At 44.3% G+C, this 503,063-nt stretch overlaps 9 protein-coding genes across 20 annotated transcripts; 7 read left to right on the forward strand and 2 right to left on the reverse strand.

Moving 5' to 3' along the window:
• Positions 1–20,847: 20,847 nt before the first annotated feature.
• GFPT2 (glutamine-fructose-6-phosphate transaminase 2) lies at positions 20,848–37,310 on the forward strand. The gene is made up of 19 exons (XM_054287954.1): positions 20,848–20,925; positions 25,404–25,511; positions 26,124–26,222; positions 26,911–27,036; positions 27,606–27,664; positions 28,175–28,309; positions 29,706–29,767; positions 31,015–31,094; positions 31,376–31,493; positions 32,202–32,365; positions 32,888–32,983; positions 33,082–33,179; positions 33,523–33,643; positions 33,813–33,970; positions 34,107–34,221; positions 34,820–34,947; positions 35,585–35,752; positions 36,176–36,337; positions 36,940–37,310. The coding sequence occupies exons 1-19, from the start codon at positions 20,919–20,921 to the stop codon at positions 36,982–36,984; spliced, it is 2,049 nt and encodes a 682-aa protein (XP_054143929.1). The 5' UTR covers positions 20,848–20,918; the 3' UTR covers positions 36,985–37,310.
• Positions 37,311–39,273: 1,963 nt separating this feature from the next.
• MAPK9 (mitogen-activated protein kinase 9) lies at positions 39,274–61,194 on the forward strand. Of its 5 annotated transcripts, none has more exons than XM_054287686.1 (12): positions 39,274–39,360; positions 43,069–43,243; positions 47,106–47,235; positions 48,373–48,431; positions 49,321–49,459; positions 49,675–49,840; positions 50,775–50,846; positions 54,916–55,098; positions 55,612–55,736; positions 56,241–56,304; positions 57,595–57,666; positions 58,401–61,194. In XM_054287686.1, the coding sequence occupies exons 2-12, from the start codon at positions 43,122–43,124 to the stop codon at positions 58,541–58,543; spliced, it is 1,275 nt and encodes a 424-aa protein (XP_054143661.1). In that variant the 5' UTR covers positions 39,274–39,360; positions 43,069–43,121; the 3' UTR covers positions 58,544–61,194. The 5 variants fall into 5 exon arrangements, with proteins under 5 accessions (XP_054143661.1, XP_054143662.1, XP_054143666.1 ...); XM_054287687.1 differs by lacking the exon at positions 50,775–50,846 and adding an exon at positions 51,066–51,137; XM_054287691.1 differs by having other exon boundaries at positions 58,396–58,498.
• Positions 61,195–162,850: 101,656 nt separating this feature from the next.
• Positions 162,851–228,310, forward strand: RASGEF1C (RasGEF domain family member 1C). Of its 2 annotated transcripts, XM_054287807.1 has the most exons (15): positions 162,851–162,991; positions 164,838–164,979; positions 202,578–202,760; positions 204,381–204,503; positions 206,959–207,096; positions 211,499–211,711; positions 213,863–213,937; positions 217,164–217,259; positions 218,284–218,386; positions 218,487–218,566; positions 219,202–219,297; positions 224,103–224,198; positions 224,348–224,471; positions 226,488–226,560; positions 226,960–228,310. In XM_054287807.1, the coding sequence occupies exons 3-15, from the start codon at positions 202,584–202,586 to the stop codon at positions 226,982–226,984; spliced, it is 1,419 nt and encodes a 472-aa protein (XP_054143782.1). In that variant the 5' UTR covers positions 162,851–162,991; positions 164,838–164,979; positions 202,578–202,583; the 3' UTR covers positions 226,985–228,310. The 2 variants fall into 2 exon arrangements, with proteins under 2 accessions (XP_054143782.1, XP_054143783.1); XM_054287808.1 differs by lacking the exon at positions 164,838–164,979.
• Positions 228,311–239,527: 11,217 nt separating this feature from the next.
• CLK4 (CDC like kinase 4) lies at positions 239,528–249,980 on the forward strand. 2 transcript variants are annotated; one of them, XM_054287944.1, is made up of 14 exons: positions 239,528–239,644; positions 241,504–241,563; positions 242,178–242,335; positions 243,374–243,599; positions 244,773–244,863; positions 245,253–245,319; positions 246,528–246,644; positions 246,740–246,906; positions 247,011–247,105; positions 247,459–247,588; positions 247,891–247,973; positions 248,453–248,532; positions 249,455–249,542; positions 249,626–249,980. In XM_054287944.1, exons 2-14 carry the CDS (start codon positions 241,510–241,512, stop codon positions 249,761–249,763), a joined length of 1,494 nt encoding a protein of 497 aa, XP_054143919.1. In that variant the 5' UTR covers positions 239,528–239,644; positions 241,504–241,509; the 3' UTR covers positions 249,764–249,980. The 2 variants fall into 2 exon arrangements, with proteins under 2 accessions (XP_054143919.1, XP_054143920.1); XM_054287945.1 differs by having other exon boundaries at positions 239,528–239,637.
• Positions 249,981–253,317: 3,337 nt separating this feature from the next.
• On the forward strand, positions 253,318–426,607 carry COL23A1 (collagen type XXIII alpha 1 chain). The gene is given in 29 exon segments (XM_054288210.1): positions 253,318–253,530; positions 257,258–257,327; positions 380,042–380,086; positions 387,857–387,864; positions 391,032–391,058; positions 404,662–404,688; positions 406,449–406,475; positions 407,119–407,145; positions 413,565–413,600; positions 414,116–414,142; positions 414,549–414,575; positions 415,890–415,934; positions 416,490–416,552; positions 417,793–417,837; positions 418,302–418,379; positions 419,616–419,669; positions 420,394–420,438; positions 420,919–421,008; positions 421,328–421,399; positions 421,710–421,751; positions 422,607–422,633; positions 423,033–423,104; positions 423,195–423,248; positions 423,509–423,535; positions 424,050–424,103; positions 424,712–424,798; positions 426,168–426,349; positions 426,351–426,496; positions 426,537–426,607. Coding segments are annotated over 29 exon segments (1,788 nt in total).
• A 4,763-nt stretch (positions 426,608–431,370) lies between these two features.
• HNRNPAB (heterogeneous nuclear ribonucleoprotein A/B) lies at positions 431,371–456,410 on the reverse strand. Of its 4 annotated transcripts, none has more exons than XM_054288215.1 (9): positions 456,320–456,410; positions 455,919–456,206; positions 452,915–453,083; positions 452,672–452,830; positions 452,128–452,259; positions 450,386–450,494; positions 450,140–450,292; positions 449,977–450,061; positions 431,371–432,328 (listed from the first exon to the last, which is right to left on the reverse strand). In XM_054288215.1, exons 2-8 carry the CDS (start codon positions 456,167–456,169, stop codon positions 449,991–449,993), a joined length of 1,044 nt encoding a protein of 347 aa, XP_054144190.1. In that variant the 5' UTR covers positions 456,170–456,206; positions 456,320–456,410; the 3' UTR covers positions 431,371–432,328; positions 449,977–449,990. The 4 variants fall into 4 exon arrangements, with proteins under 4 accessions (XP_054144190.1, XP_054144189.1, XP_054144188.1 ...); XM_054288214.1 differs by lacking the exon at positions 431,371–432,328 and adding an exon at positions 449,397–449,721; XM_054288213.1 differs by lacking the exon at positions 431,371–432,328 and having other exon boundaries at positions 449,397–450,061.
• On the forward strand, positions 439,063–446,755 carry PHYKPL (5-phosphohydroxy-L-lysine phospho-lyase). Of its 2 annotated transcripts, XM_054288212.1 has the most exons (13): positions 439,063–439,160; positions 440,693–440,811; positions 441,570–441,729; positions 442,324–442,398; positions 443,171–443,258; positions 443,353–443,469; positions 443,672–443,754; positions 444,043–444,268; positions 444,532–444,686; positions 445,202–445,291; positions 445,436–445,566; positions 445,975–446,031; positions 446,137–446,755. In XM_054288212.1, the coding sequence occupies exons 1-12, from the start codon at positions 439,099–439,101 to the stop codon at positions 446,025–446,027; spliced, it is 1,359 nt and encodes a 452-aa protein (XP_054144187.1). In that variant the 5' UTR covers positions 439,063–439,098; the 3' UTR covers positions 446,028–446,031; positions 446,137–446,755. The 2 variants fall into 2 exon arrangements, with proteins under 2 accessions (XP_054144187.1, XP_054144186.1); XM_054288211.1 differs by having other exon boundaries at positions 445,975–446,755.
• A 7,985-nt stretch (positions 456,411–464,395) lies between the features above and the next one.
• Positions 464,396–472,213, forward strand: NME5 (NME/NM23 family member 5). Of its 2 annotated transcripts, XM_054287910.1 has the most exons (6): positions 464,396–464,837; positions 464,937–465,103; positions 466,490–466,695; positions 467,063–467,163; positions 468,167–468,285; positions 470,599–472,213. In XM_054287910.1, the coding sequence occupies exons 2-6, from the start codon at positions 464,975–464,977 to the stop codon at positions 470,683–470,685; spliced, it is 642 nt and encodes a 213-aa protein (XP_054143885.1). In that variant the 5' UTR covers positions 464,396–464,837; positions 464,937–464,974; the 3' UTR covers positions 470,686–472,213. The 2 variants fall into 2 exon arrangements, with proteins under 2 accessions (XP_054143885.1, XP_054143884.1); XM_054287909.1 differs by having other exon boundaries at positions 464,396–465,103.
• A 15,830-nt stretch (positions 472,214–488,043) lies between these two features.
• On the reverse strand, positions 488,044–491,497 carry WNT8A (Wnt family member 8A). Its single transcript, XM_054288110.1, has 6 exons — positions 491,427–491,497; positions 491,305–491,338; positions 490,954–491,092; positions 489,967–490,092; positions 489,725–489,867; positions 488,044–488,604 (listed from the first exon to the last, which is right to left on the reverse strand). The coding sequence occupies exons 1-6, from the start codon at positions 491,495–491,497 to the stop codon at positions 488,044–488,046; spliced, it is 1,074 nt and encodes a 357-aa protein (XP_054144085.1).
• Positions 491,498–503,063: the final 11,566 nt, after the last annotated feature.

The following is a 503,063-nucleotide window of genomic DNA, read 5'->3' on the forward strand; positions in this document are numbered from 1 at the left end:
GACTCTGTAATTGGTGAGCTCTTTGCCATATGAAAAGATGAGCTTATGAAAATTCAGAGGAAAAGCTCCCCAATTCCCTAAAGAACCAAAAATGGGAACAACATATTCTGAAAGCTCATCCTCAGCAGCCAAACTCTGATCCAACACAGATGTAGCTGAATATTGTAGATGGAGAAGATTATAATTTTATATATTGTTTCTCTTGCTTTATCATTCTCTACATTTTTATGGGCTGGCCACATCTTGCTTCATGTACAAACATAAATTCACATCATGTATGTGAATAAACACTGTTGAGCAAAGTCTTTTTCTGATACCAATAATGGGAATTTTTCATCCTGGGTTTAGCTGTACAGCACACAAATCTGCACATTTCTGATTCCTGGGTATTATACTATTTCCTGATAATAAAAGTGTGCAACCCCAATTTATTGCTCTCCATTTCACATAGGAAATCAATGTTTATTTTGTATGTCTGAAAAGTACAAACTCAATTAAAGGAATGACCGATGAAATACAGACTCAGGAGCTTGCACACACATTTAATCACATGTGGGGGAGAATCCCCCCTGGAAGACTGATTGTGCTGCCCATTGAGAATGGTGTCAGAATCCATTACCTTCAACAGGAACAAGACCTGGCCAAATCTCCAGGGCCTCTCTAGGATTGTAGTTGGCACAAAAACTCCAGCATCTGCTGCAGGATCCCGGCTTGTGCTGCACACACAGAAATGCTCTGACCAGAAAAGCCCACATCTACAAGGGCCCCCTGCTGCAAAGGGCGGCTGGCTGGATCTGGGTACCCAGCAGAGCATAGCTTGGATCCCACAAAGAATTCACCCATCCCTGTGGTGTTCATTTTACTGTCCTTGAGCAACGCACCAGCGTGGGCAAAGGTCACAGCTGGAAACGGCCAGCCCTGCCTGGTAACGCTGAAGGGGGATGGAGACTGGGTTGTGCATTTCCCGTGCATAAATATGGCAAGTTGCAAAACTCCCTAGTGTCAGTTATTTACAATATTACTGACAAATTTTAACCAGGCCTCGCTCTAGCAGCTCTATGCCTGGTTTTTAACACATGGAAAACAGAAGTTTTTTTGCTGGGACAGTCTGCATCTTCAGCATTATCATTGGTACAGCTGTCGTCACTGATGAAATGTTTCAGTTGTGTCATTTTCAGTGTGACTTAGGCACAGCCACTTTCAGCTGAAAAAGACATTAGGAAAGGGAAAAAAGCCACCCTGGGCGTTGTGAGCATGAGAGTGACCTGTTCACTTCCCTACTATGGAAGGATGACTTGCGTAATTTGATGGTCAAACCTATTGAAACTACACCACATATTCTGTTTTTCAATTTCATGGACAGTGATGTAACTCCAAAACAAGCAATGATTAATGAAATATCATTCGTCCCACCCAAAGCGAGAAATGTCACACTGCTCCAAGCTTTGCTATTACACTGGAAATGTCTAATAAAATGTCTCTAGGAGAGTTTCAGCAGTGCTGTTTCTGTCTCAGGCCTGGCAGCTGGTCTTCTTTACCACAGAAAATCCCATGTGATATGGTGGGGATGCTCTAGGTACATCTGGAGAACGGCTCAAGTATTGGGTAAATGGTTCCTTGCTCAATATCCTCAGTGATTCTATCTGCTAGCCTTTGTGTTTTCTTTACAAACCAGCAGAATTGGGTTATCTCATGCAAGGCCACAGCTGAAAAGGAAGTATTAGAGGAGAAAATATATTAATTTGGAAATGTCTTGTTTTGTGGAGAGGTGACTGAGTCATGTCTCATGCATCAAAGGCTTGTCATGCCTGATGCTGTGGGAGGGGTGCATGAACCCCACACCAGGAATTCACATGGAAACCTCAGAATTTCAGATAGACTTGTTCACTGCTCAGCTTCATCATCTCTCATCCTCATTAAAGTAAAAATTATCATATAAGTCAGGAAATCACTCAGTAAAACATCCTCCGCACTAACCCACACTGATGGAGTGAGAGATGAAAAAGAAAAAGAGAAGGCAAAAGAAATTTTGGTTTGCCTCTGCACACCAAATGCAAAGGCAAAGTTGCTGTGTGAAATGTGTGTCTGCCTCCAGAGTCAGGCAAATCAAGAGCAGATGTTTGAGATAACCTCTTGTGGCTGGAACTTGACATGTCAAAGAGCAGTTCTGCCCTACAGACCTTCCCTTCTTCCCCCCCTTAGGAGGGTAACAGGAGATCTTTCTGTCATCCAGTGGAATTTCTCTTCTACCAAGATGCTAACTCTGGTAATTCAATACATATCAGCCTCTGAAATTGATATATATGAGGGGCTGCAGAGGCAGGAATCCCTCCAAGCTCTGATACTATTTTGGGGATTTATTAGGACACTTCCATGGGACAAGAAACTGCTGAAATGTTCACAGCAACCCACACTCCCTGGGGTCTGCAGCAATTCCTGTTGTGCAGGAATTGGGAGCTGGGGTGAGTGGGGTTCACATGCTCAAGATTGATCTCCCTGCTGGTGTCCCAGCTCTTCTTGCAGGTAACATAACTACAAAAGTGGGTTTTTTTGAGCAGGCAGTTGGGCTCTAATCCCTCGCAGCAGAGCAAATGTGATGTGAATGAAGCTGGCAAAAAAGCTTTGCAAAAGCTCCGTCACTCAGCAAGTTACTGGGATGAATAGTTTTGTCACCAAAAAGTGGCAATTAATTCTTCACCCAGGGGATCTCTGTCCTCTCCTCCTCCATGCAAAAAAGTTTCTGTTCTGGTATTCCTGCAGAGCTCATTGCAGGGACATGGCAGAAACAAGAGAGATATCTTGGATTTGCTTAACCCACATATAATGGAGGCATGGGAAAAATAAAGCCCAAATAAAGGTGAAACTGAAGAGGAATTTCATCAACACCTTCATCTTTCTAGAAACAATCAGTTTCATTTATCAATTTCACTCAGCTGCAAGGGGCTGGCAGGCAGGAATGTTCCCTTGGTGAAATCACCACTGGAAGAAACCCAATCAAATCAATTCACCTGAACTTCAGCAATAACCTGGGCACACCAAAAATCCAAACTGAGTCTTGAGGTCCCTTCTAAACCAATCCTTACTTTATCACATTGCTGCACTGTAGACACAGGATAGGGCTTCCAACACCTTCCATCATCACATCTTTAACACCACTGCACACATATGAGTCTAAAAGACCTTCATTGCCCTCCCCCAGTAATTTTAATCTTTTTTTTTCCTTCAGAGGTTGAGTTTCCTAGTTATTCTCCTCCCTGCATAATGAAAAATACTGTAGTAAGGAAGAAAATGCTCTTGCTTATAATGAAAACCACATTATGGCCGAGCCCTGGGGACTGGCTGGGGGAGGTGGAGGCAAGGGGGCTCCCTGGCTCTGCTCAAAGTATGATCCAATAAGTCATTTCCAGGGTAAACACATAAATCTGCCTGTGTTGAACAGAATCCAAACAATCAGAAGTATTCCCCTTGCCTTATTCAAAACATCTCTGCTGCTACTGAGGAAATAAAAGGAGTGGATAAAAACAAACACCCTTTGGTGGAAGCTGAAAAGGAAAACATCCAGTGTAAATGTTCAGATGGCCACTGAGTAACTTTGCTCAGAGGTAAAGTTCTGGCTGCTCCTGGTGTTCCCTGCCTCTCTGGTGGTGTCATGCATGCCCTGGTGTTGTTCAGAGGATGAGATGTTAGGATGGATGCCCCAGAGAAAAGAAAAATGGGATGGGAAAGAAAAAAAAAATCAACAGTTCTTTCCCTGCAGCAAATATGGTTTAGCTGATGTGCAAGCCTGGATTTGTACAGAAAGCAGAATCTCCAACAGCAGCCTGTTTTCATCAGGCTGCCCTGCTGGGGAACTGTAAGACTGGCTGAGTTGAATGTAAAGATCAAGGAAAAATTTCTTTTTATAAGGGTCAAAACTGCTTGTAATCTGCAGTGTCAAATTAAAACCCCAAATCTGATAGACTTTGCAGTGCAAATGAAAGCTACTGAGCTGTCCTAATCCCAGCTCTCCCACCCCCAACATCCAGCTCTGTGTGTAATGTCAGTGAAGGAGTCACGATCTGCTACAATTAGTGTCAGGTATGGCTCACCCTGTTCTAAACCAGTGTCTCCGAGGAGCTTTTCAAACCCAGTGCCGTTGTCTGCTATCTTGTTTAAAGCATTGTCCTCGTTGTTATCTTAAACACCTTCCTCTGCAAAGGCAGTGATGTTCTCAGAGAGCTGGAGTCACAATGAAGCACCAGGTGTTACAGAGGCATTTCCATCAGAGAGACTCCAAGTGAGCATCTAAAAATGGTGAAACTTGAAATCACCTCTCTAGCTGTCTTCTAGGATTCGTTTCTGCTGCAGAATCCTAAAACTACCCAGTTTCCTCCTGAGGTGATACAAACAATTCTAAGTTTTCTACTTTAGATCTTCATAAAGAGCACTGGGAACAAAACACGATGTTCAGCTTTAGCTCTTTGCCAAATTGTGCTATTCAGTTATTTTCCTTGGAGGCCCTGTCTTTACCCTCTGCTGTTATTTTAGCCCAGCTACACTTTGAGTTTGTTTGTTTAGACAGGTCTATAACCCAGCAAAAGGTGAACCAGGTTCCCTGAATTATGGCTGTAGATAGCACAAAGGCAACCAAGTCATGGCCAGTACAAGTCAGGAAGATGCCACCAGTCAGTTCATCCTTTCTGTGTAACCAGCTGGATTCTGCCCTGAGGTTCTACAGACAGTTCAGCAACACAACTACAGGTAATTTTTCAGCAAACACACACAGGAGATTGAATATCTCTGTGGATCTTTTACAATTCTTTGGTAGCTGCATGCTTGTATCTTGTCTTTCTACTCATTCTATAATTCTACTCATCAGCCCAAATCTGTCAATTTTAATTTGAATTGGTTAGCTAGAAGATTATTTGTACTTTCGCTAGGTTGTATTTTCCCTGCCTCTTGCTCAGCTGACGCCACTCTTGAGCTCCAGTTTCTTGCAGGAAATTCTGAAATGTGGCTCCCAGGAGTGCGGGTCTGATGCCGCAGCGCGGACGCGTCATTCGTGCCCTGGGCCAGCTCCTTCCTGCATCAGCTCAGGGGATGTGGCACATCAGCTCAGGCCATGTGTCACTGAGACACACATGATCCCCCCCTCGACTGTTTCTACACCCAGGGCAGACAGCAGAGTGAGTAGTAAGGAAGGAATTAAAATTTTTATGTCACTCCCTTCACTGGAGAGAGTGTTCGGAGACGTTATTGGCATGGTCGTGTGGAGTGGTTTCCAGACTAGATTTCACCAAAAGACTTCAAAGCAGTTTAAGGAAATAACTTTAATATTTAGATGGTTTTGCAAGAAAGAGATTAATTCAGCCTTGGGTTGGAGCTGAAGAAACTCCAAGCAAGAGTAGAACAAAGCCCATTTTGTGCAGATGGATCCTCATCATCTGAACTCACGTGGCTCCTGCAGAGGATGTCAGGGAAATGGTCACTGGTGGGGACCAAAAAAAAGAATCTGTTCTCCTACATCAAGAAGGAAAGAGACAGAGCACCCACAAAAGGAAGAGCTGGAGAGCAACTGGGCACTTGAGGAGGGCATGGGATGGATTTGGCTGGTAGGGGATGAAAATGTCATGTACACACATCTGGGAGAGGGTCCACAGCTATTCTGGCAGAGGGAACTCTTCCTTGTCTCAGATACACATATCAGGTCAGAGAGATATATTGGGCATGTGCTTTATCATCTGATCATCTCCCACATCAGGTCATTCATGGGTAGATTTGATGTTTCAGTGGGGTTTCTTTCCCAAAGGACATCTTTTCCTCCTTAACTGTGCTCTTCCCATGTGTCACTTGAAACGTGGCTACCAAGGGCTGAAAGTGCCGCTGAGGTGTTTTTAGGTGCTCAGGACTTAAATTCTCAGGTTGCCTAAACACAAGGCATTCTAAAACCAAGGAAACTGGTACTCAAATATTTTTAATGATCTGGGCTTTAGTTACTTTCCTACATTTATTAAAAAAATCAGTGATGGAGCATGAGATTTAAATAGGATCTGCTAAAGCCCATTTAACCCTTGAGCCATCTTCCCCTGGTCTGACTGGTTTTTAGAGCTAAAGGAAAATACCACAAGCTTATTTCTAGGGTTCACCTTGGAGAGACCCCTAAGCAGAAAGCAGACTCAATGGGTATTTCATGTCCCTCAAGGAGTACACTGTGCTTTCACAGCTCCTTGTGAAGGTCAGGAAATCAGCTGCAGAGCCTGTTCTGAACAGTTTGCAGACTGGCAACTCCAGCATCTGGGCTAGGGGGATTGTGCTTCAAAAGAAAGTGGTGAGGAGTGGGGGGTTTCTTGTAAAATTGGGCTCCTGCTCTGCATCCATTGATAGTTCTTGTCTCAGTGAAAATTGCTGCTGTATTTCTGTGAGCTGACTGCTGAAACTCTGCATGCAGCTGCCAGCAGTGGGGTGCTGGGGGACAGAATGCATGTGCTAAGCCATTTTCTTGGAAGCTTTCTAGACATCTACATTCAGTCTGGAGAAGGAAATTATTTCCCCTGAAGATGCCTCCCTTTTGATGCCTTCTCTCCCAACAGTGCTCTTCTGATGGCTCACTTTGTGGAAGGAAGCAGAAAGGCTGCTTGCAAACAGTGAGGACACTGCTTTACCACAAAAAACCTGGCAAAATGTCTGTTGGTTTAGTTTCATTTTGAGCAGGATTAAAACCCAGATTCTTTAGTTTCCTGAACCAAAACATGGAAAGCAGAGGAACCACAACTACTGGAAATAAATATTTTCATAAAATCAGAGTCTGAACTTCACCTTACAGTGTTATTATTCTAACAATTATGCCCAAATAAAACACAATCTACTGGCAAACAATCCACCAATCTAAAAGAGAGAATGTAACTAATATTGGTTGATAATTTATTTTGTATCTGACTGTTCTACCAGAACCATTAAATCCTGGTTAGCTTAGAATGGTTAATTTGCTTTTGAAAGACAACTCCATCTGTGTAATACGTTTTGTTAAATCTAAGCCAAATTTAATAGAAAATAATTTTATTTTTGCATACCAGAAAAGAACACATTTCTTGCTAATTTTGCAGCCATGCCTTTTAATTTTCCGCCCAGTAAACAGTACTCAGATCCATTAAAAGATGGACTGTTTCAGCCATTACTGAAACCTCCTCTAAGCTGCCAGTAAAAGCTGTTTGAGAGGTGGTCCTTTAATAAAAATGGAACAAGAACTGGATGTAGCTTACCAGGGGATACTTCTTAGTTCTTCCTGTTGCCAAGAGGCCAAAGCTTTTACTGCATTTTGGCTCTGTTTCAGCAGCAATGCACATTACAGCTCAGTAGGAACAGGTAAAGAAGAAATGGGTACTGGAATTGCTCCTTTACTTTTGTTGGCTGCACAAAAAAGCATTCAGCCTCCTCTTGGAAGTGTTTTCTCAAGTGTAGAATAACACACCAGCAAGAATTGCAAGGTAAGAAGAGTCTTCAAAAGCAAAACTTGTAAAGGGCAAGTCCTACCTGACTAGATGATCTGACAGAATTCTTATGTGGAAAAATGAAATATTTCATTACCTTTAGTTTTCAAATGTGATCTGTGAGGTGAGAGAAGGACTCTGGTGACTGGGACAGAGACACTACAGATGCTCCATCCTCAGCATCACACACTGCCCCTGGCTTTCTTTGGGACCTTGGATAAGTCCTTTATCCCATGAGAAGGAATAATAATATCCATTTATCTCCTCAGTGGATGCTTTGCCCTTTTAAAACCAAATGCAAATGTTGACTTGTAGGTGCTGTGAATAATTTGTTTTACATGCCGCTCTGCTCATTAAAAGCCACAGGCACAGATCTGAGATTGCAGCTGTAAGAGACAGCCCTTGCCCCAACCCCGAAGTGCATTTACTGCCCCCAACACTATCCCTTCTTGGGAACTTCTAGCAATAATTACTTGCTTTCTTAGGAATTCTCCTAGCAGCTGGTTGCTGATCTGAGGAAAAGTGACAGATATGAGCATAAGCAGACACACAGGTACTGCATGCAAATTATCAGAGGGAAAAGATTCCCTGAGGCCAAGAGTCAGGCTTGGCCATAGCCTGGCCCAGAGCTGATAAGGAGCAGTCAAACCCAAGAATGCACCAGTCTGAATAAGAAAGGAAGAAATAGGTTTCATCTATTTATCCTCACTTATTTTAACTGGAGGGATGATCCAGAGGGTACCCCTGGGGCCAGACCCAGGCACAGCAGGCATAACCCACGTGCAATGAGAGCTGCTCCTTTCTGAGCCCGTTTGCAGAAAGTTCTGATGGGTGCAACACTCACAAATGCACTTCATGCTCCCAAAAGCTCAGATCCCATCCTAACTCCTCAAACCATCCCTATGGAGAATAGAACAAAGGTTCCCAAAGCAGCTGTGTATTTGGGATCTCCCAATGAAAGGCTGGCAGTCTCCACCTGTGAATTAACTCAGCTGCTGCAATCAGGTCAGTCACTGTTGTGTGACTGAACCCTTATTCATGGGTCACCCTTAGCTATCTTTTATTTATTTATGCAGTCATCACCAATTTTATCTGACTAATTATGCCTGTGAAGGACGAATATTTCTTTTGTTGCTTGGTTTTGTGTTTTTTGTTGGTTTGTTTTTTTTTTTTTTTTTTTTTGTATATTTAAAATCCATCCACTTAAAGGATAAGAAAGAAGCTTAGGTTGGTTAAATATTAGCAGACACCAGGTTCAGGGCAGTGAATAAGCTGTAGTTTACACCATTAACAATGTAGATTTAGTATTTTGCTAGTCAGAAAAATAACCAAAATAATATTTATTTCTGTTCTTGGAAATGTATAGGAGCTGTGTCCCTAAGAGGAAAGATATGCTTTCAGAGTTGTGCTTTTTCCCAGCCTATCTGGAAAAAATATCTTCATGTAGGCTGTAACAATTGAAGAACAAGCTATTTATGCATTGATGGGTATTTCTGACTTGAAATATTTGACAGGCTCTATGTTAAATATCTGGTTTCAGTTTCTAAATGTCTATCTCAAAGGCTCTCTTTCCCCTGTGCCTTATTAAAAAAAAGGCTGTAAGAAAGGAAGTGAGGAAACTTCAAAGTTAAAAACATTCCAGCAGCATGTAGGAAGCCTTCCAGTGTATTGATCCTCCTTGACCTCTAATTAATGTATTGATTTTGCTGTATTAATTCTATTGATTAATTACTTTGTGTTTCTTTTAAAATGATAAATGCTTCTAGGACTTTTTAAGGAAGAAGCTGGCATTAAGAATGGAGCTCTCAAAGATATCAGAGCCAGACTTGGCTAAAACTTTATTTACTTGACAATATTTGCCTCTGCAGCTGATGAGGATGTGTTTAATGGGCCATTTAATGTGTTTAAACTAACAAGCAGTTGCTTTAACTGTGTCTGTCTGGAGAGAATTTTGTTGGAGACCATTTCCCAAAGGCAAAAAATAAACCCCTGACTTATCAGGAGGAGCAGCAGTGCCTGCTGTGGTTTATGGTGGGAAGTTCTCCTGCGGGAAGGGGCTGGCTCAGCTTGGTGCCTTTGCTGTCAGTGCCAGTGATGATGCCCAGTGTGTGAGCAGGAACCCTGTGCTCCTGGAGCTTCTGGTGTCTGCAGGAGGGCTCAGAAGGTGGGACTGAAGCTCTCAGAGCCACTGAAGGTCCCACAGTGACTCTCAGAAGGTGGGACTGAAGCTCTCAGAGCCACTGAAGGTCCCACAGTGACTCTCAGAAGGTGGGACTGAAGCTCTCAGAGTCTCTGAGGGTCCCACAGTGACTCTCAGAAGGTGGGACTGAAGCTCTCAGAGTCTCTGAGGGTCCCACAGTGACTCTCAGAAGGTGGGACTGAAGCTCTCAGAGCCACTGAAGGTCCCACAGTGCCTTCCCAAGGAGGACAGGGCTCAGTGCTAATGCTGAATCAGGTTCTTCCCACCAAATGCTGCAATGGGGCTGATGCTGATGGCTGCTGCTTTTTTGGCAGGGATGCTCCAGGTGCCAGCAGCACCTTCAGGGAGCTCTCCCAGCTGTTGTCCTTACTCTGCACACAGCCATGAGCAGGCTTGGGTGTCTCTGATGGCAGCAGGGACAAAACAATTAGCCTTGTTTGCAGTGTTAATGCAATTACTTGGTTTGAGAGACACCATCAGCTCAATGGACCTTCTAGCTCACACAGTTTCTGTCTCCTTGGAGCTGCTGGGCTGCCTGGACAGCAGCAGGAACTGAGCTATTGAACACCAGCAATGTGCAGCATCCCAACTCCTGCCTCCCAGGCTGGGGGGTGAAAGCCCTGGCTGTGTGCTTTGCTCTTCACTGGCTCTTTACTGTAAGAATTTTCTAAAACAATGAAAATGGTTCACCTATGTAACCTGTCTGTTTAATGAGGTCAGGGTAATGCTGCTGATTTTCCAAAGTTAAGGGTAAAGCCTTGCATTGGACCTGGTGGGTTTCTCTGCTGTTCTTCCATAACCCTGCAAATCTGGGGGTGTAGAAACACAAGTTACTGCAATATTTTCTTACCCTTCATACAGCTGTGCTTAGTTGTTGACAACATGACTTGGGAGAAAGCAGATGGTTTTGCAGTCCAGAAGTCTGGAATTCATTAGTGGAAGTTTTCAGACGTGGGTTATTTTTCTGGGTTTTTTAAAATGATTTTTTGGCTGAGCTACAAGAAGTCAAAACAAACAGAGCTGAAAATTCATCATGAGGGGTGCTGAAGAGTTTCTTTGCTCTCTTTCACCAAATAAGTGACTGGACAGGAAAATCACTTGAAAATTACTTTTTCCTGGTTTGCTTTATTTGTGACAGCAAACCCTTTCCTGAGAAGAGGAAGCTCCTCTTCCAGTCCCAGTGCAGAGGAGCTGCTCTGGAATTCAGGTTTATTGGTAGAACACCAACTAATGCCTGCATTTTGTACTAACCTCAGAAAGGAAAAGGGGAGGAGACAGAGAAGTGATGTTAATTTATTCACTGAAGAACTCAAACTGTGCAGTTTTTCCCCTCCAAGGAGCTTTTTCTCCTGCTCAGGAGCAGAAACTGCATAGCAAATATTAACCTGTGACATCCTGACTCGAGTCAGGAGGGGACTGGTTTGAGTTTGTTTTCCAGGCACTTAGTGAGAGCAGACTGCAGCATTTCAATGCTGCAACAGCCTGGAAGAAGATGGAGGTGGAATTTGTTTGGCAGGAGTGAGAAATTCTTTGCCTGAGCAAAAGCACAGGAGTGCTGAGCCCTCCTGAGGCAGCACCAGCCTGGCTGCTGCTCTGGCACTGCTCTTGGTCAGGTTCTGCCTTGAGCTCTCCCTTCTCAGAGTCTCAAACCTGTTTCTTCCACTTTGTAGGTTTTTTCCTCCACTCCCACCACCTAGGTTTGTTGCTCTAGACTCCCCCTCTTCAGGGGACTATGGCATTGTCTCAGCTCCTGGCAGTTTCTTTCTGGAGTGTTTTCCAAGAGATCCTGCGCTCCAAGGCTGCTCCAGCATCCACCCTTCCCTGCTATTCTACTTCCCATTATCCTTCAGACAGCAAATATTTCCTATCTTGTTACACTCCTCTGATGCTGAGCCCTGGGAGAGCCTGGGCTCCGGTCCAGGGCCAGCAGCTTTCTGACAAGCACAAGCAACAGGGTAACAAATAATGGGGCTTTGGAGAGTCTTTCCATAAGCAAAGGGAGGTGGAGAGAGCAAACAGGCAGGGGAACCTCTCCTGCTCCAATCTTTCAGCACACTCTGGGGATCTGCTGCAAAGGATGTTTCAACAGCAGCTTCTGGAAGCTGTGCTGCTGGTGAATCACGAGGTGGTTTGCACACACCTTGGTCTGGGAAAGCCTTTAAGCCTTAGGCAAACACAGGTTAACAAAAGTGCGTTGCCTGGGACTTCAGAAGTGTTAGGTAAACTTCTCTGGATCTGGGGGAATTGCTTGTTCAAAAAAAAAAAAAAAAAAAAACCCATTTAAAAATCCCTGTTTCTGCTTCTCATTTTTGAGCCTCTTGGATTTCCAAGCTGGTTTAGGTGTTACCCTCCCATGCAGACAGGGAAGCAGATTTGGTGTGTCACAGCAGCCTCGAAGCACAAGTGATGTCACAAGAAAGTTTTGCCCCAGTCCAGACAGGATGATGACTCTCTCTGGTTGGACTAAGGACCAGCTAAGCCCCTGGCAGCCCTCCTCTCACATCGAATCATAGAGAAGGTGCTGCAGCTGGTTATTTAACATCTGGGCTCCTCACACCCAGCCAGTAAACAATGTGACTAAGACACAACGAAATTGAAATTTTTTTCTGTAAACTGTGATGTGTAATTAAGCAGATGATAATCTCCCATTTCTTGGAAAAGGAAAAGGTTCCTATTTGGGATTTTCCTAGCATGACACAGTTCAGGAAGCAAATGACCTTCCACAGAATTCCCTGCAAACCTAAAGCGGCAGATTTCCGGTCCTTGGTGCCAAGGATGCTGGTTCTTGTGAAGTGACATGCTTCCTGCTGCTTTCCAACTTGGAAATTCTTGTTGTAACTCCAGTGGCAGATGCAGGGCAGACTGTGAAGCTGTTTCTTTAGCCTTCTTTTACTGCTGCTTTTGGTAAATGAACTCAGAAGATATCTGATATGAAATAAAACGTTTCCTTATTTGAAATTTTTCATGAACTTATTTTTAGCACATCCCAGTTAAAACTGCCTTCATTTAAGTTGCTTAGAAGTAATTTCAATTTTTCATGATAGGTAGATTCATAAATGTGCAGGCTAATGTTAAATGTTGGCCATTTCATTCAACACCTATCTGTGTTTGAGTTAATTGAAAATATAATCAAGCTGTATTGTAACAACATATCCAAGCTTTGAGCCTGGATTAACTGGGCTGCATTCAGATCTCCCTTGGGCTGCAGCAAGGCTGTGCCTGTAGCTGTACCAGCACCAGTTTAAACATTGCTATGGTTAGAAAACTTTAGCAATACTTCCCTCCAAAAAGGGACAGAACTGCTGTGGGCTGTGAGGACAGAGGGGGTCTGTGACCATTCCAGGTCCTGCTGCAGGACCCCGAGGCTGCAGAGTTGATGTTCTGCAACTCGATCATCTGAGGGGGGTGGAGGAGAGCCCAGGGCCTGCAGCTGTACAAATAAGGGATTTAGCTGCTTGGGTTTCAAGTTTGCCAGCCAGTTTTGGTCAACTGAGTTGAAAACTGACTGTCTTTGCTGTCAAAATGTACAGCACAAAAAATGTTTCAGACTTGAATTGAAATGAGACATTTTGACGAAAGCAGAATATTTTTTAAGAGTAAAAATCCCTCCATTTTAAGATGTAACTCAAATACAGAAAACAGAAACATCTATTCCTCTTTGTTTATCCAGAAAATTTCTCTTACTTATTCCTCTAGCTCAAGTTACCATAAATCAGTATTTTTTCTCTTTAAATTGCAGAAACAATAGGAAACATTTAAGAAGTACAGGCTCAGTTTCAGCACACAACTCACAGAAGCACAGTTAAAAGTGGAGAATCAAAACCATCATCTTGTCTCCCACTTGCCCAGATAAAATGATGAGCAAACTGTAGCTTTACTAAAAGCAGAAAACTCAGTTTTGAAGCAAAACATCGTCCTCAGCTTACCCCATCTGGTATGTTCAGGCCAAAGTAGCCAGAGCCCAATGACAATACCACAGGAACTTCATTTGCCAAAGGCAACTTTGCAGTGCAAGAGCATAAACACCCCCACAGGGATGCCAGCCTTTCATGCATCTCATGGGAGACTCTAAACACAAAGTTCTAAACCCATTTAGTAACTGGAGCTGTTAGGACTAGATAGAGTGCATCTGAGGAAGAGAAACCCAAAGAGGATTTCTAATTTTACTGTAACACAAAAATCCTGTGCTTAATAGAAGAAAACTATATTTAAAACCTAAAAGGAAGGAAAAAAAAAAACAAAAAAGGAGAAAATACATTGAATTTTTACTGTGCAATTCATAGCTTGGTTATGAGAGCTGTTTCTCTGTGTGGCTGGCAGAAGCTGGCAGGGACAGATTTGCTCTGCAGCCCGAGGGGCAGTGGCAGCAGAGGAGGTGCTGTGGGATGAGCACTCGAGGTGACACCGTGGGGCAGCTGCCATTTCACCGCACAGCTTCTCCTCCATCCCAGGCCCACTTAAGGATAACATCTTGCCCACTTTCACAGGTTGTAGAGCACTGTTTCTGTTAATTATCAACTTCTCCTCAGTGGTCTCTGTCACCCTGTTCTGCAGCAATGCTCTGTGTGTAGTAAACAAACAGATGCTCTGCAGTTTTTTTAGGTGCTTCCTAATCTCTAGTACAGAGGACCTGCACAAAAACTGAACTGGTTTTGCATATGGCTGGGGATAGGAAAGTTATCTTGGAATCCCCTGTGTGCAATATCTATATTTCTACCAATGTTGATGTGCCCAAAGTTGATTTTGACAACAGGTAGATTATGGCAGATCTAATAACCCCAAACCCCTGGAAACCGAGATGTAGATGAGTCACTAATTGTCAGTGGAAGAAAATGACTGCTTCTATTTAAGCAGAGTTAATGCCATTTTTCTTTGAATAAGCTGCCAAAAGAACAAGATCACAAGCTGTTAGAAAAACAACTTGAAGAAGCTGTAGCTGTGATTTGTGTCAAGCTCAGAAGGAGAAATATAGAATCTGTAGGCAAGAGTAGACATCATCAGAATAGCTGTGACTCTGGGACAGAAAATAACCCACCTGTGAGAAGAGTTGTGTTCAATATTGTACCAGTTGCTACACACCAGCATTACATATCAATCATAATTGGTTTTTATTTATTAAAGCTGGGGAATGTCTGGTTACCTGTGTTTGGACTTAAGGTACTTTACTTTCATCCTCCTCTAAAATAAATAGTAGCACTGAAGCTGCATTGTTAATACACCAGTCCTAAAAAATATTACTGTTGTAGCTTAATCTGGCTCCCCTCATTTATTCATATTAATCACAAATGGGAGAAAAGGGGGAAGAGGGGGTGTTTTAGTTCCCAGTGTGTAGTCCTTTGATGCCTATCTCAAGTAGAAGGAAGTGATAGGGACAGATTATGATTTGGGGATAGGGACAGATTAGGATTTGGGGATAGGGATAGATAAAACAAATAGATTTGAATGTGTGAGGTAAAGCCAGATGCATCTTGTTATATGGGCTGCTTTTAGAAACTTGGATTTGTTTTCTTTGAGCCTGGAGCTGCTGATAACTGGAGCTGTTTGGAGGTGCCTCCCATTGCCAGCGCCTCGCCTCCCTCCAGCTCGTTCCAGCTGCTGCTGCTGCAGCTTTTGCTGGTCACTAGTGACAGAAACAATGTTAGGGGTGAGACAGGGGAGAAAATTGGACTGTTACTCTGCTTGGCTTTGGGGAGAGTGTAGATATGTGTGCTGCAAAACAACTGGGTTTTGTTCACAAAATCAGAAGCTTCTTGCCAGAGAACTCTTCAAAGGGCAACCCAGAGGGCAGCCAGCAGCAAAACCATTTTCTAGCGTCAGAGGTGTTGTTCTCAAGGGCCAGCATAAATCCTTGAAGCATTAAAGCTGTGAAAACAAATTGAGAGAAGAGTGGAATGAAATTGTTCTTACCAAAATAGCAAGCCAGGTTCACATGCTTAGAAATAAAATTCCCCAGAGCAATGCAGGAGCTGCACCTCACCCTGCTCTGCTCCCTGGTGCTGGGTGAGCCAGAGCAGCTGGGGGAGAGCAGAATTATTGCACACAGGGGTGGCTGCTGCCAGGGGGGATCTGCAGGAACTGGGGGAGGAGAGGGAGGCTTTCCTTCAGTGGAGGACAAAGAGGTGATGCTGTGGCCTGTGTAGGGTATGATGGAGGAGCTGCATCAGCTTTTTGTTTCTCTGACCAGTTCCTTGCTCAAACACTTTGAGCCAAGCCATGTGTTGGTGTATCACTGGAAAGAATTCTCTTCTTGCAAAGCTTTTTTCATCTTTGGATTTTAAGCTTCCTGACTTCTCACATGGGCATGCTTTCTGCAACTGTTGTAAGCAGCTGGCTTTGCTCCCTCCAACCCCAGGTGAGAGATTTGGGATTCTCTCACCAGGTAAGGTGAGAGAATCCCAAATTTATGAAAAATAATGAGTAGATGGACCTGGTACCCACAAATGGGGCAGGGGAGGGCAGGCATGCAGATATCTGTTTTAGTCTGTCAGCATTTCTCACTTTTGACCTGAAGGACCACACAATATGCTGAGAAAACGAATCCAGCACTGAAAGCTGGCTTGCTTGAAAAATCTACAGACTTTTCCAAGAATTTATTTTTCTCTCTGACACCATCGATTCATTTGCAGCTCTTGTTATGAGGAATTGACATCAAAACCTCAGGAAACCAATTTTGCTTTTTAAAACACAATGCTTTAGATGAATTATTACTAAATGTGCCTTTATGTTTTTTAAAGTATTTAAGATCCAGTTAAATAGCTGGGTTGGTTAACATTACACATGCTCCTCATGACATTCAGTTGAAAAGCCACCACAGAATTAAATCGTGGTTACTTAATCCTCAGTCATAGGTAGGATGTTGATTCACATTTATCAATGTGAATCATTGATTGTGTGTAACTCCTCCTACCACACATAATTATTATAATTTCAAAGTCAACTGTTCGACAGTGACAAATGACAATTAACTCTCCCCATTCTGAAATGAAAAGCTGTTAATTACTATTTCATACTTTTAAACTGAAAGCACCAATGCCTTAGCCCTACACAGATCCTAGGAGAGCAGCCAGCTGACACCTCCACTCAGAGAACCATCAAAATTACAAACTTTTTTTCTTCTCTTTTGAACCTCTCAGCAGAAGAAAGGTGTTGCTGTTTTCACCTCATTGCTGATTGCTTTCCAAACTCACTGTGGAGCTGAGATGGATGCAGAAGGTGTCCTGGAGCTCAGCCTGACCTTCTTCATATGCCAGCAAGGTCAGCACTTCCTTTTTATATTTTCTGTGGGTGAAATTCGGCTCTACTGGAGTGAGTCCTGGTTAACAGCAGTCATCATTATCAGACTGGGAAGAAATCAGAGAGATCCAGACCAAGCTGTCAGCCCAAATATTCTTGAGAGCCTTGGTAGGGAATAACACTGTCCCATTCTGTTAAAATGAAAGTGATGGTGATGAGAATGTTCAGAATTTGTCCATGTTTTAAATGTTTTTTATTTGGAGTAATACATAAAAATGGCAGAAGTGCAGAAGCCTGCTTGTGGGGGATGATGATGTACAATCACTGCTTTTAGGCTCTCAAATTCCACATTTTGAAGCAAGAAATATCTAAATAAATAATAAATACTTATAGGTAATATATAAATATATAATATATAAATATAAAAATATATAGCATATTTATTTATATGCAAAATAATTGTTACATATATGTATGCTAAATATATAATATATAAATATATAAATTAAATAATATATAATATAAACTAAAAGGATGGATTTCATTGTTAATATAAGAACTTGTGCTGTGCATTCTAGTATGAATCTAGAGACAGGTTATTAGTTCTCAGAAAATGTTGTAGCCACTCAAACAGCAGTTCAAAAAGGCAATTTAAAAGGAGTTTTATAACCCTGTCATAATCAAGGAAGTGCTGGAGTTGGAGGGGACTGCCATTTGGTCACCCCCTGTCCTTCACACCCCACACAGGTCACTCAGTGCTGACTCTCAGGACAGGGTCTCTGTTCCAGTGGTGTCACCAGGGAAAGGGCCATAAGCCACCCTCTGGGGGCCGTTCCCTTGCATAACTGCTTCTCCTAATTTTTTCTTGATATTTATCACAGTTCTTCCCTTTTGCACTTCACATCCATTACTTTTTTCCTGCCCCTGCTTACTAATTAGAGGGATTTGGTCCTTTCACTCTCTGGGACAAGGGAACTTACTGGAACTCCTCAGCAGGTCCCCATGGGTGTCAGGGACCAGAACAAGGTATTCAGAGATGTATCTGAGCCTCTTGAGTATGGAAATGCAGTTTGAAATAGCTGTCCTTAAAGTGCTGATGGCTGCTTTTCAGGGCAGATCATAAATGCTGTGAGAACTAGTACCTGCTTTAGGCTCAGAGGGAGCCTAAACATAAATCCCTCTTCTTTCCAGCTCCATGATTTTCATTGCCCTTTGCCTATTGGTGCCCCAGGCAAATTCCTCCTTACCTGGCACTAAAACAGTGATACGGTGATCTCCATCCTGCACCCCACTGTTTCCTACTTCTATTTTTCATCATTTGTATATAAGGACAGAAAAAAAAAGAGAAAGATATAGCTGGGCAAAAATTCCTGATCCTTTGGGTGTCCCTTCAGGTTTGTGTTCAGACCTTAGTGGGAAGTTGCACCCCTTGACCTCCTTATTGCTCATCAGTTGCCTGTGTCTCGTGACAGGAAAATTGCAACCTTCAATTTGCAAACTCTCTGTCAAAACTGCTCCCTTTTGTTTTGGGGTTTCTTAATGGTCTCACGAGAAGAGCATTTTTCCAGAGCATGGCAGAATTTCTGGATCCTTATTGTGTTGAATACAGTAGGTGATACTTCAAAATATTTTGGCTTTTAGAGTTTAAGAAGTTGTGAGATGAGAACAGTTTGATCACCTCATCTGAGTGCCATAAAAAAGCCAAACAAACCCACTAGTAAAAAGAATTAGTGTACTCTCTAATGCGCTTCCAAAAAGTCATAAAAGACAAATGGCATTGGGCAGATGTGTCTGGAAAATGTTGACTGATATGTTATCAAGGTGATGCATTAACCACTAATTAATGCAGTTCTTCCTAGCAGTTGAATCTCATTTTGTTTAGTTTTCTCCCTGGGAACGTCACATGGAAACATGAAATGTCTTGCATGAGTGGAATTTTGGGCTCTAACTCGTGATCTTTGGCAATTAGTATTGCAGTGATGTTAAAAAAAAAAAATGTTTTCCTACTGTCTGCATCACTCATTAGTTAAAATGCCCCACAAGGAGCAAATAAGAAGTTTTCCTTTATTGTATATAATTTAATATAAATAGCAATGCTACTTTACACAGAGAGCTGTGATTAGGAATGTTCCTCTTCACTCAGGTTGGGCTGGGGAAACCAGATCAGAGTTACTTTAGAGGAGGAGCAGTTACCTAAACAGAGAAGAAAAACTGGAATGGAGTGTCAAAATGGCTGATGTCACGTGGCAGGTCAGTGACACAGCTGGGACTGCAATGGTGACAAATCATGGGCCTGTTTGGTCTGATTCTGGGAGACTGGGGGAAGGAAAACAATATTGGTTTTCAAGGACCACGGTGTGCATGGCTGTCCACACATTAAGTGAAAAATACACTTAATTTATCCCTTTTTATAAACTAATTTTAAAGAGAATTTAAACACTTTTTATTTTATGATGTGAAAATATTTTAAACCTAGTTTTTTACTTTAAAATTGAGACAAAGTTTCTCTTTCTTAAAGAGACACAAAAAGTGGTTTTTTTGTAACTGAAATGTTAATGTTTCAATCTTTATCCTTCATTCAACTTCTCCATCAAACAAAAAGTTTGAGGGAATCACTGCTTTAGGTAAAAAATGACGTGCAAAATAAATACAAGTGGAAAAGAGCTTTTAAATTCTAGCTTAAATAAGACACCTCGCACTTGAATTTCAAGAATTCTATGAGATAATTCATAGAGTTATCTATACAATATTTTGGTATTTTTTAATAAGGAAGAAGAAACTATTTAACAAAACTTCGTGTATTTTTAAAAGTCATGTTTCTTCGAATAACGGTTTCAGCTGTTCTGTGTACACTGTCAATCCAAGTGTGCTGCAAGGCACTCTCTTTAAAAACCATCATTCATTCCTTTGGTTTGGAGGAGCTCTCTGAGATGAGATGAGTTCCTTTTTAGGTGGAAAATCAGAATCAGTGCACAAAAACTGCTCCTTGTGCTGCCCATGGTCACACAGGCAGATCTCTCTGGGGTTTCTGTCACTCTGAAAATCCCTGAGCAGGCCTGAGGTGGACATAGGATTCATCCTTGACATGACCAGATGATGTAGCCTAGAGCTGTGCCAGAGAAGGTTGAAGTTGGACTCCAGGTAGAATTTCTTCAAGGAAAGGATTGCCAAGCATTGGAACGGGCTGCCTGGGAGGTGGTGGAGTCCCCATCCCTGGAGGTGCTGAAGAAATGATTAGACATGTCGTTTAGTGCTCTGTTTGACCAGGTGTGATCGGCCAAAGGCTGCACTTGGTGATCTGGGAGGTCTTTCCCGAGTTTAATGCCTCTGGGACTGACTCCCCGTGCGCGGAGCTCGGCAGGGCCGGCCGGGCGGGATCCGCTGCGGTCCCGCCGAGCTCTGCCCCTTCCCCGGGCTCTGTCCCTGCCAGGCTCTGTCCCTTCCCTGGGCTCTGTCCCCTCCCCGGGCTCTGCCCCTTCCCTGGGCTCTGTCCCTGCCAGGCTCTGTCCCCTCCATGGGCTCTGTCCCCTCCCCGGGCTCTGCCCCTTCCCTGGGCTCTGTCCCTGCCAGGCTCTGTCCCCTCCATGGGCTCTGTCCCCTCCCCGGGCTCTGCCCCTTCCCAGGGCTCTGCCCCTTCCCCGGGCTCCGTCCCCGCCGGGCTCTGTCCCCTCCCCGGGCTCTGTCCCCTTTCCTGGGCTCTGTCCCCTCCATGGGCTCTGTCCCTTTCCTGGGCTGTGTCCCCTCCCCGGGTTCTGTCCCTTCCCTGGGCTGTGTCCCCTCTCCGGGCTCCGTCCCTTCCCCGGGCTCTGCCCCCGCCAGGCTCTGCCCCTTCCCTGGCCCGTGTCCCCTCTCCGGTCTCTGTCCCCTCCCCGGGCTCTGCCCCCGCGGGGCCCCGGGCAGGGGCGGGCGCAGGCAGGGCCGGCCCGGCCCCGTAACCGGAGCATAAGAGCCGCAGGCGGCGGGGCCGGCCCGGCGTCAGCCGCGTTCGCCGGGAGCGGGAGGGACCGTGCGCTGCCACCATGTGCGGTGAGTGACGGGCTGAGCCCGGCCAGCAAGGGACAGGGGCGGCTTTGTCCCCGAGCCCAGCGGTGCCGCTCGGGACCGGCCCCGCTGCATCCTTCTGGGGGTGGGAAGGACAGGGAGCGTTCGGCAGGTGAGGGTGAAGCCTCTCGGCCCGGCCCTTCTCCGAGGAGACGCGATTCCCGTTCCGTTCATCCCTGCCCGAGACCCCCGCGCCTGGTGGCGTGTCCCTGGGTTTTGGGATGATCCCGGGTCTTGGGATGGAATTGGTCCCGTTCCCGCTGCCCGGGGGTGCCCGGTTAACCTCTGCTCCTGATCCCGCTGCTCTGATGCACGGGATGCGCTGGGCTCTGTCTTTCCTAACACGGGACTAGGGATTGATTAATCGTGACTCACTTCCGAGCTGCAGCGATAAGGGAGAGTTTGTGGCTTTCAGACAAAGGCAGTGAAGGAGCTTCATTCCTAGCTGTTGTGAGTTTATTCACCTCGGTTTTTTCTAATAAAGATAAGATGGCAAGATAATTCCTATAGCGTGTACACAATTGCTTCGACACGCTTCGGATCAGATGGAAATCAAAGTGTGGGTTCGGAAGCTGCTAACGCGATTTTATTTGGTTATGGGGGAAAGTTTGGTGAAACTTTGCCAATCTGTCCCTGACATCTCCTCTCAGGTCTGATGAAAGTAGAAAAATTTGCACTTTTACTTCTTAGTTGTCATCAACAAAACCTCTTTTGTGAGATTGCAGGCTGATAGTGAGTTGAGTTACTGCTCCCAAAATTGTACTTTCTGAGTTAGGTATCTTTTCCTTGCCTCCTCATCCTTTTTAACTGTAACCTCAGAAGGAGCAAGGAGCTCTGGGATCCTCTTTCACTTAAATGGAAACACGAGGTGATACAGTTTCAGCTGCTATTGTGTGAGCTCCTACGTGACAGATCTCTATCAATGAGACAAACTCGGTGCCTCCCAAGCAAAACCCCTCAGGTGAGAGGCCTGGCCCAGTGCCTGAACCACCCTGGGGTATCCACGGCAAGCCCTGAGACACATCATGGTAATATCAAAAACTCTGCATGTCTGGGCTGTGTATTGATTGGGAAGTGAGGGTGTTAACAGCGTTCGAGGAGTTCGGTAGAACATCCAGCTTGGGGTGGAGCAAGTGACTCAGTATGAAATAGCAAAGAGCAGCAGTTCAAGAAGGGCAAGTGAGAGTGGAGCAAGGGTTTTTCCCATCAGCATTTAGAAACCTTTTATATTACATTTGTTTCCATGAGTGGTATTCCCCAGCCCACTATGCTGATCTCTGTAGGAGTTCTAGAGACTGCAACCAGCAGTTTTGAAATTACTTTTTTGTTGTTGTTTTTATTTTTTTCATCTCTTTCCAGGTTTAAGTGCTGATAATGGACCCTATTGTGTTTTCTTTGGCTTCAGGTAGCACGTGAAGATTTATAGCCCTTGGTTTATGTTTTGAAAATACACGGGTCATAAATTCTGCTATAAACATGCTCGTAAGGAAGCAAAGTCAAGATGTTATCATTCTCACATGTAAAACACTATAGCCAAAGTATTCAAGCAAAAGTATTCAGGGTTTAAAAAAAAGTCAAGATGCACTTAAACTGATGACCTCTTTTAAATCAAAGTTAGTTTCATCAGGATATGAAGTAGAGACCTTTTCAAAGCTAAGTTTCTGGCATCAACTATGTGCTTAGGGGTATCCTTTTATTTTTCAAAAAGTAAATAATTTTGTTCAAATTTCAAGTATAGGCTGCCCCCTTGTTGATTTTGGTGAAGTCTTGCAATTGCAAGAGTTCTTGTGGAATTTTCCCACCAAAAAAATACTCAATTTACTTTTCCTTCTTCTGATGCTCTGCTTGTAATCCTGAAAAGGGAAGCTCTAAAAATTGATACACATGTAAAGGGAGAGCCTTGCTTTCAGTGTCTGCATGTGATTGAAGCTGGTTTTAATTATGTTTTAGCAACCTTTTTCTTTCTGTTTTTAGCTTCTATAGGTAAGCCATACACTATTGACCTAGTTCATCCTTCTAAGCAAACTGTGATTATGTAAAGTTATAAACTAGATTTAGCATTCAGATCAGGAGGACAATGCCCTAGTAAAACACTTGGGTGCTTTTCCTGGATTTTATGTTTTTGAGTCTTCTTAAGGAAGCGAGATCTGGAAATGGCATCTAATACCTTGGGGAGGCCATCATAAAGGAACTTGTTTGCATCACAAAACTCTTATCATAAGATGATTCAACTGAGATTCAGTCATACTGGTGTGCTTCCAGAAAGAATTTAGATACAAGGAATCTTTATCGCAAGTTGTTTCTACATGAGTTGAGTAATGCGCTTTAAATCTGGCCAAAATGATGACTGAAGAGGGAAAAAATACGTGAGTGGATAAATCATTAAACAGAAACGTACTAGAGAAAGTGTTACTCTCAGTGCTTAAAGTAAGATTTATTTCCCTTAACTGGAAGAGTTTATAACACGTTCTTTGAAGTCAGACTTGTTTTCATTTTAAATGGCCTCTGGTGACTTCTGCATCTTCTAATGCACGTGTGTGGAAGTGCAGCTCCAATTCCCTGGGAACAAGGATCTTTTTAACAACTGCAGCACACTGGTAGCATTGTAGGGATGGTCCCAGAGGAAGGTTCTTCCTGGAGCTCCGTGTAGTGAAAGATGCCACATGGAACATACAAGGATGTTGAGGCTTAAATCCATTGTGAAATCTGGCCTAGAAAGTAGAGCTGGATCTGAACTGAGGTGTGGCAATGTTTTGGAATGATGTTGAGAAATTCGTATTGAAGAAATTGAATGCTGCTTTTGAGGTTCGTGGTTAGTGCCAGAGAACGGTAAATATCTGTCTGGGAAAATGATCAACAGGCTCTCAGTCTGAAGTGACTGCTTATAACCAGAGGCATTATTTCTCAAAACATCCATGAAGAACAGTATTAAGCAGTTCAAATTCCCAAATACCTCCTTAAATGCAACTATTGTCTTAATGTCTCCATTAATGTTGGATGCACTAGAAATAATTAGGCTGAGCTCCTCATAAATCTCTCTTCTGAAGCAGAAAAGTATTATCCACCCTTTAATCTTTCCAAAATAAATTCAGAGGCACATGTAATACTGTCTTTGTCTCACTGTCAAATCAACAGTATTAATGTCTTATAAACCAGCAGAGTAACCAAATTCACAGTAATATTTGTAAGGGAGATTTACTGGTGTATCATTATAACAGCTTCTTCACTATGGCCATCTACAGTTCAAAAGCCTTAATTGAAGGGGAAGAGGGTGTTAAATTTCAAACAAAGGCCTCCTCTATCTAAAACACTTGTCTGAACTGCTTATCTGTAGACCTCTCAAAGTCTGGGGGAGTTTTCTTACTGTAGTCTCCAGTCCAGACTTGATGCTTGGAGAAACTGCTGAAACAGCGAAATTAGTTGTTTTTGTTTTATTGGGGTACAGTTTTGCAAGAGTTAATAAAAGGGCCTAATGTATCCATATAAATACCAGAGTTGCAGGAAGAGCAGTGGGCAGAGAAAAGGAATGGCCGTGTTTTATTTTGCAGATGACTCTTTCATTACACCTTTTCTAAAGATAAAACAACATTCCCAACACCCTTCTAATAAAAAAATGCCTGTGTACTTAAAAAAAAAAGAAAAAATTTTTTAAAAAATAGGGTGGGGTAACGAAGTCCCAAACTAAAAAAAAGCCTCTTCTTGGTCGCTGGCTGGTCTGTTCAAGAGGAGAGGGATCAGGGAGTGAGGTCAGGGCTCCCCGAGGAGCTGGCAGGGGCACGCCCGGGGCTCCTGTGCCCGCCTGGCTTTGGGATTGTGCTGAGGCAGCGCAGGGGGAGCGCTCATGTTGTGGGTGACCCTGTTTTGTACCTTCTGTTTCTTTCCTTTGTTGTCCTACCCCATTGACTTCTGCCCTTTCCTCGCGTTTGCCTCTCCATTCTCTTTCTGCTGAAGTGGCTGTTGCATACAGGATTAAGCTGGAGCCTTTCAGAAAGATGTTGTGCCTCGTACCTACCCATGGGTATTTAAGGCCATGACTTGGATTACAAAAGTCTCCTTGTGTTAGTACTGGTGAATATATTCCCTCTTTGAATGCCTGGATATGAAATAGATCACAATGTTCCCATTTTCAGCTGTGGTTTTCGTGAAAAGTAGAAGTTTTTTTTTACCTCTCCTAACTGTTTAACTCTTGGTGGGTAACATGAGGAAAGTGAAACTCGCCAGTTAAGTTTGTGTTATGTGTTGAAATTCGGCTTCTGAGTCCTTTATTGTACTTGAATTCTTTCCATTTCAAAATGCATTAGAAGGAATTGTACTAAATGGGAGGTTGGGTGCCCCTAGGACTTCTCCCTGACACTAGTTTTAAAGAGTTTTAAATTGAGTCTGAAGTGATGCAAATTTTTAAAATAACCTCTTTGCTTCTTTCCCCCCCCCCCCCCCCCCCTTCCCCCTTTCTCTTGAAACAGGAATTTTTGCTTATCTAAACTACAGAGTGCCTCGCACTAGGAAGGAAATATATGAAACCCTGATAAAAGGATTACAGAGACTGGAATACAGAGGCTATGACTCTGCAGGTATGTTAACCAACTCAACAAATTAATTTTAGCAACCAGTAGCTCATTCCATTTTGGGGTTTTTGGGTACTTTCAGTGTCTGGCCTCTTGGATTTTTCTTTCTTTATTCTACAGATTAACAGATCAGAACTAATTAGCTTGATTCTTGGAGGGCTACAGCTTTCCTCAGGACTTAGAATTGGATGTTTAGCTCTGTAATTAGATGGTTGAGGATTGTACACGTAAGCAAAACAGGGTGTGGAAAAAGATCTCTATACAGGGCCATGTAGTTTGTGCCTCAGCCTTTTTTGTATGTGAATCACAGTGAAGGATGGGGAAGATTAAACTTGTTTTAAATTTGAGTTGGCTCATTTCATTTGGCAAAATATTTCAGTTTGTTGTCAAATACAATTTGAGATGGCTCATGTATGTTTTAATCTGTGCAGTGGATATAGAGTTGATGTGGTTTCATTTGAACATGCACAGGTCTTGCAACAGACTGCAACTATATCCCTTTAAAGGGTAATTTAAAAATACTAATTTCAGTGGTGTGTGCCTATTTTCTCAGCCTTTTCCTCGTTCTAGTGTATTTCGTGCTTTAAATAACACTTATGACTGTGTCCTGTGCTGTAGGAGTGGCAATTGATGGAAATAACAATGAAGATAAAGAAAGATTCATCAAACTGGTTAAGAAAAGAGGAAAAGTAAAGGCACTGGAAGAAGAGTTGTACAGTAAGTGTTAAAAATGACCCCTTTGCTTTGGCCTCCCAGTCAGATACTCTCTGCATCTCAGCAGAAAGTCAGACCATAAAATTGCAGTTATGATTTTGCATCAGCAATACATGCATTGAGAAATCCAAGCAGCTATTTTTTTTTTGTGTCACTCAAATCTGCACTTAAGAAGCAAGCTGATCTTCAGATCTAGCACTGAGGAATTGTCAGTCTATGTTCCCTTCTTTTGGTTGCTCCTTTGTTCAAAACCTGGGCTCCTTTGGCTCTTTGCTCATGTGATTTCTGTGCTGCATGGCTGAAATGCTGAAACATGCACTCTGACAGAATTTATGACCATTTAGGCAGCTGGCTGTCATCACAATCTGCTTTATGCAGTGCTTCCATCTGTGAAAGCCTGAAGTTGTGTTTTAATACGTTTACATTATAATTTGTAGTAATGGGGTCTGTTAGCCTGTCTGTGGCTAAAAATGCTCATGGCTTGGCAAACAAGGTTTTAATCACAGTAGCTTGGATTTTCTGAAGTATAATGTCAAAAAAGCAAATGGTTAAAAAAATCCCCAAAAAACAGAAGATAGCTTTTAGATTTTTGCCTGTAGGAATTGTCTTTGTGTTTTACTAATTGTGTGTGTGTAAGAGGAGGGAGAAAGGCAATATTAATTATTCAGTAAACTGAATTTCTCCTGTCTAGAACAAGATGACCTGGATTCAAAAACAGATTTTGAAACACATTTTGGAATTGCTCATACTCGCTGGGCGACCCACGGAGTACCAAGTGCAATAAACAGTCACCCTCAGAGATCAGATAAAAGGAATGGTACGTAGTATCTGCAACACTTCAACCACACAAATCTGAAATGATTCAATCCACAGAACACAAATGTTCTTATTATTGCTATGGTATCTATTTTTGATAGTAGGGCTAAGCTGTTGCCATCCTATTTATCTCAGACATATTTGAAATGAAATAGGCTATTCTCAGACTGAAGCAACACTAAAAATTAATGAGATCTGTTTTCTGAAAATTGCAAGTTAATTGAAGTACAACATTCGTGTTTTGAAAGGTAAGACTGAAAATATGAATGTGTCAATATTGCCTGGTCCGGAAAAGGGAGATTTCATATCATTGTTCATTTGGCGTGGTGCTCTACCAAGTGTAGTTTAGAACCCTCTCAATAATTTGGAACCGCCTTTGTATACTTTCAGAATTTGTAAGCTTCTGCTTGCAGTTGTCCATATTGTGATAAACTGTAGGTCTGAAAGCTATAGCAAGTGGTTTCAAGTGTACTTCTAAGCTTTTTTTCCCCTTGTAATTTTGTGTTCTGAATTAAATATCTTAAGTTTTTGTTGCTCATGAATATATGTATATATTTTTTTTTCTCTTAGAATTTGTTGTCATCCATAATGGAATCATCACAAACTATAAGGACCTGAGAAAATTTCTGGTGAGTCTGTGGCAACTCAATTCTAAAACTAGAAAGTTAATACTCCCCCAAACTACCATCAGGTCATTCCTGACTTCAGTGAAACATGAACTCAAGTTTCTTGATATCATCTATAAAAAAGCTGTGTGAAAGGGTCTGCCTGATAAAGATACTCAGGAGCTGGTGAAGTGCAATATGTTCCTGTAATCCTAAATGCAAAGTATTTATGAGCAGAGTAGCGGTTTGTGCTGAGACTCTCTGAGAGGGTGTGTGGAGTGGGCTCCCTCCTGTCTCTTGCTGCTTCACAGATGCCAAACAAGTAAAGTCTTACTATGGGTCTTATTCCAGCATTTCCCAAAGAGTATCTATGACATAAGTCCTTGTATTTAATCTATAGTGATTTATATGCACTGGTTCAATGCAGTGCTCTGAGCTCTGGCTGCAGTTTCTGGTGGGAGGCAGCTGAAAAGCTCTTCAGTGTTTGCTGCCTGAGGATGCACACAATTCTTACTCTTCTATATGATATTTCAGGAGAGCAAAGGATATGAATTTGAATCTGAAACAGATACAGAAACAATCCCCAAATTGATCAAGTACATGTATGACAACAGAGAGAGTGAAGACACCAGTTTTTCAGCCTTGGTAGAGAGAGTTATTCAACAGTTGGTAAGTGGGACATTACTTTTTTTTCCACTGTACAACAGTATAAGCTATTTGTGGGGTTCCTTAGCATTCTGCCTTATGCATTTAGATCCTGTGCAGGAGCTCTTAGAAGGTGCTGCAAATAACACTTTTAGGCTTCTAAATAATGCTTAATAGACCAAGAAATGAGATTAAAATTTTGGAGACTTCAAAGGCTTTTCACTGTTAAATCTTTAAATTGCAGTAGCAACAGGTTTTGTTTGTTGAGGTTTTTGTCTTGTTTTGTTTTTAGCAAGAAGTTAACACAGCTTTTTAATGAAGCAGTTTAATTTAAAAAAAGTAATAGGACCCTCTGGGGGTTAAAATCTCTCATAAATGGCAGTGTGTTCCTAAAGGTTATTCTGATCGTGTTGAAACACTGCCGTGATTCAAGTTTGGCCAATGCCTTGGCTCTCCCATTTGGAAATAGATCTAACAAGCTGGACTGGTTTCCAAACTGTGAAGTGGGAATCTACTGTTACTCAGTATGTGAATGCTTGAAAACTTTGATAGATGCATTGCAAACTTGGAGAAAGCTGGCTTTGTTTCCTCCCCCAGTCTCCAGGCAGATGTTTTCCCTCCCCTTCCTGCAGTTTCTGAGTCTCCTCTTTAAAGCAGCTCTGTAGGATTCCTTGCAGCAGGGCAGGAATCCACACCAAGGCAGGGCCTGTGTGGGTCAAGAGGGAGCAGCCCCAGAGTGAGGGGAAGGGAGGATTCCCCTGGCCCCAGAACAGGGCAGAGTGCTCTGAGTGCAGCCCTGGGAGAGGAGGGAATGTCACCAGCTCTGTCCTGCTGGCAGGGTGGGGGGCCTTGGCTCCTGCTTTGGGAATCTCCCTCCAGGAGTATGCCAGTGTTAGTGTTAGTGTGTTAGTACTGTAGAGTTGTTTCTGGGGGTTTTTTTTCTGGTGTTATGGATTTTTTGTGGGGTTTTTTTTTTTGAAATACATTAGTGAGAATTTGCTGCTTGAACTAGGAACAGTAACTCCAGGTTTTTAGTTGAAACTGCATGGTAATGCACTACAAGTAAAATTCTGATTGAAGGTCTTACTCAAAGTAAATGTCTAACAATCTTCACGTTGATTATGAGCAGCATCTCTGACATTTTCATAACCTTTGCATTCAAGTTTATTGCTTTTATTTATAAAGAGAGGCTAAGTGCTCACTTCCTGAGGTTTTAGCTGTTGCACTGTTAATGTGGATGCCAGCTTGTTCTGCTCCACGGCCAATTCCTTTAAAGGTGCAGTCTGCCCTCCAGGAAGAGACTCCTGATAGCAGCTCCTTCAGTGCCTCTTCAGAGAGGGGCCCCAGTTTAATGAGATGCAACTATTTGAGATAAGTTCTTTAGAATCTTTTTTTTCTCCTTTGTATTCATGGTTTCCAGGAAGGTGCTTTTGCATTGGTTTTCAAGAGCATCCATTACCCAGGTGAAGCTGTTGCTACCAGGTTAGTAAAAGTCTATTTTATACATAATGCATGCTTTTTATTAGGTTAAAAAAGGCCAGCCTCTGAAAGATACTAAAATATTGATGTTTAAAGTGCCTAATTAACCAAAATCAGTGAGTCAATAAAGAATCTCAGTGTATCTTGTGTTTCTAAATTTGTATTAAGAGCATACTAGCATTTTTTCTCTATCAAAAAGGGGAGAGGGAAGGGATATTGTTCAGTTTTAGCTCCCACTGAGTAAAGACAGATAAATATATTCATGTGGGCTGAAAGACCATCATAGTAACAGGTAATACAAATGGAGTTCTATAGCTGTCATAGCATTTATGGTGTCTTTCTGTCTTAAGTTCTACTTTTATTTATGACTTGAAAAACAACTTTCAGGAAATGTAAAGATATTAAAATAGCAAGTGACATAGCAAGTGATTAAAATAGCAAGTGATGGGAATAAAGACTGTTTTATATTACAACCCAAAAGCCCATTGCTTCAATGGTCTAAAATAAGACTACATTAAAATTTTGAAAAAGCCAGCTGTGCCATCACTCTAACTAGAGAACATCTTCTCAAATGAACTATTCTATATGTGGTTCAGATTTGGGTTTTTAGGGCTGAGGGATTTAAGAGAAGCTAATCTTGTAATCTGAGTGTGACTTGTTTTTTTATTCCTGTGATATTTTTTTTAATAAGGTCTTCAGTGACATGTAACCCATATAATTAAAAAATTATCTTAATATTCCACAGTTTCAGACGTTCAGTAGGGATGGTTGATGTTTCTGAGTTTGAAAGGCTAAAGAGTGTAAAAGTACTTCAATTCTAAAGAGCACAGGAGCTTACTGTTGTCTCACTTTAGAGGCAAAGTAAGCTTTGGTTCAAATTGGTCCCTGTACTAAGATGTTTTCTGATAACTGCGAAGAAAACAGCAGGTTCATATTCACATTTATTCACATTTTCCTCCACCTGGATGTAGTTTACAGGTAAAGAATCACCAAGGCACATTGGTAATTACTTATATAATAATATTTGGTGAATCTTACAGAAGAACCAAGTTTATAGAATTCCTGCCATGTAATGGCCTTAGGATCATGGTTTATAGAATTCCTGCCATGTAATGGCCTTAGGATCATGAAGGAGGCTCTTCCTGTTTGGGAAGCTAGATGGGATATTGTCTTTTCAGCTTCACTGATGTCTGGTAACTTCTTTGTATGCACATTTCTCTTTATAAACTTGAGTGTTTTCCTTTCTCTAGGAGAGGGAGTCCTTTGCTCATTGGGGTTAGGAGCAAGTACAAACTCTCAACTGAACAGATTCCAGTTTTGTATAGAACATGTAAGTTGATGAATCAAAATACATTATTTTTAAAAACTAAAATTACTGTTATTTTATGATTAGAAATTAGGTTAATTGGTTTTTGTACCATAAAAACTACCAGCTGATGCCCCAAATAGCTTTTTGGCTGGGGATATTTTTATACTACTGAATGTGTAGTTCATGTAAAAGTCCCATGCTCCAACCTATTTCTGTAACTGTGATACCCTAAACCTGTATAGTCTGTAATCTTAACTGAACAGAACTGGGTTTGCATTTAGAATGTCTCATTTTTTTAATAGGCAACATTGAGAATGTGAAGAACATCTGCAACTCCCAAATGAAAAGACTGGACAGCTCAACCTGCCTTCATGCTGTTGGGGATAAGGCAGTGGAATTCTTCTTTGCTTCAGATGCAAGGTAGTAAAAGTACTTCAACTTTGCTGAAAATACTGGTTTTTTTTTGTTTAAAAGTGAGATAGTTCTGGAAATTTAAGCTCCCTTGCTCTTGTACAATGGCTTCTGAAAGAAGAGCTTTTTAATCCAGGTAACATCAGAAAGCCCTCAGGCTCAGGGGCTTGAAAAATGTGAAGGTTTGTCAGCAGCATTTGAACTGAAAACAAGTGCAATATCTGCCATTTGCTGACCTCTCTGTGAAATACATCCAGTGTAGGAAAGTAATTTGGGTACAAATGGACACTCATCAGCTGAGCATTTGGGCAGAATATGGGTTAATTGGGGTTGTGATGTTTTCAATTCAGATATTGGAGGAGGAAAATAGTGGTGTGGTTCCAAGCTGGGCAGGAACCTGGACATCAGGCACACATTTATCTTGGAACAGACAGACCAAGAGTGGGCCCTTAGCAGGATCCATCAAGGACACTGGGAAGCATCTTCAGACCAGCAGGAATGGATGCAGTGGTTGCAGAGCCTCCTGCTGTGGGTTGCTGTGAGAGTGCAGGAGGAGCAGCAGATGGAGCCATTGCCTTTAGGATGGCTCTGTCTGCAGTTCTGTCCTAAAGGAAGAGAGAAGCAGTGCTGGAAGTGCTCTTGTGGCACATTTAATTGCTTTGCTATTGCCAATTCTGACGTGTCAGGTTTGTCTTGCTTCTGTTTCTCTCTCTGTAGTGCCATCATTGAGCACACCAACAGAGTGATTTTCTTAGAAGATGATGACATTGCAGCTGTAACTGACGGGAAGCTCTCCATTCACCGCCTGGAGCGCTCAGCTAGCGATGATCCTTCCCGGGCCATCCAGACCTTGCAGATGGAATTGCAGCAAATCATGAAGGGTGGGTAGAAACATCTGTCAATGAGTATCATCAAAAATGGATAGTTACTGTTTGTGTAGTAAATGAGGCAGCAAACTGCTAATTTGATGTGACAATTGCCTTTTATTCAAGCTGTACTGGGAGCTGACAATTTTAGTTTTGAGACCAAGGAAGAATGGGCAGCCTGGGACCCTATCCATTTTAGCCTTGGAAAAGTCATAGATACTTCTATTCATTTCAGTATCTAGTGAAAATGTAACTAATGTTAACATTAATGTTGTAGTTGTTGGCAAAGTTTGACTATAAATTAAGAATTGAAGGGGAGCATGGATGTTTCCTTATGAAGGAATTTATTTACCTTGCCAATATGCGGAATTGGAACCAACCAAATAAAGTGACCTATCCATCCTTCCTTTCTTCTTGCCTATTCTAAGCTTTTATTTAGGCTAACACAGTCAAGTTAGTCTTAAAAGTTCTCTTTGTAACTGGAATAGACTTCAAATAACAGACCTAAGCATTGCCATGTCATGTTTTTATAAACAGGTAACTTCAGTGCCTTCATGCAAAAGGAAATTTTTGAACAACCAGAATCAGTTGTCAACACAATGAGAGGCAGGGTGAATTTTGAGAGCAGCACAGGTAATGGAGAACAGTCCTTCAAACTGCACTAAGTTGGAAATTTGTAAATGTGCTATCTAGAAAATGAAAACCACCATTGTGTATTTATTTGTTTGCAGTTCTGCTGGGGGGGCTGAAGGATCATTTGAAAGAAATCAGAAGATGCCGAAGACTGATCATTATTGGCTGTGGGACCAGTTACCACGCTGCAGTGGCTGTATGTTCCCAGCCTTGGCTGAAATGCATTTATAACTTACTTGCTGGGGTTTAAGACAACAGCTTTTCATCTGCTTTTTTCTTCTACCTCAGACTTTGTCTTTCATTGAGGGATCTCACCCTTTTATTTAGCTTTCCTTATTGCCACATTCTTTATTAATGCTCCAATGCCATTAATCACCATGCTAGAAGTTAACTTTTTCCACCTTGGCTTTTAAAGCTTTGGTGAGTTGTAATTACCAGCTTTTCTAATAAGAATTCATTTAGATTTTCTCTGATTTGTAAAATGTCCCAATGTTAGTGGGTGGCAATGCTGACAAATACTGTGTTCTGCTTGAATACAGACTCGACAAGTCCTGGAAGAATTAACTGAATTACCAGTGATGGTGGAACTTGCCAGTGACTTCCTGGATAGGAACACACCTGTATTCAGGGATGATGTGTGCTTTTTTATAAGCCAGTCAGGTGAGCTGCATTTGCTGTTGAGTGAGTGCTCTAAGATTGCTTTCCATTGCACTTTGCATCATCTAAGTGTGGGTACAGTTATTTAGAACACACTTGTGTAGACTTTGATGCTTTTCAGGAATCATTATTATCTCTGCCAACCTGAAGTGAAGGTGTGAATGTTTTCCAGGTGAAACTGCAGATACACTGATGGCCTTGAGGTACTGTAAAGAACGCCGTGCTCTGACAGTTGGCATCACAAACACAGTTGGAAGCTCAATATCCAGGGAGACTGACTGTGGTGTGCACATCAATGCAGGGCCTGAGATTGGTGTGGCAAGCACAAAGGTAATTCCTGTTAAGGGTTTGACTTTCACCCTTCAGCCCTGTGGAACACAACTCAAATTTCAATTGCAGCACTTCAAACTGAGATCATATTCACTCTCTGCAGAACTAGCTGTTAAATGTTTTGTTTTTTCTGCAGGCCTATACCAGCCAATTCGTGTCTCTTGTAATGTTTGGCCTAATGATGTCTGAAGACAGAATTTCTTTGCAGAAAAGGAGACAGGAAATCATAAGTGGACTAAAATCATTGCCAGGTATATTGATATTTTGGGTTTGAGGAGGCGTAGGGGATGTTGGCAGTGTAAAATACTACTCAGGGATATTTCTTTCTCATTTAAGTTTCACTCTCCCCCTCATCCTGAAAGGCAGACAACATGAGAAAAATGGACTGTTCACTTCTGCACTGTTTGCCAATTTTACAAGTGCTCGTCCAAGAAACTTGGCAGGAGGAATGGAATTTTCATGGGTTGGGTTTTCTAATTACAATAAGGTCGTTTTATATGAGAAATATTACTCGATCTCCTAAATTAATGGTTTAAAAATTTTAAAATCTCCCACTTTAAGTCAGGATACATAAAATAAAACGAATTCAAGGTGATTTTTACATGGATATTTCACAACTTCCTTCAGAAATTCAAATTATATGTATGAGCACTGTTTAAACCAATATTTGTTTAAATTTATTACTGTAAGTAAGGCTGGAGAAAATATCCTTAAACTGCAGTCCAAGTTGCTAAATTAATGGTTGAATTGCATTAACTGTATTTGCTCTATTAGATAATTAAAACATTCTAGTAGAAATGAACTATTTTTCCAGTTAAAAAAATAGATTTTTTTTCTGTGCCTCAATAGAAATGATTAAAGAAGTCTTGTCCTTGGATGAGAAGATCCATGATTTGGCTCTTGAACTGTACAAACAGAGATCGTTGCTGGTTATGGGCCGTGGGTATAATTACGCCACGTGTCTGGAAGGAGCTTTGGTAGGAACTTCTCAATATTCTTTGATATTATTTAAAATGAGATTTTGTGCCTTCTGCAACATAGTTTTTCTAATATTTCATTAAAATTTAATTCTACTGCAGTAAAACTATTTATAACTAGAAGCATTTAAACACATACATAAGGTGAACCTGGATGTGATGCCACTTTCTTGTTTCTTTCACATCATAAACATAGAGTTTAATTAGTCTACTTAAAAACAAGAAACTAACAAGTTGCTGACCCATTTGAAAACATCATCAGAAACATGCAATGTGCTGATGTTGAGAAGAGATGCTCATGCATGGAAGTCATTAATTATGTTATGAACATCCTGATGAAATGGACATGTGCCCATTGCTCAGAGGAGTTTGGTGTGTTTAAGGCAGACTGCAGTAGCCAAGGTTGTGCTGGCTGTTTGGTTCCTAAAATTCCTTTGGTTACTCCACGTGCATGGGTGAGCTCTGTTGCTGCCCACAGCCTGCTAGAAATCCCAGCAGCCACTCATGTGCTTTCACTAATACTTGATACTGGGTATGTGTATTTAAGTGGTAGAGGCACAGCTTTGGTGTTTTGATTCTTGTGGCTGTTGCTTCTCAGCTGATATAGTAATAACTTGAGGCATTTCCTTTTTTTTAGAAAATAAAAGAAATCACCTATATGCACTCAGAAGGTATCCTGGCTGGTGAGCTGAAACATGGGCCCTTGGCCCTAATAGATAAACAAATGCCTGTTATCATGGTGATCATGAAGGATCCTTGCTTCACCAAGTGCCAGAATGCCCTGCAACAGGTCACTGCTCGGCAGGTACAGTGCTCAACTGATTCACTTCTCCTGTGTCATAGGAAAAGAGATTGTGCACACTGCACTGTGCACCTGGAAAGGGATGTACTGCTGATTATTGTTAATGATTAAGTTATAAATAAGATGCTACATCTGCATTGCAGGTTGTTATTACAGGTTAATATCAGCAGTGAAAACTGCTTTCATATGGCTTGTTTGTTTTGGGGTCTTTCTGTTTTGAAGCAAATGGAATAACGTTAAAACTCTACAGGGTGAAAACATTCAAACCTTACAATATAGTGAAAGTTAAGAGCCTTTATGCAAGGACTGGCATTGCCTTTGTTAGCTACTTAAGTGTGTTCAAACACACACAGACATGCTGTAAACAATATTTCAAAGCAGTTCTAGGCTACTTCTTCACTTAACAATGTAAAAATTTATTTTCAGGGTCGTCCAATCATTCTGTGTTCTAAAGAAGACACTGAAAGCTCAAAATTTGCCTACAAAACCATTGAGCTGCCTCATACAGTTGACTGCCTTCAAGGAGTGTTGAGTGTCATTCCTCTTCAGTTACTTTCATTTCACCTGGCTGTTCTCAGAGGATATGATGTAAGTATTTTCTAAATTTAACACTCCTTTTAGTGCAGTTTTGAACTTCCTCCTACTAGTGTAAAGTGAGAGACCCAGTTATATGGCATATCTAAGACTCACTAGCTATGAAAATAGTTAGTGAGTCTCATAGTGAGTGTGGTTATAGAGGTGACATTTCAGTGCCAGTTCTTCAGTTTTGTATATTTTAATTAGTATCCTTCTAAAAAATTATAAAGCTCTTTTGCTTAGTTTGGTTAGTTAAGAGTACAAATGGGACTTTTCCAGGGAACCTAATCTTGAAATGTGATATTGTACTTCAACTTAAAATAGGGCAGTGCTTTGTACACCTTGGTTTGTTGATGTGTCAGTTTGACAAATGATGACGGCTTTGGAAAGGTATCCTGTGAAGAACAAATATGTATTTGTTGGGAGGGCTTTGGAAGCGCAGATAAATTTAGATTCAAGTCTTTATCTGCAGATCTATAGCCTGTTGTGTGTGTTAATGTGTCTAGAATCAAGCAGAACTCATTAGGAAGTCAGAAAAAGCACACTAAATGAACTATTAAATGCAGAATGTCAGTATTACTCTGCCATACTGAAAGCCTGTCTCTTCATTCTAGGTGGACTTCCCAAGAAACTTGGCCAAATCTGTGACTGTAGAGTAACAGCCAAGAACAGCTGATGCCTTTGTCACCAGACCTCTGAGTTATACTTGTAGAATGTGTTGTTCTGAATTGATAAGTAAATGTTTTTTCTAAAAAGAATGATAGTGCTAACTGGAAAGTGTCAGAAGGATTTATCTTGCAGCTTTAAAAGCTTTTGATGTGCCTTGTACCCCAGTGCTTTTGCTCACAGCAAATACTTCTCTAAGTCCTGAAATTACCAAAGAAGATAAAAATTGTTTACACATGGTATACTGAATGAACTTTTTTACTGTGCAATATATATATATATATATATATACAGCTCTATCCAGAGTAACTGTGAACATTTTTTTAGCCTACACTACATAACTAGTTTCAAAGATATAGTATTTATAAGTACAATTTGTATAGCTTTTTTAAGTTATTTTTTTAGTACACTGCTTATCTGTAACATTGGTAATGCTCAGAATGTAAATACTGAGCGTGTTGATACTTCTGTACAGTTGTTAGGGATTTTCCTCCTTCAGCCTCAAACTGGAAATTTGTTGTCCCCTCTTCTTTCCCAGCTTCCCTTCCCCCATTGCATCTGTGTTTCATATTTAACGAGTCATTTGCAAAGTTCTTCCCTGGCTGTAAATTCCCAGCTATGTTTTCAATTTCTGCTTCTTTTAATTGTTTTGAAAAGCCAGAGTGACATTTGTTTTGTATGCCACCCCAGCTCTTATTTGCATAACATGTATAGTGCAACAGAATAAGGGAACTGGATGTCTTTCAAGTCATATTTTTGTTTGAAGAGGGTACAATGAAATGACAATGCAATTAAAAGATTATATAATTCTTCTTATTTTGTGGTTTAGTTTTTTGTGTGTGTATGTGTGTTTGGGTTTTTATTTGTTTCATTTTTGTTGTTTTGATTTTTTTTTTTAACCTGATGACTTCTATGTCAGATCTGAAGAAAGTCCTATTTTAGTACCATATATATTTGCAAAAGCACACTTTGATAGTTGTGAACCAACTTGCAGTAGGGGAAAACCTATAAACCTGCAAAAAAATAAGATAGATACACACAAGAAGTTTGATTTTGATTTCCAAATGGCCAGAAAGCATAGGATTTATTTTTTCAGCATTTTATTAACTAACTCACTAGTGAAGTTTCTGATATTCCTCTGCAGGCTTGGTTCTAAATGGATGTGTTTGAATGTTTACTTAGGTTAAAAGCTTGAAAAGTGTTACACCAGCTTGTTATAATAGCAGCTACTTACTGGAAACCACCCTAGTACTTTTTATTACCACATAATAAAACCAAAATCATAACAAAAAATATAGTAATAATCTAACCTAAATGCCAATAATGTGTAACTCTGTCTCTAACATGTTTTGGTAAGTGATGAAAAGGCCCCTTTTACTCTTGATCTAGAATTAATATTCCCTTCATATTAAAAAGTGGGACTATCAAAGCATATTAAGGTAATCTACTCTATATGCGACATTAAATTGATTTATTAAAAAAATTACAGGTGCATTTTTCTAAATTAATCTGTGAGAACAGAAATCACAGAAATGAAAGCTCTCATCAGTCCTCGGAGAGGTGGCAAATTGAGTTTATTTTTAGGCAGCACCTGTTTTAAAAACAAGCAGTCCTCGTGTCAGGGCCGGGGGTGTGTAATGGAGAGAAGGCTTATGATTTTTGCGTGGGGTTGAAAATAGCTCGGGGAGGGAATAAATCCCTTCCCTCCTGAGCCATCGCTCTGGAAGAGCTGAGGGAAGCCAGGCTGAGGGGCTGTGCAGGGACCGGCGGGTCGGGGCTTGCTGTGGTGTGTGGTGTTGCGCTGTGCCCTCGCGTGCTGTGCTGTCCCGTTGTGCCCTCATGTGCTGTGCCGTGGTGCCAGCCTGCCCCCGTGTGATGTCACCGTGCTCCTGTGGTGCCTCCTGCCCAGGCCGGGCCTTTGCCTCACCGAGGGCTTCTCCCGCCAGCCGGAGCTGTGAGGAGCCGGCAGCAGGACTGGCGCCACAGCCCGTCGTGACATGGTACTGCTGTGAGGTGACATCACGACTATCGTGACAGGCTGACGTCAGGCAATGACATAACAACGCCAATGACGTAACGACATCGCGCAATGACGTCACCAACGCCATGACATGCTGACGTCACAAAATACCATCGCTCTGGGGGCGGCGGCCGAACTGCCCCGTCACTGCGGGCCTTCAGCGCCCTCCCTTATATAGCGGCCAGCAAGTCCCGCCCCCTATCCGATTGGCTGAGCTCCTCCGACGGGGGCTGCGATTGGCCACGGTGGCTGTCAGTCAGGGGCGGCGCCGTGCGGAGCACCGGGAGGCCATTGTGGCTGGGGCAGCGGGAGGCGGCGGCCGAGGCTGGTCCCGTCGCGTCCGACCCAGGTGAGGGGGCGGCCGCGAGGGGCGTGCTGGGGCGGCGGGGCTGGAGCCGGGGCGGGACGAGTCCTGGGCCGGACGGAGTGCTCGGCTCGTCCCGCGGCGCGGGCAGAGCCGGGGCGCCCCGCCGGCCGCTGCCCGGGCCCGGCCGCGCCGGAGGGACGCGGGGGAGCGGCGGGGCCGGGCCCTTCCTGCTCCGGCCGAGCCCCCCGCCCTGCCCGTTCCGCAGTGCCGGCCCCGCGGAGCCGCCTCTGCCCGTCCTGCTCCCCTGTCGCTCCGTGCCGGTGCCCGTGTGCGGCCGGCCCGCGCTCGGCGGCCCCGGAGCCCCGTCCCGGGAGGGCAGCGGCACCGAGCGCTGCGGCCGCGGCCAGCCCGGGCTCTCCGGAGCTGGAGCGATTGCTTAGCAGAAGTTTTAGGAAGGATGTGAGAAGACTGTTCTTGCTCGCTTCTTGCATGAGCAGCGAAATTGCTTACAGCACAAGCATGTTTAAACTTTTTCTTTACACCAGCTTGCCCTGGCAGAGTTCTGAGAGCCTTTCAGTGTTTGCGTCTGTGTGTAGTAGCTGAATGAGACTGTAACAGGTAGTGGGGAAATCTTTGTTTGGGCAGTCGTAGTGTGGGTTGCTTAAAGAAAAAAAATCTGCTTTCCAAGAGTTTCCAGTTGTAAACTACCTTTAAACTGCTGTAATCCTTTGGTGTTACTCAGCTAGTGCTTTGCTACACTTTAGTTCTAAAGGTTGGCAGTAGAGGAGTGAGGTGTAACTCACTGTGACTTTGTAGCTGGACTCTTTCCTTTTGATATATACTGCTGTAAATATTAAAAAAAGCCCTTGCTACTATTGGATGATAGTCTTTAAAAGGGCACACCTCAATTAGAAATTGTTTTGCTGAGGTTAATAAGAGAATAGGGGGAGATTTACGGCACGGAATTCCCATATGTTTTCATAAATACATGTGTGTGTGTGTGTGTGTGTGTGTGTATTCACTGCTAATATTGTCAGCAGTAGAATTTTAGCTTAAGACTTAAAAAACAAGCCAAGCTTCGTGCTGTTCTTGTGTTTCGTTTTCAGCAATGACATTTCTGTAACCAAAACAACCCTGAGAATGTGTTCCCAATCTGTTTCATAAGCTTTTGACTTGAAGATATCCAGAGTACAAATCTGGTTATTAATAAGTTGCCATTTTAATAAGTATATTTTAGGTAAGTGACTGTTTAATGCAGGATGTATTCTCTAGTGCAGTTACTTTCAGCTTCTAAAGATTTCTCACTGGAATTGTGTATAAGCCTACTACTGGCAGGTTTGATGTGTTGGTTATTTTTCTAGTAGGAGAAAAACAGGTAAGTACTAAGAAACTTATTTCACAGATATACTTCTTACTTGCACAACAGGAAATCTATTTTTATTTGGGGGCTCTTGAAGCCCTCGTGAAAATCAAGACTCGTGGAGAGCTGCTTTGCACGGAGAATTGCAAATGGGTTGAAGTACATAAAACTTGTGTGTTCTGATAACCCATTTCTCTTTCTGGGGCTTTTCTAAGGAGTTTATGCTCATCTCCAAGTGATTTTTGAAAAGTGGCTTTGTGCAGACCATGATTCTTAAAGGGAGGGTTTTTTCAGCATCAGGATTATTTTGTTTTCCTGTATTTCTTTATCTCTGTTACAGAAAAGTGTTTCATTAACTCCTGAAGAGGTACAGCATTGTTCTTGTGCAGCTAAGAAGTTGATATCCTGCAGCTTGATACCCAGTTTATGCAAAATCTGTACTTTTTTTTGCTTTTGTCTCTAAGTCCTTGCAGAGGGAGCATCTTGACCTTCCAGCTGTACTTTTCTTAAAATATTGAAGGTTCAGTGAAAACACCATAGGTGCTCAGGAGCTGTTCATCAGAACACCTGGTACCTCAGAGTGCCTAGCTTTGGGGTAATGAACAGGGCTGGAAAGAAGAGTGGGATGTACTGGGAAAGTCTGGAGCTGCCCTTGAGGCATCCTGTGGTCTCATGTTAGTGCTAGCTGGCTCTGCAGCTGACTGCCTCTAATATTATTGTGTAGGAGATATTGTTTTCTTCCTTCTTCTCCCTGTGACAGAGCAGAAAGTTGGTAGCCCACATTTTCCCTTTGCTGATCCTTTTTCCTCTGCTTTTTTTCTAAAGCTTCTAAGAGGAAATGTCAAATAAACTGACAGTCTAAATTGCTGCTGGAGATGACCCAGTTCAATGTCTGCCTCTTAAAATGCTGCATAGATTTTGAGGCACTAGATGGTAAAAGGGACTCTAGACAGTTCTTGAGAATCTCTTAGGACTATAACAGTTTGGTTTAAACTCAGTCTTTACTAGGATTTGGAGGTCTTCCATTTATTTTATTGCAGATTCCTTGAGTCTGTCAGCTGACTTAAAACATGGAAAAGATGCTGCTCCCTCCTACATGCTCTGAGGAGGACAGAAATCCAAATTCTAATTCTTAAAGCAACCAAAAGTTATTTGTGTGGCTTTGTGCCCTTCTAGGGTGGGTGTCTGGGTTGCCCTTGAGGCTTTTGTGTTTTGCATTGGCTCACAGATACTCGGTGGGGCCAATGAGGAGAGACAAACTGTGCCTTTAGAAACCAAAGCAGGCAGCCCAAAGCACAGCTGCTCAGGGGAAGGGGCTGCTTGCATTTCCTGTTTTAAGGAACAAGTTTGAAGAGATTTGCCTGTGCAAATCACCCTGGGCTCTAATGGCACTATCTGTTATAGTAAATGTGAAATTATGAAGGGGAAAATTTGTTTGAGAGCTCTTCAGTAATTACTGAGGTAATTTACTTGTAAGGTTTGGAAGAGGGATGGACACCCAGGAAAACTGTTGGTCTGTGCTCTTGTTACTGTAGCACTTCAGAGCTAAAGAGGTTGAGTCCATTACTCTGCTCTCTGATGTAATTACTTACCTCTTGTTCATTCTTGACAGATGAATTTAACTTACTCTCTATTGTGTCAGGAAAGTCTCTTCTAAACTGTAGCACAAAAGTCTCATTCTGTAGTACTCCAAGGACACTGGCTGATAGTGCAAGGTGTTGTGGTGTGTATAAAATGGGAAGGAGAATGTCTTGTTGTAGGTCTGGATCAGGGAAGGGTTGCCTGGCAGAGCCCTCCTTGAAATTTCCTACTAAACAAGGCTGAAGGGATTGTTGGAGAAATTGCAGCAGCCACAGGGATTTGGGGGGCAGTTTTGTTTTAAACTTATTTTGCTGTTTTAATTAAGTCTTTTATTGCAACCCTGTTTCCTTCTGTCCACAGACTCCATGGATGTATGTTGTAACTTTTATCTTTGTTCTCAGTGTTTGAATAATATACTTTCGGATTTTTTCTGTCATACAGAGATTAGTATAGTCCTAGCACATAGCAGTAGTTCTAAGTTATGGAGTAGCCTTCAAGGAGTAGAGAGTTGTATTTGGGTGGTTTGGTTTTTAGAGTTGTTTACTTAGATGCTTTTTGTTTGAGGGATTGGAGTAGGAACACGCATTCCCTTAAAGCTGTAAAAGCTGTAATTGCTGTCTGTCTGCAAGTATATTTCATTAGCAGTGGTAATGCACAAAACTGAAAGAATGTTTGTTTATGAATGAATGTTTAATGGTGTGCTGTTGAAAAATTCATATGTTTTAAAATATGTATAATATTTCTCATCTTGTCTGCTGGAAATTAGTGAGATATTGAACATTTGTTTTTTTTTTTTCTTTTTCTTCAAGATCTTGAAAACTTTGCCAGGTCCCTGAGAGAGAAAACTACATGACACTACACCATGACTGACAGTAAATGTGATAGTCAATTTTACAGTGTTCAAGTTGCAGATTCAACATTCACTGTGCTAAAACGTTACCAGCAATTGAAGCCCATAGGATCAGGGGCACAGGGCATTGTTTGGTGAGTAACAAATACTTCATTTAAATATTAAAAGCTATAAATATAAAGCAAAGTTTGCATGTATTTCTGATAGAAGTACCAGAACATAAAACACTGATAATACATTCTCTTGTTACAGGGTTATGGACTAAATAAATTCTAAACCAATTGCTTGCTATAGTTCATGTGCAATTGTATTGGTTTTTGTTCTGTTTTTAGGGAAAATTAATATTTGGATAACTGCATAAATTAGAATGGTCAACAAATTTCTTCCTTTCTCATTAATCACTTTATTTCTGTTTCTAGTTCTCCCATTGCCCTTGTAGTTGTGATATTGCAGTGTGAGGTATGACAATGGTGAGAGATTCTGGGTTTTACTCGTTTCTTCATCATGGCCCCCTTTCTTCCCCCTCTTTTATTCCCAATCACTCCTGTCCATTTCTAGGAGCCATCAATGCAGTGCCTTGCCATTAACTGGCAGGATGAGGCAAATCAGTGTCATTGTCACTCCATGGATTAACCAGAAAGGGATGCTGTGTGAGGGGCTGGGCTGGCCGGCTCTCCCTTGGTGTGGCACCCCAGCTTTGTGTCCAGCCTCCACTGGCCCAGGACGTGGGAGTCTTTAGGCTGATCCTGAACCTTAGTCTCTTGTATGGCACCACACCTCTGGGCCAGCTAAAGGTAAACACTTTCAAATGTTTTTTAGACTGCAGCAATCCATTCTGCACAATGTAGTGCCAGCCCATATTTTGTTGGGTGAAACTTACTTGGTAACAGCAGAAATGTTTATTGATGTGGGTTTTCATTCCATAATCAGGGGAGCAAACAGATGTACCCAGGAACTCTGTGATATTGACTTCATCACAACACATGGTGGGCTGTTTGTGCTCTGAATCCAGCCTGCAGTTTATCTTCATCTATAAAATCTGCAGAATAAGTGTGATGACTCATGTACTGTGAATAACTCCTTAACAGCACCTGCCCATGTCTTCTTGGCCTTTCCATAACCACAATAAGTTATATAAGTAGGAAAAGAGTGCATTTCTCTGAGAGCAGGCCTTAATTTTAAATTTTTTTGGCTACCCCTCTTGCCCTGCTGATAGGTAACAAACAAAATGAAAACACCATATTTCATTTTTCTTCAATGAGTTGAGTGATGAGGGGGTCCTAGATCTTGGTCATTAGGATTTGGGAAAGACTTAGTATAGTACTGACATTTTCCAGGTGTCTGTGTGCTCAGAGTTATGCTTGGTTGAGATGGTGTGCAGGAGTTTGGGGTGCTTGGAAGTGTTTCTCCTTCATTAGAAGCAGAGCATTTTGAAGCCAAATTGCTTTGGATCTCTGCTTCAGAATGAAATGCAGATCATGTTAAGGTCATCGTGTTGGGAGGAAGAGGAAATTATTTGATTTATTCACTTGTTTTGAAACTACTTGATTTATGAAACAGCAGAGTGAAACATTGCATGAATTTTCATCTTGCTGTGAAAGACCTCAAGTTGAACAAAGTACAACATCTAGTTTCTCCTAAAATCTTATGCAAGGGATATTTTACTTCCTAGTTTTTCATAGAAAACTCAGTGTAAGATGAGTGCTATCCTGCTATGTTTGGCTGAAAAAATTGTCAAGACATTAGGGTAACACACAGATGTGATGGCTTTTTAATCATCCTGTGTTTAATATAAAAAACAGGAGAAGTTTTTCTGGAGTTTTCTGTCTGGATTTAATTTATTCTGTGAGGAATTTTTAATACCACCTGTGTCACTTTAGCTAGGAGGGGCCTAAATTTGTGCTTTTTTTCCTCAGTATGTTAATGAGAAACTCCATTGGTATTGCTCCATGTAGTTTTAACTTTGATATTAAAATGTAGGATAATAAGTAATTTTAAAAATATATTCTTAGGAAAAATAGTAAATGAGAGCTCAAGGAAGATGAAAAAGTAACTCAGTTTTTATGTACAGGATATTTCTAGGTGACAAGGCCAGGAGAGAAACTGGATATATCATTTGTAATTTATGTACAAAGTAAACATATTTACCTTACTGCACTTCTTTGTTCCTGAGTATTAATACATCTGAAGTCTGCTACTCTATTTTGGACTGAATCAAAATAACTTTTGTCTTTAACTTCCTGACATCTTTTTTTTTTTTCTTTCTTTTCCTTGATTTCCTAAATTTTCTAGTCAATCTCCAAAATAAGAGGTTCAGGTGGAGTTCTTCATATGTCTTTAAGGCTTGTCATACATCTGATTTGTCACATCATGCAGGGACACTTCCCCTAAAATTGTTCCTCTATCTGCTGCTGCCCTGTGATTTACAGCTAATTCATGCAGACCCTCTTGGTTACTGATTTGCTACTAATTCACAGGTATAATCATCAACATATGGAAGTCATTAAACATTAAAGGCATTAACATATAAAAATTAATTTACATGTAATATCTTTTAGGTGAATACTGAAATATCAGTGCTTTTGTATTTATATTTAGGAGGAAAATAATTTCTCCAACTGGCTGGCCAGTTGCTTTCCTCCCACTCTGTTTCCTTTTGCACAGGCATAAAGGGTTTAAATCAGAGACTTACTGTAACATTCAGTGGTGACTTGTGCACTTCACAGAAGTCAGCTGAAATAAATGCTAGCAAGTCTTTAGTTAAGTGGCACATGGCTCAAATTGAGAAGCATGTCCCAGGAAATCACATTTCCTGGGTGAGCCCTGCTTTGTGGTGGTGTTGCTTTTTTCCAGGAGAGAAAGCAGTGAATTTATGCTGGGAAACTTGATAGATTTTGAGTATTGTTGTACTTACAGGAAAGCTTTACTTTTTGTTAGGGTACTGTAGTGTGATGGCCCTTGTAAGTCTGATGTCACATAGAGCTTGATGAGATAGGAAAGGAGCTCACAAAGAGCTTAAATGTGCTTGGAAAAAATGTGAATGAGAATTCTTTCCTACCTTATGAAAGTAACATCAAATAGAAATAGGGTAATGTGGGAATCCTTATTGAAAACTGAAGCTGTTTAAAGACTGGAATTCCTGAGTAGCATGTGCTGGGAATTCACATCTATTTTGCCAAATAGTCTTTGTTACTAATGAAGGCTATTCCCACTTCAGTCTTGTTTTGTTTATACAGATACTTTAGCTTTAGGTTCTTTCAGCTATTAAAGCGAGTGTAACCTGACCTATTAAAGCAAGTGTAAGTTGACCTCAAACTGCAGAGGGAAGGAAGAAACACAAGTGAAAACCAGGGTAAATTTAATGGTCATGGTCACTTTTAAACTCTTGTATTCCTCCCTTCAGTCTGTTTTCCTTATTTCTCAATTGAATGCATTTTTTTCCATTCAGAAGCAGATGATGAATGTAGTTTTCTGCTAGGCACTACATTTTATCATTACAAACTATCCATGTAAAGGAGAATATTGATCCCTGCAGAAGGAATCAGAGACAAGTTGTGGCTCTCCTTTAGCTAAGAGACATTTCTGCTGCAAATACTAAATGATTGTCAGTCAGCAAAAGTGTCCAAAAAATATTCCAAATATACAGATTAGGCAGCTGCAATGCTTCTTGATGTTGAACAAGCCTAAAATATTTTTAGATCTTGCAATTTTGGGTGTGAGTCTTGAGTCAGCAGTTTCAAGTGTAAAGACAAAAAGGAGAGCAGGAAGACCTCTGATGAATGTCAGTGCTTCTGTTTGACTTACTTGTATTTATTAAAGGTTGTGAAGTTTTTAAAGGATGTTTCTTTTCTGAATTAAAAGTAGGTGTAGTACCAACGGGCTAGCGGATATACTTTGTCTTAAATCTTAATTTCTTTCCTTCCTCACTTCTGCCTCCCTTTGCCCCCTCCTCTCCCTCAAACAGACTTCAACTTGTTTGTCTTTGAACACTTCTAGTGCTGCATTTGATACAGTGCTTGGAATCAATGTTGCTGTGAAGAAGCTGAGTCGTCCTTTTCAGAACCAAACCCACGCCAAGAGGGCCTACAGAGAGCTCGTTCTTCTGAAGTGCGTCAATCACAAAAATGTGAGTCGGCCTTTGTGTTGCTCTCCTTACTCTGCCCTATCTCAAAAGCTCAGCATTTGCTCCCTCACTTGCTGTTAGTAACCCTAGGAAGGGAAATAGTGACGGGCTGGGAAGATTTGCTGTGGGCAGTGCAGTTCTCCACAATGTATGGCTCAGTTTTTGGGGGAGCTGCTTGGGGTCTGAAGTACCGAGGGGAAGGGAGGAGGTTTCTGCTGCCATCAGTGTCAGTGTTAGAGACCAGGCCTTGTTGTGTTGCATTTGCCCTTTTTCAGCCATGTCCAGCACAGCTTGTTTGGCACTGGGGTGGTTTGTGGATTTGACCATTGTAACTTCACTGTATTTCAATCTTCTGAGCTTAGGCAAGATTTTTATTAAACACAGTGTTTAACTGCTGAGGTTTTCAGAGGTGCAGCACTGTCTACAAAATTCAAATGCTGTGGACAATACTTGGTGAATTTTGAAATCTTTAAACGCTCTAAAGTGAGCCGTGATGTCAATACTTCATTGCTCAAATACAAGAATATCAGGTTTATGTGACTGCTGCATGCTGGTACTAACATGAACTAGAAACATTGCTGCTCAAATCTCAAACTTCCTGCAGTCAATTAGCCTTTCAGGGCTGCTTTTTAAGTAAGCTTTTGGTGAGGCCCAGATGTAGCAGAATAAAAGCAAGGTGGTTATTAAAGATGGCAGTAGAGCAATTTTAGCAGTTCTGGAAATAGTACATCATAATCTAAGTTTAATGGATGGTGTGGGGCACCTCTGTGCACGTGGTGTTGGACAGCCTTGCTTAGAATTCCTTGCACAGCCTGTGATTTAAAATAAGAGATTATTATTTATGGGGGAAAATGGGATATAATTCAGACACTGGGGAGGGAGCTCAAGGGTGTCATATAACTTTAAAAAAAAAAAAGATTTTGCCCTGTCTTGGTTCCCTTGGCACACATGCTGCAGTTTGGAACTATTTCTGAATTGGCAGTTTTTCAGCATATGTGAATTAAGTGCAGCCAAGTAACATTCAAATTGTGTATATAGTAACAGTGTGCGCTTTATTTTGCATAGTAACTTCTGCAATAGTGGAGTTTTGTGTGAATTAAAGCAGAAGTTTCTTCTAATGTTTTGTTTTTTGTTTTATAGATTATTAGTTTATTAAATGTATTTACACCACAGAAGTCACTAGAAGAATTTCAGGATGTGTAAGTACTAGATGTTTTTTCATTTTCTCTGACAAATACTGGCCTAAGCTTTAGAGCTGGATTTCCAGTATCCTACAGACTTCATGCTTTGAAAATGAAGAGTAGCTAAAAGCTGAAATGGGCAGTGAAAAAGGGATATTTACCTTTTATCATCAGTCTGCCACACTTTGCTTGCCCATTCCTCTGGTTTGTGTGCATGGTCCTTCAGCAGCTCCATGGCTCACCTCAGGATAATAACTTGGTCTGGATAACATGAGAACAGTTTTTTACTCTACCAGTCACATCAGCACAACAGTATTTTGGCCTCAATTCAGAACTGAATATATTTCTTTTTTATTCAAGCATTATCAGTTGGTCTAGAAAGGATTCCTGGATATTTGGTGAGATATCCTAGGTTCCAGTGAATGTGCTGTTGTGGTTTGTGAATTTGCTTGGGCAAATGAGGGAGTGTTTGTGTCTGAAGAGGGTAAGTAGATGATAACTGCAAATTATTTTATGATCCTTAGTTTTCACTGTTGTTATTTTCATTTTCTTTTTTAGAGTAAAATACAGTGAAAGAGAGCATTTATGTTGCATTATCTGCAATCTCTACATCAACTTCACTCAGTCTTACTTTTCATGATGCATAAAGATAGAATTATTCTCTGTATTACTATTTATAAAACTAATGGAATTTTAATATTTTGTGATGGAATATTGAGCACTTAATTTTTAATAGTAAGACTTTTTGAATAGATAATTTTACTTTGTAACTGGGTTTTTTTCTCATTGGTTTTTTTTAACACTTAGATTAGCAAAGGTGATTTTTCTTAAATATCTCATATGTTCAATTTAAACCTATGAAAAATAAGACTTGAGTTTTTTTAATACTTTCTTTTTTGTGCTTTAGATATTTGGTTATGGAGCTGATGGATGCAAATTTATGCCAGGTTATTCATATGGAATTGGATCATGAAAGAATGTCTTATCTTCTTTACCAAATGCTATGTGGGATCAAGCATCTCCACTCAGCTGGTATCATCCACAGAGTAGGTAGTAGTAGATCATTAACAATATTCTTTGTGAACATAGTTTTTATGAAACAGGGAGGAAGGGAGGGGGTTGTATAAATAAGCACATACCCAGGGCAGGAAAATGCAGTTGTTAATAAAATTACTTTTTGGCTTATCCTGATTGAGGAGGGGGATGTATGGGTATTATTCTGTGTGTTAATCCTTCCTTAACTGAAGTAATTTCTTGTTAGGATTTGAAACCCAGCAACATAGTAGTAAAATCAGATTGCACGCTAAAAATCCTTGATTTTGGACTGGCAAGAACAGCATGCACTAACTTCATGATGACTCCATATGTGGTAACTCGATATTACAGAGCCCCAGAGGTTATCCTGGGGATGGGATACAAAGAGAATGGTAAGCTGCTGGAGTAATGTTTAAATCTCCTGTGTAAAGTATGTCTCTCTTGGAACATAACTACTTTAAAAAGAGGAGGGAGGGCTGCTTTCCCCCTGTCAAGGTTGTTAAAGTATTCTAATCATGGTACTGGAAATGAAAATTGTTACAGTGTAATTTTTTTGTTGAAAATATGATAGTTTTCTGTATGCTTTTCTTCATTTAACATTAACTGCTCCCTCTCCCCTGCTCTAGTTATATCTTGTCATATATTCATCATTATCTTTTTGCCATGTTTTTTATACTCAGAAAAACTGTTGAGACACTGATGGTGGCTAGTATTAAAAAAATCCAAACAAAAAATCAATATATGAATAATAAACCCTTTAATCAATGTAATTTTATTCTGAAACATCTTTCAACAGTGTGTCCCCTTTTGCCTCTCTGATTATTAAAATACATTGCAGATTCCTACCATAAACCATGTCTAATATTCTCTTAAGTCTGCTTGGTGCTCAAAGAGGCTGGGTTTTACATTATTAAAACCAACACAGCTGTAATGTACTGAACATTCAGCCAACAAAATTGCTCCCAAGGAATTGTCCTTGCTTTATTGGGGGTTTTACCTGCTGATTTTTATTAGCACTGGACTTGTATGTTCTTTATCACAAGGGTTTTGAATATCTGTAATTTTGGGTGTGTAAAACAAGGGACTTGTGGGACCTTGCTGGGCCCTTGATAATGATAAAAACACTTTATTTAGTGCAGAAGGCAGCTTGTTGTACAGCAAGTGCTGATGTGGATCAGAACTTCAGCAAAGATTGTTCTGGTTGGGACAAAAATAAATTATCTGCAGGACTGTAGGAATACAGTGTGAGCTTTCAAATAAATAATTGTGGTATTTAAAAAAAAATCTCTTTAATCTTTTGTCCTTGTTGCACCTAACATATGATAGTGGATATCTGGTCTGTTGGGTGCATTATGGCAGAAATGGTCCTCCATAAAGTCCTGTTCCCAGGAAGAGATTGTATCCTTCATGGTGGTTTCACAAGTGTAAACACTGGCTGTGTTTTACAAAATACAAAATTCAGGAACACTCAGTTGGTGTTGATATGATTGAAAATTCATGTGAGCAGTTTGGTTTTCCACATTGTTGTGTTTTACTGTAGATATAGATGGTTTTGTTTGTTTTCCCCACATTTGTTCATGATACTCCATAATTTGATCATTTCACTTTTGTTTTCAGTTGATATCTGGTCAGTTGGGTGCATCATGGGAGAATTGGTGAAAGGTTGTGTGATATTCCAAGGCACTGATCGTATCCTTCCCTAGTCATCCCTGAGTCCCATTCCACTTCAACAGAAACACAATTCTGTAGATCTGTATAAAAGCATAAACAGTTAATAATGTTAGCAAAACATTTAATAATGTTTTAGTAGATCCACTGTACTCTTTGAAATTAGTGTCATTGACCAAGTTGTTGAGCTTTCCATTCTATTTTCTTAGTAGATTATATTTCATGTAATTTATAGTGGTTTAATCCAATGTGTTATGAGCTCCTACTTTTGTAGTTTGACAGATACTGCTAGGTTTGAAAAATAGTAAATAACTGATTTTTTAGTCTTGTTCTTTGTAGATAAGTGTTTTAAGCAAAAGTCTACAAAGTTACTTCTTAACTATGCATGGATTTTGCTGATTATTTGTTTGAACAGTAGACTAATTTTTTTTATTGCACAATTTTTTGAGTTTTAATCAGATTTTTTTCTTGTTTATTAGGGCTTGCTGGGCAAAGGTGACCTAATGGCCAGCACACTGCATGAGATCTTTTTTTATTATTATTTAACATAAAAAGAAAAACTTTCTGGAGGTTCTTTTTTTTCCCATTTTATGAAAATTTCATTTCGGACTGACTTCTTCTATAAGACAGTTGTTCTTCCATTTCTCCTTCTAATATTTTTAACCAAGATTTCATAGAATCATAATCTGAGAACCATTTGGGTTGGAAGGGGCCTTAAAAACCATCTCATTCCAACACCCCTACACCTTCCACTATCCCAGGTTGCTTCAAACCCCATCCAGCCTGGCCTTGAACCCTTGCAGGGATGGGGCACCCTGTCTTCACAATTGTGCTCCAAGTTTTTGAAGCCAATATAAAATTTTTGCTCATCAGCAAGGAGCAACCACCACTAAAAACATTAGGTGCCTGTTCACAGATACTTGTGTATCTTATAGAGGAGGATTTCCAATTTTAATGCTAAATTTCATGACACTAATCTTCAACAGTTGATCATACATTATTTAGTAGTAAATTGATTCAATGTTAAATAAGTATCTTTTTTTTCTACCTTTCTTCCTTTCTATATTTATTATTTTACCTTTTGAAGCCTTCAGACCAACCTAACACAATTCTTCATGGATGTTATGTGTGTTTCACCTGCATGTTGTTAGCATGGGCTATTTTGATTTGTTCATGAGTAAATGAAGGAAATTTTGTTCATGCTTGTTGAATATACAAGTTACCATTTGTGATTCTCTCAGGGCCACTGAAGCTCTACCAGTCTATGTTTCAAGGAGTCTCCTCCCTGATAGGGAAGTGCAGAGTTCTGCTTACAGGGATTTTTGCTTCTTGTAAGAGTTGCAGTTCTCTTTAATGTGAGATACTGATGACTCTTTGTGTTGTTGGGGTCTTTCCTGGGTGGGTCAGGTTGTCACCTTCAGCTGCAGGATTGTCTTGGCAGGATGGTTTCTGGGCATGCCATGAAACATTCCTTTTGTTGATTGTGTTTGGGTTTCTTTTGTTTAGTTGCCTTTTTTAAGTTAAATTTTAAAATGTCTTGATATTTGGGCATTTAGAGGAGGGAGCCAGGTTCAGCATATTGCCCAGTACTTGCCCATGACTCTCTTCAGGAAAATCTGCTCTTAGCGTCAGTAATTTGTATTTTCCCCGATGGTGGATGGGAATTTCTGGGTGGAATGAGATGGAATGAGATGCTCTGTGTTGCCAGGGTGATGGATGCACAGACCCTGCTCCTGATTGTGCTGGGGAGCCCTGAGTTACTGCCAGCTGCTGTTGGAAATGAGAAATGGAGAAAAACCAGGGAATGCAGGCACCTAAGGTGACATGGTGGAAAAGCCTGGCAGCAGCCCTGTGTTTTTGGTCTTCCTTTTGTCCATATGGAGAAGGAAACTGATGGCCTGACCAATGCAAAAAGCACGAGGGGTATTTGTGCTTTCTTGGGAAAAGTCATTCTTTGTTGTGATTGTAGGAAGGATTCTGTTTTCAGCTTTCCTTCCAGAGGCCCTAAAGGCAAATAGACTTGGCATAGATTAAATGCCTGGTCCCTTCTGACCCTGAAGTCTCAGGAGTGGGGAGAGTGGCTTTGTGTGAAGGCTGCCAGGTCAGTCACAGAGCTTTCTCTGCCTGCTATATACTGAAATCCCACTTGGATTTCTGGTAAGAGGCTTATTTTAAGTCCATCCTATATTGAGAATTTTTTCAACTTTGACCATCTGTAAAGCACTTTGAGATATTGTTTTTTACTTGTTTTTACCTCTAAAGTGGGATGGGACATTAAGTTTTCTGCCCTTCCCTGCAGTCTTCTGAGGCCTCAATAAACTGGACTCTACTTTGATTATCTGACTAACCAGGCTGCTGTTACTCAAAGGAAAAGCATCTTCTTGAATCTGGATTGGTGGAGCTCTCACACAAATCAGTTTCTCAGCTAGGAACAAAATTTCCTGATGTATGTTAATTTTCTCTTTGTCTGTGCTTTGTTTTAGCATGTCAGTTAACAATATAAACAGTTCTGAATTTTGGTTTTAATATAGCTTTTCCATTGGAATGCATTCAATAAACAAATAAAATTTTCAATCTTTGTATCAGAAGTCTAAAGTCTTAGCATGGAGCAGTGACTATACATATATTCATAATTGTATTCTTGACACACTAACTGAAATAGAAGCACCTCAGTGTTTTTTAAATACATCTTAATTCAAAGTACAGCATATTTGTTGTTTAGTTGCATAGTCTGTCCATGAGAATGGATAGGTTGAAGTGCTAGATGGTGAATTTAGCTGTGAATTTTTTTGCAAGGTCAATGGATAGGCTCTGCTGGAATTGCACATTCTTTTTATCAGGAAAAACTGGCAAGTGTAGATCTGAGTTGACTTAGATGTTAGGAATATTAATGCAGTGTCTCCTGAGTGTGATAAATGAGCTTTGTTTGCCCAGCTGGGCTGGTTCAGAGCAGGCTCTGGTATCTCTGTAACAATTGTCACCATGGCTGGGGAAAATGCCTTCACTTGAGAGGGGAGAAGGGACAGTCCTGAGGAAACATGAGGCCCAATTTCAATTTGTGACTTGTAAATGCTATTCTTACAAAATATTTAAATTTTGAATTATAAGAACAGAGTTATCTGTGAGTATGATGGTTGGTACACTTAAACAAAAGAACCTGCTATAGAACATTCTGGAATGTGGATTTCCTGTTCAGAACTCCTCTGGACCTTTTCTGAAGTTGAAAAAGAGAAAGAAATCAACCCCGCCCAAACACCAACCAGAAAAAGCCCCCAACCATCCAACTACAGCCCTGCAAAATGCTCCAACTCAAAGTTTCATTTCCTTAGGAGTCAGGTACAAAGCTCCTTACTTTGGTTGGGATGCATTTGTGCTTTAGAGTTCTTTGTGTATTTTTCTCTACCTTCAAGAATTTTCAGTGTTCCTGATGTTACATTGCGCTTCAGAAGATTCCACAGCAGCCTTTCTTTTCTGACCTTAGAGTTGTTTTGCTATGGATACAACTGCCAAATAAAGCTTCTTTTGGATTCTAGAAAAATATTATAATTAGAAAAAGATACTTAAGCATAATGCATTGTGCGGCACTTCCAGCCTGTCCTTCAGAATACACTGACACAAAAATAAGGCTCAGATTTTGTAGCTTTTTGCATGGCAGCTCAGAATACTGCTGATGCTGCAGTCAAGTTCATCTTTGTGTCCTCTGTTCAAGTTCCTGTTAACTTCTCAGATTTTTAAGTGGTATTTTTTTAGAGTGCAGACTTCAAATTCTTCAGCTGATTTTCCTAAAGATATGGTGCAGATATTGATCAATGGAATAAAGTTATTGAACAATTAGGAACACCATCAGCAGACTTCATGAAGAAACTGCAGCCTACAGTGAGGAATTATGTAGAAAACAGGCCAAAATATCCTGGTATTAAATTTGAAGAGCTCTTCCCAGACTGGATATTTCCATCAGAATCTGATCGGGACAAGTTAAAAAGTAAGGCGAGTTTGTTCTCTTTGTTTCCCCGTGAAGTTAATTTAAAAATGTCTGCAGCACATTTAATTTAAAGCCTAATAAAAATATTTATTGCAGTAGTTGTCAACATTAAAAGCTACATACTTTCTGTTTCTTTCATTTATGACAAGTCCTCAGATCTTAGTAGTAGTTACTAAATACTCTTTCTTTGTCCAAGGATTCTGTTTAATTATTTTAATTTTAATCCATTGAATAATGTCTGTAATTTAGTGTTCTCCAAAAGTAATACTTTTTATTACTGATCATCTTGTTCTTAGTGCATAAAGCTCATGTGGGTTATATTTTATCTTTAGATAATTACTGAGAAAATTAAAAAAAAAGAAAACAAAACCAACAATCCACCTTCCTATATTCTGTAGAACAGAAGTGAAATTTTGCAGTGCATGTCCTGTGTTTCCAGTTTTTATTTCCTGTGTCAGACATTAAACTCTACAGCTCTTTTACATTTGTGTTCTTTTCACCTTTACTTTCTAGCCAGCCAAGCTAGAGATTTATTGTCAAAAATGCTTGTAGTAGATCCAGACAAGAGAATTTCTGTAGATGAAGCCTTACGTCATCCTTATATTACTGTCTGGTATGATCCAGCTGAAGCAGAAGCTGTAAGTGTGCAATTAAAATCAATTTTCTAAGATTCCAATTCAATAACTTTAGAAATACCTTTAATTTTAGTCAAGAGCATGCTTTGAACTCATTGGCTAGCAGGAGTCACACAGGAAGCTTCAGATGAGCATTAGGGGCAGAATCACCTGAAGGACAGCTGCTGGTGGGGAGCTGATACAATTCTGAAAGTGGCTGTTAATATTTTACTTAGAGAAAGAGGTGCCTGTTTTTGAAATAGGGCCTTGCTCTAAGGCCCTGTAAAGCTTTACAATTAATTTAATTTTGGTTGGTGCTTTTAAACAGCCTTTCAGTGTGAGGCAGGACTTAAAAGCAGATTCTGGAGTTGTAAAATGACTGTGTCTTTGAGATATCGGAAATAAACTGCCAACAATGAAGGTTAAAAATGCTAAAAAAGTTGTCACTTTTAGTTTTTTTTAGTTAAGATTGGGAATGTTAACCTGATGTAGTAGGCACTATAGACTTTTATTTTCTTTTCTTTGTAGCCTCCACCTCAAATCTATGATGCACAATTGGAAGAAAGAGAACATGCAATTGAAGAATGGAAAGGTAGGGAGTGAGCATGACAAATTACATTTATTGTAGCATCTTGTGTTATTAGTGAGTGGCTGCAGCATGTGCTGGATTGTGTAACAGACTATTCCAAATAATTCCTACTGTTCCAGAGAAGCAGTACTGCCTGTGGCAACAGGAAAATAAATCAGGGATGGAAACAGGTTTGTATGGAGTGAATACATACCTAGGTGTGTGAATGCTCATATATACATGGAACATTCTGAAGTCTGTTCAACAAAATGCTGAAATTTTCTGTTTTCTTTCCCTTTTTGTTCTTAACTGCTTGTAATCTGTAGAGCTTTGTCCTTGATGGAGAGTTCTCTGAAAAAGAAACATGCCTCTTCTCAGTGTGCATTGTTTAAGCCATATCTCTTGACAATATTTACTACTTCATTTGTTTTAGAAATCTAAATAGCAGGAGAGTCCTTTGGTCTAGTTTTTTTTCTCTAATCTCATTGCTTATTTATTGAGCAAATAGATTAAACTGTTGACTTAAACAAAAGAATAAACAGCACTGTAGCATTAAAATCAATTTCACCTTACAGTTTGAGTCAAAACCATTAAATGGTGAGGCAGTTAAAATTTTAACATCTGCCATCACAAGACCAAGGGTAATAGGCATCTTTTATGATTACTTTGAAAGCTGCTTGCTTTTGTAAAACAGCATTATAAATTTCAGATATTGATTCTGGCTGATCTATACATATGTTATCCTTAGGGCATGCCTGCACAGGTAGGTAGGCTTCAAATCATCTTTGATTACTGCAAGGTGGAAAAATAAAATGGATCCGCTAAATGTAATTGAATGCATTTGTAAACATTGTTACTCAGAATTTAAGAGTTATTAATCTATTTAGATATTGTTATCTAAGATACATTAAGACTGTGGGTACACACACAAGCTTCTGTGATTTAAGTTACAGCTCTGGGTTTTTCTGGGTGTTGTTCAGGTGACTGTATCCTAAGTTGTCCTTGACTAGTAAATGGGGATCTTCATACAATATTTTAACTGTTTAACCTTCTTCAAATAGCCAGACTTTCCTCAGTTCACCCTTGGAGATGGTTCTTCAAGAACAAGTATTTGTGTATAATTTTTTGTTATCGAAGTAAAATTTCCAGGGAGGTTTACATAAAATCAGATTTTGAATCCAAATCCAAATGGCAAATAAATACCTCTGCAGTTCTGCTTTCAGACTGACCCTTGTACCTTGATAAAAATGTGAGTTGTTTACAAATCCTCTGTGATCTTACAGTGCTTTTCCTGTCTCTTTTTTCTCTTGTAAGAATTAATATACAAAGAAGTTATGGATTGGGAAGAAAGGAGCAAGAATGGTGTGGTAAAAGATCAGCCCTCAGGTTAGTCATTGTTTCAGTAGTTCTGTAACTGTCACACATAGGCCTGTGAATGAAGAAATCTGCTCAGAAATCCAGGTAGGCAAAGCTTTTGTTGTTTGGGACTATGAGACTGATCTGCCTTTGGAGATCCTTTGGTGCTCTGCTTTTTAATTGTTCTGAACTTGTAGAAAAACTTCACTGGCCTTGCATGTCCCACACCCTGAGCTGCCTTGTGCCTAAAGGGCTCAGTCATCAAATGAAGTTAGCAGCAGCAGTGAGCTCACCTGGAGCTCAGGTAACTGTGCTGAGTGCTGCTCCCAGGCTCAGCATGAACCCCTTTCCTCAGGGTTAAACAGTGTTAGAGCTCCCTCAGGGTACTTAACAGTGCTGTGTTTGTGCCCATGATTGAATCCTTGTGTTTGCTGCCCTTCTCACAGCTCAGTAATCAGAATATTGTTCTGTCTTTTATTAACTGTATCTGTTAGGTTTCTTGACACTCAAGTCACTGTTCACACTATGCATTGTTAGTCTTTTCTTCCTTCCCTCCACAGAGAGAGAGAAAAATAAAAATCTTTTAAAAGGTCATGTTGGCCTTTGAGTGCTAGGGCCCTTGCTTTTCCCCTTTTTTTATTAATTCCTTGGTTTTCTAAGGATTTCTGTGGGGAAAGTGCTGCTCACAGCCCAGAAACGTGGTTATTTGTGACTGTAATATTGTCTTGCCTCAGATTTTATTATGTTTGGTTTTCTTAGCACAGATGCAGCAGTGAATAGCAACACCAGTCCTTCCCAGTCATCATCTATCAATGACATTTCATCCATGTCAACAGAGCAAACATTGGCCTCAGACACAGACAGCAGCCTGGATGCCTTGACAGGAGCCCTGGAAGGATGTCGATGATCAGTTGTGATTGCAGACCTGACTTTGGAAAAGAACTCTAATTTCCATTGAGCCTGAATTGCTTGTAAGTTAATGGAACCAAGTAGAAAAACTCCATGTTCTGCATGTTCTGCTAAAGTAATGCCTGTTGTTTTTTTTTACTCAGTTGTTATGAAATTGCCTGCTTAATGTTGTAGAATGGAAGCAATTCAATGTCTAAAGAACAAAAAAAAAATTAAATTTAGACACTATTACAGGCTTTTCTTTGTTTCAGCCTATTTCAGGTGAGCAGTTATAATAGACTTCTAGCCAATAACTCCTCTTAAGTGGCTTCAACAATCTCCAGTCCCAGCTGGCAGGCTTCTGTGACACAGTGGTTGTTTACATTTAGTACAGTATTGCTCATCAGTGGGTTTTGAATGTATAGTCCCTATAAAGTTTGTTTTAACGTGTGACTGTGGCAATTTGCTTTATTTAACATCCAGAGTGTTGTGTGTAAGTGTGAGCTCACATGTGGAATGCTCTCAGTACTGTGTTTAAAGGGCAGTTTTTCTTCCACATTGCACTTTTTTTTTTTTCTTTTAATCAAACTCTCTTTCTATCTTCACTTTTCAGTAATTTTCTCTTCTTGTAGAAGAGATAAACGTGAAGTTTAAAGCATAAAGCCATTACTTTGTATTTCACCTGAGTGTCTTTTTCAGTCTTTTAAATGTGGACAGAAGATACAGTGGCTTAAATAAATCTTGAGGAAGGATGAGTGACTTTTCTGTGAAGCAGTGCCTGTTTAGAAGAGGAGGATGTGCTAAAATGTTCTGTATTTTTTAGCTTGTGATACTCATCCTTTAACAAAGATAAACAGAAAAAGAAGTTTTATCTGTGATGCTCTTCATTCACTGCAAGCTCTGATAAAAGGAGAGATGACTTGGAGATACTTGCAGCCTCAAAAAGCTGCATAAATGTTTTCCATTTTTTTAATGGGTCCATTCTATCTAGTGAGTAATTAAAGAAATAAAAGTACAGTAGTTCTGAGTCACTTGTAAATTAAGCATTTAGGTAACAGAGCTTAGCTCTATTCTCACCTTAGTAAAGTCTGTTTGTAGTGAGAAGAAAGACATGTTTAATACAAATTTTCTAAATGCAGTGTCAGACAAGAGGAGGAGGTTATTTGCTGTTTCCATACAGATTTATCAATACAGTTTTCAGAATCAGATAATACAAAATTGCCTGTTACATTGCACAATCTGTTGAATTAGAAAGTACATTTGCAGTAGGGTAAGGCTTAAATTGTTTTGTAACACACTTGTGGCTTTGTGCACATTCACTTTGGGGTGCACAGGTGTGAAATTTGCTAAAGGATCTCGTGTGTGCATGTGTGTGACTGAACTATAGAACTGTAAGAGTAATAGACGTGTACAAGTTGAGATAAAACACCACTTTCATAAAAGCACTATATTTAGCTGTTGATCAGATACTCTTGCCTTGAATATATAAATAGAACCTGTAAAATACACTGGCCCAGAGAGGCACTGCATTACTGACATACTTCTCATGTAAAACACAATTGTCCGTTGTTCCAGGCCTTATGACTCAAATAGCAGCACTTTCTCCTTATGCAAATGTTGCTTTTATATTAAAATTTTGCCCCTTTTTAATAGCTTAATTTGCTGTAGTAAAAATATCAATATTTTAGTATCCCAGAAGATTTAAAAAAAATAACAAGGTAGTTAATGTTAACTTCAGAATTGTATTCTGGCATATCTGATTTTTAAAATTCTCTTAAATTGAATTGCAAGACATATGGGGCTTGTGTTTTTTCTTATTGTTTGATTTTCAACCTATGGATAACTTTTTATCTTTGGATACTGACAGTATATGTGAAATATTTTTAGTGCATTCTTGTCACCGGAAAAACATTTTAACATACCTATTTATCATATATCAGAACAGTACACTTGGCTGTTCTTTTGCTTTTTTTAGTCCATGTTATTTGTGGAAGTTAAAATAGCTGAAGACACCTATTCATAATGAACAATTAGTGATTCATCTGTTGAATTTCATTTTTCAAGACTTCAATTTTTCAGCTGAAGTTGCACTGTGCTATGTTCATTTTAACAGTTTCTACTTTAGAAGACAAAGATTTATTGCTTTTTCCCCATGTGATTTGAGTACTCACAGAGTTGAATTTTTCCTGTTGGACTTGGGCTGCTCAGCACAACAGAGGGTTGGACCAGATGACTTCCAGGTCTATTCCAACCTAAATTCTTCTGTGATTCAAATTGTCTTTAAATGTTTTTAACAATACTGTTCTGTCTTCATGACTTGAACTGCTATCTGTCCTTCTCCTAGTACATAGTGTTAGCTTGAAAATATACTCTTGGAACAAGAAAAGAAACCCCAACATTGAGATTAAATGAGTTTATTTGTAAATCTTTTAGGAAAAGCTGTCTCATACCTAAATTTTTTTTATGTCTTCTTGCTATGGCATACATTGAAGCTCAATTACAGAATGCCTCCAGAGCATGCATGAAATATCTGTGAATATTGTGGATTTTGACTCCAGTTTAATCCAAAACCAGAGTGCAAATGCAGGTGGATTTCCAGAGGACACAAATGCAGACAATCCCCAGCAGAGCCAGGCAGGTGCATGCTGCAGTGCCCAGGCTGTTCCAGTGTGCTCATGTGCACTGCATGCAGCCCCTCCCCTGGCACTGCTCCTGACTGCAGGGGACAGTCAGAGCCAGGGTGGTGACGTGGTGGTCAGTGCCACGAGAGCCTCTTCACTGATGGAAAACACAATCCGGTGTCACTTGACAGGGGTTTAAAAATTAGGAGAGTTTGGTGTGCAATATAATCACTTTTATTCCTAATACTAAAATTATGTATGTAAAGTGATGCAATTGACCGTGGTTTTGCACTTTGGCATTTATAAATATTTATATGTATTTAAAAATTAAGAATGTGTGTGTATACATATATATTAAGAAAACAGCTCAGTTTTGTAAACATGAATGTTACTTTCCTTTGAGAGACTTTGTATAGTGTTAACACTACTGCAGCATACATAGACAATTTATGAACTATGACTAAAATAAATGTTGGTCAGTATAGATACAATCTGTAATTTTAACTGCTCACCTGAAAAAGAAAGGGATCTTTGGCTGTCAATAGATGCTTTACCAGAAACTTGTTAAACATCTGAACACTGAGTAGCTGAATGGCATTGCAGAAATGGAGTATGTTTAAAACAGTTCATTTCATCTGTGCTCATATCATTTTTCCTCAAAAAAGCCTTTAGGAAGAGAAGCTTGGCATTTTGCAATCTGGGTAAGCAGCCTGTACTTTGAGGAAATCCTGTGATATGACAAGTCTAGGTCTTTATGGAAAAAGACAAGAAATGAATGTCAAAATTAAGGCTTTGTCTGCATGGATCATACAAACTAAACTAGTCTTAGGACTGGCAACTGCAGTTTGCAAACAGCCTTTGAAGTTTTGTAATGTTTCCAGCAAGGGCTTGCATTTTCTTGTCAAAATAATGAAAAACTCAACCTTGACTAGAAATTAACTAGTTGGTTGGAGAGTTTCAAAAGCTGTTAGGAACCAGAGGGCTCTTGCAAGAGGTTTTGTCTTTTTTTACATCCTAACAGAGCATATGTGTTTATTCCAAATTAATGAAAAGAAAAAAAATTATTCCATATGTTTAATTTTTCTTTCTTAAAGGAAGGACCTTAAATGCTAAATCACTTTGCTTAAAGTTATAATTTTATGAATGAAGTAGGATTTAGCTATTCCAAACACAGCTGACATGGAGTCTCCAAGGACAGGGGGGGTGAGCCTTGTGTTGTCACAAGGGCCACCCTCCAGCTGGGAGGTCCCAGCTCCAGGTGCAGACAGACAGACAGACAGACCTTTGTGGTCCTTGGGGAGCGTGGGTTCAGCCTTGCAGCAGCACAGAGTGCTTGGGGTGAGTGCTGAACTGCATTTGTCTGCATGTTCTACGTGTGTCACATGGATTCTAGCAGGGCTTGATGCTAAACCTAGTGAGACCATATTCTGGGAAGCAGATTCTTTCTGGGATGTGTGTTGTGTCATTCCTGCTCAAAACTGGCTTTGATCCAGGGACACCTGCATCCAGATGCAGAATTTGGACTTGAGTTCTGTAATGAATATAGTAATTTCTTTGCTTTTCCAGAGTGTCTTGAATTATTTTTTTTAACATGTTGAAATATGATAAAAAAAGTATTCTGGTTCATTATTTTGCGTATTTTATTGTCTTTTACATGAGTGGTGTTCTAAAAGCTTCTTACACAAGTTGTCAAATCAGTTGTGGTTTTTGCCCACTCTGCATGCTAAAATAATTTAGTCTGGGGCTAAAATCATGTTTTAAGTAAACCATCTTTTCTCATGTTAGCTTTGGAGGAAATTGGAGAGACAACCATTCTTTTTTTGTTTGTGTTTTATAAAATGATTATTTTTGCAGCTAAAATTCCAGTTGTTGGATTTCAATCCCACAGTGTTGCTTTGTGGATATAAATTTCCTGGGTCCTCTATTTCAAATGTGTTTAAGATGTCCAGTATAAAATTAAACTAATAAAATGCTCTCTTCTGCAATTTGTTATTGAAAATGTGGCAAATCATTTTGGTCCAAGAATTCAATACAAAACAGAGAAAATACATTTAACTATTTAAGTTTATTCAGTGATGCTGCTGCTTATTTTTTTAAAAGGTGCTTGCAGTTTTGCACAGAAGAAATCAACTTTATTAATTGCTGGGTTTGAAGCACTTTAGGATTCTTCTAAATACAACCATATATGGTGTGAAAAGGAATGACATAACATGCTTAATGTGTTCAAAGTTTGGTTGTAGCCTTTGCTATTCTGACAGATTTGATCAGCATGTTTCTTTAAACCTGTTTTCAGAGATTAGAAATCAAAAACCTTTTGGGGGCTGAAATTTAACACATGGTAAGAGATCATTTGAGAAATACCTTCTGAGTGGGTGACTTGATTGGCAGTGTGACTACCTGGCCATCTATTAAATAAAGACACAGCAATGTCTGTTCCTGCAGCGAGGGCAGCTGGCTGTGAGCACTGGAATTCTTTTTTTAAACAAAAAACACAACCTTTTCTTAACTCTTGGCTATGCATCACGAAGTTGTGTGTGCTGTGCTGAGGCCAGGCCAGCCTTGTGGGACTCCCCTGCAGCAGATCTGTGTCGCTGCTCTGCAGTGCTCAGACACCAAAGCCCTGGGATGTGTGGGGTGAGCTTGAGCCTGTCCTGTGTTCCTTCCCCTGCTGGGCAGTGCCTCAGCTCTCCTCAGGTCCTTGGGATAATAACAAAAGCAGGGCAGGAAGGAGCCAGGTGCAGAGAGCATTTGGTGCTGGCTGCCTGAAGCAGAGATTGTGTCTGTTGCTGATCACAGAGCTCCTTATACCCCTGAGCATGTGCTGTTGTCTTGTCTTCTAATGGGGCAAACCTTTTTTTGAAAACCCAAGTGTGTCATCTTTTCTATGAATTCAGATGCTTAAATTGGTGCTAATTTTTTAAAAGAAAATGTAACAGATGGTTAGCACTGTATTTGTCTGTTTTTGATACCTATATTTTCTTAACTGGTAGGAAGCCAAACTTTATAAAATGACTAATGTGCATTTTCAGCTCCGTCAGATTCCCAGATTTTCCTAAAGTAAAATGTTTAAACTTCCATGGTAGCTACTGCTTCTTTGGAGCCATTGCTTTCAGGTGTTTTATACACTAATCAAATGAACACAATTAGAACAGACAGCAATACCTAACTGTCTCTTTCTCAAATCACAACGTGGTTCCCCAGGTGGTGTTAGCAGTTTAAGATGCCTAATTAAGAGCAAATTAGAGATACCTGTGTGCAGTTAACTCAGTACATTGAAGCCTTACCTGGTTGTTAAGATAATTTATAAAGATTATACAAATCTTCATCTATTTTAAAGAGGGAATAACAAGAAGAAATAATGAACTGTTTTCATACAAATTAAATGTAAATTCCAGAAAATATATTATTTAATGTATTACAGAACACAAGCTATTAAAGAGTGTAATAGGCTCATTGAGTGATTAGTTATGAAATCCAGTTTTATCCAATGACTCAAACCCCCTCCAAAATGTAGTTCTTTGAGAATTTCTTTTGAACGCCTTCAAGTTTAACTCCCCTCAGAATCAGCTGTTGGTTTGGTGTCCTCTTTCCCACCTTGTGTTTACCAAATGTCACCAAAAGTAGCGTCAAGCCCTATCATTGTTACAGTGTTCTGGTTTTATGGCCTTAACATTAGTTCTAGTCTGGTATATAATTTCAGAAGAAAGATGTGCTTTGAAGTCTAACTATAGATACATGTGGCCTCTTCTGCCTATGGAATTAGGCTTTGATTGTCATATCTCATTCTCAGTGCTTGTGCAATAGGAACATATTCCTCTCAATGCAGTGGCTATTTTGTCTGATGCTGGACTTTGGTTTCAGGATGACTAGAAAGTTTTTTTGGGTTTGTTTGTTTAGATTTATTTTATGGACAGCAGTCATGCATCATTGGTTTTTTGGACTGTTACTCTTTAGGAAACTAGAATTTCATAAGGAAAACTGTCAATAACTGGTTCTGTAGTTCTAGTTAAAGCCTTGTTCTGGAGCTTTTTGGTTGTTTGGTTTTTTTCTTTCCAAAAATGTTATTGTAAAACAGTACTAAAGCCACTGTAAAATTACAAATAAATATGTATACATAAAAGATTTGAGCAGTCTGTCTTATTTACTGTATTTTTCATACTTATATTTTACTTACTTACTTGGTTCTTCCTATGTTGAAGTAGAATGTTTTATGTAACCAATGATGTATGTTTGATGTATGAAGTTTCAGTTACCACTTTAGCTTCCAGTTAATGGAAATGTAGGTGTTGGCATGAAAAATGAATGAGAAAAAACTGAAAGAAATTGATTGGAACATCTTTTTCCTGAACAACTGGAATGTTTGGACATATTAACAGCACTTGGTTTTACTACAACTGTGTTTTGAAACTTATTTGGGGGGTTTTGTTGTTGTTGTTTAAATGGCAGAAGCTTGTAAAAAATAGTTCTACTGTACTTCTTTAGAGGATGATGTGAGTATTTTTGCGAAGACAGTGATGAGATTTCCACCTTGCAGAGCTGTCTGCTCTGACTCCAGGGAATGGGACTAAAACTGAACTGCTGCTTTGATCTACTGCATTTAATGAAGGGTTTCTGGTATTAAAGGGAGGATTAACAGCTGCCTTCCCAGATCCAGGGCCAGGGCTCTCAGCCAGCTTTTGGTGTTGTGAAAGCCTCACCTGGGACAGTCAGAAATTACTTTACAGCAGTGTTTCTTTCTTGTGTGAGAACATGGAAGTTTTACCTCTTCTCTACAAGGCTTTGCGACAGAGTATCTGGATAAAGCAGGGATGCCCAGTACATCCCAAAACATCCCTGGATGAGATGATGGGATGTTTTTCAGATTGCTGTTTGAGCTACAAGGAGGATCTAATCCATTAAATACACATCAACAGCAACAAAAAAAATCAAGCAGGATGATGATGTGTGAGCAGGGAAGTGCCTTGCAAAGCATTACCCAAGAGCATTCCTCACTAATGCAATACCTTATTTTACATTTCCTGCAAGTTCTTGATGCTGGCAGGACAGTTTTTAAAGAGTAAGGAGGGAGTGATGTGATTAAACAAGACTCAAATATTGTTTGAGGAAAGTGGAACTTGAGAAGCTGATTTTTCTCATAGGAATAAGGTCTAAAAAAAGAATGCAAATGCTGAAATTCAAATGAAAAACTCATTTGTGATTGCTTGGTGTCAAAGTGGCAATGAAACAAGCTCTTGTTCAGTGATGCACACACATGAGTGCTTGGAAGGGGAAGATGCAGAACCCTCTGCATCTTCCTTTGCTCTCTCTGCATTTCCCATCCCCATCTCCCCCAGCCTGTACCACTTTAGGCTGCTGTCCCACTTTCCAAAGCATCCCCTGAAACTCCAACTGCAGTGCTCTGTTCTGCTCCAGGCTGGTAGAAACATAAATACTGTAAAGCACAAGATTAATTTCCCTCTCAGTAAAGCTCTAGTCTTTTAAAGTTAGCCTTTTTTAACATATGTTCCCATAAATACAAGTATTGGCACCCCCAATACGTTTCCAGTCTTTAGTGTTATGTATTAAAAGCTGCAATTTTTAGCTACCCTAATTTATAATAAGTATAAATAACCATATGGCCCAAGGAGTCAGTTTGTGGGTTGATTGGTTTTTTTAGGGTTTTGTTTTTGTAACAGAATACTCCAGTACTGTAACAGCAAATGGCAATGCAACATATTTTAGGAGACACTGGTGATTCTGCATAAATTGCAGTTCCCTTGTACTGCAGGGGAAAATAGAGGAAGACTACAGCAAAGATATTTTTTTTAAAAAGAGACTAAAATCCTACAGTTACTTTACTAAGAAGAAATTGAAGAATACTTCAAGAAATTAAATGGATCTTTTTCTTTACACGAGGCAAAGTGTAATTTGACATTACCCACTTGCCATCTGTTGAAATGCAGCATGTTGAGGTATTTTCTGGTTTATGTCATTTTGCATGACATACTTGTAACTTTTAACTAATTAACAATGTTATATTTAAAACATTCACTCCTTTTAACTACACAATAGCAGAGCAGCACTCTTTGGAAAGTGAAGCCTGGAAATGTTGCTGCCTTTTGGCTTTGATAACAAGCTATGGGTAAATCTCCATTCAATTTCTAATCTTAGAAATTGGGAAAATACTAATGAACACTTTCCTCAGAGTTGTTAAAATTCATGACTTGCAATTTGTAAAGAATAATGACTTACTGCTAATGCTACTGAGCAGCCTGCACATTATTCCCTAGAGAAATGCTTGATATTGGATTAAGGCAAAAAGGGAAAATACACAATAGACCAGAGGCTTTTCAAGAGCTCTGTGCAGCCCTGCAAAAAATCTTTTAGATGCTCTGGAGTTCCTCAAGCACCTTACATGAAAATGAGTTTGGATGAGTGAATAATTGCCCACCTAATCCTGTAATGCTGGATCCTGGTACAGGGAGGCATTGGCTGCAGCAGCATCTACAGACCCTGGTTGCACACAGTGGGAAGGGATGCTTTCCCTGAAGCCTCAGAGTGTTTAAAATCCTTTACCTTGCAGTTACAGATTTGTGCCCAGCCTTTTGTGTGCCCATCAGCACCCTCAGAGCTGGGAGGGTTTGCTGGCAAGTCCCCAGGGCAAGCAAACCTGTCACTGCCGTTCCCTGGGACCTGTCCTGTCTTTTTCTGATCCCACAAAACATGACTTAGAGCTGTCTTGGTTTCTTGGGAGTCTTCTGGCCAGGCAAGTTGTGTCAGATACCTTGAGAGTTTTCCTCAGTTGTGGTGCCTCAGGAGGAGCCTGTGAGCTGCTGTTCCCCAGGCCCTCCAGTGCTGTCACCAGCTCGGTGCCTCTTCTGCTCAGGAAGGGACCTTGTTTGTGTGTGTGCCTTGCTCTGCCACAGGTCCTGAGAGTTTTCTTCCTCCTGAGAGTTTTCTTCCTCCTCGCAGCTGTTTGGAGCTTTTCAAGCAATTGGAAAGGGCCCATTTTGCCAGAGCTGGTATGGCATTCACATTCTCTGAAAAAATTCCTTTGCCCAGGATTTTCTCCTGGGAAGCTGGGAAGCCTCAGAGAAAAGGAAAATAATTCTTATCTCATTTGCTTCTCCTCCGTTTTGCTCATGTGGAAGGTGTTTGGAGATTGTTTACGCACAGGTGATTGTTTAATTGGATTCGGGTGTGAGTGGTTTTGACTCTTTGCCCAATCAGGGTCAAGCTGTGTTGAGACTCTGGGAAGAGTCAGGAGTTTTCATTATTTTCTTTTTAGCATTTAGTAAGTATCTTTTCTGTAATCTTTAGTATAGTTTAGTATAGTATTCTTTAGTGTAATATAGTATTATAAAGTAATAAATTTGCCTTCTGAGAACATGGAGTCAGATTCATCATTCCTGCCTTCATCAGGGCATTCCCAGCAAATACAATAAGCTGGGATCTTATTTCGGCCTCCAGTTTTCGTTTTTTTGAGGTTTTGAGCTGCTGTACATCTACTGCCCACTCCCTTTCTCATCTCCGGTAGCTACTGCTGCTTTCCTACCCCAGCTCTGTTGGCTGTGGATTGTCTGACACCTGCAGGTGGCTCATTTGAGAGCTGAGCACCATAAATGGTTCAATTCCCTGGCTGGGAGGGAATCCTGCAGCGCTGTCCCAGTCCCAGGCTGTGCAGGGGGAGCAGGGACCCCCCTTTGCAGGGATACAGCTCCTTGCATTCCCCTTCAGGAGAGAGACCTGTAAGGTGTGTTCTGGCTGCGCTGTATGCAGCTGGTGAGGCATGAGAAAACTGCAGGGGTGTGAAATGGCTCAGGCCGCTCCTCCCGGAGCAGCCGCTGCGAGCAAACGGCAGCAGTGCAGGAGGGAGGAGGCTCCCCCGGCCACGCTGCTTCAAGGACAAGGAGCTGGAGGTTAAGGAAAAATAGGCCACATCAGCGATATTTCAATTCCTCTTGGAAAAACTTTGATGTGAATAGATACAGAGTGTTTATTTTAGCTGCCTGTTCTCACAAGAGAATCAAGCACAGCACAAAAATAACTCGGTTATTACTAAAGGAAGAGCAGCCCTTGCAGTTTAAATGCATGTCTCAGAAATAATGGAGATGGTTTTAAAATAATCTGGAAATATGTTTCCTCTCCCTCCTCCCCACATCTTCAGTCTCATGATACAAGAAATGAAAATGAGCTGTTTGAAGTGCTGCTGTTTTTCCGTGAATGTTTTACAGGCCTCTCTCTAAAAACCTCTTCAGGGTTCCCTCTGCCATCCTGACAAAGCTGGGGTGTGTTTCTGGCAGAAATTGGGTTTGGGAGGTTATTGAGGTCCTTTCCCACCTTAACCTGCACTCCCTTCAGTGGGAAGAGTCCTTAGAAATGAGCAGGCATGTGAGTGTTTTGGGAATCTAAAGAAGGGCTGGGGTGTAATATGTAAAAGCCAAGTTAGGCTTTAGCTGTCTGAGGGGGAAGATGCTGTACTGGAGGAAGGTGGGGGGGGATTTGATTTTGCAGAAGTGAAATAATGAACTGGTTTAAATTCCACCATCAACCACCCTTCCCCACCCAATGCTGCAGGTGCTGCATGTGGGGGGGATAGAATGTAAGAAAATAAAGGTTGTGCAGAAGGTGATCTCACACCTGAGGAGTTGCAGCTGCACTGATCACCAAAGATTAGGAGCAGGTCTGCGCTTAACAGGCCACAGCTGTGTCTAATAAGGATGAGTGCTATAAAAGAGTGGGGTGGCTGTGTGAGGGGAGAGTTGGAGTTTATTGGCTGTGCTGTGGAGGAGCTTGTGCTGCAAGGAGCTGCCCATGGGAGATCACCAAAAAGGTATGGAACTTTTGCAATAAGATGACAACAGCTGCAAGCTAAACTTTTCCTCCAAACAAAGATCTTCCTGGAGTATGCATGGCAGTGCTTTACAGGAGTTCTGTGCCTATTAATAAGCTGACAGATGGCTGTAGTTTCTGATGAAGCAGATTTGGTTTCATTGATGAATCTGTTTTCTCCCTGCCCCAAAGGACAGGCACAGCTGTGTGGGCAGCAGCTGCTCCTGCACAGAGCTGATTTCTGCAGGCACATCTGCCTGCCTGGCCAGGAGGGGATCCCGGGGGAGGTAGGGAGGGAGCTGGCCTGGTGTCTGCTAAGGCAGGGTGGAGAAACAGGGTGACCAAGGGATCCCATTTGGGAGCTGAGGCACTGGGAGGAGTCCAGCCTCGTAGTCCCCATTACAGTGACACTATTAACACAGCGTGGGTGAAATCAGGGAGTTCAATGGGAAATTCAGGGAGCTGACCCCTGCTCTTGGTCCCCAAGCCTGTGTATTGCTGGAACTGATTCACGTGGGGAGGGCCATTGGAGGCAGCAGGTTTGCAGCACATGGGGCTGGGACCTGGGGACAAGTAGCCCTTAGTCCTGTGCTTCAACACAGTGGTTGCCAAGCTCCAGATTAGGAGCTCAAAGTACCCCAGAGCAACATCAATGGGGTACTTTGATGTACAGCACAACTGGAACCTCATCTACTCTGTCCTTCCTCTCCCAGTTATGATCTTGATGAGGCACAGCACCATATAATGTTGATTTCCTCCCCCACACCCCTCTGGATTTATGTTTATTCAAATGCCATGTTCTCCTTTCACCTTCCCTATGGCTTCTCCAGGAAGATTGCTTGTATTAGTTTCCTGACAATGTAAAGTTCAGCAATGAAAAGAGCTGTGGTTTTGGGGTTTTTTGCCCTGAGGCAGAGGAAGAGCTCTGTTCCAGACACTCAGCTTGCAGAGAGCTGGGATGTTTTGAAAAATTGTTTCTTATTTTGGACTGACTTGGGATGGAGCTTGTGATTCTCTGCTGTGACCTCTCCCTGGAGCGCAGATATGCTGCCATGTGTGGTTAAAATTTGACATGCTTGAAATAGTTTTTCCAGACGAGCTGTGGGACTCAGCCTCCCTCAATTCTGGTCCTGTGCCAGCTGCCTGTTCCCCTGGAACTGCCTCTGAGCTCTAGAACAGAGACCAGAGTCCCCTCACTGTGCCTTTTGTGGGGTGTCATTTGCTCTGCAGACAGATGAGATGTGACTGTTCCAAAAGGGACATTGATCAGCCCTGGGACTGTGCATGTGTGGGGTCACTGTCCAGATGAGATCTCAAACTTCCTGCACACAAAAACTGACTACAGAGTTAGAGAGTCATAGGTTAGGATTGGAAAGTACTTCAAAGGTATTCCAGTTTCAACCCCTGCCATGGGCAGGGACACCTTCCTCTATCACAGGCTGGTCCAAGCTTGGTTCAACCTGGCTTTAAACACTTCCAGGGATGGGGCAGCCTTTGCCAGGGCCCTCAGAGGGAAGAATTTCTCCCTAATATGTAAAATCTATCCACCCTTTGCCAATTTGAAGCCATTCCCTCTTGTCCAGTCACCAGCTGCCATTGTCCAAGTCCCTCTCAGCTACACCCCTGGAGTGTTGTTGTAACCTGGGTCAATCAGCCCTTTCTCACCTTCAGCCTGGGGCTGGAACTGAACTCAGCTGCTAGGAAGGGAGAAAGCAGAGAGAGCTGCACACAGCTGGTAGGGCACCTCCTTGTGCTAGACTCAGCTCTTCCAGTTTGTTAAAGTAGCCCTGTGGTGTGTGCAGGTAGCCAAGAGCTGCTCAAAATGCACTTCCAGGTATGCCGTGGAATGGCTCAGAATGACCTGGACCCACCACTGTGCTCCCAAAGCACCCTGCTCTCCATGAGCCCCTTGTGCAGCTGGGCTGGAGAACATGTCCTGGGATGGGGAAACACTGCTGCCCCCTCCTGCAGGATGCAGTCAGAGCTGGGTGTGGAATTTAATGCTCTCTTGGTTTGCTATTGATGAATTGAAAGTTTTGTTCTTGCTGGGTTTCTTTTCAGCCTGGACTTCCATGATGTTAGAATAATGAATGTCATAGCCTCATCTCTTGTTTTCCTCTTGCAGCTGAATTTAAAATAAAAACAGTTTCCTGTGCTTTTTTTTTTTCAAATCCCACTTGGATTTTAATTCTGAATGAAATATTTGTTGTGCTAAATATGGTGAATATAGGGAAACAAAGAAAATGTTCTCTGTGCACCTGCAGAAAGAGAATCAGGATGGACTGGCTGAGAGAGGCTCTGGACCAGGCACCTGCCCATGCCCTGAGTGTGACCTCTGTTAAACTCCTGGCAGCAATCTTGTATTGTTTGATAGCAATCTTTTTACAAAAAGAAATAGAAACAAAGTAATAAAAAACATAAGTTCAAAATTGTTTTTGGAATCTGGTTACACTTTTAATCTTAATTTGCCTTTTTCTGATGCATGTTCTTATAGAAGGTGCTGCCCCATTCCAGCAGAGGAGGAACAGGTGTGTGTGGCTCAATGCCACAAGGACCTGAGCTTTTTAAGCTTTGGGGCTTGTCGGGAATACTGGGTATTGCCTGTCTGCATAACATGATGCTTTTGTGCATAAATAAAGGTCTGGGGCTGCAGCCAGACAGCGTCACAGACAATGAAGGTGCTGCCTTTGGGCAGTTGGAAGCTGCTTGAAAAAGAGAGCTGGAGTCTCCTTGCTGTGACCCCAGCAAAGAGCCGGGAGCTCGTTTTGGCATCTCTGGCTTGTCACAAGCTGGAGCCGAACGTGGCCCCCTCCTCATCCCGCCCATCCCTCCCCTGGTCCGGGCACGGCTCCGCTCCGGGGCTGCCGGGGCTCCGGAGCCCTTCCCGCGGGGACAGCTCAGAGATTCACGGAGCTGTATGGGAAGGGGGAATGACCTTTTCCTCTCCCTTTTCCTCTTCTCTCCCGCTAGATGTCACGGTTGGGGCTGGGCTGGGGTTGCCGGAGCCAAAACGCCCGGAGAGGGAAAATCCCCCCCTTTTTTCAGGCTCTGTGACAGTTTGTAACCAACACCTTATAAAAACAAACCATAAATTATTTACGTTCCTTAAATAGGGGGCAAAAAGACAGGTGTGGGGGAATATTTGAAAAGCACAGGCTGCTGGCAGGAGAGGGCACTGTGTACTTGGCTATTCCGATGCAGTGTGCGCTTGGGATGAGGGAATTTGGGGTGGGAAGGCAGAGCAGGCACGCACTGCCCCCAGGTGGGACCAGCTCCGAGGACAAAGCTCGTGAGCTGCTCCTGCTCCTCCATCCCACACCATGGTTTGGGTTAAACCTGCTTTGCACCTGATGCTGAGTTACAGGGATGGGCTGGGATGAAGGCAAAGCCAGCATGGAGAGGTGGGAAAAAAGGCTGCATCATAGGCAGCATCTGCATCTCTCTGCAACAAAAGCATCCTCACCAAATGTATGCAAATACCTTTAATTTGAGTTGCTTTTCTCTCTCAGCAACTATATTTTGTGCCATAACCATAATTTACCTGTTTGCTTCAATGTAGGGTTTCCATCTGGGGGAAATAGAGTTTCACTGGAAGTGTGTGTTCAGATTAACTCTCTTATCCTTTGTTTTCTTCTGTAAAATGACTCCTGTTTTGTTATAATTGGGAAAAATTGCTTGGAAGGAACCCTCCCAAACTGCCTGTCTCATGGACTTGACATTTGCAGCACTGAAGACAAGCTCAAGACTTTCTTGTTCTCTCAGAATGACCCTAAACCCTCCCAGGGATCAACCTGTTTAGTTCAGCATTTGTATTTCTGATAAACACTAATGGGAGCTGCTGCTGTTCAGGCTGTCATTCAGTTTTAAGGATTTTCTTTCCCTTTCAGGTTCTTCCCAAGGCATGTTTCCATGTGGGACTTTTGTCTTTGCATAAGGACGAGGCTTTGACTTTAAACTAGGGAAAATGAGAGCTGCTGGGATGCCTCTGGAAATGATCAGTGTAACAAATGCTGGGCTTGAGGCGAGCTCTGGTGTTTAGCTGCATTTTGGATGGTGTCTGTAAACACAGCAGCTGTCTGCATGCAAACGGGGCTTTCCAGCAGTGCATAGTATGAAAAGAATCTTATTACCAGTTAAAAAAAAAAAAAGAAAAAGCAAGAAAGGCTCAAAGAGCTCGGAGGATGCCAGCTTGCTATCAGCTCCAGCAGCAGTCTAGACATCTCAGAGAGCCATCAGAGCAATGTGGTGTGCGTGAGGCACCCTCAGCTCTGCGTGCCTCAGAGACAGCTGGGCAGGGGGAGCTTTCCCCCAGGGACCAGCACAGCTCCTCAGGGACGTGTCCTGCTGTCCTCCTGCTGTCCCTGTCCCACTCCTCATCTGCTTCCTCTCCTGCCTGGGTTGGGGTGCAGGGGTCACCTCTTGAGGTACAGAATGTGATGATGACTTTCTTTCAGTGTCATTAAGCTTGCAGCTGCTTTGCTCAAACCTCAGGGGTTTTTGCAAGTGCTGCTGGGCAGGGCTGTGGTTCCTTTCCTCTGGCCAAGCCCTGTGGCCGTGGGGAGGGCTGAGGGAGCTGCAGGGACACTGTCAGGGGGTCAGACACCTCCACTGTCCCCTGCCCTGGGCCTTTCCTCAAGGAGCAAAGCCAAGGTCTGACCCCACTCCCAACACTTCCCCCAGCCACAAGCTGCTCTTCCATCTGCTCCAAAAACTGCTGTGCTGGGATACCCCAAAATGGGGCAGCTCATGCTACCAGGGACCAGTTCTGAATCAAGTGTCCCCTCCACCTCCTGTGCTCTTTGGAGCAGGAATAAACCGTGTCCAAGTTGCAGGATTGAATTTGTAAAACATTACAAAATTTTGGGGAAAAAGCCCCAATAGCCTGCTCTTCAGCAATTTACTTAATTGAGTGCAAAGCCAGGGATCTAAGTGGGTTCTCTGCCATCCCTCATGACTAGCTGAGCTGTGGGATGGATGCCAGGCGGAAAACTTGGCTCTGCCTGCACCGAGGAGGTTCCCAAAAAAGAAATACCAAAACATCAGAGGAAAGACAGCTTTCATGATAACTTCTGGCCCATCCAGAGGGAGAAAATGTCAGGAATTTCCCAAGAGTATCTGTAGTCTCTGACTCTCCAGCTGAACTCTAGGGCTGTCTGGGATGGAGGAGCACCAGACACTGCAGGTGTCCTGCCTCTCCCCCAACATCCAGACCTGGCATTTCTCACAGGGCTCTTCTTTTAACAAGATTCAACAAAATTTATTTGGTGCTTCAGGGTTTTTTAGTCTTCTGGTTTGTGTTGACAGGAGCATGTTGGGCTGGATACACAGCTTTGTGGTTTGCATGTTACAGGGGAAAAAGCAGCAAGAAAATGGGGAGGCTTATGGAAAACTAGCTGTTCTTTGCATTCATTTTTGGAAAATACAGCACAGAATTCACTAGTCCCAATCAAAGGTATTGAAGAAAGAGGGAAGGAGAGAGATACATCACTTAATGTGTAATTTTCCTAGGCAAAGCAAGCAGGTAGCAGAAAACAGTGGAAGGAACAAATCTGTGTTCTTATTCAAACAGACAAGTAAAATGCAAATTAAAAATGCAGTGAGTGATTGCTTTAGGGGGCTTAAAATTATGGCCCCAAGCAGGGTTGGGAATGCTGAGGGTGGGTCAGGGCCCCCCTCTCACCTCACCCCCCTCCATGGAGGGTTTTCATGAGGAACCAGGGGTGCCTGGTTCAGTCCACATGAGGGCAAAATTTTGGTGAGAATAAAGATAAGCAGTGAGTGAGCCCTGTCCTGCCAGGGAGGAGGAGGAGGCTGAGGCACAGCCAGTGCAGCAGGGTCAGCCTGGGGGACAGAGAGGGACAGCAGCATATTAGAGCCTCTGATTCAATCATTTTTTCCCTAAATGTCACTTGAAGAGAGTGGTCGTAATGTTGAGTCATTACCAGCCATTTGCATGTACAATAACAACTGGGAAAAAGATAAAAAAATCAATGCCAGGATCAATGGAGAGCTCCCTGCTCTGGGTCTTTTGCCTGGAGCTTATTATTAGCAGGCACTCACAGAGCAGAGTGCTATTAATTAGAGGAAGCACTGGCAGTCCACAGGAAATGACTGGCAGGTGGAAAATTCTTGGATTTTTAAACTGAGTTTTTGGAGGTGAGTTTGTTTTCCTTTTCACTGCTGGACTCCTCAGTGTTCTGAGTGAAGCATCTCCTTCCCATCTGTGCTTTGAAGAAGGAGTTTTCTCACCTGGAATTATGGGAAAGGATGTCTTTCCAAAACATGTGAGCAAAAGCCAGGGACAGCTCTGCTTGAGCTTAACCCCTCTCAAATCCCTGGGCACTGAGCCTCTGATCCTCCCCTCTTGCACCCTCTCCCCCAGCACTGCTCCCAGCCTGGTGTAGCACATAAATTACAAACATTTCTGTTGTTTTTGCAGCAGCAGCTGATGGGTTTCCAGGAGAGGGGGCTCTGGGCAGGCAGAGCAGTCTCTGAGTGCTGCTGGAAGCCTCAGAGTGACGGTGTTCACAGGGGTCTTATGTTGGGGGAAGAGATGGAGATCTGACTCCATATTTCAGAAGGCTTGATTTATTATTTTATGATATATATTACATTAAAACTATGCTAAAAGAATAGAAGAAAAGGTTTAATCTCAGAAGGCTGGCTAAGCTAAGAACAGAAAGAGAAAAGAACGATAACAAAGGCAGCTGTCCCAGACTCTCTGTCTGAGCCAGCTGACTGTGATTGGCCATTAATTACAAACAACCACATGGGCCAATCACAGATGCACCTGTTGCATTCCACAGCAGCAGATAACCATTGTTTACATTTGTTCTTGAGGCTTCTCAGGAGGAAAAATCCTAAGGAAAGGATTTTTCATAAAATGTGTCTGCAGCAGGGGAGAACCCACTGGATCTCAGGCTCAGGGTGAGGACCTCAGCAACATTTATTTTTTATTAGCATTTTGGGGGAGTTACAACAACTTCAAGTGTGTGAGAGTGTACGCAGTCCTGCCTGGACTGTGAACCTGGCTCTTGGCACTCTGTTTTCTTTATTGTCTGTGGTTGTGCATTTACTTTAATTAAGAAACAAATGCTGAAACCACGTTCGAGATACTCTTCCTCCTCTGCATCGTGGTTTAGGTGATCCCAGGCAGCTTCTATTAGGTGGCTTTGTATTTTGGAGTTTTTTTCCTTACTTGCTATTACTACCATGAAAGCATTTCTAGGCCCCAGGAAAGACTGGGGGAAAAAAAATCTCTTTAAAACCAGCAATTATTCTTAGTAAAATATTCTAAATAATTCATTGCTTACTGGCTGTAGTGCACTATTAAATGCCTTTTAGCTACTGCTTGTATAAACTCTTAAAGCCCTGGTTCAAAGCCAAGCTCAGGTTAATGATACAGAGATGTCTGTGGGAAGCTCTGTGTGTCCAGAGAGCAGCTCCTGCAAGAGCTGGGCACAGAGGGGGCTGTGTGGGCAGGTGCCTGTGTCACTGCACTTGGTTTTGAGCAGATTCCCAGGATTTCTGGACCTAGGAAATCTCCTCATTCTCACCCAGCTTCTGGAGAGGCTGGCTGGACAATGCTGTATTGGTGTAATGCCCTCCTAACAGAAACCCAGGGTGTTTAGGAACAGGACACCTGCCTGTAAAGCTTGGAGGAAAGGGCCACAAATGTGAAGCCAGCAGGGGCTCACCTGCCTCTGCAGCAGCCTGCTCTCCATCCATGCCCACTGGAGATAAAGGGGAGTCCCTGGCACACTGGGCTCTGTGCAGGGCCCATCAGTGTAATGTGAGGGTGTTTTTCCTTTTATTTATCATTTCCCTGCCCACCTCTGTCATGTATTTGCTTCTATTTGGTTCAATCCTTACCCAGCACTTCAAGCCTTAAATCTGATCCAGATGAGTCCTTATTTGTCTGAGAAAAACCTCAACACTTGTAGAAAACCCTTTCGGAGGATTGACCTGAGCACAGCATCAGACCCAAGGCATCTCCTCCAGCTCATCTCTCTGAGCATCACTTCTGGCTGCAGCTATAAAGAAAAGGCTGAAAGATACTGAAGCATGAAGATTTAAATTTACATTTCCTATATAAAGCTTTTTTTCAAATTGCCTATTAGCAATTTGAAAAAATTGCTAATTTTTCTGGGTAAAAAGGAAAAGCTATGACATGGCTCAGCAGCCACCAGGTACCTCAGATTCCAAGGCCATTTCCATCAGCAATTCAAGCAGTGCCTGTGCAGTCTGTAGGGTGGGACATGTTTCCAGGAAAAATGGCTGGTGGAACCAATTAAAGGTTTTCCAGTTGCATTCCTGTTTAAATTATGAACGTTGCAGAGTTCCATCAGGCATGGAACTGTTTGTTTTGTCACTTCAAGTGAAAATAGTTCAAATCATGATTTAAACCTTAGAGCTCTTTCCAGAGTGTCACAGACATCTTTTTATGAAAAATCCTTTCCTTAGGGTTTTTCCTCCTGGGAAGTCGAGAGGCCTCAGGAACAAAATGTAAACATTGATTATCTGCTGCTGTGGAAGGCAACAGGTGCATCTGGGATTGGTCTCATGTGGTTGTTTGTGGTTAATGGCCAATCACAGTCAGCTGGCTTGGAGAGAGACAGCTGCCTTTGTTATCATTCCTTTCTATTCTTAGCTTAGCTAGCCTACTGATGAAACCTTTTCTTCTATTCTTTTAGTATAGTTTTAATGTAATATATATATAATAAAATAATAAATCAAGCCTTCTGAAACATGGAGTCAGATCCTCGTCTCTTCCCTCATCCTAAGACCCCTGTGAACACGGTCACAGCAGAGCTGATCCAGGTTAGTTTCCAAGAACCAGTAAATTGTAGCTGAACCTGACAAAAGCCTATCTCAGCTGCTGGCCCCCATCCAGACCCTGCTGACCCCATGGCTCTGGGATCTCTTCCCAGAGCAGCCACAGAGCTGGGATTTGCAGGGTTTGGCCCAGGGTGCTGCTTGGGAACCAGCAGACACAGCCTGAGCTCTGCTCCCCCAGAGGTCTCCAAGCATTTCACAAATGGTGACCTTCACTTTATCTCTTGGAGGTGAATAAATAGTAATACACTAATTTTACAGATGACTAAACAGCGTAGAGAGTTTAAATGATTTGGCCAAGGTCAGAGCAGGCAGCAGTGGGGCTGGGAGGAGATCCAGTCCTGCTAAATCCCATCACCTCCTCCCACAGCTCTGGGCAGGCCCTGCCTTTCACAGAGCTCAGTGGCATGGGGCTGAATTTAAATGGATCTCAATTTCATTTACTGCAAACTCCAGGATATAAACTGGGGGTTTCAGAGCAAATCTTTTATCTGGCCATTTTTAAAGGACTGTGTCATTTAAAATTGCACTTGGCAGAAATCAGGCTCTTAGAAATCAGAAAATAAGCTGCCTCCTGAATGACAGCTATGAGGGAATGGGCGAGTTAAGGGATTAATTTGTTTGATTAAATCTTTAAAGAGTTTACTGAGAGTGCAGACAGGCCTGCAGATTATAGCAAGGGCACAGTGGTGGGCAAAGGAGCTATTTAGATAGAGCCCACGTGCTATCTTTCACTTTTCTCAGTCTGTAATTACTTTTAAGTAAAATAAAAGCAGAACCACAACTGAACCTGCAGAATTAGTTACCATCCTATTTTTGCTCCTCCAGGATAATAAGATAATGAATGACTGATGGCAAAACTGCCACCAGCACCCTGACATGGGAGCTCCAGGGAGAAATCACTGCCACAGCCCAGATGGGCTTTTGCTAAAATCCTTTTTACTTGCCCAAACATTAAAGCAATCACTGAGAGTGCACGTTCAGGATAGGAACAGGTTGAAGACACTGAAGTTTTTGGTGATGGTAATGAGCTTTTTCCATTAGGGCTGGGAGGCTGGAATGGCCCATTTGTCTCCAGGTTGTGCTGAGCCCCTGGGAAGCTCTGCAGGAGCAGCCTCTGAGAAGGGGTGTCTGTGTGTGCTGCACATTTATTTAAGCCAACAGTAATCAATGTAATGGTTTTTTTAATATTTTTTTCTATGATATGCAATGCAGCAGGAACCCAGCAATGCAGGTTTGCACTTTGTTTAATGGCTCTGGATGCAGCAGTTCCCTGCCAGCCCTGGGGCTGTGGGGCAGTGGCAGAGCAGGAGCTGAGGGCGCTGGGTACTGACTGAGGCTTCTCACAAAATGCTGACCATGGGTAAGGTGCTGCTAAGCAGGGGCACCTTCCCTCCACCAGCCTTTGATGGGGCACATTAGGCACAGGTGGGGCTAGACCCTCTCTCTGGCCTAGGGGGGCTCTCAGCTGCATTAATCAGTCCAGGGCCAATAAATCCTTTGCCCAGTTTGCCATCAGCTGCCCAGAAACAGGGAGGAGCTTGCTACAATTTAGCACCCCACCTGCTGGCCCTGAAGTGGGTATAAATAAGGGACAGCCCCTATGACCCAAGGTTTGCAGTGAGGTTGGAGGTGGGCTGAGTTTGTGATTTGTGAGTAGAGTTTTGTCTTGCTTGCAAGTTTTGAAGGCTATGAAGCTGCTGAGTTGAACCCTTAAGCTGCCTGAAGGAAATGCCAGGTGAGAAAAATGAAGTTTTTTAACATAAGAAACTACAGAGGAGCTACAGTATTTAAATGCTTCACCATGTACTTGGCAATCTTGTGTGGACTTGTGAAAGGCTGGAGTGTGGGGTGAGCAGGAGGGCTCGGGTGGGTTGCTGCCAATGGGGTGAAACATTGAGAGCGGGACCCATGCACGATGTGTCCCTGGGGCCAGCTGTGTGTCAGTGGCACAGCAGGGTGACAGTGCTGTCCTCAGCAGTCCCCTGTCCCTGCCTGGTGTCCTGGCAGCACTGCCTGTCCCATGGCCTCAGGGAGAGCTGCTGGAAGGGCTCACTGTGTGGTTTGCTCTGCTAAAAGGCTGCAAGTTGTGAGGGTGTTCACAGGGGTCTTAGGATGAGGGAAGAGATGAGGATCTGACTCCATGTTTCAGAAGGCTTGATTTATTATTTTATGATATATATTACATTAAAACTACACTAAAAGAATAGAAGAAAGGATTTCATCAGAAGGCTGGCTAAGCTAAGAATAGAAAAAGAAAGAATGATTAACAAAAGCTTCTGTCTCGGACAGAGAGTCCCAGCCAGCTGACTGTGATTGGCCATTAATTACAAACAACCCCATGAGACCAATCACAGATGCACCTGTTGCATTCCATAGCCGCAGATAATCAATATTTACATTTCTGTTCCTGAGGCCTCTCAGATTCTCAGGAGGAAAAATCCTAAGGAAAGGGTTTTTCAGAAAATATCATGGCTACAGCAAGTGGCTGCTCTGAGGGGACTGGTGCCAGGTATGGGGGAAGTGCTGGCATATCCTGAAAGTTTGGGAGCCTCCCATAAAACCTGAAGCCACCATGGAGCTGAGGGGTTGGGCTCCTTTTGGAAACTTTGGCATGGGAAAGGGTGGCAGTGCCCAAATGGTGCTGTTGCACCAGGCTTTCAGAAATCTTGGAAGGACTTTGCTGCAGGTGGCAGCTCAGTGTTCCCCCTCTTGCTGAACTCCATCAGTCCCTGCTGCTTTGTTCCCTGGTGGCTGATTTATGAGGAGGGGCTTGGCTGGTGTCCCCCTGTGAGCCCTGTCCCCCCAGATGTGCTGTGTGCCTGCCTGCTGGGCTGGACTTGCTGCTGGGCTGATATTTCCCAGCAGTGCTGAAGCATCACTGCACTATTGACGGAGCAGCTGATGGATGTGAGCATCACTCTTGCTTTTTATTTGCAATTAATGCTGGGTTTGTGCCTTGAACTTTTGTTTTTTTCAAAGCATACAGACCTGTTCTGAACCATTAACCTGACAACCAGTGAGTAGTGGCCTTTATTTTGTTGTTTTCAAAACAGTAGAAGTCCTTTTCTGGAAAATGAATGGATCAGGTTATTAAAGTCCTGCAGGAGCACTGAAAAACCAAGGTCCTGCTCTTAATCCCTACTGAATACAGCAGAACTTTGCTGGCTTGTGTCAAGGCAAGAGTCTGACCTGCTGCTGTGGGTTTGCTCTGGGACAGGATGTAGCTGGATGGTGTTTGAGAAATTCCCACTTTCTTCATGCACTGATTACCTGGGGGCACCATTTGGTTTGGTTGACAAATGGCGTGCTCCCTGTAAAATGGCAGATTCTCAACACAAGCCCTGTCCTGTAAAGTTTCCCACATCTGATGATGCACAAATCTTCTGGCTTGGTTGGGATGAAAAGGAGCTGGGTACGCAACATGTGTAAACTTAATAAAATTTGAAATTTTTAGTGTAAAATTTAAAAACTGAGCAAGTTCCCACTAGCCTTGTCCCAACAATGGTGGTAGAACAAATTCAGAATATCTCTCCTGAAGAGTGGCAGAGGCTCCAGTTTCACAAGGTGTTACTCAGAACCAGATGAATCTTTGCAACAAGTCTTTGCAAAGAGTTCCTGTGCAGCCAATGGCCCTGAGCTGTAATTTAATTGCAGTTCTGATTTTTTATTGTTATTATTCCAGAAGCAGTTTGGACTCCTGTGCTATTCTGCTGTTAAGTGCATAAATAGGCAACAGGCTGGCAAGAACAAGCTTACAGTGCACAAATCAATGGCCTAGGGGCCTGAGTGTCTCTGGGACAAGGTTTAAACTCAGTTTCTTCATGAGTTCTCCCAATCCCTTCCCTGAAGGAAGGGATGGGGCAGGGGAGCAGCAGGTAACATCCCTGCTCCCACTGAGAGCATCTCTGCCATTCCATGGCTTTGGGTTATAGGGAGAACTTGTGAAACATCTGGGTGGCACAGCCAAAAATGCACAAGATGCAGCATGGAGGTAGGAGCAAATACAAAGCTATAATATTTTAGTTCTGTTGTAAAGGCGGAATCACTTGAAGAGAGAAAGGGAGTTACAATATTTTGTCCTTGTTTGCAGGTTTAAGTATAACCCCCCCCTCTGCTTTCCTTGTTACTGCAGCATAAGTATTTAGCAAAGCATTAATCTTGCTTGTCAGTAATAACATGCAAATTAAACACCTGCTCTAGGAATCTGTAGTGCTTTGTTCCATTAGATGGTATTGACATGTCAGGTATTTGGACTTTAATTCAGAAAAATGATGCCATTTTCATTTATCTCCCCTAATGAAGAATGAAGGTGTGCACTGATACATGGCTGCCCACAGCAATGCAGCTAAAAGTGAAAAACAATACTTAATATAGCCACTAAATTACATGTGACATCTCATTTAAAGATAAACAGCCTGAAGGCATATGTCCAAGTGGCATTGATGAAATTTTTAAATGTTCCTTTGGATTTTCCTTTAACCACCAGTTTGGTAGTGAAGGTGCTGTGCTGGCTGGGAGATGTAATGTGCTGCTGCTTTAAATGTGAGCTGGAAGGAGAAGTAGGAAAAGCTGCAAGTCCTGAGGGACATGGATGTGGATTGGCCAAGACATTTCCCTCCGCTCGGCTGGGGAAACAGGAGCTGTGGCCATGAGAGGGGTGGAAGCAGCTCTTGTGCTGTGGGATGTCAAAGCTCCCTGTCCCCACCTGCACAGGGACACTGGTGCCAGAGGCTGGGCACAGCACAGGGGTTCTGTGAGTGACTGTGTCCCCCCTGGTCCTGACAGCTGCAGGCTGGACACTGCTGAGCCGCCACTCTGTCACATCTGACCCTTTTGCACATCTTCCTCTTTAATTTTCCATCATTTTCTGGAAGAGCTCAGATCTACATGGAAAAATGTGAATACAAGGGGGGATGGTTTTAAATGGAAGAAATTCTCTGTGAGAGTGGTGAGACACTGATACAGATTGTCCAGAGAAGCTGCAAGTGCCTCATCCCTGCAAATATTCAAGGCCAGGCTGGATGGGGCTTGGAGCAGCCTGGTCTGGTGGAAGGTGTCCCTGCCCATGGCAGGGGGTCAGAACTGGATGATCTTTAAGCTCCCTCCCAGCCCAAATAATTCCATTATTCTGTTAAATGTTCCTTAGCAATTTACACATGGAAGTTAGCTCCTATTTTCCATGTTAGCAGGGAAGCTCTATGCATTTGAAACATGTTCCTTGCTTGCTCTTTTTTACCCTATCTAAATCATCCAAATTTGTTCACTCTTTTTTTTCCATGAGTTTTTCAGGCAGGTTTTGTTTTCCTCTGTTGAGATTGGCTTTGCTGTGTCATGTCCAGCTAGACAGAGTAACTGAGCTGAGGTTCTTCCTGTGCAGGACAGAAGGAAGATCCCTTTTGCAGGGTTGTGTTCTGGCAATAGAAAACCCACATTTTCATCTCTGACTTTGCTGGTGTGGACAATCTGGGCTGCCCAGAAGCAAACCTTGTTTGTGTGTGCAAGCTGGGGCTTTATGGGATCTTCCACAGCAGTTCCTCAAGGCAGGCCCTGGGGCAAAGCATCTTGTGGCAGAAACAAAGACTTCCAGAGGGAAGGCTCACAGTGCCATATTCTCCTGCCAATATTTACCCATCTCTTGAAGTGACTGCTTGAATGGTGTCTCTATAATGTTTTTTCATTGCTGTTTTTGGATGAGAACCTTTGATTTACTTTCAACTAATTTCTTTTGAAGACTGCTCCAGAGATGAGCTCTGTGCTTCATTTTTGTCCAGATCTCCTGAATTTGTACCAGAGACTTTTTTTGTTTGCTGGCTTGCTTTCCCCCAGAAGGAAGCTGGCAGCAGCAGGAACAAGCTCATGCAGAGGGTGCTTTTGTGGCCAGACACTGAACACACAAATGACCAGGCTGCAGATCTTCAAAAGCATCCAGCAGCATGAAAAAGCCATGCTGGAGGCAAACAGCAGGCACTGCCAGACCATTCCCTCCAAATCTTTGATTAGTCACATTTAATGGGATTTCTTCTCATGCTTTTGAGCTGTTCAGCAATGCTGGAGTTTGACCAGCATTCATGGTCACCTATTACTGGCTCCAGCCAACCTCCATACAGCCACTGAATGTTTATTTGTGTCTCCTTGGGGGGTGCCAGGCTCAATCTAAGACACAGCTCTCAGGATTTCCTGGTGTGGGGTCACTGGGATCCAGCTCTGGGAAACATCACATGCTTCTACTTGTTCAATCTTGATTTTGATCAGGGGAAGAGTTGATGTTGTTGCATCATTCCTAAAGCTCACCCTCCCTTTTGACTGGTTTTTTTAAAGAACTTAAAGCAATTTGGCACAACAGGCTGTGCTTTGTTGGGTCTTATTTTTGCGTCTTGGTATGTGATAATATCCATAACAAACACAGGCTGAGATGGCTTGTGGAGAATCTCCCCTTATTTTGAATAGCTCCTTTCCTTTTTCTCTGCAGACGTTCAAACCTTGTCTTATTAAAAATAATAGAAATGCATTTCCCCTCACATAAAATATTAAAAGCAGCTTGATGGGCTTTATTGTTTAATAAATAGTTTGCACTCCCAAGGCTCTTTCCAGCAGAGAATATGAGTACTCCGCAACCCTTTCCTGTGCCTGGCCATGTGAGTTGCCTCCAGCAAAGAGAGTTCCCAATTCACAAGGTACCTCTGCCCACGTGCAGTTGTCAGCCCAGCCCAGCAGGCTCTAATCGTGGCTGGCAGGAGCTGGCCCTGCTGTCATTCCAGCCCTGGGCAAGTCAGACGTTTCCATACCCACTGAATCTCTGGGTGTTTCCTGATGGGCACAGCAGCCTGCTAGAAGCTGGACCTACTCCACAAACCAAGCAGGAATTGGGTGTTTCTAAGAGCAGCCTCATGTATTTACACCGCTGAAGTTTGTATTTCAGAGCTGTTCATTTACTTACCTCCCCCAGACAGGACATGAGGTTTTCCCATGTTTGCTCTTGTCCAGCAGGGAATTGAGGCCCAGAGAGAGGAGGAGGCTGCTCAAGAGAGCCCAAGGCAGAGCCAGGACCCCATGGAGGGGCAGTGGCCTCATCCCTGCTCTGTCTCCTCACTCACATTTCCCTGAGCTCTGCATCCCTGTGACAAGTGACATTTACCAATTCATGTCAAACTGAGGATTTGCTGATACGATTCTTCTGGCTTGATGGGAGGGGGTGGGGAGGAGGAAGCCTCTTGATTAACAAGGAGGACTAGCAAGAAAAACCTCTTTTCTTCAGCAGCAAATACTAGCAAAAGCATGAGAGCTGTGCAGGGGAGTTGGGGCTCTGCTGAGCTTCCTCCACCTGTTTGTGCAGCTTCATGGCAGGTGTTGCTGTGAGTCACAGATGATGACTTTTTGGTGCAATATTTTGGTGGCCTTGCCTCCTTTACGAAGGGCAGGTTATTTGGGAATGTTGAGGAGCAGCCTGAGAATGGATCCCTGTGGTCCCATCATTCAAGGAAACTTAGATTTTATAATAATATGCTTACAAGTCACAATTACACAGTTGGTTTATGGGGCCCTTTGTATATTTTCTAATTCACATGACTCCTCTGGGTGGCAGATCCAGGGCTCTTTTTGCCCACAGACTGTGGCGTCCTTTAGCTGGGTGTTTATGGGTGATGGCTGCTGAGGAAGGGGGGTAAGTGATGATCTCAGCTCTCTGAGCTAAGGGAATGGGGTGTTTGAGGCTGCTGTAATGAGAAGTGAGTGAAAATGGCAGCAGGGAATAGATTCTTAATTTAAATAATGAGCGCCCTTTGTTGCCTGACAGATGGTCATTTTCTGAGAAATGCAAAGTCTCTTTGGAGGGGTCAGATTGCTTGTATTTACATGGAATAATGAGGGAGAGGCACTGGTCCCAACACATGCTGTGTTTTTCACATTTTTCCAGGGGTATTCCCAGCTGTCTTTGAAAAGAGCAGATCTGATCCTTTGCAAACCTTGTGTGAATCTGACCACACGTTATTATTGCACAAGAAAATCAAACAGTGATGGGAGTGTCTCTGATATTCAGGCAGCTATTATAATGCCCTTTAAGCATCTTTAGTTGCTAGAAAGGAAGCTTGATACTGATGCCAGAAAACATCTTGGGCCTGAATGTGCCGTTACTTGTGCAGGGCTGGCTGCAAGCCAAGATCCAGTGATCTGCACGCTGGTGGTGTCCCTGGGATTTAACTTGTGGGAAGGCAGATGGATGGCAGAGCACTTACTTGGGGTAGGGCACCTTCCTATACACTTCTTCCCTTGCTGCACCCACTTTTAATGCAAGGAGTAAAGATCAGTCATTCAATACTCTGCTTTAACCATTATTTATTCCACCAGTTGTGGTGATGGTCAGCAGGGGTTATAGAACAGGGAGGGTTTTGGGTACACAAAGAATTCCTTGCTGTTTTATGATATTTTACTGGGATGGTGGCAGATCTGTTGGGCATCATGTCTGCTCTGGCTGAGGTGTCTCATTGTCCATCTGCCTCTCTGGAGTGTGCAGGTTCTTGCTGTCTCATCAAACAGGGCAGAAAGGGAAGCAGCCTGTCCCAAGCCAGTGGTCAGGAGACAAAGATTCTGGTTGCAATGGCTCATTCTCCCATGATGGTAAAGAACTTTATTGCTTCCTTGTAAATGTCAATATTTTGTGTACACAGCATTTAAAAGAGGTACAACACAAAGTAACCTTTGAAGGAGTAGTTTGACCATCCTTGAGCCCCCACAGAGGAATTGTTAATGGCAATTGGTGACATGGTTCTGTTACTGTTCATCAATCACTGCTCAGGCTGAGGTTTTAGCCCAACTAAGCCCTTACAGCCCCATTAAACTTCTCCCTAAACGCAAGGAAAACAAACACTAGTCTTGAACCCAAAATTTTCTTAATGGGACAGACTGTACTTGGGTGTTGGGTTTCTGCTTTTTCCTTTTTGTGGGTCTCCATTCTGCCTTTTTTCTCCCAGTGCAAAGAAGGATGAAGACTTTCTGTCAGTGAATGTGCAGTGATGACTGTGTCCCAGACAAAGAAGTATTCAGCTTGCAGATATACCAGAACAACCCTCTTTTGAACTCCTTGCAGCAGTGCAGGAATAAGTTTTGCTATCACACTTTAAAAAAACCCCCAACACCTTCCCAGCCTCCTGATTCTGAAAGTCTAGAAAGGCACATGCAAGTTGGAAAACACTAAAGGCAGTGACTGGAGTTTTGTTGCTCAGCAGCTGAGAGGTTCTCCCATAAAATTCAGCAGTTTTGTACATCCTTACCATGTGTTCTTTAATCTCTGGGTAGCAATGTGCTTGGAAGAAGCCAAGGCAATCAACACCCATTTTTCACAGTGAATCAACTGCTGGTGTCAAGTTCTGGTCTGTGTTTTGTGCCAGAAAAGGCTTGTTGTCACCTAAATTTGGAGTGTGCCATGTCAGGCTGCAAAATCACTTGTTTCCTGGGCATGGCCCTAAATTATAAACTCCTTGTCAAGTCTTGGGGACTGAAACCAAAACTGTATGGACAGGGCTTTCCCCCCTTTGGTTAATTCATAGCCTGCTGTTTTCCATGTACCCTGTGCTCAGACAGAAATCAGATTTGGGCAGTGTGGTCAGGGTTTTTGCCACTCTGTTGGCTGATGCTCCTTGCCAAGAGCTCTGTGCATCTGGGAGGGAGTTCCCAAGGACCTCAAATTGCTGGACAGTTTGCAGAACCCTGGCCTGATCTGTGTGGTTTCCTGGCAGAGTATGGAGGCATTGGCTTTGCTCTGGCATGGATAAGCTGTTACAGCTTATAAAATATTTTCTTTTAAAAAATGTGTTTTATCTGGTTGACCTGCAGTGAACCAAACAATTGTGTTTCTCAGTGGCATCCACGTGGACAGGACTTAACAGTCCAGCAGCTGACAGAGTGTTGTATGACAGGGAGTGAAACCTTTAACCAAAAGCAAAGCACAAGTAATTTTTAAAGCTTAGTGTTCTAAATTTAGCTTCAAAGATGCTAAAAGGAGATGGGTAGATGATACAACTGGTCAGTGATCTCACAGGCTGTGAAAGATGTGTATTAATCCAAAAAAAGATGTTCATGATTGTGACGGTGTTCACAGGGGTTTTTGGACGAGGGAAGAGAGGAGGATCTGACTCCATGTTTCAGAAGGCTTGATTTATTATTTTATGATATATATTACATTAAAGCTATACTAAATGAATAGAAGAAAGGATTTCATCAGAAGGCTAGCTAAGAATAGAATAGGAAGGAATGATAACAAAGGCTTGTGCCTCGGACAGAGAGTCCAAGCCAGCTGACTGTGATTGGCCATTAATTAGAAACAACCACATGAGACCAATCACAGATGCACCTGTTGCATTCCACAGCAGCAGATGGCCATTGTTTACGTTTTGTTCTTGAAGCCTCTCAGCTTCTCAGGAGACAAAATCCTAAGGAAAGGATTTTTCATAAAAAGATGTCTACGACACATGATCTTCTGCACCCCTTCACCCCCACAGGTTTTATTTGTGCAGGGATGACAATTGTGTGTACATGGGGTGGTGATGTCCAGGGCTGATCCACTTGTGAGCAATGGGATGCTCCTAAAAACCTGCCCAGCTCTGTTGTGCTGTGTGTGAATGCATGGTATTCACACATATAAATGCCAAGGGCTTTCATTACACTTCCAAATAGAAAGGAAACCTTCATTTATCCATGCCTGGAGAATCAGAGAGAGAATCAGCATCAAAGAGAGCCTCCTACTGAAATCATTTGATGTTATAAAGGATAAAGAGAATCTGGCAGAGGCCTTAGAGGGGGGAAATCTGACAGGCACTCAAGTGCTACAAGCAGCCCAGCCTTGTAGCCTCCAGTTTAAATGCTCCAAGAATACAATCATAATGCACAGGGGCATTCAGAGCATAAATTGATGTTTTGTCTTTGCCTTTTTTTTTTCATTGCACTAAGAATTTGCCCTGCAGCTCCTGGATTAATTAAATGCTGTCAGTCTACTAGAATAGGGGTGGAGGTGCTCTCCTGCCCTTTGGATGTGTTGTGCAGAGTGGAGTACACAGTGCCCCTAGGAAACGAGCTTGTTCCATTAGGCAAAATCAATAAGGCAGAAATCTCTGTGAAATTCTTGTATTAAATTACAGATAGACTAACCCCCTAAACCAGGTGACAGTGATCATTGTTTTTATGTCCAGGACAAATGCTTGTGGGAGCACTTTGGTCAAAAAGGCACGTGCACTTCTGCAAACATCAGCTTTGGGCTGCTTCCTGTGGTGGCTGATTTTTCACTCCTTGGACTATAAGAACAAAACTTTATTTTGCCTATCAGCTGTCTTCTGGGCTACTTAGTGTTTGTCCATGCAAACATTTACCATAGAGGATCATTTCATGACAATAAATTCATGCTCTCTCCCCAGGAACGTTGTCCTTAATGTCTAATTTTCCTTGGTTGCAGCACAGGAGTTTTCTTGTCATGCCATTTTTTTCTCAGATCCAAGCTTGGTGGGGCATGAGGAGCTCAAAGAGCTCTTCAGCAAGTGCCACCAGTGCCCAGGCACTGCCTGGGATGGAGCAGCAAACATGCCATGCATTTACTGGCCTTGATCAGCCCAGAGTGACACATGGCCTGCCACAAACTTTTTTGTCACTAATCTTTTCATATTGCAATACTCATTTCTGCAAACACCTCTTGGGCTTCTCAGCTAGGGGAAAACTCAACAGGTTGTTTATTCCTGAAATGATTGTTCAGGGCTTTGATCCACCTGGTTTAGGGAAAGGTGTCACTGCTCATGGCAGGGACTTGGAACAAGGTGGTCTTGAAGGTCTCTTCCTACCCAAACCATTCTGTAATTCTGTCACAGGAAACCTTGTCTGTAAAAGCAAGAGCTTGGACACCAGCAGGTTTTGATAGGCTCTGAGATTGCCAGGCCTTTCACTTTCTCTCACAGGTCCTGTCTCCAGCAGCTCAGGAGCTGTTAAAACAGCAGGTGCTACAAAAGCTGATCTTCTTAGGACATGCAACACAGGGGAAAAAATTACAAGGAAATAATTATCCTTACTATTGTCATTTTTACAGGAGATCAATCTCCTGCTGCCCCAATCCTGAAAAAATTCATTTTACCTGCTTGGATTTCTTACACCTGGTGGGTGGGGCAGGAACAGAGGAGTTCAGCTGTAGCACTGGGGCACATTTTGGGCAGTAGAAGTGTGGGCAGGGACTGGGTTTCTTTGCTTGGATGGGAGAGTGCCATCTCCAGAAACCCTGAGGAACAGCTGGATAAGTTTAGTCAGAAGTGTTTTCCCTGACTGAAAGCCCAAGGAAAGGTTTAGGTCACTTCTCCTGGTCCTTCCCAGGGATATTTGTCACCAGTGCTGAAGGTCCTGTCCTGTGCAGGGTGCTGTGTTCCAAACTGCTTGTTTTTTTGGAGGTTTCCAGAATACAAGTCCTCCTTGCATTTCCTGGAACAAATGGCTTTTGGGAAGCATATTTTGTTATGAGGGTCAGAGACTAACACCCTTCCCAGCATCCATAGCAACCTGCCTTAAGAATCTCTGCTTGGAAATCTTGTAATCTTGCTTGGATGCTTTTTGAACAATTTCCAGGAATGTTCTGCTCTTTCCCATTCACAAGTACTAAATATATGCTCTGTTTGGACTGCAGACCCTAGTCTATTTTTATATTTATTTCCAGCATGTTTAAATTTTTCTACCCTGGGTAGAACAATTTGGTCTGTTCTTAAACCCAAGACCTTGCTGCCCCCTTCTCCTGCCAGTGCTTGATTTTGGCATCATTTACAAGGAGTTTATTATTCGGGGGTACTTCTGTGTGGACAAGGACTGTGCCAGCTTCTGACTGACTGGAGACAGACTTAAAACCAGAAAAAAAATATGATCAAGAAAAAAAGGATATCAGTTGTCCCTACATGAAGGAGTAATAAAGAGAACAGAAGTGTTTTATCCTGTTTGTAAATGGTTAACTGAGTTTTGGGGCAGAAAACACAGTAATAGAGCAGTGAATTCCTACTTGTGGAGCATTTCTCATTCCTCTGGGTTGAAATTACCAAAGGTCCTCATGTGTAAGGCAGAAAACAAGTGGCTGCTTGCTTTCTTGTCCTCCTGTGTGCCCATATTTAGCAGGGCTTTATTTATGTGACTAGGTGCAAGGAATATGGGCTCATTGTTTACACAGCATGAACAAGGATGGCAAGAAAATAGATTTTTATCAGTGCTACTCTTGTCTTTGGTTGCTACCTTGGCCTCTGGAATGTTTATTTCTGCATCTGGTGAAGATTTAAAGGTGGGGAGCAGGATTTGAGAAAATATTCTCAGGCATGTGGGTAGCGAAGGACTATTCAATTTGAGCTGTGTCTTGATTAAGCTTATATATCTCCTTGTGACCTTGACATGGAAATTCCCCCTTTAAATAATGTTTATAAGTCTCCAGGGTCAAATCCAGGCTTCTGTGATGCAAAACATGACTAATGAAATTACTGTGTCCTGAGCTGACAACATCTTGCTGGGCTGTAAAGGGCTGAGCCTAGAGCAGTGCTGGGATGTCTCAGCTCTGCTGGAAAACCACCTCCAGCCTTTGGGAAGGGGTTTAAATTCAGAAACAATGATGTTTTTAAGTGTGTGTTGAAGCATTGTGAAGCTTCAGTCCGACAGGGACAGCCATGGTTCTGTCCCATTACTCCTCACTAACACCCACCACAGCAGCTGGCTTGCCTCTACTGAGTTATTTTTCCTCCAGACAAGGACTGTGACCTTTCAGAGTGACAGAGGGAAACTCTCACAGCCATATTGTGCTTTAGAAATGAGGGAAAAGGAACCCAAGCCCTGAGTTTGTTACTACAGAAACAAAATCCTTAATCCAGCAGGGCTGGATGGTGCAGCCGGAATGTTGAGATGGGAGTTTGCAGCAGCAAAGCAGGTGAAGGGGTTAAAGACAAAGCTGGTACTTGTTCCTCCGTGGCATTATCTGTATGATTGCTTTTCATATCTTGTTTATTGTGGTTAGCAGAGCAGCTATAATACAGAGTGCTAGATGCAATAAATCTTGTCATTGCAAACAGCACACTTTTCATCAGAGCTGGAGGAACTGCAAGGTAAGCATTCAAAGGCAATCTATAGATTTAATTATATAGAAAGCCTAACCCGTGTGTAGATCTTAAAATAAATTATAACTGTGAAGACTGCATTATGTTCAGTTTTATTTGTATTACGTGTGTTATCCTGTTTTAGTTGTTCTGAGGACACAAGGAATGGCATAGCCAGCACAGAGCCTTCTGTGGTTTTGTATCAGCCCTGAACAGCCAAGGATGCTGGTAATTTAGGGGATGAGAGTTTTTCAGCCTTTCTGACAGCTGTGTCTATAAATTCACACTCCTGAGTTTTAGAATCTCCTCACATGCTAATTGTAGCAGCAAGAAATCCCATGGGGTAAAGGAAATCATCCCTGATTTTATTTACTGAAAGAGGCCTGTGACCACAAAGCAAAACACTGTGCATCAAAGTGACAGGTCCAAATTGCTCTAATCTCCACACTGCTCTTGGCACTGGGATGGCCACAGCCTAAGGGGATAACTCTGCCTGTCCCCACGTGAGGGACAACTCTGCCTGTCCCCACCAAGGGACACTCTGCATTGTCCCCCTGCCTGGGCAGGAGTGAGGAGGTGACTAATCCTGCCAGCAAAAAACACCCACCTGAGTTCTGGGTGTTTGGAATTGTAGCAGTTTCAGCAACTTTCATTTTTTCCTGACTTGTAGAACGCCCAGCCTGGTGGTGCTGCTCTGTGGGCCTGGGTTGGTTGGGCTGTGCTGTGGAATCCCAATGTGGGACTTTGCTCCCCCAACACAAACTTTGTGAAGGCTGCAGGAGTGCAATGATGTGGGATGGTTTTGCTGAGATTGTTGTCCTTGGGAGATGCCAATTCAGTGAACTTCACAAACTTCTGGAGGTTGAGCTGCTCTGCTTTGGGCAAGGTTCAGTGATGGTTTCCCTGGCTGAGGCCTGAGGGGGGCCTGCTCTCCCTAGGACTGTTAGAAATGGAGACATGGATTTGTCATTGCCAATTGGCCACTGTTAGAAAGGAAGAGATGGATTTGTCATTGCCAATTGGCCACGAGGCCCAGCTGGGTGAGATCAGTTCTGTGACAAACAGCAGGCCATGGTCCCTGGCTGGCAGAACCTGCTGTGGCCTTCCCAGCTGAGGAGCAGGGCTGGGAGCTCCTGGGTGGTGGGGAAATGTGATGTGTCACTGGAATGTTCCACCTGGACACTCTCAGTGGTGCTTTTGGAGCACTCCCATGGACCATGAGTCAGGAGGAGGTTGCCCAACATGCCCTCAGGGTGCACCTTGCTCAGACAGGTTTGTCCAGGAAGGAGCAGCAAAAAAATTCCTGCTGGAAGGAGGCAGAGCAGGCAGTGGATGTGCTCCAAATTCTCCACACCTTTCTCATCAGCAGGACTGAAAGGTGTTTGTGCCCATTTCACTGACTCATGGGTCACCCTGAACTCATGGTTTGCAGATGAAAACTGTAAAATTGCTGCCAGTTTATTTCATTATCTTGGGCTGTGAAGTGTGACTCGGGAGCTGCTTCACAAGGGATTTTGCCATTGGTGGCACAAGGAGGCTCAGGAATGGTGCCAGGCAGGAATGGAGGGGTCCCCACAGCACCAAAACAGGTTTTGGTTCTAGTCCTGTTTTCCACTCATGGCACTGCCCAAAGTCCCCTGGCTCTGCAAACTGCTGAGTTTGTCCAGTGCTTCTGTTTGCTGGATTCAAGAATTTCCTATTTCAGAGTCAGGGCTGAAAGAGAAGTAATTGGTACCTGTAAGGGACTGTGTTAAATGATAAGAGCAGTGTAAATATGACATAAAAATTAAAAGCACATTTTCTTCCATCTCACTTTGCTGAAGTAAACCACTTCTGACTAGAAAATGTCTAAAATCAATAACCGCTAAGCCTCAACAACAAAATGCATGTACTTAATTAGCACAAAAGCAAAAATTTATTTCCATTCTTAAGCAAGATGCTGAGGTTTCACTCCTGCCTCATTGTCAGCAGTATCACTCTCCTTGTGCCCCCCTTGCCAAATCCCCGAGGTTTGGGGACAGCAGCATTTTGGATTTAACCCAGTCAAGATGCTGTTTGGGGTGAATTAAAAATATTATAATTGTCTGGCAACTGTGCCAGTGGTAAAACCTTGAATTACTGCTTTCAGCTGGAGTGATGGAGAGGCAGAGCATGGCTCAGTCCCTCTGTGCAGGAGCAGGGGGAGGTCACTGCCTGATCCCAGTGTGAGCAAGGGACCACCTTGGTGGGAACTCTGCAGCCCAGCTCTGCTCTGCTCTTCCCTTGCTGTGCTTTAACTTCAGGGATTCATTTTTTCAGCCATTTTAGTGTACATGTGAGGAGCAGCACAATCCCAGAAAGAAGCTGTTTTGTTCATGCACACAGCAGGAGCAGAGATGTGTAATTTGTTTGTGTGGACTGGGGAAATCCTGTCCCATGTTGTTTTTAATGAGATGTTCTTAAAGCTGGGTTTTGTGCTGATGACAAACCTGTGATCAGAACTGGTGACAGCAGCTGTGCACACAAAGACTTGTGCTTATTAATTCAACAACACAGGCTCATGAAGAAAAATCCTTTCCCAAAACTCTCCCAGGACTTGTCTGTAACCAACTCATAAACTTCTGCAACTCCTTTTACCTCTCCTGCTCTGATGGGAAAAGCAAAGCATCTGCTGTGACCTTCTACCTGTGCTGGTTTTTGGCAGAGCAGGAGAATCTGTCCCCTGCAGCTCTGACACAGGCCTGGGTGGTTTCTCCTGTGCAGGATCCAGAGCACTCAGGAGCTGGGGTTGAGCTATACCCTGTTGCTTGCACACACCTACATTCTTCAAGTCTCGGGGGAAATCTCAGCCCTCATTCATCCACACCATAGCTGGGGTGGTTCTGAGCTACTCTAATCTCAGTTATCTTTCCAGGGGTTTCTCCAGGGCTTTACTTTGGGATTAGACCCTGGACTGGCAGTGTCCCTGCTCCTGCTCTGAGCAGGGGTTGGGTTGGTGACAAATGGGCACAATTGTGGCACGTGCTTTGCTTTCAGCATGCAGGGCTGGTTTGTAAATGGAGTGGTTTGCTAATGCAGGAGGAAATGGATGGGTATTAATTGCTCTCTGGCAGTTTGTCATTATTCCTGTGGGTTATTGATGAAATAGCAGCGGCCTGAGGGAAAGCAGCAGAAGAGACACAAACATCAGGAACAACCTGAAGTCAGAGGAAAAACTCAATACTGGCTGGAAGAAGTAGTATGGATTTTAAACTGAAATCTTTCCAGTAGATTTACTAATATCCAAATATTTCATCAACTCTTGGCCTCACCATGCTGCTGCCTCATACCACAGCTGGAAGAAAAACTTCTTCTGAAGGTCAAAACATCCTTTCAGTATTCCAAAATGAGCCATTTTGACCATTCTTTCAATCACTTTACATTCCTTTTATTATGAGAGCCACAAATTTTGGGGGAAGAAACCCCCAAAACCTAAATCCCATTCAGCCCCAGATTGAGAGCAGAGCAATATAACTTTAGTTTAAGTAGAGAGGAATGTTGTGTTGGATTCCTGAAATCCTGAAGTTTTGCAACTTCTCCTTTTTGGCTTTCAGCACATCTGCTTTCTTTTGGGGGATTGCAAATGAACTAAAATCATAATAACAATCATGCAGTTATTTTCTCTGCTGTAGATGAATTCCTGTGTTGCAGTGGATATGGTGGGTCCAGCAGACCGTGGAGTGGATAGAGCTTAGATGAAAAATGCTGGTGCTTTAGTGTGTGCTGAATCCAACCAAATATCATTATGATCATCTTGGGCCAGCTCTAGGGAGGGAAATCTTAATTACCCAGGTTAGGTTTTCATTTATCCACTCCTCCAATTTAGCATAATGAGCCTGAAGAGGCAATGCTCCTTTGCCAGCAGTGGCACTCTGTGCTCCTCCTGGTTCAGAGGGGAGCAATGAGCAGTTACAAATATTCAATGAAATTTATTCATTTCCTATAAACAGCAGAAGAAACAAATTATTTTGCCCTTTACGGATAGAGTTACAGCTTCTTTAAAGATGCAGAGCTACAACATCCTTTGGCTGGGGGAAAGTCTGGGGGAGAACAGAGTAGATTTGAATTGCTTTTGCTGTGAATGTATGGGAAACCTGGACCAGAAAGGGAATATTAATGCTTTGCTCTGTCTGTTTGCATATTGCACTGCTCAGTGATGCTGCCTAGCTCTCAGCATGCTATTTCATTTATATATGCAATTCTAATAATCCTCATTCTGTGCTTCAGCCTCTTCTCCATTTTCCTTTTTCCCCCCAGTCCCCACATTCCTGGCAGCTGGAGAAGGCTGGGCTGTCCAAGAGCTGGTAGACAAAACATCCCCATGTTCTCATCACCTTTAAACACAGGAATGGAGAAAAGGCTTTGCTGTTCTGCATTAAGCAGCATTTGAGTTTCACATCCCAAAAATGAGATTCTATCCTCCTCCCTGAGAGCAAGGCTGGGAAAAACTCTAAATAGACACAGAGCAAACAGCCATTGAAATGCTTTTTTTTTTCTTTTCACTGCTTCCCTACCCCCACCTCTGATGTAAACTGTTATTTGGCTGACACCTGGTGCCTGCAGGTGTCATCCTGTGTGCCATGAAGATCCTTTGCACCAGGAGGGATGGCTGCATCATGTGGCCCAGGTATAACTGTGCTCCTGGGTAGGGGGAAATTCAGTTTCCCCAAAACCCAGACTAGGAGGGATGAATGAGTTGCATGGGGCTGGTTTTACACCACCTGAAACTGAAAGTCTTCATTGCAGCCAGGATTTTGTGCAGGTGCTGAGACATGGGGGGTTTGTAGGTGATAAGGAAATGCTGGAAAAACTGGGGGAATATTTTTTTAATTATATACTTGTGTGTGGAAAGTCTTTTTCAGACTCTTGGGAAGAGTGGCTTGGTATGTGTGCTGTGATGCCATTAAACAAAGCCAAGCTCAGCTGGGGTGATGGCAGAGGCCTCTCAAACAGGGACAGACAAACACCAAAGTGACCACACCAGTGACATCCTCTCCTTTTGGGGTGTCCTGAGGCCACCCCAGCTCAGCTTTCACTCCCCAAAGCAGCTGGAATTTAGGATCTGCCCTGATTTTTCTGCTAATACTCCAGAAAAGCAGTTCAGAGGGATCTCTCCCAACCCCTGGAGTGGGACCACGAGTCCTGTGGGTGTCACTGTCACAGGTGAGAGGCACAGCAGAGCCTGGGGAAGGGACTCTGTGCACAGCCCCTGAGCTGCTGCCATGTTCCTGACTTCAAAGGCAGCAACTGAGAGGTTTCCAGAGCCTCAGCTTTGTTGTTCATCTTCTCCAATGCTCATAAATTATCAACAAACAACCTCAGCTATCAAGTCAGTGAGTAGGACTGGGTAATTATGTTTGTGGTTCAAAATGAGGGTTGTCAATTTTAATTAGGGAAATCTGAGGGCACAGGGAATTTTTAATGTTACTACCTGAACTCTTGAGTGCTGCACGGAAAATAATTGTAAATGAAAAATTAATCAGGGCTTGGTAGGGAGTACAATGGGTGCTCCTTTTCCTCCTATTTTATAATTTTGCTTTCTTTGAATCAAATTTGGGTCTAGTGTTACAACTGCCATGAAGTTTGATTTTAATTACAATAAGGAAAAGTATGGACATATGCCAAAGGGTGATTTCAAGGGGAATCAGGTTTTTAGAGCCCAACAATCTCTAATATTTGAATATATTTCTCAGGTATGAGTTTCAGAACAAATGCACTGCCTGTAGGGTGCTGCTCTCTGGGGTTCTGGTACCAGCAAGACAATTGTGAGCTGGTTCTTATGGCCCTGACTCTTCCTGCAGGTGTCCCTTGCCCTGATGCGCTGCCCTGGCACGGGCAGGGTTTGGGCTCAGCAGTGCCTGGAGGAATCTCAGGACTAAACACTGGCATGTGTCACTCCCATCATCCCTGTTCCTCCTCAGATCTGGGGAATTTCATCCTTTAATGTCACCAGCAGCCAGAGGGGCTGTGTCTGTGTGACTGCACTATCTGAAGAGCAGGCAAATGTCAGCTGATGGTGGGGAGTGTGTGCTAAGTTTTAATCAGCAGGCCAGTATCTTCTCCTCATTTATTTTCCTTCATTTAGACAGGATTTTCTGTGTTGCACATGATGCTGTGAATATTTATGATGAGAATTGTTTTTCTCTTGCTGCTGCTGTGATTAACTAATTTGGTATTTCCCAAGGATGAGCACAGTGAAGGTTAAACTGATCAGGCCCAATCTTTACCTGGCATTATCCTGTGAGCATCAGCAGAATGGTTAGGTGTGATTTTGGCACTGAGGGTTGTTTTTCTCACCCAGATGACTCTGCCTGGCTTCAGCTGTGCTTGGTACCAGCAGAGCTGTGTCCTAAACAGTCTCAAGACAGCAGAGAAAAGAGTTAATGGGCTTAGATCAGCCCAAAGGGTTTCCACATGCCTGCCACATAGCTGGCTAAGGTCACAAATTAAGGGAGGAAAAGGGGGGAGCTCGTGTTCCCAAAGCCCCTGGTGCTCAGACACCTCTGGGGCACCTGCGCCTCCCTTGGATGCTGAAAAGCTGGAAGTGTCTGTGGGCTGGGAGAAGAACTCAGAGGATTTATTTTTGCCAGTCAAGGTGACCCAAACATCACTGCTGTATTATCCCAAATCATGCTCTGCAGGTAGCTGCCTTGCTGCCTTTCATTAATTTTGACTTCTCTTGCTGCAATTACTGATCTGCAAGCAGGCTTGAGGGATATTTCTATGAAGGAAGGCTGCATGCAGCCAGGTGAATTTGTTCTCATGCCACTGTACCCACAGCCAGCTCTTTAACTCTTTGATCCTTCAGCATTTGGAGGGAAAATATTCACAAGAGAAATACGTTCCTGGGAGCCTCCACCTTTGGGGTGGTTTCTACAAATTGCAGTGATGGTGTTTCAGGCTTTGCTGTGATTTGGGGCTGGGAGGTAAAAGTCTGGCAACAAAACAATTTGGCCCAAAGATTTTGGCGCATGATTAAGACACTGTTACTTGGTTCCTATTTATCATCCTTGCTCCATACAACTCTGTATCCAAAGATCTGACCTATTTATGGGTTTCTTGTCATGAAGAGACAAGCTGGGGGATGCTGTCCTGCAAATTGTTTGGTGCCCTCAATTATTTCTCTCCAGGAACCTTCTTTGTTCAGCTGCTTCCCAGGCGAGTGCCTGGCATTGTCTGGAGGTCAAAAAGTGCCATTGTTCATCTGCACCACAGTGCAGAGCTTGTAAAGTGTCTGGCAGCAAATGGGATAGAGGGTGGTAATTAAAATGTGCTCTCAGAACACAGAAAGAGGTTGCAGACAAGTATTTATCGTCTCCCAGGCCTTCAACAGGCTGGTAAAACATCAGAGCACATTTAACACAACAGCTTAATTAAATGCTACTACAGTCTTAATCTTGCCTGGGAAAATAATTTGCTTATTTCCTCTAAACTGTGCTTTTAGAGAAAGGGAAGGACAAGAACATGCACAGTCAAAAACTTGCTTGTCAAAAATACATAAAAATGCAGTCAGGGGATGCAGCATTTGGCTGGGCTGTAAGAAAAGGACCCTGGTTCTGCTGATGGCAGCTTTTCTAAGTGTCCCCTGCTCTCTGGGTCTCCTTCACTCTGTCCATGCAGGGACAAATCTGGTTTGCTAAGAGCAGAGCTGACACTGCCCTCAGTCCCACTGGGCAGCACTGCCTGTGCCTGGAGGCTGTGGGATGGGATGGGCTGGTCTGAAACAGGCATTAGGGGGAATAAATGGCAAAGGAGTGAGGAATAAATGGCAAAGGAGTGGGGAATAAATGGCAAAGGAGTGAGGCTGAACCTGCAGTAAAACAGGGAGAGGGGACAGGGTGCAACTGTCCCAGGCTGGTGCCACCCTGTGCTCTCCCCAGAGCCAGGCCACAATCCAAACTGTGTTAAGCCAACCTCTGCTCTCCTCAGCCCTCCAGACACAGGTGACAGAGGGATAACACAACTTTATAACTGGATTTTTAAAAATGCTAATGAGCTCAAATTGAGCCTGGCTTTTCTCTCTGTGTCCAGAAATGCTTCTGTTTCTCTGAGTGCTGCTCTGCAGAGCATCACCTTTGAGCAGGGAGCTCTGCTGAACCAAGTGAAGGCTCTGCTCCCAGCTCCTGCAGTCTGATGTGGGTTATTTTTAGAGTTTCACACAAGTGTGGCAGTGGGCTGTGGAGCAGGGCCTGTGGGTGTGCAAGGACAGTGTGCTGGCCACAAGGGATGCCCAGAGAGGAGCACCCCAGCAAGAGCCAGGTCTCAGTGCCTGGGTGCAGGGCTCTGAGGGATTTTGGTGCTTTTTCAAAGCTGATCCCAAAGATGACTGTAAAGATCCGCAAGCGCCTTCCTCCCTGTCTGTTTGCATTTGTGGGATCTGACCTACTTCTGATTTGTAGCACAAAAGCCTCCCTTGTTTTCTGACTTGCAGTGAGCCCCTGCAGGACTGCTCAGTGCCTGAGTCCCATTGCAGTGCAATGAGCTTCACCTCAGAAAAACCCCCAAGGGAAGGAAGGTGGTTTCATGGGAAGCTGAGTTAAGGGCCAGGACATGTCCCCAGCCTGGCATCTCTGTCCTGCCTCTCCTTGCACTGAGCTCAGATCCAGCCCTCCCATGGTCAGGGCTGTCAGGGTTGCTGCCTTTCTGCTCCCCAAACCCAGAAGTGCAAACCCTCAGCAATAAATTCTGCAAAATCATGCTTTGTGTGGCCACAGCCTCTCCCTGTTCTGCAGGGACAGAGATGGTGAAACCCACTTGGGGTGGGGGAGATCCTCAGTCCCTGTTCAGCATCACTTGGCATTGCCAAGAGGAGAGGGGCAAAAGGAAGGGCAGGAGAGGCTGTACCTCAGTCCATGGCAGCAGCACACACTGGTTTGCTGCTCCTGGTTTGCAGCACCACCTGCCATGGCTGTGTGTGTCCCTGTGTCCCCATGGGGACATCACCCTCTTTTTCTGAGCACATTCATTTTTATCTATCTTTCCTGCTGGCCGTCCACCAGCACTCCCTGGCTGCCCTCTCCCTGGGGCAGAAGCAGCTGATATGAGCCAGGGAGGAGGCACACAGGATGCACTGTGGATTTTAGAACTAAGCCTGAACAGCAAGGAAACATTAATATATGCTCTTTCCCCTCGTAAATATTTCTTCAAAAGACACTGCAGCTATCTGGGATGCTCCTACACAACAGCAAGTCATAAATGATGGCTTTCTTCAAGGAGAGTAGACTGGAAGTTCAGTTAAATACATCAAATTAACTGTCAAAATAATCTTCCAGGAGTTGATGAGCCCAAAGATTAAATGGCATGTTATTTCTTCCCTCTGCTTTTTTATCTTAGCAAAAGGGATTTGCAGTATATTTCAGAATCCATATTTTAAATGAATTGTAAATAGTTTCTGGTAGACTTGGCCTATATGAAAAGATTATTACCCAAAACAACCCTTCTGTCAGGGGGAATGTAGGTTAAAGAAAAACAGGAATGTAAATAAATGTAAAGTCTTTACAGTGAATTCTGCAGGGGGCATGTTTATTTTCTCTTGAATCCCCAAGCCTGGCTTCCTATGCAATTAAAGGCTCTGGCTCTTCATTGCAAAACATAACAGCATTTTTTTGTGTGTGTATGTGTGTGATCAGTAAATATTTGGGCTGAAACTGTGTAAATATAAGCTTTCAATAATCTTTGTTTTGCTCTTTTCCCCCTATTCAATGGCTGAGTCTTGGTGTGAATCTCCACAGACTAAAAATACATGATTTTATTGGAAAAGCTTAGGCATCTTTGTCATTTTGCTGTTTAGCTATTACCAGGAAAGTCCTAAAATCCTCCTTTGACTGATGTTCAGTGTCACATAGTCAAACAGGGATATGGGATGTGCAGCCAGGAGTTGTTATTCTGAACAGGTACCTGTTATTCTTCAGGTGCCTGAGCCCACTGCTGACATCCCTCATCTTCCTCATAATAAATTGCATGGCCCTAACAAAGCCTCCTGCCACAGGCTGAGAGCAAAAATGGTAACAAGTAGATGCAAAAAGGTGATAAAAGCCAGCAGTGGCACAGGATCTGAGGAGACACAGGGCAAAGCCAGAGATTGGTAGCAGTCAGTCCTGATTTTCAGGATAACAGCCTGGCTCTGAGGCACTGTTCCCACATTGTTCCTGTGAGAACACTGACAGGGAGGGATGAAATGTGCCCGGCCCATGGCTTCAGCCTTAGCTGTGATGCTTATCCATGTGTTTATCTGGGGCTCTGAATTTCATCTCCCCTTCTAGGATGTTTTATAGGCAGCAGCTAGTGATTTCCTTAATTTATTGAAAGACCTGTAGGGTAAGCAGGGAGAGGAAAAGAAATCCAAAGCTCCTGGAGGATTTCCCCATTTACTGTGCTCCTGGATGTTCATGTCCAAGTTTAAAAGTAACCTTAATTACAGGCATCTAGAAAGGGCCATAATCATCTGTCATTCGTGGTGACAGGATGACATCTCCTGTTTGGATGTTTCAGCATTACCACTCACAGGCTCAAGAGCCCAGGCTGTGATGGTGACTATTCCTGACAGGCTCAGGAGATGAGCTGGAGGTTTTGGATGTGAGTGTGTGCAGGGGAGGTGGTGTGGCAGCACAGGTGTGTGTTAGGGCCTTCCACAGGCAAAAAGCAAACAGGTATTTTCATTATGAGCAACTTTGAGTTTGGATAAAGGGGGAAATAAACACAGAAAGAAGCAAGCACTGATGGGGTACCTTGTGTGCTCTCCATACAGCTTCTATTGCAGATTCACCACCACATCCAGAGTGCCCTTAGGCCAGATGCTGTAGCACCCAATGACATTAAACTCTTCCAAACAGCCAACAAAGTCTGATAAGTTGTTAAAATTTGGAAGCTCAGTTGTGTATTTTATTCTTGCTCAATTTCCACATTTATCTGGGAGCACGTGTGAAAACTAAGGCTGTCTTTCTATGGAGCAGGGTCACAGGCTGCCCACTGGCTCAGTGACCTGGCTAGAAGGGACCTCTGTGGAGCTTAACTTCATCCTTTGCTTCTGGAAATCTCATGGATTTCCTTGCTTGCAGTATGAGTTCCAGGAGAAATGTTTGTTTGTAAAAATAAACAAACATGAGTAGCTATTAAGAGTTGCTCTGTTTATTCCCTCCGTCTATGGTGTTATGATTGCAGCTGTCATCAAAATCTTGCTTGTGAGTGCCTAAATTGAGTAAATTGGGCTGGAGAGCAGCAGGGGCAGGAATGCCAGACCCAAGTAATGGGTTCAGCATGCTGAGCCTCCCCAGTTCAGGACTGGGAGGCACCCATGTGCAGTGAACAGATGGCCAGTATCACATCTCTGCAGAGCAGCCCTCTGAATGGCAGGGCTTTTTTTGTCTGGGTGGGTATTTTCCCTCCTGTCAGATATCAATCTCATGGAGAGCTGGCATCTCACATATCCTTCCTGGCTTTGGCTTCTCTGTGTGTCTGCCCAAAGTGGGTCTGCTGGCTCCTGCTCACTTCAGAGGAGTGGAGGAATTGGGAGACCCTGCCTGCATTGCTGCCTGCCCCACAAAATGCTCCTGTGTGCCCCACAAAATGTTCCTGTGTGTCCTTGTCACCCGTGCGCTGCTGTGGCTCATCCCTGCAGTGCACTGCAATCAGTTCACAAGCCTGGGCTTGGTCAAGTAGCTCAAGTGTGTGAGGGATGCAGCATCTCCATCACTCTTGATTAATAATGTGTCAAGAGAAACAAGAGTCACTTACCTGTGAAATTCACTAATGATGGGTTGCATTAATAACAGCACAAATGAAGAATAAAGAACAAAACAAAACATCCCCATCCAACCCCAAATCCAAGTTAAATAATGTAAGGAGTGTCTCCTATGATCATCTCACTGCAGATTAGATCAGTAACAACCTCTGAATAAAGCCAGGAGAGTGGCTCTGAGCCCAGAGCTCTGCAGCACTGGCAGTATTCTCAGCCCTTATTGTGGTTTACTACAGAAATGTTTTCCCTGTGCATCACCAGGTTCCCTGGCTGGGTAATATACAGCCATTGTTGAAATAAATATTTTGTTAATTTTTTTCTTCTTGGAGGAGAGATCAAGCAGTAATTCTTCACTGCCACCTGGAAAGAATATGCAAAGCCAGTTCTTCAAAAGGTCAGACTTACACTGAATATAGATAGAAAAGGAAATCAGTGCTCGCTCTCCCTTCGGGTGGATGCTTGGCATCACAAATTTTGGTGTGCAAAGTATTTTTTTTTATACTTATGGAACAAAGGTTTTAACCTGACCTCTTGAGAAAGCTTCTAAGAATCTCTGCTGGGTCTGGACATGGCATCTCTAACTAACATGATGAATGCCTTTGTTTGCTGTGTTTATTTTCCTCCCTCAACTGAACCAGTCCCACAGTGTTTATTGTGCAGTTCATTATTTATCCCGCAGCATTCAGCTGCCCTCATCGGATCAGCTCCCTCTGTGCAAACACACAGTGGGAAAGTCCCTTCCCTAAAGAGCTTGAGCCATCGGTGCTAATTAGAAGACAAAGGTGCCTGCTGCTCTCCGGGACTTTGTTCTCCTCACCAGAACAGGCAGTTTGTTTTTGCTGCTGTCCCAGGAGACAATGGCATTGTGCCTCCCGCGGGTCCTTTGCCAGGAGTCACCGCCCCAAGGCTGCAGGTTCAGCCCTGGAGGATTTACCCACCCTGTGAGCAGATGAGGATTTGCAACACACTCCTCGCCTGTAGGATGCTGACGTTCTGGCGTGTCTTTGGGGTTTTTTTTAACATAAAATAAATATCCCAGCCATGGGAGTTGTTATTTAGGTGTCTTTCTGTTAGGCAACCAGAGAAACCTGGCTTTTCCTGGCAGAAGGTGAGGCCATGGTAGCACCCTCCACGCACTCTGCTTCATCTCAAGGACTCAAAAGGATTTGAGCTGCAACAACTTCTTCCATCTTTCTTTATCATCAACATTTCCAGTCTCTGTTTGGGAAGATATGAAAGAATGGTTTCCCACGTTTCTGATTATTACACAAGGGGAGTGCAACATACAATGAGAGTTAAAATGATTTATAATGTAGAATGCTCCAAAGGATACACAGCACAGAGAGTGAGGGAACTGCTGGAACACAATCTTCTGGCAGGGCATGAAAGCCCAGTAATGATCTTGGAAATGTATTGATTCAAGGATTAGCATGAAAGACATCCAGCTAGGATGCTTTGTTCTGGCTTGGGTGGCATGGCTGGAGACCTTGAGGAAGGTCAGCAGATCAAACTGACTCTCAGTCATTCCAGCTGGGCAAGAAGCAAAGACCTCATGGAGAACCAGATGCTGTATGCACACTCACTGTTCCAGGATAAATAAAAGAAGAAAATGCTTTTCATTTGTTTGAGCAGCTGTTGTTCTCTGGTGAATCTTCCTCTCCATCATTTTCAAATGCAAATTGGCTAACTGTATATATTTCGAATGACAAAGATAAGGAATAATTTAAATACATGATTATGTTGCCATTGAAATGGCACCAACCACACTTTGTTACTGTAGTCAGAAGGGTTACAAGTGTAGTGACACAGAAAAGGCCAGTTGTGCTAGCCAGGCATGTCTCCTGACTGCATTACACAAGGATTTTGAGAGAGGACAGAAAAGTAACACCATGAAATAAGACCTGGAGGATCTGAAATGGTTTTAGTTTTAAAGTACAGCTGTTCTGTCATTTGCTTCCCCATCTCCCTCCCAGCTATTTCTGCAGTGGTGGCCACTACATGTGGCCAGAAATGCAGACTTGGCAGCATAGATTGGGTGCAAAGAATCCTCTGTATCTTAGAGGAAGGTAAAACCATGTCAAGCTAGAAGCAGAAAGCGGATCCATTGCAGTGTAACTCTCCCTGAGCCCTGCACAGCCTCGTGGGGTGGGATGGGGGATCCAGTCCCGTGGGCAGCCCTGGACAGGACACTCCTGCCCTGGACAGGGCACTCCTGTGGCAGCAGCCCTGCACAGGACACTCCTGCCCTGGACAGGACACTCCTGCCCTCATCCTGAGCTGCTCCAAGCTCAGGCTCCTGCACCTCGAGCACATCCAGCACTGCTCACCTGGGGACAGCCCTGTGGGGTCACCTCTGCAACTGGAGCAGTTCAACACTGATTTTTAGGCAGTTTTCACAATACACAAAGTCTGACTGCAAACTGTACAGCTCCTTAATTAATGACTTGCTGGCTTCCTTCCCAACTCACAGCTTCTCTGTTTAGACTATTCCAGTCACATACACTCTCAAAGCAGCTTTGGCTTTTACAAAGGCAATCCAACAGATGAATAAATAACAATAATCTCCAGCTGAATGCATCCAGGAAACTTTTGATAGGAACTAATTTATTTTACTTCATTATTTAGCAAGCCAATATATAAAATTACCTGTCACAACAGCAAATGAGCTGATGCACTCACTTCCTTTTAGCTTTTGGTTGCTGCTATTGAAAGGTTCAAGTATATTTTTTGCAAGGCAGTTATGTAAGAAGGAGGTTTTTTAAAAAGACAAGATATTTTCAGGGTTTCCTGACTACTGAAATAGCCCTGCATCATCAAGCCTTTGAAGTATCTAAGCTTCATCTTGAAAAGCTTACACCCTCGACTGCATTTAAGGAAGACATCACAGAAAACCCTTCCATGAAGATTACAGCTGACAGCACCTGTCCTCAGGCAGAGTCAGACATGCCACCACATGGGTGAAGTGTTCCCAGGGGATGGCTGTGCCCCCCCAGGAATGGAGCACCAGCTTAGATCTCCCTGCCTCAGCTCTGGAAGCAGAGCCCATTGCACTGACTCGTCTCCTCCAACATGAAAAGGGAGCAGCACACACAGCAGGAGTGAAACCCCAAATTAAATACTACAAAAGCAAAATATTCCTTGCACATACAGTCCTTCACTTGGGAGATAATAGAGTGTGCATTATCTCTGCTAGCTGTGCTATCCTTGAAGGGCACTGGTGTTCCGGGCAGTTTCTGGGCTTCTCCCTCCTGCCAGAGGCTGCAGCATCCTGTTCAGGTTTGTGTGACAGAAAAGCTCATCACAGCATGTGGGTAATCCTGGAAAGCAGGGGGACTAAAATGAATCTCCAGCAGCTTGGCTGTCCATGCACCACACTGACCCTGCTCTGACAACACAGTGTGGACAGACTCCCTGGAGTCAGAGGAAACCAGACAGGGCAGCAGAAAGAGCAGCCAAATATATTCCCCTGGCTGTAAATAGCCACTACTACAGAAAACATTTTGGTGGATACAGTGAGTTTGTATTCCTGGAAAACAGAGTTATAATGGTAAGGGTGAAAACTGGAAGAACAAGGAACTCATTGGTTTTGGATCCCCAAGATGTCCAGTAAAGGAATGCAAACCTTCAGTAATTCCAAATGTGGTGGAGTTTTTTTTTTCATCTTTAAATTTTTTATATTGTATTCTGATCTGTCTGCTAGACAAAAGAAACAGCTTGAAATGTTTAGGCCCCATTCCTGAAAATCAAAATCAGTTAAAGGCCTCAGTACCTGAAAAAATGTGTGAGTCTTTGCAAAAGCCATAACTATATTTCTATATGGTCACATTCTCTGAAAATCTTGTTTTGTAGAAACAAAAAATCCTGAGCATGGGTAGCTCTGAAAATTTTATGGTGGGTCCAGACAGTAAAGAATTATTAATGGAAATCTGTCTGTGGCATACCAGGAGATACTGAAAGTTGAGTGTGTCACACGCTTGAGCTGCTTTATTTGTACAGTCATTTATGCAGCAGTCACCCTGGTAGTTTTTCTACTCCTTCAACTTCGTGAAAATGTAGAACATGACACAGTTTCTTTATAAAGCTTTGCGTGGTTATATAGAAATTAAACTCATCTTTACTTTAAAAGGCCACAATATGCATGGAATTTGTCAGTATGTTTAAGAACTGGAATGACATTCTGTTCAATTTTAGAACATTTAGCAATTAGTTCATCAAGAGATGTGTCTAAAAAGTCAGCAACTAGAAGCTGAGGGTTTGTTAAGCAAAGGCAAATGTACAGTTCTTGGAAAGAAAATAAATTGAAAAGAAATCCAGAGCTTAGTAAAAGAAATCCATAATGGTGTATATTCTTCTAATGTGTTTAAGAAGGTGCTTAAATGGCTAAGAGTTGCCAATGTGTAAAAAAGAAAGTACTCAGATATAGACAAAACAATTTTAAGACAGGGTAGGTTAAGTGACTTTGAGTACTAGCATGTCCCCAGGGTTCAAGGGGATATAAAGAAGAGAGAAGCATATTCAAAGTAAATAGAATATTGAGTGTACTAGAAAGAGCTACCACCAATTAATTTCTGGGGTTAATGGCAATGCAGAGCAATGTGATATGTGTCTGGGAGAACCTGTGGAAGAGAGGAATGCCTGGCAGGGAAGGGTAGTGGGGAAAAAATTCTCCTCCTGTGTTGCCATCAAATGCTTGTCCATCTCTCCACATCCTTCCTAGCTACCAAAGGCACAAATGCCAAGCTGTGCCTGGCTGTCAAACCGCCTGAGTAACCAAGCAACTCCATATATATATATATATACACACATATATGTATATATACACTCACACACACACACACACACACACATATATATATATATATGTACATACTTATATATTAAATGTCTTCCTTTCTCTCCCATATATAAATATAGGTAACAGTACCCTGGCTTAGATTCTTAAACTGGTTTCCCATTTCTATGATTCCCTCCCTGAATACAAGCTGGATTTTTCTTTTTTTCTTTTTTTCTTTTTTTTTTTTTTGTGGTCAGTGACAAAAAAATATTTTGCTACCATTTGTGAGCAACTTTCTGTGTATTTTAGTCCTGGTCCTTAACACCCTGAGCAGCCCACAAGCCCTGCTTGCCACCCCAGGCTGTATCTGAGGTGTGTCTCCTGCTCTGCAGCACTTGCAGTGATAATTCCCAAGACAATTTAGCTGTGCTTTGAGGAATTAGTTAAACCTCCAGCTCTACCTAGAGCTGAGGAGTTTGTGGGGGTGGGGATGCTGCATGAAAAGTAGGCAGCATGAGACAAATATAGAAGCTGTCAAGAGAAGCTTATTTCAAGCCTGTCCCCCCAAACCCACCAGTCTATTATTCCAACCATAAATTTGTCCTTCGCTGTTTGTTTTTCTTGTCTCAAAGTCTGAAAGGCCTATTTCTAACATTGTGAAGCCTCAGCTGTCATATCTGCTTTCCTCTTATTGCAAGCTATGCACTGAAGCACCGTGCCCTTTCATATCAAATACATCATTAAAATGGAGCCTTTTCCCATCACAAGGAAGCTCTGGTACAGCTATTCAAGCATTTTCTCTTGCAGCCGAGCCAATCTAAGGCATTCCCACCTTCCTGACCTCTTTCTGCCCACATGTACAGCTCCCATCCCCTCACGTGTGCCTTGGGGGGGAGTGAAGGGGGGTCCCCATGAATATGATCCTTGTGGATTAAGCCCTGCTCTGAAAACACATGTCTCAGCACATCAGAGCGGGGCACTGACCCCTGCCATGGAGACGGGGACTGTGTCCTTGGAACCGCATCTTCACACACAGCTAAAGGCTGGTGCTGCTGCTTACAGGCACTTCCCAAAGCAAAGCCTGAAAGCCGTGAAAAACCTGACCTGAAACCTTCATGCAATTCTCCAGCAGCCAGCTAGAGACCAGAACCATTTATTTATCTTTAATGGCACTCTCTTCAGGCATTTCCCCAAACAAAATTAACACCCTTAAATCCTCAAATCAATTCATCTTTCACATTTTGCTACAATTAAGCAGCGTGCTGTTATTTATTGAATCCTCTTTAGAAACAGTCTAAAGAAGAGCCATATTTATTTTCAGGCATTTAAAATTCATTACAACCCTGTACTGGTAGATCCATCTGAAGGTTTATACCTAAGCCACAATCCAGGGTGAGCCCCCAAAGCTGCACTGCAGTCTGGTATCCTCCTTGCAAACACAAACCTCCCAAAAAACTTCAGCCCCCAGCATGCACCAAATGCAATGGCATTTCTGGAACCAGGGTGACAGCTTGTATGAAGGAGCAATTAACCTGCCTTGGCAAAACAGGGGGGAGTGGGGAGAATCATGGCCACAGCTGCTCTGTATTCCTGAAAATTCAGTGCAGCTGCCAGCTTGCAAGGCAGCCCTGCACCTTCAGCTAGTGAAAATTTGCAAGCTGTTTGATGTGCTGGTTGTCAGGAGGAAAAGGGATGCTAAAAATGACTGGTAGAGGGCTCAGTAAATACTGTGATATCCCAGGAAGGTACTTAAATGCAATAAAGAAGCACCTCGGTGAGCAAATGCTAGTGCTTTGGAGAAAGTGCTTTAAGTTAAACTTGGAAAGGAGCAGAACAAAAGCTGAAATGTGTCACAATGGGTGTTGGCATCCCGAGCGCACTAATGAGCTGTTCCACCTAATGAATGAAGACGTGTTCCACGTTTTGGGGACAGTGCCAACAAGCTGCAGCTCTGTGACACCCGTGCTGACCTCCCCAAAGGGGTTTGCGCTGCTGCCAAGCTCGGGGCCAGTCCTGCCAGCCAGCTGCCAGCACAGGGCACAGCGAGTGCCCGGGCAGGGAGCAGGCGCCTCGCCCCTCATTTCCACACCAAAGTGTAGCTGGGTGCTGTCTGAGTGTGTAAAGTTCAGCTTTTTGCAAATCTGAGAGGCTGGGAAGAGAAACAGCCTTGCCAGTGCTCATCCCCTCAGCATAAGAGAGCTGTGTCAATTAGATTTGCATCACCAGTTGCATCTGCTAAATCAAGTCTCTTTAAGCCATTCCTGTTCTTTTCCCTGGGGTGAAGATGCTGGAAGAGAGTTAACTTAGCTAGGGACTAAATCCTGTTTATTTGCACATTGTTTGCAAAATCTTAAAAATAGAAGTACCTGTTTGTTTTTCCTCTAGTCCTGTCAGAGTTAAAGACCTGGGTGTGTATTTGTGCAGGATATATGTGTACATCTATAAAAATCTTCACCTCCTCTTCTTCTCCCCCACACACATGGACTCACTGCAGCACTTGAAATTCTTCAGTTGCTCTCTAGAAAAATGCTCTGAAGGGTGATCAAAGGTTAATGAAAAGTTCAGCCAAGGAGCAGACCCCAGCAGAGACAGCAGTTCTTTAAAGCTTTCAAACAGCTGACAAGAAACCATCAATAAGTATTTGTGGTCAGGGATAAAGAGAAACATCTTTTTGAACATATCCAAGCATGAAACCTCCATGGTAGTTACCTTATAATATTATCCCTACATGTCAGCCATGTCATTTTTATGAAGAAGACTGATTTATACATGACAGCAGCAACTTTTTACAGCCCTCAGGGGCTGTGACTTCAATAGCTAAGATCCAAGTAGTAGTAGAACTGTAGTCTACTACTCCCATACCAAATGGCAGTGGGAGGAAGATGATTGTTGTGTTTTCAATCCTGTTACCAGACTTTAAAAAATATTGCCTGCAAGTGCAGTCTGTTTGCTTTCAGGGCTCAATGAAAATGGACTTTGTGAAGCAATGATTTTTTTATTATTATTTTTACTTTTTTTTTCTGTGTTCCTCATGTTTTAAAATAGAACTGTCTTGAAAGTAAGTTTTTGCTTAGATGCCTGGGAAATTTTTAAGGACATTTATTTATGTTTTGCAAATGTTCATGTTATAAATGAGTGTACTTGTGTTGTTTGTGTTACTTGAGCACTGAGGTACCTCAGTGTTCCCAAGAACAAGGACAAGAAAGAATCACCACCTCAACTGGGCTTTGGTTTGTGTTGGAGCACCATGGTCAGAGGTGGGGGCTCAGGGTAGGGGGAAGATCTTGGAGAACATGCTCTGGAGGAAAAGATTGATTCACATTCTCTGGGTTAATTACATGCTGGATGCTGATGGACTGGATAGAGACCTTAATATCTGTAAGGTATTTGTAATGGGAGTTTATCATTATCCTATCCTGTTATTGATTAAAATGGCAGTGACAAGACATCTGAATCCTACTGATTAATTTAGATATGTTAATTGAGTGTGTGCTCTAAATGCTTTGATGCACTAGTGCACTTTTTCCTTGAGTTTATTTTCCTGTCACCATGGTGCTGTACATGTAAACACTCCTTCTTTACAAATATCAAGTATGAAAGCAGATTCAAACCATTTTAGAATGTAAGTGCTGGGATCAGAAAAACATGTGTGGTGCTTTGACATGAGCTGAAAATATATCCAAAGGTTCCTTTGCAGCATGCTGCCAAAATAAGTAAATTAGCCTGGCAAAGGTCTGGCTCCCACCAGAGCTCCCAGCAGAGCCCTGATCCAGCAGAGCAGCCAAAGCCACTGGAATGTGGTGAAAAATCATTTTTCTAGCAAAGATTGTACCTGTGCCTGTCACAATAAGCCCACAGGGAAGGCAGCAGCTCACTGCCCCAAGTTCAGTGATAAATTTGGATTGCTCTGTGCCTGGCTGCTACACGGGTGGCTGAGAAACCCCCCCAGTGGCCTTGGCTGTTCCACCAGTGGGAAGGGAGGGAGCAGAGTCAACCCTCAGAGAGGAGCAGGGAAGGACAGCACGTCCTGAGGAGGAGCCCTGAGCATCCCATCTCAAATCACCAGCACTTGCCTCTTAAGGAGCCATTCAGTGTTTCTGATTTTAGGCCCAACTTTAGCACTGAGAACCCTGGCTCTGATTACACCAAAGTCACACAGGCACCACAAGAAGGAAGTTAACATTAGGAGTGTAATTCCTTTTAGAGCATTACAGATTCTGTAATTTACACTACTAATTCCTACTGGATAAATACTCTGGAAAAGGGCACTTGCTAGGATTGCTAGTGGGAAGTTCAAATTCAAAGCATTAATATTATTGCTTAGCTAGTGTACCTGAAGTACAAAGGGGTCATGTGGTCTTTAAAAGTCATTTGAAAAATGAAATCTTCTCCTAGAGAGATCAGCTGGTTTCTCCCAGGAATACTCTGCTCCCAGGCAGATCTGTGCTATGGATGGGACACTCATTCACGTTCACATCTTGTCTGTCCTGATAGAGGCTGAAGGAAAATCTCCCAAGGGAATGTGTGTGTCTGCTCTGGTTCTTGTGTTCCATCCCTGCACCTCCTCTGGGCTGTCCTGCAGCCCAGGCTAGTGCACTGCTGGCAATAAAATACCAAAGATCAAGCTGGAAATCAGGTCAGCCAGCATGGCTCAGTTCCAGCTGCTCTAATTGCTGCACAGGACAGGCAGGCACAGAGACCCCAGAAGGTTCACCTTGGCAGTGAGCCCCTCTCTCCAGGCTGCTGGATCTAAAGAGGGGTTACATTTTGCCATTCATTGGGTAAATTATTCCAGATATGAATGATCCCTCTCCCTCCCAGCAGCTGGGGATGGAGGGGGAACATGTTTTAGCTGATGAGGAGCCCAGAATCCCTGCCAGCTGTGCTCTGTCCCCACCCTGCCGCACACCTGTCCCAAATGCTGTATGGCTTCAGTGGCCTTGCAGTTAAGGGGCTGTAGCTGCTCCAATGTGTGTCTGAGGGGATTTCTCCCCTTGTTGCTGCACTCTGCACTTTCTGAAGCTCTCTTACAGGACGTGTGGCTCTTCAGTCACAGGTAAGCAGCAGTTCTTGGGTTCATTTGGTGCTGAGAGCTTTCACTGAGTGTTTCACTTCTGTGAGCTTTGAAGTGGGTGAGATTAAGTGGGTTGGTTTCCCACAGTTTGCTCCTAGGCTTATATGAGGTCTCTGTGACCATCTGCCAGGGAAGCATGTCTGTGTCCCAGGAAAGGTAAACGTGGGATGAAGTTCTCCCATTCTTTGTGGACAGCTAAAAACCATGAGACTTGTGTTCACTTTTTTTATGGTTGCATATCATCTTCTGTAAAGCTAAAAGCAGTTACTGTTTGTGGGTTACTTGGGCATACAATAAAGCTTAGTGACATATGGTCAAATTAATTCATGTATTACTGGAATTTTCTTTGTCATGCTTCTGCTGGCTTCTTGCCCACAATCGTTAGTTTTGAACTTTGATACAGAGCCTATAAAATAACGATCGCTTGGGAAGTGGGTGAAGCTGTGAAAGTCCTTAGCAGCTCTTGGGGGGCAGGTACTGAGTGATTTTCCAGAAGTGCTCAACATTTGCTGTACTGACAGCTCTGAAAATACAAAAAGTTGAGCAGATGAAGAAAGATGTTTGATCCTGAGGTAGGGACGTGCTTGACCTTTTGTGTCGGCTGCGCCCTCCTGTCACTCTTGCTGCTGTAGGACACATGGCACATTTATGAATGACCCATTCTATGCCAAAATAAGAAAGAGGTTTTTGTGGCTTCTTTCTTAATATTCTGAACTTCTAAGTTATTCAGGTCTTCCTTTTATTTATAACAGTTTGTCCTGGTATAGGAACAGACAACTTATATAGGACCAGGACTTTGCGGGGGGGAAAAAAAACATTTGGAGAAGAAGCAAATCTTCACCTGGTTTGTTGTGACTCTGAGTTTCTTGGGGGAGTCAGGGTGGGGTGTGTTCAATTGGCAGTGAAGTGTTCCTTGGTCCATAACTAGTGACTAAGGGGTCACCTGAATGTTTGCTGTGACTCCTTGCCTTGTTGAGGACCTGTGGCTCACAGCAGAACTCCTCCAAGCCCCAGAGCAAAGGGCTCAGTGTCTCACTGCACAGAAATGAATTTCTTCCCAATCTCACTTGCATATTTCAAGTGTGTGGCAACCAGACAGGGGCTGCCTGTGCTCTGTAATCCTGGGGCTCTTACAAAGGTGGGAGACTGTCACTTGACCAAATTAAATGAAATTACATCAGAAATTAAAAATTGAGGTCTTTGCTTAGAGCCTCAAAGTTCCTTGTTTTGATGCTAGGAATCAACCTCACATGAGATGTTCAGGAAATTCCCCTGCTTAGGACAGCAGAAATCTGTATTTGAACAACAAAGCAATATGTGATAAGCACTGAAATTATTGGCCGGGAAAACACAAGTAATCCATCAGAATCAGGCACTTTGTGAGAATTCTGGACCTCAGACATGTGCATATCAAAATTCCAGCTGGCCGGCAAGGACTGTGGGAGCATCCAAAAAGTTTATTTCTTGAAACACTTGCTTCATATCAGCCTAATCTCTCTGGACAGTAAATATCTGGTATATTATCTGTTCTCATAATCAGGTTGCTTTACCTTGGTGAAACTGAGAAGACAATCCAACCTTTGTTTCTGATGGTTACTTTTCATAAAAGATCATCTATCATCTGTCTCCAGCAAAACTAATTATATTCTTCCATATTACATTTCCAGTCATTTCACAGTTGTCTTTTGTGCCATGTAAATGGAGCAGAAAGCCTGTAGCAAGTGCCAATCCTGGTAAAGTGAGTCCTGTTTCAGTATATTATGGTTGATTTGCAGTGTTTCTTGCTGTTACTCTACATTTCTGTCAAGGAGGAGGAGGTGGATGCTGTATTGCCAACTGCTGAGCTATTTCACAGGTTTAGCATTGTAGTTTCCACTGATAGCAAATGTTGTAGTTAGGGATGCAAAATGGCCTCCATCATAAAATTCTGACTCAGTGTTCTCATCTTTAGCCTTGGGATGAAAGTTGTTTCCAAACAGAATGAAAGCAATAAGAAAATAAATAACTTTCCCTACCACAGTCCTTCTGTTCTGAAATTTGCTTCCTCTGCCCAGTTATTTCAGTTAACTTTTCATAACCATGGGGAACTGCAACAAGGTACTCTGCAAGCAGCAGAACTCATACAGAACAGCTCTCAGCAGTGGGCAGGAGTCACTGAGCTGCTCTGAGCCAGGATGGTCCTGTGATGCCACCAGTGTTGTCATATTCAAACCATGTTGTACCTCTGCTGATGAGCCCCTGCAGAGGCTGGCTCCACATCTGGGCTGGCTCCACATCTGGGCCATGGTTGTGCTGGGGTCCCTAAGGCAGCCAGGACACAGTGTTGGAGCAGCCACAGCAGCACACACAGGGTTAGGAACATGCAAGAGATGGGACTGAGAAGGGTGTACATGAAAAACAGATCTCTGGCACAGGTGACCTTCTTTCAGTCCTGGGCTTCTGTGGTATTTTCAGGGTCCCCCGTGGCAGGAAGGAAATGATAAATTTGATTCCATGTTCTTAGAAGGCCGATTTATTATTTTATGGTATTATATTATATTAAAGAATACTATATTAAAACTATGCTAAAGAATAGAGCAAGGATACAGACAGAAGGCTTAACAAGATACTAATGAAAAATCCCCGACTCTCTCCAGAGTCTGACACAGCTGGACTGTGATTGGTCATTAAGAAAAAAAACAATTCACATGTTGGATAAAAAATCTCCAGCCACATTCCAAAGCAACAAAACACAGGAGAAGAAAATGAGATAACACTGTTTTCCTCTTTCTCTGAGGCTTCTCAGCTTCCCAGGAGAAGAATCCTGGGCAAGGAGATTTTTCAGAAAATATCACCATGACAGGCTTCTTGATAAGATCAGGGTTTACTAGGAATGGAACATTCCCATTCACTGTTCCCTTCATAAAGAAGAAAGGAACCAGTTTTGTTGCCCAGAGCTGCTCAGTCCCACTGCAATGGTTGCCCTGCTGAGCTGCTTGTGGGTGGTAGAAGAAGTGGTTGGATGCTTCCACTCTGCTTGGCTGATGTGCCAGTTTTCATTCTATTTCTAGGGCAGCTTCCTCCACATCAGGATCTTGCTTTCACTGCAGCAATGCAGAGATCAATTATTGTCTTCCCAAAGTCAGGGGCAGGGCAAAGGTAACTGGAGCAACAGGGAGATAATTCTTAAGCAGGGGTTTGAGGGTAATGAGAGGATGAGAGTGTGGTGTGCTGCAATAGCAGGGATCAGGGCTTGGGTCTGTTCCTGTTCTCACTGACCTGCTCTGACTCTGGGAAACTCAAACTGACTGCTTGAGTCCCCATTTGTAGGGAAACACTCACTCAGCTTCACCAGTGTAGCAAATATAATAGCCCTTATCTAAGGGATTTTCTTCCGTACCATGATGCTTCTTATCCTCTTTCAGCTCTGGCTGCACAGGCAGGCTTAAAGGAGGGAGGGGATCATCCTTTCTCCCCTCTTAGTGCCCTTACCAAAGAGAGGAAGCACTTTCATGAAGGCAAGGAACTGCTGGACTGCTCTGAACGTGCTTGATCCAGGAGAGGCTTTGTTAGCTGACTCAGCTTCAGCAGCACTGAAATGAAATTAGCAGGTGTTAAGCCTGTTTTGAAATGCTGCATCACTATGACCCAATCAATAACAGCCTAACTCTTTTAAGCTGCCTCTTTGGCCTTCTGTGATTAAAATTTTGCCAATACATCATGTTGTTCCCTTGGTTTTTCTTATGCCAAAATGAAATTCACTTTATTGCATTAGCCTTGGTGGCTGGAGGATGCTTGTTATTGCAGGCAGTCAGAAATCCTCTTGTCCTGGTCCTGCAGAGAGCAGTGTGGGCAGCTCCTGATGGAGCTCCGTGGGCTGCCTCACACCCAGGGTGTGCAGAGCTGTGCCTTCCCCATGGCACTGACCCCTGCTAGAAACTTATTTTATCTGGATGGTTTTGTTTGAGACTGCAGACTCAAAGCTTGCAGTACTTTCCTGGCCTGTTAGAACTGCTCCTGTTTGGGAATCAGGTGCTTTGCTTGCCTCTTGTGCCTTCTGACTGCCTGTGCAGGTACAGAGACCCCCAAGCTCTGCTGATTACTCTTGTGGCAAGTAGCAAACAACACTGCATTTTTATTTTGGTTTTAATGCTCAGGGTGCCAGCCTCTCATGCATTCCTCATGTAGTCTGTGTGGTGCAGATTTCTGTCCCTTTCTTTGCTGCAGATGCTGTTGGCAAAGCAGCTTCTGAGGGAACTACTGGATGCAGTGAATTGGGACACCTAGCTCAGAAAATGGGAATGGTGTCACTGCTCTTGTTACCTTCACCTTCCTGGGCTCCTCATGTCCTGCCTCAATTTGTTTACTTAGCCTAGATGTTTCCAGGGCAGGGCACGGCTCTTTTATTCCAAGCTGCATTTGGCAGAGCCACGATCCTCTGATAATGCAGCAATAAATCTCCTGCAGAGCTTCCTGACTTGCCAATTGTGTGCTGAGTCCCATCTTCAGACATTCAGGAACCAGCAGGCTCAGGTGTCTTGGCTGTAACCAGCAAGACAAGAATGAAAACCAGGTCAGCTTTTTGGGAACTGGTGTTCTGATAATCTGTCATCCTGCAATTACAGGAAACGAGATAACCAAATGTTCAAAATCTAGTGTACTAATATCTGCTGATAATCTGCCTGCTGCTTTTGATGGCCAAGGGAGGGCTGACTCTCCTCACATGGTCAAGTTCCTACTTGACTTCTAGGTTGACTCCAGCATGTGATGTCAACAGAGATGACATTCATTCATCTGCAGAAGGCCTGTATATCACCAAAACTGAGTTTTGATATGGTGACTGAACTTGATCCTGTTCATTATTGCCATCTAAGCAAGCTCCTTGTCCCCTCACACCTCTGAAAGATGCTATGAATCCCTGGGCGGCTGAGTTTTGAAGGGCCATATCCTTTTCCTCCTTCCTAACATAGCTGGGCAGTGCAGTGCTCACACCCACAAACATGAGGAAGTCACAGCTCTGCCATATCCAGTGTGAGGGCATGCTCTGTTAGACTAAAACTGATCTAATCCCATTAAAACCCCCAAGCTGTGCAAGTTCAGACAGCCTAGCTCTTTGCTCCGAGTTCCTGAGTACATCTCTGAATGCAGGAAAAAGAAAAAGACAGATATTCATTACTGACTTAAAGCACAGACTATGACAAAACTAAAATTGCACTGCTACTAGAAGTGTTTGTGAAGGGATTTTTTTTTTTTCTTTAGTAAAGAATCTCTTTGGCTTGCTGTGATTTCCTTAGTTTGTGCTATTTTCATGTAGATACAAGGATTTGTTGTATAACCAGTGTTTGCACATGTCCTGTATTTTGATACAAATTGTCTAGCACCAGAGCTATCCTAAATGGTCATCACAGTAAACAAAGCCCAGTCAGTGTGTGCTGGGTGAAAGGAGCAGATTTGCAGTAGCACAGCTGACAGGGGAAGAGACAGTGTGAGACTGCAGCCCTGAATCATGGCACTGACTTGAGGCAATGCAGATCAGCAGGAGACAGGACTGCAGCAGATGGTCTGAGTTTGATTAATCAAATGTCCTGAATTGAAGCCTGATTGTTTTTCTTTTTAAAAAAGTAGGTTAAAAAATAAAAGCAAGCTGACAATGTAAATGCAGGTGCTGTCTATCGCTGTTATTAACTTCAAATAACTGAAGGCTGAAGGAATCCTTGTTTTCCTGACAGATCTCAGCACATGGAACGTCAGAGTGTTTCAAGAGATTTAAAACATTGTGGGGCTCAAGCTTAGGTACAGCAAATTCTGCATCATCTGGAAAGGCTGAGTGTGATGGGCTGGGAGCCTGGTGAAGGACAGGCAGGGCTGTGCTAAAATTCACAGGGTCACACCAATCCTGGGAGCTCCTCTGGGCCGCAAAACCCTGATCAGCCCTGGACATTCACACCCTGTGCTTGAATCCAATGCACTTGAGGGGCTGAGCCTTCCAATGTGACTTCCAGAGAAGGAAACCAGACCTCAGTTCTCCACGGCTGAGATTGCATGTTTATTTTTTGCTTCTAAATAATGCACATTTCATTATAATTAATCATCATAACCCAAGAAAGGGGGAGAAATTACAAAAGTGGTGAAAATCATATTCAGCTCTGATTTTCTGTCTCTAAAACAGCAAAAGCCACCCAACATTCTAGGAGTGCAGAATTGAATTAAAACTATAGATTGATCATAAGTCCTCTTGGCTCCAAGCCAAGAGTGGAGCTATTCATTTGACGCAAATTAATCTATGCAAATTTGCACACTGATTTAATGAAGAGACAGACATGCAATCATTTCATTACTTCTCAGATTTTCAATTAGATTGAATTCAGTGGCTGGCCACCATCATAGTCGCAGAGTTTTGCTAAAAGGTTATTTGATGAATATTTATGAATTTGTGACTGCTACAGCTGGGCTTAATAGCCAGTATCATACTTTGAGTGCATGCAAATAATTCTTCAAATAGCCTAATGCAGTGATTGATTTACCTTTTTTTTGTCTTGACTGCTCTATCTTTAATCCTGGTTATTACTCTGCTGTTCTGCTCGGAGACAAATGACTTGCTCAGGGGTAAGTGACTGTTTTAAATTATTACAAACACTGTCTTGTTTCATGGCCATTTTAGTGTGAGACGTGATGTTCTGAACAGCTGGAAACGTGACAAATCTCACTCAGAGTGCAAACAGATAAAAATTGAGACAACCCATAATACTGCCCTGGGCAAAAAAGGTGTCACTTCTACAGATGTCTGAGATTAGAGGGATGGATTCCCTTCTCATGGAGTTCCATAAGGATATTCAGCTTGCAATCACACCTAAGGATGTGTTCAGGTGGAAGTCTGAGGCTTCCCCACTCCAGTGAAGCCAGTACCTGCTTAAGCACTGTCCCAGTTTGAACTGGTGCTTCTGAACCTTATCCAGCTTTTGCTGAAATTAAAGGAGCTAGGAAGAAAATCTGTGACTGGGAATAGGAGCAAGTCCAACACGTCCTGTTCCTGCTTTTCATTGTTTCAAGCTCTCAAGTAAGGATCCATATTAAAAACTGAAGGCACAATGCACTCATGTACTGCAGAACCATTTTTGAGCTAGTGGGTGTTTGGGGAACAAACCAGGTGAGGAAGCTAAAGATTTAATGTACACCTACATTACTCCCTCAGGAATTCAGCAATGTTCTTCTCTGAAGTCATTTAAGGCCACAGATGATCTCTAGCTTTAAATCTGAAGGTTCAGACACCTAGTTCCTCCAGGCAGTACTTTTATTTTTGATAGGCTTTGGTTTTTTTCCTTTCCATCTTTCAACCTGCCTGTTCACTGACATTGGCTTGGAGTTGGACCAGATCTCTTCTGGAGACAGCCAGAATCAGCAAAACCTATGCAGAATACTGGCTGCCCTGAGGTGGCTTTTACACCCCAAACTATAGACTGAATGTCAGAAGCTTGGAGTAGAAAACGTTTAATTTAGTGACAAGTTAAACAGGGACATAAGGAAAAAGTGATCGCATCATTATGAGCACTCTGAATCTGCATTTTTCTATGTTTATCCATGTAAGCTCTTACAAAACTTCCAAACCCAGTGTGAGAGCATGTTAACCTCCTGTAACCATAGGTGTGCTGTGTGTATGAGGGACTCAGTGTGTGTCTCTGCATCCCTTCTCAGCTCTGCTATAAATGGGATTTGCTTCAGCTGTTCCTGAAGTCAGTCTGGAGAGCACACAGCTGGTAGTTTGGATAGGAGATGGAGAGGTTGTGATGCTCTTTAGATCCCAAAGAAACCAGTTCTGCTGTCTGAGGTCAGCATCTTCCTGTTTATCACAACATCAAACTCCGCCTTGGACTTTGGCCCTTTAGTGGTGCAATGCAAGTGAAAGCACAGGTGAATGTGAAAGGAAAATGGCTGGAATTTGTGAGCTCCACAAAATGAGATCCTGAACTGCACAAGGCAACATGGAAATCAGCCCTATATTTTATCCATTCAGAACTGGAAAGAGCTGGCTGGCAGGAGTGAAAACATAGAGATGTCTTAGTAAACTGTGCTGGAGGTGACAATAGTAACTTCACAACTTCATCAGAACTGGTGTCACTTGCACCTTCTGCCAGACTCTGGTGTGCCAGTTAAACCAGTTCTGTTGCCCTTTTGTTGACACCCACATGTATTATAATTTCTCCCACATAACTACAGCATTGTGTCATTTTTACCTGAGCAGGAGCATTTTCTGTGTGAAGAGCCAGAAGAGCAAGATGTATCTAGAAAGACAAGAGGTGGTGATAAGGAAGTGTTGACTGAAGGAGGCTGCACCTCCTTTTAGATTTCACTCTCCACAGAGCCAGGGTGTTAAGTTTATTCCTACTAAAACACATACCATGTTATATCTTCCCACTGACCTCTGTGTGCTATCCAGGCTAGGAATTAAATCTTCTTTGTGTTGGAGGTGTTGAGCTGGGAAAATGTAAGAGCAGCAGAGGGTTGGGAGGTTACCAGGCATGTTCCCATTCTGCTGAGAGGGAGTCCTATTCTCTTTCAGTGGCAAGGATTTTGGTCACTATTCACTAATAGGTCCTGAAATTAAGAATATTTATAAATTTCTGCAATCCCTTTACTCAGGAAGGTCAAAAGGGTGCTGCTTTCATTGCAGCCTGTTTCTTGCACTACATAAACACCTGCAGGTTATATCAGGCAGGACTCAGCTGCTCTGTGAGGAAATGCTGTATGATTTCAACACAGGCCTGGGAAGAAAAGCTCATTCAATACAGGCTTTGGGAAAGTTTGTAGCAAATGTCAGTGGCAGGGGTACATGGAAAGGAGGATTATCAAACTGGTAAAGCAATACTACCACCAGGATGTGATCTAAGGCTGAACCATTGCAGGGAGGCTGGGCTGAGGCAGGGCTGCAGAATTTGACTCTGTTAAGGGTTTTCTTATTTCCACACCAATTTATTTGCATGATGTCTGTGAGTGTCTAATCCTCTCCTGCTTATTTCTATTTTTCCATGCTCTAGAGAATATCCTCCTTGAGATTTCTCTTTAATGTAACAAAAGGAGGTTTCATCACTACCAGAGATGTGACTGTGCAACTTGGAGAGGTGTTGCTGCTTTTACAGCTCTATTATTTGACAGTGCATGATGTTTCCACACTTAACTGGAGAGCTTGTCAAATGCCTCATTGCCCCCCTGAAAATCGCCTTTCTTCTGAGCAGTGGTGACAAATGACCATCACAGGGCCCAGGGAGCAAGAGGGAAACTGTAAAACTCAGTAGAAATTAATTTCCTGAAGCAACAGAATAAACCCCATGTTTGCACAGCCCCTGGCAGCATTTCTGCCTCCCTGTGGGAGCAGTTGAAGTGTTGTGTCCCCTGTGCTGATCTTGGAGCTAGTTTTCTTGGCTTTTGTGGCTCACTGAAAGGATGTTGCTTGTCCATCTTGGCACAGCCAGGTGCCTTTTGCAAACCCTTCCTCCAGGACTGAGCAAACTACAAACAGCACAATCCCATTTCCCCTTTAAAAAGCAGGGATGTACAAGAAACAGATCACCCAGTTAAGGGACTGGGAAAGTTTTGTCCCCAGTCTTGTTCCTGGCCCATGCTGGTGTTTCTGGCATGTACTTGCCCTTGTCCTGAATTGGCAGGAGACATCCTGGGAACTGAGGAGATTGATATGAGGGAGGAATGCAGGAGATCTGTGTCCCCTCATGGATAAGGCAGCCCTGGCTTTACCTGGGGTAATTCCCCTGATGCCAGTTGTGGTCAGGCTCCTTATTATTTCCACAGCTGCCTCCAGGGGGAAGGCACTGGTGCACTGCAATAAAGGAAAAGAGGGATAAGGAACATGAAAAAGGTGCTTTTCCTGCCCAGGGCACAGTGCTGAGGGGCTGGCTCTGGGGTTTATCCCATGGCTGTCCCTTCTGTTTGGGGGCCAGGAGGAGACCCCTGCCCTGTGCCAGGCTCCTGGGGCAGGGGTAGGTGTGACTGTGTTCACAGGGGTCTCAGGTTGAGGGAAGAGACGAGGATCTGACTCCATGTTTCAGAAGGCTTGATTTGTTATTTTATTATATATATTACATTAAAACTATACTAATAGAATAGAAGAAAGGATTTCATCAGAAGGCTAGCTAAGAATAGAATAGCCAGGAATGATAACAAAGGTTTGTGGCTTGGACTCTCTCTCCAAGCCAGCTGACTGTGATTGGCCATTAATTACAAACAACCACATGAGACCAATCACAGATGCACCTGTTGCATTCCACAGTGGCAGATAATCATTGTTTACATTTTGTTCCTGAGGCCTCTCAGCTTCTCAGGAGGCAAAATCCTAAGGAATGGATTTTTCATAAAAGATGTCTGTGACAGTTAGGTGCCCTGTCCTGCCCTTGTCCCCCATTGATGCTCTGAGCAGAGAAGCAGTTGCAGAGGAGCCCTTCCCATGAGGCAAACATAACAAAGGAAATAAGGGAAATACTTTGTTTAAACAATAAAAAATTTGCCTTGTCTCCTGTGGTGTGTAGCCCATTGCTGCATGGAGGGGCTTCTACTGCAGGGTCTAATCTACTGCTGCTGGCACTTGTCTGGATTTTGGGGCTGTTTCTCTGCAGGTAACACTGTGCCTGCTTTGTTGTGCTTCACTTGCACCCATGTAACCCTCTCCAAACTGCCCCTGAGTGGGGAGGTGCCTCAATTTATTGTCTAATAATATAAGGTCTCCCAGCCATACTGTAAATAACTCTCAGAGAGAAATCAATATATCCTACCCTTAGCACATTGATTTACACCACCTTTCCAATGATGCCTCTTGTAACAAATGCAAAAGGGCTTTTAAAGACTTATCTGAATGCAAATGTCTTCCATGTGCATAGCACAGCGGTGTGGGGTGGTGAGGAATGTGTGGTCCTGAAACAACTTGCACAGGGTCAGCAGGCTCATGCAGGGCTGGCTCCTGTGCATGTGAGTGCATGTTTGAGAGATGCAGCCCACAGTCTGGGAGCAGGCAGTAAAACAGTGGGATGCTGCCTCAGCATGTGGGCTATAATGGAGCTAGGATGGTGACAATACATGATGACAATAAAAAAAAAATTAAATATATACATATAAATAAAGGCAGTGACAAGGCTTGAACCTTGGAAGCACTTTGTGTCAAGAGCAGAGCTGAGCACAAAGAAGCAGCACATGCCATGCCATGCTTTTGAGCTGCCTGTGTTTTGGTGCCAGGCAGCTGAGTGCCTCAAATTTTTGTGTGTGACAGCCTCAGTCAGATGGTTACAACGCCAAAATATTGGCCTTTTAGCTAACAGTGAAACTCCCTGTTCTGGGTCAGGCAGGGCAAGGGGAGAGGTTGCAGATGTAGCTGATGTATCAGAGCAACGTTCTCCATGTCCCAAAGCCCTTCAGTGATCTGAAAGCCACCCAGGATTGCCTCTGCCTCTTCTTCCAATTTGCAATGCAGAAAGTGTAATTTGTATTGCTATGGTTGTGTGAAATCCAGGCATTGCTCAGTCACAGCAAGCCTTTGTGCTGAGCTGCATTTTGGGGAGGTCCAGCAGCATCCGTACCTGGTGTCCCCCTCCATATGACAAAGCACCCAGCACATTCACCAGCTGAAATCTCCTCTCAGAGGAGTTGTAGGGGCTTCACAAGGGGCTGTGCTGTGCCCTGGCAGAGCAGCATCAGATCCTGTGTGTAAGCAGCCAGAGACAAGCGCTGGCAGCACAGCCTGGAGAAAATGCTGAGTGCAGCTTTTTGCTGGCTAAAAAAGGACTTGGAGCTCTCTCCTGCTGCTCCGTTCCCGGTGTGTGGAGCGAAACGAGGCTTTGTACATAATTTGAAAGCAAACAGGATTGTGTCAAAGATATCAGAATTTACTCTTAATTATTTCTGCAAACTGAAATGACCCATGGGAGTCAGATATTTTAGCCAGCTCCTCTGGGCAAGCAGAAAATACAATAAAGTGTTCTTATCTGATGGAAGTGGGCATCACACCCTGAATGGTACACAGATACACCCCCAGCAAAGGAGCTGACAAAAATAAAAAGAAACAAATTCTATTGGATTTGGAGCTGAGCAGCACATGAATTTAAATAGCTACTTTCAGTTGGCTACTTGGTGTATTAAGTACATAATTTTCCTGCTCCATTACTCCACTGTAAAACAATCACTAATGAAGATGGAATTAAGAGTTTGAAAAAAAATGCTTTCAAATATTTTGCAGTTTGACTCAAAGAGGTTCCTTGTCTGAAAGGGTAGATCTGATAGTTCACAGAGCTGCAGGTATTGCTGATATGCACTATATAGCTGCTTTAAAGGTGTCAGCATTTCAGAGCTGTTGGGCTGTACATCTGCATTGCTGCAGCCTATGAGCTCCCATTAGGGCAGTTTCCAGTCTTTTCCAAGCTTCATCTCCAGTAAAATTGTAGGTGCTTGAGGAAGAGAGGAGACACAGAGGAAGGCACAGAAGAGAATAATTTCTTATGTGTTTATACATTATCTACCGCAATAGGACTCCAATCCTAACTGAAGTCATTGGGTACTGCTACAGTATAAACTATTTCCAAATGAGAAATAATTCTTCCAAACACTGTTTAAGGGCCCTTTAGGAGCTGTGTAGCTTGTCTGAGTCCCACTGTACAAGTTCCCTGGATCAGGGATTTACTGTTGATAGTTTCCTAGGATGGGTGCCTGGCTCAGAGCAAGAGCTGGGCTTCTGTCAGTGTTGTCTTTCTCTTGAAAGACGCAGCCAGAGGTGCAAAATCTAAACACAAGCCTTGACATCCTTCAGCTCTAAGGCTGTATAGGTTTGTGTGACCTTGTTGGGTCCTCAGATATCCTTAGAAATGTGAACTGCTGGGGTCTGAGCATCTCCTTGGGTCCAGCAGGAGCAAAGGGTTAGCTCAGGATCTCATTCACAGGCAGACTCACCAATGCATTTTAATGCTCTTGGTTCAATATGTAGAATGCTTATTTCTTGAAGGACAAAAAAATCTGTCTCAGAAACAGGATTTGTAATAATTCTTTGTAATTTGGATAAAATTGGCACCTCTCACTTGAATGACCCTGTGTGCCTAGATTATTTCACTCACTGAGCATCATGATTTCCCATCAATTCCCAGGAAAAGCACTGCTCAATCAAGGCACCTCTGCCTGCATGGCAGAGCAGTGGTACTCTGCATGGTCAGTGAGCTGTGCTTTTGGTGCACATTTGATGTTCCAGCCATAGTCCCATATCATACATAAAACAACATGGATTTTCCCAGCAAGGAGCTCTACTGTACCTCAGATCAGCTTTCAGTCCCTGCAACACCTCAGAAACTGCAATACTTTAAATAGAGTGGCTGTGTGTGCATCAGCCCAGACTGATTGTATTCATGAGCTGCCACTGCTCTGGGCATGCATGGGACAAGCTTGGCACCAAAAATGGAGCAAAAAGAGTCCAAACACTTCAGCTGTAACTTGGATTTTGGGAAATTCACTTCATAGGACAATGCACGACCTCTGCACTGAGACCCATTTGCATGATTTGTCTCTTCTGTATTCATGAGCAGCTCTCTCATTATGGCTATTTCTCACATTTATTTTATTTCTAATTACCGTGATTTATGATTGGGTTTTAATTAACTTCTCTTGTCTGGATCCTACCTATATACTTAATTGAGCCTTGCAGTCTAGGCTTCACCCTGGTGGAAGCTGTACATGGAAATACCCTTGTAGCCAGTAGCTTTAAATTAATCTAAGATTAGATTTTGGAATGGAAGATGATCCCAGCTTTTGTGGCAGAGAGGAGGTGAATAACTTGCTCAGGGTCTCTTCTGAGCCCTGGTCTCCCAACACCAAGTTCATGCTCAGTGCTCCTCAGACTTCCATTCCATGAGTCGAGCACCCTGTGCCTGTGCGTACACCCTGTTGTACCAAAAGCTTGGCTTTGTGGATGCTGTCTTTCACCTTGATGGCACTCAGCAGCTCTAGTGAGACCTCAGCTGTGTCTTTGGAGGGTGCTGGGATCCCAGAGCCAGACAGGAGGACAGCAGACTGCTGACAGCATTGTGATGTTGATGCCCTGCAGGGCTGCCACGTGTTCCAGTGAGAGAGAGCCACTCTGCAGGGACACAGGGCCGTGAGAGAGCTTTAATGTGACATCAGGCTTTCAGTTTAGTATGACAGTCCCTCAATTTTCTAATAAATTTGGGTCAATGTTGGTCGTTTGTGGGATAATTAAGGTTGATCCGTTCTGCAGGGCAAGCAGGAAGAAAATTCATTACTGCACGAGGAGGTCAGAGAGGGCCAGGGTGGAGAATATCTGTGTTCCAAGCACTGCTGTTTAGTGCTGCATCCTAATTGATCAGTGAACCATGTAAATGCTGAACAGGTCAGGCTCTGCATTTTATGAAGTGTCAGAACTTTTGAGGCTTGCTTTGAAAAGTTCCCTTGCTGTGCTGCATGCTGCCAAGAGAAGAAGAAAATGGGATCTTTAACAATTGTTCATTTTTAATTCATGGCAAGTTCTTCTTATGATCTTTACACTGTGCTTGGCCTGCTGAGCATAGTGATTGCCCCTGTAAACAAAATACTCACAACACAAATACAACAACAAACATTCTCCAACCCTTCCCACCCCCTCATGCTGGGTGCTGTGCAAAGCAACCAGAGCAGTGTGTGTTTCTGATGTAAACAATCAAGCTGCTTTGTAATAATATTTATTAGTTGGTTTGGGGGCAGGCAAATTCTGGAGCTAAAATCAAAGCCCACTGAGGCCACAGTTTCACACTGCCTTGGTGTGGGCTTCCTTTCCTTGTTTTTCTAAGAGCAGAAACCTGATCCCAACCACAGTCTCCATCTTAATTCTACCTGGGGTCCAGGAATCTGGGTAGAATGTTGCCATGAGCACCATGCCCTGAACAAAACAAAACAGGAGCATCTCACAGCAGAGCTGGGTCCTTGTATGGCACTTCTAAACTGGAATTCCAGCACTGGGAGGAGGAGATTTGCTATAAATACAGGGCTTTGTTTGCAGAGCTTTGACTTGCAGGATTGTGCTCAAGTCCCATAGCCTGAGCACTCTGCTAGAACAAATTGCTTTGAGAGATCTCAGTGTTTTCCATTTTACTATGATTGGAGGAATGCCAAGTTCTTTTCATTCACTTACAGCAACAAAACTTACCTGACCTCAGGGCATTACAAAGTGCAATGAGTTAGAATCATCCAGGAATGAGAACTTCCTATGAAGCAAGCTGCATATTCATTTTTACAAGTGGTGCAGGAACAGAATTCCTACTTATTTCATTAATCACTTTTGTGACAGGCCCTTCACCACTCCTTCCTATCAATGCTAAAGCTGGGAAACATTGTTTTTCACAATGAGAGAGGCAAGAAGTGGATCCCTAATTATGAATACTATTACAGAGCAGGAGGAAATCACTCAAGGCTGTTTTAAGTATCATGCAATGGAAATCATCACTCAGGCTCAGACAACACGCATCTGTTACTGATATTAGAATTGTTAATGTGAGCATGTCATGGTTTTCCTTTGTGATAAGACTGTGCAAATAAAACAAAAAGAAATAAATTCAGAGGATGCTTGAAATTCTGGTTCCTCCAGGCAGAATTCCTCTGCTGGGCCCTGGGCTGTTCTCTGTTTGAAAGAGCAGAGTGGAGGACTTGCATCCCAGACTGGGACAGGTATGCTGTGAGGGATGGTCTTGTTATGAGGAACAAGGAATTTCTAATCCTCAGAGAGGGAGGTTGAGGCTGTCACAGGAGAAACAGCTTTTACTGCTTTGTGAAGTGAGAGCTGAAGAGGGAATGTTCTTGCTGGCTATAAATTCAAGAGGAATAGATTGCAGGAGGGAGAAGAATTCTCTTGTTGGCCCATGTATCTGTCAGTTGGCCCAGTGCTTTCCCATTGTGTGAATGGATTATTGAAAGATGTTATTTCTCCTAGAAGACTCTAGTTCTCTTCTAGTCTTGGACCACAGCAGCTGTGGTACTTCTGTGCTTGGCACTTACAGTCAAGTTGAGATAAATTTGGTTTCAATGTGAGGAGGATTCTAAATAAGAGAGTTGCAGGGATCTGGGAAAGGCTCACAGTATTCAGGCAAAGCACCTGAAATAGCCATAAATTGGCTTTTGATTAGTATCTGAAGGATTGGATGATGTGGGAGCATGTGATAGCTGAATTGTGATGGCTCAAAATCCTCTGTAGTCCTGAGGGAATGCAAGCTGAAATAAAGAGACTGTGTAACATCAGTGAAGTGGGGAAAATCTACATGAGGAACATCAGCAGATTTACTAGCCAATGGTTTCTATTTAATTATTGATATTAATCCAAGTACTTCTTCCCCTGTCTTGTACTATTTTACAGTGTTTTCCTCTGTGTATTGAATGTCTGATTTACTAAGGAACTATATGCCTTGGAGTTGTGTAAGAACAATGAATGTATTCATCAGCTTTCATATAAAGCAGCTGTAAGATCTCACTGAGGAGGGCTTCTGCAGAGTTAAGCTGGGGGATGAAGGGAAATGTAATAGAATTATACATAAGATTGGCACATCCATCTAATGTGCTACATGGGCTGTGTCATAAGGTTGGTTGTTTTGTTCTCCCTCTGTGCTAAGAACTTACAAAAGCCTTTCAGAAATTCAGCATCAGTATCTAGGGTAAGACTTTAGCTCCCACTTAGGCCATGTACAGAGGAGCCAGGGTCTCAAATGGAGGGCTGTGCTCAGCACTTTCTCCTTGGCTCTGGCATGGGGAAATGCTGCTCACCACACTCAGCCCAGAGGATGGGGCACACACAGATCAGTGCCCTGCTCCCAGTGCCTGCACTGAGGGGGCTGCCTAGAGGCATTTGGGGAGTTACAGGACAAAGGGAGTGTTTTGAATGCTGCAGCAATTTCTTCAGTAGAGCTGGTGTGGGATGGCACAGACCAGGGCAACTTTGCGTGAAAAAATTTACCTGAATTGTGAATTGCCAAACTTTTGTCCAGGATAAACAACCAGGGAACATCAGATTGTTTCTGTAAGCTAACCTCTGCCAGTGGACTCATTGAAAATACCAGGAAAAACTCTCATCCTTCCTCTGCACTGCATTGTTCCTTGCTTTGTATTGGTAAGATGGAGATTTCCTCATCTGGAACCTTGATGGTTCATTGTGCTACAAAGGACCTCATGCACAGGTTTGACTGAAAGGAGGATGCAGTGAGGTGGGAGTTGGTCTCTTCTCCATGTAACAAATGATAGGACAAGAGCAAACAGCTTCAAGTTGTGCCAGAGGAGGTTTAGATTGGATTTGAAGAAAAATTTCTTCACTGAAAGTGTGGTCAGGCATTGGAACAGGGTGTCCAGGGAGGTGGTGGAATCCATGTCTCTGGAAGTGCTCTAGAAATGTGCAGATGTAGAGACATGGCTTAGGGGTGTCCTTGGCAGTGCCGGGTTAATGGATGGACTCAATGATCTTAGAGGTCTTTTCCAACCTTAATGATTCTATGATATTATAAAATTGCCTGTCTAGACTGTTCCTTGCTATTCCACTGGAAGGGGTACCCCCAGATGGAGGCTGATAAAACAGGATGGAAGACCTCACTGGGCCTCCCTGGAGGAATGTGTGGACTCAGAAGAACAAATAAAAACACTTCCCATGTCCTGTCTGAGCCTGTGCTCTGAACTTGGGCTGCTCTTCATGACAGCTTGGCCAGGTTGGGATCAACCCTTGGGATCAACCCTTGCAAATGGGAAATTTGCAGAAATGACACAGCAACACCCAGGAGATGCTGCTCACCAGGACGAGTCAGGAGCCATCGCGAACAACTGGATGCACACAGGATGAGGTTTTACACTGTCCTCAGCTATCATCCCTCTCCTGCTGTAAATGCATCTGAAGGGTGTGATTCCCATTTGGAGTACATTATAGAACCAGGTCAAACATGAGGGATTTGGTTTTTTACCTGCCTGCTAACCTGACAGACCACGTAGTTTGATCTTTGGGAAATGATCTGACTAGACATGGCACTCTTCCAAAGTAGAGGATTAGGAACTATTTAGACAAAGGAGAAGACAGGTGTTTTAAACAGTCATGGAAGTTGCTTTCCCTAGATTTACAGGAAAATTAAATTAAAGAGGAAACTGTTACTTATTTGACACTGAATGTGGGAATTACTGGGGAAAGTGTTACTTATTTGACTGTGAATGTGGGAATTATTACTAATTGCAAGAGTAATTTCTTGAAAATGATGCTGTAATGATTCTTTCTATTACAAGGGGTAATGCTGTCATTACTACATTACTCAAACTCAAATCCATGGGGGGAGCTCTGTAGGGTGAGCAGTGATTGAAAGTTCAACATTAACATAACTACACTCAGTCTTAAATTTAGAAAATGTGATCTATATCTAATGTTCTCTAGATTTACTAAGGTTTCTCTTCCACAAAGATGCTTCTCTTGTCTGCACTGTGGACTGGATAATTTATTCATTTTATACTAATTAATTGTTCAGGACATGTTTAATGATAATATTCAGAAATGAAAGAGTTTTAGCATTCATACAATGGTAGAAAATCAAGAAGTGAACAGCTCATTTCTTATCTATAATGCTGTGTGCAGAACAATTTGTCAGTGCTATCCAGAGCTTTCCTGTTTTTGCTGCCTCTTTGAGATAGGATTGAAGCATCTCAGTGGAAACATCCTGTGGCAGTGTGAGAAATATGACAGAGGCAGGTGCAACAAATGCTACTGCAGGTCTCATTTTCATTCTGTAAGCCCTGGTGAAGCAGGCAGGGTGAGTGAAGGATCAGGAAGGACCCTTCTGATTACAGTAAAAGAGAATTATGAAGTTGGGCTTCCACAGAGCCTCTCTCTACTAAGTCCCTGTCTCACTGACCCAAAGGCACCCCCAGAATTTCCTAAGGCAGGCAGGGCAAGCCCTTCCCCTGGGAAATGCTGTTAATTCAGTTCTCCCAGAGCTGAGGAGCCAGCTTGATCTGAAATTTTAACCAGCACCTTCTGTACTACTTGAGAGTCAATTCCTTGCCAGCCAGATGGAGGCATGTGGCTGCTGTGTGCAGATACCCCTTGGTGTGGCAGAGACCAGGGAGCACCTCTGAAATGCAGGAGAAATAAGGAGCTTTCCTCTCCTTGCTTTGTTCCTGAGCTGCTCCTGGGTGCAGCTGGGAGCTGAGCCACTGCTCTGCCCTGCCCTTGGCTTGGCTTTCAGTGTAAGGTTGTGCTGACCCAAGTGTTAAATGCTATTGTAGGAACAGCTCTGAAGGGGGGTTTTATTCTGACTTCTCTCCACCAAACGAAGGAGAGGGAAATCCCCAAAACATTTTTTTGGGTAAGTTAACTGGATGGAAATGAGGTAGTCTTGGAAAAACACAGCCCAGTTCCACCAGAAGGTGAAGGGGCTGTGGGAGATGGACTCTCCTGCTTTGGAAGCTCTTGCAGAGCTGCTGCTCTGTTTCTGCACAAGGTCCTGAGCTGGGGTTGCTGCCTGGGGCTGCTCAGGGCACTTGTGTCTCCATATGAAGGAGGTGCCTGCCCAATGTGGGCACTGGGGGCTTTCCCTGCTCTCACTGCTCCTCACCTCAGTAATGATCATCTTCCTTACTGAGCTTGTCCCACTTAACTATAGCTGGGGACTTGTCAGGATCCTCCTCTGGCAGAGACATTTTAGTCTTTGCTCTTCAAACATATTCTCCTTCTTAAAAACGCTCAGAATGTGTTTTCTTTTCAAGTGTAATCTTGAACGCATTAATGATATTGGCAATTACTCAAAGGAAAACATGTAATCAATGAAGGCTTGCTCATCTGTGGGGTGATGAATTTTAGAAATACAGTCTGTGCTTGCCTGGAATTTATTGCTTCAGGCAAGGTGATGGCTGCAGCAGTGCCATTTCCAAAGACTGTGCTGTGCATTTATTTTCTCATTAGCATCTAGTTTCTATTGTCTGTTTTGAACAAAGGTAACCTTGGAGTAAGAACACATTCCTTTCTGTCAGGAAGAACTTGTGATGCTGTTTCAAAGGTGCATGCATGATTGAGCAGCAATACATCACAAGAAGCTCTGCAAAGAAGATAATTCTCCATGGGCTGTAGTTGAAGAAAAGAAAAGAAAAATCCATTTTTTGAGATTACCATACTTTGTTGGGGGGGAGAGTTAATTTATGTGTGTTGTGACAAGCTCTCTCAGATGGTGAGTAGACTGTTTGTCAACTCAACTATCATTCTCCAAAATAGCAAAGATTCATTGATTTGCATTTTAGTAGGTTTTGATAAAAATCTATATTCCTCTTTGAAGGAAGGAAGGAAGCTGTTGTCAGTGAAAATTCTTTAAAAAGCAGAAATTCAGAGGGGTTTTTGTAGTTCAGGAGAGGAATTTGATGCAGTGACTAAACTTTCACTGCAGCATCCACTGTACAGCATAAAGCCCTTGGTTTACTGCTGTCATTTAATGCCCATGGTGCAGACACTGCACTGAGCTGGAAGCTCACAGGGGCTGCATTTCTGAAGATGGAGAAGAAGATGAGGTGGGAATTGAGGAGGGGCAGTCCTGTGGCCAAGCACTGAGCTGTGCCCTGGAGGAAGAGGAGGCCCATGGTGCAGGGAGAAGTGTTTGTGACCAAGAACATCAAATGTCAGTGGGACCCTGGAAATGGAGCTCAGGTGCTCCTGGTTTGGAAGCACCTCATGCCAGCAACATGTCAGAAACATCACACCCAGCCCAAGAAGGTAACTAGGAGTGATCCTTACTGTAGCTTGGACCAGAGCTGGGATAATAATCACTGCCCAGCACAGGAGGGACCCATTCACATCCCCCAGAAACCGCAAGGCATAGTTAGAGCAGGAAAAACACTGGCAGCAGAGCCAGGTATCAACCAGGATGCTAATCCCAGTGCTCTCATTTTACAAGCTGAGACCTTTTACAGCTCTGCTTAACCTCAGCCTGCTCTGCCCCAGCAGAAATGTGCCCCCACATCTGAGGTGAGCACAGGGGAGTGGCTTCTGCTGAAACCCCACCATGGGAGTTTAAAAACCTCTTTTGAAACCTGTGGTGTCTGCAGAGTCCATCAGTGCAGGGGCAGTTGCCCTGAATGCTGCCAGGATTTTCCCTTCACGTGCCCCTGGAGCAGCTCCCGTGCCAGCAGCACTCAGGGATGAGCTGAGCTGTCCCAGAAAGCAGAGCACAGATGATGATGTGTGCAAGGAGAGTGGTGTTGGAGCACAAGGAGTGTTCGCTGCTGCTGTGGGAGGGCTTTACCCCAGCTGAGCTGGCTCTGTGCTGGGGACACTGTGTGCTGAGTGTGGAGCTGAGCACAAACAAGGCTCATCCCACTCCAGGAGAGAGCAGAGCAGTGCCTGGGGAATTGCAGAGATGCTGAAGGGCTGCACCAGCCAGAGCAGCTGGATTGTGGCTTTCAGCTCCCAGTTCCAGTGGGCTGTGGTGCTGGCCCTTGCTCCTGTGTGTTTGTGGTGATGGGGATGGAACTGACACCCCGGAGTTCATTGTTTTCAGGGTTTTTCTGTTTGAATCCTCAGCTTTCCCAGGACACCAGTGTCCTTCCTTAGGGGAACATGGGGCTGGTCAGCTCTGTGCCAGGTTGCTCCTAAAGGTGAAACCTCTATCAGAGGAATGGGGGATTTAAGGATAAACTTCTCTTTGTGATCACAACATGGGAAGATGTCTCTTGGCTTGACAAGCTTCAGCCCTGCAGTCAGCTACAGCTGTGCTGGCTCAAAAAATCACATTAAATCTGTGCCTGTTCCTGTTCATGAAACTTGACGGGGTTTGAGCATAACAAACTTTAATGTGTTTGAAAGTGCCTTAAGTTGATAATGATGATGAAACACAGAGAACCATCCAAATTTCTTCTGTTTACTTCTATAGTATAAACAGCTTTATTCAGTAGTTACTACATGGGGTATTCAAGATTTTTAACTGACAACAGAAATCCACATATGGCTCAGAAAAGTGTTGGCATGCTCTTGTGTGAAGTTTCTTAAAATTGTATGATAGACATCTTGTTATTTAAAAAAATCCTTTTCCTTTCAAACAAATTTATTCTGTGGTTTAAAAACTGTGTTTTAAAAGCTAATTGGACAAGGCCAAGGTTATAATTAGATTTATGCTCATGCAGAGTAGTCTCCTGGGACAATTTTGTAACTCCATGTCTGAAACTGAAGTTTGTCAGGGTGTCAAAATTTATTTTAAAAAGTTGTCATCTGCTGTAAGTGACAGTTGCAGTTGTACCAGGAATTTTTCAGTATCAAAGGCAGAGATGATCTCAGATGGGGGGGGGGGATCTGCCATTATTACTGCCATTATTATTATTTACCATCTACCTTGTCAAGCTGGTTTCCTCCCTCCTCTCCTGGAGGTGCTGCTGATGGCCAAATCTGTGATGCTGATGGCCAAATCTGTCCTGCTTGTGGTTTCTGTAGGATTAAGAAGGTTAAACCAGCATGAGGTCACTCACTGAAGGCTGATTCAGAGCTGTTAACAAGTGCATTCAGTAATCATATTCTTTCTCCCCAAATAAATCACATCTTTAAGAAAAGCAGAAAATAATTTATTTAGGCCAGAAGAATCTTCACAAACAGCCTAAACCTTATTTAATTTTTTTAAATGTGGATTTAAATTCTCTCTTCCTCTTACACAGAAAAGTGTGCCTTTGTTTGCATCATTTCATGGCTGAGGAGGGTCTGGGCTCTCTTAGAACAAAAGTTTCATTCAGCCTACCCTGGGCTGGTCAATGCCTTTCCCACCCATTCTAAAACTTTGTCAGCTCTCCCCTTGTGCTTTTACCTGGTTTTATTGCACATCAGAGAGACCTGCTGGGTCCTGGCTGAGCACAGGGCTGCTCCAGTGGGTTCTCTGTGAATAAGTTCTGCCCTCAGCCTCCTGTGGCCCTGCTGATCTGTGTGCACAGGCACCTGGGGTAGAGGATCAGCTTCCCTGGGCTTTGCCTCCTCTCCCTCCTGGTTACTGCAGGAAGCAGCAGCTTTTACAGTGGAAATGAGATTTGCACTATGGAATCAAGTCCCTCCTGATTCCATGGTGCAAATGCTGCATGTTGAAGAGGCTGTTCCTCATTAGACACACGCTGTCATTAGCACAGGGAGGTATCAGCAAAAGGCAGGTGTCCCTGTGCTAACAGCTGCACGTTTGGGCAGTCAGAGCTCATCTCTGTCCTGGAGAACTTGCAGCTTGAGCTTGTGCACAAAGACTCACAGGGAACCTCTTGAATGGGGAATTTCCAGTAGTCAGAGCTGAGGGGTTTTGTGGCAATGACCTGACCTCTGACAGAGCACATCCATGTCCGAATGAACACCGTTTCCTGCTTTCCTAGAAACCCCAGCCCTTCCAAACTCCCATACAAATTAAATAAATAATAAAGGCTTTCAGTTTCTTTTAAAGGCTGGAGGTCTTAGACAAAAGTGATCCTGGAAATTTTTGTTGTTTTTTTTTTGCTTTGTTTGTTAAAGTCTTGTTTTCTGGTGAGCTCTATTTATCACCTAATAGAAAAGGTGGAGGAAATGTTCCTTTGAGAACAAACCCATTAAATGACTTCCCCAGGGTCTCACATGTACTCCAGAAGCAGAATTGAACTTACAGCTCCTAAGTATTGGTAGGGCCTTAACTGCAGAATGATCTCAGTCTTGTTACGTGAACATAATCTCAGCTCTGTGCTGGCTGACTTAAACCTCTAAAAATAAAAGCAAAGCTCTAGCTCAAAAATGAAATAAAATGCTGGAATCCCTTCAGTACTAGTGAATTATCAACATTAACCATTTAAAGAGAAATGTTGCTGTTGTAGTGGAATAGCCTTTTTAAACAGTGTTTTCAAAGGACAAATGTTTATATCAAATAAGCAGACTGCAGGGAATCATCTCTGAGAAAGCTGCTTGGAGTCTTTACCCATAATTTGCTAATGAATTTCATCTTAAGTGCAGCTAAAATGTAAGAGTTTGACTGGGGACTGGATTGAAAATAATTTTTCTTCTTCCTGTTTTCTCTCTAGGCACTTGTTAAGAAATGTTTGAATGCAGTGAAGTGTTAAGAGACTGAGAGCTTGTTAAAATAGCAGAGGGGCAGCTGTTGGAGGGGAGGCAAAGCAAAAAGATTCTTCAGATGCATTCCTTACTTTCTTTCCAAGAAAGATTAAAAGCACTTCAATTTGAGGAAAAATAAATGTCCTTTCAGATCTTCCTGTTACACACTTTAAAATCAAATGAGGCAGAAAATTTGTTTGGCTGCTTGTATGAGCATCAGTCTTTTATGTCTGCATTGGGACACCAGACCTGGGGTGCACATGCCCAGGTTAATTGCACTGGTAATGGTCTCATGCAGCAACTAGATCCAAAATTGGATGGATATTTAGGAATAATGGATGTGCTCATAGCTAAAACCAGCTCAAATATCTAGGCTGCAGTGGGTGATACATTCAATTTTGATAAGGACATTTTGCATTAAAAAGGCTTCTATATCTCAATAATTAATCAACTTCTTTATTTATTGTTCAATAGCCATAAATAATCTTCTACTCTTTCTACTTGTGCTGGGTTGGATCTGATGCTTTTTGGACTCTGCCTGGAGATAAATATTTCTGTTAATCCAACTGAAAATTAACTGAAATTAATTTTTAAAAAGTGGTCTTTGGTTTGGTTTAAGTTTGGGTTGGGTTGGGTTGGGTTGGTTTGGCTTGGTTTGGCAGAATTGCCCCAGAGCTGGCTCAGCACAGGCTCCAATGAACTCAGAGCTGGAGGAGGGAGGGAGCAGCACCTCTGCCTCCAGAGCTGCTCTCTCAGCTGCTGGTCCCTAACTGGGAACTAGATTTAACAAGGAAGATTTGCTAAGTGAAATGTCTTAATTTTTGTGAGATTATTACAAGTTTGTGGAGTAGATATCCTGCCCTGGGAGCAGATCTGAGCTGACTCTCTGGAGAGGTGGCAATGCACCTTTGCTTTTGAAAAGCTGTGCTGATGTGTGTGCAACCTCAGCTCGTTTCAGGGTTTACAGGCACAGATATTGAAACAATTCAATTAGATTGCATGTGATTAAAGGCACTTCTGCTGTTAATCAGTGTGGGTTAGGAGGATAGGTTTAAGAGTTTGAAGGGGGAGCTGAAAGCATGGAAGGGGATTTATTAATATTTGAAGTGCAGACTGTCACTCATCCAGCTGTAGCTTTGGGATCCCAAGAAACCCCTGTTTCATTTCCCAGCAGCATACAGATAGGAAAGTCTGTTGACAGATGCATCATATTCTGTGGGAGACTTAGTGGGAATGTTTGCCCTGGACTTTTAGTATTATTCATATATAGTTCTTATTTAGATTGGATTTTAAGCAAGATCTCTGCCTCCATTCCAGTCTAGTTTGCATTTCAGGGCTTACCTGTACAAGTGCTAGCACAGGCTGAGCTGATGCCATTGAACCTGAGTGGGATTGGGGATGGAGCAGGACAGGGGCTGAGCTGAGCTGTTCCCTCCCAGCTGCTGTGAGCACAGAGATCCCCACACTGAGCTGGGACAGCCCATTGCTCTCACCTGGCACACCAGGACTCACAGGAGACACCTGGCAATGACTCTGTAACCAGAGCTTCAGATTAAGGTACCCTGTACTCTGAAACTCTGCAAAACCCCCAGAGATTGCTTGGCTGATATGGCAGATAAAGATCTCCAGGCAACTAAAGAATATCCTGGCATGTATTTGTGTTGCTGGCTTTGAAAATGATAGTGGTATGTTTTAGGGACTGAATTAAGCCATTTAAATCATTCAGCCTGACCTCTGTAACATCAGAGTTTTTCCTTACATTCTAATTGAGGAAAAAAAAAAAATCTTTTATCTGTAAGGACCAGTCTGTCATCCCCCAAGAGGGCTGTTCACCTACAAATTGTCTTCAGTCTTAGAAGTGCATTTTGTTGGGCTGATGCCTTTCAGTTGAGTAGGCAAGTCCATAAAACTGGCTTTGATGTTCAGCCTAGTGTGCTAAATTGAGCCTGGATACTGAAAGCATTGCCCAAGAAGGGCACAGAGGTGACCTGGCTTAAAGTTTGGCTTGTCTTCATCTTAAAAAATAAACCAACAAAACTAAAAGCCCAAAACAGACAAACAGAAAGTGTCAAGCAAAGAAAAAGCACACACAAAAATTATTGCCATCTAGTTTAGACATGATCACAGCCTGTATGGTTGCTATAGTGTTGCTAACACAAGGAGATCAGGAGTACTGCTCCTACTTTTCCGGTTGAGCAATGAAATAATCCATGTTGGGGTATGAGCAGTAATTTTCTGCTCCTACTTTTCTGGTTGAGCAACCAAATAATCCTCGCTGGTGTGGAGCAAGTACTTTTCAGCACACAACTGAAAATGGCTTTATCAAAATCCTCAATTAAAACAAACCCTCCCCTAGCCTCAAATATGAAATCCTATTCATTGGCAAGACTGGTTAGCTTGTCAGTTTGTTGAGTATTCCCAGGACTAAACTCACACTGCCAGAAAGGATAACACAAAATGCAGAGATTTAACAAAGCCAGAAGAGGGATGGAAGCTCTTCTTTCTCCTGCTAATGTATTTCCAGCACTGTTTTGCATCCTTATAACTCTGGGGAGCACATCTGAGGAGCACCCAATTAAGCATTATCACTGATTTCAGAGCCATCCTGTTACCCTGAGTAATAACTCATTTTCTACCACTGTGCACACCAATATTGCTGTCAGGGCTGGGAGCCTGACCTGGCACTGGCAGCCCAGGGGAAGGGAAGCCAAACACCAGCAATAACCATTGTGAGCACCTGGGAAAGCCAAACTGAACTGCAGGCCTGCCATAGGCTTGGCAGGCTGGGCAAAATGACTGTTCTGTTCCTCCAAGGCATTTTGGTTTATGGTTATAATTTTCTGTGGGTTTATACGACAGTCTTATGTTTTCCTGGAGGCACCATTTTCATTTTGAGGGCAAATCATGACCAGTGTTGGATTCATCTGCTTAATGGGAGTGCTCCAGGTAGAAGTTGCTCTGTGTTAATTAAAACACTCACTTGAACTCAAACCTGAAATGCTGTTTGGGAGCAGGAGAGCAGCAGCTGCTGGGTGTGGGTGTGAGAGGGAGGCTGAGCTTGGTGGGAAGGTGCAGCTTTGGGGCAGAAAGAAGTGCAAGAACCTTCACTCTTTAAATCCCTGTTGGGCGAGGCAATGAAATGATGGCTGAGATGTCAATTGATAGAGCATCACAAGGGACTCTGGCTGCTTATAATCCCTAGACACAGAACTGGAGACCCAGTCCCCATTTCCCAAGCAGGCAGGAATGTTTTCATTACTATGTTAATTCAATCTCTCCTAGAACAGTGATACTTTAATTGCTCCTCTGTTTTCCTCAGACATAATCCAATTCCCTTTGGCCTCCTAGTTTATCCACGCATTAATTGGGTTATTGCCTTGTAAAACAGAAGGGCAAATATATAGCTTAAATGTTATAACAGACAGTTAATAAGCATGATTGAGATTTTTTTAAGTGCCCTAATGCAATTACGTGCCAGGCTCCCAGGAATTCCAGTGGGATCTGGGTGCCTTCCTGCCTCACACTTCTTGGAAATTCCCATCCCAGATATGTAAGGATGACTATATTTCTTTACTCTACATTGAGTACTTCAGAGTTTCTCCTTTTCAACCTGAATTCTTGATCCTACAGTCTTTAATCCTGTAAATCTGCTTTTGATTTAATCTAGTAAAATTCCTTTTGATTTCCTTGATAAAGGATTGTGGGGTCAAAAGCCTTTGAAGTACAGGTGAAGGCTTTGAAGCACAAAAGGGGCAGGCCCAGGGCTTGGGGGAGTGGTAAATGGACACCCAGGTTCTCACTTTCAGGACTGCAGTCCCTGTCCCTTGTGCTTCCCCAGGCTTGTGGCTGCAGGACCAATGTCCATCCCCTGCAATCTGAGGGAGCTGCTGAGCAGCAGCCTTGTTCAGCACACACAGAAAGCTCTGAAGCTTCCCCATCCTTGCTGGGGGAAGGATTTTACCCTGTCACAGCCAAGTCTGTGCTGGTTATCCAAGGAGCAGCTCTCTGAACCCCCCCTGTCTCGTGGGCACTTTGGTCCTGTGAACTTCTATTAACTGTGTCAAGGAGCACTGGACCAGGACAGCAGCAAGGAAAATTATTAGGGAAGAAACAGAGACTGTCAAGGATGGCCTTAATTCATTTTGACTTGAACAGGGCAGTGGAACACCAGGGCTGAGCACACTGTGAGGATCTTCCTCCCCTTGTCTGTTTCAAGCACCACTTGCAGCAGCAGGATCAGAAATCCTTCACTCCTAATCAAACACATCCTGCAGCTCCTTCAGCTGCCGGGTCTGGGAGGCAACAGCTTGCCACAGAATGGGGGATGGCTGCTGCACCCTCCCGTGGGTGACACCAGGCTTGGGACATTGTGACAAAGCCCTCAGCAAGGAGGAGCCTGGGCTCTTTCATGTCCCTGACCTGGAGTTTGAATCAAACAGCATGAGAGGCAATAGGGAATGATCAAAGGGTGAGTGCTAATGATAAGAACATTACATTAATTAATGGAATACCTGCCATGCCCTGCCCACAGCACACCTGTGGAGTGGCAGTGATCGATTTCCTTCAAGCTGGCAAGAGAGAAATAAGAATTGCCAAAGCAATACACACTGAGACCTCTCTATCCTTTTAAAATGTGGAGTGAATAAAACTGACAGGGATCATTTTTCTTTGATTGAAAAACACTTTCCATCCAACCTTACATAGTGTAGGTGTTATAACGGCCAGGGAAAACCAGACATTTCATAGAGCATTGCAGGAGTTGCTGAAAGTCAGAACTAGAAATGAGTCAATAAATTACAAGTGGTGGGAGGGAGCTGGGGGCAGGTGCTCCTCCAGTTCAAGCAGGGACTGAAGAGCCAGGGCTGAGCTGGGCTGGAACCTCTGAGTCCTGGTGAATGCAAAGCAAGATGTGTTTTGGTACAAAAAAATTCTTTTCTTTATTAGAATCTTTCTTGTTTAAAGTAATTTATGGATTTAGAATCAGTCTCAAGTAATTTTCACTGACATGTGTACTGGGGCTTTTCAGGAAGTGCTGTGTTCCTAACCTCAGTGGCCAGAGTGACAATGAACATCCTGGTTCACTTGGGTGTGCCATGGAGCTGGGCACAATGTTTGCTTTTTCTTCTGACTCTTCCATGAGGAAAGTCAGCCCTATGTCCAAGTGCCTGCTGATAAAAAAATGACTTCTATCTGTAAAGTGTCCCCTGTAAGAATGTAGAGATGTGCTGTCCTAAGGGGGCTGATAAAACTCTCTGGAGGGGCTGGATTCTCCATCAATTACAGAGAAATTCAGAATATTTTAAAGGTACAGTTGTCCAAACAAGCTGAGAACTTTATGTGGAGTGTTTCTGATCTGTTACACTATTTTGGCTATGACTGTCATAAGTATCACCTTAAAATCTACAAACAAATCTTGTGCTGTGCCTTTCATTTCCATGAAACACCTTTAATTTAAATAGAAAAGGTCTGGGTAATTAAGGCAAGCAAAATGCTGTAGCAAGGAATGTGCCATCCAGCTGTGACTGTGCCAAGTACTGATGTTTCCCTTCTCCCTCCCCAAGAAATTAAAGGAGTGAGTGTCTCATTCCAGCTCTGTTGCAGTTCCCAAAGCTCTCTTTGCCCATTTCCCAGCGGGGCTGGAGGTGTTCAGCTGGGTGTTGATGGAGAGGGAAGGGTTCCCTGCCTGGGCTGCATCCACACACAGCCCTGGGCAAGGGGAGCTGTGCCAGGGCTGAGCCTCTGCTGTGCTTTCACCCCTCCTCAGCAGCAATGAGAGGTGAGCTCTCCTTTGGGGAAACCTCCCTGGGTTTCATTTGGGAGAGAATAAAAATGAAAAATGGAGGTTTCCCCTGCAGTGTGCTGGGTTTGGAACAGACAGAAGTGACTGCAGCAGTGCTCTGTTAAATGCTCACTGCCACAGGGGAAGAGATGCTGTGGCTGCTAAATTTGGGGTGGATTAAAACTCCCTTGTAGTGTAGGGCAGAGTGTTTTCATTTGGAGCTTGGAGTCTGTCCAAAACAGAAATGCAGAAATACAGAACAAGCTGTGATTGTGACAACTGCTCAATCCTGTCCTTCCATCCCTTCTCCCTGCGCAGAAAAACTACACAAGTTTTCATCTCCAGCCCTTGGTCTTGCTTTCCTTTTCAGCTGAACACTCATTTCAGTGCTCAAGTTCTATTTCTTGAAAACCATGCTCAATTTCTTGAAAACCCAGGAGCCCAAAGATTCATTTTAGGAGATTATTCTCTTCATTGCAGCTTTAGAGTTTACATGAGGGGCCAGGGTATACTTGTTATGTTTTTTAGTTACAAAAGTATCTTAAATAATGTCTTTTATGGTCTCATAATCTCTATTTGTTGTTGGTATTTTCTAATACCTCTTAGGATTTATTAGCTGTGTATACAGAAAACACCCTAAAATCTGATAATCTGTAATACTTTTACTCAGGCTGTTGAGTTGATTGCACCTTATGAGACTCAGTGACATCTTAAGTGCTTCATTGAAACTACAGCTATAAGATGATTATTGCCCAGTTATTGGCATTAAAATAACAGCAGCCACAAGGGTTTAAAACTGCTGCATGCATTAGAAAGGGGATGAAATATATTGATTACACTGGAATTTATTCACAGCTCTTTAAGACTGTGCCCAGATGAACCAGGAAAATGCTGATCTTGCTGAGGGAAGTTGAGCTCCCATCAGTTCTGCACCAACAGAATCAGGCCCACAGAAAAAGCCTGAGATGGGAGAACAAAATCCCACTGAAGCTGCTGCTGCTGTCTCTCTTACCTGCCTGGGGTGTGGGCTTCAAATTCAAAGTAGAGGGAAGTACAGCACTGATTTCCTCCAGCTCCTTCCCAAATGGCCAACAAGTCATCGGGAATTTGGTGTTTTCCCCCAGTGAATTTCCTGGTTTGCTCTTTGAGATATGTTGTCTTGGCCCCATTCCCTGTAGAAGAGCTGCCTGGATTCAATGGTCAAAAACCTTTAAGATCAACAAGAAATTGGCCAGCAGAGATGGGAACTTCAGTCCTCTCTCTAACTTTGGGCAGGCAGTGTAAGATCTCAGGGATAAATGAGAAGGCTTAAGGGAAATGTTGTGCTTACAGAACTTCATTGCTTACATTCTGCAGCTCTGATTTTGATTTATAGCTCTCTCATGCTGGAAGCATCATACCCAGATCAGAGGGAGCTCCACACACAGAGACCCCAGAATTCACTCTAAGGGGCACGATCATAAAATTTGTGTGGATGGAAAAAGTAAGATGTTAGAAATGGGAAAGGGGGCAAAGGTGTTAAAAATGCAGATATGGATTGTCTTTTAGCTCCATTTCAATGAGGCTCAGCTGTGGTGCATGCTGTGTGTTCAGAGTGCCAGTCTGGGTTGTTAACCTGGGATTTGGAATGCAGTTGCATCTGGGGTGCTGAAAACCATGATGTGATACAGATTGTACTCTCCTTTGTGTGCCATGACAGCATTTCCCTGGCCCAGAGGGACAATCCAAGGCTGAGAGGTCATTTGAGTCCCAGGGATGCACAGACTGTGACTTTGCCATCTACAAGTGCTCTGTCGCTCTGAAAAACCAGCCCTGTGCCTGGCATGAGATCTGAATTCCCCCTTGGTGCCAGCTGGTGCAGTGCAAGGCTCAGGACTGTTCTGGCTGCAGAAACCTGTGAAGGTGGCAGCAGCAGTTGAGGTTTATCAGTTTTTTCAGATGTGCAGGTAAAGGAAATTACTCTGACCTTGAACTGAGCACGACCACTGTCTTTACAGCCTCGGCATAAACCTTATCAGGACCACGTGAAAAAAGCATTCTCACCTTTGGGAGCTGAGTGGGCTCAGGGCTGTGATCCTGAGCTGCCCTGCAAGCCAAATCCAGCTCTGCCTTCCCTGGCCACAGCCAGACCAACTCCCGAGAGATTAATGAGCCAACTTCTGATCTCAGTTGTATTTGTGGACTTGTCCCATATCCATCCTCCATAAATCAGTCTTACCCTGCTCAGGAAAGCCAGCTGGGTTTTGGTCCCAATTAAGTCAATGGGAATTCTGCCATTTTTGGGTTTCATTTGGGTTGAGAGCTTTTGGTCTCATTTAACTGTTTCCTGCTGGAAAAGGCACTATTGTCCCACAGCTGAAATAAATATTTGGCATCCTCTAAACAAGGCAGCTCTCATGTAAAGGTGCATTGCATTTCTCATAAAAACTGGTGTAATATTTGGTTGGCCAGGATGTTTCCCTTTCATGCTGAATCAAGGGCTCTAATAAGCATGATGACAAAATATGAGGAATTCTGTGTAATTATGGCAACGGCACCACCTGCCTCTAATTAAGCTGCCAAAACATTTGGTCTAAAATGATGCAATGAATAAAAAAAATACATATCCAATATTTTGGCAATGCAACAAGAAGCTGGCTTTACTCGCATAATTAGTTTTAACAAAGTGTTGTTAATCTGATTTTTGATTAATAGACTATTTAATCTTATAGCAGGCTGACATGACTCTGATCTGCCTCTGGTTTAAGTTTTTTTCCACCAAACAGGCTAAGATTTGTAAGAGTTTTAAAAGATATGCTTGTATAAGAAACATTAGATTTCCTTATTATCTTCATTGTTCTTCATGAGAGCCCCAAAGGTTGCATTCTCTGAATTCACCGAACTTTTAAGCCTTTCATTAAACTGGAAGCCAGAGGAAAATCTCTTTTTTTTTTTTCCCTTTTCCTAATTCCTTGTACAGAGAAGTCACTGGTATGACTAATTGGGGGGAGGAGGGGTGCCCAGAAACCTGACAAGCTCTGCACATTTCAGAGCTGCTGGCAGAACCTATCAGCTCTGTGGGCTGCTGTGATGCCCTGGGGTGTTTGGTGGCTAATGGTCTCTCCCCCTAGAAGTGCCGCTCGGGTTGGATTTAGTGACAATGAGGAGGGGGATGTAATGTGCAACAACAGCAGAGCAGCCCAAGCGCTTTTCCAGGACTTGTGTGGCCATTTGGGTTTCAGAGCTGTTAATGTAACCTGGCATGTTAAATCAGACATGATCAACACTGTAAAAGAGCCAAGCATACCAACAGTACAGATGGGTGGCAGATAATGAAAGCAGCCGTGGCTGAGCAGTGTAAAACTGCTGATCAAACCACGTTAATATGTGGGTCTTGTAATTCTGAAAATCAGCATTTGAATATACCAGGGTGCAAATAGGTAACTGTGTATTCCCTGTAGGCACCATCTATAAAAAACATGGTTTTAGCAGCTTGCTTGTCTCTTGCCCTAGGTGCCCTAAATGCATTATTTTCCAGTACCTTGTGCCCCCTGTAGCAACTGGTGACTCCATGAATTGGGTGTAAAGAGTTTCTGCCAGCTGCAGTTTCTTGTCTCACCCTGTTGAGTTTCTTTCTGGGCTGGGTTATCTACTCCCACTCCAGCTGCAAAGTCTTGATGAGCTTTAAAGTTCAGAGGAGTTTCAAGAAAGTGCCAGAACTTGACTGCTCTGGGCTATTTGTAAAATTGAGTGTTAGTTCAAAAGATTTGTTTCACTTGTCTCATCCTGAAGTAATGATAATAACATTGTTCTTTTATCTGGTATCTTGCTAGGCCACTGGTGAGATTTCAGCATTTGAGAAAAGGTTTTCTGGTGCAGTTCCCTGCTCTGACAGCAGAGATTTGATGGCAGGAGGGATACTCCCTTTGGAGGCCAGACAGCCTTTATGTCTGTGTGTCACTCACCCTTCAGAGCTGGGGGCAGGAGTCCATTAGTTATCTCCAGAATGCCTTTGTGCAAGGAGCAGGTTGGTTTTGCAGCAAACCTTAGGAGATTTGCTAAATAAAAACCGAGCTGATGTGTGGTACCCTGACCCTCCCAGTGTGAGCACAAAACCACCTCCAGATTCCACCTCCTGCCAGCCCTGGGGGCGTGCAGCATCCTCAGGAAATGCTTCCAGCACAGCTGCTGATAAGGGGAGACAAAGAGGGCCAAAGGTCTCTGGATGCTGATGGGGTGTGTGAGCCAAACCAGCGGGTGAGGGTCCCACACAATCTGCTGAAGCAGCAGGAATTGGAGGTTCCTCACTGTTCACTGGCACACCAGGCAATAATAAAAGTCAGGATCTCCACTGATTACCAAACCTTGCCAATAGACTGCCCTGCTCCTCCAAAACAACAGCAACAACCCTTAGGTGGCCACCTCATCTCTATTATCTCTCTATTAAATCCTTATGACTTCTTTTTCCCCCCTCCACTCTCAATCTTATTTATTAAATAACTTTTCAGACACAGATTTGGGAATACCCCGTGTTTACATTTAAATGCACTTGGTAACATTTGTTTTCTTAAAAGCTTATCCAATAACTGAACAAATGGGCTCCTGAGCCAGTCTATAGAAGGAGGTGGCTAGGGTCAGTTTAATATTTGCCATGATTAAAGTACACACTGCTGAGTAAATACAGAGAGGAATTATGTGTTATTTGACTAGCTGCTAATTATGGTGAGCTCTCCCTGACTGTGCTTCCTTTTTAAAAGATGAAAGTCAGATCCCTCAAAATTCTCATATTTAGTTCCTTTGGAAAAAATGGTCTGGTAAATAAAACAAGTATTACTGCTCTAGTTTGTACCATGCTTCTTTTGCATGCTAATCTGGAGTTCCCCTGAGATAATTTGACAAGAAGGCCATTAATGCAAATTTAAGCGTAACCTAGAAAGGACTTACTTTACTCTCTGCTATTGTTATTTGTTCTTCTTTCTTTTAAACTGCCTGGTGTTTTGGAGTTGCCTTTCCTTCTTTTTATTTCCCATTTTTTTCCTCATGATTATAGTAGCACAACTGAGAAGAAATACATTGTTTTCAAATAAAATGCTAGAGTCAGATATGAGTATGTTACATGTAAAGAACAGAATTTATCTGTCAAACACTAGATATAGTTCGGGAAAACTGTTTTTGTAGGCAATTAACAAAAGTTGACTTTAATTTCTTTCAGTTTACTGGAGAAGTTGTGTGTAAATGTGCATTATAGATACCTGAGCTTTCCTAGCAAGTGTGGTCTCAAAGCCCTTCACTGTCCAACCATGCCAGCTGGCCAGCAGTGAAGTAAATGCTAACAAACCAAAACTATTGCAGATGTAGTTATTAAACATTCTCTTTTCTTCAATGATTTGTTTCAGTAATTTCTAGGCATAACATAATTTTGGGAACTCTGGCTCTGGCATTCATGTAAGTTAACTATTGCAAAAGAAAGCAAAGAACAAGAAAGTCCCAAACACTCCAGAATATCAATGCTTCTAGGTTTGGTTATACCTTGTAAGGAATAAAAAGGTCAGAGCTACCTGCTTCCCTTTAAAGGTCACTTCAGGGGTTTTACTATAGTGTGGAGTGGAGTGGAATGGAATGGAATGGAATGGAATGGAATGGAATGGAATAGAATAGAATAGAATAGAATAGAATAGAATAGAATAGAATAGAATAGAATAGAATAGAATAGAATAGAATAGAAATAAAGTATGGGAGATTTCCCAAAGCTCTGTGCCATCTTCTTTCACTAAGTCCTTGAAAAGTACACATTTGCTCACAGTCAGGAAAAGTGGATCTAGCTGGTTTCTGGATAAAATGTGGCTTGTTATTCTGTCGTAGTAGAAACCTCTCTGTCTGAGTCAGTGGGGTTTTCCTGCTTTGGACAGGTAGTGGCAGCAGGGAAACCTTTCCTTTCCCTGTAGCTGCCCTTTGTGCAGGGAGATCGCGGCTGGTGCTGGGCACCGCGCACAGCCCGCTCGGGTGAGTTCACATTTCTGCTCTCCAGGTCGATGCGTCTGCTTAACATTCGGCTGGAGAGAATGCAAAACACTTCCCGGTGTGTCGCAATGGGGCCAGCGCTCAGTGCCGGGGCTCGGGGAAGTTCAGAGCCCCGGGGTTCGGGGTGATGGAGCCGGGGCTGAGCCTGCCCTGCCCTGGAGCGACCCCGCTGTCACCGCGCCAGCCCCCGCCGCCGGAGAGCGCATCCAGCGCCCAGCCCGCTTGACCCCCCGTCTGAGCAACTTGTTTTGCCATTTGTCACTGCCAAATGTTTCTTTCTTCTGCCTCAGTCACTCGCTTTGCCACTCATTTGACTCCCCGCATAATTAACTTTGCCAGCCAATTGACTCGCTGTGTAATTATCTCTGCCAGCCGCTCCGGCCCGCGCATATTAATCACGGTGTGCGATGGGCCCGGGGGCAGGCTGCGGCTCGGCGGGGTCGGCAGCAGGTGCGGGCCAGCCCCAGCGCCCAGCCCGGGGCCAGCCGGGAGCGGCGGGGCTGGGACAGCTGCGGAGACACGCTGCCACTTGCTGCTGCTCTGCCCTGACCCGAGTGTGACTGCGCTTCCCAGCAGTGCCCCCTCCAGCCCGGCCCCTCCTCGTTTGATCGCTCTCGTTTGGGATCTCACGACACATTTCCCCATCTGCTCTTATCGGGCTGCGCAGCCAGAGCCCTTCGCCCCCACAACAACCTGCAAGGCGTCCGCAAGTTCTTTGTTCGGCTTCAGGTGCGGGGCTCTTTCGGCAGGAGGCCTTGGAAAAATCAGCTGGCTCAGAGCGACAAGTGTGAGGAGCAGTTGCAGACAGTTTATACATCCTCCTCGGGGAAAACAAACCTGTTAGTGTGCGCCATATGCTGCAAAGAAGTGGCTCTCGGCCACGCAGCTGAAATGCTGGAGCCCTTCCTCGACTCTTTGTCTGCTTGTCTATTTGTCTTCAAAGCAGGAGCCCCTTGCAGCTGACACTTCTTAAGTCCTGTTTACCAAATAGCTGTAGACTTTGTAAATAATGCAGATAAAAGTTTTGGGTGTTGTTGGGAATAAATAACATCATGTCTAGATTAATGGCAGGATAATGGACTTTGGAAAACTATCTTGCCTGCCTGCCTAACTTTCAGAAAGAGTTGTTTTTCTCCATTAGTACAGTTTGCCTTTAAAATCTCTCTAGTCTGTGCTTTGTTCTGACCCTTCTGTCCAACTTTAGTCTGGCCCCTGTAGTGCTTGATTAAATTTCGCACTACTTCATTCCCTACTGGATATGCTTTAGCTCTAAAACATGATTCAGCACCAAAACCAAAGACTTCCAATCTAATTTTCCCTGATGGTGTTTTCTAGTTTGCCTGGATGGATGAAAATCCATTGCTAGGATTTGGGGCTCTCTGCATCCTTTTTTTAGTGACTGGTTACAGTTATCCTCCTTGCTTAGAGGACCTGTAACAAATTCCTGTAAAGAGCTTTTTAAAATCCTCTCCCATTGCTCAATGTTTTGCATCTGTATGTAACCAACGATGTCGTGCAGGGCTTATTTTTCTGAAGTGTCAAGAAATATAAACTCCCAAATGCATTTCCAGGTCCCTGTGGTGCAATCAAGAATGGTGTAGTTATCTCACCTGATTTTAGTTTCCAGGTGCCGGGGTTAGTGCAGCTCTCACCTGAGGTGCTTTATCCCCTCTGCCCAGCCCTGTGCAGCCTTGCTCAGAGGTTTCTCAGGGACCTGGTGCCCTGTGGGGTGAGTGATGTGAATGTTTTGCTCATGTCAAAGGGAGGAAAGTATTCCTCCTCCTCCCCGCTTTTCTTTCGGTCTCCAGCCTTTACATTCCCTGGCATGCTCCTCGCAGAGCCTGAATTATTGCTGGTGGTGGTTTTGTTTTGCAAGAGGACGAGTTCCTTGGCTGACTCATGCCCCGGCAATCATCTCTCCTGGCTTGGTGTTCCCCGAAGTTCCGCATAACAAAAGGAGAAGGAGCGATCCCATCTCAGCTCTCACTCTGCCTTTCAGTCTGGGGCGAGATAAAGGAGCTCTGCTGGGAAGAGATCTGAAGTTCACAATCTGGAGTCTTTCTTCTGAGGTTTAGCAAGCTTTTTTTTTCTTTTTCAGAAAAAATAATGAGTTCATGTGTGAAGTATGAGTGCTGTTTATTACCATCATTTTTCCTGAAGTGTCTCTGCTCTGTCTGTCCTGACAGCTTTGAGCTGCAATGAACCCACTCAGAGCTGCACCAGAAGCCAGCTCTGACCGGCGCAGACAGTGAGGCTGCTGAAATTCGATTTCAGCACAGGAAGTGACACGACTGGGGCAAATTCCTCAGCTTGATATTTAGGAGCAAATGTAACACCATTGGTGGTTTGGCTGGGCTGCTGTTGTTCTGGGCTGGGCTCGGATCAGTGGGAAGCACAGTGACAGAGGGGATGAGCTCAGGCAGCCTCACTTCACCTGCCCAGGACAATCTGGGGGACAGGGGCTCAGCTTTGCCTTTCCCCAGGCCAGTCCCTGCCTGTGTGGATGTACAAACTCAGGGCTCTGTGCACAAGGAACTGCAGCAGAAAGCAGGAAAGAAACACCGTCCTTCCACCGAGCTCTGGCTAAAGATTAACCTTGCTGACTAACTGAATGCTGGGTATGAAAAATGTTACAACTAATAGACTAGAAAAACAGGCTGTATTTTCCCTCTCCACTGGCTGATGGAGGGCAGTGTTGCCACCTGTTTGGGCCAGTATTTTTAGATATTGAATAAACCTGCTCTCTTTCTGTGGTACAGTACTGAGAAGTTAATTCAGCTCTATTCGAAAAGTCTAGAGCACAAAGTGAGTTAATAACAGCTTTGAGTGTGTCCTTAAAGCTGCTTCACACCCACCCAGAACACAGAGATAACAGTGTTTACTATCACTTTGTAACTCTGGATGACTAAATCAAAAAGTAATGAAATGAGGCTGCCTGCTGTGTTCCTCTTTCCTCTTTCATTTATTCATCTTTCCGTAAGAGAGCCCAGGGTCTGTGATCCCCTCCTCTGGGAAAGGCAGGAGTAGGTTCCCCTCTGGGGGAAGCCTGGCTGCATTTGGGGAGATGTGGAGGCACAGATGCTGCTCCTGGGGGTTTCAGCTTTGCTCAGGACTCTGAATTTATCCTCCCCACTGAATAATCCTGCCCCCCTCCAAACCCAGTGCAATATCCCTCTCTCTACCTGTACTGACAACAGATTGTCAGAGCAAGGGAGGAAAAAGAGACAACAGCAGAGGGAGGAAACAGGGATGCTGCTGGAAATCATTGGCCTTTGAAGACCTTTTTTAAAGTCTCTATTATTGCAAAGATGAGCTTGCTATAAACTCCCGAATGGACAGGCAGAGCCTGATGTGCAAGAGAATGGGCCTGAGACAGTTTTCTATTATCTGGGAGATTTCTGTCTTAATAGAAGCTTTCAGAGCCAGCATGAGAGTTGAGCTCTAGAATTATGCCCCCACAGGAACATAGTGTGTTCTGATGGAAAAAGCAAATAAATTGTTTTTTATGATATTGGACACACAGAGTATTATTCTGCTGGTTCTCAAGTCACGCAGACTCCATCACAGACATCGAGCCTAAATGTCTTCTGTGGCAAAAATCAAAATCACTTTCTCTTCTCGCTGAGAAAATGGGGCAATACCTGGTGAAGGTGGCTGCTGTGTTCATCTTGCAGAGCACTTTGAAGTTTTCTGTTCCTCTCTGCTGCTCAGCCCTTTCTACCCTTATGCACTCATTTTTCTTTTAATTTTTCTTTTGACAGTATCTACTTACTCAACCTGTTAGTGTGAAAATCAATGTTTACATAATTTGAAACAGTTAAAACTAATTAAAGCAAACCATCACCTTCCAGGCTGCGTTGAAGTGGAGAATCTTTGCCCCAATTCACACACATCCCTTCAGTCACACAGCAGGAAAAAATGGTAAAAATTTCAGAATCAAATGAGAATGTCAATTTAGAGGAAGTTCTGCCGCCACACTGACACTCTGTGCTGTGATTTCAGCCATCAGAACAGAACTCTCTCCACATTCAAACCTGTGGTTTACAAAATAGATTTTGTACTTCCAGTCTTGCCACTACTTTATTTACTTTACTTCTTTACTTGCCACTTGTGGGTGATCTCTCCTTTGGGAATGCTGGCCATAGCTTCCATTACTGGCTGCACTATTTATCATAATTCCACATTATTTTATTTTCTGCCAATGGCAATCATATTATAGCAATGGATTATTTACCTCCTTTCAGCTTAAATATGATCTATATATTTCAGCCCAGCTTAATAGCTCGTGCATTTTTTGAAGATTTTAATCAGATGTATGCTCCAATAATCCCTACAACAATATTTATTTTTCTAGCAAAACCCAGGATTCAATGAAAATCATGCTTTCATGTTTTACAGGTTTTTAAAAGGAAAGAATCTCATGAGCAATTTTAGGTGTTATACTTTTTTTTAATCTGCAATTAAGGGAATATAATTACTTTTCACCTTGTGTTCTGTTTGCTTTCTGCATTCCACTTCTGTGCTTGGGGTATGAATCATGTTTTATTTCATAGTTGGAAAGCAGGCATGGGTGTGCTGCTGATTCCATGTCTGGGCTGTATTTTTGGTAGAAACACTCAGCTGCTACAAATCAACAGAGGAGTCACTGAAGCCAAGTTGGTTTGGATGAGCAAAGGATGTAACCTTTGATCTTCTGCAAGAAAAAGCCCTTGACCCTGCTCCTTTGAAAAATCTAATTTCAAACAAAAAAGTACATGACTGTCAGTCAAACAGGCACTATTGTCTGGGTGAGGGTTTGCCCTTGCAGGCTTTTTTCCTCCTCCAAGGAATGCAGTCGACAGAATTCAGATAAAAACCTGATAGCTGAGAAAGACCCTTCAGCAAAATGTTTGTCCAGCGGTGTTAGAACTTGCCCTGGATGATGAGCTGGATCCACCTCTGTCATTGCCTCACAACCCTCATCACTCAGGCAGCTCATTCCAGCCCTCCTTGGGGCTCCCAGAGCTTCCAGGCTGGCTCTGCTCCTGCTGACCATCAGTGTGACCCTGCTGAGCATCTGGGCCATCTCTCCCAGGTCACCTTTCTGTGCTCTGTGCTGCTCTCCAAACCTCAGCCTGTGCCACTGATGCAACAACTCTGGAGGCTCAGCCCAGCTTTCCCTCGAACCTGCTCTGTAATTAACTCTGTTTCAGGTTCTTATCAGCAGATTAACGTACTGCAGAAACATTCTGCATTTCCATAGCTTCCAAGCCACAGAGGAACTTGGCCACAGCCTTGGCATTACTCAATATGTCAGCTGGAGTCTTAGAAGTTTTCCAGACCTTTTAATCTTTACTCCTCACATAATACTGTTCCCTTCAAATGGATGTCATTCCACCCACAGGCACTTTGCCTCGCGGGGATCTAAAGCAAGCTGGATTGAGTAAAGACCCATTTCACACATGGAGGAAAACACAAGAAAGATAAGGCCTCTAAATATAAACCTCCATTTAGGAGGACAATAAGCCCATGCTTAAATCCATTCCTGTTGTAATTATTGGCGTTATGAGAGCTACAGAAACTACAGCCCTATTTGTACTTGATGTTGTATGAATATCTAATGAGGAGGAAGTGGTGTGTCCTGAAAGATTGCCTGGCAATGTAAGGATAAAGGCAACAGGGAGATCCCAGAACAGACAGGAGCACAGGGAAGTTGACAAAACCTTTATCTACAGAGGGATTCACTGGCCAAAACAAATTACCTGTTGAAAAGTGCTGTGATCTCTGTGGGTATTGTGGCATATCCTCAGCCCTAAGCATGTATTTAAGTCTAATTGAAGAAATTAAAGTTTAGCATGTGCTTCATTGCTTTGCTGAACCAGGGCCATAACGCTGCCACCAGTCACTTTAACACTGGACAGAGAGGATCTCAGGATTTTGTGATATCAGAGACATTCCTCAGCAGCTCCCAAACTGGGGACATCGTGTTCAGCCAGAACTGAAGCCCCTTTCTGTGCTGTGATTTTCAGCACTGATTAAACCATCTCAATATACATTCCCGAGGCCACTGATGTAATAGATTCCTTCCAGGGAAAAAACTGGTCAAGCAATGCTGCCAGGAAAAGGGAGCCTCACACTTGATGCCTGTATTTATTGTAAATATCCTGACTGAAGTCTTTTGTGTGATACTTTGAGAAGCAGCTTGTTGTTGTCACCCTCTTCAACTGCACCATTGTCCAAGTCTGAAAAGATATTGGGATCTCATCTGTGGTGAAAAAAAATCCATCTTAGAAAAGGAGATGAAATACAGTAAAGACAAAAATAGCCTGAAAATGGGTTTTCAGTGGGAAAGAAAGTTTCCTGGAATTCTTGTCAAAATAATCTTCATCAACAAAGGGTTCTTAAATGCTATGGGATTTTCAGGGTTCTTTTCCTGTAAGAGTAGATTCAATACATGAATGCTCATTCCCAAAAGTGGTGCCCTCCCTGACAGCATGGTCACAACATGACCCCATCCCTCACTGCAAACAAATTCAGCAGCCTGGCAGCCTTCTGTGCAAGGGGCCAGCTCACCTTACCCTGAGTCAGTTCCCAGAAGCAGCAAAATGGGAGTTTTGCAGCTGAGGAGGATAAAACCCTGGAGTGTTTGTGCTGGGTACTCCACCATGCCTGCAGCAAAGGCTTGAGAGCTCTTCTGCTGGAATCAACAAGCCCCTTGTGCCAGTGCTCCAAATGTGCAAGGCTCCTTTATGCAGTAAAGCAGCTAAAATGTGGACAAAAGAAGCAGCCAGCTTTTTGGCATGCTAACAGTATTAAATGTCATTATACTGTTAAAGATCAAAGGAACAGAGCTTGGACAGAGTTGTCCCTTGCTGAAAGCAGCCAGTGACTGCAGGCTGTGGCATCTGGGCAGGCCAGCACTAACCAGAGGGACACATCTGCTGCTGAGCCTGGCTGGGAGTCCTCAGCCACAGAATCAGCATCCACAGAATCAGCACTCACAGAATCAGCACCCACAGCTGCTTCCCAGACACTGCTGGAGCTTGTGGGCTTTCCCAGAGCCCTGACCACTCACCAGATCCCCATCAAGGTGTCAGAGCTAAAGATGAGGGATGCCAGGTGAAATGTGGGGCAAGGATAGGGTTCAGTCACCACCAGGTGCTGCAGACTTTGCCCCTGGGGGCAGGTGGGACTGTGCCCAGGGATGATAACTGCTGTGGTGGCTGTGGACAGCCACACTGCCCTGTGGCTGCTGATGGGCCTCACCTGGGAAAAATTATCACAGCACTAACAAAAGGGCACAGCTAATTACCAAAATGGAGAGGGGAATGTCTCAGTGAAACCACACAGATCGCTGGGTGTGCCTTCAGTTTATGGTAAATCCCTCAGTGGAAGCATCATCAATCTGCCACCACAGGAACCTTTCTAATTAAAGTGGCAACATCCCACATGCATTTTTCAATGTCCAGTGCTCTTTCTACATTTGCAGTGCTGGTTTTGATCTAGGAGCTCCTTGTGTGATTTGGTTTAAGGCTGCCTTGGAGTTTGCTCCTTCTCCCTCCAGCCATCACAGCAGCAGAGACCAGGGATGCTGTGACCGGGACTTGCTGGAGCCAAACTGCTGATGAGTTTTGGGCAGTTCTGTCTTATTGGAATTAATTCCCCTGTTGAGTCAATAAAATCTGGATGTTGAAGTTAGCACAGAGTGCAACACTGAGCCATGTGAGTGAGAACCAAGAAGGTTTCTCAGCTGAAGAAACCATGCTGGTGACTGTCAGAGGACACATTTTTCCTTTCACAAAAAAGCATGCAATGAATCAGCTGCTGATGAAGAAAATACACCTCCTTGCCACCTTTTTTTTTTTATCTGAGAGTCACATCTGCATGGTAAATGATGGTGAGCGAGAACCCCACCGTTCCTTCAGAACCCTGCACTTCCATCTGCCAACAGAGGAGATGTGGCTCAGCTGTCTGAGACACAGCAGTGATGAAGATGTAGAACATCTTGAAGACCAGAGGCTTCTCTCTGGATTGTTCCATGATGTTTTGTAGGTTCTACCACCATCCTCCCTCACCTGTGATGTGACAGGGAGCAATGCTATCACACAGCTGGGTGAAGCTGCACCTTTATGTGCCAGTACCAAAAAGTCCTTTTGGAGGAAGGCAGAAATAAGGAGAGATTGGGAGACCAATTCAAAAGTATTCCAGGATTTTTGTGGTTTTGTGGTGTTTCTTCACTCTCCCAGGTGTCTCATTAAAAATGAATTAAAATGAGACAATTAGCTGCAACAGAGAATTTACAATGCTGCTGCATCAAAGTACTTTGGAGTAGTCACTAAATAAGAGCCAAGTAATTGGTACCTATCTCTACTGCCTGTCATAAAAACAATGGACATGGTGAGGGTCCTGGAGAAATGTGGTCTTTATTGAAGAAAGAAAATGAATGCTTAAAAATGCTAGTTATGAACAACATATATAAATTAATATGATTAGTAATAGCTTGACTGGCTTTTTCTTTCATTTATCTTTTTTTTTTCTCTGCTTCCTTCCACACAATTTTGTTCTGGTTGGCTGCAGAATGGGTTTCCTGGTGAACAAATAAGGAAAGGCAAAAATAATACTACTTTCACAAACCTATGGTCGAAATGCCCTTGTGCTTCTTAAAAATGGAAGCAGGTCAGCTGGAACCCCTCCTGACAGTGCCTGCAGGACAGCTGCAGCTTCTTCTGTCTGTCCTCTCTGACCTTGCTGCTTCTCTGGTTAGCTCCTGGGCAGAATTCAGGTCTTGGCTACCATCAGGACCAAAATTAGGGCCAAGATTTGCCATGTCAATGTCCTGTGAGTGCAGCAGCAGTCCCTGTGTGTGTGGGGCAGGTCCCCCTCTGGCACTGCGTGTTTGATCCCTGCAGGCTGGGCTGAGGGATCCTGCCAGCCCTCTGCTGAGAGCCAGGATTTACTGCTTTTGCACATCTTCACAATGGTCTGGCTGCTTCTGCCTCCCCAGCTCTCTGCTCTGCAGGATTTCACCCCAACAAAAGGAGGGAAGAAACACAAAAAGCAATAAGGCAGGGGAGTGGCAGGAGAGAATTTCTGATTAACTCGTTTTCACAAGCTCCATTTTTATTTGAGACTGTACCAATTCCAGTTTTCATAACAATGCATTTTTCCTTTGACAAGTGCTTATTTCATTTCATATAGTTGTCTAAATAGTTATCACACTGCTAATGTTTCCAGCTAGAAATTATTCCCCAGTGTGCCAGATCCAGACCTTCCAGTAATTTGTGTATGTAAATTTAGATTATTATTATTATTATGTTCACATGTAATACTACAGGTAACAAAATGAAAGAGCAGGTACAAATTATCTGCATAAAAATCTGCATAAAATATTCACAGAGAGAAACCTAATTTTTCTTGTTTGTGGAAATGTCTGAACATGTGAGATCTATTAATCAATCTCACTAGCACCCATACAGCTCATATTTATTGTGTGAATCCTAACACCATCTTCCAGTAGTTCATAAAATATGATCACTGTGAGGAGCTGAGCAGAATTCAGAACTGTATGATTATTTGGTTACTACGCTGGGTGTAAAATGTCTTTTTTTTTTCTCATTTGACAGCCAGCTCAGCTATAGTGATCTGGGATTTAGCAGCTGATGGCTGTTCAGCACTGCAGGATGCTTAATGCAATTAGCAAAGTTAATAAAATGCTGGACAGGTGCCTTGTACTGGGGGAAAAGGCATTGTTCTTATTTGCTCAGCATCAAACAGTTGTGTTACCTTGTTCCTTTTAAGAAAGCATTTATTCTAAAAATGGGATGAAATAAAGAACAGAACCAATGATTGACTTGTTACTGGTTGAATTTTACAGTAAGTTTTCCTGTTTTCTGCTTCCAGGAAAATACAAGCAGAATGCTTTCTGGAAACAAGACCTACCTATTTGCAGAGGGGCACAGAAACAAAAAGTACACTGAAAAGGACAAAGCCTGAAGAAAATTACCCCGGAATATCTGAGGGACAAGGTGGAGCCAGATCTGAACCATCCACCTTTAATAATGGGTGGAGGACAGGAAATATAAGAGAGGTCAGAGAGGAATAAGTCCACTGTTCCTCCTGTCTTTGACAGAGTTGATCCTTGGAAATCACACACTTATCAGCTTAACACCTGGAAAGGCAGCAGAGAAACTCGGTCAGAGAGAGAGAGCTGGAAAGTGTCTGTGGAGCTGGGGGGAGCAGAGAGCTCCTGCTGAGAGGTCAGCCATGAAGCATAAGAAAAGCAAGGATAAGGTGAGTTTGCTTCTACCTCCACTGGAGAGCTCCTCTGTTCAAGGGGAATGTTCTTCTGCATCTGCCCTTGAGGGAAAACTAAATCAGGTAGTTCCCTGTGAAGTAATTTCTGTGTTGGTTTGAAAGGAAGATTGGGAAGTCTAAGTGAGAGCCTGTAATTATGATGGGCCGGTTTTTAAAATTAAAAAAAAAAATAATAACATTTAAAGAAAAGAGCTTGAAAGAGAAATTGCAGAGTCAGTCTGTCAGGTTGCTTGTCCTCTGTTTCAAGTCATGTTGTTCCAGGTTGTATTGCCTTTGTGCTTCCCTTACTCTTCTATATTTATACCCTTCTAAGAAAAGATTCTACTATAGCTGAAGGGAAAATGGAGGAAAAGATAGTCTTAGCTTCTTTGTCCTCATCTTGCTTCCTAAGCCATGCACTGCAGAGACATCTGCTCTCAGGGAACACACACAGCTGTCTCTGACACCTTCCCCATGCCTTCACCTCTGGGACCAGCACTGAATCAAGACCAAAAAGCAGACATTAAAAATAGTGTCTGGAAGACCAGCATCACTTCTATCTCTGCGATTGTGTTGGATTCTCTGTCTCCTGAGCAGCCATGGGCCTATTCCAGGGGGAGCAAAACCCCAGAGAGGCCCAGCTGAAGGCAAACCAAGGATGCTCCATGTCCTGCCCAGCTTGTGATACCCTCTGTCTGTTTTGGTCCCTCAGAAATCTGCAGAGCACAGGTGTGAAAACATGGAGCATTTTACTGTCCCTGCTGAGGCAAAGGCAGAGCTCCTCATGCTGAGACCAGAGTTAATGCTGATGTAGCTCCAGACTCTGCATAGAGCCACCCCTTTACCCTTTCCATAAGTCCAAAATGGTTCTGTGTTCACAGCTGTCACCTAGGCACCAATGGTAAATATGAAATGGCAGTGTGACTATCATTGTGGGCTCGGGCTGAGAAACTTGTAATGCTTGAAAGAACTGTAATCTCTTGCCTTCACTTAAATTGATAGGAGCTGGTGGTTGAGACCCTGGACTGAGCAGGACAGAATCTCTTTTGGGGATGGAGGAGCTGACTTCCAACCTACACTTTGTGATAACAAGCAGGACTGCCCATCCCCTCAGACACTGCCCAAGCTGACAGAAATACAGAAGAGTCAGCTCTCTGTGGCTCCCCTCTGCAGCCCTGGGCTAAAAGAATTCCCTAATCCTGCTTATCTGAAGTGTTTACACACCTCGTAGTGTCCAGGTGTCAGCAGGAATGGCATGGCTGGGTTTCAGCTTTGAGTCATGGGGTGAAAGCAGTGTGGTCTGGGGCCTGTAGTGACTAGAAATCATTACCTTGTGTTGGCTGCTTGTCCTCTGCAAGATGAATTTGTGGGCTTGATCTATTTTCCTCACAGAGATGCATAAAACACCCACACATCTGACTTGTATTAGCGTGTCCTTATTGGCAATTTCTCTGGAGACAAACCAAGCTGGGGAGAACTGGGGTGTTTGAACCATCTGCAGCTCACCTGGCCTGCTGAGAGCACAGGTACAGCAGGGGAGCTGCTAGTCCTGATCAGCTTGGCCAGGACATCCTCTACTGCTGAGCTCCTGCTCAATAACAAGGTCCCTCCTTGCCCACTGTGTGCAATAACCTTTCCATCCTACAACCACGGTGTTTCATCCTCCCTGGCTACGGGCAGCCAGTTAAGCCCATGCTCTCTGAGGACACACACTTTAAGGAATAAGTAAATAGCGTTGTCCCTCGTCTTCACCTGCTGTGAGCCGAAATAATCGCAGGTGTCTGTGGGCAGGAGCGGGGCCAGGCCGTGCGGGGTCCCCAGGGCAGTGCCCGGGTGCGGAGCCGGCGGGGGGAGCGCACGGCAGCGGCGCGGGGGGATTCGATCAGCGCGCCTGCCAAAGCCAATTATCGGCGAGAGGACGATATAATTATATTAGGGAACATCTGTACTTCATTAAAAGCCCTCGCGGGGCGGATTCGTGCCCGGCCACGTTACACACAGGCGCTTCCAGCCGCTCCTCGCCCCCGTTCCGCGCACGGCTCCGGCAGCTGCGCCGCCCCGGGGCCGCGCCCGGCTCCGGTTCCAGCTCCGACTGCGGCTCCGCGCCGCCCCCCGCCCCGGGCGGCTGCACCTGCCCCCGCGGCCGGGCCCCCCCGCTCCCATCCCATCCATCCATCCATCCCATCCCGGCGGGCAGGCAGGCAGGCAGGCAGGCGGCGCTCTGCGGCCGGGCTGTGCGGGGCTCCGGGGCGGCGCGCTCCGCTCTTCCTCCTCCTCCTCCTCATCCTCCTCCTCCGCGGCGGCGGCGGCGCCGGGCAGATGCGGCGGATCGCGGGGCGGCTGTGGCCCGCAGCGGGCTCCCGTCCGCCCGCCGCCCCCATGGACGGCAGCGGGGGCAGCAGCAGCAGCAGCCGCGCGTAGCTCGGTGAGTGCCGCTCCCGTCCCTCCGCCGCGCCCTGCCCGCCCCGCGCTGCCGCAGCCGCCGCTCCTCGCTGCGCTGCTCCGGCTCCTTCTCCCCACCGAAAATCAGCCCCGGCCCGGTGCTCCTCACCTGCTGGCGGGCTGGGCTGCGGGGACCGGCTCTGCCACCTGCTCCCCGGCTTCCCCGGCTCCTCTCGGGGCTGCGGGAGCGCTGCTCCCTCCCGCCGGACGGGGCTTGGGGAGCGCTCCCCGCTCCTGCCCTCCTCTATCGGGACTCCCGGGCTGCGGCTGCACTTGGGCTCCCGAGCATTTGTCTCCGGGTAGGACTTTACCGGTATCAATTTTAGAGTTATTTTGTTTCAGTGAATTTGATTTAAATTGACTCAGCGGCTGTGGGAACCTGAGAGGAGAATGTCAGTTTGAGGATTGTTTTCTTTACCTTACATTTAAAGACCTCTCCCCCTGTATATTCCGTAATGATTTCTTTTTGCAAAATAATTTTGCTGTGCTTTATTAACTCCTGGAGTTTGACAGTCCTCCAAGACAGGCTTGTTAGAGGCTGGAATAATCAGCTCCAAGGCGCAGACAGTGCCCTTGGTCGTAACAGGTGCAGCGTGCATATTCTTATGAACAATGAAATGGTTTCAGCATTCAGGTTTATTTGTATGCTCTGCATTTCTGTGACTCTGGAAGAATTGTCATGCTGTGTTATGTCAGAGATGCGCTCACGGCGTGAGCGTGTCCGCAGTACCCAATTAGCAGGGCAGGGGAGCAGCTGCACAGACTCCTCAGCCCGAGTGCCTTTAATGCCCGCCGTGCTCCTGGGTGACATCGCACAGCCTCGGGCGTTCTGGTGGCTGTCTGAGGACCCACACTGGGCACTGCTCCCTCTGGCACAGCATTAAACACTGGGAGATGACGAGGAAAGAGAGAAGTGCAGAGGAGGAACCATTTCGGCTTTGATTGTATCCTCTGGACTTGATGGTCTCTGCTCATGTGTTGAGTAGGGTGGCGATGGCGCATTGTTGGAAGCTTGGATCCAACATCATATGATGTTCCTGACACCTGAAATACTGGCATTTGTATTTCACAGGAGAAATTTCCTGGGCAGGTATTTGTGGCTTTCTGGGCTCTTTATTTAAGGCAAACACCCAGAGTGGTACCACAGTTGGGAACTGGCTTCATAGGAGTCACTAAGGAGTTAGAGCTGTAGATCAGGAGGAAATGAGACTGGAATATAATTATTGCTCTCAAGCCAGTGTGGCTGAAAAGGTGCATCCAGCAGTCCTTGCCCAGGTTCAGCTCTTGCTGCGGGACACCTGTGCTCTGTGCTGCACCTGGAGGTGTGTCTGCCCTTCTGAGCACTGCAAGATGCCCCTTGCTGCTGCTCTGTTTCCCAGGACTCTTTGAATCTCCCTGTTTTGTTAGGGATGGGAGCAAGGGTGGGCTGCCTTTGAGGGATGGGGAGGATGGCTTGGTGCAGGAGTGAGGATGGGGAGTGCATGTCTTTGTTACACTCTGTGCACTTCAAGGAAGAAGTGGTGGAGCAAAGGAAGAGAGTCAAGGCTCTGGCCAGGGGAAAGTGCCTGCTAATGAAGTCCTGGGTGATGTTGATGGAGGCTCTGAACAAAGCAAAGGCACCAGAGAGGTCTGAGCTTATTGTGAGAGATGCCCTACACTGCACAGTCTTGGAGCTTACCCCGTCATAGGAGACAGTGCTTTCTCCTCCAGGAAACTGGTGAAAAAAAGTCATGGATGTGTAGTCTGAGGCTTTCAGCCCTCTCCAGAGGTGGGGTCTGCCAGGTCATGCTGATAACTGCAACAGCAGTGAACTTTGTGTTGCTTTGTAGTGTCTGCAAACCTTGGGACAGCAAAGTGTCGTGCAAAGGAGGTGGAGAAGTATAACCAGGATTCCTTATGATGTCTTAACTTCCCTTGGACTCCTTAGAGCCTCACCCGGCATTCTAATTCCATCCCTCACGGCAGGTGAAGGTAGGGATTTGTTCTGCCTCCTTTGAGTCAGGGCATTTTGTGTGGTTCTAATTCAGCCAAACTAGGAAGATAAACACCTTGTTAACCATTTGTAAGGTGTGACTAATACAGCTCCCTCTGGTTTATTAAGGTAAAAGTGCTGTCTACTGTTAGAATACAACACACTTCTCAAAAAGCCTTTACTTAAGAAAATGCTTCTTTTATACCATCAAGTCAATTTCATCTGATGATATTTGGTTGAAAATATTTACAACATTTTTTAATCAAATTTGAGGGCAGAAATCTTGAAAGATTCTTTTAAAATCCTTAGCAATAATTAACACCCTTATTTAACTTCTTGGACAATTTATGCTGGTGAGAGAGTGATTTGTCCAGTGTTTCACATGGCTGGCAAAAGGTGATGTTGCTGTGAGTAAGCTGGATGATGTTTATGGCTCTGCTACAGCAATGAAGCTCTGCATAGTGGCCCTTTGCTTGCCTGAGGCTTTTCTTGCTGTACATGCTTGTCTAGCAGGGTTTGAAAATCATCTCTGGGAGCCAGCCCTGTGTTTGTGCTGCTCATGCTCGTCTGGCCAGGGCTGTGTCCAGGCTGCAGCTGGGAGTGCTCTGCTCTGCAGGAGTGTCTGCTCTGGAGCTCACTGATCCCAGCACTGCGGCTCCCTGCTCGCTCTGCCCAGCTCACCTGCACCACAGGAGCTCTGCCCTCTCTCCACACACCTGATCCATCACCAGGAATGGTCAGGGTGGGGTTGGTGCAGGAGCAGAGACTCCTGGGCACTCTGGCCAGCTGATTTAGCACACTGGTGGCCCCAAGCCATCAGCTAGCCCAGGAGTTTAGAAGGATGTAAATTGAGTTAGATGTCTCAGATAGTGAGGATGTGAGAGCAGCATGTGCTGAAAAGGAACAAGGCTTTAAGGGGGTTCCATTCCTTTTGCTCAGTGTTGTTCCTTTCTGATACAGTTATGAGAAGATGCTTTCTAGGTGCTGCTGAAGACATATGGAGCTTGTGAGGGCTGGGTGGCAGTGCCTGTCCTCTGAGGAGAGCCTCTTCTCTTACAGCAGACAGTTAATAAATGCATGCATTCTTTTGCAACTATAAATTCCCAGTCAGAAGTTCAAATCTGTGTGGTGAATTTCTTAATTAATTTCATTTATTCTGTTTTCTGATTTCCTTGCTCAAGGACTGCTTGTGTGTGCAAGAATAGTAGGTCACCATGCTCTGGGATGCTTCTTTCAAATATCACCATGCTGGTTATTTTAAAAAGGTTTTGTCTAAGCAAACTCACTCTGGACACTTTTCCCACCTGCAGGTTTCCTGAGGGATGCAAAAGCTTAGCAGGTGTATACTGAAGGCTTTTCCTTTGCTGGCCAAATGTTTGCTCATGTCCTAAATATAACTTCTGGGAATTTGTGTTTGTTTTGGAGCTGGGGAGCACTTTTCTCTTTTACTCTCTTTATAGATTCAGAGAATTTAAGCATATGATTAACATTAAACATGTGAATATTCTCCACGGACTCATTTTTTGGATCAAAGGCAGAGTGCTCAGTCTGTTGAGAGGATGGAGCCCACAACCACTAAATGCAGGGAGCTGATCTGCTGCTATGCTTGTCTGAAAGGAATATATGATATGAGTGCTTTGGATTTATGTCTGTCTGTGCCCCAAATCCCTCTGCTGACTGCTGTCTTGATGTTGCTTATCTACAAAGTGCTTACAAGCATTAACAAACCTTTGTGGTGCTGCTGAGACATTTTGTTATCCCCCTTTTCCATGAGGGGATGCTGAGGGAGTTTGGTGATCTCCTGAGACCGCTGTGGGTTCTGGACAAAGCTGGGCATGGAACGTGGGGCTGTGAATTGCCAGCCTGGAAGGGGCAGCAGCACTGGGGCTCTCTGGCAGTGATGGGTCCAGCATTGCCAACTCTCTCACTGCCAGAATGCTCCCCAGATTTCCATCCTGACACAGAAGCTTCTCATGTCCTCTGCTGGATGAGGCTGCAGTGCAGAACACAGCCTGTCTGCAGAGTGAGCAGTGGCCTGTTAAGGGAAGGAATCTGAGTGAATTGTGTCCGTGCTGGCTCTCAGCTTTGCTGGGTGCCCCAGGCAGAGCTGATGCGTCAAGACTCCTCTAATCTGAGCTTAGAGAAAAGGGAATTTTTCCATCTTCTCTAAGTACTGTGATTCTTGATTTCTTGCTGATTTAAAAACATTCATAGTGCCTGTACCAAACAGGGAGCCTGAGTCCATGTGTATAAATATAGGCACTCTAGGTGTGTGTGCCTGTGAGCTGGCAAATGAATCAGTTTCCAAATCTGAACTTGGCGTGGTGTCACTTTTGGCTCCGAGCCGGTTGTTTTTCATCTTCCTGGTTTTATTGTGTTTCACTTGCTCAAATTAGAAGAATTTCTTGAAAGAGAATGGGCAAACTTCAAGCATGGAAGGACATGCTTTGCACTGGTCTCGCTGTGCTTGTGCAGAGGTGAGAGGGCAGTGCCTCCCTCCCTTGGCCCTGGTCCATGGGACCCTCCTGGGCCATTGCAAGATTCCAGGACACTGGGAAACTGTGTCCTGTGTGTACTGGGTCCAGAAATAAGGCTTTGCTGTGACAAAAGCATGGTTCTGTGTTTGTTGAATTTTTCCTTTAGGAAATGCAATTCATCAAAATCCAGTGTTCTGTAATATAAGGCTGGTGACAAATTTGCACCAATTCTCAAGTTTTCCGCAAGACAGACATCTGCTGTACCTGCACACACAAACATGTGAAGGACAGACAAGCCCTAATTGGGAATTTACTACCTTTATGTGTTGGGTAAATGAGCCATCCTGAGCTTTTCATGTATATAATGGCATCTTTTCTTCTTTCCTTTCATCCTCTGTAGGGAACCTGTGTTCTTCTGAACTAATATTCCCTTCTATAAATGACCAATCAGCCTTCATCACTGCTTGTTAGATCAGAAACTTATTAGTTAATAGCAGTGCTGTTCTTCCTTTTAGTCCCTTCTACAATTAAGCTCATGGCATTTGCAGAAAGACTTGTTAGTCATTAATATTCTTTGTATTCTTCATCTTTGGCTTCAGAAGAGAAGGCCTTTCATCTTTTGCCTTGTTTTGTTTTTTAGGAGAAGCCCAGTTTGACTGGAGGAAAAAAGAAACCAAAAAAACATTTCTCTACTGCTTTCTTACAAGCTTCCAAGTAGTCTCCCCTGCTGACTTTGTACTTTTGCAGTAGACAAACATTGACTTTGTTTTCACAGAATATAGCAGATTTTTTTTTCTAGTTTGCCTTTTTGGTTATGCCTCAGTAGCTTGACAGGACTGGATTAATTAGTCAATGATTGTGTCTTTTGCTGAAACTCTCATTCTTTATTCAATTTTAACATCAGGTTTATTATACCTGAAATCAAGTTGGTGTAGAGAGAATGTAAGCATGTGTCTAAATATAGCAAAATTGTGAAGGGTTTCCCTGGTTTGGAGACTAAAAGATTACTGAGATTGATCTGTGGATTCTTGTTCTTTCCTTTAAAAGAAACCCAAATGCTGATACCCAGGAATGTGTTTCAAGTCTGTGCACTGGGGGTGACACATGCGTGGGCAGGGACGATAGAAAATTGTGTTTCTCAGATGGGGAAGGCTTTGTTAACATCACTGAATTCTCACCACTTGCAAGTGGTCAAATTCTTTGCTAATCTGCAGTGCTAACTAAAATGGAAATGCAGAGAACAGCATTTGTTGTCTGTGATCACATGAAATCTCACACCTCATTTCTGAAGAGCAGGATCAAAAGATAAAAAACTTGGTGCCTGAGCTATGTGTTTTGTTCTTGAGGTTTGCTAAATGCTTTTTTGAGTGTGCCAGTAGTTCATATCCATTCTGCTCAGGTTTCCTCACTCCCAGCTCTGATGCCGTGCACATCACAGTGTGATCATTAAGTGTGATTACAGCATTTTTTGACCTATTTAAAAGTGTCTGGCTGTGAAATTCCAAAGATTCTAATTTAAGCTATAAACCAGATTATTAATGTGCCGCCGCTTACACATTTCATGGCTCATTTCCTGATTACAGCACTTTTGAACGTGGTGTAGGCTGTTCCAATGCATGTGCATAAACATCCTACACCATGTTCAGCCTGGTCACCTGGCTCAGGGATCACGTTCCTCAGCTTAAAAACAAACAGAAGGGAAAGCCACAAGTGCAGGAAGTTGGGATGTTCCACATGGGTGCTGTCGAAAGGCCCTGATGCTTTCTGCAGGGCTGGAGCTCGGGACAGGGTGTTGGAGTGGGATCATGCAGGGGTATGGAATGGGCAAGGAATGTCTTCAGACAGTCCCTGCTGTGCCCTGTGGGCTGGGGAAGGTCCCTGGAATCAGGGATCCATGGCTGTCCCTGGAGTGCTGCCAGGAGACTTCAGCTGCACTGAAACTGGAACACAGACAAGATGCTGAGTGCAGTCAGTGATCTGCAGAGAGAAAAGATGACTGTGGAGATCTGCAGTGTTTTCCATCACTTCGTTCAAATCTGTCAACTTGTTCATGGAGCTGAAACTCTGCAGAGCCTCCTTATCTGGGTGCAGAAAGAGTTACATGGGTCACTTATGGTTCAGCCATTGGGATGAGCCAGCATAGAATAATTCACCAGGGTTACAGGGGCAACTGCAAACAGTGGGTCCAATGGAGAAATTCAGGTAGGAAGATCAAGAGCAGCGGAAAGTGTTGTAGGAAATATCCTGTGAGGCACTTCCATGCAGCTGCATTGAGTCTTCTCCTGCTGAGGCCATAAAGGAAAGCTTGTCTTGCTGTGTTTTGTAGGATTAATTACGTGCTGAAAACTGCACCTGGAGATTTGTCTCTGAGCTGGGAACATGTGTAAAGCTAGGTGTGTGAGTGGCCGAGTTTGGTGCTTTGTTCCAGAAGGGCTGAACCTGGTGCTACGTGAGCTGCCAGATATGGATATCTCCTCTGTGTGAGATTAGCAGTGATTTTATACAAGTTTGGGGTGCAGGATGAAAGCAAGGTCTGGAGCAGGTGTGCTGCTCTGTATCAGGGGTGTGATTTCTGCTTCTGCTCCTGGCATGTGCACACACTAATCAGCATTTCAGTGCATATTGATTCAGAAATTTATGAAGGCAGAGTTGCTGCCATTTGTTACTCGGTTGCTGGAGCTGATTTGGATCCTTTGGATCGTTCTGTCTGTCTCCCAACTGGAAGGCTGGTAGCAGGGCTGAGCCCTGGTGGAAGGTATCATTGCACAGTGTACACAGCTGGGAGAGCAGCAGCTTCTCGTTTGCAGTTGTCTTACTTCTTAATGTGGTGTAGTAAATTATAAATGTACACGAACACCTACGGAGTGTTTCATTCATGAGCTGCCAGACTGCAGTGTGCTTTTTGAAAGTGCTGGTTTGGGGGTTGTTTTTGTTTTGTGAGATAATTTCATTATCTGATACCAGGCATTTCCTAAAAGTAAATGGATCACATGAGAACTCTGTCCATTAGCGATTCTGCTAATAAAAATTCGGGGGTTTTTTTTTCATTCCATAAAAGACCTTCTGTATCACAGCCTTTTTATGCTTTATGGCAGTTATTAGCTGTTACCAGGTCATTTTAGGAAGGTCATTATTTGCTAAAGGGTGTGCTGTGGGGCTTGGAAGCATATGCCACAACATCCTGTAGGCCAACAGAAGTATTTGAAAGTATAGATTGTTAGACAAATGTGCAGGAGGATTGTATAAATAGGGATGGTTACAGGGATGGCATTTCTCACATACCTCTCTTCTGGGCTGCAGCAGTGCTAACAGCGATCCCATTTGTGAATTAAAGCAAGGATCTTCTGAAGTGGAACCACAAATGACAGCAGAATTAGGATTAAAGGGCGGTCAGTACTGATGGCAAGCCCAACATAACATACAAGCCTGGCTGTGGTTAGGAGAATGTGCCCATCTAATAAGCAGCTTAACTTGGTGTATTACTGTGAAATAGAAAGAACCATGGAATATGTGATGTGAATAGTAGGCTGGATTTCCCTGTCACTTCATATTTATGTTCCTGGAGCTGCCCTGGGCTCGCCAGGGTAACTTCTGAATTGCACCCAAGGGAACGAGAGGGGAATTTCCAATTCTCAACACCTTTCTTTTTCATCTGGAAACCGTACTGTAATTTCTTTGGTATAGCCCTAGATTTGAGGTTTTCATATCAGATGAAATGTGTGCTAAATATCCTATCAGTAAAGCTTAATTGGTCCAAATGTTATATTTTTCCAGTTCAGCTGCTAAGTGATACAACTTGGTCCAACTCTGTTGAAGGAAAGGGGCATTGCTCCTTTCTCACTAATAGCAGTTGAATCGGGCCATTAAAGGCCAATTCCAGAAGAGATATTAGCAAATACTGAGGCTTGATCCACAGCTCTATGCAGTCAATAAATCAGCAATTGCTGTCTACACAATAGCAGGTCTAGCAGGGTTTGAGTGTCTTTGAGATGGAGAGCCCTCGTCGTGAGTATTGCTTAAGTTTCCTGAAATCAGTTAAATTGAGATAAAGCCCATGGCTTCTTCATGTCTTTTGGAGTTGCTCAAAATTTATGTTCCTCACTGAGAATAGACTCTGCTCTGCTTGCTATGGGTTGGGAAAAGTGGAAACTTTTCCCCTTGAACTGTAAATAGCCTGCTGAATATTTGTATTCTAAAGGTGTTCAACCAGCCACTGAAACTGTATTTCCAAATTGCCTTAAAACACTGCCTGATGGCTTCTTTGACAGGTTTTACCTTTTGTAGGCTTTTACATGTGTGAAGTTTCCTTTTAAGGTTGTTGTGTCTCCCTTCCCTCCTGTCAGAATTCTTCTTTACAGCCACATCCCAGGGGTATGTTGAGGAAAGAAAAGCCTGTTGGTACCAGGCTGTGTGTTTGGGCATTCCAGCAAAAGAAACTGGAGGTTCTCTCCTGCACACCTTCCATCCTGGTGTTTTGACAAGCCCCATCTAAAAGCTCTTACCGCGAGTGATTTTTATGAGCACGTGTGGAGGGGAATGTGCAAAGTGCTTGGTATGGCAGGGGCTGGGAGAAGCATGACAACTGCTTTGTGAAAGCTGATCTGTGTTGGGAGGAACAAATGGTGCATTGAGATGACAAATGGAGCAGCAGAGGTGCAGCTGGGCAGTTCCACGGCAGGGGCACCGCCAGGCAGCTCCCTGGAAGGAGTTTGTAGTCGATAGAAACAATTTCCTATTAGCTTTGAGCTTTCTGATGAATTAATGATATGATTCTCATTGATTTAATTAAATCAGATTCCAGGGGCTTGATTTGCAGAGTTTTCTGGTGGTAGTTTTATAACTAGGTGGGCAAATGAATGGCCTTGATTTTCTTGCTGGCTGGGTGGGGTGTCTGGTGATAATTACTGCATTTATCAAAGTGTCCTTCCATGTTGGAGATGTGCTGGTCTCCACTTGTGATAGAAACAGGGACAGGGAGATTCTGGGACTCATCCAGTGGCTGATGGGTGATGTGTCAGAGCTCAAGAGTGAAGTGCTGGCACCCTAAAATCCAGACTGGTTCCACGAGTTGTGCATCGCTCATCCTTGGGCCACAGGGTGCCTTAGTCCTTCCTGGGGAGGGCAAACAAGCCCCTGGCACAGACCTGGCACTGCCCCTGCCCAGGGCATTGCTGCTGGCACCCATTAAAGCTCCAGCGCTTCGGTACCATCCCAGCTTGGCTTCTCACCTGGTGAGACAACGTGCAATGTCACATTGCTCTAATTGGTGTTGGTTTCTCTCACACGAGTTTGAATGTGTGTTGGCTTTTGTCAGGAGATCAGGAAGGAATTAAAGCTGCATTCTGCTTAATTGTTCCTCAACAGTTCAATCGTGACAAAATTGCTCCACCCCAACTAGTAAAATAACACTTAAGAAGACTTAATTATAGCAAATGCCTGAATTTTATTTATATATATTTTATTTCTACTAATAACTGTGTTGAGTAACAAGTTTAATAAGACCAGCTTGTAAGATGAATGACAATAAAAATGGGAAGAAGAGAATGCTTGGGTTTTTTCCTGGACAGGAACTGGTGGAATTTGTACCCATGGGTTAGACTTGCAAAGCCTCCAACCCTCCCCTCTTGGTATATTTTTTCCTAAAAACAAAGGTGCTGTCACCACAAGTCACCACTTGGAGAGGGTCGTTTACCTTCCATAAATAATAATAAAGGCCTGCATAAATACTCCCCATATGCTGCTGCTGGATTGTTTTAGTGAAATATGTCAGTGTTTGTGATGTGTGCAGCCCCATGTTTGATGGCACCGCTTGAAAAATGAAAGACATTCCTGTGAGTTATTTGGGAGACAGTGACAAACCTAGTTGGGCAAGCAGGGTCCTGAAGGGAGCATTTCCAGGGCCCTGAAGGGAGCATTTCCAGGCTCCCAGCAGAGGCAGAGTGTGACCGGGCATCTCCAGTTCTGGGGCAATTTCAGCCCAAGTGCTGCTGGAGGATGGGTGGCTGTGGGGCTTTCCAGTTTGCTGGGACTTCCCAGTGTGACCTGTGGGACCAAGTGCTTACAGGCACCAAGCAGATGGCCATGAAGATCTTTTCTGCATAGCTTCCAGATATCTGAAAGCAGAGTGATTGTTTTGGGTTTTTTTATTTTGGCAGTTTATGTGCTGTTGGGTCTCTACCTTAGCCATGTTTTACTGAGCTTCTTGGATAATCTGTGTGTTGCCAGGACGTGCTGCAGAGCTCAGCAGACACAGCAGAATCCAAGGCTGTGGTCAGCCTCTAAAGCAGTGTAGATTTCCACCTGACTGGAGCAGGTTGCACCCCTGTACATCTGGTGCCCTGTACTGTGGGTGCAGATGTTTGCATTGGTGACCAGAGTTGGTTTTTTGAGCCAGAAGAGCAGGGGTGCTCAGGGACAAGCTGGGTTTGGATTTGGGCAGCCAAGGACAATGTTACCCCAGCCACCCCTCCTGCTGGAGCTGTTGTGCTCTGCCCTCCCCATCCAATACAAAGGGACAACTGATAGCAAAGAGCAAGCAAGAAGCAGCTTTTCCCTGCATCTTTTTTATGATTTTATCTAGTCCCTGAGCCTTCACTGTATTATCTCCTTAAATCTCTGTGCCTGCCTGACACTTCTGCTTTAGCACAGTTGAATGTATTGCTGTCCTGGGCTGTAAAAGAAAAGCGTGTGCTGCAGGCTTCCATAGGCTTCCTGGGAGGCTTTGGAGTAAATTTCCCAACATGCAGCTGCCTGCTTCAATTCCTCCTTTTCATGTGGCTCCTTTTTTAGCAGTGAACTATTGCAAGTATAAGTTGCTATATGCAAATTTGGGATTAAACCTCTTGTGTTTCCAGCATTTTCTGTGTGAGTTGCCCAAAGAGTGGGTGCAGGTTCCCAGCTTTGGGCTCTGGCTGTGCCAATGCCCCAGCTGAGGGCTGGGGGTGCTGCTGCATTCGAGGCTCAGGTTCCTGGGACAGTGAGTGACAGCATTGATAAAACCCAAGGATGGGTGATTTGTACCGCAGGCAGCAGCAGCACAAGGTGGGGGCTCTTTTGGTTAATGAATGTTGAACCTCTCCTGTCTAACAGCACGTTGTGTCGTGCTCTGCAAATGAGCATCTCTGCAAGAGGCTGAGCTGCAGGCAGGGGGGGCTGCTTGGGAATTCATTAATTCCTGTCTGGGTGAGGAGTCTGAAACAAACAGGGCTCTGCTGGCCACCCAACAGTTGGTGCCATGCAAGATGACTTTTTCTTTTTTCAGTTGTTCGGTTCTAATTATTTTCCTCTCAAAAATCTTTACTCAGGGTCGGATGCTTTTCTCTGGATGCTTCTCTCTAGCTGCCCACATTGCATTTTCTACATGACAATGTCCTCAAAGAATTGATGTTATAAATTTGTGCACTTGGCAGTCCCCAAATTCAGCTCTGTTTGTGGCAGGAGTTCCAAAGGACAAATGCATCTCAGAAGCATTGTGGCTGTTGCATGAAATGGTAATTGTAATGCATGGAAGATCAGCTGCTGATTTATTTTTATTGGTGAAGATGAAAATTACTATGATGTTTCAAGTAGGGCGTAAAATGATATCTTTCATCTCATTCCAGTAAGAATATTAACTTCATGTTTTGTATTTCTTTTCTTTCCCAAACCACTGAAAAATGCTTAGTATGTGACTTGAGTGTCTGTTCTATCATGTTTATGTAGGAAGATTTCTCTTTTTTTTTCATGCTCGTAATAGGAAAAAGTGTATTTTGATTTGTTGTTTTTTATGTAGTATAGAAGTTCCAGTTCCTTTGATCAGAAAAGTCTCAGTTTTTAAGCAGAAATCTGTATTTTTCCCCATAGACACATTAGGGAATACTTTTCCAAACTGGTCACTGCAGGTGAACTTCAATTTAAAACCCACCTGGAGTAGCAGGAGCACCTGGGCAGCCGTGGCTTGTGGGATGGACACTTTCTACTCTTGGTTTCCTGACAAACAGGTGAGAACCAGTTTGTTCCTGGAGACTCCACAGATACACAAGTAGGTCCCTGGAAGGTTGACTGTGAACTGAGGCTCTGAGCAATGTCTGTGTGCCTGAGTCTCCACTTGTGGAGCTTCCCCAGCTGTCTGGGCAGGAGCTGCAGGGAGGAAAAGCCCTTTGGAGACCTCAGCTGTGTCCTGTCTGTGGCAGCTTCCCCATTAACTGATGGCACTGGCTGTGCCAAACATCCCTGGAGAAAGAGTGATGATTGTGCCAGCATGACTCTGTACTCCTGCTCTGAGCTACCGAACCAGAGCAGGGTAGGCAGAGCTGTGATTTTCATCCCTAGATAAGTTAACAAAAACATGGTTGTGGACAAGCGCGTGTGAGGACGTGAATGTGTTTTTCTGTCACAATGTCCTGTCTCTGAGTGCTGCTGGAAGAGCATTAGGTAGCAGTGGTGTTTCAGGGGGGTTAATTGCTAGTCTGAATAGCATTGTGGGGAAAATTGTAAAAGGCCTTGAAGAGAATATTAAAGGATTCAAGTATTGCTTAAAGCATTAACAGAAGATGCACATGTAGGTGTGTGCATGCATGTGTGTAATTGACAAAGCAAAGCCTTTGAATTGGAAATCATTGGTACAGAAATACAGTTAAGGGTTTAGAATGGACTCAGTTCAAACAGCCATAGGGAGAAGTCAGCAGTAAAAAGATGTATGGCAAGGCATTCTCTTCTTTATCAATTTATTGATTGTACTGAAGGTGGAGTGTGTGCAGAGATGGGTCTTCTGGTAGGAAAGGAAAATGAATTTTAGGAAATGGGAAAAATCACTGAAAGTGCTGTGAGATGTTCTTAATACATCTTTGTAAAGGTCTGGAGAGGGTCCCTGTGAGTTTTGCTCTGTGTTCCAGGAAGTTGAAGATTGTCCTCTGTCTGGGAAAAGCTTTGCACAGGTAAAATCAGTGTGGTCTAAGACTCCGCAGGTATAAGAGAAAGAAAGTAATGACATGAAAATATTTATGGTGACAAAAATTTGTACACTGCTGAAGTGACACTTCTGCTGTGAATAATTTTCCATAATGAAAGTCAAGAGCTGGGCATCCTGGTGAGTTGACTTTGACTCTTTGTAGTGAGAGTGCTCAGAGTTGTTCCTGAGGTGGCCAGATTGGTGCTTATTATTCCATAGAACAACTCAAATAGTCTTTTATCAGTAGCACAGAGTCTGCTGAGGGTTATGATCAGCTGGCCTGGGGAGTGAGCACCTGGAGTTGTGTGGTCAGGGTGCTGTCTGTCCCAAATGCCTTACCTGCCTTGGAGCCCTCTGAGTGTCCCCTCATCTGGGCTGAGCACCCTGTGGCTGTAAAGCTTTTTGTAGGCAAACTTTGGGGAGGAATTTGGAGGAAGTGGCTTTGGGAGTGTTACAGGTTGAGCTGAGCAGAGACCTGGTAACTCACTCTGCACTTGTGACTGGTCTGTCTGCTGTTGACCTTGTTAGTGAAGCCCCTGCCCTTTCCCAGCAGGTTTAGGGTGTCTGGGGGGCTCTGATGGAAAGCTGCCCTGCTGTGTGCTCCAGAGTGGAGTGGGAGCAGGTATCCATTGGGCTCCACCACTTCTGTTTGCTCCAGCCGTGCACTCAACCCTTGCTGCTGGTGCCCAAGGCCACTGAGGATTTGTGCCCCGTGCTGGGGATGCTGAGCCTGTGCTGTCCATACCCTGCAGTGGGAGTACAAATGCTGTTAACCCCATCCAAACCAGCATCACACAGTGTTCCCCAGGTGCTGAGGGTGTGAGATGTGAGATCTGTGCAGTGATGGGGCCACTTCACTGCTTTATACTGCAGAGCATAAACCTGTCCCAAGAGCCTTCTGCTCACAGGAGGCAGCTCATCCCTGTCTCCTGAGCTTTTGTAATGCCAACAGGCTGAGCTGCTGTGGGTTTTTTTACAACTAAGTGCTAAATCTTTGAATGTACCAGCTCCTGTAGGAGGTATTGGTGTTTTTAAGGATTGCTTGGTTTCCCCTTGCAAATACACAGCTTGTATTCCTGGATGAAGATATTCTTGGAATACTTCAGCGTCAACCCTCCAGTGGGCAATCTTTTATTCCAGAATAATGGGCCTTTGTCCAATTTAACATAATGTACTCTGGAAGTGGAAGCCTGTAGTTTGTTGTGCAGGAAATGCACTCATTTACCAAATCTCATTAATTAACTGGCACCTATTTAAGGGAAGTCTCTCCTCGCATGTGGTGTTTAAAACCTCATCTATCATAAAAGTAGCTCTTTAGATTTTTTGATTTCATCTTCAATTTTATAAATTATTCCTTCTGCATATTAAAAGTAATTTTTCTGCTGTTTCTTGTTATGAAAAAGGGACCTCAGCCTTGAGAATTACAGTTTAAGCTGCTCAGAGTTGTGTGGCAGCCCTGTGCTTGCTGCCAGAAGCTGGGACTGTGCTCAGGACACTGCGTCTCTGCCGTTCCACATCATCTTCTACGTGATGGAAAACTAAAGTAGCTGGTTTTTTATTCTGTGTATAGCCCCCACCACTTGTGAAAGGTGCAGGATTAATCTTCTGGCTGCCAATCCACAGAGCTTTGCCCACAGCAGAGACATCCAGCAGTGCCTGCACTGCACCAACTGTGTCAGACAAACCTCGCTGCGTTTCCTCAGTGGGCTCTGCAGAAATAACTGTGCAGATGCTTCTCCTCAGCCACCTCGTCTTTGCTCTTTCCCTTGCTTCACTTTGTCATTTCCAGGTCACTTCCCTTGCCTTTGTCAGCATGTTTAGCCTTGCTCCGTGTAGGCACTGCCCCCAGGAGCACTGTCATGCATACCAAATCCACGTCTGGGGCCACGGTGTGGAGTGGCCCATCCACTTGGGAGTGAAATACAGCCATGGGGAAGAGCAGGCAAGCTGCTGACCTTCTGGAGGTCAGCTCTGGGCAGCCACATGGGCCCCTTGTCCTGTCATCCCAGAATCAGGGTGCCAGGGTGGCCCTTGTGCAGGTGGGTGCACTGTTCCTGCCACCCCTGGCTGCTCTGACTTATCTTCAGTGGTGCCTGAGCCAATCTATTTCAGTAATGCAATTATTCACATTGAGCTTAATCAATGAGCCACGGAGCAATCTACCGGTGGCTCCAATCAGTGGAATTACTCAGAAGGATCAAGATGAGCTGCTCTTTCTGAAAATGAAGCTGTCTTTCACACAGAAATGAGTTCCAGGGAGCCCTGTTCTTTATGCGGGGCATGCTCAGAGTACCTGTTCATGGGAGTGCTTGCCTTGCTGTAATGTAGGAGTAGGGGTCTGTGCGTGTGTGGGAGGATGGGGATTCCAAAGCAGGAGGGCCAGGGTGATAACCTTGCAAGAGAATGGGAATTCAGGGCTGCAGAGAGCCCTGCAGTTTGCTGTCTGCCTGCCAGCAGCACCAGTGCAGAGGATAAGGGATGGTTTCAGTGGGGCCCCGCTGAGTGTCTCAAGGACAGTGTGGCACAGCCCAGGCTGTGATCACAGCCTGAGGTGGGAGTCTGTGCAGCTGTCCAGCTGTGAGCTGCTGTGTCTGGTACCTGCTGGCATGAGCCTGCTGTCTGTCCCCATGCAAATAAATGTTCCTTATTCCTGCAGCACCAGGCACTGAGCACTCAGCATGTGGGCAGCTCCTGCCTCTCTCACATGTGCTCATCCTTCCACATGACAAGGGTACCAGGAGGATTTCGGGCAGTGGGGAGGGTTTGGTGTGTGCTCTGTGCTTGGCAGGGTTTGTCCAGGCCCAGCTGAACGAGGGGAGGCCCAATGTGCCCCCCTGTGTGAGCGTGCCTGGGCTCAGCTGTGGGAGCAATCCCGCAGATTGTGAGCCCCGTGCTGGGATTTTTATGGGCGCATCTCTGCCTGCCCTGGTGCTGTGTGTTCCTCTGCAAGCCTGCCTGTGTCTGCTGGCTAGAGCCAAAATCCAACAGTGCAGTCTCCTCCCCCACATGTGCTGGATGCCACTTGCTCACTGAGAGCGTGGCTTGAAGGCTTTGCCCTGCCCATGAACTGATGCCCAAAGGGAATCTCCTTATTCTGGAGCTGGGAATCTCCTCCCTCCCCTTGGCTCATGCAGCTGTGGCACTGACAGCGCCAGGCTCCCTGTGCTCACTCTGTGGGCAGTGTTTGCTTTTGCTAAGGGGCAGGGCAGTCCTTGGAGGGGTTTTTTACCTCTCAGTGTTTTCATTCTCTGCTAGATCAGCAGATTGAACAGCCCCATCCCACCTTCTGCCAGCTGCAAGGACAGCAACAGGCAGCAGTGGGAGAGCAGGATCTCTGCTGCACCCTCTGCACAGTCACACCACATCATGTTTAACATCCAAATGCTGTCTTGCTTGCTTCTTACCTTGGATGTGACTGCAAGTGGAAACTGCTGAGCTTTTATATGATTAATTTTGAGTTATGAGTATAAAAATGCAGCCACAAATAGCAGTTTGGCTCTGTAAAGCTAAAATGTTGGGTGCATGTAGTGATTGTTTATTGTCAGACTCTTAATCTGGCTGGGGTGAGTGAGAAGCTGATGGCGAGATCCAAATACTTCTACATTTTCAGACACCTCAGTTCCCAAGTTGGAGATTAGCCCCAAATATTCATGGTGATCCTTCCCAAAATGCCTCATCCCAAGGGGCATAACACTCCCTGCCCATCACTGGGCCTTCAGCTCAAGTTCTTGAGTTCAGCTCCTGTCCCTGGTCATCCCATCCCTGCGGAGCTAAAGGGGAAACAAATCTGAAGGCATTTTGAATTGCCAGAGCCATTTGTATCTTGGGTATTTGAAATCTAGCTGGGGAGGAGGGTTTGTTCTACAACACATTCCTGTTATTTTATGGTACTGATTTGGGTGTTTGGACAGTTTTCGTGCTTTATTTGTAATCTTCTCCACAGATGTTTATGTGATACCGAAAACCTAGCCTAGGATTCCTGCTGCTCAGTGAAAATTAAAGCATAATTGAAAAACATCCAATTGGATCCAGTTTTTCAACTCAGTTCAGATCCCTGATTAGGGAGCCCAAAATGTGGATGAGAAAGCCAAAGTGCACCAATGTCTCCAAGACACCAGGCTGTCTCTGAGCACGTCCCTGCCATTGCTCTTTCCCCTGATTTATAGTTTTAAGCATGGTAACCTTGTGATACGTGTTGGCAAAATGGAACTTCTCATGGCAGCCTCTGCAGGCTTCAGGCATCAGTTCAGCAAAACCCAGAACCATCTGAGCAGCTCCATCTCTGCTGGATGGGACGTTTATATGTTTACTAAATTTTGAGCACATGAGTAGCTTTGTTGGCTGTTGCATTTTGAAGCACACATTTAAATGATTTACTGACCTGGGGCCTACATGCAGATGTGAATATTAAAAATTAAAATAAAGCATCCAGTCCAGATTGTGAATCTGAAATACATGTTTTCAAGGCAGTCTTGAGGATTTAAGCAAACATTTCCCATTAAGTTTAATGGAAGATACATGCCTTAACTCCTATAGACTGCTTTGAGAAGCAGTTTGAAAAGTGTTGCAGTGTGAACTCTAAATGCTGGATGTCTTTGCACTGCAGGTTCCCAGCTCTGAGGATCTTGTAGCATCTCCTGGTCACTGTTTTGCATCAGGACTCTCACTGTCCTTGTCACACCGTGTTGCCAGCCCCTGCAATTTTATCTTTAGTTTCATGAAACTTTGTTAGTTTTATCTTAAAATAACAATTCCTCATCCTGATCCGTACAGTTTCAGTTTCTAGTCCTATTTCTACTTAGCATGTGTGGCAGGGGGTGATGAACATTTACAGCCTTTAAATTCCTGAGGGAAGCACTTGAAACACTTGACAGCATTAACCATAAGCACTCTTATGGTTGGGGAATAGGAATTTGATAGACTTGTGCATGTTTTTAAATCTCGAGGCTTTAACATCAGTCTCCGGACCTGTTGCATTGCTGGGGCAGCATTTGGTGCCAGCCTGGCACCTGCAGCTCCACAACCTCCCACATGGGCATCAGCCAGACATGAGCACTGGGAGATTGGGTCTGTCCTGCTGTGTTTCTAGCATGAAGCTCAGCTGGATGGCTCTCCTGCCTCTCTTTCTGCAGAGCACTTACACTTGTCCCAGCTTCTCACATTTCTCAGTGCTCTGCCTTCTTTATAGTGGTGCTCCAGGGACTCCAGATTGGTGCAGCAAATGTAATTTCTGTGTGCTATTTGTAGAACTGCTTTGGTTTTTTGGAGGTAAAACTGTTTTCCCTTCAACTCTGCCTTTTGTTCCTAGGCACGGTGCTTGAGGCAGAGCGTTTCATTAAAGATTTATGTAAAGCAGGGGCTGGTCTCTGAAGCAGGAGGATGAAGCTGTGCCTCAGAATGCTAATGCAGAGCTGGAGCAGTTTGAGATGTGCATAATGCAACAGTGGTGTGCAGGAGCTGATGTCTCATCCAGGAGAGGGAAACTTGCACCAGGTCGATGTTTGCCACCCTGTAACTTGGAGGATCATTCACATCTCAGTGTAGATGAGGGAACAGAAACATCCTGCAGGCAGGCCCTGCTGGGAGCCCTGAGAGGGCACGGGCTGAGAGGAGTGGAGGGGATTTGGCTCCAGAGCAGCCGCTGCACTGAGCTCTGTTTGTTGGAAAGAAACCACAACCTTGAGATTTGTTCTCTCTCTGCCCCATCCTCCCTTTTCCAGCTGGCATGAGCAGAATGTGGAGGTGAAGCTCAGCTCATGTTTCCTTCACTGAAGCCTCTCTGATAACTCCTGCAGTGGCTGAAATGTGTGGAGAGTGTCCTTTCTTCTGTGCCTGGTTCCCCAGTGGTAGGGAATCCAGGGAGCCTGCCAAGCATTGAGACACTTGTGCAAATTTCCAAGTGCACCCAGAAGCGCTGGTGTGAGTGGCTCCACTGAGTGCCTGGCAGCTGCTGCTGGAACCCTGCCTTGTGGGACAGCATGTGTGTTCCTGCAGGGCTGGCAGCAGGGACTGTCCCATCCCCAGCACTTGTGCAGAGCCAAGCAGCCTCTGTCTGACAGCACCACCCAGATCCCTCAGAGCATATGGAGCTTCCCCTGGGCCCCACAGTTGTGCACAGGAGCCCTCAGCACCCTTGCACAACAGTTTACTGCTCATGGCAGGTGCAGCTCCTGCTCCCCACTGTGCAGGCAAAGCTCCTTGCTGTCAGGAGGCACCCACAGCTCCCAGGGCCTTGGCAGCCTCCAGCCATGCATTAATGTAGTGCTGAGCTGGTTCTTTGGGTGGAAAGGCACGACAGGAAATGGGGCTTGTATTCATGGAAATGTAATTATGTATGTTGTGTAAACTAACCAGTAAAAGTAATTCTGGAGCTCATAACAGGATGAGATTTGAATACTTATTAATGAAAACAATGGTGGTTGATGTGTAGGTTGGAATAAACATCTTTATCCAATAGGAAAGGCTGTGTTTTCCCATCCTCCTTTATTGCTCTGGTAGCTGGAAATGACCTTCCTGCAGGCCTTGTGTAGGAGGCTTTGGCAAGGGTGGTTCTGGATTGTCTCTGCTGTGTGGAGATCCTGAGAGTTACAGGATAAAAGACTGGATGGAACGAGCTTGCCTGCACAGGCAGTGCCCTTCCAGCCAGTCTCCTGAAGGTAGGATCTCTAAATCCCTTCAAAGTCATTCATGGAGAGCCATGATAACGTGGAAATCTCCTGGGCTGTCTCCTTGTGCCAGCAGCTCCTGCTGGGCTCACAGGCCAGGCTGCTGCACTGAGGGCGTGAGAAGCAAATGCTGCTGGAGGACTCTGGGCATGCAGAGGGTGCTGGTGGTGAGCAGCCTTGTGAAGGGATGAACAGGATAGGGTTTGACTTGAGGCTGAAATTTCAGCCAGAGCAGCTCAATTGAAACAGCTCAAGTTGAGAAGCCCAAAGGTGTGGTTGCAGGTGTTCCTTGTGGTGTGAGCTCCCAGCTTACAGCAGCTGTATCAAACAGTTGCACTGCCTGTGTCAGACCCAGGACTGATTGGTTTCACTAATTTCACCATGTACCTGAATTAATGCTGTGACTGTGACACTCTCATTTGCAGCTTGTTTTGAGGTAAGGCTGTCACAAATTGGAAAGTCCAGTTCCAGTCCTCTTCACATCAATCATCTGCATGGAGGACACCAGCCATGTGTGTATTTAACAAGAACATACCTAGAAAAACACCTGGGGGTTTTTGCTTTGCATTTGCCAGAGGCAGGTAATGCCAGCTGATAGTTTTTATAAGGGAAAGTTCTGAGAAACTCGAGTTATTCTGGTGCAAATCAACTTGGTTGCACTGTGAGTAGAACTAGAGCTAAAGATTGGCCAATGTTGTTAATCCTAAGCAAGAGATAGTTTTCTAGTTCTCCCAAATTGTGGAATACAAATTGAAAAAAAACCCCAAATCTATTTCTTCATTTTTGTGGTCTCCATTTCTGGGCAGTGCCTGTGATGTAGGACAGCTGAATGTCACCTGGCTTACCTGTTGTGTCTTCAGCAGTGAATGCAGGCAGCCATCAGCTTCCAGTGACTTTCAGCATCTCTGCAAACAAGCACTGGAAGTGGCTTTGCTGATGTCCAGACAATGTCAGATCTAGAAACAACAGTTTGGCAGTGTCAAGTTGTTGTTTCCCAGCAGCTTTGGAGGACAGGGTATACTTGAAATAAATCTATCAGGTAGGATTTCAGATTGGCCAGGGCTGTAAGTAACAGTTTATTGAGCTTATTTATGATGTGGCACCTAGGAAATGAAATGGAGAAATGTCAAGTGCTTTCAACACAGTTTAATGCCCCCTCCCCCTTGCTTGGAAGCTCTGCCTTGGCTTCATGCCGGAAGCAAATTATTGTAATAAAACACATTCACATTCTAGGTGCTAAATGGAATTTACCCAATAATTAAAACTAGAAATAAAGTAAATTCATTCATCATCTTCATTCCCGGCATAGCTGACATTCTTACCACTATATATGGTATAAAAATGTGCACCTTGGGTTTTTTAGCTGTTCATGGTGTAATGACCAAATCCATCTGTGTGAGTCTTGGGAATTGAAGCTGAAGCAAAACCACACAAAAGCTGAATCTGAGCAGTTCCCATAAAGGATGTTTCCACAGTCTCTTCTCCTGAATTTGGACTTTGGCCCGAGCTGAAGCCCATCTTCCTTCCAGACTGATGGTTGTTGCCATTGTACAAAGGCAGAGCAGCCTCAAGTTCCTCAGCTGAGTAACCATCTGTCTGCCCTCCCACACAGACACCTGAAGATGAGATAATGTTGAAAAGAAAACAAATAATTTAAGCAATTTTAAAGCTTCAAATGCATCTCTCTGCAACCTTTAAAATTTCCAATGTATTTTTTAATGTGTTAATAGGAGAGAGATGTTCTTAGAGTTTAAGTTTGCTTGTTACATTAGAATTATGCATTCGGTTTGATAGAGTTGTTTCATAATTGTGCAAAAGGTCTGTGCAAATGCACAAATGAGTTGGATTCAGTCCTGAGGGCCAGCAGCCCTTCTGCAAACCTGGGATGAGTGACTTGAGCCCTGCAGTCTGCTTTGCAAGTTGTCTCTTTGTGCAGTCTCACTGAGTAAAGCCTTAGTAAGCAGTCAAATAATCCAGGACAAGCAGCACAACTGAGCGCAGCAATTTCTTTTCAGAGGAGTGCTTGCTAATATTAGGATAAACCTACACAAAATAGAAAAATTAAAGACAACTTTGAAATGAATCCTGAAATGCAGCTAGAGGGATCTTGGATTAAAAACCTCTTGTGTGCTGCTTTATGAACAAACAACTTCATCCGTGATAGATTGTGAGCCCTGAGCATACATAACAAGGCAATTAAGAGAAAGCACAGTCAATGGAATAATATTGCATTATCTTTTTGTTTCACATAAGTCCTGTATCTCCTTTCCACTGCCAGTTTGCTGTAAATTGCACCTTGTCATTAATAGGATTATCGATAACTCTGCCAAACAGAGCTTCTGCAGAATTTAGTGTTTGCTAAAATGCCTCCTTCACCATTTAAAAGTGTTACTAATATGCTTTAGACATAAATCTTGTACTGTTAATACCCTAGGTTACAGCCAGCAGCAAGCAGAGCTCTGTAGATCACTAAAGCTGGAAGACAGGGACCCACTCCTGCTGTGGGATGTGGTGTGTCCAGCTGCTGGAATTTTTTTGAAGTCCATTTTTAAAGCTTAAAAGTGAATTTGCCCTTCCCCCATGGGGCAAATTCAGGGGTGAATTCCGCCCTGGATAAATTGTCTTGTGCCACAATCAAATGTTCACCAGACGAGTGGATTTTCCTTTGCTTTGACCCTGTCCTGCAGCTTCCTTGGAGGTGCAGATGGTGCAGGTGCTGCTGGTGGTGGCTCTGTGCTGGCCTTGGCCATAGGGACATGGTGATACTCAGGTTCAAAGTCTGATGGCCTCTGGGTCAGCTGAAGGACGTGGGTTCATGTCCAGCAACACAAAGCTCTTCTTAATCTCCTGCCAGCAAGGCTGTCAGCAGTGGGGCTGCATGTCCCACATGTCCCACATGTCACACACTGTCACTCTGCTTGGACCCAGGGTGGATGACTGCAGGGCATGGGCTCATTTGGGGATAAAAGACAGAATTGTGTTGGGGATAAAAGACAGAATTGTGGCTGGAACTTTGTCCAAATCACAGTTCTTTGCAGATAGCATCATGTTCTGCAGTTTGGGTCTGGGATTCACCCAGCAGCTTCTGCTCTTTGTCACCCTGTCCTGTGTGGGACATCTTTGTGGCACCTGCAGTGTGGCTGTGCAGGGAAGGGGTTGGTGGCACTGGGTGTCCTCTGCCCTATGACAGCTCCCCACATCCTCCCTGCCTGATGTGGCCCCTGCTGAGTGGGATTCCAAAGCAGGGCTAGCAAGCAAAGGTGCCATTGCCCATCACTGCAGTTTATTAGGATGAGTTATGTTACAGGCTTATCCTGGACCACTTTGCTCCAGCTGCAAAGTGCTTTATTACTGACAGGTCTGAAAGCTGCAGAGGATTTGTAGAAATGAAAATAAATTACTTTCCCATCTGTGGTAAGAGGCAGAGATCATCTGTCACTGGTTTTGGTGTCCCACCTCCAGCTTCAATCCAGGTTGTTGTGTGGACCATGAGCTCATTCAGGTGATCATTGCTGCACCCAGTGTGCCCTGTCTCTGTGTAGTATTCTCTAGTGCACAGTCCAGCTCAGGCTGAAATAACAGAAATGGATTTAGTAATTATTTGATGGAGCTGTGTGGTATCAATCTGACATTGTAACAAGATACAGACATGCTGTGGTACCATCCTGATGTTTTCAAGACAGTGACCAAATTCAGGCCAAGCAAAGGTGGTGCAGAGCAATTCCTTGAGATTTTCATTGCCAGTGTGGTGATGTTCAGATACTGTTGAAGTCTGTGGCCTGCATGGAGTGGAGCAGTGACCACTGCATGCTCCAGCAGTCCCTTCTCTGGCCTGTGTAAAGCAAAGATTGAGGCCCCCTGCTCAGTCATTTAGAAGATGGTTGTTCTCTCAAAGCAGCAGTTTGTCAGACTGTAATTTTAAAATTACATTGTGTTTTTCTAGGACTTGGCAGAACTTTTCCAAGACTTTTAAAATAGTGCTCCAGAAAAGCTCATTCCTGGTACAATTAAAAATGAAAAGAAGGAGGAAGAGTGGTTTGAAATGAACTGTTTGTTTGGGAGCTGGGTTTTTGTTTTGGTTTTTTCTAAGAGAATGGTGCCTGAAACTCTTGCTTTTGAAGATGTATTCCCACGCTGAGTCACATGCAGGGTTCCTGCAGAACAGCCTGGCTGGTGTTTCAGAGGTCGATATTTGTTGACTATTTCAGTGATGCTGCCAGTGCCCAGCAGTGGTGTCTCACAGAGGAGGGCTGCAGGCGTGCCCTGAGATAAATTGATTCAAAAGGTAGGCACTGCCTCTTGGCTGCTTTAATTTTCCTCCTGCCAGGTTCCCTGTGCTGATGTGATTGCAGCACACACCAGGCTGGAGTTGCCATCTTTCACTGGGTGACAAGGACAAACATTTCTGCCTTCAGAGAGGATGAAGGTTTCTCTATTGTGTGTCACTGTGTCTGGGGAGCGTGTAGCTGCATGTCACCTGTGACAAACGCAGCTTTAGAAATAAGTCTGCTGTGGGTTAAGAGCCTCCATCTGGAGGTTATGTGGCTGTTATGCCACTAAATGTCACTTTAACTTACAGAGTCTCACTCCAGCCTTATTTCTCAGTGCTTTGCTTGGTGAGCGTGTGGTTTTGCTGCTGCTCCTCCTGAAGTGCATAACTCAGTGTGAGTAAAGACACCCATCCGAAACCATAATGTACAACTACATTAAGCCCCATTAGTTAAGAGTCAGACTGGTGACAAATGAGGGTGAAATGGCCATTTCATTGCTGCATCTGTCTCTTCTCTGTGTGAGTGTTTAATTCTTTGAACAAAGGGTGGGGAATTAAGAGACACCTCTGTGATAGGTTTGGTGCCACTTTGAGCCAGCCCAAGTCTGGGAGAGCAATCTTATTTTCATCACCTCTGTGAGTCATCACAAAAAGTGCCAGCTCAGGTTTGATTGCTGAGATTGCATTGTTGCTGAAGTGTGAGACGCGGTGGAGTAGAAGGAACACAACCTTGTGTTTAGCTGCTAGACTGAGCTCAAGATGCTGACAATTTGAAAAAGCTCGGTTTTGATTTGGTGTGCCAAACAAATTTACTGTCGGAAGAACATGCCGGCCACGCCGTGATGTCATTTGCACTTTACAGATGGTGCCTGCAGCTCAGCAGAAGGCTTGGTCTGAATACAAAGACCTCTTCAGGGTTCTTCTGGGTCTCCTGGTTGGAAGAAGGCCAGTACTGATGTGATACTGAAATGCAGGTAGTGAAACTACTCATCCGGTAAGACGCGTGCCTGAACTCACTTGCAAATCAAAAGTGTCATTGAACTGCCTAGAGAAGGTGAAAATTATCAAAGATTTGGAGATGTGAGAGAGAAGGAAAAAAATACGAGGATTCTACAGAGGATGGAGACATGGTGCTGGACCAAACTCTTTCTTTGTGGAAAGGTCGCTTGGAACTTGGAAGCTCCTGGAGGTTTTTGTAGAAATGAGTGTTGAATAATGATGGACTGAGCTCCACAATAACCTCTTGACTCTGGCTTCTCATGGTGTGTGGTGTGGCAGTGCAGCGGAATGAAGAGCTGGTGTAACATGAAAAGCTTTAAAAGAGGAGGATTTGGGGATTTTGAAACTGAGTTCTCACAGAGAAGTCACTCAGCTGGCAAAATGGACTACAGCCCTGAAAAATGGTGGTGGATTGTACCATACGTGAGATGGATTTTTTTTTGCCCCAGGTAATTGTGGTAGCCATGTAGCTGCTCGACATGTTAAAACAGATTTTAAACAAGAAAGCAATTATGTATTTATGAATGGCAGGCACACACTAAAAAATGCCCTGGACAGTCAAGAAGAATGTTGGTCATTAGTGTGGTAAAAGATGGATAATAGGCTAAATCGCTTAATTTCCCACACATTTCCGGATTTGGCCAGTGGGAAAGATTTCACTGAAATGATCACAAAATGGACTGAGATAATCTTGGCCAATATCCTCCTTTTTGACAAAACAGATTCTAATAATAATATCCTGCATTTGATCACTTATGCCAATGAAAGGCTTTTCGTGGTCCTTCCTTTTCACAGTGTTTAATAGGCTGTAGCAGCGCTGCCAACCAGCCTGGAGCAGGGAGGGAAGGAAGGAGAGCTTTGTGCTGGACTTGGCAGGAAGGTCAGGGCACAGATCTGGCCAGAGTGCAGTGACATTTGCAGGGACCAGCTGGGAGCTTTATTAAATGCGTGGGATGGAAGTGAATGGGAGCATTGGTGTGAAGGGAGGATCTTCACAGACACTTCTCTTTAAGAGATAGTTCTTGGAAAAAATGCTTGTAACAGTATGGAGGGAATTCAGATGTGAGTGAATTACTTCTGTTTCCCAGAATTCCCTGAATTCCTTCTATTTCCCAAAGGGAAATAGTCCTCCCATGCCAGGACTGATGGGGACTCTTGGCCCCAGTGAGATACACGGAGCTCTCCAGGTGAGGGGATGCGACTGCAGGTGTGCGCTGCTGAGCAGATAAATAGCAATGCATTTCTGCTTTTGGACACTGCAGCTTCTCTGGAGTTTAATCTGCTAAAACTCTTTGAAACACTTAAATATGCAGAGCTCTGTCAAAAACTGAGGTATGTCTTGCCCTGTTCATGTAGCACAGTGTGGTGTTTTCAAGCAATCTCTGAGTTGCTGGGTTGATTTTTTTTTTTTCCCACTGACTATTAAAAGGCACCCGCTTCTACCATGTTGTTTTAAAGCTTGAGTATTTCAATTTTGTGGATATTTTAAGCTGGCATTCTTGAAATCCCCAAGCAACCAGCCTGTTCCTCTGAGTCCCAGGCACGTCTTCTGAAAACACTGTAAATGCCATAAGAAGCGATTTCCCTGCACGGCTGCCCAGAGCAGACGTATTGATGTTATTTAGCTTCCCTTGCCAGGCTGAGTGTTAGGATTGGGTTTTCACATGCGAGGCAGCTATCAGCTTTACTGATAGCCATATTTTCATAAGCTGCATTTGGCTGTCACACCTTCTCCTGTAATTTCTTGATATGCAAACAAGTCTCAGTTATATATGCTCCTGGCATATAAACTGATATCCCTGAAGAGTTCCTGATTATCCTTCCATTAACTTTTACTCTCCTCTGTCTCCCTTGGGGAGGTAACAAGTAGTCTTTCCTCCATCATGGATTTCCAGCTGGTTACCTTCCTGCTTCCCTCCTAAATAGATTCTTTCAGTAGGGAAGTACCGTCTGTGAAATTTCAGTGCCATCTAAAAGTACAGCAGGGACTGCTGAAATGGGAATTGGAAAATTTGAAATTTTACTGGATCTGAAAGTGCCCTCCCAAAGAACAGAATAACCATCACTCTGTCTAAATGCAGAGTTGTGGTGAAGCCTGGAGCAGGGGCTTTGCTGTTTGGATGTGGTGTTTCAGCTCCTCAGCTGTACTGCAGGAAACTTTAATGGAGGTTGGTGTGAGGCTCTGCCATTCTTACATTTTCTGGTCTAATTAGTGTCATTTACAAACATTCAGCCCCCGCGTTTCACTCAACACTGCACACTTCACAACATTCCTCCCTTCCACAGTTTTCTCTTTATGGAGTTCACATTGGTTTTTAATCAGGTTCCCATACCCTGTGTCCATCATAGCTGCAGCTGGGACATCCTAGCAAAGCATTCAGCAATGAAATCTTCACTTGTGCTTGTCCATCCTCCTGCAAACTCCAGCAGCAGCAAATGTTTGTGTGAGTACACCTGACTCCTGTTCCCAAAGATGGGTCCATGGATTTGTTGTACTGGCACTCCCCCATGCAGTTTTTGGCACATGCTGCTGGCTTGACCCCCTAATCTCTATGATTATTTAAGTTCTGAGTGTTCTTAAAACAGTCCTTGGGGCCACTCTGTGCTATCCCATATTCCTATTTGGGTTATTCCTGTTGACAAAGGGCTGTGTATATTTTCTAGTTACTGCCTTAAACTGAGCATAAAGCAGGATTCTTGTAAATATTCTTTGTTTGCAGCAGGATGCTGGCTCAGCTTCTTTAGAATGATTTGAATTGAAATAATTGTTTAGTTGAATAAACATTTCAAGACAAGTTGCACATTTCTGCTTTTGGTATTAGCACTTTTAAGAAAGTTTGCAAATACCAGAGACTGGGTTTTTAAATGTGATCTCTAACCTTGTTGCTGTAAATATTGATGTGAGCCTTCAGTTGTATGTGGGGAGCAAAGGTGACTCCCCTTACGGACATGAACAGAAGAATCTCGTGGAATACTCACACTGATTTCAAGAGCTTTTTGAGGCCACAGAACAGAATTAAGATGGCAAGAATATGGCCCCAGCCATGAGCTGATGCCAAGCCTAATTTGAGCTTGTGATTCATCCAATTTTCCATGCGGAGTGGAAAGTCAAGGGTTTTCTTCAATTGCAGGTATAAATCTACAGGCTTGAGAGATTACAGGTGACATTAGACTCTTCCTTTTGCAAATACTCCATGTTTGCATATCTGTAGATGCATAGTTTACCAGAAATTCCCCTGTGGAATTTAAAGTCCTGTGTCTGTCTGTGCAGGTCTGGAGCCTGAGAAGATTAAGTAAGGGTGAGACATTTAGCCACAGGGTAACAACTCTGGTGTGCATTCAAATCTTGTATCAGCCAGTTTGTTATATTATTAAAATAGTGCAATTTCATAACAGTGAGAGTTGCTGCTATTAAAACATCACTGTTGCTCAAACAAGATGCAAAATGAAGGAATGTAGTTTTTGTATGTTGGGTGCTATCTGTAGACACAAATTGGGATTTTCACTGTTCCTGTGCAGCATATCCTTTTCCAAGCATCCAGAGGGGTGTCTGTGTCCCCATCTGGGCTGCCTAAACCTTAGGCAAGCTGCTGCCCTGCAGTCTTGAGGCTGGGGCAAGAAAACCCATGTGTGTTGTTTGGGGCTGCTCAGAGCACCAAAATAATGAGTAATTAAAGCTCTGTGCCTTCTGATGGGTCACATATCTTTCTGATCTGCAGGATTTGCACCCTTGACACCATCTTTTGAGGAGCACTTCCAAAAAGCATGGAATGAATGTAGATTATGTGGGAAATATCTCAGTAGTGTGCTCACACAGCTCGAGTCAGCGCAGTCTCCCACTGTTAACTGGACATGTCCCTTATGGAAATTGGCTTTGCAGCCCACATTTCAACTGCTGAAGAGTTATGAGGTCAGCAAATGCACTTCAGAATTTAGCTAGTTTTGTGTATATCTTGGACCATGTTCACCCCTGGGTTTTATAGCACAAAAATCAGTGGAATGATGCCAAGAAAAAAAATTCATCTCCTAATATTTAGAATCAGCTCCTCTGACAGGAGTGTATTTCACTGAGCTCCCTGCCATAGCTCTGAGAGTTCTGGTGCTGGTTCCTGAGAGTTATAATTTCTGCTTGGGCACTGAGGATCACTAACAAGAGCAGGTTTTGGATGGATAATTAATCTCATGCTTCAGGGTACAAAGTGCTGTCCTAACTCAGGAGCAGAAAGAGGCAGCTGTAGTGGGTAAAATGTTCTTTTTGTGCCCTTGCAGTGCTCCTGCCTGTCTAAGATGCCCCCAGTGGTGGTGGCCAGTGTGAGAGGCAGGTGGGAGGGCTGGATGGACCACGGGCAATCCCCATGTTTCTCTGAGAGCAGATTGTTGATCCCAAAGCCAGGGCATCACATTGCTGGTGCTTTGATGGGAAGCTAAGAACTGATGTCTGCAGTCCTTTCTAATGACAGACTTCTAGCAGTGATCACAGAATTGTCTTGCAGAGTTAATTTCGGCTAATGAGCAATTAGTCAGCTCAGCAGTGACTCTCCCTTGCCCGTGGCCCCTGGGGAAGGGGCGCTCAGGGCTCAGCTTGGTGCTTCCCTGGGCTGTTGGGAGCCCCAGCATGGGCGCAGCACCCTCACCTGTGCTGCTGCTTGGGCTGCAGCTCAGATTTCCTCCTCCTGAAGCAGAGGGATTTATTTCCCAGCTAAAGACTTGCAGTGTTATCCTAAATGTCAGCAGTCTCTTCTCTCTCTTTTTTTTTTTTCTTTTTCAAATACTTAATGCAGCCAGAGAAAATCTGTCAGCCGAAGACTCCTTGCCTGCCCAAATGCAGGCTGAACTCGTATGGGTTTGAGCACATTCCAGTGTGGATGTGTTTGAATTTGGGGCAGCCAGGGATGCTGTGCTGCTGCCTGGGCTGCCTCGGGTCAGGCTGCAGCAGCGGGTGTGGGATGGGAGAGGCACAGATGGTGCTGCAGAAGGGGAAATCCAGAAGCTCACGAGCTCATTTCTTTTAGGGAGACGTGTCCATATGTCACCCGTGGAGGATGAGAGCCTGATCATCGGTCTGGAGCACTCTGAGGCTGCTGGGATGGAATAACCTGAGTCTGTGTCTGAGCTGGCCGTGCTGATGGAGCCCCTGTGCTCTGCCACCCTCCCTGCCTCAATGTCTCAGTGTTCAGTGCCTCTCTGCCCAGGGCTTTGCTAGGGAGCCTGCATGGCTGCATCCATCACTGGCAGGCAGGCTCAGCCCTGACCTCTCAGTTTTCCTGCCCACAGCTCCTGCAGGTGAGCTGAGACTCGGGGATGTGAGCACCATAAATCAGGAGCTTGGTTGTCTGTCCCCTCTCTCAGCCAGGCACTGCACACTGGGGCACAGAGATGCTCCGCACAAAGGATGCCTTGCAGCTGGACATAAATCTCAGGGATGCCTCCAGACCTGGGTAATTGGCACAAATGTCACTTAAATTTTTGCTCCTAATCTGGTAACTGAGCATTGCTTGAACACACTGTAATGAACAGTGGTGATAAATTGACATTGGTGACAGTCAGAGCTTGTGCTGCTCTTCAGAGTGTGTTGATGTTTTCTGAGATAAAAATGAGACCCTCTTCCATTTAATATTTTAGCAAATTTGGGGAAGAAAGTAGGTCACAGAAATGTTGTCCCACTCAAACTGGAGCAGTGGTAAGGAAGTTACTTGAATTTCTGTATTTACATATTGAGGAGGAGGGGTGCACTTTCATGAATGTCTCTATATAACTGCATTTACGTATGTAACACCCAAAACACATCATTATGCATTCATATTCACGTGGTGTCTATCTGAGGATGTCTGTGTATGTATAAAAATATGATTTCTAGGTTTTTAAACCACCCTGACAGATTCCAGGAGATCAATTTCTAAACGTATGCCAAGATTTTTGACTGAGACAGGTAGCAGTAGGTGCTAATAAAGGAAACAACTGCAAGTAAAATGTTGTGACATCCACCTCTGAACAACCTGCAGAGCTCTGGCAGAATCATCAAACCGAGCTGAGAGTAATCAGCAGGGACTGATAAAGCTGCTCTTGTAATTATTTGTTTGATATACAGCTTTCCTTCTTCCTTCTGCATAAATAGCAGAATTGCTTTGCTTAGTGTGGGAGGATTTTTATTCCTGTCAGGGCTTGTTCTCACCAACATGTCATGAGAGGAGGACTGAGATCTGCATTTTTGTTTTATTTACGGGCTTTCCATTGTAATTCTGACAGCATGCGCTGGAGACAGCATTCATTTAGCTGGGGAGAGGCAGCCTTGCTCCTGCAAAGCTGTTGGTGTTGCAGGGCCAGACTCTGCCATGCTGCTTTTCATCCTCTCTGATTCCTCAGATTCTGCAGAAGCTGCTCCTGGGAGGAGGTGGCTGCTGAGGTCTGAAAGCAGTCAGGATGTCATGCTTGGGTATTTGGATTTAAATACAATTTTCACAGCGGCTCTCTTGATTTTAGCTGTGAGTTTGATGATGCCACAGCCCAGGCTGCCCAACAAAACCACACAGCCCTGCAGCTGACAAGTGTTAGTTATCCTTAAATAACTTCCTCTCCTCGCCACTTCCACTGCTGAAGGAAGAAGATCCAAGCATTGACTGATTTCCAGGCAGTCCCAGTGGTGGCTGAGCTGAGCCAAAAGGCTCCTGTTGATGTCAGTGGTTTCTGGGAATGCTGCCTGGGTGGTTTTGTTCCGGGATTTCCCTCTCTGTCCATGCCTGGTTGAGCTCTGACTCCACTCTGGGGAAAGTTTGCAATTTAGTGTTTAACAAAAGGTACAGTAATTCATTCCCACCCTAAGCACTCTCATTTTCCTTTTCCCATTTATCTTCTGTTTAGCCTCTTTCTTACCTTAAAAAAGGGAGGAGAATTATAATGGATAATTTCTGGGCTGATAAAGAAAGGATAACTTTTACTTTAAAAAAATTCTATGCACCAGAATAGTTTTTTATTGTCTGAGGGCTTTACCAAGATACCAGGAACTCTGGAGGAAGGGGAGGCGTAAGGGGAGAGAGAGCAGAAAATAGATTTCCTAGCCTAAAGAGAGAAATCCAGACTGCTGCCTTTGGCATGTATTTGAATATTGTCAAGGGCATCTGGAATATGTTGATAGCCTTCTCCTTGTAATAACTCTAAAAATCTGCTAATGATGAGGCACAGATTTGCCATGGGCTGTGTCTGCTGTGCACGCCCAGCACTGGGAAGGGTCTGAGGCATCAGAGGCTGTGCTGCTCTCCTGGCAGGGTCAGCACCAGCTCCCTGTTACTCAGGAGAAATACTTCAGACTTGAACAGATTAATGAAAAGAGAAATTGCTCTGAGACTAAGCAAAATAGCTTTACACCCATTGCAGTGCTGTGGGGGGTTGTTCTTGGGCCATTACAGCTCATCCTTTCAATGCCTTATGATTCCAGGCAATGATGACATTTTAAGATAAATAAAGTGTTCATGGCTCTGCTTGTTATTGAAGGGATTTTATTATTGCTGATGCTACATGAAAAAGAAAGTTATTAAAAAAATGTGGCACTAACAAATTGAAGCCCCCGGGGAACTGTTGCCTGAATGGGATTTTGATTGGAGTTCAATTTAATTGGCCATAAATCTTCCCTTTTCTGATTTACATTCTACTTCAGCCCAGTCTACCAAATTCATGATAATCAGGTTTTCATTTTTCTCTATTGAGCAAAATACTCTGACATGAGCACAAACAGAAATATTCCTTCAGCAAGGTGACCTTGTTCTTGCTTGCACTGTGCTGGTAATTGATTTAATGCCTCCTTACCTGTAAATTGGGCCTCTTTCTGAGGCATGTCCGTCAGGTTTCAAGGTAATTGGTTAGCATGGTTGTTTTTCTGACTGCAAGATATTTCTCATGAACCTCTAGTACAAGATCATTTTTCTGACATGACGGATTGAATTCAGCAGGCAGACATACACTGGCTCTGCTGCAGCTTTGAGTGCACCTATGTGCATTTCTTGGGGAATTACAGAAGATCTTGTTCTAGCCTGGAGTAAATCTGTGGAGTTGGAGAGCCCAGTAATTTCTGTGGAGTTCAATTTTGCAGAAGAAAAGTTTTCCACATCCCCTGAGGCTCCTGGCCCACATCCCCTGCTCTGAGTGTTGTTTACCACAACACATCATGGAGCTGTCCTGTCCTGTCCTGTCCTCTCTGCTGCTCAGCTCCCCTTCCTCTACCCAAGGCTGCTCTCTGTGACAGCTGCTTTAGATTTGTGAGGAGTTTTCCTTCCCCTCCTCTCTGAGAAGGCTTCCCTGGGTGAACTCTTTAGGGAAGTGATATGTGTGGGTGGATGAGTAAGAGGTGAGAACCAGGTGGGATCAAAGGAAACAAAGTTGTCATCTAATTCTGATTAGATATCCAAAGCCATGCATTCACTTGCTGCTCTTGCAGCCTCATTCATGGGAATCTCAGTGAAGTCCTCAGCTGCAGCAAGGAGTGGGTAGGAAAGGGGAGGGAACCTGCATTGAGATGTAATCATCATTATTGAGATTGGAGAATATTGCAGTTAAATGTTTTCCCCCACTGTTCTTATTCCCTGTGCTTCCTTTGTGTTTCTAACTCATGTAGAGATTATATTGCTCATTTAACCACTTCCAGCAGTACTGGGATTGACAGGTTGAGTTTTCAGCAATCTCACAACTTCATGGGCTGTAAATTGAATGTTTTAGGGCCTGGTGAAAAGGTGATAAGAAAGTTACATCTGCTCCCACTTTCCTAATTACATCATCATCAAATACATTGAGTTTGTTAGTGCCAGGTACTCTTGCTGAAATACCTTTCTAACCATGGCCTTGGCAACTGGAAGCATTTACTTTGCAGTGGTTTTCCTTTTGTATTCTGAAACACCAGCATTCTTTTCTCTTCCTTCCTCTGCTTCCCTCCCTACAAAAGAAGCAGAGAAAAATCTGAATTTTAACTTGTTATGATTATCTCCCGCATATTTATTTTTTTTTGTCAGCAAAGATGAATAGCTGGAAAATTACTGAAAGTAATGTAAAGAAAAATGAGCATCTGCTACTGCAGTTTCTGCTGAGCTCAGTGGTGTTTGGGGCTTGCGTGACAGCAGTGGGCAGGTACTGAGGCTGATGAGACCTCAGTGTGTCTCGTGCTGTTCTGACAGGGGCTGGGGACAGGGTTGTTCCCCATATGGTGATGGCTGGGTGGCAGACCTGGTTACCAAAACTGATCAAGATGTTTTTCCAAAATGTTTTATTGCCATCTTCCTTTAGTCATGGTTTTGGTGATTGTTTGATCAGAAAAGACTTCTGCAGGATTGAGATGGGATGGGATATGTCTTCTATCTTGATTCCCAACTCACTCTGGATTAGGTATGTCTGTTAAAGTCTGTGCCTTGCCAAATGAATGCTTCACTTGGGTCTCCCATACCCTTGGTGTGTCCCCTGCCCCCTGAATGCTGACGTGCTCGAGTGACACTGGAGTGACACTTGCTCGAGTGACACTGGAGCCTCACTCATGGCACAGATGAGCCTCCACACCTCCCCTCACCACCCTCTCTAGCTCCTGTAGTTCTGCTGGGAGATTGTCAGAACCCTGTGCCTTTCATCCCTGGAGTGGGAAGGCTTTTATTGATTTGGTTAATCCAGAAGTTAAGTGGGTGGGAAGGAAGATAAGTCGGCAGCCCCGTTCCCTTCGTCACATGGTACCAACTCTTGTTTCCCCTTGAGAGAGGCACAGCAGATGGAAGGCAGAGATGAAATGAAGATCAAAAGTAAACAGTGCGATTAGGTTTTTGATAAAGGATAAAACACTTATCACATCAAAGGCGCTGAAAACCACATTAAATGTTTCCTGAACATTTCGTGTCCACGTAAGCATTAGCTGCACTTGCCATGGGGACACTTGTGTCAGCCAGGGGTGGAGCTGGGGGATGCTGGGGGGTATTTACCCTCGTGGCTGTGCTGCAGGTCACCTGCCTGGCCCAGGGAGGCAGAGCTGCAGCCTGCAGCCATCCTCTGGCACCTTGGACCTCTCCTGCTGCACATCAGTGCATGCTTAGGACACTTCTTTGAGCTCCTCAGTCTTCCAGGTCTGGGCACTTCTCCACAGTTTCCATCAGGTTTTCCACAGATTTCAAGGCACTTGGAGATGTAGATAGGTGCAGAATTTGTGGGTAATTTTTGTCCCAAGCACTGGTGATCCTTTGGTTCCATGCTTTAGCTCAGTGAATCAAGTCCTGAAATATTTTGGGTAAGCAGCATCATTTCTAGTGAGGTGTCTTTTTCTATCGCTGTGTTGAAATACTGGGTGGTGCTGTCTGGTGGAGGAAGATAAAAAGGTGAATGTTGCCATTATTTTTAAAATGGTGATGTGATTGCTATGGCCACTGGTGGTGGATATAACATTTTGGTAAAATTAACACAAAATGTTGCCAGCCCAGCCCAGCAGCATTTGGTGTTCCTTTTCCAGGTAGTGCTGAGTCCAGTCTGCCTTTGCTTCCAATTTATCACCTTGTTTTCCTGTAGGCAAGGAAGGAGGCCCATGCCCTGCCTTCCTCCACATGGGAGGTTCTGTGTAACAGAGACAGTCCCAGAAACAGTCTGCCCCTGGGTTTTCTTTTTGCTTTGTTAGCCAGTGCAGAAACACTTTCCTATCTCCTGGTGCCAGCCCTTCAGAGCACAGAGGTAGTTTAAATGCTGTGTGTGTGCAGCCACATGTATCATCAGTCATTTTGCGTGTTGGGGGTGGAAGTTTGCCCTTCACTAACATCTCACCATCTCACTTCCTCCAGAGCACCATTTATCAACTGAAATTGGCATCAGATTTGCTTCTGAAATGAGAGGAACAGCAAAACATTGTGTGTTGAATTGGATGAAAGTTCATGGAAGCACCTGCTGAATCACATGCTTAAATCTCATTGACTTCAGGTTAAGTCGGAGAGGTTTTCAAGTGAGGTTTTGAGTCATTTTTACCACATTTGAGCTGTTGTTTCTAGGAAAAGCAGAAAAACCTTTTTTTAGCCAAGTTAGACTTCTTTACAAATATCTAATATTCTGGACTCAATTTTGCCAGGGTTTATATTAAAAATCTCAGAAATGGGGCAATACTTGAATGGAAATGTCAACCTCTTGCACTCATCAGTCCAAGCTCCCACTTGAAGCAGGGCTTGAATTTTGCTCAGAGTCTTGTCTAGTTGGGTTTTGAAGACCTCCCAGGGTGGAAATTGAACATCCTTTCCAGGCCCCTCTTCCACAGTGCTCAGGGGGTGATTTTCTTTTTCTCTTCAGCTGGAATTTCTCTGCTGCAGCCTGGCAGTGCTGCCTCTCACCCTGTCCCTGCCATTCAGGGCAGGGGCTGCCTCTGCCTGTGCTGCCTTTTCCATCATCCAAAGAGCTCAATGAGACAAATATCCTTGGTTGTTTGCTTGTTTGTTTTCCTCCCAGTGCTTCCCTTGTTTCTGTGTTCTGTGAGTGACTGACAGCAGAGCCTTGTCTGTGTATTTGGGCTCTTTCAAAGAAAGATCTTGTTTCTATTTAGCACTCTTGAAAAGAGAACTCTGGAAATGTATGAACAGAAAAAGGAATTAGGCAGTAAAGTCCCTGTCCTGAATTCATGTCTACCAAATGCTAATGTTGGTTATTTTTGAGCTTAGTGGTGCAAGAGGCTTTTATCCTTTGTACAGCTGGCCTCATCCTGCTGTGAATGTAACATAAAAGGGAGCAAAAGGCATCTGTTAAAACCTTCAAGTTTTCTTTGGTGGCAATCATGCACCAGCTCAGGTATGACACAGGCCTTGCCTGAAAACTTGAGGTTACTCAGGAACTTCATAATAAATAAGTCAAATTTAATTTCTTGACAATACCCAAGACAGATGTCTCAGTGACAGTTGTACAGCTGTTTTATTTCCTTTTTAAAAATGTACTTTTACTTAAAAAGCATTACCATGTATTTCAGCAAGATTTCTCATTTAATAATATGCAGAAGTTCAGGCAATATCCTGTTTAGATGGTTTCTATCTGATAATAAAAATGGCATTGACAGTGAGAGATTGCACTGAATAAATCATTAGTTGTGAGTTCTGTTTTATGCTGCAGCTAGGATGTGTCCTGTAAGTTCACAGCTGTTCTAACTTTTTCTTTTCCTCATCTAGACAGCTGTATGTCCATGAGATTTATTTCTTGATCTATGTGGACATGAAATCCTTCTTGGGATTATTGCCATAGAAACAAGCCATAACACAGAGAGTGTTAGAAGTAACAAATGGGATTTGGCAGTCCTTCCCATTTACGGCACAGAGTCTGAGCCACAAAAAGCAGCAGTTACTTGCTCTCACAGCTTCATTAACAGGCACATCTGCACATTCATTAGAACTGGATGCTTCAACTTCCATCCTGCCTGGGATGGCATTTACATGTTCTGGTCCTTAAACTAAAATCCAGCATCTAGTTTATTTTCCAGTCAGGGCAGGAATTGGTCAGGTTTGACATTTTGGTTCCTTTTTGTTGGTTGCAAATCCCAGAGGCAGCCTGTGCGAGGCTCCCAGGAGGAGATAAGGGATGGAGCTGCTGGCTCCAGGGGACGCTCCCCCCTTTGAAGGATGAAGTCACCCAAGTTCTGCTTGTAGAGCCTGATCTCCCACGGAGCTGGGACTCGGCTCCCAGCCTCTCCCAGGCTCACAGCAATGATTCCCTGCTCCTTGGTGGCCCTGAGCAGGGGGAGCAGATGGGCTGTGCCAGGCAGGGAAGGGTTTTTGCAGGAGAGACCTCACCAAGCTGTACCTGGAGCTGAGGCTGAGCTGCCTGCCTGGGTCACAGCACAGCTGCTTATATCCACGGGGGAGAAAGGCAAACTCCAAATTCTAAACCAAATCCATGGGTCAGCTTTTGAAAAATAGTATGGGATAGTAAAGAGGCAGAAAAGCAGAGGGAGCAGAATACAGAAAAGGGCAGAGGAATGTGTTAAAGCCCAAGGTGAGTGTGCTGGCTGTGTGTGCTGAGCCCTGGCAGTGCTGTCACCTGGCCCTTCTGCCATGGGAGATCTCTGCTGGCTCAGCAGGGCTCAGATCTTGCTTGGCTCTGGTGCTCCTCTCTTATCTCTTTCCTATCCTCCCTTTTAGGAGGTAAAATCAAACATGAAAACAAATAGTCATGTCACAGAGGGGTCCCTTGCTCTGGGTGATGCATTTGCAGACCTGGAAGGGAGCACACACTGTTCTTTTCCCATCCATGTTCTATAATGCTGCCTCTTGCTGAGAGAGGAGCAGCTTCCAGGAGGGATTTCAGAGGCAGCTGGGGATGCTTTAAAGCTCTCAGGGCAAAATCTCTCATCCCTCTGCAGCAATTCAAAAACAAAACAACTTTGCTCAACAAGAGGAACATTCAAAGCTGATTGTAAACCACAAAATCAAGATGAAACCTAGAATGCAACCTGAAAAACCCAGATAACTGAAATATAGGGATTTGAATGTGGGCTGTGTGCTCAGAGTCTGCCTGGCCTCCTTTTCAGAAGTGCTGAGGACCGAGCAGCTCCAGTGAAAGCGATGAGTGCTCAGGACTTCTTTGAAACATTTATTTAGTACCTAAGTATAGATCTAGGACTGACTAACTTTGGGCTCCAAATATAGCTCAGGTGTCTGCCTTCTCACTCTTCCTCATTTCTCTTTCCCTTGCTATTTAATCTCCTCATCAGCTCCCACATTCTCTGTTTCCTCCAACTCCCTTCCCTGTTCCATCCTCCCCCAGCTGACTCCTGCTCCCGTCTCCTCGCTCACTGTGACACCTCTGCTGTCCCATGGCAGCCACAGGGCTCCAATCCCAAGCAAGCTCTGTGTGGCACCCCTTTTCTCTCCCTCACACCCTAAATTCTCCCTGCCTCGTTCTCAGGGGGGCAGAGGTTCAAACAAACTGCTTCATCCTGTTCAGGAACTGCTGAGGTCTGTCCCAAGTATCTCCCCTCTCCTGTGTGGGCCTGCCCAGAGATATCAGTGAAGAGGGAATCATCACAGCCACTCTTGGCTGGGGAAGAGCCCAAAGTAGCTGCCATCACTTTCTGGCCCGAAAGCATAAATCACAATGTTCCATTTTCTGTGTTCTGCCCATGCATCTGCCAGTGCCAGCAATGAGAGAGACGCGGAGGTTATCAAGAAGGGATCGTGTCAATTTTGTGCACAGGGAGATCTCATTAGTGGCTGTGCTGTTCAAATTAGCCAGAAGACAAATGTAGCTGTGGATCTGATGGATTTTGTCCCTGTCTCTCTTGCAGGAAGGCATGCCCCAAACACTGAGTTCTACCAGTATGTTTACCCCATGTGGCTTCAGCCCTCATCTACATACTTCAAAAGAAGGTGAACAAGGAGGACTGATCTTCCAGGATGGAAACCTTACCTCAGCATCTCTGGATGCTCTAATCCAGCATCTGATACCTACCACTGATTACTACCCTGAAGTAAGCAATTCACAGTAAAATAAATGGTTTAATTTTGATGAATTGGGGCAGCACATTATGCAAAAGTGCAAATGTGTTAAATTTTGAATTAAGAAGGCTCATTTAAAAGCTGCATACAATTAAAGCTTGGTAAATTGATGCATTGCTTTAAATGCTGTTTCACTGCTCTGTAATTGTTCCCATGAAGAAGCAGATCCCAGAGATGATACTGCCTTTAAATAAGAGAACAGGGTTGGGGGGAGCTGTCGTGGTGATGAATTAGTGATGTAGCAGTTGGAGCTTTTCAAAAATAGCAGCGCTTCCCAGAGAGGTTTAGAGGAAAACTGAAGCAAAAAGCTCCCAAGTCTGAACTGGCATTAAATTAGCTGAGTTTCAGTGGCTGCTGAAGTCACCAGGTTTGCCTGTATGTACAGAGCATTCCCATGGTGATGACAGAGATGCTTCTTCTGGTGGGTTTGTAATTTATCTGTATTATATTCACAGCTTTGCAGTCACTGGACAGCATAATCCAGATCCTAATCGTTGCTCCATCAGTGGAAATTAAGTGTTTTCTCACCAAGAGTGTGAGGATCTAAACTGGAAGCAGGTTTATGGTCCTGCAAGCTATTGACTTCACTGGATTTTCAGTGGAATTCAGATATCCTCAGTGGAATTCAGACAGAATTTGACTGGAAGACTTTTAAGTGCTAATATATCTCCATGGCTTGTATTTCAAAGCACAGAGGAACACTGACTTCTGGGTACTTGAGGAGACTGGGAAAGTTATCAATGCAGAGCAGGCAGCGTGTTTTAAATTACCCGGAGCTCAGTTTCTGATCAGCTAAAAATAAGTAATAAAGAAGCATCTCAATTAAAAAAAAAAAAAAGGAACAGAAAGGCAATAAAAATCGGTAATGGGCAGATCAGGCTGTGAGATTTTCATTAGGCAATGCATGATATGTAATATTATACCTGCTGCTTGGGAGCATGGCTGGGGCTGGGGGAAAAGAGATAATTCAGGTGCAAGGATGCAAGGAGGGGTCAGGATGCAACAACTGAGACTTCATGCATGTCTTTTAAATTCACTGCTGGAATAATTTGAATAATCCAAGGATTTGTCCAGCAGACCTGCTTCCCACAGCTTCACAGATGTGGAACTGCATATGATATGACTTGGCTGATAGAAATGAAATTTGGGGAGTTAATAGAATAAATGAAATATTGCTGAAAATAGGCTGCGTGATATCTGCAGGGCAATGTCAGCAAGATGTGGCTGACATGGGGGTGCCTGCAGCTCCCAACCCAGTACAACACAGAGATTCCTGCCCATTTAGCTGTACTGTCTCCAGCATCCTGGCTGGGCTGTCTCCTGTGCCTGGGCTTGCTCCTGTTTGTTCTCTTCACTGGATGTTTGCCCAGAGTTTAGGCAACCAAGGGCTGGAAGTGGATGCTGTGGAGGAAGGAGATGCTGCTGCTCCTGTGCCCAGTGTAACCAGTTCCAGGGTCAGGAATTGTTATGTCTTTTAGTTCATAAAGGTCTTGCCAGGCAGAAATGAAAAAGCTGTCAAGTTCAGACTTTTACAGTCAATATTACCCACTGTGTGGCTGCTTGCATTAGGTTTACTTGTCTTTCTCCTGCAGAAAGCCTACATCTTTACATTCCTGCTGAGTTCCAGACTCTTCATTGAACCCCATGAGCTTTTGTCCCGGGTTTGTCACAAGTGCATCGAGCAGCAGCGCCTGGATGACCCTGTGCTGGACAAGGTTAGTTTATGCTTACAGCAGAGAAATGTGAGGTGTTGTCAGTGGGGAGAGGATTCTGGGGCTCTGCTGTGTGTCCCTTGCCTCTCTTCAGATTGAATGAATCTGTCTCATAAAGGATTTGCACTGAGATCCTGCCATTGAGGCATCCTGGTATCCATGGCTGAGAGCAATGCTTCAGGCAGTAGTCACTTCAAATCTTCTTCTAATTTTCCCTTTCCCCCTGTCTCAGTCTTCCCAGGTGACTTCCCTTCTTAACTTCTTTAAGGCTCTGGGGAAGCCTGCAGGATGCAAGGAGGTAGGACGTAACCCTCACACACTGTCCAGTGCAGATGTCCACACACCACTCTCTCTCCCATTTTTACTTAATGTCCCTGCCCCTTTGCTTTCTTGCTCCTGGTACAGTGATATTTCCCCTTGGCCTTCCCTGTCACTTTGAGCACCATGTAACAGGGGCAGGTGCCCACCACCCTCCTGCCCTGTGCCCTCAGAGCACCAGTGGGGCACCAGGAATGGGCAGGAGCAGCTCTGGGGCCCTCACAGGTGAACAGAATGAGAAAATCCAAGCTGTTCCTGCCTCAGCACTGTCCCCACTTTGCCCCAGGGACTGTGCAGCCTGGTACAGTGTATGGGAACACATGTGATCCTCTGGCAGTGCCACAGACAGAGCAGAGGTGTTGGGTCCCACTGGATGCTGTGCTGGGTTCTGCCCAAGCTCTCCTTGCTGCATTGGTGAACACTTGGTTGGTGTGTTGTCTGGAGCAGGAGATGCACCTTCAGAGCAGTGGAGAGGGATAGAACATGCATTTGTTGGAAATTTCCAGAAATTCTGAAATGGTTTTCAGGATCAGGCTTTCCAGCTTTGAAACTGTGAGTTTGGCATCAAATACTGAGTCACCAACATCTGTTCTTGTTTTTGCATAGGCAGCTGTAGCAGGAGCTCTGCCTTCACTGTGCAGAGCCATTCTCCAGAATGCTCAGCAATCCCAGACTTGGGTTACCCATACAGTCAGAGTCAATAGAAATATCTGTATGGGGTGAACCATGAAAAACAAGTTTTCTAAGGTGTGAGGTTCTGTTCTCCAGTTCTATGACAGATACAAGTTTAGGAGGATTAAATGTCAGCATTGCAAAATTTTGCTGCTCATTAAACTTATAAGAAATTAAAAACAATGTCTTATTATGAAGACTTATCTGTCTGAAGTTCATCTGGGTGTTGTAGCAATATAGGGCTGGTGGGACACAGCTGATTTTGTGCTCCTGAAAGTGGGGCTGATTTTGAAACTTTGTACACAAGCAAGCTGCCATCCCATGTCCTTTGACTTGCACAAAGTCCTCTCCATCAATTCATAATGCAGTTTACACAGCTGGAGCAAATGTCTCCCCAGACCTTTGTAGTTTCCAATAAAGCTTTCCCTTCAGCAGCCACCTGCTGGTCTTTGAGCCTGAGCTTAATGCTAGCTGACAGCAGTTATTTTTAGAGATGTGGTTCATTGAAACCTGTTGTTGGTGGAAAGCTGAAATATGCATTTTGACCACCTTGGTTGAAAAACAAAGAGCCAGGGAGCTTAAGAGTATAATTTTTCCTGATTACAGGGTACACTTCAGCTGCAGTACGTGGGGATGCAGAAGAAGGCTGTTTGTTTCAGTCTGTGTTTTCTGTAAATAAAAATGCAGTTTGTTTTTTAACACCATTTCCTTTTCACATAATGGAGGATGAAAGCTTTGGGAGCAGCCACACTGGCTGTCTTTTGAGACTACACTGATGCACCAGTTGTGCCATTCCCTGCATTTCCCTCCTTGCCCCATCCCAATCCTCAGATAAATCTCCACCAGAACTGGGCATCAGCTGTATGCTGTGTGAGTGTCCTTGTCCCATCATGACCTTGAGCTCATGTGGGAAGAGAGCAACATTACCAGCAGCCCAGGTAAAGTTACAGAAGTGCTGCTGTTCTGTTCATCTTTTTCTTCATTGTGCATCTGCCACTGGTCACTAAGCAGTTTTTTCATACTGCCAGAAAGAAAAGGAGCAAAAAAAACCTCTTTGATGGTCAAGAAATGCAATGCAGTTTTTCAGAGAAAGATGAAAATATAGAAGGGTTGTAAGTACAAAAGGGAAGAACAAATGGTTCAACTCAGCAAAAAGGCCAGATGTTTTTAAAAAGGTATCAAGGTTGCACCAACAAAATGTCCATCCAACCTTAAACAGGCCAATTGCATGTGCAGAATACTTAAATCTGCGTGTAAAACAGGCAGTTGTGCATGCACCTGAGTTCTGGTACATTTTGCATGCCAATTTGTGCACCACACTCTGAATGCATGTGTGCAGGTTTTACAGGTGCAACACAAATGCCTTCTTTGAAAACCTGGCCCCACATTCAGTGACACACACAGTGAGAGGCTGTAATGAGTAAACATGTTTCAGTTCCTGTCCATCATTCAATGGTTTGCATTTCAGGCTCGAATCAGGAAATTTGGACCCAAAATCTTGCAGTTGCTGACAGAGTGGACAGAGACATTCCCGTATGACTTTCAGGAGGAGCGGATGATTGGCCATCTCAAGGACATGATTCACAGGATAGCCCCATGTGATGAGGTGAGGATGCCTAACTTGGGATCTTCTGCTGAAACATTGAGTTCATTTTCCCACTTGGTTCCTCCTTTTGCTCTTTTTTCTGCATTTTGTTCCGTGCCTCTTTCTGAATGCTCCCAGAGGTTCTTTTTCCAATAATGTAAAAACCTGTAGCATCTTTCCTGACAGCACATCTCAGCAAGCATTGGAATTTATCTCCTGCACATGTAATTGTAGGATAGCAGCATTCCCATTTTATAGAAGGAATATGTGAAGGCATAGCATAGACTGAATGTGCTGGTGACAATTCAAACAGCAGCAGAGCTGTGATCTCCCAAGGTCCAATCATAGAATCACAGACTGCTTTGGGTTGGAAGGGACCCTAAAGACCACCTTGTTCCACATGCCTGCCTGGAAGGGACACCTTCCTCTGGACCAGATGGCTTCAAGCCCTGTTCAACCTGGCCTTGAACACTTCCAAGGGTGGGACATCCACCACTTCTCCGCATCCAAGTTCTTATATTTCAAGAAAATACTAATATTAGTGACACGTAGCTTGTCTGGGAGCATGGAGGTGGCAGCAGACAGCAGTGTGTGGCCTGCTGAGCACAGACTCAGGCTAGAGGTCTGTATGATCCTGGGTTCAATATGTGAGCTCTGTGTGTGGCACAGTGGGCCACAGTGAATGGAGCCTCTGGGAGAGGCAAATTCAGGTGGGTGAACCCCGTAAATTAATTCAGAAACATTAAAAAGACCACAAAATTCATGAAAATAATAAGCAAATAGTACACTGAGAGTCTCTAATTACTGCTAGGTTAACTGTGGGATGTGGAAAAATTCAGTTCCACTGGCTACATGAAGGCCTGGCCTCAGGCCACAGAGGGGTGCAGTCCAGCAGAACAACAAGAACTTACCCATGAGGATGAGAGAGAGAAAGGGGGAGAGAGGACAGAAGGAATTAGCAGGGCTGCAGCACAGCAGAAATGAAATTGGGCTCTCCCATGCACATGAAATATGAATGGAAACAGCTGCTCTTGGGCTGGGCTGGCAGCAAGTCTGGCACTTCCAGGGAGCTGTAGGCTGGCATGGATTGACTGCCTGGGCTGGGAGAGAAGGGGTAGGACAGGGAAGCTGTGAGACATGGTGGAGGTCAAGGCAACAAAAAAACTCAGAAGGAGCCAAAGTGGCTGTAGTTCCATTAAGCAGAGTAGTAGAATTCCCTCAAGGGAAAGAGGCAATGGACGTGCTCCTGGCCAGCCACAGCAAAAGATGCCTTGCAGCCCTTCAGCATCAGGAGTGAGGGAAACCCATGCAGACCCTCCAGAACTGTGTCCACAGTTTGTGTCCACCAAAGGGTGGAGAGCAGGGACTTAGCTTGTGCTCTTTAACAGCAGTAGTTGCCCTGGTGAAGAATCACAAATGCTATAAATGAACTTTCTGCATGCAAAGCAGGGGTTTATTTGCCTAACCTGAGCAGGCAGTGCCCACCTTTGCTCTGGAGCGTGCACAGCTGTGTACAAATCCTTGTGGGTGCCCTGGGGGGCCTCAGACTACATTAGTTTCAAATCACTGTTTTTCAGATATTACTAGGCACTGTAATTGCAAGTGATTATGCCTGAGCAAGATCAATAATTAATTTAAGAAACAGCTCATATCCTCCAAATGCAAATTTCCTTTAAGGGACAGCACAGAACAGTGATGGTGACCATTAGTTTTTTGGAAGGAACTTGCTCCTATTGTGAACCACAGAAGTTAAAGACTGAAAGATTTGTGATGTCATCCAGTCCATGTAGGTCAGTGCAGGATTTTCCCCTGCAGTGTCTGCTCCTGTTCTTTGTAGAGTCCACTTTCTAAAGGCAGTGATGTGCTTATAAAGGTGTCCATGCTGAGAAGCATTTCTTAGTAAGTGCTGTGATTTGCATTTAGAGTTAGAAATTTTAATTAAAATTTGAGCTCCTAAGCCACCTGCTGAGGCCTGCTGTCTTCAGAGGAACTTTCCTAGTTAAGAACGAAACATTTTCTTTAAATATTAAACAGTAGTGTGCTTCTTTTGACTGTTAATGTGGCAGGGAAGTGAAATTGGTTGATAAGTCCAGCATGCAGCCCCTGTACAGTGGGGGGTCACTTTGTGGCAAGATAATTACCAGCACGTTGAAGGTAATGAACAATGTTGTTTTCAGTTAGTGGATGTAGTTTAAAGAAGGCAGGAAAGGCTTTTAGAAAGGCAAAAGCAGGATTTTTTAAAAAAAAAAAATTAATTTCTCTCTCAATATGCACAGAAAAGCTTTCTAAGCAAGGGTGCACCCAACTGATTTCCAGTGAGTCTCTTCAAGAGCTCTGATTTCTGTGTAATTGTTTGTGTCCTTTCAGTGTGTCTCTCTTTTTTCATTCTTTATTATGTGGTTGGCTTACCTGAGTCTTTCTTTACTGTTGTCTGTATCTATTTTTTTGTGCCATATTCCCTACAAAATGAGGTGAAACTAGATCTCTTGATAAAGATTTATTGAAATGCAGTTTCAAGCAATTTTATGCAGCTTTTTGTCCAAACTATGAAGAATTTGATACTGCATAGACATGGCTGGTCCAAGATTTTTCATCCAAACTCCTTTTAGAAAGAGGAGCTGTGTTTCCAGCCAAGTCTTTTAGCCAGATGTTTTTTATTCATTAGAAGGTTTGGCTTTCAGTGCTGTCCCCCACTCCCAAAAAACTGAGTTTCCCATTTACAAAATAAGTTCACAAAATGCTAGAAATGTCAGATATTTGAGTTTTCAGTAAAAAATCCCACTGTGTTCACAGAGCTTAAAAAGCTGTGTAGAGATTTGCAAACACACCTGGATGTGAAACAGAGAAATATTTAGGTGGTGGCCAGTAGTTTGGGTCCAGAACAGTCTTTGTTAATCAAAAATGTGACCATCTGTTGACAAGAGGATTTACATGAAGAAGGCCTTTCTTGGAGCTAATATACATCAGTAAGAGATAAAAACTGAAGGAGTGGGGTTTTCCTCAGGCAATTTTTACATCACCTTTGAGATTTGATTCCAAACACATTGTGTGTTGTCATTGTCCCTCCTGCCTTCTGGGTACTTGCTTCATTTCAGACTTAACAGCTGTTTTATAAAAAAGAGCCTGACTTATCCTGCTCATCTGGTGCATGTTCTAGCCCAGCTCAAGGGAGCATCTTCCTTAAGTGAAAGGAGAGCAGTGTGAGTCCAAGAGAGCAGTGTGAGACCTTTTGTTAGAAAAGCTGCACCAAAGTAATGAAGTCTGGCAGAAGTTGAAGCACTTTGGATGTTCTAAAGGTCTCCAGCCTTTCCTACCCTGTCATGAAGACAGAGTAGATGTGAGAAGTTATTCTTCACTGTGAAGTAGGAGGAGGTGCTATCTCCAATGTGCAGATTGGATTCTGTGCAGCTGAGAAGAGCACTGCCTCTGGTTTCTGGTCCCTTGAAATGTGAATCACTTAAAATGTAAATGCTGTCAATGCCTAACACTGAAGACTATCCACAGCCTACAAAACTCTGAACACAAGGGCTGGATCCAAACCATGGGATGACTTCCCAAAGGCTCACTTGAGCTGCATCCAGCTTGGGACACAGGTGTGTGCTGCTCTTTGTGGTGAGGCACAGCCTAGCCAAGGACATTTCCAATTAACCTTACCCTTAAAGCCACCCAGCAGTTCTGTTATCTCAGTTTTGTGATGTCTGCATCTGTCAGTCATGAACAGTTGAAGTAATTTCCTTCTGCCCATCCTCCATGGGCAGAGACTCCACTCATTGTCTGTAAAGAGTTGCTCCAGCTCTGAGAACAACCTGGGCAGGTTGGTAATGATGATCCTGCTGAGCACATGGCTGTGCTTGGAATACAATATGAGCTTCCTTCAGTAGCAATTAACATTTGGATATTAAATACTCAAAGCTACACAAATGCTCCAGCCACTCCAGCTGGGTAGCAAGCAGCTGCAAGCTCCTTCTGCATTCAGGTCAAAAGGATGGAGAAAATAGCATTAGAAACATTTCTTATTCCTAATAAATAAGAGGCGACAAAGCAGCATTAACAGGTAGAGTTCTCAGCCAAAATGCAGCTGACATAAAAGATAGGTACCAACAGCTTCTGTGCTCCAGAAAGCTGCAGCAACTCATGTGGTAGCATTGCCTCTCCTTCGAGCCTGATGTTGGCAGCAATCTGGAGTTTCAGTGCCAGCCCAACCCACCAGTCCTGCCTGCCTCTCCTCTTGACTGCAGTCTCTGTGTCCAGAGCACAGAATTGTAATTAAGCCAACTGGTTATTCTGAAATAGGCTTGTTGGAAATAAAATGGTAACCTGTTGCTGCCTTAGGAGTATTTTGCAGAAAGGAAAATTCAGCACAAAAACCCACTCCAATGTCAAGTTTGCTGGGTGGCTTATGTTTCTCTCCCTGTCTCTCCAGGCTTACTGGAAAAAGATGAATCAGCTTTTGCAAGCCCTGAATCAGAAGCTTGCAACCCTCAGCCATGGGCAAGAAGGGATTGTCAAGATCAGTACTGCTGTCTCTGATAAGCTGGTTGCCTTTAAAACTAAACCTCCATCAATTCAGAGAGAAATCCTGAGTGTCTGCAGTGATCCTTACACCCTGGCTCAGCAGCTGACACATGTGGAGCTGGTAAGTGGGAATGGTTCCCAACCTCTGCAGCCAGAGATGTTATTTTAAGCCATCAGCTGCTAAGTATTCCAGACATAACCAAAAAATGTCTGCACTGCTGCAGCATATCGCATGCTGTATCAGCACTGCAGCAGGAGGCAGGGTTTGACAGGTTAAGAGATGCTTGGGAAGAAAATTATATATCAGTGTCCCTGTGCAGCTTAGAGCAGGTCACTGTGCTTCAGCTTGCTTATTTGTGAAATGAGAATCTATCCCAGCAAAGTCAAGTCCCAGGAATGTCACTTTTATAAGGTGCTCAGAGCCTCACAAACTCTGCAGGTGCTATTGAAATGGTAATTTGTAAATGACCCTTTATAAATGGCTGGTCATTTATAAATGACCTTTATAAAAGGCTGGTCATTAAGCCTTTTATAAATTTGGAAGAAATTTTAGCAGTTCACATCCATTTCTGCAGATACACAAAGCTGTGTGTTGTCTGATGTGCCTTTCATTCTTCCCTTTGGGATTTTGTGCATGGACATATAAGGGTGTGCAGACACCACTCCCACAAATTCCTGCCGTTCCCCCTGTGCTGCAGTCTGCTCCCAAACAGGCTCTTATGTGAAAAATTGCAGTGCTGGAGCCTTGGTTGTGCTGCACACCCTTCTGCCAGGGTCAGGTGCTCCCCGCAGAGCTCCTGGATGTGCACAGAGGACATAAAACATTGCTGCCATCTGCAGACCCCTCCTTGCTCTGGTGCTGCCTGCCCTCCTTCCCTCTGCTCATCCTGCAGGGGAAGGGTGGAAAAACAAAACATGAAATGCACTGAGGATTGGAGTGAGTAGTAGGAAATCAGAAATTCACATTTCTGATGATAGTTTATATTCTGTTTGTCAAGAAGTGGAATGGATAGTTTTCAGAACATGCAGCTTTGGCTCTCGTTGCTCTATGTAACTTAAACCAGAGAGTAGAAGTCCTTTTGCATGGAGTTTTTCCTTGCTTTTGTTTTTTTTTTTTTTTTTGGTTTTTTTCCTCTTCCACAGTGCAGCTGTCTTCCAAGGGGAAATTCCCTGTAACTGAGGCATCACTGCCTTTTTAAAACAGATGCAGCTAGAGCTTTTAATTCCACTGTACGTTAATCAATTCTCTCTGTCTTCTCTTTCATTGCTATATCTGATACATCAAGTGCTCTGCACTGAAACTGTCTGATGCTTATTTGTTAGTAAGAATTATTTGATACTTATTTAAAACAGTTATTGATTAGTAAGAGCCACATACAGTTATCAGTATTTGGGTGAGAGGCCCAGAGAGAAAGCATAGGGCTAGACATAAAATTTTCCCTTGACCAGAATTACCATTTATTTTATTGTTGCTTGAGTATTCTAAGTTTGGACTCCAAAATAAGTAAGAATTCCAAAATAACTCCTCTGAAACACCTTTGTGGCCTACAACCTACTGAAAATATTTATTTTTCTAACAAACACGTTTAAGGAGAGTGGAAAGCTTAGCAGGAAGGTTGTTGTGTTGTTGGAGCTGCCATGTTTTTTCAGCAGCTGCTGGAGGTGGCCTCTCTTTTACTGAGAGAGATTTGGATATTTTATTTATTCTTGTTTTGCTTAGTGCCTGGGACACTCACCAGTGTAAGCAAAGCCTTTAATGCCATCCTCAGTGCCTTCCTTCCCCAGTGACCCAGAGCCATCAGCTGAGGGTCAGTGGCAGGAGCCAGGGCAGAGCCCTGGGTGGGCTCTGAGCAGTGGGATGCTGTGGGATGCAGTGGGATGCTGTGGACTCCAGATAACAGCATTTTCTGCCATTGGAACAGCTGGGGAACAATTTGGCTTTTGAGTGATGCTGGACCACAGCAGGTCTGAGGGAGCACCAAACAGAACTGATGTCTGCTGGCTCCCTGTGCATTCAGCACAGTGGAGGGGACTCTTACTGTGGCTTGTCAGTATTTATTCTAATTTTCATCTTTCTGCTGACATAGTTCTAATTGTTGTTATGAATTTTAATGTCCAGTTAGTTGGCTGTGTACCAGCTCAGTGACACTTACACTCAGAGCTGACAGAAAATGATGCTGTTTTATCAAGAGATTTATCAAGAGAAACAGAAGATATTCTGGGATGGTTTCTTATTTTTCCCTCTCTCTTCCTACTCCCCTACCCTCAACAGGAAAGACTGAGTCACATTGGACCTGAGGAGTTTGTGCAGGCATTTGTCCACAAGGACCCTCTGGATGGCACCAAGGTATGGTTTGGTTTCTCCACACACAAAGTGTCTCCTGTGGCCACAGTTTGTGCAGTTGTGACGAGGTCCCCAAGAGCAGGGACACAGTCTGACATGGGCCAGGCCAGCTGGCAGGTCACTGCTGACACACTGGCCACCACCCTGCTGTGCTTTCAGGCGTGTTCCTCCCAGGCTCTTTGAGTGGGACAGATGCTTGTGGCTGTGCACAGCCAGGGAATGTCTGCTGCTCTGGTGGAGGGCTGAAGGCTCTGGGTGTGATGTAATGGCCTCAGTGTGTGCCCAGACACCACAGCCATGAGTCAGTGAGTCATGAATCAACTCTTCTCTCTCTACACAATAACCCAAAGCACCACAGGGAACAGAGTGCCTGATCAGGGCTTCATCCAAAGGCTGTGAAAGCCACTTGGAGTCTTTTCACTGATTCCACTGAGGTTTGTAGTAACATTTCAGTGAGTGCCTCAATAAGGAAAGAGGCTTCCTAGCTGGAGAGGGAGAGTCAGAGATTTCACATGCTGTCTGAAAAGAAAGGACGGGAAATTCTTGCCCTGAACTGTGTATACATTCCCACTGAGATCATCAATGGCTGAATTTCCTCATTGGATCCTCAAAGGTATCAGGAAGACCTGTAGTGTTTGTAGTGCTGCACAAAGAGCACCAAAATAGCTTGTAATGGTGAAAAGATGGGTGGATGGGTGGATGGGTGGGTGGGTGGGTGGATGGATGGGTGGATGAAATGTGCAACATTGGGCCCTTTCTTTCTCTCCTTGGACTTTTGGAGATTCTGCAGTTTGTTTCAGGATGAGGGAAATAGGCAGAGATGGAGTTCCAGGCATTCTGGGCATTGATCACATTCCTTAGAAAGAAGCTCAAAGGCAGCAAATGTGTGTCAGAAACACAAGTACCAAACCAGCCACAGTGAGATTTCAGCCACCTGGGCTTCATGTCAGCAAGGCTGATCACAATGGGGGTAGTCTGGAGCTTTTCTTCAGGCTCTATGTGGTTGATTTAGCAAAGCTTCTGTGCCAAGATATAGCCCAGGGGGAGAGCATTGTATACAGAATCACAAAATAGTTTAGGTTGGAAAAGACCTCCAAGATCATCGACTCCAACCCTTAACCCAGCACTGCCAAGGCCGCCACCATACCATGTCCCCAGGTGCCACATCCATACATTTTTTGACCACCTCCAGGGATGGTTATTCCACCACTTTCCTGGGCAGCCTCTTCTAATGCCCACCTACCCTTTCAATTAAGAAATTTCTCCTAATATCTAATCTAAACCTCTTCTGGCACAACTTGAGGGCATTTCCTTTTGTCCTGCTGCTTGTTACTTGGGAGGAGAGGCCAACCCTACAACCTCCTTCCATGGAGCTGTGCAGAGCAAGGTTCCCCCTCTTTGTCTCCCAGCTGAGCTCCCTCAGCTGCTGAGATTTGTGCCCCACACCCTTCCCCAGCTCCTCTGCCCTTCTCTGGACACATCTTGGGACAAAGTAGCACAAACCTTATGTGGAGCCATATTCCCTGACCGATGGAGAACATCCCTGTCAGACACAGGGAGTTGGCTCAGGTCCGAATTCCCTCCAGCTGGAGATCATGTTAAACATCTTTCTTGCGTGAGGGCTTCAAAAGGCTTCACTTATGAATGTTTATCAAGCATTCTGAGCTGCAGATGGAAGATGCTTGGGAGGTGCTAAATATTGCTGCCATTTATAAAGCTTAACCTTTAAAAAGCAGTCTGTCTCCACTTCACTGTTGCACATTTTTCACAAGTTTTGCATTATTAGCTCTGGCTCTTACGCCCTGGCACAGGACAGCAGTTCTGAGATGGAAATACTATTTTCAGAACAAAACCTGGGGTTTGTGTACTTTTTGCTGTAATAGGAAACAAGAAACAGAGCACATGAAAAGCAGCTGTTATGGTTAGACTGGGGCTGATGTGGGTTTCCTTTGGGTTTTTGATATTTACCTGCTGCTTGCTAACATTTACTTTTGAGAGGCTTTAAAAATACACTTTTATTGTGTTTGTAGTCTATTCATAAATTGGCTCAGTCCTGTTAGGCTTTGCTCCTCCATAGCATGGTACTGTGATTTCTGTTCCTAAACACTTCTGTATACAGAAACACAGGTGAATATTTTCTTACTTTGAGTTACCTTGGGAATCATATTAAACCACATTTCCAAAGGGGTTCTTAGTCACTGATTTACCTTACATAATATGGGTGATCCCATTGGCATTATTGGATCTTTGCTTATGCATAATGATTTTCCTCTTAGTGGCATGTGTTTATGGTACCTCTGGGAAATGATGGTCCTAATAAAACAAAATCAGTATTCTCTGGTACCCTCTAGTGGATGTTCCTGAATGTTCAGACAAATCTCTTGAACTTTAGAGAGCTGAGTGTCCTAGATGGATTGTCTAAGAGTTTAAAGCTGGGCAAAGCACTTGAATTCTTACAATTCAGGCTGTGTGAACTGCCCTATCACTCCTCTGAAGTCAAATTTTCTGTTGATGACAAAGGAACTGGAAAAATTCAGCCAAGTATCTGCTCACATAGCCTGTATCAGTTATGGGAATTTATGTTAAGTTTTATATAAATAAGTGAAAAATATGCTTCTTGTAATGGCTCTTACCAGTGAAGTGCCTCTGGCATGGGAGCGACCTGTTCAAACACAGCCATCCAGGCAGAGCTGGATGCTAAGAGCCTGTTTCTCTGAAAACTCACCAAGGAAAATAGTGGGGTTTTCCACAAAAAAATCAACTAGAACTGTGTTTTCTCTTGTTTATCTGTTGTACACTTCACTAAATTCTGATCCCTCCCCTGCAGAAAAGGGCTGTGGGGGATTTTATTTACTGAGGTCGAGGAAATCCTGGAATCAAAGTCACAAACAGAGCTTGCTGTGGAAGACTGTGCCTGTCTTATTTTGTCTGCACGTCCTTGTTGATGTCAGAATCCTGCAATGCCTCAGCTGTTTGTATCCCAGTGAACAAGGGCCAGTGCAGGCTCTCAGTGAACACTTGCTGCAGGCAAAATGGGGCTGTTTTCTGGACATCAGTGTGAATTGTGCAGTGTGACACACACAGGATTTTTAAAGGGGGCCCTTAAATGCACAGTCTTCCATGAGCAAGAGAGAGATGTGGCCAGTAATTACCTTTGTGCAGTATTTATCTTAGTGATCAGGTCACTGACTGGAACACAGTTATATTTTCTGTGCTTTTTTCCCCCCAGACTTGTTTCAGTGAGCAGAAGAAGACAAGTAACCTTGAGGCCTATGTGAAATGGTTCAATAGACTCTGCTACCTGGTAGCAACAGAAATTTGCATGGTAAGTTACAAGTATGTGCCACGTTTTACCACACACCTGAAGTACCACGCTGAGATTTTATATTAATAAGCAATCCTGGAGATTTATTTCTTATGACCCAGCTAAGCATCTGATGGTAAGTTTTAGTAGTGTTGCACTTGCAGAAGAGACCTGATAAATGACAAACATATTGCAAAACAGAGGTGGTGGCACACAGGGGAATGCACTGTTCTCTTGATGTAGTAGGAGCACAGTGTGGAATAATGAACCCTGCAGGGAAAAAGAGAGGAAAATAATGCCTTGAGTTATCCTGTGAGATTTCTGCCAGCAAAGATTCTAGCAGAGCCCTATTTGTTATCTGTCATCCCAAAGATCTGCTGTGTGTGTGAATTCCCACTGCACAGCTCTCTGTCCTGCTGCCCATTAGTGTGGCTGTGGCTGTTGTTTCTTAACTTGTAGTGGTTTTAGTTTGCTTAACTTCATCCCATCAAAATGAAATTCATGTTTTTCTCTTTGGAAAGGGAATGAAAGGGAGGAATACTAATAGTTGAAAGAGCCTAGATAGCCTGTGACACATAAGAATTGCCATTTGAAGATCATCTTTGGAATCACAAGTTAGGGTGATTCCAGTCGAATTAAAATGTGTATTTAAAATGCTTTCATTTGGTCTGGCCTATTGCTAAAGGGATAGGAGAGGGGAAAGGGATTAATGCAATGAAACAAGCTTTTTCTGAGACAAAGATGCTGCTGGTACAGGGGTGGGAAATCCTGCCCTTGGGGAAGTCTGATGAACCCATGCACTGAGACAGTCACTGGGGCTGGGAATTGCTGTGAATTTCTTCTGTGTCACTGCAGTGAAAGCTTTGATTTCAGGGCCTGCCAGTCACCAGCATCCCCTGGATTGCTGGAACAGAATTAGGGCCAGTGACTGAAAGCAGATGGCCCAGGCTGTGCATGAAGCTACACTATGCATGGAACAAATGCTTAGGATGACCTCCAGTTCTGCATATGCTCATTACAGAGACTCATTTATTTTAATTTACAGCCTGCAAAAAAGAAACAGCGAGCACAAGTCATCGAATTCTTCATCGACGTTGCCCGAGAGTGCTTTAACATAGGGAATTTTAATTCACTGATGGCAATCATTTGTAAGTACAGCTTCTAACCAGGTCCTCCATCAGCTGTCACAGCTGAAAAAGCAAACCCAGCTCTTATCAATGGCTCTGTTTTTTTCTCTCTCACTCATAGCTGGAATGAATATGAGTCCAGTTTCCAGGCTAAAGAAGACTTGGTCAAAAGTGAAAACAGCCAAATTTTTCATTCTGGAGGTAAAAAACAAAATTAACTCCTGATGCACTGCTTTAATTATATTCAGGATATTTTTGTTTGGGAATTTTACATTGTTATCCAGGTGTGAGATATGTGGAGACGCATTTCAGACACAGAGAGCCTCATTCCAAGCTGAAATACCCCAGGTGTAGTGAGGAGGGTGTAAAGCTGATAATATGTAGAGAGAATTCAGAGTACTCAAATAAATAAGAGGAATTAAAATAACCCCAAAGTATGAACCTATATGCACACCACAGTGCTTCTACTAATACATGTTTTGTTTGGCCATGGGCACAATGCTGAATGTAAAGCTCCCAATCTATACCTTGGATGTTGAGTGTGAAGACCCCACAATATTTTTCATTGAGAATTCCAGGATTTGGCACACACAGAATGTGCAGTGCCTATTCTTCACATAAAAGCTCAGTAAGCTGTCAGTAGAAATATCAAAAGTATAAACAGCCATGGGCTGTAGACCTCTCATTGCATCCTTGGGGCTCTGCAGGCATGTGGATTTTGAAATGTACAGTTTGAAGGTGGAGCCTCTGTTCATGGTTTGCTACAACTGAGTGTAAAATTGTCTTTAGAGGGCCCAGGCTATTTTCTAACCACCTGTGTTGTTTTGTGCATGTAGCACCAGATGGACCCTACAGGAAACTTCTACAACTACCGGACAGCGCTGCGTGGGGCTGCCCACAGGTCCCTCACTGCTCACAGCAACAGGGAGAAGGTGGGTGTGGGCACAGCCCATCCCTCCCCACAGGGCTGGGTATAGGGTTTGCAGGGAAACCCCAATGAAGGGAGAAATGATGAGGAGGACTCTATCTTATCAGAAGGCTAATTAATTACTTTATTATACTATATTACATTATATTTCATTACATCTAAACTGAATCTGCCAAGCACTCCACTGCACAGCATCTCGTGACTGTCAGCTGACAGTCCCAACACACACACCTGGATTCAAGTGGTCAGTGAATCAAAACACACCAGAATCCAATTATCAATTCCCTTCAGGTAAACAACCTTCTACAATGCATTCCATTTGTGCACAAACACGGGCACCGTAAATGAGATAAGAATTGTTTTTTCTCTCTCTGAGGCTCAGAAAACGTGAAACCCAGAAATATTCTTGGGAAGAAGTGTGCATTGCTTTTCTCTATGAAGAGAAATGTGGTGACAGTGGGGTGCATTTCTACTGGGAATCAGTGGCTCCAACACGATGCAGATGCTCTCCTCCCTTCCATAGGTCACCGGTGCAAGGCCTGTGTGCTTCAAGAAAAGTAAAATATGGGGGGGGGAAAAGTGATTGAAAGAGTCTGGATAGGATGAAAGCAAATCCTTGTGGACTTGCTGTCAGACATTGGGAGGGTTAGAGAGGGCAGGACACACACCATGGAGAAGTTTATTGCAAATGTCCCTGGAAAATTCACACTGTTTAGATTGATAAACCTGATGGAACAGGCATTCCAGACTGAAAAGACTTTTATTTTGGTGATGGAGCAGGAGCCTGGCAGAGGCAGGTGGAGCTGTGCTTTGTTAAACTGTGCCCCAGGCTCTGGCACAGAAGCCCCCATTGTGTGATGTGTGAGGTGAGATGGAGAGCAAAGGGCACAGCAGTGGAGGCGAGGTGGATCTCCATTTGCATTAGGGAAAGATGATTTATCACAAGTCCTCCAAGGGAGTCTAGTCTAAATCCATTGCAGCAAATTTGGGGTGATTTTCTGTCCTTGTGAATTTTCATTTCATGTGGTTGTTGCTGCCATCTCAGTGAGCAAGAGCTGAAGTGTTTTATCAAGTGTTCATGGCAGATGTGGAGCTTTCTGACATGTCACTGATGCTGCAAAAATCAGATTGACAAGATGTTAGAGTGTAGGATCCTCCTGGTTTGTGCCCCAGTATGTTTCTTGTTAATTTTCTTATTCCTCCACTCAATTCTTTATTTTTTGGTATGTGAAAAAAGGTTTGTGTTTTACACTGCAATTGCCCATAGTCATAAATGGGAAATCTCTGCACTAAGCATGGCAGAGCTAAAGTAGATGCTGCATGAACAAGCACAATATGGAATTTAGTATTCATTCACTAGAGGAGCCCAGCCAGATGCTAATCTCACACCCCTGTAAATTTGATGTAAATCTGCTGAAGCTAATGGAATCTCACAGCATTTACAGTGAAATGAGATCAGCATCTGGTGGCAGGCTGACTCAGCTGCAATGGGAGTGCACTGAAAAGCACTTCTCTATGCAAAGGAGGGATCATTTGGATGTGTGTGACTGGAAAAGCAATTCTTTCAACTCTCACACACTGCAGTAAGGACCTGTCAGTCTGAGATGCTTTTGCAGTTTAGCTCTTCTGCAACCGTCATAGATATTCAAACCAGTTGCTTTATTGTTTGACTTAATTTCCTGTGAAGTTAGCAATCTCTGTCAGATCTCTACCCCCAGCTGGTTAATACTGATGGCAGAGAGGTTATTAGGCTGAAAGGAATCTATTTTACATCAGAAAAAGCCCATATTCTGTTTTCCTTGTGCAGACAACATCAGTTGAGGAAAATGCTCCAGGATATGATTTGGTAGCTGCTCATATTTTACAGTGTCAAATACAGCAGATCATGTAATGCTTTCTGTAGGATTAAGGAATTTTGTTTCTTTTTATAAGCAAGACCATAATTTATTTGTTTTAACGAACTTGAACACATCCAAAAAAACCATGATGACTTCTTTTTGACAGATGTTACATTGTTTCTTGGCAAACTCATAGCAAAGCTCACTCTGAAGAAAATTTTTATCTTCAAACTGAATTGTGCTTGCAGAGGGGTGTACTGGTTAGTAAGCAAGTCTGGTTTTGTCTGTGCAGTCAAATGACCTGTGACAGCTCCAAAATGAAGTCATTCCACTGGGAAACTCTGCATTGTACTCATGGCATAGCTCTGGCTTTGAAACGTTGGGAGTGTACAGCACAGCACTGTGTGTTGCTGTCTGATACTGTGGAGCAAGAACAAGTCAGATCTCATTAACTGTCTTCTTTCTGCAGGAGGCAATTGTCCTTCAGCATGTGGGTGGGTTGGATGGCATGGAAGGGGGATAAAAATGGAGAGAAATATGAGTTTCTGGCACCAACCCACGTTTTATGCTAGCAAAGTGCCTGGAGTGAAGCCAATGTTAGTGTATAATTGCAACCACTTTTGTTGTTTTTCCTACAGAAATTTGGAAAGCAAAACATACAGGGTAATATATTTTTATTGGGAAAATAAATGATGACCAAAATACAGAAATTCCATGGAAATGTGCAGAGATTTGGTATCCTTGGGTATGTCTTTTAGCACCTTTTGGATGGGATGAGAATGAGCTCTGCCATGTTCTGAGCTGACTGGGGGCTCTGTAGCTGTATTACCTTGGCATCCAGCCCACATTTGTGTACCTTTCCTCTCAGCAAGGCTTTTCCTTCATGTTTAGTACCACTAATGGTGCTGACCTTTCTCCCAGGCAGTGGTGCAGACAGAACAAGCTCACATCTGCCTGCAAAAAACAAAAATGTAGACAGAACCTGGCAGTGATTTCTAGCTGGGGATCTGTGTCTGGCTCCAAGTCTCTGTATATTCCCACCTTTTGAGACCACACTGGTTACAGAGTCATCATCATTTTTGGTAGAAAACAAACAACACAGAGTGAGTTGTATTCTTTACTCCAGGTTGATGATCTAGTTTGGGTAATATGAAAATAAATCCTGAAACACATTTAGCTCAGTTTGACTAGAAATTGTTCCATCTGATCCTAATAGGAGGGCTCAGCATTTTGGGAGGATAAGGCTGTGCTTTGTTTTCATTCCTGATTTTTATCAGTGGAATGTATCAGGATAAGTATCCAGTGGCTCTTGGGGCATCAGTCCAGGCTTTTTTATGGCTGTTTGCAGTGACATCACAGAGTTTATCTGTGGCTGTCCCATGAGAAAGCCAGCAGAATGCAGATCTTTAAAAGTTTACTGGATGTGGTAATTTAGCTAGAACAGAAATTGGCTTCCATTTTCACAACACACACTGGCAGTAGCTTGTGGACTCCTTGCCTCAGTGTTTTCACTTCTATGGCTTGTTCACCCTCATTGCAGCATCACAGCATTGTAGCATCCATGTAGACTGGAAAATAACAGCTGCCAATCCTGCTCTGGGTCCATTTCATATCCTGTTACAGCTGATGTACAGCATGAGGTGGAATAACGTTAATGAGATGGAATAACATTAAATACTTAACTAAAGGACTTCTGTCTTGGCTGTTCTTGCTTATAATGAGGGCTCTTTAGCTTTGGTGCTGCTTAACAAGCTCCAGCTCAGTTAATATACAAACAGAGCAGTGGAAACATCTGGGCACTGCCATGCAGTGTGTTTGCATTTGTGTTCATGCTGGTTAAGTTTGTACTTGGTGGTTTAAAAGACAGACATTGCTGCCACAGGAAAATGCTCACAGGGGCAGCTGCTGACCTTCAGCTCAAACTCCCCAGGCAGCCTTTTGCTGCCCCAGTGTCACTGCTGGAGAGGGGGACAGACTGAGGTTTGACTGTCAGCCTTCATGGACTGGTCCTTTGTGTTATCTTCCTCTTCCCTTTGAGCTGTGAGACAAAGGACCCTGAGAGAGTCTGCTTCACTCTGGATCTGTGCTGAGGTTGAGGATGCACTTCAGGAGCGCTGCTACTGCTTCCTGCTGTAGAACATCTGGCATAAAATTTATTATCCCTGCTTGTAATTCCATCAATTTCAAGAGTCCTACCCAGACTTCTTTTATAGCAAATTATGACCCAACTCTGATGGGTATGGGGGAAGGCTTGGGTCACTGCTATGCCACTCTGCCCTGGATGATGGTCAGGGCTAGTTTTGAGAACTGTAGCGGTCTCTCTGGCTACTGTTAGCAGTTTCCTGTCAACCAGCTTAATATTTTCAATCCTGTTGTCTGCAGGTTAATTTGGAGAAGCAGGTTGTACTAATCAGGCACCAGGAAGGAAATTACATGCCTCAAGAGGTAGCTGTGCATGGAGGTGTTGAAAATGAAACAGCTCCTGATTAACTGTTTGCAGACAAGTCCTTGCTCACCAAGTTTTATGCTGTCTTTCTTTGTCCTTGGTTCTTTGGTTCCCACCTGTGTTTAAACAGATCAATTTTTGTGTTCAACATCTCTGCTTATAAGAACACAACAGGAAAGGGAAGAGTTCTGCAGTGTTATTTTGCTCTTTGCTGTCTGATGTTGTCATCAGACAGTGATGTTGTTGATAATAAACGGGGCTTTTAGCACTTTCTTAGTCATGTTATTGTGCTGAGTGAACATTGTGTTCAGTTCACTTTCATCTCAGCACACACTCTCCTGGTGGCTGAAGGTCTCTCTAGACCCTGCTGCCCTTTTGCTGGCCTGTAGCTGTACTGCTTTTCAAGTGCACAGCACACTGAAAAGTTAATACTTCTTTATTCTCATCTCTCCCAATTGAGTTGTTCTTTCATGCAGAGAAAATACTGAACTGAAAAGATAATGGTATTGTCATTTCTCTCCACAGATTGTGATCCCCTTCTTCAGCCTATTGATCAAAGACATTTATTTTTTGAATGAGGGATGTGCTAATCGCCTTCCAAATGGACATGTCAACTTTGAAGTAAGATCTGAAAAATGTTTTTACCTATCCCATTCTGATAGCTGAGGGACTATCTGAGACTATTAGCCTGCAATTTTCAGTGCAGACCATCAAACACTGAATGTGAGGTAATATTACTATATCTGAGTGGAATGATTTTATGTTTGCAGAAATTCCTGGAACTGGCTAAGCAAGTAGGAGAATTTATAACATGGAAACAAGTGGAGTGTCCATTTGAGCAAGACCCTAACATCATCCACTACTTGCACACTGCTCCCATTTTTACTGAAGATGGTAAGACTCTACATTCATTCATCACTGAAAAGGTCTCTCTTCATCACTGCTAATTAACACCCTGATCCATGCTTTGGTGATCTCTCTCACTGTCCCAGCTGTTTCCTGGCTTTCCTGCCAAACAGCTTGTTTATGCCCAGTCTATCAATGTGTTTTTGCAAACACAGCCTTCTAGCACATGAAGCTGCTGCCTGATGGCTTTTCTCTTGTCTGTAGCTTCTCTGTAAGGCACTGTCTAGGAAGCTGCCATTGTGGCCTTATTTTTTTAATCATGAATTGAGGCCACACAGGGCTGTCATGGGCTCCTGTGAATGTCAGCTGTCCCTTAGCCACTCATTGTGTGATTGATGGAACCACAGCTAATCTCTCTCACAAACCAATGCTGTCATCTCTTCAGCAAACACAGCTCAGGGCCATGGAGCCCAGCTGACCTCCTCCTCCACAGCAATGACATGTTATGTACAGAAAAGAATTTTTAAGAAAATGCTTTCTATTCATTTCAGCTGTAGCTATGAAAGCTGTTCTGAAATTATTTCTCTTGTCTTTTTATGCATTTCTGTCCACGTCAGTTTGGTATCAGCATGTCAGTATGTGTCACTTCATACTGGTTTGTGTCAGTATAACCCTCAGTATAGAGAGGGTTTGTCTCTGCCCCTCTATACATTGTCACGCACAGAATTGTCTGTAGCAACCTTTCCAGAAGCTATTCTGGTGATGGGCTTATTTCTTCTTCATTCCATAGGCAATTTTCTGTACTAATCCAAGGTAATCAGACCAGACAGCTTTTATTTCATAGACTACTTCAGAAAGCAAAGCACTGCTTCTAAAATCTTGCCTAAATCTTAAGAATGTCTGCCAAAATAGAATAATTAATATGATTAATATGTATCAAAAGGAGATAGAATGAAGGCATTTCTTCTTGGTTTAGGCTCTAAAGGGACAGAAAATGAAAGTCAAGGTAAAAGTATAGTTTTCAGACTACTGGACTAAAAAAGAGTGACCTCAACCCACTAATTGTATGTAGATTTTCTCCCTCATGTCCTCCCCCTATATTCATGCTGCTTTTGTGAAATACCTTTTGCAGAAGCCACAGGAAACCTCCCCCATCACCCAGGGGCAGTGCAGAGTAGAAAGAACTGCCCTGAATGAAAGGTGGGAAGAGATCTGAGGGAGATTCAGCAGTGAAATGCAGCTGTACTGTGCTTGTCATTATGTGGAGGAATGGTCAACACTTGAATATTAAAAGACAATGCATTTGTAGCACAGACTTGAATGGTGAGATGGTTCCAGCAGTAAAGAAAAAAAGCATCATCAAACAGTCAAATGAGGAAATGTGTGTGAACACAAATTACAGCCGGGGATTCTGTGAAGACAGTGAGATATTATTGCACTGCCAGAGGAGACTCTACAATCTAGACACATTTTGGTGTCATAAAATACATCCTACAGTATAAGGATTTGCAGAGGGAACAAAAGAACAGATTTATTTTCTTTCACTGCATTCCTTCTCTGGTTTCTGTAACTCACTCTTACCTTGACAGTATTGTATATGCATTTAAGATACCATGTTCCCATAAGTTTTAAAAAGATTGAGGAACATAAAGTTGTGTTATGTGATGAGAATATCCTTAGCTTTTGAAAGCTTATGTGTTTAGGTGTCAGCTCTCACTGTGTCTTTTTTAAAGTTCATGTAACTCTTGAGTAGCAGTGCTGTGATGGAGGAAATGGGCCCCAGATCTCTGTATGCAAAACCAGAGACCATTCAACTGCTTAATATTGTAGTGAGAAGGTGATGCTAACATATTTTAACTCTGGGCTCCTTTACTGTTCCATCAAAATTAACTAACAGCTTTGCAAGGTAGACCTGTGAGCTAAACGTCAGTGTCCTACTGATCACCTGAGGGACCATGAAGTTTTACAGTTTCTCTTTCTATATGGTACAAAAGGATGTACAGGAATGCAGAGGGATAGGGGTTCCTGATGCTATTGGAAATAACACATATTTACTGTTTCCAGGTTTGTATCTGGCTTCCTATGAAAGTGAAAGTCCAGAGAACCAGACAGAAAAAGACAGGTGGAAATCCTTAAGGTAAACTCACATTTTATCAGCTCATTTCTAAAATACCTCCAAACAGCTGCTCTGATACTTTGTGAAATCTTGTGAAGTGCAGGTGTTTAAGCTGTAACCCCTCAGTGAGGTCTCTTCCATTTAAAACAAATTTGCAGAGCTAAGGCTGCAGTGATAAAAGCTCATTTTAATCTCAAATTATCCTCCCTGTAAAGAATACCCTCAGCTTCCTCTACCCATGCACAAGCCTGATGCAGATGAAGAATACTCCAGGTCAACTGGACCTTCCAACAGTTTACAACTCTTTTAAGAGATGTGAAATGGTTTGATAAAAATGACAATATGAAGAGAGTGATTAAAACAGTCCAAACCTTTAAATTTGCTTTTTTAAAAAACTGTCCTTATGTTTTATTTTTACAGATCCACCATTTTAGGAAAGACTTGAAGATTGAGAGATTATTGCAGTAGGTCAAGGAAAAGAAATCCGCAAACATTTTGCACTACTGATTCCAAAGATGCCTGTTTGGGATTTAGACAATTTCTTTTGTTTGAGTTTTTTTGTTGGGTTTTTTTGACTGCCTAACATGATGGATGAACTGGATTCATCCACTGAAATCAACAGAACTGTGTGCACAATGATGCTTTTCTAACCATGAGATAGAGAGAGGAAGGACAAACAGACTATTTGTGGCTGTGCCCAAACTGCATCAGGATCACTGTAATTTTGCCTCTGAAGGAAAATGCAAGAAAACCAGAGCAGGGAGAATCATGGTACTGCAACAGAGAATGGAAAAGTATAAAAGAGGAAAGCGAAAATACACGAGAGTATTTCAGAAGCAGGTGCTTCAGACAGCAGTTCTTTAAACATTTGAGGATTGTAAAATTAAATCAAAGACAGACAACAGCAATCTGGTTAATTGCTGAATGAAGAAAAACAAGAACTTAACCTTGCATCAGCAGTCCTCCAGCCTTGTTGAACAAAGCACTGACTGCTGCAGGTTGGAGCATGCAGGGATGAGGACTGACACTGCTCACACACACACGTCTGTCACATATAGGCCACGTCAGCATGGGAACATTGCCCTGACCCCATGGATTTTTACAGAACAGCCTGGAGTGTGACTCTTGCTCAGTTCATCTTCCCACCGCTGTTGTTGCTTTCCTTACTGTGAATCTGGGCCGGGCTAAGGAGGGCACAGAGGGTTGATGGTGCTGCTTGAAGAAACCCCCACCACTCCTGAGGTTGAATGAAGAAGCAAATGACTCTGGACTCAACTTACCTCTATTTAATGTATGTAGTGTATTCCCTAAAGTTATTGATGCCGAGTTGCATCTTTTAAGGGGTTTTATCACACTCAAAGAAAAAAGGTACTGCATTACCATTTCTATGGGGTTCCAATTAACACAGTACTGTTTGTTTTGTAACATGATACTTAGGAGGATGGGGGTTAATTGCTCTGAGCTTGGGGACTACGTGGTATGCTTTAAGGAGACAAAGGGTTTCAGACTGGAATGAATGCACTAAAGAATTTGTCATTCATGAGCAGATAACCATTTTTGTCTTTTTTACTTTTAGGATATAAAGTTCACAGTTTCCTTACAGATAACATGAAATAGGGACAATGTCTTGTGTTTAAAGCTGTACAATAATCAAGGTGCTACTGTAATAGATATATTCAATGATAATGAATTATATTAGATTCAAAACTAAACCCTAACAGTAGACTTATTGTTTGTGTGTGGAAGGAATGTTCCTAACTGCCCCAGAAAATATCTCAAAAAGCTTAAATGAAGCCTAAAAGCCACATCATACTGAACTTTGCATTTTTATTACTGACTTGGTGCTACCTTTTCAGATATTCCAGTCCTTCTCTCCCTACAACAGGAGGATGTAACCCTTTCTTTGAAATCAGTAATAATTTCATTTCAGCACAGAGAGATTCCAAGTTGCTGTGGTGTTTTGAAAAATTAGGGTAATCACAAAACCTGGCTGTGTTGGCCTATTCAGCCAGAAAACTGGAACTGTTGCTGCCCTCTGCCAGGCTCAAAGCTGTCCATGCCTGAGTGAGCTGTTGCCCCGGGGGCATGGGCAGGCTGGTGTTTGAGGGCAGCAGCCTGGGAATGCTCTGTGTGGTGCACTCCAGGTTGGATGTGTCTGCAGAGCAGTTCTGTGCTGGGTTATGGGAGCCCAGTCGGGCTCACTGAATCCACTTGTGCTTGCTGAGCTGAGTAGGATGGATTCTTCTGGATTTGCAAACAGGGCTTGAGGCAGAACTTCAGGTCTCCTTTTCCTGTCGATCAGCACATGAATTCAGATGGGGGCACATAAAACTCTAATGTGTTTATTCCAGCTTTGTATGGAAGAGCTAAGGATGTAAGGATGGTACAGCATCATTGCAGCCATGGAATGATGACTGTTCTGCTGATACTGTGAATCTGCTGTTTGTTAATTTTTGTACATGAGCTGTACAGAGGAACTATACATATATAGCTGTTCCTTCAGGCAGAACCATTTCCAAAATGAAGCCATTAAAAGCCTGTTAAATTTCAGATTAATCCAGAGCAATAACCATAAATGTATCTATGCTAAACAACAATGCTAATGTTTAAATGTGTTTCCTAAATGATAATTTTTTCTTCCAATCTGCATATTTTTAACAGGCACAGTGTGACTTCACAGTGGAAATATGGGGTTTTGCTTATCTGAAACCCAGTGCAGATGGATGGGCCCTTTCTTAAAACCTGCTTTTTAAAATTTAAATCCTCACTCCTTTTATAATGAGCCACTAGAGGTTGGTACAGATGAGATTAAAACCTGTGACAATTAATTAAAATATGATTTCTCAATATAATTCCTTATATTTTGGGGCACCTTCCATGAATTTGGGCAATTTTGCAAGTACAAGTTAAAGTAGATCTCCTAAAGTTTATCAATGTTGCAAACTAAACCACTTTTGCAGTACAAAACTTTCAGACCTCAGTGCTTAAAATGGAAGCATAAAGGTCAGATCTAGTTGGGTATTAAGGGCTTAGTGGGAGTGTCAGAAGCACTAAATTATTCTTAAGCCTTTATGTAGTCACACATTTAAAAGGTCTTTTTTTCAGAGGTGCTAAACATCCTCATCTCTTGGGGTGTAGTGAAGCAATTATTGCTTTCTAGAGGTGCATGGCACATTAATCTGTAGTGTTTGATCTCCAGAGACATTCACTGCTCTTTGCAAAATGTCTTGGAGATGAGAGCGCAAAACAAAATGAGTTTAAAACACGGACTTCAGGAGACACGGCTTGTCTTCACAGAATTTTGTAACTGAATGCTATTTAAACAGAAACAATGTAAGCCTTAAGTTGCAGCTGTCAGTGGCATTTCTAATAGATCTGTGGCCTAACCAGGGTGAACAGCTCCTGGCAGGAGTGGGGTTAGAGCCTTGCTTCGCCAACAAGCACCAGTACAGCTGAAAACAAAGAATGACAACTTGGGCAATAAATTTCTTCTAAAAAATGTATCAATATTACATGAAAATTAGGACATATACATGTCCAGTAATCTATTTTTCTTGCTATAAAGGCATAAAGAATTCCTGCCATGCTGAAAAGAAAGGATCACTTCCCACCAAGCACTAAACCACTCTAAAGTGTGCAGTCATTAGACCAACATCTAGACAAGTTACTTGTAGTAAAGTTGTGGCCTTGGCAGCTGCTTGAACTAATGCTACACAGAGAGCAGAACAAAGCTAGACCTGTAGGTCTGCTCTGTTGGTATCAAACCCTAACCTGGGTAATATGTGAATATCACGCAGTCTTGCAGAAGCATTAACTTAGTTTCTGGTTTATAGCAGTATTTTAAAAGACCCAAATACATGAAATCACTTCTGCATCTCTTCCAGTGTAATCAGAATGGTAGCAAAAGTCCCATTTTTCCATGTCTTGAGTGTGCCATCCTGCAATGCAGGGATAGGTGTAAAGCTCAGTGGAAAGCAAGGAGGGAATCGTGTGCCTTCAGCTTGTGTGAGGTCAGTAGATGAACTTGCTCAATGCCTTTTGAAAGACACTTAATTGTATACAGTGTTGCCCTCAATTTCCCATCCACATTGATCACATTACCAAATCAAAGGTGCATGGATATAGGGCAGCTGGGCACAACTAAATTTTCAGGGCAGAAGCTCAAAATGAGTCAAGCATCCAGCACCCTGTGCCCCAGAGTACCCCAATTAGACTTCATTGTTCCCCCTCTTAGGCAATGAACACAATCCTGTTGTACATCTCTGGAAGCTCCCCATGTAGATAGAGCAAACTGTGATCTCATCTTCTGCTGAGATGTCACTTTAAAAAAGTGTGGACAGCTGCTAAAGCACTTCAAATAAGAAACAATTTAAACGTAGAGATATTTTTCTGAGCTCAAGAACACTTTATGATATGGTCAGTGGTGATAAGATAATCACTCACTTAAAATTAAGCCTGTCCCTTCCTGATATCTTGGCTATTTCATCATGTTTTATTGCAATAGTATAATGCACCTTTTTTTAAGCACATGAGCACTGGTTTGCACATGACTTTAAATCCAGTTTAGAACAGAGCTCAGATCACTGAATATGTAATTGGAATTATCAACTGAAAAGAAATGTTAGTAGAAAAAATAGTTATGCATATCAGTGTAAAAATGTTACAGAGTTAACAGTCTCTGGCCTGGCAATGACTGTGTTCCATGGAATGAGACTGATTCCAAGCACAGCAATGTGCCAGAGGAAAAACTCCAATTAATTTTGATGGGCTTTGGAGCAGTCCTGCAATTATTAACTGGAGTACAGTGTTTAGTCATTCATAGGTATTAAACTGTACTGCCAGCTGGTGTAGTCTCTGTGCCAGGTGCAACTCTCAGATGGGAGATGCACTTAATAGGGTGAAAGTCCAGCCTTAGAAAAAGTTTTCTTTGACATTGTTGAACTTTCAACAGCAAATTCAAGGACTAAATCTGATCCAATGAATTAATTCATGTCTGAGTGCAAAATTTTACTTTCTGGCTTTAAGAACCTTTTTCTCTTTTTATACTGGTAGAAATTAGCCATAATGTCTCAAATTACTCTCTCACTGGAAATTAAACCCTCTTTGATTGTGAACTGATTATCTCCATTGTTGTAGTTGCAGAATGGGGTTAGGGAGTGACAAGGAAACAAGGAAGAGCCCCTTTGTTACTGCTCAGACTCAGCTGTGGGCCAAAGCTGTCCTTTCTTTTGTCCTTTGTAACACCACCTGTGGAGTGGAATTCCCTCTGTAGGTGGTGCAGGGCATTCCTGAAGTGTGGGCACCCAGCTCTGGCATGGCAGCACGGGCACAACCAAGGGATGATCTCAAAGGTCAGTGCACATTCACAGCTGAGCCTGCACTCTGCTTTTCTGGGACACAGCCCTTTTGAAGGAGAGAAAGTTCTTGGAAGTTCACCTGAGGCAAAGCCTTCCTTACCCACCCAAGAGAATGATTACAAGAAAATTCTTTGAACTAAAAGAAGTTTTCTGTAGTGGACTTAAAACAGTGAAGAATTTGTTACTTAGTTGACAGAGATTTTAAGATCTAAGAAAATAACTATTTTTAAAATTATGATAAATACTTTGATGGTTATTAACTTTCATATTTCACTGCATGGTGGCAAAGTGGAACTAAATATCTTCTATTAATACCAATGGCAGCTAGGCAGGTGAAGGCAGGAGAGAATAGGGAAATACTGGTGCAGAAAATGTTACCAATAATTTTGGTTTAATATTGGCTAGAGTGTGTCCCTTCCCCTGAAACCACTGTCCCCTGCTCTGTGGAACAGCTGAACCAGTTACCTTGTTAGATGGAACAGATCTGAAGTTTAATCTGGTTTGTATTAATTTCTTTTACAATTCTTTCTGCACATTTTCAGACAGGCAAAAAATACTAAGTACACTAAAGCTAATGCCCGTACAAGGCATCACATCCTGCATTGTTACATTATGCCTGCATAGCTAGGGAGCAGATAGCTTGTACGGCTGGTATTTCATACACTCTGCACGGGTGCAAGACACTGAAAGTCAGGCAGCAGCCTCAGCTGCGGAAAGAAGCTGAGAAAGAGTCACTGTGCCGAGCTCCCTGCCCTGCTCCATGACCAGCACACGCTGGAGTGCTGTAAATTCAGACTGCTCACTCTTCCCTTGATGCCTTTCCCTCCACAGAAGTGGTATTTTGCTCCATAAACAGCTCTTGCAAAATGCCAAAGGAACATTTTTCAAGCTCTCTGCCATACAAAGGCTCTGTATTCATACTCCAGATCTGTCATAACAGAATAAGAGTCCTTCTCTCTTTTCATCCCCATGGCCTTAAAACTGCCAACCCAGATTAATATTGCAGTGTAGCAATGTTCCCAGGCCTCCTAGAATGCAGAAGACTTAGGAGTTCAGAGCTCAGGAGTCCTGTAAGTTAAATATTTGTAAAGGAACCTTCCTTCTAAAAGGTGCAAAGCTCCATCTGATGGAATTTTGAACAGAAAATTACATAGCTACCTTTCAGAGCAACATAACTTCCTCAGTGAGCTATTACTGGTCAGTACTATATCACCACTTTCATTATTGAATTATGCTTCTAAAATTCCAGTCTTTTTGAAATGAATATATGATGGGTTTTTGATGATTGGTCTGTGGGCAAACAGAATAGAGAAAATGGGGGCTGTAGTTTAGGCTGATGACATCATCTGTGTTTCTTTAGCAGCCCAAGCTGGGTTATCACTTACTGTCTGTCCTTGCCTTGAACCAGAAGGAATTGTTCCAATATAATTGTCCAAATTATTAAAACTTAGTGAAAGATGCCCATGCAGAGCTATAAATTCAAGTGCTTCAAAAGTCTGATTCTTACAAAGGTACAAGTACTTCCCTTGGGGGTTTGTCTGTAAAAACGTCATTACTAGTACACAACATAGATGGAAAACAAATTATCCTCTGGCTTCCAGAACTCTTAGCATTCATCAGCTTATAAAGGTGAAAGATCGGATTTTAAGAGTGACTATCAACTATTTAAACTAAACTCCAAGAACATAGTATTTTAAAACTATTAGAATTATACTATTTAGTCATGGACCTAAAAGCACAGAGTAAAAATGGGTAATCAGAACTATCTTTATTTTCAGACTGAGAAATTCAAAGGTTGCAGGACAGGCCCAGAGCTACCTGGGAAGCATGTCCTTTCAAAAAATTACCCAAAAAGATATCGAAATTTTAGTTTTACATTTCTTCTGGTGTTAATCCTTTTTACAGCTGTGCTTAGATAAATGGGAACTAAATTATCACTTTAGGTTTTAAAAATAATCAAGCTAAGAAATAAATTTGACTTAAAAGAGTGGTATGTATTAATCATGTGAGTGATAGCAATGAGGAACTGTGCTTTTCGTGTATCTTTTTCATTAAATTAAAATTCATGTTGTGATCAGCATTTTCAGGTCAAATTGAAATCTCTCTACCATAGAATCACAAAATTAGAATCATTTAGGTTCTAATTTTCCTTAAAGGAAAGGACTTTTAAGATCACCGAGTCCAACTTTTAACCCATCAATAATACTCAAACCATGTAGCTTTGTTAGAAATTCCCAGAATACCAACACTTTATTAATTGCACAGGCAGGAAACAGTAAAGTTACTTGAAAGTGGCTGTTATGATTTTGTGACTGTACATAGATCTTGCAAAATGTTATTGGTAATCTGCATCCTGTAGCCCACATAAACACTGCGAGAATAGCATGGTCATTGTTACGCTTTATAGCTGTTGTGGAAAATGTCTTAACCTGCATTCATGATGATAGTGCCCATCCTACTCCCATGCCTTTTTATACAGTTATGGTAAGATTGTTATGAAATCCTTTTGTCAGTCATGTTCCAGCTAACTTACCTATGTATAGAATTTATATATTAAACCCCCCCTAATTTATACTGTGTTTTAACAGTTTGCCTGAACTGTCTATGGTTTCTAAATTTTGTAATGTGAGTGTCAAATAAGAATAATAATTAAAAAAAAGGTTTGTCTGCGTGGATTTTTTCTTTGGTTTTATACACAGTAAGGATTTCTACAGGATAGGCTGTGAAGAAACTCACATTGCTTTGAAGGAGATGTCCCTGACTCTTCACAACAATTAATGAATATGTGTGTAGGAAGAAACCTGTAGTTTCTGCTCTTTCTCATTTCCACTTTACTGCTTCTCTCTCTATCCTCACACATGCAGTTCAAGCATGTGCACTGCAAGGAAAGGAGACAGATTCACAGTTCCCATAACAAAGTATTTTCCCAAACAGGAATTGTAGAATGGAAACTTCATAATAATAGGAGGAAAAAGCTGAGACTGGGTCTGAGTATTTTTAGTTTGTTTCTATAAAACTCTGTGGTACAACTAATGTTTAAATGTATTCTTTTAATATTTGTTTTGCTGATGGTAATACAAATAATAAACTGAGAGTTGCTACTGAAATGAGGGGCCCATTTCAGTAACAATGTAGAGCAAGAGACATCTTGCTCTACATTGCTTAAAATTCTTTTAAATAAAGAAGAAAGAGGCTTAGTGGTGAAACTTGAGTAGACAGAAGTGGTGGAGTTCCCTTGATGTCACATTTGGCACCTGCACCATGATGGTTCTGTGAGTAACTGCTGTTCAGCACAGCTGGTCCTGCCTGCTGTCACCAAGGGAGAATGGCTGGATGTGAGTGGTGGCACGGGCTCCAAAGCCTGCAGAAGTGGATGTGCAACCTCCTTCCTCAGCAGTGTTCTTACAGTGCCAGAGCTCCTCCTGCCAAAAGGAACTGTTGAGTCATCTGGCTGAATTTCCTGTAAACTGTGGCTTCCCTATGTGAAGCCCCCAATTCTCTATTAGGCTAAAACATTTCAATCCTCAGGAGGCCCAGCTGTGCCACAGAGAGTGAGAGAAGTGCAGTTTCAACCACCCCTGGGAGCTTTTCAGTTAAAGGGAGTGATCAGCTCAGCTCAGCCCAAGGTAAGCCCAGCTGGTCCCTGTGTCACCAAAGTGAAACAAACCCTGCCCTCTGGAGGGAACCCTCCCTGCTCAGTGAATCCCAGCCTGCCCAGGGCAGGGAACCCTCCCTGCTCAGTGAATCCCAGCCTGCCCAGGGCAGGGAACCCTCCCTGCTCAGTGAATCCCAGCCTGCCCGCTGCAGGGAACCCTCCCTGCACTGAGTGAGCTGCCAGGGCTCGGTGTCCCCATTGTCCTCAGCTCAGGACACGCTCAGGGCAGCACAGCCCGTTCCAGTCTGCCACTGGCCACAGCTCAGGTATTACCTGGCCACGCCTTCTCCCCTCCAGGGAATGAACACAAGTGCCCAGGCTTACACAAAGTTTCTGGGTCACTGCCTTTCTAAGAAAAATTCTAATAACTCCTAAAGAGGGAAAATGTGTCCCTAAGCCATAACCATACCTTGTTCCTTTTTTTACCTGGCTTAGTATATTTGCATTTTTTCTATTCTATTGAGTAATCTAAAAAAAAAATCTATTTTAAAATTATTCTCTATAAAAATAAACTCTCATGGAATGGAAATGCAACTGTCAGTGGGTTCTCACTTTGCCTTTCTGCTGATCCACACATCCAAGCTCCTATTATCTCTTTGAATTTACATATGCCACAACAATCTGGAACATTGGCTTCCTTGATCAGTAGTTACAGTGATTTGTGAAATGAATAATATATTTTTGCCTGATGTATCTTCGAAATTCTTGTGGTGGTTTTTCTATCCCCATTCAGTTCAGTCCCTTATAAAGAGACAGTATTGTCATAACTCTGTCCCTGAGCTCCCAAGCAAAGACACAGCTACTCCCACACAGTCGGGGGAACCTAAGAAAATCTCTGTCAGTGTAAAAAACAAACCATGGAACTGCAGAAATCCATAAACAACTAAAGACAAAGCACAAATACTAATCAGCCACCCTCTGACACCAGAGGGAGGAAAAACAAAACCAATACATCTGTAATTAAAAGAAAGCAAGCACAGTACTGGAAGTACTGAAAGTCAGGAATTTTTGGCTCTGCCTCTGAGTTTTTCTGAGGCTTTGGGGAAGGCAGACAACCCTTGCTTTAAATTTTGTATCCAAACAATGAGAAAACTCAATAAGATGTATATCTCCTGAAGAGCTGCTGTGAGGATGGATCACCTCCTGCGGCAAGACATTTGAAAGAGGAACCTTACAAAATTGCATTTTGAAGGAAATGGTTTGAATGTATCTTTTCATACACTCACAAATGTGTCCCAGCAGCACAGTAACACTGAATTGTAATGTACTGTGCTGTACAGAGCAATCTAAAACATAGCTGCATTGTGTGCTGCTCACTCCACAAGCTGTGCACACATTTGGCATTGCAAGTCTAATTAAAGAAGGATATCTCTCACATAAACAAAAGTAAATACAATAAGGGCTGACAGCACAAGGGGCTGTAACTGCACTCAAATGAATTTCCTGAGTTTTGTAAAGACTGAATTTCTCTAGTTTGATTCTTCATTGTTCTTCACTTCATCCCTGACTTAAAAATGGCCATTTCTAGAGGGACTGTCACTTTGCTGCTACCTACCTAGCCTGGCCATAGGCAGCAAATTTCTCCTGACTTCATCCTTCTCTGAGACACCATCTAAACTCCAGCTGACATTCCTCCAGTGCTGTGTCTCCACTGCCACCTCCTGAACAGGAAGGAAAATTAACTTCTTCCAATCCTGCTTTTCTTTTGAATGTCTGCAGAGGTGGTTTTGAAAGTGCTTTGTTCAGCACACAGAGCAGGAGCTGAAACTGCTTTGCAATCTGTCTAGAGAGGCTACATTCTATAAATCCATTGTAAGGCTTTTACTTCAGAGGGAAATTTCTTTATGTATATCTGATATGAAGGTGGTTTAACGTTTATACACTGCTTTTCTTCTTCAAAAAGGTCCAATTATTCACTTCTGATAGGTTTATCCTTCTTTCAACTGTCAGCTGAAAGCCTCTGACTGAAACCAGTAAATTTTTACAGCTCCCATTCATTCTGTTTTCACAATGCACAATAATTATTTCTACCTTTTCTATTCCCAGCTGAAGGTCCTTATTCCTAACAGGAGAGAACCAAAATATCCTAGAACCAAAATTTTCCTACTTCCAAAGGTAGTCAGTTCTGAGAGTCTCTTCTGCATTAATTTCCTTTTTCCCACTAAATGTGATTTCCCAAAATTGTCCCTGAACTGCTATACTGTGTTAGAGGCCCTGTCATTCATTTATAAGGGGAGAGGAAATTAGCAAAGTAAAACCCAGTAAAAACTTAGAAGAGGCAGCAAGGCAAGAAAGGCAGATCCTGTCACATCCCATCTTCTCTCCCTGCCAAGAATACCAGCCACTGGTTTGTCATCAGCCTTCCAGCAAGAAACTTTCCATAAAATCCAGATGCTCTTCCTAGACACACCTCTTGGATTAAGGAATTAGAGAAAAATTGTAATTATGTGGTACAGTTGGTTAATATCAGGTACATGGATATTTCTGCCTCTTCACAGGTGGATGTTCACTCTCTGTAAATTTAATTTCATGCTTCTATCTTTTTTCTGCTGCTTGCAGTCTGAGAGAATTCCTCAGTATCAGTGGATGGTGGGAAAACTCTTAATGCTTGGCAGATATTACTAGTTTTTTATAAATAATAACCAATCATTTAGGTGCTAAATGAGAAACAGTGAAGCAATGGCACCAAAGGCATACTTGGCAATAACAGATTTGGTATACAACATGAATTACGAGGTTAAAAGATTTTTAAAAATACAGAGGGCAACAAACAGGTGTCAATGCTCTGTATCTTAGTTTCTCATCTTAAAAAAAAAGAAAGAAACAAGAAAAATATCCAAGAAGAGGAACAGAATTTCCACTCTAGTGCAAACCAGGTTTAAATGGTCATCTTACTCTTATTGGCAAATGAATTTAAATGACAATTTTAAAATCACAAATGCTCTTATTTTAGAACAATTTACTAATGTTATTTGGGACTAACTTTAAAAGGACAATGGCACTCATTAAATTATAAGTACATTATACCTTAGCTATTCTGGATTTTGCTTTAGCTGCAAAACCTTACTGTAGTAGAGGTAACACTTGCTAAAATTATTCTGGGGAGGTGCCTATAAGTCCAGGAATTTTTCAATTTACCCATTAACCATCAGAGATTGCTATTTTCCCCAGACTGCTATTTTCCTCCAAGTAGGGAACGAAAAAAATCCCAAGCAACCATGAGTAGAATTTTCAGTTCACCTCAAAATTGCTACTTTCCCCCATGGTGAGCTCCTAAATCTGAAGCTTGCCTTTCAGTTCGATTTTCCCTATTTTGGGGTATGCTTTTCTTTACTTTGCAACAATCTCTTTGGATTTATTGAGTTCCGCAGGATGAGGGCAGGAGGGGCTGGTGATGCCGAGTTTCCCGGAGCAGTCCAGCGCTAACCCCGCGCTCCCTCAGGCCCGGGACGCGGGGTTGGCCCTGATCCGCCATCCCACATCCCACACTGAGTCACGGCCGAGGGGACACTGCCGGCCTGCAGGCTCCAGCACATAAAATATTTTATTGCGTTTTTATTGCTTTTACACACAAACGCCTCGCACAGAGGACTGTGAGCATGAACCCAGGCCTAACTGCGGGATCACCAAACTGCTTAAACGCTGCGTTTGGCGAGTTCATTAGAAGGAATTAATTGGCGGTTGGGGCTAATTGGTGATTTCTGCACTACTACACGCGTTTGATGAGGAGAGGAGATCTGGAGTTGCCTGTGAACTCGCCTTCCATGTTTGAACTCCTCCATGAGGATGGCTTAGAAAGATTTGGGCAAAGATGCCCAGCGGGCGGGATGGGGTGGCACAGGACCCGCCCGACTCGCCTCAGAGCTGCCGCCATGGCGGCGGCACCGCCTCAGGGGCGGGGCGCGGGGGCGGAGCCGCTCCTCGGTCTCCCGCCCTGCCAGCCCTTACGCCGTGCGTCTGACGTCAGAGCGCACAGACGCCGCGAGAACGAGGGAGAAGGGGGAAGCTGCCTCTCCGCGTTCGCAGCCGCCATTTTGTCTGTGCGCGCAGGGCGGACACGGAGCTCGCTCGCATTCTGTTCCAGTTGTAAGTGGTGAGGGCCGCCCTTCTTCGTTCTCTTTTCACCTTCGCTTTTTTCCTCTGTCCTTTCTGTTTCCAGGGGGAGGGCGAAGCAGCGGGGAAAACGGAGGGGAGGCAGGGTGGGGGGTGGGGTGGGAGAGCTGCTTGCGTTGTCTCCGCGGCGCGGGGCGCATCAGACGCTGCTTCAGGAGGGTTGAGGGGGGAGGAGGATTCTCGGCACAGCAGCTCTGCCGGGGTCTCTGCGGAGAGCTGGGCGGGCGGAGCTGGGCTCTCCCGGCCCGGCCGTGCCTGGCGCCCGCCCAGGTGGCGGCGGGGCCCGGCCCTTCCTCCCCCGCCGGCCCCGGGCACCTCCGGGGGAAGGCGGCCTGGAAACGGGCTCGGTGCCCTGGCTCGGGGTGGCGGGTGTCCCCTCCAGGATCTGCACTATCGGACTTTGGCCATCCCGAAGGAATTAAGTCTTTGACCTCCTCCGCCTGCCAAGATTTTGAGGAGAGGCATTTGGAAAGTGCTGTGTAGGCAGCTTACCTTACGGCGGGGCTTTCGTAGCCCTCATGTGCCTGGGTCTGTTCAAAAGGGGAATGGCTCCTGCCTGAGCAGCCGTATGGCAAAATGTGGGAGTGAAAACTGCCTGCGATATGGATTAGTTCCACATGCTACAGGAATGCATATGTTCGTGGCAGCTGTCAGTATTACATAAGTGAAGTTCTTCGGCGCATAAAATCAGATAGAGCACCGTAGTTAGAAAATTTTAAGGTGGCTTCTAGCGTAAAATGGATTCAGACCGATTCTGGCAATTTCCTCCTCATTTAAATTTACTTGGCTCCTTTAGGGACAAAATTTGTAATTTTTGTTTTAATTTCACTAAAGCTATGTGCATTTGATTGTAGTTAAGCAGCAGTTAGTCTTCAAGCATTTTCTCCAGCTTCCTATGTCAAATATCCATCCCTGCCCCCAAGCCCTGCTCTGCAGGACGATTTAATGGTGATTTTATTTAGATAGTTAATTACAGAGCTTTAGTGCAGCCTGCCTTCCTCCAAGTAGGGGAAAAAAAATTCTCAAGCAACCAAAAGTAGAATTTTCAGTTCACCTGTAACTGAGTATATGTGTTCAGAGCTCTGCACCTCAAGAGTAACTGAAACCTGAGTGTGCTTCAGAACCTGAGTTATGTAAGATGAAAATACAGGAAAATAGCTTTGGAGCTGTGTAAGAAGAGAGGAAATTAAAGCACGTGAATGAAACACCAAGTCGGTTTAAATTTTTCAGGTGGTTTTGTTAGTCATTTGCTACATTAGTATTTTTTGGTTTTTTTTTAAATCTCACAAGTGAGTAAGATTTTTGTGAATCATGCCTCACCCAAAATATGTACAAGGCACATATTTTGTACAGTTTGTTAATATGTTTTTGATTTTTAAAACATTGTTGCAGATGTCTGTCGTTTTATGAGGTTTTTTTTTAATTACCAGTCTCTCACTGATCTTCTGAAAATATCAAAAAAGCGGGTTTTTTTCAGAATAGGCCTGTTATTTGCATGTTCTAGGAGTTTCCAGCTTAATGCCTTCTGTTTGTATGGAGGCATTGTTCTCTGTAAATTTACGCGGATTTGCACAATTTACACATGATTTACAGGCATGATTTTTCTACTCGATTGCTGTCACTGTCTCTAAACTACTGTTCTCACTGTCACTGCTTACTGCAGAAACTTTTTATCATCTTACATTAATTCATTCTTTGGGCTATACTGGAATAGATATAGAAGGTTATTCTTACTTTCAAAAAACTCCTGCTGCAGATGAATAAAAAAAAAAACCAGTTGGTTTTGTTACATTCTTTAATTCTACAGCCGTGTTTTACTTTGCCTGTTTTTTTTTCCAGTTGTGCATGTACCTGTTTGAACAAAGAATTCCTGCACCTAACATCCAGCAAGAGAAGCTGGTGGGTTTTGTCTTTGGCACATCAGCTGAACTGTAGCACACCCGCAGTCCTGCATGCTGATAGGGTGCAAAAGTTGTGACTTGGCTCCAGGTGCTCCAAAATTGTGTTAATCCATCACAGTTCACAGTGATGGATGCTAAAAGTGACTGTGTCCTGGTGTTCTGTAAATAGCTTAGTGAGAGAAGTTTTTAGACTGATTGTGCATTCTTGATTTTCTGTAGTAACTTTACAATTCAATAGGAAGACCTAAATCCAGGTTTTCTTGTTAGAGGATGTTTGGAGAGGAAGGCTTCTTCCAACAGGAGGCTCTTTTAAGGATACTATTGTGCTTAGTCACTTGAGAGTTTATTTCAAACAGGCTTTAATGACATGTTTGAAGCTATTAAATGAGGATGAGTTGGCCTATTTAGTCTTGATTTGTGTTTCATAACAGCGTTAGTGTTGGGATGAGGGAGCTGGGTCTGCTCGCCAAACCCAAATAATGGGGGGAGGGAGCTGAGGACAAATGGCCCTTTTTAGTTCTGTCATGCTTGATCAAACCACCATTGTTAACTTGTACCTACATGGGTGTTTGTTGATTTTTAAATAATTATTATTATTATTGTATTTTGCAGTGGGAGATGAGGCATTCAAAGCAGTCCCATTGTCCTGAGTGGGACGACAGGAGGAGCTGGGATCAGAGGAAGCACAGCAGCAGCCGCAAGCGCAGGAAGAGGTCCCACAGCAGTGGCCAGGAGAGCAAGCACTATAAACCCAGTCGGGTTTCAGAAAGGTATAGCACTCTGAACTGAGTAGTGCAAATGTTTCTTACCATGTCTAAATAAATGTGTTTTCAGGGTAGGAGTTTCTGAATGCCCAGAGTTGTCAGTTCCTTTTGGTGTGGCTCACTTAAGACAAGCCTGATAGGTAGTTGTTAACACAGCACCTGAACCATTAAATAGAAATTGTTGGATAAAACAAGTAAATGTTACTAGTTTGTCTCAGTGATGTCAGTTAAATATTGATATTGAATACAATCAGTATTAAATTTCAATGAAAAGAATGTCTTTTAATTTAATGTGAACAAAAGGAGGAGAAGGTTTGTTTAATCATTTAATGCAGTGGTAAGTATGAATCTCTCTTACTAATTTGCAAGTGATTTGTGTTTTCTCCCACACTGCTTTCACTGGAAAGATGTATTTTCTGTTTTGTCTTCGTTTTTTTTTTCCCCTTGAAAAGATCCAATGGAATTCTTTTAAAAGCTCATACCCATGCTTATTAAAATGCTGGAAGGAGTAGGCGTACAGCAGTCAGGGAACTCTGTGCCTCTCAGCAGCTTTCTTAATGGTCTGTTTTCTGTGCAAAAGATCCTTGTTCCAGATCCTCTGAGGTTTTAATGTTGGTTGCAGAGCACTTAGAACAGTGCTGCTTCTCTGAGTCTCCAGGTTTTATTTAAACCTGGAGCTTTGAAAGTATAGAAGGGATGATTTCTGTATTGAAGGTGGTTTGTCATGTGACTTCTAAGGTTGTAATGAAGCTGCTCAGTATATTTTAGGAAGTGTTTCTCCTTTTGAAGTCTGAGTTTCTTACTATGCAAACTGTGGTCAGATCATACATTGTTCATGAGGATGGCTGCCATGTATTTGAGACTGCCAATGTTGTTAAATCCCAATAAAGTAACATCAAAAGCTCCACTATTTGTGGGGAGGGAGTCAATTAAAAAAGATTTATGCTGTAAAGACAGATACTGTGTAACTCAGCTCAGGTCACTTATCTTGTTGGAACCTCAAGTTTTTGAAGTGGAGAACATTCACTTAAAATATATTTTCAGTCATTATTTGGACGATAGAGCCATAAATGAAAGAGACCATCATGACCGGAGATATGTTGAGGAATACAGAAATGACTTCTGTGAAGTGTATGACCACAGGCATTATCACAGAGACTATGAAAAGAGTCACCATCATCACTATAGCAAATCCTCTGGTCGGAGCAGGAAAAGTAGTCATAAAAGGAAGCATAAGAGACATCATTGCTCCAGTCACCAATCGCATTCGGTATGAGTAATTTTTAACTTTATTATTCATGAATTAGTGGTAATAGACTTCTTAAATGAGTGCTAGAGCTGCAATTCCTGATCCACGGTACTTTTAAGAAATACATTATTAAAAAAGGATTTGTATTTATTTGAGTCTGTTTGTGGAGCATGTGAATATGTTGTTAGTTGAGATTCTTGGATCGTTGTTGGGAGGGGGGTGGGACCATCAGTACTAGCTGTACACTGGGAATGTAGGTGGTTGGTAGTCACAATCACTGGGGTTGATCTGAAAAATGTTACCTTGAAATTGAAGACAGGCAGCTGTCCTTTTTTAAAGTACAGTTGTCACTTAGCTTTGCAGCATAGTGAACTCAGTTTTTTCAGGTAGATTCTGAGATGCTATCCGCCCTATTGCTAAAAATAATTGAGATGACATGCCTTTTTAACATGAATTGAAAGTATGAATGTGCATGTCTGGTAAATGGATGTGAACAATTTTACACCTAATTCCAGAAAGCTTTGATATGCCCTGTGCCCAGCTAATGGCACCTAATGTCTTAGGGGATGGGATAAGTTTGCTGCTTGCCTTCTTTGAAGGTGCTCTCAGAATTTCTCATGATTGCCATGATGCCCACTGATGCATCTACAGTTCCAGGTGTTTTATACCAGTTTTCTGCAGTAGAACTGCAGGCTGTATTAGATTATATACTGCAAATTAAGGACTTCAGAGTAATTTTTCTCCCCTCTCTAAACATGGGGGAAGTAAAATTGTTTACATGAGTGGATGTTTTAGGAATAGAAACATTTCACCTGACTGAATGCTTAGGTATGTACATAAATACTGGTTTCTGCAGTTTGCTAGCAAAGAATTAGAAGTAGCAGTGTTGCAGTCTTAATCTGTCTTCAATTAAGCCACTGTTTGAGAGACAAAATTGTGTTGTTTTTTTTTTCTGTTGCTTGTATCACTTTAAGTATTTATCTGAAAATCTGTTCCTTGCCATGTTTTTCTTCTGTAACATAAACTGTGCCCTGTGAATTTCTGGGGACTGAATTTGAAATTGCTCCTGCCAACTGTTCGTGGCCTGGTGTGTAACTGAATGCCTGAATATCTCCCCGCTGAATGAATTGCGTATTCTGCCCTGAATTCACTCTGATATATTGATTGGCTGGACGATCTTGGTGCCGTTCCCAGAAGAGTCACCGAAGGAAAAGATCCAGGAGTGTAGAGGATGATGAGGAGGGTCACCTGATCTGTGAAAGTGGAGACGTTCTAAGAGCAAGATGTATAGAACATTTTTCAACACTTTTAAAAAACTTTTCAGAAAAAAATCTGTTTAGAATAGTATGTCAGAGGAGGGGGGCTAAAGAAATCTCATTGCTCTTTTTGTTCTGTTTTTTTTTGTGCTTTTTTGTTTTTTTGCATATCTTCTTTTCTGTAGAATTTAAATACTGTGTTCAAAAAGTTCCAATAAGTAAGTGAACTTGAGATTAGAACAAGAGATAGTTTTTTTGGCTAACTGTTTTCATGACTCCTGTCCAATAAAATAATGCATTCTGATGCTGAAATTTAAAGTAATTATGCTTTTGTAATGGCACATTTTAAAATCTACATTAATATGTTCATTCTCCTTTAAGTAGTTGTATAATTCTAACTTATGTTTGTTCTTTTTAGATGAAATTGTTGCGACTTTAGGAGAAGGAGCTTTTGGAAAAGTAGTGGAGTGCATAGATCATGATATGTAAGTGTTGGGTTATCTTTATCAGTGGATCTCATGATAAAAGATACTTAGATCAGAAATTAAAGCTCGAGGACATTTTATTTAAGAGAATGTTGCAGCCTGAATGCCCTTTTTAATGATTGAGAACTCTGTTTTGTTTCATTTTTCTGTTTCTATTAAGTGTTGCTGCTGTAACTGGAGAATGTGAGAGCAGCTGAGGAGTGCAGAAGTAGTTTGGGAGACTTATAAAGGTGGTACAGTGACATACTGAGAGAGTAGTTCTGGCTCTTAGTGGAAGCAGTTTCTGGAAAGCAGTCGCTTGGAATTGCTTGAGCTCTAAATTGCTATCCTCAGTTTTCATAATCAAAATTATCCTTTAAAGTTTTTTTGACTCAACAGTAACCTAGTATGGAGTACTTTTTTAATTAAATTATTGCTTCCATGTGAGGGGCATGTCTGGTGAAGGAGAAGAAACCTTAACTGTATTTCCATTAATTCTGTATGTTCTAGCAGTTGTTAGAACTCAGACTATTTTACATGTATGTTTTATATCATCAGTTTTATGACGTAGTTTTCATGCTTTTTTCTCAACCTTTGGTTTGTTCGTTCTGTCATTTCATAAGTGAAGTCTGTTCTGGAGTTTGAGGCCATGTTGTGAGGGCAGAGAGTGTTCTGAAGTTAGAATTGAAAGAGCTCTGCAGAGACAAAAGTTGTCTAAGAGTGAATGGGACAGAAGGAGCTGTGTCTGTGTTCCGGTCAAGTAACAGCCCTACAGTCTGAATGCAGGCAGGCATAAACTGCTCATAATCCAAACTTCAGAAATTACTCAATTCCCCTGATTCCATAAGAACGCTGGAAAAGAGCCAGCACAAGTTGAGCAAGTTGCAGGAAAAAAAAACACCCATCAAATATTTGTAGCATTTTTGTTCAAATGAAAACTTTGTTAATTTTTTACTCATTCTGCTTCAGATGAGATGATAACACTGAGAAGTCATTAATAAAGCATGTACTATAAGTATTTGAGAAAGGAAAGATCAGGATTACTTTTTTTTTATAAAACCTGTTCTGGTTGAGTGCAGCATGCTTAAATCAAATTCCCCTAATCCAACTCATAATTCTCCATGACCTTTAATCTTCCTGTGTTCCTTTTATTAAAATCAAGCTGCTTTGGGGTTGTGGGTATTTAACAATAATTGATTCAGCTTGCTATGCTTTACTTTCTTTCCAAGGAGAGGAATGCATGTAGCAGTTAAAATAGTGAAAAATGTTGGTCGGTACCGGGAGGCAGCCCGTTCAGAAATACAGGTGTTGGAACACTTGAACAACATGGATCCAAGCAGCAATTTGTAAGTATGAAATTTGAGTAGTCAGCATACCAAGGATTTGGGGAAGGTGATTTATTTAATAGATTTTCTTTTGTTTTCTTTATTTCTCTTTTAAGCCGCTGTGTCCAGATGCTGGAGTGGTTTGATCACCATGGCCATGTTTGTATTGTTTTTGAGCTACTGGGGCTCAGTACTTATGACTTTATTAAGGAAAACAGCTTTCTGCCATTTCATATTAATGACATCAGAAACATGGCCTATCAGATTTGCCAGTCTATAAACTGTAAGTAAATTTCAATACTCCTTTAAAATATATGGGGGTGTTTTGGTTTCTCCTTGAATTTAATGTGTAAATTATGGAATACTGTTCTCTTTTTTTTCTTGTAGTTCTACACCATAATAAACTAACTCACACAGATTTGAAGCCTGAAAATATCTTGTTTGTGGAGTCTGATTACATAGTGAAGTACAATGCCAAAATGGTAAGTTTGTTCTTTGTTTCACCCAATTTGAGTTGCACTACTTCTGTCTTCATTGAAACTTCTCTTAAAAAAGGAAATAACAAGTGACTGAAGTTAACTTAAGGTTAACAAAAGAGGAAAAGAATTCTTGTTACTGTGAATGGTCTTTGCTCAGCTGTTTTGGGTATTGAGATTAAATCACTTTGTTACCCACTCTTTTTTCTTGAAGCATTGAGCTGCACAGGAATTAAAGTATTTGGAGGAAGTGTTTTGTTACACATTCTATGCTGGCTGGTACTTTGAGGATAATGTGATAATGCCTTTTGCCCAAGCATGCTTTTGAAAAGTATTAACAGCACTTTGGTTTCTTGCAGAAACGAGATGAGCGCACTTTAAAAAACACCGACATCAAAGTTGTTGATTTTGGAAGTGCGACTTTTGATGATGAGCATCACAGCACATTGGTGTCTACAAGACATTACAGAGCTCCTGAGGTTATTTTAGGTCAGTAAAAACTCTTGAACCTTCCGAAAGTTCATTGCAGTTCATTCAGATGTCTTTACTTTATAAAATGGAGTAGTTGTCCATGGTTCTGGTAATCAGTTGCCTCTCAGGTGGTGGGGGTAAAATTACTGAGAGTAAACAGTAAAAGAAATAGTCTAAAACCAGAAACGAGCAGCAGGGTTTGAGGAGGGCATGGGGAGTGAGTTGGGCATCAGTAAATGTGTGGAAATGGACATGTGCTTTGTGGGTTACACATTTTGAGAATATACTAAGAAGTAAAACAAACTTTGCCTTTTTTGCAGCACTGGGATGGTCTCAGCCGTGTGATGTGTGGAGTATTGGTTGTATTCTGATTGAGTATTACCTGGGATTTACAGTGTTTCAGGTGTGTATGTAAGCTTAAATAGAACATGTTTGTTACAGTCTACTGACTTTAATCTTTTAATGACATGCACTTAACTGTGTAAAAGGCAGAACCCCATGGGCTTTTAAGGATTATATAGGTGAGATTGGAAAACCAGCATCCATACAGGAAAATGTTACACGTTGGATATCTCCTTCAGAGTATCTAAGATGATCTTTCCTGGCATTTTGAGTGAAGAAGACTGTCATGTTACTGCTGGAATTAAGAGTAAAGAAAACACTTGTACAATACTTGGTTTGTGAACCTTTGTTCAAGGGTCATCCTCACTGTGGAAAATGTTATATAATCTACATTGCATAATCTGTTTTTAATAATTGAAAGTGGCAAAGTTTAAAGATATTGTGACAGTGCTCTGGTAAAAACTAGTTTGCAGCTTGTTGTTACCAAGTGGCTCAGAGGAGAAAAATGTGCTAAGTGCTTTCATTGCTTTTTCCACACAGACTCATGATAGTAAAGAACACCTGGCAATGATGGAAAGAATACTGGGGCCTCTGCCCACTCACATGATCAAGAAATCCAGGTATGCTCATTGTACAAGTGCTAAGTTGCCTGATATTTTTTCTTACAAGGGAAATTGCGAAGTTGCCGTTGTAAGCTGTGAGTTCTTGCAGATCAACAGAGATTCATAGGCAACCTTAATTATTTGACAGTAGTCCTCTTTTCTCATTTTGGTATGAATTGTCAGCCTCTTGAACTGTAACTTGGGTATGGATATTTCTAACTCTTTAAAGCTAAGTTTGGCATGGTCACCACAACAGTATTAGACATAAATTTTTTCTTTAAACTCTCAGAATGAAGAACATGTTGTCGTCACAATATTTATTGCGAGGAAGAAGAGGGTCCTTGCTTGCTCATACAGCTGTCATTCTCTTTTACTGCCCCTCCATATCCCTCAGACATGTGCTTCAGTGATCTTTTTCACTTCCTCAAAGATAACTCCTTGCAGCAGGAGTTTCTCACTTCCAGGGCAAGGAAAAGGAGCCAGCACAGGGTTCTCCCTGACCCCTCTATGTCCAAAGTTCTGGGATTTGATGGTTCATTTTCTTTCTTACGTAAGCTGTCCTCTTGCCAGCTCATGTAGATAATTCTGTAACTCATGTTAGAGTAGAATTCCAATAATTCTGGGTTGGATAATGTATGTGTTTGTTACGACTGTCCAGTTGATTATAGTGCATTTTGAAAACCAGGAAATAGCTTGGAAAGCAGCAATTGCAATAGGTTCAAGTAATTAAAAAAAATAGCTACTGTGTTCTAATTATTGTGGCAGCAGTAATAAAAACCCAGCAGATCTCTGTGAGTAAATGCACACTAAAAAAAAATGTTAGCTCCCAGATGCAGAGATACATGCAGGAGCACTTAATGGTGTTTTAAAGCTTCTTGGAAAAGCATCTGCTTGCTGTGTGCAGTGACACCAACTTGCTGTTACTCCCCTTGTCCTGCAGGAAACATTATTTTCACCATGACCAGTTGGACTGGGATGAGCACAGCTCTGCGGGCCGGTATGTCAGGAGACGCTGTAAGCCTCTGAAGGTAGGAGCAGCATTTTTATTGCTCTGCTGGACTGCAGTTCTGAAAGCTCTCTCTAAAATACCTCCTGCTTTTTTTCTTTTCAGGAATTCATGCATTGCCAAGACACAGATCATCAAAGTCTGTTTGACCTTGTTCGCAGAATGCTGGAATATGACCCAGCCAAAAGAATTACTCTTGATGAAGCTTTGCAGCATCCTTTTTTTGATCCATTAAATAAATAAATTCAAAGATCTTCTATGCTTCTTCAAGGAGATTTCCTAGACTGTGTCAGTCAGTCAGCAGAGGTTGCATGAAACTTTTGTAAGCTTTAAATTATTTTGTACAGTTAAGTCTGTAAATAATTACATATGTTTTGTATAACTGTTATGTTTACCTTGTTGAGCAGTTGTAGTCTTATGAGTATCAAAGTGAAAAATAAAAGTGATTTTCATTTTTGAAGGCCTGCACCTCTCCTTTTACAGATGACGCTAGTGCACCCTCTGACTGTAGGTGAGGAGTCTGAGCTAGCTGAAAGAGTTCTGGAAACGTTCCCTAAAACTTCCTTTTGTTAGTCTAAAGGAAAGATCCAGCTAGTTATTCTGTATGTAACAGTTCAATGGCATGTTGAAACACGCTTGGAAACAGTGTATACCCTAAGTAGGTAGCTTTTGTGGGTCACCTTTTTCCCAGTTTTTCTGTTACATGGTGTGCCTGCTAATTAACTCTTGGAAACTTGTCTGATGCCTTCAGTTTCATGTATTCATAGCTAATTCTTTTAGTTAAGATCTGTAAAGTAATATTGAAAATTTCCTATTTTCAGTATTGTTCCTAGTCATTAAAGATGAACATTTTCATAAGTTTTTAGACTGTACATTGAGACTGTACAGGATGGAGGTGGCCGGGTTCTCAATTGTGGTTCCTGAACTCTGGTACTGATTTGAGAAGAAAATGGTGCAACTTTCCTAGAGCCATTAATATACTCTGGTAGTTTTGGGGTTTCCACATCTATAAGATGATGGTTTTCACTCCAACTCCCTTAATCCATTTGACACTCTATGGGTGGCTTGCTGAGTAGTGGGAAGGGAGCCTTCCATGGAAAAGTTCATTCTGACTGTAATAAGCAAGTTTTGGCTATTTATTTTAATCTTGACTTTACTGCACAAGCCTTTCTTCAAAGGAAGGAAGCTAAATTGTTTTGCCTCCACAGGAGCCCGACTCCAGGTTTTGTGCTTGCTGAGTTAGCCCTAATACACAGTAAGGTTTTCAGCTGATGTCGAGGAGGCTTCATTTGCAAGAGGCTCCAGACGTGCATATCTGAGCTGGGAGTAGAATAGAGCTAGGCCAGGCTTTGAAAGCTTATCTTCTGTTACTAGTGCCACCTCCTGGGCTTGATTGCAGCTCATCACAGCCACCTCCTTTCCTTGGATGTTGGTGTTGATGACGTTGTTTCTGCTTGGTGTGACAGAAAATGTAACAGTCTGTGCCATGCAGGTCCGCTCGGTGGGGCTGAGCAGGAGGAGAGTAAATTCCTTCTCCCCACAGCACTTTCCATCCCACAGCCACAGAGGCAAAGCAAGGACTTGGCTGAGTGTATCAGCTGAGCAATGCAAATCAAAGGCAGATGGGGGAGAAAAGTTTATATGCTGCTATAACAATAAAACTGTAACCATAAAACAGTTCTATGGAAATTAGGGAAAGATGGTGTGCTCTTGCTTACAGAGTGCTTCTAGCTGTTGATGTAGGTACTGAAATTTGTTGTGCTTGGTAAAGGAGATACAGCTTAGCTCTGTCATAAAGCTATCTTTAAATTGACTTTTCTTCCAGTAAATTTAAAAGCACTGTTAGGATTAATGTAGCACCTGCAGCAAGGTGCCAAGAGCTTTTGCAGACCTTGCAGTATGTACACAAGTGTTGGTTTGCAGGCACACACACGAGCCAAGGCCCCTGGGCTCCCCAGGGAAGCTGTGTGGGGCTCTGGGCAGCACCCTGGGGCAGGGTCTGGTGCTGCAGGGCTGCCCTCGGTGCTTCTGTCTTTAGTAGGGGGTGGATTTTTATATGCACACACCACCACACCCCTTTGTCATCTTCATACTTGAAGTTGGCAATCTTTGCATGTTTGGATCAGCTATAGCTGTTAAATAAATAGAAGAGCATTCCCATCTATTTCTGCACTTCAGATTTTCAGGTATTGTACTTGCACAATATGGTTTTTGACTGGGTCAGCCAGGCAGACCAGACTAACAGTGTGCATTTCCATAGTGCAGCAGCCACACTTTTTAACTAAACAAAGAGGACAAGAAAGAATAAAATTTTAAGTGGACAGCCCAGGCTTCATCACTGAAGTGCAGTGTGGGATCTAGGGCTCCAGAAGCTGAGGGAAGAGTTGAGCTCAGGGCTAAACTGGATGGGAAATGAGTGGATTGCTGGGGCAGGAACTCATTTGCTGCAGGAGTGATCAGCCCTGCCTGTTCCTTCAGTGGGCATCAGGGCTGCCTGGAGGGCTCGGCTCACACAGGACAAGATGCTTTGCACCCGAGCATCTCCCCAAAATGATGGCACTGTGTGTGTTCTACTGCTCTCATGGAGCTTGTAAGGAAAGTCTTGTCATGCTCATACAAAGGAGGGGGTGAAAAGGAGGTAAGAAAGAGGGTTTCACAGAAACACGGAGTTTTATCTTCAGGATCTGTAAGAAAGCAGGAACTGGTTGTCAGCACATGCTATGGATTTACCTGCTTTAACTGCTTTGGAAATAGCTACAAGAAGCTTGTAGCCTTCTGTGTGTGTGTTTTATTAACAAACTTAATTAGAATCTGACGTTGGTAACGTTACTGGCATTGTAGCATTTCCTAACTCTGTCCTAGGTTTCAATCATCTATTCTAGAATTAAGAATTATTGCTCGAAGGGCAGATGTCTGTGTCCAGGGGGCAAAGGGTACACTGGAGTTTTTATACCATGTGCTTAGAATATGGGCAAGCATAAAGTTGCAGGAGGATGTTTTATAGGTGGGTTGTGATGCTCTGTGTAAGAGTAAGGAGGAGGGATGACAATGTGGGTGCTCGGAGTTTATGTGTGAGCAGTTTTCTCTCGTTCAAAAGCTCACGAAAGAGAATGGAACACTCCACTGAGATAAGAGCGAGTTACAGTGCATGGTGGGGCTCCTCTCGAGCAGATCGCGGTGCTGACGGGCTGTAGGGCAGAAGGCACAAAGCTCCCGGCCGGGTGACACCTCTCGCCGGTCGCACGCTCCGGGGCAGCCGGGGCCGGGCGCAGCCGCCGCCCGCCCGCTCTCCCGGCGGGGAGAACCCGCTGGAGGGCGCCCGGCCCGCGCCCGCTGCTCCCGCCGCGGGCAGCGCCGCTACCGGCCCCGGCGCGGGGAGCGGAGCGGAGCGGGTCCGGCCCGCCGGCAGCCTGCGCTCCGGAGCGGCTCTCGCTGCGCCCCGCCCGTGCAGCGCGGCCGGGACCCCGAGGGGCGCGGGGATGGGGCCGGGGGGAGCGGTCCCCGCGGGGGGCCGGGCAGCGGGGGTGGGATCTGCTCCGCGTAATCCCCCACGGAGTGCGGCGGGCCGCGCTCGGAGCATCCCCCCTTCCCCAGCGCTGGGGGAGGCGGCGCGGGAGCCGCCACCCCCCGCTTCCTCCGTTTAAGACCCGGGCTGGCGGGGCTAGCGCAGGAGAGCGGCCGCTCCGCAGCTCCGGCCCCACGCCCGCGGCGCGCACGGGGCGGCGCTGGATGCGCCGGCGGCGGGAGGCGAGCGGCAGCCGAGCGGGACCCCGCGCAGCGGCGCGGAGCGCGGCGCGATGAGCGCGGGCAGCGGCAGCGGCGCCGCCGGCACCGCCACCTCCGCGCTGTGCCTGCTGCTCTCGCTCACCGCCGTGGCCGTGTGCCTGCTGCTGGGCGCCAAGACGGCCGAGCTGCAGGGCCGGCTGGCCGCGCTGGAGGAGCGGGGCGCCGCCGGGCACGGGCCGCTGCTGGACGCGCTGCAGCCCCGCGTGGAGCAGCTGTTCCGCGAGGTGAGTGAGGGGCGGCTCCGCGGCCCCGCTCCGCCGCGGGGTTCGCTCCGTGTGAGGGTCGGGGAAGGCGCTCCGGTCCCGCTCCGCCGCGGGGCTCGCTCCCTGTGTCACCGGCTCCTCATCCTCTGTGAGAAAACTTACTCCCTTCTACCAAACTTTCCGCTTTTTGCTGCCGTTCCCATGAATCAGGCGTAGGGCGAGGCGTGGTAGATCCCACCTTGATTAGCCCCAGGTGAAGGGCCGGCAGTCGAAGGTTAGAGGACATGCGACTTTCCCCCTTATTCTATTCACTGACACAGGTAACCCGAGTGTTTTAACTATTTGTCTTGGGATTTAATGGACCATAATTTCCTTGTTAGAAATTATGAACATGATCCCCGCTATCTGGACTCTCTGTCACAGACTATTGTGGTCTGGCAGTGCAGAACTGATTTATGGCGGGCAGAGGAGACCCGCCACTTGTTACTTCACTTTCAGTCCTGGGGTTTTCTGAAATTATTCAATAAATATTTCTGTGCTGAACAAATCCGCCCACTTGGAGAACTATTATCCACACTGGTGCCCTTCTCAGTGTCTAACTGAACCAAATTTCTGGGAGAAGTTACACTTTATCCCAGGGTTATCTTTTTCCCGATTCTGGTGTTTAGGTTTGGGGCTTTTTACAGGCAAGAGGGACATGAAGGGCTCCATCACTCATAGCAAATGCTTGAGGATCCCGCTCTTGGTTTGCTGGATTTGTATAAACAGTAGTTCGTAAAGTTCAGCAAGATTCAACACGGCTTGTGGGGCTGCTGAAGGGCACCCCTGAGTGATCAGTTCTGACATCTGGGGAAGGTTTTACACTGGAATTTTATTAATGGCCTGACTGCGGTGCAAAACAAGCGTTAAAATCATGACAGCCATGAAGCCTCAATCATGCAAAAATGTGTTTGTGTGTGGAGCTCCGGGAAAGCTCTGGGGCTGTGAGCAGGGATGGAGGCAGTGCTGGGGGCATGGGGAGACAATTCCTCATGCTGTGTGTTGCTGTTGGAGCTAGGGTGAGGCTATTGCTGGCACCACCACAGCATGTTCTTTTGCCTGGGAACTTGGTTGCATTGATGTGCCCCGATAAAAGTGAAATGTTAAAATATTTTTGTGAAAACCCTGAATACCAGAGCAGGGGGGTGCCTGTGAGGCGTAGTCACAGCCTCTAGTTAATGTCTGTTCTCCAGGCAGGAATTAGCCTGCCGGTTGTGGCAGTGGTTCTGTTCCAATTACCCCAATAAATGTGCTTAGCAATGGGAATGGTTTCTGTGGCACTGCCTAAGATCATGTGCAACCTCTTGCTGAGATTTAGTTAAGTGTGGAAAGCTTGTTTTGTACTGGGAATGCTCAGATGGAGTTTGTACAGGGGAAAATAAAGCAAAACCACATAATTGGGTTTCTAATGGAAGAGTGAGCTTGTTGAAACATTAAGTATGACCAAACTCTTGTCAATGCTAAAGCAAATTTTGAATCAAGCAACAAATTTGATGCATCCATAGTAGTAATTGCACTATCTATTAATGGTCATTTTAAATGGACCTCTTAATTTATGGTAAAGTTTCAGAAAGTGTTTCTTGCCCAAACTCTGTTACATAAGACCTCTCACTTGTCAAGCAACTGCTGCCCTTTCTGTGCTTGAGAGTTTCTGGGGAGTGAGAGAGTATTTCCATCATCGTGAACATCAGCTGATGCCTGGGGTCAGTTTTTTGTTAAATTCTGTGTTGATCCTCCTTTGAAGTTTACCACAGTATTTCAGAAGTGAAACCAAAGCTCCATACGCTCTGTGTGCGTGACCCAGCATCCTTTGTTCTCTGCCACGACCCAAAAAGCTTCATCCATGTACCAGTGGAGGGGTTTGCTGGCATAATTTATGGCAGAGCTGTGCAGAGAGAGCAGCAAATAGAACACCAACACACAGGCTCTGCTCCTTTTAGTGCTGTTGAGATGTTTGGCAAGTAAAAGAGGATAGGAAATAATATAGGAAGGGTAAGTGTGTAGTTAAGGTAATGAAAGCCAATTTGGACAAGAAGGATTTAGTTGCTGGTTCTGCGACAGGCATCCATGTAACTCTGGAGAAATTGCTGATTTGGCTGTGGCAGGACCTTGCCCTGCCCTTGGCTTGTCCCGTTAGTGGGATGTGCTGCAGCTCCTGCTTTGATGCCCTCTGAAACATTGCCAACAGCACGGTCCAGCCGTGGCAGCATCTCCACTTGCTCCGTGTCAAAAGCCCTGGCTCCAAGTGTGTAATTTTCACACTGGAGGGAAAATATTAACAGGAGGATTATGGAAACATCCAGTTGTTGTAAACAAAGCTGAACCATTTTGTTCACAAAGGATTTATTGTCCGCAGTGTCCAGATTAATCAGTTTCATGACAACAACAATTCAATGGGAGAACAGAGGACTCGCTCCAGGATTCAGATCTCCTCTGCTGCTCCCAGTGATGCCTGCTGAACCAAAAATGTGGGAGAGCTTGTTTTCATTTCCTCGAGCATCTTCATCATCCAAATTACTTTGAAAGTAAACAGATAGAACTTGAGCAACTCTGTAACATTTAGACTGCAGGTGCCTGTCAGAAAAATCTCCTTAGATGTTTTTTTTGCCACATTTTCTCAAGGAAAGTGTTTTTCAGAAGGCAGCTGGATTGTTCTGGTATTTATACTTCCCGTAGGACAACTTCTCTGTCAGGTGCTATGAAACTGTGTTGATACTTTCAGGACCTCTTAGTGTCACATCCAAGCAGATAGAGGAAGCATAGGATTTCAACAACAGATAAAACTATTTAATCCTCAGAATAAAAAGAAAATAACCTAATTCACAGGAAGCCTAATTCCTGAATAGTCCACAGTGTTCAAATATTTGAAAAGGGACTGGGTCATCAGTTGTACAATATGAAGTCTTAACACCCTAAACTGAAAAAGTACTTTGAATTTTCTGTCTTTGAAATGTAGGGACTCCAGTTATCAGATTATTGGTTTATCTTTTGACAAGTACTTTAGGTAGGACAGGGCATTCCTGGAGGACTGAGAGAGTGAAGATTGTGGGTGAAGATGAGCTGTTCCCACCCTTGCTGGGCTGTCCCAGGCAGGGAGTATGCCTGAGCTAATGCAGTGTACCTGTCATCAGGCTCATTAACTTGGGCTTGGCAGTGGGCTAAATGCAGGCACGAACAGTCTGGCTGGCTTAGGGAGCAGCCAGAGTGTGCACACATCTGCCTGCAATATGCCACGTAGACACTGCTCTAGTTTCATGAATTTTTATGTGTTCTAGTTACCCCATTGATGAGTTTTTCACTTTGGGGATGGAAACACTGGGCTCTGGGTAGGCCTGAAGGTGGGTGAGCACTCCAGTCTTGACTGTCCTTTACCTCATCCCTCTGCTAAAGAAACCTCTAACACTCCACAGAGCATGGATTTTAAGCACAAAATCAACCAAATCAGGTCAAGATTGAACATAGGACTTGTAAGGGAGCTCAGGATGAATCCTGCCAATGGGTCTTCATTCAAGGGGCTTTGGGATGTGCAGGAGTGTCTGCCTGCTCCCTGTGGGGAAGGCACTTGCTCAGAAACATTTCATATTTCCGCGCTACTGTGGCATGGGACATTAAACCATTACCCCTCCCTGGATGGTTGGATGTTGGCATGCATGCACAGCGTTCAGGTGTGGTGCACTCTCTAAAGGGCTCTTTTCATCCCTCCAAACAGAAACTCGGCGAGGGCCTGGCGAAGCTGCGCACGGCGCGGGAGGCGCCCCCGGACTGCGTGTGCCCCCCAGGTAGGTGCAGGTACAGCCCAGCCCGGGGCCACCCACCCCCTGAGCCCCTCTCTCCCGTTTTACACGCTCCTTCCATGGAGGGAAATGTGTTAAGAAGTGTTTTTCCCCAGCCGAAGCGCTCCAGCGTCTCCCAGTGCCTTGCTTTGGCCTGTTTGCAGATCAAGGAGTTTGAGGTTTGGACAAAAGCGATGTTTGGCTATAAGAATAAAAGAGGGAAGAACTTGACTGGGTTGTGAGCCCTGGGTGTTGGGCCAAAACAATTTAGAAGTAGTAACAAAATCACTGGGGCTTAATGCAAGTGTGATAATTAAAAGCTGCAGCCTTTCTGCCTTTTCGGAGGGCAGGATTTCTTGTGCTGTAGGAAAGCTGTCACCGATTGTTTAAATTTCCTCCCAGAGTTTAATGAACTTCTAAAACCGTCAAAACTTCCTGTTCTGCTGTGGAAGTGCATGCTCCTTGGAAACAATAAACAGCTTAGATTAGTTTGTAAAGGAACCTCATTTACAGAAATGTTCTGTGAAGTGCTCTGCTGTCACACTGAAGGGTGCGAGTGGCTCTGAGCTGGGGCGCTTCGAGCCTTTATTTTCTTTTTTCTTTTCACAAAAGTAGTGAAAGATGGGTGAAAGATGTGCAGTGCTTTGATGCGGGAGAATTCACAGTGTTACAAGGACTTGCAAGGAGCAGAGAGTTCCATTCTAGTTTTAAATAAAATAAACAGTAAATGCTACATGGGGATGGCTGAATAGGCAACGGGGCAGGGTCAATTTTCCCTGCCACCCTGGTTACAAGTCCTACCGAAAAACACAGTGTTAGTCCATACTCGCAGGACAAAAAAAAAAAAAAAGCCTTTTTTTTCCTGTGAGATTATGTTTAATCTCAGAAACATTTCACTAATGATGCTCTTAAACGTACTCGCTGCTTTTCTGGTGGGAGGCTCCCCGTGTGCCTCACTGCCTGGTAACAAAACCCACCAGCTGAGAAACAAATCCTGCTTATTTTCCGCTCTTTGCAAAGTGGTCAAATCAGGTTTCTCTCTTGTGGTGCACAGACCCAACAAGTCCACCAGCCTCATGGGGCTCTGTGGCTGTGTCTTTCTGTAGTCTGGACAAACAGGGCGCTGCTGGTGCCCTTAAGTGGTCAAGAGGCTTTTCCTTTGCTCCTCGGAAAGCAATTGGGATTGAAGAGGCTCCTTTTGTCCGGGAAAGTCCCAGTTCTGTTCCGGGTCACTGAGCCGCTGGTTGCTGTGTTTGGGAGATGGGGGAAGAGAGGAAGGGGAAGGATTTCCCACGTGCTGCTGAGATGCTCGTTGCAGTCATTAGGAACGAGACAAAGCGATTTGTGAGCCGAGGGAAGGAGAGGTGATTCCTGGTGGGTAGGAAACGTCCCATCGGTGGCTGCTCCTGGCCACCACTGCAGGGAGCTGACTGGGGATGTGCTGCTGGACGGTCCTGAAGACTTTTGGCTGGTTTTGAGCAAATCAAAGACATCTTCAGCCGTGTTTCATTCTTTTTCTCCTGACAAAGGCTGAAATGCCTTCTGCTCTGTAGTTAAAGAGCTTGGGCTGGAAACACCTGAGAGCCTGTGGCCCCCACTGGCATTCACTGCTGAGCTACACCAAACCAACAGCTGAGCTTCAATTTGCCTCTGCACTGAAAAAGCAGCCCCAGGTGAAAGGAAAATTTCCTTGTGGAGGGGATGGGGAGATGCTGCCAGCCCCACTCCTGCTTCCCATGGGCAGCTGGTGGGTATCCTGAGCACCTGGGCTGGGCGGCTTTCCTCTGCCAATAACCCTGCTAGGCTTAAGAACTCCTCATTGGGGCTGGGTTTAGAGCCAGCTGGGGAGGGAGAGCGTCAGGAGGATGCTCTGTGATTGCCATGCAGGCATGCCCCCTCCCTCGGTGCCTCTTTATAAAAATCACAGCACCGGCTGCCCCACAGAGCCACCGTAGGCAGCGCAGGAGACAACGCAGGCTCGGGGCTGGCCGTGGCAGCTGGGCTCGCTTTGAACAAGCCCTGAAATTTCCTAGAAATGAGTCAGTTTGGGGTTTGTTTGCACTTGAGGGGGTGGCGGTTGTTTTTAGGGCACTGTTTTGATACAATTGACTCGCTACACATTCAAAGAAGTTTTGGAGCAAGATGACAACGACCCACGTAAAAGTTAAATGAGGGTCAAGTTATTCTAACTACAGAAATCCTGAATCTCTGCTTATGAAACCAAGACAAAAGACAAACACCATTCCCTCCTGGAAGAACCCCCGACCCAAACGGACCCGTTGTGTGCTTTGTGCTCCTGTTGGAGGTGCCCTGTTTGGCTGTAGGGCGCAGCTGGGTTGGCTCTAGGACGGGACCCTGGGGCTTTCCGCGGCTGCGGGGGCCGCTGGCCGGCAGAGGGGGCCCGGCTGTTTCACCAGGGCCACGGAGAGATCGCGATCGGCGAAAGAAACCATAGAAAGACTAAAAATCATCCAGCCCAACTGCCCTGCAGTGAGCGGGGACATCTCCAGCTAGATCAGGTTTCTTGGATCCCTATCCAGCCTGAACTTGGGAGTAATAACAATTAAAAAAAAAAAAAAGATAATTAAAAGAATATTTTTTTTAAAGCTTTAAAAAAATTTTTCTGTCTCCAATGCTGAGCATGCTGTAAAAAGTTGCCTCTGCAGTTGCTCTGAGCATCTGTGCACTGCTCTGAGTTGACTTGTTTTGCATTATTCATTCGAGCAAGGCAATGCGGGGGAGGATGACAACAACTTGGTGTCACTTTGAGCCCTTTGTGGTTTGGGCATTTTTGTGGCTGAGGGAGAGGAGAGCATCCTTGAGGGGGTTGACGAGTGTGGGTCAGGCTCGGGAAGGCTGTGACAGCCTGGTGACCCCACTCTGGGGCCAGACACGGCCTGTGAGTCCCCTCCGCTATTCGGGATGGGGTGGCAGCGGTTGGATGCTGCAGGCACTGGGCAGGGCCAGGACAGCCTGTCCCCATATGTTGTCCTGCAGGGAAACAGCAGCTTGATATTGTGTTATTGCCATTCCCTAAGCCAGGCCTGTAATGCTTTGCAGAGAGGCCCCTCGTCCCCTCAGCTCTTTCTCTGGTGGGATCCTCACAAAGTCTTTGCTGCAGGATGAAACGCAGCAGGTGCAGGAGCACTGGTGTAGATGGCATTTGGGACAGCCTGCTGATGAGCACAGGAGGTGGGTTGAAGGCAGGACTGAAACTTCACACTGGTAAACAATTTTTTTATCAGTTGTGTGGGCTCTGGCTGCTTTCTCACATATATGTTTTTTGAGGATTATTTTTTATTTTTCCCACCTTGTAATTTTAGCAGTCCTTTAAAATATCAGGTGCCAAAGACTCTTGTTAAAGGTGGTATTTGCTGTGCCAAAACTCTTCAAGCTCTGTGAGAACAGGTCCCTAGAGAGTTCAAGGTGCTGGATGCACCGTGCTAGAGCCTGAGAGCAAATGTTTCCTTAAGTCCAGCAAAAAAGGGCTTAAACCAGCCCCAGCCCACAGAGCATGCCTTGCCCAGCAGCTGGTCCTTGCTGAACTGTGGATTGAGGGTGTGAAGAGCTCCAGCTCTGCTGGTTGGCTCTTGCACTGCGTATTTCTATGTATGCATTGTGTTTCCATGTGCCTTTATGTTTAACAGCACCTCTGGAGCCTTAACTCCAAATCTCCTGATGAATTTCCCTGTTTTCATCTCGAGTTCCCGCTGGGATTGTGTCGTATGCTTTTGAACGTATGGATTTATTACAAAACAGCGTTAAATGTTCAGTGTAGTAATCTGATGTTCCAGCTAATATGTGACAAATATTTCCCAATAATGGCTTGGCAGCAGCAGGAGTGCAGTGGTGCTGCAGCCGGCAGGACGTGGATTGCTCCATTTCTCTGCAATTCAAACCATCTGTACTGGGGGAGCCGAGCATTTCAAACCCTCTCCACCTCTGCAGACTCAGCAGCTCCACAGGCTCTCTTGCTTAGATTGTTTATAGAATTTAAAATTTTTTTATTATTAAGTTTTTAATATTTACCCTAACTTTATACCCAGAGATCAGCGTTCTCCAGCTGGTCCTGGGAGGCTGGTGTGACATATTTTTGTGATTTCCAGGGACTTGAAATATCTGATTTTTGCTGGTGTAAATGTTGCCTTCAAGTGTCACTCGCTATCAGCCTTCTCCCCGTGTTGTCTCCGCAGGTAATTAGCACAACAGAATTTCCCTAATTGCTGCAGATCAAGGGGGAGAGGGCTCTCCTGGCTTTGTAGTCCTGACAAATGGCAGATGTTTTCCAGGAGGCCAAATGGGATGCACCCAGCCCTGCTAATTCTGGCTCTTTGTTTTGTTCTCTCCATGATAGCAGCTCTGTTATTGCATCTTCAGGGTCTGGGCCTGAGTGCCACATTTCTGAGTCCTTCAGGGTAGTTTAACAGACACTGAAAAATATCAAATATAAGCAAGTATCAATTTATTTTTTCTTAAATTAGCAGTGATCTCTGCTTTTCTGGGTTGCTTTGCATCTACTGACCTTAAACCTCTGAGCTATTCCTTACACTTACCTAAGATACCCTTTTCTGCTTACTGAAGCCATGAAAACTCAGTATTTTTCTGTAATTTCTATGATATAGAGTGAGACAAAGAGCTTTACAAAATATTCAATTTTTAAAATGTCTTCTGAACCCCCTTTGCCTCGGTTTTCTGTACCCTGCCAGTCTCTTCACTTCAGCAGGGTTTGCTTTCTCCATCTGCCTTTGCCCACAGGAGGCTGGGACATCGGAATCATGGATTAGTGTAAACAGGATTTTTTTTTTTGTACTAAACTTACAAATGCAATCAGAATTCTCTCCTGCACAGAAAAGGCTGTGCCAGGATTTCAAAAAATGAGCCAGAAGCCAAGTGTTAAAGCATCTAAATAACAAAGAACAACTGGCTGGGAAGGACTTGTGGCAAATGGTGCCATTTAAATGCAGGCAATTTCTTTCTGTTTCACGTGTTTTCAAATCTTACTCCTTCAAAAATCCAATCTGCAGACCTTAGCAACTTTTGGAAAAAATGCTCTTTGAGCATAGAAATGACTGCTGGCTACCTTCCATCAGCTCCTTCATGGCGACCATTCCCCAGTCCCTTTTGGATATTTGTGGAAGGCCCCAGGGACATCTGGAGCTGTGTCTGCACACCACATGTGCAGGGGCTGCCAGTTCCTCGTCCCAGGAGCTACCTGGGATGGGCACTGCCCCCTTCCATCATCTCACTGCTGGAGAGCAGCTGCCACAGAGTGATGGGTCCCCACCTCGTCCCTGGGACCTCAAAGCTTTGGCTTCAGGATAGATGAAAACCTTGAGGTCAGGGGTTGTTTTCTTGAGTGGTTGCAATAGATGGAAATAAATGAAGGAGAAGGAGTTTTGCTTGGTTTGGCATCTCCTCCCAGCCATGTGGGTGCCAGCCAGCAGCAGGGAAAGGAGCCCAAAGTCCCCCTGGCAAGAGGAATGGCTCTCTGGTGGTCCTGTGAGTGCTCTGAGGGGGCTGCTGGAGTGGTGACAGCAGCCAGGTGTGTCATGGGGGGCTCTGCTCACAGTTTTGGCACCGTTCCACAGCCCTGCTGAGGAGCTCGTGGTGGTGGGAGCAGGAGGTGACAGCCAGGTGTGCAGCAAAGGGGAAGAATTTGGGCACTGCTATCAAACTGACCCAGCAAAGGGGAGGTTTGGGAATCTGGGGACTGCTCCCAAACTGACCCAGCAAAAGGGAGATTTGGGAATTTGGGCACTGCTCTCAAAGTGACCCGGCAAAGGGGAGGTTTGGCTCTGGGAATTTGGGGACTGCTCCCAAACTGACCCAGCAAAGGGGAGATTTGGGAATCTGGGGACTGCTCTCAAACTGAGTTCCCCCATGTGCTGGTGTGTGAGGGAGGGCACGTCCTCTGTCCCACAGCCACCCAAACAGCACCACCCCTCATGAGCTGCTGTGGCAGCCAGCAGTGACATTTCACGTCCTGCCGAGGTGGCTCCAAGTGCTGGATGTGGCCAGGGCTCTCCGAGGCAGGAAATAGCACAGGATCAGGGCTATTCCCAGAGCTGACGGCGCCTCTGACACACAGGCAGAGCACGAGCTGGAGGCAGTCTGGCCTCAAAACCACTGAGGCAGGGAAATGGGCTGGAGGCATCTTCAGGGAGGCTGGGGCAGGATTTCTCCTGGTGCTGCTTGCTGCATTTGAACACCAAGGCCTGCAGCAGCCCCCAGCAACATTTGCCTTTAGACCACTTCAGCAAAAAATAATTAAAACTGGTGACATCAATAGGAGAAGGCTTTGAAAATTTATTTTTTCTGAGTCTGCCAAAGTTATTTTGAGTGTAATGAAAACTACAAAAATAAACCTGATGACCATGTCCTCCACAAGAGGCTCTGTGTAACTTTATCTTTGTCTCGACATATGAAGTCATTTACCCAGGCACAGATATGTTTTGCTGCCAACCCCTTCAGTGCTGCCTTTCCAGAGAGAAGGAGCAGGTTGGTTCATTGTTCATGGACTGACTCACCTGGGAAGTTCCTGTTAGTTTCAAGTTGTTTTCCTCCTCTTTCTTGTTCAAATGATGGATCAATGTCATGCAATGTCATGACTGGGCTGTGCAGAGCTGATTATTGAAAATAGGCAGTGCTAGCAGGGAACCTGCTGTACCTCCATCCCCCTCATCAATCAGCAGTGCTGTCATCTCCTGCCCACCCTGGGTGGAACAGGGTGGGAATGTGTCTCACCCTAGCATGCTTTAGCTTGAGTTTTTCAGTCATGCAGTGTTGATAGAAGCAGGTTTTAGCACAGAAATCTTCTGGGACAGTGAGCTACCAGTGGTGTACTCCTGAAGCAAGAGCCAACTTATTTCTCTGGTAGAAGAAGCTCCAGACTGACATTTCATGACTCACATTGCACAGGAATCAGCATCACCTATGGCTGTGGGCATGTAGGTGACAGCAACCAAAACCAAACTTGAGCAGAGGGGCTGTATAAAAGCTTTTATTCTGCTCTTGCTGCACTGGGTGGGTGCCACATCATTCACAAGCAGGTACCATTAATTACCCTTCCCTCTGGCAGCCCAGATAGAGGCTGGACAAATAGCCCCTTCTGCCTCAGCAGCTTCTTCCCTTGGCTTCCCACTTGAGAAATCCTAGACTCTCTACAAAACTGGTGTCTCCTGATTTCCATGACCAGAAACACTTCTTTCCCTGGTGCTGTTGGTTTGCTCCTGTTTTGTTGCTCCCAGACATGGTTATTTCATTTGTGTGACTTTGTGGGCTGCAGGGGCAGTAGGTGTGGTGCCCTTTAAAGGATCCAAATATAACTCCATCGCTCCTGACACTCCAATAAAGGCTGGAGCAGCAAAGGGCTGAGTGGTGCTTAGCTGCCAGCTGGGGTCAAAACATGAGCAAATCTATCAGTACCTTTTTGGGTTATTTTACAGACTTCTGGGTTAGGCAGTCCCTTTCAGCACTTGTTAAATAGAGTTTTCTTAAAGGAAGGTGTTGTGAGCTCCAGCCCCTGAGCAGTGCTGTCTTTGCATTGCAAATGTGCTTTGACCACCACATTGCCATGGGAGGGAGGAAGGTGAGCTGGAGAGTGACACCCATAGCTGGCTGCAGCTGGGAGTCCTAACAGGATTTTAAGCAGTAATTATGCTGTAGCAGTTGCTCGCTGAGGAGTGTGGCTTGCCTGGATTACAGAGGCCAGGGTGTGAATCCAAACAGCAGCCACAAGCGTGGATCACTTACCCTTCCCCTGCCACCCAAACAGCACAAGCCAAGCACTGATCACACCAGCTGTGAGCACACTTAGGACTCCAGGTGTCATTTCAGACAGAAAACAGAGAGAGATCAGGAAACTTTTTTTCTGTTATTGTCCTTTATCTCTATTGCAGTAGCTGTCTGTCCAGATCAGCAGTAAAATTACTTATCAAGTCTGACACACAGAGCACCTGGACCAGCAGGTTTGTCCCCACATGTGCTAAGGGACAGGCAGTTCTGACCCTGTGTGATGGGAGACTCCTGCACCTCGTTTTCCATGAAACCAAGCTGGCTGTAGAAAATAGCTCCTTTACTGAGCTACGTTAAAAGCAGCCAGAGTGAGGAATTTGGCCACAGGTTTGTGCATGCATGGCTGTGAGGAGCCTGGAAGCAGCACTGCTGCACTGCTGTCCTGGCTCCCTTGGCCTGGGGGTGCTGGGTGGGTGGCAGGGATGCACCTGGTGCCTGTACCTGGCTGGGGATGTGCTGGATGTGCAGGAACCATGGAATGAACCCAAGGGACACCAGTGTGAGTGGCAGGTCCTCGTGGTGACACTGCAAGGAGAAGCAGCTTGAGGAGACACAGCCAGTTGCTGATCTTTTTTGCGTTGCACCTGTCCTACCATGATAAACTAGACTGTGAAAAGGCTGGATTTCTTTCTGCTCTTCTAAATCAGACCCAGGAGGCAGCAATTCTCATCACTTCCCAGCATGAGCCCAGGGTAATCCCAGCCAGCAGCCAGCCTGGGGGGAGCAATGGTCTCTGCAGGCTGAGCCTGCCCACCCAGCATGGGCTGGTGGGGATGAGCACTGGGGTTAATGCAGCTTTACAGCACACCCTCACGTGGTTAATGACCTAATTAAGCCTCCACCTGCTCTTTGTTGTCACCATCAGTCAGTTTTATCGTGTGGCAGAAGAGGTTCTGGTGCCAGGATGCCCCAAACACGTGGCTTTGGCAGCCTGTGCAGCACAATGGGCTTCTTGGGTTTCATCCCTGCAGCAGATGGAGAGAGCTCGTGGCCTTGTGTAGGAGTGAGGCACAGAGCTGCTGGAAATGCAGGAATGACAGATCCCCTATGCCCCCCACCTTGTGCTTGTTTGCTTTTTAAAATGTGACCATGTGGGGCAAGGAGAAAAAGCTGCATGTGCTGGGGGAATTGAGTGTAGCCAGGGGACTGACAGAACAGGGCTGTGGAGAGCCCATCACTGCCTTGAATGATGGTTTGGGGGCAGGAATTCACTTTTTTCTACAGATTTGAGCTGGGGACGTGTTTGTGAAAGACCTCCCATTCATCTTGTACCCCATACAGAATCTTGGTTGGGGTAGGGATGTGGGGCTGTGTTGGTTGCAGCTGAAGCTGTTGTTCATGTTTCTGACTCACTTTTAAATTGGGTTCATTTATGTAATTACATATTGAAGGCATTAAAAGAACCTGGCTTCTGCTGAGTGGGGGCTGCCCTTGATGGTTTATTTTTTCACCATAATTGCAATCGTGGCAAGGCATGAAGGCCAAGAAAAGCCAGTCTTTACCTGAGGCTGGTTTTGTGACACAAATTACTTTTTAAACCACTTGAGCTGCCCTATGGCAAGAGCCACTGACTGTGGGACTTTGTTCACCTGAAGGTTCTTCAGTGCAGGTTTGCTGGGACATTTATGCCAAGACAGCTCCAGTGAGGGACTTGGCTCCAGCCCATGTGTGATGTTTCCTGTACATTGCAAGAAATCCCACGTTTCTCCCTTTGTTTCTGGCTCCCAGTGGCACAACTGTGGATGTTGGCTGTACAAGCAGCAGAGAGAGGCCCTGTGCCCCTGAGTGGACCTGTTAAATCCTGTGCACCACATAAAAATTTTATCCTTCATGTCCCAGGCTCTTGGGTGGCTTCCCAGCAAGGGTGACATGATGGAGAGAGAAGTATTCACAAAGAAAAAAACATTAAATAGGTTCGATGATGTTCCCAACCATCTGTGTGTTTGTTGTGAGACTTCTAAAAACTACTGGTAGAGATGAGATCTGTCAGCACAGTACATCTGGAAATGTTTCTTTCTGCTCGAGTTTTTCTAGGTTTTCTCCCCATTTTGTGCTGTCTCTGGGCTGTCCCCATTTGTGCTATTCCAGCCCATTTGGTGCAGGAGGCTCGAGCAGGTTTGTGCTGCTTCACTGCTCAGAGACATTGGAGAACTTGGAGGAGATGTAGAACAGATTTTTCTTTTTCTTTTTCCTTTTTTTTCTTTTCCGCCAGCAGATCTGTCTGGAGGATGAGAACAGTTGGTATTGATATGATCTGCTTCGTATTTTGGGAAGTCTTGGCAGTAACTACTACCAAATAATGATGCTTCTGGGGCCCTATTGTGCAAACATTTAAATATGCTCAACCGTGTTGCGCAGAAGCCCTGTCAAGAGACCAACACGCCATCCCAGAGGGACTCCAGGGCATGGCTGATGGCAAAAATGGGCCTTGATAGGGAACTGGGAATGTATGTTCCCATTTCTTAAAAGAAATCCTGGCTTTTTGGCTGCTGACAGCTGCTGGTGGCGTGGCTGAAGGCTGCTGGTTGTTTATTGGGGGTGGATGAGAGGGGCAGCTGCTGCTGGAGGATGGGGTGGGCATCTGCTGCTGGTGTGGGCAGTGCTGCTCATTGTGCCATGGGAGCAGGGACTCCTTGTGTTCATTTGATTCTTTTTTCAATTTTTCTCCTAAACTTTGCATCCTAAACCACGGCTTGTCCACCTCATTTCTGGGGTGATCACTGCATGTGGGTCTGCCCCATCCCTCACCCTGGGCAAGGCAGTGATACCCTGAACCAGGCCAGAAGTTGCACGTGCTTTTCTTTTCTCCTGTCTTTTCTCTTTTTTTTTTTTTTTGTTTTATTTTTTGAATCTACCATTTTGTAAATCAGGACTGTATAAAAGTGGCAGTTTTTTTATTCCAAAGATACAGTTAAATTCTCCAAGAAGTTCTGTTCAACTCCACTTGGGAGCTTACACAGACCCGTTGACTTTAAGGATAAAAGCTCTGTATTTGAGCTCCTGCATTTTCTATTTTTTTGTTTTATTTTTTTTTTGAATCTATCTATTTTGTAAATCAGGACTGTATAAAAGTGGGGGTTTTTTTATTCCAAAGATACAGTTAAATTCTCCAAGAAGTTCTGTTCAACTCCACTTGGGAACTTATGCAGACCAGTTGACTTTAAGGATAAAAGCTCTGTATTTGAGCTCCTCGAGGGTTGCTTTAATGTCAATTAAGCCAGACTTCAAGGAGCTCTGCTTCATTTTCAGAGTGGTTCCCAGTCTTTAAACCATTTCTTCACAGAGAGGTGAGGTCAGAGTGCATTGGTGCCTGGCAGCGTCCCTGGGCTGTGCTGGGGATGATCAGACCCACGAGCTCTGCTCTGTGTGCAGCAGCAGCAGCAGCAGCACAGCCACCCCCTGTCTGCTTCTCTTTGCTTGAGGTGCCACAAAGACACATTCAGGCCCTTTGATAAAAGCCAGGCTTGGCTGCTTTTTGCAAACACAAACAAAACAAAACAGAAAAACAGCAGAGGAGAGGGGGCTGGGTTTTGTTAAAGTGAGGACTTTGGATTTAGCAAGAAAAGAAAACCCAGATCTCCACTTCTTTCTGAATTAAGAAGGGAGTCTGAAGTTGCACCCTTCTCCATCTCTCCTACCCTGTCAGGTCAGTGGACATTTCCAGACCCCTCGCTGGGAACATTCTTTCCTCTTCAGCCCCATGGTGGTGTTTATAAGAAAGAGTTTTATAGAAATACATCTCCCTCCCCTCTATATATATACATATATATATATCCCATCCCATATAGAATCCCATAAATATTTATATTTAATGCTTGTTAAGTGGCAAAGCAAAATGCAACGTTCCTTCTCCTTGGTAACTGAATGCCCACCCTCTCTCACTGGGGTTTGTTCTGGGCTTTGCTGATTGCAGGTTTTAGCTCCTCTTTGCTCCAGACTGGCCCTGACTGCCAGCTCAGTGCTGAGAGCTCATCCCAGGGGATTCCACTGGTGGGAATGGGTGAAATTAGGTGGTTTCATGCTGGTTTGGTTTAACATGGTAATTATGTGTTGCTTGAACCCAGCTGTTTGTTGAACAGTTTTTGCTTTTAAATTTATTTAATACCTCATTTTGGAAGTTTTCTTGCTGTAGCTGGGGGTTCCTTACAGCTGCTCCATTGCTGTGTATCTATATTCCATTACTACCCTGAATTCCAGCCCCTCCACAGAGTGAATTCACTGCTGGCAGCAATTTCCCTGTGCAGAACTGGGGATGCCAGACCTTGCAGTGATGCCCTGAGGAGATTTGCCTTTGCCACCAAATGCTGAAAATGTCTCCTTTCTCCAGGCTGTAAAACTGTGCAGTGAAGGCAGAGGGAGCACACACACATTGAGTTGTGTCACTTAAGATGTGACAGCTCGTCTGAGAGGCCCTGGCACAGGGTGCCCAGAGCAGCTGCCCCATCCCTGGGAGTGGCCAAGGCCAGGCTGGACAGGGCCTGGAGCAGCCTGGCACAGTGGAAAATGTCCCTGCCCATGGCAGAGGGTTGAAGCAAGATGAGTTTTAGGCTCTCTTCCAACCCAAACCATTCTGTGATTCTACAGAAACTCTTCTCTGCTGGGTTCCTCAGGGAGGTTGTTCATGGCACTGCAGCCCCGAGAGGCTGAAACCATAACAATGAGCCTGGGGAGGCACATTCCACCCTCAGCCACATCCCCTGTGCCCCCAGGAATGACCCCAAAACTGCAAGGAGGAGCCAGGAAGGATATGAGGAACATCTCTACCTGTTCTGAATATCCCAGGGAGGGGAGCAGAAAAGGCAATGGGGCTGTTCCCTCATTTTGCAGAGGGGAGCATTGCTCGTTCAGGCTCTCTGTCTGTACAGACACAGCCTGGGAGGAGCCAGAGCTCACCTTGCAGGTGAGTGGGCACAGCTCTGCTCCTGCTGCCCCACTCAGCACAGCTGTGCCTGTGGGGGCTCCTCCCTCCCATGCAGCATGCTCAGGGGCTGCTCTGAGGCTTTCACTGAGCCTTGGCAGCATGCATGGGGCTTCACACTGGGGGATGCAGTTCTATGCTCTCTGTGGCTGAGGTGAGTCTTGTGCCCTTCTCTCTTTCTCAATTCTCTGCAAGGTGCAGCAAAGATACAATTTGGAAGCATGTTTATTCTGCTGTGAGCTGGGATTGCTGGCCAGCCTGGCAATAAGAGCTATGTGCAGGTGACCTGAAAACATCAGAATTCCCTTCTGAACTGCAGGGCAGGGATTGAGGGGCACTGGAGTGAAGCAGGCAGAGGTGTGTGTGTGTATTTATGCACACAAGTGTGTGGGAGCTTGTGCCAGGTCTGCCTGGGAGTGGGTGCCCTGTCGAGAATTCCTTTATGATTTTTTTGTTGGAGATATGGGGCTGTAGCAGAACTCCCTGTGCAGTCTTTGTTGCAGGAGGTGATATAATGATCCAGGGGGGCTTTTGCTCTGACCAGGGGCACAAGTGTGTGATTTTGAAATTGGTTTTAACTCACCTGCCCTGACACTGGATGTCTGCTTGGCCATGCTGAAGGTGGGAAATGGGCACCTCAAGGAGAAATCCTGTGCAGAAGGGTGAAGTGGCTCAGCTTCAAGGTGTTAAATCACAGTATGCTTTGAGGGGTCCTCACCTTTCTGGCTGTTATTTTTAGTGCTTTTCTTGCATAAGGTACTGCTTTTACACACAGACTGTGCAGCTATCCCAGTGCAGTTAAGCAAGGTGGGCAGCAGGGGCTGAGCCTGGTTGCTGGCCCTGGTGAGACACCAGTGTGGGGTTGTGTGGGAATGGCAGGTGACATTCTGGGATGTAACCCCAAAAAGGTGACTCCTGGAGATGAAACAATTAATCAGGCAGTGGGGGCAAAGTTAGTAATGACACTAATTGGCTTCTGTCTGTGGGAGTTTTTCCAGCTCGGTTCTGTGACTCCACCATTGTCCTTAGTGCTTTTTTCCCTGTGGTGTGTGTTTGTTTTTTTATTTTTGTGGAATGCCTCTGTCGGAGGAGGGTGGAGGCAGACCTTCGTGAGTGAAGGAAACATTTTCCCGGGTAGGTGTTACAGAATGCAAAATGAGAGGGACCCCAAGATTCCTCCAAGCAAGCCAGCCCTGATTTGAAGAGGGATCTCACTCTGCTCTGGGCAGTGACTGCTGATGGTTCTGCTGCTCAGGCACACTCAGGAGCTGAGCTGGTGGCCCTTGGTGGAGCTGGGGGAGGCTGATGGGCCCCAGCTTTTGTGGGGTTGGTGCCAAATTCTGCCTTTAGATCTCCGTGCTTGGTAGAATTTAGCAATAGCCTGGCTCAGTGTGGAGTGGGGCCCTGGGTTGGAGCCATTCATCTCCCCTGCTTGGGGCTGTGCCCCTGCCAAGGAGCCACCAACAGCCTGGGGAGAGGGGGCAGCTGAGTTACAGCCTGCAGCTGGGGCATGGAGAATAATCCTCCTCATCAGGGCCACTGACTGAGGCTGGTTTCTCTCTTAGGACATCCCTGATAGCACCTGGGATGCTGAATAACAACGCCTGTTACAGGCAATTTGTCCTTATCTGATAGCCTGAGGTGGGAAAGCTGCAAGGAGGAAGATGAAGGGACAGAGGCTCAGCCCACGACCAGAGGGTTTGATTTCCCTCTCCCAAGTGCCAGCATTTTGATGGGGAGCCAGGAATGCTGTGGGCTGTGAAATGTTTTTGTTTCACTTCATCGGGTTTGTGCAGTCAAGCCCTAATCGAGGCTGTCATTTCCAGAGGGGGGAAATGGGAGCTCTGTGTTTGGAGCACCTCTGTGGGACTGCAGCAGGGGAAGGGTCCTGCCTGGCAGCTTTAAGAGCTAAACGTCACTTGATGTTTGAGGAAGCTGTCGTTTTATTTGTTTGTTTGTTTCGTTTTGTTTTCCTTCTTAAAAAGTTTGTTAAGCAACACTGAATTTCTGCTTAGAGTCTGAGTGGTACAAAAAGGGACTGAGCTGAAGCTTTCCAGTGCCAAGCATCACACACAGCTCTGGTCAGCTGGACAGCTGCAGCCACAGCTTGCTCCTCTCAGCTCAGCCAGGTGAAAACACATCAGTGATGAACATGATCCCCATCTGCATCTTTCTTAGGGACCTGCCTAGAATATCAAAATCACTAATGTGTTATCATTTATGTCTCTAATTTCTGTTCACATGCAACTCTTCAGCTCTCATCTGTGAATGATTCATCTGATATTCAGAATAGCAAAATGGCTTTATTTGTTTGCAGATATTCTTGGAGGAGCCCTCCTTGGTTTACTTGTCTTCCTTACCAGTTTATGTATCTTGACATGTCATTTCCTTCGTGGTCTTCCCCCTCCCCCAAAATGATTTGCATATGAATAATTAAAAACAAAAGGAGGCAAATTCCGATCATAAATGTCTTTCACATTGGGTTAGACACGATTTTTGGGGACAGATGACTGCTGTAGCCTGTAATTGAGACATCACAAACAACATACCTGTGCATGAAATGGAACCTGCCCCTCTCAGCTCCTGCCTTGCTTCCATCTCATCCTCTCTTGCTCAATGCTCTGCTGCCCTTCCTTGAATCCTCTCTCAAAAGAGCAGGAGGGAACCATAATGATTAAATTAGACAGGAATACACATTTTTGCAGCAGGTTACTTGAGGACATTATTTGTCCTAAAGTATTAATTCAGTCATCAAACCCATCCTCCTCCCACAGCCCTCAGTGTAGCCCCTGCCTGCTGAGCCCTTACCCCACACTGCTGAGTGAATCCCTGGTCTCTCTGCTGCATGCAACAAGACAGTTGTAATTTTAAATTAGCTCTTAAAGGGAATTTAACTTTAAATCCTTGGGTTGCAGTCAGTCCCAGTTCTAGTTTTTGCTGGTCAGTATTATTTTGGTTAATGTTAACAGATTTCTTTTCTCTTTATTATGATTGAAAGGTTTTTATTAGGACATAGAGATTTTTATTAGGCTCATGTATGCATTGATTTGCCCAATGTTCCAAACAGATCATCCAGAAGATGATCATATTTCCTGCAGGTGGTTCAACAACTGTAGATTCTGTAGTGTTGTGGTACCAGTCCTGAAATAGATTGACCTTTCAGTTTCAGTTCTGCTCAATTCTGCCAAAATGATTTCCTCCTTACTCTGGTTCACATTATCGAATTGCAGAGCCATTAGTTCTAGTTCTTGGTAAGGATGATGCTGTCCAAATCTGGCCCTCACTAAGGCTGAGTGAAACTCGTGATTATTTACTCAGCCTGAGGCAAAGTACTGGCAAAATGAGACACAGGATGGGATTGAACAAGTCCCATCAGTTAGAAACTAGTGTATTTTTTAAATTATTTTGATTTTATTTGAACTACAGCAGCGTGTGCCGGAGAGTTTGGGATATAATGCCCACAGGGACAAAGCCAAGGCAGCCTGTGAATCCTCTCTAAGGAGCTGCAGTGGTGCTGGCTGTCACTGGTTGTCCTTCTGGGGGGCTGGAGAGCATCTGCTGTGTCCCTGTCCAGTGTGGGAACAGCAATGATTTGCTTTTCAGGAGGAAATAAATTGATTGCATTTGGTAGAAATCAAGGTGTGTGAAAGAGATATTTCTTTTGGGTTTTCCCCCCAGAGTTACTGGATAAAAACTCTAATTGAAAATATAGAAGTTTTTCAAACATCGACATTTTCAATTTCTTGAGCTTGAGTTCATCACTCCCCTACTCTTGCTTCACACAAACGCAGCCAAAATGAGCAGTGCTCCTGCAGGATCCCAGCCTGCTCTGGGCTCTCCTGGCCTTGCAGGTCCCTGAGTCCCAGCCCTGGAGCAGAGGTGCTGCTGCTGTGACCTGACAGTGCCCCTCCTCTGGAGCTCATGGGGGAACCAGGAGCTGCTGGGATCTCAGGTGCCATGTCGCAGACATCTTTTCACTAAAAATCCTTTCTTAGGGTTTTTTTCTCTTCTGAGGAGTTGAAGCCTCAGAAACAAAATGTAAACAATGGTTATCTGCTGCTATAGAATGCCTCAGGTGTGTCTGTGTTCAGGCCATCTTGAATGTTTACAATTAATGGCCAACCACAGACCTGATAACTTAAACTCTCTGTCTGAGCCACAAACCTTTATTATTCATTCTTTTCTATTCTTAGCTTAGCTAGTCTTCTGGGGAAACCTTTCCTTCTATTTCTTTTTAGTTAGTTATAATGTAATATATATATCATAAAATAATAAATCAAACCTTCTGAACATAGAGTCAACATTCTCGTCTCTCCCCTCATTCAAGAACCCCTATGATCACTGTCACAGAGTCCCTGTGGCTGATTGATATATTTAAAAAAACCCAATTATACTATGCACAAAACAGCCCTCTCCCCCAGTCCCAACTTGAGCATTCACTTTCTTTGGCTCTGCATGCATTGTCCTGATGCTGCCAGCATCCTGCTGCAAGTCTGCAGGGCAGAGCTGCAAAATGAGGGTGGGAAGCTGCTGCACTGAGCAGCTGAACTTGGTTTTGTGGCAGTAACTCTGATCTAAAATTGTTCCTGAGAGCTCAAGAAACACAGTCCCTGTGACCCGAGTGTGAGTGACACAGAGCGTTTCTCCAGCTGGTGTCAGACCTCAGACTTCCTGCAGTGATTCACCTCCTGAACCCAAATTTCTCACCCAGCAAAGCCAAAGGCGTGGTACTGTAGCAGGTTGGGTGGTATTGTGTGTCATGCTGAGGGATGCTCAAGGTAGAAGAAGAAATCTGGGGTGGGAAGGGGCAAAGTGGCTAAAAGAGTTTAAAAACTGGCTGGATCCTGGTAATGGTTGTAACAGTACATGAAATATCAGCTCATGCTGAATGAGGAGATAGTCTTGGCATAATTCAGACAAAAAATGTCTCTTAAAATTGTGTGTCTTTGCTTTAGATTTGCTCTTAATGCCCTAAATAATCTCCAGCTTTGACATTTTAATTGTACAGCACAGATGTGAAAACTTTCCACCAGGTCCTGGCAGGAATCCCAGCAAACTTCTTCAACAAGAAAAGTTAAAAAGGGGGAAAAAATTGTTTCTTGCACTTGTAAACCCTATTGTTTCAGAATTTATGAGGTAATATTGACCTCTCCAGGCTTTATAAAAATCAGGATAAAAATATTGCAAGTGATGGTGTGAAGGAGATGTGATGTGAGCATGGAGTGGTGTATTTGGTGCTGAGGAGCTGGGAAGCTTTTGACATTTGTTTGGTTTTTGTAAGATCAGAGGGAGGCAGGGATCCAGTCCTTGGTGCTCAATACTGGCCTAGATGTTATGGGTTTAGCATTGCTGCTTTGAATTTTATTCAGTGGTACTTTCTTGCAGGGGACAGACTTTTCCCATCTGTTCAGCAAGTAATCCTGGACCTGATTCCTTTTGTATCCACTCTGCTGCCAGGAAAGATAGGAAATATGCATAAAATCTACAGAATATGCATAAAATCAATTATGTAGGGTTTGGGGATTCTTTTGAGTCTGTCTGCTGTAATGAACGAGCTCCTTGAGAGGGGCCAGGACAGCCCCAGAGCTCTCCTCCTTGTGTCTGGGGCATGTCTGGCGAGGTGGAGGCGGCTCCTGCAGCTTCTTCTTCCCTTAAAGCAGAGTCCTGACCCTGTGTGTGCATGGGGAGGCCTTCCCTTGCCAGAGGCCTCTGCTCTGGGAGATGAAAATGGAGTTTTAATGCATTTCATGGATGGGTTTTGCCAGTTTCTGTGCTGGATGCTTTTGGCACTGAAGGCTTTGAGGCAGGGGCTGCTGTCCCTGGTGGGATGGAGGGGCAGAGGTTCCATCTGGCAGTGAGCAGGGGCTGATCTGTGCACCTTTGGGGTCACTGGGTGGGCAGGGCTGGGCTGTGGTACTGGGGGAGGTGGCTCTGCCAGCCCAGCATCCAGAACCTGCACCTCCCATGGCATCCATAACTGCATCTCCCATCTCCCTCTGCTCCTGGGGATGAGCCCAGCATCCATAACCGGCATCTCCAGCCTTCCTCTCCTCCTGGGGCTCAGCCCTGTCCTTTGGCAGCTCCTGCAGCCACCCCTGGGTGCTGGGTCAGAGCAGCCCCTACTCCAGAGCCTGCCCTCATCCCCAAAGGTCTCATTAATTAAAGACTCAGTTGTGATTACAGGAGCCTGGGGATGGCCTTCCCTGCCTCTGGAGGTGCTGGGCTGAGCCAAACAAGGCTCTGCCTGCAGTGTGAGGCCTTTGAGTGCTGGGTCAGATCAGTTCAGCAGCTCCTGGGGGAATCCTGGGTGTCCACAGGCTGAGCCTCTGTTGCCCAAGTGTCTCCCCTGTGCCATGGAAACCATCACAGAGAGCGTGGAACCCTTGCAGCTGGGCTCAGAGAGGATCCCAGCCTCACCCAGACATCTCCCCCTTATCACACAGAGCTTGAACTGATGAATTAATTGAGTAATTACTTGAGCCTGCAGGGAGGGATGGGTGAGCACAGAGGGGCTGTAAATTAAACTCCCATGTGGAAATGTGAGTGCTGGGATAAGCTGGCAGGGAGGATTGGTGCACACATGGCCACTGCTGTAGGTGAGGGGGTCTGGAGCTTGTGAGGGCTCATTTACTGAAGCAAGGAAACATTTCTGGGAGTTGAGAGCTCTGCAGCAGGGAGAGAGAGCAGGGATGAGTTTGGGTTGTCAGATCTCCATGGCAGCCCCCTCATGCTCGCTCTCCACTGTCGTTCTGGAGCTCATCACGTCCCTTGGGCCAGCAGCACTATTTATGGAGGCAGAAGCACCAGCAGTGCCCTTTGGCTTGTCTGTCTCTGCTCTATACCATGTGGTTTGCCTTTGATGCCAGTAAAGAATTTTTCTAAATTTTGGTGGGTTTTTTGTGGCTGCTGGGCTCTTCCACAAAGGTCCAACATCTGAAATTACAGCAAGGCATCTCTGGAGCTTTGCTGATGTCTCAGAATTTCATTAGCTTGGAATTGCTGTTAGTGCACTAATTGTATTTCCCCCCAGCCTTAATTATTTTTCTTTTTGCCTGCAGGAAAACGTATGGGTTTTACAAACACTGTTTGTTATTTAGCTCTGGCTTCACAGAATGCCTGTGAAGATTGGTCTCCATGAGAATCAATTGCAGATAATTTTCATTGCAAACAAGACCCTGCAGTACATACATGTGCAGCTGGGTTGGCTTCTCCTTGGAGCATATGTAATGGTTTCTAGATGGAAAGGAAAGTCTGAGATGAAATAGATCATGACATGACATTTTGAAAGTTTATGAAACAATAAAACACAATAATCATGGTTAAAATTTGATAAATGTGTGGTGGTGTTTTTCTAGCACAGAATACAGTTCTGCAATAAACTCTGATTCATACAGTCTGTGGTAAACAGATTAATTCCTGTTAAAATCAAACTTTCCATGCCCTGAACTGAGACAAGTATTCATTTTAGCAGCCAGCATCTAAACCAGGGAGTAAAAATATTTCTGTTCTTTTTTTTTAATTGTTGTTATATTCATTGTATGCCTTGAGAAAGGCAAAAAAATAAGAAACAGCTCTGAAACTGCCCTGGGTGACATCAGGCCCTGGCTGTGTGTGCACAAACCCATCCCCTTGCTGAGAAACTCACACAGCTCCATGTCTGCCTGGGCTGCATTGTCTGGGTTTATTTTCTCAGGGAAGGGGTGGTTTCTGTGCCAGTTTGGATTCATTTTCCCCAGAGGGCACAATTTCCATTTTTCCATGAAGTGAGAGGCTGTAGGAAGGGGCACAAATGTCCTCAGGAAGCAGCACCTTGAGTGGGGATGTGCTGGGACACTTTGAGATGAATTTAGTGTTGACTTCAGCTGTGAAGGCACATTGCTTGCTTTAGTTAAAATTAATTAACTTGGTGAGTCATGCTCTGGTAAATCAGGATTTGAGATGCTCTGAGTGTCAGTGCGTGGTGGCTCCTGCAGGAGGGAAATTGTGTTTTGGGAGCAGGAGAACATTTGCCTTCCCCGGTCTGAATTTCCAAGGCTATTTTCAATCAATATAACAATTCCTGGATGACTAAATCTAAAATTGTTGTTGTATCAAACTTTTAATTTCTTGAAAAGTGGAAGATGGCACGAGTTTTTCCATTTTAATAAAACGAACTTCATCCTTGCTGCAGAGGATCTGCACTGAAAATGCACCTTTTCACCTCTATCCCACTGTGGTTTTCCTAATGTGTTTCTGAAATAGACCTGACTTGCCAAGGAAAACATCAGCTATTACACTTGCTGGGAGGAGAGGATTAAATTCTGCTTCCTGATGGCTGCATTTCACACAGGTAGTTTAGGCCTAATAAAATTCCATTCTGGTTTTCACAAAAAGGAGATTTTTGTGTTTGGCACTGAGCTGTGGCTTGGGGAGTGTGTGCTTTGGCTCTGATCGTGTGGGTTCTGTTTCAGGGATGCCCAACCTCCTTCACCACCAGCACAGAAACCTCTCAAAGCTTCTTGTGCAGCTCCTGCTCTGGTCTGCAGAGAGGATGCTCTGCTGAGAAATTCACCAGCAGTGCTGGTATTTAAAATTAAAAAAAAAATATATCACTGAGGTCAATGAGAACTTGACAGAATTAGGGTGTGTTTATTGAAGTTTTATGCTCCCAGAGTTTTATTTTGATTACTGAAAGCAGCAATAGCAAACTGTGGTGCACCTTCCATGTGGCAGCAGTGCAACTCTTGGCAAAGTCAGGCCGGAGAGCAGAGCTGGGCACGATGGGGTGTTTCCCCACTCCAGCAAGCTCAGAGGAGTTGAATAAAGCTGAATAAAGGCCCAGAGCCCTGGCTGGTGGGGCTGTGGCTGCTCACACACAGCCAGGAGCCCCAGGGGCAGCTCCACGAGAGCCAAAGGCAGGGCCCTGCTGGGAGCAGGGAATGGAAATAACCATTGAAATGAATGTTCCTGTGAAGTTCAGCTTGCTGAGCTGGCGCTGGGCTCTCTCTGCTCCACAGGCTTAATTATTAAGTTGTCCCAAGAGCATGGGATTTGCTGCAGAGGAATTCTGGATAGCTGTGGGGTTAAGGAGGAGGGTGTGAATCGTTACATGCAAAAACATCTTTGTTTGTTAATGTAGGATATGTGACTCAAAACCTGATAACGTGCCACTGAAGGTCTTCTAAGTGAATATATCAGTGACTTGTTTACTGAACTAATTGAGTTTATCATGCCAGCAGTGTTTATGGCTGTCCCTGGGATCTTTCTGGCAGACATATTAATGTGCTTTCACATACCTAAAATTTGTAAAACCAATTGTTTATTGTGCTCTTGAGCATAAACAGTTGTGCCAGACTGACCTTCTCACTGATGTTTGTAGACACCATGCGCATTTCTGCTGTAAATACCTTCTCTGTTGCAGTGCTTTTTAGCCTGGACTGATTTCTCTGCCTTTAAAATGCAGTTTCTTCTTCTCACAACTCTTTGCATAGAATTGCCTTTGAATGGGTGTGTATGATGTGTACTGCACATGTGTGAGAATATATGTGTGTATAGCCATATTAAAAAATAAGAAATACGTGATTTTCCCTCTTGAGAGGGTGCTGCTTGAGTCAGGCCATTTCAAAAATGGGAGAGAGCCCATACCTGGGTAGGTGCATGAGGAGTGTGTTTTAATAGTGAGATAAACTCAGCAGGAAGGTCCTGCTTCTATACTGCCCTCTTTTCTCTTTTATGTAATACCCTGGAAATGCAATGGGTAGGCATCCAGGTGTGCTGTGTCTTACTATGAAACAGTCCCAAATATTTCAGACTGGACTGCTTTAGGAGCTGGTATATAGTGGTATTTGTAATTGGGGGAGAAGGGATCAAATTATCTCAAATATCTGTGTAAATATCAAGTCCCAAGCCCAGGGTGAGCTGTGTGCATGCTGGCTTTGGGAGGGCACTGAAGGTCTGTGGGCAGGAGGAGTTTGCTGAGTTGGGCTCTCTGGGCATGTGGCAATCTCACTGAAGGGAAAAGCAGTGACCTGGCCTGTTATGGGGAGAGCAGAACCCAGCCAAGATGTGTGAGCCTCAGACTGTTGATGAGCAGTTATCCCCAGGAAGCAACAGGCAGTGGGAAATCCAGTGACTGAACAATTCCTCTGCTTAGGATGATTTCCAGTTTTCTCTTTCCTCTGAGCAACCACAAGGCCTTCAACTAATTCTGACCTGGGTTAAATGAGTGCTTTAATTAATGTGTGTGTCTGTTGCTTAGCCATGAGGAAAATCAGGTCGAAAAAGGTTTGGGGTTATTTGGAAAGCTCTAAATGGCCTGAATAGTTTCAGCCTGAAAACATCTCTGTTCACATTATCACAGCTCTTTCCCCCGCTCCTTTTCCTTAAGAAGTGCAGAACTAGAGAGGAACTTTGGAAATGAAATGGAAATTAAAATTCAGGCTTTTACCTATTGGGACAAAAGAGAGCCCTGAATTTTTTGCTGGAAAGGATGATGGTGTGGTCAGAGGAGCATCCCTGTGTCCCAGCAGCGCACCTGGAGCAGTGGCAGAGCTCGGTGCTGCTGGGGACTCCAGGCTGGGCTGGAAACAGCTGAGCTCAGCTCCTGCCAGGGGTTAACATCTCGCTCCCAGAGCCCCTTGGGGAGCTCTCACACACCCAGCTGCAGGGCAGGAGGAGATGTTTCAAATGCACAAAGCGCCTTTGTTCGCCGGGAAGGTTTCACTGCTGTGAATGTTCCTCGGTCCCACAGTGGTCACTGTAAATTTGGAAAGCAAGAGACTTATCTGGACTCCAAAATCCTCCTTCTCCTCCTCCCTGGGAGGATTAGAAAAGGAGCTGGGGAAATGTCACCATCACACGTTTGCCTTGGACTTGCCCACCTGAACTGAAATTTTCCAAGCGTGAAGTGATGGCTCTGCTTGCCCTGATTCTATTGATGGCAGGAGCATAATTCTCCAACCAGAGTCCCTTTTCTCCCTATATTTCTGTAATTAAAAGATGAATAACACAATTATTTAACGCATGAAAAGGGACTGCTCCTTTTGAATAATTTTTACTGAAGAGCAGATTGTTTAAGTAACTGTTTATGGTGATTAGTTATGAGTTTTCAGACTGAATCAATAGCAGATGTTACTTTAGAATGACCTTTATGAAATGTGGATGTGTTTTCATGCTAAGTTGACTCTTCAAGGTACCCTTGAAATAAATCAGATGTCTTAAAACCCCCTACCCTGTGCTGTGCCAGAATGCCATGCACTTAGGAAATAAATGACAGACAGCTCTGCCGACCAGAGCACCTTGGAATCTGCATAAGTGATTTTATGCTCTTGCAGCCAACAAACATCAGGATGTGGTTTTCTTACAGGTTTCCATGCTAATTGAGTTATACATGGAAAAACCAACATGATTAAAAAAATCAGCTTTTTTTGTTTTTAAACCTCTGGACAGGTTTTGGTTTTGATATTATTTTTTTAATGCAGTTATCTCTGTGGTTCCTTTTAGAAGCTGTTAATTTAGAAAATAGGAGGACTTTATTTCTAATATGTGTAATCTGGCTGCTCATTAACAGGTTTATAACTTTTTTAGTAGTGCAATTAGCAGGCATCCATGTGAATGGAAAGATTAGATCTTTATATAGATTAATATCTAAAAATCTGTTCTCAGTCAAAAGTATTTGACTTTGATTTGTGTGGTTATTCTTCAAGTGTTTTTTGATGGCCTTGACAAGTGATGCTGATTTGGCTGCTCTGAAATGTGGCACCATCATCATCTGCACCAGAAATGTGATGCTCAAGTTGGGTTAGCTTGCCTTGCAAACACAGGTTTGAACGTGGATAATCAGTGAATACACATCTCGAAATTCTTCCATTCGGTGTGGGAACACCTTGAGCCTTGGGGGCTGGGGTAAGACAAAGCACTTTGCAAGCAGCAGATACCACACTGAAATCTTCATTTAGGGGTGAGACCTATCGGTATGCTGCACTCAATCAGCAGTTACCTGAGTTTCTGGCAGGTTGCAATGACTTTTATCTGTGTGTCCCACCTTCATCCTCCCCTGGAGCTTTATTTCAAACCAGAGAAGAAATTACATTTTCAAATAGATAGTGATTTTTCTGCATATTTTTACGTATTTTTTGTTTTGACTTGATTGCAAGATTTACTTCCAGTTTCAGGTAACTATTATTATCTTCTTTTGAGCAATATAAAAATTTTGGTTTTATCTTTGTTTATGGCTTTTTTCCCCTCCCGTCTCTAATGTTGCTGAACAAAAAGCATTAATAATCTTTAGCAGGGGAAGATGTTTTCTGACCAGTACCTTTTTCCTGGTAGGAAAATACCCAGGTCAACTTTAAAACATGGATGAGGTCACAGGTCCATTTCCTCTGGCATGACCCTCTTTTCTGATCAGCACAGAACATTTTTGCAGTGTGGTACCAACTGGCTCCCATTTGCAGAGCACATCCATGCCTGTGCCTGCTTCACTTCCAGTGAGAAATTCTCCAGACACGTTTTTTCCTTGGCTGTGTGATACATTAACATGGGAGTGCTCAGCAAAACCTGCCCATGGGATTTGAGGTTAGAGAGCTCGGGGGATGTCCCAAGATCGCTCATGAGGCACTTAAACCTCAGCTGTGGAGGGGTAGTGGGAAGGAATAAAGGCAAAATAGAAATAAGTCCCATCGAATGATTTCTCTGCAAACCTCCTGGCCTTGGTTTGATGGGCTGGGCTGCTGTGTCTGAATGCAGAAATGCAGAAGCACTCAGAGCTCACTGGGATGCTTCTGAACCTGAAGAAAAAGACAACAGAGTAATTTTAACTGTTGCTGAAGCTTTCTGTGAGATCAGTAATTGGAGAGAATTATCTTGAAGCCCTGGCATTTTTTCTGTAGAGTGTGGGTGTGTGTTTGGGGAGAGGCAAGGTATGCATTGTTATTTCTTTGCTAGCAATTCTTGCACATGTAGTGATACGTATACAGCACCCAGAAACCTCAATTAAGGACCATCATTATCCAGAGCCTGGAAATGAAGTGCCCTGAGGGCTTGTAGCTCACCTGGCTCTTACTGAGGCAGGTAAAAAAAAATAAATGTGAGTAATACTTCCTGACATTTTTGGTTGTGTGACACAGCAATACAGAAAGCACTTGACAAATTCATTCCTGCCATAAAGGGTAGAAGAGGATAATGAGATCTGTCAGGCACACGTGTGGGTGTTTCACTCCTGTCTATCCTGAGCATGCACATTTTAGCTCAGTCTCATTGTGTGGAAGAACAAGATGTTTAACTGTTCTGGTTCTCTGACAGTCTGGCCCATCCTCTGGGCCTGGGTGGAGGGCAGGGAGGGAAATCCATCTGGGTCTCATTTGGGAGGTGTGTGCTGCAGGGCTGGGCTGCACCTCCTGCTGCCCCGGCCCTTCTCCTTTGTTTCTCACTATGTCCATCAAATTTGTAATGTTAAAATCCATTTCCAAAAGCTCAGCTTTAGCCCAATGTCTAGAAAGAAATAAGGATGCTACACATGGGATTAAGTAAAAAATGGATTTTTAAAGCACAGTGAATTCTGGTGTTGTTTCAGTCTCAGTCCTTCTCTGCTCTAGTTGTGAAAAGTTGTGAACCATGCAGGAAATTGTGCTGTGGTGATTGCAAGATATAGAAATCAATGAAATTCACAAAATGCGTGCTTTTAGCTCTGTCTCTTACACTTTTATATCCTATTTTATATGTATTTTGGAAAACAATATTTTTGCCTCACATTTTTCTTTGAGAAAACATAACAATATTATTTTTTCATGTACTTGGGGTGTCTTGGTGAGCCCTGCCCTACCTCACATAATTTAAGGTGAAAGCAGGTGTATTTAAGTAATATGAATTTTTTAAAGAAATATTTTTTAAGAATAGGTTGATGTAATTGTCTCCTTGAGTACAATAAGAGAACTGAGTTAAGTGGAAGATGGATTTTTTAAAGTTTCATTTTAATTTTTCTTGGGCTCATGTACCATTAGCCAGATTTTCCTACCCTGTAGGAAGGACCTAACTTAACTTCTCAGTCTTGGGGTGATCCTGGGGGATTGGGACCTGAACCACTTTTTTCTTGATATCTCTAACTCTGAAGTTGAGTCAAAACCCCCAGATAAGCTTTAAGTATCTCCTCTTCATTTACTTCTAAATCCTTGCTGATATGAGCAACTCAGTAGGTTTTTCATAATCAAGACATACTGGGGTAGAAATAATCCCATTCTGGCTTGGCAAAATCAATATTTAGAATAAATTCTCCCAAATGAGCCACACGAGGCCATCCTGGATGAGAGTGCAGCAGTGTGAACTGCTGTGGTAACAGCAGATTGTCACGGGCAGAGCCACGAGCATCCCAAAAGTGCTGTAAAATGTTCTTTTATTGGTTTGGTTAAAGCCCTGGTAGTTGTAATTAGAGCGACAAAAAACACTTCAAAAGTGAACAATCACTTGATGGCAATAAAATCCTGGAGCAGACCCTGCTCCCCTCAAGGGCACAGGCTGCACGCTGGCTGCAGGGCAGGAGCCTTGGAGAGCCTGACATGGGTCTGCTGAGAAAACTGCAGAATGGTTTGTCAGCCCAGCAAAAATCTTGGTTTGCTCTTTGCCCTGCTGTTGTTTCTTCCTAAGAGAACGTTGGATTGTAGCAGCATCGGTGGGAAGGGGTTGGTGAAGGGCTTGTCCAGGCTCCCGTGCAGAAGTGTCGCAAACATCTTCTAATGGAAAATCCTTTCCTTAGGATTTTTTCCTCCTGAGAAGCTGAGAGGCCTCAGGAACAAAATGTAAACAATGATTATCTGCTGCTGTGGAATGCAACAGCTGGATCTTTGATTGGCCCATGTTGGATATTTATAATTAATGGCCAATCACAGGCCAGCTGGCTCAGACAGAGAGTCCGAGACAGAGCCTTTGTTATCATTCTTTCCTTTCTATTCTTAGCTTAGCTGGCCTTCTGATGAAACCTTTTCTTTTATTCTTTTAGTGTAGTTTTAACATAATATATATTACAAAATAATAAATCAAGCCTTCTGAAACATGGAGTCAGATCTCCGTCTCTTACCTCATCCAAAAGCCCCTGTGAACACGGTCACACAGAAGGGTTTGATCAACATCCCCTTGATTTGGGGGCCCAAATCTGGGTCCTGCCCCCATCTGCAGCTGTGCTGGCCTGGGCTGAGGGGGCACAGTGCTGCTCTCAATCCACTGCCCTGTCAGTGCTATTGAGCAATGCAAACCAATAAACCCACAGTGGATGTGGCTCCTGCAGCCAGTCCCACCCTGCGCCTCCCTGGGCTGGGATGTTGGTTTGTCAGGCTAAGCCTGGCTGTCCAAGGATGTGACATTTAGCAGTCGGCCTTGTAAAATCCATCATTTGTGTTTGGACATCCTCAAATGCCTGTGGGAGAACACAGGGTCAGCCATTAGGTTCACAGTTGGGCTTGCACATGTCCAGCTGTTCAGCCCCCCATGCTGGAGGGGCTTTTTCCCCCTTTTTTTGCACATCACAAACTGTTGCAGGTCTGTGGACCCCCACCAGAGCTACTGGGTTTTATATTGTGATAAGCCACAGCAGTTTAATTCTCTTGTGAAAAGCATTGTTTAAGTGTGTTTAGGCTGAAGGAGCATTTATAATTGTTTCATGTGGTCTGATTATGAATTTCATGTGTTGAAAACATAGACTACTTTTTTTTTTCTTTTAAACACACAACACGTGTGGAAGGTGGAAAGCTTTTGTCTTCTATGGTCCCACCCCAGTACATAGGGGAAAAACTTAGTCTGGTGCTTGTGATGACTCTGGGGGTTCACTTTAGGTAGCTGTTCAGAAGTTTCCTTCTCCCTGGCTTGTTTTTAAAAGAGCCTTCAGGGAAAAACTGGATGCTGCTTCCTGAGACTGCACGCATGAACCATTAAAACAGAACAAATGGGACAAGGAGTACCAGCCATTCCACTAAATCTGGCCTTTGAAGTGGATACTTGCTGTACACAAGTCTCTGCTTCTGTCAAACCCCATTTTCTGTGTTTCTGCCTGTTTTCCCCACAGCCCCATCTCAGTCTCTGGTCTGTTTGCAAGAGGAGGTTACTGCCTTGTGTCACTGGGGTAGGGCAGTGTGTGATGGCCACCACTTGCTACAAATTATGAACGTTATTATTCAGAAATTTGCGTTTTTGCGGGAGATTAGGGTGAGGGAATAAACAGAGAGGGAGAAATGTCTCCAGGTGTTGAGCTTGTGGAAAGATGGCAGCTGATCCAAGTGGGTCAGGACATGGATCCTGGAGGCTGCTGGGGTTAGGTTTAATCCAATATTCATGTGATTTACAGAAGCATAAATTTAACGTGATTCCTTCAAGACCTGTGAGTTTTTTGCAAATTAGGCTGCACTTTAAATCCTGTGTTCATTTTTGGGCCCCTTGCTGCAAAAACACATCGAGGTGTGGAGGCAGATGGGAGGAAATGGTCCCACATTGTTCCAGGGGAGGTTCAGGCTGGATACCAAAAAACATTTCTACACAGAAAGGGCTGTCATGCTCAGGGAGGTGTTCAAAAGACATAGATGTAGCACGTGGGGATGTGGTTTAGTGGTGAATGGGGCAGCACTGGGTTAATGGTTGGGCTCTATGATCATAGAGGACTTTTCCAACCTTGATAATAATGATTGTAGGCAGAAATCTGAATCTGCAACCTGAAGACAAGGAGAATAGCCCTGGGAAGCTTTGGTACTGCAAAGCTAGTGACACATTTTGGTATGCATTTAGGATATTTTAATAACTTAAAAATAGTCTTTTTTTATAAGAAGGTAATGTTTTTGCAAAAAAACCTTCACATCAGCCAAGTCCATGAAGAATTGGTAGATAATTCAAAACCCCAGCCTTGCTTTCGGTCGTTGAAGCTATTCTAATTGTCTAAAAACATTTTGATTAACACAATCTCTGATTTTCAGATGGTTTTGGAAAGGAGCAAGCTTCTGTGGGAAGTGAGCTCTTCCGTGCTGCCTGAGCTGACCAAAGAACAGGGAAAATGGGGATTCTCTGGAAAAATACTCTAATGATTCACTCAAACTCTGTAAACTAATATGGGAAGGGCTTAGTCTTCCGAAAATCCAGAGTGGTAACACCTGGTTTTAGTTTTTAAAGGGGCTCATTGCCTGTGCTGCTCTATCAGCAGAGCATTACATTTTCCATTACTTTAGGCAAGAGTTTGAACGTGTTTTTTTAGCAGATGTACTACTGTTTTTTCCAGTTTCTAAAAATACAAATATTCTGTTTTCCAGTAGGAGAGGACCAATTACACTCTACTATTTTGCCTTGTAGCTCAATAGTGTGTATACATTCTTTTTCCAAGGAAAACTCAGAGCCAAAATATCAAGGAAAGAAGCACAAGTATAAATTATCATGAGTACAAATTGCTGCTGCTCTGTTGAATAATCCCACTCTGCACACATGGAGAGACTATGCCCACTTTTGTAATTATGATCTGGTCCTTAGAATCTATATATTACACTTAATTATATATATATGCATATTTTAACCTATAAACATCTGAAATAACTCACCATTAGACTTTGAATACAATTTGAGGGGACTCACCAAATCCAGAGACTGAATGCTGACAGCAGGAATCAATTATGAAACCTAATATGAGATTAAAAGGTTCCTGAGTATATCTGTAATTGAATTGTACAAAATGCCTGATTTGTGCACTGGACACAGCGCACAAGAGACCACAAGCCTAAATGAAGCAAATTATAATTCAATTATATAAATGCTTCCAGAGCGGTTCAAACCCCATCTTTAAGACCACTTAATGTGGAGAAAATGCTTTTGCTTTTTTCTGTTAGGATATCAAAAACAAGCCCTTATCTGAAGGGTGTCCTCTGTTCCACTTCTGGCAGCAAACTCGAGTGTATTACCACACTGGCTACAGTGGTGATGTTAGTCTGTAAGAGAGAAAGAAAATGGATGTTTTGTAGAGAAATTGGAGAAAATTATGATAATTTGTAGTGGTGAAAAACAGTCCACTGGAGCTATCTTGCAAGCCCAGCTCAAATTTTCCCATTTTCATGGGGCATTTATGAATTCAATCCCCTCGCAGAGCCTGTCACCAAGTCCAGCCTGACTTAAATTTAATTCAATCCAATTTGTGCTTATCTTGGGATATCTGTTTGTTTCCTCCCTTACAATCAATGCATGCTTGGCAGTTTGAGTTCTGTAATGTTTAATTAACCCTCTCAGTTGCTTTGTTTAATTGCAGGAGAAATTTAGTCCTCACTAGATGTCCTTACAGTAGGAAAGCAAAAACCCCTGATTTTTAACAGCAATAAGAATGTAAAATGTCAGAAATCAGTAAAATATGAAAGTTTCAAGTCACTTCTGCCTTTTTTTTTTATTTTTTCCAGAGGGTGATATTGGAGTCAAATATTACCACTCCATCTAACAAGCAAGAGTATGGCTGTATCCAAATTTGCAGAGAAATGACGGTTAAGGTGTGAAATAAGTTGGGTTGGTGATTGCAGGAGTCCAGAGAGCTTAGGTGGGATTGGTACACTCGGCAAATGACAGGAGGAATAGGAGCTTGTTTGCTTAAGTCCGACACTCATTCTCATTCTTTTCTAGCACTGAGATTTCTTAATCTCATAGATTTTCTAAAAATTTTGGAGATTTCTAAATTTTTTTTTTTATTGGAGATTTTAAAATTTTTTTTTGTTTACAATTTTTTTCTCCTAGTGGGGCAAATGAGCGTAGCATTCAATATTCAATCAGACTTCTGCAGAGCCAGCAGCAGGAATAAGTCTGGCAACAGTCAGGTTGTGCTTTCTTGTCCAGACTTCTCAGCTGTTTGGCCATCAATATTACTCACTAAAATAATAATAATAATAATAATAGTAGTAATAGTAATAGTAGTAATAGTAATAGTAGTAGTACACCACCTTTAAAAACTTGGGGCTGGGAGGGGTCTGGCTGCCAGGCATGCTGGCAGACTGTGGCCACTCAGTAAATACCACAGGAAATTGCTTAATGAGAGCAGATATAAGAATATCTCTGCCTCTAAAAAATTTTTGGCTTGGCTGCTCCTGGATAATGTGAATTAGACTGTGTGCTTAGTGAGGCCCAGAGGGCAAAATTGGCATGACTTCCCTGCCCTTATTAGGGAGTAATTGCAGCCTAGATAAGGGAGGGCAGGGTTGCTTATTAATTTTAAGTGGAAGCAGTGAATGGACTTGCTGGTTATTTCAATGTCTCCTATGGAAAAACCTCTGTTCCCTCAGCAGTGGTAGCAAAAAACAGATTTATGGAATGGTTTGCCACATTTTATCCTGTCTGGAACAGCTCTGTCTTGGGGTGTTCCTGGTGCTCTCCTGGTCACTGGGGACACTTGTCCAGGATGACCCCAATTGTCCCAGGTGAAAATCACTGATCTGAAACCTCTATTTCTGTACAACAAGTTGCTGTGTAAGCAAAAGCAGGCTCAGAAATAGGTCCCATGTGTAGATATTTACTATCAATGCTCAGTGTTATCCAACAGAGGAGCGTTCAACACAGCAGTCACATTAACACTTGTGCAAGTGTTGGGTAGCCCTGGGTGACCTATCCCACAAGCTTAAATTGCTCTGTCCCCTGCAATCTTTATTTTCATTAAAAGTCTTCCTCTGTATAAATCTGTTGATTTTAGGATGTGATTATATAAATGCTATTCCATGGATGTGTTCAGAACAGTGGCCAGATTTGCCTGTCTCAAAGTTGGGAGAGTTGTGCTAGAGATGAGTTGAGCTTGGTGCATTTAAGGCAAATCTCCTGATGATTGATAGTTCTGGTTCTTGTGATAGGCACTTTCCAGTGTTAAACCTCTTGCTCATTTTAGTTCCTTCTTTGAAAATTCCTTGGTCTGAAAGACTTTGTGATGAATTGCCAAAGTTCACATTTCAAATTACATTCCTTCTGGGCTAAATAAAAGAATAAATGTGCATCATGCTGCTTGTGTATTTCTTGTTCACTTTGTTATTTTCTGGTTTCAAAAGAAGTGATTTTTTTTAAAAAACTTATGAAGTGAAATGAAATGTGCTCTTTTGCCAAAGTAATGCATGTTCAAATTTACTGAAGAGCAAAACTCAGCTCTGTGTTTCCATTTGGGCAGGCTAATGGAGGTATTAAAACACAATGACTGAACCTCCCCTGACTTCAGCTCAAGGTACCATCCATGGAAGCTATTTTGGACAGCAAATTAAGATCCATTCAAATGGTCCCATAATTATATTTTCTTTCTAGCTGGATTCTGCTCCTTCAAGCAGAGAGTTTCTTTCTCAACCTGTAACCCCAGCACAGCTGCATGAATTGGAGAAGCTCTTTGGTTCTCCCCTGACTTTTCATGGCCCATTCACCCTTCTCTCATTCCCCAAAGTGAGCTGCAGCAGGGCAGATGCCCTGGGGGCTCAGACCATGGGGATTTATTTTGGTCCCTTGTGCTTCCTCCTAACACACCATTGTTGGTGGATACTGGGAAGATCTGTGTGATTTGAGTTTATTATGGCATCCTGCACCAATATGGGCAGCACTGGTGTGCTTGAAGTGCCTTGAAAGTACAATTCCTGGGCATTAATTTTTGTGGTCAGGCTGAAGGAGTCATGTTGTTATTGAGTGAACTTTAACACCAAATCCCACAGTTTGCTGAATCTACCAGCAAATCTATCAATCTCTGCTCTCTGCAGGGAGCAGGAGCTGCTCTGTGTGCTGGCTCTCTAAAGGCTGGAGGGCAGCTTCCTGCAAAACCTCCCTAAAACCTCCCTTTTGGAGCTGTTAAGATCTGCCACGAGCTGAGAGCTCAACCCTACACTTCACATAAATCCTTTGTGGTCCAGCAGGGAAATCTATAAACTCCTTCTGGTCTGATAAAGACTTTCTTTTAAACTGCTCTTCTGTTAGTCTTGGCCCACTCTCTCAGAGAAATAATCCCACACTAAAAACAAGATCTTTATTTCTTAGAGCTCTGTTTCTTTCTGCTTTCCTGAATTTCTCATCTTCCCCTTCCAGTATGGTCCAGCCAGGCAAGAGACTCTGTAAATCCACAAGGAATCAAGATTTCTTGTTTCCTTTTAAAAAACTCTTCTCCACTTTCTATTAAAAAACTCTTCTCCACTTTCTAGTTTTTAAAACTACCTCAGTTAAACTATTTATGACAGTAGGTGCAAATTCATGAGCTTTGTTTTCTTAGCTTGACTCTGTTTTCTTTTATGAATATTGTTTCCTCAGCTCTGCTGAACTGAACATCATCTTTAACCATCAGTAAAACTCCCAGTGCAGAACACAATGAATGCCTCTTTTGAGCTTCTTGAACTATAGGAACTTCAGTTATTGTTTGGGAGTTTTTTTAGCCTAAAATTATGGGGTTTTTTGCTGGCCTCACTTCTTGAATGGTTAATTAAAAAAACCAAAACAAAACAACTCCAAAAGCCAAAAGAAATAACAAAACTATGAATGAGCAAATTTAGGAAATGGCCCTAAAATACCTTTTGGCAAACTTCCTGAATGGGCATCCTGCCATACTTGTCTTTGGAGATGCAGGAAGTTTAACCCTCTAGAGCTGATCAAATTTGCAGAACTTTGAGCTTTTAGCAGCTTGGTTTTCTTTGTGGTGAATAACTGGGTTGAAACAAACTGTGTGTCTCCTTGGCCCTTTTTGGGGCTGAAAAGAAGCAGATTTATCCAACACAGAGGGAATGCTGCTGATCTTGGCTGCCCCAGCTGCATTGTAGGGTTGCTCTGGGGTGGTTTTACAGCTGTTTCTTGAAATTCTGACTTGTATCATGTGAGGGTGTCTGGTTTAGTGTGATACAGCAGGTAGTGCAGGTTGAGCTGGTGGCTCTGGAAGTGACAGAGAAGCCAAGGCACAGGACACAGGTGCACCCTGCCCCAGGATCAGCCCCTGTGTGAGGAGCTCGAGGTCTGGGAAGGGCATGGTGGATGGGTTTGGTTTGGTTGTTTTTCCCAAACCCTGCCCAGTGCAGGCTGAGCTCAGGCAGAGCTGGGAGCTTTGGGGCGGTGAGGGCCAGGTTTGGCTCAGGGCAGTGTCCTGGGGCTGCGCTCTGGGTTTGCTCCTGTGTGCACCAGTGGTGGCTTTCATCTACATAAAAATGCCTGGGCAATTCAACATGTATATTTTTGTTTGTATAGCACATCACCTATTCCCAGTGCTGGCTCTCTAAAATCTTTCCCTCTGCACCTTCTGTCATTTCAGAGCAGGGAAGGCAGCACATGCTCTATTTTGTATTTTCTTTAGAGCATGTGAGGAAGGCAGAAGGGGGCTGGAAGATCATAATTACCTGTGGTGTGAACTTCTTGGTAGAAGAGCTTCCCTTCCTCTCCTTCTCCTCTCCTTCTCCTCTCCTTCTCCTCTCCTGCTTTCTCCTCTCCTTCTCTCCTTTTTTAAAAATTTCCAGCAGAAAGTAAGGTATAAAATGGGTGCTGCTGAGTGCTGACTTCAGCTGTAAATTTCTTCCAGAAGGCAACGATTTTATTTTTTAAAAATGGTAGTTTTGTGTAAGTAAGTGAGCAATAATTCCTCCCAGAGACCTGTCTGTAGCAGGATAAGAGGATGTGCAGGAAAATGAGGCAAACCAGACCCTGACCTGCTCCTTTTTATCTGGTTGCTGTCAACTCAACTGATCTTGATTGTCGACTTCTGCGTTCCTGAAGTTTACTTGTTTATCTGAGCAGAGGCCAAATCAAACAGCCACAAAATGTGCCTTTAATCTGCAGTGATAAAGAATACCTTGGAGAGGAAATTACATTGTGATGTTGGGAGAAGAGGAATAATTGGAGAGAAATGCATGTGAAAGCACTGCTCTGCTTTCCTTAGAAACTGTTTTTTCCCACCACATTTTTCTCCCGAAAGAAGAAAAATGAGGGAGGGAAGGGGAGCTGTGGGGAATGGCAGGTTCCTACTTGCTGTTTTGGAAGGAAATTGCAAAATATTAATTAAAAAGATAAAATTAGAGAGGGAATTAAGAGTTGTTATTTTGAGACATTAGTTTCTTGCCTAAATTCTTTGATGACATTGCTGTAACACTGCTTTTCTTTAATAAGAATCTTTAATTTTGTCTTACTTAATATAATATGTGTTAATTATCTTAATACTTTCTGTTCTTTCTCCATATTTCAAAATCTTGGCTGGGAGTGAATTATTTTGTTTTTTTCTGGCCTGCCTGGCTCTGTGGATTCAGCCCTGATTGTCAGGCCTTTGAGGAAAGGATCATATTTCATTATGTGTGGACTATCAAGCCCAGAGGTTTCCCTTCTCCCAGCTGGAATTGCAGATGCCCATATGTTCAGAAGTATTCTGCTTTTTAAATAAAAATAATTGTGAATAAATTTTGCCATGAGTTTGTTTCCCCTCCTTCAATCAATGGGTTTTCTAAAACCTGGTTTGTGTTTTCTTATTTTCTGGTGCTCATAACTCTGACTTAAAGTTTTAGAAGGAAAACTGCCTTTGGGCTTTGACAGTGCATGGAAAACTTCAGTCCTTTGCAAAATTTGTTTAACAAAGCTATTTGCAACTGGAAAAGGGGATTAAATTGGAAATGCCATCTAGGCCTGATGCTCTCTGCTGTAACCTGTGCCTGCACACATGTAATACCTCATATCTTTGTCATAACCTCCTGCCTTACTGAGTTGCTTATCTCTGTGTGAAATTCTTGCTTGAATATTTTCAGGGAACAAGTTTAAATAAATGATGGGTAATTGCTTTCCCTCATTCCTTGCAGCTTTTGGCACTTCTGGACTTTTCAGTGTTTTTATGAGGCGTTTTAGCCTCGTGCTTTAAATTGGTAACCTGAGAAGAAAGCTGGTGTGTACTTCATTTAAGTGAAATCAGAGCATTTTAATTAAGCCATTTCTTGGGCTGTGATGGGGACTGACAGAGATGCAGAGCACAGCCAGCCATTGGTAAAGCCAATTATGCAGATCTTTGCTTTGCCCACCTCTCCCTGCGCTGTACATCAGCCCAGTGCTGATGCTGGTAGTGTATCCCCAGATTCTGGCCTGTTCCTGGCTTTTGTTTCAGGGAATTTTTCAGTGTTTTTGGTTTGTACAAACCACTTGATGTCTCACTCTGGTCTTTTGGGTTCACATGCAGCCCAGAAGTCTGAGGAAAGTGGCTGTTCCCTAAAGAAAACCCTCATATTATGTTACCAAGTGCTGTGAACCAAAGCTGGCCTTGGAAACAGACCATAAAACACAGCCCTGGTGGCTCTAATCCCTGGTTTAGGATGGAGTGGAAACTGGTTTCCTGTGGTGTGCTGGGCAGTGCTTGCACTGGGGAGATTATCTGATGGCTAAGAAGATAATTTGGTATTTCAAACCTGTTTGGCTGAATTTGGTTGATATTTCACTCTCCCTGGGGGTTTGGCACATGGAGCCAGAGCTGTGTCACAGCCCCAAACTTCTGTGGGGGTCTGAGGGGAAAATGTTATCCCTCCCCCTGCTGCTTTTGAGTAATTAATTCCCATGGTCACTTATGTATTTCATCTCCTCTGACTCCTCAAACAGAATGAGTTGCATATTTAGTGGTATTTTGTAGCCAGGAAAGGGAAGGAGACACACAGATTCCCTAATTTGTTGCCTTTGGTGTATTTTTGTTGAGTTTTTGGAGGATTGGAAATGAATATTCAGTTGTCCTCTTTAATCTAGATCTTGTGACACATTGCAGATTAAATACCATAACTCAGAGCTTAATGCTGCCTGAACATGACAGTTCCAGCCATAAGAAATCAATCATCTTGCAATACAGCCTTGCAGCACATAAAATGCCCCAACAATTACATTCACATGCATTGCTTGGACTCACATATTTTAAAAAGTTGCTATTTCTGTACTCTGCTGGAAATGGAGGCATCAGAAAGGAGGAACTGGTTGCACCAGTACTTTGTGTTAACACAGAAAATGTATTAATATTTGATTAAGTACAAAGTCCCTCGTGTCTGGCCTCAAGATGTGTCTTTGACCAGTATATGTTCATTTTTTGATGCTGAAGCTGGGAGTGACACATGTAACTATATAAACACAGGGAAATGTTCAAGGAAACTCTTTTAGTGAAAATAGTGAAGAGTCTTGCAAAATTACCATGATCAGTAAGGATATAAAATTATAGCATTTAAGGTACTTGCACTCTGAATGGACTGCCCACACTGGACTTTGTAAAAGGTCTTTTAATTTAATCCAGAGCTGTGAGAGTTGTCTGTAAACAAACAGGGGAATAGAAAAAATTCTCTTCTTACACAAGAGTAGTTGAAGATTGAGGACAAAGCCATGAGAAAAGCTGGTTCTCTCAGTGCTGTACTCTTTTTTTGGGTTTGTTTTGGTCAGTATAAAGACCAGAACTGCACTATTGATAGTTCAGAGTGAACATGGAAGAGTGGACAGTGTTCTCTGAACTGGCACCGTCACTGAAGCTTCTGTGATGTCTCCTGAGGCAGAGGGAGGGTTGCAATAAAAACCTGTGACTCTCATTTTATATACTGAGAAAGGGAAGAACCACATCTACAACTTGAAAAAGGGAAATATAGAAAAGCTTTTTGTGTTCTAGTTCATGAATAAGCACAGGATAACGTTTAGTACCTTAAGATCTGTTTGGATCCATGTCTCTTGCCCTGTTGATTTAAAAGGTGATTTTAAAGTTTACGGGTTCAGATTGTGCTATTGCCACTGTGCTTTCCTAAAGAGATTTCTCTTGTTGAGGAACTTAAAATCTAATAGTTTGGACAAGTAAAAGTTTTTGAACTAGACAGTTGTGGTTCTGTCCACATCTGAAATGACAGTTTACAACTTGATGAGCACAAGTGCTGCAGAAATCTCTGTGTCCCCCAACAGCTTTTTTTTCTGCCAAAGTCACTCTGACCCAACCTTTTTTTCTATTTTGAGAATTAGTCATTGCATCCTTCTGTTTCTAATCAACCTAATTGGTAAAAAAAGAAAACTAAAGAAAAGCTGAGACTTGTACCACTCATTCTGTGGATCACAATTGTGGTGTGTGGTTTGATGTAGGTGCTCAGCTGCTGTTGCTGGTTGTCTCTGCAGTAGTTCTTTTAATGATTAGAAACAGGGGTTTTAATTTGATTGGAGCACCATCCAAACCAACCAAAAATGGCATTGCACCCCAGTCTCTCTGCCTGGTGGTGTTGGGACTGAATTAGATTGCCATGGCAGAACTTAAAAGGAGGGCAAATGTCCAGCTCATTGCTGGTGGCAAGGACTTGGGCTGCAATCAGGACCATGAAACACTTCCCCACTCACTTAGCTGGATGCTTGCCATTAAAAACATTTTGGTGTAAAATGTGCTCAACTCTGACATGTGGGCAGTGGCATTGGTGCCATCAGTCACAGAGACTCTGGAGCCACAGGCAGTGGTTGCATTTACAGCTCTTTAATCAGATTGGGTGTTGTAAAATCATTTTGGGCAACCAGAAGAGCTCAAGTTCCCCAGAGGGTCCCTGAGGGGGTTCTTCCGTCAGCTTAAATACACTGCATTTTGTGCTTGTCATTACCAGGACAGCCTAATTACTGCATTGGTGACAGTCAAGGTCTGCTGAAAGAAGCAGCAGATGCCAAACCCAGCCTGAGCTGCTGAACTGAGCAAAGTGGCTTGGCCAGAAAGGATAAAACCAAGATAAAACCCTGCAGGTCTGTGTGTAGAGACCACATCTGAGGCAGGCAATGGCCCATCCCTGGAAATACTCAAGGCCAGGTTAAACTGGACTCTGAAAAACTTGATTTAGTGAAAGATGTCCCTGCCCATGGCAGGGGGTTGGACTGGGTGACCTTTAATGGTCCCTCCCAACCCAAACCATTCTGTGATTCCAGCTCGTGCCTTGGCAACACTGATCAGGGATTTTGATAATAAAAGACTTCCACAGAGGCAATTAGCAATGTGCTTTCACAGAGTTTGAGTGGACAATTTCTTGTCCTGTGGTCATGGGGACAAATGTGGTCTCTGTGTGACTCACGGGACACAAGTGATGCTCATGGTGCAGGCACAGGCAATGAATTATCTTTCCTTTGCTTCAGTAGGGGTGCTTGTGAAAGGCAGACCTGGTTTTGAACGTGCAGTTTCCATCCTCCCCTCCCCACCAGTCACTGCTGTAGCCCTGCTGCTGCTGGTGCCACCAGCTCTTCCCTCAAGGGGCTGAATATCCTGAGTCCAAAGGGGTTTTTCTTTGCAGCCCCAATGTTTTTGGTGTGGAACACTTGAATGTTGAGTGATTGGTGCTCTGGGTGGCCATAAAGTGCTGTTCCTGTTCTGTCAGAGCAGTGCAGTAACACATCCTGTAAAGCATGGAAGGAAGGCGTGAGAAAGGCAGCTCTGCCAGCTGTAATGCTGCATGAAAGGCTGGAGTGCATTTGGATCCAGGTTAGCAAATAACTGGCGAGCCAGCAGAGCTGATGCTTTTTTGCTGCAGGAAATTCCTCTGGAACATCATGGAATTGATGAAAATAGTATCAGGATGAGCAAGTTTCCCAGGTGATGTGGGGGGAAGAGAAGGAAGTTGTTGGGAAGGGGTGATTCCCTAAAATTTTGTGGGTTTTTTTTCTGTTTTTGAGGAAGATAAAGCAAAACAAAAATAACATGTGAGTTTCATAGATGCTGCAATCTCTGTGCAGTACAATGTTTTGAGCTGTGATAAAGCTTTATGCTGCAATAGTAGATGTAATTTCAAGCAAAGGGATTCCTCTGGCACACACAGGGTGGGCTTTAGTGCAAGCTGACCAGGAGAGACGCTGAGCTCTGCAGAGTGAGATGGAGAGAGGAGAGAAAAATCTCCTCGGAGGAGAATTAACGGCAGTTGTTTACAGCTCACATCTGAGCTCTCAAGCTCAAAGATCAGCTTTCCTCAGAGGGTGATGCTTGTTGTTGGCATACCTCCTCAAGCCTGAGGACAAGTCAGAGGGCTGATGAGATATTTGGACTTTTATTATTATTATTATTATTATTTTTAACCCGGTGTAGGTGGGTGACAGGAGGCAATTGGAGTCCCTGGTATTTCTGCCCCTCGTGGCTCTCTGCAGATAAGCTGCTTGGCTCAGGACAGCTGCCAGCAGACTTTGTGATTTACAGGAAACCATCCAAAAATTTAAAGGGTAAATCCAATGGTACACTGTGTTCTCAGAGGGTATAATTTAAAACATTTCTGAAAAAAATAGCTCTTCCTCTTGGACTACAAGAGCTGCCTTGGAATATGGAGGGCTCATAAAAATCAGGAAAACCTTTGGATTTCCAGGACCATGGAAATGTGTTCCTGATAAAAACCTGGCTTTGTGCTGCCTGGTATCTTTATGAATGTTCCTCTTGTATTTGATAGATAACTAATGATAGCATCCTTCATGGTGGCCTTGCTGTTGTTTAAAATAAGACAATTGGAACCATTGAAGATTCTCATTTCCAAATTCACTGTCAGTAGGCTGGGACAAGTGTGAGGACACCAGTCTTATGGGGAAGTGATTCCCGGTGTCCTTTTTCCACTTTCTGTAGGGAAATGAGAAGCGTTATTAAATAACCAAAGAGATATTTTAATAAAAGAGTAAATATCACTGTTGGTGATGTGATGGCAGAGTGCAGCTCACATGAACTCCCTCTTTCTTTATTCCTGGCTGTGGTGCATAGCTGGGTCAGCCCAAGACATTTTCAGACCTTTTTGCAGGTGCTCTTGTCCTTTGGAGAGCTTGGCACCCTGAGCAATACATGGGAGGGATGTTTGCTGTCCCCATGTCATGGGAGGAGAAAACGTGGTCAGAAAATCTTCCCTTGTGCACTTGGAGTGATTGGAAAAATACCTCCAAGTAACAGGAGTCCTAAAATGATCCATTCTTACCCTTTCCTAAAAGGAGTGGAAAAAAGATGAGAGCAGATGCTGAGCAGTGAGCAAGGAGGATCAGGTAGTGTGTGGGTGTTTGGTGTTTATTGTGTTTCCTTCAGCAGCTGCTGGTTCTTCAGGCTGTTTCATATCCATGCGTGAGACTTGCTTTACTAGTGCTTTTAATTAGGGGATACTTCTGAGCTGAGTTGCCTCATTTGGTTTACAGGGGATTTCAGAAGTCCACCCAGTTATGTAAACTCAAGATGTCCTTGCTCTCATGAAACGCTGTGGCTTTCCTGGAAGTTTGCAGCTCTCATTGATAAATTTTGTGTGGGACATTGAGGTAGTGGGAGCCTCTGGTGTGTCAGCCTTTACTCAGTGCTTGTTCAAGCTGAGGACAAAGCAGATGCCACAGGAAATGCTGGGGACAGAGCAGATGCCACAGGAAATGCTGGGGACAGAGCAGATGCCTCAGGAAATGCTGGGGACAGAGCAGATCCCTCAGCAAATGCTGCTCCCCAGCTTTGGGCAGGCACAGCCCCAGCTGTTTCCAGGTGTGTGGTGGTGGTTGGATTGTGGGGTCTCTGTTCTGATCTTGGCTACAGGTAAAATTTTAAATCATATTTTAAATCATCCCTGGTCTCTTAGAGCCTTGTGTGCTCCAGGTCTTTATGGGGAGGAAAGACAAGGAGGAGCATCCTGCTCAGATTTGGTGTGTCTCCTTCCAAGGAGCCCATCTTGGAGGCTTCTGCCAGATCCAAGTTTTATCTGTTTATTTTCTGCAGATGTGTTTACAATGCAGATGCATGTGTCCAGATGTATGGGGTCATGCATGAAGGCACCTCAGCCCTGAGTGCAGGGGAGAGCCTCTAGTTTGGGTTCACAATGCACCAATTCATGAACAATGAGCTGCCACCAAGAGGTCCCTCTGTCCATGGTGGTGTGCTTGGTGTTGGGGGTCTCTGCATTGATCTCTGCCCAGGTCCCTTGACAAGGAAAAAGGGCTATCTTGGACAAATCCTGCTCCTGGATCTATTTAGACACAACATGAAACCTCTCTGTACCACATTTCCCCAGGGAACATGAACCAGATCTACTCAAATTGCAAACAAAGTGTTTTTGACCCTATGCTGGCTCTCTTCCTTTTACCATCCCTTCCCTTTTGTTGGCATGAACTACTGGGGATCCAGCCCCACTTTATTCCCTCAGTTTGTCCACAGGAGTCTCTCTTGTGGCTCTGTGTGGATGGGCTGGAGCTGGGACCAAGCAGCAGAGCCTCTTCCAAGGACAGTGCTGGATCAAACTCCTCTCCCCATGGTGGTAGTAGGTTAAAAAAATGTGTTGAAACATCCATGGATGTCTCTGTATGTCCAAGGACTTGTGCCTGGCATTAAACATTATCCCTGATGAACTGTATGCAGGTTTTTTTGTTCTCATTTTGTTGCTGCAGAAATTCTAAATATTTACAACCTCCAACTTGGGAAATCATGTTTTCTGGCACAACGTTCAATTTAAAACTGCATTTAACTGACTGGGATGGGTTTAATCCAAAGCACTGTTGCTGGGGCTTTTCCTCTTCAAGTTTGTGTACATTAGTGTGAAATTCTGGGAAAAGCCTCTCTGCACAACGAGGGTGAGAGGCTGCTAGAAATTTACTGGCAACTCACATCTGGTTTTGACCTGGCCCCCTGCCTGTCAAATTGGTGGAAGATATTCCAATTACTTGTAAATCTTATCTCCTTAAATTGCTTTTCTTCTGGTCTTTAAATTTTTGGGTCTCTGCCAAACCCAGCCAGGGCAAGCACAGGACACATCCCACTTCCCCCATCTCCTTTGCCACTGAGGGATGATGTGTGGGTTGAGGTTACAGAAGCTGCAGAGTCAGAGACCTCAGCCTTTTCTGGAGGACCCTGTGCAGGGTGCCCCCTTTTCCCCTTCTATTTTATGAGGGAAGAGTCTTCTGTCTTTATTGATTTGCCTGCAAAGCAAGATGGTCATTTCCTTGTTTGGTGCTGGAGAGTCACAGAATCACACAGAATCACAGAATTTTTAGGTTGGAAGGGACCTTTAAGATCATCGAGTCCAACCCATGTTCTAACACTTCAACTAGATCATGGCACCAAGTGCCTCATCCAGTCTTTTCTTAAACACATGGAGGGATGGTGACTCCACCACCTCCCTGGGTAGATGATTCCAGTATTTGACCACTCTTTCTGTGAAAAACTTCTTTGTTAATTCTAGCCTGTATCTCCCTTGGCGCAGCTTGAGACTGTGTCCTCTTGTTCTGTCTGTTGTTGCCCGGAGAAAGAGACCGACCCCCAGCTCACCACAGCCACCCTTCAGGAAGCTGAAGAGAGTGATAAGATCACCCCTGAGTCTCCTTTTCTCCAGGCTGAACAACCCCAGCTCCCTCAGTCGTTCTTCATACGGCTTGTGCTCCAAGCCCCTCACCAGCCCCGTTGCTCTCCTTTGGACACGCTCAAGCATCTCAACGAAGTCAGGGTGGAACAGGGGCTCTTGCAGTGGGGAGCAGCAGGATGAAATGGGTGTTCCCAAAAATTCTGACAAATCTGAGCTCTGGGCTGTGGCTTGGTGGCTCTTGTTCCTGCTACAGCCCCTGGAGAGCAGCAGCACGGGTGTGCCCAGGTGAGTGTGGGTGCCTCCCCATCCAGCCCCTCACCAGGAGCTTTTCCTGGGTGAAATGCAGAGTGGAGGCTGTGCTGCTGGGCAGGCAGCACTTTGGAGTGGATAACATCAGAGCCAAACACAAACTGGGTTGTATCTTGTGCTGCTGCTGTGCTGCCACCCCAAGTTTCTGGCTGGAGGGGAGCTTGTCCTTCCTTGCAGCTCTGTTCTAGATCATCTGAGCCTTGAGGCTTTTCTGTTTGGTTCTGGATTTTTCTTCCACACTTACACAAGGATTGGTCTTTCTTATTCATATTCTGAGAAAAACAAACCAGAAAATTCCCTTATGCTTAATACACTTTCAGCCACCTGGCTCAGCTGAGGAAGCCTGGGCTTGGGCAAAGTTTTGCAGAGGCAAGCAACTCTTTGTTTTATGAAATCTGCATTTAAAGGCTACATGTGCCATTTGGTCACCAGCTGACTTAGCTTGCAAACCAAATGCCTGCTTTGACTTCATAAGCTTTCAACTCATGTGTGGCACCTACAGAGCCTGACTTAGCAAAGTGAAGTATCCCAGTAATAATAATTTCATTGTAAGAATCAGGGTATGAGTCACATAGGATTAAACACATGGGGGGAATGTCAGCTTTTCAGCTGCATGGATTATTTGGAAGCTGATGGATGATTTTTCATAACATGCTTATATTATTTTGTAGGTAAAAAAAGTGGAAAACCATTGCCCCATTGATTAAAATAGCAGGCATCTACTGTGTTGAACTTGAAACAAATTCATTTTGATTAAATTGCCTTGCCTTTAACATGTCATGAGAAAAACTTGTGTGTGTGTTCTGAAGACATCCAAAATCATACCTGAGGTATGACAAAAAAGAAAATATGAAGTTTATATCTGCAAGACGTGAATCACCTGGGCTCACACTCTGTTTTGCCATTTCTTGCTTATATCAAATCAAACTTGCAGTTGTTATGAATATTTGCAAAACAAGTTATGATAATGTTGTACCAGGGATAAGAGGGAATCCACGATTCCCAATCCCAGCCTGGATGGGGCTGTGCCCTTTGAGGGAGTGGTGATTGCCCCTAACAGGAGGGTTGTGAAGAAGTGAGGCAGTGTCTGCCTGCCCTGTGCAGGAGCTGCGGCTGGGGGAGGGTGGGAGCTCTGGGCTCTGGCTCCTTTTTGCTGAACATTGATACCTGTTGTTCATGGGAATGGATTCCTACCTTCCAGTTGATATTTTTTAATGCCTATTTCGTATGTATTTTTGTCAACTGCGAGACATCAAAGCTGTTCTACCCAGAGAAAAAACAAGAGAGATAGGGAATAGCAATTGTTTCAAATTAGGTCCTAATGAGGTGCAGATGTTGAGCTGTGCTTGCTAGAATTTCTTTGAAACTACAGATGGTCTGGTAGTTCAGGGGTAAGAGAGGGGCTGGGAGGCTTTTTGGTTTCATTTTCCCTCCTGTGCCATTTGCATGACATGTTAGATTAGGGCTGAATGTAAATGAAGAGCTAATACCCTTCTTGGATCTCTGCTCTTGCAAAAGCAGCGTGTGTGTAATTTTGTTAGTGAAGCAGATTTTGTTAAGCAGCCTGGGCTTATGTATAATACATCTTTCTGCTTTCCTTAGGCATTTTGCATTGCTGAGGGTTGGAGGGGAATGGTGGAGAGCAGAGGGGCTCTGAAATGTGCAGGGACATCCCAACTGTCTAGAAGTGCTTTGGACCTTTTCTGATCTAAAACGTATGATTGTATTTTAACAGAACTGGCATTAAGGATGTTTAAAATGCATATGGCTCTCCCTGCTCTGTTAAACTTGGTAAAATGTAAAATCTGCCTTCTCCCACTAGTTCTTGCATTTTACTGCTCTCTGGGGTGAATCTCCATAAATAACTGGGAACCAGATCAAAGGCCCATCTTTAAGACTGTTTATAAATGCTCGTGTTCTCTAGAAGAGATGATTGTGCATGTTGGAGGACAAGGTTTGGTCAGAACAAAATGATACGTGTAAGGCCCGCTTTAAAATACAGCATGTTTTGGTGGCTTTCTTTCTCATCCCAAAGGTGCTGAACCTCAGAGCTTGGCTGAACTCAATGGGGTTTTCAGGCTTTTAGCCCATTTGGAAGCCACACTGATCCATGATTATTGAGCTAAGTAGGAAGCCTTGAGGAGTGTTTTGAAGCTGCTTCAGCCCTTGGTGAATGGAGGGATGTGGTTGCTGGTGTCTGTCTCCTGCCCTGCTGGGTGCTCCCAGCAGATTTGTCTCTTCTGTTGCACTGCTGAGCCCCAAAGCTCCCATTCCTGCTGTGAAAGAGGGATTTCACCCCAAAGGAGGGAAATGCTCTCAGTGTTTGTGCTGTAACACCTTGTGTGGCTCTCTATCTCCACAGTGAATATCTCTGGTGTTGTTTGCACGTTTGGCATTAGTCCTCCTGCTAATTAATGTGAAACAAAGCCCTTGCTGTCCCTTTGATGTGGTCTTCTGCCTTTCTTCCTCCTCCATGTAATGTTAAGCCTTTTAAATCTAGATGGATAAATGCACTATCTATGGCTGTAAAAGCACTAACATAATTAAACCTTCAGTAATGGGGCTACACTTTGTTAGCTCAATATCAGAGCTGGGAAATAACAAATAAACTTCAGCATCTCTGAGCCTTCTGCCTGTTCAGTGGGGGTCAGGGAAGGCATGATGTGGCTCATCTGCTGCCCAGAGCCTCCCTGCAGTGCAAAATTACATTTTTGTTGGTGAGTTAATGCTGTTGCACCTGGGCTGGCAATGGGTGCAGTTGTGTGAATGAAATGGTTGGAGGAAAGAAATGAGATTTTGTGTTTGTTGATACTGAGGCACCTAATGTCATCCCATGTTAGGTGATCAGATTCAGTTCACATATTGGAAATTCTGTAACCAGACAAGGGAGGAGGTTCTGCATCGTTGCGCAGTCTTCACAGAGTTTGGCTGGCTCAAAGAGGAACTTTTTGATCCAGAATAGTTTGGGTTGGGTGGAACCTCAAAGACCATCTTGTTCCACCCCCTCCATGGTCAGGGACACCTTCCACCATCCCAGGTTGCTCCAAGCCCCATCCAATCTTGGACACTTCCAGGGATGGGGCAGCCACAGCTGCTCTGGGCACCCTGTGCCAGGGCCTCACCACCCTCGGAGTAAAGAATTTCTCACATCTAATCAAACCCTGCCCTCTGTCAGTGGGAAACCATTTCCCCTGTCCTGTCACTCCATGCTCTTGTCAAAAGTCCCTCTCCAGCTCTCTTGCTCCATTATGTTGGTGCAAAGCTGACTTCAGGGAAATCCAAGTCCAGGCAGTCATCTGTACTTCTGATTTTTTTTAAATGTTTAAATGTCTTTAGCTGGTGTTAGTAATTTCTCATTAGATAAAGTTCCTGTGAGCTGCAGGCTTGCACAGCTCCCCGCTGGAGGGAAGGCAATAGGGAATATCTGATCTCTGAAAAAATGGTGTCATCTTCAAATGAAGGTCAGTGTGTCCTTGGGATGTTGAGTAAAAATGCGCATTGGCCCAAATTGTATAAAGAAAGAATTGTAAGTGAGCAGCAGTGGGAGCTCTGGGGTGGAGCTGTGGGGCCACCCGAGGCACTGGGCAGATGATGCTGATGTCTGGTGGCTGCACAGTCAAGGTTTGTCTGGATTTCTGGAAAAAAAGAGCTCCAGATGCACTGCAGTTTTGAGTGGCCATCTGTTGGCCAGCTAGCCAGTAGTTATTAAGCATTTCATATTTATCACCTCTTTGCCTTTGTGAGATTTTTATGTAGGTTTATGTGACTGCGAAGGAGCAGCGTGGTTGTAATCTCAGCTCTGCACAACAGATGCTGAACACTCCCAGATTACAGATAAGATTTATTTTTTAAGGCCAGAAAGAATTATTAGGGTTGTTAAATCTGTGTTTGATACCTCCCAGTGCAGGATTTCTTCCAGAAACCAGATTAAAACCTCTCGTTTTGGAGAGGTATCTAATCTCCTCTGTGAGACTCCAAGCAGTGGCAAGTCATCCATCACAGACTGAAACAGTGATGGGCCAGCAGCAGGGACTTCAGATTTGGGTTTGGAGCAGCACCCAGGCTTCACATTCCTGCTCAGAGCTTATCTGGCAAGTCCAGGCCCCTGGAGCCTGTGGGTTCAGTGTGGGAGCTGAAGTGAGCAACTTTCCTCCTTGCATGGCTGCACAGAAGCTGCTTTGGCATTTTCTCTGTATTTGAGTACAGAATAGAGCAACACACCTGGATTTTGGGAAGGATGGAGTGCAGGTGCTGACTTTTTACTCTGCATGTCGAAGCTCTGTTTGATCCATCACTCCTCCATGTGCACATCCCAAATAATGCTGAAAGCATGGCCAGGAACACAGTGTGCCTGGAACCATCTCTGTGTCCTTTGTTTTGGATTTAATCCATGCCAGGGGTGTGTAGGTTTAAATTTTCCCACTTTTTCCATGAATCCATTTGTGACTCCTGAGGAGCTGTGGTGAAGAAGCAGCCTGTACTGAAGTGAGTGAGTGTTCCAGTGTCCCAGCTCGTGTCAGCAGCTGCTTTTGGATTTCCTGAGTGAGAAGTGAGAAGCTGCAGTGGCAGAACAACCTGTCACCACCAGAGAACGTCACGGTGCCCATGGGAGAGTAGTTCAGTCAGGGAGGGAAAGAGATCTAAAATGAGAGGAGAGAGCATAAATTCAACAAGCTTGACTTAATGTTTTTCATTGAAAGTTCAATTTACCCAGGGAGAAATGGAGCAGTTCAAAGGGGAAAGGCTGCATTGCTCATTGACAGATAAACTGCATCTGTGCTGTCTGCTGTTTTTAAAATATTAGGTATTTTATAGGGATTTGAAAGATACCTGATTGGTATGGTAAACTTCAGCCTTAAGTGGGATATGAGTGGCTGTCATTTGAGGACAAGGAGGGCTTAGATGGTCCAGAGCTGTATTTGAAAGGTGAGAATATTGACAGACAGGTTATATGGTCAGTGTCTACTGACAAGGCTGGACAAGATTAGAAAAATCAGGTGCTGGTAAAATACAGTGATTATGTAGACATTAACTGTTAATGAGGTGTTTTCTAACTGGTGAAAAGCTGCAGAAAGAGGTTTAGTGACACAGGAATCCTTCTTCTCTGCTCTTTGCACAAAGAACTTTTCTTCATAGGAATTTCTGTCATTAGGACCTGACTTTGGGTTGAATTTCCCTTTTGTATAAAGTTCTCTGAACCTTTTGTAAGTGACTACTAATGATTTCTTCTTTTTATTTTGGCTTTGCTTTTGTTTCAAGTTAATCTTGGCTGCAGTGGCCTTTGGAGCCTTTTCTGGTCCCTCTGGCTGACAGCAGACCCGTGTCTCACTCTCTTGTTTAGGTTTCTGCTTACTTTGTTCTGGGCATTGGAATGCTGGCACAGAAAATGGTCAAATTTTCAGAAATGTTAAAATTCTGACTATCTAGTGTTGTGGCAAGAGAAGCATCCAAGTCACGAGTGGCTGCTCCATTCCCTTGCCACCCTGGGAATAAATACAGAGATTTGGCTGCAGAGAGGATGTCCTGGGATGCAGAGCTGGCCTTTGGAGAGGGCAGCTTAGATGGGGCAGGGGTGGCCTGAGCCTGGGCAGGTCATTGTGAAAGAGCCCCCCAGACTGCAGGGCCTGCCTGGGGTGGGCTGATGGACCCGTGGCTGTGTTTGCTCTCAGATGCTCTTGGGAAGGGCTGTGCTGGCTGCCCACAGACGTTCCTGCAGCAGGAGTGCCAGCCACAGCGGTTTTCTCTCCATCACTGCTCAGCTCTGGTGTGAGAAGGAGCTTTGGGAGCATTTGGTTCAGTCCTGGTGATCTGAGCTTGTGCACAGCCTGGGCTCAGGGTTACACAGGGAGGGGAGATGTGCTGCTCCCAAAACACAGCAAGCAAGGATTCTGCACAGCAGGGGCTTTTCTTCAAAACTCAATCAGGATGGCATGGATTTCTCTGGTGGGGTCACAGTAAAACTTGGAGAAGCCACACACCAGGTGAAGGTCTCGCTCAGTGTTATCAGCTCTGGGGATTGACAGCCTTGTCCTGCCTGACCCTCATCTCTTAAGGGGCTAATCACAAAATCAGCTGCAGAGTGAAAACAAGGAGTCAGCTTGGAAAGGATGAGACAGGAGTCTCATCAAAGCCCCACAGGGTGTCAGAGCTGGAAGTTTGGTGTCAGCAGCAGCCAGGCACTGTTCCTTGGCCTGTTGCTGGTTATTAAATCTGACTGCAGCCCAGGCAGTGGCTGGTTGGCAGCCTGGGGCTTGCATGACACCCCAGAATTCTTTCTAGCAATTCAAATAATTAACATTTTATTGCAAAACAAACAAACAAAACCCTAAAACCATAATGGCAGGAATTTTAAGGATTTTCTCTTTTTTAGTTTGGTTTTTTTTTTTTTTTAAGGCTTACATGCTAGAAACTTAATCATGTTGTAGCTTTACCTTTGTTTTGCATGTGACCTATTGGCATTTTCTCCTGAAACTCTGCAACTCCAATCTGTGGTGAGGACGAATTGTAAGCTTTAAATGAATGAAATGTCTTGTCCAGGATAATTCAATGACCAGGCAGTTTGTATGGTGTTTAATGCATCTGTGTTTGCAGTGGGCTGGGAGTTGTCAGGGTCTGTGTCTGCTGCTGGAAGAGGCCCTGTGTCCCCAGGGATGCCCTGTCCATGGGTGTGACACCCTGCAGTTGTTCCCTTTGCTGTCCTTCTCCACCATGGTCCCTTTCCATGTCCCAGCTCTCTGCCCCCCAGCCCTCTCTGCCCCAGGGTGTGCTCACCAGCCCTTTCCCCCTTGGGCTCAGCCTTGCTTTGAAGGCTCCCCAGCCTTCAAGCCAGCATTCCATGTGGGAATTTGGGCAGGTGCTGCAGGGCAGAGAAACAGCAACCAGCAATTCTTGCCCTAGTTTTTATCTCCATGCCAAGGATGGGAAAATTGTCTTTCCTTTTGCCTTCAAGTAGAGATTCCTGTCTCCCCTTCAGCTAGGGTTGTGTGGCATTTCCTGTCCTTGCCTGTGTTTTGGGTTGAAGGGTGGAAACTGTTCTGATTTTGATGTGACCTGGAGAAAATGGTCTGGTCTGTGCTGGGGGTGTGAGGGCTCTGCTGCAAAGGAAGCTCTTCGTAGCCTTTGGTGTTGACTGCCCTGCCTCATCTGGGGGAGGCTGTTGGTTTAGGGCACAGAGATGAAATTGGATGTTCAGCCTCCATCTCTCAAAGGGAATTGTCAAACTTAATGATGTTGCCCAGCAGCTCTGTTCCCTAGGTCAGTAACAGCTCTGGATGATGTTCTGATCATGCCTTGCATTTCATGGTGCTCCAGTGCTAAGGAAATGTGCTTTAAATGCCTTTTCTTGAAGATAATGTTTAAAGGAATAGGAAAAAAGAATCTATATTTTCTACTGAATAGAAGGTAAGGAAATGATGGAATGGATGGTACATTCCTAGTGCCTCCTATTTAACTGGAGAACATTGGTCAGGATGCTCTTTTCTGCTCTCCTGTGACACTTTCTCTTCTTTCCCCTGGTACTTGTATATGCTCCCAATATAGAAATATTCCTATATATTCTATATACATCTTTGCACCAGTGCTGGAGAGTGACAGTCATGGCTGTGACTGATTTCCCAAGCTCAGTCTGGGCTTCCCATGGCAGTAATTGGTGGGTGATCTCTCCCTGTCCTTATCTCAACCCAGAACCTTTATTTGTATCTTGTCCATCTGAGGAGGGGAGTAATGGAGCAGCTTTGGTGGGCACACAAAGACCAGCCAGGGCCAACCCATCACACATGGGATGATGCATGATGCACAAGGGTTGCAGGACAGAATTCATATTTATTATGTATTAAATGAGGATTTGTATACTTTTATCTGAATATTAACATGTCAAAGAAGGACTTTGATTTTCAGCACAGAATTGGTAATCACAGAGTCTTAAATTCCTGGGCTTTCACCATAGTTCAAGTGTTCCTTTGAAGCGTTTTCAAGTTGTTCAGCCCCTGTTGCATTCAGGTCCTCCTTTTCCCAGCCTTGGCTGTGAGGATGGGAATCTTCTCTGGTGGAAAGTAAGATTTCTGTGCAATGCCCTACTTCCAGGAACTGCTGTCTGCAGGGAAAATGCCTGTTCTAGAATGAGATTTTGAAAAGCAGCAGTGATTGCTAACGTTGATAAAACTGCACCACTGTTGGCGTTTGACTGGGAGTGCTCAGCTTCTTGTCCGTGCTGGTGCCCTTGGGTTGGTCCCCTGGTGCTGCCAGTGCTGAGCAGACAAGACATCAGTGGTGGTGGTGCTGTGGCACCACCAGATGGGACAAGCACAAGGGATGACTTTCCCCACGCTTTGTGCTCATGGAAAAAACCATAAAACCCTTTTACAGCTTGCTTTTACAGCGTTTAAAGGGCTGGGGCTGGGGTGCTTTGCAGCACTGCAAATACCAGAGATAATGGGGATGTGTGTTTGCCTTCCTGCACTGCAATGTGCCTTCCCAGGAGAGCAGGAATCCCTGCAGAGCTGCCTTGTGGGGCTCTCATTGCAGTGCCACATGTCAGCTGGAAGGCAGGGTCTTTGCCTTGTCTGCTAATGAACAGGAGAGGGGGGAAAATGTGCCCAGCCATCCCATATCCCCTTTGGTTGGGGAGGGAGAGTGGGACAAGGGTTTTACCCATTGCTGTGTGTCCTTTGTTAGAGCATGGCTGATGCTGCCTCTGGGAGTTCTGTCCTTTCCCTGCTCAGTTCTGCACCAGAATTGACAGACAGCAGCTCCAAGACCCTCAGGTTTTTATTTGATTTTTTTTTTCCCCCTCTCTGAAGCTGCTTCCCAGGGAGCCTGAGCCATGTGCTGGGGGTTCCCAGGAGCACGAGGAGGGAGGCCCAGCTTTGGGAATCTTATTTTATTTATTTTTCCCCTGTCCTGCTGCTTTCTCAAGGCAGCTATCTCTGAAGTCAGGGCAGGAAATGAAAGGGCTGAGAGGTCAGGGGTGCCTGGGGAGTGCTAAGGACCTGCCTGCTGAAAGCCTGCCGTGACTCTCCAGGCTTGGACACAAAAGCAGGAGGCTGAATCTACTTAGAAGCATTTCTAGCTTGATTCATTAATAGCCAAGCCAAAAAAAATTAATGTGCAGCCTTTCCAAAAGGGGAATATAACTTTTTGCTGAGCTGGGTGCTGTATTTGGAGTGCAGAGCTGTGTTTTGGGTTAGGAGCAGTGTGGCTACTGCAGGAAATTCCATGTGACGCCATTAAAGGTCTATAGGAGGTACTTTTGGAGCTGCGTCCTTTTTGCTGTCTTTAATTTGCCCATCAGCTGTCATCAAAAGCTGCAAGATACTGTTGAGAACTTGAATCTCAAACTACAAGTGTCCTCTTGCAGTTTCCTGGTGATATTCAGTGGATGAGAGGATATTTTAAAACATTCTCTGTACAAATACTCTGGAGTTGAGCAACAGAGCTCACAGCATCAGCAGGGAGGGTTTCTGAGCAGATTCTCAAGGGATTCCTGCTTTCAGGGCATGAAATGGAAGAGGCCTCACCCAGTTTGAGCCTTGGTGTAAGCTAAGCCTTACTCAGACACTGTGTTGTGCCAGTGTGTGATATCCTGTCCAAGCTGAAATCAGCTGAATGAGGCGGAGGACAAGGCCCAGGGGAACGATGTGCAGTGCCAGGGAAGAGGGGATCGGCAAACAGGACAGGCTGTTTTCCTATAGCACCCTGCTCTGGCTGGCCCCATCCAAGGGCCTGTTTGCATCCTCCTGTGCTGCACACAGGATTTGCAGCCACAGCTTCCAGGTGTTTGTCCTCTCCATGCATGCCCAACCCCTTTGGGGCTGCCAGGAGAGCCGTCCCAGGTTAAACACCTCTGCCTCCTTGGAAGAATGGCTGTTATTTGGCTATTTGACATCTGTGCCTGTTCAGCTGGGGCTGGACTGAGAAGTGATGAGCTCCTGGCATGGCCAGCGGTGGCCTTGCTGATGAGCTGCAGCTGTTTTGCCCCGGGAAGGAGCTGAGGCTGCCCAGTCATCCCCACCTTGTGGGGGTGCAAGTTTAACAAAATGCTCTGAAGGATGGTCCTCCAGGCTTCTTTTTCTTTTTTTTTTTAAGTGTGTTTGCAAATAGTAAACAGTCACTGTTTGTTTGTTTTGCACCTTTGCTCCCAAGCTGTGCTGGGTGCACCCACCCTGTGGGTGCTGACACATGGAAGCTTGGAGAGTTTTACCTTACAAGGATGTTTTCCCAAGTGCTAATGAAGTTTTTTGCCATATACTCAGTGATCTTGTGAAAACTCCAGTGAACTACCTGGAAAAAAATTTGGAAATTAATATTTCCTTTTTTTTTTTTTTTTTTGCATTGCCTTGTCATGGTTTGAAATAATAGAGAAGTGGGCTTTTCAATTAGAATTTTGGTTAGTTCTCCTTTATGAGTAATAAATTCAATATCTGCTGTGCAGGTTTCTCTCCTGGACTGAATTACTTAACCTAGTTCCATATATTTTTTTTCCCTGAAATATTTCAGGGTTCTTTATTTTACAAGAAGCTTTTTCCTTTCTTTTTCCTTCTGTTATGATATTTGTATTGTCAGACTTAAAAAAAAGAAAGCTGCGTGTAGTGTGGTTTTTTGGGCAATGCTAATGAGCAAACATTTGTAAACCATTAGCTTAAGAATTAGTAAGAACAGATAAGAACAGTTTTGGCAATTCTGTCAAATTAAACATTTGCTTTATCTTAGCAGAAGACTTTCCAAGTCATAAGCAGATCAGCTGCCAAACTGCCATTGACTTTTTGGAGGAGAAAGATGCATTTCTGCCTAACACAGCATCCTCTTAATGAGATGCACCTTCTTGACCCTCTGTGTTTATGTAGCTACAATTATAATTGTATGGGATTTTTATTGTTTAATTATGATGTGGTTAGTAATCACTGGTATTCCTCCAATATCCCTGAAGGTGAGCTCTCCTGTGGCCTTGAACTGAATGTTTTTTAAAGAAGATTTTGTGTAAAGTACTCTGCAGCCTTAAAGGTTTTTTTTGTTCTGTTGGTTTCTTAACACAGAATCCCACATGAGTTTATGACTTGTAAAAGCTTATTTCTGCTTGTATTTAGAAAGAAATTTATGTTATATTTTCAGATGGAGAGTTCTAAAATAATCTCAGAGCAAACATACATTTAGCATTACCTCAGTTTGTGTTGCAACTCCATAGGAAAACAAATTACCTTCATCAAAAATAACACAGAGATGATGCCAGTGCTTCTATTGCTCAATTCTCACGTTTATTTCAAACAAGCACCTTCATGCTTGGGAGCAGCTGTATGCAGGCATCTTCAGAACCATCTCATCATTCCCAACCTGAGTCCCACTCATAAATCTCTCAAGGTTTTTTAAAATAAAGGAAAAGGCTTGGCTGGTAGGACATTGATCATTAGGAGGTTTTGTACTTCTGTCTTGGTTTGATTGGGCTGTTTCTTTATGAATTGAGAGAATTCATATGAATTCTTTATGAATTATGAATCTTTGGGCAAGGGGTTACCTTTGGCACTGTGTTTGTGCAGTACTTGCCATAGTTTTTGTGTGAGACTGGGGCAGGGTAACACTGGAGCTCTGAAAAACACAAATCCTCGTAATAAGGATAGAATTTGCCTGCCAGGGCTTTAAGCTCCCAGCTTTCCAAAGAGAATGATGGATTTCCCTTATGGATGGTACTGGCGTGCTCACTTCCCAAAGCTGTTGGATTTCTTTTCCTCTCTGAAAACATTGTGGTGTTCTAGAAAAACCATAAAGGAGACCAAAACTTCCCTCCTCCTATTTATTGCTGGGTTTTGAGGATGCCTAACAAGGAGCCAGGGGTTGAGCTGGAGAGAAAGGCACTGGCACAGCTGCTGTGGCTGCTCTGTGATGCCACAGCAGAGCTTGCAGAAGTTCTGCTGCTGAAGCCACTCTCTCCTGAGGACACTCATAGCTGTCATTCCTCAAGGGTTGGAGAGGAAACAATTTGTCTTCTACGAGTTCAGTGATACTTCCTTTTCATTAATGGATCTCCTGGTGCTGAACATCAGAATGAGTTTTTAAGAATGAAACGAGCGGTCACGACTGTTCTTCGCTTTAGAAGATATTTTAAGTGTTTGTAATATAATCCATGGTTCATGGTCTTAGCAGCAGTTTTCCAGAGTAGCAAAGAGTCAATTACACATGCACGGAGAGGAGGAGTTGGGAGAATAAACACAGGAGAAAAATATTGTGTGTTGCAATAAAAATAAGCAAAGTTCTTCTCCTGGGCTCTTGAACTCTGTGCTGGGTTTGACGGGGCAGCATGAGGTTTGCAGCTGTCATTCTCCAGCCTCTTCATGGGGACAGCTTCATAACCTGGGAGGTCTTTAAATACAAGCAGAGGATCAAAAGCAAGAGGAGGAATTCAAGCTCTGGGCTCGACTCTGCCCATTAGGTTATGTTACTTGTTTAAACCCACTTTTTTTTCTTTTTTTTTTTTTTTTGGAAGCATGTGAAGGAACTGTGTGCTGCTAGCACCACAACGCTTACTGTGGTTTGCAGATGTAAATGCAGTGCTAACAACACTAACTAAAAGGCTCTGGCTGTGATTTATGGCTGGTACATATGGCAGTGAAACAATATCCCCCGTGAGCGCGCTGGAATGAGCGGGATGCGCGATCAGTCTGCCCCAGGAACAGGTGGTCACGAATTATCTGGGGGCTCCACATCTCCTGTGCTCTCTGTTTTGTGTGGGGTGAAGCTTCATGTTGAGCAGCTGGCTGCCTTTGATGGCCCTGCTGGTTTGCACAGGAGAAGTGGCTGGTGCTGTGAAGGCACAAGGATTGTGGCAGTTTTCCTCTCCACAGTCCAAACCAATTTGATTTTCTGCAGCTTGTCAGTAGCAGCTATTTTCCCCTGCAGACAAGACAGAGGGATCAATGGCTGCTCGAATAGTTATCCTTAGTTTATGTACAGTCCTCTTTTCTACAAGGGTTAGTGGATTACCAGTGTGCAGCAGAAACTTTTTGACTAGTACCATCAAACAGCAAAATGTTTCTATTCTGCAGCAAACTTCAAAGGGGGAGAAGCAGAACAAAGCTAGGAAGAAGATAAAAACAAACTTTCCAACTATCCAGGATGCTGTAAAGCCTTTATTGATTCTGCTTGGGAAGATCTTCATAATTCTACCAGACCTGGACTCAAAGTAATAAAAACTTTAAAGGAATCTGTCCAATCATATGTTCTCTCTATCCTTGAATTTCATAAGCAGTGTAAACATGGAATTTTAGCAGGCTCTAGTCCCAGGAGGAGGCTCTTACATACACAAAAAAGAACAAGAATATGAATGCTTTTCCCATTATCATTTTTCCCCCCCTTGCCTGTTGTTTACCATTTAGATTTCATGGACTCATATATTTTCCTGATTATTATCCAAAAGGAAACCACAGTAATTAGGGAAGTTTCGGTATATACAACATCCTATCATGTCTCCATAAAACAGAAAATGATGATGATGATTTGATTTGGGGTCAAATAATTGTAAACCTCCATCTGACAGAGCTTCCCTTGGTGCTGTTGCAGCACTGCAGTTGCACCCTGATAGTGGGGAAGCTCTCAGACTTCTTTCCATGGTGATTATCACCAGGACATCAGGGTTGTGTTAATTATTTCAGGATTTGGGAGTCTGGAAAATTGTTTTGTGGGGGTTTTGGGGGTGTGTTTAGTTTTGGGGTTTTTTAAAGAAAAAAGTAGAAACACTTTGAGATGTGTGTTTATTTACTCAGGACTCTGTCTCCTATTGAAAACATGATCCAACTGTGTGGTTTTAACTCTTCTGCAAATATTCCTGGGCTGGGTTTTGGAGCGGGAGTGTTGTTGCTCTGAAGTGCATTTTCATGTCCACATTGAGAAATGAGGTGGCCTGTGGACTTACATGGAAAGCAAACTTCTTTGAGACCTTGTGATAAACTGAAAAATGGAGGTTAGAGAACTCTCCATGCTATAAACCACAGTAATCCTGCAGTGTGAAGGGGAGAAGTGGTGTGGTATGAGTGAAAGAGGAGTGTGCTTTTCTTGGAAATAAAAAAGGGAAAGAGACTCAAACTTCTTAGAGAATGAATTGGTTGGATGTAATCCAGTTGTGGACTTTGAAGAAAGTGAGATGTGCCATCAACTTGCTGAATTCTCGTGATGATTGTACATCCAGGAGTTAACTTCTGTACAGACAACTTCTAACATCCCAAATAATATTCTCATGCGGTTTTTGTGAAGTACCTCTCTGAAATGCATGGATCTGGTCAATCCTGGCTGTTCATCTGTCTCTTCCTAACCAGCCTTCCTCCAACTCCTTAGATACAGCTGTCAAAGTAACCTGAAAGGTGTGGTGGGATGTTTGACCAAGCAGTTCCATAAAACCAGGACAAGCCTGCAGGACGCATCTGTTCAGAGCTCTCCAGGGAGCTTTCCTTGAAGTTAGAGCTGAACATGTGTTGTGAAGAGCTTGGGTTGGGGTTTCACTGCACTGTGTGGGGGTTTTGGGGGTTGTTTTCCAATGACAAGATACATGTGGTGTGTCCATGTTGTAATTACCCAACAGCTGCTGAGTGCCAGGTGACAAAGTGACAGACAAAATGTGGTGCAGATAAATAAAATAGTTCTGTGTGTGGGAGATGGGTGAGTAATGGTTGGGAAAGACAAGAGACATCTCAGGCTCACCTACGTCTTGAGACAGAACGTGTGTCTCCTCCTTTTTCCAAAAGGGGACAGAGGACCTTTGAAGTGTGCAGAGGAGGATGAAAAGGGACAGCAAAGAACCATTGAATAGACAGTTCTTTCATGTTTTCAAGTACCTGCCCAAGAGCATGAAGAGTCCCCTGCTATTTTGGTTGGCCTGTTTTGGGTTTTTAACCAGGAAAGAGTGCAAATGCAGTTCCCCCAGCACAGTTCCTAGAGCTGTTTTCTGCCCCCAGGGTAATCAAGCACAAGAATTGGTGCAAGAGCTCAAGAGGTCTTCTCAACCTGGGAAAAGCATTCTCCCTATTCCCCACTGTTGGACACGGGTTAATAATAAAGAGGAGAGTCATCCCACACATGTTCATGTTTCGACTTCTTGCTATTGCTGTCATGTGCGTCAGCAGAGCTGCCAACAGCAGAGCTGTGTAACACCCTCTTCCCCCAGCCCTGCACTCCCTGGTGCAGCACAGAGTCCTGCTCACAGCCATGGCATGTGGCATTAACCACCGTGGAGAAGGCTGGATTTGTGGCTTTGGCAGCCCAGCCCTTGGGATGGCATGCGAGCATTTGCCCAGGCAAATCCTTGCACAGCTGGGCAAAGCTCCCAGCAGGTAGCCCAGGCAGGGAGGCAGCACTCAAATAGAAGCTGTCCTCTAGCAAAAACCTCTGTCAGCAAATTTTGAGGTGATTTTTATAGATATTCTCTGGATTTTATTTTCACTAAAATAATCCAGCAGTGATCTTCTGATTAGACTTAAGCTTTTTTTTTTTTTTTATCTTTCTCTGAAATAAGTCCATAACCTGAATTATGTTTAAGCTATTTTTGTGTGGCTGTGTTGCCCAAACCAAGTAAATATTATCGTTTTACAATTGATTTCACTGGAATTCTGATGGGGTCTAAAGCTACATGAGGGCTTTTGTGGTTGGGTGTCTTTTTTAAAATCTTGGTTTTCTCCTATAGTACAAAAAAGTACCATCTCAAATTCAGTCAGCTGCAGGTGTGATTTCCTGGTCTTAATTAAAAATAATGTAACAGCACTAAGGGTTGTCTCTTACATTGACCAGGGATCTGGCCTTGCTTCTCTGCTTGTGAAGGGAAGCCTTTTTATATCAAAATAAGAAAACATTTTCCAAATGTTAGAACTATTGATATAAGATACCTGGATGCATATAAGACACTTAAGATTTCTGGGCTTCTAAAATCTTGTTGGTATCTTGAGATCAAATCGCCCCTTGTTTGTAAGTAGTCTGTGTCAATGATTGGCTCAGAATAATTTGCAATGTGTGTTTTACTGGTGCTGCTCAGTAACAACAAAATGCCTTTGGTCCTTTTACGTGCTACATTCATTTTTCTAATTCTTGTTGTCCAATTAAATGGGCCAGAGATGGGCAGACACTGGGCTGAATTCATCTGTCTTAAATGTCCCTCTTTCCTGGGTCTGAATCCACAGGATAGAGCTGTTAGAAGTCCCTGGGGACAGGGGATTTCTCTAGAGGTTGTCATCAGCCTTTTCTTTGGATTGTAAAGGGATGGGGATGAACAACTCTAATGGAAAACTCTCCTTTGAAAGCAAATCAAGGCAGGTGAGAGAAATCCCCCTCTCAAATCCTTATCAAACATGCTGGAATAATTCTGCTGTGCTTTGAGGCTTTCTCTCATAATGCAGTGCCAAAAATAGTGAACTATCTTCAATTTACTCAAGAATTCAGTTTTTATAACTCCTTTCAGACAGAAACATGCGAACACGTTTCGTAATTTCCTCTACAATTGTGTGCATTCATCTATGCAAATAAACAGGCTGCTGGAATTATTTAATGTTGGAGTGCTTTGAAAATGTAATGTGCTGTGTAAATGCAAAGTATCAAGGATAGAGTCCTACGATTAATAAGGCCTTTTATTAAATAAATGCTGGTTCTTGCCAAAATTCCAGAGAGACTTGTGGTAGAGCATGTGTACTTAACAGGTCAGAATGTGAAAGTAATAACACACATTCTCAAATAGAAAACACATGTATTTGTTTTTAAACTTGGATATATTATTTTAAATTCTTAATACCCTCACCCTTCTTTGATTAAAGGGCCATAGACTAAGTGGGGTTTTGTAAGAGATTTTCTAACAGATGTTCACTGCTGAGAACATTTCAAACTGAAGACAGAACAGATGAAAATCCGTAGAGGAAAATATAATATAAAATTGATCTTTAAACTTGGGAGTCTATGGGAAATAACAAGCACAGCTTTCCCTCTCTCAGCAGTTGGTGCTTTGCAGTGACTGGGCAGTTGCAGAAATCCATGTGCAGCAGTAGCAAGAGGAAAAAATGGGAAAATTGGTCTGCATCATGTAATACTCTGGTCATACAAAGAAATTAGGCTGTTTATGTTAATCCCCATGAATGCCACTTAAGGAAGCATGTATATAAAATTATACTGAGGCTTAGGTCTCTCTCCTATCTCAGCTGCATCATCCTTAGTGGAAACATTGCTCAGATTGATGGAGCTTGTGTTATCAAGTGCTCCTTTATTAGTGTTAGGCTCAATTCTTGTTCCTGTTTAGTTTATCAGCTTTTACTACAAACAGATTAGAAGCAATAGAGGCTTTATCTGACCTGAAAGCCTTGAGATTCAGCCATGAATTATCCTGTTTTGTTACACAGACCACAGGGAAAAAAATGAACTAATCAAGGAAATAAATTTCATGGACACTTAGAAGTTTGGGCTTTTGAAGAGAGATCACCTTTGCTATTCAGTGAGATGCGTTGTGGTAAATTGCTCTGTAGTGCTCTGGGGATGTGGGCTGGCTTCAGATCCAGGGCTTCAGTGTCCTGAGGTATTTGTTAAGATTCCAAGCTTGACATGAAGGTGCCAAACAGCCTCCCTTGCTGCCTGTTTCAAAGTGGGTGTTTTGACACTTGCAAAGGAATCTGAGATCAAAATCTCTTGAAGCACAGCTATAGATAACGTCATTAAGCAAACAGAAAACAACACTAAAAAACAAAACCAATAACAAAACTAAACAAAAGATGAATCAAACCAAACTTAAAAACCCTAAAACTAGAGCATGTGTGAACTTCAGTGTTCCAGGCTCCCTTCTCTTTATTCACAATACAAAACTCCAAAAAAAACCCCAAATAAACAAAAAAACCACAAAAACCAATCAAACTGAAATGAGGCAATGAGGAGAGAAAGGTGGAAAATCACTTGGAGGGGGAATTTCTTGTAGTTCCCTGGTTCAGGACTGGGGGATTCCAGCTTGCTCCCTGTCAGGGAGCCAGGGTAGCCAAAAGGGACGGGCTGGCACAACTGGCTCTGCCTGTCCCCAGGGGCACAGCTGGGAGCACTGTGATTGCAGTGCAGGCTGGAGCAACATATTGATTGGAAATCTGCTGCAGATGAGTGTTTAGGGGACAAATGTACACCACCATTGATGGGAGATGCCAGATAATGAGTTCTGCCCATCCTGAACTCTTGTTGTCTGCATTGCTGTGTGAGAGCATGAGCAGAGCAGCTGGATGTGTGCATTGATCTTTAACCATGATAGAGCACAAGGACCTTGATACTGTATGGTCAATTTTCTTTTTTCAAGTTCAGTTTGCATATTAAATTGCTTAGCAGCTGCTCAAAATGGTTAGCACAGGATATGGACATTCTCATTGCACAATATATCTCTTAATTAGTTTCTACTTGTAGCTGCTTTTATTCTTCCTTTTGTTTATCATATGGATTGTGTTTATCTATGGATTTAAATGAACCAAGGAGGTTAGAAGAGTTTGATCTCTGCCAGCCTCCTGTACTATACCAGTTGTCCTTACACTTAGATTTTACTTTATAGCCTAGTGCCAATATAAAACTGGGTTCTGGTTCTGGAAAATTTTGGTGTATCTTCTTTAAAGAAAAATGTCCTCTACTTGTCTTGGTGCTGTGATTCAGCTATATCGCTTGTCTCTTTGTTATGTTCCTTTTCCTTTTACTATTTTTGTTGCTTTTAAATATTGATATGCAATATGTTTGGGGGAAGCTTTTTTCCTGCATTGAATGTTAGCCTCAGCAGTGCTGACACTCTGTGGTGCAGGTCTGCAACCAGCACCTCTGCCCATTTTGATATGGGGAGAGTCTGGCTTTGGTTTCCACACAAAAATTTGTTAAAAGCAGGAGGATCATCTTTCATCTCATCTACTGAGGGAAGCATGTTTCACTACAAGCCAAGTATGGAAATAGGAGAATGTAGTTTGTGGAGAAGGAAAATTATCAGGTTTGGGATAGCAAGGGCTTTCTGCTTGGGAGGCAGCGGCCCTGCTGCTCCCTCGCTGCTGAAAAATGGTGACATCTATCAATCCATCAAAGGGCAGAGCAGTAAGGTAAACAACAGCCCCAAACAGGCACATCTGGCTCCCATAAATTAATTGGCCATTTACACAGTGAGGGCTGTTTGCATGTAAAAGGAGGCCTTCCTGCTAACACTGTCATACGCTTTTGATTCTCCTGGTTCATCCATGAATTAGGATGGCTTGTTTTAGTCAGCTGGGTTTAATTTATTTTACTTTGTCACTCTTGAAATGAAGAGGAGCTGGACGGTCATGAATCATCTGACACTGACACTTTGTCTTTTGATCGTCTGGGATCTTGCTTATATTTTTCTCTTATAATAAGAAACCCAAGGAAAGGGGATGATGAGTCTGTCTGCACGAATCTGACTTCAGACTCCTCTTCCCCTGAGAAATCTTTTTTTTCCCCCCTCTGCCATTGCTGTTGAGTGTAATTGATGGTGTCATGGGTTGAAGAGGTTTCCTCCTTGCTAAGAATGTTCTGAGCAGTCCCCATATGTGGGAGCATCCCTGGATTGTTGTTGGCAGCACCTCAGGAGTCACTAATTGGGCATGACAAGCTCTGAGGCCTGGACTTACTCTGGGACAATCAAAAAGTTTTAGTCAACTGGACTCTTGAAAAACAAGAGGATGGATGGAGGGATGTGGAGATGCTGCTGTTGGGATGGACAGGGCTTTGGAATGCATCCAGTGGAAAGACTGAAGCAAACTCAATCCAGTGTAAGGAATGGATTTATGTTCCTGGGCCTGCAGCCAGGACATGCTGAATGCATCCCAGAAGTGTTGTACTACTTATTTAACATGCCTTTTCCATGGTTAAGAGAAGTTTGCCCTTCAGGGTTGCTCTCCTTGATTCATCCATTAAGTAACGTTGCAGGGGGGGAGGGAAAAAAAAGCTCCTAACATGTTGTTTTAGCTTGAATGAAGTAACCCTTGCTGCCACATGTGGCACTGAGGATTGTCATCCAAATTTCTGAGTCTGTTAAATAGCTGAGGCTTCCTCTCTTCTTCACCCTGAGGTGAAGAACACATGGTTTGGCTTTTCCAGGAGAGCTGTTGAACTGAAATGTTGGGGTTTTTGGTTTGGGTTTTTTCAGGCATCTGTCAGCAGTTCTGTGGGGTGGGTGGCTGACCCTTTCTGAAGTCCTCAAGGAGGAGATAACTGATTTTAATCACTCTTGGCATAATTGCTAGAGTGTGTTATCTAGAGAAAAAAAAAATCCAAAAACGTATTATAATGGGGGAAAATGGCTATTTAAAGTTCTGTTTTCATGTTTATACAAAATACATCCTGGAGGGGAAGAATTGCTGCTGACATATGAAACAAGATGCTCTAGGACTGAGAGGCCTGAGGGAACATGTTCTGCTATTGCCTTTTCCTTTTGACACTATGCAAAGATGTATTTTTATTTTTTCTTCTGTTTGGCAATCTCTGCCCCAAGGTAGAGATTTTCCATGCTCAGCTGGGAATTTCAATGCTCACCAGGACTTTCAGTGCTCAGCTGGGTTGTGGTTTGGCTGGGTGGATGGACCTTTGGCAAACCTGTGAGTCTGGTAGATGCTGGTTTCAGGATCAGGACCATCTGGAGTGCAATGAAAAGAAAGCTGCCATTGCATCCAACCAGTGTATCCAGCTTCTCTTGAAAAAGCACGATGGGGATTTTTTTTTGAGCAAGTCTGTAAGCCACTTGAGAGAATACTAAGTAAATATGTACAGTTGGATCAGGCAGGCTTTGTACTAAAGAGGGAATTTATTAGAAAGTATTCAGAGAATAATAAACATCACTGAGAATTCCTGGGTTCCTGCCCATGGATTTATGAGTTTATGCTTTAACTGGATAAATCTCCTTAGTTTTAGTTTTCCCATTAGGACGCAGTGTCATCCCCAGCCTTCATATCATGGAACTGAAAAATGACAGAACCATTGCTCCTGTTAGCCTTCCACCCTGTGTCGCTCCATGGGCTTGTCTGACTCCTGCTGAAGTGGTGTTGATTGAGAAGTGGCTGTTACCACCAGGGTGGAGATTTAGGGAGATACCTGCAAGGTTTGGGGTCTCTGTGAGGAGCTGTTCCCCATGTAGTAACTGAAAAATGGTGACATCTATCAATACATCAAAGGGCATTTTGCCTTCTGTCTGGATTTGTTTCCCTGAGCTGTAGGTTCCTGAGGTTGCTTTTGGGCACCTGCAGCTCTGAGAGCAGGAGGCATGATTTCAATGCAGGCATGTAAAAAGGAATGAGTCTGAAAGCACTGGCGCTGTTTGAATGCTATCAGAGGAATAAAAAGCCTGTTCTTCACCTTGTGAATTGCCCTGGTTTTAAATGCTGGTACTGGCACCTTGGTTTTTAACATGACTAATGATATGCTGATTTTTAATATGACTAATTGAGATCTGAAGCACTGACCCTGGCTACCTCTAAGGAGAATCTCCTCTGCCCTGAGGGTTCCCTACAGGAAGGGAAAACCATCACCTCTTTTGTACCAAATGCAAGCCTCCTTTGGGGGATGTTTCCTGAGGAAACATGCTCTTTCTTCACTTGCCAAATAAAGCTGAAGAGGTTGTTCATGTCTTCCTGAGCACTGACACTTTGAGGTATGGGGATGTGCCAGCCTTAGGAAAGCAAGAGCTGTCCTAGAGCACTTTACTAGGTGAGCCTTGGAGGGAGCTAAAATAAAAAAGGCATGATGGGAGGCCTGGTTTTGTTTCGTTTTGTTGTTTTTAAGTCAAGATGAAGTTAAGTGGAAATAGGAACTCTTCTCTCTACTCCCCACTAAGCAGAGAAGTTTGTCAGTGTCTGAGCCACCAGGTTCCCACTGTGCCTGTGATTCCTCCAGCCAGTGGTGATGACAAGCCAAGGGTGAGTTCTCTGCTCCTTTCATCTGGTTCAGGTAAAGCTCTCCATGGTGCAAAGTCACCAGGGTCCAACCCAGAAACACCTGATGGGACTCCAGGTGTGAGATGTCCAGCATCTGGGAGATGCTCCTTCCCCATGGCCTGTCTGCCTCTCCCCTTCCTCCCTCTCAGCTCCAGGAGGAAACTGCCCTAACCCTGCTGCATTTCAGATGTTATTTGTTTTGCTGAAGCCTCTTGCTGCAGGCCACCATGATGGTAAATGGAGCAGCGTGTGAGTCAGGCTCTGGTGTTGAAGGAGGCTTTCCTCTTGTTTTCTTCTCAAGGGGTCCGGGTTGAACCCACTTATCTCCTTTCCTGTGGATTATCAGGAGCTTGTTTGTGTGCTCCCGAGCCCTGTCTCTTGGGCTTCATCTGCTTTCCCTAAAATCCAGCAGGCTTTGGAAAGCTGTGAGGCATTGATGACAAAGCACAGGAGCTGTATTTGGGTTTTGATGGGAAAGATACAAGCATCAGGATATTTTTTATATGTGGGTTACTTCTGAAGCTCAGAGCAGTGAAGAGTTTTCATTTATGCTTTCAGAAGTTACTTCCAGAAGGAACAATGTAGGTCTTTGTGTGTTTATGTATCAATTCCCTTAGTGTGTTTCTACTCATATTTCATCAATAAAAGAAACATATTCTAATAATATTTTTCTAGTGACATTAAATAATGCATTCTCTTCTGAATAAGTTGAAATCTATCCATAAAATTTAAGTAGGCTCTTTGTTGCTCGGGGTTGGCTTGAATATTTCAATCTCTGTCCAGCACTGTAAAATGTAACAAGCATTTTGAGTAAGTACTTTGGGGCTATTTTTTAGTTCAGTGTGGATATTTTTTTAGTACCTCTAATTTAAAGAATCAAATTGATACTCCTTGCATTTCCCAAGCAAAAACATGGTCTTGATGGATGGCATGCTTTCATAGGAAGAGATTAAAGTATCAAATGCTTACTTTAATGATGTAGTGAGATGCAGTTTGCTGATATTCCTTATAATTTCAGGATTTGATGAAAGTCCCTCTAGGTTTATGGTGCATCCTTATAGTCTCATTTCCCATTATCTTGTTTTGGTAGAGGGACTATAACTTATTAAATGAGGAGCTGGAGTTTAATTTATTATGGGTAACTCTCCTAAAATCTACTTTCATGTACAGATGGGCTGCAGAACTTTTAAGTGACTGTTGGGCAGAATGATCTATTTATTTTTGTTGCTGGTTGATAGAGAAGAATTTTTCCCCAGGGATGTAGTACAGCACAACTGACCTATTGCATTAAATAAATTCTCTGCTTTCCTTTAGAGTAAGCAAACCAGTCTATTCCCAGAGCAATTAGGGATGTGTGCCCCTTCCCCTTGCTGTGATTCATACCACATTGGTACAAAGTCTGCAAATAAACAGAGCTGCATTCTTACCTCACTGTTCTACATGGGAACGGTGCTGTTGGGCTGGCTGGGGGTGATCTGATCCTTTTGAATGAAACTCTGCCTGAGAGTTGTCTTGACACGTTGGCCTTGTGGAAAAGGCTTGGAGATGAGCATTGCAGGGGCTGGAGAGGTGGTCTCAGCCTTGAGGGGTTGTAAAAAAAGACAAAACCAAGCCATAACCATGGCATGATGGCTTTGAGGAAGAGACAAGTCCCTCATCGGTTAGTGAGGGGCTGTCATCACTGGGGAGCTGAGGACAGGAGGAAAACACAGCTCCATCTCATGCTGGTGCTGAGCTGTCACACCATGGCAGCCCAGGAATGGGTGAAAATAGAGCAGGATTCGCTCTGTAGCTCAGATGATTAGAGGAGCTCTAATGCTAATTCTCAGCCCTGTTCCAGATTTCCTTGCTAGATTTTACAAACTGCTGTTTGCGGGAAAGCCCAGTTTATCTTGCTATCATCTGAGTGCTCGACATGAACACAGATGTTATCGACAGAAACTCCCTAAGAATTGGCACCAGATCTGCTGCTTTGCCTCCCCGTTGTGCCTCCATCCCCCTAAGGAGCAGACCTGGGGCCAAAAGGAGCAGTCTGTCCTTCTGTCTGTCTCCAGCACACCTGACACCTCTGCTGTCATGTTCCTCATGGGATGGTTATCCCCAAACACAGTTTTGCTCTCACCACTGGAGTTTCCCTTTGTTTTAATTCCCTTTGAGTTCCCACCTTCTGAGAAGTATTTAAAGCAAGAATTACGCAATAGAGACATGAACAACCTAAGCCCTGTTCCCAACATGTTTTAATGAAGAACAGAAAATGAGGAGGAAGTAAGGCTACTGCCAAACCCTAATGTATGACATAAGTTCCAGAGAACATCACAAACTTGTACATGTAGTCTGAGTCCTCACACTCAGGCTTATGGTTTTACTGCAAATTCTACCTCTGCAGCAGAGATTTCAGAGAGCACTCTAAAATAGTCATGCAATTGTCCTCCCTTTGCTTCAGATGGTGACAAAATTTCTCCCAAAGTGAAAGCTTTTTAAACTTGGGTCTGAAATTGGCTTTACTTATGTGTTCAGCCTATTAAGCCTTGCCTAGAGTCACTGGGACGATATCTGGAAAAACTCTGGAAAACAAATTATCTGCACCTTGGTTTTGATTACAAAAAACCCACCCCCTTTTCTTATAGCTTTAGGTCTTGCTTATATTGCATAGTAGTTCCACATCATAACAACTTTATAATATACAAAATTGACTTAGCATCAGTACTTTGCTCATAAAAAGAGCACTTCAGCCTGCAAGTGCTGCTGTTCCTGAGCCTCAGGGATATTGGTTATTCCAAACCAGGCAATGATTTGTCACTCAGTTTTAAACTTATATGCAGAAAGAAAATCCTTTCTTAAATGTATTTTCATGTCAGTCCTCTGAAATGGAAGTGTTGTTCCTTGTTACCAAAAGGGGATTATCTTGTTGCAGAAACCTGAGTTTTGGATGTAAGTGTGAGGGAAATCCTCCACAAAGCATCATAGTTATGGAGATCACAAAAAAGCACTGTGCATTTTGATCTGATGGATCACTGCACAATTCTAAAGCCTTCAATGAAATGTAACAGCATTAATGTGGGGTTTTTGTTGTTGAAAAGCAGGCTTTAATTCCAAAATAGATACCCCATTGTCCTGTCCCATAGAGGCCAGTAGAAATCCCATCAGAATTACTCTGAAGTGTCCATTGCCAAGGCCTGCTGTAGAATTTGTCTCTTAAGGACAGAAAAGCAGAATATTGTGTGGAATATGAAGGATAAACAGCTCTCAATCCCAGCTGTGTGCTTTTATCAGTTGTATCTATTTTCTGTATCAAAATCTGGTATTGTCAGAACTCTCTCAGAACTAGTTTTATATCTATGACAAGTCAAGATACACACCTTTGGAGTATTGGAAGGACATGAAGTCGTTTGTTGTGATTATTTTCAAAAGTAATAATTTGCTGGTTTTGCAGCTTGAAAGAAACTTGTGCCCTGCCCAAGGATAGCTGGGTCTTTCTCAGTTACATGCATTGCCTTGAATTGTCTGCAGTTACTAAAAGCAGCTATTGAGCAACTGAGGAGTAAATTAATCCCATTCCTTATGCCTATATCCTTTCATTAGTAGCAGCAGCATTTAATTAAGAACTGCAGAGCCTGATAGTAACCTAAACTACAGGAAGATATGCCTTGTCCTAAACAAATTAGTATTTACCCATTAAAAAACCCTTCTAAGAACTGTAGGCTCAAAAAGAAATGTCTGGCTGAAGGCTACAGCAGGGCAGCAGTGGGTAAACCCAAACCTCCTGGGACATGGTCAGGTCTTCTGCCCCATGGATTAGACTCATGGAATGTTAGAATATCCTGAGTTGGAAAGGACCCATAAGGATCATCAAGTCCAACCCCTGGCTCACCACAGGATGACCCCAAAAATCACAGCATGTGCTTGCCAGGGTTGTCCAAAAGCTTCTTGAATTCTGTCAAGTGATCTCTCTTTGTTTCAGATCCCCCCCAATGGCTTTCTTTTCTTCTGTCTCTTTGCAGTTCTGATTTTGCTCACTTTCTCTTCATGTGTGTTGCTTTAAACTGGTAACTGTGCTGTGTTGAAACACTTCCGACTGTGCAGGAATTGATTAATCTGAGCACTGGAATGGTGCCATTGACAGAAGAATATGTGTGCATGACTGTTTTCATCAGCACAGAAAAAATAGTCATTAGTCATTGTTTTTTTTTTTTTTTCAATAAAGATTTTATTTTAAGACATGTCAAATATCTCTTGGAGCCAAGGAGAGGTTTGTTCTGAGTCAGCTGAAAAATAAGATCCTAAATACCAGTAGGAGATTTTTCTAATCAAATTTTCTGATCATATGGGATTGTAGCACGCTAAAATGGCATTCTTTGGAACATAGGCTGTTTCTTGGATTATGGCAATTATAGAGCAGAGAAAAACTTAAGCTAGTGGAAAAATAAATTTATACTTGACAATTTACATACTGATGTCCAGAAACAATAAAATGTACTTGATGTGCAAATAAACAGATTCTCCCCTCTGATGAATTTGAGTGGCACAGCTCCAAGCACAATAGTTTTCCAACGAGGACATTTTCAGGAAAAAAAGCCTGGGTGTACTATTTGTTTTCCTTTTCATCCATAGAGAATGTACAATTTGGGGGAATTACAAGGGTCTTTCTAGGAACTGTGCCAATTAATGGACCTTGGTGGTGGTGTTGTCTTTGGCAGCTCACCAGGGAATAATTCTGAATTAGGTTTGAAGGCCCTGTTTCTAAGTCCAGCAGACAAAGGTCAGGGTTGAAACAACCCAGTAAGGCAGGATTGAAAGGACATTTTGTATCTGAAACGATGCCTGTTTTAGCATTTTAATCTTACTTTGTGTGGAGCTGTGCTGGCTGTGCCCAGGCACCTGTGTGAGCAAGATAGTGCTTGTGTGGGCTGGTGGAAAAGGATGCAGCAGAAGTCCTTGGCACAACTACTTTTAAGGAAAAAGGAATTATTTGTGCAGTATCGTTAAAAGATTGTTGGGGAACACTAGGTTTTTTTTTTTTTGTCTTAGATATAATATCCTGATTTGGAGAAAAAAGGGTCTGGTTGAAGCATTAATCAACAGCAAATGTTGGTTGATGTAAACAGCGTTTATTTCTTCTTTGGCCATGTAATTCAAGGGCACAAAACCACTCAAGGAATGCTCTGTTCCCAACTGTCCAGCAAGAGAAAGGGAGCTGGACCAGCAGCCTTGGCAGCTCTGCAGCAGCAGGGCATGCTGAGGGACAGTGATGGGTGCCTGGAGATTCAGCACCTTCTCTTTTCCCCTCTGTTTGCTCTCGGTCTAATCCTGCAAATGCCATGGCAAGCAGAGAGCGGGAAGCTGTGGAAGGGAAGGAACCCTGGAGAGGGCTTTTGGGGCTCACAAGGAAGAGCTTCTGCTGGGAAACCACACAAGCTTCGAGTTCTCCATCACTAAGGGTTCATGGAGGTCATTTCCCCCCCACTTTCCACGAAGGGAAGGAAGGAATAACACAGGTTGTAGCTTTGAATTCATGGCTGGAGAATTAAGTTACCATTATTTCAATTCACTACCATCCTCCACTCTGAATAGATCTGCATTATATTGCAAAATGTTTCTGTTGCACATGCATATGTGAGTTTTTTAATTTATAGAGTGGATGGAATTTACCTGTGTATGTGTGTGCAGATGAGACGCTTCCTTGTGTTAAAAAAATGAACACCTTTCCAGGGACTAAAACCATTATTTTCCTGCTGTTTTCTGGCTATTCAGTGAGAAAGGTGGCATGCTGGTGTGTGTAGGGAGTGCTGGCCCCACTTGCTCTGCAATGTGAGGAAGCCCCGCTGTCCCTGTGACCCTGCTCCAGCTGGGGATGCTCCGTGCCCCTCCTGGGGCTGCAGATCCCCTTGCGTGATCCCAGCCCACGTTTCATGTTTGGGCTGACTGTAAATTCTGCACTGCAACAGCCTCTCCATGGAGCACTGTGCTGCCTGAATGCTGAAGTCATTTTGATTTACTGCATAGCCAAATTATACGTGGCTTTGAAATGCTGTGTGCGTAGTTTACCAAGAGATCTTTCCAGGCTTTTTTTTTTTTTTCAATCTTGCCACAAAATATCACGACTTGTGTTTGGTCTGTGGTTTTGCAAACGGGCTCAGAGACCGGGGTTTGAAAGGCAACAACAGCAAAAACCTCAGAACTTCCAAACACATCCCCAGCTCTATTTTGGGATCCAGCACTACAAAGGAGCGGCGAGAAGCAGGAGCCAAGGTCTGCTCTTGGTTACCCTGCTGGAGCAGGGAGTTATTTCAAGCTGTCATCCAACCCAAGCCTCTCACAGCAGCAGTACCAGCACAAGCAGTGTCTGCAGCTCTGCGTGGTGAAATGGGCTGGGAACTGGCTTGGTTGCTGAAAATAGCAGATGGAAATGGCTCCTCTGAGCCTGGGCCAGGCCTGGTCGGGCACCACTGGCGCTGTCACCCAAGGAGATGCTTCTTGTCTTGCACACTGCAGTAATTGCAGCAGCCCTTTTACCACACAGGGTAACCAAGGCTGTATGCGGCCAACTGTTTGTTTTCTAGACAAAAACCAGAACCTCAAGCCTGCTGCTGTGAAAAGAGGGCAAGGATATACATTTTGCAGCGCAGAGGGCTTCCTGGGGTGGGCTCTTGGTCCAGTTCTGTTCATAGGTGCAAGTGTTTGGTGCTGGGCTGAGGCCCAGCTGTGCCAATGGGACTGAGGTTCTTACACTTGATTTTTCCAGGAGGGGTCAGTTCAGTAGCAGTAGCATCTGGTTTTCAACTAAGCTTTTCTTGGGTTTTCAAGCTGAAAAAGGCACAGGGAAGCTCACCACAATCTGCCCTGAGCCATGTGGTGAATTTTAGTGATCACAGGCCCTTCTAGGTTAGTAGTCACTGCTAGAGCTGTATCAATTTTGTTGAAATACACAGATGTCCTTCACCTTAATAAGTCAATACTTCCCATATTGTTTGGAAATGCAGATAGAAGAATCCAGCTGAATGTCAATGTTGTTGGAGTATCACATTTATAATTACTCAGTTTGATCTCTGTAAAGCATAATGTGTTCATGTTTCATGTAGTGTGGGAAATATTGCCTGGACTGTGAAACCCAATGACCCAAGGGATGAACTTTCCTTACCTGCTGTACCTAGGGCAAGTTTATCTCAGAAACACCATCTGAATGCAGAGCTGACTCTTGCATGGGGGATTTGGGAGCTGTTTTGTTGGTTTTTTTAATTGATAAAAGCTTATTGTTGCTGCTGGGGTCCCCTGTGTTAAGAGGCACGCTTTCTGTGGTTTTCCTTTTGGAAATGTTCCCATGTTGACTGAAAGCACAGACATGCTGCTGTGTGTTTGGGCCTTTCAAGCTCAAGGAGCAGGAGGCTGTGCCATGGTGCTGCAGCTGTGGGAAAAGGATCTGAATACCCCAGATACACAGATAGAATCCCAGAATGGTTTGGGTTGGAAGGAACCATAAAGATCATCCAGTTTTATCTGCTCCTCCCATGGGCAGGGACACCTTCTGCTAGAAGAGAAGTCCCATCCAACCTGACCTTGAACACTTGCAGGGGTGGGACAGCCACAGCCTCTCTGGGCAGCCTGTGCTAGGGTCTCACCACCCTCACAGGGAGGAATTTCTTTCTTGAATCCCACCTAACCCTGCCCTCTCTGTTTGAAGCCCTTTCCTCTTGTCCTGTCCCTCCAGACCCCTGTCCAGAGTCCCTCTCCATCTCTCTTGGAGTCCCGTTGGGCACTGCAAGGGGGTCTAAAGTCTCCCTGCAGTGTTCTCTTCTCCAGGCTAAACAGCCCCAAGTCTGTCAGCCTTTCTCACAGCAGAGCTGCTCCAGCCCTCTGAGCATCTTCATGCCCTGCTCTGGTCCCTCCAACAGGTCCATGTCCTGTTTGTGTTGGTGGCCCCAGCTCTGGATGCAGAGCTCCACCCTTTGCTTTAGTGTGACAAGGCAAGCAGAGGTGTCAAGGCTCTCTCAGATCTTACAGAGAAAAGGAGTTTTGCCAAGGCAAGTTGTGCATCCACCCCCAGCTGGATCGGGACACTCAGCTGAGAAAAGGGGATGGGGAAACACCTCTCAAGTCATGTCCAGCAATGGAGTGAGCAGTGCCAGGGGAGAATCTCCCTGGGCAAGGGTGTGTTATGGCATCCTGCAGCGCGTGGCAGTTTGGTCTGGGTGCAGGGATGTGCCTGTCTCTGATGCAGGCTCTGGGTGCTGCTGCATGGGCAAGCCAGAGCTGAGCTGAGCTGTGCATCTCCCCCAAATCACAATTCACATCAGCCACACATGGGTGTTTAGGTTGCTCTGCAGTTGGTTTATTGCTTTCACATGCTGCTTTCATTATACCTTACAGCCTTATTCCTTTTCTTTTTTTTTTTTAGGAGAGGGAAAAAATAGAGGAAGAAATCCAAAACTAAAATTAGTCATTTGAGAGTCCAAGTTTGGTTTTCATTTATTTGCAGATAGGATGAGTTTGAGCTGGGGGAAGGTTTGCTGAGGGGAGGGGACTGCAGAGAAGAGTTGTGGGGCTGAGGCAGTGCTAACTTTTCTCCCTCAATGTCAACATAGTCCTTCTGCAGTCACACATTCATGTAACACCAGGGTCTTGATGTTTTATTAGCACCTTCCTCCACTGGTTAGCATCTTCCTGCACTTCCCTCTTGTGGTATTTGCATGGCAGAGATGAGCTATGGCCAAGCCACCCTCCTCACCACTCACAAGTACCTCTGTGCTGGGCTTGTTGATCCTCTGCTGCTGCTCCATCACTGCTTCATGCTGGAGCAACTGGTGGGACAGGCTCCAAAAAAAAATTAGAACAAGCCAGATGTGACCCAGCTGTCATCCCCCATTGCCTTGCTGGTGCTGGTGTGTCTTGGTGGGTATTTCTGCTCTTCAGCCCACGGCACGTCTGTCACTGCTGTCCTGCTGGCACCCACACGCTCTGCAGCCTCCTGGGACTGGCTGGGAATGCTGCTGGTGTTGGGTGAGACAGCCGTGGCTTGGTGTGTGCCAGGGTGGCTGCTGTGTGCTCCAGCTTGAGCTGCAGCCCTGTCTTTGATGGGCTTCCCACTCCCAGGCACCCTTTCCTGCCACCGTGACACAAACACTCGTCCTGACTCAAAATAACATTTTTGGTTTTTTTTTACCCTTCTCACAAGGTTTTTGTGCAATTATAAATCTGGCTTTCCCCCAGAGCCTGGGTCCTCCATCTCTCTACTGCTGGGCATGTTGGCCAGACTGATTGACATCTCCCCCGCCGCGGGCTCGGGGCCAGACACTCATTAACAACTACTTCAATCTCTATTGAACAGTAAAAAATATCATTGTTTCCAGCATGTTCTGGCCCCCTACCAATCACCTGGAGGTAGAATGCATGGAGGTGCCTATTGCTGTTCTTTAATTCTGTGCTTCCCCCACCACCCCTCTCACAGTGTCTGTGCGAGGATGGGCTCCATCCAGAATCCCAGGGCTATTCTGGGCTGCCCAGGGGAGGCACAGGGCACTCTGCCCACGTGTCCTGCTGGGGGATATCTCTGCTGGAGAGATTGTTGGGGCTTGGTCCCACCCTGGCCTAAGCAAACCTGCTGGTGGTGCATAATGATAAATCTCCTTGATCGCCCTAACCTTGCCTCAATTCTGGTTTCTCCTGTGCAGGATTATGCCCTCCCTCAAAGCTCTTTGGGTGATTTTAGAAGTGGTAAGAAACTGCTTTACTGTCCCTCCCAATGGGGGCTTACATGGTGATCTCATGTATTGTCCTGATGGGATGTTCCTCCTGGCTGCCAGGCTGAACTTTCATCTTTTCCATTTTCCTAAGGCTCGGGTAGCAGCACGCACAGGCAGATCGCTGTCCTCTTTGTGCCTCTTCATGGTCAATTTATTACCAGTCCTTTTTAAGGTTTCATTTAGCTACCTCTTAATATTTTTTTTTTTGTCTGAAGATACTCTGGTTGCAGATGAACTGAGGAGTGACCTGTTGCCACACTGGTTTCTGGTGGGAGCACACCAAAATGAGAGAGCTTTCATCATTTGTAGCCTTGCTACATTGCAACCTTTGTCTGATATATAGAAGTTTTTATTCACATTTTCCTTGTGGGGTTATTGCTTCTCTGATTTCCTTCTCCTTTGAAGAAGCTGCTGGGAGTGATGGTGCTGGTCCTACCTGGCAATAACCACAGCACAGGGCTGTGATGTGTTAACTTGCATCCTGTCTGTGATAAAAACTCATCCTGCTGGGCTTTTATGGTGTATCAATTCAAGCATCAGCTATGTTCATATTTTCTTCTAAACCTTGATAAATCTCCTTGTATAAAATCTAATTTGTGATTTATAAGGAGAGATTTAAAACAGGAAAAACATCTGAGTGTAAGCTGAACAAAATTCCTATTAATGATGTGTTATTGAATTTGACGTCAGTCAAGTGGTCATAAAACACGTTATAATAGAAGTGCTCTGAGAACAAAATTGCTCACTACTTCTTGGCTCTGGTGATTTAGCTCTTCATTGTGAACATAACTTTATAATATTGGAATTGTGCATATTTTTATAGATTTTTTTCTTTAAAGTGCCATAGACCATCTTATAGGATCCTTTCTGATCACTTTTAACCCTTTCAGTAATGTTCCTAATAGAAATTCCAGGAGAAGGGACTGTTGTGTTTGTTGCCTGAGGTTTCTGATGATGTTTTGTTGAGACATAGAACATATGTCCAAGAGCTGCATGAGTGCCCTTTGGGTGGAAACAGGCTGCTCTGTGAGTTTACAAAAATTGATCGTGCCTAGGCAGAGAGAGGAGGGAGAAAACTCCCTACATATCCTCCTTCCTCCCACCCCCTTTTCCTCTTTGGCATCAAATAAAACGATGTCTCATATGGTAGAGTACACTGTTCCTGATGAGTTTACTGTCTCCATACCACCCAGGATGGGTCTGGTTCTTATTGTGTGTACTTGCACACACAGCGTGGAAAAACAGACTCCTTTGCTGAAAAACAAAGATTTCAAAGCATAGTTAATTGGCAATTATTCACCTATTGCCTGAGAATAGGACCCTGCAGGTTGGATGTAATTTTTATCAGGCTGGGTTCATGCAACTTGGGATGGAAAAAGAGACAGTGGACTCCTTCTTCCTTCAGTGAAGAATCCAGCTGTGGACTCGAGCACTTGTGTTTGGTTTCTACCCCAAGCCCAGTGTGAACGAAGCTTGACAAATTGTCATCTCTTTGTCTCCTATCTCTAAAGTGCAGAAGGGCTTTGGCAGCCTCAGGGTAATTACTGCAATGTGTGGTGTTAGTCCATGGCTGTGGTCTCACTCTGGCAAAAAGCAGGGGAAGAACCTTTGGATGAAGTGTCTTCACAGAAAAAGTTGCTTCACCCTCAGCCCTGCTGGTTCTACATCAGTGGCAAAGCCAAGGCAGAGAAGTCAGGCATTTTACCTCTAGCAAGTTGGAAACTGTCATTTGTTAGTGTTTCCTCCAGGCTCAGAAGCCCAACAATAACAGCTCTAGATTGGCTTGGGTTCAGCCTGAAAGCATTGGCCAAGTTGTGACAGCACACTGCCTCCTCAAAGGCAAAGAAGATAGATGCGTGTGGAAAACGTCCCAGCTGTGGGATTGCTTGGCACAGTTTACCAGAAATCACCTAAAGTAAATTCTCTGTTTAAAAAAGAGTAATTTTTTTCTCTCATGCTCTTCTGGATGACAGTTTTGTGACTCAGGAGATGCAGAACAGGTCTGTGATGGACTGGACAGCTTGGTAGGGTTTTTATCTACCTTTGAATCCATGGTGTTCTGACACTGAAGAGTCAAAGTGTGTAAGTAACTGGGATGAGGGAATGAGCAGGATCTGAGTATTTTTCCCTCTGAAAAAACTTAAACTTTTAATTAGAGCAGCTGACATAAGAATATAATCATGTCTGTGAAAAATATTACAACAAGGCAATATTCACTTTCAAGGAATTTGTTGTACAGAAGCTCTATTCCAGATAGTGCTAAAATTGTTTGGAGGTGCAAGTAACCCATCTGTATCTGAGATTCACTGTTGTACTTGTGAGAACATGAGCCACAGGAGATATTTGTGGGATTTATAGGGATGTTTTACAGCGGGCTTTAGTGAGGGGTTTATTACTGGTTCTAGACTTGTGGTTGGCACCAAACTGTTGGGAGAGTCTCACCATGAGACTTTCAACATTCAGATAAAACATCAAGCCCGTGTTAAGTGGTTTTCCCAGCTAAATTAAAGATTGTGGCATACTTTCAGAAGACAGGGAAGCACCTCTCCATCCTGTTTTCACATTGGGAGGCTCCCCCAGCAGGCTGTGAGCTCCAAGGCTGGACAGGAGCCCTTGCAAAGCTCTGTGTGCCCACTCTGCCGGGGAGAGCCGCACTGGCACCGCTGCGTGCGAGGGGAAGCACAACCATGCAGAACAAAGCTGCTGAGCAGCCCACACAGACCTTGGAGACGCCAGAACATTTCAGCAGCCAATGTTTTCATGAGGATTAGGCTGGGCTGTTTGATAAAGCACATACAAGAGCCATTGTGTGCTATATCGGCGCACAGAAACGCTGAGGTGCTAATGGGCAGTGAAAGGCAGCTGCAGTGACTCTTGAGATGCCCCAGGATCTGATGACAAGTGTGCTCACTCAGAGCCCTCCAATAAAGCCACTGGTGGGCTGTGGTATTCCCTCTGTGGGCACTGCAGTGGGATGAGGCCATGGTTGGCTGATGGACTGGCCACAGCTGATGGGAAACCCTACAAGGGCTTCAGCGTGGAGTGAAGGAGAAATGAGAGACATGGGCAGAAACTGTTAAATAAACAGGGATTATGCTTTAGATATTTTTCTTTCATTTTGATTTATGGCAGCTGCACAGCTAAATCTACATAAATTAATCTTGCCTAATACAAACAGAGTGGTTTATCCCGTGAGAGAAGGTGGTGCTGGGGGAGGGATGGGGTGTGACAGCATGGGGACTCCAGGCTGGGAAGGTTTCTAGCTTTTTGTGATCTTGGGATGCTTGCTGTTGGGAATGGTGGTATAAAAAGTTTGCTGTTCAAAGCATGGAAGCCCTGTCCCAGATCTATAAGTCTTGGAGAGGATAAGAGAGGAAAGGGCTTGATGTGAGCAATCTGCTCCCTACTGCAGCTGCTTGTGTTGGGTGCACCCAAGGGAGTTAGTGGCTTTTGGTATTGGCCTGGTCAGACCTTTTGCATGGGTTTAAACACCAATTCCTGGCTAGATACAAGGATTTTGTAGGCATGTGCCAAAAGGAAAAACAAAAAATTGCTTTCCCCAACTGCAGATTAAACCAAAAAATTTTGGTTTGGGTTTTGGTCATAGCAGAATCAGAGCTTCAGCTGTACATCTCTGATATGTCTCCTGGGCTGAGCAGAGTAAATCCAGGCTGACATCTACAAGCAGGTCTCCAGGTCTGTCCTTTCCCAGCCAGGTGTTTCTGGTGTAGAGGAAATGAGGAGCTGCAGCATTGGGAAGCAGCTGTAGGAATTAGCTCTCTGAAGCAGTAAATCCATAGCCCTGCTACTTATGAGTACTGCAGGGAGGATTTTCACTCTGTTTTGAGCCACTGGCTTTGCTAGTGAGGGAAATAAAGCTTAGCAGCTTTCCTTCAAGCTGTGGCTTGAACTCGCAAATGAAAAAATAGCTTATTTAATTTTTTTTTATACTGCTCTTAACATACCCTTTACAAGAACAAAAATCTGCCTCCTTTGAAAATGACACTGGGGTATTGCATCTGCAGCACAAACAGAGTAATAAGTTCCATATTTAGGTCTCAGCACAAACCCATGGGCTGTTGTGTTTTCTTCTTTCCCGTGTTTCAAATATCTGCGTGCTCCACCATGGTGTGTCTAGTCCCACTTAAAAGCTTTAATGGTGTCTCAGGGAGGAATGTGGAATGATTTCTGCTTTGTAATGAGGTTAAAACCCATGCACACAAATTATTTAGTGTTAAATGTAGAAGAGGAAGATAATACTACATGAAGAACGAGCAAAGCCTGTGCTACAGGGGGAGAGGGAAGGTGTTGCTGGTTAAAAAGAAAAGGGTCAAACTTTGATCTTTCCAAACAGTTCCTGATGGTGCGAATCATCAGGGCTACTGAGTTACACACAGGCATTCCCCAGGCCCGGGTTGTAGGGGGCGATGGCCGATGTGTGCAGGCAGCTGAGCGGCACCGCCTGTGAAACGAGAGCCCAGCATCTGGAGGCTGGAAAAATCAGATGGGTGAAACTGGACCCCTGGCAGTGTCACACGGGGGCTGCAGGGGCTGGGCAGCACGGCCTGGGCAGCCTCTGAAGGGAAAACACTCAAGGGATGCTCATATTGATTTTTAAAGTGTTAGTCACTGCGAGAAAGGGAGCAGCTTCCACATTGAGATAAACGCTGCGCAGACGGGAAGTTCTGTGTTGACAGCAGATAAAATTATCTCTTCAGATTACTTTCTAGCTGACTCTTTCAATCACTTCAGTGCTCTTTTAAACTGAGCAGCTACAAACTCCAAATTATTCTTCCTTTATAAGATTCTTCACTCTAATGTGCCACCTCCTTAGGCTTGGAAAGTTTTTCTTCTTTAAACTCAGCAGTAGCAAGCAATAAGGATTTCTGGGAAAAAAGGACTGTGGTGGATCCCCTGATAATAAGGATTTGCTGCCAGTAACTTGCTGCTTCTGAGCTCCTTTGGCTTGGGACAGGAGTTCATTTCTGGTCTGGCTGGGAAACCAGCAGGTCATTCCCACACATGAGTGCGCTCTGTGCACTTTTCAGGCAGGATGTCTGTCAATGATATGACCAATGGGGGAATTTTCTGCATTTCCTGTGAACAGGAGATAGAAAACTTCCCATTCCTTTGGATTTGGGGATCACATGGCAGCTTGGTGGTCTGGGGCAGGGTCCCATGGCTGGGACATGCAGCTGGGGGTTTGGAAAGCAAAGCTGGGTTCACACCTCACTGTGGGATCAGGCACAGAGTGTAGGCTGTAATATCTCTGTGAATCCATTGCTGTCTGAGGGTAAAAATACCCCAGCCAAATCACATAAATACTACATTGAGAGAGCTGCACTTCCACAAGGGCATGTGAAGATTCTCATTAGTGTTACAAGTGGTAATTAGTGCTGAAATTCACCACGCACCTGGAGTTGCAATTACCTACTAATGTTGCAAGTGACCTTTCCCTGCTTTTGAGCAGCCCGTGCCATAAAGCCCAAACCAGAATATGCCGAGGCAGGCATCATTCACAATCTGTTCTCAATCCTAACCCAGGGCACAAGAACCTCTGCTGGAAATGGGTTTTCAAGTGATCTTTTGGCAGTTTGGCAACAGAGGGAGAGCGTGTTAAGTCTCACATTACACAACCTACCATTCTACTTACTGAATCATCTGCTACTTTAGTCACTTCTTGGAAGGGAAAGCTGCTATTTTTCTTTACTGGGTGCTTAGCAGAGGTTCAAATACTACCAAAATTATGGAAACATTTTTTCCTCTGTGACTGACTCCTGGTATTTCGCAAGCAGCACAAGTTTGCTCATGAGACTGCTCTCATTAGGGCTGTTACCTTGGATAATAATGAATATTTTGGGTTCCTTGGATTGTAACTTGGGATGTTAGTGTAGTTACAGGACCAAATTCCTCATTTATTTTTGTGTAGAAACAATGGAATCTGTTAAACTTCACTGGTCTCAGTACATGGTTAGTACCTAGGTTTACTACAATGTCATGTGAAGAAAATTTGGTTTTATGATGCATTTGAAACTTGCAAGGGACCAAAAGATTCTTCAAAACTGATAACTGAAAACGTAAAGGAAATCATAATTCTACAGTGCTTTATTCCCATCAGGGCACTGAGATATTTCATGTCTGACCTGTGCACTCCATTTTTATTTTACAGACAACAGGGTATCAACCACGACTGATATGTAAGGCTGGAATAGAGGTAAAAGACTGATGGATTAGTGCTTCCCTTCCCCTCTGGAAGCCCTAGAGACTGGAATATTGCAGTAAAAGCACAGAAGGTAGTGTCTGGTAAGACAGTGCTGGGAGTTGGAAAGCCTTTCCAGGGATGAAAGGTCAAAAGCTGGTGCTCAGAGGCAGGGCATCAGGGCAAGTGTCACACAGACATTCTTGAGAAGCCTCCACAACTTCAAAGTCCAGACAACTGGGTGTTTGTGCCAGAGGGTCACTTCCTCTATGAATTGCTAAGATGCATTAAGAAACTCTTTGGAGAAATTCATGGTACGGTGCCAGAAGTTTAATACTCATAGGGTCATCTTTGTTGTTTGGTTTGGGGTTTTTTTTGCTCCTTATGAAAATATTTTGGGAAGAGAAATACTGCTTTTCAGGATCTTGTTTTTACTTGAGTTTTTGCAGCCCCCAGTAATACCTTGCAAGTCTTTATTCTTTCATGCAGAGACAGTGTTGGATTTGTTTGTTTTATAATCACATCACATTGGAATGTTTTATTCCTGGTTTGTAATTAAATTTTGCATTTGTTTCTTGGCTCATTGCTCGCCCTGGAGTCTGTGCATAGGTGTGTGTAGTTGGGAACAGCAGAGAGGGAGGAGGGAAGGAAGGGCAGAGAGGGGGGGATTTTCTCCATGGTCCTGGAGGGCAGCTGGGAATGGGGTCTGGGAGGAGCCTGGCCTTGGATGTACCAATATCACAGATATTTGTGTCAAAAAAACAGATTTTCCACCAACTTTGCCTTGTGATTTCTGTATCAGGGACAGTGCAGTGTCACTATAGAAGATATTCCCTTTTTTACTATCATTTGAACAGCAGCAGCTATTTGAATTCCCAGCCTGGCAGTGAAGAGAACAGAACCAGTTCTTATTTCTCAGTAAGTGGGAGTTGGGAGCAATAAAACCAGGCCTGTTGTTTAAGGGCTGGGCTTAGCCCAGCTGGCATTTATGACTGCAGACAACAGGATCCCTTGTTGAGGGTCCTTATTTTAGACTAAGATTTTTGTGGGGATAAATTGTCTTTGTCCCTTCTGCCCCCACTTAGATGCTTGCTGATAATGTGATTTTAATAGCTGGGATGCCACAGCCTGGCTTGTGAGCACGAGCAAGGGCATGAGCTCATCTTGCACTGCTTTGGGCAGCTCTGTGGAAATCACCCACACCTGCTGTTCCCATGGTACCTGTAATTCTGCAGTGTGAAAAAGCAATTTGGAAATAAACTGTCATTGAGGAGAAAGCCCGGTGCCTCCCATCCCATTCTAACCTTGAAAGTTTGCTGCATTTGCCAGCTACTGAGCTTGTTTTATGAGCAGTACGTAGATCTGATGGAATTCTTTTGAGAAATCTCACATTCATCTGCACTTGTTCAGCTTTCCAAGAACTGTCATGTTGGCAGATTCTCTGAGAGTTGTTCAGATTTAAGCTAGACCAAGCTTGCAGGAGGATGTTATTTTCTACAAGAGCTGTGCAAGCAGATTTGAAATGAGTTTAAAATTTTTTTTAAGTTTAAAGAAATCCACCTGTCCCTGGAAAAGGGAGAAGTACAAACCCCTTTGCCAGTAGCCTCCTTATTTGGTGTTTTGCACTTCCCTGCAGTCCAATCTGGACCAGCAAATGCTTTCTTTATAGGGCAGCCTGGGAGAAGATCTGTCCCACGTTGCTTTCCTTATGGAACTTAGTTGAATTATGTGGTTTTCTGACCCTCTTTCTAAATTTAAGAGCAGCTCTCTAGTCCAAAATGTTTCAGTAGCTTCATGAGAGAGAAATAAACTTTTTGGCAAACAAGTCAAAACCTTTTGTGTGTGGTGTGGATTCTGTTCTATCTTAAATGGGCCATTTTAAGTCTATTGGTGTGACAGAAATAATTTCAAGATTGATGGTAAATCTTGCCCCTGCAGGGAGTATCAGAAGCAGTTAGCATTTTACATACAGTGTAAACAAAAGGATGATCATTAGCCATAATTAGATTTTTATGGGTTTGTAAGATGACTCATGCCCCCTGGAACTTTTGCACAGCGAGCTAAAGACATGCCAAGGTTTAGAAAAGCATGATTGCTCTTTGGCTTGTAAAAACACCAAGCCTGGATGTACAGCTGTTGTGTGTCCTTAGTATTAATAAGACAACTATGTTGTAACCTTTACTCATCCCTGATTCCAGCAGACTTTCCATGGGATTGAGTAAGAGCTGCAGGATACAGTTTGTGGACCCTGGCTGTCAATGTCAGATTGGGAAGCCAATGGCAAAAATAGCCAAACTCTGATCTTTGCCCAATTTTTGGGGATGCCAAAGATAGCAGGCTTCTGAGAGGCCACCAAATCTCAATCCAAGCTTTGAAGTGATGAGAAATATCAACTGTAACAGGAAGTCTTGGCTTTTTGGAAGACCTAAAGCATGTGGTGTGTTGTGGTTGAGGAGCAAGGCATTCTGTAGGGCATTCTCACAGAAGGAGCTGTGGAGAAGTTCCCTCTGAAGTTCAGCAGGTGTCTGACTCCTGAGTGTGCCTTGTGAGCCTGTGCCATCCACCTGCAAGGCTTTCACAGCTCCTCACACCTGTCTGTTAACACAGAGCATGCTGGATTGGAAAATTGTGATTCACAGGTGTGTTGACATGAGTTTCTACCTTAAATACCATTCACAGAAGATGCCTGCCTGAAATGCACCTTGCCCTTGAGGTGGGCCCTGAGGCCACTGGCTGTCACTGAGCCCTTCTGGCTGCTTTGGGATCGGGAGTTCAGTCTGGTACCTGAGGTTTCCAGGCTGAATGTTCTGTGCAGGATTCAGGGACTGTACCTGTGTCCCTTGTTCCTGTGCAGCCTCTGCCATCACTGCCTCTGTCAGCACAGCTGTGCCTGGTAAAGCACACATTGGCCCTGGACTGTGACTGCTCTGTGGGGCTGCTGGCTTTGGGCACTGTTTTACCTTGTATTGAATGTACCTTGCTCAGCTTCTCACGTTTCTATCCAATACAGTAAATTCTATATGTAAGAGACAGGAAAAGTCTCTTAATGGTAAAGCCATTGACAAAATTGTTGCATTTTTTTCTGAAGAAACTCAGAAAAAGTATCAATATGGAACCACCATCCTTCAAAATTACTGCTCCCTCTGGTGTTGTTTTTTTGCACGTGAGGGCTGTCTCCTCCACAGATATGGAATATTGAGATGGTTTAAAAGAAGGTATGCATGTCCTCAAAGGACTGGGCACATGGATGTGTGTAAATAGGGAAATAAGCAGACTGGTTTCACAGTGCTGATTTCCTTGTTACAAAGTGCAGAGGCTGCAAAGCACAGGGCTCTGACAAAATGCACAAACTTGGCCTAAGATGCTGAAGTACTGAGTCTGTTTGTGCTGAAATCATAAAGATGCTTTGGGATAGATGGTGATCACTCAAAATTAGGGACTTGTTTGTCCCTCTTTAAAAGCATATTAATAACACAGCAGCATAAAGCATGCTTTATTTAACACTGTTGGTAATGCCTGTAACTTTAAACTTGGCAAAGCACGTCCTAAGAGAGGACATGGAAGGAAATGGACAGGAAGAAAATGATCCTGTATCATTTGGGGGAAAAAATGAGCAATAAAATTGACTAACATTTGTACACTTCTAAAATATGTCATTCTGGAAACCCTCAATCAGAAACAGGAGCTTTGAGGTGCACAGGGTCTGGATTTTCAGTTGTTTTCTTGTCCCTCCCCACCGTCCTGCCCAGGGACTGCCAGGCAGTGCTGCAGGTTGGGAGCCAGATGCCTGAGAGGGGCTCGTGGCTGTTTGCAAGTTTGCTGCTGACTTCAGGAGTGGCTGCTGTGCTACCTCGATGGAGACATTTTTTTATTATTTTCTCAACATCTGTTGTGCATTTGTCTATGGCAAGAATTACAATCCCTGAAGGAATTGTTGGCTGATGTATAGATGATGCCAGATGAGGGAAAAGCACCGTTTGGCACATTCCAAATTAAGCAGCTCTCCGTGTACGACACTGTCATTTGGAGATGATTTACACGGCCGTGTTTGCCATCAGGATGTCATCTGCCCTCTCTGCACTGTTGAGCTCTAGGGCTTGGATGCAGCCTGACTACTTAAACACACTGCTGTGATTGGAAACACACCGAGGGGAGCGAACGCTGCCTTTTGTTGCGCACGGGTTTATTTCAATGGAAAGCAGAAAGAGTGGAGTCATTTCCCCCCACCCCCCCAGTGCTGATGTCAGGGTTTCAAGCCTGACTGCCTGGATGACGAGAGCTGTGGTATTTCCACAGGACACAGCCATTGTCAGGTCTCAATGTGATCCTGCTAATGTGGAGGGAGCAAACCTCCGACTCCTTCCCAGCTTGTCCAGATGTTTCTGTGTTTCAGCATGGGTATCATGCATGTTCTTTCAGCTGCATTTTGTCCTTAGGAGATTTTATTTTCCGTCCTTTCATCTTCATTTTGCATGATGTGAAAATAAGCATGGGCAGGTTGTGATGATTAGTCCAGATCCTGTGCTGGGGTAAATCAGCAGAGCTCTGACTTCTACAAGATGGCCAAGTCCATCTCCTCACTGTTTTGGGCCATGTGTGCTGTACACAGGGTTTGTGGGTGGATATGGTAGTGGACTGGACCAGCAGCTCTTCTTCCCTCCAGCCCTCAGCTGAGCAGTACATGAAGATGTTACTCAGGTTTGGTTAAAATGGGCTTTATCTGTTTTAGAAGCAACTAAATCCCTGATGCTTATTTAATGTTGTGGAAACAAAAAAAAAAGAGTATCCAAAAGTTCTTATCCTTTGTCCGCAGCTTGGGGCAGAGTTAAAGTCTGTATAGTGACCCAGCTGCCCTCTGTAAGAGTTGGCTTTACCACTGAACTCTGCCTGAGGACAGTTTCTTTACTTTCAGCTGTATTTGGTGTGTTTGAAATTGTGTGTGTGTCCAGAAGACAAATATTTCATTCTGTACTTAACTCTAATGGTCTTTCCAAGACCATGAAGTTACTTAATCAGTAATCCTTGCCTACAAATGCTGTCTTTCCACACCAAAACCTTACAACTAGAGATAAATCCAGTTCTGCAATTTTTTCATCAAAGTCCTCTTCCCCCAGTATATGTCTGCCCTTGCTGGATTGATGAAATATTTGCTGGAGTGAAGCCTATGGCTCTGAGAGGGTGATGTTTGTGGCTTTCCCCTTCTGTATGACAAGAAAATACAGGCAAATGTAACCTGAACTTAAAACCAGAGTTCTCTTTGTCTCTTAGGTAGTGTACTGATTTTAAGCTGAAATTAGGACAACTTAGTTCTGTTGGAAACTTTCTGGTTTTGGTCTGTTGAAGCTAAAATAATTCTTTTGAAATGGATAAAGCAAAAATTACATTCTATTCTTGGCACTGTATCAACATTTATGTAGCAATGTAAAAGTTTTAAACTGTGAAAGAAATAATCGCCTGCTCTAATCAGCATTTTCAGGGGAAGGCTTATTAAAGCACTGATACATTATCTTAAACTTTTGAGTACCATTCTTTCCATTTACAAGAACTTGAACTTTCCATAGCTGCTTCGATAAACTTTTCAACAGGGTTCAAAAAACTAACAAACGATCCCATTACACCATACGTTAAAAATCTATTCATCTTATACTAATGAGTTAGTGGACATGCATAAAATAAAAATATCTGTTCCTTTTGCTTTGTTTAAATTGCTACTGTCATGTACTTCAGCTCCAAATGATAACACGTGCTTAAAAAAACAAATACATTACTGTTTCATGTTATTTTAAAACGTCTCTGACTTTTTTCAAGTGATTTATATTGTGTTTGTGATTCAAGCATGAAAGTATGCTAAGAGGCCTGGGGAGAGAAAAGTTGCTTTAGAATCAGAGTATTTTGCATACTCTTACCCCAAACCAGTGAAATAATGAAATACCATAAAGAAATTGGAACAGATTGCTGGTTTTATCTTTAACAAGTTTATTTAAAAGACAATATTTTATGAAATGACAATCAATTTAGTGATGAGACCTAGAACATGGGATGCCTAAGAAATCCTTCTGTATTGCACCTCATTTGCTTCCCCTTGTGGTTTGTTTTTGAGACATGCAGTTGTAATCTCTTGGAAAAATCAGCCGTGTGTTGTTATAAGCACGTCCCTCCAATGGAGGCAAATCCTCTGTTTGACAGGCATCCCTGACATTAAACTGCACTGCAGAAAGAGCACTGACCTTTAAGAAACTCTTCATGGGCACATGCACTGAATGGAAAGGGCTTTGGGTACAAAAAACCCTTTTGGCTTGGTTTGGAAGGGAGAGAGCAAGAAGCTCCTATAGAGAGATCTCTGTGTGGTGGGAAATGCGCTTTGGGTGGGATTTCTGTGGGATTGTGTGTGTCACAGAGCTCCTGCTGCACCTGGGCTGGGTGGGTTTGCTCTCTGATGCCCTGCTGCAGTAGCTGTGTGCTGAAGTGTTCTGGTGGCCTTCAATGGTCTGATGGGAGCAGGTTTGGAGCCCACCCCAACAGCTGATGTCAGCCAACACTTCAGTGAGATTTCCAGCAAAAGCCAGCCCAGTTTCTGTGCTGGAACAGGAGAACACGTGAAAGGGAGCTGCCATAGGAGCAGGGGCTTGACACAGCTAACAGTGGTGACTGTGCATTGTCAGGTTTGTCCCAAGAGATTCCCTGCAGGGAACTGAGTGATTTAGCTCCCTCTGTGTCATTAGAGATGCTCCAGGAAGGTGGGAACTGCACAGGGGTGATTGAATGCCTGAGAACACTTCCCAGCAATCACAGTTGTTTAATCCTTGGTTTAAATCAGTGAAGCTCAGGGTTGGTGGTTTTTTTTTTTTTGGTTTTTTTTTTTTTTTGTCTGGACCACTTTTTTTGGTTTTTGTTGGCTTTATTGGTTTTTGGGGTTTTTTTTTTGGCTGGACTCAGCTGTCCAAAAACTACTCCAGATCTTCTTTCGCTTGCAAAACTCCTAATTTTTAACATCATCTTACTCCTGGTCAGTTTAATATTCTCATGCCAACACTGCTCTATAGTTTAAACAAGTTTTTGGGAACAAACTGGGCGTGCCTCCCTTATGCTGTGTTTGTCGATGGCAATCTGTCCCATCTGTCCTGGTTTGTCAAGGCTGAGCCTCTTCTGGCCAAGGCTGAAGCTCCAGCGTCCTGCTCCTCTCTGGCTCCCACTGGCTGAGGAATAAAAGCAGGAATACAAGTTCAACTGAAGGCAACACCAGGCCAGGCTTCTCCCTGGACCTTAATTGGCTTAGCTTTATTGTTTCCTGATAACAATTTAAAAAGGCACATGTGAGAAATGTGAGAAAGCAGTTGTGAATCCAAAGGGCTGTCCTGGAAACGAAGCTGGTCTGTGTGTGCGGTGTCCAGGCACTGATGAGGATGCTGTGGTGTTTCCATGCCCCTCAGGCAGAGATTGTACTGATGCTAATTTGTAGAGAACAAAAGAAAAGTCAGATGTGAGTTTATTTCTTCAGCTCTTTGTGTTTTCAGTGTTAACTCACATTTGAATAACTCAGCAATTCAGGATTATTTTATTTTAATTCCTTCACAGTTACCTCATCATAGTGGGGGTTTTCTAAAAGGATTTTTTAAAAATTTGGTTGGTTTCTTGAGGAGGATGTGCAAAAATAACTTGAAGCAATTTGCAAACATATCCTTTCCAGAAAATACCTGCAAACATTAGGTTGATGTTAGTGTCATGTTTTCCTGAAGACACCTGTGTTTGAAACAGTGCTAGCAAAGTCACATCTGGCCCATGCAGGGGTTTTACTGAGCTGATTTCTGTCACAGCAGTTGAAATGTTTCTTATGGATTAGGACTACGTTTTTAGCTACATGGCTGAAAACCAGCCCATCTTAAGAGCACTGTCTTGAAAACCCAGCTGTGTAAATACTTGGGTTCATTTTTCCCTCCTGATTTGTTATTCTTCCCCCACCCCCAGCCCCCTTTGCCATACCAGATTATTCACTTTTCCTTAGGAGAAAGATCTTTGCAGTTTGAAGTTTCCCAGCATGGAACTCCTCAGGGGACCCTCACTCTCCTCTGCAGCAGGGCTGAGCCCTTGCTGTCACAGTGGTCAGAATTAAAACTAAATTATGATCCCTGGAATTTCCTCGCCAGATGACCGGATGTCACATGCAGCCACCAGGGCATGGCAGGCAAGCCCAGCACCTGACCACCCAAATCTCTGGGGTGTCATTCCCATTTTCCATTATGAACCTGGGAATTGTGCTGCAGACCTTGCAGATGGAGCTCTCTGAACCTGGGTGTTTGGTTTAGGTTCTATTTTGTTATTAGCTGTGCTGTAATCTATTTTGAAATCTGCTGGAATAATTTGCAGGAAGTCAGTGTGACTTTCTCTAGAGCAAGATAAGCAGGAAGATTTTGCTTTCCTGTTTTCTAAAGGCTTTCATTCTGCAGCTTAAGGAATCCAGTGGGTGTTTCTAAGCTTGTAATAAACTCTTGTCAGTAAAGATTTATTGCACTTCAGTTACATCTTAATGGGCCCAGAAAAAGTATCCATCTAAAACCATCTAAAGTCCATCTAAAAGTGTTCTCCAGCACTGGAGCTGCTCTTCCAGAATGGACCAAATGATCTTGGTTGACTGCTCCAGCTGTGGCCTGTGACTGATGCTCCTGAGGAATTGTTCTGAAGACAAATCTAGCCCTTAGCAGGTGATTTACTCATGTCCTTTGGTGGGTTTTTGGTTTTCATTGGTTGGTTTGTTGGTTAGTTTTTGGTTTTGTTTTGGTTTTTTTATATGGACCAGTCTGGATTTAAATCCATGTGTAAACTTCAGAGTTGGAGGAAGTTTACACATGGATTTAATGTGTAAAGTTTTTTGGAAACTCTGAGGAGCAGCCTCCTCCCTCACTGGCTGTGGGACATCCTTATAACTCCAGCTCAGATTTTTCCTTATTTGATACCTGATACATGCTAATAAGCTTTGGTTTTGTGGCTTTTGTAGTTTTCCATTGCAATTTTGTATTCCATTTTCTATTCAGGGATGCCATCAGAGCTGTGTTAATAATAAGCCCTGTGGACTATGTGGTTTGCTCTCAATTTCTATCAAATTTTGAATTACAAATCCTGCAGGAGCTGGACTCTGATAGCCTTATAATTGTGTGGATTCATAGAACTCTATCCTAAATGGGCAATACCTACCCAAACAGCACCTTCCTATGCAGTGCCCTAAAGAATGCATAGTCTCTCTGATGTACAGAGACATATTAATTTCAGGTTAATGCTCTGAAATTAAACACAGAAATGCTTGTAGAAGGTGGACCAAAGCAGTATATTCACAACTCTCTGCAAGCATCAGCCACTCAGTTTGCATGCCAGATCTCAACAGCAGAATCTCTGGTTGGGAAACCCTGGTTCCAGGCTGGGCAAATGCCAGCTCAGGGGGTTTTTGCAGAAACCACAGGGGTGTGAGGGGTTAGAGTGGGTCTAATGTGAGATGTAGATGTTCCAGTTCAACATGTGCTGGTTTTACACCTCAGCTGATGTAGGAATTTGAGAAGGGGGCTCTGTGGGTCAGTCTCTGATGTGCAGCACTGCTCCCACCCTAATGTTCTGTGCAGGCTGTGAGTGAGCAGCTTGGAACTCACTGGGTTGCTACTGAAATGCACCTTGGGACTATTTAAATTGGTGTTGACTTGGAATAGAAAATAAATGTTTAAAAGTTGTCCAGCTGAGGTTGCAGGGGACTCTTTAAATGGGCTGGAGGAAATTCCTCTGGCCAGAATCTAGCACAGCTCGTCCCAACCACACATGTGAGTTTTCCCACCTGCCACTTGCAGGAGATGCATCATCCCATGTCTCACTTGCACATTCATTATTCTGTTCAAGATAGCCACTAAAAAAACTTTTTAAAAGTAAGAAAATCAAATTACTATGGCAGGAAAGTGGGACTGAGGCCTATGGCAAGGCTTGCTAAGGCTGGAGAAGAGCAGAGCAGAACAGGGGCAGGTTGTGATCACTTGGAAGGGTCCTAGTGAGGGGTTTGGACTGCCCCTGTTTTAATTTTGGCTTCTTCCTTCCCTTTCACCAACTTTTCATAACCAACCTGAAGTCAGGAGGGGAGTGAACCTGCAGGCTTGTGTCCACAGGCAGGATCTGTGTGCTGCCTGCCCTGGAGGAGGCTCAGGATGTGTTTTTCCTCCTTCAGCAGAGGAGCTGAGTGGCCTGGCCCGTGCTGAGCTCTCATCCCTGCAGCTTTGCAGGAGCTGAGTTACCCTCTGCCTCTGCTGGCACTCACTGCTGTGGGTGCTGCATCTGCAGCCAAATGAAAACATAAAATATATTGTTCGGGGTTAGGCTGATACTCTCCCATCAATAGTGATCTGGCACACCACTTCTGCATTAGTACACCTCTGGACCTTTTTCTTGTTTATTTTAGTGATCATTAGGCATCTTAGAAGCTTTTTCTCAGTAGGTTTATCCTAAGGAGATGGGAGACAAAAATATTCACATGTTGTTCAGGCTTTACCTACAAATACGGAGTGGACATGTTAACTCTTGTCAAAAAAAAACCCAAAATTGCTCTGTTTTGGAGATAGATGTCAAGCCTGTATTTAAATTGAGGCTCTGCATGCTTTTCCCCCATTGAGGGACAATCTGCACTCTGATTTCTTTTTTTTTTTTTGTTATAATTAGTAGAATTTAATTAAGTGGATTTTTTTTTTTTCAGAAAGGCACTGACTTTTACAATAACAAATGAAATAATAGCCTGTAACCACTATCATTCCCTAAGCATAATTTGCAAAAAATACTTACATCAACTAAGTAAATGTGATCTGAATCAGAAAATTATTCCGAGAGACTGTTTTAGCTTAGCTTTGACCAAATTAATGTCAGTCTGGTTAGTGGCTTGATAATAAACATGCTGCTGCTTTCTGAAGCCACTACTGTATAATCTGATTACAGCTGATGTGGCTGGCAGGGAGCCAGCCCCAGCTTGCAGCAGGCTCCTTCCCCACTGGAATGTTCCAATAAAAAGCACAGAATTTTCTTTGGAAGGCACCGGCCAAGGCAGCAGGGCAGGATTCCATCCCTGGCAGTGGATTTGCTCCTTGCCCTCACTCCTGCCAGGTGATGCCTCTGCTTTAAAGGCTTTTCCTGTCAGCAGGGGCAGGGCAGGGGTGGCAGTGCCATGGGGCTGCTCTGCAGCCAGGGTGACATTCAGTGAGAGGATCCTGTGGGAAGGGCTGCTCCATCCAGCCATCCATCATCCATCCATCCATCCATCCATCATTCATCCATCCATCCATCCATCCCTCCATCCATCCATCCATCCATCCATCCATCCATCCATCCATCCATCCTCTGCAGAGGCTGCTGTGCCAATAAAACGCAGCGACTGTAATGAAGAATCCTGCAGCTTAAGTACAATGTGAATTTTTCCTTTTTCCTGTGATAAGCTCCTTTTGAAGCTTAAAAATAAAGTTTTCCAGGTTTTTTTTAAATGCTTTGCTCTTTCTCTGCAAGGTTCTGCAAAGTGAGCTGGATACCACGAGAGTGGTTTCCTGGGCAAAGCATCGTCTCTTCCAGATAAGAAATATTTTGCTTCTTGGCAGCTGGATTGTTTTTAGTGCCTAAACATCTTCAAAGACTGTGAAAAGGGAGACTTGTTATTGTTGTATATCTTTGTCCAAGATGTTTCTCCCTGGATGCTATATTTGTACACAGGGTTTGTGTTTTATATTTTCAAAGCTGCTGGCATGAAGGTTAATGTAGGAAATCAGAAATAATATCTTCTGAAGTGGAAGAAACTAGAAATACCTTCACCTGAAGGTAGCCAGTGATGAATAAAAGAGTTTAAAAGGGGAAAAGAAAAAGAAAACAAAAACCCCTTAAAGTTATTCCATGCCACTAATAAATTAGAGAGTTATTTTGGTACTTTAGTGACTCTGAGCTTTTCTTCCACTGATGGCTTCCCCAAACCTTCTGGAAAAGTTCATGAGAGGTGCAGGGCTGACCAAGCAGTGAAATCCTGCTGGGGCATGGCCCAAGAGCCAGATCCAGACTGAAAAATGGCAGCTTGTGTGTGTTGGTGGGAGGCTGTTGGGGTTTTGTTTGTTTGGGGTTTGTTTAGGGTTTTTTTTTAAATTAGGGCTGTGGATAATATGGACACAGATGCTTGATGTTGGTCCAGGCTCAAAATTCTTTGAAAATTTTGTCAAAACCTTAAAAGTGGAGGTACCTATGGGTGACAAAGGAGTCACAGCTCTTCTTGCTCAGTCCTGCTCAGTGTAAAAGGTGGCACCTCTTTTAATCCAGTCATCTGTATGTGTGTGCAGGAGGTGAACTCTATTCCTCTATTATATATTGTGTTGGCTAATAGGAAACAACTGTGCTCTGTTTGCTCACACTCATTACACTAAAATAGATGAACTTTTCATATTCCATCTGAAAGGAATTATGCATAGATGATTGACATGCAAAATGGGAGAAGATTGGGACAAAAAAGAAAATAATGTTGACTTCAAAGAGAACTAATTCTAAAATTACATTTAATTTTGTTTAATGGATTGCTAAGAAAAGCACCTGAAATAATAATTTCTCATAAACTGTGAATCATTACTGGGTTTTTAATAGTGGAGAAAGAACTTGAAAGAATTTCAGTAAAGATAAATTGACTCTCAAATGGGAGATAAAATAAGGTACCTCTTTTTCTAACAGGATTCATCTCAAAATTTTTCAAATGTTTCAAGTGTTCTCTGAAGTGCTGCAGATACTGAAATGCAGGGAGTATACTGGTGTTCTGATAAGTTGAAACTAAATGAGGAGATTTTCTGCAGCTTCAGAGAGGCACTGTAGGTTTATTTTGTATGATACAGAATATAATCTGCACCAAAGAGGTCTGGATTGTGGAGATATTAATTATTTCTTTGTCAAGATGGGGCAATCTCCACAAAGTTTGGTGGAATGTCTGTTTTGCCATTCTGTTCTTTGCTTCACATGAGATACAGGAACTGAAAGCAGAGGCTGTCCCAGGCTCTTCAATTCACTGGGATTTGTTGAGGTTTCCAGGACCCAGCTGCTGAATGGGGGAGACACAAACTCTTAAAAATTATGGACTTTTGGGTAATTTGTATGTTTTTTGCCAAGAGGACATCCAGTGTTTCAGTCAATTCTTCCAGTAGAAATGTTTGCTTAACTAAGAGGAAAATGGGACATTAGAAAACTTTTCCTTCTTCAGTTGTCTTTTTAATGTTTCTGCAAATCTTTCACAGATTTTTTTCAACTGGAACATTTATGGGACCATAAATCACAGTTTCATTGTGTTTCTTCTTTTTGTTTTTATAAATATCTATCACTTGCAAAGCAGGCAAACAGCTTCAGGGTTAGCAAAAGCAGAGGGGATGCAGGTTGTTCCAGAGCCATGAATGTTTTTAGTTTATTTGTTACTATTGAATTTGAACTCACTTTTCAATAAAACTGGAAAGGAAATGCTATTATTTTCCCTCAAAATTGTGGCAGGAAATGAATTTGCTGTGATTCTGTTTTATCTCTGGAGTTTTTCTGGAGCTTGGACTCCAAGTTCAAACATGTGCCTCTGTCCTGAGCATCGTTTCTACCTCGTGTCACTCTGTGCTTTCCTGCTCTGCCTAAAGGCACTACTGGGGTCATTTATTTCTCAGGGGGTGTTATGAGATGGATAAGCACAGAAAAAGGCAGAGAATGGCATATCTGCTTAGTCCAGACATTATTTTTCCAGGTGTGATGTGTAAGGCTCTCTGTATGCAGGTGAGCAAATGTTCAGGCAGCAGATCTGCACTGCCCAAACCTATGAGGATTTCAGTTTGTGATTACTTTCTGCTCATCATCTAGGCAGTGCTGTGCCTCCACAGTAATTTCTGTGCCTAATAGTTGAAAATCCTGTTTTAAATGGTGATATGGATGTCTTTGCCCTGCGGATTAAACTACTCCAGCCACAAACTCCTGGAGTAAAGCACAAGTAACTTCTATAACAAAAGATGTGCACGTGTGTTGGGTGTTTGTGTATGCAACTTCTTATCTTTTCTGTTTTTCCTTTTTTTTGGTTCACTTAACTAAAAGCACAGTCTGTTTTTTCTGGTTTTCTTTCATTTCCTCCCCAGCACTCCAGGTCTCTGCAGCACTTCTGCCTGCACCTCAGCTGTGCTGGAACCACACGGGACACTGTGGGGGAGGTATCAGGCTTTTTTTCTATGAAATCACCACTGAAGAACACAATTGCAATGCAACTGGAGACACAGGCTCCCCTTGCTTTTCTAAAATACATTTGGCAACTGCAAAGCCAGAGGGTTTGCAGGTCCAACTGAGGGTGGGTGTCCTGGCTCAGGAAGCACCAGCAGTTCCCCTACCTGCCCCCAGACCTTTTCTTTTGGGGCATCTCCACTCAATTTGCAAGAAACAGAATTCTTGAGGCTGGAAGCAATGAAAACAACTTAATGAGCTCCTGGTTTTGCCCCTCTTGTCCATTCTGCTTGGTTTCCCCCTGCTCCCTGGCAGGATGGAGTCCAGGCAGTTTGGCTGCTGGATGGCTCTGTGTCTGGGGAGGGATTCCTCTGCATGGGCACTGTGCAAAAACGAAGTGCTTGGCCCTGGTTGCCTTTCTGCTCCACCCCAGGCTGGCTGAGCTCTGATTTTGCAAGTGCTTGGCTGTAAGGACGTGAGAAATCGCGGCAATCCGGGTCTGTTATCTGCTGGAAGAGGGACCTCCCTGCTGCAGCTAATCCTGGCGATGAGACCACCCTTTCTCTTTTGTTTAAAACATCCGAGCTGGGAGATGAATGCAGTGGCATCTTCAGCTCCCGACTGCCTGGCCATGCTCCCCCGGGGAGTCACACAACAAGTCAGGACCTGTGGCAATGACTGCTCCAGAAATCGCAGTGGAGCTGCTGGAAAAGCTCTTCCCATGCTGGAGTCCCAAGGCACTGCCAGTTCCCTGCATAATAACCCACTCTCACTTGGCTCCGATGAGAATTTGGGTTTGCATGTGTTTTAATACAGCAGAGCAAGGGCTGTTTTCCTTTCTTTTTGCATGGATCTGTTAAATAAGGAGCTGTGGGACTTTGGGGGTGAAGATTAAATTCTGGGTTCTTGTAGCACCAGGTGTCCCAATGCTCAGAGGTATGGCTGCTGCTCTTAGGATACAACTAACAAAAAACCCAGAAAAGGGCCATCCTTCTGAGTGTGAAGCTGAGAGATTTTGTCCTTTTGTGCCTCTTTCAGACATTGGAGGTGGCTGTGGACATCCCTGTTCACTGTTGCCACACATCAGTTGCACGTCAGCACAAAGGGGTGTGTGGCTGTGCTGGTGGTATTGACTGGAGGTTTTCCACCACTGTGATTTTCCTTTTTTTGAAAGCCAGCTGCTGCTGGGGGGGCTCTGTGTGCGTGTCTGCCTGTTGTGGAATTGCAGAGGATTTCGGGTTCTGTTTTTTAGCAGACTCGTAAAATTCTAGCAGGGTCTTTAACGCGGTGTGTACTCGTAGCACTGCTGCTCCACAGCTGTATGCTTATTGAAATGTTTTATTATTTCAATAACATTTTGAAAGGGATGTTTCCCTCCCAGCTTGAGGGAAGAAAATTTAATCCCCTTTCAGTTGGCTCATGGCTATGGGATTAAAACTGGTGTGCTCAGACCTCATCTGAAAAGGGTTCATTGCCTGAGCCTGGTGATTCTGTAAAGGGTAGGAGATGTGTGTCTCAGCAGATATCCTTTGCAAAGGCCAGTTTTAAAGGTTTATTTTGCTTAATGTGAGATGATTCTTGTGAATATAAAGGTTTTCTTCCCAGAAATCTTAAGAGATTTGTGCTGCCTGGCTCTGTGCTGATATCTGTTCTAGCAGGATGCAGCAACAGGTAATGTATTTATACTACACAACAGCTTAAGAGCAGTTTTTTCCTAGTGATCCTCTGGCTTCTGAAATTATAAATTAGAGATGAGTTTGTACCAGCAGATGAAAAAAAAAAAAAAAAAAAAAAGACTGAGCTTCTCTGCTTCCTATTGATTGTGAGGATATGCACAAAATCCTCTGGTTTAGTTTTTGTTGTCACCCTGTGGTGCTGCCAGCCTTGTTTCCAGCCTGCCTGCTCTTGGCCTGGCCAGCCTCAGAGCACTGGGATGGTGTCACTGGGGATTTTCTGAGTCATCACAATGTTGGTGGGGCTCTGAGGGTGTTGTGCAAGGAGGATTTTGCTTTGAAGTCCCTCCTGGTTTATGTTCTGTTGGGCAAACTTGTAGCAGGACCTTGTTTTATTGCTGTCCTTCTGTGCTGGATTAGTTTATTCCTGGCTTTGTGTGTCAGAGTGATGGTTGATGGCTGACATTAAGACAGGTTTTCTTGTGTGCAGCATTCCCTGTTTGATGGGAATGGGCACTGAGGTGAAAGCAAGATCAGTTTTCAGTGGTTTATCCACTATTTTTGTCCTTTCTTCTGAAAGGAGTTCCAATGAATGCGAGGAGAGCTTGTACCCTGGAGCTTAGCTTGAGAACTTCAATCCTGTGCTAAAGCTGGATGTTCTGCTTAAATTTGCTTCCAAAGGCAACACATCCTTCTGGTTTAATACTTGGTGATGAGGAGTAAGAGGGTTGAGCCGGCAGCCACAACAGAACAGCTTTGGAGCTGCCCAGCCTGCAGCCCAGCCTAGCTCTCCAGAGCTCTCCTTGGGGCTTGAGAGCTACCAAAAGAAACCAGAAGTTAAATACATTTATTAAATTTTGTGGCTGGAAATGGATTAATTATCTTAAAGCAATAATAAAGAGGTGACTCCGCCTTGCAGGTCTCCAACAAGGTGATGAGGGTGGGCTGGGCTGGTGAATTTGGCAGGGAGGGATGGCTGTGCTGCTGTCCAGGAGAGAAAGACAAGGACAGGGTGTGTTCCCCAAGGATGGATGGTCCACTTTGTTTGATTTGCAAGTTTTAAGTCAACTTAAATATAAAGCCTCAGGAAAAGCAGAGGGTTGCTGTTTGCAAAATACCCAATTCAAAATCCCCAAACAAGGATATCTGAGGTGGGGTGAGCCCCAGAGCCCTCTCAGTGCCAGGATCAGTGTTCCATCTCCTGCCCAGTGTGGGCACTAGGACAGGGAGGGCTCCCTTTTGCGAGGCTCAGCTGTATGGTGAGCACATGTCCACATTAATGTCTCTTGCTGTGGGTATTACGAGCATATTTATCACTATTTAATATTAAGCAGTTGTCATTTGCATTGCTCTCATGCCTCTGTGCCACAAGCAGTGCCCTGTTTTGTCCCATTTCAGCAGAAGGAGCTGCCAAGGAGCCCATCCAAGCTGCCATCGTGGGTGCCCTTCACTGAACCCTTCCCAAAATACCCCAAATTAACCCAGAGCAGGGGCAGGGCTGCTGAGAGCATGGAAGCGTGCAGTTCTGCATGTATGGAGTGCAGATCGTGGGATAAACTGTTTGAGAGGGCTCCAGAAATGTTTCCTTATCTTTTAGTAACAGATTGCAGCTTTGTTTTCTGAAATAGATTCTGAGAGGGATGGTTAAAGAATAGGGTGATTTTAAAAGCATATGTTTTACTCCCTTGCTTCCCCCCAAACCCTCAAACCCACTCAAAAAACAAGCCAAAAAAGCTCCCATAAAACCTCCAAGCCAAATAAATCAAATCCCATCCCTCATTAGGTTATTAATGAGGCAGAGCACAAAGGAAGGAGAGGCTGAAGACCACTTAGGTTGACTTTTAGCTCTTCCCTTGCTTGACTTCTTCCCTCACCCCACCATCCCCAGCAACACTTGAGGGAAAAAATGCCCAAGGTGTGGACTTGATGACAGAATGCGAGTCCTTTTGTTTGGTGCTGAGCTTGGGGTTTTGTGAGTGAGCCAAAGGATTAATGAAATAAGTTCTTATAGACACAATGAAAAATGACTTGATTGCCAAGAAACTGTCGTCCTAATGAACTTGGGTAGTCTGTTTGTTGGAGACACCAGAAAATGGAAATGGGCTTGCATGGCTTTATTATATTCAAAAATAGACTTTAACTAGAACATTCTGTATTCTTTCCTGTTTGAGTAAAAACAGGGGCTGATAGAAGTTGAAAGCAGCAGATAAACTGATGTGGAGACACATATGGCTTGAAGCTAGTGTTTGAAAGGCAAGGAAACCATAATCAGCTGAAGGTAAAAAGAAAAATGTTCCTAGTAAAGGGCCCTGTTCTCAAGGCATCGCTTCATGTTGGTATGAAGACAAGTTTCGATTAAGTCCAGATAAATTCTTTTTTTTTTTAATGTGTACCTCATGCAGAATGGATGTTTGTCACTGTCCATCTTTGTTACTAGGGAGGAAGGAATGTGGGAGCATGCTGCTGTTCAAGCTTTGGGGGTCTTCGTGCCAGAAATCAGTTCAATGTGGTCATCTTGTGAAAATGCTCTCAACAGCTCATGTGCTGCTTGGATTTTTTAGTCAAAATAGACACATTTCCTTCAGAATCAGAACTGTAAGGTGGGAAGGAAAATTCAGTTTTCTCTCTAAAGATGGCTTTTTCTAGGGGTGTTCAGTGGATCTGGGAAAGAGCCCAGTAAAATATCTTAGATTTGCAGGAGGAGGGAAGACCCATAGTGATGGGTAAATGTGATATACATCACAACTCCCTGGTCTTTCCTCCTCTAGCAAATCCAAATCATCCAGCACAAAGGCTTGGCTGGATCTCTGCTGGGAAGATGTTGAACCATCACTTGTGGCTCATCCCTGTCCTGGAATATTGTTATATTTACTGAGATCTTGCACATCCATATAGTGAAGAGCAGGATGTCTTCGTAAATATGTTGTCTGCCTCGGACAGTTTTTATTTTAAAAGAAAAGAGGGAAAATGTCTTCCACAAAATTGAGAACACTTCCATACTGTTTTTGATTCAGAAATGCAAATGCTGGTGTTGAATTCTTAACTATTTTATTTTTAAATAAAAAATTTTACCGGGAAATAGCCCTGCTTTCTGTGTGATACCTGGGCCTCTGTGCTTTGGGCAAGGCAATGGTTGTGGTCTCAGTTCCCTGTGACAGAAGTGCCACCTAAAACAATGCTGGCCTTTTATGGATGCTCTGAAGGTCAGAAGCAGTGTCATGACACTGACAAATCAGCAGAATGATACAGAATTATTTCAGATACAGGATTAAAAATAAAAATACTCTGTAGATTTAGTTTTTCATAAATCTTTGGCCTTAATCCTCAACAATCAGATGAGAGTATTTAAAACAAAGGCAATTGCAGAAGATTGACTGCAAATGAGTAATTTGCTTGCTTTCAAGGTTTTTGTGTGTAGAATTTAACTGGTAGGGAATCTGTTAGTTAAATAAGTGATTGTTAAAGGTACCCAGCAATAGAACATGTAAATGGGTGAGCAGAGCAGTGCAAGCATTCCAGCTGGTTCCCAGGATAAGAGAGTTGGCTTTTGAAGTGAAAATCAAAAAACTTGACATTATTCCTGAACATAACTGCTAATACTGGGTAAACATCTCACATGTTTAGGAGTTGCATTGCCTATATGTAAAATATGAGTAACCATTATATAAATGTTCTTTGATCTCTTCCCATGAAAAGCTCTATAGAAATTCCAAGAATTTGATATTAAATGTTAGATTCAGCCTTTGCAGATTGAATCTAAGTTATAAATAAGTATCTTTGTTGTTTTAAGTAAAATATTTATTTGGCACAGTTAATGCTTTCTACTGTGGTCAAACATGAATGGTAAGAATAAAGCAAGTTCTATAAGTAGCAGTGATTAAAAACAAATTTAATCTCTGCATTCCTACAGTATGTTCAGAGGAGATTAAAAATGCCATGATCCAAGGAATAATGCAGTAATATGGTTTTGGTGACTGCTCTGGAGTAGCTCTGAGGCAGGACTTGTGGCTGTGGCTGTATAGCACTGGAGAGAGAGCTGTCCCAACATGAGAAAGGAATTGGAATGGTAATTCTCCAAGTCAAACAAAGAATTGATTGGTTATTGCTGGTTTAACCATCATAAAATGTAAGTCAAGAAGGATACTGCAATTCAGGCTTTGGCACCTCATCTTGTCTCATTTGAACTCATGTGTTCCTTGATTCCCTGCCATCAATCTCCTCTTTAGGAACTGCAAGCTGAAGTTAATGGCTTTCATCATAACTGCAATGAAAATACCATTTACCTATTAAAAATGCTCAGCAGGGAAATACTCAAGAAAGATGTCTTGTGCTCCAGGCTATTCATCCAGTTTGATGAAATCTCAATTTTTCGTTATGCCTGCGTGTATGCAGACACTCTGCAAGGCTTTGAGCTGTCCATTTTGGAGTGTGATTAATTTGTGTCCACACCAGACAGCTTGTTGTGCATTAAGCCCTGCCAGCCAACAGATAATTTTTCTAGCATTTAACCCAATTTATGGTCTAGCTGACGTGCTCATTGTTTCCCTAAACCTGGCCAGTCAGCACCTTCTCCACCACAGAGCAGGAAATAACCTTTGCAGTTATTTGACTCCATCAGCTGTACCTGCTGCATGCAATTGCGGGGGAATCTGGCAAACTTTAAGAGCTACATCCTCAAACTGTGCTTATGATAGCTGCCAGTATTCCTCCCTTCCCTTTGCTGGACCATGCCCTGGGGCACCCTCTGCTCTCCCACCCAGCTGGGTGGAACCACAACACCCAACACCCAGGGGAGAGGGTTTGGCTGTGCTTTGTGCAGCCCAGGACGGAGCATCTGAGGTTGCTGAGATTGAGGAGACAGCAAATCCATGCCTGTGGGATCTGAAGGCTCATCTTCAATCTTCTGCTGCTGACTTTGTTAGCTTGGGGCTATTAAAATAAGAAAAACTTGGAAGGTACCAGCTTAGCTCCTTGGTTATGTCCCTGGTTTAAGACATGGGCACAGATGTAATTAGGTTCAGACTTCATCAAAGCAAAGGGAAAAATTGCTAATTATCCAAAATGTGTACTTTTACCTGCCTGTTCATATGAATGCTTTACAAAAAGATGGGTCTGAAGCTCCTGTGTTGATTGTGGTGTGCTGCTGCAATTGTTGCTCTTAAGAGATGAAAAAACAAATTCAGAAGGAACTGGGATCGAAACTCAGTTCGAATTTTCTTTAACAAAGAGTGCAGTAAGACTGGCACAAAACCAGCTCTGTAGCCAAGCCCCTGTAAGTTAAACCCCCATTTGCCCAGGGAAGGTGGAGCTGAGCCTTGTATGTAGCCCTACAGGATTTAGAGGTTGTGCTCTGCCAAAGCCTCCCTGGGACTCTCATTTCAGTATTCCCAATATCTACCTGTGTCCTTGCCCTGGAAGAAGTCCTGGACTGATCCATGCTTTGAGCTAGTGATCATTTTATGACAGCTCTTTGCTTGAAATGAAAGCTTGGAATTCAAGATTTGGCTTATACTTTGCATGACTGGAAGTTGGTTTGATTTGTTTTTTTTAATTTTCAGGGGTTGTGGAGACAGAGCTATCATGTGGAGAAATTCTCAGCAGAAAATGGGATGCATCAAAAAGATGCGGGGAGATAAATTTCAAGCAATCCAAAATTAATTCTGAGATCCCAAGGATTTCTCACTAAGTGACCAGCATTTTGCTGAAATGCCAGCGTCGTTTTTCTTTCCAATTTTGTTTTCTCTCTGAGCCATATCTATTGCCTTTGAAGTAGCTACAACTGAGGCCAGAATTTGGAAATGCTGGGAAACCAGCAGTTCAGGGCAAGGAAGAACCTTTGTAGTCTGTTCACAGGCAGGGCAACAGAGTGGGAAAATATATTTTTAAAATTAATATTTTATTTCCAAGCCTCCAGCATTTGATCCTGAGCTTCAGTCTTGTTGCGCTAAAATGCGTGATGCAATCTTAAAAGTCAGTTTACCAAGGGGCAAAAACTTTCCTGGTCAAAGAGACCTGGCAGGGAGAGTCCTCCATACTCCTGAACTGCCAAATGATTTAGGTTAAGTCATGGATTAAGTCTTGCTTGGCTTTAAAATGCAATGTATTGTCTCTTCCAGGAGTTGTGCTGGTTAATTTGAATTGTAGTTATTGTCAGGAAATCAAACCTTGGTTAAAATGTGTGCAGCATTTCCATGGATTGACTTAGAGGTCCAAAATTAGGAATTGTGAGCATTAAGACTATATTCAATATAATATGTGCTTGTTGGGATTGTCATTGGTGTGTTGTAGCTTCTCCATGTTCCCAGTCCTTAATTTCATGGCCACAATTGCTAAACTGGGAAAACCTTTGGCTTTATTGATATATATTGATACAATTCTTATTACCATACGATTTTCAGCCCATGGCATAGGAAGAACTAGTGAGTATTGCGAGCCATGTTGAAAAAAAAAGATAATTAAATCATGTTTAACAGAAGTTGGTATTACATAGCACAGATCCTGCCCTGAGAGTGCTGCTGTTGCAAGCAGATGATGAAAATCCAGGGATTTAAAGACAATTGCATTTTACTATGAATGATCTTTACATGTTCCTTTGCATGAATTTCAAAAGAAATGACAAAAAAAATCAAATACAGAAGAGTCTGGATGTCATCTGGAATTTATTTGACCTCTTACATTGGTTCTAAAAGAAATCATAAACAAATAAAACTTTTTTCTAAGATAAAAAAGACACTTAATAACTAGATAAAAAAGCAGTCTGAAACTTAGTGGGGGAGCTTGCGTGTGGCACAAAAAAGGGAAAGAGAACATTTCATTTTTATGGACATGCTGCCAGTTCTTTTGGTATGAACCCTTTGTCCAGGGCATGAAGAAATTCCTGTTGTGATGAGCACTCCACAGCTACAGTGACCTGTGCCCCTCAAGTTAGTGAAGATGGGATCTTTATATGGAGGGTTGGGATGTTTGAATTTAAACCAGTCATTTTATTGTGGAGGGAATGAAATTTTAAAGGCAGTATTTGGAAAGTGCATCTTTCTTTACTAGGCAACCCCAGTGGCCCCCTGGTATTTTAAATCTGTGTGATGATATCAGGATTTGTTTCTTAATTAATGACTAATCTTCTCCAACTTTAAAAAAGCAAGTTTTATTTAGAGCCAAAAGCACAATTTGAGATAAATAGGAGCTACTGCTTTTCTCAGTAGGAGATTGTCCCAGCTCTCTCCCATCTCCCCCAACACGACTTCTCCCTCCAGAAGTCGCCACCGTAGATCTCTTGGATAAAATGTGCTGCTAGACATAAAACAAGACAAATATTTGTTTATTCTGTGGCAGACAGCTGTTTAGGATGCTGTGGAGGTCTAAGTGTTATAGCAGCTTTGCAGATGTTGTTTGTACGTGACTTTCTCTTGGAAACCATCTGTGTTAGGAAGCACGGAGGGATTCTGCGCATCCCTTGGCAAAGAGAGTTGGGCTCTTTCCCTTCAGCATCTTTGTCCAAGGAATTTGAAGGAGGAGAGAGAGACAGAGGAGTGTTACCAATATTCAGTCAAAGTGAGGACCCATTTGGACTTGGGCTGAAAAAAGCTTTTCTGGGCATGTACTGGGATATTCAGTACAAAGGGACAGAGAAAAAAATCTTCCCTCCTTTCTAGAAAAGATGTAGAGCAAACTTCAAGTCATCCCGATGGAAGTGGTAGATAATGTTTGGAAGCAGGTCTTCGTTTTTATGCAGAAAAGCTGTTTTGAATGGCCTGTGCTGCCGAGTTGAAAAGAGCTGGTTTGGTGAGAGTAATCTGCAAATCTCCAGAGCACTGTAAGGAAAAGGGGCTCCCCTGGGTGTGATGGCTGTAGGGCAAGGCAGGTTTCTCTCCAGAGGTGGGGATAAACATACACTCACACTCGAGTACTTACATATTTCTATTAAGATAATTCAGCCAACAAAGCGCATAGCCAAGGGTGATAGAAATTGAGGAATGTGGACCTTTTCTTGGCAGTTTGAGCCTGGCTTGGAAGCATTTCAGGGGAGGATTAAATCTCGCTGCTCGGCGGGTCAGGGTTGGGGTAATCAGGGAAGGCAGAGGTTGGGATGGCTGAGCTGGGGATTAGTGCAGCACCACTGCGAGTCTGAGCTGCTGTGAGTGAGGATGCAGATGAAAATATGTGAAGCATCTTTCATAAGGGGCGTTTTCAAATGGGCTGTGGTATTTGCAGGAATTTGGAGCCAGTGCAATGGGGAAGGGAAGGATGACAGGGCTGCTACCTGTGCTCAGCACAGATTTTTACCAGGGATTAGCTGGGAAGTGATGGTGCTCTAGGCTTGTTTGACCCTGTTTTGTTTGCTTTGTGGGTGCTCAAATACCTGAAGTATTATGATGAAAAACTGACTTTTGTGCCCTGACATTGTTTGCTTTGTGAACTTTGTCGTTAGTTCACCCAGTTTTGTGCGAGACTTGCATTGTATGCAAATTAATATGGTTAAACCAATGTCAAACACACTTACATATGAGAAAAGTTAATATTTCTCTTGGCAGTCCTGACATCCTTTGTTCCTTATGTGCTGAATTAATTTCTGCTGCTGGCTCTTGCTCTGTGCACATGCCACGAGGTCTGAGGGACTTGCTGAAAGGGCTCTGCCTTTCACTGGACAAGGTGGAAATCCCTCTGTTTTGCAAAGTGCATATCTGAGACACAACAGCATCTGCAAAGCTTCCAGAGAGAGACAGCAGACCAAAAACACGGGGTAAAATTAAGCAGTTTATGGTATGAAGTTCCCACAAGGAAAACAGAGCCAGCCTTGGTGTTGTGTTTGGGTATTCCTGGATTGGTGGCTGGACTGTGCTGGAGGGCTGGGACTGGGATGTGGGATGAGCCCAGAGTGGTGGCTCAGTGCTGTGTCCCCATTGCCAGGCTGCCATACATTCCCCTAGCAGGGTAATGAGCCAGGCCCCAAATGCAGATATACAGATTGGAATTTCTGGGTGCACAACTCCAAATCTGGAGTTGATCCACTGTCAACAAGAGCTAAAACCAGAGACAATGCTGGTCCTGCCACACTCAGCATGAGTTTTATCACCTCCTCAGCTCTGGGCAGGAGTTACTCACTTCAGGAATAAAGTGCCTCAGCCATTCCTCAGGTTGTCACAGTGATTCTGCTTAAACATTAATTAAAAGAGGTTCAGGTTCAGGGTTTGTGCAGTTTATTCAGGGACAGTGTGACCTGCAGGTCTCTGTGGCCCCATACAATGTGTGATTTCAGTGTATATAAGCATAAATATATGTAAGTATCTGAAGAGAAAGTATCAGGAGGATGGAGCCAGGCTCTTCCTGGTGGTACCATGTGATAGAATGAGAAAATGGAAACTGACACACAGGAAGGTTCATCTGAACATGAGGAACAACTTCAGTGGGCAGTGATGAGCCCTGGGACAGATTGTCCAGAGAGAACATGGGGTCTCCCTCCCTGGGGATATTTAAGAACTGTCCAAACATAATCCTGTGCCATGTGCTCTGGGATGGCCCTGCTTGGGCAGGGTTTTGGGTCAGACCCTGAGGTCCCTTCTGACCTGGCCCATTCTGTGATTCTCCAGCACCAGCAGTGCTGCCACGTGAAAACAGCAAAGCAGCACTGGGTTTTCAGTCACACCAAACTGAGGATTTTATAATTTCCATAGTGCTCAGGAGAGCCAAGCTCCTACAGTGTCTCTGTGAGATACTTCTCTCTCCTGGACTTCATCATCACCTCTTCAAAAGACAAAATGCTTTAGAATCATGGAATCACAGAATTGTTATGGTTAGAAAAGACCTCTGAGACTGAGTCCAACCAGCACATTAACCCATGTTTCCAGGTGCCCCATCCACAAACCTTTTCAACTCTTCTGGGAATGGCAATTCCACTGCTTCCCTGGGCAGCTGTTTCAATGCCTGACCACCCTTTCAATGAACAAGTTTTTCTTGCTATATAATCTAAACTTCTCATGGGGCAACCTGGGGCCAAACTTTGAGGTTTAAAATGGCTTAAATGAAGGCACTCACACATCCCAGAGCACATCTGCAGTGGAGTCTGTTGGGCAGGACCAGGGAGATGGGGATGCAGGAGCAGCTCTGGAGGAGAAGGGACTGCTCCACACATGTGCATGAAGATTTTGGGCTGAACCCATCCATTATTCTTGTGTTTATTTCTTGTTCCATCAACTTAAGTTGTGTTTCTGGCATTTGTTTGTTTCCTTTGGGCAGTTATAGTTATATTAGTGTAAATATTTTCTAGTGATTGTCAAGTGTCCAGTTTACATTAGTTGCTTGCAATTTCCTGCTGTAGCTTAAAATATTTCTTTGTAAAAGCATAAAATTACCCTTCCCATAAGCATCAAACTCTGCTTTTTCAGGCAAAATCCAGACCCCTGAAATTTCAAAGGCACCTTTTTATCATTTGAGAACTGAAAAAAGAGGTGGCATCTACGTGATTGAGTGAATTGTCCTTCATGGTTGTAAAATGGTTCAGTAAAATCTGAGTGAGTCACTACAGCCAGAGTTAAGTGACCATGGGGAATTTATGATCATACTTGAGTTGTTGTTTATCCTTATGTTTTTACTGCCCATTTCCTATTGAAAATCATTTTTGTTGTTAGGTGGGTATATCCAACAGCAGAGTCTTTAAAATAGGAGCCTTGCCTGCCTGGCCTCTGCAAAACTGATAAAAGTCTGCTGGTTGCTGTAATAGCAATAGCACAATAAATGCTTAGAGTGAATTGTGCTGAATATCTGTAATTTGGAACTATATTTTTCTTTTTTTCTTCTTTTCTTCCCCCTCCCATTGTAAAGGTACTCTTTCCTAACTGATTTCTACAGTTCTCCATTCAGTTTGTGGGCAAGTGAGAGCTGGCTCCTGTCCTGGGCTGTCCTACTTCTGCAAAATTAATTTTTCTTGCAGCAACATAAGGAAAGGCTGGATCTTATTTATTTTACCAAAGTAAATTTTTCAATATGAGAACAATTAATAAATGATTATGGAAAAGAAATTCAGCATTTGTTCCCCAACCCCTATAAATAAGGTAATTACCTTCTCCAGAGGGAATGGAGTTGGCAGTAGTTTCACAGGGAACTGTTGAACTGTTTGACATGTTTTAAATGGTTTACCAAGGAAAATCAGCTTTAAAAGGAAAGGGGCTTGTCAATCATTCAGCTTGTGTTGGGTTGCTGATGTCCCCCTGTCAGTCAGAGCAATAACAGCTTTCAGAGGAGCTGCTGGAGGGAGGGGAGAAGCAGCTGTGATAATTTTGGGGGTGTGGGGGGGCATTTAAACATTCCTATTTTATACAAGTGACATGTAGTTTCTTGGAGGATCTGATTTATTATTATATGGATTCAGGCAGAGTGTTTGCAAAATTCACTCTGCTTTCTGGTACTGCAGCAAATGTAAACACACATAATTCAATAGTGCCAGAAGAAATGAAGATGGGAAATAATCTCTGCCAGCAGCAGGAGGGGTTTAGAGAGAGCTGGGAAAAGAAGTGCAAGAGTTGTGATGAGAATAAGTTGGGGGCTTTTTATCTCCAAGAGGAAGACTATGGGTCACTTTTGAGGAAAATAGAGATAATAGAGGGGTTAGGGGAGGTTTGTGCCACATTGGAGGGTGCCCAGCACTGGCCATGGGGAGGGGTCCTGTGAGCTCCTGCCTGGGACCCAGGGCCGTGGGTCTGACCCCTGCATCAGCCAATCCCTCACTCAGCTGGAGCTTGTTTGGGCTCCAAACACAAGGCAGGAGATAAGAAACAGAAACATCAGCAAGAGAGGTTTGACAGCCAAGCTGTGCAGAAACCAGATGTCATTCTTCAGGGCTTGCTTTCACCCGGGAAACTTGGGTTATTGCACCTCTGCCTCGGGGTGAGGAACATCTCCCTCCCAGAAAAAAGCCTGGTTTAGGACAGATTTTAGCCATGGTTTCAGTGGGATTCATGGCTATGGGTCTGTGCAATCACTCATATGTACATGGCAGTGATGTGCAACACAACCTGAGACTCCCACGAGGTTCCTTTGGCAGGAGATGTTCCTTGGGGACACAGGGATCTCCAGGGGTTCCCTGCTGGGATGGGATTTCTTGCTCACCGCTTCAGTAGAAATCATTGCTCTGCTCCAGATTAATTTAGGGTCATTTTTTTCCAAAGGCTGAGGACTGTGTGGTGTGAGTTACCTGTTCTTGCTGCATGGCAGCATTGCTCCACAGGCTGCTGGGGAGGGTGGGACTCACTGGCAGCAGCACTGAGACAGCATGGACCTGTGCTTGCAAAGCAAAATATACTTTGGGATTTACTCTGGCTTTGTGGTCATTCTAATTACCTGAAGAATCCAAACCCAGAATGGATTCTGAGACTGTTGAACAATTTGGGAGGAGGAAATGGGAAATTCTTACCTTAGTTCTACAGAACCATATTCAGTTTCTACAAAACCCTTTGGGATCTATAGGTATTTCTGTTCTTAGAGTGGAGATTTTTGGAATGTTTTCTGAAGCCTACAGTGTGTGGAAATGTTGGGATTTGGTTTCATCTTCAGACTGAGCTTCATTGCCCAGTACTCTCTAAATCCCACAAAGTCCTGGCCTGCAACACAAATGGGCTCTGCATTATTCATCTGTGGATGCAGTAAATGCTGAAAGGCTGATTATGAATATTGAAGAATATTCAAATTTTACCAACAAAATTCTTGGAGGAATCTGCCAGATGTCCTAGAAAATTTTCATCTGTTGGGAGAAAAAACACCATCTGAAGCAGTGGTTTGGAAAGCACTGTAATCCTGTGACCCCTACCAGCATTTTCTTTTTTTTTTTCTGCTTTCAGTGTTATTTTCCATCTGCTACACTTCACTATATGGTTAACTGCCCTTTCAAAGTCTTCATTTAACTCTATTTCAGAATTCAGTGGCAATGTATCTGTATTAATGCAAGACTCTCAAGGTTTCTTCTTGAAATACTTTTTGATCCTCAGGTGAAATTACATCCAGGATATCAATAGTGTAAAAACGTATCCTGGAACCAGAAAGCAAAATTGAAAGCAGGATTTGACTTAGTGTGTTGCATTTAAAATCCAAGTCTGATTTCAGTTAAAATCTTGGAAAGACCCAGCAATAGGCATCATTTATTAATCAATGTAAGATGAAGGCCAACCTTGCTGCTTCACTTCGAGGAGAAACCTGCCATTTTTCATTGTCTTTCAAAAACAAGGTAAACTTGGAGGGTTGGCAAAAGTCTTTGCATAGTACCTAGACCACGTGACTAAGAAAATAGTGGTCTGTGGGAAAAAAATGCTCATAAAATGATAAAATGCTTCAACCAAGTCTCAAACTGACATGTTTGGGAAGTGAAATCTCACTCATTGATTCTCTTTGGTCCCTTACTGTGCTAAAAGGACTTTCTGTCTCTCCTGGGTCCATATGATCCCCCCACTGCCCTTGTCCTTAACACCAAACCAAAAAAGTCAGATGCTTCTTGTCCTTCCCTTTCATATTTTTGTGGCTTGGCTTTCTTCTCTCACCATGTTTTGCGCTGTTTTTCCCAAACTTGGACTCTTTAAAATACAAGTGGAAACTGATGGTCTTATCCAAACTTAGTAACATATTGGATAGCTTTGCTCAGAATAATTGCCTCTTTCTTTTCATCTCATTTCAGTGTTTAAAGAGCAACAATACCTCATCTCTGCTAAACCTTTGAACCTTTCCTGGATATCATTTGGTAACTTAAATTAGAGATCCAGCATTTGTTTAGCTGAGCTCTAAAAAGCACAAATGACACAATTGAAGTATCCACAGGTAAAAATTTGCACCTTGGGATTGTCGGAAATAATTTAAATTTTCCATTTGATATTCAAGATGCTTTTCACTATTAAAAAAGAAAAATGCTGTACACCTCCCATGCTGCTGCCTTTCTGTCCTATTGATGTTGCTTTTTTTACTTTAAAAAGGGAAAAAATAGGTTTAGCTGCCATGTAAAAATATTTATAGACCTACTGCTTTACAGACAACTAAAACTCTGGAGCTGCAAATGGTTTAGGTACTTCTGAAAGATGCATTTGGGTAATTGGGAATGAACTCAGCATCTGGAAGAAGCAGCTGAGCAAAATCAGTCACTTAATTATGGCTTTTTGAGCTGTGTGCCAGACTGGGGAGCTCAGATAAACCAGCCTGGTCATCAAATAAGATGCACTGAGTAGGCAAATTACCTGATTAAGCAAATTACAGTGTTCCTTTTGGTAATCTGTGGGTTTAATGTGGACTTGCAGAGCTCCACATTGTATCTGTGTCTTGGACAGGCATCAGCCCAGGGGTGAGCTTGGAAGCACCTTGTGGTGCATCACATTGGCCCAGAGACTTTGGTCCAAAATGAACTTGTTACTGAAACATTTCCCAGATGTGTGGGCAATAAATCATCCCCTCTTTGCACTTCAATAGGAACAGCCATTGCCACTGAGTTCTGGGCCAGAGCAGGCCAGGAACACGGCAGGAAGGGCTGTAACAGAGTTTGCCTTTGCAAATTTGTGAGTGTTGGCTCATCCCATTTCACTAATTGCTCCTGTTCCCCACCTCTGAGGCATGGCCTGTGCCAGAGAAGTGTCAGCAGGCTCTCTGGTATCTTAACTCTGCTTTTATACACACTAATACACCTCTTGTTTCAATTCTGCTTTTCCTGCAGCTGTTCTGTGCTCAGCCCCATTGCCAACCATGTCCTTTACCATCCACACTCCCAGGAGAGAACATCCCTCAACCTGAGCTGGTCCTGCAGGGCTGGACATGGCCAAAGGGAGCTTTCATGCCTCTATGGCCAGGTATCTTAGGTTGGAGCTGTCTTGCTGTGGTTAAATTCTGGAACACTTTTATATTTCATGGACATGCCCAGAGGTTTGTGCAATTATTGCCTCTACCCAGCCTGAAAGTGCACTTTGATTTTATTCTGGTTTTTTTCTTTTTTTTTTCCCTAATCAGTTCCTTTGTATTAGCTATCATGCTCCTGCTTGTTAATTAAATTCAGACTTGGCATGGATTAGCATTATGGATGGAAGCCTAATTCTTTAAATGGATATACAAATGCTGCTCTTCAGTTAGTCATTAATTACTTTTATTTGTTAGAGCTTATGAGTGTGGCCATTTAGGCCTCATCTGGCAATTTTAACTGTGCCTCAGCTTATTTCTGCTGGAAGCTGTGCAATGTAGGTCAGGTACACAGCAGTAAAAGGGATTATATTGTTTTGATCGTTCACACTTGCTACAGGAAACTCCATATTCTTTCTGGGGAGTGAACATGGCTGTAGCACGTGCTGGTTCTGCCTATAGAATGGCAACTGAATTTTTCGTAGAGTTCATGTATTCCTTTGTTGGAAGAAGCTCAGATGAGTGGGAAAGCAAATTGTTTACACACAGTCAATCTGGTGTTTGCCCAAGGTCAGCAGGCAGAGAAGACACTTGTACTTTTAACTATATTCTCAGTTGAAATAAGAAGTTAATTTTAGCAAAGAACAAGACCCAAGTACTTCCAAAGAAATTTATTATTTTTTCTCTGCATCTCTTCTGTAAAAATTTTTCATCACTGATTTCATTGCATTATCAGGACTCAAATGAGAAACACTGCTTATGAGCAAATATAGCATCTGAATGTGGGCCAGGAATTCCTTTTACAGTATAAGCTTTTGTGTGAAATAAAAGCCAGACAGCTGCTCACAACTTAAGTCTGAGTAAGTGATCTAATACTATTGCTCTGGTCTCAAATTTGAGGAGAAATTGTTTCTTTGCCAAAGACCTTGTGCCAACCTACCTGGTCCCAATTTGTGAGAACAAAGTATATTGTTTCTGCTGCTCTGGGACTGGAATCACTTCATTTGCCTTTTTTTTCCCCCTACAATTTCAGGCCTGACATGAGAAGCTCCCACAAGGCTGAGAGTTGATGTCTCACCTCCAGGAGGTGTCCTGAGTAGGAAGGTGCCTCCTTGCAAGGCTGCTCTGACAGGATGTGTAGGGATATTTTATTACACTTGAAGGCTCTTTCTGGCTTTTGATTTACTTCACTATTTTACTCCTCAGATCTTCTATTCTCAATATTTTTCTTCTACTTTTGCCATGCTCTTCATCAGCTGCTCTCCAGGCTTCCTCTGCCTGGAAATACTGCAAAGAAGAGAACTTTTCTAGTTATAAAAAAAGACAATTTCCCACAGCATTAGACAGAGACTATTCCTCAAATATATGGTTATGCACTTGCCCTTTCACAAAAGGTTATAATTTCCAAAGAATTTGAGTTGTGTTCTAAATGTACAGCTGGAGCTTAAGTTCCTGTCTGATTTATTGCAAACATATCAGCAGAAGGGAGAAGAAAAATGCAGAGGCCAAGAAATGTCATGTCCTCTCCCATGATGGTGACACCCTTAGCTGTATCCAGGGAAATCGCAGAGTGACCCCATCCTTATTCTTCTTATGGCAAAGCTGAGATTTACTTGTTTGTTCTAAAAATTGCTTATTTAATAGAAACTAAAAATGAGGACACTTGAGGCATGTGTATGTTATGCGTACAAGTTCTTGTTGTTGAATTTTTTTCTACTTAAGAGGGAAGACTTTTTTTTTTTCTTTTTCCTTGGGTTGGTAAGTCTGCTTGCAGATGGTCTGCTCTCTTTTTGTGGCATTTAGAGACTTAGCAGTGCTGGATTAATGGTTGTATTTAATGATCCTAGATGTCTTTTCCAACCTAAATGAGTCTGATTCTTAGATTAACTGCTTGTTGGATAATTGAGGGCAGAATGAATTCACACATCAATTTAATTTTGAGTGTCTGGGAGGAGGATCACCCGTGTCTAACTTCCACCACTTAACTCTGTTGAAGACAGTGTGGGAGTTTCACTGGATGTTTTATATTCGGTAAAATTATTTTAAAACAGACAACATTGTTAGTGTCTGTAACTTACAGCTGCTTATTTGTGTGACACTGCTGTCATTGGGATAAAATGATGTGATTTTTTTTCAGTTTTGCTTTGTACAGCTTTTACTGCTATTTTACAAGGCTTCATGCACATGGAGGGGATTTGGCTGTTTGCATTTTGCTTGGTTCTGTTTCCCCAGGATGTGCTTTTCCCCTGTCTTTTGAAGCATATGGCATCATGTAGCCCTGGTCAAGGGTTAATGCAGATAATGGAAGGAGAAACAGCTCCAGAAGCTGACTTCATATTTGCTTGACAGGCTATTCCTGATCTTCTCTCTTTATAGAGATGATGATGCTCGTGGAATAAGGTGCAGAAAACAAGATGGTTCTTACAAAGGTGGAGGAAATGCCTTCTGCATGCAGGAGATTTGGGGTGGAGAGAGGGTTACACAGCAGAAAAATGTTTCTTTTGAAGACCACAGGAGGAAGAACTTAACAGGTTTTTTAGAGATGCTGAAATAGTCACTTGTAAGTGCAGTGTTGGATGAGTCTGGAAACAGGAAAACTTTGATTTTTATGTTGAATTTGATTTGTAATATGGAAGCAAATTCTCTTGGTGATATTACTGTGATGGTTGTGGGCGTGTTCTTAGGATGTGCTTGGCCCTTTCCCTTGGATGCTTTATGGTTTGCACATGACAGCTTGGGCTCCCCCTCACAGGAAACTGGGAAACAATGAGGGTGGAAAATCCTGTCAGAAGGGGCATTATCCACAGACTGTGTCTGCAAGTGTGGGAATAGCATTTAAATGCAAAGGATGTGATTTTTTTGCTTCAAGTCTCCAATATATACACTTCTCTATAGTTACTGGGATCTTCCCTAGATAACTGTGTTGTTTATCTGCTCTCAAAGCCTTGATTTGCTGGTTTCTCATTTTTCACACATTGAAAATCAGAAAGAGTATTTTATTTTTTTTTCTTTCTCTGTGGGATCTTGGCTCTGGAAAGGCTAATTCTGATTGTAGATAAGACGCATTAGCTTTGAGTACTTCCGTGCTCTGAAGATGCAATTCATCAAAACCCAAGTACTTTGTGTCAGATCTGAATGTTTCACAAGAGATTTTGTAATCCAAATGTCAAACTTGTTTAAATGTGAGATTGCAACTGAAAGCTGAAGGAAGAAATAAGTGCTTTGTTATCTTCCTTACCTTACAGAAGTGTCTTGCAGTTCTTAGGGAAAAAAAGAAAATTGTCTTATTCCTGCAAGAAATACAGAGCTACCTCTTGTTGTAGAGGTGCTCCTGAGATGAGCATCTGCTCCTTGTGTTGGTAAACAGGCTGGTGTTTCATCAGGCAGATTCAGTGATTCAAGCAGAGCAAAGATCATCTTCATCTGCTGAATAAATCTATTGTTGGTGACTTCTAGATTCTTCCCAGAGATGAATTTGTGTTAGAAATTTTTTGAGCAAGAAAAAGCTGATCTGTTGTTCTGGGCAGTGCTGCTTTCAGTTATCTAGTACTGGAGACAGTATAAGAATCATGAGTTTCAATCAGATGCAGTGTGAGTTTGGCATCATTTCTGTTGCCAGCTCTATCACTACATGGATTTCTAGCTTGTATCCATAGAAGAAAAATGAGTCTGTGTTCATTTTCCAGATCCACGTTGGTACAGCTATGTCTGGCTTGCCCAACCAGTAAGTCTCTGAAGAGATTGTGACCTGAATGTTTTTTTAAATCTTTCTAAGTGTCTAAAGTGTGCAGGAGCATATGGGGACGATGAACAGAGCTGGTCACTGTTCTCATGAAGAAACATGAAACCAAATATGTGTGCGTGTTTGTGCATAGACACTTTCTGAAAGATGTTCAAAGTTCCCATCTCTGTCCAGGACTTGGACTGAAGCAGCTGTCTCAGTGCAGATGTGGAAAACCGAAATCTGCCATGAAAACTTTTTTACTTTGCATATAGCAGCCCCCACAGCTGCCAAAATATGCATCCTCTTGTTTTAAAAATAGAGGGGGGTGTGCTGAGAACATCTGCTCCTGCCCTGCAGTGCAGCTGTGCCAGTGTATTATCTGGGAATGGCCTGAGTGAGACCAGCCATAACAAGGGAGGAAAAATCCCATGTTTGATGTAAGTGCAATTGTGGCTTCATTCCAGTCACTTCTTAATTTATAGCTCAAATTCAGTTTATCTTCGTGCCCTGCTCACACTCTTACACACCCACTCACACTCTTGCAAACCCACTTACACTCTTGTACACTCTTGCACACCCACTCACACTCATGCCCTGCTGACTAAACAAAAGGGCTCTGTGCACTTGACTCTTTGAAGAAACTGTCTCTGGGTGTGGTAAAAAAGAAAAAAATTATTATTTAGGGATGGAAGGTGGGGAATCCAGAGTATGGAGCGAGTGGCACCATCTTGGTTGTTTTAAATGGAGCAAAATCAGAGCTTTGGTTTCAGTGGGTGTATGTATCATTTCACACTATGAATGAGCTTGAATTTTATTTTTATTTCTTTTGCATCAAGTACCCACCCATGGTAAGAGGGGACTTTTCTGGCTACGGGTAAAAAACACTTCAACACCCTAAATTTCTCCCTGGCCTTGAAACATTTTGTCATCTTGAGCCACTACACCTTGTGTGCAGGCTTTATCAGTGCTGCTGAATGTTAGATTAGGGGCTTGGGTTTGCTCTGCTGTATCTTGTTGGATCAATTTAAATCTGCACCCTACCCCCTCCTGGCTATCGCTTATTTTGGGGATACCCCCATTTTAGCTTAGCTGTAGGTACAGAAGAGTTTGAGGCTGTAAACATTTAGTGCTGAAGTCCTGAGGTGCTTTAGTCAAACCAAATTTTGAATACTGCTCTGTGTTATCCCAATAGCAGCACAAATATTCCAGTTTGGTTCCTGGGGTGGATGTTTTGCTCCCTGAGGCTGAGCACAGTTCCCCAATGCACCATGAGGAAGATGTTTTTTGAAGACCTAAGAATGAAAACAATTTCTTGCTTCTTTTGCACCTTGAAAGCAACTGGGTCAGGTATGGAAGTGCAAGGAGCTCTCCCCAGCTAGCTACTAGAGGTTGCTTTCTGCGTGGTTTTTGCTAACACATAGTGTAGCCCAGGATTTCAGAGAGCTTTTGGGGCACTTGGGCCAAATTTGAAATGAATCTAGATATTCCTTTTTTTTTTTTCTTTTATTTGGAAAACTTCTGCAGACTGTAGGTGCTGCGTGTTTCCAATCTGCACCTGGTATTTGCTTTGAGTCTTTGGGTCTGTTGGAATCCCAAGCCAGGAAGGTTCATGCAAAGTGTTGTGACCCAAAACTGTTTAATCTCAGATCTGCAGTCTCAGAGCCACAGCCTGACTTGAGTACCTGATGAGTATCAGCTGAGCAAGCATCACAGCATCTGACTCCTGCCCATGAACCATAAACTTTGTCCTCAGGGAACAAGAAAGTAAATTGGCCTTTGTGCAGGAACAGCCAGCTAGGCTGGGGCCATGGCTTCCTCGTGCTCAGTACCAGACCCCACGGTGCTCTGCTGCAAAGTTCTCCTTCCTTCTAAGTGAAGCCATATGAAGAGAAAAAAAAAAATCTATTCTTGAGAGTGGCTGAACCAACCAATTTGTTCAAGCCATTCTTCTGGTTGATTCATTTTTAAGTGAAAAAAATGCTGATATATTGAAAACAACTTGAAAAATGCCAAAAGGGAAGAAGGGGAAACAAGTTAAACCATTTGAAGCTCATAAAAGAAGGAAAAAAAAAAGCATTTAAGTGCAACCACATGAGTGGTGTAAAATTGGTGTAATACTTAATCCTATGTTAGAGCACAATGTGTTAGGTATGAGTTCCTCTAGAAAATGAGGCCCTAAAATAACCTTATATTTATGATTGAGATTTCACAACATGATCAGCTCGCTGTGCTGTGCTTGCAAGGGAAAAAGCTCTCTGGTTTACAGATCCACTGAGATAGGTCTTCGTTTCACTTGGCCAAGGTTTTTACTTGAATGCTGTTCTCAACTACTTCTTTGGATCAACATAACAAAAAAAATCCCTGAGAGCCTCAGCAGCACATGGCTTGAAGGAAGAGATGGACCCAGGTTTGTGGGACTCCTCTGTGTAAGTGTTCTCAGTGGAAAAAGGTGATGTGTAGGAGAAATTTAAGGGAAGGGCACAAGTTCTTGGCTAAAATGTTCTTCACTGTTAGAACATTTAGCAGAGCTTTGGTATTCAGCAAGGTTTTGCTGGACTCCCTTTCTTGCTAACGCTTTAAACTCACTTTGCCCTTGACAAACATTGATTTTACCTTGTGCCCAACAGTAATTTGCCCAGGCAGAAATTTACCCATCCAGCTGAAGGGCTGGGAGGCAGCAATACAGCCTCCCAGCCATGGGAACATGGGTCAAGGAGTGGATTTGGTTTAATTACAGGGGATAAAAGGACATCAAAAACACATAGTGCCTGTTCTCCTTGGTGTTGATGGATTATGGTGTTCATTGAGCAGCCCGAATTGCAATGGGTAAATTAGTTCAAACAAAGGTTATTTACTGTACTGTGGACAAGTACATGGGTTTGGCTTTTTACAATATTTTATGTGAATAATAAAGTGATGTTGATTTTTAATATTTCATTTACTTGCTCACAGTAGATGACATAAGTGGCTGCTACCCAGCAATTGTGAGTGTTTACTATGAACTTTTTACCTTGTTTCTGAGGAGCTATTCTTTAGATACATCCATCATCTCTTCCTCATAATATTTTCAAATAGCAATATATTTCATTCTCTTTCTTTGTCTTTGGGTTACTAAATCTATCATCTTACTGGGAAACTTATGGTATTGTCAGAAGTTGCATATTATGCCCTGGATTAAGGTTGTTTAGCTTGAATGTGACAAGTTGTTTGAAAATACACTCTTATGCTTTGTATTCATTCTCCACTCCAAAACTCTCTTTATAACAATGTAAATAAAGGACTCCCAAGACTGATACTGTGGGGCTGGCACAGTTAGAAGAAAAGACTCAGCCATTGCCCAATTTACTTTATGCAACATGAATCTTAATTCTATTGAACAAACATCAGACTGCGAGGTCTTGGGAGATGGAGCCATTAGGGAGCAGTTTACAGGGAACACTCATCTTAAAGCAAATTCCCAGGCCTCCTTAATTTCTTTTGTAGCTTCCTAAAGGGGTTGAAAACAGGAGGTGTAATATGGATTCACTTTATGCCTGGTTCATTAAGCAGGCAGAAAGTGAATCCATCTAAAGCTGAGAGCCCAGAATAAGCTCGAAATTGCTACAATAATAATTTCCAATTGTTCTGAGCACAGATATTATCACATCTGCAGAGTTTGGGGCTGCAGATGGCATTAGGGACTCCTGGGCTGCTCCTCTCTGCTGCCCTCTCTGTGGGAGCTGGGAGTCTCTGTCCTGCTCACCCCCACCTGCACCACAGAATTGACATCTGCAGCTCTTGCCCAAAGTAAGTTCTGGGTTTGATATTTTCCCTTTTATTTCCCACCAATTTTTTCCTCCTCAGAAGCATTTCCCAACCCAGCTACTGAGTAGCAGCAGGATTCTAGATGTGGTTTCCAAAATGCTCCTTTTTTTTTTAAACCAAATTGCTTTCAGATAAAATCAGCAAGTAAAACAGATGAGAATGGATTTTAAATTTTTTCCTCTCCCAGTTTTGGTTTATCTCACTTGCCACAAGCAACATCTCTGAAATATATTTGTAATTCCATGTGCTGCACCCATTTTACAGATTTCCTGGAAGACTGTAGGGAAAGAATTATAAAATCACAAAATTATTTGGGTTGAATGGGACCTTTAAAGGTCATCTGGTCCAATCCCCCTGCAATAAGCAGGGACACCTTCAGCTAGGTCAGGTCAGAAAAGCTCCATCTAACCTGACTTGGAATGTTTCCAGGGATGGGATATCTACCCTTGGTGTAGGCAAGAGTCAATTTTTCCCATGTGGTGTGAAGTATTAGGAAATTTCTTAAATTTGAAAAAAAAAATACCAAAACCCCAGCCTAGTATTAAGGTTTCACAACATGATTCTTTATACAGAATCTTTGGTTTCTTGCAGGTTTCTCACATTCTCAGTTGAATGGCTCCAACCCAGCTTTATGTGGGAGCCCTGTGCATCCACCCTTTGATATCAGCTCTCCTCTAAGCTGCCTAATAGCATCAATACCAAGCCGTTACTCACTTGTTGAGATACTTGGCCTCACTCTCCTACACCTCCATTAGGACATCTCCTCCTCCCTGGGGAGCAGCCTGTGCTTGCTGCCAGCAGGAGGGAAAGCAGAATGGTTACTGAATTTGGATTAAACAGATGCAGGAGGAGCCCTTGGAAAGGCAGGGATTAAGCAAGGCTGGTGTTTAAAGGATCCCCTGCATTCTGAGAGGCTGGAAGCTGCTGAGGTTCAGGGTCTGCCTGCAGGTCAGACCCCCAAAATTAGCCCAGAGGATGGTGCAGGTAGAGGGGCTTTAATTGCTCAGTGACCGGTGGTCTCCAAGGTTGAAAAAGCTGCTTCATCAGAGCTGTGGTTCCTCTCCAAAGCAGCAGGACTCTGGAATGGAAGAAGTAAACCTCTCTCCTGGCTGTAATGTGCTTTCAAGGAGGCTGCAAATATGTTGGGGGGATTTTTTTGTCTCCCCTGTAGAAACTTGTGAGCAAGTTACTCAGGGAGTAGTGGTGGATTTTTTTACCAATCATTGTGACTACCAGGGCTTCTGTCTGCAGGCTGCCAATCCCATAGCGAGGGAGCAGGTGGGGTTTGGGCTCCCACTGGAGCCCCTGTGAGGACAGGAGTTCCTCTGGAGCTCCCTGGTGGGCTGGGAAGGGAGAGTGCTGCACAGTGTATCCAGACTTCAAAGAGGAGAACTCCAGGCTATGCCTGAAATTCTGGAGATGTAGTTGTACGTTTGAGCACAGAAATGTTTATGCAACAGGGGAAATTCTGATAGGAGTGCAGAAATATTTAATGGTCTTTGTTTATCCTCCTTTTCCAGCAGAAAGGAAAGGGAGCAGTGTTGTTTCACAGATAAAAAGCAAGTTCTTGCCTTTTGTTAATGTTACTGTCACTCTCAAATACTCCACCAGAGCTGGCTGACCTGCTGCAGGAGGCTACAAAAAGGAGCTTTTTCTCCCAGCCTGGTAATGCACATGTTATGGGAGAAGTGATGCTTCCAGGTGCTAGGCAAGGAATGCTGGCTGCAGCAGAGAGGCTGCAACACCAGGGCATGAAGGATCTGGTGTTATGGCTTTGCCAGAGACATGGATGCTCTCTGTTTGTGTGCTGGAGCAGTATTCTGTATCAGAGTTTATTGTCTGAGTGCTTTTATCCTTAATTAAGGGTATTTTGTCACTTATGGCCTTTTATTGACCCCTTAGCCATTGCTGCCCAGTAGGGTAAGAATACAACAAGATTGATATGTGAAATTAAAAATGTGTGACCAGATCTAGGCTGTGCCAGCAGTTGCACAGAAGCATCTCTGACTCAGATAATTATTAGTATCAAGTGGTTCATGTTCATTGCTTTAATACTTTAAATATTGTGATTTGCAAACCTGTAACAGCCATTTGCAGCACACAGGGACTGCACAGCAATGCTGCTTGCTCAGCAGAGGATTTTTTTCCAGAATTTTGGATCATACCAGATCTGGGGTTCTTTACTATCTACAATACTCATAACTTCAATACCTGCTTCCCAGATTGGTTTTTTCACTGGAATTACGTTGTGGGGGAGAAAATGGTATTTAAGTTGCGCTGCATACCAACTGTTTTGGTGTTTGTGAAAGGGGGGAAGACATGAGATGGGTTCAAAGGGGAGGACCTGTGGCAGATGCTCTGCTGAGCTGGCTGTCCATGGCCATCACTAACCCTGTGCTCTGTGCCTGCCTCCCACAGGGCCCCCGGGGCGGCGAGGGAAGCCCGGCCGGCGCGGAGAACCCGGTAAGCATCACCTGCCCTGGGCACCGGGTGGCATGGGGGTGGCAGGGGGGTGGCATGGGGGTGGCAGCCTTTGGGTAACGCCACCTGCCACCTCCATCTAACAGGCTGGGGAACCTCGCCCCTGTGTGCTGGGCATGAAGGGTTTTGTTAAAAACTTTAAAAAAACAAACAAAGCCAGGTCCCAAACTCCTAACAACCAAAACCAAATTTTTTTAAAAAATTAGAGGAAGAAACCAACCAATCAAAACAAAAGGAAACCAGTTCCATTCAAAGCACCCACAGCTGTTATATCTTTTGTCCATCCTTCCATTTCTCCTTGTAGGATTCAGCCTCATCACTGCCCCACCCAACACTGAAGAGGGACAGTGAAATAGGGAAATAGGGAATGGAGCATGGAAATAGGGAATGGAGCATGGAAATAGGGAACTCCCCAGCCGTGCTGGATGGGAGGTGTGCACTGGCTTGTCCTCTGCATGTGGCCATATCCCTGTGTTGTCTGCCTGGTGGTGTCTGCATTTGGGAGTCAGGGATAACCAAACCTCAGCCACCAGCCCTGGGCACCTCCCCTGAGCATCAGTGTGCCCTCAGCCTGGCTGAAACCACAGAGCAGCCTTGGGGGGTGCATTTGAGCTGTAATTCTGTGTCTCTGTCACTTCAGTGTATCTGGCGAGGTTTTGTGCCTGTCTCTGGAATGGGAAAGGGCTGCCCCTATTTCAGCTGGGGAGAGGTGGTGATTGCATCCTGCTCTTGGGTCTGAGTGCTGCTGGAGAAGAGAGAGATGCAGCTGGTATTGCTCAGGAAAATACACTGGGATGTGCCCAGGGAGCCAGGCAGGTTTTGGGATTGCCTCACTGTGCCAGAAAGCAGCACATGAAATTACGTCCCAGCTCTTAGGCTGTTGGACACTGATTGAATGAACGGGAGCCAGTGGATTTTCATTTAGTGAGGAGGCTGAATTCTGTCCTCTGATGCCTCTTGCTATTAAAAATTCACAACTGGGATTTCAAAAAGGGCCGCATAACTTTCTGATCACCAGTATTTTAAACAATTTTTTTTTACTCTGAGGAAAGGAAGTTGAGGGGATTGTGCTGCACATCAGCAGCAGCACCTGAACTCCTGGACTGAGGGACAAGAAAGGCAGGCAGGCATTTCCCTTCTCCCCCACTGCTGGTATTCCTGAGTGCATCAGGGGTTTTCTGAGATATTTTTGTTCCTGAAGCATCAGGGATTTACTCCTGATCAAGGGATAGGTGCTAATGGAGTGGTGGTGGATTCCAACCAGCTTTGTTAATTTGGTTCATTTTCTCAGCAGCCAGGCGGTAGGAACAGCCACCAGACAGCTTTGATTATTTTCTTGGTTTTTAAAAAAAAAAAACACCTAAGGGCTTTAAGGAGCACAGTGGAATACAGCATTCTAGCAAGGGCAGCTGGAGAGGTCAGCCAGTGGCTCTGATTTTATATGCAGGCATTTGTGTAAACACTGTGCAAGATGTGTCTCTGGTCCATACAGAAATCTGGGAGGTAACACTGGACTCACACATGCCCTTAAATCTCTTCTCCCTGCTTCATGCCAAACTCTTGAAAAGCAGCAATTTCCCTCGTGCTATGACACATCTGCAAATGCACTTGAGCATCCCTCTGATGAAGCAGAAAGCTGCCAGGGAATCAATGCAGAGCCAGCAAGAAAACAAAATTGTAAAATAAAAAAAAAATTTAGAAAAGAAGAAATTAATTATTGATGATAAAACATTCCAAACCTTAGTAACAACTTTTTTACATTTCTGTAATTGTGGAGGAGAATAGAGAAGAGTGCAGCTGCCACCCACCGCACACAGGCACACGCTGGGGCTCCCAGTGCAATCCCAGGAATGCAGTGCAGAGCCTGCACTGCCCCACTGCAGACACACAGGCAGCAGCCATCCTGCTGTGTGCTGCTTTTGGCTGAGCTCACTGCTGTTTGTTTCTCCAGATAACTGGAATATATATTTCTATATCTGTTTGAGAACCTGACCACACATAAACTGGGCCCTTGTTCCTTTGCTACAGCTGATAAATGTGAATAAAACTTTGTTTGTGTAGCATGCTGGTGTCCATCCCCAGGGACCCTGCCTGCTTAGGGCTTCACAGCCTCCAGACAAAGGCTGTTGAAGAGCCAGAAGGCTCAGCCCTGCCAAGGGAAGTGTTTTTCTTTGGCCTTTGTTGAAATAGTCATGTTGAAAAAGCTTTTCAGATTATATTGAAACTTTCAATGTATATCTCTAAGAAACAAGCAGAGAAACTGTTAAGAGATACTCCTGTCCCTTTTAATCACACCCTCTTGTTGATCTAAACCAAGACTGAATTTTGCTTTTTTCTTCTGCCATGATGGATTCAGATGAAATAAATTAATCCTCCAGCTCTGTTTCTCTAAACTAAGAATTCATCATCATGAAAACACATTGGGACAACTGCTCTCCTTCACAGATATGCACCATACCATAAAAGATTAATTTTAAAACCATTTCTGGCAAAAAAAAAAAAAAAGAACTATTTAGACCATTTGGACGTGGGACAAGCCTGGCTGCACGTGCTTCAAAAGCACTTGTTAAACCAATAGAGTGAGCCCCCACTGCCCCCAGAACCTGCCCAGGGCAGGCAGGGGGTCCTGCTGGGCCTTGCCTCTGGGCTGATGGTTTATTTTGCTGTAGAGAAGCATAAAGGGAACAGGTTTTCCCCTGGGGAGCCCTGGAGGGCAGAGGGGGCTGCACTGAACCTCATTTTCCCTTTGGGTTCACATCTCTGGTGGCAGCTCCAGCTCCCCGTGGTGGCACAAAGGTCCCCCTGTCACCCCTTCCCTGAGCCCAGACACAAGGGCCAAGTATCTGGGGTGTGTTTCTCTCCCCCCATCAGCCCAGCTGAACAAACCAGGGAGTAACTGAGTCAAATTGCTCCATCCAACCCATTTGATTTCCTCTCTCCATCATCTGGCCCTGTGGGAATCACGGCTGCAACAGGGGAGCAGTCCTGGGGCTGGGCACAACCACTGCAAAAGAGGCTGCTCTTAAAAACCAGTTTATCCCACTGCTGCTACCATGAGGCCAGAAAATTCACACCAGCACCTTCTCTGGGGGATGTCACTTTGGCTGTTTGGTCTTGTCCAGCAAGTCCTGAGCTCCATCCCACCCTGCCAGGGCAGACACAAGGGTCCCAGCACCCTTATTCCTGCACATGATCATGAACAAGGGTCCCAGCACCCTTATTCCTGCACATGATCATGAACAGTTTCTTTTCCAGCTGGAAAGCAAGCACAGCCTTGAAGAGTCATGTGCAGCCACCCATGGAAGTGGTCTACAGAAAGAAAAACACATTTTAATACAATTTTATGTGGGATTTTCAGCCTTCTCTCACTGTGGGGTGGAAGAAAGCTTTTGCAGCACTTGCTGGCGTGATTGGCCCTGACAGCCAGCCTGCTCATCTCAGATGCAGTTCCTTTTCCTTGCCAAAGGCAAAATCAGGTTTAATGTCATGTTAGCTTATTTTTCCAATGTGATATGTCCCAGTGAGGACACAGTTCAGCCGCTGGAGTGAGCGTTTGTGAAATCACACGGATTTTTGCCAGGGACCTGGGAGGTTTTGCTTCCCCTCTTGCTGCCAGCTGTGTGAGCAGGATGGGGTAGGGATGCACAGCCCTCACAGGGCTTTGTGTTTATTGTTTTAAAGACTGAGCCATGCTGGGGTGTTCCTGAAGGATGGAGGAACAGGATCCAGGATTTGGGAGCTATGTTGGAGTGTTGGTTCAAAGGCTTTGTACAACTAGATGGTGGGAGATGATGTTCCTGTCTCTTGGAATATCATTCTGCTTTCTTCCCCTGGCTTGATGATTGATCCAAAAACTGAAGCTCAAAATCTCTCAAAATAAACCAGGAGACAAGCCACATGAAATGTTCAGCTTGGCAAGTCTCTGAGTAAGGCTTTGCTCTCCTCACACGAAGCAAGAGCTGCCCAGGACACAAACACCCAAAGCTGATGGCTGGGGTGCTGTGCACCAGCTGTTTGCATCAGCTGTGCACAGCTACAGCCCAGGGGGATAAACGTTGGCTGGTTTGGCACAAAATTCCCTTTACAGGTGGGCCAGAGAGGGCATTTTTTTATGAAGTGTTATTTCTTTGGAAAATCCTGACTTGGCATGATTTCTATCTCTGGCAGAAAAAGTTTTGTTTACAAAATGTTTCATCTCAAAAGCAGTTTTTGGGGAAATGTGTTAAAATTTTGCTATGGGATAGAAGTCTTCTGCCCACCACCCACGATTTTTTTTTTCTTTACATTAGGCTGCAGGTATTGCCTTAATTTGAACTTCTAACAAAGATTTAATTCAAATGGTTTTTTTGTTAGTTTGGGAGGGCTTTTTTTCTTACAACTATTCTGTTTGTGCAAATATCCTGATTTGGAACAAGAAGGAATCTAAAGCTTTTTTAAAAGGAAAAAAACCAATGTGATTTCTATGCAGGGAAGGTTTATTTCTCTACCTGTGCTATATAGATACTTAAAATCCCATATTTTACATATCAAGATTTATGCTTTCAAACCCATTAGCCTTGTGATTGAATGGACAATTGTAAATATCCCGCTGTTGTTATTCAGTAAGTACACATGGGGCTGCATGTGGGTAAATCACACAGAAAACTGTATTTATTTGGGGATTTCTATTGCTCCCTCTATTTCTCACTATGAACTGCCTGTGACAACCTCATCCTCAAGGACTTCTTCTGCTGAACTCCAGGAAAAATCTAATCTGGCTCTCAGTAATGAGCCTCTGCTGGGAGAGCATATTCCCTGTGTGCCCCAGCTCTGAGGCACAGACAGGAGTTAGAGGTCAGCACATAGGGACAAATGAAGTTTTCCCCAGTTTCTGTGGCTTCTTATGGCTGAAGCAGTTGTTACCTTATGTTACCCATGGCTCTGTTACTCCTTTTACAGCATCCCAAATTAATAGCTGTATGTGTATGTATATACATAGTGCTTATATTTAAATACACATAGCCATGTATTAATATTGATTTTTTGACTATATTTTTTTACATCTTCAGATGGCCACAGATGCATGTTTGCTACCTTGGGGATGGGCTATTTGCTGCAGCAAAATCCCCTCTGACTGTTCCTGAGCTGTTGGAAATGTCTGGCTGGTTTTGTTTCCCCTGCCTGGCTCTCTCCTCTCATGGCAGGAGAGCTTGCATAAATGACTTGCAGCTTTAACAGAAATATCATCTTATCCCAAAATTTCCAAGCTGAAAAAATACTTGGAAATAAATGACTGTGACCTGTCATTTCCCATATGTTTGTGTACTGCTGGGGATGATGCTGCTGTGACCCACTCGGGCTCTGGATATACAAAATAACATTCATGTTGGTCAATCAGGAAATCTGGGTCATTAATTTTTAATGAGTTTTGATTTTCACCTCCTGCTAGCACAGCTGTGCATGTTCTTAAGGAATCTTTTTGTGTTCCCAAATTCCTCCATGCCCTTGCATGCTTGAGCACAAGGTGTTCACTCCTGGTTACAGCAGCATCCTCCCTGCTCAGGTAAATCAATCATAGACCAAAATCTCTGCATTTGCAGGTTATTTTTGTCTTTCTCCTCTGCCTTCTGAAATCAGCCACCAAGTTAATTTGTCACATAGTTTTCAGTATACAAAGGCTGTTTCCAACTTTTATTTGTTGTAAGAATTTCCAAGTTCTTTCATTCTCCCTTGCAGCCCCTCAAACTGATTATCACCAGTCAAAATTATTAGCAGTAAATTCTGGCAAATTTCATTGAAAAGAGCATAAATCTTGTGCAATGTGCCCACAATGATGAGATGGCTGGATGAGGGGCAGCCCCTGGGTACAGGACCAGCTTCTTTATTTATCGTTGAATTGCAAAAATATTTGACTTTTTTCCCATAAGAAACAAGTGCGTTGTGGCTGGGCTGTTGAAAAACACATTCAGCAAACCAGAAAGTTATGTTGTTCTTAGGAGGAGAAAAGATCAGCTAAATAGGTTTAACTTTATGCTTTAATGAAGATTTATTTAGCCTTAATTGGCCAGCAGCACAGTGAAAAATTGGTGTAACTCCACTGGTAGGGCTGGAGAACATCCAAAGGTGCATTTACAGACCCTCCCATTTGACTGATTCCTGAATTTGGGAGGAGGAAGCACTTTAAAAAAGCATTTACCTGCACTTGTTGGGGAGAAAAAAACAGTAGCTGAGAAAAGGAAAGTAGGCAACAAATTCCAAAGAGATTATAATTGGTACATGATTGAAATCCCATATTAAAATAATTTCCTGCACACTTCTTTGAGACTTAAGTCTTGACTTTTCCACAAAAGGACTCTTGTGGGTAGCCTGGAGTAAGTGAGTTAATAAATCAGGTTTATGATTCTCAGTTAATAAATTGGCACAGAGCCACTGGCTTCTGTATTCAGAAGAAATTAAAGCAAGGAGAGCGAGTTAAGCCCCTGTGCTCCTGGCCTGGAGCTGTCCCTGCCCCAGGTGTGGCTGTGTGGGGGCACTGACCCCTCCAGGTGACAGACACAGGTCACTGGGATGGTTCTTGGTGCACTGCCAGCCATTGCTTGCTGCCACCTCTCATTCTTAGGCTTGTTTGGTTTTTATTTAATTCAACTTAGCCATGTTTTTAATTTTAAAATTAATTTTAAAATCCTTGAAAAGGCATTGACTTGAAATATGTTTCTTGAATAATATTATTGAATAACATAGATGAACAAAGATTTTTTAATTTTTTGCCTCCATTTTAAGCTTTCCCACATTTTTTTTTCCTTTCCTAATTGTGTTTCTAGTTTCTGGTTTTGATCAGGCAAGAGTCAGAGCATGAATAAATCCCAGACAGAGCTATAGGCTGCCTCATGAACAGGAGTGCAACATGGATTGCTTTGAATTAGGGCTCAGTGCTCACCTCAGGGCAGCACCAGCTTGGGCAAGCAGTGGGAAAACTGGGATTGCTGTGGCTGTGGTGAACACCCTGCCCTGCTGGGGGATTTGGGGGAATGTTTCTTTTCCTACTGCTGTTAGAGCCAGCCTCAGACTGTGCCCCTGGCCCCCAAAGCCTGACCTGGGTGTGACGGGAATTTCCCTGGAGCTGAGGCACTGAGCAGGGACACAGGGAACAGGGGCAAGGACACATGAGGGTGGCACAGAGAACAGGAGCAGGGGCACATGGAGGTGGCACAGGGGTTTTGTGACATGTTTGGAGGTCAGGGAGAGGGGGGCACATCCGACAGGAACATTTGGGGTCTGTGGAAGCAGCAGCACTGCCCTTGTCAGGTCCCTACCTCACTGCTCCTCTGGCTTTCATGAGCTTCTATCCTGCTCCTCCTGCATTACCCAAAGGATAAATAAGGTCCATGGTGAAAATATAGATTTTATTAGTAAAAATTGGTACATTTTTCTGGCCACATCTGTCTCCTTTCTGCTGGCCACTGGTGGTGCCCAAGGCGATACCCTGCACATGGGCCCTGCCCTGTGACATGCCCAGGGTCTTGTAAGGGGAGAGGAAACAGAGTCACACTGTGATTACACCCCTGCCAGTACTGCTGTGCCAGCAGCATGGGTGAGATGGGGCTGAGTGAGGGCGTGGATGGTCCTGAGTGAATCTGCAAAGTCATCACATGGAATTGGACTGAAGAGTCCCAAATCATTCTGGTGTTGGTTCCTGCTTTCTGTTGTTATATCAGATTGTACTTTTTCTTTGTAACTGACTCGTTTTTTCTTTGTTTTTCTTTTGTTTTCCAGGACCTGCAGTAAGTATCGTGGATTTTACTATTGGATCAACAAAGTTAAGGCTTCCCCTTCCCCTGCTTTTCAGTGCCCTTGCAAAAGCACAGCATTTTTTTTTTTGGTGGAGGTGTGTCTGGAAACCAAATCAGTACCAGATGCTGCTGGATTTCTTTTTTCATGATTGTAGACAAATTGTGGGGGGAATTTTAAAATGTTTAACTTGCTGCCCCAAGGGACTTCCACTAATTTTAAACTCAGAAAATATTCAGTAAAAAGGAGTTTTCCCTTTAAAGAGTTCTTTAGTCTGCCTCTATTTAACAGAAAGAGTGCTGTACTAATATTTAACATGTTACTGGGTTTATTGGTTCTAAAGCTCTGTCTTGCTTTTCTTATCTATTGTGTTTCCAGCATTTAATATGGGTTTGGTTGCCTCACAAGGGGGGCTAGAGGGAAAACCATAGCTTGCTTGCTTCTTTCTTTGAAGTCTTGGGTAGAATAATGAGCATTCCTACCAATGCAACCAGAAAATTTATGGGGAAATAGTTGTTTGAAGGGGTAATAGTTGAAAATGTGTCAACTCCTCCTTTCAAATGTTCAGACGTGCCTTTGGCTGTGCCACCACATCCAAATCTGTTGTTCTCCTGCTGGTTTTGGAGTGAGAATTTATGTTTTATTGTGCCCTCCAAGTTGCTGAGGGTTGCTTTAAAAATTAATTTATGGGTATTAGGTGCTTCTGGTTTTCTACCTTTCTTCCCCCAAAGGAGGAGGAGGAGGAGAGGTTCAGGCTGTTTGCAGCCATATTTCCCTGTCTGTCATTGCACTAGCAGAGGCATTTCTTCACGTTGTTCTCTTCCTATAGAGCCTCACTGAGTTGAAAGGGCTTATTTTAGGGAAAATAAATTTGGCAACTATTCCTGAGCTAATAAATTCCCAGTTCTGTTATGGTGACAAGAAGTGGGGGCTGTCCCATCACCATGGCTTTGGTTCTTCTGGAACTGGCAGCGCTGCCTGTGGGTTTAGTGAAGAGTTTTCAGTCCTTTGAATTTTTGCTTCTATTTCAAGTTCATTTTTTAACCTAAATACTTAAGAGGGGGTTGAGCAAAACGATTATTTGGGATTAAATAAAGAGGATAGTGGGACACTGCCTGTTTAAAACTCCCCAAATAGACCTTTAAGGGACACTGCCCATTGACTGAAGCGCTTTGGCCAGTTGGGAATGGGTTTGTGTGGCTGTTTGGTCGTGCTCAGAGGCTGCTCTGAGCCCACACGCAGCCAGGGCTGGTGCTGCCTCACGTGTGCTGTCTGCTCACGTTTATTATGGCCATCCAGCACAGGCAACATATGGTGCACTATTAATTTTTCTTTGTCTCTAGTTGGTTTCATTTCCTGGTTCCCACGGCACTATTGAATTGCAAACGGAGCACAGGGGAGATTTAACACAAACAAGACCTTTTTTTTCCTTTCCTCTCCCCTTGCCCTTCTTTGAAAGACAACTCCTGGTTTAGTTAATTTTTGGGTTGGGTGGGGTTGGTTGGTTGGTTTTGTTTTTTTTTTTTAAATCCTGCTTTTTAGCATAAATGGCCTTTGCCAGAGACTTCTTTAAGCATAATATAAAATAAGTCCTAGAACCCACAGAACCACAATATTATTTTATTTTAACAGTACTGCATTTATTAGTTTCTTCTGTTTCTTGATTTAGGCCAGAAGGAATTGATTACTTCTTACATGTACAGCATTACACTGCTCTAACTGTATCCCCAATTCTGTTGTTCCCTAGTAGCAGTTGTTCTGGTATTTTATTCTTTTGGCTGTCATAAGTTAGTTATGCATATAAAATTATTAGTATTTGTGGTACAGGATTTGTGGCTCATGGATGATTGATTGTCCTGTCTGTGAGTAAGGGGTATTCTGCTCAGATATTCTATAAAACCTCTGTTTTGGAGAGTATTAAAATCACATGCTGGGTAGGAAATTTCTACAATTGAAATATAGGCTTGCCACAGACTGTAATTAAGCATTTACAGTCACAGATATTAGCAAACACTTCATGTGCTAATGTGCTGGCTGGGGAACTCACCAGCAAGCGAGGGCAGGGTGTTCCAAGTGTTTCCTATTTATCTGTGTGTGCTCCCTGCCATACCTCTCCATAAACCTCCTGTCCCCTTTATCCCAAGCTGTAACTGGTTAAACAGGCAGTTGCTGGAGTCAGTGTTGATTCTGAAAGAACCAGGAGCGCTGCAGGAGGCATCACAGCTGCAGGGGTGCTTAGGGGAAGGGAGAACCCCCTTGAGTGGTGTGGAGGGGCTGCTGGAGCTGTCCCATGCCATGAGCAAAGCCTGACTCCAGCTCTGCACCCACAGCACGCTGAGATCACCTGTGTTTGTGCAGCAGGTGGCATTGCTGCAGCAGGTGACATTGCTGCACAGGCACTCCTCACTGCCTGTGTGTGTGCCAGCTGATTCCCACCAGCTCCTTCCTGGGTCTTGCCCTGGGTCTGCTGTAGCTCAGGGCATGGTCAGCAGCCCCTCGGGCTGTGAACACCTCTGGGAACCCCTGAGGAGAGCAGGAAAGGTGAAATACCCTGACTGGGCTGTGATTTGTTCTGCTGATCCTGCAGCTGCTCTAGAAACTGCAGTAGGGTCATTCCCCACAGCATCAGCTGTGCTTTCTGCTTCACTGCAAATAAAGCAAAGCTTAGGTGTGAGCTGGGAGAGGGCACCCTACAAGGAAGTTAATGGATTTAGAGGGGTAAATCTTCACAGAATCAAGTACTGAAGCTCACTGATTGCTGTCCTGGCTGCTGCCTCAGCCTCCACGACCTCCCCCCAGCACTGGGGTGTTTTCTTTGCTCTTGGCACCCCCATGCCAGGGCAGCTTTATGGCCAGGACCCAGTGTGTGCCATGCATGGCTGTGGCTCCAGGGCCAGCAGGGGCTGGGCATGGGCAGCAGGGATGGGTGCAGGTTGGCAAAACCCTGGTAAGTAGCCAAAGGGGGGCAGGGGATCACAATCCAGGGAAATCAGGGAAATGCAGTGTAGGTGTGACCCCTCTGATAGTTACCCCAAGAGATTTGTCCAGTTCAGTGCCAGGGCTGGCTGGAGAGGCCATGGCCCATGTCCTGCCTGCTGCTCTGTGATGTCAAGCTGCTCCAGGTGCACTGACTGACTCATGTCCCTTGTTCCCCCCACAGGGGCAGTCAGGACGCGATGGGTACCCGGTAACTCCACTGCTCCTTGATTTTTATTCTTTTCTGATCTGTGCTCTGTGGTCCTCTCCAGCATTTTCCGTGATTTTCCTTGCCTGATTTAAGCTGCTTTTTTCACTTTTTCCCTCCTCTCTTTCTTCATTAGTAATAGCTTTTGAGGGATTCAGCCCTAAAACTTAAAAGCCTGAGCAATAGTCTCCCTTAATGTTTATAGGGCTGAAACATTGAGCCCTTTCATGGTTGTATTCATGGTCTTGTTTAAGAGTTCACTGGACTGCGAAGTGAGTGAAGGCTTTGGGGTTTGTCCCACTTGGAACTCTAAGAGGGATACTGGTGAAAGAGCCTCAGGTGTTGAGGTAGATCTTCATTTGCCCATATCCAAAAATTTTTCCACGGGTGCAGAGCTGTCCTGCTGGATGTGCAGGAGGAGGGAGCCCTTGTTCTGGCCAGACCCCAAACCTCAGCCTCAGGCTGGCTGCTCTGTCCCTCATCAATGCCCTTGGATGGCCACAGTGCTCCAGCTCCCAGGGGCTCAGCAGCTCATCAGGGAGCCACTCCCAAGCATGAACTTTGTGTGAGGAGTTGCTAAAAAGCACTGTAAATTCTCCATGGCATGGCATGGCACGGAGAGAGAGCTTCCAGCTCTGCTCCTGCTTTTTGAATTGATGCAGTGAGCTCTGCACTGCCTGTTGCTCTGGAAGGTGTGTACTGGCTTACCTTAGCCTTCCCCTTCCTGTGGTTGATACCCTTTTTTTCCTTTTTTTTCCTTTTTTTTTTTTCCTTCTTTTTTTTTTTTTTTTCCTTTTTTCCTGAATGAGTGTGTTAGGAAAACTCCCTGCTTGTCTTTGCCACCCCATGCCCTGGCCTGGCTCCCCTTGAGTGCCCAGAAACCACAGAAACACCTATTATGCGTGCCAGGGAGCTCAAGAGTGGAGGATTGGAAGGGAATTCCAGGGATATTTGCAGTTTTCACTTCCCCTGGACCCCTGAGATCCTCCCTGGGGAGGGCAGCAGTGTTTCCCCCGAAATGGAGAGGTGGGAGATGGGGTTAATTTTGCAGAACCAGCCTGTGTTTCCCTTGCATCCCTGCCATGAAGGTACTCGGGACTCCCCCAAATGATGAGGACAGATGAGGTTGGCTGGGAGGGGAGGCTGTGGCCTGCAGGGAGGGCTCGGTGTCCAGGGAAGGGCTTTGTCTCCCTCAGGTGGCACCTGCCCGCAGATGCTGGAGCCAGGAGGTTGTACAGATGCCTCAGGGGTCTGTTGGAAATTAAGAGTTTAATTTATTAGAAGTTAAGATGTGCAATTTCACTCTAATGGGCTGCTGACTGTCATTTTTAGGGTGGCTTTTTGCCCTTGTGGGGTGTGGCCAACCCTGCTGGATCAGCAGTGCCCTTGGCAGGTTTGTCCCTTCTCCTGTCTCAGTCATGTGGTTTAGTGGCAGAACTCTGAAAAGCAGGAACTCTGGGAGGAAACAGGGACTGTTCCCTGGGAGAGCATCAGCACTGTCCCCCGGGCAGCCTGGCACCTTGCCTGTCCCAGCTCCTGGAGAGGGACTTTGGTGATGCTCCAGCACTTCTGGATGGTGCCAGGGACTGGGAATGACCTCAACTCTGGGAAAATGGCATTCACATCACCACAAGGGTTTTCCTTCTCTCTCTTACCCCCAGGACCTGCAGTCCTGGTCCAGGCTGGTCTTATCCTGACTTTGAAACCAGCAAACACTGAATTACTACATTCAGATGGCTGTGGCTGCACTAATTAGCTGTATTTAATAAGGAGGTGAAGATAATTATCTTTCCAAAGCAAGATGTATCCCTGAAGAAGGAGGAAACAAAACATAAAGCAGGCATGGGAGTATTATTTAGCAGAAGCATATGGGCAGGTTTTATTAAATCCAGTTGCATATTCAAATGAATTTACTTATTTAGTTCCCTTCAGGGTGATCAAATAAACTCTGAGCTGTTTCAGGGTGATGAAAATGCAGAGGTAGAAGGTGGATATTAAGTGGTGTGTGGTGACACTTGCATCCACAAGCCAGTAGCGCTTTGAGCTGCTAGATTATAACTGAGGTGCAAGCAAAGGAAGCTTTAAAGGGATAAATGATCCAGAGCTCTGGAAATGGGACTGAGGAAGAAAACAGCTTCCATAAGATGATTTCAATATTTTTATATTTAACATCTTAAGAGGAGAGGTTTGAGCCTTACAATAAAACTTTACAGCAGAAACAGTTTTTTTCTTTATGAAGTTCTGTAGGTTTATTGTTATTTTTGAAATCCCATAGAGGATTTTAGTTTCCATTTTTAACCCTATGCCATATCCTACTGACATTGCTGTAACAGCTATGAAGGATGCTGGGATTTGTTGCTCTTCTGCTCTTGTTTGATTTGGTTTTGACACCCCACTGATCATGCATCACAGCACACACCTCAGCCTGAATTTCAGTGTGAGGGGTGTATGGGTCTTCTCCTTCCCCAGTAATTTGAACTTGGCCAATTTCAGCCAGATTTGCCAGAAGGACAAAGACTTTGTAGAGAATATTTTAACTTTTGATACTGGGGGCAGGCTGAGGGAAAAAGCCTTTCTGATGCCCATGGCTGGAACCAGGCTGCCACAGAGCTGCCTTGCGCTCAGCTTTGCATGGGGGCAGCAGAAAAGCAGGAGAAGCAGATGTGCAGCCACCACAATGATGGAAATGTGTTTCTTGCTGGGCAGGACCAGCCTTGGGGCTGGGATCCCCTGGGATGTGTCCCAGGCTGTGCTCCCCAAGGCCAGGAGCATCCCTGCTGCCGTAGCTCCCCCTGACCTGGGGTGCTCTCAGCATGTTGGGCCATTTGTCCTGGGAGCTGGCAGGGGGCAGGGGGCAGAGGGCTGTGATTCCCTGTGAGCAGGGCAGGCAGCTGCATCTGGGCAGGAGGAAAAGGAGAAAATGAGGAGCAGATGGGAGAGCTGAACTGTGAGTAGGCTTAGAGCTGACCTTTGAGAGCAGGAGGATCTCTGCATTGCACAGCTGTTTATTTGGATGTTAGGAAACATTTCTTCACCAAAAGGGTTGTGAAGCATTGGTCTGGACTGCCCAGGGAAGTGGTGGAGTTGCTGTCCCTGGAGGGATTTAAAAGATGTGGCTCTTGTTTTAGTGGTGTGCTTGGCAGTGCTGGGTTAATGGTTGGACTTGATGATCCTAGAGGTCATTTCCACCTGAATGATTCTGTGGTTCTAAGCAATGGCTGTGCAGTGCTCTTAGCATTCCTGCCTCCATCTCTTTCTCTGCCTCATGCAGGGATGGTTCTATACTTGCCCTCAAACCACCCAGTTGTTCTCCTACATATTCCTCCTCTTTCCCAGTGAGATGTTGCCTTTGTGGTTCACCAGAACCCGTTCCCTTCTCTTCTCGACTTACTGGAGAAGCCTTTTGAAGCCAAGGTCGCTGTTTCTTGAGAGTTTCATCTGCCTCTACTACTCATCCCTAAAATCAGTCTCAGCTCCACCACTACGTGACATCCCAAATGCAGGGCTGTCACTTCAAGTGGGAAGAAACCAAAAGAATGAAGTTGATTAATGAGGGGAATTACTTCATGTGCATGTCTTCATTAATAGAAAGCAGAGCAGGGAAGAGGCTTTGCAGAAGAAAAGTATGACACAAAACAGGGTTGTCTCCTATTTTATACATTTCCCTTAGAATATTAGGATTTATTTTTAGTTGAGAAGGGTGTTACCCATTTTATCCCTCTGGTGTATAATGTTTGCCTTCTGAATTTTGTAAATTGCTTGTGTGTTGCCTGGAAGACCTCAGGCTTTGTCCTGCCCATCTCTTGCAGCAGAGAGCAGGGAGTGTTTTGAGAAGGCAAGGAGAAAAGGCACCATGCTCTGCCTGCTTAGAATAATGCAGATTGTTACTGAAAATAATTCAGCATTGAGTACCCAGCTCTGGGGTCCCCAGCACAGGAAGGATATTGATCTGTTGGAATGAATCTAGAGGAGGCCACCAGGGTAAATAGGGGAATGGAGAACCTCTGCTGTGAGGAAAGGCTGAGAGAACTGGGATTTTTCAGCCTGGAAAAGAGAAGGCTTTGGTACATCCTAATTGCAGCTGTGCAGTACCTGAAGGAGCTACAGAGGAGCTGGAGAGGGACTATGACAAGGGCCTGGAGTGACAGGACAAGGGGAATGGCTTCACTCTGACAGACAGTGAGGTTAGATAGGATATTGGGAAGAAATTCTCTATTGAGAGGGTGGTGAGGCCCTGGCACAGGTTGCCCAGAGCAGCTGTGGCTGTCCCATCCCTGGAAGTGCCCAAGGTCAGGCTGGATGTAGCTTGGAGCAACCTGGAATAGGGGAAGGTGTCCCTGCCCATGGCAGAAGAGCTGAGTCTAAACAGTCTTTAAGGCTCCTTCCCACCCAAAGCATTCCATGATTCTGTGACTAACAGACAGGTAACTGCACCAATATAATAAAGTAATGAACTTGAGGTAAAAAAGAATCACGACACAGACATTGCTCAGTGCTGGCTTTTCATTTTGGGGAATAATTGCTCTGTCAAAATTGAAGTACTCCTGTGCAGGCCATTCTCACATATTTATAGTCCAACTCAGGTTAAGGAGCTATTGGAGCTAAGCAGGTCAGCATCTTCAGAAACTTTTATTTTGGGAGCTTTGGACAGTGAGCTAATATCTTCCTTTGGCTGCAGTGCTATAAATCCAGATCTATCCACTGAAGTCAGCTGTAATGTATAAGCCAGAAATCAACTGGTAAGGATGGTAAAACTCTGGTTTTAATTAATTTTCAAGACATAAAGTGAAGCCAAATGTGTTTTTCTAGGCTGATGTCTGTGAGTGGGGTTGAAGAAGCATGTGTAGAAGGGAGGATGGTTCCCTGACATAAAAACCCAGCACAGTGAAGCACTGGAACAGCAACTTTGGTTACAGGTCTAGACCTTGACCATAAACAGTAGAGTCTGGGGTTTTCTCTCCTCAGCAATTAAAAATTTCAGTTAGTACACAACTTAGGGAAAGTCTGTGCAAGCTTTTCATGTGTGACCCATAAATATAATATGAATGCAGACAGGATGATGTGTGGCAAATGAGGAACACATGCCTTAGCCTCTTCCTGGTGGCAGCTCCTCTGTGCCATTGTGGTTCCTTTCTTACCAGAAAGCTCCAAGGCATGCACTTAACCAGGCATTTTGGAAATGGCAGCACCAGCAAACCACATGTGGCATTAATAACAAACTACTTTTACAAGAGAACTGTAGGAGTGGCTTAAAATTGAACTGACTGTTGTCTTGATGAGTTGCCTCCACCTATGCAATTTTCTCAAAGTGCTGTCGAGGTGCAGCCTGTGACAGTGGCTGGAGGAGCCTGGTGTAGCATTGGGATTGCTCTGTGTGCAAACCAGAGCAGCAGCAGCAGCATTTTAACTCTTCAGGAGGGGTGCCAGAAATCCCATGTGAGGTATGGGAGACCATTCTATATGGCCAGACCTCATGGGCTGTGTGGATCTCAAATTTTCCTGTTTTTTTGCAGTGGGCAGTTGATTGCAGACCTTGGGTGGCAGCTCATACATGGACACATCTCCTGTGGTGTCCAAAGCACATTGCATGGGTGCTCTGGCTGGTTGTGCATTGCTAGACTTGGGTACTTTTAAACACTGTGTGGTGTGATGAAGGCTTCTGTTGGTGAGGTATTTCGTTTTCTCAGTTAGGCTAATCAAGGTCATAACTATAATTTAGGTTTCAGTCCTGTGTTTGTTCCCATGTTTCACTCATAAATATCCAGACTTCAAGGAGTGTCTCCTGTGTGTGAAGTCATTTGCACACATACCTCTCCCAGTAAGAGCCCAAAAGACACAAGTAACAAGCATTCATTTTACAAGGCAACTTTGTAGTTCCAGTCTTTTTCATTTTATTTTAATATCAGTTTTGTGGCCAATTCACGTAATTATTTGCCTAGAGGGAAAACCCTCTTTAAACAGGGGAAGCAGATCCAGCATGTTTTCCTGCTACATCCATTTGCTGGCTCTCTGATGTGGAAGCAACAATGATTTTGTGAAGACCAGTTCTTCATGGCAGCAGTTTATTTTCCTTTTGATTTAAAGGTAATTCTTCCACAGGGATAATAAAAAGTTGTCTTCCATCCCACCCAGTGGAGGAATTGCAGATGAATTTGTTTATCCTGTATGATTCCAATGGCTCTGGATAGGGAGAGGAGAAGGTCTGGTGAAGGTGCTGACAGCAATGGCAAGGAGAACTGTGCAGCCCAAATTGCACTGGCAGGGCAGAGGTTTGGTTTCTGGCTTCTCATGCAGCTTTTCCTCTGGTTTCCTGTTTTGAGTGTTGAGTGCAGCTGGTGGATCTGCATCTCTGCTTCCAGTGTGTTTGGATCCAGCCCTGTGGTGCAGAGGCTTGGTGTGTAGGCAGAGCAAAACTGAGAAAACCAAGAAGTTTTCTCATTAACCACCAAAGAGACATAATCCAAACAGAAGCTGTCAATGACACTGGTCTGGAAAGATCATAAAGGCAGTAAGCACTGAAGTGTTTGCTTGTAACGCCAACATTCTTCCAAAATTACTTACCTACTCAAAAATTGCATTCCCAGCTCAGAGGCCATCACCCCTCTCATAGGTAGATATTAAAAAAATATATCTAAAGCCCAACTGGACATCAAATACTTGAAGAAAGCAGTTGTGCAGAACACATGGGACTCATTTAAGCCTCAGAAATTTGGGGAAGTTGGGGGGCTCTTTCTTCCATAAGAGCACTTTGCTGTTTTGGAAGAGAACTGGTGCAATATGATGCACAGATGAGTGAGTTCTCCCCTCTGAAATGGTGATCTGGCATGTCTGTCCAGGAGCCACGGCAGTCTGTGCTGGGAGAAGTGACGAAACTGCCTCTGTTTTGGCATCTCCAAGTGACCTTCCTCAAAGACCCTCACAGTGCCCTGTGCAGCTCCAGCCCAGGGTTTGTTTCCCACCCCTCTGGACCAGTCAGTGTTAGATTTGTTTCCAGGCACTTTTCTTGAGCATCTTTGAGAAGACATCCAGAACAAAGAGGAAGCTCTGTGCACAGACAGAAGGCAGCACATCTTGTGGTTAAGGACGAGGCAGCCCCTGCAGGGAAAAGGGTCCCTTATCTCATCTGAAACCCTGCAGAATGTGGCTGACATGTCTGGAAGACAGCTGGGAATTGAAGCGCTCTGGTGAGCTCAGGCTAGCGACGTAAAGGAGGGGCCAAACTGTGGGCAAAGCCCAGTTCTGCCCCAAAAGCTTCCTGAGGATAGAGTTGGGTTTGTTTCTTCTGCTTTTGTCTCTCTGTTTGTTTCTTTCCCAAGGCTTTCAGGAGTGCTGGGGGCATTGGTGCCCATGGAAGGGAGAGGGGCTGTCCCTGCAGAGGCCCCGGATGCCCGCTGGGCCCGGCCCGGCCTCCGAGGCGGCTGCTCCCTTGCAGAGACATCTGGTTTGCATTAAGGGTGAAGTTTTTAGCAAATTACTGCTCATTTCTGCTCTGTTTCCATCAAAGAATGGGCAGAGGCCTCCCAGCAGTCTGTGGGCAGATTTTCTGGAGCAGAGCACAGATCTGGGGGGGTTTTGTTGCCTTATTAATGCACGCTTGGCCCTTATCAGGCTGCTCTGCATGGCTTACCTGGCACCTATGGCTGGCAGCCTGGGCTGAGGGACAAGGATCCCTCTGAGGAAATATTTCAGAGCCTTTGAGGATTTGGTGATGCTGAGCCCTGCCAGGCTCTGTGGGCAATGCTCAGGTGGCCTTTTTGGAAAGAAACGAGGGAGACGGGTGAGGGCTCAGCTCATCCTCCTGCCCTGTTGGACCCAGGACATTCCTCTGGCTGCCCTGGGTGGTTCGAGACCCTGGCAAGCGACTCAGAGACCTTGGCACAGAGTCAAAACCACCTGTGCCTTCCACTTTAGCCCATGGGAACAATTACCAACTTTGTGTGAAGATTTACAAGGCACAAGAGTCTGAGTAAAATGATAGTTAATTTGTCACAGGGTGAAAAAGTGGAATTTTGGGGATTTAGAATGGGGGTTCAAGAAGCAAGATGGAGGAGTCTGGCCCTGTCCTGTCCTTCTTCTCCTTCTTCTTGTCCTCCATCTTCTGCTGTGATAGTGACACTGTTTGATTGGTTTAGAATAGAGACAGACTGCCTAACATAGGTGATAGGTATTGGAAAATTATTGTAAATAAAGTACATGTATAAAAAGTTAACACCACCCCAAGGGCAGACAATGTGTCACAACCCAACCTGCCAGACAGACCTCAGCAGGTCAGAGAAAGAATGGAATAGATAAGAGAAAATAAACATCCTTGAAAAGCAGAACCAATGAATCTTGACTTCTTCTTCGGTTGCAGTGCTGGGAAAAAAGATTTTCTAACACCTCAGGGGTCATCTCAACCTCAGAAACCCAAGATAGCCCCATCCTTTGGGATGTCCCACAAGACTGGATTAGTGTTACATGCAGGGAGATTAGATTTTGGGGAACCCCTAAATTCCCTTCCTCATAAAAAGAAGTGGGGTGTTCTCTATGAGCAAGGACAGCCTGGCTCCGAGGCCACGCAGGATGCAGCCTGCATGTGTAAATTGTTTCCAAATGGAAACAATTAGTCTTGCAAGGATTAAAAAATCATGTCTCATCAACACTGATGTTTAGTGCTTGTAAGAAAATCGTAGAAGCTGTTTGGTTTGGGAATTTTTTTTTAAATGATGAAAAAAACTCATCTAGTAATGGAAAATGGGTTTCCAGTTTGCATGTAGTCACGGTTTGCTCCATGACTACATGGAGGAAATTTGGTTACATGGGGGATTTGTGTTGGACAATACTGAAATAGCTTTTTTCAAACAATGAAGAAGAAAATTGTTAGCAAAGGTTTGTCGATAATCATGTTCATTGCTTAAAAAATTACATTTATTTTTAAGTGCAGCGCTGTTCCCGTGTGCAGCAATCCCATCCCATTGCAGTGAGGCTTTCCATGCTATATATAAAGCTAAACATGAAACTGTTGTGATATAAATGATCTTAATGCTTAACCATAGCAGCTCCTGGTGGGAATGTTTCCAATGTTTTGTCGTGCTGCAGACTGATATGATTTTGGGGTCTCACACCAGGGACCCTGAAGGTCAGAGCTGATGAAGGAGGAACCTCCTGCCCAGGACACCTCCAGGCTCACAGCAGTGAGTGGTGTGTGCTTGGGGTAATCCCTTGTATGACCAATTCCATACTCTTCACAAATTTTTAAATGTAGTAATAAATTTATTTAGCATTATAGATAATAAAGATAAAAAATAAACAATAAAACATAGTTTAAATGCATTTGAAAGGACAAATGATTAGTGCAGCAGCAGTGGTACTGTATGGAGTAGAAATTTGTTATTTTGTAAGTGTTTCTGATCCTTCTGCACTGAGGACTGGGGAGGGAGGAGGAGCAGCAGTAACTGAGGATGAGGGGACATCCCAGAGCAAGTCTCTTGGACTCAGTTTATTCACAGTTAGTGCTAGTGATTCTCAGCTGCTATTTAGAGGACTCACAGTTCATTCTTTGTTTCTCAGTCCCTTTTCTTCCCTTTCCCTTCAGCTGGGAAGCTGGGAGCAGCCACAGCAACCTGGCTGTCTTCCTCCACTTTCCTTGTGACAGGCCTGGCAGGGTGTGCTTGGCCACAGCTTTTGACAGAGCTTTCTTCTCACACAAAAATGTGCTGAGGAACCCACATGGCCAGCAGACACTGTCCTGCCTGTGAGGATTTACAGCATGGCCTATAGGAAGGGATGGTCCCTGCTCCCTGCCTGTGCTGCAGATGACCCAGGGCCCTTTGCAGGGATACTAAAATGTTGTCATACTCTTTTGTTCATTCCTTGGAATATAAGATCCTACCCTTTTCTGAAACCACAGAGCCAGAGATGGAAAGGCAGCCCTTTGAATTTGTCAAAATTTGACTGCAGGGTTCCTTCCGACCCCTCTGCTAATTTTTAGCAGAGCAGGAAACATTAAAAATAACCATGACAGAAGATTTCCCAACTCAGAAGGATTGTCCTCTTAAAAATCTCTGGCTTTGCTTTCACCATGTATTTTCCCCCCTTAAAATTCCTGTAACATTTTCAGAGCAAGTCCATCCCTGCCAGCAGCAGTGAGGATGGAGGGGGATGGCAGAGGGTCAGAGAGCCAGGCTGGCACCTGGGCTTGTCTGAGCCTCTGAGAGGTGAGTGATGAACGTGGGAAACACCTGTTATTTATTGGAACAGCTTTTCAAGCTCCACATCTTCCCTTTTGGGTGAGCTCAAACCTTCTCAAGCCTTTAGCTGACCTCAGCAAGGGGTGAATCTCATTTTTGTAATGAGAGGTGGCATTTTGGTGCTGTATCTCAAGACTTGTGAGTTTCTACTGTGAAACAAACTGAAAAATACATCAGAATTTGTTTTAAAATGCATTTGAATTCAGCCCCTTACTCTGAAGTTAAAATGTTGTGTGTCAAAACCAAGGCATGCATCAAGATAATGTGATATAGTAACAAGCTCTGCTCAAGCTTTTACATCTTATCTGACCCCTGTCTGCATTCTCAGCATCAAGGTGTAATTAGATATCATTAAATAATAGATCATCAATGTGTACCATAAAATATATTAGCTTTATAAATAATGTCCTCACCCTGGTGATGGCAAGGGGGGATGCACCATGGGATCACCATGGATCATTATTCCTGCAGGAACACCTGTGCCTGTGTCACTCTTTGTGAGGGGTGAAACCAAGGTGTGTAATTGCAATTATCACTCACCTCTGTGAGTGACTGATTGAGCTCTGTGTCACCAGCTCTGTGTCACCAGCTGTCCCCACTAATCCAGCTCCTCCTGCTCCAGCAACCTGAGGGCTCCAGACAGATGTTGCAGATGTATTTTCTTTGCAAAAATGACAGCAGCAATTTTTCTTTTCTAATGAGGACAGTGTCCCACAGAGCTGCTTTGACCAGGCACTGAACACATCTGGTGTGTGGTCAGAAAATGAGATGTGAGTTTGTTACCAGCTGGAAGGGGCCCCTAGGGTCATCTGGGACCCCAACAGTGTGCTTGCTCTTCCTTGAGACATTTTGTCCCACTTAGCCAGTGCAGTGAGGCTTTTGGTCATAACTGTGTTTTGGGGGAAATTGGTTGAATTTTCCCTCTACCTTGTTTTAAAGCATTGGGTTTGTCTAGGCAGAAAGTTCATCCCCTCTGGATGTAGTGAGTAATGAATTATCTGAGTTGTGATCACTGAGTGTGATTTAGAGCAAAGGGCTCTGATCAAGAGTGAGAGACAGCACAAGTGAAATTGCTCCCTGGGCAAAAAGCAGGGCCTAAAACCACTGTGATGCTTTCTATTGCCAAGGAGTCCAAGAAGAAAACTCTCTTTTTTCACACACTTTTCCTGGTTGGTTTAGCAGAAGTATTTTTTGTCCTCTGAAAGTGAAAACTTCTACAGAGATTGGTTTTAAGTGGGAGAATAGAGGGTTACTCATTGTTTCCCCATTCCTTATTTATCAAATAAATTAGAGATTGCTTAATCTTTAATTAAAATGACATGGAGGAGAATTCAAATGAAAGACAATAACAATCTCAACACATGGGCACTCTTGAGATTTGCAGGCAGTCAAGTCAGGCAGCCCAGATTTCAGATGAAATCTCCTGGCTGCTCTTGGGAACCCTGCCTTGCTCACACAGACATTCGACTGGGCAGGTAGAGCAGAGTCAATTCAGTCTCCAGCCCAGACTAACAAGATGTTTAAAATTCTGTGTTAGTGTTGTCCATTCAGTGCTGTGGCTGGCCAAGAGCCCCTTTGGAACCCTGATGGATATTGTTTCTCTCAAGCATTAAATGCTTTCCCTCAAACATCTTCTGAATAGGCCATTGTTTTTGCTTCTGGATATCTCTTTGTGGACTGATACAAGAATAGCTAAAAGTTGAAGAACTGGCATGTTATATTTTAAAAATAATAATTCTGGGACTTCTACTCCTCTGAGAAGTTGAATGTGCTGCCAGTTCTCTGCTCATATCCCATGTCTGATCCTCTGAAAGTCAGGGAGTTGCATCAGGAACTTCAGATGAATCACCTCAAACAATCATAGTTTCAGAAAAGAAGCTCTGTGAACCTGATGCCATTCCCAGCTTTTAGAACCTAAGGAATTGAGGTGAGATGAAGTGTGGAGGAGGTATCAGGGTAGTTTGGTTGTGACCTGCAAACCTTTGCATTAACAGACACAACTGCTCTATGTACTTTTTTCATGACCACTATACAGCTTTGAGTACTGATGGTTCCTTAGAAGAAAAAGTCCACATCACATAAGGAATGTAACCTGTGCTTGATGATTTCAGAAATCTCATGTGTGTAAAGACATCCTCATTAATTTTCAAGTGAGTTTCTCTTGCACAGGCCCCCCAGCCCTTGTAACCCAGCTACTGATGATCTGCCAAGGTCATCTGGATTTACCTTTTTCCTAACAGAGCTGTGTTTCCCAGAGTTTCATATTCCAGGCCCCATCAGCTTAGCCATTGCAGACTGATTTATTCCTTATCAATGGCCATTTATTCCTTATCAATGGCTGTGAGCTGAAAGGATGTTCTTTTAAATGCAGCCATTGGCCTCCTCTTACCCACCTTTGCCTCTTTTGCTCAATTTCCCTATCACAGATATAGGATAAACTAAAAAAGACTCACCCCAATCAGTTCCCTAAGAAATACAGAGACCTTTGGTGCTCTAGCACTGTACCACAGCCCAGACCCCTTTTGCTTTGGTGGATCCTCATGGTTCTCAGGGCTGTAATGTGGGAGATGTTTCATCCCAGCATGTTGGGAGGAGGATGTGCATATTCCACAGGTGTGGCTGTGCAGAGCAGGGCTGGGAGGGAGCTGGAGCTGATCCCAAGGTGCAGCTTTGCAGGGGGAAACCTTGCATTTGCCACAGGCAGTGGATTTACAGCTACTGGTGGGTGTCACTTTGTCCCCAAAAGTGCCAGCTCCAGCTGATAACAGGGACAGCTTTGGCCTTAGAGCATCTGTACTTCCTCCCTCCCCACATCCCTTATCGAAAGCAATGTTTTCTTTGGCCCAACACATTCAGTGGTTTGGTGTTAATTAAGGGCTTAAGTGCCAGAAATGCTGAGGAATTCACCATTTTCCATATTGGTGCAGCAACCCTAGAAACAGGAGACCTGAGGAAGAGCTGGGATAACTGAGTGCTGTAGGAAAAATAGCTCAGACCCAAGGTTGATGTGAATCACTCATGGATCTGCTCAGTTTAACCAAATCAAGCATGTTTTACTGCTGCTGGTTCTGGCTTTCAAAACCTCGGGGAGCCCCAGGCCAAGTGCCAGAGCAGTGTCACCTTACCCCTGTCACTAATCCTGTCGCTTCCTTTCACCCTCCTTCACACTCTGCCAATTGTTTGATGCCTCTTACTGTGCCTCTGTGAAACCTTCCTGCTGGATTGCATGGATGGAGGAGTAGGTAAATCATAGAATCATAGCAAAAGATTAAGTAAGTAGAGTCTCTTTCAGAGCATGCCTGATAATGCTATGTTTGAAACATTTTTTTCTTTTTTTTTTTTTTTTTAATAATACTCTCTTTTCCTTACTTTTTCAGGGGCCTCTTGGCTTGGATGGCAAACCAGTAAGTAGCACCAAGTGCCAAATATAACATGTCTTTGTTCATGCTGCTCCACAATAAACAGGCACTATCTCAACTATTACTCATTTAGTGCTACATATATAACTGTTCAAGAGGAACAATTGTACTTGGGAAGACTATTCCATGAAGTTTGAATTCTGAGCCAGGGCTGGCCAGCAGAGCTGGAGGTGAACTTTCCTTTACCTGTCAGCTCATCTCAGCTGCCTCTTCCCCTCCTGCCCCAGCTCAGGGAGCACAGACTGCAGATGGGCATCAGGCCAAGTGTGGGGAATAAACTCCAGTAGCACATTCAAAGAGAAAAGCCAATGATCTTGGTTGTGTGCTTCTGGCACTGCAGAGTGATACCTTAAAAATAATTGATCCCAAAGCAGGTTCCATTTTCCTCCAAAGGACCTGAGCTGGGAACTGCTTGAGGGTGCCCAGTGTCCATGAAATACTTTTTGGAACAGACTGGATTAATTTATGAGCTGTTTTCTTGATTTCATTTTTGCTTGGAAGCCCTTTGGATATTCAGGTGCTTCATTCTTTTTCATTTTACAGAAATCCAGGCTTTTTTATTTTTATGCTAATTGAACCCTAGCCAGCTCTGATTCCTTCCACTGAATGGTTCCTACAGAAGGTCACAGCTCCATATTTTGTCTCCAAACCCCATTCTCTTCCACCACCTTCACCACAGGGCCCCATATGAAATCTTTTTAAATTCTGGTCCTAAACCAAGTGGGGTTTCAAAGTGGGTAAAAGCCATTCAGTCTTTGCAATTGAAAAGCCACTCCAGACATTTATTTCCATCCAGTGAGGGAGTGTGTTGTTATAGCCATACATTGCTGTGGTTGGTTTTTATCCTAACCCTGAGGATAGAAAATGTGAATAAAATCTAGAAATAAAGCATTAGACCAGAAAAGAAGGAAGGGCTTGGCTTTCTTTAGCAAAACCTCACGCTGGGAGGGCAGTCAGACCCTAGAGCACAGCCCCGCACCCCCAGGCTGGGGTGTCACTGCAGGGCAGGAGGGAGAGGCAGGGGAATCTCAGTGACACAGCAAACTTATCACACAGCCAGACTCACACCAGACTGCTGATGGTCTCTTCCATGACAGAAAGGGGCCAGCAGCCTTGCTCAGAGGGAAGCAGTGGGAGGGAGGCTGCGTGGGAATGCAGATGCTGCTGACCTTCCCCCCCTGGTCCCACTCCAGCACCAAGGTTTGGTGCTTCTCTGTGCTGGAAGGCAAATGCAGAGCAGACACATCAAAGTGCTGCTCTGGGGCTCTCTCTGGGGCTGCAGTGCCCCTGCCTGTCCTACAGACAGCTGCTCAGAGGGAAGATGAATGATGCCTTCAGCAACAGGCCAAGGGAAGCAGCTCATCCTCCTTGTTTATTTCAAACAGATGTATAATTGTAATGATACACTGAGCATGTGCTTTTTCTAGAAGTGATTTAATACCTCCAGGTATCTTTTGCATCTATTTAGGGTCACATGTTGGTGAGCTGCTGCCACACTGCCTGCCCTGCTCTGGTCCTCTGTACTCTGTCCCAGCAGGAGCAGGCAGGAGCTCGTGGGTGCTTTTGGGTAAAGTGTTGCTCATGTCAAGCACTGCACATTTTAAAATAGTAGCATGTATTCCTTAAAATAATAGAGAATATGGCTCAGGTTTGTGAATTGATGAATGTGATTTCCTTGGTTTTAATGTCACATGCATTGGCGATTCTGCTGTTCCTTAATTTGGATTCTTCTTATGTGTTTCCAGGGACCTCCAGGACCAAAAGGGGAAAAGGTAAAGGCTGCATTAACATGTGGGTTTTGGGGAAGCAGTTTCTGAATATCCTCCTGTTGCTGTAATTCTTTCAAGTTCAGGTTGCCCCAATAACCAAGTGGGTTTTGTTGGAGCTCTTAGAGTGTGCTCTCACATTGCTCTTGGAAAAGCCCCAGGAAGGGGAGGGCAGGAACAATTTGCAAAAAAGGTGGGGGGAAAGTGTGGTCTTAAAGCTCATTTATGCCATAGGGCTCTGGTAAGCCTCTAAGAGTGATGAGAGCATAAAACTCTTCATTCCTCCAAGAGATCTGGGCTCCATCGTGTTGCACAACACCCATGCAATCAGAGGAGCCAAAGAAGGTCATTACTGAAAGTGAAGTTAATTTTCACATGTGAAGGACATAAGCAGTTGCTAGGAGAGCCTTAGAGTTGGAAACTAACTGCTATTTCTGATTTATTATCTGTTTCACTGCCTGCCAGGGCAGAATCTTTCCCTATTGTGTTGTCTCAAAACCTTCTCCTCCCTCATTTTAAATATATTAAACAATAGGAAGGACTCTTGCCCCTTCCCTTGTGTGCTGTGCCGTGTCCAGCTGACCCTGTGCTCAGTCCTTCAGGGCTGAGATTTGAACTCTGACCCTTTGCTGTTTTTCCTGATTTGCAGGGGGAGGCAGGAGACATTGGCCCAAGGGTAAGTGGTGACACAGCACACTGATTTTTTCTAAAATCTGGTTGGGTTTAATCACTGCACAAAACAAAGCCTTGCTGCAAACAGTATGGTAACAGTTGTGGAAATGTTTAATTTTGCCTCTGGAGCTCTTTGTGTGGATGATTTTCCTAACTTTGAGGAAGAAGGAGTGGAAGATCTTTGTGCCTCATGGAGGGTTTTCTTCTACTGAACCTTCTCATCCCTAATTTCCTCTTCCAGTGTCAGACTCCATGTTTCTCTTGATGTTTCTCTTGAAGTTTCTCTTGAGGCTGTGCTCCTTATCTGCTGCCATTAGACCACCAGTACATGGGGGTAGGATCTGGTGTCCCAAGGAGAGGTCCAGCACAGAGTTGTGCAGGATGGAATGTTTCTCCTCCCTTGCTGAGCTCCCCACCTGGGAGCAGGATGGCATAGAGGTGATAGCCAGGCTGCCTTTGAAAATAAAGGGGTTAAAGTAACTGTGTGGTGAGGGAAAACTTTTTTGGCTATAGTGTAGAGAAAATAATGGAATTTCATGAAATTTCCTCTCATGGAGCTGCACAAAATTGAGATTTACTGAGGTAAATCAGGACTGGTCTCCACCAGACACAAGGGGATGTGGCCCATGCTGGGGATGGGATGGGAGGTTTCACCACGAGGTGTGGGCTCTGTTGCAGAGGTATTTCTGTATTTCTGGGGTGTGGTTGTCTGTGGATTATGGGCACCTGCTGCAAACCCCATTGTGGGGATGTGCTGGAATCCTGGTGTACCTGTCACTGTAGGAAGCTGGATTTGGAGCTGGCACGCAAGAGTTGGCTGACCTGGGTTAGATATCATTGCTGGAAACACAACCTGGACCTCAGTGGTTAATGTTGAGTTGAGATGCTTCAGAGACATTTTTCTTTTTCCCCTGGAGGTTGTAAAATCACTCCATGAAGTTGGTGTCATATTCTGAAGCAGCTCCCAACTGCCTTGGGTGTGTTTGGAAATGTCACCCTGGGGCTCAGAGAGCCCCTAAAATTTCTCAGATGGATTTACAGCCTGTGTGGTGAGGGAGGGGCTCGGCCAAGGCCTCACTCTGTGCCCACCCACGGGCTCAGCGCAGCCTTTAAGAGGTGATTCAGCAGCACAGGGACCTGGGTTCACTCCTTGGCCAGGGCTGTGGGTGACTCTGGGGCTGGCAGCTCGGGGATGCTGGAGGAGGTGCTGCTCAGGCTCCAGAGGCTCTGTGCTGCCAGGTGCTGGGGAACTCACCTCCTGCTGCAGGACATGCTCTGGGACAGGCTCTGTCTGGGCAGGCACCAGCTCTCAAGGTAACACTTCTTCTTTGTTTTCACCTACCAAGAAAAATGTGCTGGGTTTTGGGGGCAGATTTTGTCCTGGTCTGCATTTTTCCAGATTTTGCTTCAGTTTTTGATTTATTTATGACTTTTTGCAGAAAAGTGAGAAAAAGGCTCAATAACAATCTGGGAGAAAAGTGAGAGAGAAAAGCCTGGCAGAACCATGCACAAGTAGCCCTAAAAACAGGTGCCTGACTTTGAAAATAGCTCCCTTTATGTCTCCAAACACTCAGGGCTGTGAATAGGAGCACTTCTTAATACCATCTGGTCTAGATTACTTCTTATTTCTGAATTTAATCCATCTTACTCCTCAAGTTTCAGTGGTAGCTTTGTTTAGCTGATTTTGATTTTGAAAGATGTGTCAATGCAACTCACTGCATCAACGGGAAGATAAATAACTAGGACTGTATCCAGTGCCCCCTTCCTTGTAAATGGTCATGTCCATGGGCTGTGGAATGAGGACAGAGTGTGTCAGGGAGCACTGGAACACTATCATTAGCAATGATGGATTAAAAGAGAATAGTCCTTGGGGTGGCTTTGGAGGGACTGTCTGTGGTGGGAGTGGGGTGATGGCAATTAGGGATTAGCTACTGAATTTGTTCATGTCTGCATTGCTTCTCTTTGTGTAATAAACACCTGCCAGCAGCATGGACAAAACCAGAGGTTATTGCATGTTGGAGTGTGCCTGGTGGGAGATGCTGGAGGGTGATTTTGGAAAGCTGAGGAAGGAGATCACCTTGGGTTGTCTTCATCTGAATGTTCCTTGTTGTAAGCAGCATGAGGGAGGATACTGTGCTGCCTCACCTGCTCAGGATGGGGAATAAATGTGCCCAAATGTTCTGACAGAATGCATGGAAGTGTATTTACAGGGGGAAATCACTAACAGGGTCCTTCTGCTCTTGGGAGGATAGAGAGAATTGAAGCAGGATGGTGCTGGGGTTGGGACAGCTGTGCCCTGATATTCAGAGTCACAGAATCACAGAATTCATGCCTGTGCTTCTCTCCCAAGCAAATACATTACTGCACCCCTGGAAAAGGCTGAATTTGTAAGCCTGACTTGCTCCCTGAGCTGGCACTGGGCCAGCTGCTCTGGATTTATGGACTCAGCTGGATGATCCTGTTCCTACTGACAGATGAGATGTTCAGACAAATGATGGGGCTGAGGGATCCCTGCACATCTGGCCCAGAGGATGCAGTGCCTGTGGCAGCAGCACCAGCTCTGCTCTCCAGAGGGGGAAATGAGCTTCTCCAGTGGGAGAGCTGCTCTGTCTGCATGGCCCAGTGGCACTGCCTGCCCATGGCCAGGGCTGGTGGAGGTGGCTCCAGCATCTCCTGTGTCTGCTGGGGCCAAGCACTGGCGTGGCTGGAGCAGCTCTGCAGCTCAGTGCACACTAAAGGAGCTTTTGCTCCCTTGTTTTCTGCAAAATTCTAACTGCTGGCCAAGCTCACACTGCAGATAAAACCTCAGCACAGGAATCATCCTGCAGAGCTCTCTGTGACAGTCCACAGACACCTATGGATGCTTTTATTTTATTATTTGCTGACTTTGGAGTGTTATGTTGAAATGGCTGCATTGAGGACTCTAAAGGTGGAAATTACCAGTGTTCAAGGTTTCTGTGCTCCAATATCCCATTGCTAAATGGGGTCAGACCCAGCAGCCTGAGAGCCCAGTGCCTGCAACCCAATGCTCTGTGGAGCAGGAATATGTTGCTCCATCACACTTAACCCTTCTCCTGGAGCCTGGATGTTTCCTGAACCAGAGGTGGTGTCTCTCTATTTAACATCCCTCAAGGCTGTTCACCTCTCATGGGCCCATCTGTAACAGGAGCTGTTTAAAATTAAATGTGTGATGGCTGCATTTAGTGGGATATGGTGTGTTTGGCCTCAGAGCAAATGTAAATTGTTATTTTCCATTAAAACAGATAGGGCTGGACTTGGAATGTGCTTATTTGGATGATGCCCACCAGTCTGAGGAACAAGAAAAAAATTTCAATTCCTGTTTTGCTCTGTGGGTTTTCATAAAAATCCCACTTTATGCTTTTTTGTACTTTATGCCCATAATGAGCTACAGAACTGCGTCCTTTCTGTCTACCACAAACCCTTTTACTCTCAGTAGAGTATTTTTGGTGGTTTCTGTAGTATTTGGAGGACCTGGCCACGTGCAAGTGTTCTCATTAATTTTAATTTCTCAGTATTTCAGTGCTGTTCTTCCTGAAAGTAGCTGCAATTAACTGAGTGTTGAGCTTAAGGTCCCTCTCTACATCTTGAAAAAAATTCTTGGTAGAGGCTTGTTTTCTGGGGTTGATTGGTTTTTCTGAATTTACTTTTTCCCTCTCTTCTTGTCATGGTGATGTTAAAATATCTGTACTGGGAGGCTGGGCAGGAGGTGGCCTTACCAGTGTACTATTCCCCTCAAAACTGAGGTTTGGGGTTATCTGTTATTGGTGTGCAAGGTTTGAAAGCTCTTTGGCAACTTGCAAAATAGGTTTGTTCCCCAGAAATCTCCAAAATCCCTCATGGAGGCTTTGCTGTGTGTTCCCACAGGGCTTCTTGTGGCTTCACTCCACCCTCTTGATTCCCTATGGATGGGTGGATGGGGAAAGGGAGATGCACGTGGTGTCCTGAGAAAGGAAATGTCTTCCTGCTTCTCCCCAGACAGAGGAGTGGAAAGGCTAAAACACAATAGCAATGACTACTGATACAGTCTAAATACATTGTTTTTGCATCATATAAATCTGGTAGATTTATGTGCAATTTGCAGGCTGGGAATACATCAGTATTCATTTGAGCCTCTGAAAACAAATACAGTATTTGGTCAGAGGGAAATGTTGGGATATATCATCCCCTATGGGGTTTATTGGAATAATACTCTTTATTCTGCAGCAGGGGAATCCTTGATCCAGCTGCTTTTTTTTTTTTTTTTGAATGTTCTATTGTGCAGTAAACTGGTGAAAAAATACTGTTTCCCTCAGTCCGTGTCCTGTTATAAAGATCCAGTGTACCCAGAACCTTAAACCCCACTGTTGGCTACCTAGACTATTACTTTCTAATGTACCAACTAATTATTAAAAATAAATGTTATATATTGCTACAGCCTTTAAAATTCTCTCTTCTGCTGTGCTTTCATCTTAAACTGCTGCTCTTTCTCCTTCTGTCTCCCACTTTCCCTGGACATAGATGGTTTTTCCCCACCTCAATCATGGATTTCTAGCTAATGATCAGCTTGTCTTTAGCCGGCGAGTGCTCAAGGTAGACTCCAAACCTGCTGCCTCTGGTTTGCTGTGATTGTGCTGCTTTTGCTTTCTCTTTCTGGCTGATTGTTTCTATTTTAAATTGCCATGACCATGGCTGTGTTTAGAGATGCTTGTTGGGAGCACGTTTAACTGAAATCCCATTGGAATTTAGGGGACAGAGTAAAGGGACATAAAACTAATGGGTTTCAGCATTTGGTTCTTTGTGAGATTTGGGAATCAAGCAGCAAAGTCCTGTAAATTTGATATAAACAGTGTTGGTATTGTAAAATAAAATGCATTAAAACTAGAGTAATCTAAATCCTTGAACTCTAAATGGGACATTGTAATTAGGAAAAATTCAGTGGGAGACTCGACATAATTGGTTGCAGTGTTCAGCATTTACAATTGGGTTTTTTTAAAAAAGGATGCAAGTGATTTAGGAGCCCAGATCTTGTTGAAAGGCAATGGGACTTGTGCTGCTAAGTCACTTAAGGACTTCTAAAAAATCCCACACTTGTCCCTGATTTGAGGGTGGACCGCATATTAAACCCAGACCTCGGTGGTGACTCTCCCAGATGTTGCTCAAAGATTTATGAGCCTGCCCTTCCCATTGTGCAGCCCATGGATGGGCCAGGCTGGGCCCCGGGGCTGGGCTGGCTGCTGGGGGGCCAGGAGTGATTCCCAGCCTGGAATCAGCCCCATGGGGTGCTCCCCTTGGGAATGGCACCCACAGACCCACAGGGACACAGCGAGCTCTGGGCACCCAAAATCCGCAGGGTGCGAGCAGCTCGGGAGGTTTGTGTGTGACCGTGGCTGGCTGAAGAGGGTGACATTAAGCACTGCCACTTTTTGTGTGGTTTTCTGGCGTGGTGCACTGAGCCATGGCAGTGTGTGCATGCTCCCTGCCAGCATGGTGTGGGCCTGGGCTGCTCTGGGTGCTGCTGGGTTGGTGGATTCCATGCAGGCAGTCACTGGGTAAGGGGGACATTAAGCAGATTAAATCTCGTTGTCGAGCACAATCCTGATTGAGGAACCAGCTCCAAATGGCATAAATTGGTGAGCTTGGTGAGCTCACTTTCATTTTTCCCAGCTGCAGTTGGGAAAGCTGAAAGTTCAGCAGTTGGAAGCTGCAGTTAAATTTCTCTGGGACAGCAGAGGCCAGGGTGCTGGGGGCCCAGGGATGCAATGCATGTGTTGTGGACACCCTGAGAGCGCCCCTTGCCAACACTGCTTCATCTCACCATGTCTGTGTGAACTTCTTCCAGGGTGATCAAGGTCGAGATGGAGCCACGGGCCCCCCTGGTCCTCCAGGACCCCCAGGTGCCCGGGGGCCTCCTGGTGACACGGGAAAGGATGGCCCAAGAGGACCCCCGGGCTCCCCTGTAAGGACGGGAGATGCGCAGTGAGCTCGTGCCAGGCAGCTCCACCCCACGGGGACAGCAGGGTGAAGGGTGTCCCCTTCCCCAGAGCTGCCACCAGAGCCACTGAGCCCAAGCCTGAGCCACAGATGGGCTCCAGAGGCTGCTCAAACAGAGCAAAGCCCTGGGGTGTGGGCAGGGGAGCAGGAGGGAACCTTCCATCTCAGTTTTGGAGCCAAGAGCTGGGCCTGGGGCAGGAGTTTGCAGGTGCTGGTTGTAACTCACACAGCCAGGAGATCTCTTCCCCAGTCCATACCCTTTGGATGACCTGAAGACCACTTGCAATTCATTTAGTAAAAAAATAGGCTAAAGCTTAACACAGTGGAACATTGAAACACTGAACATTGAACATTCCCCTTGAAAATTGTCGCTGAGCATTTCAGAGAATGGGAGGTAATCATTTCAATGTTGGTATTTTTATCTTTTTGCAGGGTTTCAAAGGCGAGCCAGGGGAGGATGGAGTCATGGTCAGTATTGCCCAGAAGCATCTCTGTGTGTGCCCCTCACCCCCACTGAACATCATCCTTCTGCTCACCGCAGCAAGGGGGTTTGTGTTGTTGCTTATGGAGGACAAAAAACCCCTCATGGAATTATAGGTGCCCTAAAATGGATGTCTGTCCAGGGCTACCTGTGCTCTAGGGAGAAAAAAGGCCAGTTTTTGTGTACCCTGGGCTTTTCTGGAGGGATGTGGTGCTCCTGTATCCTGATTCCAGCCCCTCTGAAGCCACCTGGCATTGTAACTCCAAACTGCTAAGGTTTACATTTGATAAAAAGGTGTTTATTATACCTAAAATACATGAGCCATAAAAGGATATTATTTACTGGGACCACAGAGAACAAAGACAGCTCTGTTTGTAAGGGAAGATGAGAAGTTGACATCTGTGTAATTTTTTTTCTTGGAATTAAAATACTCTTAGAAATGTTTTTATTCTGTTTTACTCTGTTGTCAAACAAGTATATCTATCACTCTTATATTCAACAGGGTGCCAGAGGCCCTCCAGGACCAAAGGTGGGTAATAATCTGTCTAATTTTAACATGAATTCTTAAAATAATGCTTCATAAGAGGGATGGGGATCAAAAAAATCCATTTTGTAGTGGACTGGAACCCATTGATATATATCAGATATAAAATTCAAAGGCATTGACTGGGGTGTAAATCTCTGAATGTGTCACTTCCTCAATATCACATCCACTGCCCATGCTCAAAACTGGAAATGGAGCTGGAGGGAACTGTAGGGGGCTGCAATCTGCTGTGCTGTGGGAATGTGCTTTCATGCATTTTGGGGGGGATAAACATGATCAGCACAAGCCAAATATTTTATTTTTACAATTAATTTTGATTACCTACATAATTTGCCTTATTTTCTGTCATGTCCCTAAATTTCTTTCTCTTCTGCTGATGTTGCTGTTGAAGGGTGAGCCTGGCGTCCAGGGGAAAAAGGTAAAACGGTGATTTTAAAAATATTATTATTATTATTTTAGTATTAATAGTAGTATTAGCATTATTAGTATATTTATACTAATTATATATTATATATTATATATTATGTATTATGTATTACATATTGTATATTATATGTTATGTTATATATTATATATTATATATTATATATTATATATTATATATTATATATTATATATTATATGTTATATATTTATTCGTTTTAACTATATATTTATTTATTTATTTCCCCTTTGCTTTGCTCTGTGCTTGGCTCAGAAAACCATTGCCAGGGACTGGTGTAGAGGCTGTGGTCGTGGCTGTCCCCACCAACCCTTCCCTGTGTTCCCTCAGTTTCCCTCACACCATCCTGGGCTGGGCATGGCTGTGCCTGCAGCCTGGCTTTCATTTCCACCAGCAAGCCAGAAGCTGCAGCCACGTCTGCCCAAGAGACAAAGAATAAAAGAGCAAATGCCAAGCAAAGCAGTAGGTCTCAGCCCTTTCTCTCCAATAATTCAATGGACCAAGAGGTGCCTGGAGGATGTTCTCTGCCCAGGGAACGGGTCTGGAATTCCTGGGATGGCCATCACCCAGCAGCACTGCAGTCCCATGGGAAATGTCCCCTGGAGGGCCAGGAATGCTGCTGGGGTGTGGCATTGAAGATTGTGAGAGATTCACATGCCCAGGCTCTCCACCCCAGTGGAGAAGCGGATAAATCACTGCCTTTAAGAGAAGTCAAAGCACTGACAGGGCCCAGCCTTCCCCTCTCACTGATTTGGCCCAAAGCAGGGGTGGCTGTGGGTGTTTTTCAAGCCAGAATTTGGCTTTAACATTTCATAACTGGCGGTAAAACTAATCTTGTCAGCATCCATGAAGTGGCATTACTCCAGGAGAACCACAAAAAGCACAAGCAAAACCAGAAAACCTCCTCCTGGCAGAGGGTGTTGGTGGCTTGTGATGAAGTCCATGAAACAGCTACAGGAGGTCTTTGGGACCCAAAAGGCCTTAAGGAATTTAATGTTTAGTTTCTGTTGAAGGTGGGAGAAGATCTTTGCCAGGACCTGCTGTAAGCAAACTCTGGAAGATGCCCATCCACATTCCCAGGAGCAGGGAGGCAGGGCTGGGTGTAGCTGGGTGGGAGCAGGGGAGCACACTGGAGCCTCCTGTGCTCCTTTGTGCTGCTCTCCCCTGGTTGCCTGCAAACCTGAGTGGGTTTAGGTCTGTGCAACACTCAGTGAGGTCAAATGATGTGCTGGAACCTACTAAGTGTGTCCGAGGCCTGTGTATTTCACTCTTTGTGTTCTGTTCCATCAGGGTGATGATGGGATCCCTGGGGAACCAGGACTGGTGGGCCCTAAGGTATGTTCTGCTCTGTGTCCCTCTAATGCACGTGCTGGGCAGCATCTTTTGCTGTTTTTGCACCAGCTGGGGCAGGATGAGAAACATTTCTCCTCTGGTGTGGAAAAAGATCAAATAACTGTGAGGGTGGTGAGATCCTGGCACAAGTTTCCCAGAGAAGCTGTGGCTGCCCCATCCCTGGAAGTGTCCAAGGCCTGGTTTAACAGGGCTTGGAACAATCTGGGACAGTGGAAGATGTCCCTGCCCATGGCTGGATGATCTTCAAGACCCCTTCCAACACAAAACATTGTGAATTTATTATTCTATGCTGTGGTTTTGGGGCCAGCTTCATGGCTGAACCCACCACCTGCAGCCAAACTGCTGATTCTAAAATCTTCACTTTTATCTCAAAACCTCCCCATTTACACCTGGGCAAGGTGATGTGTTTCACAGCTGAAAGCAGGGCTCTGCTCCCTCCTGTATGTAAAGTGAAGATAAATCAAGAAAATTATAACCTGAAGAAATCTTTTCTCCATCCTCCATGTACAGCATTTGTCTAAAGGGTTTTGTTTTCAGGGAGAAAAAGGAAGTGTGGGTCCCAAGGGAGAGAATGGCACAGATGGCTTCCCAGGACTGAAGGTAAGGGAAAGCTGCAACTCTGGGCACAGCACTGCTGAGGCAGGGGATTCCAGCTGAGGAGGTGTTTTGGGAATTTGCCTTCTAAAAGCCTCATAAAGTGCCAAAACTGACATAAAAAAAGTGAGATTAGGAGTGTTTGAACTTTTCCTGGTGATTTGATGAAAGCTGGGTTCAAGCAGAGATCAGTACAAGAGCTTGTATGTCATCCACTCGCACATTTTCCACTGAATTGCCTTTTTCCTCAAAAACTGTAGAATTCTGATCACATTTTGATCCCATGTTATTGATGGCTGTGGAATTGCTTCAGAGCCCCAAGCACTTGTGAGCTGTCCTGACCTCCAAAGCTGCTGAGAGATAAAATTATCTGGATTTGTTGGGTGGTGCTGAGGAGCCCCAGACAGCATCCATGGGCTGCTATTTACCCCCTCAGCTGCTTTGGATTTAGTAGGATCTGGATGCACCAATATTTTCTGTATTAAAGAGTTATGATCCCTTATTGGGCAAGACAGTGTGTATGTGAGGAAGAAAGTGGGCTCTGGTGAACTTAATAAACTTGTTTCTAGAACCATAATAGCAGTGCTGATTGAATTTAGTTTTTTTTCTATACATTTTTACCATTTTTACTTTTTGGAGAGCTTTAATTTGGTCAGCAAGGGGACCAACATGGGTGTGACAAATGGGACATCTTTTGAATCCTGAACAGAATTTCAGGTCATTATTGTAAGAGTACTATGACTTTTTAAAACCCTCCAATTTAAAAAAAAAAAAATTATGAAAATGAGGGTAAGGGGGAAAAATAAAAAAGAGGAAGAAAAAAGGAACAATTTGGCACAACTTTTCCTTAAACTCCCCGTTGAAAATGGTTTAAACATCTCAGCTGAAACTTTCCACATGCAAAACTGAGCCTGAAGCAAAGGGAGCCATGTGGAAGCAGCACAAAGAGATGGAGCTCAACACAGGGACAGGGAGAGGAGCTGGAGAACAGCACAGCCCAGAGCTGGCCACTCCCCTCCCCCTGCAATGAGACCTCTTACTCCTCTTGTTGTCACACCAACATTGTTTTTTGCTAAATATATTCATTCTCAGGTCTAATCTATTTTCTGCTAGGAGAAGCAGTCCTTTGTTGGTGTCATGATTTTTTCTTAATCTAAAGCATATCCTTATGGGTGGGTACAGTATTTTTAGGATAAATATTTTATATTTTACTTGGTCTCATTGAAAAATGATTTTTGATTTTCAGGGAGAACCTGGTGAGAAGGGAGGAATTGGCTCCATTGGACCCCGGGTATGGATGTTCAGGGTTTCATTTTGGAACAATATTTTTCTCAACCTTAGCTGTTCCCCACCACCTCTTTCTGCTTAGTATGTGGATGAATTGCTTCAGGATCTATTCAGTGTCAGAAAATAGAGATGGTGCATATTTAAAGAAATGATTGCACAGGTATTGAATTCTGGCATGGGAAATCAGTCAAGTCCAATTTTCTTATACTCATGACCATTCTGTGACCCTTTTTTCTGCAAGAGGAAAGCTGGGAATGGGGTAATCAAGTGAGGATTTTTATGCTCTTCTCCATTACACAAACTGATGGCCTTTTGAGGTTTGACAGTTCCAGCTGTCAGACTGAGGGCTGGTTAAATCCATGGTGTTTGTAAGGTGATAACCCCCAAACGCTGCGTGTCAGGTCTCTGCTTTCCTAGCAGCCACCTCTGCACGCTGTGGGATTAATGAGGATTCATCCCTGCCTGCAGGGTCCCCCTGGGCTGAAAGGGGAGCAGGGAGACACCGTCGTGATCGACTACGACGGCCGAATCCTGGACGCGCTCAAGGTGAGCCTGACCCAAAGCTCGTGGGAAAGGACTGACATCCACTGTGGCAATGTGTCCACCCTTGTCCTCTGTCTCCTCCTGAGGTCTCTGTCTTGGCACAGAGCTGGTTGGGAGGAAAGGAAGAGCTGATTGCCTCTGGGGGCTGAGGATATTCAGGGTGCAGCAGCAAAAGCGGTGGTGGAGTTGATAGCTGCAGTTGGGATGTGGGTGTGAGGGGAAGGACACCCAAGCCTCAACCTGCCCAACTGAGCAGTGCCCTGACCTTTTCATTAGAAAGAAATAATCTGAATAGAATAAATACTTGATTACAGGCATATTTGAGAACCATCCTAATTGTTTTATAACAGGCTGCAGGGATACACAAAGTGCTGGTAATTTCCGTTTGCCAGATGTCCGCGTGGCATGCAGCTTTGGGAGTGGAGTGCAGTGCTTGGAGAGGCTCCATCAAATGTCTGGAGGCTTCATCTGCTGGACCCAGACCCTGCATGCAGAGATTGCTGAGGGACACACCACTGAACCTCACTAACTTTGCTGTTTTCCTGCTTACTCTCTGTTTGCAGTGTTTGTGCACTGACCTGTCTCAAGGACAAGGCTCTGGAAAGGCTTCCAGTGTGACTAAGTGTAACAGCATTTGAGTGTGCAGCCATGGAGAAAGGTGCTCCAGGATTTGATACTGGTTTGGCTTCCATCTGAGCAAGACCACAAATTTTGCTGCTTGAAATAATTTGCAAGTTGGAAAATATTTGTTCATCTCAAGGTGGTTTGTGGTCTTTGCATCCAGCAGTGCCCAGGAAAAATAACTTCTTTAAGTGTGCAAGATTTTCCTGTTGTTAGTGCTCACACAAACTCCTTTTTTCCCCTCTTTAATTGCATCTCCCTGGCTGACTGACACTGTTTTCAGCAGGATGCTGCTTCCCAGGCTGGCTGACTGGAGTGGGCAGGATGCAAAAACAGACCATCAGATTGGGGTGCCACCTCCAGCTAAAGGCATTTTGCCTCTCAGCCCATGTCTTTGCAGCTGTACACCTGACTGGCTCCCACTGGCTGCATGAACAGCCCCTTGGCAGAGGAACCTTGGGCACTCTGTGGCAGCTGAGCTCATCTCAGTGCTCAGGCAATCCCACTCACCTGAGTGCCTCTGGCAGATCATGGCTGGGAGTGCTCATCCCCACAGCACGAGCACAGCTTGCCATGTCTGTGCCAGTCATCACCAAACCTGTTTTGTTTGTGTTTCAGGGTCCACCAGGTCCCCCAGGGCCGCCGGGCCCCCAAGGCACTCCAGGTCCCAAGGTGAGCCTGACCTCTGCCAAGCTACACAGTCCTTAGTAGCTCTCCATGAGGAGTCTCCCAAGCCAAAATCAGGCAGTTGAAGCTGCCTGCAGAGGAGTTTGAGGCTGTGTGTGCTATTTAGCCCTTTCTCTGGCTGAAAAAACAGTGGCTTTCACAAAAAAGCCAAACTTTTGTTGACCTGTCTTTGGCCTTCTTCCAGAGGATGGTGTCCCAGAAACGAGTCCAGTCCCAGTTCAACCTGACAGACAAAATCCCAGCTCCTCTGAGAGTGCCCCATTGGTCTGTGGCAGGAGGCAGAAGTGGGAGAAGCAGCTGTGAGAGGGGCTGGCAGTGCTGTGTCTGTGCTGAGCCACCCTCCCTGTGTGTGCTGTTTGCTGTCCCAGTGCTGTGTCCCAGGCCCTGCTGTGCTCCTGCTTCACAAGCAAGAGTCTGTAACCTGCAGCCAGCTGCTTCTTCAAAAGAAAAATGTAATTTGTAGAAAAGTATCTCTTGAAAGAATAGTATGGGACAGGATTTTGGTGCCTTTTGAGGTCTCTGTGCCAATATCCAGATCAGCTGGTGATGCTGGTGGGTCGCTGACACCTCCTTGGTCCTAAGCCTGGCAGTGGCAAACCCATAACCACAACAGTTGTGTATGAATAACAAATTTCCTTGCACAATGCTTTCCCAGGATGAATCCTTAATTTAATTTACCATGGGCTCCCCTTTGTTTGTCTCCCTGCAGGGAGAGCTGGGCTTGCCAGGTCCACCTGGGGCGGATGGTGAAAAGGTGAGTGAGGCACGGCTGGATCGAGCGAGGCCTTGCCAGAAGCCAAATGAAAGGGAAGCTTCCTGTGTGTCTGAAAAGCAAATCCAGCGTGCCAGGAGTGAGCTCTGCTGTGGAGGGGCAGCTGTGACTCCCTGAATCGATGGCCCTGTGCCTGCAGCCCCTGCTCTGCTCTGCTCTGAGCGTGCTGATGCTGCTGTGGCCGTGTCTGCCGAGCTAAGGGAGCTCCTTTCACAAGCAGCTCATCAGATGCTGTCTCAAATCCTTTTGTAAACCTTCCCAACCCCAAATGGCTGGAATCCCTCCTGCAGCCCAGCCAAATTCTGCTGCACCCTCAAAATTGGCATCTGTGAGGTGGAATGTTAAAACATGTTCTAGTGAGCTCACAATGCAGAAGGAAACAGCAGAGAGGCAGAAGTGGCTGCTGTGGGGGGATATTTTAAGAGTTTTCTCCTAAACATGTTGTATTTTCTCAACTTGCAGGGTCCCAAAGGAGCAAAGGGTGACCAGGGCAGCATGGGGGCCATGGGGCAGAAAGGAGAGACGGGAGAAATGGGCTCGGCAGGTCCCCCGGTACGTCCCTTTGGTGTCCCTCTGCCCTTGGTTCTTTCAGGCACTCATTTCTGCAAATGCTCAGAATGGGGCTGGGCTGGCTGATTTAAGCAGTGACCTCTCCACACCACCTTACTGTGGACAGCTTTGGATTTCCATTCCTAATCAGCTTATTCAGAATGTATCAAGGAGGAGAAAATATTTCTTCAAGGTCCCCCAGAGATGACCACGAGCTTTGCTTGAGCCAAGGCTGCTGTTTGGAGGGACACAAACCTATTTGTCTCTCATTTTTCCTCTCCTGGAAGATGTACCACATCAGTGTCACATTTTTACCTTTCAGGGAGCAGAAGGGCCAAAAGGAGACAAAGGAGAAAAAGGAGACACTGGGTCACCATGTCTGCAGAATAATCATGTAAGATTTTGGCAATATAAAGTCTCTTCCATGACACAGGACCAGGCAAAGTTGGGGTTCAGGACACACCCACCAGTCCCATATCCATCAGCAAAACCCAAGTTTTCTACAAGTGTCTAAATGGGATTTATTCCTTAGGGAAGAGCAGTTCACACACATAGCACTACAAAGTTATTTAGGTTTTGTATTGATGGTTGAGATATTGGATGCTGCTGTTGTAATCAATTGGACATTAAATGATGATTCTGGGCTTTGTGAGATTTTCACTCCTGAGAGCCTTGTTAATGTGCTGTTAAATTCCTTTCTGCAGATCATCCCTGAGCCTGGACCCCCTGGATTACCTGGCCCTATGGTAGGACTCTGAAGTGATTCCTGCAGATTTATTATTGTATGTGATAAAGGACAAGGGTGGTTTGTTCTGTTTAATCATTTTGGGCTGTCTTGAATCTGGGAAAAAAAAAACAGGGAAGTGCTACGGTCTGATCTGTCCTTGGAGAAATGAAAGCACCCGATTTAGGAGAGTGCATCAGAGTTTACGGCTCATTTTGCACAAATCCAAGTTGTTCCTTGGGAGAAAAGATAAAATCTTGTGTGATGGAAAACCTGTTCCCCACCATGACAGCATCTCTATTCCCCTAAATTCACCCAAGTCCTCAAGGTTTCTGCCATCAGCTGCACTGGGAGAGGGTGCAGGTGGTGATGAACACACAGAGAATTTTTGATGGAGACATCCAAGGGGTTTGGTGCCTACAATGCTCCAAAAGGAGCTGTCAGGGACATTGGGAAGGCCGGGATTTCTCTGCTGGGTCCAAGATTCACCTTGAGAGAGCGTGCTTCAAAAGCATTTCAGGTGGCATTCCCAGCCTGGGGGGTATCCCAGCCCTGCCCTGGTGTGGAGGGCTGTGGTGGCACAATGCCACCCCCAGAGCTTCCTGTCACTTTCTTCAGCAAAGCTTCTGGGGGCTCTCACTCCCCAGAGCTTGTGTTGCAGAGTTTTATTGTCCTATGTTACACAGAATTCTCCTTTTCAGTTCCCCTGCCCCCTGATTTGATACTGGAGAACAAAATAAACTGCCACCTGTCTTGAAAACAAGTATTTGACCATTGTCAGCCTGTAATTTGAGCAAGAAATTGTTTGGGAAGGAAAGTTTTGGATATGATTTTAAATTCTGTGTTTTTTTCAAATGCGCCACTGTCTTTCCCACAGGGTCCTCCAGGAATCCAGGGGCCTAAAGTAAGTCAATAAATTAAATGTCACCCAGTTTCCCAGCTGCTAGTGCATTATTTACAGGCTCACAAAAGCCTGTCAGCTCTGGAGACTGAGTTTTTTGTCCCTGTTGTCACAACACATCCCTTGGTTACTGTTCAGCAGTTGGCATTTTGGAAAACAAGCCATTTTTCCTTCCAAGCATTTACAATCCAAACCCCTCCTCCAGCACAGAGTCCTGAGGGCTGGTGAGAGCCAGGGTTTCCAAACCAAAAGGCTTAAAACCTGTATTTTCAGCTGTTTTCTTAGCTGATGTGGTCAGGAGCAAAGCCTCAGCAGCAGTGTGGGTGTGGGACCCCAGGGAAGGGGCAGGAGCTGGGGGTGCATGGGGGGCTGATCCCTGGCTGATCCATTTCATGTCTGCAGGGTCTGGATGGTGCCAAGGGAGAGAAAGGTGACAGTGGGGAGAAGGGGGACCAAGGTGACACCGGACCTGCTGTGAGTTGTTTTCCCAAATGTCATTTCTGGCTGTTGACAGAAACCGCTCACAGGAAACAATCCCAATGCTTTGTTTGTTTTTAATTTAAGGGTCTCCCTGGTGCTCCAGGGCTCATTGGATTACCTGGTACCAAAGGAGAAAAGGTAATCACGGGTGTGGGAGAGGAGCAGGGACATTGGGGTGCAATCCTGAAATGGGGGTGTAAAATCCTGCTGTGGGGAATCCAGCCAGAGCTGCAGAGCTGGATCAGCCCTGCCCTGGTGGGTGGCAAAGGAGCAGCCCCCAGTCCCAGAGCTCCTGGGTGAGCCCCGCCCTCACTGCCACGTTAAACCAACTGATCTAAGCTTGTCTGCAGCACCAAGCTCAACACAGCACGTCCTAATTGTCATTTTTACATCTGCAGGGAAAGCCAGGGGAGCCAGGATTGGATGTGAGTATGGAAAACATGAATTATTCATGGTAGAAACCCAAGTAACACACAGTTAACTTGAGATTGTTGGGAAAATATGTAGCTAACACTGTATATACACAATGGTCATGGAATGATGGCTGTAGGAAGGGCTGAATTCAGGCCCATTGCTTCCACTGCACAGTGGAAATGCTCACCTGAAGGTGCTGCCAGGGCTTCCCTTTCCAGCTGAGAATATTTGTATTGGATTCAGTGGCATGAAAATTTCTAATAGCTAGTAGAATAGTATATGTTATAATAATAATAATAATAATATTATGTTAATAGTAATATTACTGGGGTGTGGTGAAGCACTCCATTTTTCCAAGAAATTGCTGACATACCAAGTCAACATTGAGAAAATGTCATTTTTCACCATGGCAGGACAGGCTGATGGCTGGAGTTGGCTCATGTTGAACTGAGCCATTCACACACTAAACTTACAAAACTTTTTTTATTTTTTTTCCTTTTTCCCACCTAAAAATTGTGGTGACAGGGTTTCCCTGGTCTCAGAGGAGAGAAAGGAGAGAGAAGTGAAAGAGGCGAGAAGGTGAGTGGGGAATGGCTGTGCTGATGCTGTGGGGCAGGACAGTGCTGCTTGCCCTGGGAGCCACTGCTCAAGGCCTTCTGTGCAGCCCAGGGAATTGCAATTTCCCAGCACAAGGCAGGACAGGCAGTTAATTCTTACCCTCTTGGAAGGGTTTTTGCAAGCCTGCCCCCTCCCCAGCCCACCTGAGCATTGTGGGGAAATGGAGCAGCCTGACAGCTCCAGGTTGCACAGAATCACTGATCTTGGTTTATAGACCTTGAAGATGGATCCAAGTCAAAGGCTGTGTTACAGGGACCTTTAAACAAAGGGGCACCCAGGTGGAGCCAGGAGCCTAGCTGAGCTGGAAGCTGCTGCTCCCATTTTCTGTCAGATTGCAACCTGGGCTCCAGCAGAAACTGCTCATTCAGTCAATCTGTTATAAAATAATCCATTGCAGTATTTCCACCCAGCTTTAACTGAAGATTTTCACAGCGATTCCACTGCTCAGCTGAGGTCACACCAGTGCAAGTGTCCTTACTCTGGGTGAGGACTGGCACTGTGAGTGTTGTGAGACATGAACCAAAGGTGTTTCTTCCCCTGGCCCTGATATCCTCCTGTTGTGCTGACAGGGTGAGCGAGGAATACCAGGGAGAAAAGGGGCCAAAGGACAGAAGGGGGAGCCAGGCCCCCCTGGACTGGACCAGCCTTGTCCTGTGGTAAGTTTTCCATTGCACTCATCCTAAGCACAGGCTGAGGGGCTGAAAAGGAGACACAGCTTTGCAGCCAGGGAGGATTTGGGAGTTCTCTCTTTTGCAGTAAATCAGAGCAGATGGTTATTGTTTTCTCACTTTTCTTAATGGTTTATCTGCACTGCTGGAAGTTCACTGCTGGCTGTGAGGCTCCTCACTGGCCAGATGGGAGCAAACCACAGCAGTAAAAATAAAGCATCTTTGTGTGAAGACCTTCTTATTGTAGTCAGGAACAATGGACCTCAGTAGAGCTCTTCAGGAGATAGTGTGATGCCGCTGGCTTGGCTTCTGGACATGTTTGAAATCAGGGAGTAACTGGGTGCAGGGGATGGGAGCTGATCTGAAAACAAGACCAGCTCCATCCCTTCATCCCTGCAAACTGAGTGAGGGATGAGCCAGGGGAAGCATGTTGGGGTTGATGGCATCACAGCTCTGCCAAGCATAAATGATGTATGAGCTGGAGCTCCCCAGGCTGTCAGGAAGTGCCCCTGGAAGGAGAAACCTCCCCCGGTTTGTGTGTCTGTGGCTCAGAGCTGTCCATTCCACAGAACCACTGGGCTCTCCAGGAAACCTCCTGGCTGTTTGAGCCTGGGGTAGCTGCATCCCCCAAGTCCACTTCCAGAGCCTTTCATTCATTAGATAGAGCCCACCAAAAAAAAAAAAAAAAAAATAGAGTGGTTTATAAGAAGTTATTTGACCTGGTAAAATTTACCTCCTTTTCACTACTGTTTCTCATATAATGACTAAAACTAGAGAGGTCCTCTCCCTGCAGTGCTTTGAAACTGCAGGATGAGAAGTATCAAAAATGGAACTGCAACTGCTTATATGTAGCTGTTTAGAACTTAGTCCAGAAGCACCTAATTAAGAGTGCCAGCTGCTTGCTCCATGACAATTCAAACCCCATTTCTTCTCTGAATGTGTGACTTTTCCTCACTCTCTGAGCACAGCCATGGCAGCCAAGGCTGTTGTGTAGCTTCACTACACCAGCAATGAGCTCCTTTAGTCAACATGCTTTATTTTGCCTGGAGATTGAATGGGAACAGCAATTAATTTTTTCCTCTCTTTACATGTTGGGTGATTTACCCTTTATGTCTTTAACTGCACTTTTACAATATGAACCTCTGGTTTGTGTACAGAGGATCTTCCCCAGGTGGCAGACTCCACATGTCATGTGAATTCCCTACCATAAAACCGCTCTGCTGACTGCTGTGTCATCAGAAATGGAGCTGTGAAGCTCTAGACCCATCCTCCTCCCCCTGTGCTGAAACATGGCTGTCTGTCTGTGTAACTCCTGTATCCTTTGTCATCCTCAACAAGCAGTTATTTTTCCAAACAGGGAGATCATAGCATTGCAGGCAGCAAAAGGGGCCCAGGTTTGGCAGGCCTGGATGGGCTGAGCCTGCCCTGCCCTTTGGTACAGTATTATCTGCTGTGTCTTGCATGGTTTGTGTGTGTTCCTGCTGTGGCCCCAGGAGCAAACCCCTCCAGGGAGAGGAAGGACACAGGGCAGCAAAGCTGGAGTGTTTCACTCTGGCATTTGGGGAAGGATGCCAATGTGTGGGGCCTTCTTCTCCCCAGTTATAATAATTTTAGATGAGTATAAATCATGTGAGATCACACAGGGGATGCCAGTCCCTTTATGGTAACAGATGCTCAAAGTTAGATGCTTTCAAACATTTTTTAGATGCTCAAACTCTGGTAGCAGATGCTCAAAGTTTCTCTCAGTACCCATAGCCCAGTTTGGTTCCCCTTGTGCGTGTGCTGTTGCAGCCCTGAGTCCCATCCCCAGCTGGGGTTGAAAGGCTTTCCTCAAACAGCAGCAGCCAGTCCTGCAGAGCAGGGCCACTGCTCTGGGTTTTGCTGTGCCAGCACAGAGCTCTGCCCAGAGCTCAGGTTGGGTCCAGTGCTTATGCAGGAAGGTTTGTGCTCTGCTCACCAAAAGAGCTCTGCACCACTAGCTAAGAGAGGTCATTGTTTTATTTTCATTTTTTCAACCATAGAAAATGCTGCGTGTTAGATGATTTGCAGTTGTCCTCAGAGAAACAAAAAGGGCAGTAAGCTGTTTCTCTTTCAAAAAGTTAAATTACTTTCAGATGTGTCCAAGAAACCAATTCCTAACAGCAGGCCTGCTCTAACTTCTTACTTACTCCCCAGAGATGTTCTATTTCCCAAGCATCTCCCATCTTAACTACACAGAAAACACAGGACCCATCTCTGCTGAAGGCATTGTGAGCTGCAGTAGGTGATCCCTCCAATTACATTCCTCCAATTAACTACAACATGACCAGTCAGTAAAGCACTTGTGCATCTTCCTGGTTAGTTGCAGTTTGGTTGAAATGTTGATTTTGTTCTGCAGGGTGCAGAGGAGGATTGCTGGGCTTTCAGTCCAGGAGCACCAGCATGATCCCCACATACAACCACGAAAAGTCATTTTGGAGTCACTCAAGTAAAACATGGTAGAAAGATGTGGAGTTTTATGATGGCCAAAATAAGAAGGAGAAATAGCTCAGGACACAGATAAACCCCCTGACCATCAGTGTTAGGGTGACCTTTGCAGCAGGTCAGCATGTTTTAGGTCAAACAGCCACCCTGCACCTTGTCCCCTTGTACCCATCACACCAGACAACTCTGGCAAATGTACGTGTTTTACCCTTTTTTTTTTAATAGCTTTGGACCAAAATATTGACTGTGTCTGCAGAAAAAAAAAAAAAAGTGTTTTCTAACTAAGGAAAAGTTACAGGAAAGCATGACTGCTTACACTCTGAGTAGCTGGAGAGGGTTACCCTACTTCACTGCATCTGTTTTATTGGGCATAGGCTATTTTACATATAAAATCAATACAGAATACAAAAAATGTGATGACTAACATTTACAGTAAAAAATGTAAAATTGCATTTTGACCTGTATTTGCACTAGCAGTTCTCTGCTGCATCCACATCTTCCCAGCCCCAGTGAGTCTGGAGGTGGCTCTGAGGGAAGGGTCAGTGCCTGTGTGCTCTCTGTGGCTCTACATGCAGAAATTCATGGAATTGGAGATCCAAGAGCCTTAAACAAATCCAGCATCAGGAAAGGCAGCAGAAGTCAGCTATTTCTTCTGAGGTGTCTGGAGAGCTGGTCATACATAGCTCATTCCTCTTCTAAGGGCTCCTTCCTTTCCAGTGTTCTCCTCCTGGAATGAGAGCTCTTCTTGCTTTCTGATTTTTCTATGTTTCTTGTATCTCCAGTGGAACATGACAAATATTTTCACTCCCTTTGCATAGTCCACAACTCATCCTATTCTCAGTTCAGCAACTCAAGATTTCTTAATGAAACTAAGTACTGCAGGATCAAATTTAACACAATTAGGATACCATCTAGGAAAAAAATACCTACATCACCTCCCCCCAAACAGAAAAGCACATTTTAACAAAAAATACATTCCCACATCATGCTTTCCATATATATGTCTGATTGCAAAATACACTACCTTATAAAGCAGATTATGAAGTTGATGAACTGTGATTTCAAATCTCTTTGTACACATTTTCTTTGTTTAAAGGAAAAAAAGTGTAGATTTCCAATTTATTTTTTTCCCCTGAGGTGTATTTAATTTTGTGTTGTGCGTGACATATGGATTACATTGCCTGCATATTCATGTTTCTGCATATACAGTAAATGGGTTTTGCATGGTAATTAACAGTGATGTTAAGCCTTCCATTGTGACCAATGAGCTTGAGGTTTTTGGGTCTGACACTTGAGTCACTGTCAGGAAAACTGAATCTGTAAATTGAATTTTGCAGGGACCAGACGGACTGCCAGTAGCAGGATGTTGGCATAAGGTACAGTAACATTATTAATTGTTTATTCTTGAACAGGTCCTGAGTGATTTTGCTCCCTGCATTGTGATTGTTTGCTCTGCTGCACATGCTTTAAGCAGCAGCTCACAGGCCTGGCAGACATGGCATTATTCCTTGGGAGAGCAGAATTCCAGCAGCTTCAGGGCTTGCTCCCCCCAGCTCTGGACTGGGGCTGGGAACACCAAAAACTTGCTAAGCATGACAAATCATTAACACTGTCAGGAGAATGCCTTTTTACAGGCCTGTTTGGGCTTTTATCAAGGCCAAGGGAGCTCAGGAACCACCCAGGAAAGGCTGCACCAGGCGCTCCTGTGCCTTTCTCAGTCCACACCCTCCCAGCTGAGAAGCTAACAATGGGCTCTCTCTTTGTGGCAGCGTTCCAAATATTTATTTTCTAACAAAGATTCTTCTGCCATTGTAATTATAACTCCCAAGCACTGCCTCAGTGCTCTGATCAGCACCCTGGGAGCAGTGCTCAGGGAATTTGTAGCATCTCCTGCACCCAGAGCAGCCAGGGGCTGGAAGTGCTACTGGCAGCTTGGGAGAATGAGGAGAGATGTGTCCTCCTGTAAAATGAGGATTTGATCCAGACTTGTAAGAGAATCCTCATTCTCCAACAAGAGTATGACACTGAAGCTGAGTGGAATTACAAACCCAGCTGTAAACATGTGGTATGTGGACACAGCTGGAGTTAACAGCATGCCACTAACTGATTGCAAACCTCAGTTAGAATGTCAGCACACCCTTGATATATCAAAGGTTTTAACTATTTGTGATTTGTTTGGATGTACCATTACTAACAAAGAAATCTGAGTGCCAATCCTTATAGTAACAGTAAAGTTAGTAAGTGTAATGAATGGAGCATTTCTCTGATTAAAATGTTTGTTTGTGTGTTCTTTTTCAGTGATCTCTAAGCATGAAGCACAATATGTAAATAATGTGATATATTTTGATCTTTTTAATTTTTGTATAAAAAAAGGAAAAAAAAAAACTTTTGACAGTAATATATTGACCTTTTTTTATACTGGATTCTGACATTTATGGACTTGGAAAATAATGTAAAGCTCCCAAACCCACAGCACTGCATGGTAACACCAGGATTTGCTAAAGGTACAGATGGCAGTAGCTGAGGATGAACAGTGTTCCCTGCTCATGCTGCAGTGTGAACTAACAGTACTGAGCCAGCCTCGTGTGCCTTACTGCATGAAGGAGGGCAAAATCCTCACTTGGCTCTCAACTTCATATTTGCATTGTACATGCACATTAAAAGGGTGAAAAAACCTGGCTGAAAACAAAGAAAAGAAGGATGCAGCCTTAAAAATGGAAGAAGCTGCTGTCTGCTGTCTGGTCAAGCAGGAGAAGGATTTGCAACCTGCAGAGGAAACAAAGCCAAGCTCCATCCATCACTACCTGCTGTGGGCGTGATGGAAACAGCAATTCTGGGGCTAAACTGAACAACCTTGACTGCCTGTGGTTAATTCCTCTACAATCAAGAGAAACCTCTTCCCTCAAGAGGAAGCACCTCTGGGTCCTGCTCTGGGGTCTGAGCCTGAAGATGTGCCAGCACTTTGTTACTGTGGAACACAAATTCCCCAGGAAGCCTCTGCTGCAGAATTTCAAACCAGAAAAACCTGGCAATGCTTTCAGTGCAGTGCAGGGAGCTGCAGGACAGGCAAGGCTCTGCTCGAGTCCCTTCTTAAACAACAGAGCACACAATGTTGCTCTTGGGGCTCCCAGAAATTGGGAGTTTGGAGTATTTAATTGACTTGGTCTGTGGGGTTCCTTTGCTTTTTATTTCTTCTTGGTTTACATGGTTTTAACTGTAAACTAACTCTGCACTCTCCTCTTGTTGTCTTATTTTCTTCAACCTTTTCAGTCTCTTTTGTTACATTATCTCTTCTCAGGCACATCCCATGCAGAGCAGGGTAGTGGATAAAAATCATTATTATTTTGATATCTGCATATGCCACTGTGGGATCAATTAAAATTGCAAACTATTCCACAGTTCAACATTTTTAAGATTGTTGAAAAAACAGCAATTGTGCAGCAGAGAGCCATAAAAAAATATTTCAAAGAGGAAGAAGATGGCTTACAGCCGAGTCTGTTCAGCTTACAATGAAAATCAAGAAGCAAGAAGATTCCTTTACAGGGAGGAGATACTTTGTATTAACAAGTTTTTAAACAGCACAGAGAAAGATATACAAATACTCATCCAATGGGTAGAAGTTGAAGCAACATAAACTGAAAACAGTAATCTGTGGATTTTTATTGGTAAAATTGGTTAATTCCAACCAGATCCGTGATATAATTGCTATCACCCTTATGCCCTTTTGATTTAACAGATCATGGCTGGAGGAAATACTTTGCTCAATACAAGTTGCTGGGTTCTGAGTGGGAGTTTTAGGTGAAATTGGGAGCTGACTGTAATATCAAACATGGTATTATGGCTCTTTGTGGCCTTGCTCTTAGAGAATACAGAAGGGAGGGAGTTTTGGTGCACTGAGTAGACCCAAAACCTGTTAAGATTGTTGCTTCATTGCCACTCTCAGTGCAGCTACTGCCAGAGAGGGATGGGACTGTCCAGGTGCTCCCTGCCCTGCCCAGGCTGACCTAGTGCTGGATGTGCTGCTCTGATATTGTGAACAACATGGGGATGTGCTTTGTGCTGCACACAGGGAGGGTGACGGTGTCTGAGCCCTCTGGGTGTCCTTGAGCTTATGCCAGCAGTCAGGCTGTGCTCTGTGCTGGTCAATGCTGCCATGGCCACCAAGCTCTGCAGAGGTGACACAGCCTCAGGGCTGTGGGCACTGCATTGTGGCTGCTCAGGGGCTACTCCTACACATCACTGGCTTTGTGGCTGTACTTGGCATCTCTAGCAGTTACTCACCATTTCCTTGGTCACCATACAGATTAAATCCATGTTAAATTCAGATCAACTAACAAATCAAGAAACAACAATTATGTAACTCAAAACAGCAATGAAAATGCATTTTATTTACTTCCATTTCATGTTCTCGGCTATCACTTTTGGTGCAGGGGTTTTTAAAGGCATAAGGAGCAGCTAACAAGCTTCCACTGGCCTTTAGTGCTTTTGAAAAACCCCTTTAATATCCCAAATTAAAGTTAAAAAATTTTCTGTGAAAGGTTGAAGGCAAATCTCTCATTGATGTCACCAGGAAGATCTGTAATTGTTCCCTTAATGTACAGTTGCTCTTCCCATCTCCCCCAGTCATCTCCAAACTAAAAGCAGTTCACTATTCCAAACCACACTGTGGGCTTCTACACTCAAATTCCTGCACATGTCGTGTTCATGGAACTTCTTTCAATATCAATGAGAGTTCAGTCCCCAGAATGACTGCAGAAAGCACAAGAATCTGGAAGTGTCCACAAACAATCTACAATGCAGATAGAAAAGTCTTGTTTTACATACGCTGGCAAAAACTAAACAGCTTTCTATCTAGCTCCTACTTGAAGAAGTTTGATATCACTGAAGCTACAAGACAAGCTAACCTCCAAAGCTTATGAAATTATATTAAAATTTATATTTTCTCTGAGGAAATACCCCGAAGTCCTATTATCTTCAGGTAAACAAGTCAGTATTCCGTCTTCAACTTGTGGAATATCCAGTGCTTGTAGGCATCAACTGTGACCACTGCCAGGCCTGCAAAACATTGACACAGAATACCAGAATAGTGCTTTACCCTCTCACAGCTCTGCAAGGCCACCATCCCCCTCCCAGCACAGAGCCTCTGCTGCCACAGCACCCGAGCCATTTGTTTGTAGTGGAGGAAGGCTGGAATTGCCACTCTAGCACAGCTGTATCCACCCCACCAGTGCTGCAGCTCAGCTACCAAACCTTTTTGTGACCCCCTTTGGAAGTTCCCAGGCAAAGGCCCTTGGTTCTGCATGTACAGAGATCATTGTGCACGTGCAGCCACTCAGGAATGTTCAGGACATTGGAGTCACTGCTCAGGTGCAGTGGCTCCTCTGGGCTCCTGCTGCTGCCACGCCATCAGGAATGGTGGCAGGAATCCTGCTGCACACTGCTGCCACTGGGGCTGTGAGGAACTCATCTGAGGAGCCAGCAGGTCTCTGGATCTCTCCCCACTCCTTGGGGTGGTACAAGCACTCTGCCATCCCCTCATCAGCAAAGGAGCAGAGCCCTGTGAGAGCAGGGAGTGGATCCCCCAGCAGGGCACCTGAAGCCCTGCCTGGTCCTCAGCTCAGATTGGTGCATTTGGCCTTTAGATTCTGAACAGTGTCCCTGCTTCCCTGCCCATGGCACACAGCTGGACCTCAATCACCTCTAAAGACTGTTCCAAGCCCAGCCATCCTGTGATCATCAATCACATCATCCAGATCAACAGACTTTATCAGAGAAACTGTTGGGTTTTGTACTGATTACACAGAGTCTAAGAGGAAATCTGTTTAGACTTCCATGTGCCTTACACACAAACATATTTAGAAGAGCAGTTGTTTAATACAGAGCAGTCATGATCCTATTGCAGTGAGTTGAAAAGATGTGCTTTGCTCTGCAAATTCATGCCAGATCAGTTGATTATTTTCTCCTTCCATATGAAAATGTTTATGTGGGTGTTTCTGAATACTTTGTGAATAGCTCACAAAGACAAATTTTACTTCTAGGTAGTACTGGCAGCCTTGCTCAAAACTCAGTCATGATCTCAGCCTTTCACAAAACTTAGGGAGTTTTTCCCCCAGGAATCTCTCTTCTTTTGTTTTCCCCTCTGGTTTGAAAGAATCTGAGACTGCTTTACAGCAATTCCAAAAAGCAGCTGAATGTTACCACTATATGTCAGCAGCAATGAATATGAGTGACAGAGAGGCTGCTAATGCTTATGAAATGTGGGTCAGGCTGAGACTGAGCCACTGATTTTTCTTGATCCCTAAAATATTTAGTGTAACTTCATAGATTTATCAGTAGACATTCTGAGTAACACATTGAAGTTACAGATATTGGGGGAACCTGAAACTCAAACAAGAATATTTTTGGTTTTTAGTTGACAAAACAAAATTCCTGCCTCTAATTTAACTGCATGGTGCTTTCCATGAGGTTAAGGCAACCATGGAGCAGAGGACACACAGTTTTCTGTAAGGCTTGTTCTATTTCAAACTGTAGCCAGTGACATCTTTCCAGTCACCACCACCATCCTCTCTTAACACACTATAGCCGAGTGAGTTTTGGAAGCAAAGTTCCCAAACTGAACCATAAGGGCACAAGAACTCTCTTGAGACCCCTAAAAGGTTTTCCAGCCCCCAGGCTCTGCAGGCAGGGCTGCCTTGCTGTGACACACAGGATGTGCATGCTGTGACTGAGGAGCTGCTGCTGCCTGTGTTTGTGTCAGTGCTGCTGCTGCACCCAGCTGAGTATGGGAGCGCTCGCTAAAGCTTCTGGGGAGGATGGATTTGGGGAAGAAGGGAATAAGGCAAAAAACCCCATGTGTGTAACTGCACAGCTTGAGAGGAACCTTGCCAGAGCATGAACCCAATAATTTGGCCTGTTCTCATGGGGACAAATGTGATTAATTAAGAGTTTTGCAGCTCAGTCACGGCTTGGCCAGTGAATTCAGGAATTTTTTTGGATTACAAAACAGGTGGCAGAGAAATCCTCATCTGACCCCAAACTGGAACTGTTCCCAAGTGTCAATTCATCAATATTTTAGTTTAAAAACATCATAATCAAGACATTGGCACATGCTTTGTTTTATTCCCATGGGGAGTCACCTCTTCTGTATGCACTGCTCCTGACACTTCCTGTATATATGATGGTGATGAATTTATTTCTGTATGGATTTTTCTCCTGTGTATTTAAAAATAAGATTGTTTCTTTTAATGGCAAGCAACTTTCTGATGTGTTTTCTTTTTAGGAAACCAATAGATAAAATATTTAGATGAGCTTTTGTCTTCTGTAATTTCATAAATTCAGCATTTGAAATCCTTAAGCAAACCAGCAAAACGTGGGAGGTTTCAGCAATTTAAGACATCCCATGCAACAATGCAAAGTAAAATGACACCTGTAGTTTTAAGAATCTTACAGTAACCACTATCCTGGGTAAAGTTTTGGTTTTGCACTCAGCCAAATATGGCAGGTCTTGGGCAAGAATGCAAGAACTCACACATTGTAACGCACAACTGATTAAAATAAGTAATAAAAATTAATTGAACTATTAAGATGCCATGAAGTTTTCAGCTTTCTCATAATGGTAAATAACTCCCCTGGCCTGTCGATGTAATGTGTGCATTACAAAGGTGAATGCTGGTTCAATGCTGCCCTCTAGAGGAGACTTTTTAAAATAGAAGCAAATTTTATGCAAATTTTGTGCTGTGACAGTGTCTCTTAATTTACAGCACACATGACTTTTGTGTAACTCTACAGTTTGAACAGATATTTGTAAAACCAGGAGTGCATGGATAGAACTTTTTTTTCCAAATCTGGTATTTCTTTCTTGGGAAATACAACTGCATTCTTATGTTTTTTCAGCCCCAGATAAATGCTGGGACACATCTCTGTAAATTATCTGTTCCCCAGATAATTTACAGCATTATGCACATATAATCTACCTATAGTAGGTTTCCTGACACATTTCTATTTTTAAAATTTTGAGCATGGAAGCTCTGAATTATTTTCTTTGTGGGCAACAGATTTCTCTCTAAGATATGCAAAATATTAATAACTGTAAATTATTAAGATATAAAAATTTACATGTCCCCAAACCATTCATCCTGGACAAATAGTGCAGGTATGTGGCTGAATTCCGATCAGTGAGTTTGGTTCCACTGTAATCCAGCAGAGAAAGGAGTGTCCAGAGGTGGAAAGAACCTCAGTATTGCTTTGTTTAATTTGAAATTCCTGCTTTTTACCTGTTCAGGGCAGGCTGACACGCTGAGCAGCACAGCCAGCCTTGCAGAGGTTTAACCAGGAGAGTTTCAAGTGAGAAGTTACACATATGGGTAATTTCAAAAGGCCTGTGACACTCTGACTTGCCAAGGCAATCACTGTGGCACACACTGAACCTGGCACCTTTACAGGACAGAGTTTATGTAAGCACATTTCTTGACCCTTTGCAATAGTGGGTTGGTTTTTATTTTTTTTTTCTTTTTTTAACAAAAAGGAAGGGGCAGAGAGAAACTGGTCACTCTAGTTAGTCCAGTCTCAGTGTCACTGCAGTCACCTGCCTTTTAACCATGTCCCTGGCACTGCACTGGACCTGACCATAATTACTTCAGTTTGAAATACTCCAGAGCTCCACCTGGGGGATCTATGACAGACTGAAGCAAACCAGTGAGTAAAAAAAAAATTCCTAAACTTTATTTTCCCTGGTGATAATTTATATTTGTAAGCTAAAAATTGCTTTTAGTACTTTCACATCCCCAGGGGAGCTACTGCAACTTTGCCATGTGCTTGTGTCCCATCAGATGGCTCAACACAAGGGATGTGTGGCTGTTGTGTAACCTGCAGCTAAGGTCAGTGCTGAAAATCTGTCACTTAGATATGAATGGAGGAAGGACTTAATAGATGATATTATTGTATACTACTGTAGGGAGCCTGGGGGTAATCACAGCAAGGCTGGGAAACACAAGTTTTCCATGCATAAGTTGAATTATTGACAAGAGAGTGGAGTAAGAAATACATTAGTAATATTTGTGGTTTTCCTGTGACTTAGGACAAACAATTAATTCCTTTTTTGAAAGTTCTGCTAGAAGTTGCCTTCAAGAGTGGTTTCATGGAAGAGTCAGCTCACTTCTGTGTCAGCTCACTTGTGTGGTTTCTTACATAACTTAGATATTAATGAAAAGAAACTTTAAAAGGAGGTGATCCAAGTATCTGTAAATTACACTGATCACCTACTGCTTTTTATTATAATGTTAAACACTGTAATTAAAAAGTTCATTTTACAGGAACTTATTAAGTGTCAGTGCTTATCAAACTTGCATTTCTTGAAAATTACATTAAAAAATTAAAGTCTGGTTTTGCATAGCAAAAGCACCCATGGTATCCACTGAACTTGTAAATTTAGCAGGAAAGGTCCTAAGCTGCCATCAGTGCAAATGAGAGCTGGAGCCTCTTGTGTTTGCTGGTTTGTTTCATAGACTGCAGTTTTATAAACTATTTCATAACAGCATTTTGAGTTTCAGTTTGGGTTTCTTTTTCTGCTATCTTAAAAACAATCAAAAATATTGAATATGAAGAATGTTCAGCACAAATACCACAGCCAAAACTGAAATTACTGCATTACATAACTTTGGACATAGACATTATACAAAACCGGTGTGTGCAACAGCATTTGAGAAACTGTACCTGCTGATACCTCAAATCTGTGTACAGTTTAGAAAAATAATCCAACATGTGCCTTATCTGTCCATACTTGTTTTGAAATTATGTCAATAGAGCTTAATCCTCCACCACGTTATGCAAGTGTCCCTTATCTACTTGAGTGGTTGCATCACTCCAGGGAGGCTGCTCAGAGGAGAAAGGGCTGTTTGTGTGTTTGCAGCTTGCCAAAAATGAGTTTTGAATGTATTTACATGATATTTTATACAGAACTGGCTAAATCTCTGTATATGACCTTTGAAAAGAAATATATAGATATTAAAATTACAGAAAATGTACTTAACATCTCCATTTGCAGACTTTTTGTGACTTTTGATAACGTATGTGCCACGAAAAGTATTCTATTTACTCTTCTTTGGGGAACAACTACTTTAAAAATGAAGGCATTAATAACAGTATTTCTTATCCATTGTTTTAACATGTTAAAATGGTATTAATTAGTACTGCATCATGTATTTCTAGTTTAAAGCTGTAATGGACAATGCATTACCTTGAGACCTAAAAAAACTTTTTTTCTTGTGCTTTTTTTAATAAAAGCGAAGACTCAATTTTATAAAATGGTCTCTCTGTACAGATTACTTTTACAATTGTGTGAATATGTATAATGAACTCTGCATTTGTAACCAAGAGTAAACTTTCCAAATTGTAAATGTTCAGGTTGTCATTATAAATAGCTAGTAAATATCTTAACCAGACAAGAGTTCAAATAAAGATTAACAACCATTATTAACTTTTTCTCCACTGTCTTTTTGTTCCTTAAAACCTGACCTTTATGAAACAATGTAGTTAGACTAAGTTCAATCTAACTTTAAGCACACAGCAATTTGGTTTTGCATTCTCCATATTGCACAAAATTTAAACTGCTCCTGTGTTCATCAAGTAATTGCAGCTAGAGATAATTATTGGTGGCTATATCTAGTGAGCAAAGTCTGCCAAGTGTAGTTTTAAAATTATCAGTTCTGTTTTTCTAGAATTTTTAAACGCTATTTGTCAGTTTAAACCAAAAAGAATGTGAACATGTATTTGAAAGGAAAAAAAAGTGTCATCTTTTAGAATCAAGCTGGAAAAGTTGATGAACTTGGTTATGGGATACACCTAGCAGAACTCAATCCATCAAAGAACCTCCTTTCTGGTTCTTTATCCTATTTTTCTTTAGGTAATTCCAGTCAAACAGGAATGGAAGAAAGATCATTCTAATCTGATTGACAGCATTTCCTCTTTTAATCCTAACTATTACCTGCTTTAGGATTGGCTCTGAAGGAGTCAGTCAGGTGTCTCCTTATCCGCCACCAACCAAACACAGGGGTACAACACGTAAAAGGCTGGGTTTACTTCTGCTTTAACAGTGATGTGGAAGAATTATTTAACTTCTACCACTTTGGCTTAAAAATTTTCAACTAGAAAAGAAACTTCCTCAATGTGTATTTCAAACAAAGAATGCTATAGCAGTACTGATGATCCTGAAGAGCCCGAGGTGAGTGGGGTGTGGGGCTGGATGAACCCAAGCAGGGTAAAGCCCTGGGGTGTGCGGCTTAAGGGCGAGCTGCCAGCAGCCCTGCAGGGCCCCAGGGCCGCAGCCTGTCCCCATCTGTCCCCACTCCTGCCTGGGAGGGAAGGGCTGCTCTGCCCCGCCGGGTCCCTGGGCGAGCTCCGGCCCCGCTCCGGGCGCACGCAGGACCTGCCCCGTGCTCCGGGAGCCGGGGGGGCTGCGCTGGGCGCACAGCGGGGCAGTGCCCGTGTCCCTGCTCCGGGAGCCGCCGGGGCTGCGCTGGGCGCACAGCGGGGCAGTGCCCGTGTCCCTGCTCCGGGAGCCGCCGGGGCTGCGCTGGGCGCACAGCGGGGCAGTGCCCGTGTCCCTGCTCCGGGAGCCGCCGGGGCTGCGCTGGGCGCTCCGGCCGGGCAGTGCCCGTGTCCCCGCTCCCGGTGCCTGGCTCTCCGGCCGGGCAGTGCCCGCGTTCCTTCTCCGCCGCTGCCGCCCCTCCCCTCCCCTCCGGCCCGGCCCCCGCAGGAGGCGGCCGCTCCCTCCTTCCCTCCCTTCCTTTCCCTCGCTCCGCTGCCGGCCCGCGGGCGGCTCGGCGGCCATGCGGGCGGTACAGCCGCGCTCCCGGCAGCAGACCCTGGCCCTGCGGCGGCAGCTCGTCGGGTGAGTGCTGCGGGAGCGGGGGCGGGGGCGGGGCCGGGGCCGGGGCCGGGGCCGGGGCCGGGGCCGGGCGGGCGCTGCCGCCGGACGTGGCCGGGAGCGGGGCCGAGGCGCGGGCCCCGCCCGGCGGCAGCGCCATCGCGCCCGGGCTGGAGACAGCGGCAGCGCCGGAGCGCCGCGCCCGCACAGCCCGGTGCGCTGCTGTAATTAACAGGAATTAGCCTTTCTTAAGGAGGGGGATTACGAAACTGCGCTGTAAAACCCGTATGATACCGAGGACGCCTGTTTAGAGACTAAAGTGCTTAGAAAGCGTTTTCTAAGGAGGAGGCACGGCTGGGGCTGAGGCCGTGCTGGGCCAGGCAAGATTCAGGCTCAGCCAATATTATAGCCCGTTTTTCTGGAAACTAATTATACCAAAACCGTGATGGAATTAACAACAAAAGACTGTTCTCTTTGACGGAATGAGGTACAAGACTCAGTTCTAAACTTCTCATTATCGGTGGTGTTTCAAGCAGCCTAAAGTCTTAATTCTATAGACGATCACCAAGTATGGCAACACAACTCTTTTATTTAACTGAGGGAATATTTTCGTACCATATATATTCAAATCTAAGGCTACTTTTATGTGCTGTATAATTACAAAAGTTGGGCTGAAAGTAGAATTATGCCAGTTACATGCACCTGAAAAATATTACACTCGGTATCAAATCTTTTTCCAATTGATTTGCCCTTCCACTGGCAACATTGACCCAGCCTCTGCAAGCACTTTCGTAGCATCTTTTGGACAGTTGGGAGAAGCTTAGAAAAACTCCCAACTGTTTTGCCAGCTCACAGAGAAAGTATCAAAATACCTGCTGGGAGGGATAAGATAATGAAGCACTTTCTTACTTCACCATTGTCCTTTGTCATCCATTTGACAATGGCTTTGTATTTAGCATCAAATTATTTCTGAATAAGCCATCTTTTACTAAATGAAGTGTGGAAGTTTGGCATTGCCCTTCAGTCTCAAATCTCTGCAACTCCCACTTAGGCAGATGTGTTTCCATTTCACTTGTTTGGCAATTCATTCAAAAAGTGAAACAAAACAAATGCACTTAAGTAAAGCCAGCCTAATAAAATAACTCGGTGTTCTAGCTATGGTTAGTGAAGCTGTAGCAATCACCTGCAGCAAACTATCTGGAAAATCAGAACCTTGGCAGGAATAGCAAGAACATAGTAAGAACAATAAAAAGAACATAGCACAAGGTAAGAAACACAAAAGAACAAAAAGGGCAGACAGCACAGACAGTAAGGAATTGCATTTAAGACAGGATGAAACTATAGAGGTGAGTCCTACTGCTTTGGCTAGACCCTTGAGTAGGATTTTCAGGTTTGGAGTGTGCTTTTTTCCTGTTAATCTAAGAAAATCTGAGTACAAGGCCTTTGGTTTAAGGGCCAAAAGCAGGATAACTGTGCCAGCAAACAGGAAAAATGCCTTTTACCAGTAGGATGAACTAAACTCACTAAGATATTTTGCTTTCTGATGCTTGTCATAGCTCTTCTTGCAAGCTGTTTTTTCCTCATGATCCAGTGAAGATCACCACGGCCAAGGGCCAGTATATGTATGATGAGAATGGGAGACAGTACCTAGACTGCATAAACAATGTGGCTCATGGTAAGCTAAAGTCATGCCACTGGATGTTATTTGATGCTGGTTTTTTAAGCAGAACAAAGAACAAGCAGGACTTTTACTGTGGTTGCACTGTGCTGGGGAAGAGGGTGTTTAATTGGAAAAGTGGAAGGAAACTTTCTTGAGCGTGTAGTTTGGGGGTGTTCTTGAATTTGGGTGTGTGAATGTGCTTTCCAGACTTGCTTCCTGTCCGGTCTTCCTAGAAATGTGTCTAAAACATACAGATTTTTTTCCATGGAAACTCAAGTAAAGCACCTCACTGTACAATGAAAAGTGACATTTTGATGGTTTTATAAAAGTTACTGGTAAGTGTACAGTCACAAAACCACTGTGTGCTCAGCGTGGTGCCTTAATTGTGTATAATTAAGTGACTGCTGCTTTCTTACAGGATTTGAAATCTCTCTAACCTAACCCCTACCCCAGGGCTAGTAATTCTTTGATATTAAATCTTACCTGCATCTTCTCAAACTCCTGAACTGTGGCAATGTCTAAATCCAAGCATCAAATCAGACACTATTTGTTTTAGCAGATCAATTTCCAGTACTAACTACAAAACTTATATACAGTAGGAGGCAACTTCAAACCTTCTGAGGAGCACAAAAATGTTTTTACAAGATTTACCATTATTAAGGCCCTACTGATAATATCTCTGTACTATTAGAGAAATGCGTTAATCTGACATGTGAATGAACACCATGGGTAATGTGAAGAACTCTCAAAGCACTCTCCACATTCTCTTGCAGTTGGACACTGTCACCCTGATGTAGTGAAGGCAGCCCATGAACAGAATCAGTTGTTAAATACAAATTCTCGTTACCTTCACGACAACATGGTTGATTATGCAGAGAGACTTTCAAAAACACTACCTGAGAAATTATGCATCTTCTATTTTTTGAATTCTGGGTAAGTTGGATACATTAAAATTGATAGAGGGGCTTTACTAGGTATATACAGGCAAGGACACACTTTCTTATCAACAACCAGTTTCTGGTGTGGATGATTAGATACTGATAAAAACATGGGTCTGGTTGTGCAAGCTCTCAACCTGGGAACTAAACTTGTGCTTTATTTAAGAAGAGTTTTATTCTATTTTTGGACCTCAAAACAGTAATGTAAATATTTGCTGTATTAGTTTCTTGTCTAATTTGTCTTCTGACTTGACAGTTATTCTCAAAATTAAATGTACCTATGCATTGCTTCTGTTGGGGAGGGGGGCACACATTCTTAAGGAAACTTCATCTGGAAGAAAAAGAAAAGCCAAATTGTTTCTCAGAAAGTAGTTCTGTACTCAGTAGTTCCTGTACTCTGGCTTTTTAAGATGGATTCTGTTCTGGTGAACAGTCCTACCCTAGTGAGTGCTGATTACTGAGGAATTTGTGCATAACATGCAGCAAGTTCTGTCTGTTCTCTGCAGATACAAAGAGCAGTGCAAGGGAAGTTAGATTTCAAAACTCAAGATATCCACAATGAAACAATTGCTGAATTTTTCCATTGTAGGTCTGAAGCCAACGACCTTGCCCTGAGACTGGCACGGCAGTACACAAAACACCAGGATGTGATTGTTTTAGACCAGTGAGTACATTGGCACTTTGGGGGTACAAGGCTCAGTTTTGGTCACAGCATTTCTGAAATCCTCCTGTAGTAGAAAGACTGTAACCAGGAAGCTGAGGGAAGTAATTTTTGCCTCTGTTGAGTGTTTGCCAGCTCAGCCCTGAGAGCTGTGGTTGGGCTCTCCAGGACAGCTGTTGCACACTGCAAGGAGGGGCCATCAGTGACCTGCAGTGAGAGGGGCTGGGTTTGTTCTGCTACAAGGGACAGCCTGATAGATCTCACTGCAGCTACAACTGTCTCATGGAAGGAGCAAAAGCATGGGAGCCAGCTGTGAAGATGTATGGTGACAGGAAAAAATACCTCAGATGTAAGTTCAAACCTGAGGAATTTTGATAAGACATAGGAAAAAATGTCTTTCAGCATGAATGGAGTCAAATATTAGAACAGGATGCCTACAGTCACAGGAAACTCCATTGCTGGAGGATATTCAGAAATAGGCCCTTCCCATTCTGCAATCTTGTGATACTGCTCAGGTCTTCCCTGCTGTGATTCCAGTCACCAGTGGCAAGTCCTGTCCCTCTGCATCCTTTATATGAAAAAAAAAAAAAAAAAAAATCCAAGTAGTACTAAGCTTATTGATAGAAAAGAAATTGCAGAGCTGTTCTCAGCTTAAGTTAGTGAATTTCCTACCAGGTGATAGCAGCTGGCTACTTTGTACTATTTGGAATGCTAATACTAAATAATTATTGACACTGAGGAAATTACTATTTAGTTGTGCCAATTGTTTTTTAAGTGCTTACCATGGACATCTGACATCTTTGATTGACATAAGCCCATATAAATTCAGAAATCTAGAAGGACAAAAGGAATGGGTCCACGTGGTATGTACTTCAGCCTATACCTATCAATTACTTGTCAATTGAGTGAAGTTGTTTTTATGCTATATTGAATGTAGGATATTATTCCTTTGCATAGGCTCCTGTTCCAGACACATACAGAGGACTTTATAGAGAAGACCATGAAGATCCAGTAACAGCCTATGCTGATGAAGTAAAAAATATTATTGAGCATGCACAGAAGAGAGGCAGAAAGGTAAGATATCATTTCCTTAACTGTTTGTCTTGTCTTAGAAATGAATGTGCCTGATTGAAAGTACAATTCAGTGTTACTAAACTAAGTGAGATGGACTTGTCAAAAAGTAAAGGTCACATTAATAATCAAAAACCATCTAAGGACAAAGAGCTTGCTCCACAACTTTCTGTATTGTGTTCAAACATTATATGCTGTGTTTTAGATTGCTGCATTTTTTGTTGAATCTCTACCAAGTGTTGGTGGTCAAATCATTCCCCCAGCAGGATATTTTCAGAAGGTTGCAGAGTAAGTGGTCATTCATTATCTTTTTTAACTTAACATATTTGGTAAATAGATAATTCTCTGCCTGCTGTATATTACAAAGCTTGACAGGTAGGAAATTACCCAAACCTTCATGTTAGAACGTGAACTTTGTATATGGCAAAGATTGCTTATAAACACACAGTATGCAGTACAGCCTTCTATGTGTTTGTTTCCTCAAAGTTTGCAAAGTAACACTTTCTGCATGCTCCTAAACAATAAATGCTGTGTTCTCTTTCCTTTGAAGAGACAATCAAATCTGTTTTGTTACAGGCATGTGCACAAGGCAGGAGGTGTATTTATTGCTGATGAAATTCAAGTTGGCTTTGGCAGGGTTGGCAAGCACTTCTGGGCATTCCAGCTTCAGGGAGAGGATTTTATACCTGACATTGTCACTATGGGGAAGCCAATAGGAAATGGGCACCCACTTGCTTGTGTAGCAACAACAAAAGAAATTGCAGAAGCTTTTGCGGCCACAGGAGTGGAGTATTTTAATACAGTAAGTAAACAGCTGCCCACTTCTGTAAAGGAGCCTAAGGATTAAATCAGATACTCATGGTGTGTTTTTATTGGTATTTACCACACAGTAACTAAAGAGGAACTGTGTCACTGTACTATTTCTGTTTCTAGCCTGTGACTATGTATTGGCTCCATCTGATAAAAGTAATAATGTGCTCCTTGTATCACTGAGGCTACACTTTCAGTGACATGATTTCATCTTTCTTCCCTTTCCATGGCTGTGTGTTCCTCTCCTGGGCTCAGTTTGGTGGGAACCCTGTTTCATGTGCCATTGGATTAGCTGTGTTGGATGTAATTGAGAAGGAACACCTTCAGGCTCATGCCACAGAGGTAGGCAGCTTCTTGATGAAGACACTCAAGGAGCAGCAAATCAAGCATCCCATCATTGGTGATGTCAGGTATCAGTGCCTTATTTACATTTTTGGCAGCTTTCTCTTGGTTCGCTCAGTCCAATCCAACAGATGTTGTTTTGAGAAATTAATTAAATTTTGTGTTTCCAGTGAAAATAGCCTCCTGTACAACTAAGTAAAACCAACTTGAGCTTATCTGAAGTCTCATATACTTTGCCACTCTGGGCCACTACTGTTTTATCAATTTATTAGCTGCTAAAACTGTTGAACTGCTACTGTTCAAACTGGTGTTTGAAGTCAAAGGTCAAGTGCACAGGGTACAGAAGTGATGAGCTAGATGGAAAACATACTTAACATCCTGTCCTGCTCTGCCAGGGTGAGCAGACAGAAGTCTCTATTACCACATTTCTTCAGAACAGCAAAACTTTTTTCTAACAGTAGCCAAACATCAGGTAATTCTCATGCAGTAAAGGTCTGGTGTTAAAAAAAACTTAATTTTTTTAGTTCACTTGTAGTTCCTTCCTCTGACACTGACAGACTGAGTGTTTTTATTTCTTTTACAGAGGGTGTGGCTTATTCATTGGAGTAGACTTAATCAAGGACCAAGCAGAAAGGACTCCAGCCACAGCAGAAGCAGAGGAACTAATAACAAGGTACAGGACTTGCTAAAACACAACCAGCTGGCCAAAAGTGAAACCAGTCAGTGTAGAAAGTGTGACATCCTGCAGGCTGGTGTTGCAAGTTTTCCTGAGCTACATGCAGAGGAAAATGTAATTCTTCATTATTGCTCTTCCCAGACTTAAGGAAAAATATATTCTACTAAGTACAGATGGGCCAGGAAGAAATGTGCTGAAATTCAAGCCCCCGATGTGTTTTAATATGGAGGATGCAAAATTTGTTGTGGAGACAATAGACCAAATACTAACAGGTAAAAAATGATCAAAACCCTCAAAAATAGTGGGTGGTTCTGAACTTTCTTGAAGACAATGCTGAGCTACTGAGCCAAATTTTCAGAAATGCTAAAATGGAGCAAAGATGGTAAATGCTGAGCACACAGCCTTCCCTTCTCAGTCATTCTGTGAAGTTCTCCAACAAAACTACTTCCTCTGCAGAGGCGTGTGCTTTTTAAAATAGCTTTGCTCTGGCTGAGGTTTGAGTGTTTACCTTATCCAAACAAGCACAAGTTGTAAAATATGTCCTGTTCCTGAAAGCTGTAATCTATGTGCTTTTGCCACTTAAGCTTTTTATACAACCTCTACAAACTTAGCATTAAGAAATGTGTAAATTATGTCACAAAGTCATGGCTTCTCTAAGTTGTTTCTTATTCTCTCTTCAGATATGGAAAAAGAATGTCTGAGCCAAAAGAAAACACCTCTTTGTTCCAGCTGAGCAGGTATTTACCTATAGCCACCCAGTATTATTTAAAAGCCAGGTTCCTAAACATAACTTCAGAAGCACTATCAGAATAAAGCTTCCTCAGAGATGCTTTTACTCAAAGTTTGCAGGAATTTCTGGGAATCTCCAGGCATGGACCACACTTGTGTACATCCAGCATTCACAACTGCCCTCCATCAGTCTGACCCTCCCAGCAACACTGTGTGCATCACTTGTTGGAAGCAAGGGCCAACATGTCCCAGACATGACTGTCTCTAGAGCATGCAAATGACTGCACATCCACACAAACAGAGCTTTTCTGCTTGCTAGTCAGTGCCTTCAGGCTCCGCCTGCATAAACACTTCTCAGCAGATCTCCTCTTAAGTGTCATTTCAGGTTCACAGCTGGCATCTCATCCTTCAGGATCCATTCACCCCTAGACTCAAAAGTTTGTGGGTATCAGAGTAAGATTGGTCTTGTTAAGTCTTCAAAGCCTTGTTATGTCTTCATCTGTTGAGGTCCCTCAGTAGGTTGCCAAGAGAACATCTAGCTGCAACTCAGTTTGCTGCACACCCATGAGCACAGTGTAACTCACAGTTAACACCTTGGTAACAACACCCTTTGTACACTTAGTACTTCTCCAAACTACTCTGACTAAAAGACACCCACATGTTTATTAGAACTCTGGATAGCTGGGCAGGAGTGCACCTAATGGGGTCATTGTGAGCAGTGTAATCACCTGTGACCTCAACCACCATGAGATTCACAGTGCTATGGCCCTGAGCTAAGGAGAAATATGGTTTTAGTTCAATGTATATTAGTATAGCAGGCACAAGAGAAATGTGTTAATATTTTATTTAGCAAGTTAATGGAAAGACATACAGCTGTTTATACTACTTATTCTTAGGAACAGAAAGATTACTGAACAGTGCCAGTGCAAATTAGAGGCCTAATGACTTAATGTACTTATCTGTGATCTAAACTAAGCAAGAAAAATGCCTTTATTTTCTACAGGAAACCAAGAATGCAAAAAGCCTCTTACTAAGTACAGTACTAGTAAGACACTTACATATAATGTAAGCGAAAGTGAGGCAATGGAGTAATTTCTTTTAATGATACTTTTACAAAAAAACCCATAACATTATTTTCTTTCCATAGGTTTCAAACAATGTTCAAGATCTACTACTAAGAAACATTATTCTACTATAATAATGCACATTTAATCTTCATCCTAGCATGTCTTAGACCAGATAAGTCACCTCTGATTTTTCTGTTTTCATTTATCTTGTTTTTAGTAAAAGCTCTAGGAGAAATAAATTTTACAAGAGCTTGTCTCAACTCTGGCAGTGTGGAATTAGCTTTTATTTAAAACTGCATATCTAAAACTGATTCTAAAGGAGGATTTTTCTAATGGCCACTACAAAACACATTTGCTAAATTTGTGTACTTTCAGGTTATGACTTTTTTCAAATCAGGATGAGCCAATGGGTGTTCTGATATTTTCAAGTCTTCAGCTATCTTTGCAAACACCATTCCAGGTGCCAGTACACCCAGTCCTTCCCAGGACTCTGATGAGTTTCAGCAGCCAGTGTCAGAACAAGGTCCCTAAAGTAGCACTGTACTCAACAAACACTCTCAAGCCACCAGGTAAAGTCAAAAACTTCAGTTCCAAATTCCTGACATCAAACACATGAGGGACAGACAGCTGAGGGCTATGGCTCCCAAACCACTTCTTACAAACACAGTCTGTCCTTGAGAAATACCCAAGTAGGATTAGTAAATTAAGAGGAGTTTACAGCCATAAGCAACAACCTTGTGCACAAGCCTTCACTTTCACCAGGCAGTTCTTTGTACCACAAACTTTTCATGCAAAGAAGAAAGGGAAAAGCCAGCTCTGCATTTAAGTACCAGTATCCTCAGTTCCTGCCTAAGGCCACATCACCTGGAAAGGAAGCATTACCTGAGCACCTACTTACAAAAACCACCACAACAACACCAGCTGACAAACTCTTGCTAGGACACTACCAGCCACAAGCCTGCAGCACTATGGCCCTGCTGCCATGCAGGTTTCCCACTGGAGGGCCAAGTGCTTGCTAGAAAAATATTCTGCTACCCCTTATTTCACAGGAAAAAATATTCAAAGTTTGTAATAAAGTATTTAAATTTTAAATCTTGAGACAGTAATACTTCTAAATACTGTACTCATTTTTTTCAGTGATCTGCTGGTTTTTTATTTGCATTAAGTTGGGCTGGAGGTTACATGGTCCAGCTGTAAAATTGTCAACTATAAGATTTAAAATCTGATTTTTTTTTTTCAATACTGAAGACTTACACCTAACACCAGAAAAGTCTTACAGACTTCTAAACTTACAAGCCAGTTTTTCTTTTCAAGGACAACCAGCAGGGAGCAGCAGATTATAGTCCATGCAGAAATAGCTGCATCCCTTGTTAAAAAAACTACAAAGGTCACTAGTAACATGTGTTTGTTTCTTGTCTTAGTTACTTGGTTTGATTCCACTTGCAGGTGTTACTTGTTCAAAGAGAACTTGTTACAAGAAAAAAAAAATATTGCCAAATTTTAGCTTTAAAAGGAGATTACTATCAAATTGATCACTGCAACAAAGATTAGAAGTTTACTTTGTGCAGTAGAGCTTGCTACTTATAGTCTGCAACAAGACAGGCAAATCACATGACAGTTATTGCCTTAAAATAGCAGTAAACTAACAGTAAAGTCAAAAAAGGAGAGTATTTCTAGCTGGTCACTTATCTCTAGAGAAAGAGATGTTTTTTCCACCCACAACTGCAGTGGAAGTTCCTTTAGCCTTTTCTATTATACAAAAAGGCTGCAAAAATTCAGACTTTGCATTGGTAATGAATGTCTGTCCAACCTGCCTGTCAAGGCAGGTATATACAGCCTATTAACAACTTGCAGACAAGTCTCAGACTCAAGACAGTGAAATATGGAGGAAGTGCAGCCAGCTTCTTGCACAGCTCTCAGCTCCCTCCTGCAATGCTGTCCAGACTCCCAAGCCCTGACACCTACAGCTCTGGCTCCTCCTAGCAGAGCCCAAAGCAGACACCAGTGCAGTCACTCTGAGCCTCTGTGCCTGCCTAGAGCAGAGCCACCACCTCACCAGCACAGCCCCACCACAGCTGGGGCTCCTCACCTGAGCTCTCCTCCACAACCTCCAGGCACAAGTGACAGCAGGTTTGAGCTGCCACTTAAACTGCAAGTGAGCACAACTACCAACACAGCCTTCTAGTTTCAAGATTAAAAACATTTAAGCACAACTCTTAATCTATCAAGGTACTGCCATGAACTAAGTTCTGGGAACAGGATACTGGTGTTTTACTAACACATGAGCTGAAGAATGGCACAAGACACTAGATTACGCCTTTTTTATTTCAAAAGCTAGGATAGCTCCAATATCCATGTCATGGTGAATCAGAACACATGTAAAATACCTTACAATACATTAGATTCCAAAAAGGTACCAAAAAGTACAGTAAAATTAACACTTCCATTACAGGAAATGTATGACACAAAAACAATACAAAATAAAAAGGTGGAAAGTGACACTGGTTCCCTAAGATGCATCTCATTCTGTACAACTGGAGTAATGCAGAGTCCATAGTTAACTCCAAGAGGCAGTCCCTAGATGCAGAGCTGCAGCTTTAAGCAGACCCTCAAAATCAGTTTCAGTTTAACCTATTAATGAAATCATTAATTAATATCTTCAGCAATGCTGAAAATTACACACCACACTGTCTAGACAACTAGTTATTGGTAAGTAATAAACATGTAAAACATTTCCAGGGAGCTCTTCCAAGTAAGATGCACATTTAACAGGCCATAGAAATTTATTGTAAAGTTAAATTTGGTACAGAACTGAAGTATCCATCTACAGCATTGTATACAAAACCTATGCAGTCATTTTCCAAAAGAGACCATGCCACTGCATACCTGAATAAGTTTGATCAATATGGCTTGTAGTTATTCTGATGACCACCACGTCTTGGTGTCTTCCCATAATTTGCACTGCCTTGACCTATGAACAAGAGAACAAATGCATTAAACTGCTAATTAGTTATGCTTGCTTATACCCAATACAGTTCTCTTTACTTACTGTAATCATAGCCTGGTCCATATCCATAATACCCATATCCTGAATAATCATAGCCTCCATAGCCACCATAACCTTGCTGATAGCCGTATCCTTGATTCCCATAACCCTGGTTCCAGTAATTGCCATAACCTTGATTCCAATTTTGACTTTGAGCTATAGAAGGGAAAACCATCCACAAAATCCCATTTTAGTACACACAACTTATTTAGAATGTGTCCATACTAAAGTAGTGTGTGTGGTACTTACCGCCGCCTCTTCCACCTCTGCCTCTTCCTCCATAGCTACCTCTTCCTCCTCCACTACTGAACTGTTGCTGCTGGTACACTTCTTTTGGCTGTGCTACCTTAATCTCACACTGCAAATAAAAAACAAGGAAGAGTCTGTCAAGTGCCTCAGAGCAGCATTGCCCCACCTGAGCACCTGGAGAAGCCAGAGGTTCCTCTGGAGGCAAAGGAGGTGTACGTGCTGTGCTGCTGGTCAGGTGAGCAGCACTAATGCAGGGACATCTGATTTATTGTGCCACCTGGGCAAAGGTGAGTCCCTGCCAGCCTTTCCCAAAGGCCACTGCTGGCAGAGCATTTTATCCTGCCTATTCCCTACCATCAGTTTCACCATGAAGAGGTGCTGAGGCCACCTCTCCTGCAGGAGCCACAAGGCTGCCCTGTCACCTGGCACAAGCTCCAGGACAAGGCTGTTGCTGTCAGACTGCTTCACCTGACCTGCACTGAATGAACAGGATTCTGAGAAATGCACAAAAGAAGTTTTCCTGGCAGCCATTGTACACCCTACACACTGTGTGTGTGGATGGACTGTACCACACCCCTACCAACACCTGAAATCACCATTCATCAAATACTAACAGGTAAAAGCAACCAGAACTGACATTTCCAAGACAAGGTTCCCAGGCTGCAGTTCAAGCTGTCAGCCAAGTGCCAGGTTCCTGGATCTGTGCATAGTCCAAGACTAAAGCTACTGTGCTGCAAAAGGAACAGCACCTGAGCAAGCCTGGCTTGGAGTTCTTTACCACAGGACCTTTAAGGTAATCTGCTTTTTATTATCTATGGCTATAACACAAAAACAAGTCATAGATATGATACAGGAATTTCTCAGCTCTCTTGGCATTTAGGCATTCATCTCTCCTGAAAACAAACTTCACTTCTAACCAGTGACTTCCCCACTGCACTAGGTTTGCCAAAATTTATTCTGTATTGTGTCAAGACCAGTTTTAAACCAAATCCAAGTCAGTGTCAGACAGTATGACCCAGTGTAATGAACTCTGAAGTTATGTGGTCAGCACAGGCCTCAGAGCAAGGGAACAGGGACACCTCGAGCCAGTACACCTCATTTGCCTCCAGTCTCTACATCTGTTGATCCATGAGCCTCTCTCCATGAGCTGTTCCCTCAGATGAGCAGTCAGCTGGTCAGAGCACCTCACACCACCCTTACAGTGGCTCCCATAACCAGCTGACCCAGCATAAATTTCCTCAAGTGTACATTCACTCCCTGGATCCTTGTAGTGGGTTTACATGACAAGGTTTTGGTAGCAGGGGGGCTGCAGAGGGGCTCCAGAGAGAAGAAAGCAGAAGCTGTCCCCCAGCAGACAGAGCCACTTTCAGCCAGGTGCTTGCAAAATTAGGCATCTGCAAGGCTTTCGTTTATGCAAGTGCTCTGTGCTGAAAATAGGCATCGACCTGCTGGAATGGCTTACACTGCTACACAAGCCAATTTCTCCACAACTATTTAATGAATGCAATTAGATACTTAATATACCAAAGGCCCTAAAATCCAGCAATGAAAGCCACAAGTATTGTCAAAGAGCTTTGGCAGCCTCTGTGACAGAACTTAGGGCGAAACACTGCTATGGTAAAATTCAAGCTGTCCTTATTGCAAATTCAGTACTTTGACACAAGGGGTCTACAAAAACCTTTTCAGGTTACAGATGTAGAGGTATAATCCTTGGTCAAAGCCTTACAAGTCAGAGTTTGTACCTTGCTTCCACTGACGTTATGGAATTTCTTCTCCAAAACCTTCTTCACTGGATCCTCTTCCTTGAAAGTGATGAACACAAAGCCCCTCCTTTTGTTGGTCTTTGGATCCATTGGCAGTTCAATTGCTTCAATCTGAAGATGTGAAATACTATTTTCAGACTCATGCTTTAGATGAACAGTCAAATGCACAGAAACTGGGACATCAAAACTGTAAATTTTCTCTTTATGCATATTATGCAACACCAAAATTGCAAGCTTCTCTATGCTAACAGTGGCTTTCAGATCCAAGACTTCCATTTTACAACTCTTCAAACTGGTGTTAACATCAGCTAAAATGCTTTGAGTTAAAGACAAGAGTCTCTAACTAGCAATGGAAGCATCTAGTGCAGGAAGTGCCACCTTTGCTCTCAAGGTGGGAAACTTCTGGATGTTACAGAAGGGTTGATACATCTGAAGTCAACTTACTCTGAAACATGCAAATTATTAATAAACTACACAGCAACTGGAGACTACTTTCAGAGTTTACAAAGATACCATTACACACCTCTCCAAATTCTCCGAAGTATTCCCTGATTTTCTCTTCTGTAGCTTCTGGATTTAGCCCACCAACAAATATTTTCTTCACTGGATCCTTTTTCATTGCCATGGCCTTCTTGGGATCAATTAGTCGTCCATCTAGTCTGTGTTCTTTCTGTTCCAGAACCTAAAAGACAATTTGGTATGATTAATTCAAGCTGAAAACCTTCCCCTAGAAATTAAAGATCTACAATATTTATCTTAAATTCACCTTTTCAACACTCCCAGGTTCTTTGAAGAGAATAAATCCAAAGCCTCTGGATCTTCCTGTGTTAGGGTCCATCTTTATCGTACAGTCGGTTACCTCACCAAATTTGGTGAAATAATCTTTCAAGTCTTTTTTGCTTGTATCCCAACTGAGGCCACCAACAAACATCTTCCTGAAATTTCAAGGAGAGAAGAGCTATTCAGATTCAGGAAGCACTGAGAACAGGCCATGCAGTAAGATGCTCAGTGGTACACACCTCAGCAGCATTGTCAGAACAGGACTGTCTGTCCCAGTGCAACACCTGCACCTCATCAAAAGCTGCTGATATTACAGAGTGCACAAGGATGGGCTTCTCCCCCTCTTTTTGAGGGAATGCCACAATGCACCCTGCCATTGTTTAGGGTAATACAAAAATTAATAAGAATAGCCTGAAATATTCCTTGCCAGTAACTTTTGTTCCTAATGAAAGTATTCTATAATTTGCAAGAAAGCAGTATTGATTATCAAGTACTGCCAACTCAGTTTTTGCAAAGAACTTAGGGTCATTCCTAAGACTCTGAAAGCATTCAGCAAAGAATAAGGTATCAAAAACAAAGTATTTGAGATCTCTTAGGTTTTGGTTAAAGAGCTGTAAAAATTTTAGTCCAGGTATCTGACCTCCAATAACATTCACATAGACCAGATGGGACTTTGGACCTGCCTTAACTACTGTGTTGTGCACTGCTTCCTGCTTAGTTACTGACTCTAGTTCTGTCTTCATCTGTACTACAGGAGTCTCCCCATCCTCAGTTTTAATTCCAAGTGGGCGGATACAGTTCTTCCCTGCCCACTTTCCCATACAAAATACCCTCTGAAGGAGGATATCCAGCTCAAAGAACTAAATTCAAGGCACAATACAGAAGTGAAGCTAACAAACAAAACAGTGATAGCAGGCAATAAGGCATTTTTCAAATGCTTTACTTCAAATGAAAACATTAATAACATGGCTGCATTTTCTATTTTCATAGTTTCCAAGGTAACAAACTAAGCTTTTAAAAGCATTCGAGCCTTTTTTATCTAACTATAGACTGAAGCAGTTCAAGTTGTCATTACTCTTGTTTGGAGGTAACCTAGATTGACACTGGAAGGTAGCAGCACTTCAGAAATAAAACTATGCTTAGATAAAATTGGCTCTTAGTGTTTATGTGTAACTTTGCAATAATCGGCATGTGTTTATGTACAGGAGGCAATGGGGGGGGAATTTTGGGGAATGAGGGGTTTTCCTTTTTTATTGAACTGGATGAAAACCATCCCCTTTATCTGCTGAAGTTTTCTCAGCAGAGCAAGCCGTGCACTCTCGGTGAGTGCAGCAGGAAGCACCGGGCCCCAATACAGCGTCTGCTTCCTGCAGCCATTACAGCAGAGCCCTGGAGGAACTTTATTCACCCTTTCGACACCAGGGCAAAGAAAGGGGCTTGGGGGATTCCTTCCCATCCCAACAGCTGCCTGTGGCTGCTCTAACCTGTACGCACTGACAGCACACCCTGTCATCGCTGACCACACTCCCAGAACAATCAAGAGATGCGGGATGACAGGAATTTGTCTGGAGGCAGCTTTGGCTGCTCTATGGCATTGCCACATGCTGAACTCACCTCTCACCACAGCACTGTGTGTTAAGCTTTGCAATCTGCAGTGCTTTGTTTTGTAACTGAAAAAACCGATACCTAATTTAAATAACACAGTAGTTAAAACTTTTGAACCTTTGAAACTGAGACAAAAAACCCGGTATTTGGCTTTTCCTTCATAGGTCAAAAACTGGACAACTACACCCTTAACACGAAGTCAGTATTTCCCTCCTGAGTGTATTTGTGCAGCTAAACTGAAGCTTATTTTAGCTCATCACAAAACAGTGTAAAATCAGCGCCTTGGACAGCATTACATTTTTCACATACGTCAATCCCTCTGAATAAGTGCTTTTCTAAGAAGTTTCATTTCATACCGATTTGGGGCTGAAGCTTGTCACCTCCTGTTCATGAAAGGAAAATAAATCACCCTTTTTTCAGCACAAAATACTAGAAACATTAAAGAAAAATTCGTACAGAGCTAAAAGGCCTGGTTCGCAATCCTTGTAGTGTCTGCAAAAGAGTACATCCGGCCCCAGCTCGTGGGAAGCTTGTGCAAGTGTTACTCGTTCCTTTATAGTCAAAAATCTATTGCACTGGTTTCAGCGCTCTGTTTAACCGAAGGGATCTGACCCTCTGGTTCAGAGCTCAGCGGTAACAAAGGGAGTTCCAATTAAATACACGGGGCAGCCCGAATAACAAAGAACTGCTTGAGAAATAGCCAGGTAATGCTGGTGACAATTACGAGTGTTTATGAACAGACCAACTACGACGGGAAAGAAATTCCTCTTGTATACACAAGGATTCCATCACCAAAGCACAGCGAAACTACACTGACTGCTCCAGAAATCCCTTGCAAGACTTAAGGCAGTTTCTGACAATGCTGCAAAGTAGCACACCAAAATAGCTCTTACCGATTTAAACACACCGCGCATTATCTCAATCGTGCTGGTTTTCCTTTTACTTCCCTTAAAAAATACTTAGGTTATCAACGCCGCCTTCCAAGGCCAGGATTATTTTTTACACAAAACATTCACATTTCCACCGACGCCAGCGGCGATGGGCCACGCGATCCCCGCAAAGTTTGAGCCAGCCCCCCCTCCACCAACAGAAAGCAACTCCTTCCATCCGCCCCTTTCGCTAAAGAGGGAAAGGATGAAGAAAACGCGGGAGAGGTAAATCCCCTTCCATTTTACAGCGTGAGACGGCAACAGCCCCGCTCGGCGCCCCTCCCCCAGCCGCCACATGGCGCCAACAAAAGGCAGCGCCAGAACAAAGGAAGCGCTGGTGCTGCAGGGCCCCGGCTCGGCGGGGCCGCTCCCGCCGCCCTCCCGAGCGGGGCCGGGGGCGCTGCCGCCGCAGGGCCGCGCCGGGCCCGGCGCTCCGCACATGGCGCCCGCGCTTACCCCGCGTCCTCCTCGTTCTTGCTGGCGTTGATCTGATCGCCCTCGGCCCCATTCTGGCTGGCGGCCGTGCCCGCTGTTCCCGCCGCCGGGCCGGCTCCCGCCGCCGCCGCCGTCGCCGCTCCCGCTGCTCCTGCCGCTCCCGCCGCCGCAGCGGCCGCGCCGGTCTCGGCCTGCTGTTCCCCGGCGCTCTCGGCCGCTTCGTGCCCGTTCTGGGTGGCGCCGGCCGCCAGCTGCTGCTCCGCTTCCGACATGGTGCCCCGTCCGCAGAGGCAGAGGGACGAGAGACGCCTGCGAGAGACGAGCGCGGGTCAGCGCGGCGGCTCCTCCCCGGCCGGGCCGGTCTGATCCGGTCCGCTCACACCCCTCCCCCTTCCCGCCGCCGCCATCCCGCTCGTACTCACTTTTAAAATCCGCTCCCGATAAAACCCGGGCTGACCGAAGTCTAATTAAAACCTCCCCGGCACTGGCGCTGAGGCCGATCCCGCTCCCCGCGGCTGCTCCGCACCGGCCCCACCGCCACCGCCACCTCCCCCTCAGACACGTACTCGGGCCCGCGCCCGCGACGCGTGGCCACCTTTATACCGCCGGAGCCTGCGCCACACCGCAACAAGGCGCGTCCTGATTAGATGTCGCCGCCTGTCACTCAGGAGATTCTGCTCTCGCTGCTGGCTGCTCTGCCGCGGTGGGCGGGGCCACGCGGGGAGAGGCGGGCGAGGCGCGACCGGGAGTTGCCGGCGGGGCCGGGCGGGATTGGGAACGGGGATCGGGGCATGGGGATCGGGGCATGGGGCATGGGGATCGGGGCATGGGGATCTGGGCCGCGCTCCCAGCACGGTGCGGGTTGGGCCGCGGCGGAGCGGGCCCGCGGTTCCGCACGGAGGGTCCGGGCGCGGCCGGAGCGCTGGGCTGTACCCCGAGTGCCGGCCCGAGGTGTGTTACGGGCCCTGAGTCAGTTACTCCAGGAGCAGAGGTTTGCTTGATGATTCCAGCTCTGCTGGTTTTGCAACCGAGCAGGGCCAGAGTTTGTTGTTTTTAAACTTAGCTTTGGATATTACATAACTCGGGGCTGGAGCGCTGAGCACGTGCCCGGGCCTTAATTCCTTTTGCCCAAGGATATGTCAGCCTGCTTGGCTGAATTATGGGTGAGGAGTCCTGAAGACAACTGCTCCCTGTAACCAGACATTATTTTATGGTATACAGCTCATAATGTCCTGCTTGCCCACGCCAAAGGGGCAGATTTTGCCTTCTAGATGTACAGGTAAAGTTTACACATCTTTAAATAAAACTGAAAGTTAAGCCCTTCGCTTGTGGGCAAAAAGTAACAATTATTACCTAACTTCGTGCAGTAATGAGTGCACACGTTAATGCTCCACCCTCTGTCAAGTATGGCTTGTGGCTCAATTTAATCTGCTGTTAAAACTCAGGAGTGCCCACAGCCACTTGTGAATTGAAACAGTGGAGAAACATTTTAAGTGATCTGGTCTGGCTCATGAACTGTCCTTCAGCTGAGCTGCTTTTAGAACAGTTTTTATCCTAAAACTGTAGATCAGAATTCATCTTTAGGGATGTCTGAGCATAGGGTACTGACCGGGTAAGGTATACTATACACAAACTCTCAACCACAACTGTAGGCTGAACTTCATAAAAAAAATGTTCCATGAAGTCAGGGCAGTAAAGACAGTACAGCAGGGCCAGTACACTTGAAAGTTGTAATGTCCTCAGGACAGGTTGTAGATGTTGCCTGATAGAGATGCTCATCTTTATGAGAACATATTTTTATATTGTTTCCTTGTATTGAACTTTTAATGGAACGTTAGAAGCAAATAATTTTTTATAAGACACCATAATTTATACCATGTCAAAGGAGCTTACCCCACATCCAGCAAGGGGGCTTCTTGTGATTTTTTCAAGCAGTTTTGGCTTAGATTTCAAACCCCTCAGGTCTGTACCAAAGAGATGTGGTTTGTGATTACAACCATCTGTCTGTGCTGATGGCCTGCCTGGTGGGGAAATACCACACCTTTGTTTAAGGCACAGGAGCCAAGGCCGTGCTGAGGCTGCAGGGCTGAAGTGGTGAATGCCCCTGCCCTGGTTCCCTGCCCTGGTTCTTTTTGCAGCCTTTTGTGCATGCAGCTGTGGCAGGTGACTGCAGAAATGCATCTGTGCTGAAGTTACAAGTTACAGAACCTGAGAGTAAAATGAAGTTTACAGCACTTGGCATGGGTCTGTCAGGCTCAGCTGATGGACACAACCTGAGTGCTCTGTATTATATATTTATAACTTCATTTTCTTGCAAGATTCACTGCCCATAACATCTGCTTTGTATTTTACCCCGACTTGCTAAGAATGTAAATGACTGTCATTTCAATAGGACTTCTACATACATTTCCCTTTGCTTTCTCTTCTCTTTTTATTTCTCCAGTTCTCTTTTTTGATTTGCTGAACCTGTCTCACCCTCCCCTACCACTGGCACTTAGTCAAGTGTTTTCCTGTTTCTGACTAACAGTGCTTTCTTTAAAGCCTTGCTCATTTCCAACTGCCCATTTCTCCTGGTCAGGTCCCTCTCCATCTCCCACCCTGGCAATTCCAGTTACAATTCCAGCAGCCCCAGCTGGCAGGGCTCTCTGTGATTGCCAGTTTTCCCATGTTAATGGCTGTTTGATTAGACCTTTGGAGTCCCAAATCCAAGCACAGGATAACCATGTGGTTGTAGACTGCCTAAGCAGCCTGGTTTGAGAACTGAGACTGGCCCAACCAACAGAATCATTCTTTATGCATCTAGACATCAAGGCCTGAGAAATTTGAGAATATGGGTTGTTGTGATGATTTTTTGTCTCACCAGGCCCCATCATGCCACAGGTAATTTTAAAGAATTCCTCTGGGCTGTAACTTGGGTTTTGGTCTTGCTTTTCACTCCCCACTCAAAGCCTGTGGTTAATCAAAGAAAAGTACACACATACCTTCTTGGGTGGTAATTCTCCCTATATGACACATTTACTGCTGAGAAAAAAGAAACTATCATTGTTTGCCATTTTTTAATCCTGTAATTGCTATGTTTACTCATGGTGCTGACTGAAATTCCACTGAATTTTACTTGCATATGGGCTTTCTGATCTTGGGTCTAATTCTGCTGTTCTATCAGACTTGCAGTTTATGCCAAGCCCTGCCCTTGCTGTCTGTTCATATGAGTTTTGTCCCATACCTATCTTCATTACCTCCTTCATTTTTTGGCCATCCTCTCCATTTCCTCATTATTTCCCTGTTGACTTTTCTAAATGCTCTTCTAAAAAAAAAAAAAGAGAGAGAAACAACATATCATCTACTGCCTTAAAACTTGGTGTAATTTCTGTTTCCCACATCCTTTGCCTGTCTTGTGTTCTAGGAAGCTTCTGTCTGAGTTAGTCTTTATGCACAGCATCAGTAAATACATTTTATTAATAATAACAACTATGCAAGTAATCCCATATATTTTAATGATGGGACTGAATGTAATGGCTCAGAATAAGTATGGCAAAAAGGATTCCTTAGGCATATCAGCATGGAATACATGGAATTAAGATGAATAGCAGATCTCTTTAAGTAGGAATTGACAATATATCTTTTAAAAAGTATTATTTAACCAATTGCCTCTTTTAAATTGTTAGATGAAAGATTTTTATTGGTTTATTAATACATCAATTTCTTCATTGTGGTAGAATCACAGTGACTACTTGTTTCTTGAGCTTGGTGGCCTCAGGGATAATGCAAGCAAGCATTATTTTAAACATTGTCTAGAACAAATGAAGCAGCAAACACACACAAATGTTTTTGCTCTAAAGTTTAGGTGAAAACCTGATATCTATATGCAGTATTTATGTAGAATCTCTGTATACAGATGAGGAGGAACTTTATAGAAAATAAATTGTCAGCCCCAACCTCTACAGGTGTTCAGCAGGAGCTGATGCTGAGCCACAGGGTGGGATAAAGCAGGAAGGTTTTATCTGGAAGGGCAGTAGTGGGATTCAGTTGTAGGGCTGCAGGAAGCAGGAGGTGTCTTTGCAGAGTGAAACAAAAGGTACATTGGGGTGTTGAGCTGTGAGCTTGGAGGGAAGGCAGGGGAATCAAGGACACTGCTCACCAATGCTCCTGCAGAAAAAGGAAACACAAGGGAAGAAGGGACTGACAAGCCAAGCTGAAACAGTGACTGGAGAAGTGAAAAGTGAGAAAAACTGCAAAAACAGCTGAGACATGAGCTAGATATGCTAAATATGACTGAAGGGCAAACAAGAGATTGGTTTAAGATGGATTGAGAAGCTTTCAGATAAGAGGAAGGAAAACCAAGTTTGATGGGGATTTAGGGTAGAACCCAACAAGAGACAAAGAGATGTGACTGGAAGAACCTGTCAGGTGACAAGAGGCACTTACACCAAAGGCACTTCTTTTCTTCTTCTTTTTTTTTAATGATAAAAGAGACAAACATATCTCTGTGGGTGCCAGGAATCAGAGCAGACTGAAAGACTAAAGCTGTGAACGGATGAAGGAATGAGTGTTGGGAAGATCAGGAAATGAAATGGGGTGAAGTTATCAGGGCAAGTGATGGAGTTACAGAAGACATGTTGATAAGATTTTTGCTACTGCCACTTAGAGACTTGTAGACTGAAGAAGCATGAAGAGAATATTTTATCACTTTTATCTTTACAGAAAATGGTGAGATAACAAGTAGAGGAAAACAGACAGGAGGGCTTGACAAGGGTTAAGCAGCAGCAATGAAAAGCTCCCTGGGATTACAAGCGTGCAGATGAGCTGCAGAAGGAGAATTGTTTGGTTGTGAGAAGGCAGAAATGGAGAGAGCAGGCATGTGGGAGAGGAAGTTGCCTTGATCACAGGATTTCCTGCACTGCAAGAGCATGCATGGGTGGAGCAAGCAGTGAAGGTAAGCTGGTGCTGTGGGTAGGTATGACAGTTCATCATGAAAAGAAATAAAGAACAGAGAGCCCATGGTGGTTGAAAGTTGTATGTGTGGTGTGTAGCTATAACATTGCTGCTGGAGCAAACACATTTTTCTCTACTTAATGTCAAAATGCAAACAAAGCTAAAATATGTGCAAGCTTCATTTTTACTCAGTTTTACTAGTTGGTATTACTTCTTTAGCTTTTCTTATTTTCATCATTCTGGTTTTCTTTCCTTCCTTTTTAACAGTCTGCAAGACATTAGTTTTTGCACCTTCTTGCACTATCAGAGGACAGAGTTCTGAAATAATATTTTTCCTTAAAATGTTACTTATCTGGTGTTGCTGGGATGTAAATGCACCTGCAGCTACAATCTTTTGGTGGTATATTCCATGCCAGCTAAAAATAAGAGAGGCAACTAAGGCTTGTTAAACCGCTTAACAGATAAGATACAGCAGCCAGGCTGTGCCCTGAGAAGTGTTCAGAACCACAATGGTTCACTGCATTGCAATTATAATTTTTGTTTTGTTTCTTTTCCTAAAAGCATATCTCTGGCCTACAGAGGTCATGGAAGGTGCTTCAGACCAGCCTTTTAGTTATCAGAAATATTATTTCAAGCTCTGTAAAGACAATAAACATAATGATATTAACACATTGTTTTAAGGTCAGGTTTATGGAATCCAAGGCTTTAGAGAAACCTTGGAGATGCTACTACTGTTGAGCAGCTTTGTTAGGGAGCACATAATGTCATTTTCTCCTAACATGTGGGGCCACTTTAAATTTGTGCTTCTGCATTATTAAACCATCGTGGGAAGTGCAGCAGGAGGAAACCCGGGCAATTGGCTGCAGCTCCAGATGCAGCCGCTCGTTCATTGGAGAGAGGAGGATTCTCCCGAACTAAAATTAGACCATCCCCGCCCTCCAGAAATGCTTCTGGAAACAGCGAGGGGAGGAATTGTGCCACAGCCCGGGGAGCTGGGAGGGCAGGGGCTGTGCGGGCCCTGCTCCCAAACTGAGCCTGGGGCTGCCCTGGGAGGTGCTGCTGTGGGGTTCGTGTCCTGGGAGCCTGGAAAAAAATTACACAATAAAGAACTGCAGGAGATTCACGTTCACAGTGAAACACAGATATTAAACTCAACATTTCTTATGTAATAATAATTCTGAAGTGTTCATGCAGGCAGAGGAAGCCTTTGAACTGCTAAATTTAAGCAAGGGCTGTCAGACTTGTGCTCGTTGACTTTGAAAAGAAATGAGTTGCTGAATTAACTCTGAACTAAACTAAAAAACTAAAAACTCTTTCTATCGGCATTTCGTAAAAATAAAACATGTTTATCCATTATCTCTGTGATGTTGCAGTGTTTACAATGTCTTCAAATGAAATATTGGATAGGGTTAAAGAAACAAATGCCATGTGGGCATGTTGGTGAAGGAAAACCTGTATCTGAATTTGTCTTATGCACTTGGAGCCCTTATTTTTTAAGGTTATGAATAACAATGTCAGTCTTCAGTTTTTAAACATATTTCAAGTTGACTGCAAGGAAATACCTGCATATTTTTATTTCTTGTTTCTATATTTATATTATTCACGTTACTCATGAAAAAGATTAAGACAAAATGGGCTTTTCTTACACTAAAACCAGCTTTTGCTGTAAATTTGCTATTTCCTCACCTAACCAGGGCGCATAGTGTCAGCACCTCTGGCTCCAAATCCCAGGGGATTTTTTGTCTTTCCTCCTTTGCCTTTTTGAGTCTGATACCATTAAAATTTAACGCCTGTACACCTGTGTTTTTTCTGTGTCCCTTGTCAGTGTCACCTCAAAGGTCTGAGTGCAGTTTTGGCTGAACTCGGCCGCGAGCCCCGGGTGTTCGAGCACCTGGGACGGCAGAGTTCGGTGAGCACACGGTGAGGAAGAGAGGGGACGAGGCTCGCGGGGAAAGCGAGGAGCAGGGCGGCGTTGGCAGCGCCCCGGTTATCGGGGCCGTTCCCCACCCACGCCCCGATAGCGCGGGGCCAGCTGGCCCGGCTCCACCGGGAGCGCCGGTAAACAAGCAGGGGAGGTGACACCGGGGCACTACGGGTCGTGGTGGGTGGACAGCGGATACTGCACAGGCAGTTCCTGCCAGCGGACAGCCCCAGAGAGCCGGGGAAATAGGGCACGTGTAGGCAGCAAACGCCTTGGCATCACGGCGCGGTAACATTTGGGGAAAATCCCCAGAGAATGCGGCTCCCCAGCTCTGCTTAATGCCCTGCTCACAATGGTTTAATGCACAAAATAGTGAAGGTTTCCTATTCGTTGCACATTTTTGTTTTAAACGTGAAGTGGCGCGGAGAGCCGCTGTAATTGGCTCGCAGTGCCGAGAGCCACCATTAGATCTGTGGCTCGTGGCAGCGCTCCGGCTGTGAGGGACCTCCCGCCCGCCGCCGCTGCTCAGGCGCGTCCGCAGGAAGCCTCCCCACAAGCGCTGATAAATGACCTGGAACGGCTCCTGGCTTTTCCTTTATTCTTTCCTCTCCAATAAATCGCGCTACGTTTGCGCACAAGCGTTTGCTGTGAGCGCGTGGCTCCCTCAGCAGTTCTGAGCGTGAGGTGAAACCGACATAAAGCTTCTATTGTCAGGGAGGAATGAGGTTTTTGAGATGAGCCCCGGAGATCACAGCACTCCGCTCTTTATTCCTGCACCACCGCGGAGCCCGTCCCGGGGCAGCCACCGTCTCCCGCTGGTGTGCACGGAGCCCGCGGCCGTCCCGGGCCCTGAGGCGCGCTCCGCCGCCGCCGCCATCACCGCGCTGCTCCCGGCCGCCATCTTCGTCCCGCCCCGCCGAGGCCCGCGGGCGCCATCTTGTGCCCGGGGCCGGCCCCGCCATCGCCCGGCAACGGCGGCGGGTCCGGCGGAGTCTCGGAGGCCGGGATAGCAGCCGCGATAAAAAAAGGCGGGCCGGGCCCCAAGGCAGGTGGATCTGGGGGTTACAAGCGGACTTTGCATCAGGGAGCAGCCAGGCAGGGTCTGCGTGTTTGGGTCTGGTGCAGGGCGGATGGAGAGAGGCAGGGAGCGTGGGGACACGGCGGGCAGCGAGCGAGGGAAGGGTGCAGGTGCCATTGTGTGCCGTTCTCTGAGGCTCCGTCAGGATTCCCCGCAGCTTCCTGCGCTCGCAGTTCTCTCTAAAAGGTTAAGAGAGCTGTGGGCGTTTAGCCTGGAGAAGCAAAGGTTCCATGGAGATCTTCGACCCCATCCCAGTGCCTAAAGGGGCTCCAAAAGGGATGGAGAGGGACTTGGGACCAGGACAGGGAGAGTCAGGAAAAGGGGGAATGGCTTCCCACTGACAGAGGGCAGGGTTAGGTGGGATGCTGGGAAGCCCTTCTTGGCTTTGAGGGTGGTGAGGCCCGGGCACACGTTGTCCAGTGAAGCTGTGGCTGCTGCATCCTTGGAAGTGTTCAAGGCCAGGTTGGGTGGGGCTTGGAGCAACCTGGGATAGTGGAAGGTGTCCCTGCCCATAGCAGGGTGGAACTGGATGGTCTTTAGGGTCCCTCCCAACCCAAACCATTCCATGGTGAAAAGGTTACAAATGGACACAGGTCTGTCAGAAACCCCTGCACTGGTTCCACCACTCACAACACAGTTCTGTTCTCTCAGCTTGCCAGGACGTCTGCTCAGTCAGAAAACTGGCACTTTGTCTGGAGCCCATAAATACAGGAATTAAATAACCATTGAGAAATTACCAACTCCAAATCATTAGTCCCACCCACAGACCTCTTGTGTGAGGATACAGATTTGGGGTTTGAAGGAGCCCATGGTGGATGGAGGGTGTGGGAGCACAGGGAGCCCACATCAGTGTGTGTGATAATGCCTCTCTCTCCTCATACATTGTCCAACTTAGTGAATAACAACATTAAATTTTGGCCTTCTTTTCCACAAAATGCCACTGCACTGAAAATGGGAATGTGAACTACAGTCCTAACTTATCCAGAGAACATCTCATGAATTTTGTGAGGTGGGTGTGACCCTTTCTGTTCCTGGAGTACATGGTGAGTGTCACCATAGGTGACTGCAGTAGACAAATTCCAAATGTCATGTACTGGTGTCATTGCAGTACGAAAGGGGCAAGTGAATTCTAATATAGAAGCCAGGATGGAGATCTTAATGCCTGAACCTCAGATTTATGTGGAGAGAACTCTGGCTATCATCAAACCAGATGTGATTGATAAAGAAGAAGAAATAGAAGATGTCATTCTCCGATCAGGATTCCGCATCCTCCAGGTAACAGGCTGTGCTCCAGAGAAAATAGCTGTAGTTTATAAGTCAGGAAAATATTTAACTTCTAGCAAGCAAGCCAGTAACTAAGAGCTTGTGTGTCCAAAAATCGATTCATGTTCTTCATATCATTAAACATTGCTGCCCGGTTCTGTAAGGAGATGCTTTTTGGTGCATGGGATGGAACAAAGCAGACCAACTATTTTGCTGACCACAAGAAAACACAGACTTTATTAATAAACTCAGATTTAGCAAACATATGGAACAGATGTGTGAGCTTTCCAATGCAACTCTTTGGAGAGGATATAATTCAGATTTTGTACACAAGATTTTGTGCAGTGTGCAAGGGGATATTAGAGAATTAATTGAATTCGATAGCTGGCCAGTTGCAGCCTAGCTAATTTTTTGTTTCCATTGTTTTTACAGTAAATAGACTTTATTAATATTGAAATGAGCTTATGAATATTTAAATATACCTGGCCGGGCGGCCGCTGGGGGGCGCTGCTCCCTCGCACCTGTGGGCGGCAGGGGCCCCTCCTCCCCTCAAAGTCTTGTTTTGTTTTGTTTTTTGTTTTGTTTTGTTTTTTTCACTTCCTCCCTAACCTCTCTGGCTGTTTTATTTATGTGCATTTATTATTTGTATTTATTTATTTATGGATCTCTTGGAGCTGCTCCAGAAGAGTTAATGAGGTTGCTCCCTGGGCTGGAGCCCCCCTGCTCATCAGAAGATGAAACAAAATCGATTATTTATTTATTTAATTGCAATATGTTAGTAGAGTCTTCTGATGTCTGCAGTGACTTTTGACACCGAAGTTATTAGGACTCTGAGTATATGGAACTCTGGTGTTGTACAAGTTTGAGCTCAAAGAATGCATTTTAAATTTTTTTTATTGACTCTGGTTTCTAATAAGTTCCCAAAGTTGTCCTGATCCTGGCCACCTGCAGGCTAGGCAGCTATTGGGACAGTCACAAAGCACTGAACGAAAAATAGAATAATTGCATAATTAACAGTGTGGGCTGGAGAGAAACTTGTTTAAAAGTAGAACATTGTGCTGTAGCAGCTGAGTAATAAAATCCTACCCTGGTAATGCTCTTCACTTTTCCTGTACAGTGCTCTGTCATCTGGCAGCTAGAATGGCTGTAGTTTGCCTGGGCTAAAATCACATCTTACTCAAATGGGCTCTTTCCTTAATTAGCTTGGAAAACTTCTGCTCTTTGTTACTCTCTATCTAGAGGATCCTATCTGATAGAATCACAGGAATTTCAGAAGTTACTCTGTGTTCTTCACTTGAAGATATGACTCCAGGAGAGGACTCTATGCTGCCTTTAATTCTCTAACCTGTTTCAATGTAGCAAGCAGTTTTAATTTTTTTTTCCTTCTACACTTTATAGAAACGGAAGCTCCAGTTAAGCCCAGAGCAATGTAGCAACTTCTATGCAGAGCAATTTGGAAAAATGTTTTTTCCTAATTTAACAGCCTATATGAGTTCTGGTCCTATAGTTGCTATGGTTCTTGCTAGAAATTGTGCAGTCTCATACTGGAAGGAAATGCTTGGACCATCCAACAGCCTAAGAGCCAGGATAACTCACCCTCACAGGTAACTCACTGACTGGCCTTGGGCAAGTCAGTAGGATTATTTTGTCATTCTTTGGATTGAGACCAGAATTCATTTTTTTAAAGTTTATTTGTTTGTTTGTACAGTACAGATACAGGCTTCTTATCTCTTCGGTTTTCTGCAACAGCTTTTCGCTGTTGTTTTTTAGTATGCAAAGTTCACCTATTTTATGGGGAATTCTGAATGTATGAATATTAAATTTTAAGTAGCTACTTCTTATGTTTATAACAAAAGCAAGCCAATGTCTTGTTAATTAGTCCATATCTATTGCTTTTCTGTGCTCTCAGGCTGCAGAGACTTGGAAGGGATTTGCAGTTGCCCTCCAAGCAGTTATTTCCCTTGTTTTCAGTTTAAGAGCACTCTATGGCACTGATGAGCTGAGAAATGGGATCCACGGCAGTGTCAGCACCTCCTCAGCAGAGAAGGAAATTCGGTTCATATTTCCAGAAGGTAAAATGGGGCAGTTGGTTCCCTGCCAGTCCTGGGGGGTGGAGCTCTTCCCTCTCCTGCCCTGACTCCAGGTACAACTGATTTAGGAGAGGTTGGGTTGGTTTGTTTGACAGGATTGTGGGTCTCTTTATGTATAAACTGACATTTTCTGCTGTGGAAGGCTTACCAAAAATCTATCTGAGGAGCCAGTGTATTTACAGAGATTGCCTCCACTTTTCAAACTCTGCTCTGGGAACTGGAGCAGTCAAAGCTGGTAAATGAGAAGAAATGGGAAGCTATTACACTCCAGCAAGTGTTTCTGGCACAGTCAGCCTCGGTTGACTTGAGAGACTGACTCTTTTCTTGGATTCTGGCTGAGTAATTACTATTCAAAAGCAGCTGGATGCTCACATGACTGTGCAATTCCAAAGTTAAGTGCCAGGAAAAGGGCCTTAGAACCTGGAAAGGCTGCAAGAGGATCTCTGGTTTGTAATGTAACAGGATTTGCTCTGACAGAAAGATGCACATGAAACTGCTAGAAAAAGGTGTCTGATACTTTTTGTCAGTTGTATCACTGAGTTCAATAAAAGATGTTGCAGTTCCTTACAAACCTTACCCATTGTGTAAACCATGTCTCTTCTCGCCCTGACAATCAGAGCATGATTAAAGGTGAGATTTTTAGGGTCTTCAGAAACCAGCTTCACACTGGAAGAAGAAAGTGCTAAACAAGGGATATACGGTTTTTCTTCTGCCCCAAATGCATCTTCAAGGATTCAGGTTTTCCCCAGATGATCTGACTTCCTCCCTTTTCATAATAGACTGTCATTAGTACAATTACCTCAGGGACAGAGTGAAGAAGTTTAGGGAGTTCCTTTGCAGTTTGTTGTGGAAGAAGCTATAAAACCCATGATGTACTATTAACTTACTAAGGAAAAGAGCAGCTCACATATTTACAACCTTTGAAAGGATGTTGTGTCTCATTACTCCAGAGGCTGCTGTCTAACACCTGTGCTTCCTCCTGCAGCAATCCTGGAGCCGCTCCCCACTGGCCAGAGGGCTCGGGATTACCTGAACCTGTACGTGAAGCCCACGCTGCTGGCAGGGCTCACTGCCCTGTGCAAGGAGAAGCCAGCAGAGCCCATGGTACGTGCAGTGCCCAGCTCTGGGCTGCACTCACCTGCTGTCAGTAACTCCCTGTTCACAGCAGAGCTCTTCTGCTGGTGATGAACTGTGCTGTCAGCTGATGAGCTACTCTATTATTTGGTTTCAGTAAGTTGATTTGTTTGTTAGAGGTGACACAAGAGTGTGTTATAAGTCCCTAAACAAAATCAGTTTTCTTACATCTGGAAAAACGTGGTTAATGTATCTTTGTTAAAGCTCCAGTCAATCACTCCAATAGTTATTTAAGCATGCAGATAATTAATGTGCAAGTTGCTGGCAGTTGTACAGCAACCAATGTAATGATTTTACATCATTATCACATTTACAGTCAACATTGCATTTTTCTGAAAGACACTTTTCAGAAAAAAAAGCCTTAATAATCACTTGGGATATTCCTATGAACTATGTGATATATATGAGGCCATGTTTAATGTACTTTGATTGTTCCAGCTCTGTAACCTGTTCACTTTATCTGTATGTCTGGCACTGTTACCATAGAAATCTAGAAAACAGAGATGAAGTCCATTCCTTTGCCCAAAGGCCAAACCAATTCTATCTATTCCTAACAAATTTGTCTGGCCTGTGGTTTAGCACTCCAAATGATGGAGAATCTACAGTCTCCCCAGGCAATCTGTTTCAGTGCTTAATTATACTTGTTAAAAGCTTTCACTAAAAGATAGCCTAAATCTCCTGGCTCCAATTTTAAGCCCATTACCTTTTTTTTCTTTTACTATCCCCAAAAGACATTGGAGACAATGTAATATCTTTTTTTTTAAGCAACCTATTGCATATTTGAAGAGTATTCTCATTTTCTTTCCCTTCAGTCTTCTCTTTACTTTATTAAAAACTGATTTTTTTGTTGTTGCATGTCCCATCTTTCTAACTCATTGTTTTGGCTTCCAGTTAATCTGCATCCTTAGCACAATTTTCTAGTCAATTATGAGGTATCTAACAGTATATTTCTCTGTCATTGAGACAGTGCTTTCCTTCCTTGCTTATAAGAAAGCTGTATGAAGCAGTGTCAGCAGCTTTGCTAAAAACATTTTATTTGCACCTTCTTTGTTGTCCATAATGTCTGTGACCTTGTAACAGTAGGAAAATAGTGTTGATTTGATACTGCTTCAGAAATAAATATTGCCTGTTGCTTTGCAGTTTTTTTTTCTGCTAGGTGGTTTACAAGGAAACTGTTGGAATGCTTTTTTCCCAGTATCCTTTTCTTCTTTCCTCTCTTTTTGCAGATGGCATCAGAAAGTGTCTGTGCCCTCAGAAATACTTGCTGTCAGCACAGAGGTTCTCTCAACCAGTTCCTTAAGCAATACAGGATAAATTTATTTGGTTCGAATGATTTGAAGATTTCTATTTTCCCAAAGTAGTTTTCCTAAGGAGTTTTGTGTTTTGGGCTATTTTGTTTGTTTTCCATTTCTGTCTTGGGTTCTTACTACTGTGCTGTTGTTGTTTTACCTGTCCTAGTCCTGTTTGGCTCTCCCTTTGCAAACCTTTAATTCGTGGTAGTAAAAGCAGAGTGTTGCTTACCTTGCCTGTCTGCTGTTCTGTCAGCTCTTTCTTCACAGTGTGCTATGAAGTTTGTTGTTCTCAGCATTCCAGAAACCAGTCGTCAATAGCCTTATGAAGTAAATAAGGATGTGTTAAAAACTTTGCTTTACAAGTGGAGAAATCGAGGCAAAAGGTTAATTTGCCTCAGGCCAGGCCCAGACTGGCAGATGGAATTAGGACCCAAGGCATTCCTGCCTCCCACATTCTCATTTAAGTGCAATGCTGGAAAACTTTAAAGATGAATTTCAGAAAGTAACCATGCTTGGGTTTTATGTTTTAGGTACTGTAAGGTGATTCAGTACAGGAGGCTGGCACTCTTAATGAATTAAGTATTTCTGAGTGTTGTCAGCAGTAATATTTCATTAAGCAGTTTCATGCATATTGTGCAGCAGCATTCCAAAGCAGAGCTGGCTGAATTATTTGAACTATGGCTCAAATGGACTTATACTTTCACAGAGGTAAACATTGCCAGGACAAGTTGTCTTCTAAAGGTCATGGTGCATTGTTCAAAAGCAGTGTAGGCTGGGAAGATTTAATAAAACATTTTTTAAAAACAGGTTATCTGCATGTCCATTTCTTTCTAAAAGGGCTGAATGTTGTAGCACAGTAGGAGAGTATCTGTAGCAGAGCTTTCAAATAATGCTTTTATATATAATAATGCTTTTATAATATTATTCTATGAACTTAATAGAAAGCAACAGAAAGCTGAAAACATTTGAGTTTTGTGTTTTTTGTTCACAGATTTGGCTTGCTGACTGGCTGATTGAACACAACCCTAACAAACCTAAGCTACAATATCATGTCTCTCAGCAAGAGCTTCAGCAGTGAGAGCTTGGGGAAACCATCTCACCCATTCCAAGTTACAGATGTGTGTTGTCATTTTTGGTGTGTCCTTTGACTCTATAACCAACTCTGTCCAAAGTAAATGCATTTGTCGTAACTGCTTGTGTCCTCATGGGATAAATAACCCTACACTTAGCCAGGATGTAGTGGTTCTAATACCTTCTCTACTGACAGAGGGAATGTAGAATTACACAATAAATTTATGGCATTGGGTGATTAGAAAAAGACAATGTTCTCAGTGGTTGTGACTTATTGCTGTTGTCCACATTTTTCTTAATTTGGCTGTGTGGGAGAACAAAATCATTTACAGCAGTGTGGATTCCCAAATGAAATGCACCTGGCCTGTGCTTTGTGAAGCCAAGGGTTGTGTTTCAGCAATTTTTTAGCATAAATTCAGTTTTGAAGGGAGGTACTTGGGTATAATGTAGAAAACAATTACTGGAGGCATGTTAGCAACTTTGGAATTTTAATTGCTGATGACATCACCCAGCTAAGGTTGTCCTTGAAGATGATTCACTGAAGTCTGATGTATTTTGTCAGAATGTAATCTGAAGGATTTATTTGAAGGTACATTCAATGCACCTTTCCCATCTCGGTGGCAAAGGGCTCAGGGGCTATAAATAACAAGAAGATGTATTTTAGTCAAGTTCTAAGGTTGTCTTCCAACATTTGTTTGCAATAAAGGTGCTTAATTGGAACAGCTCCCCTTAAGAGTGTTTTCTGTGTTCTCCTGCTCCTAAATGTACACAAATTTCTGTTTTTCTCAAATTTTCATTTGTTCTGTTGAAGAATTTCACAAGAGTGCTCTTCCAATGGGTTAATCTCATGCTATTCCCTTTATGAAGTAAATAAACTGTTTTTTGGGGGTGTGGGGCTTTTTCATTTTCTTCAAAGAGCTGTACTTATACTGTTAACTTCAAACTTTGTATCTTATGGTTTGACTGGCTATAATGAAGAAAACTGTAATTTTCATAACTCTGAAATAAAAGTATGCTTGACTAATACTAAACAAACAAGCAATTTCATAATTTGTTTCATGAAAAAACTTGCTTCCCCAATTTGAGTAATTATGAGAAACATAAGTCATTTTTCTGTAACATCAAACTTTGTTGAAGTGAATTGTTTATCTTCTCAGTGGAACAAGCCACTATTGCCAGCCCAGATAACAAACATTTATAAACTGGTCCCTACAGTTCCAAAACCTAAAAATCTTCAGACTGCCAAGATAAGGAAAAAAAAGAAAGCTCAAACCCTCAAATAATGAAGAATAAAAGTATGAGGTGGTTAGAAATACAGTAAATAGATCTGTTTTCAACCAGTTTATTTTGCCTCTTATTATTGTCCACATATGTGTCTGTCTGCTCCAATTACAGGACGGTTGTGCTTTGTGGTTTCCTGTCAGCCAAAGAAAAAAATACATTTTCTAAAGATGTCAGAAACGAAAATCCAGTAAATTCACAAGGCATTCCCCTGTATTTGGTTAGTTACTATGACATTTGCCTGCTTATTTTGATGTGCTACTGTTTGACAATAAATACATCCTTAATGTTCCTGCTGGAGTTTTCAGTTTTGTTTTTATGCCGGAGCTGTGTTATGTTGGGTGAGAATAGGTGGGTCCTTACCCGGGGGGTGGGAGACAGGACAAGGGCAGCTGGTGTTACAAATGTCACCTTTGTCACCCGCACAGTACACTGCCATTCAGGTGTTCATCCATCATGGAATTATTCTCTCATGTTGGAGCTAACACCCTCAATTGCTGGCTGGTGTTTGCTTCCATTTGCCTAAGGAAAAGGTGGAAAGAGAGAAGTTGCCTTTGTCCCCTGGGTGCCATCCTGACTCCCTGTGTCCCCGCACACAGGACAAGCATTGGTCAGCAGCTGTCACAGCTGAGAACTGAGGAACCTGCATTCACAGGGATGTGGGCAGAGGGTCAGGGCCGGGAATGTGCAGTGGCAGAGCAGCCTGATCCCGAGGGGGGAGCTGTGACACCACAGGAGAGGCTGCTGGGGCATGTGCTGCTACATTTCTTATGGACTTCAGAGTTTTTATTTAGCCCAGAGCGGTACAGGCTTGGCCAGAGTTATAAATCTGTAGCACAGAAAAGGGAGCTTTGGGAAAAAAACCCAGATTGACTGAAAGATGTGTTTCCATTTGATGTCAGCAAGGTGAGATATTCTCTGTAGGAACGAGTGACCTGTCCTCTCCCTCTGTCAAACCAAAATAATTACCTTGTCTTTTGAGTTCTATTGGGCATTTTTAACTTTGAGGGAGTTCATTTTAGTTTTACTGCCTGAGTGCTGGAATGGATCTGTGTCCATAAAATGAGCAGTTCAGTCTGTTTCCCATAATTCTGTTTTTTCAACAGAGCTCCTCCTGGAACTTTGCTTATCATATGCTTGCTATCACCTGCACTGGAAGTTGTTCTTGGAACTATACAGATTGAGCTAGGCTTGAAGTATGTGATTGTTCAGCCTTCCTGTCTCACAAGAGATTTATTATCTTCAGGAAGAGTTAAACTGCCAGGAACCTTGGATGTACTTTAGAGATGGCAGAAGCCTCAGCCAAAGGCAGTTTCCAATTCCTGCATCTATCAGAGCATTCCAGCATGCCAGGCTTCAGAAATGAGTCCCTGGCCAGAGCTTGGGACTGTCATTCAGGAGATTTAAGATTGTTTCATGGAGATTTGCAAACTCCTGCTTTTGTCATGTAGGAAAAGAAGATTTGTGTTTATTCCTTCATTTAAGCTATTAATCCTGACCATCCTTTAAACAGTTGATGAGGGTCAGTGTTCAATCATTCAGAGTATTCAGATCAAGATGATTTGTGTTTTGCACAGTAAATGTTGGCTATTTTTGGTGGTAGCCAACAACAGCTCATCCTCTGAAAATGTGAGAGTGGTTCTTCAGTTTCCTTTAAAACAACAAAATCAGAAGAGAATTTTTTGTTGTTGTTGGAAAAACTTTTTGCACATCATATAAAGATCATCATAAAGACATAACTTGCAATTGTTTTTGCAGTGCCATTTCCTTTTAGTAGATTTGTCCTTGGACTAGAAATAGGACTTCAGTCCTCTCTACTCATTACCTGATTTGCTTTACTCAAGCAGACTTGGCACAAGCCAGCGTGGCAGTGTCACCAGCACCATCACCGCAAAGAGGAGCTTCCTGGTTCTGCTGTTGGTGGAACAGGAAAACCTGCTGCTTTAGGATGGTGCATCAGGAGCAGCTGCCTGCACCCAGAAACCTCCCCTGGTGTGGAGGGTGTGGAGCGTGTCAGCAGCAGTGACTGATGTGTGCAGTCTCCTTGGGGGATGCCTGTCACACCATTGTCATGCTGCCTCCTGCCAAGTGATCATGGGGACACTGCCAAAGCTCAGGGGAGAGCTTTTTGTTGGTCTTCTGAGCCAGAAATGAGGTATTGTTGTGAGACAGAGCAGTTGGTGGGAGAAGAAGGCAGTTTGCAGACAAGTGGGTGAATGATACTTTAATAATGGTAACACTGAAGGATGGAGAATTCAGTTCAGTGCTTGTGAGTGTTTTAGGGCTGAGGGAGGCAATGCTTTCTCACAAAGATCTTCATGCTGTGCCTTGCTGGGTGTGCTTATACTTGTCTAGTGTGGCATCAAGTTGTCCCTTGAGAACTCCTGAGAACCCCATCTTGCTCAGCTGTGGTGCTATTCTGAAGCATGATTATTAAACAAATAAACCCAAAACACAGCTCTGGTATTGTGTCTGCAACTTTGTTACCATCATATTTAATTTATTGAAAAGTTTTTTCACCTGGGATTGGAGTCAACCTGGATGGATCCTGTGTGACCTGAGAGAAAAGTTGGGTGCTGTCTGTCAGCTGCAGACTGCCTGAGCGAGCAATCACATGTGAACTCACCTTAAGTTCCAGGAATTTTTATGTGCAAGAACCTAATTTGGCTCTAAATTCTCCTGGCTTTAGTAAACTACTCTACAAACCACCCACGCTTCTTTATCATCTCTTTATAATCAATGCTTAAGCTCTCATTTCCTTGCTAGGGGACAATCGTGTTTTTGTCATCCTTCCAGAATCTGCACGGATTGTCAGGTTAGGAAATCCTGCTTTGTCAAAAGCAACATCTTACTGCTGTGCTGGCTGGTGGTTCTTATCTCCCTTAGGTGTTGTAAAGTGTTTTCTTTCTGGGTGGCATTCCTGGTGCTGTGTGAATGAGGCAATGTTTTGTCCATGTTTAGTTTTGTGCCAGGCCTGGTCTCTGTGTGAGAGAATTCCCAGCAGTGTTTCACGGACGCGTGCGGACAAATCTCCTGCTCGCCCCATAAAGCACTTTAACCATGGGCCACCATAAAGCACTCATTACAGAGCAGTGTTTAAACTTCTGAGATTAACACAGTCTCTCAATTGCACTTACTTATTTTTATAATGTGTAATTTAGCAACTGAACTGTGGAAAGTTATGGCATAGCAAGGTGTTCTTAAAAACAGTGGTTTCAGCTGTGCTTTTAGATGCCTTCACTGGAAATCCAGAGCAATTCCATTCTGTTAGTTAAAAGAGAGAGGGAAAATGGGATCGTTTCTGGGAGCTGCTCAGATGGTGTATGTGCATCTGAAATGTATTGTCAGGTGTTGGCTTGGCACATTTTCCACATTTATGGACAGCAAAGAGCTTGTGCCTGATTTCTCAGGAGCCAGACTTGGACAATGCTGTTCCCTGCTTGCAGAACACTTTGGCAGTTGCCATTTTGCTCAGGGAGTTGTGCAATGCTATTTTTGCCTGGATGAAGAAAGTTTGATCAAGCCTCTGTTTGCAGATGCTTTTTCTGTGGCCAGCACACATCTCGATAGCCATGAGATCCTTCCCTGCTAGTTCCCAACTGAACTATCCCACGAGGCTATTTCAGAATACTTGTTTTCTTCCCAGCTCTTCCATGTAAATATACTGAATTGACCAGCAAAGTTTTGACCGTGACTGTCTTTGTTTTGCAAAGTTCTCTTGTAAACAGGCTCTGTGGGGCTTCCCCAAATAGCCCCATCAGTGCAACTGAATGGGAGCAACAAAGACATAGGAAATGAAATGTCCATTCCTTTTCTTATTCACGTAAATGATAGATCATCATACTGTTTATTAGCTTCATATAGTCAGGATCTGTGATGGTTCTTAAGGCTTTTATTGCTTTTTTTTCTCCTTTAATGAGCTGCAATAAAACATTGCCTTGCCAGGGTGCTGACCCAGTGCTGAGGCATTCTCCAAACTTAGCATTATTATTGGTATTAATTAGTCATTACCCATCACAGCACAGAACAGCCATGATATATCTTTACTAGTTGTTCTGTCTCTCTGCAAAGTGTTCCTTTTTAAGGTGATTTGGGGATTCTTGGAATGAACAAGTCATCCATAAACCTGGTTTTAATAATGATACTTGGTTTCTTTATAATATCTCTCCTCAGTGGATGGGCAATGATGTACAGAGGAACTGGCAGTACACAGGTGGTACAAGTGTGAAGGTGAGGAATGGAGATGTGAAAAGACTCCTTGTGTCCTCCCTTGGAGCAGCAGGAGGATCTAGAATCACAGAATCATGGAAAATAGGGGCAAATGCACGAGCAGGTGGTTACTGCATGTGCTCTGTGAAAATGCCTGCTTGGAGGTAGGGATGGGGAGTTTAATACCTGTGTTCTCAAGGTCTGCCAGTGGTTTGATTCTTGGATGACTTGGCATCTTTCATGTTGAATCATTTCTTTGGAGGCTTTTCTACCTGAATACGGGCAGAGGGTTTCTCTCTGTGGTGTCAGGTTTTAATGAAGATAGCTCTATCACTCCAGCAATGCTGTTGCAAGTCTGCTAATCACTTCTGGACTCCATAAAGCAGTCATCAAAAATGAGCAGTCAGTTTTCTTTCATCTCTGGGAGTGGAATCAGGCAGAGCTGGCACAGCTGTGAGCTGTGCATGGAATGAGCAGGTTTGAGCGCAGCTCCTGGGTGGGAGTAATTCCTCTCCAGGGTACAGATGGGTCTGTGGCTGGGAGGATCCGTGCTCCTCTGCCCCAGCTGCACCTCCAACTGCTTTCTTTTGTCTTCTGCTCTGTGTTGCTGTCTACAGCCACCAAAGGTGATGATCCAAGGGGAAATCACACGGAGTTCACTGGCACTGTGTTTAGAGCTGTGAGCAGAACAGGTAAAGGCCAAATGAGGACATGTGTGATTCCCTGCTCTGTTCCAACAACACACAAATGAAATGTTTCCCTAAACCAGGAGATCCACCCTTCAGAGCTCTGACTGAGCTCCTCTCAGCTCAGCCATGATCAGAGCTTCAGGAGGACTGGCCTGGGCACACACGGCAAAGGCTGACAGAAAATTAAAATTTGTAGCCATTTTTATTCTGCTCCAGCTGGTGGGTTTCTTTCTAGGTACAAACAGTTGTGACTTTCCATATCTGACATGAGGGAAAAGGGGTAAAGTAAAGTATATTTTTAAGTTGAAATATTTTATGTGTGCTCTTAGAGATTTGCTGCAGAAGATGATGTTTGGTCATGTCCTTGGTTCCTATCATCTGGTATAATTCCACTGACAGATTATATTAATTTGGGTATGACCTGAGGCTGTAACATCCTGACAGTATAAACTGGCAGATTTTGATTTTCATTCCCTTGTACTGACAAGAAATTGGATCTTTATTTACCTATCTATCCCAGTTCCAATGAAAATTAATAGTTTCATTGTCACCTAGTGTTAATTTACAATTCTGCTACAGGTTTTCTTTTAAGGTTGAGAAAGTTTAAATACAGAATAATTTCCATTTGTGTGTGCCAACCCACCCCTGGATGTGAAATAGCTGTACTTGGTGCCAGGGGAGTTTTCCGAATATCCAGTATGTCTTTTATGTGCCCACATGTGTACCATTAAAGGGGTTCTGCTCATGGAGGCTGTAGGATTTCCACACTGGTCCAGAGGTGACACATTACTGATGAGAATTTTCTTATTTTTATAGAAAAAAATTATCTTCTAAAAGTTTTGGCTTCCCCTGGTCCATAGTGCCAGGGGAACGTGTTGAGGCATGCCCTTTTCTGTTTGCTTTCAACAACAATGGGAATTCTTCAGTTAAGTACAAAAAATGGAAATTTCCTTTCTTTCTGCCCCTCTCAAGTATATTTAGGTAACTGAAGCACATTCACACTTGGAGAGATGGGGCTGTTTTGCAAGGGAAAACCAAAACATTCCAGTGCAGCTAATATTGCAGCTCCTCTGGTGTCTAAAGTTCAGGCCACAGCAGGAGGTGCAGATATCCAAGGGGAATGCAGTAACTTTTTGGATCTTTTCTTTGGAAGAAATAATAAGATGAGTCACAGTTAACCCATTCAGCTAAGTTAGTAAGGCTCTGGGGGATGAGAGAAGAAATGGGATGTTCTTAGTTCTAATGGTTTGTTCTACAGAAAATAAAACTCTTACATCCCTTCAGGTCCAATCAATGCATTTGTCTTCATTGCAGGCAGCATAAATTTGCTTCTTTCCTTACAACCTTCTCTTCCATCCCTCCTTGAGATGTCCAGGGCTGGTGAGATGATTGTGCTTTGATTATCCTGCTCTGCCAAACCAGTGGGCTCCACTCTCCAGGAGAGAAGGGTTCTGCAGGGCAAGTGCCAGAATGTTGGCACAAAGCATTTTGTTCCTCTCCCGTGATGAATGTGGAAGGAGTGTTTTTAAGCAGTTTGTAATTTGTCACAGTGAGACTTGCAATGGAAAACATGCCACAGCAGAGGCAGCCAGGGCCATGAAGTGCTGCTGCTGGGAAATGAGGATTATTCCAACACAGGTGATGTCTCCAGGGGGTGTATTCCTCAGGAGCTGGGGGCTGGATGAGCAGTCAAACCTTTGAGGAGCAGGGTGAAAGCCAATATGTCCATGCTGACAGGGACACAGCTGGAATTAAGAAGGATGACTAGCACATCCAAACCTTTTTTAAAGGTTTTTTCTCTAATGATATTTTCTAGTTTCATTTATTTAGCTGTCTTGAGAGTTCACATCTTTCAGGCAGCAGAGAAGTGTCTGCCCTGGTGTCTCAGAAAATGGGGTTTTGTGTTTTGGCCTCTCAGGGGGAGCTGCACACTGGTGCCAGGGGTGAGCAGGGACTGTGCCCTTGTTCCCTGCCTGTCTCTGGCACTCAGTGCCTGTGCAGCTCCTCTCAGCAGAGCTTTGCTGCTTCCTGCTTTCCTTTCTCCACCTCTGGGCCTTGATGTCACCGTGTGGCTTTGGAAAGAAATCAGTCACCCATCCTTCAAAATGCAGGTCAGGGTGCTGCTTGTTCAAGGAGCAGCACCTGAAGGTCAGTTCTGTTATTCCATCACTCCTTAATTGATATGTTTTCCTAAAAGCCAGTAATCTCCAAGGAAGGCATGTCCTGTCTGGGAAAATAAAGCAAGACATATAAATTGCTTTAATGGGGTGCTCTAGTACATTTATATCTTCTTAAAAGGAAGCTAAACCACATGCATGCGATGATAGATGAGTTTATTTTCACATGTGGATTTAATAACCTACCAAGATGTGGCTGCATATTTAGTGCTCAAAGTCATCTCCAGGAAAACAGCTCCCTGGGCTGAGGTCAGTGTCTGCTTACAGCCAAGAGAATGAGTGAAGGGGTTTGTCAGTGGTTAGCTTGGTTAGGAGGCAGGATGGTTCATATGATACTGAACTGATCAGGGTGATGTGGAAATTAATTTTATCTTCTGCACAGGACAGAGAGAGTGGAAGTGCCCCTGAGACCATCTGGGGTTTAAAACTCTGAGGAGCTGGAAGGAGCTGACTGCCATTCTGTTCTCTTTGTAGCACTGTTTGTTACTCTTCCCAAATATTTATTGGATCACAGTTGTAATTAAATTTGTGCTGAAAATGTACAGAGCACTCTGTACTTAGTGCAACATGAAACCAGAGATGCTCTGCACTGGAGCAGTACAGCGGCAGGTCTTGGCCACAACAGCCCCCTTTGGAATGGGAGATAATCCAAGAGCCTTCCCTGTTGATATGGCACTTGCAGAGTTAAAGCACAGGAAATTGTGAATTTTGGCTCCATCCTGTTTGACCATTTACACAATCTCCTTATCAATGTGCCTGGCCCGGCCCTGGCAGATTGGATGGTGTCTGGATGCAAGGGGCACAGTTTAGTGCTCCCAACTGCTTGAAAGGGACTGGACAGTGATTAGTGAGCTCTCTGCTGATGGGGGAGATAAAGGGATGTCAGATCACCTCTGCCCTGCCTCCCCCTGCCCAGAGCTGGCCCAGCTCCCCAGGCACACCTTGGAGCTGGAGCTGGGTGCAGGCTGTGCATTGATCATTCCTGATCATTCCCGATCATTCCTGATCATTCCTGATCATTCCTGAATTCCACACTCAGCTGTCATGGCCTGTGGCAGATGAGAGAAAGAAATCAATGTGCTGCAGCCAAAAGCACAGAGATGTTTCTCAGGGAATTCAAATAGCAGGTTGGTTGGTAAAACAGAGGCTGAGACCTGAAATGACAGAGCTCACAGCCCGTGGGGGAAAGCCCATGGGACAAACCAGAAACAGCAGAGTGAAGCAGTCCAGGCTGGGAAGCACAACTGTGTTTGCCCTGGGATAAATTTTATTAACTTAAGCACATCAAAGCACAAATGTATTGTCTTACTCCTGGACTCAAGCTGGCTCGACCAAAGCCCTCCTGAGAGTCTCTTCCCAGTGCTCCTGCCCAGGAGTGGCTGGTGCTCCTGTGCCACATCTGCAGCCTGGCCCTGGCTGGAATTACCTGCTCTCCTGGCACCTGTGGTGCAGCTGTGATGCTGGGAGCGCTTGGCACCTCGGGAGGTGTTCAGGGCTGAGTTAATTTAATTATTCTCCTGCTCATTGGCTTCAAAATCCACTTAGGGAGGAGGTGCCTTGTCCCTATCACAACTGATGGCAGCTGGCCAGCAGAAATCTGCCTGGCAGGAGTGGGAAGGAAGAGCTGGGCCAGAGTAGGTTTAGCTTCAAGGCACTGGGCAAAACAGAGAGAAATAGAAATTATTGCCTTTAAAACTGCCAGCTCTGCTCTTAATGGATGATCCCCTGGAAATGTCAGGCCAGGAGCCACAGCTCTGTGAGTTAGAGAAGCCTGTGGAATTGAGAAGAGATGGGAGAAGACAAAATGTGTCCAGGCGTGATCTGAGTCAATAGAGTCCCACTGATACCACAACCCAACATTTCAGGCCAGCACTGCTCAGAGCCCAGTTTGGGTGCTGGCAGCCAGGCAGGTGGGACAGGCAGAGCAGCCTTGGTCCCAGCAGAGCTGACAACCAGCAAACTCAGCCCATGCATGGCCCGAGTTTGAGCCCAGGAGAGGCAACCCCTGTGCCTCTCCCCACTGTTTTACAGTCCTTCCACTGAGCTCACCATTACCATCTTTTATGGCATCAAATGTGTTGTTGAAAGCATCAGAGGAGGAAATGAAGGGCCCTTTACTGTCCAGGCTCTGTGCTCACACGTCCCCTGACGAGCTATTCTCTCCTGGCTGTGCCACAAGGGGCTTCAATTAATGTTGCATGGGACACTGAGGAAAGAACAGAGAGAAAGAGAAAGAATAGCTAAAACATTTTTAGAGATCTCCCTGTCTATTTCTCATCACGTCCTACTGCTTGTAGAGCTCTGCTATCTCATTTATGACAGATTTAGACTTAGTCCTTTCATTTTTTGGCTCTAACTTGCTCTGTCCCACATGATTGCAACTCATCTTTGCATCCTGACTGCATTTGGTGAGCATTTCTTAGCTGTGGCCATCAATCTCTGCTCCTTACTTGACTTAGAGTTACCACCACCTCCCTCTCCTTTCCTCTCTGCATTTCAGGCCCTCTGAGAGGAATGAGTGTGGGTCCAAGAGACTAATGAGTGTGGGTCCTGGTGCACACTTTAAAAGGGTCTTTTCCAATCTCCTGGAGTGTTTGGACCAAATCCACTTTGTCTGGGAGAGCTCTTGTGTGAAGCTGTCCCAGGATCCATCCCTGCAGATAAAGAATTGTTTAATTAGGGAGCACCTCATCCTTCTTGTTCATAAAATATGAGCCACTCTGTGTGTTTGGTGAAAGGGGAATGGGATAGGAGAGCAAAAGAGAAGGAAGGAAGGAAGGAAGGAAGGAAGGAAGGAAGGAAGGAAGGAAGGAAGGAAGGAAGGAAGGAAGGAAGGAAGGAAGGAAGGAGTTAGTTTTGAAAGTTGATTGCAAGTTACATTTATCTGATTTTCTCTAATCCGTCAATCTTCTGTTATATGGCTGAGCTCCTTGGGGCTTGTTTGAAAAGGGGGAATTTACTGCACTGTAAGCCAGCAAAGTGATTTGCAAAGTGGATTGTATCTTAGGAGAGAGCAAGGAACCAGAAAAGGAGGTGGGGGAGCTTGTGCATCTCCCAGCAGAGGTGTAAATACCCTGCACATCACCAAAATTCCCTCCCAGCCACCACGGGGGCGTTTTTGGAGGGACCAACCTGCTCTGTGTCCATCTCTTGTACCATTTCACACCAGAAATATGAAATATGAAATATGGACCAGCAAGGGGGCAATAAACTGACACCCTGGCTCCCTGTACACCTCCTTCTCCTTGGAGAAACCTTTGGAACATTTCCCGGTAGATCTGTGCTTGATCAGGGCTCCTGGCTGGGAGGGCAGCATGAATTCACACTGAATATGCAGAATTCCATGTTGTCTCCATCCAGGGAAAGCAGATGCAGCTCATCCCAGCAGACAGTGACTGTAGGTGTCCTCCCCAACCGAGAAATGGTTGGGAAACACTTGTAACTCTTTTTCTCAGGTGTTGCAAAGAGGATTTGTTTTGTAAATAGTGAAGCTGTTAATTGCCCTGACTTTATTAACAGGGAGCCGAAAAGGCGTTAACAAGTTTGTGTTGCTCTGCGCGGGCAATGAGCCAGCACCAGTCCCTCTGTAAGGGGAAGGTGGCAAAGCTCCTCCGAAAGTCCCTTTGCCCTCTAGAGGAAAAAAAAACCCTAAATTAGGCACTCCTTTAGCCAAAGACTGGGGTAACGTGTGAATTTTGTAGGAGGGATTTAACTCGGATCACCGCACAGCTCAGCCCCAGGGGATTCGCTGTCTGTCGGTGACAGGGACTGGGGTGTCCCCAGGGCAGCGCAGCTGGGAAGGCAGAGCTGCAAAGAGCTTTAAAGGCTGTTTTCTGCCTCGGCTTCTCCCCAGGCTCAGGGAGAGAGGAGCACCTGTACACAGCTGTGGGAGGCCCAGGAGTCCAGAAGCTTTGAAAATCAGGATGGTTTAGGGATCTAACTTTAGCTATCTCACTCAAAAATGTATCGCTGAAAGCTAGAGTTGAGGTTTCCAAGTCACAAAAGTCACTAACTGGTCACAAAAATCCTCCCTGTATACTCCAACAAGTCACAGACCCAAATCCTCCCATCTTTCCCTGAAAATTCCTGCTGACAAATCCCATGGATTTAATCCCATAAATGGATGCTTTTCCATCCTCCTCTCTGGGACTGGCACTAGCAGCAGCTAACCAGGGGCTGATTCAGGCCCTTTAACTTTTTCCTGCCAAGGGTTGGTTTTGCAAGTGGAAAAGGACCTGTGCCTTGTTTTCTAAGGCTTGAGGGAGTTGCTGGCACTCGCTGGTTTCCCTGCAGCAGATGCAGCGTGACCAGGAATCTACACTGCATATGAAAAGGTCACTTACCCTGCTCAAGAGAGGAGATTCTAACACTTGTCAGCTTGAGTGATGGAGGCTCTGCATGGAGAGCCATAATATTCATGTCAGGGAATTGCCAAGCCCTCACGGAAGTGTTGAAGATGGATGGCCTGGGGATACACTCCTGACACTTTAATGCTGGGGGAGGATACAGCACAAACATCTCATGCAGAATTATAATCCATGAAAGGGTACTGGGGGCATAATTTAAAGGTAATCCAGCAGGCAAGGAGTTTAACAGCTGGAGGGAAGCAGGCTGGGGGAAAGGAGGGATGCTGTGGGATGCAGGGGGGCTGTGGTGGGGCTTTGGGGGAGGGAGCAGTGCCAGGCCAAAATCCATCCCCCTCCACACTGCTTGGCAAAATAACCTGCAGAACCTGCACTTTTTGTATGAATAAATTAGATTCTCTGCTTGCTGATGGTCACTGTCAGCAGTGTGACCTGTTGAGGGGACAGCCTGGGACAGTGCCTCAATCTCTGAGCAGAAATGTCCCTGCCAGCCTGCTGGGAGGGGCTGTGGGGCACACAGGGGCAATGCTGGTGTGAATTCCCTGCCAGAGCCACCCCTGCTCTCTGTTCTGGGAGAGGGAGCAAAGGAACCAGCCCAGATCCAGCTGCTGTGCCAGGTGCCACCCTGAGCCCCACACAGGCACAGCCCCAGGCCGGCTGTGGGTGCTGGGCAGCCCTGGGATGGGCTGTCTGTGTCCATTGGCACCTGCACCCCAAACTTCACCTTCCTGCCTGCCCTGGTGGAGGTGGAGTCACCTGAGTCGTGCCCCTGCTCCTGCCTGAAGGGGAGTGAGGCTGGGCAGGCATTTCCAGCTGCAGGGAAGGAGAAACCAAAAGAAACCTGGGGTGGCTGTCCCTGGTGAGGGTGCTGGGATGGACACCTGGACAGCAGCACAGCATGGCCAAGGGCAGCTGGTGAAACAGGGACAGGGATAGCCCTGGGATAGATGGGAAGGGTTTGTGGGCTTAGCCTGGGCTGTTACCATGGTATGAGCACCCCAAAACTGACCCTGTGTATTTCAGCAGGCATCTCTGACATAAACCCACCCTGCTCTGTGCTGATGCTATAGCTGGAATGTATTATTTCATCATTTGGAGTATGTTTCCCTTTCTCACTAGAAATGGATGGTGAAGCATCCCTCTCCCACAATAAAGGCACAAATACGCTGGGGGAGCCCTGGTGTCAAACCTCCAGAAGGGCAATGGTGATGCTGAGCTGATTCCACAGATTTCTCACCCCAGAGGATGCTCTGTGCATGTCAGTGGCTGGTCAAACATGAAGATGCTGCCCCAGAACCATCCAAGTGGCCCCACAGCCCTGCCTAAAGTGCCCCTGCTCCAGGGCAGAAGCAGTGCTGTCACTCTTGAGGGACAGACAGCAAGGTTTTGCCTCGAGTTCATGCAGCACCCAACCCAGATTAAGATTTTTGGCTGTTCATTGTAATTAGGATCAGCACTTTTACAATACCATTACTGTGGGACAGTGTCAGGTCCCTCCTCAAGGCTTTAGAGAGCCAGCCCAGCCCTTCCTCCAGGTGTGCAGTGAGTTACAGGGATTGGGATCAGTCAGATTGGAGCTGACTTGTGTGATCATAAGCAAACCTGTGCAGGTTTGAAGGCATCACCAGGCCCTGCAAAAGCTCTTTGGATGTGGTGGGACAAGGAGCCTTCACAGGGCAGCAGTGACAGGCTGTGCTCTGCTGTGTGTGCTCCTGTTTGCTTTGGAAGCTGATCTGCAGGGGTGGAAAATCTGCCCAGGTAAAACCACAGCTGAAATGATGAGCTCAGTCCTGTGGCATCCTCAGCTTGTTCCCCTGTGCCCCATGGCATTTGTGAGGGTTATTACAGCAAGCACAGCAGCAGGCAGGGGTGTCAGGGCTCCCTGACAGTGCTGTGATGGATTAAGATGATCCTGAATTTCTATTGTTTTGTAGTGAATGTAGTGAGAATTGATGGCTGTTGTATCCAAGCAACAAGGGGGAGGATAAGGAAGCTTCAGCTTCTCCAGGACTGTAATATCTCTGGCAAGGTGCCACTCTAAGCCATAGAGTTGATTTTCGTATTTGTTCAGTCTTGGTATTGTCTCTGCAAGGTACAAAAAGATAAAGGAAATCTGTGCCATGGGATGGTGTGTAACTTTCCCTTGAGTTTGCTTCAGTTTGCATTTGGTCTCTGGCTTTTGGGGTGATTTGCTCATTGCCTTAGAGAGTCTGGGAATCAGAAATGTAAATGGCTTTGATGACAAATTTAAGGAAGGACAGTTCATCTCCAGCATTTAAGCACAATGGGGTGGATATGGATGCTGAGTTGGTGGGAATGGGAGGGCTCAGTGGGAAAGGATTGGTCTCAGCAGTGGCATCTCTGCTTCCCTCTCCAGCCCCATCTCCCTGGGATGGAGCCTTTGTGGGACCGAGGTCTGGTCTGGTGCTGTTGCCACCTACAAACCTGTTCCTTCTAATTTTCTGTGTTCATGTCAGTTTGAAAAGGTGCTGCAGAGAAATGGGACACACAGCATGTCCTGCCCATTCCTGCTCTCTGGGAGCCCTCATCTCCCAGGATTTTCCTGTGTGCTTTATTAACCTGCTGCTGCTATACAGCAGGAAGGTTTTTGTGCGCTTGGGAGTTATCCTGGTGAAATAGTTTCCCTCCTCTGGGAGCCCAGCAGGGACTGTTCTGTGCTCTGTATATCCTCATTTTGTGGGATTTTGGTGGCACCCCGTGCCTGAAGGTGCTGGGGCTCTGGAGCACAGTCCAAACCAATACAAAAAGTGACTCTAGGGGTAATATTTGTGCAGACAAGTCAACCAGTGCTCGAGACGCAGGAAAGCAGCTTTGCTTGTCTGTTTTTATCACTCCCAGTTCAGCCTAAATTTTTGGGGTTTGCAACTGCTGTTGTGGCAACACCGTGCAAAAATCTTGGGGTGTTTTGGTTTGGTAGGGTGAGTTACTAGAAATAGCCACCCTGAAGGCAGCATAGCCCCTCTAATTGATGGGGGCTTTAATAAACCCCACTTTCTATAAAATAACTGCATGGGAGTCAGCTGTGCTTCCCAAATGTGTGTTCTGCAGGCTGAGCTCCCTGCTCTGGCTCTGGTGTGTGCCCAGGCTGTGTTTACACAGGGAGCCATAGGGAGCCCTGGATAAAACAGCACCGGAGCATTTGCAGCGTGGGTGCGGCGTGCTGGCAGCGTGGGGGGATTTTTACACTTGTCTCTCCTCCTCCTCCTCCTCCTCCCCTGGCTGGAGATGGAGCTTGGCCGAGCATCCTTGCTGTGCCATCCTGGGTGTGGGTGATGGCACAGCCGGGAGCAGCTCGGATCCCAGGAGCAGGAGATGCTCTGGGATGGGACAGCAGCACCAGCGCTGTCCCTGCTGCCCTCCCCGGGCTGCCGGCACCCCGAGCCGCAGGGAACCAGCCGGGAACCGGCAGACACATTCACAAGTGTCCCCGAGGTTTCTCTCCTGCCCCAGTTCAAAGGGTTCCTCTCGTGCCTCCGAGAAATCCGCGCTGAGCGCCGCTGCTGGCGCTTTCCACATCAAAGCGGGGCAGCCTCGCTTTGTCTGGGGGATGTCGGGGCCAGGCGAATTAAAGAGAATTTGGGAGCTTCAGAGTCGGCTTTAGCCGGGCTGTGTCTGCATACTCAGCGCTTGGAAAGGGCGAGATTACGGCGATGGGTACTAAAGCCGACCCTCCGGGGGCTGGAGGCTGGAGCCACCTTACTGAGACCCAGCCACTGAACTCACTGCCCTCATTGGATTAATGATGAGGAAATTCCTGGAAGTGCTGGGTTTTACACAGAAAGGGACAATCTTGCACCTAAAATCATACTGCTAGGAAGCCAGAAAAGAAAAAGCCAATTATTTTCATTGTGGTTTATTGCAAAATACAGTCCAAAACCTAACTCTTAAAAGATACCTTCAAAATATATAGTGAAAACAGATTGTGCTAAGCAATAATGCAATTTATTAATAAACAACATTAGGCATAAAGAATTCTGAATTCTTATCTGCTAATTAAAAAAAATATATAGGAAGTGTAAAATGCTTAATTTTATCCAGTACAAATACATGAAGCTATTGTCTATTTGGAGCAAGGCTTCTTGTGCCAGAATACAAAATTCAAAAAAGGAGGAGAAAAAAAAGGTGGGGAGGGAAATATGTAAACACTGACTGTAAACTTTCCAAAGCCCTCAAAAGGCTGCAGCTGTCGTAACGCACACCACGACACTGTCAAACCTCCTGTCACATCACAAAGTGCATAAGTTTTCCTCCAGAGATGCTGCCAAGCACCTGTAGGGACCTGAGGCGGCAGGGATGGGATCACCTGGCTGGACCTGCCACAGCTCCCATTCCCACCTCTGGCTGGGGGCTGGAGCCCCACTGCTCCATTGGCAGACCCACTGGCAAGGGCATGAGGGGTTGAACCCACATAAACCATGAAATTCCTCCCTCTGTCCAGCACACAGATAAAGTGACTCCTGAGAAGAGAGAAGCTACTGGTAAATGTTGAGGAAAACACATGGAAGCAAGATGGACCCTCAATGCCCACGCCTTGTGCTTCCTCCATCCACAGGAGAGCCCAGCACCTCACACGGTGCACGCCCAACCCTCTGGACCCAAACATGAGGACCCCAGAGAGCCTCCCCTATCTCCTGTGGGCCCTGCTCCTCTGCCGGCTGTGGTTGGGCGCGGCGGGGTCGCGGCGGGTGCAGAAGTGCTTGGCCACCGTGGTGCGGCACTGCTCGCAGCGCACGGTGCAGCACCAGTGGAACTTGCAGTTGCAGCTGGACACCACCTCGGTCCTGCGCTCCTCCACGCGCAGCCCGCACTCGGTGCAGAGCCGCCGGCAGCTGCGCTTCTCCCACTGCGACAGGTTCCTGCCGCTCTGCAGGCACTCGCGGCCCTCCGTGCCCTGGTGGCCCAGGCTGGCGTTCCTGGTGCAGTAGTCGGGGGAGTCCTCCAGGAACACGAGCTGGGTGGCGTGGATGTGGTGGAAGGTCTCGGCCGTGGCGCCGCGGCTCTCGGCGCTGTTGCCGGCCCTCAGGCGCCGCTTGTCCATCTCCAGCTTCTGCGCTTGGTCGTACTTGAGCTTCAGCAGGTTGCCCACCTCGCGGAACTCGGCCAGCTGCAGCCAGCAGGTCTGGATGCTGCAGCTGCCCGACACCCCGTGGCACTTGCAGGCTCTCTTCATCGTGTCTTTCACCGCCTTGGGGGGATGAGGTGAAGAAATTAGGGAATCTCAAAATTCCTAATCTCAAGGCTCTACAGCACTTATAATGTGGGGACGCTGCAGCTAAAGTGTCTGGTTCTTGGCACGACTTCAGATCCTTCCAAGAGCTGACCTGGAATTCCATGACCTGGAATAACAAAGCTGCTCCCCACACCCAACTAAAGCATTTACTAGTCCCAGTATAGGCGATAGAAAAGACACCACTGGTGCGACAGAGACCACGTACTGTAAGGGAAAGATGAAATAATAATGAAAACTAAGCTATAAACAGCAAAGATCAACCCTTGTACCTTTTGCTCTTAGTTCCAGGAAAACATCTGTCCCAGGGCTAAGTGGGCACAAACTATTGTCCTCAGCCCTTCCAGGAGAATCCAGGCCAGGAAAAAAGTGCCTTTGTCAGGTCATGCCCTTCTCACGCCACTCACCAGCATCAACCCATGTCCCTTTCAGAGGTTTCATTCAAAATGTGTGAAACTCCTTTGAAATAATCATAGCCAACCTCTCTGCATCTCCTCCAGGCCAAGCACTTCACAGATATTATCTGCCTATCTCCCTCTGATATTTATAAGGTCCCAATCGCTGGTATCTATGTGAGATTAAGCCTTGACACACCCTATGAGATAGGTATGTTAAGTGTTGTCATCCTTGTTTTTACAGACAAGGAGGTTTGGCAAGATGCTGAGAGCTTCCATGGCCCAGGCAGGAGTGGGGGCAGTCTGGCTGGCTTGTGAGCAGGGCCAGCTCACACCTGGCTTCCCGGCCAAAGAGCTTGGAAATGCATATTGCAAGAAAGTAAGGAAGGTGCTTCTGGCTTTGTTTTACAGACCAGACAGGCCTAGAGGTAAGTACAAATCCCATGCATTTCTGAATAAGTGGTGTGTGCCAGCAGTTAACTGCATTACACAGCTGCAGAAGCTGGAAGGGGGAACAACTCTTACTGTGATTCCCTGTAATGAGGTTCAAGGCCAGATCCTGGCTGTGTTTTTTCCCCCATGCAACCACTACTGGGCCTGGATTTTCACAGGGGCTTGAAAATGGGCACCTGAACATCCTAGATTTTGTTTTCAATATAGACATTATTATTATTATTACTTACAAGTCTCCCAACCTCGTTGTTGTGCAGGTTAATCAGTGCGCGGGTGTCGTGTCCCGTTTCCAAGGCATCCACAAAGAGCTTGGAGACCTTCTCCCCAAACTCCACGTTGTCACTGCATCCTCCCCAGACCCAGCCTCGGCCACCTGCAGCACAGACACAGGGTTATGCACTGACCTGCCCTGCAGTCCGTGGGGCTGTGTGTGGACAGAGGGACGGGTCAGTCTGTCCTGGTGGTCACTCACCCACGCGGCCGTTCCTGGAGTCGTCGCAGCCGCAGCTGTCGAAGTCCCCCAGGCTGCAGTTCCTGGTCAGGGTGTACATGACCCCGGCCGAGCTGATGGCGTGCACAAAGGAGGTTTCCCGGGTAGCTGGGGGAGAGCAGGGAAGAAAGCTGTCACATGCAAAAGCTGTCACATGCAAATATAGACATCAATCCCGGATAATCAGGAATGAAGATCTCCTGTGCTGCAAAAGTGCAAGGAGAAAATACCCACACGCTCTGTGCAAAAGGAAAGGTGCTACAGAAATGAAATGCTTGTGACTGGATCTTTTCAGGCTTCAGCATCACAGGGTACAGAAATTTTCTATCATATTATGCAGGTGTCCAAACAGGGGATGGAACTTCTTGCCAGGGGTAGGACTTTAAGGAAATGCCATGCTCTGGCCAAGGTGAGTTAATTCTCCTTTCACCTGGCACTCAGTTCATCTCTGTCCTTCCCTGCCTGGGGGTATGTTGTGCTTTGATCTTGCCTCCTAGAGAAAATGGTCATTGATCCTTTCAACCTGTGCTAACAGCTGTCTGCACTCACACTCCTAGTGTAGTGCTTTGGCTTTCTGAAGACATTCAAATAGAGCTGCTGCTCTGGGTGAAAGGAGACTTCTGCCCACTGAAATAAATTACATTGGAATATATCCACAGCTTCCTCATGAAGGCAATTTCTTAGTGCACATCTCTGGTTTCTCCCTTTGCCTCTCCTGCACTTCTCCCCACTGGAAGCTCGGGAGTCTCTAGCACTGCACTCCCCGGGATGCTGCACGCAAAGGGGCAGGAGCAGACCCATGGAGCAGGGAAACACTGAGCCTGGGATCCCTAGGAAAATGTTAGTGCTGTCTATGAGCCCAGTTAATACAGCTAAAGGAAACCAGCGGTGATTTTGGGGCAGGAAGGCCCTTTTCCATCCCGCCGGCCCCGCGCACGGGGCGGAGCGGGCGCAGGTGCGCGCACTCACCGCTGCGGAGCCGGTTGTGCGTGGAGAGCTGCAGGGCGCTCTCGGGGCAGTTCCAGCGCTCCCAGCCGAACTGGAACTTGCACTCCTCCATGCCGCTGTGTGCCCCGGCCGCCACGCTGCTGGAGAACGTCAGGTACGCCTGGCACGGGAAACAGCGGGGTTAAAATCCACACTGGTTTAGCGTTTATCAGGGAAAACAGACATAAGCACGTTGTGAGTCTTTTCCCTCTGTACTTGGCAGGACTTGGAGCCGATATGCTCTGGGAAGTCTGGTTCCTTGGAAAGCACTATTTCCCATTTGCAATACAAAATCACTCCATTTAAATTCCTGACAGTCCATGTGTTAATTACCTTAGGTCCTGTCATCAGAAAGTTATTCACAGACCTGAAAAAGAGAAAATAAAATAAATCACCTTACCACAGGCTGAAGAGCATCTCTAAAAAAATGCCCCTTCCACCAAGTTGGACCCTACCATGCTGCTGAGTGGAGAACGGCGCTGTAGACCCCTGTGATGGAGAGGATGAGGAGGGTGCTTCTCTTCATGGCTGTCACAAGGAGTGGGGTTGGATCCCTTTGGCTGCTCCGTAGCTCTCCACACAACAGGTCTCTGCACAAGCAGGGCCACCTCCCTCCACTCCTTCCCAAGGTGAGCTATGGGGATGGAGCAGGAAGCTGCAGGAATCTCCAACCCTGATATTTATAAGGTGAAGTTGTGAATAGTCAAAACCCCCCATTCATTTGCTACCCAATGACTTAATGTGATAAAAAAGCTCCCGCTCCAATGGGTGACAAGGAACCGCCTCAGGTTGCACTTCAAAAGGCGGCGGGTGTCCCTGGGAGAGGGATGGTCTGAAGGAGAGCAAACTTCCCTAACAATGGGACACTTTTAACTCTCTTCCCTCCACCAGCCATCCCTTTCTGCTGGCCCCGAGTCCTCTTGCCTTCTCCTTTTCATCCCCTGCTCGCCAGCAGAGGCTCCATCCCCACGTCCCTATGAAATAACAAGCAGATGCATTTCTATAGTTCCCCTGCTATCTGCCTGCTCCCTCCTATGAGAATTCCCCGAGGAGTTTTAACAACCCTTCTGTAAAGATCTATAGGGGATGGACCTCCCAGGCCTCCTTGGTTTGCAGAGATGCGTTTGAGGGCAGGAATTTTCCTTCTCTCCTCCTTATGATGAAAGTTTCTGCATCTCCATCCTGATACCAGCGAGCGTGGCTCGGTAGCATTTGGAAATCTCTCTCATTTACAGGGCTGCAGCTTGGGAACACTGTGTGAATCATTTATGTGGTTTTCTCCATGATCCAAGGCTGTAATTAGGGGAGCAGTTTTCTGGGGCTGGCAATTTCCTTTGGGTGAAGGCTGCTGCAGCACAGGCACAGCTGCTGCTGCTGCTCCAGGCAGGAGCTGCCCATAGCCTGAGCAGAGTGAGGGGCCTCTGCTGCAGCTGAGCCATCAGCTGGGCTTGGGAAAGGAAAATCCTTATCAGAGGAACCCAAAAAGCCTTTTGGTAGTTACAGCCAGTATGGTTAAGTGTTGTGAGGAGCTGTGATGCAGTTGATGGAGAAATGGGGGAATGGTGTTTATGGAAACTTCTTGGTCTGTTTTCCTGTGGGTGAATGGTCCCAATGGGGGCTGGCTCACCCTGGGCAGGGATCCTGGCTGCTCCAGGTGGTGGTGCTTGGCCCCAAAGCAGTGCTGTGCTGTGCCAGCAGTGACAAACAGCCCCTGGCTCTGCCTGTCACTGTCCCATGGCACACAGGCACAGCATCTGCCCACAATGACTCTCTGGCCCCATGGCAGGCAGAGGTGCTGCCTTTCTCCTCCTGCTCTCAGAGCCCTGACTGACCCTGGGGTACCCTGGGTACCTCCCTTTGTTAATCACTGCTGCTGCAATGGGACTGATGACAGGGCAGCAAAGTGAGGTTCAAGGGAATGGGCCTGCACTGGAAATGCAGTGGGGAGCTACCCCACAAGCAGAAGGGGACACACAGGGACAAACCCCATCTTCACATGCAGGCAAGTGGCCACAGCCAGCAGAACAATGGCCAGGCAGGGGGATGCACCTCAATACCTTTGGGAAGAAGTTTTCTGTCCTGCCATGAAATGCTCAAGAGCACTGCAGAGCCAGCAACCTGCCCTGGGGTTTGACACCTCCCAGCTGGTGTCTGAAGCCGGTCTGTGGGCTCAGCTCCTGCTGCTGGAGACCTGTCACTGCTCTCTCCCCTGCCTGCAGACAGAGCAGCTCCCCTCTGCTCCTGGCTGCAGCAAGCACAGGGATTCTCCCTGCCCTGCTGCCCCTCAGTGAGAGAGGAGAGAGCCCTCTCCCTCCAGACTCTGCTCAAGGGAAACCTGGAGTCAGCTGGGCAAAGCCACAAACAACCCCTTTGTAACCAGAGGATTAAAATTGCAGATTGGTTAAAAAGCAGGGATGCAAAATACCTTCCAAGTGAGCACAAAGCTGGTGCAGTCCCACCAGCATGGAAAACCCTCTGTGAGTCAGCATTTTAATCATTACCATCCCAAACAGATCCTACTTGTTGGAGCTGTCAAAGGACAATTACTGGGAATGAAGTGTTTCCCATGTATCAGGGGAGCTCATTGATTACAGCCCATGCATATGGCTCGGAAATCTGCGTGCATTTTCTGCATGCACACAGGTAATTCTGGGGGGTTGTGTCTGGCTGCCTCTGAGGCCATTTAGATGGGCTTTTTCCTTGTCTGAGACAGCTTGTGCAGCTAAAAAAAAAATGCTGGCATGTCTGCTCTGTCAGTTCACACATGATACTGCTATCACATGCCAGAGGAATAACAGCGTCCCTGGGCGTGAGCAGCCTCTGGCAGGACCACACAGCTCTCTGCCCAGCCTATTAAAAATGTCCTTTCTAATTAAAGTCACAGCCATCCCAAAAGTCACTCCTAACGTTGTCACTTGCACTAGTTGTCAGCAAACAGAGCAGCGTGCTGGGACAAGCCTCCCCATGCTGCTCCAGGTTTTTCCACAGGAACTGCTCAGGCCTGGCAGGCAGCACTTCTGCAGGGTGCCCAGCAAGGAGTGCACTGATCCCAATTCTATTTCTGCTTGATCCTTCCACCTTAGGCAAAAGCAGACCTGGGTCTTGCTGTGTTAATAAATTTGCACTTACAGACGACTTTGTGCAATGTCCTTGCAGTAGAAGGGATTAAATGTACCCATCTCTGTTTGCGGCTGGGTAAACTGAGGCACAGGAATGGGTGTTCTGGAGATCTCGGGGTGGATCAGTGAACTGGGCAGAGCTGTTTAGAAGCTGATTTTGGTGCTTTGCTCTGTAAGTCACTGGGCACATGTGGCTCTGGAGGCTGCAGGGCTGGGTGCTCCCCCATCACCCAGGGGAGCAGCCCACTGGTCACCCCATGGTGACCCACCCCCTGTGGGCCATCTGAGAAATGCTGCTGAAGCTGGTTTCCCTTTGATTTTCCCACTGCCTAGAGACTGCTTTTGGCTTGGTTCTGGACGGGGGGAAAAAAACTGGAAGGCAAATTCTGTTGAATTTACCTTGTTGTGAAGAATGTGCACTGCCAGTGGTTCTGGGCAGCCTCATGAGCTGCCCAGCGTGGAGGCAGCACCAGAGCCTGCACCCAGTGATGCTGAGGGACAGGCTGCTTGCAGAGCAGTGTCCTGAGTGTCAGCTGGAGCCCCTCGACTTAACTGACGAAATGTTGGTGCTTTGTCGCTTATTTTTGTGCTATGTAACCAAACAGGCAGTGCTTTTCATGGGATGGTCAAAATCCTAAAGCATTTTGGTATCTGCCCTAATTAAAGGGACAACAATAGCATGTACAGCCCCCCACACCCACAAAACCCTTTTCACACCACAATGTGGGTTTTCAGGGAAGGCAGACATGATGTAAATCAGTTTGTCAGGGGGGCAGGTCCCACAGGGGTGGGGTCTTGGCTTGTGCTGCCCCGTGGCTGTGGACAGCAGGAGAATAAAGCACAGGCCACTTGCTAAATTGCCCCTGGCAGGTGACACATTCAGAGCCCTGGCGTCAAATCCTGCATTGCTGCCCTCCTCACAATAGAAACCCACCTGGGTAATTAGAAATCACCCCCTCAGTGGTGAGGTGCAGGATGTTTTATGGCGCTCTCCCACACTGCTCACCCCGGGAAGCCCCCAGGCCCCTCGGTCTGTACACAGCAAAGGGGATGTGGCCCTGAGCTGCACAGCCCAGAGCCCTGCAGCTGTGGGGCAGCCCTCCTGCACACCCAGCTCTTCTAGGAATTTTTATTTTTAGTCTTCTCAGACTTCCTGTGTTGGGGAAATATGTCCCCATTGTTCTGCCTGCTGCACAGTCCCTGTGGGCTGCTGCAGCTCCCAGCAGCAGCAAACAGAGGCAGGACCCAAGCCCTGGACCTGGCAGTGCTGGGGGGAGTTTTGCCTGTATAATGAATTTGTTTTGATTAATGAATAGTAGTTGGGGATGGAGATGTAACTGGAATCAGGTATTGTGCCACACCTACCCCACAGGCTTGGTCCTCCTCATGCCTGTTTTGGCACACAGAAGCAGCCCAATATTTACTGAAAACAAGATTAAACCACCCAACAGAGCTGGCTTAGGGTGTGCTTTCCCAGTGAAAAAAATTATCCCGAGTATTTGCTGTCTCTCAGCAGCATTTTGTGCCCTCAGCTGTACCAATGCACCCGGTTTTTCTCTTAATTTTGACCCTGGTTCCCAGCACAGCCTTGTGCAGTGTGATGGGGTGAGCAGTGAACTTCATCAACGAGGCCACAAAAAATCAAGTCCAAGGTAAGAGCCTCTCCTACTGAAGGAAGCACATCCTGGGATAGAAGCCAGCACCACAGAAAGTCTCAGGTTGTGCCTTTTGGTTCTAGGAAGGAAAAAAATTGAGGTTTGGAACCAAATTCTGATCTTTCTAGACACAAGCTGGCTAAGGACATAGATCCTTCCCAGCAAGGGCTGTCAAGGTGATTTGAGAATGTCCTGATTGGGACACTGCAGAACTCTTGGATCTGTGTGCATGGGATGATGTATTTAGGCTAGAAATGAGAAAACAGAGAAAATAGGGGTGGGGAAAATTTTATTCCATCAACAAGAGGCAGAGCAAGGGGCTCAAGATGTAGATTTAGCTTGCTGTGGACTCACCATGTGTCAGGAAGGAGGTGGATGAGTGCAGTGGGGAGGAAGGGCTGTGAGATGGGTCAGGACTCCTCCAGCCCAGCTGGTTGTGGACAGTGGCTGCAGGGGGATTTCACCCTGCCAGCAGCAGTGCCCATCTCTGGGGGAAGCTCTGAGAGCATCTGGCTGCCCCATGATCATCATCTCATCTCCTCATCAGCCTCACCTCACTTGCCTCCTACAGGTGTGTCCCCCAAAACCCACAGGGCTGTTTGCACAGCAGCCTTATAAAGCAGGCACAAGTGTTTTGTTTTTCTCTCCCTCTTTAAAGGAAGTGTCATGCAAACAGAATCAGTGCAGCTGATAGGTTACTGCCCGGGTATGCATGCAGGGACCAGATCTCTGTCCTGGCAAGGTGTCACCTCCCAGGTGAAAGCCTGTCCAGGAAGAGATTGGGCACTTGATACAGAGGAAAATTATCACATCCTTCTTAATTATTCCTAGCCAAACTCAAGTTAAATTAACTGATTACAAGCTGGCTCATGTGTAGCTCCCCATCCTTTCCCAGCATGGGTCCTTGTGGCTGAGGCTCTGTCATCCCTCCTGTCCCCCATCCATTTCATGTCACAGATCAAGCCCAAAGATCTGAAATTCTGAGTTGGATGATATGGGTGTTACTGCTGGCTCTGTCTGGCACACTCAGTGTGGGAGGTTTTGGAACTCACAGAAGAAAATGGTGATTTGAGCCATGAATATTTTCTTTAAACTTGTCTTTGTTTCTTTGGACAGAGGTGATTCCAAGTGCAGAAAGCTGTGGCTTCCTCTGGAGGAATCTGGGCTGAGAGCAACTCAAAAAATTCTTTGAGTTTTTCTGGGAAAAACAAAGTGAGGAGAACAGTTGCTTCTGGCACCTGCTTTGCCCATGAAGGCAGTGGGGAGCCTGAGCTGCTGTGGGGTTTGTTCCCCCTGGTGCCCACCTGGGCTCTGGCACTTTGCTGTGCTTCCCCTAAGGAAACCCCTCTTGTTTTGCCTGTCTAGGAAATGGAGAGCTGGGCTGGGCTCTGTATTTCCATTTCTCAATGCAGCTGGGCACTGATGCCATGTCCATACCTCACTTCTATCACTCTGGCAGTGCCATGAATTTCTCCATCTCTGAGGCAGGAGCAGACAGCTCTGGTGTTGCCTGAGGTCAGAGTGGGATGACAGCTCTTTGCAAGGTCTCTGGTTTTACAGTTTGAGGCCTTTGCTGTTCAGTTTAACGTTGATCCAATGGGAATGTCTGAGGCGAGGATCAGGCTCAGGGCTTCATCCCATCAGCATCCTCCAGGCACAGAGAGCTGCTAGGACACTCCATGTGGTGAATGACATCCTTTGGAGACAGATTTCCTTCATCATATTCTGGTAAATCCCAGATCTACTCTGAACACTGGAGCCGTGGCGGCTCTGGAGGGATCTCTGCCCTGCCCTGCGAGGATGAACACTCTCGGCTTTGCATTGTAAACTCTGGGCGTGGAAACGGAGCCCCAGCACCGGGACCAACCCAGCCGGCAGCAGAGGGGACACTGGGGATGGCAATGTCCCCGCAGTGTCCCTGCAGTGTTCCCACAGTGTCCCCGCAGTGTCCCGGCAGTGTCCCCGCAGTGTCCCCGCAGTGTCCCCACAGTGTCTGGGCAGTGTCCCTGCAATGTCCCTGCAGTGTGCCCGCAGTGTGCCCGCAGTGTCCCCGCAGTGTCCCCACAGTGTCCCCACAGTGTCCCTGCAGTGTCCCCGCAGTGTCCCCACAGTGTCCCCACAGTGTCCCCACAGTGTCCCTGCAGTGTCCCCGCAGTGTCCCCACAGTGTCTGGGCAGTGTCCCTGCAATGTCCCTGCAGTGTGCCCGCAGTGTGCCCGCAGTGTCCCCGCAGTGTCCCCACAGTGTACCCACAGTGTCCCCGCAGTGTCCCCACAGTGTCTGGGCAGTGTCCCTGCAATGTCCCTGCAGTGTGCCCGCAGTGTCCCCGGCAGTGTCCCCGCAGGCTGGAGGGGACAAGGCTGGTGACAAGGCTCCCCCCTGTGGGACATCCCCGCACCGCACACCGTCCCCAGCCCGTCCCCAGCCCGCAGTGCCCGCTGGCAGTGCCCTGGGGGCACACAGGGTGGCACAGCCTGCAGAGTGTCCCCAGCCCGCAGTGCCCTGGGGGCACACAGGGTGGCACAGCCTGCTGCCTCCATCACTGCCCTCGGGCTCAGCCCCACAGGCACACACCTTTAGCCAAGGCTCCTCATGCCTGATTTCTTCATTGCTAAATGAAATGTGTGATTTGGGACCTGCACACTTGTTTCTTTAACTCTTTGTGGTGGTGACTCCTCCCAGTGCCAGCAAGGATGGGGGCACCAGCTGTGGTCAGGCGTGACCTGAGGTAGCTCCCATGATTAGATAGAAAAATAAAACCCCTATTCTTCTCTCTGAGGAGAAGAATTATTTCCAGCATCATGAGAAAACAAAGCAGACCAAGGAGGATTATTTTCCCCAAACAAGATGCTGTTTGACAACACCCACTTGGAGTCACACACAATTTTTTTCCTCCCTTGTTGTTGCAACTTCGCCAAATCAAAAATTTTGATACTGCGTTGGCTTCTGAATTTGTGAGATCAGCTTAAAATTCCTGAATTTTTTTTTTTTTGAAAATTCTCATTATTTTGTTCAGTGCATACTGCTGGAGGCTGAAGAGACTCATTTTCAGGTGTCCCTTTGACCAGAGCAGCTAGAACCCTCCTTTGCTCCCCCCTCCTCTTCCTCCCTTCCCGATTCCCCACAGACTGAATGAATTCTGGCCCCGGGCCTTGAAGCAAACACGAAGCACTGGGAGATCTGCAGTTGATGGTAGGAGTTGTCAAGAGCTGTTGTCAGCACAGCTTACAAGATGCGCACCAACCATCCCCAGCAACTGTTCCTCACCGAGCCAGCTCTGCTGGCAAGGCAGCAGCACACGGAGCCGGGCACAGGAGATGGAGGCAGAGCTTTCCCTGCTGTCAGTGTGAGCAGTGTTGGGCTGGAGGAACACCCCAGCACACCTGCTGCCACCCAGCCTGGCTCAGCCCCAGCATGCTCTCAGTCCCAGCCCTGCAGGCTGCGCTGCTGGACACACCTCGGGGCCCTGGGTGGGCTGGGAACAGGTGGTGAGGCCAGGGCTGCTGCCCGTGCCAGGGCTCCAGGAGGACACAGAGCCTTTGTTCGCCCCTGCACAGTGTGGGAGGCTCCCCCAGCTTGGCACCAGAAGGTTAGTGCTTTTCAAAAGGCTATTGTTTTCACCCTGTGTTTTTGGGAGAACAAGGGGTGAGCCAGGCAGAGGCATGAGAACCACCCTGGCTTCTTCTGCCTGGGGTTTCTGCCGCCGTGGGCACCTCCCTGGCTGCACTCCCAGCCCTGACCTCCTTCCCACGTGCTGTGCCTCACACTCCTGATCCCACAGAGCTTCTGCAGATCTTCCTTTGCTCACATCCCTCCCTGGTTTCTTTCCCTGATCTCTCTCAGCAGGAGAGGTCTCTGCTGCATCAGGGCAGAACAAACACACAAAGTTGTTTTCCAAAGACTTCCCCAGCCTTGACCTTGCATGGGCATCCCAGCTGGCCAAAACCCACTGCCCTCATCACTGTGGAGCTGTGGCATGTCTCAGCAGTCACATTTGGGGCTAATTACCCAAATAAGAGAGAATACCCAAATATATTTGAAAAAACCCGACATGTGCTTTGAGACTCGGCCGTGGTACCTGAGCTGGGGCTGGCAGGGCCTGCAGGGCCTTCACCAGGCTTCAGCTGTGGTGGAACACACAAATGCCCTTTGCCTAGAGGAGAACCAGGCTCTGGGCTTGTTCTGCCTGGCTTTCACTGCTATCAAATGCCTGCCTAATGAGATTTATTAAATCAACTCACTTTGGTGTAACAACGACAGGAATGCAGATCTCTCTGCCCAGCCAGGGCTTGCTGCAACTCTGCACAGCAATTAGAGGTGACTCACAGGGGCAGGTGGACTTGGCCAAGATCCTGAGAGGCCTGGCCCTATCCCTGGCATCCAGGGGACAAAACTGGCTTCATGGTGATGCCAAGAAGGTCGGCGTTTATCTGCAAATAATGTTCAGCTGCATATAATGATTTTTCTTGCTGTAACTGCATTAGCATGGGAGGAATTTTTCCTTTGGAGGAGTTGCAAGGTAACACCTTGTTTCTGTACCTTTACATAACAGCAAGGGGCTGCTGCTACTTGGCAGAAATATTTAAGTTTCCCACCTGGAGCTGGCTCTGTTTATTGATGAGGTTGTCTCCATCACCATAGAGGTTGGGAAAGGGCCTCAGTTCCTCAACTGGGTGGCTCTTGGGGAGCCTTGGAGCTGGAAGATGCTCTTCCAGGGAGTGAAGGTCAGGTTAACACCCAGAAGGTGTTTCCTAGGTGTGGGTAAGGTGTTTGCTTTGGTTTAGCTTAGCTTGGCTCTGCTCATAGCTCCCTCTCAATGGCAGCAACAAATATTTCCTTGTGTAATGCCTGGAAGGATGAAAATTCCCTCTCTCAGCCTGAAGTAATGAGCAGTTTCCTAGTTGGCATCCCCAGCTTGCCCCACAGATAAGGCCTTTAATGCTCTTAAGATAACAGGGAGCCAAACCTGTCCCTGCTCTTGACAAACTTTAATCTCCTGCTGCAGTTCCTGGGTTGAAATGGCCTCCCCCAAGAGCAGAGAGGGATGTTCCTCAAACCAGAGTACTGCAGCTCTGTGTTTGTAACTCTGAGCCTCTCTGAGCTGCTGATTGTGAAAGCAGCACTCCCCAGCCCTGCCATAAAGCTATGCTCCACCTGCGGCAGGTGGGGAAAGCTGGGAAGATCTGCCCTTTAACCTTGAGGGGTTTTCCCAGGTGAGCAGGTGTTTGCAGCCTTTGTGGTCAGATCCTGGGGTGGGGAATGTGACTAAAGTTCTTCTCAGCCTGTTCAGTGGGGTGAGATGTGTGGATAAAAGCACCGAGATGCTGGTTTTACCATTTCAGGCTTCAAATTCAAACAGCTAAACTGGGAGCAGGCTCCATGGAGGGAGACTGAGCCCTGCAGCAGCACCAGGAGCAGCCCTGAGCCAAGTGCTTGGGCAAACTGAGCTGTGCTGCCAATCCTTTGTGTCTTGTAAACACAAGAGGAGAATATCTGAATATCTCCGTTGTGTTCTTGCTTTGGCCAGACCTCCCTTCCCTTCTGCCCAAGAAGTGCAGGCTGAGGACACAGCCCAGGCCTTTGATTTTTGGGAGAATTTGTAGGCACAGAGACCAGCCCCTATTTCAGTGATGCCAAAGAAGTTTTTGGTGATTTACAGCATCTTTGCTGAGTGAGTTGGCAGATGCTCTGAACTGGCAGAGGTTGAGGGAGATCATCCCGTGAGATAAACCAAGGATAAAGTCTCATCTGTGGCCTCTCTGCTGAGTGCAATACAGAGCTCCAAAACCATCCTGGGGAGAGGAACAGGCTGAATGAAATCTGGTTGAACAGTAGGAACCCTACAGATTTCCATAGGTGGTGTTGCTCTAAGTGCTATCTCTAAATGCTTCCTCCATGAAGGAGCCATCATCAAAGCAAATATTTGAATAATGTCAGAGGCTCCTTGACCCTGGAGTGTGCAGGGTGAGGGGAGGCCATGAGTTACAAAGAAAAGATGAGTGTATTCTTTGTTGCTGGACCTCTAGCATTCCTTACCTTTTACATAAAAATCAGTATTAGCAAATCCAGCTGACCTGAAAATAAATACCCCTTTGAGTCAGGTGCCAAGGGGTCCTCAAATGAGGATGTGAAAAAAACCTTGGTCATTAAATGAAAACATCATCAGTGTTGAACTGATGAACATGGATTGAAACAGCAATCTCATCCCTTTGGACAGCACCACATTAGCAAAGCTCTGACAGAAATCAGTGCTCCTCTTGCCCTGTGTTTTCCTTTGGTCTCCTGGTCACCTCTGGTTGCTTTCTGTTGTCACCAGAGATCACAGTCTTGTGGATCCACTGCTATTTTAATTGCAGTTCTGACTGTTCACATTCAATGTCAGGTGTCAAACAGCCCTTAGGCAAACAAGAGCTTTCGGGCCATCACCCCAACCATTCCCCTCTGTTTCCTGAAGCCTGCAGGCTGCTCTCTGCCTCACCCCATGCAGGTCCAAGCCCAGACTAACCCTGCTGAAGTACACAGAGCTGCTCTCGCTTCACAGCACAAGTAGGATCAAACTGAAGCTCCAGGGACAGCAGTTTATCTGCCCAGAGTAAGCATTTGTTTTTCTAATATGATTGCAAATTAATTCCAGAGATAATGTGATACCACGTAATTGAGAGTCCCCTGAGCTGGTACCAGTCTATTTTTGCCTGGTCCTCTGCAGACCAGTGAGGATGTTATTGTTCCACCAGTAATGAAGATGTAGGGAGTCCTTTCTTGCTTTGAAGGTTTGTGTCTTACACCCCTGTGCTGCAAAAGATCTTCCTTTCATCCCTAAAAATTAATGCAATACTTAATTTTCTTTCTTCCTTCCACCTTCCCTCATTCTTGTATTGCTTGGTATGAGATGGGCCAAAGGCTGTGTTTGTGCTGCAGCTATCACAAGGCTGACTGGATCTTTGCAAGTTAGAGAGATAAAAAAGCTGTGGAAAGGGTGCTGCAGCCCTTTTCCTCATCTGGAATGTTAATTTGAATATGTCCTCAGCCCAACCATCAATTTGGCATGCAATCTGTAAGTGGGTACCTGTCTCTGGAACCTCTAATCTACTGCTGGGCAAGACTGAAGCAGGCCAGTGGCTTCCCCATGCCTGCTGCCAGGCTGTGGCTTTCAAAGCTCCTGGCATGCACAGTTTGTCCCTCAGGGCTCCCATGAAACACCCTGAGTGCCACAGGGGAAGGGGGTGAAGTCTCCAGGCTGCTGTGAGGACAGCCAGGGGGGTTCCTGTGGATTGGTGCCATGTGGGGCTCTGGGATTCTGCAGGATCCAGGGGATGGAG

This window comes from Melozone crissalis, unplaced genomic scaffold (assembly GCF_028551555.1).
Source record: "Melozone crissalis strain CALT ecotype California unplaced genomic scaffold, PUWL_Pcris_2 ptg000061l_1, whole genome shotgun sequence".
NCBI classification, from domain to species: domain Eukaryota; kingdom Metazoa; phylum Chordata; class Aves; order Passeriformes; family Passerellidae; genus Melozone; species Melozone crissalis.

What these genes read in the sequence shown, in the direction of transcription:
- HNRNPAB (XM_054288215.1), bottom strand. Translation starts at nt 456,169, where the DNA reads ATGTCGGAAGCGGAGCAGCAGCTGGCGGCCGGCGCCACCCAGAACGGG. An exon ending in AAGAACGAGGAGGACGCGGG is followed by an intron (nt 453,084 to 455,918) that starts GTAAGCGCGGGC and finishes TTGAAATTTCAG; the next exon opens with GAAGATGTTTGTTGGTGGCC. An exon ending in TGGACCAGGCTATGATTACA is followed by an intron (nt 450,062 to 450,139) that starts GTAAGTAAAGAG and finishes TCTTGTTCATAG; the next exon opens with GTCAAGGCAGTGCAAATTAT.
- MAPK9 (XM_054287686.1), top strand. Translation starts at nt 43,122, where the DNA reads ATGACTGACAGTAAATGTGATAGTCAATTTTACAGTGTTCAAGTTGCA. An exon ending in AGTGCGTCAATCACAAAAAT is followed by an intron (nt 47,236 to 48,372) that starts GTGAGTCGGCCT and finishes TTTGTTTTATAG; the next exon opens with ATTATTAGTTTATTAAATGT. An exon ending in ATCCAGCTGAAGCAGAAGCT is followed by an intron (nt 55,737 to 56,240) that starts GTAAGTGTGCAA and finishes TTTTCTTTGTAG; the next exon opens with CCTCCACCTCAAATCTATGA.
- GFPT2 (XM_054287954.1), top strand. An exon ending in AGAGAGTTATTCAACAGTTG is followed by an intron (nt 28,310 to 29,705) that starts GTAAGTGGGACA and finishes CATGGTTTCCAG; the next exon opens with GAAGGTGCTTTTGCATTGGT. An exon ending in TCCAGTTTTGTATAGAACAT is followed by an intron (nt 31,095 to 31,375) that starts GTAAGTTGATGA and finishes TTTTTTTAATAG; the next exon opens with GCAACATTGAGAATGTGAAG.
- PHYKPL (XM_054288211.1), top strand. Translation starts at nt 439,099, where the DNA reads ATGCGGGCGGTACAGCCGCGCTCCCGGCAGCAGACCCTGGCCCTGCGG. An exon ending in CATAAACAATGTGGCTCATG is followed by an intron (nt 440,812 to 441,569) that starts GTAAGCTAAAGT and finishes ATTCTCTTGCAG; the next exon opens with TTGGACACTGTCACCCTGAT. An exon ending in TATTTTCAGAAGGTTGCAGA is followed by an intron (nt 443,755 to 444,042) that starts GTAAGTGGTCAT and finishes GTTTTGTTACAG; the next exon opens with GCATGTGCACAAGGCAGGAG.
- WNT8A (XM_054288110.1), bottom strand. Translation starts at nt 491,497, where the DNA reads ATGAAGAGAAGCACCCTCCTCATCCTCTCCATCACAGGGGTCTACAGC. An exon ending in TTCTGATGACAGGACCTAAG is followed by an intron (nt 491,093 to 491,304) that starts GTAATTAACACA and finishes TTCCCGTGCCAG; the next exon opens with GCGTACCTGACGTTCTCCAG. An exon ending in ACAACGAGGTTGGGAGACTT is followed by an intron (nt 488,605 to 489,724) that starts GTAAGTAATAAT and finishes CATCCCCCCAAG; the next exon opens with GCGGTGAAAGACACGATGAA.
- CLK4 (XM_054287944.1), top strand. Translation starts at nt 241,510, where the DNA reads ATGTACCTGTTTGAACAAAGAATTCCTGCACCTAACATCCAGCAAGAG. An exon ending in AGACGTTCTAAGAGCAAGAT is followed by an intron (nt 244,864 to 245,252) that starts GTATAGAACATT and finishes TGTTCTTTTTAG; the next exon opens with ATGAAATTGTTGCGACTTTA. An exon ending in TGGGATTTACAGTGTTTCAG is followed by an intron (nt 247,974 to 248,452) that starts GTGTGTATGTAA and finishes TTTTCCACACAG; the next exon opens with ACTCATGATAGTAAAGAACA.
- NME5 (XM_054287909.1), top strand. Translation starts at nt 464,912, where the DNA reads ATGTCATGTACTGGTGTCATTGCAGTACGAAAGGGGCAAGTGAATTCT. An exon ending in CAGGATTCCGCATCCTCCAG is followed by an intron (nt 465,104 to 466,489) that starts GTAACAGGCTGT and finishes TACACTTTATAG; the next exon opens with AAACGGAAGCTCCAGTTAAG. An exon ending in TCGGTTCATATTTCCAGAAG is followed by an intron (nt 467,164 to 468,166) that starts GTAAAATGGGGC and finishes TTCCTCCTGCAG; the next exon opens with CAATCCTGGAGCCGCTCCCC.
- RASGEF1C (XM_054287807.1), top strand. Translation starts at nt 202,584, where the DNA reads ATGCCCCAAACACTGAGTTCTACCAGTATGTTTACCCCATGTGGCTTC. An exon ending in ATGACCCTGTGCTGGACAAG is followed by an intron (nt 204,504 to 206,958) that starts GTTAGTTTATGC and finishes TTTGCATTTCAG; the next exon opens with GCTCGAATCAGGAAATTTGG. An exon ending in GGATAGCCCCATGTGATGAG is followed by an intron (nt 207,097 to 211,498) that starts GTGAGGATGCCT and finishes CTGTCTCTCCAG; the next exon opens with GCTTACTGGAAAAAGATGAA.